Source organism: Ambystoma mexicanum, chromosome 12 (assembly GCF_040938575.1).
Source record: "Ambystoma mexicanum isolate Mex_15411 chromosome 12, UKY_AmexF1_1, whole genome shotgun sequence".
In the NCBI taxonomy this organism is placed as follows: domain Eukaryota; kingdom Metazoa; phylum Chordata; class Amphibia; order Caudata; family Ambystomatidae; genus Ambystoma; species Ambystoma mexicanum.
This window is the reverse complement of record NC_090936.1, coordinates 924,061,714-924,611,576: the sequence shown is the minus strand read 5'-3', so window position 1 is coordinate 924,611,576 and position 549,863 is coordinate 924,061,714. Positions and strand designations below refer to the sequence as shown.

The 549,863-nt window shown below is 46.0% G+C and overlaps 1 protein-coding gene across 2 annotated transcripts; it reads right to left on the bottom strand.

Annotated features, from left to right (window-relative positions):
* Positions 1-167,101: 167,101 nt before the first annotated feature.
* ELK3 (ETS transcription factor ELK3) lies at positions 167,102-466,039 on the bottom strand. Of its 2 annotated transcripts, none has more exons than XM_069629413.1 (5): positions 465,648-466,039; positions 289,725-289,933; positions 240,650-241,489; positions 188,631-188,753; positions 167,102-167,816 (listed from the first exon to the last, which is right to left on the bottom strand). In XM_069629413.1, the coding sequence occupies exons 2-5, from the start codon at positions 289,929-289,931 to the stop codon at positions 167,718-167,720; spliced, it is 1,269 nt and encodes a 422-aa protein (XP_069485514.1). In that variant the 5' UTR covers positions 289,932-289,933; positions 465,648-466,039; the 3' UTR covers positions 167,102-167,717. The 2 variants fall into 2 exon arrangements, with proteins under 2 accessions (XP_069485514.1, XP_069485513.1); XM_069629412.1 differs by having other exon boundaries at positions 465,659-465,915.
* Positions 466,040-549,863: the final 83,824 nt, after the last annotated feature.

The window sequence follows — 549,863 nt, the reverse complement described above, 5'->3', positions numbered from 1 at the left end:
GGCCCATATAGGCAGATATGCCTTTTGTTTAGTTTGGTTTAAGTCCTTCAATTAGCGTTTTAAAAATTCAAGGGAGAAAGGGGTGCCTCAGTCCAAAAAACGTTTATCAATTTCCTGAGCCATCCGAGGCACGGTGAGTGCACCCAGCCCCACAGTCTTGCCCTGAAAAGCTGTTTACACTAGCCATTTCCATTATGGAGCGTGAGGCGCGCTTTGGCCTCTTTCTCCCCTGCCTGTTCCGGGTTTGCCACGTTCTGCCTCCCACCTGACCCGATTGGCTCCCCATGCTTACCCACAGCACATGCCTAGTGACCTGGCTGCAGGCAAGGCATGCACACCATTTCCTGAGCCATCCGAGGCACGGTGAGTGCGTCCAGACCCCCAGCCCCACAGTCTTGCCCTGAAAAGCTGTTTACACTGGGCATTTCCATTATGGAGGGCGAGGCACGTGTTGGCTTCTTTCTCCCCTGCCTGTTCTAGGTTTGCCACGTCCCGCCTTCCGTCCTGCCCACCCGACCTGATTGCGCTGTTTCAATCTCATAACACCCCACCCCTGGGCAGCCCCCTCGGCTAAGGGCCTTGAGGCAAAGGGTGGCTCCTACAGTGGGCGCTCCAAGGCGTGTCTGCAGGTGTCCGCAGGGGAAGCCAGTGAAGTCAACAGACACCAACAAAAACTGTGAGTGTGGCATGGGTGGGCAGTAGAGCAATTACTCTACTCAAGAAAACCCCTGTCACTCTATCTTACCTCCCAATGACATAGACTGCCATAATATTAGCATGTCCACACTTAGATAGAATTGTGAATATTAGCCCGCGTCACATCGAGATAGGACTTTGTATGTTAGCATCTCCACACTTGGATAGAGTTGTGAATATTGGCATGTCCACACTTGGATAGTATTGTGAATATTAGCCTGTGTCGCATCTAGATAGGACTTCGAATGTTAGCATGCCCGCACCTAGGCGAAACCTGGAGACTAGCATATGCCACACTTAGAATTGTGAACATTAGCATGCGCAGCATCTAGGCAGGATTTTGATTGAAGGATAGCATGCCCGCGCCTAGATGAAACTTGAATGTTAGCATGTGCCACACTTAGAATTGTGAGCACTAGCCTGCACCGCATCTAGATAAGATTGTGAATGTTAGCATGGCCACACCTTGTTAGAATTCTAAACATTAACCTGCGCCGCATCTAGATAGGATTGTGAAGGTCAACAAGTGCCCCACTTAGACAAAACTGTAAATGTTCTGCATACTTATCTCACTCAAAAAAACTCACACAACCATCTCTCGCACAACAAGCCGCACGCACTTCTCAACACTGCAACAACACATATGCCGGAGCAACAGCACACGCGGGCTGACACCGATCCAATACCCGCACCAAAGCTCAGAACCCGGTGTATACCGAGTTGAAACTGCCAACAGAACACCACTCCTCTCACTATCCTACTCCCTCTTCACCTTACTAACCCATCCCACCTTATCGTTTACAGATCCGCCAGAGCGCCTGGGGACCAATTCCGTTGGTGACGGTGCTTGGTATAAATACCTTTAACATTTCCCAGGATGCACTGCAGCAACTTAGGCTTTTCAGAAATAAAAAACGGACATCTTGTTTTTTCATCAATGCAAGCTGTTTTTGCAGTAATTTCGAGGTGAAAGTGTAATGTTACACAAGAACAAATGGAGGGTCTTTTTAAAGTATATGCTAAAAAGCCAAGTGTGTCATTTTGCAAAGAATTGTTAACTGCATGCAGGAGTACTAATTGCATTAGTACTTAGGTGCTGGTGCGCCCCCTGCTTGGAATTGTAAACATTCACAAAACCAGTGTTTAAAAGTGAAGAGTAAAATCAGGCAAAGTTGTTTTTACTCTTCGTTAAAAAAAAACAATGGAAATGCTGCCTGGAAATTATGCTTTGCAGACAGCATTTACAATGGATTGCTATAGACACTGCTTGATTTTATCAGGTGAGGAAAACAATCAAATTCCATAAGAAATCGTACATGTGACGTCCACTGTACCCATGGTCCCTCACAATTCTAGGTCCTTCAGATTGGTTTTTTTTGCATCAAAGTCGGACACAAGTTGTAGAGTTCCTTCTTTCTGGCTAAAGCCATTGATTATACAAGTTTAAAGTTGGATTTCTTCCTATCCTTTACACAGCCGTACCACCGTCAGATGTTCGGCAACGGCTTGCAAGGACAGATTCTTCGTTGACAACAACTACTTGAACTGTCTCGAAGATCTTTGACTGCGGCCTACTTGGGTCTCAACGGGCCTCGGCCCTTCACATTAGAGAGAGTGGGTCATCATTTCTTTACTTTAAAGGATGCCTATTTCCCTATTCTTACTTTTCCATCGTCGAGCTGCCATATTTACATACTATGGAAAACACACCATTCAAATTGTGCCCTTCCTGTAACCGGACGTTTCCCTGGAAGGACTCACACAGGGTGTGTAACCTCTACCTCCCCAGGGACCACCCCCAAAAGCATTGCAAGTTCTGCAAACAAGACCGCAAAGGACCGTAAGACTAAGTGCTGGGCCCATCACGCCATGCATGCCGAGGACACTATGGACGTGGAGGGAGCATCCAGCGATGGCAGCATACTAAGTGACGCAGAAGGTGATCCGGACCCGATGGTTTCCTGCGTACAAGCCCCAGACTCCCAGGCAGGCAGGCAGTTCTGCTATGGAGACGACACCCGGCAGCTCAAGCACCCACACTGCACACCACACAAAACACTCCCCAAATGGCCGACAGTGCACCACTTCATCAACCCATAAGCCGTCAGTGTTGAAGGGAAGGTCAAAAAAATCCCTGTCCTCTGGGTCATCGCGATCGCGTTGCCACATGACCGGCCTCAAAAACAGGCGCTGAAGTCGGTTTCCGACACCGCAAACTAAACAAATACTCGAGTACCGGCAAACATGCATAGAAAGATGCTTCAACGTCCCTTTCGAGCTCATTAAAAAACATGTCCCAGACACTCTCCTAAAGTCCAAAATGTCAAACAACAAAATCCCCTATTTCAAAGGCTAGAGTACCCTCTGTCTCTAGTGACACCCTTTTAGGGACACTGCAACACAAACAACCACCTACATCATAGAGTTTCTCTACCCCTGTTCCCACAGGTTTTCCAAGCTCCACCCACAGGACCCTTGAACAATTCGACAAACTAATGCGGAGAATGTCATGCTTTGTTGATTATCTTCATCGTCACCCTAATCAACTGCCCGTCCTCCAAGGGCCCTCGCAAGGGGAGGCAGCTAAAAACCAGCCTTCCGCCAAAAGACCATGACTAGACACTGCCCAGCCAAGTACTTCACAGGACATGCCTGAAGACCTGTGCTACATTGACACTTCAGGCTCTCAAGACCCTGGTTTAATAGCAGACCAAGGGGACCTAGATGAGACAGACCAGTATTATGATGACTATGACATTTACATCAAACAATCTCTGGACCATCATGACCAACCCGTTGCTGACTCCCCTGTGCTTAATCAGCTGCAGTATACTGAGCTCCTTTTAAAGGCTGCCAAATATTTTAAGATCAATGACAAAGAGGCACAAGTCGACAACAAATTTGTAGAGGAGATCCCTGGGGATAAGAGGTCTGCAGCACAGTTTATACCACTCCTGCAGTCCATCCAGAGGCGCATTCAGCCTTCATTACTTACACCCAACCTTAAAAGGGCAGTTATCTCCCGTATTAAAAAGATGTTCAGACCAGCCCCCTCCAACCCATTACACATCAGGGGTCAATTAAAACTTGACTCTCTCGTCTTAACAACCACAAGAAAGAGAGCGGGCACACCTTTCGCATCTGTTGAAGCCCCTCCTGACAAGGAGAGCAATAAAATATATACACTGGGCAGGGAAGTAGCTTCCTCGGCTGCATACCTAGTAAGTACAGCTAAGAACACCACAGTCTTGGCAAGTTAAAACTGCCACAAATGAGATGAGATCTCACAACAAATCGACTCTGTCCCAGAGCCCCTTAAAACACAGCTTTTAAAAACAATGTGCAAAGGTAAGCAGGTAGCAAATTGCATCCTGAAAAATAATCTGGATGCACAGATAATGCAGACCATATAGTAGCTGAGGGTACTCTCATTAAGCGCCATGCATGGCTAATGCAGTCTGGTTTTAAGCTGGAAACTGAAGCCACCCTGCTTAATATGCTGATTGAACCAAATGCCTTATTTGGGAAAGCAGTCGAGGACGCACTGAAAAGTGCTAAAGAAGAGTACAACACCCTCAAGTCCCTGGGACAGTTTACTAACCAACTTTTTGTGCAGAGAGGTACGTTTAATACACGCCTCTTTCGAGAACAAAACTCCCAAAGTTTCACTAACTATAGCCCGGGTGGACAAACTTCATCTTGGGGATACTTGTAGGGGCAGTCCTCCCAGCAAAATTTGTAAAGGTGGCACAGAAGGTCTAGGGGTAGAGGCAGAGCCTTCTCCACTGGAGGCTCCACCCCCCACAAAGCAATGACCACCTGCTCCAGGTCCCCTCCCATGCTTCTCCAGTAGGAGGTCTCATTTGTCATTTTACCCACGCATGGGAGGGGGAGGATCACGTCAGACAAGTCGGTACTTTCCGCCGTAGCCGGAAGCTATGGCATAGAACTGCCAAGTTAAAGACAATGCAGGAGAACAGTGCATTCTGCTGGAGGAGGTCAAAGCACTGCTGGAAACGGATGCCATAGAGATCGTCCCGGCAAATCGGGTAAACAAGGGTATCTATTTAATGTACTTCCTTGTGCCAAAGAAAGACCTTACAATGCCTCCTGTCCTAGACCTGCGACCTGCAAACACATATGGCAAGCCACAAACGTTTTGCATGACAACGCTACAAGAAGTAATCCCACTGCTAAAACAAGGGGACTACATGGCAACATTTCACATGAAAGATACATACTTTTATATTTCAACGTTCCCAGCGCACAGAAAATTCCTGCGCTTTAGGATAGCAAATCAACACTACCAATTTAAGGTGCTCCCCTTTGGTATAGTGTCAGCTCCAAGGGTATTCACCAAGGTATTGGCAGTAGTGTCAGCGCACTTACACATCCAACCCAGTGTACCTGTATCTGGATGACTGGCTGATAACAGGGGAGTCCCCCCAAATTCGCAAGCAAAATGCCCAAAGAATAATCAACCTTCTGTTCCAATTGGGGTTTTCGACCGAGAAAAAAATCAAGCCTCGCTCCAAGCCAAACCAAGCCGTTCCTAGGAGCTATCATAAAGACAAAGGAGGGGGCTAGTCTTCCTCTCCAATGAAAGTTCAAAACATGCTGCTGCAAATACCTCATTATCTTGCTGGTCGCCAAATAACCGTACGCAAGGCAATGCACCTGCCTGGGATGATGACTTCATGCATTGATCTAGTTCCACACGCACAGTTGCGCATGCGCCCAATGAAGGAGTGGTTAGCAAAACAATGGTCTCGGGCAAGCGGTCAGTGAGACAATCTAGTGGTTGTTTCTCTAACCATAGTACAAGCACTTCGCTGGTAGTCAACGGAAAATCTGTTAGGGAAACCCTTTCACAATTCTCCAATACAAGTGATAATTACAACAGACGCCTCACTCTCCGGATGGGGAGCCCATTACCTTCACCACACAGCACATGCCCTGTGGACACAGATCACAGCCCAAAACCACATCAACCTTCTAGATCTACTTGCGGTACTCAAAGCCCTGCAAACCTTCCAACTTCATCTAACGGGCAAGACGGTGCAAGTCCTCACAGACTGCACCACTGCCATATTCTACATAAACAAGCAGGGAGGCACGCTCTCCAAGTCTGTGCAGGCTATCCCACAAAATTTGGAAGTGGGCACTCAAGCGGAACATGTTCCTAGTGTCTCAGCACGTTCCAGGGAACTCAATTCTCTAGCAGACTCTCTAAGCAGAGATCCTCTATCCGAGGAACACGAGTGGCAACTCGACAGAGGAATTCTAGACTAGTTCTCCCTCTGGGGTTATCCTCCTTTAGACTTGTTTACCACAAGTCTAAACGCACAATGCCCAGAATTTGCATGCAGGTTCCTCTAACCCAGATCTAAGGGGGAACGCCCTGTGGATGGGCTGGTCAGGGACATTTGCTTATGCGTTTCCACCAACACTGCTCCTGAGCAGGACAGTGCACAAGATGCACCAGGAACAAGTGACTCTAATCATGTTTTCTTCTATGTGGTTGAGACAACCTTAGTTTCCATATCTGCTCAAACTGGCCATGTTCAAACCAATCAAGCTCCCGTGAACACATGCTATCCCAGAATGGGGAGGGACAACATTCCACCTGCATCCTTAGTCTGTGAACTTGGCATCTTGGCACCTGAAGTCCTAGAGTTTGGACATTTAAAATTACCTCAAAGGTGTATGGAAATCCTCAAAGGACACGCAAAACTTACACCAGGCACTGCTACTTGAACAAATGGAAAATAATTGTAATATGGTGCTGATGGAAGGATGTGAACCTTATTGAATGTACTCCTTCACACGTTCTTCTCTACAGGCTCGACTTGCTAGACTCTGGCCTAGTATTTAACTCAGTCAAGGTTCACCTAGCGGCTCTGTCCACGTACACCACTTCACAGAACCAGGTGTCCTGGTGGAAAATTTCTGCTGTAAAGGCTTTCATGGAAGGAGTAAAGAGACTTTACCCCCTCCCATTTCCAACCGGCCTCCAGTTTGGGATCGTAATGTTGTACTCTCAAAGCTCCTGGGTCCTCTCTTTGGCCATATGCACAGATCCAGCCTCAAACACCTAACATACAAAACAGCTTTTCTGGTAGCCATCACCTCAATAAGAAGGGTTAGCGAGCTACAAACTTTGTCAGTGCCACAACCCTTTCTTTGTTATCCACAAAGACAAAGTGGTACTTGGAACACACGCTACATTTTCACCTAAATTCATATCCAAGTTTCATGTTAACCAATCCATTGAACTACCTGCTTTCTTTCAAAATCCATCAAACACAGCTGAGAATATCCTCCATACACTGGATGTAAGGAGGGCAGTTTTGTACTATGTACCACATTTCAAAGAACGTCCTCTCCAGATGGATACTGAAATGCATACTGCTCTGCTATTCCCTATCAAAGAAAACTCTGCCTTTCACACCAATAGCTCACTCTACTAGAGGTACAGGAGCTACTTTAGCTCTTATTGCGAACGTCCCACTAGACGCCATTTGCAAAGCAGCTACAGAGTTCCATACATGCCTTTTCTCAGCATTACTGCATTGACACAAATTCTAAAGCAGATTCACAGGTGGGACAAGCAGTGCTAAACCATCTATTTGAGGGGATTGGGTCCTCCGACGTATTCCATATCTATGACAGTAATCACCACAGCTGTGCTGCTTCGGAAAATCTTTCTGTGTCCTGCGTCAATGACGTCGATACGCTGTCCTCAAGGACTTCCGTCGAGCCGGCGTCACCGGATGTTATAAGTAGGACGCACGACGCCCGCAGCCTCAGTTCCGATTTTTCCACGAACGTGTTCGCTTCGGAGATCTCGGCGCGCTTCTATTCCACTGCATCCTGTTCTTTCGGTTCTTTGAACCTGTTTCTTCGTTGCTACTTGTAAGCATGTCGTCTTCGGCTTCTTCCACCACGCGGTCCGGGTTTAAGAAGTATCGGGTGTGCGGGTCCAAGATGTCGCTGACGGATACGCACGACGCTTGCCTCTGGCGCCTCGGGGAGGGCCATGATACGGACGACTGTGTCGACTGCCAATCGCTCACATCGAAGGCCTTGCAGGAGCGTAACAAGAAGCTGTCGGTCGGTAAGGTGGCCACGCCCCGGAAGTCGCATTCCACTGGTCTTTCGACAGACGATTCGAGGGGCGACTCTCCGCATCATCGTCGTGAGTCTGGGGGTTTTTGGTCTGGGAGTCGGTCAATCCATTCCTCTGCCTCTTCAAGGCACTCCAGGAAGCGCCGTCACAGGTCGCCTTCCCCATCCTCTTCCGAGGACCCCGCCCGTCGGCGGGTAGCTTGTCCCAACAAGCATTCCACTCCTGAGGAATGGGATTCCTTCTGAAAGGAGATGTTGGCGATTTTTCAATCGCAGGGCTCCGGTCCGTCCGCGCCGTCTGAGTACGCCGGTCGTGGCCGTGCTAGAGACACCGCTCATACACCTTCGGGCTCGAGCAGTCGTTGCGACCATTGGGTGCCTTCGAGGTCCCGGTCGGACAAGGATGGCCGCTGTAGTCATGTCCGTTCCAGGTCCCGGTCCTCGACGTCCTCGAGACCGCATGAACCTGTGAAGTCTTCGAGGAAGACATCGACGCCGGTGGCGCCGAGGTCGTCGACGGACTCTCTCGAGGCCCCGCCTCCGAGGAAGTTGTTGATGCCATCGACGCCCAGCCCTCGAGTCCTGTGTCGATGCCATCGAAGCTGTCGGTGCCACGCTCGACGTCGACGCCAATTCCATCGACGCCCCAGACGCCTTTCGAGGCGGCTTTGTCGGGGATGCCTTGTGGTACGGGGGAACCCCCTAGAAAGGCTCGCGCTAAGGAAATACATGTCTTTGTTCCTTTTTCGGTTCCCTCTTTCCAGCCTCTGGATTATATTTCTGAGGTGGATGAGGGGTCTGAGGAAGGTGTGGTTCCTGCAGAGGTCCCTGATGACATTGTTTCTGGTCATAGCCAGCTTGAGGACCTGTGCCAGTCATTGTATGACGCCAGTGGGCTTGACACCTCTCCGGAGTTGGAATTTGGTAGGCCTGGCACGCATGCCGACTCCTCTTATCGGTGCCTGTTGTCGAGGGTCACAGATTACCTGGGGTGGTCTGCCCACCCTGGGGATTTTCAGCAGGATGACCTGACTGATATCCTGGACCAAGGTCCAACAACTAACCCGGTGCTGCCATTCCATATGGCCTTGCAGAGAAGGGTGGCTGAGGCTTGGACTGCTCCGGAGAGTCTCCCAGCAGTGAGCAAGTCCTTGCCGAGGAAATATCGCCCAGCCAGTGGGGACCCCTGCTACTTGACCACACACCCTACTCTGGAGAGTTTGGTGGTGCAGGCGGCTACGGCCCTGCAAAGGACGCGTCGTACCCTACCATCCCTCCTGATAGGGACGACAAATGTTTTGACAGCTGGGCGAAGAAGGTATTTTCTTCTGGGGGTATAGCGCTTCAGGCTGCTAACTCCGTTTGTGCCTTGTCTCGTTTCATGCACTCTCTGTGGAACTGTATTTCCCTAGCGGCTGATCATATTCCCGAAGGGGAGGAACGGGATGGTTTCCTTGCTGTCGTGCAGGATGGCAAGGATGCAATGTGTGAATCCGTTCAGTCGGGTCTGGAGATGGTTGATTGCGTCAGCCGGTCCATGGTGGCGAGCACCGTAATACACAGGTTTGTGTGGTTGCGGAAGTCGGGTTTTGCTCCTGATGTGCAAGCCGGGCTCCTCAACATGCCCTTTGATGGTGACCATCTTTTTGGCAGCAAGGCTGACGAGAGTCTTGAGAGGTTGCAGACCTCCAAAGCTGCAGCAAAGTCGTTGGGCGCTGCAGTTCGCCAACCTCCACCTTTTCGTCCTAGGGGAAAGCAATGGAGGGGAGGTTCCTTTCGATATTACTCGTCCTTTAGTAAATCGAAAGGAGCTGCAAGTCAAAGGGGCAACCGTAGGCGTGCCAGAGGTGGAAAACAAGGTACTCGAGGTGCCAAGGCCGCGCGTGCAGTTGCCTCTTTGCCCTCAGGCACTGCCGCAGCCGCTTCAGCTTAGTCATGAGGCCCATGCTTCTCGGGTTGGGGGGGAAGGCTGGCGCAGCATCTGGTAGAATGGCGGGCGCAGCATCTGGTAGAATGGCGTGCCATTCCTTCAGATGTGTGGGTTCTGGAGATCATAGCCCACGGCTACTTTCTTCTTTTCCGGCAGAGGCCTCACGACAATCCACCAGGGAACCTCTCTTTGAGGAGTCCGGATCCGGTCCTTGCGCAGGAAATTCAATCCCTGCTGGTGAAAGGTGCCATAGAACTGGTGCCTGTAGCGGAGAGGAACAAGGGATGGTATTCTCCTTATTTTTTGATTGCGAAGAAAGACGGAGGATTGAGACCCATCATGGACTTGCGCGGTTTGAACAAGCTCCTCAGGAAGGACAAGTTCAAGATGGTTACTCTTTCTCAAGTCCTCCAGGCCCTTCAACTTCAGGACTGGTTGGTGTCTCTCGACCTCAAGGATGCTTATTTTCATGTGCCGATCCATCCGAAGCACAAGAAGTACCTGAGGTTCGCGGTTGGCGACTCGCACTTTCAGTTTCGGGTCCTGCCGTTCGGATTGACCTCCGCCCCGAGGGTCTTCACCAAGCTCATGGTGGTTGTGGCAGTGCATCTCAGGAAAGGGGGGATTCACGTCTACCCCTACCTGGACGATTGGTTGATCAGGGCGCGCTCTCCCGAGCAAGTCCTGGATCATCTGTCCATCACCTGCCACTCCCTTCACAAGCTGGGCTTCTCCCTCAACTTAAAGAAGTCCCACTTGACGCCAACACAGCAGCTCCAGTACATCGGAGCGGTGCTCGACACATGCCTGGGGCAGTGTTTCCCTCCCCAGGTAAGGGCTTTTCACATTCAGCAGATGGTGCACAACTTTCAACTTGCCCAGACGCTCCCGGCGTTCGAGTTCTTGAGGTTGCTCGGCCTCATGGTGTCCTGCATTCTTCTGGTGCCAGAGGCCAGGTTGCGGATGAGATCTCTCTGCAATGGGCCCTCAAGGTTCAATGGTCCCAGTCCTACGGCAGGTTGTCGGACCTTGTTCAGGTGCCGCCCTCATCACCCAGGACCTTCTGTGGTGGGCCGTCGAAGGCAATCTGATGAGGGGGGCTCCATTTTGGCTGCCCTGGCCGGAGGTGACGATCGTGACGGACGCAACTCTCATGGGATGGGGAGCTCATGCCAACGAGCTGACAGTCAACGGTCGTTGATCTCCGTCGAAGTCCAGACTCCATATCAATCTGTTGGAGCTGAGGGCCGTCAGGCTTGCCCTGAAGGCTTTTCTGCCGACTGTGCGAGGGAAGAATGTCCCGATTCTGACGGACAACACAGTGGCCATGCACTACCTCAACAAAAAGGGGGGGGCAGGGTCACTTCCTCTGTGCAGGAAGGTGATGCAGCTCTGGTTCTGGGCCATCCAGCAGGAAATTTCGATCTCGGCAGTTCATCTGGCCGGAGACGAAAACGAGACGGCGGACGCTCTGAGCAGGCAGAGCACAATCTCTCACAAGTGGGAGTTGGCTCAGGAGATTCTCCTGGAGATCTTTGCCCTTTGGGGGACCCCTCAAGTGGATCTCTTCGCCTCCAGTGTCAACCGGAAGGGCGAAAAGTTCTGCTTGCGGGAATTTCCTCCAAGAGGATCCTTGGGAAATGCGTTTGTGGTGGAGTGGTCCTTCCCACTGCTATATGCGTTTCCTCCAGTCCCCGTCATCCCGCAAGTTCTGCAGAGGTTACAGAGGGTTCCCAGATGATCCTCATTGCTCTGGCATGGGCCCGGAGGACCTGGTACCCAGACCTTCTCGACTTGTACATCTGCCCTCCACGTCGTCTTCCCTACCGAGACGATCTGCTCTCACGGGAAGGGGGGTCAGGTTCTCCATCCAGAGGTCAGATCCCTCAACCCTCACGCTTGGCTTCTGAAGATGTGATGGAGGTGTTGCTTTCAGCCAGACGGCCGGCAACAAAGTCCCTGTACCGTTGCCGTAGAACAAAGTCCCTGTACCGTTGCCGTTGGAGAAAGTTCTGCGACTGGTGCAGGGTTAAGAATGTGGATCCTTTTTCATGTGACATTCCTGTGGTTCTGTCTTTTTTGCTTTCTTTAGCCCACAGGGGCTTGCATGTGGGTACCATTAAAGGTTACCTGGCGGCACTGTCCATATTTAAGCGCTGATCTGAGGGGTGTTCTTATTTTAAAATCCCTTTAATTTCTCAGTTTCTGAAAGGGCTCATTAATGTGTTCCCTCCATCACCTTTCCAGGTGCCCGGGTGGGATTTGAATCTTGTTCTCAAGTTTCTAGTGGGTGCTCCATTTGAGCCTTTACATTCCTGTCCTTTGAGACTGTTAACCCTGAAAACTGTGTTTTTAGTTGCGGTCACTTCCGCTCGCAGAGTGAGTGAGTGAGTTACAGGCACTGTCTGTTTAGCCAGCCTTCACTGTGTTTCATAAGGACAGAGTTGTCCTTAGAGTTCGGTCTTCTTTTCTTCCAAAAGTTGTGTCAGATTTTCATTTGAGCCAGAAGGTCATTCTTCCGGCATTTTATCCTCCTCCGCATCCTGGTAAGGACGAGGAGAGGCTCCATAGGTTAGATCCTAGGAGGGCTTTAAGTTTCTACATTTCACGCATGTCCCGGGTCAGAGTGGATGCTCAGCTCTTTATTGGTTACGCTGGAAGGCGTTTGGGACAAGCTGTGACTAAGCAGACTTTGTCTAGATGGATAATTTCTGAATGTTACCGCCTGGCGGGTAAGGACCCTCCAGTAGGCTTACGGGCCCATTCGACTAGGGGTATGGCTGCCTCTACTGCCCTGCAGAGGGGTGTTCCTATTCGTAACATCTGTGAAGCAGCCACTTGGGCTTCGATCCATACTTATGTACGTCACTACTCCCTAGATTCTATCCATGGGCAGGATCTGGCCTTTGGCAAGGCGGTCCTTTACTCTGCAATTTGATTGGGCATTCTAAATTTGTAAATTCTAAATTCTTTTCCCACCTCCTTATGTTGGTACTGCTTTGGGAGTCTGTTATAGATATGGAATACATTGGAGGACCCAATCCCCTCGAAGAACAAGTTACTCTCTTACCTGGTAACGTTCTTCCGATGGGATGGTCCGACGATGTATTCCATATCGCTCCCTCCCTGCCTTCCCTGCTACAGAATTTCTTATGCGATTGCATCTTACGTTTCCGCAAGGCTTTCTATGGTCATATTGGCAGTAGATTGGTGCCACACGTTATGGGAAAAAACTACAACTGAGGCTACGGGCGTTGTGTGCCCTACTTATAACATCCGGTGATGTCGGCTCGACAGAGGTCCTCGAGGACAGCGTATCGACGTCATCGACGCAGGACGCAGACGCCAAAAGATTTTCTGAAGCGGCACAGATATGGAATATGTCGTCGGACCATCCCATCGAAAGAACGTTACCAGGTAAGGGAGTAACTTGTTCTTCGAGGGGATTGGGTCCTCCGATGTATTCCATATCTATGACAGACTCCCAAAGCAGTACCAACGTAAGGAGGTGGGAAAAGAATTTAGTAACTTGTTCTTTTCTGCGGTACCTTCTCACAACCCACCTCCTTCTCCTGATACTGCTCACCGTAATCGTATTTCTGATGCTTGTATCTTCTCAGATTCAGATGCACCCATCCTTCCTCCCCTCTTGGAATAGAAGGTGCATAGATTGTTTTCTGGCTTTATCGCTTCTTATCTGCTTTATTGCATCTGTACTCATGCTACACTTTATACTACCTCATGTCAGAAACAATACAATCTGAGGGCCTCAACGCATGAAGGTCCATGGATACAGTGAACGTCACACTATGGATAGTATTACTGACACGCCTTGTCAGCGTCCCTTTTTGAGTTTTGAAAATAAATGATGTAATACTCTGCAACTACCACTAGATGTTGGCCTATGCATAGCATGTGAACCTAAGCAGACAATTACGGCGAGTAATGTACCATATATATCTATATATTCAGTAAAAAAAACTTTGTTAAAGGGACGTTTTGGTTCCAAGTAAAACCAAAAAACCCTTGAAATTCGCCATTTATGGTAAGCTAAGCAACCATAACTTGCGCCACCACTGTGCACTGCTAAGACTAACACCCAGGACATCAAAGATGACATCACAAATGGTTGGTGTCCCTTCCTTACCCTCCTTTCCCCTCCTCTCCTAGTGTCTCGTGTGTAAAAAATCCAAAAAAAGTCTCTTTTCAGAGCCGCCTTTCTCAGTTTAAAAATAGAACTACCAAATAAACAGTTCAGGTCCCTGCGCTGTGGACACTCCTAGGACAGATAAAATGTTGGGGTGCTGCCATAGCAAAACCAATGCACTTTTCTCTGGGAGTAGGTGGTGGCTCTGAAAAGAGACTTTTGGTGGTGTTTTGTGTGTTGGAAAAACTTGGATTCGTAACATCGAATGCAAAATAGATTACTATAATTCCAAAAAAGGTTTCAATGCATTTTGTACATTTCTAAGAAAAATCTGATTGCCAGCATATGTAAGATGGACTCCATCTCTGCGAAAAATGAATGTGCTACGAAACATAATATTTCATTGTGAAAAGAGGGCATGCCAACATCTCTTAGAAAGGCACAAACAGCCTTATTGACATTGCGCCTCGCTTTCTTCATTTGTGGATCAAATAAAGAAGAACGCAGCCACATTTGTCTTTGCGCAATACGAGAAAAAATTACTTGGGAATTTGGAAACATGTCCATGACCTTCTTAAGACCTTCTTTCATTGCAAATTGCAAAGAAATTCCAGACACATGTCCTGAACTGTTCCCTCCACAATGAATTATAATTATGTCAGGATGACGCTCTGTCTGTAAAGTTGCACAGAGAGGTACCAAGTCCAGCCACTTAATTCCACGCACTCCATGTCAGTACACTTCCACATGAGGGGATCCAAGATCTGTAGATACACCACAACGTTCTGCATGCACCTCCAACCAATGTATCCATGAGTCTCCCAAAATCCAGATAATCTGTTTTCAAAAACACCAGCCATAGCTATCTGTTCTTCTCTCAGGAAAAAGACGTCCTCACTAAATCTCTCCTTACACAACACACCCACTAACCTTTACTGACCAATCCCTAGCTCTGCTCATTCTCATTTGCATGTCTCTCCACCCCAAAATCCCTGTATGTAATACGCACTGTCCGCAGACTACCGCCATGTCCGCGGACATATAGAATATCTGAGCGTGGTGAATGTACATTTAAATAGTGTTCCCCATTTCCCCTATAAGGTGGGCTCTGAAAAGAGCTGTTTTTTTGGTTTTATTTTGCAGATGCCTGACAGACACCTGTTATTTTGTATTTTTTTTCTTATTTTAAAACTAAAATATTCACATAACCTGTTCCAAAGCAACCCTTACATTCCAAAACAACGTGGCATTTCCCAAAAAAGATAAAGAAACACCATCTGCTTCAAAGTAAGCAGCATTACTCGAAACAATATTCTCGTTGTTACAGAAAAACATACCAGCTCTTAGTATGAAAGCACGCATGCCTCGATTGATTGCACATGTAGCAATGTTTTGCTGAAGACAAAAAACAGAACTATTGTCCCATATTGCTCTAGGTAGTAATCCAGAAAAAATTACTTTCGCGTTTGGAAGGATGTTGATTACTGGTTGAACCAACTGTTCCAAATCTGCTAACAAAGTAGGGGAACTCGCGTAGCCCAAATGGAAAGCACCATAGTGCAAAACTACCACATGGGGACTGTTCATCCTATGCATATCTCTACAAACTTTGAGAATTGCCTCTACATTGCAGTCAGTCACAGCGCTCCACACCGCCTCCACTCCTCTAACATCGAAATTGTTTGCCACATGCCTGCATTGAGAATACTGATATAAACCATGGACAAACATATCTCCGAGCACCAACACCCTGACTTTCTCCACCTCTGCCATCTTAACTACACATACTCTCTTTCTACACAAATCAACAACGTCAACATATGATTGGCTGATCCCTACAGTCCCCTTTCCATGCTGGATTTGATGGAAAACCCCTTATGTGGCACGCCCTACCCACGGACAGCCGCGGTGTCCGCGCGGCCCGTAACTCTTAGCCAGCCCTTCTACACTTTCCACATCACTCTCGGTTCCATTCCCTCATTGGATACAGCTAAGCAGTGTCACAACCATCCACCAATCACATCCAAGACCTCTACATCTAACTCCGTCATCAGAGTTCCGCACTTCAAATGTACTGTTCATCACTCTGAATACAAGTCTCATATCATTGAAAAGCACCTACTACAAAAACTACAGTACAAATCTCGAAGATTTCTACTTACAGCTCCATGCTTATCCACATGCATGATTACCAAGTACAGGTATGCATATTTTATTCAGAGTACATGTACAACTCTTATGATTCCATATAAACCGAGTAATGCCACTAAATCTGCACAGCCAATACCTACATGCCAACGCTCTCGATTTAAGTGCGAGACTCCTGATTTTTCATTGAAAAATCACATTATTTTTTACTGTCTCCCGCATAACCTATACATACATGCCAACCCTCCCGAGTAACGCACAAGACTCTCAATTTTTTACTGTCTCCTGCCGAAATTAATGCTAATCCAAATGCAATCCTATGAGAAAAAGAAATGTTCCCGATTGCTGTGGTGAAATCTCCCTCTCAGGTGCTCTCGATTGTTCGCATGTCTAGTTATAATATGAAATTATTCACATTTTTTCCATCTACCATAATGAACTATCACTTCCAAACCTCTCTGCTATCTACAACACAGCTGTAAAAAAACAATTGTATTTCATGAACTTAAAATTCTACTAATTTGCAAACCATGTTAAACTAACATACTGTAAATAACATATAAAGGCTGCACATAGTCAAATGAAATGCATGCATACACTATGTTCAGATATCAAACAAGAATACTGCCACAAAAACATAAAAATCAACGTGTACATTAACATCAGTGCTATAAACACACAAAATTACTAACTTCTAACTTTTACAATTGCAGTGAAGACCACTCTCCTGAAAATCAGCAGCATCTAAACTACAAACAACATATCCAAAGAAACCTGCTCATTCCACAAAAAAAGTAAGTACAATACTACCTTTATATTCTTACTATTCCTCAAAGACACTGTGTGGTTCATTCATGGAATTTGTTCACCAAAAAAAAACATTGATTCTCCAGCATAGGGTCTGGCATGGATTCACATGCTCATGAATATTCCCCGTCAGGCCGGGAATCCTCGGTATAGAAAAAAATCAGTATCCGTTTCGTTTCTGATCTGTCTTTCTTAGTAGTAACCAATCACTGATCTCTGGGTCATACTGCCCCCAGCCAATGACTGCCCTCTCCCTAAGCCCCGCCTCCGGCAGCCATCCTCAGATTTTTACCGCACGTTCAAGTGTTGGGAGTCCTTGTGCTGTAGCTCTCGAGCCTTTGCTGCGTTTTCGCGCTTTTTCAGGAGATTTTTCTCATTTTTCAGTTAAATAGAGCCTCAAGCTCCACCGTTTCTACATCAGATCAACGGGGATCCGTTTTGGAGTTTTCTACGCCCCTCAAGGGTGAAGATTTCGTCGAGTTATGCTTTTGGAGGATTCCAGAAGTTCTGAGGCCTACCCCGGACATGGCCCAGGAGAAAGGAAGCTCGACGTCCGGGAAGCTGTTCATGACCTGCCCTGGATGCCAGCTTCAGAATGTTTTCAAGGAGGACGAGCATTCTTTATGCCTCTACTGTCTCCATGAGGACAAGACGCACAAGGAGAAGGACTGTGCGTTTTGTGGGAACATGTCAGAGCGGACCATGAAGGATCTCCACCTCCGTCTCGCCAACTGGCTGGAAGGGAAGAGCCCGTCAGGCGAGAAGAAGAAAAAGAAGTCTGAGCGGTCTTCTAAGTCCTGTGAGGGTGCCCCGGCGATGGGGGCCCAACAAAAGGCTAAGCACCACGAGTCCGTGGGCATCGGGAGCGCCGAACGGTCGGGCTCCTTGGCTGCCAGGCACGGTGCATCCTCCCTGGCGCCATCAACCACGAGCCAACGCTCTGGCTCGGGTAAGAGGAAGTCCGAGAACCCGGCGAAGCTTCTGGAGAGGCCCCGGTCGATCTCGAAGATTCCGGCAGAGGGGGAGCGAGGCTCGGACCCTCCTCCCAAGGTGAAGGCCCCAGGCGTCCAGAAGGTGACGATGGCCTTAATTCACCCTGCTAAGACCTCGATTGAGGATGTTGCCACGGCCCTGGTTCAGCCTGTGGAGGCTACACCAGTGGAGGTGCCATCAGGACCCACAGTCTCCCTGCCACCGCTGAGGGAGTCGTCTTTCAGGCCCATTGAGAAGACCCCCACGAAGTCCTCGTTGGAAAAGGTGGGGGAGGGGCTGGTGGATACGGATACGACCTCTGAAGAAGAGCTCATCGAAGTCGTGGAAGTCGTGGAAGAGGCCCAGCCCATCGGGAGCCAAGCTCGACACAGTGGCGCGGCTGGCCTCGCCGTCGGAGGAAAGGACCAGGACCATTCTGGGCAAGGTGCAGCGTCTGCTGGCCACGGACATGGCCAGGGTAAGATCCATCAAGTCCCTCCTCAGGATGATGTCCTCCTGCATTTATCTGGTGCACCTTTGCAGGCTTCGGATGAGACCCTTACAGGAGTTCCTCAACACCCGCTGGATCCAGTCGACGGGCAGCTTCGAGGACAGGATCCCTCTCAATGAGACGTTCCGTCAGGCGATCCGGTGGTGGAGTACCCGCTCCCATCTGTCGGCGGGCACGGACTTTCAGACCCCAGCTCAACAGGTGACGGTGACGGACGCCTCCCTGGAAGGTTGGGGAGCACACTCCGGAGATCTTCACGCGAGAGGCCTTTGGCTCCTGGAGGAGAAGTCTCTCCACATCAACATCATGGAGCTCCGCACGGTGTTCTGGGCCCTCAGGTCCTTTCTTCCGTCCCTCAAGGGCAAGGTGGTGAGGATCTTCACCGACAACACCACCACGATGTTCTACATCCGGAAGCAGGGCGGAACCAGGTCCCCGGCCCTATCCAAGGAAGCCCAGGATCTGTGGCATTGGGCCGTCGCCCAAGGGATGTTTCTGGTGCCTCTTCATCTGGCAGGAATAAAGAACACGATCACCGACTCACTCAACAGGGAGCTGCGCTTGTGCCACGAGTGGGTACTACGCCACGATCAAGTGGATTGACTCTTCCGACGATGGGGCGAACCCCAAATCGATCTCTTCGTGACGGTGAGGAATTCCAAGTGCCGGAGGTTCGCCAGCAGGTTCCCCCAGCCGAGGAGATAGGGCGATGCTTTCTCGTTCCCCTGGGACAGCCTATTTCTTTATGCGTTCCCTTCGCTGCCGTTGCTGCTCCGGCTCATCAACCAGCTCAAGAAGTCCTGGTGCAGGATGATCCTCGTCGCACCGGCGTGGCTGAGGCAGATCTGGTTCCCGGACCTTCTGGACTTATCAACGTCCCCACCAGTCAAGCTGCCGACGGAAGCAGACCTTCTCTCCAGAGAAGGAGGTGCCATTCTTCACCACAACCCCGAGTCGCTGAACTTGCAGGCCTGGCTCCTGCAGCACTAGAGTTTGGAGGGTACGACATCCCGGCTGACTGCAGAGTGGTGCTTGCAAAGGCCCGGGCGTCCTCAACTCTCAAGTGCTATGACATAAGTGTAAGAGGTTCTCTGTCTGGTGCTGTGCACAGAAGATCAACCCTCTGCGTATTACGGCCCCTCCAGTGCTGCCATACCTACTGTCGCTGGCCAAAGCTGGACTGGCTCACACCTCCATCAAAATACATCTGGCTGCAATCTCCCGATATACCAGGACGACGGGACGGGCGTCCGTGTGGTCTCATCGCCTGGTGAAAGAATTCATGAAGGGACTATTCCGATCATTCCTGCCGGTGAAGGCTCCTGCCCCGGCGTGGGAGCTTAATGTGCTGACCAAGCTCGTGAGGGCCCCATTTGAGACTATGCATTCGGCACCTTTGAAGTTCCTGTCGTGGAAGACAGCTTTCCTCGTGGCCATCACCTCCGCACGACGAGTGGGAGAGATCCAAGTCCTATCTTGCAAGCCTCCATACTTGATTTTTCATGACACGAGGGTGGTGCTGAGGACACACCCATCCTTTATGCCCAAGGTGCCGTCGGACTTCCACCTCAACGAGCCCTTGGTGTTGCCAGTTTTCTTCCCGTCGCCTTTGTCGCCGGCTGAGAGGACTTTGCACTCGCTGGATGTAGCGAGAGCGCTGAAGTTCTACGTGGACCGCACAAAGAGTTTTCGGAAGACGTCACAACTGTTTGTGAACTTTGGGACTGTGAATCAAGGGAAGGCTCTCTCGAAGACTTCCATTTCCAGATGGCTCTCCGGCTGCATCATGCACTGTTACCGGTTGACAAACCGACAGCTCCCCGGCCGTCCGAGAGCCCATTTGACCAGAGCGATCGCTGCTACCACGGCGTTCCTGTCTGGTGTGCCCCTGCTGGACATCTGCAGGGCTGCAACGTGGAGGTCGACGCACACCTTCACAAGATTCTACTGCGTCGATCGGGACTCCAGGGAGGAGTCCAGGGTCAGCCAAGCAGTGCTGCGCAACCTGTTCACCTAAGGTGAGCCTGGTGAGGAGGTAAGAGTTGCTTAATGTTGAGTTGTTGTATTGCTTAATGTTGAGCCTGTTGCCACCTCCCGTGGTTGTGCATATGTGTACTGCTATGTATTCTCTTATTCATGAGCATGTGAATCCATGCCAGACCCCACACTGGAGAAGGAACAAGTTACTTACCTGTAACTGTTATTCTCCAGCATGGGTCTGGCATGGATTCACATGCGAACCCTCCCGCCTACCCCTCTGCGGCTCTTCACTTGGTCATACAGCCACTTTACGTGCTACCAAATCTGAGGATGGCTGTCGGAGGCGGGGCTTCGGGAGAGGGCAGTTATTGGCTGGGGGCAGTATGACCCAGAGATCAGTGATTGGTTACTACTAAGAAAGACAGATCGGAAACAAAACTGATACTGATTTCTTTCTATACAGAGGATTCCCGACCTGACGACGGGGAATATTCATTCATGAGCATGTGAATCCATGCCAGACCCATGCTGGAGAACAACAGTTACTGGTAAGTAACTTGTTCCTTTCTGAACCATTCTGCTCACAAATCCCCATTTATTAAACAGAGATTTGCAGGCAGAATGGCACACAAATCCCTGTTGTTTTGGAACACAAATAACATACTCAACCCTTAGAATGTCGGTACTACAAAACAAAGAACTGTTTTAATTTTATACCATTATGTTTACTATTAATGCGTCTCCTCACCACTAGCTCACTTTCTACTCTCATCTGAACCGCAGTATAGTAACATACAAACAGAAGAATAGCCTTCCCAACTCATTGTAACTGTCCAATGCACATTCACACGCCACCACATACATCTTTCCCATCAAACTCATACACGCATGCAAACATACGTTGCAAAACAGACCAACCCATACCTTCTTTTATTTTTTCAACAGACCCCAAAGAATGCCTACCAAAAAGCAAGTTCGTAGAAAGCAACGCAGAAATAGAGCAAATGAAAATAAGTGTCCAAAATAAGCATCCATCTCTACCAGAGTTTGTACAAAATGTTCAAACAAAACAGCTAATGCAGTCATTTAGCGAAACAAAAGAAGCTTCTAGTACAGAAACTTTGCCTCCTCTATCAAAATGTAAAACAAAACAGAAAATGCTTAACAAGAATTCGGCTACCACTACTGCTAAAACTGCTCCTATAAATCTTCATATACTAGCAAGTACCATATCAAAAAAGTATTTTAGCAAAAATGTTCCGCCACAGAGTCCTTCAGAATCTTATAAAAACGGGAGTGAAATCATGCACAACCCTTAAAACCTACCGTAGAAAATATATCCTAGAAGCTCTCGTAGACATTGCAATCCTTCTCAAAAGGAAGTTATTTATTTTAGTTTTAAACAGGATGAAACCACTAACAAAACTAAGTACTAAACTACAAAAAAAACTTCTCAATAAACGGAATGTCAACAAAAATAACTTCTTAAATATCTGTGGAGGTGAATGGAGTCACACCACGACCACAGAAGCATATTTTAATGAAGCATACAAACAAAACCAAACACAATTGCCATCCATAGCAGTGGACGAGGTAATGAAAAAATTAATAATACTATCATGGAACAAGAAACACTGCTTACAAAAATATCCCCAGAAAACTCAGAATTACCTCTCCATTCGACTGAACCAGAACGTCCAGTATACAAATGGCTGTGCACGTCAATGTGTAACATTCCCAACAAATCTTTAAAATCTTTACGCCAGTTCCTCAATCAGTATGTGAAAGGTAATGACAAAATCAAAATGAAAGTGCTGCAAAATATGTATTCCTGTCCAGTGCGCAAATACAAAGGACTACAAGGACATTCATTAGCCTGCATTTCAGGATCTATTTGCAAAAGCACCTTCCATGATATCAAAATATCAACACATCATTCAACTGTAAGAAATCTAGTCTATAAACTGTACTATGTTAAAAGTCCTGCTTTAGAACTAGCCAATTTAAATAACACTCTTCTACATGGTACACCCAAAGACCTACAAGAAGAAATCGACCATATCCAGAGAAACTATTTTGGAAGTGAAAGCCACTTACAAAATGCAATAGCTTTAGAACAGACTAGCAACAATTCTGCACATGGCAACCTTCTACTACACACATACAAAAAAATACTAAAATTTAAAAGTACATCCGCTGAAGTACCAAACCATGTGTGTGTGTGTTGCCGCAGAACTTTTTACAAAAGTAACACAAAAACTATAGACGTAACATACAAAATAGAAGACGATGAAGATTCCAAATGGTTTGAATTAACTCTCTACCTTTTAGCAGAAAACAAATATGAAATAAGTGACCCCTTAATATTTTGCAGTTACTGCACTACAAAACTTGACAACAACCAAACTCCTTCACGTGCTATCACAAATAACTTGGAATTATTCCCACTACCAAAACCCCTGCAACAACTCAATTTATATGAGAGCATCATAATTCAAACACTACACCCATTTCAAGGAATAATACGCCTTCAACCAAAAACAGCAAAATTACCTCCCTCTGAATTGGTGAAAGGCATTCGTGGCAAAGTAGTTTATTTACCATTAGATCTGACAGAAAATGTGTACACTCTAGGAGTGCAACGTCCAATAGAGCAATCTTTAATTGTCTTAGTAAATGGTGTACCAACAAAAGACAAAATATTTGGCAACAACTTGTGGACTTACATAAAGTTAGACAAGCCTTGCAATATCTAAAAGACAATAATGAATACTACAAAGAAATAAATATTGAGGAAAACTTGAGGGAAACAACTGAAATAATTCAAGTCACCAGAAACTGGTCAATTTGAACTTCTGTATCCTGCTGCAGTGTCCAATATTTTAGACCATTATACAATTCATCCATTACACTCTGACAGCATAGATGATGCACTAGAAACGTACCAAATGCAACAAATCAAAGGATCACGAATGAGCATACCGGAAAAAAAGTATAGAAGCACGTGCTTTTCCTCTACTATTTCCTACTGGCAAAGGAGGAAGGTACGATGATGGACCCACTCAGATAACAGCATCAGAATACCGCTCCTTACGAATGTATTCTGAAGATCCCAGATTTAGACAAAATGTGGAATACATATTCCACCTACTCTTTGAATGTGAACTAGCAACTCTGTTACAGAGTTGCACACATATTGAAATCGGGAACCCATTTTCAAAATATGTCAGCTACGCTATTAATACAAAAAGTGCAAGAAAAAAATGAGGTTTTATAATCAAGCATTACAGATCTGTTTGCAAACATGCGTGGTACGAAAGAATACTGGTTCCGATGTCACGGAGATGTACGTTGTATGATCAGAAACCTTGGCCCACCCACTTGGTTTCTTACATTAAGTTGTGCAGAATATGCATGGGAAGATTTATATGATTTCCTATGCATATCAAACAAAAACAAAACAAACATAGATGTACTAACACCTGGAGAACTTTGCTCTCTAGATCCTGTTAATGTTTCAAGATATTTCCACCATTTTTTCATTGCTATGCTACACTTTATTTGTAATAAAACTGTTCCTCCCCTCGGAGAAGTGCAACACTTCTTTTGGAGAAAAGAATACCAAGCCAGAGGAGCACCACATATCCGCATGCTTTTATGGATTAAAGATGCTCCTAAATTTGGTCAGGACAGTGATGCCACTGTTTTGCAGTTCATCCAAAAATATGTCACTTGTGAAATCCCTTCACAAACGAGACATAGTGACCTTCATGCACAAATTGTACAATTTCAAAGACACAAATGTGGCAAATATTGTTGCAAATACAAAAACAAAGGGAAATACTACACCAAATGCTGCTTTGGTTTCCCTAGACTAGTTACAGAAACAGCTGAAGTGAGCAACTTCATGTCTTCAGGTAGACTTAGTGTTAAAGGTAAATCACCTAAGAACACGTATTACATAAAAAGAACAGAAGAATCAAAATATATCAATGATTACAATGCAATCATTGCTTTCTTATGGAATGCAAACATAGATGTACAGTACATTGCAGACAATTCCACTGCAGTTGCACGACATGTTACAGCCTACTTAACAAAAGCAGAAAAATCAGAGCTTCAAGACCTCTGGAATGACCTATCATCAGACATTGTACAGCTTAGGCATAAACATGCTCTCTCTTAGAGAATGTGGCGCCTACGAAGCTGCAGATCATTTAACCGATACTGCTTTGTATGGAAATCTGAAAATATAGTATGATTAGGGCTTGGTCCTGCTAAATCTAGAAAAAGAGTTCTCAAATCATAGGAGGACATAGAAACAATAGCCAAAAATGATCCCAACAGCCAAGACATTTTGAAAAACAATTTACTAGACACATACTACCCGAACAGGAGTACCACGTGGAAACCATGTGACTATACCACATAGCCCAAAACTTTGCATACTAAAATAATATAAAACCTGATGAAAAAAAGGTAGATATAGAGTGACAGATTGTGAAGGCACCTTAGTGACACTTACCGAATGCAGCTTATTTAATCATATCAAATTGTCATTAAAAACTCAACAGAAAGAACTATATTACATGTCCCTGCTACACATTTTTAAACCATGGAGAAAAGAAGAAGAGATACTAGATAACTATGACTGCTATGAAGACGCTTTCAAAGCAAATGATAGCACTATCACCAATGTGAACTTTACACAGTACAAAACAATGTTGCACAATGAACAACAACATGAAGAAGAACTCCAGGCCCAACTAGATAAGGACACTTCCGACAGTAGTCAACCTTCTGTAACAGGAAGTCAAGAACCACTGCGACAGCCACTAATAGCAAATGAGGCAGAATTTGCAATGACAGAAGTAGAAAACACCATGGGTCACTATGAAGAAGATACAGAAGACTTAACTGTATTACAATCAAAACTTAACAAAGACCAGCGCACCATTTTTGAAGAAGTAACAAAAGAAATTGCACATGGTGTACAACACAAAAATAAAGAATGTACCTGCCAAAATTACAAACCTATACTGCTATACGTCAGTGGTGAAGCTGGTTCAGGCAAAACATTCTTAATCAAAATCCTCAACAAGTTCCTTCAACAAACGACGAACAACAAACTGTCAGCTGTTGTAACTGCCCCCACAGGTTTAGCTGCCTAAAACATAGGCGGTGTCACTTTACACCGATTACTACTCCTTCCAGTAGAACACCAAAACAAATTAGACTATTACAAACTTTCTACAGAAGCTGCAATGGAACTACGCAGAGTATTAAAACAAATTAAAATGCTACTAATAGATGAAGTGAGCATGGTCTCCAACCTAATGTTGGCTTTGGTTCACCTCAGATTGCAAGAAGTACTTAAAACAAACTAAGAAGAACTCTTTGGAGGAACACACATTATTGTTTTTGGAGATCTTCTTTAATTGAAACCAGTGAAAAGTGAACCAATTTTTAAAACCTTAGGACACAAACTCTGCCGTAAAACTGTTGGCAGCATAGGAAATGTCAACCTTTGGCAACATTTCCAATACAGAGAATTAACAGAAAACATGTGCCAATCTGCAGACCTCACTTATGCCAACCTTTTAAAAAGTATTAGAGTTGGTGTACTATCTCAAGAAGCACGAGCAATATTAAAAACCCGGCACATCCATGCACTTTATGGCGATAACTGATGTTATGGAACAATTAGCGCACAAAAAATGTCAATTGTATGTCCTTAATGCCAACTCTTGCAAGCTGTTCCAAATTCAATGAAACAATGTTGAAAAAAGAAATGCAACCAATAATTGAAATTTGCTCCACAGACAAACTGGACGTACATGGTGTGACTACCCATGTGTCAACAAGCCACAACAAGACTAAATACCTTAAAAAATTATATCTCCAACACAGCTGGGTTGGAGAAAATATTACAATTATCCTTAAACTGTAGAGTAATGCTTAAACGTGACCTTGACGTGGAGCAAGGACTGGTTAATGGAGCACTGGGTACAGTTGTTGGCTTTCAAACATACCCACGTGACAACAACATTCAGTTTGTCAATATTCTCTTTGACAAACTTTCAGAAATAAAAAGGATAGAGCGTTCAACAGCTCGATTCCTTCTCTTCAAAGACATATATGTACGCAGAGAACAATTTTCTCTAACTCTTGCATATGCAGTCAGCATTCATAAATCCCAAGGTCTTACCATAGACAAAGCATTGATAGATATTGGTAACACAGTCTTTAAAGAAGGCATGAGCTACGTAGCACTATCACGCTTACGTACACTTGAGGGTCTATTTCTAATCAACTGATGCAAGTAAAGTAAATGCTGGTATTCCTTGCATTTTAGAATACAATAGATTACGTTCACTATACACACCCCATCTAAAATCATATCCTGTTCCACAAAAAGGAAAACGTTGTAAAAGAAAACTAATTCAAACTGAAATGCAACAGGATCTGACTGCAAATCCTCCAAAGAGAGTAAAAGAAGCCAATACTTCATCAATTACCACAACCAAAGAAGAACCTATTAGTCAAAGTAACTCAGGTACTTCTTTAAAGAAGCAACACACAATCTGAAAAAATGACTTGGACACAGAACTATCTGGTCCATTCAAATTTTCAAATATAATTGGTCTAAGTTGCTACGTAAATGTATCAATGAATATTCTATTTCAATTGCCACCAATTGTTGTCAAAATTTACTTACACAGTACAGACAAATTGTGTTTGCAAATGTTAGTCCTTCATAGGAACGCAACAAACAATCCTGACAACACGTATAGTGTTCACGGAATAAGACAAGAATTGGACTACTGTGCTGGAATGGTGAAATTCTCTATAAACTCACAAGAAGATCCACAAGAATTTCTGATGTACTTTCTACAAGTACTGGAAAACAAAAACATACCTATAAATGAAATCTTCCAGATTTCATACATGTGGAAACATACATGCACTTTCTGCAACAATGCGACACAGGAACAAATCCCTAATGAGCGCTTCGTGTATGTATCCATACCTAATTGTGAATCCATTCCATTTCAGCAACTTGTACAAAATGCAAACCATGGCAGATTATGTACTACCTGCAATTCAGATAATCGCTCCACCTTACTAATACAAAAGCATAGTAACTAAATAATACTAATGCTTCTACGTTACAATGCAGATGGTACCAAAAACAACTGCAAGCTGACTGGATTCACACACGGTCAAGTATCACTTGGTGAGAAAACCTTCACAACAATAGGTATAATCTACCACGCAGGAGCCACAACCAATGCAGGTCACTACACTGCATATATTAAAAAGAAATGTGGATGGTTCGAATGTAATGAGTGTACCATTACCCTAAAGCAGAGATTACCAGCAAATATTACAAACGCTTATTTAATCTTCTTAAAACCAAAATTTAAGAACTAATCTGTACTTCAACATTAACAAAAATTCAATGAAAAAACTATAAACAGTTAGAATACGCCAACAGGTCTCTAACTGGCCCAAGATTCTATAACGACCAAACAGATAAATGAATACCACTAAATTGTAACAGAAAATAGACAGAATATGCCAACGGGTATCTAAATGCTTCAAAAATCTGCAACAAGCCAACAGATAGAACATTAACCAGAAACAACAAGTGAACACTGAAACCAAACAAATGGACTGTAGCAAAACAAAAAAAGTTTTTTTTTAATCCGACAAGGATTTTTTTCCCACAGACCCAATGATTTGAAAAACAAACACAGAAACTGAGCAAAATGCACAGTACACTGGTTTGTAGATTAAATTTGAGGGTCGAAAAAAAGCTGAAATGTCTGTTATGCCATGTAATAAGTCTTTATAAAATACATACACTAACATGCTCTTTTCTTTTATCACAGAAATTGAAAAAGAATATTTCCTTCAGGTACCAAACGCATGTCAAAAATATATCGAATCGCAACACATCAAACAGTAAGTATAATTTCAAACATTTGATATATATTCAAATCTATAGGTGTGATCTATGGCTGTGATAAGGTGCTGTGGTTGTGGCCAGGGCCTAGTGTCTTGGGTGTATAGCCTACACCCCACGGTCATGTACCCAAGACTCTAAGCCCTGGCCACAACCACCGCATTATATCACAACCACAACCACTGCGCCCTATCACACCCATGCTATCTCATAACATCAGTACTTATAACATCGGTCTTGGGTGCATGGCCGTTGGCCATGCACCTAAGACTCTAGGTCGTGCACACAACCACCGCACCAGATCACACCCATGCTGACTTATACCTTCAGTGCTTATAACTTCAGTCTTGGGTGCATGGCCTTCGGCCATGCACCCAAGACTCTAGGTCCTGGCCACAACCACCGCATTATATCACAACCACAACTTCTGCGCCATATCACACCCATGCTACCTTATAACTTCAGTACTTATAACTTCGGCCTAAGACTCTAGGTCGTGCATACAACCACCGCACAAGATCACACCCATGCTGACTTATAACTTCAGTGCTTATAACTTCAGCCTTTGGCCATGCACCCAAGAGACTACGTCCTGCCTACAACCACCGCAGTATATGAAACCCATGGTGGCTTATAACTTCAGTGCTTATAATTTCGGTCTTGGGAGCATGGCTTTTGGCCATGCATCCAAGACTCTTGTTCGTGGACTCACCATTTTCAGTAATTACGGACAGCACGGGCATGGCTAATACATCAGTAGCACCTGCCACCTAAACAAATACAGTATTTCACCCATCTCTTCCGCCCTAAACTTCCCCATGCACTCTTGCACACCAAAACATTCCCCAAAACTGCATTTCGCCTCTGTTTGCTGCCGTGCTGTCGGCGCGGAGCCAAGATGGCAGGCGCATAGGCACAATCTGACGCACAGCACATCACGCCTCACTCCAGCCAATTGGCGGACATGTTGCGTGCCCGCAGACACGACGCGCGCCCATTAGCCAATCGGTGTCCTGCCCGCGGAGCCAACAGGGAAGTGTCCCCGCAGAGCGGACATAGAGATCACTAATCACATAGAGACCTACTTTTTGATTGTTTTAAAGAAAACTACTGGATGGATTTTCACCAAATTTACAAAAGCACGCTTTCGGGACCAAGCCCCTGCTGCAAATTTGGTGAAAATCCATCCACCAGTTTTGGCTGTAGGCATGCGCAAAGTTTTTCCCCCTTTCAGTCTATGGGAAAAAAAGAAGTTTTGGTACCTCACCTATAACTCCCCCTGCACCCCCCCCCGGACCAAACCTCACCAAAGAGTTATAAGACACCCAAAAAGTGCTCTTCCTATGGAAGCAGCAACTTAACCATAACTACACAGCCACTCCCGTGGCTGTGTAATATATATATATATATATATATATATATATATATATATATATATATATATATATTGTACTACAAAAAAAACCTTAAGGGGACGTTATGGTTAAGTTGCCGTACCAAATACCTGTGCACTTCAATTAAAAACGTTTCCAGCCTGCCGTTACGGTTCACATTACAACCTAAAAAGCCCAGAAATTCGCCAGTTATGGTAGGCTAGGCACCCACTCCTGCCATTAGCAATGTGCACTGCTACCACTACCACCCAGAACATGAAAGATGCCATCACAAATGTCATTGATGACATCACTGACGACATTACATGTTTCGCCCCATTGTTTTTCTTCACTGCTATATATATATATGTATATATATATATATATATTCAGTGAAAAAACTTTGTTACTGGGACGTTATAGTTCACAGTAAAACCAAAAAACACTTGACAATCCCTAAATATGGGACGCTAAACAACCATAACTCGCGCCAACTACGTGCATTGCTAAGACTAACACCAAGAACATCAAAAATGACATCAGTTTTCCTCGCACATTGATTTGCAAGACGACGTCAATCGCTGTGATCTACACCACCAGAAAGGATGGAATGTTACTCCTTATGGCGACAGCAGCGTAAGGACATAGAGGTCCGACACGGTCATACCACTGAATTTTGACGCACAGACAACCGGTGACGAACAGTTGCATTTGACGCTTAAAAAGGACGTCACTCGGCAGCTGCAATCTGTGCCAATCACAATAGGGAAGGAAGTAGCTGAGGGGGAAAGGGGAAATAAAACATGTATCAATACGCAACCTTTGTAATACATAACATTTTCTGTAAAAATTAATTTAATAGGAGGAAATGTAGTGGGACCCTACAGACGGCGACAATATGCAATCTCCATAATGGGAAAAAAAAAAATTCAATGACACAGAAAGGTGGTACTCCATTATTAATAATAACATTTTTGTTTGGAATAGCTGAGTGGGAAAGGGGAAATAAAATGTGTATTAATACGCAACCTCTACACAAACCAAAGTTGTAAAACATACCATTTTTATGAAATATTAATTTAATTTGGGGAAATGTAGTGGCACCCTACAAACGGCGACAATGTGCAATCTCCATAATGGGAAAAAAAATGTCAACGGCACAGAAACCTTGTAATTCATTAGAAATAATACATTTTTTCTTTTCGAAATTAAAAATGTAATGCCAGTTCGGTATACACGCGTCAAAAATAAACTTGATGTGGACTGCCGCCATTGCGTTCGGTACAGACAGTAGGGTATTTTGGAAGAGTGCCTCTTCGGGAACTGATATTTCATGTTCCTTACAAACGTTTTTGAAGCATAACCTTATCAAATGATATGCTTTTTCAAACTGTTACGCCCTGCATTCTTTCTGCTTTTTCCCTGTAGCTCAAGGTCAAAAAACAAGTGACCCTTATGGGTGCCGACAAATATGTGGCCGTACTGAGCTCATATTGAAAAGACAAAATCAAGTGACCTTCACTCCGAATGCAAATAAATTGTAATTTTGCAACACCATCTCAGCAGCTATTCATGAGAACCGCTACTCCCGTACACGTGCAGAAGTGCTGTCTGTACGAAACAGTGCAGTTGGCTGGCTCAGATTCCAAACTGTAGGACGCCAGTCTGACCGCAGTAATGTTGTTTATATATTGTAACATGGACGCAGAAAGTTCATGTCGTACATTGAGTAGCAAGTCCCACTGTACCGTATGACAGTGGTAGCAAGAATACGCCAATGTTTGACTTTCTACTGCCACATCTCATTAACGCTCACCTTTCGAAACACTGTTCCATAAGTGTAACAAGTGCATTGGTGTCTTCTTCGTTTATGTATGTTAGTGGCGATGTCCGCGTACAACAGAAAAGGAAGTAAACATGGCGGCCCTATCCAGAGATTATGACGCACTTCACGCTATGGCACAACCAATCGGTGAAAGCAGAACATGGTCGCGGGCAGCACGCCACGGAATAGCCAATTGAAATCTTCTCCACGGAGCGAACAGGGAAGTGTGACCGCGGAGCGGACATAGATATCACTAATTTTTAGAGACATACTTTTTGATCGTTTTTAAGGAAACTACTGAACGGATTGTCACACAATTTATAAAAGCACGCTTTCGTGACCAAGCCCCTGCCCCTGCCGCAAATTTGGTGCAAATCCGTCCAGCGGTTTGGCCTGTAGCCGTGCGCAAAGTTTTCCCCCATTCAGTCTATGGAAAAAAAGATGTTTTGGGACCCCCCCTATAACTTTGCCCCCCCCCAGGACCAAACATCACCAAACTTTGCAAAAAAAATTCAGAGTGCCCCTATAGTTTGCAAAGTTTGGTGAGGATTCGTCCAGGGGGAGCAGAGTTATAGGCCGCCCAAAGAGTGCTCTTCCTATGGAAACAGCAACTTAACCATAACTACACAGCCACTACCGTGGCTGTGTAATATATATAATCACTAACAAAAAACGTTGTTAGAGGGACGTTATGGTTAAGTTGCACTAGCAAAAACCTATGAAATTCAATGGAAAAATGTTGTTACAGGGACGTTATGGTTCCAGGTAAAACCGAACCCCCGTCCCCCGAAATTGGCTAGGTATGGTAAACTAAGCAATCATAACTCGCGCCACCAGTGTGCACTGCAAGGACTAACACCAATGACATCAAAGATGCCATCACAAATCTCATTGATGGCATCACTGATGACATCACATGTACATTTGGTTTTCATCAAAAGATTCCACAAGGGATTGTCTTTGTAATGGTGGCAGAAAACTATCAAAGATCATTGGAAGAACTATCATGAGACAAGTAGTTCATTGCGCAATGCATTGCTATACACACCATTGTATTACAGACTTCCTTGCAGTACATGAACCAACTCATGTGGACACATAGCCATTGTCTGCACCATGCTCCACAGAAGTGTAATCTTGAAAATCTTCCTATGTTACATAGTGAAATCATGAATGCTTTCATTTTAGAGTTTCGGGTACTGTGAAACATGTAAGAGGTAGCTACCATTGCCTTAATAACTACATAATTGCACTACTGCACAGAAAACATAAAGACACTACAATGCATACAAATATGAGCACATACAGGGAAATTACAGTAAGCAAAAAAGGAGCAGTATTACCAGAAACTGTTCACAACATAACTAATTGTCTTCATGCACAGAAATGATTGCTGTGTTTTACGCTTTCCTCTTCCCCTACATGTATATGATATGATGTGAGTGAACCCTGAGGAAAGTAATGCAAGAACATATGAGAAGGGTGCTGTACACAAAGATAGAACCTTTTGAATTGTTACTTCCCGACTGTTAGTGAAGAAAAGCATCTGGCCTACTTATGTCAGTGAACAAAAAAGGGGCAGCCACACATGACAGCCTCTTTGATATCATGGGTGTTAGTCATTGCAGTGCACACTGGTGGCACGAGTTATGGTTGCTTAGCTTACCACAACTGGCGAATTTCAGGGGGTTTTTGGTTTTACCTGTAACCATAACGTCCCGGTAACAAAGTTTTCTGTTAGTGAATTTTTTAGTAGGGCACTGTAACCAGAACGTTGCTTTAGCATAGTGTTTTCAGTAAAGATTATAGTTTTTTAGTAGCGTAACTTAACCATAACGTCCCTTTAACAACGTGTTTTCAGAGAGTACGGACTGGAAAGTACCAAGACCAGAACGTCACTACAATGTAGTAAGCACACTGAAGTTTGTCTACTAACTGCATAGGTGTTGCAGTAAACAATAGTAGAACATCAGGTCTAATTTATTACAGCGCAATGGCAAGCACTTTAGAGTGGCTGGAAGAAAATGTCCCTTCATGACGTAATGACTTACACTACTAACCCCATTGGTATGCACTGTACTGTGAAGCATACATTATGTAATATATATTGGTCTATGTACAGCAAACACATTTTCTGTGAGAGAACATATAGGAAAGGAAAGCAAGACAGCATAAGCGGCAACCCTTCCACAACAGCATACGGCCATAGCAAAGGACATAATCTCTGTGCATAGCAAAAAGGACAGGCTGGAAGCCAAAGTGGAAAAATTGGTGAACAATTGTGCTGGCTGAAAGGTTGCATACAAGGGTGTATTATTTACAAAATGAAACCGCTCTAGCAGACCTGCACGTGTACCCCATATCAAAGGGTGCCATCCCCTCAAAATATGTGTGATGGGAGACATTAAGGTGATACTCAATGTCTTCCTCCCCTCACAACCAACTTGAGGAAATCCCCCAATTCACCACAATAAGTATCCACTTATGCTACCCCATCCCTTTGCTAATGGTGTGTATGAATGTGGACAAGTAAACGTTAATAAGTGAAAGGTTGTTGCGTGTATATGTAATATGATTTTTTTTGTTGAAATGCCGTTCCCACTCAGCGGCACACAGTCCTCGTTGAAATGACCGTAATTAAGGAAAAAGTAGGTGTCCTACAGACACTGCAGTTGCCCGGCCTATCCACAATGACAATGGAGGCATCCGTACAACGCCAGCACGCTCCGCATGTTGTCCTCCACCTACCATGATATGTGGGAGGGGACATTTGGTCGTTGTGCAAGTAAAAGCATGTGTATCTGTTCCTCTGTGTCCTGGTAACACTGCCACTGTGCAACATATGCGAACGCACGTTAATTAGGTCACATCGCCCACCCATGGCGTACAGGTACCTATACAGATTGACATCCAACCTGCTATACCCTATAAACATCCAGCGTCTCCCAAACACGTGTGGCGCCCTATTATTCAGCATAGAAGTGGCAATGGTATGCCCATGCACACTAAGTATTCCGCCCAAAACGCATCCTGTGGACAGCAGTTCGATAGGATAGCAATGGCGACATCACCATGTGACTGCACGATCTGGACCCATGGACTGCTGCAAAGTACAGTGTTGAGGAATGTAAGGAGTGTTTTTCGGAAAGTACACGCTTACAAACACGCCACAATGGGCCGTTGTAAATGTATTTAGGTTTTTGAACAATGTAGGCCTGTTTTCCAGGTGCAAATTCTCCATAGCAGCCCTACAAAAGGCCACACCCCAGAGCTGCTCCGCAATCTGTTTGCAGCTTTTCAGAACACAGTAGCAGGCCACATAGGTTTGCCGTGTAAGTGATGTTGGACCAAATGGGCTGTGCTACATTGCGTTTGAAAGTAATTGCAAACATGTCAGTCCGGCTCACTGTACACAGTAATGTAGAAAATTAAGAACGGCCCTTCCTGTGACCCACACCCGCAGGTAGGATAGTCCACACTGTCCCAATGTCATGGGTAGCAAGCTGAAACTGGGAGTATGTGCATGTGCGTTTCCCCAAGAACGGCAAGGGCCGTGCCCTAATAAAGCAGAAGCGATCCTTCTTCCCTTTCTACTGTCTTCTTTCCAGCATGCCGTCATTGCGTACTGTTAAAATGTTGCACATGCATCCACCAATAACAATGAAGAGCTCCCCATGTAACAGTATCAGTTCTGTACAACAGTCCTCTGCGTATACACCACGCCCAGAAATGTTATTGCACAATCCCTCTGCCTCCACAGTACCATTTCCATTACCGCCATGCTGAAAGTTCCCGGATGTGGCTTCCGTGCTGCGTGCGGGTGTGGGGGAATAAATTGCAACCAGGGTAGGGGGGAGTTTGTTGTAAGGGGCAGCTCTCAAGAGCTTTTTTTCTTTTTGTAGATGCTTCTAGAGAAACACGTTTTTATTTGTTTTTTTTGTGCTCACATTATTACAGTAAACTCTTCATCGCTTCCTGTAGACGAGCAAAGAAAATGGCATTAACAATGGGCGACAACAAAATGCCATTTGCTTGGAACAACTCTGCATTTCCACAACTGATGAGGTCATTGTTGCAGAAGAACATCCCACTAACGGACAAAAAGTATACATGCTTCTGTTGATGTGACCCCTTCTGACCTCTATCTGGCGACGGCAATCATTGGAATAGGTGCATAGTAATCTTGGTGGTATACATGAGAAAGGTATCTTGGCAGCAATAGCAAGTTGGGTAGGGGATTGGGTCTTCCATCGTAGATGCATAAATGTTGTTTTTTTTACACGCAAGCAAGCACCTTTTTTTAATTTTTCCTATTTATATGCGTGTCTGTTTGCCTCTCCTCACATTTTTACCACATGCTGGTCAGTGCTTCTTGCACAGTGTAAAAGAAAATGGCATTGCCAATGGCGCTCAAATAAATGCCATTTCTACGGAACCACTGCATATTTTGCGACCTCATGATCTCAGTGGGTGGAAAATATGCCAGCAGTCTGCATACATTCACACATGCTTCTGTTTATAACAAACCTTCCGACGTCTGGCTAGGGACAAATTACACAGGCATGAGCCCATACTCCTCTTGGTGTTATGTATGAGAAAATGACTTTGGCAGTCAGAACAATCTGCATCACTGCGTTCAGCAACCTCCTCAGGTGATGGATTAAATGTCCACACGACATGTAACTCGAATGTAGACTTCCATAGTGCACCACAACAAAGTCTATGTTCGTGGCGGAGGCCACACATCTGCAAAGGTGAACCATCCCGCCGAAACTGCAGTCACCCTGACAGCCCCAGAAAGCGCTCACTTCTTCCAACCCAAAATTACCAGCAACGCCTCTTTGTACACACCTGTGCAGATGGTGCACAATGGTAATGGCGACGATAAGCACTGTGCGTCTCTCCATCTCGACCAACCTCATGACACAGTATTGGGAAGAAATGGTACAGCCCTGTCTGGTCAACCACACCCTAAACACCTAATTGCCTATTTCCCACAATTCCATTTCCATGGCCACCATGCTCATAATGGCAGGATGTGGCCCGTTCACTTTCCCATCTACAGTTAGGGCCACGGCCCAGTAAAGCAGACACAATACTTCTTCCTTTTGCACTAGTATTTTTGCAGCACTCCCTCATTGGGTGCTGTCAATTTTTCAAACACGCATGCAGCAATCACATACAAAACCTCTGCTTTGCACACTATCATTTCTGTACACCACTCCATATTTACCGGTTAACACTCTCGGTGCACGTTCCATTTGATTCCAAAGGCCGTTCACCAGAAACGTCTGCTAAAGAATGCATGATTGCAGCATCCACAAAGATCCTGAGGCACACCCACCACACCTTTGGCCATGCACACAACAGTGCAGCCCTTGCCCACACCCACCACAACATTATGGATCCATGCATGCGACCATGTGGGCAGCTAACATTATGCACAAACTTAACATACGCAGCAGCACTTCTACCCAACTCCCCCACACCATAAAACACCCATTCATGAAAAAGTGTCACAATTAGCAGAATCCACAAACCTACCACACCCTGCAGCACCCCTACCCACTGCCTTTCACTAAGTATTGAGTCACCGGAAACCTAAGCACAACATCTTCACAACATTGGGCCTACTTCAATAAATCTGCACACAGCAGAGTAACCAAGCACATATAAGCTGCACTTCAACCATACCCTCTTCCATACTCCCATTATATAAACACTGCACCCTGTGCTGCTGTAGCATGTCTACAATGTGCTCCACACCCATTCTCCAAAGATCACCACCCTGTGCCTATAAGCTGCACTTCAACCATACCTTATTTCATACTCCCATTATATAAACACTGCACCCTGTGGCCACACTGCATAACTTCTCACTGCACCATCTCCTGCCGTACACCAAATACTGTAGCATGTTGCAACTATCACCACAACCATGGAACGCACAAGACACGCTTCTCAACTCAATTGTGCTGCTGTAGCAACTCTACAATGTGCTCCACACCCATTCTCCAAAGATCACCACCCTGTGCCTGATGCACTGTCAAACCTGCATTGCTGCAGTGGGTGTGCTCACATTCCCTGCACCGTAATGCAACCATGCATGTCACAAACTACCACTATGGACATACACACCACTGGCACCAGAACTCCTACCCAACCTCTGCACCGCAAAGCAGCTTACAGGGTAAAATGCAACAGTTACCATAATCTACAAACATTCCACTGTCTCTGGCACCCCTACGCCCTTTCATTCACATACTATGGCCTTCCCACTTCCACTCAAAGTACTGCGTCACTGCCAACCTAACCACAAAAGGTTCAAACCATTGCCCCTAGTCCAAGCAAACTGCACACAGCACACTATCCAAGCTGCAATTCAACCATACCCTCTTCCATACTGACAGTACGCAAACACTGTACCTAGTGCCCACACTGCATGACTTTTCACTGCACCATCTCCAACCACACATGAAAAACTTAACCATGTTCCAACAGTGACCTTGCCTGCAAAACCAAACATACACGCATTGCAGCTCACTTCTGCTGCTCTATTGCATCTAAAATGTGCTCCACAACCATTATGTTCAAGTCACCACCCTCTAACTGATGCAGAGTCAAAAATGCATTACTGCCGTGGGTGTGCTCAAGCTCTAGGCTCTTGAGTGAATGGCCTATGGCCTTCGGTCATGCACCCAATAGTCTAGGCCTTGAACACACACACCGCAACGTAATGCCACCATGAATGCCACCAACTAGGACAATCCACATACACACCACTACCACCATTACTCCTACCCAACCTGCGCACCGCCATGGAGCTATGCAGTGATAAATTGCAACAGTTTCCATAATGTTGAAAGAAAACACTGTCTCCTGCTCCACTTTGCACTTTCATTCACATACTATGGGCGTACCCACTACCATACACAAAGTACTGTGTCACTGGCAACCTACCCACATACTGTTCTCTACATTGGCCCGACTCCAACCAATCTGCACACACCACTCTATGCGAGCACCACCCCCCACCGGATGCAGAGTCAGACATGCATTGCTGCGGTGGGTGTGCTGAAGCCCTAGGCTCTTGAGTGCATGCCATACAGCCTACGGCCTTCGGTCATGCACCCAGTAGTCTAATCCTTCAACAGACCCACTGCTGCTTCATGCACCCATGCATCCCACCATGTGTCCAACTACTGCAATCCATCTGCAGAGCACAGCCACCCAACCTACGTCATGTGCATTTCACTCCCTTTCTGAAAGTCATCTGCCACCACTCACCACGGAAAGAGGTCGCCGCAAACTGGTCACGGCACAAGCTATCGGGCCGTTACGACAGCTGCCTCCAATCACCACACAAAGTAGTCGCCTGTCTAGGTACCCGCAAAGTGGCGCAATACGCACAAATACTGCAGGCACTCCTCTGTCTTCTTCCACCTATTTACATATGTCACATGAACCACTTCTCACGCCCACACACTTTCCCTCCCTTCTTGCCGCCAACACATGGTGTATGGTATATTTTCCAGACCCTTCCACTGGCGCACTGTCCTCTGATACACCATGGCGGCATTAGCCAAAAAATGTTGACACACAGCATGCTTCCCTCCAGCCAACCAACAGCTGTGTCCAAAGTTCTCCGATAGCACACCGTTCTGCAAGCCAATGACACTTCTGTCCGCGGAGCGAACAGGGATATCACTAATTTTTAGTGACGTACATTTATTTATTTATTTGTTACATGCCCAAGACCCTGAGGTATCACGGCGTGGTTACAAGACAGCTTAGAGATTAGTCATACATTGTTACAAAGTACAAATTAAAGCACAGATGACGAGCTAGTACAAATAAGATAGACAATTTTTACAATTTACAGATTTCACTGGCATGTTACACTTTCGCGGCTGCATGTCCCTTAATGCTAATATTGGTTAAATAACCGGGTTTTTAGCAACTTCTTGTTGCCAGGGAAGGAATATTCTTTTTTTATGTTAATGGGGAGGGCGTTCCAGTGTTTAGGGGCTAGAACAGGGAAGCTGATGCCTCCCGCTCTAGTGGTTTTATAGCGAGGGGGTGCCAATAGGAGGTTGTCATTGGATCTTAGTGATCTAGTGTATTTTTCTGGGTGTAGAGTATTGTTAAGGTAAGTTAGGCCTTTTTTGGTCAGACATTTATGAGCAATGCAAAGTGTTTTAAAGCTAATTCTTGCTTTGATGGGAAGCCAGTGAACGTCCTTCCTTGATTGGAAATGTGGTCCGATTTTTTTTTTTTATTCCTAAGGCTGCTCTTAGGACTCTATTTTGCAGTAGTTGCATTTTGGAGAGGTTGGTATAGGATGTGCCTAGTAGTAATACATTGCAGTAATCCAATTTCGATAGTACTAAGGCCCTGGCCAAGGTTAGGCAGTTTGCTGGTGTCAGAAATTGTCGGCAGAGAGCAATAGGTTTGGAGGTGTAGGCCGTGGAGAAGGCTAGCGCATTGATATGTTTAGTCATAGTAAGGCTGGCGTCGAGGTAGACTCCTAATATTCTCACTTGCTTCAGCACTAGAATAAAGGTGCCATCAATATTAATAGCTGAGTAGTCTGGGTGGAGAGCCGCTATTTTAGCTGGGGATCCTACGATGAGGACTTCTGTCTTCTCATCTTTGAGACAGAGACTATTTAGTGCCATCCAGTTTTGGATGATGACGTAAATTTTGTTGATTGTTGCGGTGTCCTGGTCATAGTTGCCTGTGAGTGGAATTTCAGTTGTTTGCAACAAAAGTACTGATCGGATTCCCACCAAACACACAAAAGCAAGCTTTCTGACCCAAGCCTCTGCTCCTGCCGCAAATTTGGTGCAAATCCGTCCAGCCGTTTTTCCCGATTTTATTATATGGAAGAAAAAATAATTTTGGGACCCCACCTATAACTTTGCCCCCCTGCACGAAACCTTGCCAAACTTGGCAAAAATATTCAGAGTCTGCCATATACCTTTCTTGCAAAGTTTGGTGAGGGTTTCTCCAGGGGGAGCGAAGTTATGAGCCCCTGAAAAAGTGGTCTTCCTAGGAGTTTAGCAACTTAACCATAACTACACGCCTGCTATGTCTAATATATGGATAAACAAGTGCCTGGTAGGGTATGAAACGTGTAGCTGGTTGCACCTCTTGCACAGATGTCTGTGATTAAAATCCTTTTGTAACAGACTAGCACGTGTGTCTGTCTCTCTCTGCCCTTGTGTGACCGTGACACATGTCAGGTTTTTCTTTTTCTGATATATATATGTATATATATTAGCTGTACCTGGCCTTCTGACATACCTTAAAGGTTATTAATTAAATATCTCTATTTATTCACTCATGTATTTAATTGTAAGCACAATTAACAATCTGGTTATTCTCAGATGCAACACTTAATGAGCCAAATGATCGAACTCTTAAGAAAGCAACATATAGTTGCCTGTGACTGAATACAGGTTTTGGAAGGTATAGGCAGATTCTGTCAAAAGTCTACCCATGTTACTTATTAATGGTCATTGAAAAGACTAAACGTATAGGAAAGTGTCTTCTTTTGAATTTGAAAGGCATATTTGTATCAGATGTAATGAGAGGTACGCACGGTATAAGAACATCCATCGGTTACATGGGCCTCGCTGATGTGTCTTTGCAGATGCTTAACTGTCAACCTTGTTCTATTTCAGTGTGTCCATTGCAGAGTCCCTGTGATGGCATGAGATTCCGTAGTAGCATAGTTACAGCACCTACTTTCAGTTTTAGCTCCTGAGGAGGCATTTGTAGTACAGCATTTCACTCTTCAGAGACTGAAATGTTGAGCCAGCAATTAACTGTTAATTGACACTGGAACTGCTGTCCCCTGTGTGAAGTGGGGTTGGAAAGAAGTAACTTGAAATCATTCCAAATGTTTGCGATAGTGGAAGGTGAAGGTGACCGCGTAGAACCGTGCTCATTCTGTTTTTTTAAATGATAGCTGTTGTTGAAGTGGAATGGTACATAGAGGTGCGGTTCCCCTTTTGGACTGCAGAGTGCAACCTAACGCTGATAAATTGCATCAGCTGAGTAACATACCTAAGCATTTTATATATAGATATTCAAAGTTAATGATCAATTAAGGTAAGAAACTTATCGCAAAACCAATCTCCTGAAATTCAAGGTATTGGGGAACTCAGGACCGGCTTAACATGGGACCGGCTTTACACTACCAGTCCACTTGACATGCCCTTTGTCAATGGCAGCTGTGCCAACTGTGTTTTTTAAATCACTATCTGGTCATTAGCCCTGGCCTTCGCAGTGCCAACTGTCAATTTTAAAACACTACCAGATTACTAGCAATGGCCAAACGTGATTTTTCACCCCCTACCTCACTGTATCTGTTAAAATTACTAAAAACCTTTTTTATTACTTTTTTACCATAGCCATAGGTATAATTATAATGAGTGTTTCTTGTTTTCAGTGTTTGTTTTAAAAAAAATGTTTTTACTTCTGGGGCTGTTTTTCCAGTGTTTCAAAAAATTCAGGATCTTTGTTTCAGTGTTTTCCTGTGTGCCCCTTTCAAACAATCACGGATAACTGTTTTTTCCATTGTGAACACAACAATATCCTATTGTTTCATTGCATGCTTAAGTAGGGTAATATCTCTCTTGGCCAGCTACAAGAATAATATATGCCCAGGTTTGAGAGGATAGCCTCGGAAATCCACCCTAGTACAAACATCACTCAAAGACGTTTGTCAATCACAGACTGATGACCTGGTTTGACTGTGGCATTATTATTTATAAAAGATGGTAGGCTTTGAGAACTCAATTTTTTAGGCAATGCATGGTGAGGTTGCATTTGCCAAGGATCACACATTATGGTCGGTCTCTTGGTGACTGGTGTGATTCATCGCTCAACCCCAACTAACCGCATTCAAGCAGCACGGTAAAGGGAAAAAAATGACTGGATGCAAGATTAACATATGCCGAGCAGGAGGGGTCAGAAATGCGAGACAGACACAAAGGTATAGTTTTCTCGATGTTTGGCATTTGTTTAAAAAAAAAAGGGATGAAATAAACGCCTATTTTTCTCTATCAGAACAAGAATATCCCTACCTAGCAAAAGAGAAATTACCGACCGTCCAAATGCCTCTGACCCTCACACAAATCCATACAGCAAAAGTGTACAAGGAACATTTGGCTGTCTTCAGTTCAACAAAGTAGTGCAAAGGTTCAAACGTTCAGTTTTTATAAAGTAGTCCTTGTGACCAGGGTTTGGCTCCTTTCCCCTGGATTAATTCAGGAATATCTTTTGAAAAGTTCGGATTCAACAAAGTTCTGTTCAACAAAATAATGTGTTTTCCATCCACTGGATCCTTCCACTTGGTAAAGTAAATGTCTCTTTCACAAACACTTGATCAAAAACCAAAGCAATTGTTTTCCTCCATACAATGGGCCTCCTTATGAGTTTGCTGGTATCCTGGTGGTATTCCCACCAGGGTACTGGCAAAGGGAATCGCAGTTACTGGTACTTGACCTGTCCAAATGTCTGGCAGATTACAAGTGCTGGCAAGGACAGTAAATCCCCATTCCATGGAGTCCAATAGTACTCCATGGGTGGATTTTGCTGCAATTACTGGCCATGCCGGTAATTAAGGCAGTTTTTTGCCGGTTAAGGATTTACCTCCATCTAAGAGCTAGAGGTAAATGTGCCCCCTACCAACAAAGTTGTAGTTGGCCGGTCTGGTAAAAGTGGCGGGAAACATTGTTACTGGCACTTTTACTGTGTACCGGCCAACTTGGAATGAGGCCCAATGGCATTCTAAGGATGCAAAGCAAATATTAGTATATCGCAATTTTTCTTCCAATGGAATACTTTTGTCGGGATAGCACAGCAACTACCTTCAGAGACGTTTTTATGGGAGGGCAAAAGGGGCACTTACCCAGGGCACCCACCTTGGAGGGGGGCCCACAAGGCTGCCTGATCTAAAGTAAGATTCCATTGTTCACCAGACTTAAGTAGGACATGCCAGGAGATTTTATGGCATGCTGCTGCGGCTAAACCTATTTCCTGCTGTCTGTTTTGACAAGTACCTTCTGCCTTGATCGATTAATCATGTAATGCTTTCTGTGTTCACTGTGGAATACATAGTTTGTGTGTTCCGTATGGCACTACTTCTGTAGCATTCTTTCCTTCCTATAGAAATTATGTTGATCATGTGCAATAGCCAAAGTTTAAATCCATATTGATAAATTGAGTGCCATAATGGTTCATAAGTTAGCTCAGTGTGTTAAGCACTCATTGCAGAGCTATGTGTTCATATGTAAGATTAGAAGAGCACATTCCAGCAAGGCTGACTGAACCTTTCCTATGTCTGAAGTTTATAAACCTACCCGCATATGTACTTGATTTTGCAGCATAAGAGGTGCTATTATCAGCAATGTTCCTGCACCAGATAGGGGTTGCTATAAAAACTAACATGTCATTCGTATGGTGATGGTCTAGAAATTGGTTTGTTCAGATGGGGCGTCCTAATACCTAGGCAATCCCCTCCAAGATGAGCATAAACTATTAGTCCAAGATGTGAATAAGTATACAAATTCAAGACTGCGGAACCAAAGTGTTCATGCTTGTATCCTGGCTTTGCTAGCAGACGATGGTGATCATGGTCAAATCATATAACATTTCTTGCATTACTGTGTTGTCTTCTGTGAGGTTTACCTTCTTGCCTGCTGTAGGCATCGTTTAGCTCATTACTTGATCTTTCTTCTTATGTAGGCCATTTGAGTGGAAGGGGTGGTAGACAGGAGAGAGCGGAACAGATGTTGTAGGCCTTGGGGAAGCATATTTTAAGGCCTGTTCATTTGACACAAAAACGTTTTGCTTTTTGTGTAAAAGTCAGAGGTTTTTCTGCACGTTTATGAATGACAATTTCACAAGCCATTGTTTTGGAAGTATTTAAAGCTTAAAAGTACAAACAACATACCTAGATTAAATCTGTTAAATCACATCGATTGGTATGCTGGTACTTATATACTTCCCTTGATGATGGAGAGAATGAAGCTAGAATCATTCCCATTTTGTGTAACATCCTTCTGTAATATTTTGGTTTTAAGAATTGTCAGGTTGGAAATGTGATTTGTGTACTTGGCAAGTCAGTTTTATAAAATGAGATTGTTTTAGTACATGGTAAGAGCTGGAAAAGAAAGTGTTGAACTTGCAGACTTTGCACAACTCCCACCTTCACCCCTTAAGCAAAGTGTGATCCTGGGCATCTCATTTAATCTTGTATTGCCTAACCTCTCAGAATTGCCAGCCCCTAAACCTCTCAAAATTGTCAGCCCCTAAACCTCTCAAAATTGTCAGCCCTTCAGAGTGATTTCCTTCTCAGGGTATGATCTTCATAAAAGACTCACTCATGCTTTCACTGGCTATAGCGTTTCTTCCACTATAATAGTGAGCATTGATATACTGCACACCACAGGCACTTGTTTGCTAGATCTCTAATGGCAACACTATTTGAAAACTATGTCCCACTTCTAATCGCCGTCTGTCTGGCTAGAGACACCTTCCTGATAGCTTCTAATCTGCATTCACTATCCATGCTATGCTATGTGTAGCAAGCTCCTGCCTAACAATTGGTCTCCTCTATCCATGCTCGAGCACTTTTGAATTCTCTGAGGCAGCTAATGTGAGTTCTCTGCCTATTCTGGGTTACATGTCCCTTTTACTTACAGTCCTGCATTAATACTACAGGTTGCATACCTTCCCGGGTGCTATTGATACCAAGTATCCTGTTTCTATACTATAGGAGAAGTAACCTCTTTGTAGATTGCTAATGTTGGCCTTCAAATGCTACTTGTTTATCATTCTGATTAGAGCAAGAATGAAGAGGGTAAGGGGACGTGAAGGGAGTAAACATGCTTATTTTGAATGCTGCGAGGCAGCATATCAACCTATAGGTTATGATCACGGTGTGGGGAGATGGAGGAGGGCGTGCCCCACTAGATATTTTTGATCACTTATTTCCTTTGGTTTGATGGAGGGAGGGGCAAAGATGTCCATGCCCAGGGCCCCGAAAATGCTTAAGATAGCCCTGTGCAAGTGTGAATATGTATGCTAGTGTGGCAAGTGAGTTTAGTATAGTGTAAGTAGTAACTGTGAAGTGTATTGTACTGAGTAGTAGTAGAGTGGAATAGGGAGTAGTAGTGTGGAGGAGGGAGTAGTGAAGTGGAGGTAGCGGTGGTGTTGAGAAAGGAGTAGTAGAATGGACGAGTGAGTAACAGTGTAGCAGAGGGAAGAGTAACATCAAAGACAAGACCTAAAAGAAGCCAGGACATCATAGGGGCCGAAGATTGGAGGAAAGAGTAAAGAGAAGTGGGTAGAGAGAAGGAAAAGCAGAGAGGGATAGGCGATCCCAGGGTGTTACCCCGGAATTCGTGACCACAAGAGAAATAAACAGGGCAAAAAAGGAGGAAGCGAGAAAGAGGGAGAGGGAACATGGAAAGGAAAAATGAAATGCATACAAAGGCGAGCCTCGACAGCCTATGGAGAAAAGAAACAGGAGAAATAAATAATGGCCCACCTAGCACTCACTGGAGTTGCGGCTGACTTAAGGGGATGTGGGACTGTGCTATGCTTTGCCTGCGGGGAAAGGACTGTTAGGCAGAAACCTGTGCAGTTCCCTTAGGGAACACTGCAAAAAGTTTAAGACTACAGGTGTTAGCAGTAAACCCAATGGGTAGCAGTCTGTACCACCCAGATTTACCTGGTAGCTGTGGCTGAGCAGTCAGACTTCTCTCAAGAAGAGTTAGGCAGTATACAGAGTATACACAATAGGGCTAAAAATACAGTAGCACAAGCAAACACTGACCAGAGCTTTGGTATAAAAGTATATAATTATTTATTTAAAAACACACTTGTAAAGATACACTGGTACTAATATGTCAAGCAAGTTCAAACACAGTCACTAGAAATATATGCACCTCCCTAATTAATTATTTGACAAGTCTAGGTTAATACACCACTTATTTAGCAAAACAGAGGTGAGCGCGTAACCATAGATGGCACTCCATTAATTTGTTTAAAAAGGGAGAGAAAAGGCAGAATAAGAAAATCACACAGTACCAACACTTTTAAGAAACCACAGCAAGTTAAGAAAGGCAGGGTCTACTGTAGAGCAAAAAGTTCATAGGCCAGGCCCACTCTTGGAGAGAGCAAGGCGGAATGTGCCCAAGATCACACAGTGGAAATGCACTCAAAGTCTTTGCAAGAAAGTCAAAAAGAGGTTGGAACAAGTTAGAAAGGTAATGTTAACAGTTCCGAGGTCACCCCAGATAGAGAGTCAAGGATTTATGGGACACCTTGGACAGTCTGTTGCAAGGGAGACCAGGCGGGACACGGTATCTGAAATGGTAAGAAAGCTCCAGCGGGGGCAGTTGTTCCTGGCAGCAGGTGGAAGTCAAGGCTTCGTCCAAGGGAAAAGAAGATCTCGATGTGGAGGAAAGCTGGAGGTCATTGCACTGCCAGGGAAGAAACCAGCCGCGGAGTTTCCCGGTTAAAAGGTACTACCCTTTTATTCGCGGTAGTGGTGAAGCATGGCTATCCGGCCACTGGGGTGCTTGGCACGGGTGATTCGACCACGAGACGATCCAGGAAGGCGAAAAAGGCAAACTGGTTGGTCCCACCAGCTCAAAGGGAAGAAGACTCTCCTGGAAGAAGATCTTCTCTGTCGTCGGGAAAGTGGTGAGTTTCGTACAGCAGGGCTCCACCGATGGTGGTGTCGTTGTAGATGGCTCAGTTTCTCCCCTCTTCGGATTCTTTAGGTCCTGTGGCAACTTCTGAAGTTCCAGTCCCCAAAGCCCTGCTGTTATGCAGAAAAACCCCCATTCACCAGCCTAGCTGTCAATCAAACATGCTAAGTGGTGAGCCGGGCGGCTCACCACTGGGCCAATCACACAAGATTGCGACTTGAGTTGCCAAGGCAACTCAGTCCAGGGTGCCTATTTCCCCTCCCACAAATCCTGTAGACCCAGACAGAGTGGCACCACTTTTGGAGGCTTCTGTGCAGAAGCCCGGCAAAAGTGGAACAAAGGGCTCGACTTGGGTTTGGGTTTCAGAGGCGAACACAAACGCCATTTTAGAACCAAGTCCTGCCAAAAAGACCCAACCGGGGAATAAATATTAAATAAATAACCCGGCGGTATCTTTAACATTGCATCAAAAAGTGGTGCGTTTAAAATTAATGGGAAAATCCCATAGGAAGTATTCCGGTGGAATATTTCGCGTGGTATCCACTGCCACCAGCCAGAAACTCGACAAGGGGGGACTGGACAGTGCCCCCTTGGAAAACAGACCCAGTGGCAATCGAATTACCCCTACCAGTACTTCCACAATATGATGGTTTGTACTGGTTCTGTTAACAGTTTAAGACTAGTAAAGTCAATGTTGACTTTACATGCCCTGGGAGACAGTAGTCAGTCCCAGGGTATGGAGTCTATGTTTGGGGGTCACTATGACACCCCTGTGTTACTGCACTGAGGGTGCTGTGCAATAAATATACCAAAAACACATGAAGCCCTATGGAGTAAACGACCCCATAGGCCATAAAACACATGACATAGTCAAAGGACATTCTCAAATCATGCCTAAGAGTGGGAGAAAAAAGAGTCTCACTCTTAGCAGGAGAAAAAAAGAAACCCCAAAAATCCAGCAAAGCTGCTGGGGGGACTCACTAGGTTTGGGAAATTAGCCTTTACAGAGAATTCTCCTTAACAAGGACATGCAGGCCTTCTGTGTGAAAATCATTTATGAGAAGGATGGCACCAAAGGGGAAGTGGCTGTGGAAAGCCGCAAGCTGCTGGGAGACCTCTATGTAGTACAAGACGGTGACACACATATAGAGGGTAGTCAGAACACAGATTTCCAGCTGCTGTTCATCACATCATTCAACCTGGATGAGCTGTAAATCTTCTTGTAGAGATTCCAACGGAGAGAAGGTGATTTCCTGGAAAGTGAGAACATTACATTGTAGAAGTTAAAGCTGGTCCCTGCCTCATTTACGACAACCGTGCAGCCACAAAGAAAATGTAAAATCCCTCTTGGAGGAAATCAGAGGAATGAGGTTGGATATGGTACTCAAAATGGATAAGATGAAAGCTGAAGGAGCATGGACTATAGTTGAACCAAACATTGATGTGCCTGCTGTAAAATTGAAATGGATGTTCGCAGTACTTTAAATGGGCCAGTCCTACCCGGCTGTCAGACTTGTATACAGACCTGGCCTTAGGAAACCATGGAGTATATATATCAGAGCAAGGAAAGGAAGGGAGCCCCGACTTTTTTAAAATTTTTTATTTTTTATTTTTTTTAAACTTTTTTTTTAATTATTCAGTGTGGCAGCAAAACACAGGCGAACAGCGCCAGGCAAATACAATATGAATGCAGAAGTACACAATATAGGCATGCAGAGGTTGCTTCACATATAAACATAACCAATGGGCATTTTCATAACCTGGCCAGGAGGACAGAGAGCTATGATAGGGGTGAGGGCCCGAGCTGGTGAGGAGAGGCAGCTGGGAGAGATGCATCCGGTGTCGTATTCAGATCAGACATATAAGATCGGAATCTGAGCCAAATATTCCTAGGTCTGGAGTGGGTGGGTTGTAGGTGAGACCAGGCTTCCTCAGAGTCCGAGGCCCATGTGACCGCTCTTAGCCATTGGGCATGAGTGGGAGGTGAGGGGCGAAGCCAGCAAAGAAGGATGGATCGTACCGCGAGAAGCATGCAGAGTCCCGCTAGTTTTTTGGAATTCCGGGAGAGGCCCAGGAGATCATGGAAGAGGCAAACCACCAGGGAGGGATTGATGGGGGTGGTCGAGCATATCAGATACCGTCGAGCAAACTGCTTCACAGAACTGTGAGAGGCGGGGACAGGACCAAATCATGTGAATGTAATCTGCAGCATCCTGACCGCATCTAGGACAACTAGAAGGGTGATCACTGGACATGCGGTGCAGTCTGATCGGGGTGTAGTGGAACCTATGTAGTACTTTTAAACTGAATTAGTTTGAAACGTGAGTTGAAAGATACCCGGTGTATGCGTTCGCACAAGTGTGCCCAGCGCTCATCAGACATTTCAACACCAAGGTCCGCCTCCTACGCCCGCTTCAGCTTAGTGAATTCTGGAATAGATCTGGATTGCATCATAGTGTATAGTCTATTACCTCTAGTGGGTGAGGGGGAGCTGAGTTCCTCGATGGCAGGGTCGTGAGGTGGTACTGCTGGGAACATCTGGTAATTACGTTTAAGGGTCCTGCGAAGAGACGAATATTGTAGCCATACACACTGGCCACTCCTTAAGGACAAAGGGAGGTCAGGCCATTCAACAAATATACCCTGCTCAAACACATCACGCAGCAACTCATATCCCGCTTCAGCCCAGCGTCGAACCATGGCCGGAGGCACTCGTGGACCCCCGGAAGAAAGTTCCAGAGAGGGAGGTTGCCATGGAAGGGGTAAGCAGTACCGGTAAGCCTCCATGTTTTCGCCAATGCCAGGGATGTGCAGGCGATCGGGCTCTGTGAGTCTAGCGCCAGGTGGGCGGGTTGTAACACCAGGGAATGGATGTCGCGGTCGCAGACCGCACGTTTCTCGAGTCTGACATGTGGGGGGGGGTCAGTTGTGTTAAACCAGTAGGATGTATATTGGATTTGGGATACCTGCCAGTATTTGAGGAAATCAGGGGCGCCAAAGCCCCCGTAAGTCATAGGTGTAGACAAGGTGTCAAGTTTAAGGCGGACCGCACCCGAGTGCCAAAGAAAGGAATTAACTGTGCGGGTCAGTTCGTGGAAGAAGCCCCCCCGCTGGCCACAAGGGAATATTGGTGAATCTGTACAGTAGCTGGGGCAACACCACCTTTTTCAGTAAACCTATTCTGCCTGCGAGGGATATCGGGAGTTTGTCCCAGACTAGAACTTTAGACGACAGGTGTGAAAGATACTTCTGGTAGTTCTCCTTGAAAGACAGTGCTTGATGGCGCGTTACCTCAATCCCCAGGTAGGTAATTGTAGACTGAGCCCATGCGAACCCCTGGGTGTCGGGAGTGGGGAGAGTGCACTCCGTAAGTGGGAAGAGTGTGGATTTCGAGCAATTCACCTTAAGGCCCGAAATTCGGCCAAAATGAATGACGTCCTCCAGTATGGGGGGTATGTTGGTAGAGGGGGAGCGTATAAACAACAGTGCATCATCAGCATATAGGGACACTATGTCCGCCTGGCCTGCAGTACGGAGACCTCTGTGTGCATGGAATTGGCAGAGCATATCAGCGAAAGGCTCTATTGCTATAGCAAAGATCAGGGGAGAGAAGGGACATCCCTGTCTTGTCCCCCTGGCGATCTCAAAGAAAGGGGAGCAACGGTTGTCGGTACGGACCCTGGCCACAGGAGCAGAGTAAATCAATCTAACCAAGGAGGGACCAAATTTACAGCTCTCCAGGACGCGCCACAAATACCTCCATGAAACCGAATCAAAGGCTTTTTGCATGTCTAGCGTGGCAGCAACCGCCTGTGTCTCAGGGTTTATTCTGTTAATTATATTAAAGAGACGCCTTAGGTTCAGAGAGGTAGAGCGACCTGGGATGAAGCCCCCCTGATCTGGGTGGATGATAGATGGTAAAAAGGGAGCCAACCGAAGCGCCAGTGCCTTGGCGTATATTTTGACATCGCAATGTATAAGTGAGAGCGGGCGGTATGAACCACATTGCGATGGGGATTTACCAGATTTAAGTAATACTGTAATTGTGGCTTCGCGGAGTGAAGGGGGAAATACACCGGTCTCCACCGATTCCTCCCAGAGAGCCAACAGGTGAGGGAGCAATAGTGATTTATAGCGCTTATAAAATTCGACAGGGATGCCGTACGAGCCAGGGGCTCTCCCCGAGGATAAGGAGTCCATAGCCTCCGAGAGCTCCTCAAGCGTAAGTGAGAGAGAGTCGACAGAGGAAGGGAATCGAGAAAAGAATCGATCTCCACCACCGACACCTCATCTGAGTTGGAATAAAGGGCTTCATAGAATGCAAAAAATTCCGTATTGATGTCCTGTGAGGTGACGGCCATAGAGCCATCAGGTGTCTCGATCCCAAGAATATGCGGGCACCCCGTCTCATGATGGATCAGTCTCACCAGGAGTCAGCCAGGGCGCTCACCCTCCCTGTATCTCCTTGCCATGCTAGGGTTATCTAAAAACTTCTGTTCGCGCTCCGCAAGGGATCGGAACATGTCCAGCTCCGCCCCGATATCCGCCAGGGTACCCACGGTGGAGTGAAGTGAGCACTTAGCCTCCAGGATTGATAATTTAGATTCACTCCCAGCGAGGTCTCTCCGGATCGATTTAAGGACACTGTTCTCCTTTAACAGCGCTATCCCTCTAATATAGGCTTTGAAGGTCTCCCAGAGAGCGGCCTGTGATGGTACCGAGCCCGTGTTTGTCCCGAAGAACTCCTCAATAGACAACTCGAGCTCGGAGCCAAACTCCGGGTCCAGAAGGGAGAGGGGTTTCAACCTCCAACAGCGAGTACGGCCGGGATCCGGCCCCCAACCTATGGTGACGGTTACAGGAGAGTGGTCAGACAGGGTTCTGGGGAGGATGATTAGCTGGATAATATTCTTAACCAATTAGTTGGAGATCACCCATCTATCAATACGGGAATAGGAATCATGGACCGAGGAGTAGAAAGAGTAGATACGAGAGTCCGGGTAGAAGAACCTCCATGCATCAACCATGGCGAGACGGGGTAGGGATGATAGTGCAGCATAGGCTGCCCTGGAGAGTTGACGGGGCCTGGACCCAGATCTATCGAGGGCTACATCAAAAATTGTGTTGAAATCGCCCCCCCCAGAGGATGGGGACAAGGGGAAAGCCCTCGAGGAGGGAGGTGACATGTACATAGAAATCCGGGTCATCTATGTTAGGGCCGTAAATGTTCAGCAGTACTACTTCCTTGTTTTGGAGCGAGGCATGAAGCATTACATATCTGCCTTGAGGGTCTGTTTGTGAAGAAATAAGAGTGAACTTGAGACTCTTATGGATGAGGGTCATGACCCCGCGGCTTTGGGTAGAGAAATCAGTGAAAAATCTATGGGGACCCCAAGTTTTAGCAAATCGCATACACTGTTCCGTGCGGGCATGCGTCTCTTGTAGAAAAAGAATTTTGGACCCATGACGCTCAGCCTGCAACTGGAGCTGTCTCATCTTTTTGTGATTGCCCAACCCTTGTACGTTCCAGCTCATGAAGGTCTGGTCACTCTCGCTCATAGATGCAGTGGCATTGGTAACAGAAAAAATGTCAATAACCCACGGGCCAGTTTAGAAGCCCTGCGGCACCAGTTCCTGAGTATTGCTACGTGGTCCGCCTTTGCTGCCAACGCCAAGTTTTCCGTAACATAACCCCAAACATGACCCCCCCCACCCCCCCCCCCCCCCCCAATCAGAGGGATGACAATCCCAAAACCCCTCAACCACAACCAAACCAGAGGCATCAGCACCTGGGGGCCTTTAGGCCGGACTGGCCACGTCACTCCAGGCAACGGCAGATCCAATAAAGCAAAAGTTGCCCACAGTAGGAATTTGCATGTAACTTGGATGGAGTTTTTGCACATATTGATGTGGCACATATTTGTAAGATGAAACAAACCAAGCAGATTACAGAATGGAAGATCAGTGTAGCCCCGATGCAGGAAGGAGGCCTGGCGTCTCCCCAACGGGACAGAAGGGTAACTGTAGAACCATGATCAGAGAAGGGGGATCATCCCGGGAAATGTTCGTCCATAAACCTGGAGGCCTCCTCCGGGATCGTGAAGAACAACACCTGGTTGGCATGTTCTATGCGAAGTTTGGCGGGATAGAGCATGGCATATTTGATCGAGTGGTCTTGCAACATACGCTTCACCGATTGGAAAGTCTTGCGTTCACGTTGGACGGCCATTGAAAAGTCTGGGTAGAGATGAATCCTAGTGCCGCCCAGTAGTAGCTCACCCTTGAGCCTCGCGGCCCTGAGGAGAGCATCACGATCACGGAAGTTCAACACATGGGCTATGATGGGCCGGGGTGGAGCACCGGGTTTGGGTTTGGCCGTCAGGGCTCGGTGTGCCCGCCCTATAGCGAAGTGCGGGGAAAGCTTGGGTGAATCCAGGAGCGACAGTAATGTATGCTCAACAAAGTCCTCCATTGGTTCATGAACTTCATTCTCGGGAACACCGATATTGCGGAGGTTGTTACGCCTTGATCGGGATTCCAAGTCCTCGTTCTTCTTTTCCACATCGAGGACTCGGCTGGAGAGAGCGACGACCTCAGAGCGCAAGGCACCCAGTGCATCCTCTGCGGAGCCCACCCGTGTCTCGACCTCCGACACTTGGGTATCCGTCCTCTCGATGTGGGCCTTAATAGAGGATATAGTGCCGTTCATGTCATCTAATTTTGAGTGGAGTGCTGTGAAGCCCTCACGGATGAAATCCATCATATTTTGGGATTCCAGAGCTGCGACGGACGACGACGTGACAGGGGCCTGTTCGGCGGACACCTCTGGCGATCTCACTGGTGTCTTCGCAAACATGTTGATGGAGCTCTGTTTCTTCGCGCCCCCCTTGGTCATCTTGACAATGTTGGCGATCGAGTGGGGTGAGGGGGATCCCAGCAGCTCTAGAAAAAGGGTGAGGGGAGCTCGGACCATGCACCCCATAAGACAGTATGCAAGGTATGGTGTGAGGCAGGAAGTCTTGCAGAGGGACCTGGCTGTGGATCCGTATATATGAGATTTTGCGGTTGCCGGTACGACCTGTGGGGACTCCGCTAGCCCCGGGAGACGTGGAGGGCACCGGCCGAGGACCTCGAGTGTGGGTGACCCCGGGGCTGGGGATGATGTCGCCCTACGGCCACTGTGAGAGCAGGGGTCCCGATTGATTCCACCCAGCGCAATGCTCCGCCGGAGAGGCAGGCAAGTCGCAGCCCCAAGGACAGCGATGTAGGTTAAGGAAGGCCCCAGGTAGATGACAGGTCCTGTGTGGAGTAGCGGCCCCGAGACCACCGCGACCTGCTCAGGAGACAGGAGTCCCCCAGTAATGGAGATCTGGGAGGCCAGCGAGGCCCAGGGCACCCCCAGTGAGGCGAACGGATGATGGCAGATCCGCAAGGCAGAGGGGCACTTGGGTGAACACAGGCCGGGGGAGGATCGAGCATGCCAAGCCCGCAAAGCACCCAGTGTCAATCATGCGCATCAAGTCACAGAGCCAAGCGGGGGGGGGGGTGAGCAGCACCCCCCTCCACGTACCTTGTTCATGCCGGGTTTACACTGCATGAGCCAGCCGGGGAGTACGGCACCCGGTGTCCGAGGGCACGCCGCAGCTCCACACAGCCTCCAGAGTCTCCCTGCGGGGGGGGGGGCTTCCGGTAGATGGCCCCCGTGGCGAGCCCGGCCAAGTTCAGGAGGAGCCAGGCCGCGGCAGCACTCAGGGTGTCCTCCGATGGAGCGCTGAGACGCGCAGCAGCAGCGGCTGCAGACACGGCGCCCCCACGGTAGCGGGGGGCGGCCAAGGGGCCAGCGCCGGGCCGCGACTCCAAGGGGCCCGTCCTCACGGGATGGGCTCCAGCCGATGCAGGCGAGGGGGGGTTGGGACCCCGGGGCATCCCACAGGTCCTCCCCGAAGCGATTGGCAGGCTCCAGGGTGCAGAGAGGCGCGGCAAGTCTCCCTCAGTCAGGCCAGATATTGGCGCGAAGCCGCAGCACCGATGGGGGAGGGGGAGAGACGTCCGGATCTCGGGGTCCCCCACTCTGATTTCGACTGGAATCAAGACGGATGGTGCCAGGTCACCTCAGAAGTAGAGTTGTGCCCTTCAGGGCTCAGTGCCAAAGCAGGAAGGTGCCAATAAAAGGATTGTGGGAACTGCCTGCCGCGGAGAGTAACGCTCAGGCGGCCATCTTGTTCGGCGCTCAACAGCGCCCCCAGCCACGACTTTCAACGTATCAGAACCCCTTCCCCTCAGCACTCAGGTATTGGAGAAGAATCTTGAGGGCGGGAAGATTCAGGCGAGCAGGTATTCTAGGTTGAAGAGCCGCAGTAAGCAGGGGAGAGACGCTAAGAAGGGTCAAAGTAAAAATAGGTAGTTCCCCAGACCTTAAAACCCCATGGATAGATTAGGGATACCTGTTGTGAATAGTTAGTCCTCTGCACAATATTGTAGCTGCAATATTGTGAATGCTGCTTTCAGTTAAAAAGGGCGAGGGAAGGGTATATGGTGCACTCAAGGTTTAGATGAGCAAGAAGAATACCCCAACACTGTTCCATGCAATGAGCATTTCGAGGGAGATGATTCTTTATACCTGTTACAGGTTCATCCTGCTCCACCCGATACTAGTGCTCATCCAGTTCCCCCACGCCACCTCAGGCATTCCAGGCACTCTGCACTTGGACACAAATAATACACATGAGACTAGAAGTTGGGTTCAAAGGCTGTTTCTGTGAGGTAGTCTCTGGCAGCCTTGGGATTTGAGCCAGCCGCGTCATCAGTGTGCACTTCTCAGGAGGGGCTTGTCATGCCCGTCTCTGAGGTCTCACAGCATTCCACAGATCAGCTGTGCTATGCTCTACTCGGCGACATCACTTGGCATGGATGTTCTGATGTTAGGCCAGTCTCTTAGGCTAGTCTTTAGGCCAGTCCGTTTGTTTCCAATGAATCTCAAAGAAACCAAAAGAAAGTGCAGAATCAGAAATGTAACATGTGCCCACTTTTTTCCTCTCTTCTCATTTTACTGTGAATCTCTGACCAAAGCCTTGCACCACTTCTACATAAAGCACACTGCAATAAAACTATTGCGATACATACAAACTCAATAAGGAAGCACAAAAATTTAAAACATTATCAAACTAAGACAATTTATTTATGTCTTAACTCCTCTAAAGCCATTCATTCACTGTATTGTATTGCATAAACACCCCCACCTATTAGCATCAGCCATAATCTAGGGTGCATCTAAAACACCAAAAACAGTCCTAACTACATGTCCCTTCCTTTCTAGCTCTGAGAATCCCTGTCACTCTAACATTCAGCATCGCCCCTTTCAGGTGTCGGTCATGTTTGTGTGCACTGTCCAAGTCAAAGTCAATGGGCCTCATTACGACCCAGGCGGTCAGGAAATAACGGTGGCGGTAAACCCGCCGCCACCGTTGTTTCCGGACCGCCTGAGTCCGACCCCTGCAGGCGGGAGGTGATGTTCCCGCCAGGTCTGACCTGGCGGGTTTAACACCACCCGCATGCAGGCGGACGAGGAAACACTGGCAGCATTACGAGATGCTGCCGGTGTTTCCATGATCCCCATTTCCATCGAGTACCAGAGGACTCAATGGGAATGGGGATTTACACCATTCCGCCTCCGTGATTCCCGGAAAACCGGGGTTGTAATGCCCCGGTAATTCCGGGAATCACGGAGGCGGAATGGTAATACGAGTCCGGCGTTAACCAGGCGGTTTTACCGCCTCGGTTAACGCCGGACTCGCAATGAGGCCCAATGTCTCTCTTACTTTCCACTATATAGTCAGCCTCTAGTACCTCCCAGTCCCTAGGTGCACCCGCAGTTAGTGTCAGCAGCAACTTGTCAGTGCTTGTCATATTTCTCCCAAGTAGCATCTTGCATGGTGAATACCTGGTTGCTGACCGCTCTCTCAGTAGTCAATGGAGAACAAATGACAGAAAATCTTCCCGCTGTGGGCCTTTCACATCCATCTGTTTGAACTGTTCCTTCTTTAGCGCCTCTTTCTGTTTTTTCTTGCAATGAGCCACACAAATGTCCATGTGCTTCTGCCAGCCTTCTTTTGCCATGGGCCACCAGGCTATCTCTGTCAGGCACTGAAATGCATTGTCTTGCCCTTTCTCTGAATTGATATGCTGCATCATTTCTTCATCCTCCCCGTTCCAAATGGCTAGAAGCCGCTCACATTTCCTTTGACCCTCCTTCTTGCTCTTCTATAGGATAGCCTTCAACACTTTAAGCTGTGGGCCCTCAATCACATGCCACTCCTTTTCTTCTATGGATGCCATTAGCTGTGACTGTAGATCATTGTCAGGTGTCATGGGCCACTTTTGCTCAGGTGCAGTTATCTTCTTTCTTCCCAGAGCCAACACTAGTGATTGTAATTCACCATACTGTGCTCTTTCCCCCCCACCAAAGACTATTCAGTTATGTTGACACTGGCCACCTTCTTTATATGTGGGCCTGTCAATGTCCTTCTCTGTTGCACATGCCCTGAAAGTGTCCTGTTGTGTTATGACAATCTCTGACATGCATTCGCCTGACACTACACCTTCCACTGGCATTCTGTTCACTGCCTGTCTAAGGTGCACACTGCACAATGACCCGTCCTTCTGAAATCCAGTTTATTTCTTGCCTCTTTATCTGGGCATGTCTCCCAGATGCTGTCAGGACCCCGTTTGTGTGTGTCAGAATGTGGGCGGTACACTTTGTAGCTGCCGCACCACAACCATTGGGACTACCTGTACCCGGCCTCTTTTTTTTCCTGCAAGCACCTTTTTGCCAAATCTGTCATTGCACCACTTTTTTCCAAAATGTCCTCTCTCCCTTCTGTTGCACACAGTTGCCTCCCCCGGTACAAAGCCAGCCCATGTCTCCGCCCTCTTCCTCTTCTTTCTCAGAAATACATAGAGCCACCCCCACAGCGTTTTGCATCATCCATCCCAAAACCCACAGGGACTGGTGTTAGCACCTCACATTCCTGCCCCTCTGTGTGTTCTCCCTCCTCCCACTCCTTGCACTCCTTCACCGGCACTGCTTTTCTCATTCTCAGCCTTGCATCCGCTGCATTCAGAATGTATGCCCACCCCTGGGTGGATCTAAACTTTTCCTCCACCCTCATTATCTCGTCTGGCAACAGCTGCCATGTTGTTGCCCTCATGAAAATGTATGTAAGCATTACTGCAAAATCTGTGGGTCTCTGATCCCTCTCTACCTTCATCCCTTTTGTGATATCGTTGTGCTTCGCTTGTAGTTCAGCACTATCTCCCCTGTCTCTTCCGTGCGGTACCCTTTGTAACTGCTGTTCCCGGGCAACCCCCACCTCCTTATTCCTTTGTGCTGATTGGGGGACAACATCCCAATTGTCCACCATGCTCCTAAAGAACTCCAGCACTGCCCTCAACCCCGATTTATATGACATGTACTGTAACAAGTGCCACAATGTCCTCAGACTGTTGTGCGCTATATTAATACGAATACAACAAACAAACAAAACAAACAGACAGATCTGCCCCTGCTTGTTGCCTGGTCAGTGGACCGGTATCTGCCATATTGTAATTGAAGCTGTAATCTGTTTTACTCCACTTTAACTCAAGCCTCCGACCTCACACTCCTACCATGTGCCCTTTAAAGCACCGACCCTACACCTTTCCTCCACAACAGGTGCTCTAACTGTATCACAGGTGCCTAAGAATGCTCTGACCTGATTGCAGTCCTGTAGTTGCCCATGCGACCCTGTACTGTATCACTACAGCACTCTGAGGCACTATATCTGTATTATTCCTAGAGTCTCTGAAGACTCCAAATTCCACTAGTCAAATGAGCAACAGGTACAGCAAAAAACACTTGTTTCACTTACCCGTTGTATTGTTGTAATCTCCAGACATGTAAATCAGGAAGGGGAGCTCCTGGGTTTTGGCACCATCTGTTACAGGTTTGTCTTCCTCCCCCTGATACCAGTGCTCATTCAGTTCCCCCACGCCACCTCAGGCATTCCAGGCACTCAGCACTCAGACACAGATAATATACAAGAGACCAGCAGTGGGTGAAACGCGCTGTAATGCTAACACACACCAGTGCTTGGGAGGGCTGCATTAGGCTCTGCCCCTCCCAGGCCTGGCTCATCCTTATGTTCAATGGAGGAGCTACATCTTATTCTCCATCCAATAACGGGAAGTATCATAACAAACAGGTCATTACGCCGAAGAGGGGGAAGAAAGTACATTTCGTAACAGCAGGCTGTTTCTGCGAGGTAGCCTCTGGCAGCCTTGGGATTTGCGCAAGTAGTGTCATCACTGTATACTTCTCAGGAGGGTCTGTTCATGCCTGTCTCTGAGGCCTCACAGCATTCCAAAGATCAGCTATGCTGTGCTGTGCTCGGCGACATCACTTGGCAGGGATGTTCAGATGTTAGGCCAGTCTCTTAGGCAAGTCTTTAGGCCAGTCCGTTTGTATCCGATGAATCTCAAAGAAACTGATAGAAAGTGCAGAATCAGAAATGTAACATGTAACAAAACCCTTATACTATAACTCCATGAACGTGGAAGCATGGAGAAAGTAAGTAGGCACGTTGGTTGTCATGAACGTGGTAGCAAAGAGAAAGAAAATAGGTGCAATTGTAATCAGGTGCGTGGGATTCAAGTCCTGTAAAAGTATAGAATTAGTATAAGAAATTATCCTATGACTGGATGTGCGCATAACTATCAATCTGATAAGGGAAATCAAAAGTGTCTCATGAGTAGAAAGGTTATTGAGAGGTATGCATCAGCAGTGCAAAACAGGGATAATTTCTCAAAAAGCCCCTTATACTAATGGTACACAAATAACCAAGGTGTCTTCACTATCTGCGCTTCCAACAAATGTCAAAAATTGTCCGCTTTAGGGAACAAAAATAAATGAAAAAAGGAACCAAATGTAGCAACTAGTAGTTTCATGGGCTGTTATTAGGCAACATGTGTCATAAAGATTTACACATGAACGTAGAGATTCACAGATTGTAGCTCCACAAATGATTGAAAAAGTTGAAAATACTACTACAAAAAGCGCCTTTAACAAAAAACATCAGAAATTGAAAACAATCCTACAGAAGCACCTTAAACAAAAACGCAAAAATGCCAACACGTGTTTCAACCCTGCTGGGCCGTCCTCAGGGCATGTAAATGAGTAACTGTATACCAACCAAAAAACATTATTGTTATCCAGAAATAACATTGGTAAATTAAAGCCAATGACAATAGAAAAATTATTATGCATGATATGACATAAGTTTTGTTCAGTTACAGAGGGAAAACAGAAGAAGAGCAGGGAGAGGGGAGGGTATGGGAGAAAACGAAACATAAACACCATTAATGATCATGTATGCAAAAATAGATATATGTATGTACAAGAGTTCAGCAGTAAAGTGTATTATAGCTGACACTTGTTGAGCATAGCCTCATCCCATTGATAGTACATAATGTAAAAATTACTATAATTTACCTGACAATTATAGGCAAGGTACTAGTTTGGTGTGTGTTCCCACACTATGCATGTTCTCTTGGTTTTTAAAACATCAATAATGCAAAATATCTGAAAGCAAACATGAACTATTCTAAAACCGGCCTGTATGTGAAAACAGTAATCATCTCAATTGAAATAAGCTATCGGTCAATAAGCCCTTTGCTTACTTGCCGATTTGTATTTTGATAATAAGTGAGTGAACAAATTTGAGAGAAGCTCCGTAGCAATCGTATCCACAGTTATTAGAAGTTGGTTGCAAAAGATGTTTAGTTTCCAAGTGTTAGCTGGAAAAGAGGAGTGATTGTTTAAGTAATTGCATGTTGTATGGAAATTATCTAAACTAGATAGTATCGTTTGTAAATACAAATTTGAATTTATTTTATATTAGAGTTTACGGTCGTAGTGAATGAAGATTGGTTCAATTACGGGATTTGCTTTACAAGAACTCACCAAATTGCAGCATGAATGTGTTAGAGTAGAGATTAGTGCTGATTAGCAGGTCATGTTGTACCAGAATGCAAGGGTTGGGGGTGTTGGCTGAACGAGCCTATAACATCACAGGAGAATGAAATAGGCTAGGATCACGTGACGGGTCATATGATCTAGTGTTGCCTGGCAACACTTGGTTACGATTCTGAAAGTAAGACGCAGATTTCCGACAGTCCGTTGCATAAATATGTATGAGCCCATTAGGCAAACTCACATCAAACGCGTGTGCTAAATTTAGTTTGATGAGTGAAAGTTGAGTAAAAAGTGCTCATTATGCACGTAGCGAATAATGCTGTCTAAGTGGGCGTTGGTCACTTAGACCAATGGGAGAATGCAAGATCATTTTCTGACATGAACCGAAGTTGCTTGGCAACATTCGGCGGGGCAGGTGTTCGGAAGGTGTCTATTGAAACAGCCGGTTTCGTAAAGTACATCAGTCCTATTATTGCTCCAAAAAAGAAAGTTGTAGGGAGAATTAGGAGTACCTAAGTGATAAAAGAACAGTACTAATGTTCCCCATATAAACGTAACAATACGAGAAGCATCTTTCAAAAAACGGCTCCATATAAACCTGACTATATCATTAAGGCCAGTCAAATGGCAGCTATCAGATTTATTTGGGCATGTGTCAAGGGTGCAAAATTAAAGCATAAAAGCTGGATTAACAGTACTCCGTTCTGCATGAGTCTAAGGTCATTGTGTTGTTATTTAACTGTTTACATAGCTTGCTGTAAGTATGAGAAAGCAAACTAAGTGCTGCCTAGCTAGTGGGTTACAGGTAAATAGAATATGTCATATGTGCATGTGAAATACATGATGTTGTGGTACTACCTGATACGTGAATACTATCGAAGAATACTGCATTTAATCCATACATGTGTAAAGATATGGTGACGTCACCAAGTGTCATCTGCCATCATAATTACATACCAAGTGGTCATGGCATACTTAATGTATCTAAACATAAATAGAAAGTATATAGGTACCTAGCATCAAAAGCACACAGAGACATCAGAGTTAGATCAAATGTTCTTAGGCAAGATGAGTGCATTTTGCTTATACAGATACTACGTTGAATGGTTTCAAACTTATTGTCTTTCTCACATTGAGATCATTATAAAAATACATTGAGTTCATGTTCTTGATTTAGGCCAAGCTGTGGACAACGTAGTTTTCAAATCATGCGTACTTCTTCTTGGCGTAAGGTGAGTTGTCTATCGCCACCTCTTGCATGTGGTTTGATATGTTTGAGTCCCACATATTTAATGTCCCGGCGATGAGCCATTTGATGTTCAGTTTGCCAATGCAATCCGAATGGAAGTTTTGCGTCTTGACTGTTGAGATTGGCAAAGTGTTCGCTGATCCTAATTCTTATTTCCTGGATAGTACTGCCAATATACACTTTCTTGCATACACAAAGGATCCCATAGATGATATATTTTGAACAACAGTTAATGAAGATATTAACTTGTAGATTCCCGTGACAGGTAAAGACTTTGGTCGGTGAAAGAGCAAACTGACAGAAATTACATGTTCCGCATTTATGAAAGCCCATTAGCTTGGTATTTTCTGATAGCCAATTTTGCTGTGTCATGGGACCAGATATCAAGAAAGAAGGGCTAAGTACATTTCTAAGAGTTGGAGCTTTTGTGAAAATTATGTTTGGTTTCTCTGGAATGTATGGCACTAGGTCTGGATCTAATAATAAAAGATTCCAGTGTTTGTTCAACATTTGATATATGAATTTCAAGTCTCTGGAGAATTTGGTGATAAAGTTAACATGGGTTGGAATAGATTTTGTGGTTGTAGGTCTTTGGTCCTTAATCTGAGGGAGAAGAGAGGGATGTGCCACTTCTTTGATATCTTTCAAGGTTTTGTTAACAATTACACTCGGATAGCCTCTTTCTTTGAACCTGGTTCCTATCGACTTAACATTCTACTGAAAATGTTTTGTCTTCACTGCAGTTTCTCCTGGCTCTTAAAAATTCACCTCGGGTATGTTATTAATAACACTTTTTCTGTGGCTGCTGCCAGCATGTAATATTGAATTAACAGCAGTTTCTTTACGATACGTGCAAGTCTGTATTGTGTTGTCAATTATATAGATTTTAAGGTCTAAGAACATGATCTCTGTTGCATCTATGTGCCCTGTAAAGTTAATTCCAAACCTATTTTTGTTTAGAAACTGCATAAAGGAGTTGAATTGGACTTGATTCCCAGACCAAATTGCAAAAACATCATCAATTTATCTTTTCCAAATAATGATGTATTGACTATATGGGTTGTTTTGAAAGATATGAAGATCTTCAAAATATGCCATAAAAAGATTTGCTATGGCGGGGGCATATTTAGCCCCCATGGCAATGCCTTTAGTTTGTGAATAGTAGTTCCCATCAAATATGAACTGATTGGGTTTAAGAGTGAATTCAAGATAGCTTTTAAGCATTTTAACATGTGTAGCACGTGATGCTGAGTAGGTCCTGAAGGAGTAATCAATGGTCTCAAGAGCTAGTGTATGCTCAATGGATGTATACAAAGCAGTTACATTCAAGGTAACAAGAAAATAATGTGATTGCCAAGTGGTATCCTTTAAAATGTGTAAGGTGTGAGTCGTATCCTTAAGATACGCCGGTATCTCTGGTACTAGGTCTTTGATGCTTGAATCAATGTATTCTGCTAGATTCTCTGTGGCCCCTCCTTGGCCACTCATTATAGGTCTCACCGAAGGTAAGTGAGTATAGGGTTTATGTACCTTTGGCAGGAAGTATAAAGTTGGCATTAGAGGCCTAAGGTTAGTAAGAAAGGATTTTTCATCATCAGACAATAGTCCTTGGTGATACCAATACTGCATCAATGTCTGAAGTTCTTTGACAGTCTGGGCAGTCGGGTTATGGGTGAGTGTTTGGTAACATCCAGTTGTTGAGAGATGTTCTTGAGCCATACTAATATAATCTGATTTATTGAGGATAACGATATTGCCTCCTTTGCCTCCTTGATAACAATTGTACTGTCTAGATGGGGAACATTAGTACTGTTCTTTTATCGCTTAGGTACTCCTAATTCTCCCTACTACTACTACCAAGGGGGAACAACATTGAGTCTGATCTTACATGTTTTATTTAAGATGGACTGTCAAGAAATGACCAGGCTCTGTTGGGTTTGAAATTTCGATTTGCTGAGATTGTGAGCAGGCTTGTCCTGTGAGGATGGACTTATGTTGAAAAACTGTACTCTGGTATAAATTGGGTCCGTACTTTTAACAACTCCTTATGTATGGTATATTTAATCAGATTGGGAGCAGGAGGTACCTGGCAGTTGGAAACTGTAGACTTTGATTCCTAGCACCAGAGATACAGGGCATATTTTTCTGAAAACATCGATGAGGTAAGAGAGAGTGGGTTGGCCCATTGAGTTTGGCTCTGTATACATACATCTGAGTGCAATGGGAAGGGGCCTTGTGGCATCCGGGCGGCTCTGCCGGATTTGTGCCATTTCTGGCATCCTCCTTATTGTGCTCTGTTGATCTAACCTCCTAAATGGGTGAGTTCAGTAGAATGGACATGTAAATATTGGAGTGGGAAGGGAAGGGCCCTAATGACACTGGACCGGCATCCCGAGACCTGTGACATTTAGGCGGCCTCGTCATTCTTGCCAACCTACCTGATTAAGTTAAGGAAGAGCATTACCTCATTATTATTTTTATTTTTTTATTTCTTCCTCCAAGTCCCGTATAATTTATTGATTTTGATATTGTGACAGTCAGTAAAACCAAAACCATGGGTACACGATAGAAAGAATGTTCATAAGTGGAACATCCTTAACTATTAACATTGTAAGTTAGCACTTACAAGATTGCCGCCGTCTTTACGGCCCCATTGGACTAATCACATCAGGACATGTGACTGCCTGATTTGTAGGAATGCATTTAGGGAGGAAAATCTTCATGCGGCTCGGTCATTCTTCAGAGTTCCTGTTTGAGTGCAGATGAAATTCTGTATTGTTAAGTAGAGGAGTGAGACGGAGTGCTTTTAGATGGAACACAAGGAATAGTTTAGGCTCCCTATATGTCGAGTGAGTTATGGGTTTATGTGTCACTTTTGAATAGGAAGAAGTCTCTTTGAGTGCTGGGAGAAGACATTAACAAACTGTGAGTTAGCCCGTTGAGGTCTAGTGAGGCTACAAAGGTGAGAGAGGAGTTGATTTATGTTGCTGCAAAAAAAGCTTTTTCAAATGACCAAATTCATACACGGGTGAATGGCTATATAGATTTGTTTTACTTCGGTTTGTAGGTTCTACAAACAGGAGTGATTTGCCTACAATGGGAAAGTTTGTGTACTTTATTTAATTTGAGCTTTATAAATATTCACCAGGCAGGTTAGCCATAGTTACCAGTTAGTAATTACATGCATGTTTTTTAGGTTAATCAAATAAATACCAATTTAGAAGAACACTGTACAGGCCCTTAAAATGGATACCTAATCTGAAACACGTTGGCAACACTGTAGAGGTGTCTGAATAAACATCTTGTTATTATTTGACAAGAAATATGTTCAGTGTTTGTTGATATTGTGATGATCAAGAATTAAGTGTGATGCGGTAACACTTAAGGATATTGAGTTCAAGAAATGAAAGATTATGTTTTTGTAAAATTGTCTTTTATAAAATGTTATCAATTACACCTCAGAGATATGTGAAACTTGTTTGAAATACATACAATTATAAACACTGTTTGGTGTTACAAAGGACTTTGAGTCTGCAATTTAAATGGTTTACAGAGTCTTTCCATTTTTATTTATCTATTTCAATGCATAGTTTGAGTGAATTTATTAGCAAACAACGCTTATTAGGAGTGTTTTCTCCACAGGAGTGCATTTGGGTCACCTACTGGTAGCAGCAGGCTTATTTGTTGTATATTGTTTTACTCTTCGTGGCCGGAGAGTATTGCCCAGCTGCACCTGAAATTGCATTTAAATCATTACATATGTATACTTTATGAAATTAACCATTAGAATAGGCTGTGCACCTCACACATCTTCTGTTATCCCACACAAAAATGGCCCAGGGTGCAGAGGCCTAAATGGAAATCTCCAGAGTTCCCTATATGCCAGTCCACCCCTTCACTAGGCATGAAACACTGTTTTGCTAAGTGGGCTTAACATGTTACTATTGGTGTCCTTTGATGGAGCAGGGATTGATTTGGAAAGCCTGGGAAATTACTTTTTAAAGATTTTTTTTGTTATTAGCAGTGCCTATTCTAATATGTAAATGTTTAAGTAATTGAAGATGTGATTGAAAATGTTCGACTGAAAACTCGCACACAGCTCCAGTCACCCCCGAATTTCTTATTAGGCAATGAAATTGAAGACAAAATAAAACTCCCCTTTTAAAGCTTAATTTACAGCTATGATATCTGCTAGTTTGATACACAGAAAAGAAAGTCCCATTTTATATGGATATTCAAACTTTCTTAACACAATGCATAACAACAAACTGGAAGTTTGTGTGAAAGGATCACAGATACACTGCTTTACCAAAGTGTGAGATCCGTGGCACATCATTTAATATCACTGGGCGTTGCCTGCAAACAGGGTGTGCCTAAAAGGGACCTGTGCCCAAGGTCCTGTGCCCAAACGGCCAGCACCAAAAGCGCTGTGCCGGAATGTACGGCTTTGCAGCTTGGTGACATGCACTTTTCCATTTAAAGTACTGGATGTTAGTTTGTTGGAATGCAAGGGGAAGAGTTGTGTTTAATACCTGATGACATTTAGAACTGCAAAAAGAGTTGCAATGTATGCTTTTTATGGGATACTGGAGAAGGAAGGGGACACGACAAAAGGTGTAGAAAAATCAATAACAGAAATAGTTGGTCTGATCTTTAAAGAAATTGTGAACTTCCCTGTACTTTTCTCATTGATTAATCAGTAGACCCAAAAGTGTGTTTTCTACAAAATATCACTTACATTTCAATGTACTTCTCACTACGACTCACTCGTGTCCGCCATGGCCATCTTGTGATAATGGACACTCACAGACAGGCGCGCTAACAGTCTGTCCTGGCGGCACAAACCATAGCATAGGTGACATCTGTGGCCACAGGAGAAGTCAAGCTCTAAACATGTTTACACAATCACTTGTCGCCACGCAAATGTGAAAGACGCGCTATATGGGAATACATATCAACATTGCCTTTCTCCGTTCATCTCCGAATCCTTTTTTCCAATTATATCATTCCTAAAATAATGAAAGTAATCAACACAGTGATGTAATTTAAGGATTTGTATTAGCATGACATTGTAGAAATATATCACTATTATTAAATATTTCGTTTGGATGGTGATCATTCGGAACAATGAAAAACATGACATTATTTTTATGCTCAGTGGCAACGTGCTCGCCTTGGAAGTAAGACGACACGGAGCACCACAGGTTCAATCCCAGGGTCCGCACTTAGAAACCTTTGGGTATTAAGCGCGTTATAAATAACCTATCATATTATATGATATTCTGCAACCACGTTGCTGAGAAAAGTGAAGTGAAATTGAAAATAGTCTATGGTGAGCTTGAATTTGATCCTTGCAGCAATGAGGAGCCACTGCAGATAATTTAAAGCTAGAGAGATATGATCCTGAGGGCTTGAGGCCGAGAATAAGTCTTGCAGCCCTATTCTGGATTAGTTGAAGAGTACGGAGTGAAGAAAGAGGCAGGTCAAGGAAGAGGCTGTTACAGTAATCTAGCCTGGAGAAGACCGGAGCTCTAGATGCATTGAGCTTCTGGGAGAAGGAGAGGAAGGCAAGAATGCCTCTAAGGAGGTGAAGTTGAAAGTGGGCTTTCTTGGAAGGTCCAAGATTTGAGGAGTAAAGGAGAGAGTGGAGTCGAAGATGACCCCAAGGTTTCTGGCCTCAGTGGAAGGAGAGGGAGGCGAGCCCATAGAGGGTGGCCTGCGTGCAGGAAGGAAGCAGGGAGCAGCTGTCCCGATGGGAAGGATCTTGGTCTTAATGGCATTAGGACAGAGATCATTGGAGGCGCACCAAGAATTAATAGCAGACAGGCAGTCAGGGATGACAGAGGAAGAGGAGGAGGAAGAGGGGACCTTGAAGAAGCGTTGTGTTTCCTCTGCGTAACACTGGAAATGATGAGAAAGGCAGATATTAGGTGAGCAAGAAGTGCAAGGTAGATGTTCAAAAGCCAAGGCGAGAGGATAGAGGCCTGGGGAACACCACGTGTAGAGAGGGTGGTGGAGGAGGAGAAGGAGCCCCGGAACACCTCGCAAGGGGGGGGTCAGTGAGGAAGGAGGTCAACAAATCCAGTGCCAGGTCTGAGATACCAAGAGTATCTCTGAGTCATTTTATGAGGATAGAATGGTTGACCATATCAAAGGCGGAAGAGAGGTCAAGGAGGATGAGAATAGAAGGAGAGTTAGAGCCACAATTTGCAAGCAGTTCATCACGGGTGTTCAGGAGAGCAGTTTCTGTGCCTCTGGATACTCGGAATCCAGATTGATTGTGATGTTCACAACCAGCAAGCTTAGTGTGTTGGGTCATTTTGGGGAAGACCAACTTCTCCAGTAGTTTCCCAATAAAGGGACTAGTAGAGGGTGGTAGTTGGCTAGATGCGAGGGGTCGGCAGAAGGCTTTTTAGGAGGGGTGCACAAGGGAGCTCTTGAGAGAAGAAGGCAAAGAGCCAGATGCTAAGGAGTGGGTGCAGAAGTCAGTAAGAGCCGGAGCGAGAGAGGTTATGTTATCCTTAATGGTTCTGGGAGAACAGGGAGACACTTGTTTGGATGAGACCTTCATAGAACCGACTACTCTAGAAATATCATCCGTTGTGGTAGGTCAGAAGGAGGAGTGAGTCTGTGGGAGTGGAGGAGAGGCCAAGGAAGGTAGGGGGGGGAATGGTGGGAGGAAAGGAAGAGAGAGAGGTCAGAATATCCTGAGTTTTAGAGGTGAAATTAGTCACCATTGCAGGACAGAGGGTCTGAGAAGGAGCAAGCGAGGTGGATACTGCAGATGGATTGGCTAGTTCCTTGCCGATTTTTTTTTTTTAACTTTTATTTTTGGCGGCAAAGGTTACATGGTACATACATCAAGGCAACAAGCAGAAGTAAGAAACATTAGGTGGAGCAGTGCATAAGTTGCTGTACATAATCACAGTAATGTCAGACAATGATCATACAAGACACTGAAGGGGTGGGGGACGAGCCGGAGCCGGATGTGTCTTCACTACGACTGTTAAGGTACAAATTGAATTCCACCCAGATGTTCTTGGGTCGAGAAGTGACGGGGAGCATGGATATAAATTCCTCCTCACAGTTCCGTGACCAAGTAAGCATATGGAGCCATTTCTGGTGGGCCGAGGGGAGGGGACTTTTCCAGTTCTGAAATATGCATTTTTTGGCTATCATGCACCCAATATTAAGAAACTTAGCCAAACGTCTGGTGTCATCCGTTTTCCAGGCTCCAAAGAGGATGGCTAAAGGATCAGGGTCAATCACTGTGTCAGTGATAGCCGTGAGTGTTTCTAGGATGCTTTCCCAGAACCCCAGCAATTTGTCACAAGACCAGAACATGTGTAAGTGGTCAGCTGACGTTGCCCCGCAGTGGGGGCAGGAGTGTGCCGTAGCACGGGTGAACCTCGAAGTCCTGTGTGGAGTGTAGTAAAGTCTATTTAGAAGTTTGTACTGTATGGCACGAAGACGGAAATTGAGGGAGACTTTCTGAGTGTGTAGGCACATATCCCCCCAAACCCTATCTGATATTTCTAGATCTAGTTCGCCAGCCCATTCATCACGTGCCTTGAGAGTGGGAGTAGGGGTAGCATCCTGTAGGATCTTGTAAAGTGATGAGACTACTCCATGGGCACCTCCAGAATTGGCAATATATGCAATGGCCGAGTTGTCTGGGGGCTCATCGGGGAATGTGGGCCATTTGGTGCGAAACAGAGCTCGCAGTCTGTAGTATTGAAGGGTCTCCAAGGTGGACTCGGTGTGCCCCGGTTTCCAAGTTTGGGGGTCAATGAACCTGCCCTCGGGGTAGAAGTCCGTCAGTGCTTGGTATCCCAGCATCCCCCAGTGTCGGGCCAGTGCCGCATCATGAGTGGGTTCTAAGCCGGGAAAGGCCCACACAGGAAGCCACTTGTAGTACGGAGAGCCTTCAGGTGTCTGAAATAGCAGGCGAGCCCAGGCTTGAAGGGTCGTGTTGATTGGGTCAATGGGAGAGTCAGGTGTGTAGTGCCGATGTAGTTTAAGGGACATTAGGTTGACTAGCAGCTGCCAGTCGTTCCAGTTTGATATGTGGACGCACCGGAGTACCAGGGTACCAGTGAGTGGCATGCTGTCACGATGCCCGCTCCCGGGGAGCTGGCTCAGGCCCTGCGTCCCCGAAAGCGGACATCAAGTCCCCGGGGAAGGTCCCAGCAACCCCTTATAGGGGCCCTTTGGACAGCGTCCTGGCGCCTACGTTGCCAGGCTCATAGAAAACGTCAGTCCTGGCGCCATAGGCGCCAGGCTCATTATGAAAGTGTTTGGGTGCACTTACCTGATGCAGACCATGCTGCAGAACCCTGGCCTCCTTGAGGCCTGAAAGGAACTACTTTACCTGTGGGACTCATTTACCACCCGGGCGTGGTCGGGGAAGGATACATACCTGATTGGAGGAAGGACACATTCTAGGAACTTCTTCCAAGGCTATTTAAACCACACCCGATCAGCCACTCGTGCTTCGCGTTGTTCTGCATCTAGCAGCTGGACGCTCACCGTGTCTGCTCCTGCATCTTGACTTCTGCCACACCTGCCAGCATCCTGAATCACCTGCAAAGGAAGGGAACAAGAGAACAGAAGAAAGAAAAGGCCTCACCTGCTAAATCTGCATCCCAGAGACATTTCGTCGACAATCCTGAAAAGGAAGACATTTATTTTTAAAAGCACATCGCATCGATCGCTGCAGCGCCGCATTCTACTCACCTTTACAGGGCGCCTCCATGTTCAGCAGCGACCATCCGGATTCGCAGTCGCGCTCCCGCGCCTAGGGAGAAAAAGACAAGAACAAAGGTGAGAGAAAGAAGGGAAAAGGGAAGCTAAAACTCCATGTCAAGACTTACCTGTTGGGTCATTCCCTTTTCATTTCGGGTCCGCGCCGCATCCAGGCATTTTCGGACCCCGGCCCCTAAGGGGAAAAAGACATCAGCATTAATGAGTGAATGAAAAGACATTACCAAAACACTCGTTAAAGACTTACCTGATTTCCACAAGGATTTCACCGCTCACCTCGGGTCGGTGCCTGTTCCCCGGCATTCCGTACCCCGGCCCCTATGGGGAAAAAGACACTAGCATTAGAACATTAATGCATGGACACAAGGAGAACCACTTATAGAAAAAACTTACCTGGAAGCCAAGCAAGTTTGGTTCTCACCCATCCGAAAATCCAGTGACGTAACTGGATACCAACGCGCCCCTGATCAGAAGCAGGATGGAGAGCTCGTCCTTCCAGACCCTAAGGTGAGACGCTACGGGAAGCACAGAAGGGTTTTGAGGAGGGTGAGAGGGGTAAGTGGGAGGCCGATTGCATTACCCCGCAGACAGTTAACCCCGTATTCTCACCTACAGAAGGATACTTCTGCGAGTCAGACAAGCCAGATCTGGGGCCCGGTCCAGTCCGTCTTCCGAACCCTGCGCATCACCTTAGACGAGGTCACAGCAGCGCGAACCAGGCCAGCGCCCCCGTGGGAGTCAGGTGAGCGTTACACATGCTGGGCCTGGGCCGCGGACCAATAAAGTGACAGATCTGGAGCCGTGAGTCCCCTTTGTCTATATGGGAGTGCCATGTCTGTCCACTTTTTGCGTACTGCGCCAGAGTGCCAAAGTAACTGTGCACATAGTGTGTGTAGTCTAGTAAAGTATTGCCTCCCGGGCCATACGGGTACGTTGCTAAACGTGTAGAGAAGTTTGGGGAGTAGGATCATTTTAATGAGGGAGAGCCGTCCAGCAATGGATAGTGGGAGGGCACGCCACCGTAGGAGTTTAGTCTCAGCTATTTGTGATATCGCGGAATAGTTATCAGCAATGAGGGTGGATTTGTCTAACGATATTTGCACACCCAGATAACTAACACCATTCGGTGACCAGCGGACGGGGTATTCAGTGGTGGGTTGCTGGGTGGAATTAGTGAGCGGGAACATCTCTGATTTGGAATAGTTAATAGTGAAACCGGAGTGGGTGCCAATGCGGGTGATGTCCCTTAGTACGGGGTCAAGATGTGTTGCAGGGTCTCTGATGTACAGCAAAACATCATCTGCATATAAAGATATAATTTCGGGACTGTCTTTCAGTCTTATTCCCTTGCGGGCGTGATGAGCACGGACATAGTCTGTCATCGGCTCTATTGCTAGGGCGAACAGAATAGGAGAGAAGGGGCATCCCTGTCGGGTGCCCCTGAAGAGTGTGAAAAGGTCAGATGTCAGTGTATTGGTTCTAACCCGCGCCACAGGAGAGGTGTACAGCAATTTGATGAACCTAATCATGTTTGGGCCTATGCCCATGGTCTCCAGCACTAGCCATGTGTATTTCCAGGAGACCATATCGAAGGCCTTCTGGGCATCAAGCGTGACCGCCACAGCTTGTACATCTTGATCAATGCGGGACATCATGTTAAACAGTCTTCTGATATTGTGGGAGGTAGACCTTCCGGGTACAAAGCCGGCCTGGTCTTCATGGACTAAATACGTCATAATGGGCAGGAATCGGTTAGCTATAATTTTTGCAAAAATCTTTGTGTCGAGATTCATAAGGGAGAGGGGTCTATAGGACCCACATTCGTCAGGTTTACCAGGCTTGAGCAGCACTGTAATGGCTGCTTCGCGCATGGAGAGGGGGAGGATAGAGGCACGGAGCGATTCGTCCCAGACCTCAAGCAGCCTGGGGGCGATTATGGCGACGTGCTCTTGGTAGAAATCGGCAGTTAGGCCGTCAGGTCCTGGGGCCTTGCCTTTGGGCAAGTCAGAAATGGCTGTTACTATTTCATCTAGTGTAATTGGGGAGTCCAATTCGTCTCGAGTAGCGGAGGAGATCTCTGTGGTGGGGATCTGGTCGAGAAGTTCACGCATATGTTGTTCTGTGTGTTCAGCGGGTTGAGAGTAGAGGGACCTGTAGAACTCAGCAAATGTGTCTAGGATTTGTTGGTCAGCCCATTGTGCGTTGCCATGTTTATCTTTAATAGAGGTGATTTGCGTCCGGCCAGATTCCCATTTTAATAGCGTCGCTAATGTTTTCCCGGGCCTGTCTCCCTCTCCATATTTCCTGGCTTGCTGCGGGTGGGTGAAGTATTGTGTTTCGCTGACGGCGAGCTTGTTGTATGCCTGGAGTTCATCGGAGACCTGAGCAAGTATGGCGGGGTCCGCCTAGTGGCACATTGTAGTTCCAATTGCTTCAATTTGGTTTCAGATCGACCCAATGCAGTTCTGATTGATTTCAACACCCCAGCCTCACGGGAGATAGACATACCCCTAATATACACTTTGAAGGCGTCCCACCTGACTGCAGCCGAGGTGTCCGGAAGAGTGTTGTGTTCAAAGAAGGACAGAATGTCAGCAAGTATTTCAGCCCTAAATACAACATCCCTAAGGGCCTCGGATTTGAAACGCCAGGTGCTAAACGTCGGGACAGGTATCCCCAGCCTCGCCGAGAGTGTAATCGGGGCATGATCAGACAGTGTGCGAGGTAGAATCTGGGCTTCCACCACCCCGCCCATGACTCCTTTTGATACAAGAAATAGGTCTATCCTAGAAGAGCTATCGTGCACTGATGAGTAGTAGGTGTAGTCTTTCCGTTGGGGGTGTAGCTTTCTCCAAGCGTCACAGATGTCAAGTGTCATAATGTGGGTTGTCTGCGTGCAGCACTGGACAAGGAACAAGGAGCAGTTCCAGTTCTGTCCAGGACCGTGTCAAGGATAAGATTGAAATCCCCACCCCACAGAATCGGTACGCCCACATATCCCAGCAGTATGGTGGTGATATTGTCAAAGAATTCGGGGGAATCCACATTGGGGCAGTAGGTATTGACAAGTAGATATTCTTTGTTAGCCAGAGTGCAGTGCAGTATTACATAACGTCCCTCAGGGTTAGTGTAGCTTTTGTGCAGTGTGAACTTAATGGATTTGTGTATCATCGTTAGAACACCCCTGGATTGAGTGGAATAGGAGGTGAAGAATCTCGCTGGTCCCCATGCAGGGGCCATAGTTCTTGTATGGGGCCATTGGAATGTGTCTCCTGTAGGAGCAGTAACTTGCAGCTGTGTCTGTTAGCATAAGCTATGATTTTACAGGCCTTGGTGTGATTGCTTAGCCCACGGATATTCCAGGACATTATGACGGTAGACATTGCAGTGGTAAATATCCTATCATACCGCACACATTTTTAGTGGACATCTCGGACCCAACAGTAGTGTGTGCCCCAACGTTTGAAGTCGAACATGCATTCATGGACCTTTAATGCTCGCACCATGCAACCTCGTGTGCCTTTTTTAGATAACACCCCGTTCCCACCCACCACCCTCACCACTAACCCAAATTTAGTAGTGTAAACGCCAACCACCCCTACCTGTGCACAGCTGGATCGACCCCAACCTGATCCAGCTGGTGCAGGAGCCCAACAGGGGCTAACCCATAACAAAAGTATAAAGAACAGTTCAATCGCAATGGGGTGCGCTATTGCCGTGCGCTAACACGCTTGGAGCCCAGCGGGATCCGTGAGAAAACAAGCAGTGTTTGCGGTATGAAAATGCATGTCGCTGCATCTATCAGCGGCCGTGCCGGGCCTGAATGTGGATCAGAGGAACGTTACACTCAACAACAATAGGAAGTCAACATGGTCAAGATGAGTAGATCAACATTATGGTAATTTAACAGCGCGTCTCTGAGAGATTAGGTGCTGTGAGTACAGCCCGGGCTACATAGGAAATGTAAATAGAACAACCGGATACTTGTGGAGCCATCGGGACGCCTGACCATAGGACGATCAGAGGGGGCAAGCCTCGGATGGATTTCAGTCATTCTGCATCATATCCTCAGCGGGTGGATGAGGGGGAATGTGTGCCTCTATGAATTTCACCGCCTCCGAAGGCACCGTAAACAAGTAAAGTTTGTTGTTGAATGTGAACTTCAGACGTGCAGGGAATAGGATGGCATAAGGAATGTTTCTCTCCCTGAGCAGTTTCTTAACTCCAAGGAATTGGTGACGTTCCTGCTGGACTCCGGTCGAGAAGTCAGGGAAAATTCGGATCACATGCAAGTCCATTCTGAGCTCACCCTTCTCACGTGCAAGGCGGAGGATCTGGTCGCGATCTTTAAAACTCAGGATTTTTGCAATAATGGGTCTTGGAAAGTCCCCAGGCCTGGGACGTGGGGCCAGTGCCCTGGGAGCCCTTTCGATTGTGAAGAAGGGGGACATATCCGGGTTGCCCAATAGATCCTTCAAAAGGTTCTCGACAGCCAGTTCGAGTCGGCCCTTCAACGCGTTTTCCGGGACCCCAATAATGCGTATATTATTCCTCCTTGATCTGGATTCGAGGTCATCACACTTAGCCTTTACTGACTTCATGTCAGTGACAAGGGTGGCCACTGTACTCTGCAGTGTGGCTATAGTGTTCTCGCTGGCACCAATTCTATTTTCAGCCTCAGTGATTCGCGTCCCCTGTTGATCTAACTTGGCCCTAAGAGATGCCACATTTGCATTGATGTCATCCAGCTTTTCATGAAATGCAGCGAAGTTTCTGGCCATAGTTTCCATCATGACCGTCAGGTCCGCCTGAGGCCCCTCCGCAGGGAGTGGTGTGTCGGTCTGGTCGCATGAAGAATGGGCCGATTCGGATCTCGAGGTGGCTTTTGCAAATTTATCCATAGCTCCAGTCTTGCTGGTATTCCTGGATCTGTTGGACATTATGTGGTATGAGTACTTAGGCACTATATATGACCTGGGGCTATGCAGAGCAAAGGTCAGATGAAGGAAATCACTCTCTTCTAGCTGGTGTAGCAGTAACTCAGAGTCATCCGGAGCGTATTATCAGGGGAGGCAGTGTCAGGGGAGATGCCCATGCAGTGTGCCTCAATCGGTCACAGGGGAACGGGCCGGCGCCGCGAGGTCCCAGGGGCATATAGCACAGGTGAGGGTGTGGGGGCCGCAAGTGGAGCGGAGGGATTACAGGGACGCCCGCACGCAGCAGCCACCCCGGCTCCTCACCTCAAGCCTGCGATCGATCCAGATGACAGGGTCCCCAGCGAGTCCACGCGTCACCCGCAGAGGTATCACACGCGTCTGGCGGCACAGACACAGCGGTGCACCGTGAAGTTCCCGGCCGCAGGCCCCGCGGGGGAGATGTCCTCGGGAGTCCCGCGGAGACACAGGGGCCGCGGGAAGGAGCCAGCCAGCGGCGCCACGAGAGCGCAGAGCGGCGGACGGCCGCGGAAGATCCCAGCGGCCAGGCGGTAAAGTCCGATGCAGGGTCCACCCACGCGCAGCAGGGCTGTGAAGGCGGCCCCCGCGCTCCTGATCAGCTTCAGTCCCCAGGCATCGGGAGGCCAGCGATCGAGTGAGGGAGGCGGGTAGTAAGATCACGCGAGCCGCAGGGCTGCAGGCAGCGGCGGGCCCTGCCCGGCGCCACCTCGTCCCCTGCTCGGCAGCAGCGCGGCGGCCCAGTCGGCCCAGTACGGGGGCAACGCCGTCGGTCAAAGCCAGGCTCAGAAGGTCCGGTTCGGGGCAGAATTTCACAGACAGGTAGCTCCAAGTGTCTGCAAGGCAGGAGCCGGGTTTGAAGATGGGGCAAGATGTTAAACCGCAGATGGAAGCAGATATGAAGCGGCAGCACACGGAGCTGGAAAGCTAGGCAGCCATTTTGTCGGCTGCTCATCAGCGCCCCCCCCCCGGCTCTACTCGTTCCTTGCCAATTTTGAAGTGTTCAGCCATGTTGTTAGAGACTCCAGAGATATGGTTGGAGAGTGGGAGATCAGTGGGGATGAATGCTTCCAGAGTGTGTCCGGCAGAGTGGGTAGGGCCGGAGGGGAGAATAGTGCGGGAGGTAGAGGTGCAGAGATCACAGAAGAGTGAAGAGGCGGGAACAGTGGAGTCAAGGTGTATCTTGAAGTCTCTAAGGAGTTGGAGTTTAGAGGTAGAGGTCAGAAGAGAGGAGGTGAAGTCAGCTCATTCTGAGATAAAGACAGACACAGGACCTTGAGGCCTGTAGATAGTGGCAAGGGTATGAGAGAGAGTCAGAAAGATGCCAAGCTTGCAGACGAGGCTTTCAAAAGAGGAGTAGGGCTGGGTGGGTATGAGAGAAGTAGGGACCCACTCAGTGAAGATCAGGGCTACTCCACCACCAGGTTGGTTGGGCTGAGGCTTGGAGAGGATCTTGTAGCTGTTAGGGAGAAGGGAGTCAAAAGCAGTGACTGAGCTGGCATTGAACCACGTCTCGTTGAGAGCGAGGAGGTCAAAATCAAAGTCTTCAAGTAGGAGGCAGATGTCAGAGGAATGTTTGACAGCAGAACGAGTGCTCAGAGTGGCAAAGTGTAGCCGGTCACCACCTTTGAACGTTTTTCATAAAGGGGTACAGGGGGGTGGTACACCCGTCGGAGGTGGTCAAAGAGGTACAGAGAGAGAGGAAGTAGGAGTAGCAGGAGAGGCTGGGAAGCTGATATGGGCGGCAGGTGCCAGTCAAAGAGATAATTATTGGGTTGAGGACCCTGGGCCATGACAGTACCATTGTGATAGACATGATACACCTAGAGGATGAGAAGTGTGCCAAGAGTACTTCCTATCCAGTGCTTCAATTAATGGTTGAAGAGGCAAAAGGGGAGAGAGGAGAGATCAGATGGGAGGTCTATAGATCTGGAGAGGGGACAGAGAAGAGGATATTAGTGATAGTCTGTCTGGAAGTAGCACTGACATAGGTGTCAGCAATAGGTAGGCCAGGATTAGAGGCTAAGAGATCTTTTTAAACTTTTTTCATCCAGACTTCGTGAGAGAGGAAGGATAGGCGATAGAGTAGCAGTTAGAATAGATGGGGGAGATGCAGAGCGCCATAGAGGTGGCAGAAATAGGGAAAGATGGAGAGGCTGCACAATGCACAGAGATCACTACGCGGCTAGCAGCTGAGGGAGGTAGATGGAAGTTCATCAAGGTCTTAGGCCAGTGGTAGGCCATCCCACAGAAAACACAGCTAGGTGCAACTTTTATGCAAGTCACTCAAAGATTTAAAAACACACCCAAATTTGAAATGCAAGCAGGCACTAAAGTGCAGCAGAAATGGCGGATGCAGGCTTTAAAAACACCCAAAAACGAAATATTGATTTCAAGGCAGAGCATACATCAGATCATCAAGGCAGTTCATGGTTAGGAGCATCTAGATTTCAGAGCAAACATGTATGAGAGGCAGCATTTCAGACAAATGAAATGAAATGCAGGAAAGGATAGGAGGAGGTAGGGCAGTGAGATCCAGTTAGAGATAGTGTGACCCGGAGGTCACTATAGCGGAGAGAAGGGAGTCAATCAGGCCCAGGGTAACTTGCCTCGTCGTGGTGTAGTTCAGCGATGGGCATACATCTCTGAGGAGAAGTGGTTGTTAAGCTCAACTGGTCTCTGCGGGGGCGTTGGGGCATGGTTGCAGCCCTCCCAGGGGTGAGGTCGCTCGGGTCCAACTTCACCCTTTGCGCTTATGTGGTGACTGGTGGTAATAGGTGATGCTGCTCGGGACTGCTCCTGTTGATTAGTTTTGGCGAGCACTCCGTCCTGCTGCTTCTGACAGGGGCACTTGTATGATCTGGACCGAGTTCCTTCACTGGTCCCTTGCACGCGGTAGTCCAGTCCTGCTGCGACTAAGCCACTATACTTCAGGTAAGTGTTCCTGTTTGCCTTTGTCTTTCCTTGTCTGTTTTTGTTGTATTGTAAAGTTTGTTGTCTTGTATTGCTGTCCGTTCCACTTTTGATGTTTGCACGTTTGCTTTCTTCCCTTGCAGGTGATGTTGCCGGCCTGGCAGAAGCTGCAGAGGTCGAGGCGGCAGCCAGAGGGAATGAGGAACGAAGCTGCAGCGGTACAGTCGCTGGTAAGTTGTTAACTAGGGGGCACGCAGGGTTCAAATGCAGCATGGCCCTAGGACGGATGTTCTTACCTTGTCTTTCTTCTTCTTCACAGGGTCCGAGTTCGTGCATGCGTAGTGTGGTGCTGCGGCGTCGGGATCAAGATCACTGGATGTCAGGCGATGGGTCTGCAGATTATGTGATGAAGCACAGGTTTCCTGGAGGTGAGTATGCAGGAGAACGCCTGGTTTCAAAGGTAAGTAAACTGGTCCAAGCGGCGGTGAGCGTCACGTTGCATGCGAGTGTACAGTAACGCGAAGCACCGTCCTTAAGGATGGAGCAGCTTATATAGCTGAGCTTCTGAAGCCACGCCCACCAGGTTCAGCCTGCCTGCCACACCTGATGAGTCAGCACATGAAGACCACGCCTAGGGAGCCACACCCGATGAGTCAGCACATGAGGATGTTCTCTGGAATAAAGGCTTTCAGCTTCTGGAAAGTTCTTGTAAAATAAAAGCACTCCTACACTAAAATAAAGTAAAAGCACTCCTGCACTGAAATAAAGTGTTCCTGCTCACATCTCTATATGAGCCTGACACCAAAGGCGCCAGAAATGAGTCCAACCAGGGCCCCCGGGTTTATGAGTCCCAAAGGGACATAAGTGAGTCAAGTGACCCATTGCCCCCATCACTAGATGGTGTGGTTTTTGTGTTCTGGGGCCTGTGGCCATGACAGCGGTGCACAGATAAAGTCAGGAGTGCGGGCAAGGAGCATCGGAATAAGCCACTTAGAGGTGGTGGTGAATGCGGGAAGCCAGAGCATCAGTAGCAGGATACAGGTGTGGGGTTCAACGCTTACCCTTGGTTGCGGTTGATGATGAGCGGCAGATCGCATCACAGAGCGACGTCCCCTTGGTCCTCCAGAGCCCTGACAGGGGCCAGACAGGGTGAGAAGTCACCCTTTGGTGGGGTCTGGCGATTGACTACTGGCTCCTGGCCCAATAGGGCTATTGTCTGTACAGTCAGCCAATCAAGCATCACCATAGAGGCTGGTTTGCCACCTCCGCTGAACGGTGAAGACCCAGCTGCCATGATGGAAGGTATGGGTCAGTGAAGAAAGAATGGACCCTGCAATGGCAGCGGCCCCCCAACAAGGTGCTCTCCTCCAGGATGGAATTCATCATTGCACCTAAACGTGGAAAAGAAAAAAGACAAACAACAACCAAACATACATCCTAACACCTATACTTTTTGACCTATTTCTTCAATATTTACACAAGAAGCGTAATGTCTGATTGTCTGTTCAAACGGCCTAAATGGAATGAGCCCAGATTTCTTTGGAAATACTTAACTCGGTATTTATTTGACGACTCTTCCCCATTAGAGTGTTGCTCTTGCGAATTTGGAGAAGCATTAGCAAATTTCCACATGTCCGTAAGGTGTATCCAGCGTTTATTTCCTTCCACCCTAACAGCGCTCGGGTTGGCATAGACACCAATATGTGGCCTATGAAAATGGCTCTCACTCCGGCGCTGGAAAAATGAACGCACATACACTCTGTCTGCAGGGAAGAGCTGTGGCTGTGGTAGAGCTCCAGAATCTTGATTGTTGCCCTCTGTTGCAGCCGTCTGTTGGTGTGAGGAAGCAACCTGTGAAGATACATTTCTGACAGCTCGGGTTAAGTCCCTAAGGTAAGCCCTAAACTCCTCTGATTCTCTGTGTGTAGGTTAGAGTGGTGTATGTATCCTTCTCTCTGTCACTATCTCGTGGGGCGATAAGTGATGATCCTTCCAAGGTTGAGTCCTTAAATAAAAACAGTGCCAGGGAAAGACAGAACCACCATAAATTATTAAGTTCACAACACAGCTTGGATAACCTTTTTTTTTTTAACAGTCCATTCATTCTTACTGTGGGTGATGCACTGAACACAACTTGTGATTTATGCCCAATAAAGACGTAGTCTCAGTGAAATGTTCATTAAAAAAGTGAGTTCCATTGTCAAACCTCAAAACATTGCATATATCCCATTGTGGGAATTTCACACCAAAATGTTGCAGCCAATTTAGCATCAGGGTGTGCATGGGTGTCCACCCTCAAGTCATCGGCAGAATGGACAAGTAGTTGATGTGGAGCTCTCTGAAGGGCCCCCGTAGGTCGGTGCAAAGTGCCTTTTAAAGTCTTCATGGTATTTCCAGTGTTGAACTGGTGACATGTCACACAGTTAGATATTAACTTACTTATCGGTTCCTGAAAGCTAGGGATGAATCAATCCTCCTGGAGGTCTGCCGCTCTTTGTCGCTGAAACGTGTGCAAAGGGTAATGCAGCTGCTACAGAGCCACAATAAGTAAAACTAGAGGCATTACTACTTTACTTGTAAGTTCCTGTCCCCACAACACATCTGTGGGTGAGAGGGCACACACTTGTTTCACCTACAGCTCCTTCTTATCCTTCTATGCACTCTCTCTTGCATATCTGTAATTTGAATCAGAGGAACTACATTATACAGGACTGGTAACTGTTCTTGTTCGGACACGGTTTCTGTGATCTGCGAATCTGTAAATGGTAAACACACTGACTGCTTTGCTGCTCTGTCACATTGTTCCCAAGCTCAATTAAGTCAGGATTGTTAGTTTGCGCAGCACATTTAACAATGGAAATCTCTGCTGGAAGTGTTAACGCTTTCATTAGTCTGGATAGTAGTGCAGAATGCTGGACGGGGATCTGTCGGATCTCCTAAATCCTCTCCTCTGCCATCTCGGCAACCCGGAATACATAGTGGGTGTAACCTACACAGAGTCAGAGTGAAAAGTGACCACCTTCCTATGAGGGGTCAGAAATGGGAGACTGACACAAACCTGTAATGTGTTCAACATTAGACATGTTATTAAAACAAAAGGGTTTGGATAAAGGCCTTTCTGTCCCGATCCTAAAGAGAGTTTCCCTGCCTAGAAAATAAAAATTATTGTTCAGTCTGTGCCTCATTGTCAAATTTAGGCAAACTATCCTTGTGTCCAAAATGTATCTGACCTTCACACTGAAAAGGAAAACAAAAGGTGCAAGGTAAATGTCTCTGCTTTAAATTCAGCAATAAGTGTGCAAAAACTAAGTATGTAAATCCAACAAAACAATCCTTGTATCCAGGGGATGATTCTCTTCCCCTGAAATGTTTCAGTTATAATATTGAACATTTTCTGTTCAAACAGTTTTTCTTCAAGAGCAGTAGAAATGTCTCTCTCCTCTAACACTATCGTAAAGATGATAAAACATCTCTTTTCCCAAGCAATGGTGTTTTTAAGGATGGCAAAGGTGTCTCTTCTATACAGCAACTCTTTAAATATGGTCTCCTGGTGTACTCTCCTGCCAGGAACCTTTCACAATCTCCTTTTATTTCACATATCCTAGATTGATTACCTGGTGTGTACTCCCCTGCTAGGAATCCCCCTCTGGGCTTGGTAGATCCTCTGGTATACTCTCCTGCCAGTTATCTTTCCTCCAAAGGCTTACTGCCTGATGCACTTCCTTCACCAGCTCGTCTTACCATCTTTTCTTTATCTTTCAGTTCTCTTTCTCTTTAAGTATAACACAGTTGTACTCCTTCACTGTTTATAAATTATTGGCTTCAGGTATTAGTTGTTCCAACTTCCCCTATATAGGCATCTCGTATATGGAGACTTGTTCAAGTTTTGTTTAACTTCCTTGTTAGTGTTCATTATCTTGTGGCAATACTTGTTCCAATATTCCCCATATTGACATCTCATATATAAAGGTTTATACAGACTTTGCCTTTCAACTGCTTCCTAAGTTTCACTTGCTTCTGACAACATTTACTTCAGCTTTCCCCATATCGACATCTCATATATGGAAACTTGTGTAAACTCTGTCTTTCTATGTCATTTGGTTGATATTCAAAATAAGTTCCCAATTGTTTGTACGCCTGTTGGTACACCCCAGGGCTCCCAATGCTTCTGGGCAGACTCACCAGTGTTTGCTGGCTTTTTCGACTCATGGCATATGGTGTGGCAAAGTCAGTGCTTTGGGAAGCTTTTCCCGCTCCACAGACCCTCCTGTGGTTCTCTTGCTGACTTCTCCTTCATTTGCCTTCATTCGCCGTTGGAACTGCTGTTCTTCTTTGAGATTGTGTTCCAGACAGTATCTCCACTGCTGCAGGCTCCTCAGCGTTTCCCCAGCAGCAGCCGCTGTGCTTCTCCCAGTCTCTTGCCTTGCTGGTAGGGAACGCCTGCTTCCTTTCACACAGTCCGCTCTCTTGTGTCTGCCTCTGGTTCTGATTCCCACTTTGTCCGCTCTACATCTCTCTTCTCCTCCTTCACATTCAATACGAAAAGGCACACCATTTTTAAATATCCTGCACAACTGTTTTCCATTACAACTACTAGCCTGCACTTTTAGCTTGGGCCACATTAACTCTTTTCTCCTCGTCCTCGTCCCAGTACTGAAGGTTTTATGGGAGTTGGAGTCCATTTAAGTTTTAGACTTTTTAAAACTGCATTACTTTGAATACTTGTTTGAATCAAAACTGTCAGAAACAGGGGATGTTAAGTGAGCATTATATACAGATGAAGTTTCAATGGTATCCTGCCTAGGGTGTCTGGCAAGAAGGGGTTTTGGGGTTTTACCACTGGAAGGATTTATATAATGACAACATGCCACTAGGAATTTAGGAATTATAGGGTCTTCTTTACATGTAAGGGAAGGATACTGCATCTCTCCTGATGGGGTCACCACATCTCCCCAACAGCCATCTCCTCCCATGTAAACCTCCCTCATAGTACTACCCACTGGGTCAGGATCAGGTAGCGGCTGCATTCCACTGGCCACATGGGAAGAGATCTTAGGCTGGCGATCAGTGATGACTCCACAGGATTCATCACATACCCCTTACTCATCTCTAGTGCCTCTTTGAGTGCTACCAATTCTGCTACTTGCGCAGAATAATCTGAAAGCAATCTCTTGGTGACTTGGTACTCACCATCTACAAAGCCCAGAACTGCCGCTCCTGTATGCCTTTCACCAGTGTCCTGAGTGATTATTGATGAACCATCAACAAGGAGCACCTCTCCTCCCTCTAATGCATCTTCCTTGATGTCCATACTCTCATCTTCTTCTCCATCATAAGTTGCACAATCATGTACAACATCATCTGGTTTCACTGGTTCAGCTAAGAATGTTGCAGAATTGACTGTATGACAACTCACTGGATGTGGGGAGGCATTTGAAAAAATGCCCTCACATCCCAAAGCTCTTTGCGTGGTGATGGTTGATGTAGATTTTTACAAGATCGCAAAAACTGCATGTTCTACATACAGGTTCACCGGGCAGCCCTTAGTAATGGTTAAAGACTTTTGAATAGCAAAAGCTGCTGCCGCCAACGCTTGCTCACACAGGAAATGCCCTTGTATAACTGAATCTAGGAGTTTGCTATAAAAAGCCAAAGGCTTGTGACCCAACGATGTTCCTGGGTGAGGACAACCGTCATTACCTGCCCATTGGAATGGAAAAACAAATAGAATGGCTTCTTATAATCTGGGGTTGCCAATACAGGTGCATTACTGATCGTAGTGTTGAGCTCCTGGAAACAGGTTTTCATTTCTTCTGTCCACTCAATCAGACCTTTCTCTTTCTGTGGTCCCTTGAGCCTTTGCAACAGGGGCCTTGATTAACTAGAGTAGTCAAAAATCCAAGCTCTCCAAGAAATATTGCATCTGTTTTACGGTTTCTGGTTGTGTTGTATTTTGAACTGCAACGTCTCTCTCAGGCATTACTTTTCTTCCTGCAGGTGATATTATTTTCCCCCGGTACACTACCTCTGTCTGACAATACTGTAGTTTCTCTTTGGCCACCTTGTACCCCTTCTCAGCGAGCAGAGTAAGAAGCATGATTGAATCTCCTCGACACTGCTCCTCTAAAGTGCTACATACTAGCAAATCCCACATACTATATCACTCTACTGGGCACATGTAGATTCCCCAAATCCATTTGAACCACCGTTTTAAAATACTCTGGGATCCACAATAGCCCTGTTGTAACCTTGTGTGCTGACATTTTTTACCTCTATATGTAAATCCAGTACAATACTGAGAATCAGGGGGTGCATGCAAAGGAACTGGGAAAAATGCATTCTTCAAATCAAATACAGTAAAGTGAGTAGATCCAGTAGGGATGTTACAGAGAATGGTAGCAGGAATTGAAACCACTGGAAACTCAGCTTCAACAATATTATTTAAAATGCGCACTTGGACCCTTTCCTCCAACCGAAACCTTTCACTTTTTTCACAGGATAAATAGCTGTGTTACAGCTGTCCTCTCCCCTGCTGACTCCCTGGCTGAAACTGAAACTGCACTGGTTACCTGGCCACCCTCTGATCTCGGGCCCAGGTCCCCTCCACCACCAGTCGCACACTGCACTGCCTTCCCGGGAACCCCCGCACTGGGGATTGTTTTTTGTATCCCTTCAGTCCCACTACCAGCACTTTACACCTGACGCCTGCACTTACCCTCTACCCTTGCCCTTGCCACCTGCTGGCCATACTTACTTACTGTTATTTATTCTTTTATCCCATGTACTGCACTGTCCCCTCCCCGTCCCGTCCCTGCACTTCCCCCTTGCCCCCTTCCCATGCACTTGCGTGATCTGAATGACACCTGGCCTAGTAGGATTGTTGTCTGTCTTCCCTGTGTTCCCCCTCCCTTGCCTCATCGTGCCTTGAAACACTTGTGTACAGGCGCGTTATAAGTGTACAAGCACTTATAAATGCCATATCATATTATACATGGGGACATGGAAGGCTGGATAAAGCTTGTTTCCACAATGCCATAATGGTATCATAAATCTCTTCATCTGCCTCCCTAGACCTGGGGTACTGTCTCACACATGGCAATATTGCACCAGGCTTCAATGTTATTCTCACCCCTCCTATGCTCTTCAGCAACCCCACGTCATGAGGATCACCAGTTCTGAAATGTGACTAGTGACCTTCTCCAAATCTTCCTTCAAATATGGTGATGTAGATCTAACAATAGAAATCATCTGAGGTATCTCCCTATGCTCTATTGTTATCTGACAAGGGGTATGAACCTAAAAAAACATTTCTCCTGTGTCCTTGGCATCCTCGAACAATTCTTCATCAGACACCTCCCTCAATGATAGTGTCGGATCAATGCACAAAACTGTGCGCCATTCCTCTCCTTCCTCATCAGTGCCTGAGAGAACCACTTTGTCCTTAACAATTACTGCCTCTAAAAGTATGGTGAATACAGTACTCTGGTGAAGCAACGGGTCAAAACAGATATTCTGCTGAATCCTAGGAATCCACCCCAGCTCTACCATTGATCCATAGAGAAACAAATCTGAATGTACAGGCAAACCCCTTATCGCACTGCCACTAAAACATGCTGGCAAAAGCGCTATAGTTCTTGCATGATACAAACCTGGGGTTGAGCATACTGCACCTTGTTCTGTGAATGAGATTATCATATTCAGTTTACTCGACAAGTCTCTGCCCAAGAGATTCACTGGGGTATATGTACAGTACAACAAAGGAGCCTACCCTAGTACATAAAAGCTTTATTCGACTCAAAGGTCTTTAGCAGACAACAAATTACAACACAATCAATAACAAATACACAAAAGGGATTACAATTAAAATCACTCAAACACATTAAATGAGTTAGACACGGTATGGACATTTAATAAATCCAGAATTAGGATCATCATAAAAGAGAATGCATCTGTTAATTGGCATTGGGTGAGAGTTCAATCAAGTGCTTCCAGCAGGCCCAAGCTCGATAGATAAAGTTGGCAACAAAATAGACAATGGACCTCATTACAAGTCCGGCGGTAGCCGTGCCGGTATAACTAGCAGGCTGCCGCCAGACTCGTGAATTTTTTCGGTCCCTGGCTTCACGGAAACACCAGTAGATTACGACCCCAGTGTTCCTGGAAGTCAGGCACCGGAAACATTTTAATCCCCATTCCCATTTCAGTTCCATAGTACTAAATGGGAATGGGGATGACGGAAGCACCGGCACCGTTAATAACGGTGCCGGTGCTTCCGTGAAAGTCTGCGAGCGGGTGCCGTCCCGTCCACCAGGTGTGACCTGGAGGGTGGAACGCCAGCTGCCCGCAGACTCAGAGTGTGCCGGTCCAGTAACAACAGTGCTGGTAGGCTTACCGGCATGTTTGGTACCGGACCGGCACACTCGTAATGAGGCCCAATGTTCCGATCAGTGTTCAGATGACATAACATTAGGGCTTCTGCAGCTTTACGTACTCCAGCCTTCTTTTATGGCAGAAGCAAATACAATACCTTCAAATCTTTAACTTTAAGGCAATCGCAAAAAATCAAAAAGTGCAAGATAGTTTCCACATTAATGCCACACAGTGGACAGATATCAGAGTTAGTATTCTTCCAGTTGCTAGTGAATTTGGCAATCTTCAGAGTATGTGTCCTAAATTCCATGTAAAGTGCTCGTGCACAGGCCGGGGAGATAAAATCACGATAGTCTTCAAACCCAAATTCATTTTTTGCGCCCAAGATGTGAGTCCCTGATTTCAAAGATAGCCATGCATTTTTCAGTTGATCGCACATGACTCACTTGGCTGCATGCTTCACAGAGTGCTTGCTACTGATAGTCTCTGGATTTAGTGACAGATCACTTAAGTTGTGCACGTTTAACTGCTGTTTGATGTAGTAGATCCAAGCAAGAGAGTGCCCTCCTGGTGACCCTAATATATAGGTTAGAGCCTCTCTATATTTTGCTAATACTGGCATGTCCCAGAGCCTTACCCAGTAGGTAAGCGGCCGTTTGGATGCCTCATCAGAAATTGGCTTCAGCCCACACTCCAGATGAAGCAGGCTGGTCGGAAAACTCTGTGGGAGTCTAAGAATTGACTTTAGAACCGTGTTCTCTTTAGGGGTCAATTTTTGACTGTTGCTATGACCCTAAAGCTCTGCACCATGCAGGGCCGCTGAAGTGGTTTGGATTTTGTATATTTCGATTGCTGGTGATGAAACCCTTTATCCATGGACCACAAAGAATGTTCTCAGGGCACCACTATGTTTCCCCAAGATGATAGCAGACTTGTCTACTTGTGCAGGCCAAGAGCCACTATGAAAGAACCTCACACCCAGGTAGCCAGAGAACCTGACCTGTTCCAGTTTGGTACCCTCCACTTCAAGGAGGCCATCACAAGGTTTAGATCTCTGGGGCCAAAACACATCACCTTGGCCTTTACTTTGTTTAAGGTCAGACTCATTTGGTTGCATTTGTTGACAAAACACCCCAGGCTATGTATTATACCCATGGGTGATATTGACAATAAAACTGCATCATCTGCAAAAGGTAGTGCCGGCAATGCGTTGGCACCAAACCTCGAGGAGTCAAATCATTCCTCTTGACATTTGGTCAATAGGTCCAGAATTATTTTATTGATGAACATGTAGAATAGGAGCAGGGCAAGTACACAGCCCTGCTGCACGCGCCTGCCAACTCTGAGCGATTCAGTGATTTCTCCCACCAAATCCCATCACACAACAGCCTGTATTTTCAGTATAAAGTTGGTGCACTGCAGTCAATAAAGGTTTGGGCACCCCCCTGTTCTCCAAGCCCTTCTCCCCCGAGTTGGTTTCTTGCGATGCTGTTGAGCGCATTCTTCAAGTCAACTTAGACTGCATAAATACTCATTTTTCTTAGAACGGTATATTTTTGCAGGGTTAGGGATAGTGTTGGGAGAGAAGTGGTCTTTTCTGCCCCTCTCACCACTCTTGCATCATGGATCTCACTGGCACTAAAGGTGGGAGACGTCACCCCTTCCTCCCAACTTTAATCTGTGCTAATCACCTATTAATTACTAACAAAGAAATCATGTAGTTAGGCCTTACTAACGTGCAAAGACTCAATTTCAGGTAGCTCGCCAGACACCATCTTTTACTAGGCCCAACAATTATCTCTAAAAGCTTTTCTCTCCCTCTGTCCTGCGCCTCACACCACCAGCTCAGGCCCCCACCCCACTGCCTCCTGCCAGCTTCGCACAAACTATGTTCTCACGGAAGTCTAGCTATTCATTATTGCAACCTTCAGTGGCGTCCCAGAGCAGATGAGCTCACTGCACTGTGTGAGATCAGAACAGGACCCCGCCTGAGAGCCCATCCATCTCCGCTAACTTACTCATGTCCCTTTTGACCCCACCCTGCTAAGCTGTAAACTACCAGGCCTATGCCCTTCTGCTCTTTGATACAGATACACATCTGACCTTCTGTAGTGGTCAAACAAAGGCACCCCGAGGGCCCAGACCCCAGACAAACATATATTCTTTCTAATTCTAACACTTGTCTATTCATATCATGAGGCATCAGGTAGATCAAAAACCTCCAAGGTGAGCACCTGGGTCGGAGATTCTGGGTTTATGGGTACCAGCGTGCAGAGGTACAAGGCCTGCCTATAACTTGTCTATGAACTCTGGAAAGCACCCACATTCCTACCTGACTTTACGAGTCATTTGCTTCATGCTCTCAAATGCTGTTATTGCAAGATCAGTAAGTATGGGAAAGTGTCATTTTTGCTGGCCTGACTTTCACCTCACAAAGATGAGCCCAGCGGACCCACGTGCTGCGGGAGTGACACCTAAGCACCCACCAATCCCATGTGGTCGACACTTATGGATCCATACTGCACCTACGACTCTACCCAATTGTGTTGCAGATCTGTGCACTTGTAATGTGATGTTGCTCATGACGCTTGGTGCCTTTTTAATGTGCTGCCCGTGTAATGTTTGGCTGAGCGCTCTCCTGGCAGCCGAGTTCTCTGTGTGCACATTTGACCTTATATCAACTTGCAATCTATATCCTGGTCTCATTCCCTACTGGGGTGTGTCCATTATTCTGATTTTTGGAAATTGTGTCTGGGAGTGGGCGCCTTCTTTTGGTGACCAACCGATGTGATATTCCATGACATTCCCGCACTGCAGCGAGATCCAGGGCTTCCCCAGAAAGGCCGATCCCCACCTGCGGCTGACCAGATTCAAACTAAAACACATACGCAACTAGGCAGGTTTTGTGGCTCTGGGCTTTGCGAATACCCAACTGCTCGCCTGGCAGGGCCACGACAGGGAGGCCCCCACTTGTGGATAGACTGCAAACGGAGTCTCTTGGAATACCATGGGCATCTGAGTATTGATTTCAAGGGGAAGTAAAGGAGGGAAAGGGAAGGTGTGGAGCAGATTAAAAAGGGGAACACGCAAGAATTGGGTTTAGTGTGACTGGATGGAGTGATTGTTGAGAACAAAGCGCTTTTTCTTTTTCATGGCCATTAGGTTTTTTTTACATAAAAGAGTACAGTGAGAAAATAAGAGGAGATACGGGAAACTAGCTCTGAACGGGAGAGGAAGGCAGTGCTGCGTAGCACTCTCACGACCAGTGCTGGAAATAAGTGAGGATATGGAATAAAGTAGGAGCCTCATAGATTTAGCGGGCTCGGAAATTAGTAGAATTTAGCGTCTATATTGTTCTACAAGTCTTGTGGAGGTAGGCCCAGGAGCGGCGAGGGTGATGTGAGTGTGGAGTGTGGAGTGTGGGGAAGGAAAATTCATGGTTGTGTTAAAAAGGGGACTAGGGTCGTAGGGGTTTATTTTAGAGTGTTTCATATTCTTTGTTGTCGATGTAATTGTTGGTTTGTCTTGAAGAAATGTTTACTTGTTCGTGTTCCATGTAACTGACATGAAAATGCATAATTAATGTTTTGAAAAGTAAATAATTGGAGACTAAGATTGATGCATTAGAGGTTGAGGTGTTACAGCACCGACAAAATAGGGGAGAGGGAAAAGACTCTTTTTGATAAATATGGCTCTAGATATGCCACTTACACACATTTGCAAGCATCTCCCCCCTGTATAGTGATCGGATAAAAAAAATACCATGGCCAGTGGGTAGCTGAAATGAAAAGGGAGGGGTCACCTCATACTTGGCCAGAAGGAGGATCTTTTGACAAAAGAATATTGGACCATGTAGCAACCTATTTGATGGCAAAATATAAAGTGAAACAGCTTCAAAATAGACGAAACGTCTTAGATCTGTGGAGGATGTTCGAGGAAATGCCCCCTACAAATAAACAGGAAAAGAAAGTAGAGCACACAGCATTGTCAAACGATGAAGGTGGGGAAGAACCCAAGAAAATATACCCATTGCTTACAAGACCAGCAGAAGGCTACACGGACCCGGTGTATGTACTAGATGCCACTAAACCTTTGACTCCGGCCACTAAATCACCTCCTCCATACGTCCCATCAAGCACTGCTATGGCCCCCACTGGGCCCACCACTTGAGATCTAGAGGTAGTATTAACATCCACCCAAGCAGAGCTAGCCGGATTACGAACACTATGCAAAACAACACTGCCCTTGTCTGGGGGTGGGCAATCGCCATTACCACACATGCCAATAAGTACCGCTGCATGTACTTGAAAATTAATGGAAATCCGGGGATTTCCTTTTCAGAATAGACAATGCACCAATAAAAGCAGTACGGCTGGAATGAGAAGGCGAGGCAGAAAGTGTGGGATACAATTCTGTAGCATCAGAAAGGGACGAGGAATGTTGGAGTGACTTTGATGAGGCCGATGAAGGGGCACTGGGCGGGGTACAGCCAATACAATGACTACCTCGCAAGTAACGGCAACAGAGGAAGGATGGGAGGGAAGCCTCCAAAACAGGCTAGGAAGAATGGCATTGGCAAAAGGGAAAGTACTGAAGGTGAGTAAGGGAAAGGTGAGATCAAAATTACAGATACCCCATCCACAGGGGAGCGGGATGACCTCATTATATACCTTGGGCACTGATGGACAAGACCAATCTTCTCAAAGCACTCCCACCGCTTTCACAGGGTGTGGGAAAATTGATATGTGCATTTGAAAAAAATGCAGCGGGAGTGCCCTTAGCAATAGGAGACATAAAGAGCCTGTTAATGTCTGCAGTGGGAGATCAGGCAAACTCAGTGTGGGTGAAGGCAGGGTTCCCGGGAGTAACTATGAGGAATGACACGCATGACGGGACATCCTTTAACCATGTGCGGATGCGAGTATTGTATGCACTGCAGAGGACCTTCCCCGACACCCCAGATTTACACTCTGTAATTCGATGTACCATGGGGGATGAGGAAGATGCTGCGTGGTTCATTCTTTAGGTGCAGGAGCTGTGGTGGGGCGGAGACGGGCACGGCCTGTGACCAGTGTACCTCCCTTTTCTATTTTATCATCAAGCAAAGCCTCCCAAAGGAGGTACAGAAGGCCCTTGATAGAATTGCCAGGATAGAGGCCAAAGGGTGGCCAGAAATTCAGAACATTATAGTGCACCATTGCAGGAGGATCAAAGAAAGGGAAAAAGAAATAGCCCAGAGTGGATTAGCTGACGAAGCAAAGATGGTACAGAGTAAGTTAGTGAAGGTCGCAGCAGTAACTGCTGCACCTCCCTCAGAATGGCAGGGAGAAGAAGGGGAGGGACTGCTAATGCTACAGGCTAGGATGGCAGCTACATGGGTGGACAACGGTCAAGGGCAATGAGGCGGAGAGGAATGGTACACGGGACCTCAATGGCAGGGGAAACCGGCAAGAGGAAGAGGTGGGTATCGAGTGCCCAGCGGAGGAGGGGGATGATATGCACAATGAGGGCAAGAACCAAGGGCGCGGGGTGAACATGGACCATGCTGGTCGTGTGGGAGGTGGGGACACTTTGCAAGGGAATGTTGTATCCGACCTGTTGCAAATTACCAGAACACCAGAGGTATATCAGCGAACAGCTGTATGGGCACCCACACCCAGGTAGCCCGTATGGACTTCCCATGGGCCCTTTCACAGAGGATGGGCAGCCCGACAAAAGGCCCACACCGGGGTACACTGCACAAAGGCAACCATACATCAAAATCCCATTGTACACACTCATGTAAACACATTCGCCACCACAGCTAATGGTGCTCCAGCACCTTATCAAGGAACTTGTGTGCCAAGTCAAAATGTTTTCTCTTGACCGGGAACGAACACCCACCCAGATTAGGACAGCCCACAGAGAGCCCTTGCATGTCCAGTCCTATCCACTACCTTACGTCCAGACGAGGAACTACTGGTGGGGGCAGAGATAGGAAACAAGCAGTTAATCTTTATGCTGGAATCAGGGGCGAGAAATCATGTTTATGTGAAGGTGATTTTCCGTTATCTGGGAAGAATCTCGACACGCAGGGATTTTCTGGGGCTGTAGTAATGGCTCCTTACACAGAAGAGCTAGATGTCAAAATAGGAGTAAGGACAGTACGAGCACCCCTACTGTATCATGAGGACTCGCCAGTGAATTTACTGGGACGAGACTTATTAAGCAGATTGAACATGACCATCGCATTTACAGACCGAGGGGTTGTATGTTCCACCCCGGGTATGTGATCCATGCGAGCAATGCTTCTCATACAAACAATAGCCAACAAAACGGTTGTCCGAGGGGTGCCAACCAATGCGGACATGTTTGTTTATGGTATACAGGTACTAGAAAGGGTGGTGCCAGAGATTACATACAAGGGTTGGAGAGTGCCCTCTGATTTTGTTTTCTGCCCAGCAGCGACCCCCGAAATAGTGCCTGGCACCATTTTGTCTCTTGATTTGCAGGGGGTTCAGGTCCCTGCAAAACGTATTGTGGCAATTGGACTGGACATGCACAGCTGTCAGTGGAGGACAGTATTGTGCATTGACCCAAACATAGCACTGCGCAAATTAACTGATGAAGAGCTGTTCAATGACAATGACACTGATGGCGAAATAATACTGGACGTATGTATGCCTTGTGACATAATGGTACAAAACAGACGGGTGACAAAACCCCCTCATGGCCATTGTTAGCGCACCGCCATATTTCTGTGTCAAAGACTTGCAACTAGTGCCACCAAATTTATGGACCCATATGATGTAGGGTTGCTGAAGGAAGTAACCCCAATAAAAATAAAGATCAAACCAGGAGCAGTGTTGCCCCGAGTAAGACAGTACCCCCTGTCAAAAGAAGAGGATGGTACAAAAAACACTATCTATGCGTTATTACAACAGGGCATCATTGTACCCTCGAATTCCCCATGTAATACTGCAATTCATCCGATTAAGAAAGCAAAAGGGGGGTCATGGAGGATAGTGCAGGACCTCTGCCCACTTAATGATATTGTCCAAAAAAAGTTCCCTCTCATCCCGAACCCGGCGTCCATTTTGTGCAGTATTCCGAAACAGACTACCCACTTCACTGTAGTAGACTTGAAAGATGCCCTTTTCTCAGTGCTCCTTGATCCAGGATCTCAATACCTGACAGCATTTACTCTAGGGGAGAAAAGATACGAGCATTGCCGATTGCCCCAGGGGTACTGTGAAAGCCCAATCATTTTCAACAGAATATTGCACAAAGATCTCAGCAATATTGCTGTTCAAAGCACTATCATTCAATACGTTGATGACCTCCTAGTATGCAGTGAAGGGGAGGAGATATGCAGGAAAGACTCAGTAACCTTGTTAACATTACTGGCACACAAGTGGTATAAGGTAGATAAGAACAATTACAAAATTACAATACTGTTTGTCAGAGGTGTTGTATCTGGGACAATTAGTATCTAAAGAAGGTAAGAGAATAATTTCTGACAGAGCGGCGACAGTGCATGCAACAGCCAGACCCCACACTGTGAAGGACATGAAAAAATTCCTTGGCATATGTAATTATTGCAAGGCATGGATCTTAGACTATGCCGAATACACATGACCACTAATGAAGGCTTTAAAGGAAGCCCAGAAAGAAAACACAGCTATAACTTGGGCCCCTCAAATACACACTGCTTTCACAACATTAAAAGAACTGATATACACAACACCCCTCCTTGCCACACCTGATTATGAACGAGAATGTTTCTTGTTCTCACATACAAATGGAACACTGATGACTGCAGTATTGACACAAAAAACATCATTGGGCCTAAACCACTAGCTTACCACAGCGATACCCTCAATTCAGTGATGCAAGGCCACTTCACGTGCAAACAGGCTCTTGCTGCAGCTGCCTTTTTTGTGATTGAAAAAGGTTTCACAATTGTGATGGGATGCTCAGTAACATTGTTTGTTGAACACTCTTTGTTTGCCATACTTGAGCGATCGAAGTCCACACTCACCACACAAAGGGCCACTGCCTATGAAATCGTCATCTCAAGCCCAAACATTCATGTGATATGTTGTAAAACAGTGAACCAAGCCACATTTCTCACAGAGCCATGTACATTGGAAGATATGCAAACGCATGACTGTGCCACATATGAGGGAGATGGAGATGACATTCCCAAAGCAAGTGAGATTCCCTTGGGTGACAGGAGAAGTGTATTTTGTCAATGGGTCAGCGTCCATTTGTCCAGAGACTGGTGAAAAGCATGTTGGGGTGGCAGTAGTGAGATTGGAGGAAGGGGAGTATGAGGTGCTGATATAAAAGAGATTGCCAATGCATTATTCAGGTCAAGCAGCAGAATTGGTAGCGTTAATTGAAGCACTCCATGCAGCTAAAGGATGCGCAGTGACAATATACACAGATTCAGCATATGCAACCACCACGGTGCATGCTGGACTATCTAGATGGAGGAGAAGAGGGTTCAGAAGAGCAGATGGTTCCCCAGTGCAACATGCAGAATTACTCAATAAATTGATACAGCCGCTTACAGAACCATCAGTAGTAGCCCTGATAAAAGGCCAAGCTTGTACTAATAACAGAGATGAGATATTACTAGGAAATGTGGTGGCGTATGCCGCTGCAAAACAAGCAGCATACTTCCAGAAAGTCTTAGCAACTGAATGTGTGATGAAAGAACGAGTAGAAGAGCACAAAGAGAGTGGCTATAACTCCCTCCCCACAGTGCAAATAGAGCTTCAAAGAAAAGCACCACAGTCAGAACAAGAACTATGGGTAAAACAAGGTTGCACACAGTCACCCACAGACCTTCTATGGTGACAGGACACAACAGGAAAAGTAGTGATGCCTGTAGATTTGTTGCAAATAGCGTTTGCAGTTACACTTTCCAGCTCACACATCAAAACAACACATTGCGGCAGATATCCAGGAGGATTGCTTCATCCCGAACTTCCAGGAGCACATCAATAAATTGACAATTGAATGCATAACATGCCAAACATTCAGTTCTGTAATGACTCTCAGAACATTGTGGGGAACATTGCCCCACCCCATCGGACCTTTCAATGAACTGCACATTGATTATGTGGACATGGGAGAAAGGTGCAATGGGGCTAGGTACTTAATTTTAGTGCTTTGTCCCTTTCTTTTCTCACTGGGTGGAGGCTGAACCCCGCGACCACCCGGATGTGAAATGTGCAGCTAAGTTTTTAGTGAGGGAGGTGTTCCCACGTTGGGGCATATGCAATGTCATACATTCCAACAATGGACACATTTCGTGAATGACCTCTTCAAAGAAGTGACCACACTATTGAGAATACTCACGAAATGTGTTCAATTTACCACCTGCAAGCGAACGGGATGGTAGAAAAAAATCAACGGTCTCCTTAAAAGTAGGTTGTCCAAACTGTGCCACACTCTCAAAAAGAATTGGATTTATTGTCTCCCACTGGCTGTATTTCAACAGCATACTCAACCCAGTAAGGCCCACCATTTGTCCCCCCACGAGATAGTAACTGGGCGACGCATGCAAATGCTCTTGGCTCCAGTAAGAAGAATTTCTGATGTCCATAGAAGTGCCACAGTGCTGGGAGAGGAATTTAAGCTCATGTAGTTAACAAGGGCAGTACGAGTGATTTTAAAACAAACAGCCCCATCATTCACTAGAGAAAATGAAACTGATACATCAACACCATCCACGGATAGTCTGTCAAGTCCTTTAATGCCTGGAGAACTAGTATATGTCCGCAGCTTCGTACGCAGGTGGAACAGTCCAAGATTTCATGGCCCTTATGAAGTAATATACTGCACACCTTCGGCAGTGAAGGTGAAGGGCCTGAAATACTGGATCCACCTGTCAGATGTTAGAAAATCACATGGCAGCGTAATACCAGGAACACTCCAGGAACATTCCAGCAAGATGAACGAGAAATAGCAACTCCTTTATGAATACAGGATAAAATTGCATAGTGGCATAAGAGATAACAGCAATATAGTGGCTCAAAGAAAGATATGTCCTTAAAAATAATGTACTGCTTATTATGCTCTCTCTCTCCCTCTCAACATTGCACCTGTACTTTTAAATGGTTGACATTGCTGATGAACTGAAAATGTGTTTAACCCTTATATCCCACTCTGTAGGTGCAATGATGGCGGAAAGTAGCTCATTGGTTACAAATAGAATTGAGTTAGATAGAAGTAGGAATAGTATAAGTGCCACTACAGCATATTCATATGAATGCTGCCTGTATTTTACGCCCATTGTATTTTCCACAGTGTTACTGTGTCTGGGGTTGTATTGGAGCGTTTCTTTTCTTGTTGAGGACATAAAAGAAGGGGGGCTAGGGGAAAATATGGGATGGTGTGAAACTAATATGGGACCATAATACCTTCTTAAATATTACTACGCTACACAAGAATCATTCAAAGGTGTTATCACAGCATGGGCAAATTGCAATGAATGAAAGCGAAAATGTAATTTATGTAGATGATGACTCTTTTTCCACTCCAGTAATGTATACAACACCACCAAGTGACCCGTATACAACGAGATATTCTACCTCAAATGTAAATAGTGTATATACTCTGTCTCTTACTGACATGTCAGAAGCACGTTTGAACATTCAATATTGGCAGCTTAATAATGGCACTAATGTAACATCTAATGTGGGTCTCTTCCCCATTTATCGCTCATATGCTTTCAGTGCACATGAAACGCCCAGTGGCGATGGTAAAAGATACAGAAGGTTGTTAACTAATGCTAAAAATGTGTCAATACGCAGGCAGAAGCGGCAAACAAAGCAATAACAGTACAATGCGTACCACGGGTTGGGATTAGATGAGGTGGAGGATCTTCGTCATCCAGACCAGTCTAACAAGTGGTACTCTGATAATGAGCACCACAGGGAGACAGGCCACAAATGGTAGTTGCTATGTGTGTTCACTGATATGCTTCAGGAACGCCTAAGGTTTAAGTGCCACTAGAATCCCCCTTTGTGGAAGCCCAGTGTCTCATTCAACTCGCACTATGTAGGATAAGGAGCAACGTCCAGGCACACACAGTAAAACTACAACTGCTTCCTCCTGAAGAAAAGCTGTGTAAAACGAAACATCAAGGTGCAACATGTTTTAAATAGCTGTTCTTCGCAATTAAAGGGACAATGTTTGCTTACAACAAATGGCAAGACGCAACAGTGATGTGCAAGGCAGAAGCGCTACATGGCCTATCGGACAAAAGACTTAACTGGATGGAGGACACATGCTCCCACATGTGGTCCCAACACATCGAGAAACTAACATGGGTCACAGCTCTCAAAAAAAACAATCAAGATCTGGCATGAAGAAAAATATGAACTGTGTTTCCAGGGGGAGGGAAGAGTAACATTGGGCTCCAACACACACTGCAACAGAACGTCTGTAATACCTGACATGCGAAAAGGAACAGCTGCATTAATGGACCGCTACTGGGTGGGTGGTAAACGGGCATACCTGCACCTCCCGTCATCATGGAGGGGCCACTGTACTCTGGAAATGCTGCATTCTGCAATGCTGATGATTCCAGAAGACCACATCAAGAGGCACGGTGTGCCCAACCCGCAGCAACTGGCACCCAAACCTGCAAGTGAAGAGCCCCCATCTATGACGTACTATCAGAAGATAAGCTACAAGACCAAGTGTCACGCAGAAAGAGAGCATCTAATTACCTCTCAAAAGACTCTTCAAATATCTTGGCACAAATACTTGATCAATACAAACTATTCAATTCAGCAGAGACTTTTTTGCATCACTTATCCTCACCAGGCACAAGCAAATGCCAAGTGGCTTCAAATTGTACGCTGGGAGCAGATCCACTTGGCCAACAACACAGAAGAAGAATTCCATGTGATAAAGGTAGAACTAAGAGCACCTAGGCTGATGACAATGCAGAATTGATACGTGCTCGACCTGCTCACAGCTATGGAAGGCGGTGTTTGCCGAAAAATCATTGAGTGCATGTTGCCCGTTCGTGCCTTCTTCAGATGCTGAAAATGGGATACTCTTGCATGCAAAATCAGCAGTGCATGAACTCGGAGTACAGATGAAAGAAGAAGGTGGCGTTGAAGCTAGTGACTGGTTTAGTGCAGCATTCGAATGGGTCCATCGGGACTGCAATGAAGTTACTGGTCCCTGTTATTGTCTTCCTAATGCTGATCTTCTGTGTGTGCCAACTGGGAGTATTATGTTGTGCAGAGGCGATTCCTAATAGTGCGATGATGATGGCGACTGTGGGCAATCCAAATACAAATGGGAAAATGCCTCATGATACTAGGGAAGCCCAAGTACAAACAGGAGAAAGTGACAAACCCAAATATCGTATAGTGGCTATTTACAACACAGGGGATATAATAGATACTCTCTGGCACACAACCATCAAACAGCCCCGGGATTTAGAAAACTACAGGGAGGTGTGGGTTGACCTAGCGGGGGGTGAAGGGTGAATTTATATAACGTGTACTCCTGAGGAGTATGCGCGGCGTGGTGAAAGTCTAAGAAGTGTGTGCCATGCATGGATGCCAATAAAGGGTACACCTGCATGGGATGAAGCTGTAAAAAGGGCAGAGGAATGTAGACGTGCTGGAGGAGGGTATTTGTTACTTTAGGAGTAACGAAAGGGGGGAGTGTTGGGAGAGAGGTGGTCTATCTTGCCCCTCTCACCACTCCCGCATCATGGATCTCACTTGTGCTGAAGGTGGGGGACGTCCCCCCTTTCTCCCTACTGTAATCTGTGTTAATCACCTATTAATTACTAACAAAGAAATCATGTAGTTAGGCCTTACTAACGTGCAAAGACTCCATTTTAGGTAGCTCGCCAGATGCCATCTTTTACTAGGCCCAAAAATGATCTCTAAAAGCTTGTCTGTCCCTCTGTCCTGCGCCTCACACCACCAGCCCAGGTCCTCACCCCACTGCCTCCTGCCAGCTTTGCACAAACTTTGTTCTCATGGAAGTCTAGCTATTCCTTGTTGCAACCTTCAGTGCCGTCCCAGAGCAGGTGAGCTCACTGCACTGTGTGAGACCAGAACAGGCCCCCGCCCGTGAGCCCATTCGTCTCCACAAACCTACTCGTGTCCCTTTTGACCCCCACCCTGTTAAGCTGTAAACTACCAGGCCCATGCCCCTCTGCTCTTTGATACAGATCTGGCCCTCTGTAGTGGTCAAACAAAGGCACTCCCGAGGGCCCAGAACCCAGACAGGCATATATTCTTTCTAATCCTAACACTTGTCTATTCGTATCATGAGGCATTCGGTAGCTCAAAAACCTCCAAGGTGAGCACCTGGGTTGGAGATTCTGGGTTTATGGGTACCGGGGTGCAGATGGTACAAGGCCTGCCTATAACTTGTCTATGAACTCTGGAAAACGACCCACATTCCTACTTGATTTTACGAGTGTCATTTGTCTCATGCTCTCAAATGCTGTTATTGCAAGACCAGTTAGTCAGGGAAAGTGTCATTTTTGCTGGCCTGACCTTCATCTCACAAGGATGAGCCCAGCGGACCCACGTGCTGCAGGAGTGACGCCTATCCCATGTGGTTGACACTCATGGATCCATAATGCACCGATGACTCAACCCAATTGTGTCACAGAATTGTGCATTTGTAATGTGATGTCACTCATGACGCTTGGTGCCTTTTTAATGTGCTGCCCGTGTAATGTTTGGCAGAGCGGCCTCCGGGCAGCAGAGTTCTCTGCGTGCACAATTTACCTTATATTAACTTTGTCCAACTTGCAAACAATCTCCTGGTCTCATTCTCTACTGGGGTGTGTCCATTAATTCTGATTTTTGGATATTGGGCCTCATTCCGAGTACGGCGCTAACCAATGGCGCTATTAACGCCTTGGTTGACGCCGTACCCGGTCCGGCAGCGCCTTGGTGGATGGCGGAATTACCGCCCCATTCCAAGGTTGGCAGGGCGGTAATTCCCCATTCACCAAGGCTCTTCCCCATTCCCAAATGAGCCCCCATAGGGCTCAATGGGAATGGGGAAGATGCAAATAACGGTGACCGTTCATTACGGTCACCAAGGGAACTCGGAGTATGGCGGTAAGGGATCACCGCCACTGGTCTCGTTACCGGTGGCCGCTATCCCTTACCGCCATACTCGGAATGAGGCCCATTGTGTCGGGCAGTGGGCGCCTTCAATAGACAGAAACATTGATCAACCGTACTGATTACGGGTTGAAATCCTGCCTGGAGGTGGTTGATAAAGCTAGTTGAGTTCACCCAATCCTGTAGCTGTTTAGGGATTACCCTGGTGTAAACCTTTCCACAAGTCTCAAGCAATGAAATTGGCCTATAATTGCCTGGGTTCTCCCTTCCACCCTTTTTATAAATCAGCACAAGTTCTGATTTACGCCAAGAGTCAGGCACCTTGTTTGACTTGAGTGCTGCCGTGAACAGCCTCCACAGGACTGGTGTCCAAATAAGGGGTTCATCTTTCAGTAGGTCTATGGGCAACCTGTCCGGTCCCGGGGCCTTTTGACACTTTGAGCTACATAATGCATCATATACTTCTTTTAGAGTGATTATAACTGACTGCCCACTTTACTCTGATGGTCCTTGATTCCCAATAGTAAAGCCTGTGTGTGAGAGATTTGTGCTATCTTCAGTGGCTTCCTAGAGACCCCGGAAATGGTTAAGCCATAGTTCCGGGGCTATGGTGCAGTAGAAGGAGTTTATACCCGGATCCTTTTTACCTGCTACTAGGGAGCAAAAAGCCTTAGAATCCCCCTCACTCGCTGCCTCTAGCAGGTCCTCCCACTTGGATTTGTGTTAAGTTTCTTTTTCCCCCTTTATAGTTAGCTTATATTTAGCTCGTTGGAGGCGCAATTCGCCTTTGTCAACCCGATCGCTAGCAGCTAGGCACAACATAAGTTCTGTCTTGGCTGACCTACATTCATTGACAAACCAGTCATTGGTTCTTAATGTCTGTTTTCGAATCTTCCGTGCTGGTCGAGTAACAAAAGGAAGGAGGCCGATAATCAAGTGGTCAAACTTTGCCAGTATGTCCATTTTGCCAAACTCGTTGTTACAAATACTTTCAATATTCTCTAGTACTGCTTGGTAAATTAGCTATTTGTATTCCGGGGTTCCTAGCCTGTTAAACACGGAATTGGCCTGTCACCCTGATGGACGAGGACCAAATTGGGTATTCATTTTTTCCTTCCCTCAATCTTATCTGTGGAAGTGGGGGACAGGCCAAAATGGGGGCGGCCGTGAGGGAGACCCCAGACAGGGCCACAATTTTGGACCAGGGAGTCAACTGATCTGGTGGGGGTGGGTTGTGTATGCAGACGGATGGGGCCCCCCCTCTGACAATAACAGGCAGGCTGCACTGAAAAGTGGGAACACAATGAAGGCACCAAAGTCTTTGTGGAAACCAGGAACAGATTTATTACAGGAAGAGGATTAAACTCATTTCCAGCAGGATACATTGAACACTCTGGACTTGCTAGGCACCTCCATGGCATGGAATCCGGATCCTGGGGAGTACCCTTGGATGCAGGGGGAGGGAAGGGACACCAAGGGAGAAAGGGAAAGGTTGAGAGGGAGTTGAAGAAATGGGCTGGTAGAGATGGTGAGGGGAAAAAGAGAGAGAGAGGCAGGCACAGAGAAGCATAGAGATACACAAGGAGAGAGACAGGGGCACAGGGAGACAGACACAGGGAGAAGGAGAGACGGGCCACAGGGAGACAGACACAGGGACACAGGGGGACAGAGAAGCTGAGAGTGACAGAGAGGCAGGCAGCAGGAGGGGGGCAGAGGCTGAGAGGCCAGGATAGAGAAGCAGGGGGAGGCAGAGAGGCCAGGAGACCCACAGGTGGAAAAATAGAGCAGGTTTGGGGAGGAAGGGAACCAGGGGAAAAGGATAAGGCCAGACACGGTGAAGGGTACCTGCTAGAAGGGTAAGGGCCTCTGTAGCTTCTGCCCCAACCCACATGGGCAGCACACCACACCACCACCAGCCAAGAATAACAGCCCTGTTCTCTCTCCACAGGTCTTATATAAGGCTGTCGCTCCCACCCAGGACCACAACATGTTGTTGCCAGGTATATGTTTGAGTGGTCTCCAGGGAAGAAGAGACCAAGCAACTGGTTTGTTTGGTTGTTGCCAAGACACATTTTGTTTGGTTTCTAGGGGAGGTAGGCTGCAGGGATGGACACACAATTTCAGGTATTCTGTGTGATTTCCAGGTAAGGGCAGTTGAAATTATAGAGTGAAAGGCAGTTGGGCCCCCAGGGAAGGTAAATCATTGGGTGTGGGACAAGTGGCTTTCCACAGCCCACCCACCCCCAAGATGGACACAAGTGGAACTTGGTTTGCAGGGCTCAGGGTGAGACAAGTGGTTAGGCCAGATTGGTAGCTCTGGAATTCTGGTAGCTGGGCAGGGAACAGGTTTAACTTGTTTTTGGAGTATTTCCCAAGGCTGGAGGTTTCAAACCCCCCACATACCACAGGTGCAGAGGAGAGAGAAGGCTAAACCCAATGGCAGAAACTCAACACAGGTCCACACACACACACGCACACACTGTCCAGTGTGCCAGAAACAAAATACACACAATGCAGGAACATGCAAATACTTGTGCGAAATAAACAGCGAACATAAACAGTTCGGCGAATATACAGTCATATGCAGTGCAAGGTGGAAAATACATTTGGGAAACATGAAAGTCACGCAATACATTGCTAAAATTAAAACCCACAGTAAATGACAAGTGACATATGGATACTTCCATTTCCACAGCCCCCCTCTTGTCCCGAAAGAGGCCACATCAACCGGAAAGTTCTTGGTTTGTGTCTGGATTCCAGGATGTGAGGGGGTTATGAGCCATGATTAAGTAGTGGTTAAGTTAAATAGTGTCCAGGGGTTTGGCAACAGTTTGATATGAAGCACCAGAGTAGTTTGCAGATGACAATTAGTACAAGCAACCCCGCAACACGCTCGCCTTGGTAGCAAGACGACGCAAAGAACATGGGTTTGATCCCCGGGTCCGCGCTTAGATACATCTGGGCATTAAGCATGTCCTAAATAACCAATTACATTTACATTACATATAGAATATATGAAAGCCGTTTTCCTCCGAAGGAGCTGAACTAGTCTTTTATTCCATTTAGAAAGTCTTTGGCTGTATCTGTTAGGGAGAATTCTCATAAATGGCTAATTCCCCTTACCTACCGAGTCCCTCAGCAGCTTTGCTGGATTCCTAGGATTATTTTTTTCACCTGGTAAGAGTGTGAGCCTTTTTCCCACTCTTACATGTGGTTTGCTGTTTGTGTTTTCGCTTTTTGTGTGATCTTGAGCACTGGAGCCTCACCTACTCCAGGGCCTCATATTTTTCATGTGTGTTACACAGCACCTTCAGTGCAGTGAAACAGGGTTGTCTTTGAGACTTCCCACTGACTCCATTGTTCTGGGGCTGACTACTGTCCCCCAGAAAAGGTAAAGGTGCCTTTAACTTTATTTTAGTCACTTTAAACCGTAGACCCAGTACACCCCATGTTACATGGAGTATTGTAAAGGGTTAATTCTTATCCCTTTTTGTCTGTGTCTCTTGGACCCTTGTTTTGCTCCCTTTACATCAAGACTTGGCTGGTGGCAGTGGTAACTACCCTAACTTTTCTACCACAATTATTTTATATAAACATGGTAATGTTTTAGGCTATTATATTAGCCTCGAACCTAAACCCGCTTGACCAAATACATTTTATTTTGGCTCCAGCTGGGTTTATTCGCCATTTCTTTTTGTTAAAGTCTTTCTCGTGTTTTTCTCTGCGTGCCAAACCAGATATGATTCCTTTGTCCGCCGTCTTTTCGCGGGCTTCTGCAAAGAAGCCCTCCTTAAGGCGCCTGAAAGTCTGGGTAGGCAGGATGTGAGGGAGGGATCTTTGGACCCCTGCCATGGGTACCCTTGGTTACCCAAGTCGCACTCCTGTTTGATTGGCTAAGGGGACTGTCCTTGCCAGGACAGCCACCCTTCTGTGTGATTGACAGCCAGGCTGTATGAATGGGGGAAAACTGCATAAAAAGCAGGTCTCTGGGACTGGAAAGGCAGAGTCGCCACTGGAACGAAAGAACCTACGAGGAGCTGATGGAAGAGGACCCCTCAACGACTGAACCGCCCGGTGAAGCCCTGCTGCAGGTCCGAATCTTCAGAATCCAACAACAGAGAATATCCTCCAGGAAACCTCTTCCCTTGGGCTGATGGTACCAACCAGTTTGCCCAAACTGCAAGCCACGACCCCTTCTCTGGTCGAATTCGCTGTACAGAGCTACACTGGGCCGGATAGCCAGGAAGGTCAGACTCTGCTTGGGTTTTAAGGAGCGCACCTTTTATTCATTGCTTTGCTCTGCTGCTGGTTTCTTCCCTGGGTAGTGCAGGATCCTCCAGTCTTCCTACTTCTTGTCAGTCCGACAGTCGCTTCAGGAACCGTGAGCCTGCAAGAACTACCAGGAACGTCCGCCTCAGCTACAGCTCCCTCTCTGTTTTAAGGTACTGTGCAAATCCTATTGCTCGTTTCGTTCAACCGCAGTGAAAGTGTTTCAAATCTTTCTCCAATCCGAGGGCTTGTCCTTCTCTTCTCTTTGAACTAACTTTTCTTTCAACCAACCTCGTCCGGAAACGGTGCCACGACCTTTACCTCAAACTACTCTGAACTCTGTGATCTTGAGCAAAAGACTTTGGACCCATTGACTTTGGCCTTAAGCCTTTTCTAGCTGATCTCCTAACTGAAGTTCCTCTTGTTCAGTTGCCCTGAGTACTTACCTGTTGGTTTGATTTAATTTCTAATGCTTTGTCTTTCCCTCCCTTTTAAATTGCTGGAGTGCCATTTTGCTCCCATTTCATTTTGTGAGCTTAACTTGTCTGGAACTTAAGGGAAGTGGTGTGGTGTATTAACATTGTTATTTTTAACTTGCTTATAATAGTGTAATGTTATACAACTGAAGAGTGAAATAAATGTATATTCTTTTACTTGAAAATCTTGAGTCAGTGTTTGCCTGAATCATAGTAATTGCTGTCCTTTTTGTAACTATCTTGTACTGCTCACTTACTCTTGAGATAAGTCTGGCCACTCTGCTACTGCTACCACTTTAACTGTGTAGTACAGGCTTGTACCCAAGGTGAAATACGACTGTCACTAGTAGTCTTAATTTTGTGTGGTGTTCCCAAAGGGTACTGCATATAATTCTGCCTAACAGTATCCTTGGGGGTTGCCCCAAGGAAGTGATGTGAGTGGTGAAAGATTTCATCAGAGGAGTCTGCAACGCATACACACTGCTCTAATCCAATAAGTGCACCCGCTCGGCCATGGGAAGCCAATATCATGTTGTGGTTTTTGAGAGCCAGTTTTCTCAACTCCCTCTCTTCGGTGGCCAATGTTCACAGTGAGATAGCAGTTTCAATCGCCACCACTTCCAGAATTGCTTGCAACCGATATTTAGCACAACCTACTCTCATGACACCCAACTGGAGTATTAATGTGGTGCCATACAGCTGTGTGTAAATCAGCGGAGTGTAGTTGTTCATTAGGTCATGGGCTTGTTGTAGGTCACAGGCATCTCAGATCTTGCCATGATGTCTTTCTTTGATGACCAGATCTAGAAGAGTTCTTGAGGAGCCAACCAGGTGTCGGTTGGCTGGCACTCAGGCAAGGGTATCTTCCATACCGAGCAAGATATGTAAGATGGAAGGTGGTCTCACAGGGAGTGGACGTCCAGTTTGCTACAAAGCTAGGTGTGCTTGTGCGACCGGAGCACTGTTTACTGGCATCTGGTGGTGGTGCCCTCATTTTTTGCCCCTTCTTCACCTTCCCACTCAAAGCACACACGGATGGTAGCCTTGTACCGCACCGTTAGAGATGCTTTTTCCAGGTGTGCACCAGGCTTCCCGTATGGCGCAGGAATAGTTCAGAGATGCTGACAGATATAGTTTGGAGCAGGAACTCTGCTTCCTGATGGGGAGGTATATGGGCACAGGCCAGCAGTTGGTTTGATTGAGTTTGAAGGCTGCCAAATGACAGATCTGGAGGAAAGAGTTTGATTAGTAGTCCGTTAACGCAGGAGGGAGGAGCAGAGCAAGTATGATTAACTGACTTATGGCAGACATTACAGACTGGCTTTGGGGACCCACAGTGAGCAAGAACACCCTATTGGAGCAGAGCGTGTGCGGAGGAGTCAGTGCCTCTCTGTCCTTCAAGTGCTTCGGGAAGCAGATGAAAGGTTGACTAGATCCAGGGGGGAAGCAGAGATCTCACAAGAAAACAAGCTAGAAGCTGGAAAGAACTCAGAGCTGGTACATAAAGACAGGACGATGGCATAGTGCAAAAATGAAAGATGAAAGACAAGGCTGTTATGCTGGACCAGAACATGTCAAATAAAATACACTTATAACAAAGTGAGCTTGGTAGACTGTAGCTGTATGATGGTCACATACAGATACTAGGTGACATTCAAAAGCGTAACTGTTACTCCTTAAATGCAGGTTGAACTCCAAACATATAATACTCCAAATATCGCAACTCACAAATGCAAAGAAGACAAATTAAAAAAAGATTTGCTTTCAAAAGAGATAAAGTTTGAAACAAAATCCAAAATTAAAAAAGAAAAGAGAAAAATATTATCATATGAAATAATAACATTAACATTAAAAAAAATATATTAAATATTAAAATTGAAAAGCTACAATTCATAGACAAAATCCAAAATTAAGAGAAAATAATTATAAAATATTGAAATTTAAAACTATTAAAATATAAAAATATTAAAGTTGAAAATTCCCCAAATTATTCAAAGCATTAGAAAAAATACAAAATCTTCACTGTCAAAACACTAAGGTCCAATAAAATCACAGTTCAAGGGAGCATGGCCCAAGAAAATATCTGATAGACTGTTCCTATGTCGGCAGAGTTTTTGAATGGGGTTGAGGGTGGATTTTGGGGAAAAATAGTCCATTCTCTGGCTTGAAGTGTCCTAGCTCTCCCTCCTGCACTAAATGTAATGATAGCTGGTTGTGCCTTGCTACCTGTCGGTAGATCTGTCTCATGAGTGAAGTACAGTGTTTGAAATATGCCAGAACTGTATCATCAGTCAGTGCCAAAGCAACGTGTTCACAGAGGGAGGAGCTGCAGCAAGCAGAGGCATTGTTCTTGCCATCATGCTCTCAAATAGAGTCCAGCAAAGCGGCTGGGCATGCCTCTCATGTACATGACAAGGGGCAACACATCTGGCTAACTTAGCCCTGTCTGTGCGCACACTAGTGCCGGCTTGTAGCTACCCATTCATCCTTTCTCTTTTCCCCATTCCTTGGATCTCATTACAAGTTTGCCGGTCCATGAACTACGGTACCAGTAAGCTTGCCGATACCATAGTTCCCGGACCGGCAAACTACAAGTTGAGCTCGCGTGTGCCTTTCTGCCCACCACGTCTGACCTGGTGGGCAGAGCGGCACCCGCGAGCAAAGCATGTCAGACGCACCGGCACCATTCTGAATGGTGCCGGTGCATCCGACCTCCCCATTCCCATTGAGCCCTATGGGGCTCAAATGGGAATGGGGAGCATTTTCTTCCGGTGCCCGCGAATGGGCAGATACCAGGTCCGGCGAAGCCGGAATGCGCTGGTAATTGGCCATTCGTGGGTGCTGAAAAAAATCACAAGTTTGCCGGCAGCCTGCCGGTTTTACCGGCAAGGCTACCGCCAAACTTGTAATGAGGCCCTTTGTGTTCCATTTCATCCCAAGGGTAGCCTGATGTTTTGTGTAGCAATGTTGTCAGTTCTGCTACCAGATCTTTTACTGGAGAATTAGGGAGAATGGACCAGGGACAGGAAACTCGGAACAGAGTGCAGATAAAAGGTTAGAGTAGCAGCAACAGGGTCAGGTTGAGTTCTGTAGTGGGCCAGAAGGCACAGTGCACAACAATGATACATGCACCATAAATGAGATGTCCTCTATTCCTACAGCTGTGACAGTCCGGCCAGATGCTGGAGCATCTGGGAGCTGTGACAGTCCGGCCAGATGCTGGAGCATCTGGGATCTCCCCCAGCCTCATTGTGTTGAAGGTGTCTCCTGTGTCCAGCAGCATCCTGGCACACTTGTTACCTACCTGTGCTGTCACATTGGGGCTACTGAATGGGAAGGGGATGGTTAGGGTGAGAAGTTTGGTTGCCAGGGGTATATCGTCTGAGTCCACTTCCCGTGAAGCTTCAGCAAACTGGAAGGGACTCTAGCCTTGCTGCTGTGGCCAGGGTTGCAAGGCGGTGCCAGAAGAGGCACCCTGGCTGTTTTTATTATTGGCTGTAAAATGTGAGGCATGGGTCTGAGATCCGGCCTGGGGTTTTCCAGGTTGGGGTTCTGGGCCATGGTGATCTGGGGGTCTAGGTTGGGCTGGGAGTTGAAAAGGACTAGGCAGGCATGGTGCAGGGAGCTGAGATTTGCTCTAAGCAGACACGGCTTTGGCCTTGTTCTACTGATCCTGAATCAGCTGAGGACATTTGTAATTCCTTACAATAGGCGCACTGGTCCTGATGCACGCAGTGACCTAACTGGGGTGGGCATTGGGCTGCAGGTGGATACTGGCTAGGGACATGCTGAGGCATGTAGCAAGTGCTCTGGTAGTCCCAGTAATGGGGATTTAAAGGTGGCATCTGAGAGTGGTGAATGATTACTCCTCTTCCTCCCCCTCTAAATTCGTGTTGTCTCTAGACACTCCATGCTGCCCCCCATAGATTGACAGTAAAGGGGCTGATGCAGCAGGGGAGTGTGCCCAAGGGGCAGGAACTGTGAAAGGAGCAGAATAGCTGGCTGGGGGAGCAAGCGCAGAAATATCTAGGCAATCCTCTGGGGCAGAAGTGGTCACTGGGGGCAACACTGGGAACAGGCAGGGGTTACACCCAGAACTGGGGTCATTCATCATTTTCTCTAGTTTGTCTGTTCTAGCTTCCTCTCTACGGTTACTTGATGTTCGAGCCACTTCTTCCTTGCCACAGACACACTCTGCAGGCACCACAGCGTGTAGGGCCCCAACTGCCTAACTGCTGAGTTCCTTCATGCACCACAGCTAGGTGAATCTCATCAACGGAGCCTTCTAGGGGCCAGACCAGTAGGTTCTGATGCGTGGTCTGTTTATGCCCTACTGGCATCCATCTACCAATGTCTGGGCCATGCACTATTGCCATGAATGCCACAGGGGAATCAGGGGAGGGCTCCCTCCCTGGCTTGCAGAACTTCCCATTCTGACAGGCAAAAGATGTTGTACCCAAACTAAGATGTCTTGACAAATACTAAATCACTACAGGGGGTAGGTCAGCACTATCCAAGTGTGTCATCCAGGCTTACTCTAGCACACTTAGAATCGCTCACGGGCACTCACAGATGTACACTCAAAGGTGCTCAACTAGAGAAGGGTTGGATGATAAACTGTTGTAGGACAGGGGGCACGGTAATGCCAAGCTACTGGTCCACTTCCAAAAGGAGTGTTAAGTACAATTCCCAGGCATCCCTGGAAAACTATTCGGATTCAGGCAGGCAGGTCTGGCACTCCGCACAAAAGAGTTCCAGGCAAAGACGATCTCCAGAGGCCGACTCTCGTGGTCCTAAAGAAATACATGGCTCTCACGACCGGGATATGGACACAATAAAAATGTGTAAGCGGGTGAGGTTGGGCCCTCTACTAGTCTTGTTCACTCCTAGTGAGTGTCTAGGAAATGAGTTTGGTAAAGACTAGGTGGCTCTGGTACTAGTAAACTGAATTAGGCGTTTTAGTGCGGCGAGGGCTCCATCCGCCCAGACAAGTAAGATGAAGGGTGACAAGTGTATACTCCAGAGATGTATCTACGGGTGGACCTACCATAAAGATGCCACCTCACCCCTGGGTGAGGGCTCCAGCCAACCAGACAAGCAAACTGAAGGCTATCCGGGCACACTCCACAAAGGTATCTACAGAAGGACTTACTTTTAGGATGCCACCTCACCACTCTTAGTACCCATATTCAGACACACTAGTAAACTGAATTAAGCGACATGTAGTGCACTATAAAATGAGGCTCTTGGTGGACCGGTCCATAAGGTGAGCAATGAACCACAGCTATCCTTGTTCACCATCCAGTATGGGCCTAGAAGGTGAGTTTTTTACAAGGTAGGTGACTCCTCTCACCTGAGGAACTCTCAGGGTTAAAGCCGAACACCGGACAAAATTAGTGGTTGAGAACTGGATGCTATGACTAGTTGGGTAGATTATCTGGAAAGTTACACCCTATAATTTCCCAGCACAATTTTATGATAATGTGTGGGTGTGCAGGTCCTCCGCTGACAGTGGCAGTGTGCCAGTGCCTTGCCACTGTGGGAGTGGGACCTGGGTTGACTGGATGAGTATACTGACCTACCCTCAGTGTCACCACCCCTCTCAGAGACTAGGAGCCCTCCACTCAAGCTGGCAATGTCAGTGGGCTTGACTGATACTTCAGTTCTTACCTTACTACTGGATCCGGCAGCCACACACAGGTACAGGAGGCAGCTTTCAGGGCAGCAACTCCTCTTCTCTGGGACTGGTCTGTAGATTCTAAAAGAGGGAAAATGGACAGAGGAGAGGAGTGCAGGGCGCAAAACAGGGCTGAGTTTAGGCAGAGAAGGTGCAGGAATGAAGGTGCTGTTCAGTTGATCAGGGACCTACACCCAGTTTCTGAATCCGAGGCACAATCACCAGAAACCTGTGGAAGTGGGAGGCAACCAAAATGGGGGAGGCCATGAGGGAGACCCCAGACAGGGAAACACTTTTTGACCGGGGAGTCAACAGACTCGGTGGGGGCCAAGAGGGGGTATTGTGTATGCAGACGGACTGGGTCCCCCCTCTGGCAATAACAGGTAGGCTGCACTGAAAAGTGGGAACACAATGAAGACACCAAAGTCTTTGTAGAAACCAGAAACAGATTTATTACTGGAAGAGGGGTAAACTCATTGCAAGCAGGATAAATTAGACACACTGCACTAGCTAGGCACATCCACTGGCATGGATCCCGGGGCCTGGGATGCAGGGGGGGACACCAAAGCAGAAATGGAAGGGATGAGAGGGAGTTGGAGATAGGGGCTGGTAGAGATGGTGAGGGGGAAAAGAGAGAGAGAGAGCCAGGCACAGAGAGAGACACACAGGGAGAGAGAGACAGGGGCACAGTGAGAAATACACAGAGATACAGGGAGAAGAAGAGACAGGGGCACATGGAGACAGACACAGAGGCATAGGGGGACAGAGAAACAGAGAGGCCAGGAGAGAGAAGCAGGGGGAGGCAGATATGCCAGGAGACCCACTGTTGGACAATTAGAGCAGGTTGGGGAGAAAGGGAACCAGGGGAGAAGGATAAGGCAAGACAGGGGGAAGGGTACCTGCTAGAAGGACAAGTGCCTCTGTAGCCTCTGTCGCAACCCACACGGTCAGCACACCACACTGCCAGCAGCCAAAAAGAAGAGCCCTGTTCTCTCTCCACAGGTCTTACATATATACTGCTGTCGCTCCCACCCCGAACACATATGGTTGCCAGGGATGCGTTTGTGTGATCTCCAGGGAAAGGAGAGACCAGGCAATTAGTTTGGTTGATGCCAAGACACGTTTTGTTTGGTTTCTAGTGGAGGTGGGATGCAGGGCTGGACACACATTTTCAGGTATTGTGTGTGATTCCCAGATCAAGGGAGGGAGAAATTATAGAGTGCAGGACAGTTGGGGCCCCAGGGGTGTGGGTGTGGGACAAGTGGTTTTCCAGAGCCCACCCTCCCCATGATGGACACAAGTGGAACTTGTTTTGCAGGGCTCAGGGTAGGACAACTGCATAATAAGGTCAGGCCAGATAGTTAGCTCTGGAATTCTGGTAGCTGGGCGGGGCACGTGTTTAATTGGTTTTTGGAGTCCTCTCCCAAGGCTGGTGGGATTCCATAAACAACCCCACATACCACAGGTGCAGCGGACAGAGAGGACTAAACCCAATGGCATAAACTTTAAACAGGCGCACACACACACACACACACACACACACTCTCTCTCTCTCTCTCTCTCTCTCTCTCTCTCTCTCTCTCTCTCTCGTGTGAGCAGCAAGGGGCTTGTGATTGCTTTTCCCTTTTGTTTAAGATAGCAAAATGATCACTCTGCTACCAATCGCTAGCTATTATAAGGACATAATCCATCATTGAGGGGTTGCCGTGGCTGAAACAGGTGTTCCCTGCTGGTTACCAAATTGCCCATTGCAAGTCCTTAAATTAAGTTCTTGTAAAATGTGGGCACACTGCTTGCACTCAAACCCCCAACACCTCTTTTTGGGAGGCATACTGGTGGTCTTGGTTCTCCCAGGGAGGGAGACTCCCGCTGAGATTAGTTCCCCACAAGCTTTTGGGTATCATGGGTTCCCCCTCTCTCTGGGTAGTGCAGTGGTCCACAGCCCCTTCTGTTCCAGCACAGGATTCTGGCTCCCTGCTCCTCCGGGGAAGGCTTGACAACATGTCCTGGTTTTCCTCCTCTATTTCTACTCTAGATGGACCAATTGGAAACCAGTAACCACTAGACTGTTTCTTGTGGTTCTCAAGTGTGATCTTCATGCTTCCACGCATCTCCCTTGTCACAGTACTTATCTCTCTGCTTCCTTGTGGGTCAATGGAGCGCCTCCTCATCACAGTACTAAGAAATGGTTCTTCACTTGGGTACCACCTATTCCTCCTCATCCCAGTACTTTCTAGAGGAATGCTAAAATGACCACAACTCATGAGCTTATAAGGGAAGGGGTTGTTCTTAGGTTTGCAGAAAGGGGTTCTAGGGTCAGGTGATGGGAGACGATACCACGTTCTTTTCTGATTGTCATCTACTTTAAAACTGAACTGTCGTGACCTCCACTGATCCAATCCTATTCCTGCTGCCTGCCTGTCACCTTCACCCTGCTCCTCTCTTCCTTGCTGCCTTATTTGTACTAACTCTCCGCCTGCTTCAGTGCTTCCTCCAAGCTTCTGCGCGCTTGGCTTTCCACTTCCATTCTTAATCATCTTCTATTCTAGCCACTGGAGGCATTGTTGGTTTCCTCCTCGAAACTACTGCGGTGGGGGAGTGAGACAAGGGAGGCAAATACTGGGTATTAGTATATCCTGTAGTGGGTGATAAGGGAAAGCACTGATATGTGGTGGGGCAGTAGGGGTCTCTAAGCCCTCCTGTATCTGCCCTACTTTCCCAGCCTTACCTTCCTGGGCCTTTGCTGTCTCCTCGAGCATACTCTACAATTCCAAAATGCTCTGCCTTTTTTCTAATTTCTTAACCTTATACCCCATTGATAAGAAGGTAAACTTATTCTCCAACATCCCTGCATCATGTGTACCTTTTTTCGTGCCAACATCTAAACATTAAAGCCTTCGTTTCTTTTACCCATTGTCTAGGGTATTTTTTAAAAAATGTCCTTGTTTCTTGGAAGTGACTAGCACAGATGACCAAGCAGAGTTTCCATGCTCCCTTAGACTTCTTTATCTAATCAAAAAACAAAAATATAAACACAGAGCCGAACCTGCGGTGCGCCAAAGAAAATGCAACTCATTCCCTACCAAAAGCACATTTTTCCCTAAAATTCTTTAAAACCCTGCAAAAAATCACTCACATCTTCCTCACTCACAACACAAAAAACTTGTAACTAATCCACATTAAGCACAGAAGACAGCATATTATCAATCATGAAACAAAATACCATGGTTCCTTATCAACAAATCTCTTCTGCTCGAGCACTGAAGCAGTGTGGTGTTTTCCAGTACAACACCACTTTTTTCTCTCTCTCCCTAGTACAGCATTTTCAACTACAACACTGTCTTTTCATGGCTACAGGAAGTTCTCTTCTCACTACTTTAACTACCAAAAATAATAAACCTAGAAAAAAGGTAGAACAAAAGGACTTATAACATGGAACGATTTGTTTACCATCATGCCCATAAGTTAAAATCTATACTTTCATTCAATATGAATTAACTTTGTGACTCCAAGATAGCTCAACACCTCTTTTGTACAATTCCAAAAAATTAAAAAACACATTTTCTTTCCTCTCCCTAATTTGTTTTCTCACAAGAATGCACTCATGTAAAATAGACGTCCTCCAAGTCTTTCTATAGTGGTGCCCTTTCAAAGAATCTGCACGACTGGACTGCGGCACCTCCGGCCAAGTGAGCAGACAGGTATTCAATTAAATTGGTGTCTGCAGGCCATTTCTTTGCTGTGTACAGCAACTGATCACTCCTCAGATAAGAACCACAGTCGAGTGTGTGCAGTAGGGCATCCAACAGCAGAAAGCCTGGAAATCTCATAGGCCTGTCACCAAATGTAAGGCAGTGACTCAAAGATTCCAATGCTAAAGAATGGCTTCCATGAAGAAATGAATCCACTTTGTAAGAAAAGCATGTTTATTGCATGCTAATCCTCCGGAAGAACTAGTCAGTTCCTTGGAGCTGAAAATTAACCTGATTGCCTCTGAATGACAACAAGGTTTCATCTTATCTAGACAGTTAGACTCCTTTGAAGCAGCAGTAAATCCTTATCCTCCCAGATGCTCCAGCGTCCCATACTATTTTTCCTACATTCCTTCACGTAATCCTATTTGCGACTGCCATCTCAAGTCATATAGCCTTCAGTGTACATTCTTTTTATTTCCCTGAAAAGCCCATAAACCATCAGCTCTAAATGTAACACTCCATGTAAGCAGACCTTTCTGGTCATCAAAAAACAAGACTTGGTGCTCCCAGGGAAATTACACTTTGCATCTAAGAACACAATTCGGCCATATAAATCTAACAAATAGCTTACTGTTCTCGCCTTCAATCCTTTGGTAGGTCAAACCTGCACTTTGTCATGTCTCCATGTACCCACAATGAACCCATATTTCCCAGTGTCGCAAATGTGTCTGGAATCTAAACCATTGTTAAATTTCCACTTGTTAGTTTCCCATTCAATGAACACCTCTATCGCATGCATAAATCTCCCTACTACATATTTGTCAGTGCTACAAATTGTACATTGCACAATACATTGTATACATTCTACTGCTACTCATGTTGCTGCTGTGACTCTAAAATGTATTAAACTAAAACACAAAGTAACACTCATTTCAATTATTCTAACTACATTGAACACATATTTAGTTGCAACATTGCATCTAACCCAGCCGCACCATGCACAAGTACAATTTACGTAGTGTGAACCTCTTTCCCGTGTTCAGACCTAAACTGTCTAACAAAACAATAGCAAAGACTTAGACCCAGCAGGAATGCGTAAGTGTTCCCTCTCACTAGCTGCTGCAGCCATAGCAGTGCAGCATTGTGAAAGCATAGTTCTGAGTTCCCTTTTAGAAGCAGCGTTCCACCTTCTGTGATTGAATTACCTTTGAAAACTAAAACACAACACTTCTGTATCCCGTTGTCCTGTGCTGAACCCAGCATTTTTGTTTCTTATTCCAACAGATGGGGAACCACATGACAGTGAGCCGCATTACTTTGACCATTACTGATTACCTTTTGACACATAGGAGGGATATATTTGACACACCAATACACAACACTGACTGAGAATATGTGTTATGTACACTGGGAGATATAGCTGAACGTGCTAAATGGAGCAGGACTGGTTGCACTGACATATGCCTGTAAATTAGCAGACAATCAGTAAACATACACACTGATTCTCGATATGCATTTACGGTTGCATATGATTTAGGCCAGTTGTGAGAGAGGCTTACTGCCCTCGCCTGGTTCACCTATGAAGAATCACGCTTATGTAGAAGAATTGTTGGAAACTATAATGTTGCCCAACCAGATAAACATGATAAAATGTGCAAAAAATCTAACATTGGATAGGAGGTTGCTTGCGGAAATGATTTAGCGACCTCTACTGCTAAACCGGCCAACATATCTGTCTCTCAGTATGTGTTAAGTCTGAAAGGACCCTCAGAGTCACCTTCAAACACTTGGCAATTAGCCCCTACCCAGGGAGCAGGTCCTGCAATAGAAAACATCTCTTGGAAAAGAAAAGGTTGTCGATTACATGAGGACTACTTGCGACAGGATGAACATGGCCGCCTTGTCTCCCTGAAAATGCTCTCATCATACTTGACTTGACTACATCATGGACTTGTGCATGTGGGAAAAGGGGTCATGATCCCAACTTTAAACATGGACTGGTATGTACCAGACTTTCCGGCTATGGTCCATGTTCATTGTAGACATTGGCCCTCATTACAAGTGACCCAGTCTGGAAATAAAGGTGCCGGTAACAAGTTACCAGCACCTTTTACAGACAGGGTCATTGCCAGTCTGCCAGTAGGGGCAAGGATCTCCCGGCAGGCCTGCCTGCCGGGAGTTCAGGTCCCTACCGGCAGGCTTTTCACTGAAGCACCGTCACCGTTACTAACATATCGGTGCTACAGGTTTCTCATTCCCATGGATTCCTATTGGACTCCATCGGAATGGGAAATAACCATACCGCCGCCTGTGTAGCACCGGAATGTCAGGCAGTGGTAACAGTGTTACGGGGTTGCCGGTAACCTGCTGCCTACTGCCATGTTTTACTGGCAACCTCGTAATGAGGCCCATTGTGTTATTTGTAAAATTAGGAAACAACGCACACTACACAAGGAGCACATCCAAAAGCAGACAGACCTTTCTTTAAATTGAACATTGACTTTATCCAGATCCCCCATTGTAGGAATCTACAATTTGTACAAGGTGTTCTTGATGTGTTCTGCAGCTGATTGAAAGCGTACCCATGCAGGAGGGAAGTTACCTCCGGTGCCAAGGTATTAATTAAGGACTTTATATCCAGGTTTGGAATCCCAATCAGCGTACATAGTGATCGGGGTAACCGCTTTATCAATCAGCGTATCAAAGAACTTTGTGCAGCCTTAAGTATTCAGCGCAATTTGCACTGCTCACACCATCTTCAGTCAGCCAAAGCAGTGGAGAGGTAAAACGGAATACTCAAGAATAAACTTGCCAAGATGTGGTTGAGACCAGACTCACGTGGTCGGTGGCGCTCCCATTAGTGTTGCTCTGTGTACAGACTACAGCAAACAGACAGACAGGATTGAGGCCCATCACATTCTTTATGGACGGCCAATCCCTTTACCCTCTTCAGCTCCAGAAAAGAATGTACATGTTAATATCAGACTGAGTTATACTGTTCACACCGTTCATATAACCCCTATTCACCATTATGTTTTTCACTCTGTTTTCACTTTACTCACACAAGCATGCTGTGCTTGACAGACCGCAGGTACTGACACTTTTTAGAGCACATACTGTTCCGGTATTAGACATACTTCCTTTTGTGAAGCCCTGCTGCAGGTCCGAATCTTCAGCATCCGACGACAGAGAAGATCCTCCAGGAAATGTCTTCCCTTGAGCTGGTGGGACCAAACAATTCACCTAAACTACATGCCAGGACCCCTCCTCTGGTTGAATTCGCTGTACAGAGCTACAGTGGGCCGGATAGCCAGGAAGGTCGGACCCTGCTCGGGTTTTGAGGAGCGCACCTTTTATTCGTTGCTTTGTTCTGCTGCTGGCTTCTTCCCTGGGTGGCGCAGGACCCTCCAGTCTTCCTACTTCATGTCAGTCCGACAGTCGCTTCAGGAACCGTGAGCCTGCAGGAACCACCAGGAACGTCCGTCTCAGCTACAGCTCCCTCTCCATTTTAAGGTACTGTGCAAATCCGGTTGTCCGTTTCGTTCAACTGCGGTGAAAGTGTTTGAAATCTTTCTCCAACCCGAGGGCTTGTACTTCTCTTCTCCTTAAACTAACTTTTCTTTCAACCAATCTCGTCCGGAAACCGTGCCACAAACTTTACCGCGTGTTAGGCAGAATCCCAGGCAGTTCCCTCAGGGACCACTACCCAGGATTAGGACTACAGGTGAGAGCAATAAAAATCCCCTTTGGTATCAGTCTGTACCACAAAGATTTAGTTGGTAGCTGTGGCTAAGCAGTGAGACTTATCTCAAGAGGGAGATGAGCAGTATTCAGGGTTTAGACAATAGCTATTACAGCACTATGGAGCAAGGAAACACTGACCAAAGCTTTGTATCAAAAAGAGAATATATATTTATTTTATACACATCTAATTCAACACATGAATCACAGTTGATAAAGTGAGTAAAAATTCAGTCAAGGAAAAGTATATACAACTCCCTATTCAATTGTAGACAAGTTTGCGGTAGAGTGAAAACTGAGCAAAACGGCACAGTGAAAACCAACTACAAATGGCACTCTAGCAATTTAACGAAAGGGAGGGAAAGCACAAGTTAAACCGAAATATCTTCAGACACCCCCTAGCAACACTTCTCTGAAGTTTTGTGAATAAGTAATGCACACTAACACTTTAGCAGAAAGATAAGTGAATGAAAACTGAGCAAACTGGCACTCCACAAGTTAAAACAGTATGAAGGAAGAGGGGTTTAGAAGATTTAGGTGCATAACACATTTCTTATTGAGAATCAATCTAAAGAGAGCAGATCTAACAAATCAGCCAGAGTCAATAGTCGTGAGCCAGAGTCAGTGGTACAGGACCAAGAGCTTAGGAGCAAAAATGTTGTTCTTGTAGCTGCAGTCAAGTCTTTGGTAAACAAATTTCGAAAAGGTAGATGCGAGGCGAAAGACAATGTTAAGAGAGAGGGTGGCCAACCCAACAAGTAGCTAAAGGATTTAAAACACCTTTAGGGCTACCGCGGGAAAAGGGAGGCCTGGCGGAACAATGTACCTTAAACATGAAGAAGTGGCTCCTGCGGTGGTGGTTCTTTCTGGTAGTTCCTGCAGGCCGAGGGGTCCAGCAGAGGAAGAGAGGCTCTCGTTGTGGAGGAAGGTTCGAGTCACTGCACTACCTAGGGATGAAACCAGGCGCAGTGCTGCCAAACGAAGTTTAAAAGGTACGCTCCTTTTAATCGCGGTCCGGGTCGATAGCTGCCTGGCTATCCGGTCTCCAAGTGCTGGGCACTGTCGATTCGACCAAGGCAGGTCTGGGGAAGTGATAGGTGAACTGGTTAGGCCCACCAGCTCAAGGGAAGAAGACTCTTTCGATGAAGATCTCCTCTCGTCGTGTGGAAGAAAAGTGGTGAGATGATCCGGCAGGGCTTCACCGGTGGTGTAGTTGCTGAAGATGTCTGTGGCTTCTCTCCCCTTCGGTTTCGTAGTTCCAGTGGCGACGTCTTGCTCTTCCAGTCCTCAGGACCCTGCTTTTATCCAGAAAGAGACCCCTTCATACAGCCTAGCTGTCACACACACAGTGGAGTGGTCTTCTTGGTGGGAGACCCTCCAGCCTATCAGGTTAGAGTGCGACCTGAGTTGCTGTGGCAACTCTGTCCAGGGGGTCTACTCCCCCTCCCAAACAACAGACCCACCCCAGACTCAGAGGCGCCGAAAGGAGGGCTTCTTGGCAGAAGCCTGCCAAAAGAGCGAACAAAGGATCCCCGACCTGGGTTAGGAGTTTAGAGTAAGATACAAGAAAAAATGTATATTTAAGTTCTGGCAAATAAAACTTACCGGAGTAAAGTTAATAATAAAATAAACCGGCGGTTTGTTAGAGGCTATCAGTAAAAGTGGTAGCCTCGAACAATGGGAAAATCCCAGAGGAAAATATTTGTGGTCGAATATTTATGGTAGTAACCACTGCCACCAGCCAGAAACTTTAGAGAGTGGGACTTTAAGGTACCCCCTCGAAAATGAACCTAAGGGAAAAACTATTAACCCTTCCCAGTACCTCCATAATAAAATGGTTTGTACTGGTTTAGTTCATAAGATTTGACTAGTAAAGTCAATGGGGACGTTACATGTCCTGGGAGACAGTAGTCAGTCCCAGGGTATGGAGTCTATGTTTGGGGGTCGCTACGACACCCCTGTGTCACTGCACTGAGGGTGCTGTGTAACACATGTGCATAAAGATGGTTCCTATGGGTTAGAGAAAATCCCATAGGCATTAAACACAAAAATGGCCTAGAACACACATAGCAAAGATGCCTAAGAGTGGGAAAAAGAATCTCACTCTTAGCAGGAAAAAATAAATAAATCCTTCAAATCCAGCAAAGCTGCTGGGGGACTCTATTGGTAAGGGAAATTAGCCATAAAGTGAGAATTCTCACTAACACTGCGAACTACCCTGAACTGTGTGATCTTGAGCAAAAGACTTTTGATCCATTGACTTTGGCCCTAAGCCTTTTCTAACTGGTCTCATCACTGTAGTTCCTCTTGTTCAACTGCCCTGTGTACTTACCTGTTGGTTTGATTTTATTTCTAATAACTTTGTCTTTCCCTCCCTTTTAAATTGCTGGAGTGCCATTATGCTCCCACTTCATTTTGTGAGCTTAACTTGTCTGGAATTTAAGAGAAGTGGGGTGGTGTATTAAGAGAGTGATTTTTAAACTGCTTATAATAGTGTAATGTTATACAACTGTAGAGTGAAATAAATGTATATTCTTTTACTTGAAAACCTTGAGTCAGTGTTTGCCTGAATCATAGTAATTGCTGTCCTTTGTATAACTATTTGATACTGCTCACTTACTCTTGAGATAAGTCTGGCTGCTCCACTACTGTTACCACATTAACTGTGTAGTACAGGCTTGTACCAAAGGTGAAATTGTACTGTCACTTGTAGTCTTAATTGTGTGTGGTCTTCCCAAAGGGTACTGCACATGATTCTGCCTAACACAGACTGATACTGTGGACACGCCATTACAGTTATCCACATAGGCGGAGCAACCACTGAAGGTGCGCCGCTTGACACAACCCCATTGGTCACATATAATCAAGATTTTGGTTTGGAATTCTTACTCCACTCTAAATATTGAGCTTGTCAGAAACCATTGGAATCTATTCTTACCACATTGACTCTTTCGCAAATCTATGGTTACCCCTCAAGGGGTACAGTTTGTGAGCGACTGAATAGCTGAGCGGTTTCCACTCAGTTTCATGTGTTGCAGTTTTTGGGTCCAGGTGTCTCTGGATCTTTTACCAGTCAGCTCCTATAAATGTGTACTACTTAACCAGTAGAAACAAACATTATCCTTACTTTCAAAGCTATTTAGTGGTTGGTGCCCACCTTTCCTCTTCAACCAGTACCATGTAGAAACACACCCTGATGACTTCACCGTTACCTAGTCAGAAAGGTCCTACCTCAGTAAAGAAATGTTTCCTTTCCACCCCTCGCCCCCAACCCCGCCCCAATAAGAGTCCTGCTGCCTAGCTGGCACACACACACATCAGTATTTATCAATGATCATTCGTACAGCGTTCATTCATCATTTACCCTCGCATTCAAACCCATTTAAACTGCATTCATTCTTCATTCACTCTCACATTCGAACACACACATCAGCATTTATCAGTTCCTCAGCTTTCACTCTCATTCAAACACACACATCAGCATTCATCCTTTGTACATCATTCATTCTGGGTTCATTCTCACATTCACACACATCAGCATTCATAATGTATACAGTATTAGTTCTTCACTCTCACATTCAAACACACGTAACAGCATTCATCGTGTATACAGCATTAATTCTTCATTCGTCACATTCAAACACATGCGTCAACATTAATCATTTACAGAGCATTCATTGTACTTTCACTCTCACATTCTTCATTCAGTTGGACCCTCACACTCACCCTTTCACCGTTCCAGCATTCATACGCTCTCACATAAACACTCACACTCACCCTTTCACCGTTCCAGCATTCATACGCTCTCACATAAACACTCGCACTCAAACAACATTCTCTCTCAGATTCATGCACTCACTCATACAAACCCTTGTATACATTCACAGACAAATCCATTTTTTGTATTTTCGGCCTGCAGCCCGCTCCGGATTTCGGCCCTCTCGCCTTGCGCTGCCTTTACAAGTCTTGTCTCTGTTAGTGGGCTAGTATGGATATATATTTTTTAACTGTGCAACATTTAACAATATATCCAGACTGGCCACCCATGGGGTACAGTTTTGCCATGTATAAACGAAATGGGCATCAAGGCTAAAACACGAATCATGTTTGCTTTACTTTTGATGGACATAAAAACATGCAGAAATGCCATGTCCTGACAACCACCCCCTCATCCTCACGGTGCGTGTGCCAGGACATGGGCACACCCGCAGTGGGAAACATATTTGGGAAAAGAAAATCTCAGCATCTTGCCCCCTCAAAATGACCAAATAACAATGAGTACCTCTACTTTACCCCCTCATTGAGGGTGGGGCAGGGTGTCCCAGGACATGGCATTGCAGCCTCACTGCCCCGCCCCTGCACTCCACCCTGATGGAATGGGTTAACCAGGTGATAGCACAGTATCTCTGCTGTTTTATATCATAAGCCCAAGACAACTTTAGTGACCTGTTTCCACTAACTAAATTTGCTTACAACAACAATCATAACAGTTTGATTGGCAAGTCTCCTTTCTACTGCTTGGCAGGTTGCCAGACCCACACGTTTCCTGTTTCACTGCCCAGAAGCAGTCCCATCGCATCAGCACAAGAGTTTGCCAGGAAGATGGACTTTATACAATACACAGCCCAACGGACATTACAACAGGCTAAAGAAACTTGCGAACGCTTCACCAACCATAAGAAAATGGCCACTTCATTGGTGCTTGTAGGATTTTAAAACTTGTTTCCCCGATAGCTGCCATTTTGGCTTACTGCACAAAACACCCAGACTCGTGTATAGTGGAAAAGGTCGCTTTAATGTGACAGGCCAAAGCTTACAAATAACCGCTTACCTGGCTCCCATGGCCTTACAGACTAACAACATTTTTAAACAACCAATTCATAATTCAACACTTTCATTTTCCCCAACAATTAATAATTAAATAGTTCCACTTCCTCCTTAACTATCCCTTGGTCCCTACCGTCTCCTTACACCTTCTTAAGGCGTCCTGCTTTCTCCCCGGGGCCATGCCCCTCCAGGTTCAATACCTGTTCCCCCGGGGTAGCCCATTTGTGCAAACAGCACTACCCCCATCCTTTCCCGCACTATTCCCCCATTGTGCTTCCCTTCCCCCACATCTAAAGGGGCCATACCCCGGGCAACAGAAAAACCCTCCACCGAGGTGTTCTTTCTGCCCCAGCCTCTACCATTTCTTTCTACTTCCAACTCCTTACTATCTCACCCACCTGCAAGGTCAAATCCGCCAGATAATAACTTCCTGAAAACTGACAAGTGGACACCATCCTCTCTGAAGATCATGAAGCCTTCATAAACTATTTCTTTGTGTTCCAAAAACGTCACCGCCACCGAGGCTCAAAATGTTACCATCTCGCTATTTATAGCTTTCCTTGCCCGCTCTATTGCTCCCTCACTTTTCGCTCCCCTCCAAACTCTCCGTGGCAACAACTTAGTCCAAACTACACATGCTTGGGGCCACATTTCCTGGACCCATACCAAATCCCTTTTCATTTTTCTAAGGAGAGCCACACCTGTATCTCTTACCAGGTAATTTTCCACCGCATGAATGATCACCCCTTCTGGAGACCCATAGCGTTCCCATAACCCCGCCAACATAGGCAGCAGGTGATCCCATCGAAGCCCCTCTAAACCGGACCATCTTACCAATGCCGTTTTGTAGCTGCAACACAATTCCCTGCCAAAGACCCTTTTCTCTGCCTCCTTCCCCGCCCACTTAACAATAGAGTTGCCCACAATCCATATCTGCGGCATCTCCCCCGGCCTCGAGCAGCATCTGAAAAAGACCACATTCGACTCCCCCAAAACCTTCTTTCAAACGTCCCCTTTTCCCAAGTCCCTGACGTACCCTTTGTATCTCCCGGACTTCCACCGCCCCAAACTTTTCACCTTATCCCCCGATAAGCCCAACCTACTACCTACAGATGCTGCACCCATCCTAAATGAATGAGTTCCAAACTCCTCCGCCTTTTCCCCTTCCGCCACCAAAACCTATCGTAGCACCCCCAAAACCTGCGCCGCTGATACTGCCGCCCCATCCTCATGCTGAAAAACCAAACCTGTCCTACCCCCCACAACGCTCCTTCCACACCAAACCTGTCTGAACCAGGCACAAATCCTTGCTCCCCCGACACAGCAAAACCCAAGAGCCCTTTCCTTTTTGATCTGTCTTAGATCTCTTAATCTTGATGTCCAAACATAACTCTGTAAAATGAACATTTTCCCAACGCAGTCCTCTTACCCCACTTTTTCCCCCCACAAGCTCAGAAACCCTAAAGGCCTCAAAGAATAGCCATGTAAAGCAAGTCGCAAACAACTCTCCTTCCCAGGCCGACCAGCAACCCCCCCTCCCACAGCCCTACACATCCTTGCTAGTAGTTACGCCGATACGGTCTCCTCTTGTCCTTTTCCCCTCCTATTTTCCCTTGCCCATCCTTCCAACATACTGTTCGCCGTTTCTCCACCACTCAGCTGAAAACCCCAAAACTACTTCCCATAGAAAGCAATCCCTGTCAATTTGCCCGTTATAATTGCCCTATACCAACCCCTATCCATGCACCTCAGGAGGAAGTTAGTGACATCATCCCTTCTCCGCTCTTCCGCATCCCCCTACCCTTCCAACTACGAGCTCCCCCTCCTATGGAATCCTCCCAAGCTCTCATGTATGCCTCTCTAGATGCCGGGGCAAGCGAACCCTCCACCAATGCAAGTGCTCTCAGCTTCCTATCTTCCATAGCTCCTCTGGAATCCGCTGTCCTTCCTGTTCCGCTCCTGGAGCCAATCCACGGAATCTCTGCCATTGAAAACGAGATAATACATCAGCGATGCCATTATCCTTCCCCGGCACATGTGTTGTCTTAAACACCACATTCCATTCCATGCAACGCAGGACGAACTCTTGTCAGTCTCGCCACCCTCTGATCCCTTGCTGACTGTCTGTTCACTACATGAACCACACATTCGTTGTCAATGTTAAAATTCACTTTCCTGTTCTGCAACTCCTTCCCCCACAACTCCATTGCCACCAACAAAGGAAAGAATTCAAGAAATGCTATGCTCCTTCCTTCAACCAAAGCGATGGCCACTTCTCCGCGCACCACTTTCCTCCTCAAAACACTCCAAAACCTCCCGCACCTGCTGCATCTGAAAATATCTGCACTTCCCATGACACCGGATCTCCCTGCAACCACATGGACACCCCATTAAAACTCTCCAGAAAATGCAGCCAAATCCTACAGTCTTCCTGCACTGCACCTGATGCCCTTAACCGATGATGTGGGCACTTTGCTCCCGCCATAGACCGCGCCATGTTTCTACAAAAAGTCTGCACTGGGGCCACCACCTTGCATGCAAAATTCAAATGCCCCACCAGCCTCTGCATCTCCACTAGCATCATCTTCCAAGCCCCCACCACTTTCTCCAGCAATCCTACCAATTTGCTCACCTTGTCGTGCGGCAAGCATGAGGTCATGGCCACTGAGTCCAATTCAATCCCTAAAAAGGTCAACACCACTGCCAGTCCCTCTGTTTTGTCCTCTGCCAAAGGCACACCCAACTCTCCCATCAGGTCCTGATACATCTTTAGCATCTCCCTGCACTCCCTCTCTCTGTCTGCCCTGCTAATGAACAGAAAATCATCTAGGTAATGCAATACCCCTTCCCAACCAGAAATGTATGAGAAAACCGACTGTAAAAAGGAACTGAAACGTTCGAACAAGGGGCAAGAAATTGTGCACCCCATTGGCAAAGCTTTGTCGATGTAGATGCGGTCCTCAAATTGCATTCCCCGTAGCCAAAAATCCTCCGGGTGCACCGGCAACAACCTGAAAGCCGCCTTAATGTCACACTTGGCCATGAAAGCCCCACACCCAGCTTTCCTCACCAAATTCACCGCCTGATCCACACATGCGTATACAACCCCGCACTCCTCCGGAGCAATGAAATCATTGACAGACATGCCCTCCGGCCATGACAAATGGTGTATCAATCTAAAATCCCCGGGACCTTCTTGGGTACAACACCCAGTGGGGATACCACTCGATCTCTTGGAAAATCATCAAATGGCCCAACCACCCTGCCCGCCGCTATCTCCTTGCCCAATTTCTCCTTCACCACCTCAACATTTTCCTTGGCGGACTTCAAATTCTCCGCCCAATGACGCACCCTTTGCCCCTGGTAACCCAGCCTGAAACCATGACAAAAACCGTCTCGCAAAATCTCAGCCCCCTCCCTGTCCTGATCAAATTGCAACCACTTCTCCAACACCTCCACTTTAATTGGAGTAAAAGCCTTTCCCCACAACCCCTCTTCTGGATCCTCTCCCCCTCCCCCTGTCTCCTTGTTGAAAACACTGCGTGAGTGGGTGCTTCCCTGCACACTTGCTACATTCATGTCTGAACCTACACAAGTTCCTTGTGCAGCCGTCCTTATTAAACGCCCAGCATGCCACTGAAGGTTGCCCTCTGCCTCCCCCCGCCCCCTCATGAGTGGGGCGACCAAGAAAGGGCCGGAAAGGCACAGGCAAACCACTTGCTGTGTGCAATGTCGAGGCAGGCCTCGTCGGTGCCATCCACTGCAGCCATAGATCCATGTCTATTTCCCCCCAGATCACCTGGCTGTCCTCTGACATCCTTGCCCTAAACTCTTCATCGTAACGCACCCACACAAAGCCCCCAAAAACTTGTAAATGCCTTTCTAATCACATCCATGTATTTTAGCAGAGCCACACATCGCTCTGGAAATTTCTCGCAATAGACACTTGCGTAGATAATAAATGCTGACCTCCAATTTTCAATTGTCACTGGTACCCTTGGCCGTGAGGCTAGTTCTCTCTCCTCTTCCTTAGAACCCTCCTTTGCTCTCACTTCCCTAGGAAGCAGCTTAAACACGTCCCCAAATTCCCCTGCCTGAATCTTATCCTTAGTCGCTGCCATCAAGTGTGCTCCCAAAGGTTTCGTGATGCCCATGTGTGGTAGCTTTTTCTCCTTGCCTGTCACCTCAACCTCTTTTTCTTTTGAGACCTGTACCTCGAGCGCCAATGGCTCAATCTCCTTGTCAGTCTGTTCCTCCACCAAGCAATTTTTCCTTTCTCCCACCCAGGCTCCAATAGCCTGTACACAAATCTCTCTCCTTACCCCTTGCAATCCTGACCCTTACTTCTTACCCCCGTTCTCGTGTCCCCTCTCTGTCATGCAGTTGACCAGTCCCTTTCCCGCTCACCTCTTTCCGCCCTGCCATCGCCCGTCTGCGGCCTGGCCTCCACTCCGATGCTCCTCATCTCCTTCCTTACTGGGCTCCTGCTGCAGGGACAAAACATGTCAGCAGTCTCACCCAGCCAATTATGCCCCCGACCTCTTGCCCCCCAACCCCCTTTCTCCTGTCTTTCACCAACCCACCTAAAGCCCCTTCTCGCTCTCCCCCTCCTACTTACCGACCTATAGCCTTCATCCTCCCACTGCCCCACATATTCTTCCATCCCTTCATCATCACCCAAGAAATACCATTGCTGTTGCGAGCACATGCCTGGGTCGATTAGATCCTCTTCTTGTGAGCCCGGGCGTCCGCCCCGCCACTCCTTCTGCGTCTTCTCGGTGGGGCTGCAGAAACCCCTTCCTGGTCCTCTTCTCTCGGGCGAGGTGTCCTCTCCTCCACCCTGTGATCTTCTTCGCTAGGGGCCGTGCTGTGCCCTCTAGACTGTCCACGCGCGGATTGAGGAGGGGCCGTTCCTAAACCCTCTCCATATTCATCCTCTGCAATAGCAGGGGCCATACTGTGCCCTCCGCCTGACATCCTCCTAGCCTGCTCTACGCTGCGGTCTGCCTGTACCCTCTTCCCCAGCACCTGTAACCTCAACCACAGCCCCCTCCAGCTGGGCTTTAGATGCCCTGCTAATGATCTCTAATGCTTCCCTCAGGGCCTTCGCATCTACCAGTCCCTTCTTTTTTGCCCCCTGCCCCACCATCCTGCTTAAGCAGTGCAAATCTGCACTTGCGCAATGCCCCGCTGAAAAGCCTACCTAGCCCAGAGCCTTTCCCCTCTTTAAAAAAATGCTGGAAAAAAGGAGGGGACAGTGCCAGAATATACCGACAGCAGCCCCCCACAGGTAAAACCGACCTAACTTAAAAATTGAAAACTGGCAGGCAGCCAAAGATAACAGGCCCGCCAAAATACTAAATTGTTTTCCTTTAAAACATATGCAATTTTTAATCTCTTGTAAAATCCAGGCAGGACAAGACCAGAAAGAAGGACACTGTCCTAAATAGTAACACTGACTGAAATATAATACTGATGGCTAACTGTCCCTAATAGCAGAAACTAAATACAACATTTTATTTAACTTTTTTACATTTTATTATTAAATGCCCACTAATTGGGCAAAGATGATAAGGAGGGCCACTTGAAATCTCCCACCTGCAGGCAGCCCCAGATGGAGCACCAAGAAGAACCAACATGGAGGCTCAACAAACCGCTCCTCGCTAAAAGGAGCGCGGCTCCTTTGACAGGACTGTACTGCCCTTCACGGCCTCCGACGGCCACCGCGCATACAGCCGCTGCCTGATGGGAAACGCAGATAAAACTCTGCTTCCTTCAACTTTGCTGTGTGGGTAAACCAGCCAGCTAACAAATGAAAAAACCCACTGGCCTGCTAAACCTAGCCCACCTTTTGCCCACACAATGCGGAGCTACAACCAAAACGCCCCTGTGACCGGGCTGGAAAAACAGCCCCACGCCACCCTGCACGCGGATGAACGGGCTGACAGGAAAAAAAAACACGGGATACCTAAACTTCCCGGGCAGCTGCGACGCAGGCCGCAACGTCCACAAGCCTCAAGTAACTATATGGGTGTGCTTTATTTACAGCACACCCGACTATGGCAAAATATATCAAATATAAAATGAAAACAAACATTGTAAGATAGAACTAAGCCTACCCTCCCACCAACTAACTAGCTATATCCCCACTCTTCCTACCTCCATAACCTGCACTACCTAGGCCCCAATCAGGGAAGGTTTGGGAGCAAAACCTTCCCTGACCCCTTAAATACCCCAGAGGGCGCTCTATGTGCAGGCCAGCTCGCTGGCCTGTGCAGTGCCAAAAATCACCCCGGGGGAAGCACTTTGCGTCCCCCCCCGGAACCCCCCATTTGCAGCTCCCCAAGCGTTTGTACATACATCCCATCTTTCATGTGCACATCCTTTAACCTCCTTCTCCAACACCTCAGCCATGTCTATTTCCACTTCCGCTGTTCCTGAGTTCTGTTCTGCATTCGCTCATGTGAGGGCGGAAACTTGAATAAAATGCTCTTGGAAACCACCGCTCCTACTCTGTCTTTGAGACTCCCTTGGCTTTTCCAACAGCTCTACTGCCACGAGCCTGCAAAGCCCAGTCCTTTGGGGGTGAGGGTGTTGTCAAGAAGCAGCTATGTTCTTTTCTCAGATCTCTGGCTTCGCGGTCGCTGTGCTGTCTGCAAGTACCCCAGAGGTTAACGCTGCCTACATTTCTTTGCACAAGCGCAGCTATCAAAAGACTATGCTGCTGATCTCTGTATGTACAACCATGTTGTCTGCCCATGCTACTCACCTCACAATATGATTCGACATTTGTATCCAGGGCCAGCCTTAGAGGCAGCAGTGCCCTGGGTGACCAGGGGCTAGGGGGGTTTGGGGGAGGGGTCAGGAGTGCCACATTTGTTTTGTCCCTCCCTGCTCCGGTACCTCGCAGGGGATTAATCACTGGAATAGGACGCTCATGTATTCCAATGTAAACCTCCTCGCTCCCGCGTCAGAGCAGGGAGGTAATCATCATGTGAATAGGGTGCTATCAGCAACCTATTGTTATTAAATGTGCCCCGCCATCGCGGGTGCATTTAGTAACATAAGGGCGCCTGCCGCGCCTTCTCCCACTAGGCCAGCTCGGGGGAGCCCTTAAAAGACTCCCCCGAGCTGGCGTGGCAGGGGCTAATGGCGCCCCAGGCAGTCGCCCGGCCCACCCTGCCCTAAGGCCGGATCTGTTTGTATCTCATCAATAGGCCGTGATTCCAGTTAGAGACTTTGGCTGCCCGTGCTTCGTATCTGTATACTGTTCCTGCTGCTTGCTTCAGTCAAGTTCACCTCATCGTATTCCAGTTCCTGCCTTTCATCCCCATTGTTTATTATGTATTTATTTTATTTATTTCAATTCTTATAGAGTGTTACTCACCGAAAGGTCTCAGAGCGCTATACAGAAAGAACAAACAAGGATAAGACACACAAAAAAAGAAGGGGGCATTAGTCAATGCCTGTATTAAAAAGAAAGGTCTTAAGATCCTTTTTGTACTTCAAGAGGCATGGAAGGTCACTCAAGGCACACAGGAACTAATTCCATGCCTTGGGGGCCCAAACGTCAAAGCTTGTAGCTCCAAATCGTATGTGTTTGAAGCGGGCTGAGTGAGACAAATGCCTTTACTGGAGCAGACCGCTCTCAAGGCAGTTTTAATATGTACCAATCCTTCAGATATTGGGGTGCGGAACCGGTAATACATTTGTGCGTTTGGGATTGAACTTTGTGCTGTATACGATGTTATACCGGTAGCCAATTAAGGGAGCGCCGCAGGGAGGTGACATGTTCTCTTCGCTTCAAGCCATGAATGGCTCTTACAGCGCTGTTTTGTGAGATCTGTAACTTCTTTATGTTACATTTTGATGTGCCTCTAAGTAAATTGATACAGTAATCCAGGAGAAAGTTAATCAAAGCTGTGGCTAGCACTGCCCTGTTATCTATAGTAAGAAATTGGCTTAATTTGGAACAGGAGTTTGTTTTTATATATGCAAATATATGCAAGATGACCTAATGTAATCTACCTGTTTGGCAAATGCCATCTGGGTTTCAAAGTACACCCCCCCCCCCTCAAGACTTAATATGCAAATCTACTTGGATGCTACATGCTGCAATGATAAAATGAGAGCAACTAGGTGGATTTCTTTTAGTTTATGACCGGAGCCCACGATGAGGAGCTCTGTCTTGCTATCATTCAAGGCAAGCAAGTTGTTAATCATCCAGTCCTGTACGGCCCAGTAGATTTTAGAGTCATCAGCATATACACCGGACAATTTGAGGAGGATTTGCAAATCTTTGGCATAATTAGTATATGTTACACCGATGTTATCAGGATGATCGAAATGGGGCCTCATATAGATATTAAAAAGTGTTGGGGAGAGGCAGGTTCCTTGGGGGACGACACACCCCAATCTGACGGGACAAACCTGTGAGTCTGCCACTCTGGCTGATCTGGGACTGTTAGGGAGAATTCTCTGTTTAGGCTGAATTTCCTAACCTAGTGAGTCTCCCAGCAGCTTTGCTGGATTTTTGGGGTTTATTTTTTTCTCCTGCCAAGAGTGAGACTCTTTTACCCTCACTCTTGGACATGACTTGAGAGTGTTTTTGTCACTTGCTATGTGCTTATGGGCTATGGGGTATTTTTTTCCCATAGGCTATCATTGGTTTTTGAATGTGTGTTACACCGCACCCTCAGTGCAGTAACACAGGGGTGTCCTAGAGACCCCCAAACATAGACTCCACACCCTGGGACTGACTACTGTCTCCCTGGGTCTGTAAAGTCACCATTGACTTTACTAGTCTTAACTTAGGAACTTAACCAGTACAAACCATCATACTGTGGAAGTACTGGTAGGGGCAATTAGATTGCCCCTGGGTCCGTTGTCGAGGGGGTACTGTCCCGTCCCCCCTCGCCGAGTTTCTGGCTGGTGGCAGTGGATACCACGGAAATATTCCACCGGAATATTTCCCAATGGGATTTCCCATTGATTTTAATGCACCACTTTTTGGTGCAATGTTAAAGATACCGCCGGTTTATTTATTTAATATAAATTCACCGGTTGGGATTTTTTGCCAGAACTCGCCGCCAAAATGGCGTCTAGGTTCATTTCAGTAACCCTGAACCCGAGTCGAGCCTTTGTTCCACTTTTGGCGGGCTTCTGCACAGAAGCCCTCCAAAGTGGTGCCATTCTGTTTGGGTACCAAAGGGGGTGTGGGAGGGGGTTTAGGCACCCTGGACTGAGTTGCCTTGCCAACTCATGTCGCACTCTGGTGTGATTGGCCCAGGTGGTGAGCCACCCCGCTCACCACTTAGCATGTTTGAGTGACAGCTAGGCTGTATGAATGGGGGTTTGCTGCATAAAAGCAGGGTTTTTGGGACTGGTTCTTCAGAAGTCGCCACAGGACCTAAGAAGCCGAAGAGGGAGAAGCCGAGCCGACCTGCCAAGACGACACCACCGGTGGAGCCCTGCGGAACCGTCTCACCACTTTTCCCGACGACAGAGAAGATCTCCCGCCGGAGAGTCTTCTTCCCTTGACTGGTGGGGACAACCAGTTTCTGCCTCCTTTTCGCCGCCCTGAAGCATCTCGTGGCCGCCTTGCCTCTGCCAAGCACCCCGGCAACCGGGATACCACTTTTTACCTCAACCGCGAAAGAAGGGTAACATCCTTTTAACCGGAAAAACTCCACGGCTGGTTTCTTCCCTGGTAGTGCAACGACCTCCAGCTTTCCTCCACGACGAGATCTTCTCCTCCTCTGGACGACGCCGCGACTTGCACCCACTACCAGGAACAACTGCCACCGCTGCAGGATCCTTTCCATTTTAAAGGTACCGTGTTCCGCCCGGCTTCCCTTGCCACTGATTGTACGGGGTAGATTTAACCCTCGGCTCTCGACCCTGGGTAAGCCTGGCACACCCTAACTAAACTTTTCTTAACTGAGAAAACCCTTTCTACTCACCTGTAAAGACTTGTGACATTGTGTGATCTTGGGCATCTTTTCGCCTGGCTTTCCCTAGAGTGGGCCTGCAACCGAACTTCCTTGCTCCTCAATAGACTGCCTTGCTAAACTTACTGTGAATCTCTGAAAAGTGTTTTACCTTGCTGTTTTCATTATTTCTGCCTTTTTCCCTCCCTTTTTAACTAACTTGTTGGAGTGCCATCTAACGTTAAGCGCTCACCTCTGTTTGGAAATAAGTGGTGTTAACTTAGACGTGTCCAACAAATAACTAGGGATGTACATGTAAGTAATAGTCACTGTGTTTTGACTTACTTACCTTTTCTGTGCTAGTGTAATTTATGAGTGTGTCTTTTAAATAAATAATTATATACTTTTACACCTAGCTCTGGTCAGTGTTTGCTTGTACTACTGTGCCTCTGTACCTATTATGTATGCTCTGTATACTGCCTAACTCTTCTTGAGGGAGGTCTGACTGCTCAATCACAGCTACCAGGTAAATCTGGGTGGTACAGACTGCTACCAAGTGGGTTTACTGCCAAACACCTGTAGCCTTAAATCTTTTGCAGTGGTCCCAGAGGGAACTGCACAGGTTTCTGTCTAACACTGGGGTACAGCGGTGGGATTTGTATTGAGCATACACTTTAGTGTACTTTTGAGATACCTTAGTGCAACTAACCACAAAGCTTAAAGCACAAAAAGAAAAAAGTCATATTCTAACCTGTCTACTATGGAAAGTTATAGTCAAGAGTTCCTTGCTACAAAAACTGCTGATTGTCTAAGACTTCTCTGTAAGCATAAGAATCTCATGACTAAAGGAAAGAAAATGGAGCTAATAGAAAGGTTGTTAGAAAACCAAAGTCTGGATGATGGTTCAGAGGAACCTAACACTCCAGCAAATGTAGAGAACAGCAATGATATTGATATTGAACAAAGTATTGATGATCTTGGATCAGAACCAGAAGAGGAAGATGAAACTATTGTAGATGTTCCTACTAGGCCTCTGTCTGCTCTACCAGCTGTACCTACTGGGCCTTTGCCAGGTCCCACATTTGGTCCTCAGTACTATGAACTGGAGAAAATGAAACTTGAATTAGAGTACAAGAAACTTAATTCTCAAACTGACAAAGAACTAAGGCTAAGAGAAATGGAGCTCAAGTATGAGCTAGAAATGAAGAAATTGTCTGTTGAGAATGCTTCTCTCTCTGGCTCCTCTAGAAGTTCCAGTCCTAAAAGACTCCGGATGCCTAAAGAATTGATTGGTATGTATGAGCCTAAGTTGGATGTGTTGGATTGGTTGTCTATGTTTGAGTATAATCATGGGCTCCAGAACATCACAGGTAATGGTTACTCACCTGGTTGTTCTCTAGGCGTCCCCCTGTTGCAACTGATGCAGTAATGGAGTTGGGGGAGGAGGATAGGAAAGAGTATGAATGTGTGAAACTAGCTTTGATAGCTAGGTTTGGGAAGACCCCTTCCCAGTATCTTAGGAGGTTTAGAAGCCTCAAAAAGCATGATGGTACCCCTTGGGCTACCTGGGTGTGTGAAGGGTTGAAAAACTTAGAGGGATGGATTAAGGGTTACAAAGTGAACACTTATGAAGGAATGAGAAATCTTGTAATGATGGAGTCAATTTATGAGGCCTGCTCTCCTGAGCTCAGACAGCACTTGGCTGATTCACAGGAATTAGATCCTAGAAAACTAGCTAAGGCTGCTGACTTGTGGGTTGCCAACAGGGCTACTCACAAGGATTCTGGGGTAACTAAGAAGAAGGATGAGGGGAGACAGCCTAAGAAGGACTCCAAAGAGAATTCTGAAAATTCCTATCCCAAAGAGGGCCCCAAACAACAAAATAACCAGGGTAAGCCCCAAGGTAGACCCCCTCAGGCTAATGTACCTTCTGGCCACAAACCAGAGGGAGGTCAGAACAAGCCACCCTTTCAGAGAGCATTTGGACAATGCTATATCTGTCAGGGTACTGACCATATCAAAGGAGATCCCAGGTGCAAGGGTAAACCTGCAGGGATCAGCACAGTCTCCTTGGCCTTCACTCCTGAGGGGGAAGTACAGATGTCTAGTGCTCACTTTGAACTCTTTGCTGAAGATCCCTTGGGACTCCAAGCAACAGTATCTATAGAGTCCATGGATCTGGTTAGCTCCCAGAATAGGGTAGTGTATAACTCCCTACCTGCAAACTCTAAAGTGTACTATGTGGACAGTGTTCTTGTCAATGGCCAGGATACTTCTGCCAGGAGAGACACTGGGGCCAGCAGAACAGTAGTGGATGAAAGCTTCTTTCAACCTGAGGATGTGGCCAAAGCCCCCAAATGTCCCACTAAGATGTCTGGAGGCCCTGTCCAAATGGTTCCTATTCTACCAGCCCTCATTCAGTGTAACAACATGACAGTGAGGATCCCTGTCAGTGTTCAGACTGAGGTACCTGGGAAAGTCCTGTTGGGGAATGACCTAAGAACCCTAGGAGTAGTGTCACATACCCCCAGGCCTCCCAGTATGGAGAAGCAGAACTTAACCAAATTGGCTAGAGAGGCTACCTTGAAGGACCCTTCTAAGCCTGTGGGACCCTCTACTGAGAACCCCACTACACGCCATGGTATTAGTAAGTTGACCTCTAACCCAGGCACATTTCAGGATAGTATGCTAGGAACATGGGAGCCCCAACCAAGCTCCATCATTGTTCCCCTAGTTTCAGAGTCTCTGACTCCCCCTGCTTCTGAGGAAGAGGTGGATAGACCAACTAGGCCCCTATCTGGACCTGAGAGAACTGGTAATTCTCAGTGCTGGTGGAAAACCAGAAAAGAAAAGTCTAAGGCCAAAAACCTTCAGACTGTTGGACCTTCTATAGAAGACCCCAACCAAAATCCTGATGCTAGGAGGGAATCTCCTAAAGTAGGTAAGGTTAGATCTAAGAGGAAGGAGAAGCATGTACCTTGCTTATCTCCAACCCCTCCACCCAAGAGGCCAAAGACCCAACCTGCTCCCCACAGAGAGGTGGTGAGGAACCTTGGAGGGCCCTCTAGATCTAAGGGTATCCTTTATAAGGACCCCTTGAAAAAGCCTAAAGCAGGTTCAGAAGTTGTACCAACTTCTGAGGGACTGGTCAACCAGATCCCCTATAGTTTTAAAAAGACTGATGTTCCTCCAAGGGTTTGTAGGTCATATAGCTTACAAAGGAAAACCTTTGATGTAACCATTGAGCACAGGTCAGGGTGTCACCATCAAAATGCTGATGGACTCTCTAGGATGTATGTCATCGACTAGAGGTATGAGGTTCATCCAGGAGTGGATTAAATCCTCCTGTCCCTTAGTCTGGGGGGGGGGGGGGGCGAGTGTTAGGGAGAATTCTCTGTTTAGGCTGAATTTCCTAACCTAGTGAGTCCCCCAGCAGCTTTGCTGGATTTTTGGGGTTTATTTTTTTCTCCTGCCAAGAGTGAGACTCTTTTACCCTCACTCTTGGACATGACTTGAGAGTGTTTCTGTGACTTGCTATGTGCTTATGGGCTATGGGGTATTTTCTTCCCATAGGCTATCATTGGTTTTTGAATGTGTGTTACACCGCACCCTCAGTGCAGTAACACAGGGGTGTCCTAGAGACCCCCAAACATAGACTCCACACCCTGGGATTGACTACTGTCTCCCTGGGTCTGTAAAGTCACCATTGACTTTACTAGTCTTAACTTAGGAACTTAGCCAGTACAAACCATCATACTGTGGAAGTACTGGTAGGGGCAATTAGATTGCCCCTGGGTCCGTTGTCGAGGGGGTACTGTCCCGTCCCCCCTTGCTGAGTTTCTGGCTGGTGGCAGTGGATACCACGGAAATATTCCACCGGAATATTTCCCAATGGGATTTCCCATTGATTTTAATGCACCACTTTTTGGTGCAATGTTAAAGATACCGCCGGTTTATTTATTTAATATAAATTCACCGGTTGGGATTTTTTGCCAGAACTCGCCGCCAAAATGGCGTCTAGGTTCATTTCAGTAACCCTGAACACGAGTCGAGCCTTTGTTCCACTTTTGGCGGGCTTCTGCACAGAAGCCCTCCAAAGTGGTGCCATTCTGTCTGGGTACCACAGGGGGTGTGGGAGGGGGTTTAGGCACCCTGGACTGAGTTGCCTTGCCAACTCATGTCGCACCTGGTGTGATTGGCCCAGGTGGTGAGCCACCCCGCTCACCACTTAGCATGTTTGAGTGACAGCTAGGCTGTATGAATGGGGGTTTGCTGCATAAAAGCAGGGTTTTTGGGACTGGTTCTTCAGAAGTCGCCACAGGACCTAAGAAGCCGAAGAGGGAGAAGCCGAGCCGACCTGCCAAGACGACACCACCGGTGGAGCCCTGCGGAACCGTCTCACCACTTTTCCCGACGACAGAGAAGATCTCCCGCCGGAGAGTCTTCTTTCCTTGACTGGTGGGGACAACCAGTTTCTGCCTCCTTTTCACCGCCCTGAAGCATCTCGTGGCCGCCTTGCCTGTGCCAAGCACCCCGGCAACCGGGATACCACTTTTTACCTCAACCGCGAAAGAAGGGTAACATCCTTTTAACCGGAAAAACTCCACGGCTGGTTTCTTCCGTGGTAGTGCAACGACCTCCAGCTTTCCTCCACGACGAGATCTTCTCCTCCTCTGGACGACGCCGTGACTTGCACCCACTACCAGGAACAACTGCCACCGCTGGAGGATCCTTTCCATTTTAAAGGTACCGTGTTCCGCCCGGCTTCCCATGCCACCGATTGTACGGGGTAGATTTAACCCTCGGCTCTCGACCCTGGGTAAGCCTGGGACACCCTAACTAAACTTTTCTTAACTGAGAAAACCCTTTTCTACTCACCTGTAAAGACTTGTGACATTGTCATTGGGCATCTTTTCGCCTAGCTTTCCCTAGAGTGGGCCTGGCAACCAAACTTCCTTGCTCCTCAATAGACTGCCTTGCTAAACTTACTGTGAATCTCTGAAAAGTGTTTTACCTTGCTGTTTTCATTATTTCTGCCTTTTTCCCTCCCTTTTTAACTAACTTGTTGGAGTGCCATCTAACGTTAAGCGCTCACCTCTGTTTGGAAATAAGTGGTGTTAACTTAGACTTGTCCAACAAATAACTAGGGATGTACATATACGTAATAGTGACTGTGTTTTGACTTACTTACCTTTTCTGTGCTAGTGTAATTTATGAGTGTGTCTTTTAAATAAATAATTATATACTTTTACACCTAGCTCTGGTCAGTGTTTGCTTGTACTACTGTGCCTCTGTACCTATTATGTATGCTCTGTATACTGCCTAACTCTTCTTGAGGGAGGTCTGACTGCTCAGCCACAGCTACCAGGTAAATCTGGGTGGTACAGACTGCTACCAAGTGGGTTTACTGCCAAACACCTGTAGCCTTAAATCTTTTGCAGTGGTCCCAGAGGGAACTGCACAGGTTTCTGTCTAACAGGGACCCAAAGATTTAAGCCAGGCGGTCGTGTTTTCAGAGCAATTTGCTACCTCCCTCATTCTCTTGACCAAAAGGGAGTGGTCGATGGGATCGAAGGCTGCCCGAAAAAGTCTAGCAGGAGTAGGAGTGCTGTGTGCCCATTGTCAATGATTTTAGTAATGTTTGCTTTGAGATCAAGTAAAGCTGATTAAGTGACATGGCGAGTTCCGAAGCCTGATTGCAGATACCCCGGGATATTGTGTCTTTCAATATATTCCTGCAGTTGTACACAGGCAACTCTAGCTAAGATCTTCATAAGGAATGGCACATTGACGATGGACCTGTAATTACTAGCCATCTCTGGATCCAATTGTTTCTTTTGTGCAATGGAAGGGACCAGGGGAGTTGCTAGGTCTGGAAAAGACCCGGGGCTAAGCTGATGTCAGAAATGTTGGGACTGGGGGCTAGCTAGTCTTTTGGCTGTAGCTCCTGAGATTCTATCCGGGGCTACAACCAAAAGATCAGGGGCTATAGCCCCCTTAGCCCCCCCCTAGCAACGCCCCTGGAAGGGACTAAATAGTCAAGGCAGTCTTTTAATATTTGAGCAGGTCAAGTATCGCCAATACAAAATGTGGGTTTAAGATTAGTAACTATAATACGTATCTCATCTATTGAGACTTGGTGAAAGGAGAAGGCGGGGGGATGTTTATTACGGGCCTCATATTGGCCAAGGGCTTGGGAGATTCACATTGGCATCAAGCAGAATTCTTGCGAGAGTCAGTTACTTGTTTATGCTTTATAACTTTATTCATTAGAACATCTTGTATTTCTGGGCACCAAGTATCTGTAATGACGGGCATCCCTTTCACAACATTCTTGCCTTCAAACTCTTTAAGAATGACAAAGAGCTCCTTATAATGTGATTCCGCATTTAGAATTCTTTGATTATACATGTGCTCTTTTTCAGTAAAAATTGCTTGCTTGTAAGTCCTTACTGAGGGTCTATAAACTTTCCATAATTCTTCAGCCAGATTCTTCCGCCATACTCTTTCCGCCTGTCTCTTTGTTTGCCTGAGTGCAATTATGCTGTCATTAAACCATACGTTTTTTCAGTTTTAATGCTTTTGGAATGAATCGGAGCAAGTACATTCATTGGATCACCCAATGCTTGTTGGATGTGCTCTGTAGTGATCTGAACATCTAAGCTGGTGGCTATTGTTGACAGCATGGGTGCTACTAAGTGGGGCATGAGTGATTGTGTTCCCTGTTTTAAATTCTGCACCATCTTCAGAATACACAGATTTGAGTTAACACGGGCAGGAATTCCTAGAGCAATTACGTTGAACAACACAGAGAAATGGTCTGACTAAAGAGAATAAGCAATGAGGGTATTAACCATATCAAGAGTATTAGATAATACCCAATATAGACAATTTGCGCTTGTGTGTGTGGCAGTTTCAATGTGTTGTTGAAACCCCATGGCTTGTAATGCATCCACTATCGACGTTACAGTAGAGTCAGTTTTGTTATTAAGCCAATAATTGAAATCCCCTAGTACTAAGAAGTGGGAATGAGATTTCGTATTTTCATTAAGGGCAGCTATAAGCTGTTCCTAAAAATCAGGGGTTAGTATTGGAGGTCTGTATAATACATAGGTACTAACCAATGTAGTAGAATTCACATTAAGTTTAGCCAATAGAGTTTCACAGTTTTCTACAGGCACAGTTTTTGAAAGGTGAATCAGATTTGCGAAAGATAATAGCAACGCCACCGCCTCTAGACAAGGATGGATCAGTTCTTAATAAACTGTATACTTCTGGAGAGGCTGAAGGAGTGGTAACATCACTAAGCAGGTCTCAATAATAGCCAAAAATGTATACGTTCAACAATAAAGTCCACTATTTTATTTATTTTTATTTTTAGTGTATTAGTTTTGTACACAACTTTTTTACAAAAAAAACTTAGAATTCTCAATATTCATCATCATGTCAAAAAGGAAAGAAACAGAACCATCATTCCCAAGACATTATCACTTCTTGTTACTGATAACAAACATTTTTGAATATGGCATCAAGACATGAATTGGCATCAAAATGAAGACTAGACTGGTCCATCGATATCAATAATCACTTGTAGTCTTTGTTAATCAACCAGACATTCAATGATGAGACAGCAATCTGTCTAGATAATTCATGGTGGCACAAATCAGCATGTAATTATGTCCTGATAGAAGCGCAGACCACCAATCGTCCATATTACCATTAATAGGGGCCAAACTTCCCCAGCGCTACAGTCCGTTCTGAAATTAAAGCTGTACATTTGGCCACTAGATGCTGCAGTGATTCCACATGCCCACCACAGAACCGACAACAATTGTTGACAGTGTCTTTGTTTTGTTTTAATAGGAGCATCTCTTTAGGCGGTAACAAATTCAATTGCAACCGCATAAACTGGTCGCGATGATGTCTTGAGGGAAATTGTCGAAGGTATCTCGGAATTTGGTTTACATGACGTGCATCTCTAATTTGTACAATACACGATTTCAATTTCTGTCGATTGTTAAGTGTCCAAATCCAATCGCACTGGCTCACCTTTTTTTTGACGGCACATGGATATTCCTGTAGTAATTCAACAGAAGCACCCACATGGGACAAGTTTTGTTGGATTTTGGTTGCCCATTCCTTTAATAGACCCTTATAAGGTCTTTAAATGGTTTCTTCCAGGATGAAATATGGAGCAGCAGGTGTAGACACCAACATCTTTCTGTACAGGGCAAAAGATTTCCATAAAACTGAAGCACCAAGTGATTGTAGCCCCAGCTCAAATCTTATCGGTGAAATTGACACATTATCTAACAAATCCCATATAGTGGAGTGAATATTTAGACCAGCATCACTGCCAAAGGTAATTACAGCTACAACCTTTTGGCGATAGAATTGAATCACTGTCATAAGTGTAAACTTGCCAACCTCACGATGTAACTTCATGCCTTGTAGGGAAAGATTAGTCATTTTTCCTTTCAGGTCTTCAGTCCATTCCCATTCTCGTATTGATTTGTTTAATAAAATTCCCAAGTAACTGATTGATTCTGCTCTTGCAACTTGTTGTCCTGTGGTAAACCATTTGAAGTTTTGCCTTTGCTTCCCTAGGTGTACCCCAAAGACAATTACCTTTGATTTTTCGACGTTATTCTCCATGGTACTCAGCTTGAGGTACAAGTCCAACTTTGTTAGCAGGCGTTGGAGGCCAATGTGCGTGGAATCCATCAGCACTATATTGTCCGCATAAGTTGCCCAGCTGACCAAATGGTAAGGAAAGAAGTTACAATCCAAAAGTGCTTCTGGCAGATCAGCAATATAAAGTTTTAAATTAAAGCCGCCAAAGGACATCCTTGCTTGACTCCTCTCTCCATCTTCATATCGTTTGATAATTCACCATGGGTATTCAATCTTACTTTGATCGTAGTGTTAGAATGCAGATCTATTAGCATTTGCAACAGGTCGGGTGGGCACTTCCATTTTTTTTTATTTTTTCTATAAGGACACTCGATTAACCCTATCAAAATCCTGGTGTAGGTCGACAAATGCCAAAAAAGGGACTTCTTACTTTTCATGGCTTCAAGTTTCAGAAGGTTTAGTAGGGTGAGATTGAGTTCCACCCTGACGCCACTAGTAAACCCTGTTTGTCTATCATCTATGATATTTGCTTCAATTGACCATTTTGCCAAACGCTTCTGTAGAAACGAAGCAAAAATGTTCCCTATTACATCCAGCAGGGCAATCGGACAGTAGTTGGCCGGATCTGCACGATCCCCTTTTTTAAATAAGTACACTATTTAAAGTGCATGTGCAACAGTGAGCAAGTATTTAGTATTGAGAACTTCAAAGCAAGTGTTTGAATTGCTGACAATGTGCTCACAGCAGGAACTTTATCTCTGGCTTGTGCAACAGTTTTTAAATCAGTTGCGTGAGTCATATCATATGTATTCGAGAAGGGGGCTAATATAGGGGCAGTGTTGCCACTATTCAGTATGGTCTACGGTCTTGAGCTCTCCTCCTTGTCGTAAATATGTGTTGCATTAAATAACACTGAATCTGTTTTAGGCTGTGGATTGTTTACCATGTTATGAGTTGTAAAAACATTAATTTTATCAGGTGACACATTACTTTTACTAAGGGGTAGAGCGGAAGATATCATCATACGAGATGCGGTATTACTGCCAAAATCCATCATAGAATATAATAAAAGGCCAGGTGTATGTTTGTCCGATGCAGTCATGCGCAGTAGAGACTCCCTGCTTAGCTTGTTGTCACCGCTAGAGGGAGCTGTTGCCTTAGAATATATTGTGGTCCTACTTTATGAATGAAAACCTACTACATCTTCTGTATCCCACTGATAACGTCCTATGATCATGAAAATATTACACTAATAAAAAATATACATCTAAAAAACACATAAACAGAGATTCATTCAAGCATTATTTCACTAACAAAATAAATAACTTCTTTTCCCCATACAGGGGGCTTTCTGTAAATACAAGTATTTTCAGCATATCACTTTTCCACAATGCTTCCAAAGAGAATTGTAACTCTTGCAAATGCAGAAAACGTTAAATGCTGAAGAAATGAGGCTCAACATATACGTCGGACTAATATGACTGAGCAACAAAGTACAAGTCAATGTCAAAACAAAACTGCAAGCAAACAGAAAAATAGGGAAAATATGGAAGCTCAGGAAACAGCTCTCCAACGGGACATGCAACGATCACGTTCTGCAGCCCGTACAATAAATATGACAGACGCAGAAAGAGCCCTTAAAAGGGAAAACAAGCGTGAATGCACAAAAATGTTTGCGCCAACATCACTGATCAAGAAAACGCTGCTCAATAAAAATTTTACAAAAACAACACCTCCCAACACAACTTTGGCTCCTGTACATGCGCTTTTGCACTAGTATTAAGATATTTCGCTAAGATAATCTGAGCCTTAGTTTGTGGAAGGAGGCACACGTTTCACGAGGAAAAGAGCCCACTGCAGAGGTAATAAAGTCAGTGGATATCTTGAGTGAGAGATGCTGTGTGGCATTATCAAAATACAAGGGGAGTTAGGAAGCATGATAAATGTACTGTGAGAAGAAAAGATAAAACGGCAATACCTATAATCCTGTCACACCCAGGTGCAACCAGCAAAACCAGTGTGCGCCTAACTAATGTGCCGCTGCTGATGTACTGCTGCGACCTTTTGACTGCTTCCTGAAGCAGGGGCAGTTGGATATTGTATTTCCAAAAGCAAAGTGATTTTAATACTTAGAGCATTCGGTAAATGGAATGGTGGATAGTGAAGCAAATGTAACTCTGAAAGCTAATGTGAACAGAACGCAAGTAAAGCAATTAAGCAAAAGTACAATCAAACAGTTTTAAAATACAATTTAAAACAGTAAAGTGACAATAAAAGTATCAATACTCCTACAACTGTGATGAATCCAGAGGAGTCAACACTGATTCAATGGCGAAAATCTCCTGCCATGTGGCGAGGAGAAGCCAGACGTTACCTGACCCTGCGGGTGGTATTATGAGGGAGGATCACATGGGAGGAGATGGCTGTCTGGGGGAAGTGGTGACTCCCTTGGGAGAAATGCAGTATTCTTTTCCTTATGAGGATGAGGAACCTTTAATTCCCAAATATCTAATGGAATGCTGTCACTGCAGAAGTCGATCCCATGAGACACCTCACAGAACATTTTATGAAAGGTCACCTAATTCCTGAGTCAGATGTGACATCCCCTAATTATCATGAGTCTGTCTTTGGTAGAAGTCCTAACCCCAATGCCAAAGCACATATCATTCACATAGCATCTCCTAGCTCTGACAACCTTCAGTTCACAAATCAACTAAATAACCATGTAAAACTTGAAACCATTATGGTCTTCAAGATCCATAATGCCTATGGTACCTGGACGAGGAAGAGGAGCAAATATTTAATGATGATCAATGGTGCCAGTAAGAAGACCATGCGTTCTAGTTGTTTCAATTCACATCCACTAAGCGGGACATTTAAATGTGCAATTGATGCACAGGTGGGAGAAGGAGTAGCAGAGGCATAAGCAGTCAGGAGATAAACCGACGTCGAAGCAGAAGGGAAAGCGCCAGCAGAAGCCGATGCGGGAACAGATGGTGTGCGGTTAAGCAGAGTAGGAACAGCAGGAAGCAGACCACAGAGGGTCTGGCCATTCACCAAAGTCCTGCTCTCACCAATATTGCAATGCATCATCAAGGTGTGACGCAGAGATGCTGAAAGAAGCTGTTATCAGTAAAAGACAATTTTGAATACCGAACAAGTAGAAAAGCAATGCAAAAAGGGCACAATTCTCCTTTCATGAGACATCAGTTGGCGGCACCAGTAACCCTACATGGCCAATAGACAAGACATTATAAAGTAGCGATAAGAGGGCAACACGGGTGCAATTCTCCTTTCATGAAACATCAGATTGGGGAAACTTGTAACCCACATTGGCAACAGTCAAGAGACTATAAAGACAGGCAAACATTGTACAACCCTCACCACATGGGATATTGGTGTGGAGAAACTTGGAACAAATAATTGCCAAATAATTGCCGCTAGCAGAAGAGACCATTTACAGTTGTAGGAGTTTTCTTCCTGGCAGGTGAGTAAACCAGGAAATAAGTAGTTGCTTTGAGGAAATTTGGTTATGGTAAAAGGGTGTTGTGGAAAGAAACTATTAACTTCATCCTGACAAACTGTTACATAGCAAAAAACATTTGCTGTGCTGTCCTCACAAAAGTATTTCACCTGAAGAATATTTGTGATATTCTTACAACCACATTACATCTTGGGAAGAATACTTTGTGAAAGAAACAGTTGCTTTGTTTTTTAACAAGTATTTTGTGAAAGAGACATTTACTATATCAAGTTCAATGACATATTGGATGGACAAGACATGTTTGTTTGCACTGAAAATAACTTTTGTGGAATCAGAACTTTTTCAAAGGCTGTGTTGAATTTATTCAGGGGAAGGGAACCAAACACTGGTCACAAGTATTGCTTTGTGAGGATTATACGTTTGAACTTTTGCACATTTTTGTTGAGCTGAAAAATGTACCTTTGGTTGTATATGTTAGTGTGTCAGATACATTTGGAAACAAGGTCATTTTTTTCTTTAGGTTTAGTTTGCTTGGCAGAAACATTCTTGTTAGGATAGGGACAGATAGGCGTTTATTTCGTCCCTTTTTACTTTTAATAAATATGGAAAACATTGAGGTAAATACAACGTTGTTCCTGTCTCTTATTTCGGGCCCCTCACACAACATACATACACCAACAAAACCAGTGTGTGCCTAACTAATACACTGGCGCTGACGTGCCACTGGGCTCTTAAAAGCAAAGGGATTTTAAAACTTTGAGCATTCGATTAATGGAATGGAGGATAATGAAGCAAACTAAGCTCTGCATGCTTTTGTGAACAGAACGCAAGTAAAGCAATTATGCAAAAGTAAAATGAAATAGTTTTAAAATACAATTTAAAACGGTTAAGTGACAATTAAAGTATCAATACTCCTACAACATACTTACACCAGCGAAACCAGTTTGCGACTAACTAACACACTGGTGCTGACGCGCTGCTGGGCCCTTTTAACTGCTTCCTGAGGCAGGGGCAGTTGGCTAGTGTAGTTCCAAAAGTAAAGTGATTTTAAAACTTTGACCATTCCATAAATGGAATGAAGGATAATGCAAACTAAGCTCTGCAAGCTAACATGTACAGAATGCAGGTAAAGCAATTAAGCAAAAGTAAAATTAAACAGTTTTATAACACAATTTAAAATAGTTGTGACAATTAAAATATCAATACTCCTACAACATACATACACCAACGAAACCAGTGTGCGCCTAACTAACCAATATTGTTAACTGCCGGATGGTCCATGTTTGTGGGGGCGACTCTTTGGGAAGCCCAAGTACTGATTGTTCCTAATCTTTTTCCAGTCCCACTGGAGCTCCACAGCACAGCCGCTGTCTCCGCGTTTCCTGCCTCAAAGGAAGAAGAACATACTCGTCCTGCTCAGACGGTACCCCTCTGCTTATTTTTTTCGACGCACCTCATTATCTCCTGGGAGAATGTTTAGAAGGTGGCAGGAACCCACGTCAGTTTCTGTACAGTGTTGGTGAGTCAAAAGCCTGGCATATACACTTTGGAACTCCCAGGCAACCAAGCCCAACCCAAGACTCATCTATGTACCTCACACTCCAAGCCTCCCCTGAGCAGGATAAGGATCTATCACAATGGTGACAATTAAGTAGAACAGTATCTGTAGTCGCTACTGCAGGCATCTATGGGTTGTTCAGAGGCTCAAGTCTGGAAGTGCCACTTGCAGAAATGTTTGCAAGCCCTTCATGCTGAAAGTCACGGATCCTAGAGGCTGTGAGAAAACAAAAGCCATACCCATTTTGGTCATTAGAGAGATAGAGAGAGGGAGAGAGAGAGACGTCCTGACGGGTGATGCGAACTGTAGCAGTCTATGATCTGAAGCCAAGAGTACAGAGGACGTTGAAATAGCATTCTCTGATGCAGCTGTAAGCCCATTAGCCTCCGCTTTCAAGTGTGTATTCCCAGTGGATTGTACCCAGTCCCCATCCACATTCACGTTCACACATATATTACAACTGAAGGCTCTCAAAGAATGTTGTGCTCTGCGCCTGGAGGAAGTAAAGGACTCATTGGGCCTCATTACGAGTCTGGCGGTAGCCGTGCCAGAAATACCGGCAGGCTGCCGCCGGTTCGGTAATACCATTCAGCCTCCGTGATTGCCGGAATCACCGGGGCATTACAACCCCGGTGACCCGGTAATTCTGGAGGCGGAATTCTGTAAATCCCCAGTCCCATGGAGTCCCATAGGACTCCATGGGGATGGGGACCATGGAAACACTGGTTCCATCTATGACAGAGCCTGTGTTTCCATGTCCGCCTGCAGGCGGGTGGTGTTATTTCCGACAGGTCAGACCTGGCGGGAGTGACACCTCCCGCCTGTAGGACTCGGAATCAGCCGGTCCGGTAACAACAGTGGTGGCGGATCACTGTTGTTTCCGGACCGGCTGACTTGTAATGAGGCCCATTTACTCTCAAACAGGTCTGTATTTCGCTTCTACCAATCCTCCAGCATTGACAGCTCAATGGACCTACATTGGAACAGGCTGTGCAGGCTGTGCAGACTGCCCCTTGTCACCATTCGGCATATCAGTCCAACCCACTCAACCCGATGTTTCATCCAGGAGAGGAGTTTCATGGGCCCGAAGGATAGTGAGCCAACCACACTAATGCCCCAAATTCAGAGAAAGTGCTTGGTATGGTATTGTTTATTTATATAGGACATATACACAGACAAGTGTTTCAAAGCGCTCAAGATGGGGAAAAAACAAACAGTCGCTCAGAGCCCTTGAAATTCTGAGATGATAATTGTCTGCACAGGCAGAGCGAGTAAAAAATACATTTAACAGTTGGGGAGACAGAAAATAGGCCTGGTGGCGATTCCGCAGTTTTAACAGTGCAATTAAGGGGTGAAGACAAGCGAGAACAGACATACGATCTTCAGGCGTGATGCGTACGGATTGAGCAAGTGCACAGAGGGTCACAGGGGAGGTACAAAGGGGGAGGGAGGATCAGGTGCACCCGGTCGGTTGAGACTGGTGTAAGTGCAGAGAGCACTACTCTCTAGGGTTAATTTCACAAGTGCATTGAGTGTGGGTGGTGTGTAGGGCCCTGAGGCAAGAGCGAAAGAGGACTGGTGGGGGTGCCGGTACCAGGGAGACTCTGAGGTACACCCGACATCCAGTCAGCGTGCTGTAAGGAAGAGGAGGGAGGTAGGGAAAACTGGGTTAGCAGGGTAGAGGGAGAGAGAAGGAAGAGCTGAAGAGGAAAGTCTTGAGGAGTTTCCGGAATTTAAGTAGATCCGACTCAAGACAGAGGGCGGCAGGGAAGCTATTCCAGAGGGAGGCACCTGCTGAGGATAAGGATCTCCCTCCAAATCTCTGCTTGGAGAACTGGCTTACTCGCAGAAGGTTGGAGGTAGAGGGGCAGAGGGCTCATGAGGGACAGTATCTAGGTAGTCAGCGTTGCAGGTAGGTAGGTCCCAGGCCCCAGAAAGCCTTGTGAACAATGGAAAGGGTCTTGATTTTGATCCTTGCAGCCACAGGGTGCCGGGAGAGGGATTTCAGGGCCAGAGAGATGCGGTCCCTGGACTTGAGGCCAAGGCTAAGCCTTGCGGTTCTGTTCTGGATGAGTTGCAGAGGGCGCAGGACAGAAGAAGGGAGTTTGAGGAAGAGGCTGTTGCAATAGTCCAGTCTGGAGAGAACCAGGGCTCTGGAGACAGTGAGCCTCTGCGGGAAAGTGAGAAAAGGTGGAGTACCTCTTAGGAGGTGAAGCTGATAGTTAGATTTTTTAGAGATGTCTGAAATGTGAGAGGAGAAGGAGAGAGTGGAATCAAAGATGTTGGCGCAGGGCCAAGGGAGGCCGGCCAGAGTGACAGTGGCAAAGTGGGAGCAGGGGTCCCAATGCGAACTATCTCAGTGTTAGTGGCGGTGAGGCAGAGGTCATTTGCAGCACACCAAGGTTGAATAGCGGACAGGCAGTCAGATATGGGCAAAGAGGAGGAGGCGGCTGAGTGTCGCCTGAAAGATAGTTGCGTGTCATCCACGTAGCAGAGGAAGTTAGAGGTGAAGGTGGCAATCACACATGCCAAGGCAGACATATAGACATTGAAGAACCAGGGGAATAGGTTAGATCCCTAGGGAACGCCACAGGTTGAGAGAGTGATAGTTGAGTGGAAGGCTCTGAGTTCCACCTTTGATGAGCGGTCGGAGAGGAAGGAGGTTAACCATGCCACAGCCTGACCTGTGATTTCCAGGGTGTCGTGGATACGTGTGATCAGGATGCCGGGGTTAACTGTGTCGAAGGCAGAGGAGAGGTTAAGGAGAATGAGGATAGAGGGGGTGTTAGTGTCAAGATTTGAGAGCAGGTCTTCACAGGTGTTCAGAATAGCAGTTTCTGTGCCTAATGCCAGATAAATGGCCATGGAAGCAACCAATAGATTCAGTGTGGAGGGTCAGCTGAGAGCTAGCCAGTTTCTCCAGGAGTTTGCCCAAGAAAGGAGTGATGGAGATAGGGCTGTAGTTTGTCAGCATCGTGGGGTCGGCAGAGGGGTTTTTGAGCAGAGGGTGCATAAGGGAGTGTTTTAGAGGGGTTCGCAAAGCTCCAGTGGAAAAGGAGAGATTGCAGAGATCAGCTAAGGCCGGGGGGAGGGAGTCGATATTGTCTTGAATGGTTTTGGAAGGGCAGGGGTCCACCTGTTTGGATGAAGCCTTCATAGATGAGACTTGTCTGGTGATCTCATCCGGTGTGATGGGTGAAAAAAAGAAGAGAGGATAATAGGAGGAGTGGCCAAGGGAGGCTCCTATGTTGGTGTATGCTGTGGTGTGGAAGAGAGGGTAGAAAGGGTGTCTTGGGTTTTTATGGTGAAATGTGCAGCCAAGGCCGAGCAAAGGTCTTGGGTGGGAGTGACAGAAGAAGATGCTGCTGCAGGATTGGACAGTTCTTTGCAGACTTTGAAAAGTTTGGCTGTGTTGTTTGATGCCGCACAGATGCACGCTTGAATAAAGACTCTTTTCTTGGGGCGGATGCAGAGTCGATAATGCCTTTGAAGGAGGCAGCAGGCCAGTTTGTCAGATGGTTCGCCCCACGCATTCCATTTCCGCTCAGCTGCCTGGTCAGGCATTCAGCAGTCAGAGATTCCATCTGACACAGACCCCAACCCAAACAGGGATGAAAATTAGACATGTGGATCCGGGGATCCAGGGTTTGCATGACAGTCTGATGCCAGAACCCTGTCAGGATGACAGAGGGCACCAGAGATGCTGGCGCCAGATTATTCTCCAGGTGGAACTACACACGATCCTGATGAATGCCGAACCAGCCAAGAAAAACTTGAAGCATACACTTACAAATCCCAGAGATTGTAAGTGACTATCTAATGCCAAAATTACAGTTCTGTAGGGGGAAAATGCTGTTTTGCTTCCTTTATCTGTACCTATTCATGGGAATTCCCACCCTTTGACCTCAGTGACCTAATTGCCCTTTTTGTGATACTTTAATAAAATGTGTGAAGTGAATTCCTTGCCTTCAAATTGTCTGCTGATTTCCTCGGATATCACATGGAGCTATTAGACATGACCCCTGACATACCACTGTGTAGCCAGAATATTCATTGTAAGGTTTAAAGCCCCCAGAACATTTATTTCAAGCCTTAACCAGATCTAAGGAAATTATTTTGTTTGCAATGAAATGCATGCAGACTATGAATGCGCTGAGCCATGGAAAGGCCAAGAAAGGTATGTTCTGTTATGCTAGTGAGAATTATACTGCACACTGCTGTGATTTGCATAATCCAGCTGCTCTGATGGATCTGAAAATAAGAGATGTGAGTAGAGAGGAGAGGGTGTGCACATGAGTGCTTTTGCTGTGATGCTCGTAGTTTCATTTCGGGGAAAAGGTAATTGTGTGTGGGTTTGCTTCTAGGTAGTATGGGTTAGTCGGGGTGCATGCCCAGGAGTCCGTATGGAAGAACATGTGTGCCTGTGGCGTCAGTATGTATTGGCTAAGTTAATATTGTATACATTATTGGAAGGTTTGTGAAGAGCGTGAGGAGGTTGTAATAGATGCTGTGTTTGTGTGTGGCATAGTTGTTTTGCATGTTGTGTGTTTGTAGGAGTATGGAGAGTTGGGTATGGGTTAGTCGGGAAAATAGGGCGATCCATGTTGCATAGGGTTAAATCACAGTCACACAGGTAGCTTGTTGTGTAACCAAAACTCATTGTGCCATGGTCAACAATGTTTAACCTGTGTTCGGCAATGGCCCATGACTTGGTGAGTTAGCTTGGCATTTTAAACTGCCATGTTTTTACTGCTTTCCTGAAGGTCAGGTGTTCCTCTATTGTGTATTTTCCCTAAGGGGAACAAGTTCCAGAGTTTAGTTGAGATGTTTGACAAAGCCAAATTACTTTTGGGTTCAAGGCGTATTTCACTGCTAGATCTCAGGATTCTATTTGGTCTGTAGATGGAGAGTTTTCCATGCAGGAATTCTGCTCCTTGGCCATTGTTAGTCAGAATCATGTGCAGTACCCTTTGGGAACACCATACACAATTAAGACTACAAGTGCAAGTACAAATTCACCTTTGGTACAAGCCTGTACTACACAGTAAAGTGGTAGCGATGGCTGAGCAGCCAGACGTATCTCAAGAGTAAAGTGAGCAGTATCAGAAGTTACACAAAGGACAGTAATTACTATGGTTCAAACACTGACTCAAAGTTTCTGAGTAAAAGAATATACATTTATTTACACATTCATTTGTAAAACAGTTCACTAAGTAAAGCAGCAGAAAAATCACAATCTTAATATACGACACAATACCCAATCAATTCTGGACAAGTTAAGCTCCAAATGAAGTGTGAGCAAAATGGCATTCCAACAATTTAAAAAGGGAGGGAAAGACAAGGTTATACAAAATTAAGCAGCACAAACAAGTAAGTAGTCAGGGCAATCTAGAAAAGGCTTGCTACAGTGAGGGTTCAAAACAATAGGCCTGGGCCAATGTTAATGGTTTAGAGTCTTTGCAGAGGATCACACAGTTCAGAGTAGTTTGCGGTTAAGTCTTTGCCAAGAGTTCGAAACGAAGCTGGTCAGAAGAAAAGTTACTTAAAAGAGTTGAGAAGGACAAGCCCTCGGATTGGTGAAAGATTTAAAACACTTTCACTGCGGTCGAAAGGAACGAACAACCGGGTTTGAACAGTACCTTAGAAGAAGAAGAATGCTGTAGCTGAGGCAGAAGTTCCTGGCAGATCCTGTAGGCTCACGGTTCCTGAAGCGACTGTCAGACTGACACAAAGGAGGAAGACTGGAGGGCTCTGCACTGCCCAGGGAAGAAACCAGCAGCAGAGCAAAGCAACAAATAAAAGGTGCGCTCCTTAAAACCCAAACAGGGTCTGGTCCTCCTGGCTATCCCGTTCACTGCAGCTGTGCACAGCAAATTCGACCAGGGGAGGAGGCCTTGCTTGGTGTTTGGTGAACTGGTTGGTCCCACCAGCTCAAGGGAAGAAGATTCCTTGCAGATCTTCTCTGTCGTCGAAGTTTGGAGATTCGGACTCACAGCAGGGCTTCACTGGGAGGTTCAGTTGTGGAAGTGGTCCTCTTCCTTCAGCTTCTCTTCGGTTCTCTCGATCCAGTGGCGACTCTGCCTTCCGAGTCCCAGAGACCTGCTTTTTATGCAGTTTTCCCCCATTCACACAGCCTGGCTGTCAATCACACAGCAGGGTGGCTGTCTTGGCAGGACAGTCACTTAGCCAATCAAACAAGAGTGCAACTTGGGTTTCCAAGGGAACCCTGTGCAGGGGTCTTAAAACCCCTCACTCACATCCTGTCTACCCAGACTCTCAGGCGCCTAAGGACGGTGAACAAAGGAACCAAACCTGGTTTAGCACGCAGAGTAAAACACGAGAAAGACCTTTACAAAAAGAAATGGCTAATAAACCCAGTCAGAACCAAATAAAAGTAAATGGGGTCGAGCAGATTTAAGTTTGAGGCTACTAACATAGCCTAAAACAGTACCAAGGCTATTTTCATAGACCGCGGTATGAAAAATATGGTAGATACCAGTGCCACCAGCCAAATCTTAAAGAAAGGTGAACTAAATAATGTTCCATGAGAAGCAGACAAAAAGGGATAACTATTAACCCTTTGCAGTACTCTATGGAAGATGGTTTGTACTGGGTCTGTGAATTTAAAAAGACTAATCAAGTCAATGGCAACTTTACATGTTCTGGGAGACAGTAGTCAGTCCCAGAAAATGGAGTTTAAAGTGGGAAGTCTGAAAAATACAACCCTGTGTCACTGCACTGAAGGTGCTGTGTGACACACAGTAAAAAGATGGAGAATTCTCCCTAACACCTGAACCTTATACAGTGCAGTGAATTCTTAAGCTTTGCTCCACTGTCTTTTGTTCCTATGTTATGGGGCAAACTGACATGTCCTTCAGGCTGTCAGTACTGGGAAACATTGTTTCCCTAAGTCTAGTTACTTAGTTACAACTTCTCATAACTTGTTATCACTTGTTACTGTTATCATTGTACAAGGCATCTTACAATGCAGTACAATGCGGTACACGTTTGTTTTTGCCCTAGACTAACACTCAAAGAATTTTTGGTTACTCTAGGTGTGCTTAATGGACAGGCTGGTGGCACCAGTGACTTTTTACCATTTTTTGGTGCTTTAGCCTTACCGTGTTTACTGCATTTGGCTACTAACCAAACATGGCCATGCCATGAGGTTCGTCACTTGTCCTTTGGCCATCTTGTTTTTTAGCCTTTCTTCCGGGCCTGTGAGGCCAGGAAAATCCTTATATAGACTTCCAGTGCCTGGGAAAGCAGAGACTTTTGGCAGGCAACTGTAGGGCTATGTGTGTTTGCTGGCAGGATGTGGGCTGGGGCTGTCTGGTCCTAATCCACAAACTAGACCACTGTTGGGGTGTTTGTGGGGCTAGTTCTGCTATTGGCTAGTGGGAGGTTCGGCTCTTACTTGGCTTTTGGGATAAGAAGAGGACCCCTGCACCCACTCTAGAGAGATTCTGGAGTAACCTGAAGGAGCCAAGACTCCTGTCCAGCTGTGAGACCTGTGAAGAGACCTGAGACCAGTCTGAAGGAGGCATGGCATCCAACTTCTGCTTCTGTCCTGGAGGAGCCCTGTCTTGCTATTGATCTTCAGCAGTCCTGTGAGGGAGCTGCGACCCGTGGAGTGGAGGGAACATCCATCCCTGACGTCTGCTCGGTACCCTGTGAAGAAGAGCCATCGGAAGTGTCCTAGGACCGTCCTGTGCCTGACCAGCTCTGAGTTTCGGCTACCATGCTGCTGATGTCACCATTCCACGTTGAAGCCTGAAACTTGGGGGATCCTCAGTTTGTCCGACAAGACCTACCTCCGCGGAACTTGAGAGTCTTAGCATCAAGGGGACCCGAGATAGGGGGGAAAGACTGACCGCGACAAGTGAGTCTCTGTGCCAACGTGCTGTGATGACCACATCCAAAACAGCTTACCTAAGTTGAGTCCAGTGCTGAGAGGCGTCCTGCATCATGTTTTTCTGCATTCTTCATCCAAGAGTCCTTGCACCAGCTAAAGACACTGTCCAGAGATCTGCTCGAACCTGCAACCCCTGCAAATGAAGGACTGAGGCTGATGGTGGGAAAACCAACCTCAGACCGTCTTTCATTCACTTGCTAAGTCCTGTGAGGAATCGGAGTATGGGGGCTGAGTTAAAGTGGTTCTTACCTGCCCCTAAACTCCCTTTAAAAGGGATAACTTTAATAAAACATTTACTATACATTGGCTTTGCTTGTAGTAATGGAGTTGCTGCCACTGCAGTTACTAATGGTGAGGAAGAGGTGGAGGAAAGTGAAGCTTCTGGACTTTTGTCTGTAACCACCGAAGATGCTGAGGCATTGTTTGACCTTAAAAAGGAGAATCTCAGGCTTAGGGAAAAAGAGCTTGAGTTCAATATGGCCATGTTAGAATTTAAGAGGGTTGAGAGGCAGAAGGACAGAGATCAGCCGATGGAGCTTGCCTAGATTCAGGCTTCACAGGGTTCTCCCAGAGGATCTGGAGATGGTTCTGGGTCCTCTTCACATCCTAGTTTCCCAAAAGATTTCTAAGTATGTATGTAGAAAAGAATGACCTAATTGATTGGCTTGTGACTTTTCAGTATGCATGTGAAGTACAAGGAGTGGGTGATGCTGATAAAATTGCATGGTTGCTCAGCAGACTGCCCCATTCCCGCTGAAGTGCCATTATGGAAATGTGAAAGCTGACAGGCAAGATTTAGAAAAACGTAAGCAAACTCTCATTTTAAAGTTTGGAAAGACTCTGCCCAATACTTGAGGAGATTTATAGAGTATACAAACAAAAAATATATGACGTATGTGAATTTTGTAATTTTGTTGCTGATTCTTTAAAAAGCATGTGTGGCTGGGTAGAGGGTTGTCAGGTTAACCACCTTTGAGGGCATGATTCATTTTGTTGTGCTTGAGCATATTTGTGCCTCTTGTTCCCCAGAGTTTAAGCAGCACTTGGCTGACTCTAAGGAGTTAAAATCCAAAGAGGCTAGCCATTGCTGCTGATTTATGGGTCTCACATTGAGTGTCCCATAAGGACCAGCCTGCTTCAGGTAAGCAAGAGAAGGGAAAGAAGCAGAAGGAGAAAGAGGGTGGGGGTACTGACAAAATTATGTCCAAGAAGGCCCACAAAAGGTTTAATAAGTGGAAGTCACAAGAGTCAGGTCAGGGTAGTGGGACTAATCCTCCCAAGCATGAGAGGGCTTTCTCTAATCCTCCCTTTGTGTCAAGATCCGGTGGGGCGTGTTACACTTGTGCAGCCAGTGACCACAAGAATGGGGACCCCACGTGTAAGGGTAAGACATTAGGGGTCCACTCTGCAAGTCTAGCCTTCTCTCAGTACGAGGAAGAAGAGTTTACAGGAGTGTCCTTCCCTTTAGATTGCTTCCCATCAGGTGAAGAGTCCGAAGATAGACTAGATTTTTTGGATTATAGTAGTGCTGAAGCTTCTGCACCCATCCCAGACCTGCCTCCTAGTGCAATATACTGTGTTTAGCTTCATCCTCTCTAACAATGATGGCATTAGATCATCCGAGGGCTAAACCGAACTCTCCCCTTCGGTCATGCAACTTCCTGTACCTTTCTTCACTATCCTTCCTCCATGCTCAGCTAGTACTGACTCCAGCGATAAGGGGTACATGAATTGAGGTTCTTGGCCTGATCAACAGGTCTATGATCTTCCTTTGCTAGCAGGTGTTGGAGGCAGGGGCTTCATGGGGCAAGGTGACTGGCATGGTGTTTTTTCAGAGACGTGCACAATTGCTGCATTTCGATTTATGCCTGTATTTATTTACATTGACTTATAAGATGCTAACAGTCACTTTGTGGTGCCAAAATGATTACTGGCAACTCTGATAACGCGGAGAGCCTTTATTGCCACGGTGCACCAGAGTGACGGGAATCGCTTAGCACATGCCCAGAAGAGCATAATGCCGCAGGTGGCTGGGAGCTGGTCATAGGAGAGTTACACCCATTGGAAGCACAGAAAACATGAATCAGCTAACCACGTGTGTGGACTGGAGAGTCTCGGAATCTGGAGATTCAAAAAGTGGAACAGCTATAGAAGTGCCCTTTTCTACACCCGCTTGGTACCTGCCCTTTGACCTCTTCCCTACTTACTCCTTTCCCCCAGCACCTGACTGCATGCCAAAGCTAGATCAGTCTCTTGTTTCTCGCACTGTTGCACTAGGGGGGGCCTGTAGTTGTAATTCCTCGAGGCATCTGCGAATGCGCGGGGCCACTCGAGCCGTTTCCTCCATGTTTCCCTCAGACCAGCAGGCCAGCTGTCCAATGCAACATGCACGTGAGTAGATCCGAAACCATAACGGAAATCATCAAGATGTGCATATTTGATTTGTTTTATATTGTTATTTATAAAACGCTTTTGCCAAAGCTCTGTACAGAAGTTACAATAATCGAATACGAAAGCTATGATGAAGAGAAGGAGCAGAGAATTGCAAAGTTTAGGGGCCAAGAGACTAAAATAACGTACATGTGAGTGGGCGCAGGGGGGCTTGGGGGCATTGAGGAGATGAAGGTGTTGGGAACGGAGAGCGCAGGACGGGATTTAGGGAGAGGTCAGGGAGCAATGATAGAACTTCAAGACAGGCCGGGAATCAAATGAAAGAAAGGAGATAGAAAGGAGAGTTTGCATTATAGGGGATCTAGGGGAGCGGATAAAAAGAAGCTGCATGGCAGAATTGAAGACTGATGGAATAGGTGAGAAGAGTGAAGTCCAACAAGAAGGGCTTCTCCAGCTGTCGAGGCGAGGAAGAATGGATGAAAAAATAAGAAGTCTGGTTGCTTTAAAAGATGCCAAGGGACAGATTTTGCGATTGTTAAAGAGATGGAACTGGCAAATGAGGGCAGTGAAGGAAATGTGATGAGAGAAATATTAAGCTGGGTCATAGCTGCCTCCAAGATTGCGGGCAGTGTGGGTAAAAGAGAGGGAGGAAGGAGGAAAAAAAAGGGTAGAAGGGGGAGGAGGAGAGGGCACAGGAAAGAAAAAGACCTCCGTTTTTGACGAGTTGAGGTGGAGGAAGCGGGTGAACAAGCTTGGACAGCGGCGAGACAATGAAAATTGAGTGAAGTGAATCGGAAAAGGTGGAGAATGAAAAGAAAATCTTGCTGTCATCCGTTTAGAAGTGGCAAGAGAGATTCACGGATTTAATGAGCGAGGCAAGAGGAATAGTGTGAAGAGAAAAAAGTAGGGGGCCAAGTACAGAACCATGAGGACACCATACTGAAGGGTTGGGAATAAGAGGCGCTTTCCACCTAGGAGATGGAATAGGAGGGTGCCTAGAGCTACATAGAGGTAGGAATAGAACCAAAGAAGGACTGAGCAAGAAAAGCCAATAGAGCAGAGAACAGTGAGTAAAGTTGGATGATGAAGAGTGTCGAAAGCAGCAGAGAGGTCTAGGAGAATGAGAATAGAGGAAGACGTGTTGTGTCGAGCAGAGAAGATAGTGACATGAAGAACAGTGGGGTATGCAGGACAAAAACCAGACTGGGCAGAGGGCAGGAGAGAATAGAGATTAAGATGGGTAGACATTTGGGATTAGACAACTCATTCCAAGAGTTTGTGCAGGAAATGAAGAAGATAAAATGGCCGGAAATTAGAGGGAGGGGGAATCAAGGGATGTTTGTTTTAAGATAGGGATAATAGTAGAATGTTTCAATAGTCTAGGGAAAGGCTTTTGAGAGATGTTAGGATGGGGAGCAGGGAGGGGTATATTTGGGGAATGAGAGATGAAGGAATGGGATACAAGGGTGATGCAGCAGGTTATGCACAAGAGATAAATTAGGTTGTATCCACATCAGTAAGAAGGGTAAAGGAATAAAAAGGAGGAGGAAGAGAAGAATGTTGGATAGTAGATGGGAATGAAGGGAGAGGTTGGGGAGTGGAATGGAAGAGGTGTGAAGAATGGCAAACGGAAGAAGTAAAGAAATCAGGAAAGTTAGTTGCATTGAGTGGGGGTGAGATGAAGGGGCCCAGGGGAGAGTAATCTATTAAACAGGCGACGACTGTGGTGTGAAAGAGACATTGGGCCTCATTACGCAGTAGGCAGTAAGGGATTACCGGCACCGGTGCCGTTAATCCCTTACCGCCCTTCTACGAGGTCCCTTAGCGGGTCCCTTCCCTAACGCCTGGTTTTACCAGGCGTTATGGAAGGGACCCGTTGAGGGACTTCAGAGCTAATAACGGGCCCGCTAATAGCGGGCCCGTTATTAGCTCCATCCCCATTCCCATTGAGCCCTATGGGGGCTCAAATGGGAATGGGGAATGGTTCCCGGAATGGGGACTTACCGGGTCCTCCAAGGTCGGAATGACCCGGTAAGTCCCCATTCTGGGAACCGACAGGAATGCGGTAAGGGGGTAGCCATGGCGCTAATAGCGCCATGGCTACCGCCTACCGCGTAATGAGACCCATAGTCAAGGAAGAGAAATATTTTATTTTTTTTAGCAATAAGGAGAGTAGTGTCGTACAAAAAATGGAGGGTAGACAGAACAGTGACATCAGAGTGAGAGCGAGAATCTTTCCATCAATGCTCTGCTTTGAGTAAAAAGGAGCAAATGGAGCGAAGGGCAGGAGAGAGCCAGGGTTGAGGGAGTTTACAAGATGGGGTAAAAGAATGCAATGGATGGAGAGGTGGTTGTGTAGATTGGAAGCAGCAAGGTCTGGAGACAGAGTGGAGAAGGGTTCAACAGGCAGGAGGGTGGAGACAATAGCAGATGTAAATGCGAGACAGAGAATTTGCGTAAATCACGGCAAATAAAAGAAGTGGGCGAGGAAGCTGGAGTTTCAGTAAGTGTGAGCTGAAAAGAGAATGATACGAGGAAATCGTCGGAAGAGTAGGGGCCGACTGAAGAATTGGTGGGAATAGTGGCGCTAAGGTCTAGGCTGGATCCAGAGGCATGAGAGGGGGAGAAGGAAGAGGGAGAAGAGAGTAAGCGTGAAGGAGATAGATACATGAGGGGAGGAGAGATGCAGATTGAAATCATCAAGGAGAAATGCAGGGAAATCGGGGTGAGTGATCAGATCAAGATCTTTATAAATGCTAGAGGGTGGCCAGGGGCGATAAATAGTTAGTTAAGCCATAGAGTAGGGTTCTGGATATCTGGATACAAAACCTCATAAGATTCCAGTGTAGTTGTCCCAGAAACTGGTTCATGTGTGCATTCTAGATAACACCCAAAACGTGCATTTTGAGATGAAGAGAGCTTCTATTTTGAGGCTTTTTCATCAGTACAATTGTAATCTCTGAAAAGATGTCATGTTCTTCACTAGTTGAGTCTTACCCCTGTACCTTCACGTGCTGTGTGAGGATATGGGGGAGGGTCTGGCGGAAGGAGGGTACAAAGGTGTTCTGTTATGGACCAAAGGGCACTTTGATCGTGTACAGACTGTGATTAAGTCTGCTGCCAGGTTCTGGGGCTATGTAGTGGGGTGCCTCAGGGGGCTGGGAGCCTCGTAGCGACAGTACATGAATGGCCCTGGGGAGGTATGGGGAACACCCACTGGTCACCTTCACATAGGTGCAGCAGACTCCCACTTGTGCACACCAATTGCTCCTGGCCGTTTCAGAGAAAGATCTGTATTGCAGAAAGGACAGAGTCTCCCCAAACCTGAGGGTCAACAAACTGTGTAATAACATACCTGAGCAAGATACGCCCGAAGCTACAATTGTCCCTTTTATTCCCAGCGGGCATTTTTCCACAGGAAGTAGAATGCGAATTGCATTCACCATGTGAAAGAATGCCATCTGCGAAGATCCTGAGCTTTTTTGATTTTCACTAGGCAACATGATGGTGGTTTTCTCTCACAGAAAGTGGGCTCTGCTGAACAGGCCTCTTTCAAAATGATCCCCACTGAAAAGTATAGTTCATATTTGTACTTTGCCGGGCCCTGCCTACTGACGTACTAGTAGCTGCCATGTGATTTGAAACATGGCAGGTACAGGGTATAATATGTGCCTTCCTTAAAACAGCCTGATGGAACCAGATGTGTTCCAACTGTCATGGGCTGCCTTTAAAAGTACGGGCACTCATGTTCAAAATACCTTTAACTTCCTTACCTTACTTGTCTTGTGGCAGGGCTCTAGCTAAATATGAAAGTAAAGAGCTATATGGTTTGATATCGTGGCAGATGGAGACATACTGCTAAAATTGCAAATTTTGTCTGAACTGGAAGTTTCTCCCACACCACATGATGGGGCTTTCCAGTGCTGCAGATAAGATTTTGAAGTGGGAATATGTTATACCCTATCTTTCAAAGCTGGGAGTAAAATATTTGTTTAGCGAGTAAAAATGAAAATCCCATTCCTAATGGGAGGATTTTATAAGCGAGTAAAAGAATGTTAGCTGTAAAACAGAGCTGCTTTTGTAATACTTATTTGCAATTTAAATGCACATTAAAAGATAAATGTTTACCCTTCAGATTAGGCAGTAATAATAGAAGTTCCTTCTTGTGGCACTATGTGTACTCCTTGTCCAAACATATCAATGGAGCTGTGTGGCTGAAAGCCATGGGACAGGTACCTTAAGTTATGTTGGGCATATTTTTACTCCCTATTTTTTTGAGAGTATTCTAGCATTTTTAGGGAGTAAAAGAGGCTAGTACACCCATTATTTATAGGACTGGGGCTTGCTCAGGATGCTCCTTGTTCTCTGCTAGGAAGCTTAGACACATCTCCCAGGAGAACAGGACATACTTCCTCTAGAGGTTGCGGGGGATCTGGGAGCTTCCGAGGGTCCTTTGTAACAGTGTCTGCACTTGCTTAATTTTCTACCCTCTCTCCTGCATCTTGACTTTGCTTCATTCCGCCTTGTACTCACTCTTATACTCTTCTCTAGTAACATTCAGCCACAACTCGGTGAAACCTCTTTCTAACTCTCCCCTCTACCCATCACCTTCTTCTCCTTGCACCCCTCAAACCTGATGCTCCGATTCTCCCAGGATCTCCATACTCATCTATTCTCCTTTTCTACTGCACAAGACCTGATTCTCTCCTCCACGTACCATCGCTCTTTTACTTGGCTTCTGAAATGCACAAATCTGTCATTGGTGGAAAGCCCTTCCTCACCAGAGTCTTTGGGCCTCATTACAACCCAGGCGGTAAGTTCCCTACTTTACCACCATGGTGTAAACTGTGTTTACACCATGGTGGATGGCGGATTTACCGCCCCCTTCCAAGGTGAGTAAATCCCCATTTACCCTTCCCCATTCCTATTTTTGCCCCATAGGGCATAATGGGAGTGGGGAAGGCGCTAATTAGCACCAAGGCGGGTTAGTGCCTTGCATTTTAACGCCTGCTAAAAGCAGGCGTTAAAATGGTAATCAGGCGTTAAGGGTTAACGGCGCTGACGGCGCCGTTAAACCCTTAACGCCTGGGTTGTAATGAGGCCCTTTGTCGCTGGAGTGGCTTGGTGACTCATCTGGTGGTGCGGAAGATCCTTTCTTCCGGGATGATCGTCTGTCCTTATAGAAATATGGATGATCTTGGGGGGGAAGCCACTATGCTTGCTGCTGTAACAGCTAAGGCAAGAGGCCCCTGCCCGAAATAACAAGGCAAAGGGAAAAAGCCAAAAGGCACAAAAAAACCTTATGTCCGGAGTAAGATTTGAAGGAGAGTTAAAGAAAGAAGATCCAGAGGAAGGCTGATAAGCCACTGCGTACAGGAGCCTGTTTCTGCAAGAAGCACAGAGAGCAGATGTAATGTGCTTAGGATCCCACAAATTTCCTCTGTCTGGTTGCAATAGAAGGCAAATTGTTCTGTGTGATGTCCCAGAAAAGGATAACAGAGCCAACATTCAGAGTGGGGCTTTGGGAAAGTATGTGGGAAGGCAGAGAGTCAGAGCTGTGAGGAAGAGAGGAGAACGAGCAGGATCTGAGTGAGCCAGGGAGGCAGAAAGCAGAGGAGAGTCCTGAGTGCAAGAACATGGGGAAAGCAGGCAAAGGAACGGTAAAAAGGAAAGAGCTTAGGGCACTTGAGAAGAAAAACAGCATTTTACCACAAAGAGAAAAAACGGGTTGCAAAACATGGAGCAGACGCCACGTTGTGAATCTAAAGGGAGCGGCGATGGTCATCTTGAGAAAGTCAAGACCGGGGATTAATGTTTCGAAGGTAGCCTGACAGAACATTAATGGTGCCGTAAACACCATCTATGCCACAGTCTCCAGGAGGGGCGACCGCTGCCAGTATGCCCCCTCTTATCTCTTGTGAAACCGGGTTTACCAGGGTGCAGGCGATGAAATCGCAGCAGCACAGACGGTGCCTTGATATGTGATACAGGTTCTCGGGTATCCTCAGACAAAGGATAACCTTCCAATGTATAAGGTATTGGAGACTGCCTTTATGATAGCAAGAGTCACATATCTGGGAGACCTCCAACTCCTTGGGCATGTGTATGAGATCTTTCTTCTTCTTGCAGTTATATGGGTCTGGAAGAAAAGGAGCCAGTAGAGAAGAATATAAAACAGGATGAAGCCAGATTCAAGGTTAAAGATTGAGGTAATTTTAGCAGAAAAGCCACTGGATTAATTTTAGAAAGTATCTCAAAGGATTTATCTCGGAGAAAGTTTGGGAGGTTGGACCCATCTGGGCAGAAATCTTGTAGACAGCCAGAGCCTGGCACCTACCTTCCAATCAGGGTTAGAGCTTCTATGGACATTGGCGTGCTTCTTGTATTCTGCTCTTCTCTTTTCGAGGTGTTCGTAGGCATCCTTGTGAAATTGTCTGCAAAAGGCTATCTACTGAGGGAACAGAAATTGCTGGATACACAGAACTTGGAAGATCTTGAGGTTGGAGACCATAGGTACAACAGAAGGGGCTCATGCCAATGGCAGTATATAGGCAGTTGTGTCCAAATTCTGCCTTTGGTAGCAGGTCTACCCAGTTGTCTTGGCATGGGTTAATAAAGCATCAGATGTATTGTTCCATTGTGTAGTTCAACCGTTCTGTCTGGCCGTTGGTTTGGGGATGGTATCCCAAAGAAAGGGCCCGCTCACTGCCAATCAGGTTACATAGTGTTTTCCAAAACACCGAAGTAAACTGAGTACCTCTGTCGGATGTTATTGACTCTGGAATACCATGTAAGTGGAAGATTTCCCCCAAAAATACAGCAGCTGCTTCGGAAGCAGTAGGAATACCTGGGAGAGGAATGAAGTGACCCAATTTGCTGAACGCGTCAGTTGTCACCATTATAGCGGTGCACCCCCCAAGAGGGAGGAAAGTCTGCAACAAAATCAGTGGAGATATGACTCCAGGGTCTGGTGGGGGTTGGGCTCTGTTCCAATAGTCCAATCGGTTTACTGGTCTTGGATTTGCAATGGCGACATATCGGACAAGATTGAACAAGAAGTTTGATGTCCATGCACATGGTGGCCCACCAGAAGGAGCGACATATGAAATCTAGGGTGGCTTCATATCCCTGGTGTCCCGATGTTTTGCTTTCATGACATCAAGACATCACTCTCTTCTGTAAGGTGTTGGTGGGAACAACCAGAAGATCTGTTACACCTAGAAACACTTGTGTACAGGTGTGATATAAATGCCATATTATATCGTATCATTTCATATCATATCATATCTTTAAGAAACAATTGATTGTTGGAGTGTAAGATTCTCTTAGGAAAATAAGGTTTAGCACCCGATAGTATGGGCATAGGTCATGTAAATATGTGTATACCAGAGAAGGGATCTTAAAAACAACCTGGCCATGAACAGGCAGCAAATGAAACCCACTATGTAACAGGGAGATGGAGTCTACTCTCCTGGCACCACACATCAACCGAACGGCAGCATTCTAAAAAGTCAGTAGCCATTGGATTTAGAAGTTGGAGGCCTGTGTAGATTGAATTAACATAGGCCAACCTGAAATGTATAAGGGAGCCAAACCCAATGTGATGAAGTTCCCTGGGGATTAAGGGAGGGGGCAGCTTCAACTGAAGAAGTTTGAAAAATAAGCCCTTAATGACTGCCCCAATTTGGACATCTAAACTGAAGTTGCCTTCCCAAAGCAACCCATACGTTTGGACTTTATCAAAATACTTGGAATACTGGTCAGATATATGGCAGAGAGAGGGTGTGAAGGTGGGATTACGCAACAAGTGGCAGGGCTACAACCTAAAGCCCTCCATTTTGGAGGAGGTGCCTCTCACCAATATGCCAGTCGGAAAAATATTAGAGGGGTCGATTGACGTGAAAACACATCTAACTTTAGTGCATATAGGAATAATATTAGATCACCAATTAATTAAGAAGCATCAAAAGAGGGAGCAGATAAATATTAAACAAAGGCAGAGACAAAGAGGAGCCCTGAGGGATCCCATTCTTTTGCTAAGGGGGAAGACTGATTTGTCATAGATGTACCAGCTGTTCACAGTCTTCAAAAAAGGAGTGAAGACAGTCGAAGGGGACCCATGCACCTGTGCCACGCATTATAACTCGTCTAGTAATACATCATGATCCTAAGGGCCTGATTTACAGAACGTTTTCCTATGGAATTGTGCCATTATATAAAGCTTCTGTGAATTAGGTCCTAAGTGCCCAAGGCCACAGGTAGATCGTATCTCAGAAGAAGTGAGAGGGCCACTTTGTCACCTTGGGCCAGAATATCATTCTAGACAATACGAAGAGCAACTGTGGTGCCGTGCCTCTGGAAGAAAACAAACTAAAATGTGTTCTGAATAGCAGTCTGTTCTGGGTGCTCCTGTAACTGTTGCGCTAAGACTTTCTCTAGTATCCAGGTGAGACTAGGAATTGGTTTTAAATACCAGGGCTTGAAGAATAGAGTTATACAGAGAAGTGTTAACATAAGCAGTGCCCTCCAGCCAGTTTATGCTCATTTGTTAAATGAGCTCAATAGTGTAACGAGAAGACAGGGGGTAGTGGTCAGAGGTAATAGAGATCTGGTATTCAATAGAGCGGATATGGTTTCTGAGATTTTAGTGTATGAATTGTTTAAACTGAATTATTTTATTTTTTCTCGTTGATTTGGTATTATGATTGTGATATAATTTGTAAAGGCTTTTTTTCTAACCATATACAAATAAAAAATTAAAAAAAGATAATGAGCGTTATGTAACAAAAAAGATTAAAGCAAAAATACATCATGAAGAGTTTAGTGTGTCCTATAAGAAAATGTAGAAACGGTCACTAGGTGATTCTTTTGTCTAATATTTACTGTTATTTTACAGAAAGTTTATTTTAACAAGCAACCAGGTTTAGTCTATGGCATTTATTGCTTTCAACAAATAAAAGTTACAACGTATTTGATCAGTTCGGGTCAAAAGCATTACATGTAAAAAGGCGTGTATATACTTTGTAACATTGTTTATGTGAGGGGAGGAAGCAGTGTTGACATTACATCACAGAGGTTTCACACTAGCTTTGCCTTTTGTCTTCATACTGGCAACATATAAAAATTGAGAAAATAAAACAATGTAAAAAGGCACAATCGGTTATAATATACAAAAGCACAAGTGTATACAATTAAAATAAACAAAATGGGAAGGAAGGGGCGGGGAGGCCGAGGCAACAGTTATCTTATTAAACATGTCTCTCAACTTCATGAAGTCCATTTTCATCAACAGTGTTCAACACTTTAAAAATATAACAGTACAAAAATGTTAACCATAATACAAAACATATATTGTGTTTTCCTATAAAAACACTGTTTAAAATTAACATGATAGTACTAAAATATCAATACAGTAAAAAGTGCAACCGATGTATACAGTGTTTCACGATGGCTTTCTCGTGTCACAGAAAAGAAAACGAGCACAATGCAATAAATTGTTACATCAGAGAATGAGTCCATCCTTTTTTGAGAGATGATATCAGGATTTCTGAATATTTGAGGAAAGCAGAACTGGAGATGAAGACCGGTCCAGACTTGTAAGTGGCATTGGTAAGTGACCATTCAACATGGCTGGAAACTACAAATAGAGAAAAGATGGGATTTACATGCTACATTCGGATAAATAGTGTGTTACATTTACTAACAAGGACATGTGTTCTTTATTGTGCAGATGTAAAGAATCTTGATAGAAGAAAAATAGCGCGAATGTTATTTGCTTTATAAAAACGAAACACACTTCAATTCATTTTTTGATCAACGTTTTTTGAAAGTTTTTTGAAATTCAAGGGTACAGTATTTAGAACTAAAGAATATTAATACTCCTAGTTGGCGCAATAATGCTGCTTATGTCACCATGAGCCTCTACCTTGTAGCCACACCTCCTACTTTTCCCTTTCTGACTAAAAGAAGCCTCCAGTTACCCCTTTGTTAATCAGAATCACTGCATTGTTTGGTCACTAGTGAGGACATCTCTACTTTTGAATGCAAGTGATATTGCCATATAGTAGGTGAGAGTCACAACAATAAACTACACTATCCATGTTCTATTCTGTATATTTATAAATGTACTGATATACTTTTTAAATATTTGTAATCAATAGCTATGTTTTTACTTAAAAGTATACATCATCTATGTTTTCTATTTCCATATGTACCTGCTTGATAAGAGTAAAAAGCATCTGTATTGTTGCTCTGAGTCGATTGCATATTACTTAACATTATTTAATTTCTGGACACCAAAAATGTTGTTAAATGTATTCCATATCATTGGATTGAGTTTTCCCCAAAAACAATATGTTAGTTACCTATATCAGTTGTGTCTACTTCCACACAACCCACCACACTCCCCACACAGTCTTTGCCATCCCTTATCACCGATGCAGTTAAGAATTTTCCAAGCGACTAATTGGATTCCGTTAATATAGTTCAAAGGAATCGATCATCCTGAACTTTGCCAGGCGTATTATGATATAGTGTCTAGCAGCAAAGTCCAGAAAAAAGGCACACACTCAAACAAATTCCTTTGGTTTCATGACAAATGCCAATTTCTCTATAGTAATCATTTCCCACACCCACTGCAGCTTCATTTGAATATTAAGTGCCTCCTCTTTCACCACCGTGACACAAGTATTCGTTTAGTAGCTAACAACAGTTGTATTGTTTGTGTACCGAGCAGCGCAAGCTGAAGATACCTTTCTTTGTGCGGGACGCCTCAAAATCGATGGAGTGGATAATCCAGTATGGGAAATCCAACCCTATCTTTTATTGGTGAGATAACTTCCATCTAGAAATTGCTAAGTTGGGACAGTCCAACCAGATGTACAAGAGAGGGCCTGCCTTTTCACCTATCTAAGACTACATGTCTATGATCCATCATCATGTAACAGTTGTATCTCGTCAGATCTATACAATAGCTTCTAATGTCGTTTACCGTGTTGGACACAACCTCAGGCCATTTAATTTCACAGCAACAGTATATTTTCTCCCTTTCTTCATCACGTAGCTCAGGTTCTGGTCTCATTTGCACCTATCCGTTATGATGGCTATGCCACTTTCCAACACCAAAAATGGATGGATCGAAGGTTTTGAATCAATCACAACCATAGGCATTTATCTGAGACAACTAGCAAAGCATTGTTTTTGGACAATCTGCAGCATTACAGAAAGGAGCTAGCCATGTGCAAATCAGGATTGGTCCTGCCACTGGCGGGTACAGTCCAGACCAAACTGCTATGCCATGTTCCCTCTGCACGGTAGCACACGCATCCCCAGAATTGTTTCTGGCTTATTGGGTCTCATCCGTGAGGTGCAGTTTGGTTTCCCTATGGCACTGCGGGCAAGTGAGTGCTTTCTGGGCATATCCACTGTCACATAGACAAACTAAAAACCAAAAAGCAATAGATGGAAAGTTTTGAATTGATAATAATCACTGGCATTAGACTGGGCAACCTTCCATACAATCATACAATCATTTTTAGCCTGACTGTGCTAGTACAGAAGGGAAGAAACCATGTGCAAATCAGTTAAGGTCCTGCCACCTGAACTTATATTGGCCACCTGCCCTATGCATGAGAACATAAGCAAACCCAGAAACGGTTTGGCCTTGCCGGGTGTCATCAGTGAGGTGCAGGTTGGTTATTTTGTATGCATCAAGCAAGCGATCCGCATCTGGCTTTACACTCTCTGACTTAGGGAGACAAACTAAAACCCAAACGTGAGTGATGTAAGGCTTTGAGCTAATCATAACCAATGCATTGCGCTGGCAACATTTCATGAAGATGCCCAAAGAGTTCAAACCCTATTTTTGGAGTTTGTGGTCTTTTGCAGCAGGGATGTTAACTAGCAGTAAAGAAAGGGCTGACGTTTTTGGGACCAATATTCATTTGAACATGTTTTTTCCCCTTCTGCAATGACATAGCAGGTTGAAACTGATAGAATGGAAGGTTGCACTGAGCAATTACCAACGGTCGTGATTAATTAAAAGCATTTCCATCCTTTACACTTCAGTCTTGTAAAGTCGCACGTGCCCAGATGTGTGGGTCTCCGCCTTATTGTGCGCCAGAGTCGTTTTTTTCCAGCGCCTGGCAATGGGGAATTACCGGGGAATTACAGATTTGGCGGTCCCGGTAATTCCCCATAGCCAAAATTACTCACCATTCCCATTCGAGTCCCATAGGACTCAATGGGAATGGGGAAGATGGATGCACCTGCACTGTTGCACACAGTGCCGGTGCATCCGTCAAGGTCTGTGAGCGGGTGCCTTTCCGCCCGCCAGGTCAGACATGGCGGGTGGAAATGCTCCTGCACGCACAACTCAGAGTATGCCGGTCCGGTAACAACGGTGCCGGTAGCTTACCGGCACCGTTGTTACCAGACCGGCATACTCATAATGAGGACCATAATGTGGCTGAAACATGTTGGTGATTGATTTTGGACTTGGAAATTCAGGATGGACTAGCCCTTCTGGAGTGCGACCTAACCTGAGTGGCATATGAGTTTTTACCTTCCGTAATAGAAAAACAAGATGAACAAATTATTGAATGGGAGGCTGCCCAGAGCAATTACTAGTAGTTATGATTACTTCCAGACCTTTCCATTAATCACACCTTAGTGCTGCAAAGTAACCCTAAGTTGCTCAAACCCGTCTGGGGCAGCTTGTAGTTTCATGCAAAGGATATGGGACCTAAAAGTTTGGGCTAGATTGGCCCTTCTAAGTCACCAAAAGCCTGATCTTCTTATGTTTTTCTCCTTCTCTAATAGCTAAGCAGGTGTAAAAATGATCTCCTGAAACGCTGCCACGAGAAATTGCCAGTGGTTATGATTAATTTAAAGATTTTCCTCCCGTCACTTGTCAGTGTTCCAAAATTGCAACTATTTCAGAACTGAGAACTGAACTTTCATCTACAGTTCCACCTTTATCAACCATGCAATCTTTTATTCCCCTACATCCTCCTGTTTTAGAATAAATATAGTTTCCCAGTTTAACAGCAGAAAATCATTCTCTGAGACCCCAAATTCAACCAGACAGTAAAGAAGACAGAGCAATGCAAGGCAAGGCAACGAACGGCTAGAGCACCAGCAGTAACCAACGGTCCAGGATGGAGCATTGCGATGCGCCAGGAGCAGGGCGTGTTGTGCTTTTATGTCCTGGTAGCAACATTGTTGCCATGGCGGCGAGGATGCATCAAGCGTGCGGGTAGTTCAGTATGCTGAATGCGGCATCCTGTGTATGTCTGTTTCCTGCACACGGGCGGCAGCCTCTCTGCTCCGGGAGCCCGTCGGGAAGGCCGGTGTCGAGATTGCGGGGGAGACGCCATCGAGGATACAGGTGCCAGATTGTAGTAGGTAAGGCGCTGTTGCGGCGGTGACAGCAGGATGTAACACCCTGCCTCTCCTTCGAAGACATCGGGGTGCCTGGTTTCCAAGGATACTGAGAATAGAAACAACATCGCAAAACCGGGGCATGGACTTGAGTGGCAGGTTCCCAAGTGCGGTCAGCTGCTGAATAACCAACCCAATCGATTAGATAGTAAAGGTGGCACCTTCAATATCTGGAGTCGCAAATGTAATGCACTTCGTATTCTGGACTCAACTGTCCATAGGGGTCATCTTCCATAGGGATCTGTCACATGTGGTTTCAGCTGTGAGACATGAAAGACAGGATGTATGTGCCACGCAGATGGTAAACGTAGGTGAAACGCTACTGTTGAAATCCACTGTGTCATAGGACACGGTCCAAGAGACTTAGGTGGTAGTTTAGTAGACAAATTATGCAAAGGTAAGTTCTTGGAGGAGAGACATACGAGATCACTGACCTGGTACATAGGTTCTGCAGATCGACGTTTGTCTGCTTGTAGCTTTTGCCATTTCTTGGTATCCCGCAATATATCAGACATGATTCTGTGAATGTCTTGTATCTGCCTAACCATGTCGTCAGCTGATGGAACATGACTGCTGGAAATAGACTGTATAGGAAAGACTTTAGAATGGTATCCATAGGTGACAAAAACAGAGTCTGCTTGATGGATGAATGCCAGGAGTTGCTGTATGCTATCTCAGCCATATCTAGATACAGGGACCAATTGTCCTGGGTAGCATTGGCATAGCATCGTAGATATTGTTCCAGGGTCTGGTTTGTTCTCTCAGGTTGTCCATCATTTTGGGGATGGTAGCCAGAGCTGGGGCCATGCTGGAGGATGATGTGTTTGCAGAGTTGAGACCAAAACCGAGAAATAAACTAGGAACCGCGATCCAATATGAGTTGTTCTAGTGATCCATGAAGACAGTATATATTATGAAAAAATGCGGTTGCCATTTGGGAGGCTGTAGGCAGAGCAGAAAGAGGAATACAATGGGCCAATTTAGAAAAGCAGTCGACAACTACCATAAGTCTGCCCATTAGATCTGGGTAGTTCGACTACAAAATCAGTAGCAGTGGTATGCCATGGATAGGGTGGTTTTTCTATGGTTTTTCACGCTCACTAGTATTTGTCTTGAGTTTTTGACCTGAGCGCATACCAGAGAGGTAGTAACATAGGAGGCCACCTGTTCAGGCAACGCAGGCCACCAAAAGTAACGAGATACCAACTGATGGGTGGCCTTGATGCCTCTATGCCCAGCCACGTTAGAATAACACTGGCTGTGCAAAACCATCTCTCGTAGATCGGTGGATGGTACATACAGTCGATGATTGTAAAGGAGTAGCCTGTCTTGGGGAGTGATATTGCAATTCTGAAGATGATGGGGAACCATAGGGTCAGATGTGGTCACCTCTTGAATACGTTTGAGATATGACTGGATGGCTCTCATGAAGTGCTTAGTGGGAAGGAGTGGTTCAGAAGGATAATCCATTGGTTTTTCAATGGTCAGGGAACAGGATAAGGCATCCACTTTTTTATTGGCTGGTCCCGGAATGATCGTCAAGGTAAACTCGTACTGAGAAAAGAAGAATGCCCAATGCGCTTGATGACTGTTCCGGCACTGTACGTTTTGTAGGCTCTGCAAGATCGGTTCCTAAACTGACTGGAATATGAGCACCTTGGATATGATGTTGCCATTGTTCAAACGCACCTTTGATGGCTAATAGTTCTTTCTTGATTACTGCATAGCTGCACTTGCTATGTGTAAGCTTGTGCAAGAAACATGTGACAGGGTTCTCTATTAAGGTGTGTGGATTAGCTTGTAGTAATACTGCACCGATGGCACTGTCGGATGCATCTGCTTCCAATAAAAATGGTAAGGTTTCATCAGGATGGTTTAGGGCAGGCGCTGACACGAAGGCCCTCTTAAGGGCCTGGAAAGCCGTTTCTGCTTCTGTAGTGCAACGGAAAGTTTGGTTGGCACGTAACACCTGCATAATATCAACAGAGAGCTGTGCAAAGTCAGCAATAAAGCCATGATAATAATTGGAAAATCCAAGAAAACTTTGTACTGCCTTTTTGTCTGAGGGACTCTGCCAGTTCTTGATGGCCTGTACCTTTGCGGGGTTCATCTGGATAGCTGAATCACTTATAACATGTCCCAGAAAACTCATCTGCCTCTGATGGAAGGCGCACTTCTTGTCTTAGCATAAAGGTGGTTTTCCTGAAGATGATGTAGAACCTGTACAACATGTAAACAATGTTCTACAAGCGACGGAGAAAATATCAGGATATCGTCCAAGTAGACCCAGACAGTTAGGCCAATCGAATCTGGGAAATACGTGATCCATAAATCTCTAGAAAACCGCAGGGACATTGCAAAGACCAAACAGCATCACGCGGTACTCGAAATGCCCCTTCAAGGTTTTGAAAGCTGTCTTCCATTTATCTCCTGGTCTTACCCGAATCAGGTGGTAAATCAAATTTGGTGAACAACGTGATGTCTTTGAGGGACTCCAGATTATCATGGATAAGGGGCAAAGGATACAGATCACGTAATTTTGTTGAGACCCCGGTAATCCACACATGGCCTCAATGTGTCTCAATGTGTCTTCCTTTCTAGGCAGGAAAAATAATGGGGCTTCAGCAGGAGAGTGTGGAGGCACGATGTAGTCCTTGTGGAGGCTATCTTGGAGATATGTTTGTAGTTCGGAGCATTCTGTGTGAGAAAGCAAATAGATGCGCTCATGGGGAATCGGCTTCCCGGGAAGTATATTAATAGCACAGTCAAAGGGCATATGCAGGGGAAGAGGTATATCTTATGGTTCAGAAAACACTTTCTAGAAAGTGGCATATTCAGAGGGCACTCCTTGCACTACGCAAACTCGTAGTTCTGTAGTGGTAGTAGAAATAGATTGAAATGAGGTTTTGACATCATGTGCATCGCAATGAGTGGTGCATGAAATGGAACTGAAAGTCAAGGTCTGGGTAGCCCAATTGATGTAAGGGTTGTGATGGAAGCCCAGGACCAAGGGATACAAGGGTGTTTGGATGACATCAAATGCCAATTGTTCAGTATGTTGAGCGATGGCTATTTCCAGGGGAACGTAATGTTGTTTGATTAGTCCCGAGGAATACAAAGAACCGTCATTAAGTTCCACTTTTGTTGGGACATTTTTCTTGGACAGGGGTATCATATGCCAGGGGGCGAAGGCAGTGTTCAAGTAATTACATTATGCACCCGAATCCAGTAAAGCCAATGTGGTAATGCTGGAATTAGTGACAGGATGCCGTAATCAGACTTCCAAGACCAGTAATTGAGTAGATTGCATGGGTTCTGAGGAACATGTGGGAAGAGAGGATGCTTCCAACAGGCCTGTTGTCGTCTTCCCTCCAGACAACAAGCCCATCAGTTTTCCGCCAGTCTTCGTGGGCATGCAGGGCAAGTACCCAAAAAATGGCCCAATCTTCGGTGCTGGGAACATCTTTGGCATTTTTCCTCCTTGGAGATCGGACCCCGGATAGCACCCAACTGCATGGGTTCTAGCTGCTGTGTATCGGCAGGAGTTGTGGGTACTGCAAAGGGGGGCTTATATACAGGATGAGTCTGCATGTACTGTTTCTTTTCGCCTTTGCGTTCCACCAAACGGTGGTCCATGTGGATGACCAGCTCAATCACAGAGGTCAAATCTGTGGGCTCAGCATTGAGTACTAGTTCATCCTTGTTTTCCTCCCCCCCAAGACCATGCCGAAAACAGCATCTGCTGCATTATTTCTGGGTACTATGCTAAACCTGCTGATGTACTGAACCAGATCCTGTGGTCCCTGTTTGATGTCTACCAACTGGTTCTGGGCATTAGACACTAAATTCAGTTACTGGAAGGTCCCCAAAAATGCCTTCTCAAACTCCTGGAAACTGTTCAGGATGGGGCTGCTGGCAGAAATGTAAGGTGCTGCCCACGACAGGGTATTACCAACCAAGTTACTCAGGATATACCCAATTCTGGCTTTGTCTTGGGCAAAATGGGCTGGACGAAACATGTATTGTATTTTGCAGTGGTTGCACAACTCAGATAATTTACGAGGGTCCCCATCAAACTTCAGAGGTGAAGAATGCATCACATCATGTTCAGAAGCTGAAGCCATGAGATCCTGGGCTAGCGTAGCCCTTAGGGTAGCATTCTGTTGTCTAAGAGTTGCGACTTCAAGGCGTAAGGCCTGAAGCTTGTCCCTATTGTCCTGTATGGGTTCCATATCTGGCCTGATTGCTTGGTGTCTCAATCTGTCAAATACCTGATCACTGGGGCACCAAGTTCGTGGTGTCTTGGCAGGGGTGCTGGGTCGTTGTGCTTCCATGTCTGGTTGCATAGCTAGAGTAGTAAGAGAAACTAGCCTCCTTCCAGCCAGAGAATATAATACTCAGGAATGGTTGGGTGCTGTCTCCCCACACCACGGGCTCGCCTTCCCGCATTTTTGTGTTGTGAAGACAGTGCAAGCACTGGGCTGGAAAGTGTACAGGGCGCTGGTAGGTATCTGAATGAGCCAGGTAAGGATACTCTGAAATTGGAGGACTATCCAGAGGCAGGTCAAAGGAGGAAACGGCCTTATGCAGAGGTAAGGACAAAATAATAGCAAGAGTAAATGGAGAAAACCTGAGGGAAAAAACTGAGCATGGAAAACAGAAAGGAGAGGGGAGCAGAAAAAAAAACAGGGTGCCAGAAACAGGGCAGGAAAAAAAGCCAGAGAGAAAAGAAGGCAGTGGGCACAAGGCAAGGCATGGAATGGCCAGAGCACCAGCAGAAAGTGAGGGTCCTAGGTGGAGCATTGAGACACGGCGGAGCAGGGTGTGTTGTGCTTTTATGTCCAGGTAACGACATTGTTGCCATGTTGATGCATCAAGCATTTGCTGAATTCAGTCCGCTGAACGCAGCGTCCTGTCTACGTCTGTCCCTTGTGCCCAGGCAGCCGCCTCTCTGCTGCTGGAGCCTGCCGGGAAGGCCGGCGTCGAGATTGCAGGGAGAGACACCATTGAGGATACAGGCACCAGCCTGTAGTAGGTAAGGCGCGGCTGCGGCGGTGATGGTAGGATGTAACAAAGAGACTTTGTTAGCAAAAAGTCCTTTACAAGCAAGTCACAGAATGTCTTCATGGCAAGTGTGAATTTTAGACACCTATTAGTATGTAAGGTGTTAGTGCCTAAATTCTATTATATGACCTAGGGTGGTAGATCCTTTAAGGTAATAGCATCCAGCTTATGGAATTATCTTCCTTTAAAGATTTGAGTAATCCTTGATCATTTAACATTTCAAAGAGAACTGAAATCGGTCCTCTTGCCATGACAGACATTTACAGATTAGCCCTCTGGTTTCATTGTTGTAGATTCAACCTTTCCAGCACCTTTTGGGGTGAATGTCGTGCTTTACAAATGCTTCACCTACCTACATAACAATATACCTCATTGGGCCCTTCTTTGATGCGTACCTCCTATTCTGGATTCATAGTACAACCCTTGCCTACTCTGTTTAACCCAAAAACTGATTTGTATTCAACTAGGACCACACTGCTAACCTCCTTGGTTCAGCTGCCTGGAAGTGATGATCCTCCTTTGCCAGCTTCCCTTTGGAAGATACATATTCTCTATATCTATCCTTGGATTTTACGTTTCCAAATAAAAAGCATAATCCTATCTTGTATGTTATTCAAGACTGGAAATTCTGCAAGTTACTAAGTAAGGATTTCTTAGTATTTGAGATTTGGAATAGTTGGCCTTGAATCCAGAGATGGAAAAAACGGCTATGTATCTGTGCCATCAAGGGGAGGGGCACTATGAGGCCATCTACTACCAGGATCACAATATCCCAACAAGCTATCGATGGTACACTCTCCCCCCTACATGTGTATGCACCTTATGGCAATGTTTCCCTTAATCTGTGCAGCAAATGGTTCCATGGGAAGTGTGACTCAGACTGGCGAAAGTGGTGACCCTAAATAGACTCTTATGTTGGGCTACATCTTTCCAGTTTCATTTTCATGAATACCTATTTTTGGTGATATCACTGTGATGATGAGCAAGGATCCCTTGGACCAACCCCCACACTACCCAGTCAGTCACCTTCTCTGCGGCTGGGATGAGATACAGGGATGGGTATTTCATTCTTCTGGCTTTCTCTATTAGATGGTCTTGCTTGTGTTTTCAAGGGTATTGCTATCTATTGGCTAACAAACACAAATGGCTAGGGCCTGTTAGTGTCAGCATGAGGTTATCTATTGATGTTAAGTATCTTGTGAATAGCTTGTTGTCTGAATTAATTGGCATGACAGGCCTATACAATGCACAGCTCATATGGCTTAATCTGGTTTGGGTATAAACTCAGCATGAACCTGACCTCTTCCATTGAGGGTGCTGCTTTGTTGTCTTTTATTTTTGGTCCGTTTTCTTTGAGTAGGGTTCCTGGAGGCTAATAACCATTGGAAACAGTTTAGTTATGTATAGTTTTGGTCACTCTTTGAGGGCATTAAGCCCCCATACATTTTACCATTTGGTCTTACTCAGTAGATTACCTGCTTGAAAGCCCTTCAAGTCAGGTCGGCCCCTTTTTAAATATGCTAATTCAATAAATCCACCAGAATGCCATGGGGTTGAATAAATGACAAGCTTTGGGAATGGGGGATGAAAGCTGAGGATCAAAAGATATACATCTTCTAATTATATTGAGTTAATAGTCATTAACCACGTTCCTTTTAGATTATCTGAATTGATTCACACCCCCTTTTTACCCACCCTTTATCCTTTATACCTCTTCTTGCCCCAAACATTTAGAGCTAGAATCTGTCTCCTTCCTCTAACTTTCATCTATTTAATCGCTCTGTATGTAATTTGTTACTTAAATCCCAGCAGAACAGTTAAAAAAAGCTCAGCGTCACAGATGATGAGACCAGTCAAATTGTAAATCTGGTGGAAAGACACTACCACTACCTGCTTTCATAGGGAAGGCAATACCAAACACCATGAATGCAAATTATAATCCTTGACTTGCATACTTTGCAAACAACATTATTGATGCCCCTTAAGTTATTTCATAGATGACTAGCTGGATAAGAGCTGTGTGGTCCTGATGTACAAAGGTATCATGGCAGCTCATATTTAAGGCCTTTTCCAATTCTTTAGCGGTTTTTTTTGTTTTGTCACAGCTCCAAATTCAGACATAATGGTGCATTTGCTTTCTTCTCCTTTATTCCTAGACTCAAGAGAATAGTTCCTTCTTATTTCTCTCCATCTAGGTTTCTGAACTGAAGACCAAACAGCAAAGTCCATCTGTCACAAACTTTTGGAGTAGCTTATCTGCCAGCAGGTTGAGGTTGTGCTTTCTGTGCTATTTCAGGGAGGTCCTGAAATAGGTTGATTGTACTGCACAAGTTAATTAGCAATGTGGCTTTTCTGGAAGCTACAAAGCTCTTGAGTAGTCGTTCAGGTTTAGTAGGGTAGCCTGTGCCTCATGTTTATGGTCTCAGACAACCCACTAGTTGTTCTCTATTCACTTTGAAACCCTCACATTGATCCTTTTGTGAGATTGTGAAAACTTTGTGTACACATGCATTTATATTGTTCACTCGAGACAGACCCCTCTTTTAGGAAATAGATGCTGATCTTTTCTCCCCTTAAGGGTTGTTCAAGTCATTACATTTATCTTGCGGGGAACTTTCAAATGAAATGAATATCTTCACCTTCATCACTTCACCTTCATCAGATCTTATGTACATGCATCTCGTCAAAGATGGCCTCAAACTTTGTCTTGTTTCTATGTTATTGATGTCAGCATTTTTAATTCACCCTTAATGACACTTTTAAAGGCCTCCTTCGGTGCAAGGATCCATTGCCCACAGATCTGCCCTGTGAGGGAGTCTGTTTCTTTCTTCCCTGCAGCCGCATTTATGTCAGGCGTGCTAGGCACCACTGAATCTGGTTGTCTGCAGGGCTTTTGCTTTGGGTTCTAAGGAAGCCTCGATCCTTAGATCATTGTCGTTCTTCTTTTGTTGCATGAGTTCCATGGAGTGGAGGGTCCAGCCACTGTCACCATGCAGTTTATATTGTTCCTTTTTGCCAATTAATGCTAATAGATACCCCCCCAACCTGCAGCTACACTTGCTCTAGCTCGGCTTTCAGTTCAACCTATTAAATACTTTCCCTGATCTCCCAGATCCTGTGTCTGTCTTTGTATTCATCGGACAGCCTACCTGTGCGCCTTGTCATGTTGGATACACTTTCTTCTGTATCTTCTGGGCCCCAGTATCTCTCACTAGGCACGATGCTGATAGAGTTACCATCCCTACAGGCCCAGCAGCCTCAATATCCTTAACATAATAATGACAACCACGTCCACCAAGGCGCTGCTAAGCCTTCACCCTGCAGCAGTGTTTCACCCTTTTTTCCGCTCTCTTCCACCTCTGACTTTTTCTGTTTCATCCTTGTCTTGCAGGCTCCACAAGCAAAAGGAAGAATTAGAGTAAAAAAACTACCCCTATTCTTAGACACACTGTAGGTACGTGCAAACTGCAGCTTAGGCTAGTTTAAGCAAATATTAGCCAAGAAAGGATCACAGAAAAGGGAGTTGAATCCACAAGGGTATAATTTAATTAATCATTGGACGAACATCTAAAAAGACCAGGGACAAGAAGGCCTATATCAAGAAAAATCAATCACATAAATAATTATACATTTTGTGTGGGTTAGTAGCAGAAAAATAGTGCGGCATAGAAATAACAGCGCATTTTTCTGTGCTTCTCAGGATTAGTAGCACAAGTTTATTGTCGACACAAAACAATAGGTGTTTCTGGTTCGGAGCATAATAAACCAACAGAAATGCGTGATGGAGGCAAGTTGTCTGAAGGGACCGAACTGTCGTCAGGACGCTGTTGTTGATGGAAACGTAATAGAGTGTACCTTTGTTTCATAAAATGTCGTCTTGGAATTGAGAAATAATTTAGTGAAGCACTGTCCGAAGTACTGGCGGGTTAATGTTGAGTTCATGTGGTGGCTAGGATCTTAGGTTTTATAAATTAGCATCCAGTCGCATGTCGCTGTGATTCCAGCGTTGAAGATTTGGGTTAGCTGCATTGGGGATAAAGGAATTTCCTGGGCAGCAAGAAGGAGACAGCTTACTTCCTATGAAAGGCGAGCTGTGTCTCATAGTGGGAGCCCTCCGACTGGAGTGGTATCGCGCTCGGAATGTGCATCTCTATCTCGCGCATGCGTGTAGGTCAGAGACAAGAGAACTGTGTGTGCTCTCCCAGTTTATCTGAGGCGAGACTCGTCTCTACTCCAAATTCACCACTCCATACAGCCCGGGTTGGTGAGCCAACAGGAAATTCTAGACCGATGCTTAGGGCACTACGAGCAAAGGGGTAATATGTTGGCACTAAAAACAATTCTAAATGGCACTTTGCCTGGGTGGCACACATCCTGGCATTGGCACTGTTCCCAGCATTGCAATGTGATAAATTGCAGTGTCAACATCATGTTGATTCTTTAGCCATCTCTCTTAATCTTGTGTTCTGGATTGCTGTACAACTCTGAGGATGTAAATGTTTGCTGAAGTGGGTTCTGTGACCTTGGACAGCCTTCACATATTTTGGAGCTGGACATCTGGGACCATGGAATGGTTTTTTCTCTGGCAGCTAAAGGCAGGGATAGCTTTTTCCTTTGTAATCTTGGTCACATCCTTTTTGACTTATTTCAAATTAAGTTTGCAGCTTGTTCACTTCATTAGTACTCAGAACACACCATGTTTGGGGCATTGTTTGGGAGGGTGGCGACACATGACTTAATCTGTTTCTGAATCCTGGGCACTGTGTTTGTGACATTGAGAAACTGCAGTAGGGCCTCATATCTGCTGACACTGTGATGAAGTACCCTGCCTTGCTCTGGGGTTCTCCAGTGAGGCAACCAAGGGGGTTGGGTGTTTCCCCAAGCAAGTGGATGATGGGCCTGGTGGTGGTATGGGAGGGGCCCCAGGACAGCCTCATTTGGTCCCCATCATATGGCAGGGGACAGCCACATAGCACCAGCTAGGGGCAGGGCCCCTTTAAGGTGCACATCCAGTACAACTGGAAGTAGAGATGATATGGGATCTAAACATTTCAAGCTTTCCCCTACAACAAGGCACAGTGCTTTCACTTCTACTGAGGCTGAGGACTCTGCATCTACCTTCCCATTAAGAGATTCAAGGGGCCGTGGTGCTGCAAAGCAAGCAGTGCCAGCATGATGGCTCCATTCGAAGAAAGAGGACCACACAAGAGGAGGGATAAGCTAGCTGTGAGCCCCACATCAAAACTGGAAGCCATACTAAGGCGTGGGGCCACCAGTCAATCCTTCACCAGCTGCCTAAAGAGAGACACCAGAGATCCCTTTCCACAGAGAGAGAGTGGAAGGAAGGACCACCCAGGTGGAGGGAAGAGTCAATCTCAAGGCCAATTCAAGGCTGTTGCCCATCCCAGGGCAATAAGCCCGACAGCCAACCAATCTCCATCTCAGCTGACACACCTGATTCTCCTTTCACCGTAGATCCGCCTGAGATGGAAAGCTGTCAGACTGTGCCACTGGAACCCCAATTGGCACCCATTGTGGACTATTTGGGACTCAGTATTCATCACCATAATCCTCCACAGACAATACTTATTCATATTTTTGTCTTTGCTTTCCGTTTGCAAGACTTTGGTACTTCCTTATTTCATTTCACAAACTACATATCCCACAATGTACCTTGTTGCAACTCTCATTACTTGGCTATTCCTATCCAGCAGCCTTAGAACTTCAGTCCCCAGAAGCCTCAGAAATCAGTGCTTCTTTCACTTTCCCAGGACCAGAGAGAGTGTAGCTACATTACCGTAAAGTGATGTGCTTCAGGTGCTGCTTACAAGCCTGCTTCAGCACAGGGGAGGTCTGTATTTAAGCAGCTGAGTTTACTGCCAGACCCTCATGCTTTGATCCTTGGATTTCTGATGTGGCCTGTGGCTGCTATTTACAGAACTTGCTCCTGTTCCAGTGCCCTGTGCTCCCTGCCCTGCAGTCCTCTGTTCCCTGTCTGCAGCCGCTTGCTAACTGCCCCCAATTCTCTTGTTCCTACCTGCTGTTCCTTGTTCTTTGCCCTTTGCCCTTAGTCCATGGTACCTAGCTTTAGATTCCTAGATTTCAGTCCTGAGTTTACTTGTTATCTGTCTGCAGTCCTGCCCTTGTTATTCCAGTCTAGAGTTACAGTTCTCTGTATTCCTTGCTACCAGTCTGCAGTTCAGTCCTTGTTATACTAGTCCAGAGTTGCGGTCCTGAATTTTCTTGTTCCTAGTTTATTGTGCAGTCCAATGTTCTTTGATTCTGGTCCTTTGTTTCCAGTCTGTAGTTCCAGTCTCCTATACCCTTGTGCTTAGATTCTTGTCTTCTTGCTTAAGCTCTTTCTTTTCGTTCTCTGTCTTGAACCTTGCTGACTTTCACTTCCTAGTGCTTGTGTAATTCCTTAGTGAAGAGTTTGCCTGCTGGGATTCCCAGCAGGAAATCTCTGCCCCTTTCCTTTGTCGCGTTTTAATATGGTACCTCGTGCCATATTGTTAACAGTGTGCCGGTCCTGCCTTGTTCGCGCCTTAGGGTCCAGAAACACAGGGTCGAACTGGGACAAGGAATAGGCCCCGGTCAGCCAAACAAAAGTGGCCCACCCCTCGCCTCAAAAAAGTGGCTAAAAAAGTGGCCCACCGGAAGTAATGTAATTTTGACCCCACCCCAAAGTGACATCCCGGGGAAGCGATGAAACACAACCTTTCACCCCTTGACAAAACAGGAAGTGGCATCAAATGGCATTACTCCTAAGTACACTACGAAAAATATGGTTATGATTTCACTAATGTGATATATATTTCATACAAGAATGGATCACCATATGTATAATTAATATCTGTGTGTATAGATCCATATTACCAAATTACTGTGAATGCAAGAAAACGTCCAAGGCCAAAGGATAATGTTATTGTATAGCATTTACGCTTAAGCTCTTTTTTATAGAACAAATATGCATACAATATCACCCAACCTGTGTTGGTACTCATTTATCGACCTAAGAAGGCTGAAAGGCTTTTTGAAAAAAAAGAAAAATGTGAAAAGAAAAACATTTCTTTTTTTTCCACATTTTTTTTCCAAACCAGCCCAGGCGTGGCCAAAAACCGCCCCCCACTGCCCAGGGACAATTTCGGCCTGGCCACAGGCCGAAAGCCCAATCCGACCCTGCAGAAACAGACACCCAACTGATGCTGCTCTTTTCCATAAGCATTCATAGTGGGACCCTGTAATAGTAACCAGAACAGAAGGCTAGATTTTCCCCAGACTCTGTAGGAAGCTCTTCCCCCATTCTGCATACACCCCAAGTGGGAACCTAACTTGCTTGTCCAGCTTATACTCCCTGCCCCTTTCTGTTCACTGCATTTGTTTTTTTTTTTCTTGTCTGCAGGACTCCTTACACACAAGTCTCCTGTGCACTTTTCTCCCCTAGGCTTTGTAGGCATGTCTCTGCTCTCAAGCAGAAGCAGGTGGAATAAACTGGAGACTGCAGAGAGAAGACAGGAGCTGCTTTGGAGAAGGGTGGACAAGAAAACAAGATGTCCTGGGGAGGGGACAGAACCGGAGAAGCTGGAAGGGAATCGGAAGGCTGGGCCACAATGAGCTAAGAGATCTTGAGCGGCTTATAAAAAGTGAGGGAATGGTGGAGAAAGATAGTAAAGGTAAACCAAGAGGAAGTGGTGCCCAAAGCGGTGAAGAAGGTGAATGTGTGAAAGAGAAGAGAAAAGTGGTGACAGACTTGCCCGAATGAGTGAAGCAGCAGATTGCAGGAGTGATCCAGAGAGTGGGGAAGGTTGTGTCCAAACAGGAGGTGATTGAGAGAAAGATCTAGGAAATGGAGACCGTTGTGCCTAAAGGTGAGAAGAAGGTAATAGGGAGCGTGACCTGGAGAATGGGGAAGGTTATGCCCAAAAGGGTGAAGGTTAGAGAGAGAGAGAGAACTAGAAAGTACAGACAGTTGTGCATAAAAGAGAAAGGAAGGTGATAGTGGGAGAGATGTGGAAGGGAAGATAGCTGTGCTCAAAGGGGTGAAGTAGAGAGCAGGTTAATGAATTGAGTGAGAGATACATACAGTCTCCATGGGCAAAGAAGGTGACCAAGACAGTATAGAACGGGAGAATGAAGACATTTGCAAGAGGTCATTATAAAAAGAGGGAATTCTGGAAAGGAGAGATCAGAAGTTTACAGAAAGTCAGAATGCAGAGATCGAGAGTTTAAACCAGGTAAAAGAGCAAGTGAAGCCGGAGAGCCTTATGGAGAAATAGTCAAGTAGGATCCTCAAGGTTTGTGACCAACTAACCTAACGTTACTAGGGGCTGCAATCCTGGGGAAAGTAGTGGCAGTTGCAGTTTATCCAGCTTAGTAGCTGTTCTGGTTGTGGTCCATTTGTGCTTTTAAAACGTTTTCATGATGAACAATTAGTTGATAGTGTTGGAAAGATGTTTCTTTTTGTACATCTTCTTAGTATTTTCCTTGAGCTGTCAGACTACCAAGAAGCTCCAGAGTGGGGAGAGAGACTGGGACAAGCCCGGTGGGGGAAAGAACCAAGCTAACCCAGATTTGGAAGGGAGAAGGAACGAAGCCCCAGAGTGGGGACAAAGAGACTAAAGGTCTTCCCAGATTTCAAGGGAAGCAAAACAGAGGAAAGACTCCCCAAAAGGAGAAAGACTGGTAGAGGCACCAGTCGAAAAAGAGAAACCAGCGTAACCTCTCTGGAGCCCGGGACGGCCCTCCAGCTGGACACAAACTTTATGTTTGGAACTGTGAACATGGGCAAGCGCCTATGGTAAAGAGACACAAGGGTGGGGGTCAGAAGCCAGCAATCATCACTTTCATTGGGCAAGACTCAAAGTATGTCCTGGTTGTTTTATGTTTTCTTCTGAGTAATTGGGAGAGAAAGTAGGTTAGAATAGGTTTTCTGGACAGAGGACTTCATTAATGTTTTGCCATCTGACACCCGACGAGCACCCTTTTTTTTACCATTTATTCCATTTATTTGTATAGAGTAGGGATTAGTTTTACAGATTTAGGGAAGGATTAGGCCTTTTGAATGTGAGAAGAGAACACAATCTATGAAACTCATGCCTCCTAAGCATGGCATACTTTATACCCTGAGTCATGAATAAAGAACCTAAGATAAGACAAGTAAGAGTAAGAGTGTCATGGCTGGCTAGGAAACCATCTTGAAAATAACTGCCACGTTGGATCATGAGTCCTAGAGCAGCAAGTGAGTGCTTGTGCTGACCAAACCGGGCTGGATGGGTTTCTAAAGTGGGGAAGGATCAAATGTACAGATTAAAGTAGACATGCTGAAGAATGAACTTTGGAAAAATATAGTTTGTAGTTTTGACGGTGTATAAAGTAGACTTTCAGAGACAGGTGACAAGAACACACACACCTAACCATTCCCTTGATGACAGATATGTAAACCACAAACTGACTGGCTATAAGCGAAATACAATCCAACTTGGGATTGGAAGAAACTGCGTAAGAAGGTGGCTGGGAGAGGCACCTCCCAATCACCAACACAGAAGATATACAATATATTTTTGGGGTTGGATCTGGCATTTCCACAAGGAATTGAATTGTGTTCAGATCACTTTGTGTTAACAAAATTCTCTTTCCTGCAGACTGCTGTGTCAGTCTCCGAGCTTTGGTATTGTGTGAAATTAGCTGGGTGACAACCTCTTGGTGCTGTTATGTGAGGGGTTAAAACGCAGAGCAAGCAGCCCAACACTCTCTAGGAGAGTAGACAAGATGGGGTTCTGTCAGCCTAGTGGTATACAGACCCCTTGTCAGAGGATAAGGTCCTAAATCATAACTCTTGGGGGTTGTCTTGGTCATTCAGTGCCCTTCGGTCACATTATCCAGGTGGTTGCTGAGTGATATGAACCCATACCATCAAGATAGAGATTGTCAGCATAGCACCCCCAATCATAGTTTTTTGTTTCCATAGACTTCCCCCACTCAGGGACCAAACCAGTTCTTTGTGCACATTTACAAACCTTGGCATAATCATTGACTCAAATGTTTTCTTACACTACATATCAATAACCTACAAGGAGCTCCCACTTTAAACTACATTTATTTAAAAAATAATCCTCATCATGAACTCCTACTCAAGACACATCTTTACCAAGCAATAGCCTTAAATGTACCAGGTTACTGTTGTGCTCTCTAATCTGGGTCGGCCTAAAACCCAATCAGGCATTTCCAACTAGAGCATCAAGAATCATCATCCATTTGACTAGCCGCAATCACAACTCCCCTACTTGGAAAGTGCTACACTGGCTTCCAGCTGAAAAGAGGATCTATTGCAAGTCACTCTGCATCACTTGCAGATGTAGTTGGCAAATGGGTCTGGAGTATCTAGCTGATTATCTGACCCATTACCATCCAGGTAGACCAGTTATATCTATTATTTCGCAGAGGTGCAAAATGAATTTGGGCAAAGCGAATACTGGGAGGAAACTGATTGACAGGCCCATGCTTTGGTTGAGCCTTGAGCTGGCACACAACAACAGTACCTCTGATGAATCCAGAAGGCACTGAAAGCAAAACTCTTAAAGCAAGCCTTCCCTCATATTAAAAAGTATCGCCACCGGCAACATTTGCTTATATTTTTGCATTTTGTGAATTTCCATAGTTCCTGAAAAATATGTATTATGGGAATAGAAGTGACCTTTTCTTGGTCCATTTCCCCAACAGAAATTGAATGGACTAGTGTTTGAAGGAAGATCATTTGGATACAAGGCACCATTTGATCAAGCAGTCCACTCAAATCATCTCTGATACGTGTCTAACTGAAGTTTTCAGCCCGGTAGCCTTTATGAATACAACATTTAACTCCAAATGGCTACTTTTGAAAATATAAATAATTATTAACGGGAACATATTATATGGCCTATTTCAGTTTGTATCATCTTCAGATACGAAAATGTCCACTAGATAGCAGTGCTGATTTTGTATTTATTTCAGCCCCGCCCCGCCATCTAGTGGAAATTTTCAGGCATTTTTGGATAAACTCCCAGAATTGAAACATATTTTCAGGGGGCAGTAATCATACTAAATTGGTTTGTACTGAACTACAGAAAGCCTAATTATGTATCATTCTTGGAGACATACGGCCATGCTTGACTTTATTGTTTGTAAACACTAACCTTTATGTTCTTATGACTTATGCTCTATATTTGACCTTGACTTCCCTGTTATTTTCATACAGACTAAGCTGTATCCTTGAACTTGCCTGCCCTGTAATATTCAAACGAACAATGCTCTATAGATTAACCTGCACATTCTCGTATTCATTTTCTTTTACTTGTCTTGTATACACTTGTATTTTCTGTAATCTGTATAGGATGAAAATCTATAATGTAAATGAAAATCATATGTGTTTAGATAAGACTGACAGATATTATAGACTATAGTATGCAAACTGGATACGTACTACATCAACATACTGCAGCGCAGAAAACACCATCTTGCACTGGATTATTAAAAAAGGTTTCAAATTTTCCTGCACATCTACAAAGCGGGCTGCTCGTGGATAACTTTACATATTATTTTTGAGCAACAGCGTTGCCGCCTGCTTCCATTATTGGAGCGAGCAGACACAAAAAAAAATCACATTTAGGGAGCACTTCCACTTACATGCATTCAGGGGAAACCAACTACCCAATGCGCTGAATGCAAGATTTGTATATGAAAATTCACCAGAACGCAAGAAGACATTCTGTGTTGCACATCACATATCTCAAAAAATCATGTCTAGTATTTTTTGTACTGTTTTGAAAGTATATTCTTACACATTTGTTTTTAAACCTACCAACCTTTAGTCACTTACATTCTCTCCAAGGACATTGGAACAGCTTTCTATCATTTCCAAATGTACAAACATATAGGTGGAATAAGAGATATACTGGAAAAAGAAACTGACCTGAAATAAGGTATTTGGTCCCTGCATCCTGGCAGGACTCAGTGGAGCCACAGGGCTCAGGCTACTCCAGAAATGAATGCTTGACAGCAGAGGACTTGGTGTTAGCAATAATCCTGTTGGTGTCTGCAAGGTAAATGTCAAAGTCATATTACACTATTGATACTTCTAAGATATGCATACAAATATTCCTGACATTCAGAGGAAAATCAAGTGAGGTGTAGAGTCCACATTTCTACATGAGTTTATACACACACACATGCACATGGCTGGGCTTGAAAGGCGTTGCTGTGTTTGCTGCTTTTTTGTGTGCGAATTGTTCTATAATTAAAGATATATGTCCACTAATCTTGATGAAATTCATTTTGCTGCGTTGACTGTGCGACCCTGAAACATTTTGTGTCTGTGTTTTCTCTCTCTCTCTCTTTCTCTCTCTCTCTCTCTCTCTCTATATATATATATATATATATATATATATATATATATATATATATATATATATATATATATATATATATATATTCAGTGAAAAAACGTTGTTAAAGGGATGTTATGGTTAAATTGCACTAATAAAAACCTATCAAAACCAGTGGAAAAAGTGTGTTCAAGGGATATTATGGTTACAAGTAAAATCGAAAAACCCCAGAAATTCGCCAGTTATGGTAAGCTAAGCAACCATAACTCACGCCACCACTGTGCACTGCTAAGACTAACACCCAGGACATGAAAGATGACATCACAAGTGTCATTGATGACCCAAAACAGACATTTTCAAGGCTGCCAGGGCCACTGCATACCGTGTTTCACCCTTATTAGGGATCATCAGTGCAATATAGCCCTGACAGCCTTGTGGTTGGAGCATTTGGCCATGTTTTCACAACACCAAGAAAGTTATGGTGGGTTTAAAAAGGTTTGAAAAAAAACCTTTCACCTGAAATGTGAAAGTAGGAAAGTCCATTTGGGCCAAGTCACATATTCCGCAACGCCAGCTAGTAGCCATTGGTGGAAGTTCACCTCCAGTTCTGAGCCTCAACATCAACACATTATGGATATGTAAATTAGCTCAAAATGCAAACCTTTTCTCCAGGAAATTGTCTTTGGCTAAGAGGGCAGTGCTATTTTATGCATAGCTTAATCAACCAAAGATAGACATTTTCAAGGCTGCCAGGACCACTACATAACAGGTTTCACCCTTATTAGGGATCATCAGTGCAGGATAGTCCTGACAGCCTTGTGGTTGGAGCATTTGGCCATGTTTTCACAACACCAAGAAAGTTATAGTGGGTTTAAAGATCTACCTTCTACGGTACCTTTGTCACTTCTACTATATAAATGTATACCATATTTCTGTACTATTTCTGTCTCTTGCACTGCAAATTGATGCCTCATGGTGAATAGATCACCACTCGCTTAGCCCACATGCCTCAAACCGCAGCTTAAAATGCCTCCTATCCTACCTAGCTTACCCTCCTGCCTTTCCTCGGCTGCCAGCCACCGCAAGATGCCCTAGCCTGCTGCCTTAGCACAAGATTCATAACAGATCTCATTCCTATCTGTTAATCGCATGCTGAAACGGTGCCCTAGCCTGCTGCCTATGCCTATACTGTAGACCAATACTTGTGCCAGAATATACTATCTGTACTTCTAGCCAGATGCCTATGCCTTAGCATAACACTTGTGGCAGAGAATACTACTTGCGCTGTAGCCTGCTGCCCATGCCCTAGCCCAATACTTGTGCCAGTATATACCACTTGTACATCTAGCCTGCTACCTATGCCCATGCCTTAGCCTAACACTTGTGCCATAGAATAGCACACACATCTCAGCCTAAGCAGCTCAACTTGAATATATGTTGTGACAGTATGACAATAACTTTACTGGGTGCGCTAAAATGCTCGTCTAGCTAATACTATTAACTAGCACTGTGTACCCATACCAGAAATCCCACTATGGTCAGCCTTGAGCTGCCAAGCCTGTGTACATCACATGCTAATCTACATGAGGTAACCTTAACTATGGCCACCTTTCTACCACTTCTCAACACCATAGCTCCCACCAAGTTCCTACCTGATTTCCATTCTAGTAGGACTTCAAACACTGCTAAACTAGAAAACCTTAGCCAACAGCCACTACTGCCTCACTGCCACACAATGGATCCAGCAGTTTGCTACCCACCCGACTCCAAACCAACCTTGTCCTGTCAATATTAGAAATTTAAGACTAGGCTCTCGTTTAAAAAACACTTGGTTGCCTAACGCTCATAGCATTTCGCACACTCACTACAAGACTACTAGAGACTACCTGGTACCCAAATGTACCACTAGCCCCATCTGCAATCCTGTTGCCAACTTCCCAAATCCAAGTACGCCAACATTCGATGTACCTCACCACATCAAAGGAGCCCTCATAAACGCCAGGTCATTGTTAGCTCATGCACTGGACATTGCTGATCCCATCTCATCCAACCACCTTGATCTCCTAGCTATTACTGAAATGTGGCTACACCCTGCAGCCGGCCCCACCCGCTCTCTAGCTATTCCTGAAAACTACACAATTCTCAGTACAGATAGGGAAACTAGTAGAGGGGGTGGAGTAGCTATCATTACCAAGAACCAACTAGGTCTCAGAGAAATCACAAATGAACAGTTCTCCTCTGGAGAACTTCTTTCAGTCAAACTTCCGCTATCTGCGGTTCGCACCTTATCCATACACCTGCTATATAGACCCCCTGGCCCTCTCTCCTCTTTTGAGGAAGACATTATGCATCTCCTTTCCAGGAACACCAAATCAGGCTCCCAAATTATGTTATTAGGTGATCTAAACTTAGGATTTAATGACATAAATGATGACAACCCCACAGCCTTAGCCAATGCTCTCTTGGAACTAGGCTTTGTACACTGTATATCCAGCCTGACACACAATAAAGGAAGAACCTTGGACTGGATAGCAGATTTAAACTGCAATACTAAGATCCTCTCCAACTCTCCCTGTGCCTGGTCCAACCACCATGTCATTTCCTTCACCATTCAGAACTGCCCACGACCAGATCCTAGCGCCCCCCCTAGCACCTCCAGCACTGACTAGAAACATGCGCAATGCCACACTAGAAAACCTACTGCCACTAATCCAGCCTAGAACGAACCAACGTAAGCCTAACAACACTGACACTTTTTCCCTGGTTGAACTATACAATCACACCTTGCTCCAGACCATGCACAAAGTTGCCCCTTAAAATTAGGCAAAGCCAAACCACGAGCTCACCTCAACAAGTTGTTCACTTCAGAACTGAAAGAGCTACGTAGATCTAAAAGAAATTCGGAAGCCAACTGGCAAAAATCGCCCACAGACTCAAATAAGCCTGTGTTTACAACTGCATCCAAACAATACAAATCGGCTATACTAAAAACTAAAAGTAACTCCTTCAACAAAAGAATTCTCAATGCTAACTCGAGTACCAAAGAACTCTTCACTATCCTTAGGGAGTTAGTGTCCCCAGCATCACCGACTGATTCCTGTACCAAAGATACTTCCTGGTGCTCCAAGATTCAAAAAGACAAAATATCTCTCCTATAAACCAAGATGGAAGCCAAAAAACGAAGCCTGAGTTCAGACTCTAGGCCTGCCGATTCTCAAGACCCTCCACCCAAACCTTGCACCCTTTTCAAATTCTCACATGTCACAATCAAGGACGTAGAAAGCATTATAGCCAGCTTAAAGCTCTCCAGATGTTAAGGCGACACCTGCCCTGCTTCAGTCATAAAAAAAGGGGCTAAGGAATTTGCCCCCTTCATTACCTCCTTTATAAACGCCTCATTTAAAATCTACACATTTCCTAACAATCTCCGAGACTCGTGGGTCATGCCTCGTCTCAAAAAACTCAATCTGGACCCAAGTATTCCAAACAATTTCAGGCTTCTAACAACAAGATCCTCACTATCACCTCTGTACTTCAACATTTACCAGACTCTGCTAATCAAGATCTTCAAAAAATCCAATCATACGTACTACAACTACGCAGACGACACTCAAATCATCTACATAATTGAAGATGCACAAGAAGAAAACGCAACTCTAGGAAAATGCATCAAAGAAATCTATGACTGTATGAATGCCAACAACCTGAAAATCAACCCAGGAAAGACAGAAATCATGATTATATCCAAAAACCAGGAGAACAACACCTACATCCCGTGGCCGATAGAATTGGGAATGGCGCCCATACCATCAAAAGTAGTAAAAAACCTGGGCATCCTAATGGACAACGCACTAACCTTAGAACCACAAGTAAACACAATAATTAAGAAATTCTTCTTCCTCCTTCACCCAACAAAAAGAATCCTACCATTCCTTTCATTTACCCACAAAACACTGACAATCATCACCCTCATCAGGTCAAGAATCAACTACACCAACAGCCTCTAACTCGGAATGCCGGAATACTTGCCGAAGAAACTGCAATGCATGCAAAACGCAGCAGCCAGACGGTATCAGGTAATAAAATCGCGGCAAAAATGTCACTGGTGAAAGAAATCACGGCAAAAATGCTTTGGTTTGAACCGGTAAAGGTGTTCCCCAGTATACCATTTATGGAGACCGGGGCTTGCGGGGGTGTTCTCTGCTCCCCTTAAATGGTATAATGGGTCCAGGGTTGCGGGGGTGTCCACTGCATCCTTTACATGATTGTGGTGCAAAAAACCACAGCATTTTTGCTGCAATATTTTGTATTCATAGCCATTTTTGCTGCGATTCTAAGACATTGAACCAGCCAGACTTCTCCTCAAACTATCTAGAAGAGACCACATCACACCAGCACTAAAAATGCTACACCGGCTTCCAATCAAACAACGTATCAATTTCAAAACAATGTGCATAACACACAGAGCAATCAGCAGGCAGGGAGCAGAATTCCTACAAAAGAAAATAACCATCTACAATCATTCCACCATTTTTAATCTAGCTAATTTACTGCAATTAGATGTGGTGGAAACGGTAAATGAGTTGGAAATACTGCCAATCTTATAATGAAGCCATAGGTTGTTTATTGTCAATAAATACCTCCACTATACTGGTCCAGAGTAGGTGGTGGAAAAAGGAATCACAGAACCATAGCCAACCTATAATTATAGATAGGTAGCTTGCAGGTATTGGGTATATTCCACCTCTGTGTTCCGACTAACATCATAGACAACTAATGCTTCACTCTTCCATCAGATGTCACTTAGAACCCCTCAGTGGAATATATCCCCTTAGGTGATAACGTCCCCTCTATAATTATTTAAGTCTTTGTTTGTAACTGTGTTTGAAGCAAAGAAAATGCTTGAACATTACTGACTGTACAGTCTGTAATAATGGCTACTAGGACGACTGCCTTCAAAGTCAAACCAGCCATTTATTAGAGGTCATAGGGTCAACTTTAAGTTTTGCCAACATGTCTGGGCAACAAAGAAGGTGCGATTTTGGGTTTTGGAGGGACTTCAACAGGAATTTCTTCACTGACATAACTACGAGTGACATCAAGGATGGAGCCCGGTTAGGCACCAGCAGTAATGGTGGAGTGATGATCAGGAGAGATGCGCACGCCTGGCTATTCTATGAATGTGCGCCAATGCTGATTACTTGTCAGAAAAGTTGTAACTTTCCTGTCTAATGTAAAGTCTTTAGACCTCTCCACTCCTGCACCGTCTTGCTGTTCTCAAACCCTCAGCAGTGCTTTCCGAGGGTTAGGCTGCAGCTTTTTCTGAATCAACAGCAGCATTGCTGTGCTGGTAGGATCAGAGGGTCAGGAATTGGTTACTCCTCTTTGACTTTCGGAACGTCTACTACAAAAACTATTTACTGAGGTGATTTATGTTGATTAGACTCTCGGGATGGGCAGGGTACAGCTGTGTGTGCATTAATAGAGCAGATGATCTTGGTACAGGACGTCCTGAATACAGTTACATTATGCCTCTGACTCGATTTTGGAGCCTTTCTCTCCCCATGAAGCCCACCTTACCCTTCTTCTCTTCAGGATCATTTCCTGGTCAAAGAGATCGCAGGCATCTAGATGGTACTAGGAGATTGGAAAAAGTTTATAAACAAGTTACTTTCTAATCCTCAAGAAGGGTGGTGGTCTGCAACCTATCCTAATCCTTTGCCACATTCTAAAGGTTGTTTGCACATACCCACAATTGTGAAGACATAAGGTACTTATGATTTGTCATAGAGGGTTTGACCACCAGTTCACCTCAACGCCATTTGACCTAACTTCAGTTTCCAGGTCTTTCCTTGAGTACCAGCCACCACTGGTGCTCGGGTGTGCACCAACAACGGTGTAAGCCACCTTCTACCAACCGTGATGCTCCCCAATCCTCCACTACTCATTTGTATCATGACTCTGCTCCCCCAACCTCATTGCGGTAACACATGCTCATTCTCATGAATGGCAACCCCTCCTGTGCCTCTAATCAACTAATTGATCTTTAAAGTATCATATGTCTTGTACTTTCAATGGCTAATACTTCTCCCTTTCTTCAACCTTTGCATTATCATGGGCAACTTCCCTGCCACTGTTCTACAAATCTTCTAGAATCCTAAGCCAATCTGAATAACCCAACCAACTACCGTCATGTTTTTCTTCTACCCCGCACTATTCACCAGATCACCAACTACCTTCAGGTCAACAGTCTGTCTGACCAATCCCAACTTTCTCATCTGTATTCCGCTGCCATCACTCCACTGAAACTGTGTTGTGACTGGCTGATAGACTGTTGTTTCAATGATGGACAACTCAGGAGAATGTTGATAAATGCTTGGTGCATGAATGTTCTGAGGGATTTGAGCTGGAGTTCATGAAGATGGCTGGTGGGTGGTCTCTCCTGTTTAAGGCTTAAAAGTAACTGAAACCTGTATGTATGTAAAATAAAGGACCTGAACTTTCTAATCAAGAGGCCAAGCTGGTCAGTAATTGGAGAACAGACAATCCTCTTTTAAGTCACAACAAACTGATCTTGACTCTGATTTTCTCACTAGTGCATAAAACTCCAAACTCTCCTTAATCGGTATACTTCTAGATCTCAGGGCATACTTTGATATGCACCAAAACCTCTACCTCTTCCAAATCCTCCTTCTCCTTGGGAACAAAGACACTGCACTTGTCTGTATTGCCTCCTACCTCTCTGACCATACCTTTTCCATCTCATGGAACTCCCATACCTGTAACATTACACATCTCCCATTATGAGTCCCTCCAGGCTCTGTCCTCAGACCCCACTATTTACCCTTTACACCTTCTCTCTTGGAAAGTTCATTTCTTCTGTTGCCATCTCTTATAACCTCCTAACTGACAATGGCCCTCATTAGGACCCAGGCGGTAAGGGGTTTACGCCGGCGTAAACCATGGCGCACCTTACCGCCTGAGTACGAGTTCCCATAGCGCCATGGTGATTTTAACGCCTGCTTTTAGCAGGCGTTAAAATCCATGGCGCTAAGGGACCTTGTTGTTAATTACGCCACCGTAATTTACGGTGGCGTAATTAACGCCTTCCCCACTCCCATTATGCCCTATGGGGCCAGAAATGGGAATGGGGAAGGGTAAATGGGGATTGGGGATTTACCGCCCCGCCAACCTCGGAATGGGGCGGTAAGTCCGCCAACCCCCATGGCGGAGTTGGCAGCTTTGCGCCATGGACCCTGGTGCAAATAGCGCCATGGTCCTCCGCCAAGGTCGTAATGAGGGCCAATACCTAGATCTTCATCTCCTTCCCCACCTTCATCCCTGGCCGTTCTTGCTCCATCTCAAACTGTCTCTCTGCTATCCAGCAATGGATGGCACTTCAGTATCTTATGTTGAACTCCAGCTCTTCATCCTTCTGTTTGCTTATGTCCTAAACTACTCACATCATCCCTTATGGCTTGTAGACATTGGCCCTCATTAGGACCTTGGCGGAGGACGATGGCGCTATTTGCACCATGGTCCATGGCGCTAAGCTGCCAACTCCGCCATGGGGGTTGGCGGACTTACCGCCCCATTCCGAGGTTGGCGGGGCGGTAAGTCCCCAATCCCCATTTACCCTTCCCCATTCCCATTTCTGGCCCCATAGGGCATAATGGGAGTGGGGAAGGCGTTAATTACGCCACCGTAAATTACGGTGGCGTAATTAACAACAAGGTCCCTTAGCGCCATGGATTTTAACGCCTGCTAAAAGCAGGCGTTAAAATCACCATGGCGCTAGGGGAACTCGTACTCAGGCGGTAAGGTGCGCCATGGTTTACGCCGGCGTAAACCCCTTACCGCCTGGGTCCTAATGAGGCCCATAGTGTTCTCCTTGGCAGCGATAAATGTCACCAATTCATCACCTGTGTTGCAACTGCTGCTTGGCTCAATCTGCCGAACATTAGGAAAATCTGTCCTTTTACTTACAACTCCACCAAAACACTCCTCCTTACCATCATAAACATTCACCTTGACATTTACTGTAGCCTACTCCTAGGCACCCCCCTCTATACATTTACACTCCTTTACTTTACCTACTACATTCTCCTCTGCTCCTCCTGGATGCCCCAATATGCAACACTGATCCCTAAATTCATCTATTCCCCACCTCAGTCAATTCACTCCAGCACCCATCTTCACCTCTTTGTTCCCAGCTCATCTCCTGCTATCACCTGCTTTAGATCCTTCTCACATCGAGCCTGCAGCACTGTATTCCCTCCCACCTCGATACAAAGATATAAATACTATTAATGTATTTAACGCTGCCCTCACACTCCACCTCCTCTCACTTAAAGGTCATTATGCTTTGTCCCATCCCATCATCCCTTCCACTGGATTCCCTATTATGCCCCCACTGTACATAATGCACACCCTACCATGATGTTGTATGACAAATGTTACTTAACAGTCTTTCTTGTGAGGGGTCAGTAATGTTAGACTCACAACTGTATTGAGTTTCCTCGGGATTTGCCATTTTATTACAAATAAATAACAGAAATCCTAACTAAACCTACTCTGCTAGTGGATTCCCTACCTTTTCTAAGTTCTATGGGAAAACCTCCTAGCATTCACAAAACGGACCCTCACCTTAAACAAAATACACATTCAAAACAACATATGTATGATATAAATATAAGGTTACCAAACACCCAGTGTCCTGGATGACTTCTCGTGGTCCTGGGCAGGTCTTGCTCCCCCAAAAATATCCCATAGTCAGTTTTCACCAAGGAACAAAAAGTCTCAACCAAAGTTTTGAGAAATTCCAAAGAAACAAAAAAAGTTCATGCAAATAATATCCACTGGTCAAAGTCTCTTCTTTGCTGAAAGACTTCTTGCTTTACAATTCCACAAAGAATTAATAAGCCCCAATGACATTTCTTGGAAGACTTCCTTCCAAGAAAGAATAGATAAAGTTGAGAAAAGTACCTTCTCCCACTTTGATGACAACTTCTTCACTTTCAGCTTCTGCAGTGTCTTATATACACATTGGCAGGATGTTTCTGCTTGAGATTTACTCCTCGCTCTCAGCAGCTTTCTTCTGTGCTGCAACTGTGAGAACAGGGTCCTTTGCCCCACAGTTAGCTTCAACAGTTCTGACAAATACTGACAGCCACAATCCTGCTACTACAACATCTACTGCTTTGCAATCTGCTGCTACAACGTCAACTTCAAGGATGGGCAATTCCACAAGACATCTTCTACTTCCACAGGTTGGCAAGGCACTGTTCTTTCAATCCTTCAGAAAGGGGAGCGTCTTTGCCTGTCTTGCAGCTACCATAATATCGGCTTTGGGTTTCAGACAGAACTTTGATACACCTTGCCTTCAATAGTTACCCCAAAGTGGTTGTGCCACTCTCCAAGCTTTGGATAAAGTCTCTTGGGTAAAAATACACTCCTCAGTTTAAGAGCACTGGTATACAGTTCTAATGTGCATGGGTTTTTACTTTCATAGAGATCCCTCTATGTGCTTGGGTAATGCTTGTTCTGGCTTCAACTTCTACTATTTCCACACTCTCTTGCTTCAGCCTTTGATGTGTTGCAAGATGTGTGTCTTCAATTGTAATCAGGATTAGGCACACACGACTGAATTTTAGTATTGAACTGCCACTTCAAAGATAGACACGTTCCCACCTTTCGGTCAGCACCTCAGCCTCCAAGGTATCAGGAAACATTTGTCTCATGCACAAAGTCCCTTTAACAATACTTGCAACTCTTCATGAAAGTCTGTTTAGCTTTAATTGGGCTACTGGCAGCATTCGCTGTGTTAACTGGAGACGCACTACCGCTCAGCAAAAAAAGTATTACTGATGTTAGGGAAAGAAAGGCTTTTCATCACACGCGAGCATTTCAGTTAAGCACGTGTTAGTTTCCCATTGATAAAAAAAATCTCACTTCTGCGATTGATTTCTACAGTTATCGGCAAGGGCTTCTCAGGAGTATGGAGCTTCGTTTTCCGGCTCCCAGTCATCAGATTAGACTGTGTACTGATATTGAGGTCATACATCTTCATAATGATCAAAATCTCCACTTTTCCGACTCCCAATTAGAACGACTGCAGGCAGCTGCAGCTTCCCGGCTTTGCTTCTCCTGCTACTACTGCGGGCACGCTTAGGATCCACACCCCGCTGCTGCACAGGTATCTCCGATCCGGCCTCATTAAAGGAGAGTTTCTTACTCTCCAGTTTCCCTCGGCTTGACTCTCCACACATGCTTTGGGAACACCTGCAACTTCCGCTCTGCAATTACAGCAATGAGGCGCACCTGGAAAGACTGCCTGCTGCTTTCTTTTATCTCTAGTGCTGCCACAGCTATTCAGGCTTTGTTAGCACAGGACCAACTCAGAATTTGCAATTGGAATTTGCCTCTCTACTCCGGCGTCCCTGTTGTGATCACACTTCCTTGTAATCTGCTGGCTAAGTGCTCTGTTTCTTCTGCCACCTCTGACCTTCCAGCTCCTGCCACAGCTTCTTTCTACTGCGTCTTTCTCCAGCAGCCTTTTATGCTCCTCAGTTGGGCTGATTAGGTTCAGGGGCAGGCCCTTAAGATGAATTGCCTGACCTTGTTTAAAGTCAGTAGGCGTGCCTGCATGACCTGGACTCCTACCTGGCCCCGTTAGCCCTCTTCCTCTTCACAGTCCCTGAGGAAATATGGGACTTTTAGCGGGATTTAGAAAAATGTAATTTCTCTAATTCTTCAAAGGATGTTAAAATAGATTTTCTTCCCCAGATTTTATTAAGAGAAGAATTATAAGGATTAATCCTTTTAGAGACAGAAGGGACAGAAAAGGTTACATGGGCATTGTTCCTATTGGAATACGTTTGACCTTGTCGAGGATATGGGACCCTTAGTGTATAAAAGATTGGTTTCTTGGGTGCCCTATAAAACTGAGTCACTCTTTCAGGTTTCATCCCTTTACCCTTACTAGAGGATCGGGATGTACCAAAATGGCAATAAGCCAATTCCTCCTTTAAGTTTGGGTTAACAGCCTTCCTCTTTGTGGCAAAATACTGTGTCCCACCCTGCGCAATCTCCCCCCTTCCCTGGGTCTGGTCTCTACCCAGGTGATCCTCCCGCAGTACACCACCCCCAGGATTGGGATCAGGAAGTTCCTGCCCTCTCCTGGCCACCTGGGAGGAGACTCTAGGTAGAGTTTTAGTGGGGGATTTGCAGGATTCTCCATATTCTGTAGATTTCATCTGCTTTAGAATTGCATGCTATACAAAGTCAGGCTATCTAGTACTTGGTCCCGAGTGAAGCAAATTGATTACTCATAATTTAAAGATAAGCATTGACATTGCTGACACACTATCCCTATAATACAGGTAACCTCAATGCCCCTTTAAGACAGCATCCCTCAGATTGTTCATTTTTCTGCCAATGTGTAAATCATGAGTTAAGATGTAATTCAAATATATTGTGAGCACAATAAATGACTAGCATCCAACTCACTGCAAAACACTTCAAACAGAACAAATATAAACATATTCTTATGTACATTTACATTCTAAAAAACAGTTGTGGTTTGAGATACCTATGTGCAAAACAAATTATCAGAGTATAAAAGCTTGCTGCATATGAACAGGGAAACTGGACGCCAGCTGGTACATCCTGCTTAGGGCCCAGAGGGGTAATTCATTTGAGTGTATTTGTGTCTAGTTTCCACTTGTGTTCTTGCAGCATCTGGCCACTGTGGTTGTCTGCTAATAAGCTGTCAAACCCTGGTGCATTCTCAGACACTAAGGACACTCCACGTTTGGGGCACCAGTGAAAGATTAGCTGTTGTATTTGGGGAGAGTATCTTGGAGTGAGAACCGCACGGTTTGTTGAGGTAGAAAATTGCTGTTGTATTGTCATGTTGGCCCTTCATTTGTGTGTGGAAGCTGTATAGTGTTAGGTGAATTGCCATCATTTCAAGACATTTATGTTTAACTGTGCATGTTGGTCTGTTCACGTAGGCCTTAATGTGTGCTCTCCACCCTTTTGTGGAAGCATTTGTTGTAATGGCCATATGCTTGGGGAGATTTGTGAAGTGTCATCCTTTGACCATGTTTATTTTGTCCCATCATTTGAGGACATTGAAGACTGTTGTGTAACTTTCTCTAGATCCTCCCAATGCACTTGATTGTGACCCTTGTATTCTAGGCCACTCCTGGAATGGCGTCATGGGCAGAAGGAAAGAATTGGATGCCTGATGCCATTAACCCCAACAGTTTCAGAACTTTTCCGCCTGTCATTTTTATTTATTGGCTAATAAGTGGGACCATGCCAGAAAGGCTTCAATCCTTTATTGCAATGGGAAGGACCGAGGGTGAGACAAGCTCTGCTCCCAGAAATGTGCAAATGAACAAGGCTTCAATTAGGTCACTGATTGGGAGTCCTGGATGATATAACAGTTGGATTGTTACTTGTGTGCGAATTGCACACTATTTGGCAATTTTCTCCATTATTAGCCAGTATTCCAGGTAAGGATGCACAAGGACTGTTTGTTTATGCAAGTGTGCTGCCTCCACAGACATAACCTTAGTGGACAGGTGTTGCTGATGTTATAGCAAGCAAGGTTTCTTTAAAATGGTAGTGATGAGTACTTACCTTTAACCTAAAGTACTTTCTGTGTCCTGGGAGCACAGAAATATGAAAGCATGCTTCTTTCATGTTCAGTGTTGCCATGTAGTTTCTTTGGGACAGCAACAATATGACCTCTTACAATGTTGCAGTTTTCCAAATCTGATTGCTAGTCACAGGTTGAGCAGAGGGTGAAGTGCCTTGTCTTTCTTAGGGGGGAACACAGAATTAGGTTGAATAAATTCCCTTGTTTTGCTCCCATGGTGGTACTTCTTCTATGGTTACCGGAGAGTTTTCACCTTTGCTTGCAGAGCAGTAGGGGATGTTCCTATTGTATGCCTGATTTCCCTATATTGAATTTGGTCCTGGGAAATCAAGAACTCAATTCAGTAACTGTACCTTACTGTGTCTGGCACCCACCGGTCTGTAGTGATCTTCACCCAATTGTGGGCATTGTGAAGCATTCGTCCCCCTTCAGGGGAAAGATGTGAAGGAATGTGAAATGTGAAGTCACGGTTTTGTGACAGTGCCACATCTTCCTCATGTTCGTCCCCTTCTGCTATGGCATTATTGTCCCTGTTGATATTGGTGCCGGGTATGTCCCACTTGGCCCAGTTGCCATGTATTTTCAGTTGCTTGAAAACATTGTTGGTACACAGGTGGCTACACTCAGCCTGTTTGCAATTTACCTTTTTTGGCCAATGGTCAGTTTGAATGCATACTGAGGACCCCATGGTTTCTATCACTTTGTTTTGGCCGTCCCTAGGTCTTCATCAACATCTTTGCCAAAGAGATTATCCCAGTTGAATGGCATGTTAATGAGTATAGTCTGTGTCTCAGGTCTACACATTGTACTCCTCAGGCATGAATACTGTGTATTTGCAATTGTGTTATTATAAGTTTGCCTATCTGATATCTCTGCTGCATAAGGCTACTCTTAATACTGGTGTTCAAGGCCAGTTGTCCCTCTAGATCAATGACTTGGGCTTGTGCCCACACATCTTCAGCCATTGTATTTCCATGCAGATGTTATAAGCCACAGTGGAAGCCATTTGCTTGCTCATGGCTTGCTGTCTTTTTGGCTGTGGAGACCTTGCCATCTATTCCAGGCCATCGTGACCACCTAGGAGGTTGCCTTTGGTCGGACCTTAGTGGGCCGTGAGACAATGACTTATACATCTTTTCTATGAGGCCATTAAAATACTGTGACAAAGTCCCCTGTCTGATTCTGAGGACTTCTAGTGGGTGGCTAAGAGTGCCAGAGGACTCCCCAAGCTAGAGGATTGTTGCCCAGATTTTGGTAAGAGGAGGATAACCTGTTCACATCCCTTAGTCCTTGTCTTGCGACAGAGGCAGCCGCTTCAAGTTCGCTGATCCTGAGAGAGCCTGTGAGTTATGGATGTCTCCCATTGCCCTGGGAGCCCGCCTGGGCAATGAACAAAACAAGTAAAGCAACAATGCCCTCACCTTCAAACTAGTTTATAACAAGGATAAACCATTCCAAAATAGCAGACCCAGCCTTAAAGGGTGTGAGTCAGCGCACCAGTGCTAAATGTTAATCACGTATCGAAGTCCCCTGCTTAGTTCTGGGGGTTAGCCAAGTGGGAGACTCAAGGGGCTGGGTTTCTCCTTGTGTCTGCGGTTGATGGACTTGGGAGTAAGAATGGAGGGGATCCCCTTGTTACGTTTGCTTGGTTACTGTCATGTGGTAGGAATAAGTTATGCGACAAACGTGGCTGAACCATCTGAGTGTCTGAAGCCCTCTTACATCAGACCCAAACTCCCCAAAAACAAAATGCATATGTTTAGTCATGCGCAGTAAGCCTTACACCCCCAATGCCTTTAAAATTCATACTGTTGCTAGTAAAAAGCTTCTTCACAAGAAATGCATTCATTTCAAACTCACTGGGCGATATTCCCAGAAACCTGAGTGCTCATGCAGGAAAGAAGGTTACCAGTTTGTGGTTTTCCAATGGAGTCACTAAGAGAGTCACTAAGGGTGGTGGCCAGAGCCCAGTGGGCCTGTGTGGGAAACAATGATTCAAGTGAGCAGTTTTCTGGCAGCCTTGGAGCTTCGGCAGATACAAGGTTACCAGACTATTGTTTGTCAGGAGAAGGTTTTCTCGTAGCTCATTCAGGGTTGCAGGTGAGATATGATATTCTGTGTACATTTGGACGAGTCATTAAGACTGTCAAGACTTTTGCCAACAGCATGCTCACATGATGGGGAAGGAGGGGATTAGTATCCTTCCCAGATAGTAGGCAGCAACACAGAGAGTGAAGTGAATTCCAAGCTGGCAGCTGGGCCTGATAAAAGGGGCGTAGGAGACCCATAAAATCTGGGGGGGGACAGTGGACATCCTTTCTCACATGTTTCAACAGCCGTGTGGCAAGTTAACATGTGAGATTGTCAGTAACTAATAAAAGTGTAACATTTCCATCAGGGCCTATCATTTAGATAGTTATTACATTTGATTGATCTCATAGAACATTGCAGATGTGGCAACAAAGGTGATGTGGTTTCTTTTCATTATGTTACACAAACAAATCTGTCCATCGATTTGTTCTAAACAGATTCCTTTCACTTCTTTATGGTTACAGGAATTACAGCCTGGGCACAAGGAATTCTGGGGGATTGTGACATGAAGTGTCTTGAATCTATTAATCATAATTTAGATGAAGCCGCCTCTATTTCTGCGTGCTGGGTGAGGTTAACAACAAAGGAGAGGTCGAGTTAGCTGGTTCTTTAAAGGTATTTGGGCAACTTCCCTCCGACCTTCACATCACCTGCCATTGCCGGTTTATCTTAGGTAACGGGCATAAGAAAAGGGGGCCAGGTGCTCACTGTGATTAAGGAAGTAATGTGTACTACCTTGTTTTCCTTTGTATTCAGCTGCCACTACACTGCAACTATGCACATGAGCCTGGTGCTCACAGCCTTGGTAGTCAAATGCAGATAGACGCACAGGAAGTCTCACACATGACTTCAGACTTGGGAGAATTCTGGGAGAGAAGCTGGCAGTAACTATAAATGTGTATGGATTTTGCCTGGTTTTTACAAGTGTAACAAAGATTGAACCCAAAGGGATTCCGCAATCTCCACCCAGTTCAACACGGGCCGAGCTGCAGGCTGATTGTGTGCACCAAGCTGTGTTAAGAGGCAGAACAGGCTTTCTGCCATGTGCTCAAGCTCTGGGCATTAGGTCCAATGGAAATCACCAGAGCATATTTGACTGGAGGAGGGCTTCTCTTTGCCAGTTATTCTAGGCCAGTATATGCCATCAGTAAAAGGAGAATATCGTAAAGCCCAGTGGATTCAAAAGAGGAAGCAACTCATGAACTTAGTTCATAAACATTTTAATAGGGCTTTGCATCATCTTGGGCAACTCAAAAAGGTATGAATGGCATGAGAAGGCTTCTGACAGTGAAATGTTTCTTCATGCAAAGTCTCTCTGGGTCTCTCTGTGGAGTCACTCACAGTCTCGGGTATATGTGCTTTGAAGACAGTTGTTCCGGTTGCTGGTTCTTTCTTTTCTTGGTGGACTATGGCCGGAGTAGGGTTACTCAGATATTGCATGTATTGGCTCTTATTAAGTAAGTTCCACACTATTTCCCAGAGGTGAACTACCCGGAGTCTCTTTGGATGCTTGGTAAGCCTGTGGCACTCTTCTCTGTCTTAATTTCCTCTTTGCTGAGTCAATGCCCACAGATGTCTTCAGGTCTGTTGCTAAGCCTTGCCTCTTGCCCTTTAGCTGGCCGTTGACTAACCTCTTCAATGTTCTGCCACATGCTTCTTCCTTCTCCCACTCCTCCCAGACAATGCACAGACTGGCGTTGTCTTACTTTCTGGATGTCACAGTCCTTGCACCTTCAAGGGACTTGCCACCATCACCCCATATTACATCCTGCTCCTTATCTACTACTCCAACTGCTGGTCTTTTCTCTGTGCTATCAGGCTTCTCTTCCCTCCTCTCCTTAGATTCTTTTAATTTTTCCCTATCTCCACTTCTTGACCTCCTCTAACCACTCTTGCCCACTCCCACCACCTCCTTCTTACCTTCTTTTGACTACTTTTGCACTCTCCCCAATTCTCAGCTCTTTCACCTGCCTGCTGTTTTCTCCCCTCATCCATCTCATTAAACTCATTCTACACCTGTACCTCATATTGCCCCTTCAACTGCTTCAACACCTGTACCTCCTACTGCCCCTTCAACTGCTTTGACACCTGTACCTCCTACTGTCCCTTCAACTGCTTCTGCACCTGTACCTCCTACTGCCCCTTCAATTGCTTCTGCACCTCCACCTCCTCTTGCACTTTCAGCCCCTTCTTCACCTCCTTTTCTTCCTACACCTTGAGCTCCTTCTGCACTGACATGTCCTCTTACACCTTCTATGTCGTTTGCGCCACCACCTTTTCCTGCAACTTAACCTCTTCTAATCTCTCTCTCTGCACCTACAAATTCTCCTATCCACCACTCTCTGCTGCCCACCCTACCTGCAACTCTACCTAGGTTTCCACAGGGCTTTTGTTCCCCAAGGACCCACATTCGTACAACGATATTCACGTGTGCCTGATAATACATTGGTTTTTGATAGTGAAAAGGCTGTAAGGATTTGAGGAAATCATTTGTGTGTACTGCTTGCCTCATAGCAGGCTTTACAACGCAGACCGATGCTGGAATAGGCCAGTACTCCAATTTGAAATTCTCATTCTCACAGATGCGCATGGGAGAGAATAAGAGGAGTTCACAAAGTGGGTTGCTGCACCTTTGGGAGAGATGTCATGTTGGAGACTGGCCCTCATTCTGACTCAGGCGTTAAGGGGTTTACGGCGCCGTAAACGGCGCCGACCCTTAACGCCTGATTACAAGGTTCCCTTTGCGGGATGGCTTTTAACGGCTGCTTTTTGCAGCCGTTAAAATCCATGCCGCAAAGGGTCCTTGGCGATAATTACGGCACCGTAATTTACGGTGCCGTAATTATCGCCGTTCCCCATTCCCATTATGCCCTATGGGGCGAAAATGGGAATGGGGAAGGGTAAAATGGGAAATGGGGATTTACCGCCCCACTCACCTTGGAATGGGGCGGTAAATCCGCCAACCACCATGGCGTAAACATAGTTTACGCCATGGTGGTAAGGGTACGACCCAGGCGGTAACTTACTGCCTGGGTCGTAATGAGGCCCACTCTGTTTGGTAAATTCCGACTTCCCATTGTCAGTATGTGAATTCCAGGGGTCCACACAGACACATTATTGTAAGTGGATTCAAGGAAGTATTTTCCTACTGCAGGCCGCATGTGTTGTGGGGTTTCAAAGAAGTCTCCCCAGACTGCCACTAGGCTGCACATTACATAGTGAGTGGTGGGGCTTGAGACCACGAGTCACTAACGCAGACACCCTAATAGCTAGGAAGGAGACATCATCACAATCCTCCTTAGTGTTTCCAGCTCTGGTCTCATCACCATTTGCTTAATTATATTAACTTACTCACATGACTATGTGCAGTACCCAACAATGGGACTAGCCCAGCTATCTATACACCATTTGAACAGTTTCTTGCTTTCATTTTCAACAAACAGAAACAAGGAATGTAATGCGGAGGGTACTGTTCATGAGTAATGCACCATGTTTATTGACATCCACTGCACTTTAGGCAAAGTTTGCCAAGAGCTGTAAAGTAGACACATGCCGCCTTTATGGTAAACATAATAGAAGCAAGCATGTGCTTGCAGGCCTTCCAACTAATAATTTGTTACTGCAAGTTGTGCTGCAGAATGGAATATCACCACACCTGTCTCACCCATGAGCAAATAATGCTGCCCGACCCTCTGGCACCGAGCCAAAAGAATGCTTAAGACACTGGGGATAAGCTCCAGGAGATCATGAATATGGTAGGGTTCCTAGTCATTGCATCGATTTCGTACCATCGACATGCCATTCCATCTAAAAAAATGCATCGAAAAAATTCCATCAAATGCATTTTCTTTCCTTTTTTTTAATTTATTTTAATGGGGGGTCCCCCCAAACTCCCTTTGTTAACCTTTAAAACCCATTATAATTAAACTAAACCCTTTACCTTTAAAAAATGCATTCAATGCTTTTTCGATGGTATTGCATTTGATGCAATGACCAGATACCACATGGTAGTAGTGCCGCTGTGTAAAGCTCATTGCCTTAACATAAAAAAACTAGCATGCCTGTTTTCTGTCCCCTGCTTTACCTCATGTAAACGACTAGTCCAGAGCACTACTCATTAAATCCATCACCCTTGAACTGAGCACACAACAGTGTTCCAAGACCCCTTCCCGTGCAAGGACAAACAAAATGAAAAACGGGTAACTTATCACAGTAGCGCTAATTCTGAGGGGAGAAAATGTGAGAAAAACACGCTCCCGCTGAACTTTTTTGTCTCTGCTTCCTTCACTGCTTATTGCCAACTGGGTGGGATCTGGCGGGCCCGAAATGAGCCAGCTGGAATGCCGAAACAGGAGGCCAACCCTTGCTCCTGACTATCCAGCTTTAATAGAACGGAATACCCATTGCCTCGCCAGTCACACGTATAATTACAGAAATGCACTATACCCCATTTATTTCCCTATCTAAACTAAATATTCTTCCCGCAATACGTTAGGCACGCAGCAGCAAGAGCATCAAGCGGAAATGGAGACAGAGCTCAGAAACAGGGAGAGGGATCAGGATCGTGGACGGAGGGCAGCAGCGTGGACACCCGTCAGATCTAAAGAAAGGGAACAGAACCACAGAAAGAGAGCAGAGCCAGAGCTAGAGCCAGAGCCACAGTAAGCGTAGGACAGAGGATAGAGCCACAGAAAGAGGAGGGCAGAGCCCCAGTGAGCGGAGGGCAGAGCGCAGGGGCGCAGTGTGCTAGGGGTTTGGGGGGACGGCAGTGAGCGGGGTAACAGAGGACAGAAGCAGAGTGAGCGGGGGAAAGAAAGCAGATCGAGGCACAGTGGGTGAAGGATTGATAGCAGAGTCACAGTGAGCGCAGGACAGAGAGGGGAGAAACAGTGAGGACTAAGAGTGGAGGCAAAGTGAGCGGGGGACAGAGAGGGGAGGCACAGTGTGAGGGGGACAGAGAGAGGAGGCACAGCGAGCGGAGGACAGAGAGGGGAGCACAGTGAGGAGGACTAAGAGTGGAGGCATAGTGAGTGGAGGACAGAGAGGGGAGACACAGTGAGCGGAGGACAGACAGCAGAGGCACAGTGAGTTGCGCTAGGGGAAGAGACATAGATCATAATCAGAGACGGGTGACATAACCAGCAACAGCAATGGTAGAAATGTGCAGTACCCGGGCCAGAGCTCATTGCCATGCACGTAGATCTGTAACAGAGACAGCGCAGGTGCCAGAGTGTTTTCCAACTAGGGAAATGGACAATTCAATGCCCAGGTTCACAGATCATTGCATGCTCTGACCAAGTAAGCCTTGTCCGATCACAGGCACGTGCTGCCCCTCACATTGGATGGATGTGAATGGCCCCGGAGACAGGCGAATCCGTGCACGCTTTATTCTCACACAGAGGGCAGAGCACGTGCTGTAGCTTTGCAAGCATCCCTACCTGAGAACTGGAAGAGCATAGGTAGCATACTACATCAGCACAGCGCACAAATAGAGCAGGCGCAGGGTGGGCCGCAGCATGCTCAATTCTTTCCTCATTTGGGATGGGGCCATGCCTGAACGCTGTCGGAGGAACGTGTTGTCTCTTCAAACACTCGCAGCAGCCACGGTACCTGAAACAATTTTTTTTCTTTCTCCAAAAGAGCAAAGTGGGAATCCATGCCTCGGGGTGAACTGGCAGAGGGGGGCCACTTTACTTACCTTATTACAGTAGCTGCTGAGGTCTCAGGAGGTCGAGAGTCGCAGTCAGAGTCTCACTCTGTCTCCCTAAAACACACGCTGCTGTCAGTCAGTCATTGGAGCATGCGTCGTTGCCTGGCTTCTCCTTCGTTCTAGAAACACTGAAGGATGAGGCTGCGCAGCAGTGCACTGTGCAGCCAGGGCACATACAGTTTGTTCCCCGGCCTAGGCACGTTGCAAATGCGCAGGCGCGGGGCACGTGATGCATGAGCAAGCAGCAGAAGTTTGTGTTTTAGCCCACTGTTGCAGAGTATGAAGAGTTAACCCAACGCTGCAGAGACACAATTCCAAACCAAATTCTGGGGGGGATAAATGCCATTATATCCCCGCCACCTAAAATTGTGGGGGGATTTGTCTCCCCCTTCCCCCCATGTTTTACGGCCATGTCTGATAATCGCTTGGTCTGGCCTCCAGAGACAAAGAAAGCCAAGGTAAACCCGGGACAGACCACCAATCCCAGCCCATCACTCATCTTAGAACTCATGTGAACCCATCAGAAAGAGCCAAGCCACAGGGAGGAGACAGAACACCAAAAGACTCTACTTAGTCATTGTGTGTGTTGTTAGAGTATATGGTCCTGACAGGCAATTAAAGAGTGTTGCTGAGCAGTACTAGGGAGAGAAGGAGCAAAAGCAGGAAAAGGTAGTAACATCAGGGGGGAAGCAGCTACTGAAGAGAAGGTGGTTACATTAGGAGATGAAGGTGATATTGAAGAAGAAGTGGTAACGTGGAGAAGGTGTAATTGAGGAGGAGGTGATAACATCATAGGTTAGGATGGTAAAGAGGAAGAGTGTGATGAATGCCATCTGCGAGGGTGAGGGAGCCTGGGTTTTCTATTTTTAGCAATAAAATGATGCTGATAACTTTGTTTCTGAAAGAGGGCTCTGCTAATCAGATCCTACTTTAATAATTTTGAAAGTATCAGAGTCATGACCCTGCCAGAGGGGAGAAGAGACCATTCTCAACCTGGAGCAGATGACATAAAGGGCTTTGCTCAAAGCTGATCCTACACCAGAGGTGTGGTGCGGGTGAAAGTTGATGGAGACCATAGTCCCTGACTCCCCAGAATACCTGGTCTGTACAACTAATAGTACCACAGTCCCCTCTGCAATGCCAGCTAGCCTCTGTCCTAGAAATGTTTTTTTTGTTTTCTTTCTAGAACTACATACCCCAGAAGAGTCTAAGCCATTGAAATGAAAACCTGAACCAGACCCAGAAAATAAAAAGGGTCACCGTGCAGAACTCATTGTCACCAGAATTTGACATCTCAGTTTGGGACCCCAACCCATTACCACCGAGGAAGAAAGAAGGGAAATGCCAGAAAATCAGCATCCCTGATGTGGGGCACCTGGACGGTAGAAAATAACCGTCATCCCAGATGCTACAGAGAATACACCAGAGAACCGAAAGGGAGGCAGAGTTCACTGAAGGTTTTACAACTTGTGAATAGAAGACCCAACCCCATAGAACAGGCAACCACAGGGACAAATGGGAATACGGGGGAGGGAAGGGCAGGACAGGCTGCGCTATAAAAGCCTAGTGTTAGGAAATATGTTTGTTTTGCTGCTTTCCTCCCATAGACTTCTATGGGAACTGTTTCCTTTTGCTTTGTTTGCACTGATGACCTGACATCTTGGTGGTAAGTAAAGCCTGCTTTACTTCCCTTGCATTTTGCTCATTCTTATGGGAAAACGTATTAGTCCTTAAGACTATTAGAACTGGGAGACTATGGCCCTCATTAAGAGTTGGCCAGTACACAGTAAAAGTGCTGGTAGTAACGTTTACCAGCACTTTTACCGGACCGCCCAACTCCAAAGAAATGCCGTATTTCTGGCATGCTAATACCGTTGTCGGTAATTGCAACAAAATCCCCCCATGGAGTTCTATTGGACTCCATGGAAATGGGGATTTTCAGTGAATAATGGCACTTATAATCTGCCGGTATTATCAGCAGATAAGTGCCGGTAACAGTATTACCGTTTGCTGGTTTCCCAGTGGTATTACTGCTGGGATACCGACAAAACCCATAATGAGGCCCTATGTCTCCCTTAGTGGATTTTTCATATTCTAAAGCTGCACACATCACCTTACAATGAAGTATGATTAGAATGCACTGTATCCTTATAAATACCGTATTGTTAACTTTTTACTCATGCACCTTTGCATTTTACTGCATGATGCCATAAAGAGTACTGTGTGTGTGGTCGGATGTGGAGACTGTGACTTTCTGGTCCCAGTCCACATCCATGCCACTAAGTGTGGATTGCTTTACAGAATGTGTGGCCAGTGGCTTTCCATGATACCCACTGCCAGTTTGAACAGTGCAGATCCTTACCATTGGTGGATCTCGGTGTGTTTGCAGTCCAGATCTTAGATAAAAGGAGGACTCCTGCAGAAATTCCACCAATCATTGTTGGAGCCAAGACCCCTACAAAGAAGTGTAGCCTGCTGATGGCCCGAGGATGACCGTTGCAGCTGACCAGCATCATCTCAAGCCAAGTCCTGGTGAAGCCCTGCTCCTCTGTCCTGATCTCAAGAAGGCCCTCGTCAGTGCTTTGGCCATTGTATTGGTGAGAACAACCAGTCTCGACCCCTGCTCAAGGATCTGTGCCTTCTGAGCTTTCATAACTGTCCCATTGGACAAATCAACTCTCTCCTGGGCTGACTCACTGCAGTTGTGGCCTTTCAAGTACATCCTTAGAACTTGGAGGATCATGAACTTTTGCTAAAACAAGCCTGCCCCTGCATTGCCAGCATTCTAGTCCCAACGGAAGTCATGTCGGGCCTGCTCCTTTATTCACCAACCGAAGATCACCTGTCGCTGCCTGACTGTGGCGACTCTCATTACAATCCATCTTCTTTGATACCTGGAGATCTCCTGAGGTCGCCTGCTCTGCTTCTTCCTTTCATCTCAAGGGTCACCAGTTGGACAGTTCCTGGAACTGTGATTCTGTTTGGAACTGTGATTCAGATAACCTCATCCAACCAGAATTAAATTCTGCATCCAAAAGTGGCATCTGCACCTGTGACGCCTGTGCCTCCCTTGACCAGACAAAGAACTGAATTACGTATCCCAGATGAAATCTGGCACCTATGAATTGAGAAATCGGAGTAATTTAACATACCTGTTATTTTCTCCATTCTCAATTGGGTTACATTACATGGGCGAAAAGCCCTGGCCCTAGCTCTCTCTTGCCTGACTCAGATTGGTTGGGTCTAGTTGCCGGTCAGAAAGCACAGTGAGCTAAGTGCTCACCCCTGATATCTGTGCCCAGCCTGCTGTGGCAGGTTTGAATCCCGGCAGGGTCTACTAAGCCTTTCATCCTTCCTAGGTTAGCACCACTCTGTGGGATAATAATGTCCTCTGTTATTTCAACGCTCTGAGACATATGGGTGTCTAGAGCTATATAAGAAATACATTATTATTATTAGTTTAGGATCCCTTCCTAACCTAGCAGTGAGAGAGAAATGCGATGAGAATAGTGGGGAAGGGTGGAGAGCAGGAGGAGATTGGTGGTATGAGGAGAGAGTGAGCGAGTAGTGAAGTGGAGAAGACCAGGAAATAGGGAGGGATAAGAGAGGGGAGATAATAGAGCATGGAATAAGATCAGAATATAGAGAGGGGGAAGGTAGATGGAAGGAGATAAACAAGGGCAAAAGAACAGAGATAGAAGAGGGAGTAGTATAGTAGGTGCAGGGAGAGGAGTGGAGAGAGAGAGAGTTGGTATAGTGAAGAGAGAGAAAAGTGAAGAGAGACTGGTGGAGAGAGGAATTGTGCTAATATTGAAGTGAGAATACCCAATAGAGCAAAGTCCCTTTAGAAAGACCCATAGGGAGGCAGCTTTCCCTTTGGTACAGGCTAGCTTATTAGTGATTAGTTTGCAATAGTCCAAATCTTGGGGATCGTTGTGGGGAGTAGGGACTCATGGTATCGAGTAGAGGGAGCCCACGTGGAGGTTGAAGAAGTGAAAGGATAACCCTTAGTCCAGGTCTACAAGAAAACACCCAAGAAAACCTTTAAAATCTATATAAATTGTGAATGTTTATACCTATCATTGTCTGTAGATTTGTGAAGCCATCTGTGACATAATGCTCCATGCCAAAAAGCATAGAGTACACACATACTTTGCTGGGAATAGCTACAGACATCCCCCAGCAGCTGCCATGCAGTGGAGGCATGACAGGTTCAAAGGTCACATGTGCATTTCTGAACACAGCTTCTGGAATCCAAAGTTCCAACCGACAGGGGTGGTTTTTTTTTTAACTGTATGCACCTCTGGTTCACGATATAATTATTATGTTCTCCAGAGGTCTGATGGCAATGGTAAAAACTCAAAATAAGCCACGTTGGTGTGTAACATGTTGGCAATGGGATTACAACACTACACTGCCACAAGTAATCAATCTCATTTTATTGTCGGCTTGGAGGACAGTGATTTATTCATGACAGGGCCTGGTTTGTATTAAGCTCTATGGGCTTCATGTACCTAGGACAACCATGTTGGCTGCACCCAGGAATCCCTCTCTTTGATCCCCCTGAGAAAGCGTGTCATATTCCACGGGGGAACAAGAACAATACCTGAAGGTTGATCTGGGAACAGGTGCTTCAAAGACAGTCATGTCATTCCAATGGGCACTTCTCACCAGTACGCTGATCCCTGGAGTCATTTGGATATAAACAGACATGGGAAGGAGTGGAGAGTTAGAGTACCCCAGGAGAGAGCTTCAGTCCGCAAAGGGTTCCCAGTATCTTGGATTTTGTTAGGTCTGCCAAACTTCTTGTCCCCTGGGTAAGACATCAGAAGGCAAATGACACCTTTTACAGCAGCCTTGATCGGACCCTTCCAACAGGCTTGATATGGACCAATCTGCTGTGCCTTTTTGCATAAATAAAGGGTGGAGACCCTCCTCTTAGCTAATTAATTGCTGGACAATTCTTGAAGAAAGAATTCACTTGGAACTCTGTTGGGAGTACAGTCAGCTCCAAACCCTTTGGCCATAGAGGTGAATATAGTGAGTTCAAAGGAAGAGGTAAGCTCTTTTCCCTAGCTATCTCAAGAGACTATTTGGGATGACCAGCTGGCTGGACAAGGCCTACTCCAACTACCCAGGACCATGCTCACTGGAAGTTTTAGAACCTTGGAAGTGCTATCTACAAACCTTCCTGGTTGGGAAGGGCAGAGGTAAGATCTCACCTTGTCCCGAGACTGTGTACTGGGTCTCCTAGTAACTTAGAAGCCCAGAAGCAGCCCAAAGCATGCTTTCTGCCGACTCAACCATGCTTGACTCACTACAAGCTGCTACAGGACCTGCTATGCTACCTTTGGCACCCCAAATACTTCAAACTACTGGCCTACTTTTCGAGTCATATCAACGCTGACTGGACCCATTGAAGCCAATCGCCTCACCTTGTGTACAGGCAAGTTATAAATACCAAATCATATGATATCCCCTCGACTTGGCTTCTGGCTTATCTATGTGGAAGCAATGCACTTGCTGCTTCCCGACCGCCACCTTGATCCAGGGAAGCATTGTTGCGACACTGACTCAATTGCCTACTCAACATGTTGGCAGAGATCGACTCGATCCATCTGGAATTCTGATTCGATCCAATGTAAGTCCTTGCTTAAAACCTTCTCACCGCTGACTCATTATTAGGAAGAACAACTCGCCCATCCCCACACCGAATCGACTGCATTAAAGCACCCAGTTGCCTGGCTCCACACTGTTGATCACCATAGAGAAGAATTACAAGGTATTTGAAGTGGTCCTGTTCCCTTGGTTTTAGTGTATTTTAAGACTCCCTTCTCTGCCTTTTTTTAAAGACATCTTCAATACCTCTGACAATTGCTGCTGGAATCATTGCCTGAGCATTCTCTCTGGAAACCCAGAGTGCCCCTTTATTCTAAAGGCTAGCTGTTCCACCTTTGGTACAAACCTAAGAAACTACTGCTCTCAGGTTTCAACGAGGCAGTTACTGCTGGGCGGAGATTTGCCCTTTGAACTGCCTTCCTTTGCAACAAATACCATGCTGAAGTGCTGAAGCAGTGCTTCAGCGGCACGATAGTGACGCATCATGCCATCATACGGCAGAGCGGGGGAGCACACTGCAGTATTTTCAGTTCAAGCAATTCATTTTACAGACATGAAACTATCTGACCCTGAACCGAAAATCGTTATCAACTCTGTGGTAAGAGAAAAGCCTTGTACTGTAGTTAACACAAATGTATGTAAATATGATCCTAAGGCCCCAAGAACATGCCCGCTGAGTTATTCACGCTACTACTTCCCCTGCAACGTCACTCCTTCAGGTCACTAAGATCACTAACATCTCTGCAAGAGATGAGTAGGGGGCTAAGATAACTAACTCAACCTCATGTATCCCCGCCATTGTCCTGTCTTGGGATGAAATTGGTAGAGGAGATAACACAAACCTTATCGCTAAATAAGGCTGCTAATCATCCAACTAATGTTGTCATTAACTCGACTCAGATAACACAATGATGAGGCAGGTATGTGATGTAGCGGAGACTAATCTGGCAGAGCAAATCATTAGCAACAAACAAAGTCATAGCAAGGGAAGATTTTGAAGTACATAATGGAAGCAGAGACTTAATCGACAAAAGTTTACACCACATTTACCGACACATAACTAAACCATCATGGACAGTGATAAAGCACTTGCCATTGAAGATACAGGACCTCATTATAAGTTTGCCGGTCCGGAAACAACGGTGCCGGTAAGCTTTCCAGCACCGTTGTTGCCAGAACGGGAAAACTACAAGTCTGCCTGTTAGAGCCGCTGTGCTGACAGGTCTGAGCCTGCTGGGCACAGCGGCCATGGTAGGCAGACTATCACAGAAGACCTGGCACCGTTAGCAATGGTGCTGGTGCTTCCGTGGTCCCATTCCAAATGGGGACTTACAATTTGCTGGCACCTGACTTCCCGGACCACCAGTAAATTATTCAGAGTCCGGCGGCAACCCACCGGTAGCACCGGCAGGTTTACCGCTGGATTTGGAATGAGGCCCACAGTATCTCAATTTCGTACATCTATAACTAGCGTTACTACACATGACCCTGAATCGTCTACCACCCAATTTGAAGTTAAACAAGTGGGTGGGAGCCCCTCTACTGAGAACGAACATGAGTCAAATACCCTGTTCCATGGAATTTCTCCCACTCAGGAGGGTCTACAACCACACTTTAGCATACTCCATCCTTCACAGAGGGGAAATAGCCATTTGCATATCAGTCTGGTCCCACCCACCAAAATGCTATGCAATTCTCCTCTGAACAAGAGTACCATCAGCAACCCCAGACACATGTTTCAGCCTTGTTGGGCCTCTTCAATGAGGTGAAGCTGAGACTCTCTAAGGCACAGTGAGCAAAGGGTTCACGTATGGATTACCCTGGGTTACTTGAAGCACTGGAATGTCCTTTAACTACATCAATAAAAGCAGGTGAGGATGTTCAACGTACGTCAGATAACCGGAGCTCAACTTTTGAACAACATTATAGCAAGGCTCACGCTAAACAGACCACTCAATAACATGACTTGCAACATCTCTACTGCTCTTTGAAGAGATCTCGAAGACCAGTCTCAAAAGTAGACAACAACCCAACTGATAAATCTTTCATGCTGTGGCAAAGAGCCTTTCTAATGTGATTAAATATTGAGAGGAATACAATTGCCAATATTTAAAAATCTCTCAGGGTTCGCATTAGTGAATGCTCTATAATTTCATCAGGGGCAACATGTACAGAAATAGCTACACAGCAGAAGATACTGTAGGGAAAAAAGGGAAAAAAACAATATGAAAAAAGAAAGTCTCTAGCCTTCAATCAAAACTTAAAACATGAATAATGCCAATCCTATGAAAAAGGCACGTTCTAACAAAGCCTTCAAGCTCTACACTAACCACTAATGTCAATGGTCAGTATGATGTACTAACCAAAAAATCATGCAAGTCCAAATAGAAAAGTAAAACCCAAAAGGAAAATAAGCCCACAAAAAAAGAAGCAGCCAGAAGAGGGGACAGATGATGATTGTACTCCCATACACTGTGAAACTACTAGCGCAGCCAGGGATATACGCTCCTGTTTTTCCAAATCTGACCCAGAGCTTGAAAACACAGCGGCCGTAGTACCAATCCCAAACTAGTGGATAGAACCAGGCATGATTGTTACACTGAGGATTCCATCATCTTAGAAGACATTGAACATCTGTTTCAACTGGACAACATTGGCCTTATCATTACTGCCACCTGACATCCCGGGATTACCGGAATATCGCAGGTTGCAGCGGTACGGTAAATTTCCCTTCCCATAGGACTCCATGGGAATGGGAACACTCAACTCATTAGTAACTGTACCGGTGCTTCAGTGAAAAACCTGCCAATAGGGGCCTGACCTACCAGCAGGTCAGGCCTGCCGGTTGTTCATTGCCCCTACCGGCAGACTCGAAATGAGGCGGTCCGGAAAAGGTGCCGGTAACTTGTTAGCAGCATGTTTATTTCCATACTGGCTCACTTATAATGAGGCCCATTGACTCAGATGACAATATGATTCCAAATAATCCAACTTCCCTGATATCCCAAAAAAATGATGAGACCACAGACATATAAGAGACTATACTATAAAACTGACAAAGGATCTGCATAGTCGACCAAATGATGGGTTCTGTAATAGAGCGCTGAAAGTACAATGCGTGTTTTGTTTGAGCACTGACTATAATTTAAATCACAATGCGGTGCTCTCTGTATAACATAATGTGATACCACTTCGTACTATTATATCTGATGATATTTAAGTAGTTGACAAATTAAAAAACACTACTTATACAGCGGTAATCCTGCACTTCTACTCTGTCATGCCTCTTGACTTTATTAGGACATTTGACATTGAACCAGGCAAGCTCGGATAAGATTGTACAATAGTAACCGTACTGCAGTATAACGAGAACGAAGGAAGAAGAAAGAAAGCATTAGCATGGATAAACCAGGAGAGGGCTTTGCTTAGACATGCCAATGGGTCATACAAACAAGATAGATACCTGGTTAATAAGGAGCCTGGAATAGAAGATGCAATCATTTTACCATTGCTATCGATGACCTAGGAGCTCAGAGTGCAGGCCATGAGATCACACGAGGGAAATAGTACAACGACACAACATTCAGAGACCCAAATGGATTGTTAACCTTACTCACATGGAAACTTGAGGCCACACACACTATATGGAAAATTATGGATTGATAGAGAACATCTCGAGTTATAGTGTGGTACTGCTGCAAGAAACCTGCCTAATTAAGAAAAACCCAAAGTGGTGGGCAAATATCTTATATACGCTATTTCCCACTATTAGCAGGACTAAGATACTACCCACTACACCGAAAGACAGTATCATTGCTCCTGTATGCAAAAAGGACACAAGAGAGATCCAGGTAATTCCAGAATCCTTGGAAGGTTGCGTATTGGCTACTAGGGTTTTTTAGAACTACGGGGGGTCCCACTAGAAGGATTTTGGTTTTGGCCCCATTTAGGCATAGGTGGTTTGCCGCCATTCATTCCTGAATTGTGGAGTAGGAGTCATTGAGGGTGTTGGAGTCATCCTCATAGTTACCTGTGAGTGGGAGTAGAATCTGGGTGTTGTCGACATAATTGGTGTAGGCTATGCCTTTGGAGTCCAGCATGTCAGAAAGGGGCCTTGTGAAGATGTATAGTGTTGGGGATATGCAAGTGTCTTCCGGTACCCCACATGGAACAGGGGATGGTGAAGCACTGGCGTTTTCTGCAAATACTCTCGTGACTCTTCCTTCCAGAAAGGAAGTGATCCAAGCGGCATCCCTAGGGGTGAAGTTAGCAGAGGTAGTGAGGTGGTGGCATAGGATTTGGTGATTGACCAGGTTGAATGCTGCGGACAGATCCAGAAGAAGGAGTAGTGCTGGCTGTCCCTTATTCCTGATCTCATTCATCTGTTTTTCTAGGTCCAGCAGGGCTGATTCCGTGCGTTGGCCTGGACACAACCCAGACTGCTGCATGCCGAGGATGTGGTTGGCTTCTAGGAAATGTTAGACTTGCAGATAGGATGTTCGATCTAAGATTTCTAGGAGGAAGGGGACATTTGTGATGGGCCTGTAGTAGGTAGGAATAGTGGGGTCTACGAAGGATTTTTTTAGAAGGGGTGCCCAGGCTTCCCTTAAGGCTGGTAGGCACTGTGCTTGTTGAGAAGGAGGCGTTTATGAATGTAGTAATGAGTGGAGCTAGCGATTCTGCACAGTCCTTGATAATGGGGGCAGAGCATACATCTCCTTTGCACCTGGAAGGTTTTAGACCTTTGATGATGGCTAGGACTTCTGGCACCAATATCCCTTTGAAGTGAAACTGGTGGATCATGGAACTAGTGAGGCAATGGTGTTAACTGCCATTGATAATGTTGAGGCATATATGTCTGCCAGAGCATTAGGGCCATTTGAGAATGGAGGCTTGAGGCTGGGTGTGTCCAGCCACGGCAAGATGCGTTCTTTAGTAAGCTTCTGCGAGCTGCGGATGAGAGCTGGTGGTAGTGGGATGGCAGTAAGCTTGAGTTTCCTGGGATGGAGGATGGAAAAATCAATTATGTAGTGGTCAGACCATGGACAGGCAGTGTTTGCGTTGATTGCAACATTGCAGTTAAGGTCTGTGATCCAGTCCAGAGTGCTGCCTTTTATGTGGGTGGGTTTGTTGATGCAGTGTTTGAAGCCTAGGTTGTCAAGGGCCTTGGCCAGTGAGGATGCATGGTGGTCTTCTGGGTCGTTGAGGCCCAAGTCTAGGTCTCCGAAGAGGATAATTTTGATGAGGCTTTGATGTTGTCCCCCAAGATGCAGAGGAGGTTCACTTCGAAACTTAGTGTGGGGCCAGGTGGGCGATAAATCAGCTGGACGTATCTGATTCTGCGTGTGATCTTGAGCACAATACTCCTGTGGTTCTGTATTATATTGTGTAACATAGCCCATCCCCCCTCTTGGATTTTGACAGTTTTGCTGCATGCCCCCTCTACTTCTACATTTTCTGACTATATGGCCCATCCTACCACAATTCCAACATTATTGCCACCATCCGCCATTAAATCATCCTCCTCCCTGAGGGTTTTGAAATCCACCTCGTCCTCCCCTTGGACCGTTCCCTCTCTTGGCCACAAATGATACCCACTCTGATCTATAGGGTACACTACATTGATTTGCTGTGCTGGTCGGATCTCTTGTGTCGTTACATCTTCACCACTCATCAATACCGCTCCATCTATGACTAGTTTTGACCCTTCTTTCTGCACTAACTTTGCTTCCTCCTGCTTTCTACTCTCAGCTTTCTTCTTATTCTTCTCCTGTAACAATCGGCAATGGTGCATGATAGTCAATTGTATTTTTGGCCGTGGATTTGCTTCCATTCCTACCTGTTTCTTCATCTGCTGCTGCACTGGCTCGGGCAGTCCTTGACATAAAATGTGGTAAGATAATGCCATAGTTTTATCCCACGGTTCTCTCACCTCAAGACGCCATCGCTCTTGAATAACTTGAATAAAGGCAACAGGGTCTTCATCCTCACCCATTTTCCTAGTCATAATCGCACCCATGTCTGATGTATCGGGATACTGTACTCTGAGCTCTTGCCATACATCTGCTCTGCAATTGTTGAATGGAGCTCCATCGTGTGTCGTATTTTGAGCAGCCATACCTCATATCCTGCTCATTTCCGAATGTCATCAGCCCCCTGCCCTAGGATGGCTGCTAGCAGACCTTTTAATATCGCTTATTGCTAGCGTCATTCCTGATGTCATTCTGCTTACTCATAAATCCCTTTTCCCACACCTGAAGTCAAACTAGGTAACTTACATTTCAAATTATCCTTATGGGCACGTTATATATTGTGGTCGTCCTCCTCCTTTCTCTAATAATGGTAATTGTGTAAATCCTGATCCATAATCATACCCACCTACACTTCTTGTTTTCCAGGTGGGGCTAGTCTCGCCAGTTTGTTTCCGTCCTGGCAGTGACCTAATCTGATTACATAAGGCGGGGGGGGATATATCTCCTGTGCTGCACAATTGTGCTTGTGGTTGCTCAGTATATGGTGTCTGTTCTGGTGTTTTTTCTTTAGGGCCCTCTAAGTCTGACCATTTTACCCCTTTTTCTACACCTGAGTCTTTCACAAAACTGCATGCGCCCTCTCTTCGCGCTTTCTCATTTTCTTCCCTTTCTTCGTCTGACATCATTATGCCCCAACTTGTGTGACTTTCGTACCCTTCCACATCATCAAGATCTAGTCTACTTAAAGACAGTGTTCTATGTTTGTCTGTTAATACGTCATCTGACCATCCTCCTGTTTCCCTCTATAAAGATCCTTCAATGTTATCTTTGGTTTTATGCCCGCCTTTATTCCTTATTTTCTTACATAAATCCCCAATTCTTTTCCCTATATTTTCGGCTTCGTGCTTGTCAGCCCATGTCTGTATTCTCAGTATTCCTTGCAGCTCCCTGTGGGGCTGTTGTGACCTTCTCTCTTTCTCAGATTATTCTCGTGCTTCAATCAGCACCATACTTCTAGTAAATAGATGATCTATTTCATCATTTTTTAGTACCCTACTTTTGTTCTTTTCTTCCCTTCTCCTCATCTCTCTCATCTTTTCTTCCTCTTGCCTTCTTTGCAACCTATGTACTTTCAATCTGTTTCTAACTCCTCTCATTTCTTCTCTTCTAGCCTCTCCTTTTCTTTCTTTGCCCTGCATTTTCTTCGTTCTTCCTTTCGCTTCCTCTCTATTTCCTTCTCTTCCTTGTATGCTTTCTTGTGTTCTCTTTCTTTTCACACTCTTCTCTTTCTTCAACCCCATCAATGCCCTTGTCATCTAGTTTGAGCAATATTTGTTCTCCCATCCATTCATTCTGTACTATCGTCACTCCCTTAGCCTTGTCCTTCATTTATCTTTGTCTCTTTGCTTCTTCCTCTATCTGTCTGCCCTTTCTCTCATCACGCTGTTTACTCTCATTACGTGTTGACATATATTGTCCTCACTGTTATAAGCAATAGGCTTGTATGTTGAATTAACATACCCCTCTGCTGTGTCAATTCCTTTAAAGGATAAACTCCCTGCTTCTCAGTGTCTACAATCTTGTTCTCAGAAGGGGGAAGAGGAGCCAAAGGCGTTATATCCTCCCCTTTATGCTGATTAAGCATCCACTCCTTCTCAGGCGGATTTTCTTTCACACTCTGGTACATTTTCCATAACTCTAAAACAGCCAACCTTTTCTGTAACTTCTTCCCCTTATATGTAGCATGCAAATATGTTGTCATATGTTGCAATACTGTTTTTAACAACAAACCCTCTTGAGGCCACGGCATGAGTGTTTTATTAGTTGTGCCTCTAACCCACTTCGCGTGATACTGCCTTTTCTCAGCAGTATATCTTGACAGTGTCCCACATAGGTCGAAAAGAGGAGTGTCCCCCACTGTGACAAGTGGATTCCGACTATCAATACTTACCAGATCTTTTGTTTTATTTTTTATTTTATCAAGTGCACCACACTGAATGATTTGAGCAGGCACCATCAATTGCCGCCCATTACCAAAAAACATATATTTAACCAATAAAAAAATCTATGCAATAATGTTCTTTTATTTAATCGTTTGCACATTCTATCAATTTTTGCTGCCTCTTTGCTTTATTATTGACACTTTAAGAATCTCTTCTTCATTTATTTATTATTCTCCTTTGATTTCTATTCTCCTGATGGACGTCAATTTCTTGATTTAAACATCTGATCACTTTACTTTGTTACTATTGTTTTATATCTCCTAGTCTAGACACAATAAAGGTTTTTCACAACACATTTAAAACCCCATACTCATCTGCAATTTTTATTTTGTGCATATGCCTCTCATCTCACTTTTTACCCCATTTTGGAGTTTGATGTGCACTCTTTTGTTTGGCCTTGCTTCAGGAATCCTTACTGTTCCCCAATAGACCAGTTCGCCTTCAGTCCGCGGGGCACGCTGCTCTCCGCAGGAAGCTCCACAATCATCTGGCTAATGGTGAAAATAGTCGATTCCCCCGAGAGTCTAGATCTAGGCCTAGGTCGACTGGACCAGAACCATGCTCTGCTACTAAAATGTGCTCTAGCACCTTGAAGCATCTCATGTGCTAGATGGAATTACCAATAATGATCTCAGACCCAAAGAACCAGACAAACTCAAAGAATATGTCAAAGTACTACTTTATTATCAGCATAAAATAAAGTAGGGCAATCTGGCAAACAACAAATTGTAATTCACGCACTCTCACTTTGGTTTCAATTATACAGAGGTTTTATACCTCAATGTACATCAGCTATGACGTCATCCTACAAGGCAAACTGTAAAACCAATTGTAGGGAGGCATTGGTTAAGGGAACATATATGTCTATATATCATATAAGTATTAGCAATATCACTGGATGCCCCTTATCTGGTAGGCACGCCTTGAACCACCTCTAAATATGCATCAAACAGATTATAGCAGAATAACAACAGCGGGTTGGCCTTTGCAACATTCTACAGCATATTGCTACATAGACCCTCGGATTGGTTGACATTCTTTCAAACCCTGGACTTTCGGCTCATTAGCAGCACATAAGCAAAACAAAACTCAGGTGCAGGGAGCAACATCAGAATACTACCTACTTGCTCCATTAGTCCATCATCTATCATCAGTCAGGCCCCAAGCCAAGGCTTTTTCTTTATAGTTGACCTTTCAGCTTGTTCTATGTTCTGGAACTTTCAAGGGAGTGTAGGTCCACATTATCTTCACCGGGAGCTTAATAAATAGCCTGTGTTTTCGACTTCTGAATCACGCGTGAGGAGACCACGATTTTGTCAATTTCAACCTACTTTTTACTGCCATTTGATTTAATTGAGCTGGGTATTATTACTCATCTTGGCCTCTGGTGACTTGCTCACTCCACCTTCCATAGGCTTTTCACATTTTTGATGGTCTAATAATTGGCTCTTGCAGATATTTTCTTCTTTGCTTAATCTAAGAGAAATATGTTTTACATACATGGCCTATCTTCTTGACTCCCTTTGTGCCTTGCAGTTATTCCTTGATGTGGAATCATTGATCCAAGGCCAATAGACTCCTCTTTACTCCTCACACAAAGCTGTTTTTCCAGCGTCTCCTGACTCTGCAGTCCTGGTAGCTTGATTGGTTTCAACACAAGTCTGACGTCCATCTTTCCATCATGGCTGCTTTAGCCACGTTATGTTTTCTTCTGCAGCAAGCTTCTATGTGTCTCAGATACCTTGCGTTTCTGCGTATATACATCTACTTCATCTCTTCTCACTTATTTCATGAGTGTCTATGATTTCTTTGTATTCAATTACATGCTTCTCTTATCATTCTAGTTACATCTTCATCCTTTAAGTATTTTCCTATTGTTTCAGTGTATCTTCCCCTCATGACGTCATTCTGCTCTCATCAGATTTCACTTATAGCTCTTCGATGTCTAATGGTGTGTGCTGAGTGCAAACCATCTCTCATACACTCGATGCAGTATTGGGAGTATACCTGGTGTCCCAAATAGGGCTCTTTTCCTGCTATTCCAATATGATGGAGGTGAGGGGGAAGGAGCTAGGGTTGATATGTCTACCTGCTCCTCTACAAGATTCTTCAAGTTTCACTCAGTCTCTTATAGGGCGTTCTTGGCTCTTCTTATCCAATTCATACAACAATTCCTATGACCACTCCAAAGACTTGCACTGTAGGATTCTCAGGCTCCCGTAATCAGTATTCACACTTAGTGCTCTATGAGAGACATTAAGAAACAAATTGAACTATCAGTCCCCTCCAATCTTTATGCCAGACAACTCTCGGGTTCTCTCCCCAACATCTATACTTCAGGTTTCTCAGATTCCCATCATCGGCATTCTTCTCAATGTTTGCCATAGGGCATTGCCAACCCTCTTCCATCTTTACATACAACTTTTGTGGGCTTCCCCAAAGTCTCTTTTCAGTATCTCTCATAGGGCACTGTCGGCCTTCTCCAATCTTTATTTCAAACAACTCTCGTGGTTTCTCCCATGGTCGATACCTCAGGTTTTTCAGGTTCCTGTAACTGGTATTATAACTCGTTTCATACAGTTTGTTCAGTTGCAGTTGCCTACCCCTTTTCTGACCTACCTGGATACCTTCCTTTGAGCTGGGCTTGTTCACAGGGCTTGGCATCGGCATAAGGAGGCTTTGCCTTCTCTCGTCCTCTACTTTCTGGTGTCTATTGCTGACTCGTTCTCTGCATCTTTTGAGTTCGGTAGCCTCAGCACATGTCGGCAGATGGGAGGTTTTGTTCCTCCAGACTCTAATGGTCTCAGCGTTATTTAACAGGCCCCATGCCCACCACAGCTTCCGCATAGTCACGCCACCAAGCGGTGTGATCTCTGTGAATCCGTCCTAGCAGCAGTTGCTCCACTGCTCATTACACTGGGCTTCCGGTGTTCTCCTCAGTCATTCTCTCGCTTCACAGGCTGTTGCTGGCACCACAGCCACAGAGTTCCACCCCTTGAGAACGTACTGACGTCAAAGGATCTCCCCTGCGTAAGGTTCTCTTCTATCAATTCAAAATTTGTCTTGGTTTTTAGTCAGTCCTAAAACCCAAAGGGGTGTGTCCTTTTTGACTGTGAAATTCAGACGAGAACCAACATTACCTAAAACCAAAGAGAATTAGGAAATATTACTACTTGGTGGATTCAAAGCAGAAGTATTCACAATAGAGGTAGTACCATTTTCTCAAAATCCTATGTAGGTAGACAATGTACTGTATATATGGCGTTCCTCTCTGGAGTGGGAGGGTTTGCCCCCCTTACCCTCAAAGGAGGTGGCTCCCCCTTGGGGAGAAGGGATACATACACTCGATTCATCACAGTGCCTAAAGACAAGCTGGTGGCAGCAGATATAGTTTGACCATTTTTGGTTATTTCTATTGTGCACATTTGTGTTTACCGTGTATTGCTACAAAACATGGCCAGTGCCTTAATAGGGCTGTGCCACAAGATTTTCACTTGTTCTTTGGCCATATTGTAGTTTGGCCTATTTCTTGCCTTACCAGGTCAGGAAATCCAATATAAGGTAATGCACTTGCTGCTGCTTTCACAGGTTTGTGCTGCCCTTGTGTGTGCCATAATGCCAGAGAGTCTAAGTGTGGGGCATGTCCCTGATTGGACAACTACTAGCTGTTTGAATGGTGCAGATCCTTACCACTGGTGGGATTGGAATTGCTTCCAGGCTGGATTTTGGATAAGAAGAGGACTTCCCTGGATCACCTGGTGCACTGACCAGCTCTCTTGTGTGCACCTTGCCAGAAGCATCAGCGTTCAATGGTTGCACCCAGAACCTTGGTAGTTGGCAGCTTCTGTTACAAGTCACATTCCCTCCGTATTGCAGCAGCCCAGCATCAAGGCATCCTGTCCTAGAGAAGCATCTTCAGCCATGAGTAGAAGGATGCCTGCTGTCATCTGTGTGAGGTGGCTGTCACTGGAACTCACCTTCACCCATCCTGTGAAAAGTCTTGAAGAGGCTTGCATTGATGAATCTTGCATTTCTTCATCGCCAGGGGTTGCATCTTGCAACTGGACCTGACCTGAAGAATCCTTGCACCCGCAGCTCCTGGGCACCTCTCACTGGAACCAACTGACCTCCAGCAACCCCCAGTCGACCCATCATGTCATCTGGGAAAATTGGAGTCAGAGGGTAAGTAAACACAAAGCATTTGTCCCTATCTGTCCTCCATAGGATAACATTGGAAACACTCCCTCTGTATCCTATTCTTCCATTCCACTGTCTTTAGTTCGTCGAACCTAGTCAGTATTTTCTGAAAGATAAGAACACAATTTACTTACCAAGTAATCTTGTTGAATATCTTCTTTTAAACAATCACCAACACAAGTAAACCTAGAGGTTACCTATGGAGACAACATGCAGGGGAAAAGCATTGTGGCTGCTGTGACATTTGGGCACAAGACCCCATTCTTCTTAGGGATTGGACAGCTGAAGTTAGGGAAATTTACTTGTGGCTTGGTTCTATCTTTAATGCATTCATTTACTTGCCTCCTGTGTTGAGTAAGTCATTTGACTGAATTTTACAAACCTATGGTTGCAGGGGTGTTGCTAGGTCTGGAAAAGATCAGGGGCTATGCTAATGTTGGGACTGGTGGAATTCGGGGCTAGCTATAGCCTTTTGGTTGTAGCCCTTGAACCTCTATCCAGGACTACAACCAAAAGACGCGAGGCTATAGCCCCCTCAGCCCCCACCCCCAGCAAAGCCTCTGCTATGGTGCGTATTTAGATGTTTATGATTGAGTATTGTGCGATAATATCACCTGTTAGTTTCCTTTTTAGTGTGTGTAAGCCCTAGAATAATCTTTTCTACATACCTGTCTAAATTGAATTACTGTGTATTATATTGTGTGGACTCCTTCTGGGCCCCTGACCACACCCACACTCTCCTGAGAATAGCATTGGCTGCTCTCCACGTTTACCTTGATTGGGTTTTGGCTAACCTCTCTAAACTATAACTAGGGGGGCCTCCTGAAATCTGTACACCAGGCAAAATTCTAGAACTCCATCTTAACAATTACGCCTGTATGGAATTCAAGGTATGTATAGGCAGTGCTATTTTAACAGCACGCCGCTTAAACTATTGTTGGAAATGCACACATGCTAATGACAGTACAGTGCTAAAAATAATAACACAGGGTTATCAATTTAGCTCTGCTTTATTAAAAGGCAGTGTCATTGACCTTATCTTCATGACAGAAAATAAATGGGGGAAATCGACTTAGAAAACTTTGCCTCAGTACTAACTACAAAACCTTCAAAATACACTATAAAGCAATGATTTGAGAATATATAGAGAGGAAGTATCAAGTCATTGTTCTGGTTAGTAAAATTACAGTGCACTGTTTGTTCAATACATATGTGAGGGCAAGAATATTCCCATATTTATTATAGCTTACCAAGACAACTTCTCATTGTGGGAGTATATTACGGTGGTATTCAACACCATAGAAACATTGGAAGTAACAGACGCCTGGGAAAGCATCCCCAGACATGCCAGGACATGTGGAATATGCAGGGATAATCATATTGAAAATATTAAACACTTACTGCTTGAGTGCTTGTCACTTGTCATCCCTCCCATCAAATCAACCAGAATGAGGGGGTTCTCCTTTACGGTCCAAGCACCCACAATATGGAACGCGATTCCCCTTATCAACCACTGCTTAGAGGATCACCTTGCCTTCTGGAAGGCCCTCAAGACCTGACTTTTCCCCCCGCATCCTAAGGAACCCATTCTGCCCCTCGTGTTAATTTAATCCCCTGTCCGATAGGCTGGGGCAGCAATGAGTCCCTCACAGAATGTTTGGAGCAACGCATAGAAAGGACTCCAGCAGACCGCAGAACACAATCAGCGACATGCCAATGAAACAAGAAACCAGCCAGGACACTCGGGTACGTATGACACTCCATGTCGATGGAAGATAGCCATAGGCTCGGCCACCCACCCGCACTTACCTGCAATCATGTACCAGTTGAAGACACGTCGCACAACACCTCTGCCATTAGAAGTCCCACAACAGAAATTCAGTCTAGCTGGACACATAGTCAGTCTCCTGGACTTGCATACTCATCTGACAACCTCACTGCACCCACCCACAAGCCAGCTCGACATGGGTCGCTAGCAGGGACTTGGCAACCCCTATCTGGTATCTTTTTGGCTAAAATGCACACACACATTCTAAATCTCTCATCCCACAGCGTTCGGTCCACAGAGGGCATTCACCTACAGCACTTTGATGCCATACCAATTGGAATAGGCACTGTACAAATGCCATATTACATTACATTACTTGTGATAATTTGAAACAGATCCCTAATGGTATAAGGATTTGAGAAACTGGTACACATGAACATAGAGGACATTTGGCACAGTTTTGTGATGGACAATGATATTTATCTCATCTTTCATTTTATGAAGTTCTGGGCACATATTAAATTAATACCATTGGAGACATGTAATTGATAAAAGTATTGCAAAACAAGGGGGGTTCTGGGAGTCCCTCTACCAGCACGAACATGGCCCATTGACCTGTTCTTGGGTGGATGGCCCCCGGGAGAGTCTCAAGCAAGTCTTTAGCTCACTATCCCTTTCAAAGTGGAGAAATATCCCTGCATATCAGACTTTGTCCTACACACGGGCAGTCTAGCACCAAAATACTAGGCAATTCTCCTCTGAACAAGAGTACCAACAGCAACCCCAGACACGTGTTTCAGCCTAGTCGGGAGGTGGAGATGTGCCTCTCTAAGAACAGTAAGCAATGGGTCCACATCTGGATTCCCCTGGTAACTTAAGGTATTCCTGGTAACAAAAGTGTATCTTTCTTTTCCAGACAATCAATTGGCTACTCTTTCATCTACCCCATCACTGTCAGGATCTTCCGCATGTACATCGTCCGGTGTATTTAAATGGTGTGAGAAACCTTTGCTGAGGTGCTTTCCACACCTGTGTATGGGCCTTCCAGGTTCTTTCTCTCTCCTTAAATTCCCTTTCCTTCATGAGGAGTTGAGGTTAGCCATTTCCTTAGTGACCAACAGATCCTGGGAAATGTACCACTTTGATGGTGCAGTATAAAAGACATCGTTATGAGCTGCAACTCCCCTTCATCTTCCTGTATTTCGAATAGGAAGGGTTCCTCTTGTATGTCCTGTCTATGTGTAATTGGTGTTTTTCGCCCACAAGAGAGAAACCTAACATGCCCTCTGTTCGACCAAATCCTTCAGTGGATTTGTGAATATGCTGTGAGGGTGTGCAAGTATATGTGTGGGTTTCTTTACAACATCTTTTCATTTTTTGGTCATTAAAGAATGTGAGTGCTGACTTTTAGTGCCATATATTTTGGTGGTTTTGAGATTCATCTTGTTTGTGAATCAGTGCAGCCAGAGAACTACAGGTGACTTGTCTACTTGCGTGTACACTGTTCACACGCAAAGGGAGACATCATCTTTGTGAATTTGGATCTTAAGTTATATTTTCCATGCAACCTCTAACAATGAAATGTTGTGGGAAAAATAAGCCTCGACTAACACTCCTTTTATTATGAGATCCGAGGCTTGCCTTAGGTGATAATTTTTCTACTATAACATCTTTAAATCAGACTTAAACAGTTAGGACTGGCCTCTTTTTCACTTTAAAAGTGTAAACTCATGTCCTACTTTCCTCATATTTCATATTTGCAACATAATTTAGTAGACTTTCAAATGGGCCTCTGGACTCCCCTCTGACAATTCATTATCATTATCATTAGGTTCCTTATTGAGGGTGGACGTAGCTTTGTAAAGTAACGGAGTGCTTTAAAAATTATAGTGGAAAGAACATGTTGAGGAAAGCAGAGATACAAGGAAGTGGGGAGCAGACAACCATGGGTGGGGGGGGCAGGCAATTCTGCAGCAAAGGATCTATAAGCAAGCAACCAGTAAAGGAAACAGTAGGGAGAAGATCACCCATCACGGGTATGGTGGGGAGGGCAGGGTTTTTGGACCGGGGTGGTAGGGAGGAACCATTTCACAAAGAGGAGGTTCTTGAGCTCCTGCATGAAATGTAGACGTGAGGGAGGAGTCTGGTGTTGACAGGGAGGAGGTTCCTGAATCTTGGGGAGTAGACAGAGAAGGCCAATCTTCTGATTCTTTCCTTCCTGCACCGACAGAGCTAAAGTATGCAAATGTCTTTACTTCTGGTGGATCGAAAGCCTCCAGAGATGCTGAGTTTCTCAGTGAGGTAGCTTGGGGACTTCAAGGCAACAGCTGTGTAGATGATGCAGCAGGATTTGAAGACGATACATCCTTGAAATGTCATTAAAGTGGTATATCCATCCAAACAGTGCTAAGTATCCAAACCAGCACTATCACATGTACATATCTGTTGTGGAGCGATAAAGGTTAATTCAAAGATGATCCAAAAGGGGAAGAGGAAGGACTGGGTCGGGGATGAGGAAGGAAGGGCAGGGGCTACTGGAGCCTGGGAACAGAGAAAGCTAGAAAGGCAATAAAGGAGAGAATGAACAGAGGATAGCACAGGGGCAATGTGCTGGTCTTGGAAGCAAGACCACGCAGAGCAACAGAGGTTCAAATCCCGGATCCGTGCTTAGAAACCAAACTCAGGTATTAAGCGTGTTATTAAAAAACAATTAAATAAATAAATACAAAATAGATCTCAAGTGTGGCTCCAGGTGTCTTATTTGATCACCGTCATATTCCCTGTGTCCCTGGGGCCAGGGACAGAACAACTGGTGACAACAGGGAGACGTCCATGCTGGCACCGGCACTTCATGACTGAAGGGCAATCAGGCACCCTGCCCTGTACTGTTGTCGGTCCCAGCCTGGCGGAACCTGGGCAAGGGCATTCAGCCGCATTAACAGAAGAAGGGCTAGCCGCCTTAGGCTGCTGCTGATCCCGGCTCCATAACATGTAGGAAGGGCTGTCCGCCCTATGAGAATGCTGATCCTGACAGTAAGAAGATAGGATGTAGAGCAAGGGCAATCCGCTCCATTGATTGGCCGATGCCGGCCTATTTCAAAGGACTACAGGAAAAAAGTAAAGGACAGGCAGTACACCCTCTGAGGTTGCCAATCTCGGCAGAAGGTGTTACTGAATGGAGGAGGGGCAATCGCCCTGTTGGCCTGCCAATTTCGGCCTCATACAATAGACGACCGAAAAGTGAAGGACAGCAGTTTTCCCTAGGAGACTGCCGATCCCGGCAGTTGGAGATAGACTAGGGAGGAGGGGCAATTGACCCTCCAGAGCAGCCAATCCCGGCCTTATACAAAAGCGTAACAAAAAAAAGTGTTGTTGGTCCTGGCTCAAAGCAGGAGGGGATAGGAAAAGACGACTTGGTAAAGTTTTTTCACAAGTAACTCAAAAGGGCGTGACAAACGCCTTGTTATCCCTAACCAAAAGAGGATTTCCCTGCCTATCAAAATGAAACTAAAGGAAAACACTCTAATAAAAGCAATCTGTCCCTCACACTTATGCATACATTAAACTCATAAAGGTTAAATATGGCAATTCAAGTTTAACAGAAACAACAGTTATACTCAACATGAACCTGATACCACTGTATACTTGTAGCTTGGGTCGGATCCGCTTCCCCAGGTTCAAAGAAGGATTTCCAATAAAAGTTCCTTTTATATAGCCAAGTTCTATTCATAAAGTTCTTCTTACTCCAAAAGTCTTGTAATTACAAGTTGGGCAGTATCCCGGTGGTAAATACGCTGGAATACCACCCAACGGAATTACTGTTACTGCCACTTGGTCTGGCAGAATTACCGCCGGATTACAAGTGGCGGTTTAAATTCCCATTTTTTTTAGTCCATTGAACTCAATGGGGCTTTTTCGGCAGAATCGGAGGAATTAACAAAGCAGAAATTCTGCTGCGTTAATTCCGCTGATTCTGCCGATTTTTCACCAGTGAGTGGGAAGATTTACCTCCAGCATTTTTTGCTGGTGGTAAGTTCTCCACCCCAGGCCCAACCCCACAATTTTGCATAGTGGTAAAGTTGGCGGTAATGGATTTACTGCCAATTTTAAATTTGGGCCTCTTTAAGCTGCACTTCCTAATGTCACTTCTTCTTGGAAACTAAACACTTCCACAATTCTTCTGGATTCACAACAATGGTTTGTCAGAATGGCTTTCGCCTTGAAAAAAAAAAACACTTCCACAATTCTTCTGGTTTCACAACAATGTTTTTGACAAGATGGTTTTTTACCATAGTTCATCAAACACAACAGCAGCCTTGCCACTTTCTTTCCTTCACAACCTTTAACTACCAATGAAGTATTTCAATGTCTTCTTCCTGGTTCACTAACCTGCCAGGACTACCACTAACAATCCCTTTCCCGGTGTACTCGCGCCTGCCAGGACAAAAACTCCTAACACTATTACAAGTACTTTAAGGTAAGGCTTTCTTCACTCTCTTAGAAGAATTCTTGACTTTAAACAACATCAAGATTCACAGTTTCTTCTGTGAGGACACAATACTGTGAGGACATTGACGCTGTTTGGTCCACTGATCTATTTGCCATAGACAATGCAGGTTATATTCCTCTCCTCCTTGATACTTCTTACAAGGCAGACTTCTCTCCTGTCACTCTTTATTTCTTACCTCCACATCAGAATTGTTAACAATGTCTCTTTATCACATTTGCCTTTCCTTCGCTTAGGCAATACTTGCTGGTTTAAGGCTTAATTATTATCTCTTCCTCACTATGGGCATAATAGTTACAATTTCTCTGCAATATTGTTCTCTTATTATTTTGCCAATGCAGGCTATATATTTTCTGAAGTAGTGCCCCCTCTTTACTTTGGCAATGGTGGTTATTGCCTTCCTTCAGTATTGTCTCCTCTTAACTTTGGCAATGTAGGTCTTTATCTTGTTTCACTATTGCACCGTCTTCATCTTGGCAACAGCAATTGTAACATTTCTTTTATGGCTTTCCTGTAAAGTGACTATTGCCCATGTAACCTCCTTACATTCGATCAGTATTTAAAATATTGTTCAGCGGGCAGCGTTCGACTACAGAGCGTTCCGGGGATTCCTATCATAGGCCAACTCACCGGCTTCTCTACACACGACTGTTCGAACCGCTGCTTCTTATGTGCTTTCCTGAACATTGGCAGCTTCAGTTGATTCCTGCGGCTTACACCGCTTGGGAAAGGAGCCTGCCTTGCTCCTCCTGCACTCCGTTGCTCGCCAGCCACTGGGACTAGGCACCATACAAAGAGAGCTTCTTTCTCTCATGGGACAGCTTGTCAGTTTACCGCTTCCCTCTGTGCAACCTTTGCAGTTCAGGTTTTCTATGCCGAAGACCATTTTAGGAGCGAACTCTACATCAAAGATAGCGGTAACTCCGGCATCTTCATTTCTCTGCTTCTGCTGCTGTAACTGCGGCTGGCAACTCCTAATACTGCTCCACCTTCTTGTTCTAATGGCCTGCACCTGAGGGGGCCTTATATATTCAAATGTCCCATTCAGGTGAGGGTCATTAGAACCACTATACTGCACTTTGGAGTTTTGGGCCTATGAGTCCCTCTTCCACATGCCAGTACTTAGGGTATTGTGGGACTTGAAGTCCCCAATGTTCTTATTACTTTTTACATCACGAACACAGCCTTCAACTTTATTTAATTCACTCTGTGTATTAAATACACCTTTAGGGAAGGATTTTGGATTGGTTAATGATTGGTTTTGACTTAAGGGGGAATTACATTTATCAGAAGTAAAGGTGTTTATACTCTGATTCCCTTGGCTATCACAATAGTTTTCATTATCAACAAGGTGGGTAATTTTGAGAAGGCAATCCTTACTCAGACAGCAAGCCATTAAATAGTCTGGCATCATAAAAATCTATCCCTCTGAAGAAGATAAATATTGTGTCTATCCAAGCGCAGCCCTCCTATTCCTTTGGGGCCGTTCTTAACCTAGGTGATCCTCCCGGCTAATACCACCACCATGGTTAGGGTCAGCTAGCGGCTGCCTTTCACAGGCCACCTGGGAGGAGACTAGGAGACTATAGGCAGTGTTTCTGTGAGGACTCCGCAGGATTCATCACACCAGTCAACTATTCTCTCCTTCCTCACAATTTCAAAGTTCTTGACTGTGTAGTCTTGAACCACATCACGGATTAACTGGCGGTAAATGGACTCAGGGACCCCTTCCAATCTGGGTTCCATAGCAGATCCCCCATGGAGAAAGTCCTGCAAATGTCTCTAACCCCCTCACTGCACCTAAACACTTTTATTCTCATTCTCCTCGATCTCTCTGCGGCCTTTGACACAGTTGATCATCACTCCCTCCTTCGAACCCGGTCAAAACCTAGGTTTCTGAGCACAATCCTTACTTGGATGACCTCTTATATCGCTGATCACTTTTCCATCTCCTACAACACTGGATCCTTCTAGGGCACCCCTCGCCCAGCAGGGGTTTAGGGACCATCTTTGGTTTCCTTTTCACATTCTACTCCACCTCTGTCTAAAACCTCTTCTGCACTTTCAGATGATATTCAAATATTCTTCTCCTTCCCCTTTCTCAACAGTAAGCTGTCTTATCGCATCACAACTGCCTATCTGGTGTACATCAATGAATGGTGCTGCATCACATGGTTCTCAACTCCTCTAAAACCAATGTGATCTTTCTCTGGCCCTCCAATGCCACATCCCTTCTCTCCTTTACTGTGTCCTTTCCCTCAGACCTCCTTATCCTTATACCTGCACACTCACAGTCCAGGACCTGATACTTTAGCACTTCATCTACACCTCCACTACTATGACTGCCAGTCTTAACCTCATGATCATCAGTAAAATAAGTTCCCATCTCTCCTTTCACTCTATCAAAACACTAATTGCCAACCCAGTGCTCAACTGGCTGGATTACTGCCTTAGTGTCATTGTGGGACCCCATGACCTTCTACTCCTTTGCTCCTCTCAGGAAGGTATTGAACTTTGCTGCTCATACCTTTTACAACCTTCCATGATCTTCACCTATCTTCATACATTGGGGGTCATTACGAGGTTGGAGGTAGCCATGGTGCTATTAGCACCATGGCTATCCCCTTACCGCATTCCGGGTCCGGGTTCCCGAAATAGGGATTTACCGGGTCATTCCAACCCTGGAGGACCCAGTAAATCCCCATTCCGGGAACCATTCCCCATTCCCATTCGAGCCCCCATAGGGCTCAATGGGAATGGGGATGGAGCTAATAACGGTACCGCAATTTGCTGTACCGTTATTAGCTCTGAAGTCCCTTAACAGGTCCCTTCCATAACGCCAGGTAAAACCAGGTGTTAAGGGAGGGACCCGCTAAGGGACCTCGGAATAGGGTGTTAAGGGATTACCGGCACCGGTGTCCTTACCGGTGCCGGTAATCCCTTACCTCCAACCTCGTAATGACCCCCATTGTCTTCACGTGGGATGGCATCCAGGCAAATGTGCTCACTATTCAAGTTTCTTCTTCTTTTGTTTGAATTCACACACGGGCTAGAACCCTGCTTCATTGAATCTATCTCGGGTTACTCCCCTCCCACCCATCCTCACCATGTATAATCACAAGCTTTCCTCAATGCAACCATCCCCCGTCCACTCTGTGCTGACCCCCGCTTTCACTCCCTCCTGACTCTCCATGACTGGATCCCACTACTTGCAGAAATTAAGGTCCTAACAGTGACTGTGATTAAGACCACTCTAAGGAACCATCTTCTTTCCCAGGTAGACATCCCAAAGGTGTATCACCCACCATCCCAATAAACCGTAAACACCATTGCAACTGAATGGCATGCCTGTATTTCTCTGTTGTGAGGGGTCAGTATTGTGAGGCGGACAACTGTTTTAAGATTTATCAAAGTGTGCCATATTTTTATTGAAGGAAATATGTCAAAATGCCTCACTGACGTCATTTCACCAAAATGCCAGGGGTAGCGGACATGACATCACATGACCCTTGACCCCTGATGACATCACAGGAAGTGGCTAGCAAGGGAGACCACAGCGGTAGCAAAGGAGACCTCAAGGGAGACCCCTGGCGACCCCCAAATGATGTCCCTGCTCACTGTCCTTACTCTGCTGAGGAATTCCATGCCCAACCAAAGCTAAAGGAATGCACTCTAACACAGGATAATTGGCCCTCACACTAAACAACAAATACATAAAAAAAGGATATGGCAATTCAACATGATATGAATGATATTCAGAGTTCCTGAATGACCTTCTTATGTCCTGGGTAATTTCCCTTCTCTGGGATTCAAAGTCACTTCTGCAAATGTTCAACCAAAGAAAGAAATGTCTTGAATCAGTTTTTGATGTTTCAAAATCAAAGTAAAAGGTAGTTAACCAAAGTTCCACTGGCAAAAAATCTCCTCTCTTGGGGGAAATATCTACTTTCTGCTTCTAGCAAAATAGCCCCAATCGTAGTTTTGGCCACGATGCTTTGTCACCTCTTTAAAGATTGATATAACATTGTATTTCTGTACAAAAGTGAAGGATAGAGTTCAACCTTGGCTTTAAGAATCACAATTAGGCACACACGACCACCCTTTGATGTACTTTCCATATGTTAAATGTTTCCACAATTGTATTGTCAATGTTAAGTATTCGGTAATGTTCTTTGCAGCGTTCACTCCCTTAATTGGAGACACACAACCACTCCTTTAGGTAGAAACAGTCGCATTGAACAATGGATTTTAGTAGCATTAGCTTTATACGCAAGTAAAAGGATCTTCCAGATTACACACAAGTGCTACATTTCCATTTTGTTGACATTGTAGATTCAACAACCAAGTTTTACTCGCTTTAATTCTTATGCGAGTTATCACAGAGCTGGATACTGTGTCCGGCAATGCTCGCACAAGGTTTTAGAAAACCGTACTTCACTCACTGGCTTCTTTGACACTTGCTCTGTGGGTTGCACTGCTTTTTCTGACTTCTGCTATGACCTCTGCTGCTTCTGTCTTTGTTAGGACCCACACCCTTCCTCTGTGAAGGTGTCTCGGTCCGGTCACACTTTTCTTGAGCCCCTCTCGCTCCTAAGACCCATGGCTTGAAAACTGCTCCTCGCCCCAGTCTCCAGCATGGTCTCTGCACAGCAACAATGGCAATCAGGCTCACATGAGGAAAACCAGCCCTCCTGCACGTCTTCTGCTGCACAGCCTCTGCACTTCTGAATATGGGGGAACAGGACTCTCTCAGAACACGCAGGTGAAATCTGATCTTCTGAATTTGAGGGAACAGGACTCTCTCAGAACATGCAGGTGAAATCTGATCTGTCCATGCTCACTTCTGCTTGGTTTTCCAGCCTCATGTCTTCTTCTTTCTGCTACTACTGCTACGGCTCGCACTCCTTTCACAGTTCCAGCTCTTTCTACTCCCTCTTCCGATTGCCTGCACCTGAGGGGGCCTTTTATGCCTCCCAGCTTCCTTCAGGTGTCGGCTGTTAGGCTCAATTGCCTGACTACTGCAATGGCAGTTAGGCTTAATTGCCTGAGTACTGCTGCATCTGCATGCCTCTTCATCATATGAGTATTCCTGGGATTCTGGGACTTGTAGTCCCTTTCTGCAAAGTTGTTTCTTTTGACAATTGAGTTATTTTTAATGGTTAGATTTATTTTCCCTAAACTCATTAAGAGATGGACTATGAGAATTATCTGTTACAAAGGAAGATAATTTATTGAAGACAACATTTCCATATTCCTTTACATTATCCCCTCGGGAGTGAGGAAGGTGTTTAGTTTGGGATGCTCAAAAATAATATTTCCTTCGGTAAGGCTTGCTCAGATTTTCCAATACTTGTATCCATACCATGAGATTTAATATGAGGGTCAAGTACATTGAAATGACAGTAACCCATTACCTCTTTTGCTAACTTGGAAAGATACTTCCTTCCAGAGGAATAATACTGTGCCTCATCCCACGGAATCTCCTCACCACCCTGGGCCCTGTCGTCTCCCAGGCGATCCTCCCAGAGTACACCACCCCCAGGGTTAGAATCAGGAAGAGTCTGCTTTTCCCTGGCCAGCTGGGAGGAGACTTTAGGCAGTGTTTCAATGAGGTATCCGTAGGATTCATCAAACTGTAAATACTGTTATGATATGATGTGAGTAATTTATAATGCACCTGTACACAAGTGTTTCAAGTGTTTATTATAGTAGATGTTTCATGTCTGCCTTGTTTTGTTCTCATTTACTGTTTCCAGCTCCTGCTCCACTAGCATCATGTTTAATGTATTAACTACTGTATTGTTACTATTTAAAGCAATCAGCAACCGGACTGTGCCAGGAACCAAAAGCCCTTCATCAATGCTGCTTGGAAAACACGTTTCATTTTCATGTCGATAAATTAGCTACACATTAATGCTCCCCTTATTACATTTTTAGGCAATCGCCTTCGCAAATATGGAGTTGTCAGTACAGCTCTATGCGCAAAAATCAAGCATGTCACATAGTAACGGAAAAAACGGATTCACAGCTCCCCAAACTCTCCTACGGCCAATATTCTCTTACAGTGGCAATGTTCTGTTAAATGGTTGTTTTACTTGGACCTACTAACATATTGAGGAATTTAAGAAATGGGTTTTTATCACAGTGTGTATTATCTAAAAACGTGTGCACTGTGTTTGCTGTATTACATTTAAAGTATTGGATTTTCTACATTTAATTATTTCATATTCTTAGCAAACATAGTAGATAACAGTCAATTTCGTGTTTTGCACTACTGAGAACATTTTAGATAACACGGTTTAGGGCAAACATGTTTGCTCCTTTCTGTATTATCCAAGCAGCAAAACTGGTCCTAAATTCAATTGCTACATTTTTTGCGCAAGGGCAAAGTTTTGATAATCTGGACCCTGACTGTGGACTCTCCGGAAACATGGCAACTTTAAAGATTCCTTTCAGAGGGCAGATTATTGGCACTAACGAAATCTGGCAGGAAATGATAATGGACCTCCAATAAAAGTTCCCCTATGGGGTCTGTGTTTTAAGGGAGGAGCTGTGCATCCTCTAGAGACGTGTAAATGTTTGTTGTGGGGACACAAAACAGCTTAATGCATTTATTTATTCAATTTACCTCTCTTTGTGAAATAAGGGCGAACATGGCAGAATTTGTTGTTGCATATATACTACGAGCATAACTTTGATGCAGATTAATGCAGAAAGGGATACAATTAAGCATTTCTTCACAGAATATGCAAAAGCAGCTGTAGTCAAGCAACTAACAAACAGAGAAATGTCCTAGCTTTTGGCTATGCTTAACTTGTGTGACGTATTTTAGAACTGCACATATTGAATCTTTTCTATGTATTTTTACATTTAGTAGGATAATCATAATGAGTTGGCTACAGTGCAAGTTAAATGAAATGCAAAAATATTTGCGTTCTTAATGGAAAAATATGTTTCACAATAAAGATTTTCTGATAGAAAATTCCAGACATCTGACGCTCCTGCACCTATTCTTTAACTTTCCATAAAGAGCTTAGTGCAGACTTTACCATAATAAACAGGACTTCACTTACCTGTGCAGTAAAGAAAGCTGGAGTCAGCGATCCAGATGGAAGTGCAGGGCTGTTGAGGGCAATTGACCCTATGTCGCTACTGGAGAGAAGGAGCGGAGGTGCTGAAATTTCCAGGCCTTTGGGTTTTTTAGCCTTCGGAGGTAGCGAATGAGATTTTAGTTTTGAGCCAGAGGAGAGGTTTAAGGGCTCTGCGAAATCTGAGTCATAGTAGTTGTCTTCAAGAAAAAGGCTCCTCTGTTCAGGAGAGAAGGAAGAGTTGGGAGACAAAGAAGAAGACCGTGAAGAGGCTGGGGATGAGGATGAAATGCGGGATGCATTTGTGGCCATTATCGATGCTATTTTAGCTGATACAGATGTGGTCAAAAGAGAAGATACTGCTGCTGATTCTGATGTGGAAGGCAGTGACACCATGGGCCTCATTGCACGATTGTCTACTTTATTGGATTTATTAGTCACAAATCTTATAACAGTCCTGACTTCTTCCACTGGTCTTCTTGCTGGTGGTTCGTCCTTCTCATCTTCCTCTTCCTCTTCTTCTTCCTCTTCTTCCAGTTTCTCAGTTTTAATAGTTTTGAAGTTATCCCTCTGGTTCTGCAGGGAGTTAATGGTGAAAGATGAATACAGGCCAGAGTGAATGTATTCATTCCGATGAGCGCTTTTAAGTGCTGACAAACTATGTTTGTGCTGCTCCCTTGCCTCTGAAGGGATTTTGCAATCGCTGTCCTGCAGCAATAAACTCTCCCTGCTGATATCCAAAGCATGTGGATCCATTTTTAAGATCTCTGGGAAGGACACAAATTTGTACACAAATTTCTGCCCAATGACTTTTTTGATGATATTCTGTGGACAAAAAATGTCATAATGTTTTATTATCTGGGAAAAGTTTGATAAGTCATGTCTTCATAACATTAATCTCATTGTAATACATGGGTGCCTGCAATAGTTATATAAAAACCTTTAATATGTTCCTATTACAATCTATTTGTGACATCACTTATCACCTACATTAAGAAAAGAACATTTCTACCCAACTGTATTAACATATTGTAGTTGAGTTGGAACATCAAAATGGTTCTGTCTGAGCAAATACATAGTGGAATTGAACTGACACTGGAATGTTGATACTGTCTATGACAATTAACAAACATTACTTGATAAAGACCTCTGTGCGGTATTATTTGCTACTTGAGCTTGGCACTGGAGTTTTGTGAACATTCTCCATGTTTTCTCTTATTTTAAAACACATCTGTTAAAATGCTTTTTACAATATTTGTTTGCAACACATTTCAGACTGCATTGTGGTTCTTTTCAGCCAACCATAAAATGTTCACCATTTCTTTTACATCTAAACAATTGGAAGATATCTTGTATCAGGATGAGTACAAGACCATGTATTGAAGGAGTTGGGGGTGTGACCATGGCCCTCATTACAAGTCAGGCGTTAAGGGTTTAACGGCGCCGTTGGCGGCGTTAAACCCTTAACACCTGATTCACACTTTAACGCCTGCTTTTTGTAGGCGTTAAGGTCCAAGGCGCTAAGCGACCTTGGTGCTAATTACGGCACCGTAATTTACGGTGCCGTAATTAGCGCCTTCCCCATCCCCATTATGCTCTATGGGGCAAAAATGGGAATGGGGAAGGGCAAATGGTGAGTGGGGAATTACCGCCCCACTCACCTTGGAATGGGGCGGTAATTCCGCCATCCACCATGGCGGAATCCGGCATGGACCATGGTGCTACTAGCACCATGGTCCACCGCCTGACTTGTAATGAGGGCCATGGTATTATAAGGCATAAAGTACACGCTAGCATACATACAAAAGATATTGTCATCTCGGAGTTCCAACGGTCTTATAAAATAACTCAGCCTTTAGTCTCGTTTCTCTGTTTGATCAAAAGACCCCCTAGTGAATTGCATTTTCTTTACAATGTTTGTTAAGGGGTACTTAATCCCATCTATTATAAAATCCACTTTTCAGCTTTCAAAGAGAAAGCTAATTTTTTTATATTTTAAACTTAAAATGTTAGTTGGTATATATTAGATACAGATACTCTTTCAAGCAATAGAAAATAATTCCAACAAATGTAAATATTTATATTACAAAAATTGATTGTTTATTCACTGTTCAATGGCACATTTCTATTGTGGACAACCCTCACTCTTGAATAATGAAAATGTGGGTCGGTGTGTCTATTAAACAGCATTTAACCACATTGAAACAATAGATCTGAAACGGCAATTTATTCTTAACAGCTGCAGACTTTTTTCTCTAACTAGATCTTAGCAAGTTAAGGTTCACAGAGCGAATGCATACAATGAATATTTGTGAAAAACATATTTAGACAAACCTTTTTCTACTTGATATCATTTGAAGGATGACATTCTCACATAGATTTAACATACATCGGTAATTCAGTTTTCAACCAAGATGTGACCTGTATCTCTCTATTCCCATTAATGAAAGGTTATCCTACCAGTAGCTCCATTACTCCTAGTAAGAGATGGGTAAGTAATAGAAAAGTACAATTAGGTTAGTTTAAAAATACTAAGTGTAACATTCACACTTTATTAAGATGTTGAGCAAATAGAAAATGTTATTGCTTGAGAGTTCTCTGATGTTACAAAGCATAGTCTGCTTGTCACCGCTTTCAGTATCTTTTAAATGATCAAAAGCTATCATACTTGTGTGTGTTTATGAAGGGTGCGCTGTTGATTGGCTTTAAGAAAAGATAGACTGTTTCTCAGTCCCACCCATGCAACTTAATACGATGGTTGATTTACTGAACACCTTAATCAGTTTAAGGCTATTGACTGACAAGCTAGCTTTGTTATCCTTATAGTGTAGGATATTAGGACACCTTTGCTGAGGAGATGTCTATATGGAAAATATGAGTATCAGAGGATCACTCACTGCTCTTATGAAATATTTGTCAATGTGACATTTCTATGGTTTTTCATCAATCAATCAAAAATACTGTGATGTAAATGTTCCAGTATTTGCAACATATCACCTTCTTTAGTGAAAATAACCATGTCCATTCTGATATCTGAAGAAGAATGTGTGGCTCTCTTGCATAGCTATCCCCGATATGCTGAAAGTGGTGCGGTATCTGTCACAGTCACTATAATGTGTGCAATACTATTATATGAATATTGCGTCAATGGGAAGGAACATAATTATGTTAAATTGATTGCACAAAAATATGTACAGAAAAGGGAATTAATTGCAAAATTGATAACTTCTCAATCCAGAGGGATATATGTTTTAGGTTTGATTTAATTGAATAAAGAATTCTGTGGTTTACAAGATGGTTGCAATTCTCACTTGATATAAGATTATATGACAAAGTTAGGATGTTATCTAAAGGTTATAAAATACACATTAACTGTTTTTTCCAGAAAAGTGCAAGGTTATGGGTTGACTCTGGATTCTTTTTGTTTACTTTTGCATTGTAGACTTTCCTGAAAACAGAAATATGCACCATGGAAACCAATAGAATAACGCATAGGTCCGACAATAGAATAAACCTTACTATATAGTTAAGTGGTAAACATTTTACATTAGTTCTTAGTAGTGGTATTATTGGTTAAAAAATCATGAACGTTTTTGGAGGTTGTCAGATGATTGACAAACGAGTGGCGTCTTAGTTTTGGGAGTATAATTATTTGTCTGACACATAATAAAAGATTCATGGCAAAAGTCAGAAAATCAAAACAAGGTAATATTTGTTTGTGTTTTTGTTGAGTGCAAGCAAAATATATTGATACCTAGGAAGGAAGATTCGAAACAGGTAAAAACCATTGTATAACTGGATTGTAGGGAATTATATATTCTCTAGGAATGCCACAACTCAGCATTTTGGCCTCTGGGTGGCGCTGTCTGCAGGCCTGCTCGATATTGTCAACCATCAACAAACATGACCCCGAATCATCATTTAACATATTCAGGCACAAATCTGTACTTTCAAAAACAAGTACTACAACTCCCGTATTGCACCTACAAGATACCTGGAAAATCTAGCAGCCTAGTCCAGAAACACTCTTGCACATGTACACACACATGTTTCTTTGTGAACAGAAGAAGGAAAGTGCTTTTCAGAGGACTGCAACACTCAAAATACCACAGCAATTACTGTGCTTTTGTTTCTATAGAGAAACCCCTGGAGTTTGTCAGCACTGGCTCCTCTTACAAAATCCGTGCAGGCGATTTCCATTAACCACCCATGTGATTGCTTGTGTGCAGCCAGTCAAACGGCTCTACCCTGACTTTCCTCCCTGCTAGCACTGCTCTTATTGGCTGCCAGACCCTAAGGGTTCCTCTCTGTGCATTGACATCTGATCCTCATGCAACCGGGACTCATTTGGAATCTCTCTATTTTGCTGACCATTGTGCTTATCCCAGCTCCTGCAATCCCTTGCTCCAGTTTCCACAGCTCAGCCTTGCAGGTTCTGTCATTTACTCTCTGCCCCTTTTATTTGTGCTTATTTTCTGCAGCTCCCACCCCGATTATTGTGCTTTGCCCCTGCAACTTCCAGCCTCTGTTACTTTTGCTACTTTCCTTAAGTCTTCGTCCCTGATTCCTGCTTCGTCCTCTTCTCCTGCTATTTCACGTATTTATAGTCTCGAGCTTTACCCTGTTTAGTCATACTGTTTTCTCTGGCTTCTGTTTGTACATTTCCGCTTAGTTGTTATTCTGGGTCCCATGCCCCTGCTTTCTATAGTTCGAGTGTTCCCAGTCCGATTGTAAAGCCTGCTTCACTGTTCTACAGTGTCCTCACCTGCGCCTCTGTGGATTCCTTTGTACAGAGAGTGGCTCCTATGCATAGGGGACAATCTCTGCCTGTCTGCCTGTCTGTCTCATTTTACCAGTATTTCATTTACCAGTGGGTAATTGCTGTTCCAACAGAAGGCATCCACTGTATGTTCCGAATACACGCACATAGGCTTGCCTTGTGTATGTGCACAACTTGTTTGTGCCATAGGGTCCAGGCACAGAGGCCACTCGTGCTGCCCCTTTCTCATTGGATTGCATGGTGACTATCTGTTAGAGTATTTGCACAGAGGTATTGAGTGTCCCTTGTATCTGTGGGCAGTCTCCAGACTGACCTGTGTACACCGCTAGTGGCATTCCACATTGTTTGTAGAGTACATGGTTCCCATCCGTACTTGTTCACCATTGCAGTCTACCTTTTCTTTTGGTTCCATTGTTCTTATTTACCTTGGCTGTTCGTCCTTCTTGTGCTCCCTCCTGCTGTACGCAGTTGCCTGTCCCTTTACATTAGCTGTTCCCAAATCTGCACATGGTGCCCTGGCCAATTCTAGCAAGGAATTGCATTAAGATAATGTTTTTTATTAAACCTAATAGTGGTATCAGGACATTGGCCCTCATTACAACCCCGGCGCTAAACCATGGCGCTATTAGCACCATGGTTGGTGCCGGTGTTGTAACGAGTCCGCCATGGTGGAATGGGGAAATACCACCCCATTCCAAGGTTGGCTGGACGGTATTTCCCCATTTCACCATGGCCCTTCCCCATTCCCATTTTTGCCCCATAGGGCTCAATGGGACTGGGGAAGGCGCTAAGTACGGTACTGCAAATTGCGGTACCGTAATTAGCACTGAGGTCCCTTTCCGGCACCCTACTTTAACGGCTGGTAAAACCAGCCGTTAAGGTCGGGTCCCGCAAAGGGACCTCGTAATCAGGCGTTAAGGGTTTAACGACGCCGACACCTTTTACGGTGCCGTTAAACCCTTAACGCCAGGGTCGTAATGACCCCCATTAGGTTTTCGCACATATTGATTTAGTTTTAATGTGGAGTATTTGCCAGGTGTAATACATTGTGGGGTGTAATAGCTGCAAGTTTTAAAATATGTTATTGTAATTTCATAGGTGAAGTGCAGCGCTACATGTAACACACATGTGCAATATTAGTGTATTACTATGCATTAGTGAGTCTGCACCGAAGACAATCAAATTTTAACTGTAGTTAAATATGGCAACATACAAGGAATCAAGAGAATATATTAAACCTCTTTTTAGGCCTAGGGGCTTTGCACTATATGCTTTTCATTAAAGGAATCCATCCACAGAAACCCTTAGAGAAAAATATCCAAGAAAGAGATTTCCAAGTTCTAGGAGATCACTCTCTCAAGCAATATTTAGAAGGTGATGAAGACTGTTGATGTTTCCCAAATGTGATGAGGATAATGATGATGAATTTAGTAAGGTATGGCAAGACAATCTTACTCGGGAATACTTTAGTATGATTACATTACTAATCACACATACAGAGAAATTCTATAGACACATGAAATATGAAATAAATAAAAAGGAATAAACAGTCAATTCTCCAAACTATCCAAAATAACTATAACACATTAGATTGCACCCTTAACGAATTTCAAAATTAAATTGAAAATGACAAAATAATTCTTTAGGGATGAACATGATTATGGACATTGCAGTCGTTTTTCATGCCAACCAAAATATGATGGGATTATGCATACATTGTACTCATAGCGCAGCACATCCAGTAGCATGCCTGTAAACTCAGATCCAGAAATCAATGACAGTGGAGAGGAAAGGCGTGGAACAAGTGTTGCAGTTGTTGATAATGATACACCAACTGAGAAAATATGTTTTTTCACACAAATAATATATTACAGGAGAGGCAACATGGTGAAATTTTTCATAGAAAATATCAAATCCCAGGGAAGATTGGAGCGATGCACATGATCAGTCAATATACGTCAGGAAGAACCAAAGGAAAGAGTAGAATACAAAAAAAGAGATAATAAGAGAGACATGGGAATAACAAAGTCCTGGCTAAGATCCAACATGAATCACAAATAGATGAGTAAAAAATGATTAATCTCTGTACATGTGTACTAACCAAGGAAGAAATACAGATACTTAGAAGGAATCATCATGTGTACCTAACACTTGAATTATGCAGATGCACACATAAGTGTATTTAATTTTGCAGGAAAATTAAACACAAAAAATGCATTCATCATGCAAAAAAGATGTCAGACTGATGGACATTTCAAGACATACAAAAAATTATCTGTAAGACCTTGGACGCATACTATTTCTGGAAAAGATACAAGAGAATAAAATCAGCAGTCTTACTCAGGAACTTGAAATTGCACAGGGCATGAGCAAAATTATGGAATTTAAGAAACCTCTAAATTTGTCCCGTCCCTTGCATCAGACAATGTGATTGATCTATTCTTGAATTCAATACTGGAGCAAACATACCAACACAAGCGGAAAGAAAAAGTGTTAATAACAAAAAGGGTTAATACCAGTTAAAATCGTACTAAAGCAAAAGGAATAGCATTGGAATCTTTGTAATCTGACAATACAATAATGATAAATCTAGCTGATAAAGGGAGCAATCTGATGATAATGAACAAAGACGTCTGCATGAAGAAAAGGTTTGAACATTTGAAGACTCCAGGGTGGTACAAGAAAATCCTGCATTCCAAATTGTTAGGGACCAAAGAGATAGATATCAACACAATTGTGGACTGGGCTAGAGGTGGACTATTAATAAATGATGAAAATTATTTTGTGATAGTTAAATATCCAAACAGGCCCACTGTTTATTTCTTACCCAAGGTACATAAGGAATGCAATAATGTATCACTATTGAGACAAATATTTAGTGGGATAACTTCTATTGTGAAGCCACTTTCAGAATGAATAGATTGTGATTTACAGCCTGTGGTGATAAAACGAGTGCCACATGTCAAGAGACACCAAGGAGGTTCCAAATCAAAACAGAGAATTAACTGGAAAGGGGATTACTGGATCGTTACTTTGAAGGTGGTGACTTTATAATGAATTTTCTAAGGAAGGAACAGCACCACACTTCCGTAGAACTGGAGTAGGAACTATATCATAAAAAGGTTTACGGTTTTCTTTATTTTCTTATGGTTTGCAGTCTAAAAGGGTTTTCTATTTTCTTGGCTTTCAAACGCGAAGAAAATGACAATGATAATGGTTTTATTCTTATATTGAGGAAGGCAATGTTAAGGTCATGATCTGAAAAGATGGGACTCTTGGTAGGATCTGGTGATAGAAGTTGATTGGGGTTTGGCTCAATTGACCAGCGCTGGATGCTTCTGGGGTGTGCCCAGGAGGATCTTGACGCCTCTATCAGCGACTGCCCTCCTGAGAGCTCTGTTCTTGTCAATGGTGCGCCAAAAGACCTGTTGGCAGGTTTTCAGTTTCTTCGGATTGTACTTGAGAATGTAACCCCTTGACTACATTTCAAGTGTATTCTGGTTTCTGTACTGAGAGACTTAAGTCACAACTGCCAAAGTGAGGGTTAGCTTTTTACTGTTCTTAATCTTTGTGCATGTTCAGCTGACAGTCATGTACACCCTTTTGCTATTACTAATGCCCTCTGAGGCTCTCTTAAGTATTGCTTGGCCCTCTCCCGGACTTGACTAATTCCCGTTACTTGGTACTTGGTGGCGGGTGTCTTTGCCGGTTCAGCTGGGTTTTTGTGACAGTCAATTGCCTTTTCCCACTCTCGTCAGAGTACGCTCCTTGGGCTCTGCACAGCTGGCTGTCAGGAAGTGGACCAGGGCCTCGAGTTTCCTTCTGTCTATAGAATGTCCAGCCACCACTTCTCTGGATACTGTTCAGGTTTCTGTAAGTGGCTCTGGGAATGGGTAGGGTTAGCGGTTTCAGCGTAGTTGTTGGACCGCCCAGTCCACCCACAAAAGGTCATGCCACCATGACCCAATCTGTATCCTTCTGTAGGGCCGACTCTTCATTGTTAATTGTGTGTTATACTTTTTTATATTTGAATTCTGAAAGGTTTCAATTACAAACCATAACACAATCAAAAATGTTTTAAAAAGAATCACATTCGTAAGACCATCAGGACCGCGAGCATTGGAGGTTTGAAACTTACGTAATATGTTTTACAAATAAATCAAATCAGATTTCCCAAATTTACATTTCTTCCTTCTAATCGGTGAGTTGATATGATTCACTATATTCTTTTTATAAAATGTTTTTGCTAGAAAATCACTCAAACTGTTTTCAGGAACGGGATTTGGTTGCATGTTCTAAATGGTGTGTTTGTTGACAATATACCAGAACTTTTTTTTCATCATTAATGGTAACAACCTTTATCATATTTGCCAACGTGTGTTTCTTATGTATACCTGATGTCTTTTTAGCCAACTCTTTCCTTTGATTTGTATTCGATTTTCTATCTTGAGCAATTCTGTGAACATTCCTTATTAAAATACTGTTTTCCCTAGCAATAATATCATATATCTTTCTTTCCCTATTGTTAATGTCAGAATCCACAATCTTATGACCAACAGTACAAAAAGTGTTTGTTAACTTTATCTGTTTGTTAACTTTATCATCCAATTGCCAAACTCTTCCGTTGTTTACAAGTCTAAAACCCTTAGTTGATTCAGAATTAAAATATCTTGATTATTCAGGTAAATGATGTTCTTCATCGTCCAATGTCTCTGTTCGCAGAGATGTGGACTTCGGTGCTCTCAATGTTTTTCCAGGAATTCCTGTGGTAAATAGATTTACCACTAATGATATTATCGCATGATCACTTCCATTCTTTTTTAGTATTTTCAGACTCCCTTCAATTGAAAAGTGTTCACTACTAATAAAAAAGCAGTCTATAAATGATTTTGTAAACACTAGTTGCCAAGTCGGTGAACCAGGGATATCCCTGCTAGTGCGACAATTGAGCATTAACATCTGCAAATTAGTCATGAATAACAACCTTTTTTCCTTTGTCATGTCCCATAGTTTGCCGTAATTTAGCTTCTGATATTGCAGGATTGCATGATATGGTCATACAGGCACTGTCATCATATAATCCGCCGTCAGCATTACAATCACCACCTGTGAGGCCTACAGAAATATAGTGATAGGCGTTCACAATTTCTTCAATGTGTTTCAATACTTCCTTTGTGAACATTCCTCCAGGCGAGTCTAATATAGAAGACTCATTTTCAAGTGTAATCTCAACCACCAAAATATAATCGCAGTTTATTTTTACATTTATAGCCGCGCACACAACCTTGAGGCATCTAGGTGCTAGCTACAGTCATAGTAGGGTTACATGAGGAATGACATTGAAAAAACAACGTATAATATTCAGCGAGGCAAAGAACAACCAATTACTGGATCTGTATTAGGCAGGTCGTCAAGCGGGATCACAGCGGGATCACAGCTATTTCGAAAGTATTGCAAAATGTGTGAAATATGCAAAGACATATGAAATCAACAGTGAAGCTAATTACAGACACCAGAAAATATTACAATATCCACAGGATAAAAATCCCAACTTGCTGGGTCCATGGTAGGGCACGGTCTGTGTGCAGGATCATGGCCAGGCAAGTCAAGGGAAAGGTGGATCGCAGAGGTTATAGAGACAAAAATGCGGGTGAGACAAGTACAAAAATTTAAATAAGTGAATAGTGGCACTGGTAAGAGACACTGGTCATGTGGCAGTGAGGAAAGTCATAGAGAATGGATGTGATTGAATCCGCGAGACAAAACAAACCACTCTTGTTTGGTCCATATTAGTGCACGGACGGTGTGCAGGATCACATCATGCATGCAAGGGGAACAACGAGCAGTGATTAATGATCCGTAGTCGTGGTATAGGAGATTAGAGGTTTTACAATGAGTGAGGCAAGAAAAAGAAAACAGCATGAACTGGGTGCTACATCAGCTGCAAGGGCATTGGTGGCACAGATTAGATCAGGAAAATTGATTTCTTGACCACAAAGTCAATTTTGCATCCACCGCGGACAAATGAGCAATGGGCTTGGGTAAATGCGAGGTAGATGTGTATACATTGAGTGGGCTTGTTGCGAACGGCGTGTGCTGGGCAGACGATGTGAGACCAGGTTGGTACGCTGGGAGGAAAGGGGTGGGTGAAGGTAAAGGGCAGCTAACAGTTTGCCTTACACTTAAAGTGCGGGATAGCGATACATTACAAAGGCTAACAGATGTGCTTCCTGAAAGGCGGTAACCTGGCTTATCTTCTGAGCATTTAGAAGCGATGAGGTTGCGACAAGCAGGGGAACAGGCATGCTGGTTTGCCTGGCGGAGACCGGAAGAAACAAGTTCTTCAGGCCTTAGACACCGGCCTTTGGAACAGGCCTATTCCACCTGCCTGCAAAATACAGGTTGCTGGTTTGTAGGCCAATTTCCTCAATCAGGTCGCTCCAAGCATGGAGTATATAGAGGGCCATCCAGTGTGGTAGAAATGGGGGCGGCCATCTTGCCGTTGTATCCGAACTTCATGCACTGAATGGGGCTGGTGGATGGTGGCAGGCTGGGGGTCCACAGCGGATACTTCTCAGGCCGTGCACCGGCATAGATGGTTCTTTGTATTTATTTCAACAGCACTACATTTATTATTTACACCTCTATGTAGACCCCCATAGGGGCACCCACAAATTCCTTTTCTTGCCTTCTGCATAAACACATTATATCCATCAACATAAAAATCATGCAAAAGCCAACTCTCCTGAATTAAAAACATCTCATGTTTGAATAATAATTGTTCTTGTATTTAGCAAATGCCTATGGACATGTGTATTCCAGGAAGCTATTGTCATTTCGTTATTACAAATACTAGGGTTGCAGCATATTTTTTAGTTGAAGAGTAACAGGCAAACACGACCAGCTACAATTATGGCTGTTTAATTTGGTTTCCGATGTAGAAACATCCTCAAAGATAACCAAATTACCTACATTTGTGCACTACATCTTTAAAATGTTTAAATCTCTCTTACTTCGTTCTACATTCAATATTAACCTCTCATCTACTCTTTCAACCTCATAACACAATTTAAGAAACAAAGTAGCAAAAGACAAAATAATTCTGCGATAGGCATAGATTAACAGTGCACTATTAAGACAAACTTTTTACCCACTCTCTAACAATTCAACGTGGGCAATGTCTTTAGTGGTCATGGAACGTAAAAAGGGATTAAGTCTTCTAATAGATACATGTTAGATCAATTCAAAAATGTACTATCAGCAGAGGAAAAGAGTTTGCTCATAAGAAAGCTTGTAATAGGCTTAACAGATGCATAATCATCATGCGTTTATTCTTCCTTGTGTCTTGACTTGGAGAACAAAATGTCTTGGCTAGTGGGAGCTGGAATATCACCAACTTCAAAAAACTTGACCGACTGTTCAGTATTGTCCATTGATAAAATTCTAAATTTGCCTTTTTTTCCTGAAACAGTCGGTTGTCCTTTAATTAGACAGTCCTCCAAATTCGTTGGTCCCTTGTGGGTGATCTTCGGCATTTGATTTTACTCGGAAGTTTATTGTTGTTATTCTTCTTAGAAATCTCCTTTGTACTACATTATCTTTGGAGATCCGGCTGTGCTTATTCTTTTTAATTCTAGCTTTTTTAGTCTTTCCTTTCTTCTTCTTTCCTATGTTATTCATATTTAAACTCACAGTTATTGGTACTGGACTGAAACTGATATGGCCAGCAGTTACTCGTTCAACCACCCTTGTACCTCTAGTTTGTTCTACTTCCATTTCTTTAACTCCCTCATCATCATCAGCTAATATTGAGCTACCCTCCAGCGTTTGCTCTAATGGAACGTTTATTTCATCATCATCATCATCATCGTCATTCTGGATTACAACAGCAGATACATACTTTGTCTTTTTTACGTTAATCACCCCTCCACTTTTGTGTACATACATACATATCTCTTTGCAGATCTTAATTAATGTGTTTGGTGCCAAGATGAGCGCAGATATATGTGACGGATCATAGCTGTTAGATTTAATAGGAGTTGAAGTATCTGTTTTATGCAAATGACTTGCTGATCACATCAGATTGGGTGATGATATTAAGTTGGTAACATCTGTTGAAACAACTGTTGTAGGAATACAGCTATCAGTAGCGGCCAAGGTCTCTGTCATCTGCTCGGTTTCCGTTATCTCATTTACATCTGACTCTCTTGTCACATGTTGGAGATTATAGCAGAGATCTAATAGGCAGTTATTGTTATTTTATCCTTCAAATTAGTAATTGACTTTATTTCTGTATCATTGGGAGCAAAATATGCTGTAATTTCTCCTTTAACAGGTTGAGCTTCCTTGATTTTTGGTCAATCTTGTCCAATTTCAGGTCCAGCTTAATTTGGTCAGACATGCCTGTTTTACTCATAAGGTTGCACGACATTGAAAGGTAACTGCGAGTGCAGATTTGAAATGTCACTTCAGTAAAATATGTTCTTACCAGCGATTAAGTGGGTCCACCGCACGTCTGTCAGCCTCAAAACCCTTGACTGTGTAACAGTGGATGGCAGACTGCTCTCAACTTCACCCTGCTGCTTTGCACACATGGTTTTGGCGCAATGCACTTTTTGCACGCCACAGCTCTCTTTATTCACAGAGTCAGACTGGGCTGTAATTCCAATCCTGTGTTACATCTCCTTGCTGAGAACCCCAGGGCTGGTTGCTGCCTCCTTGGATGCCTTTTTCAAGACATACGGCTGAGCTCCAGTGTTGACAGAAACCAGCACTGTGCGGGGCAGCTGCCAGTGAACTAGCCCCCCCTTAGCAAAGTGGCATTCACCGACTGCAAGGAAATACAGAATGCCACAACTTACTGTAGTGGGCTAAAATTGCATTTTTATTATTTTTGGCCTTTTTGTATTTATTAAGTATGCCACCTCTATTTTCAGCACATGCACCCCAGGGCAGAAAGTTTGACAAACATACACTGGCCACATTAAAAAGTAGCATAGCCGTGCATTTGTGTAACAGGGATGACCTCTTATAGGACAAGCTCCTTTAATATATTTGGATAAGAACTTTATCTTAAAATTGTCAGACAACAGAATTTGACTTTGGCTGAAACTTGATTACAGTTGATTTGAATGAATAGGAAACAGCTAGCATCTGCCAGCTTGTACTGCGACCCTTACAGTGCTACCCATATGGGCATTGTAGTTCTTCAGCACTGCAACTCCCAGCGGCCTGAGCTTGTGGCATCACATGTTGTAAGCTTTTCAGCTCCACCCAGCAACACTCCAGAGGTGGTCCGTGCTTCGCAGAGAGTGTACTCTGGAACTATTCCAGTGTTTTGATCCTGCTTAATTTCCATCCTGTTGCCTGCCTAAGTAGATTGCTTTGGATTAACCCCTTCTCTTGAATTACTGATCGTGAGATCTGTGCCTGCTTACCAGACTTGCTTTTGCTGTGCCCTTAGGCACCCATGACGTTTTGTCTCCCTTCTTCTTCCCTTCCATCCCTTGTCTACCCACCTGCCTACTAGCTCTCCATTTCATTTACTTCGTTGTCTCCTGTTCTGAATCCCTGGAGTGCCACCCCCACTGGACTGTCTTCTCCCTTGCAGAGTCTTCTCAATCCAGCAATCTATGGACCTGAATACTGCTAGGACCCGCATTCAAGAGTGACTTTAGGTCAAGAGTTCTTGATAGGTCTGTAATCGTCTTCATGACCGTTTGTTATTAATGGACTGTTTGTCTGTTTGTTACTCTCTGCTATTTTGAACTTTACTCTCTGCCAGCATTTGTCAGGTAGCAAGGCCCTACCTTCTCTCCAGTTATTTTCATCGCCTGTAGGTCTACTTGTGAGGTGAGCTGGAAATATAGGAAGCTAGGATTTGCTTGATGTGTGGTTTTGGTGTGACATTAATAACACATGTGCATTCATTTTTGCAGCTTGAAGGGTTCAGGGACAGGGCTCATTTTGAGCCTGCTTTGTTCCCCACCTTTTTTTAAATGTCTGCCTTGCTTGATTATTCAGCCAATCAAGACCGTACCAAAAGGGCTTATGAGGGCTGAGATTCAAGGCACCAAAAATCTTGAGAGATTTAAAAGCTGATAAACCCTAACGAATTCTGACACAGAACCGATGGCTGCCATTATGGAGGTCCTGGCTGCTTTGCAAGTCTGCCTGACCACGTTGTCTGCCTGATTGAACTAATTCCAGTTGAATCATGGTCCCTGCTAGAAACTGCACCTGAATTAGGTGCGGCTGCTAATATTCTGGTTGCGCTGCTCCACTGTCCCTGCTCCAGTACCAGGACCATACCCAGTGTTTCCTGCTTTGCCCCATAGACTATTTCCCTTAGCCTTTCAGGACAACCCTGAGGTTCTATGCATTTTTTTTAAATCATTACAAACTGCACTTCCCATGAAGACCCACTGTTTTCCCAGATTCGGCATCCATCAACATTTTTCTTACTTATCTGGGCATCCGAGCTGCAAATTGGGCTAATCCTTTTTTGGAGGGGAATGACTTGATATTTTACGATTTCGATACCCTGACTACTGCCCTAGTGTGTGTGCGTAACTGTGTTACCAAACACAAGCATCACACCTCAAATTCGTAGACCTTAGACAGGGCAACAGAAACCTGCTCCTAAACATTGCCAGGCCTGACCTAAGCCAAAAAGACATTGGTCTTTTACTGAGGTCTTCGCAAGGATCCTTAGGATGCACGATCCATGATTCCCTGCCTGCCAACCCCTTTGCCAGCTTTTCTGGACCGAATGTTGCAGATCATTCAATGTCATTCTCAGCACAGGAGGTTTCATAAGAAACGAATGCTTCTGAGTATACACCCTGTGTCCCATCATATACAAACCGATTCCTCAACTCCCTGTACTGGGGAGTCTACTCCCTAGTCTTTGCAAGTCGTCAGGGTTTGGGGTCAGCCAATGGGTGTGGAAAGAGAACACAAGCTCAGCTCAGGCTTATGTATCTATTGTGGTAAGGCAGGACAGTTCCTTCGAGAGTGCCCAAGATGACCATACAATACATCAGAAAAAGCCATGCCCCACCCGTGAAGAGAACTCAGGACGTCCGCCTTCCAGAGAAAGTTCCCTGGAGGTTGGCCAATACCACTCAATCAGCCATGTCCCAGGTCAAACTGGTGGTCTCTTCAATTGATATTTTATTTCTATCGCGCTCGTACACAAGTGTTTCAGAGCGCGACAAGGCAAAGGAGGGGAACAGGGAAGAACTAAACAGCAATCTTACTAGGCCCAGTGACATTGAGAACGCGCAAGTGCATGGGAGAGGGGGAGGGGGAAAGTGCATGGAAGGGGGGAGAAGTGGAAAGTGCGAAGCAGAGGAGAAACAGATAAATAACAATAAATACATAATAAAGGCAACAAACAGTGGTAGTGCAGCCAGCAATTTGCAAGTGCTAGGTTTAAGGCAGCAGACAGGGTAGGTCTGATAAGTGCAGGAAGAAAAAGGGGGGCTGTATGGGTACAGATACAGACTCCAGTGCAAGGGGTGGCCCAGAGGCAGTGCGGGAGGGTGTCAGGGTGAGCAGGTACCTGGGCCCGGAGGACAGAGGGTGGCCAGGTGCACGCTGCCAAGAGAGAACAGATCAGAAGGGGAGAGGGGGAGCTAAGGCAGAAGAAAAGAGGAAGGTCTTGAGATGCTTCCAGAACCGGAGATGGTTCTCCTCAAGTTTTAGAGTGGCAGGGAGGTTGTTCCAGAGGGAGGCCCCAGCCGAGGACAGAGATCTATCACCAGCTCGTTTCTTTGAATAACGACTTACCCTGAGAGAGTTCGAGGTAGAGGAGCGAAGAGCTTGAGAGGGGAGGTATTTTCAGAGGGATAGCTGAAGGTATTTTGGACCCAGGCCCCAGAAAGCCTTGTGGACAATGCAAAGGGTTTTGAATTTAATCCTTGCAACCACTGGGAGCCAATGGAGAGATTTCAGAGCTGGAGAGATACGATCCCAGGGCTTGAGGCCAAACACAAGTCTTGCAGTCCTGTTCTGGATTAGTTGCAGAGGGCGGAGAGTAGAGGCAGGTAGATTTAGAAAGAGGCTGTTACAACAGCACAAGCTAGGGAGAACCAGAGTTTGGGATACCATGAGCTTTTGGGTGAAGGAGAGGAAAGGCAGAGTACCTCTGAGGAGGTGCAGTAGGAAATTTGACTTTTTAGAGACCTCAGAGATGTGGGCGGAGAAGGAAAATGGTGGAGTCAAAGATGACCCCGAGGTTCTTAGCCTCGCAGGTGGGGGTAGGAGGAGGGCCAAGGGAGGCCGGCAAGAGAGAGAGGGGAAAGGATGGTGAAGGTGTGCCGATGAGGAGGATCTCCGTCTTGCTGGCATTCAGAAAAAGATCATTGGCGGCACACCAATCTTGATTGGCAGTTAGGCAATCATAGATGAGAGAGGGAGAGGAGGTGGCAGAGTGCACCCTGAAAATGAGAAAAGCCATATCACGTATTGATTCCGGAGCTGCAGCTAATTATATAGATCCGAAGTGCACAGCACCGATACATACAACCACCATCCATCGGTACATTGCCACAGTAATCGGTAAAAAGCGTGAACGAAACTTCCTTTTCATCAGGGTTTGTTACTGATAGCACTGTGCCAGATACTATGTCATGTACGGATGGCATAACTTTTGATCTTATTTTTGCCACACATTTTAGTGTTATTTTAGACACTCCCACGCTGGCCTTACAATATCCAACTATTGCTTGGGTTTTGCATGCCATTTAGTTTGGGACAGCCTGTGGTTAAGCACATCTTTCCAGTATGTTTTCCCCTTCTGTGCCCTTGGGAAGAGAGCCATCTCTGTCATCCTGTCTCTTCATACAAAATATGGCACTGACCTTGGCCTTAAGATCCTGCCTGAGTACCCCAAATGCACTGCTGTCATCAGCAAGACAACACAGATACATTGTCCCCACATTGCCAATACCACTATCGAATTGACTTCATGGAAGATGCCACAATGCTAGGTGGTCACATATACGTCCTTACAGAGTCTGGGGATCGGCATCTCCGATAGTATTTGGATGACGATCTATGCTTCGAGTTTATCAGGGCTTCTCAGTCTCAGCTTCCTCCCCTTTTTTTCGTCCCTAAGAAGGAAGAAAATGGAAGCAATTTGCAGAGTACAGTGCTATCAATAACATCATGGTTAGAAATGAGCAGCTTGGGAGGCGGGGCCTGCGCCAGTGCGGATGGCCGCCTGACGATCGAACTCCACCACCTGGGATACACCACCGGAGGCATGTACCGGCGAGATGAAGCGACCGCTGGTATAAAGGGAAAGCGAAGCTCTGAAGTGTTCCGGCAGGTTCACACAGGCACGTGGAGAGTCCGAAAGGCTTGGTGGGAAGTTGAACGAGCTGGGTTGCTCAGCTGGCTGGACACTTGCAGGAGAAGGAGGGACCTGGGAGTGAGATCTCCTAGGAACGGCCTTGACATTATGGAGTACTGGCCTGACAATGCCTGGGGCAGAGAGGTTGGTTCTCATCCTCTAGGCCTTTAAGAGCAGTCTCTTGCTACACAGTAATTGTAGACCGATTCTGACTTTCTAGGGGTTTTGTTGCTCTTGTACCATCATGTGTGCTAAGCTTTGAAACCTGCTTCGTATAAATATTCTGAGTACGAGTGATCTGATGACTTTCAGAAAAAAGTTTAAAACCTTTCTCTTTTAGTTCGCATTTGATTGGCCAGGTGCTTAGATACCTTCTGGCTGTAGCACTGTTACCCATGATCATTGATGCCACTGCCATAACCTGGATTGCCATCTTTGATCAAGATATAGAAATATAGCAATACTCGCGAGGGCCCCACCACACACTCTCTCTGAGGGCGTGACCCACGATGGTGATCCAGGAGCTACCTGGTCTCACATGACCAGAGGCAGGCCAAGGCCTACATTACATAGAGTAGCAGACAAACACCCCATGGTGGTAAACGCGTGCCAGGCCCCGTGATACGCTATGCTTTACACTGATGAGCTCTTCACCCATATATACTCATTTATGTTAGACCTTGATTTGTAAAAGATGGTTTTCATACGACATATTTCAGAATGATATTTCAGGATACTTTTACCTTGTCATTCCTGCAGATATATTGCCATTTATAAATATCCTCATGTGAAATTGTAATTTGGCCACTGAGTATACTGGTGGGTCCGCCCGATGGGTGGACATGCGTTGCGATGTGTCGTGGATGTTATTGCCAAGTATGCATGTTGATTTTGTGTCATCATTGTGCTTCTGGTTTAGGGTTAGGATTGTGGTGGTGCAAAGGAGATTCTAGGGTCCTGTCATGATCTCTGCTTCCAAAAGGTCAGGGTTTTCCCAACTCCCTTGGAAGCAGATCCATAACCCAGGTTCCGAGTGCCAACCAGTCCCAATTGGGACCTTTTGGACCCAGTCCTGGCGCCAGTGGCACCAGGCTCATAAATATGCCCAGTCCCAGCGCTGGAAGCGCCGGGCTCATAATGCTTGGGTGGACTTACCTGCAGCAGACCATGCTGCTTACTTGCCTGCCAGTTGAGCCTCTGATCCTCTTCTGTTTGGAACTACTTTTCCTGTTGGGTGGGGCAGGAGCCACTCCCTAGATTCAGAACACTGGAACTCTTCTGGAAAGCAGGAACTCTTTTCTTACCTAGGCGTGGCTGTGGAAGGAGACACCTAAGCACTACAGGAGGCTATTTAAACCACACCCGATGGATGAATCTTGCTTTGCGTTATTCTGCATCCTCTGCAGCAGAACGCTCATCGTGTCTTCTGCATCTGATCCTGGGGCTAAGGAAAAAGGCTTACCATCCTGAATCCAGTCTTCAGCAACACCTATAAAGACAAGAAAGAACAGGTTAGCATTACGGTCTTCAGTGACAGCTCTTCACTTACCTGGTCCATCGGCTGTCACCAACGCCTCGCGCTGCATTCCGGCATCTGAAAGACAAAGGCTTACCTACTCTTCGTGCGCTCCGGAGGTCTTCACACTGCATTCCGGCATCTGAAAGACAAAAGCTTACCAACTCTTCGCACACTCCGGAGGCCTTCAGCGCTGCATCCCGCATCTGAAAGACAAAACAAGGTGCGTTTAAAGACATTGGGGAACTTTAATACTCACGTGCCATTACTCCTTTCCACATCTAACCCAGTGGGTATTCCGGCACCCTGCAGCCGCTCCGAACTTGTACCTGCAAAATAAAAAGACAGTTAGAGCGCATCGTGAAGCAGGCAACAAGCGCTTACTTACGTGCTTCCAGGCGCTTCTATTCATCACACGGGCTCCATCTTCAACTCACTTCAGCCCGTCATCCGCCATCGCCGGAACCCTGCAAAACAAGAAACATCATTACTAAAGACTTTAAAGACATTAGAATTACTCGAAACTTACCGTTCGTGCAGTAAATGATGGACAGCAGTCCTCTGAAGTCAAGAGGCCTGCTCCCCTTATCCAGTGAAGAAACTGGTTACAGCACCCTGCCCCGAGGCAGATGGAGAGCACGGCGTTCACTTACCTAAGGTGAGAGAGTTAACCTTTGGGGTTCTACAGGAGAAGAGAAAGGGAAGAAGAGAGAGACATTCAATAACCCAGTTCCTTAATCTCATATTTTCTATCTGCAGACATCTTACCCTTCGAGTCAGACATACAGTGCACAGAGGTCCAGCCCAAAGAGCCAGCCGTGTGTTACACATCACCTTTGAAGATACGGTATACGCCCAGTCAAGACCGGCGCCTCTACGGGAATCAGGTGAGCGTTACAGAACGCAAAGCCTACCACAAAACTCCCGTCCAGGCGCTATGGAAACCTCGGAATCCGACCAGCTAGCCCAGTTACTTGGGGAACTAAGGGCAGAAGTGCATGCAGCCCGTCAGGAAACGAACGCTCTAAGAAGGGAACTGATTATTTCCAAGGAGCGAACAGATGATCTCGCTAGACAATTGCTACAGTCACAAGCCGGACAGACCCCGTTACCCGCATCTGGGGGAAATCTTCCTTCTACATCCTCTATGAATCCAGTGCAGATCAACCTACCTGGGAATGTACCTCTGGCTCCGCCCGAACGATTTTCTGGTGACCCAAAGAGGTTTGCAGTATTTATCAATCAGTGCCGGTTGCATTTCTTATGCCGGCCAGCAGCCTTTCCAACTGATCAAGCTAAAGTAGCTTTCGTGCTTTCGTACCTTAGTGGCAATGCGGCAGACTGGTCGATCCCTCTAGTAAATCAAGATGATCCGGTCCTCCATGATTTTCAAGCTTTTCAGCTCAGTATGGAAAAACTGTTCGCAAGACATTCACAGGGGCAGGCCTTGGACAATGAGCTTCTTTCGTTGCGACAAGGTAATCAAGACCTTTTGGCTTATATTGCGTCTTTCAACAGACTGATAGTGGAAACTCAATGGCCTGAGGACAAAAGGATTACGCTGTTTTATAGAGGTCTACGTGGAGAGCTCAAAGATGTGTTAGCCCAAGTAGTGAATCCCCCACAAGATTGTTCGGACTATATAGACTTAGTCGTTCAAATAGATCACAGACTGCAGAACAGGAAGGCCGATCGTTCCAAGTTTGATGCTCGAGTATTTTCCAAACCGCCAACTCCTTCAAAAGGAGTAGACTCCGGGGAACCCATGCAAATAGGGGGTCTGAAAGGTCCTCTAACACAAAAGGAGCGGGAAAGGAGAAAACAGTTGCAATTATGCCTCTATTGCGGAAACTCAGGGCACTTTCTTCGAGACTGTCCGGTGAAACCTGCCAAGAAGGCAGTAGGAGCTGCAGTTACCAAAGTTACAAACTCTGAGCAGGGAAACGACCTCGCCCGACAAGAATAGAGGTCCTCTTGCCGAGCGTGAAAACCAGTTCCGTGACCTCGCATTTCGTGATACCTATGGTCCTCATTAGCCCTGATAATCCGGATCGATTACATGCAATTGAAGCTTACGTCGACAGCGGTGCCATCGGCAATTATGTGGATCATGAAATGGTTTTGAGGATGAATCTAACTCTTTGTCCCAAGGCTGTAAAGGACGTTATTACTACGGTGGATGGTACGGAGATACCCTCGGGCCAGTAACGCATACCACTCAAGAGGTGACGCTAGTAGGTCAAGATGGATACCATGAGAAGATCGTGTTCGATGTGATCAAGGCCCCTCAGTTTCAGATTATTCTAGGAATACCTTGGTTAGAGAAACACAATCCTCTGATCGATTGGCGAGCAAGAACGGTCCAGTTTCCAGAATGTGTCTCTACTTGTCACCCTCCACCTGGTGTTGCACTGGCAGCAATTTCTTCAGAGACTCCCCAGTTACCTCCCGAATACCTAGAATACCAAGATGTTTTCCGGAAGGATCAGGCTAACTCTCTACCTCCTCATAGGTCTTATGACTGCCAGATAGACCTGATACCTGGATCTACTCCTCCTTGTAGTAGAATTTATGCCCTCACCGAGCCTGAGAACCTTCACCTTCGACAATACCTGGATCAATACCTGGCAAATGGGTTTATTCGTCCTTCCAAGTCCCCTGCTTCTTCAGCTTTGTTCTTCGTTCCAAAAAAGGAAGGAGACCTTAGAACTTGTATAGATTAACGCTCCCTGAACCAGATCACCGTTAAGAATAGATATCCGTTACCTTTGATCCCTGAAGCATGCATATATACAAAGCTGGATCTTAGAGGAGCTTACCACTTGGTACGAGTAAAAGAGGGCGATGAATGGAAGACGGCCTTCCGCACCAAGTATGGGCTATTTGAATATCAGGTCATGCCCTTCGGACTTTGCAATGCCCCGGCCGCCTTTCAATATTTTATGAACGATGTCCTCAGAGAGCTCATAGATGTGTGTGTTGTTGTTTACATTGACGACATCCTCGTTTATTCTTCATCGGAATCTGAACATCGGAAACACGTGAAAATGGTCCTCGAAAGATTGCGTCAACACAAACTTTTCGCTAAATTGGAAAAATGTGTTTTCAACGTGACTGAAGTTGAATTCTTGGGATTCATATTATCACCTGGCGGAGTGCGTATGGATTCAAAGAAGGTCGATGCAGTTCTCAAATGGCCATCACCATCCTCCGTAAAAGGTGTGCAAAGCATGTTAGGCTTCGCTAACTTTTACCGCAGGTTTATCCCCGAATTCTCTCGAATAGTCCAGCCCATCACTGCCTTGTTAAAGAAAAACAAACGTTTTGAATGGTCTACCGAGGCGGAACAAGCTTTCCAGGATTTGAAGACTAAATTTATCTCTGCACCAATCTTAAAACACCCTCGCCCCGAACTCCCCTACATCGTGGAAACTGATGCTTCAAGCCTTGCCATGGGGGCAGTTCTATCACAAAAGGACCCGGTAACCAATCAGTTGCATCCCGTGGCATTTTGGTCCCGCAAATTCTCGCCTCCTGAAATCAATTACACGATTACTGACAAGGAACTTCTGGCTATCAAGTCTGCCTTTAAGGCTTGGCGGCATTATCTGCTGGGGGCCCGACACACCGTTACTGTGATTACGGATCACCGAAACCTGCAATATTTGAAAACCGCAAAAGCCCAATCCTCTAGACAACTCCGTTGGGCATTATTCTTTGCCGAGTTTGACTTCATAATTACCTATCGACCTGGTACAAAGAACGGTAAAGCTGATGCCCTTTCTCGGATGGGAGTGGAAGAACACTTGATCGACCCTAAACCTGTACCAATCATTCCCGAACAAAGAATTCTGGGTGTAATCGCCACAGAATCCATAGAGGAAGTTAAGGATAAAGCCAGGCAACTTGTAACTCCAGCAGACATACAGAATTGGCATCTGCAGGGAAAGGACTTTGCAGTAAAGGACAACTTATTGTATTTCCAAGAACGATTATACCTAGCACAGATTTACAGAAAAAAGTAATCTCTTGTTATCACGATTCTTTAATGGAAGGACATCCCGGTATGGCCAAGACCTCAGAAAAGATCAAGCGCTACTTCTGGTGGCGAGTCTTGGAAAAAAGATATCAGAGACTTTATAATGTCCTGTGGAGTATGCGCCCAAAACAAGAGTCAAAAGGAAAGAAAAGCATGCCTCTTACGCCCTATTGACATCCCACCTCGCCCTTGGCATACGCTTTCTATGGACTTCATCACCGATCTACCTCCATGCTCCGGATACAATACGATTCTAGTAATCGTGGACTTATTCTCCAAGATGGCGCATTTCATTCCGCTCAAAGGCTTGCCAACAGCAGCAACTCTGGCCCGAGAATTTCTCGAAAACATCGTCCGACTGCACGGTTTTCCTTCGGTTCTAATTTCGGATCGAGGTAGTCAATTTATTTCTCATTTTTGGCGAAGTTGCTGTCGGTCGGCTCAAATTGATGTGAGACTATCGACCAGTCACCACCCTCAGACCGACGGACAAACCGAGAGGACCAATCAAACTCTGGAACAGTATTTACGCTGCATGCTGCAACAAACTGAAAAAACTTGGAAAGACATCCTTTGGATAGCCGAATATGCCTACAATAACTCTGTCCATTCGGGAACTGGGAAAACCCCGTTTTTTCTTTTGTACGGCAGTCACTCTCGAACCTCGGAGTTGGATCCCCTCCAAGATCTTGAAACACCAGCAGTAGACTACCTACATTCTACAATCACCCAAGCCTTTAAGGAAGCTGTTTCTCACCTTCAAAGGGCTAAAGAACAATACAAGAAAGGAGCAGATCAACATCGGAAGGAAGCCCCTCAATATCAAGTAGGGGATCAAGTCTGGTTATCCACTAAATATCTACCTCTAAAAGGGCCACGCACATTCAACCCAAGATAACTTGGTCCCTATTCCATCACTACCATAGTAAACCCAGTAGCGGTCAAGTTGGACTTGCCCCCGCACATGAAGATACATCCGGTCTTCCACGTCTCTCTATTAAAACCCGTGCAACCTCAAACCCGACTAACTAAATCTCCAAAACCTATCCTAGTTGATGGAGAACTCGAGTTTGAAGTCAAAAGCATTCTGGACTCCAAGATCTCCAAATCTAAACTATTTTACCTAATTGACTGGAAAGGCTACGGCCCCCAAGAGAGATCCTGGGAACCTGCTGAATATGTCCACGCTCCTCGCCTAATCAAAAGATTTCACCGAACATTTCCTGACAAGCCAAAACCCCCGGAGAAGCCCGGTTTGGGAGGGGCCTTGAGGGGGGGTACTGTCATGATCTCTGCTTCCAAAAGGTCAGGGTTTTCCCAACTCCCTTGGAAGCAGATCCATAACCCAGGTTCCGAGTGCCAACCAGTCCCAATTGGGACCTTTTGGACCCAGTCCTGGCGCCAGTGGCACCAGGCTCATAAATATGCCCAGTCCCAGCGCTGGAAGCGCCGGCTCATAATGCTTGGGTGGACTTACCTGCAGCAGACCATGCTGCTTACTTGCCTGCCAGTTGAGCCTCTGATCCTCTTCTGTTTGGAACTACTTTTCCTGTTGGGTGGGGCAGGAGCCACTCCCTAGATTCAGAACACTGGAACTCTTCTGGAAAGCAGGAACTCTTTTCTTACCTAGGCGTGGCTGTGGAAGGAGACACCTAAGCACTACAGGAGGCTATTTAAACCACACCCGATGGATGAATCTTGCTTTGCGTTATTCTGCATCCTCTGCAGCAGAACGCTCATCGTGTCTTCTGCATCTGATACTGGGCCTAAGGAAAAAGGCCTACCATCCTGAATCCAGTCTTCAGCAACACCTATAAAGACAAGAAAGAACAGGTTAGCATTACGGTCTTCAGTGACAGCTCTTCACTTACCTGGTCCATCGGCTGTCACCAACGCCTCGCGCTGCATTCCGGCATCTGAAAGACAAAGGCTTACCTACTCTTCGTGCGCTCCGGAGGTCTTCACACTGCATTCCGGCATCTGAAAGACAAAAGCTTACCAACTCTTCGCACGCTCCGGAGGCCTTCGGCGCTGCATCCCGCATCTGAAAGACAAAACAAGGTGCGTTTAAAGACATTGGGGAACTTTAATACTCACGTGCCATTACTCCTTTCCACATCTAACCCAGTGGGTATTCCGGCACCCTGCAGCCGCTCCGAACTTGTACCTGCAAAATAAAAAGACAGTTAGAGCGCATCGTGAAGCAGGCAACAAGCGCTTACTTATGTGCTTCCAGGCGCTTCTATTCATCACACGGGCTCCATCTTCAACTCACTTCAGCCCGTCATCCGCCATCGCCGGAACCCTGCAAAACAAGAAACATCATTACTAAAGACTTTAAAGACATTAGAATTACTCGAAACTTACCGTTCGTGCAGTAAACGACGGACAGCAGTCCTCTGAAGTCAAGAGGCCTGCTCCCCTTATCCAGTGAAGAAACTGGTTACAGCACCCTGCCCCGAGGCAGATGGAGAGCACGGCGTTCACTTACCTAAGGTGAGAGCGTTAACCTTTGGGGTTCTACAGGAAAAGAGAAAGGGAAGAAGAGAGAGACATTCAATAACCCAGTTCCTTAATCCCATATTTTCTATCTGCAGACATCTTACCCTTCGAGTCAGACATACAGTGCACAGAGGTCCAGCCCAAAGAGCCAGACGTGTGTTACACATCACCTTTGAAGATACGGTATACGCCCAGTCAAGACCGGCGCCTCTACCGGAATCAGGTGAGCGTTACAGGTCCCAACATGAGCATAATACTTCACTAGGCGTCCCACTAGTCCATTGTGAGACACACAGGACGGATCGAGGCAGGGAAATGGTTATTCAGGAACTGAGGTGTGGGGACGGGGAAGTGCTTTTTCTATAGAGCACTGGGTTTCTTGAAGAATGGTGATGTCATGGAGGACGAAGGGGTATTTTTCTCTATAGATTGTTTTGTATCACTACCATCACGTCTGTGTCCAATATAAAACATTTATACTGCAATAACCCAATGGCACAGACAAGAGGACATGCATTGAATGTATCTTTGGCATATCTAGCAATTGTGCATGTGATTTGCATGCAATTGCATGTTATTCCAGTGTGCATATGTTCTGTAAGTAAGGTATAGCAGAGCCCTCTACTGTAGACAGTTGCCCTGGGGGTTGATAGTCTATTTGTAATACCCATTCCCCTCTTTGCACTGCAACCCATAGAATGCAGCTGAGTCCTACGAAAAATTAGGTCCAGCTGTCACATATTCATTGACATAGCAGTCATCTCGGTACCAGAACACTATTCGCAGCATGATCTTTATGTTTTAAACATTTGCTGCTAGTAATTCAATAGCCACCAAATTCTAATTACTATACGCATGCCATGTAATACCTTTTTATTTTCATGTTTGCACAGACTACGGTCTTTATGAAAAGGGCCTTCAGAGACCACAGTGCTTGGAAGCAATAACAATGCCAGTGGGCGCTTTACAAATATCAAATAACACAATATGTAAACAAGAATTTGGCTTACCAGACAAAGAAAGGTTTCAATACTTTCAGTTAAGGAACTGACTCCTACACCGGAACCTCTGAATAAATGTTACCAGGTTACTTTCTCAGTTTGAAACACTGATCATTACACATGTGGGTAATAGGAGGTGATGACATGGGACAGGGAGAAATGGGGGAGAATATGGAAGAGAGCTACCTCGGCCTTAATCTGCATGTTACATAAAGAACAATATTACAAAATGATTTTTAGATGGTACTGGATACTCTAAAACACTTTGGCCCTCATTACGACCCTGGCGGAAATTGAAAAACGATGGCGGAAATGCAATACCGCCATCGAATACCGCCCGTTGCGATTATGACCCGTCACCGTAAAGTACGATGCCATTAGCGACACCGTAGTGAACGCCAACGCTAACTGCACCAAGTACGCGGACGCGCGCACTGCGAAACCGTAATTACCACCATGGCGCAACGGTACGGGAATTCAGACCCTAGCGGACATGGACCAAACGCCATCAATCATGGCGGAAAGTACCATTCCGCCATGGCGAGAAGTACGGCATCGCAAACCAACCGTAAAAGGCCTTACTGAGTGCCTGTACACCACTCCCTGGCCACATTGCACAACTCCTCGTAGGTGCAATGAAGTCAAACAATGCAACCAGTGAAATGTACAAGTCACCCATGCATGCCAACGAACAAATGAATGTAGGGGCTCCAAGTGCCTTGTGAGTGGCCATCCATATTAGCCATGGCACCATTGCCGTACTGATGCAGCACAGGCATGTGAAGCTCCAAGTACAGCAACATGAACTGAAATCTGGGACAAACAAAAACAGGCCCCCCATCGCTTGACACCAGTGTAAGGCAACATACAAAGCAGTATCCTGAGTGAGACTGCACCAGCCCTGTACTCCTGCCAGTAAACAAACCAACCAGCAGCATAAGCATGTACCACACAAGTTGGCAGAGTGACTGAGCAGCCAGGCACATCTCAAGAGGGGACAATGGGAGCAGCAGGGCACAGATGGCACGAATACAGAAGCCATTCCAATGGACATGACCTCAGTCTCCCTCAAAGAAACGCACGCAAACACAGGCACCTGTGACCAGCCATATTCTGAAAATCACATCATTACACCAATCCACCTGGCTGACCGGCATCTGTTACACAAAAGCCAATCCCCCTCCCATGAGCATGACATCATTAAAACAGTCATAATGGCAGCCCCTATCCCTGACCTTACTGGCCTTCGTAGGCAAACGCGCCCAGTACAGTACCACGCGACTATGCTCAGAAGGCCGAACCCAAAGCAGATCTCCTCACAATACATCGCTCCCCAAATAGGAATATGCTACATTACTTGCAAAGAATAACGCTACAAGGTCAATATCATGATCAAAATTTAATGCACAACAAAATCACCCGGGCCATACAGCTATTAGGTCATGAACTCCAAATCATATCTCATAATTGTGGGCTGCATCCGCAATAAATGACCAGCTTCTTCTTGTGTGACGCCCTGTTCCTCCATGGTACACAGGGGCTACATCCACGGTCAAAAAGGCAACATGGAAGCGCCTAGAACCGCAGGGCCGTCCCATTAGGTAGGCACTAGTCCAGCTGAAAGCTCGAAATGTTGCTCCTAGCCACTAGTACTGCGTAAGGGCATGTGGGCCATTGGCGATCGTCCCATAAGATCGTAATGGTGCTCCACTGATTAACACGAAGCAGCAGGTGTCGGGAGTAAAAGCCATCTGCAGGAGTGGCATACAGATGGCAGCGGCAAAAGGGGAGGAGATACCTGTCACCCAAATGAAACGAAAAAGAATAGTATGGGCATCTGAACTCCATTTGAATTACTCACTTCAAAGATCACACTAAATCCACAGCCATTTGCATGCTAGCCCACTCAAAAGGATTATTCGCACACAATAATCACTTGCGAATCATAACCATATAAATCGAGGTGAAAACACTATTCCAAACGAGTGTTTGTGTGCATGCGTCTGTTAAAACAGAATCCATTAGATGGGATTAGTAACGTGCATAGACACAAGTGTTTGAAGGCGCGTCGAGACAGGGAGGGTTCAACAAGGGCAGATAGACGATGGTCCCACTATGGCAGCCCTGCATCACATAGCGCAGAGGAAGTTGATAGATTCCAAAAAGCCATGTACATGGCAGACTCTCCATTAAATCATCTGTCCATGCATCCATACATCATTCCCTCATCCCGGTATAAAAACGCCTGATCATTTACTCACATCACATTAGAAATTTCCATTGAATCTGTGCTAAATGCAGTCTGCAAAATCCACTGTGCTCCAGGCCGGAATTCTAGTGTTGTGAAGTAACATGTATTTGGGAACGTCCTGCCTTATCCTCCACTACGCTATTGCGCATCCCATACTATTCATATCAATCATTGCATTCTCGGCATGGCCCCTGTCCCAAGGACATGAAACAATAGAACTTTCTATCTGCAGTCAGACCTGTGGGCGTCTCCTCGCCGCTAGCTGGAAACCGAAAGCGCTGTCCTTCGAATTCCTCATTTGCAACATCACGTCGGAAAGGCACCTGTGACCGCTTGAAATCACAAATCCATCCATTTAGTGCGGCAGTGTGTGAAAATGGCAACTGGCTACACTCACAAATGGGACGCCCCGCCCGTCGGTGAACCGCGGTACAGCGCTGCATGAGGGTCCACCGTTAATCGAGTACTACATTCCAGGGACCCTTCACAAGTATGTTCCCGACTGCAAAGATAGTATGTGAAACCATGGGAGCATAGCAGATTTAACATATGAAGCAAGATCTCACTGCCATCGGGATGAAATACATGATATTAATAGCAAGATGCCATGCGTCGATTTGCAGCGTTGTGTGCGGGACGTGCTCGCCCAAAGGGGATTGCAGCTTGCACAGGTGGAATGAATCACCACAGGTGGAGGCTATACAGCTTGGAAACACATAAATTGCACACCCAACCCCCTCCCACGACCACACCCACTCCAAAATGCTAGCGGCAGGACTAGCGATGTTGGGCCTGGGGGACCTGATAGCACTGCAAGTACTCCAACTTCAAGAAGAAGACGAACACCAACTACTACAACAACCGGCCGCACAGAGGAGACGCAGGAGGAGGAGGAGGGCAAGGCAGGGCCAGCAAGGCCCACCAGCACAGCCACTACCACCACGCAGGCAGCCCGCAATCCCACGCCTCCGAGCACATCCGTTCAACCTCACTGATGAGCAGATCCACACCCTCTACCGTCTGGACCGGGACACCATAACCGCCATTGTGGACATGACACACGCTGACCTTGTCAGCATGATAGATAGCCCAACCGCCATCCCACCCCTACTGAAGGTGGTGTCTGTACTCCACTTCCTGGCCACAGGCACCTACCAGCACACAGTCGGACAGTTGCATGGCATTTCACAGCCACTGTTGTCACGGACACTATTGCAAGTGCTCGATGCCCTCCTGAAGCACGCAGACGACTACATCTCTCTACCACGCTCGGAGCAGGAAATTACGAACACAAAAGTGGGATTCCATGCACTTGCCGGCATACCGGGTTGCATTGGTGCCATCGACTGCACCCATGTGGAATTGGTTGTCCCACATGCCATGGAGGCCCAGTACCGCAACCGAAAACAATATCATTCTCTTAATGTACAAATGGTGTGTGACTCAAACCGGATCATTACACATTGTTGTGCCCGATTTCCTGGATCAACCCATGATTCCATGGTCTTACGGAACTCTACAATACCACGCTACATGGAGCGACGTGCAGGGAACAGATCCTGGCTACTCGGTGAGTCTCTTTTCATGCATGATAATGTGGGGTATGTGATGCGGCAATGACCTGCCAGGAAGGGGAGGGGGGTGCTTACGTAGCAATGTCATTCCTCAAACATCCTTTATTGTCCACATACAGGTGATGCCGGGTATCCACTGAAGAGATGGCTCCTTACACCACTCCGGAACCCACAGGACCAGCATGAGGAGGACTACAACCATGCCCACTCACGTACCCGTGTAGTCATAGAACAGGCATTCGGCCTACTGAAGGGTCGTTTCCGCTGCCTCAGCAGGTCTGGCGGGGCACTCCTGTACCGCCATGAGAAGGTTGCTAAGATGGTCATGGCATGTGTCATGCTACACAACATGTGCATACGTAGAAATGTGCCCATGCCCCCTGACGCAGAACTGCAAGCACCAGAATATGGTCATGATGTGGGTGGGGATGTGGCAGAACCTGAAGGAGTCCGCGAGGCACAGGAGGCCCGTGAAATTTGTCAGATTATCATAGATTCATGCTTCTAGCACTCACGCCTGGTGGTTGATACATGGACACGGGAGTTGTGGCACTGTGTGTGTCTGGAACATGCACATTATGAACTGTACGCCTATGATGGCCTCGTACACAAAGATCAATGTCCACACATCTCATTGGATGATTGTGAAATGTTTATAGCAAATGTGAAATTGTGTTACACACCCCATCGACCCGCCACCCAAGTAAGCCCAACACACCCCCTCCACCCTCCTACCTCCCCCCCAAACACCAGTGTCCAAGGATGCTCATTGTCAGTGGGCAGACGCTATTGCAAGCCCCCTCTCCGGGTATCAGGGGCACCCCTGCCTGTGGAGCGCAGGTTCCTCCCAGATCTACGTTGGGGGCTGCCCTGGACGGAACTTGCAACGGATGATGTCTCTGCCTGCTCACGTCCATGCATATCCCTAAGGGTTTGTGAGAGCTCAGTGAGCACACGGCGCACAGCGGCAAGTTCAGCACATACGTCTTTGGACGTCGCATGCAGTTCCCCCCTCAGGCTCTCGGTGCTTCTCTCCATTTGTACTCTCAGGCTCTCGGTGCTTCTCTCCATTTGTTCTCTCAGGCTCTCGGTGCTTCTCTCCATTTCTGCCCTTAGTGTCTCTGTACATGTTTCTATGGCTGCCTTGGTACCCCCACATTCATCAGCATGGTCCTTGAGGAGCGTGGCCAGTTGCTGCTGTTGCACGATCACCTGGTCGAGGGACTGTTGCCTCTGCTGGGCCATGGACATTTGCGGTGGTGTCACAGAGGGGCTGATCACCTCATGTTGCCTTGACACAGGGCTTGTGGGGGATGGCCAGTCGTCGTCTTGTGAGTGCCCCTGCGTGGTATCCTCATGTTGTACGGGATGAAACAAACAGGGGGATTGAGACAGGTCATGGATGGATCGTACGTCGACATCACCGTTTTCTGTGTCGGAGCATGCTGCCATTAATGCAGTGTCACCTATGGTGCTGCTGCCACCAGAAGCAGTGCCTTCTGTGGCATCCATTGGGGGGGCCTGTGGTGGTGGTGGTGTTGTGGCCATGCTGGCTGCTGGGGTGCCTGTTGAAGTCCCCTCCTGTGTGCTGCCACTTGATTTGTGCTGCTGCCGTGTCTTGATGCGTGCAGCTTAGGTGGAGGGTCTTTGGCCGTTGGTCTTGGCCCTCTTTGCAGGTGTGCTGGTAGGGGTGTCCTGGAGCTCGTCGTTTGAATCGGACCCTGTGGTGGAGTAAAGGAGGGCGAGCGTTATTTATGGGTCTGTGGAAATTGGAATGGCAATGTATCACATGCATTGGGGTGGTACCTGAGGGTGATTTGGGTCAGGGCCTTGGAGGTGGTTTCATTTTTGTGTGGATTGAGGGTGCAGTTGTATTGCAGCCTGCAGTTAGGGGGTGCCTGCTGCACGTGTAGAGGGTGTTTTTAGGAATTTTAATTATTTATTTATTTAATTTGACTTTTAATGTCCGCTATCAGGCCAATGTGAGTGGACGTTCTCCTGGACATGTTTCTGTTGCACTATGTGGACACATGGTACTTCACATGATTGGACATTGTGGTTTTAGCATAGTTTTATTTGGGCCACCTACCTGATTCTTCGGATGTCTGCACTCCTTTCTCCATCCCTCCGACTCCCTCTATGGTCTCCATTCCAATGGTGGAGGCACAGATTTCTTCCCAGTGGGTCAGCTTGATGGGTGATTCCGATCCTCCCCCGGTAGCTGTGGCAATGTTACGGTTGGCGGATAGTATGCTCCGTACGCGTATCCGCAAGTCGTCCCATCGCTTTCTGCATTGCTGTGGGTTGCGGGGTGCGGTCCCCACCGCACTTACCCGCTGTGCCACCAGGGCCCATATGGCCTTCTTGTTCGCAAGTGCCGTCCTGGTCATTTGCGTCGAGAAGACGACGGCAGCATTCTCCTGGAGGGTCTCTGTGAGCACTGTGAGTTCCTCACGTGAGAAGTGGACCTGCCGCTTGCGGTCGCACGCTTTTTTCGCTACTTTTCCCATAGTTTTGGTTTCACTAGGGTGGATGACGGGTTGGGATGTCTCTCAGGGTAGTGTTTTAATGGTTGTGTGAATGTTCTCATTTTATAGGTGTACGGCGTGCTGTTTCCCGTTCCGGGACCATGTTTTTGCTTCCGTTTCCGTATATTTACGGTCACCGTATTTTCCGATTGCCGCTCTCTACGGTGACCGCTATGTACGGTGGCGGAATTGCACCTAGGTCACCGTACGACGGCGGTGAGGGGCGTTTTGTGGACATTTCCGCCATCGCGGACTTTGCACTTCCGCCAAGGCGTAGTGCTCGTGCCCGATGGGTCAGAATTAGCCGCACTTTACTCTGTCGTGCCATGGCGGAAACGCTATTTACGCTATGGCGGTCAGGTCAGTTGCTTTCTGCCAGGGTCGCAATGAGGGCCTTTGTGTCGGGCGAAAACAGGCCATGCTGCAGGGGGTATGGTGGGCCGACCACGTTCCTACATATTTGGTGGACAAGTCCGAAACTTTGTCTATGCTGAGACAGGTGATAGGTGAACTTAATAAGATAACAACCCGATCTATCCCAAAATCACCAGAACTACTGAGCACACCCTGAAAGAGATTTTCCCCCTATCAATGAAGTTTAGTGAAGTCATCTTGAAAGGACTGCTAGTGGCCAGCTTGAAATCGGGAGGCACTGGAAATCCAAAGAGATACCAACTATTGAAAAATTGGAAACTTTGGCAAATATTGATGGGGAAGAAATTGGCATATATGATGAAAGGCAACGTGAAGGAGTTCTTTGAGGTGTGGGGGAATTTGGAAAGGTTATTCCCCATTCCCGTTCCCCGATCTCCATGGGGACACTGGACGCGAGGCTCTGCAACACAGAGCCACGCGGGGATCCCCATAGCAACTAACGAAACAAGGAAGTAAACGCCTATGGGGCTTACAGCACCCGAGAGGACGCTTTCGCTGCACGCGCACGCGAGCAAAAGTGATCAATGGTAAGCGAATTCCACTACCTTCTGAAAGGCTGCTAGCAGGCCCCGGACACACTGTACACCATACTGATTCTTTGTTATGTACACATTATGTTACATAGGTCACGCGAGAAGATATCTTTACCGCCATAGAAGTGCTCACACACCAGGTACAATCTCCTACATGTATGCACCCATTACTTTTGCATTTAGGAATGCATAAAAAAGGAATGTTCTTTAATCACTCGTCCTTCTTTTCTTTTAACTGTTTCTGTAGATATTAAAACGCTGATTGACAGGTACAGTGTTTACGTGAATTTTGATGTTGATGGTTCTTTTTTCCCTAATTCTACATATTTATTTAGAATAAAGTTTTGTGACAGAATTTGAACGTTAGTGAATTTATGTTCTCTTTTCTTTTTTCTTCCTTCCCTTCCTACATCTCACCATGTATCCTTACGGATTGATTGGTATGTAATGCCACGGAATATAATATTTTTTTGGTTTTTGAATGCGCACTTAATTATTTATTTGAACTAATATTTGAATGATGGATTGTTGTTGTAAATGTAGATATAAAATGTGGTTTAGGCCCTGACGAAGGAGCAGTGCTCCGAAATGCATAGGCATATACGACCACATAACTTTTCAGTCAGCTAGGATATTTGTTTGTTAATTAATGATAAAAGGAGCACACTTCATGCAAAGAAGACATTATGGTATACACTCGTATACAACAAAAGAATAAACTGATTGTGATGTAACAATCAATCAAGAACTTCGTTGATTAATTATTTCTGGATACCTACAAGCACCTTCAAAGGAAAGTTTTTTTCGAATGACTCAGTTTTCTCAGTCATGACGTGAGCACCAATCTTAGCTGGATAGCACATCCAGCTTTTTTTCCTCAGCTTTCTTAGTGGGTTCAGGTGTCAAAAGGACCCTTATAGATCGGCAGCTCTGTAAAAGAAGTACAAGCTTAATATTAAGAACGCATTATTAAAAAATAAAAGTGGTGCCCACCTTTCCTTCGGCTATAGCAATTTGCAAAGAAACATAACAAAAACTTCCCTTTCCTCAAGCAGCTAAGAGCAATGTGACTGATGGAGTACTGAATACCACTCATAAATAAGGTTGATATTCCTTAAAGCTCTGCCAAATTTAGGAGATCAGAGCTCAGCCAACATTCCTTTGTACGAGCAAAAGCTTAATCAAGTGTCGGGAAGGTGGGTTAAATGAGGAGGGAGGTTCATAAGAGAATACAGATGATTTTTTGGAAGATTTATAAGAATTGAAAAATATGGCCAGATAGCTGTTGGTTATGATATGAGATAACATGTTGACTGTTAAAAGTTCAATAATAAGATCACAATCAAAAATCATTATCTTGAAAGCCTTGATTCCATTCTGTTGCACCAACTCTGGTAGACCCATGTAAATACCAAGCTGGACCTGCGATGGGCAAATAATCTAGTTTGCAGACATGTGGGCAATGAATGGGGAGCACATTGTGCAGAAAGGGATATTTGAATAACAGATGATGCCCTTCAAGCTTTGCACTGCCGCTGCCACATTCCAGCACTTTGTCAATAATGCCTTCTAGGCGGTTATAGACAAAAGTAGTGCCATTGATCTAGATGAGATTCTGGTGTAATCAGCCAACATGGTTACCAATGTGGAACAGGTCTGTTAGGATTTGCAGCTACTGTGCATACATCATGTATATGCAAAGTTTGAAACATATACCTTCCACACAGACACTATTGAGTTTCTGGGGTTTGTTTGGACTCCTGTAGGGGTGTGTGGACACTAGCAAGTTCAGCGTCATCTTACCATGGTCACTACGTGGACTCTTCAGGGGTTTGTAGAGAGTATACTCAGGAAAAGTGTCTTGATCCTGCTAATTACTGACCTTTTGTGTGCTTAAATGGATTGCTTCGGCATGGTCAGGGAGAAAAACCTGGCAGATTGCTCACCTGGCTGGTCAAGTGACAAAACACGAAAGAGGAGATAACAGAGATAATTGAGGAGGATGGACTCACAAGACGATCCCAATCAGAGATCAACCAAGCCTTTAAGAAATGTCATGCCATGCTCTATGATGACAGGAAGCACTCAAATATGGCTGAAATACTAGAGACCCTCGAAGACATAAGACCACCCACCCTGACGACAGAACAAAAAGACCTGCTGGACTGCCCCCTGACCCTAGAGGAGATACATGGAGTCATCACCTCACTACCTATGGGAAAGACCCCTGGAAGCGATGGACTACCATCGGAATTCTATAAAGAATATACAGACACGCTGAGTCCTTACTTACTACAAGTGTTCCAAGAAGCATATGAAACAGGCAAACTCCCCAACTCAATGGAACAGGCCCTCATAATACCCATCCTGAAACCGGGCAAAGATAGCAAGCAATGCAAATCCTATAAACCTATAGCATTAATAAATCAAGATACTAAAATACTCATGGCTGTTTTAGCAGATCGACTAAAGAGAGTGATCCCCACACCGATACATGCAGATCAAACCGGCTACGTTCCAGGTCTACGACAGCAAATCTGCGATGCCTACAGGCAATAATAGACAGAACAAACAACACATCAGACACCTGCGCAGTGGCAACATCAGATGCCATCAAAGCGTTCGATTCTGTTAGGTGGGAGTGGATGTTCACTGCACTGGAAAATTACGGAATAGGACAGGGGTTCATGAGGTGGATAGGCCACACTGACAGCGAGGGTGCGAACAGGCAGACACATATCAGAATCATTCCCAATTTACAGAGGAACCAAACAAGGCTGCCCGCTATCGCCCCTCTTATATATCCTGGCGTCAGAGCCTCTAGCGATTCATATGCGAGAATCCTTTCAAGATACTGGGCTACTAATCGACGGCGTCACGCACGTCAAATCCCTATATGCTGATGATATTCTCTTGTATATCCACAATCCTGAAGACAACCTGAGCACATACCTTGAAGTACTGGATAATTTTGCACGGCTCTCCGGGATAACTGTCAGCAAGCCCAAATCTTCCCTGTACCCCTTAGCAGGCTGGGTTGGAAAAACAGAACAGCAACTTCCTTGCTTAAAACTCCAATGGAATACCCAGACGTTCCGTTATCTTGGCATCAACATACACCATATCGTTGATGATACACACAAAGCCAACTCGCTGAAGGCAAGGAACGGAGTAAAGACACCCATCAAACTATGGGAGAAGCTCCCTCTACAAGGAATGGGAAGAATATCGTTGGTAAAAATGATCATCCTGCCGAGACTACTATACCACTTCATAAACATGCCATTTCTCATCCCGAGAAAGTTCTTTACAGATCTCAGCACAATACTGGGTAGCTTTGTGTGGGGCAAAGGTAGAAGAAGAGTGGCCATGGCTACACTCTGTAAAGACTACACGGAAGGAGGACTGCGACTACCGCATTTTGAACTTTATTACCTTGCATACCAACTTCAACACGTGGCTAATTAGCTAGCGGATGAGGAAACAGTAGAGCCCACTTTACTAAGCAACACTGTATCACCACACCTCCTCAAAGAGATTCTGTGGTTAGAGAAGAAAGCACCTCCACGACCTCCTGCGTTTGTACACTTGGGGAAACAAATATGGAGCAGAGTCAAGAAACAGCTGCAGATAGAAGAGCCGTACTCCCCTCAAATACCGCTTGCTGCAATTGATAAAGATAGCAACATAACCCTTCAACAATGCAGAGACTTTTGGGAACCCAAAGGCCTGCCACAATAAGCGACATTGCCCCTGAAGGAGAGAAATTAGCCTTCCACGATCTTGTCTTATCCCATGGACTGCACAAAGGCTAGTACATAACCTATGCGAGACTCACCAACTGCCTGCAGAACAGGTGGCCGACTCTAGAGATAGGGCAAAAGGAAAACCCAGTTCTAGGCCTTCTCTATGATGTCATGGAAGGAGAACACATGGTATCTAGGATATATCAGACATAAATGGAGGAAATCCCCCAAGATAAAAAGAAAGGGAAGCAAGCATGGGATGAGATACTCGGCAGGACACTCTCGGACAAAGAATGGGCGAATGCAAAGCTATACCCGAAGAAAATATCTAGGAATGCCAGATTAAAGCAATTACAGTTCTATATATTACATACAGCATAACTAAATCCACAGAAAATATCCGACTTCCCGGGAGCTGTCGCACAGGCCTGCCCTAAATGCAATGGGACAAATGCCAATATGGGTCACATGTTCTGGAACTGCCAACAATACGTAGTTATTGGCAAGACATAGAACACCAACTACAAGAAAAAGGGCTCACAGGACGAGCCTAGACCGTGGAGGCGTGCCTCCTTGGTCTGTATGTTTCCTCAAAGAAAAATAAAGCGAGAGAAAAAATGATGAACTTGTCCTGGGCCCTAGCGAAAAGACGGATAGCGATGAACTGGAAGGCCAAAGATGGACCAACAATGGAGATGTGGTGGAAAGACCTAAAAAGATGGATCATTGCAGAGACTGCAGTCTGGCATGAAGCGTTGCGGACAGTGAGAAGAGAAAGCTCCGTCGATATGACAGCCTGGAACGCAATAACTCAGGAATTGTTCGTCTCCTCTCACAACAAGCTTCCTTGAACGTCATGGGACGAAGGAACTGCTAAGCCCAGCTTTGTAGATAACATCAGATGAAGAAGGCCTGATCCAAGTGCAGAGCACTGAAGCCTGAGACCACACCTACGTGGTGTAGAAATATTTGTATCCTGTGGGCAAGTTTGTGCTCCTCTCTTTCTTATGCCTTTTTTTTCCCTTTCCTCGTTTCTTTTTCTCTTTCTTAAAAGTTGGGGTTGGGACCTTGAAGGTGGGAGGGGGAAGGGTTTATATGAAAGTATTACAATATGCAACAATGTACCTGATGTTTACTTAAAGAACAAAATCAATAAAAATATGTTTTTTAAAAAAAACGGATTGCTTCGGATTACCTTCTTGCCACGTTCACCAATCATGTGAACCTTACCAGACTGTTTTTTGTTACACCCTTAGGTACTTCTCTAATTTTTTCCCACTTAACCTTATCTTCCGACCCTTTTCTATCCTCCTGCCTACTGGCCGGATGTCCTTTTTATTTGTTTTTGCATCCTTGGCCCTCTTAAGAAGCTATATGGACTCCTCTGAGCCTGGGTTGGAGGCCTACCAAGGTGGGAGCCAGATCCATCCGTACCCCAAAAGAGGAAAGGTGGCAGTTGGGAGGGCCCCAGTCACTGCCCTATGTGATCCTGTGATCAATTATAGTACCACTCTTGATCATCCCATACCTCTGTTTGCAAGTACTGGCCCATCTTTCTCGTTTTTTCCAGAGAACTAACAGAACCAGCAGCCTCAGCAGTGAACCGAGAAGAGAGCAACCCACCAGAGAGGCTCCACGGACTCAAAATAGCAGCACGCCCCAACATGCACTGTAATTCAAGAAAATCGCTATTAACAGTCACACTCACCTGCATCATAGCCATGGACCCGCCAGCTGAAATGGACTATCAGAAACAACCACTCCTTACCAACAATGGAGGCGTGGAGCGCCCAGTTAACAGCAGTTTTTACAATTTTGCATTGGACTCTATTTCGAACTGGAACTCTAATTGCAGTGGGCTGCCATTGCTGATCCGCAGCGGGCCCGCAAGAGAAAAGGGGGCAGGGTTTAGACCCCCTTTTTTGTGTTCTTTTGTTTGTAACTCTTCTTGGGTGGGGAAGGACGGGTAATATTGGTCAGGGAAACCAGAAGAGGAGAGCCAATGGGAACATGAAGGGGGAGGATATAAAGGACAGTAGGAAACAGGAACTTGTCAGTTGTTCGTGTAAGATCTGTGGAGGAGGAGGTGACAGGCCAAGATACCAGAAGGAGGAAGGACTGTGTGGAGTAGCATAGAGGCGTTTTCTTAAAAAAAAGTCAAGTATTGGCTGGTGAGAGAAAGTGGTACTGTGTTGTGAATGTGCATGCAAGTTGTGGGCGTGAGAGGGGTGTTAGGAAGGTATGGATTGAGTAAAAGGGTGACAGAAGGCGTTAAAGGAGGATGACCGGACGACCAAGTAGTAGTATGGAGCAAGGAGATGGAGTGTGAAGGCCAAAGTGGTAGTACTGTAGAGGGAGGAATGGTGTAGTGTGGATGTAGAAGTGGTAGCAGTGTGAAGTGATGAGTGACAGTAGTGTAGAGGTAGGAGTAGCAGTAGTCGAGAGGGGAGGGGGATAGCCATAGTTGTAGAGACATGAATAGGTATGGTTTGGAGTGTAGGGAGTATAACTAAGAGAGTAATGGGGCGTAAGGTAGAACGATGGAGGTAGAACATAGAGAAAGGAACATCAGAGGGACAGAGATGTAACAACTAGAGAAGGAGTAGAGTCTGTCAGTGGCCGGGAGGAGTGCAGGAGGAGCAAGGGAGAGTGACAGAGCAATACAGGATACAGAATATTAGAGTGCAGAGGGTCCAGAGAGGGTGAAGACCTGTGCATCTGGAAGGCACAACCCTGAATCATATCTGGGAAGGTTGTTGGATATGAACCGTAGATTGTACCCTGAAGGGGGCAAGGTGGATAAGGCGTGTACATTAAAGCCATCATTAAAAGCTGCATAGCTTCTAGATAGTAGGGGTTACCGATCACTGGCACTAATCCAAGGTCGATGGAAGCCTGGGTTTGGGTGGGATTGCCTATCCCTAGATTAGAGAGATAGAGGGACAGGCACTAGGCCCATTAGATATCAAAACCCTTGAACTGCATTTGGGAGTTGGTGTGCTCTTGAGGCCATCGGTGACTATATGTAAGCTGTAACCTCACATGTACAGCTGCTGTCATCTACATCCTTAAATTGCCATTTGACTGGCATAGTCATGTTAGGTAGACCCTTAAATGAGCAGCTGCTGCTAGATGTTCCCAATTCAGCCTCACATGTCATAATAATGACATCATATGCCTGATATAGTTATCATATTTAAGCTATACCCCTCATGTTCATCTACAGCTACCATATGCAAGAAGCATCCTGTGATTGACCAAATAATACCTTGGTTCTTAGTAACCATGCAAATGTAAAAATGCTTTAGTAATTTCTTGGTTTTCGGTGTTCAATTTGTAATGGTCTTCTGTATTAATTTCTTTCGAACAAACCTCCTGTGCCTTGTCCAAAATGCACACAATAGTACTTTTTTAACCCTTTATGTATGATTTTATGGTAGCATCAGTTGGTGAGACAATCACAACAAAATTGAGAAGTAACATTGTAAACATGCATCCCATCCCCTGATCAAACCTTACAGAGCCAGCAAAGTTTCTCAGATACGATGCACATAACATTGCAACATAATATGATGGATGGAAATAACACTGGTTAAAATACCTGGTGTCATGCCTTTGACTTGACATGCTACTCAGAAGCGTTGCAGGTGGGTGGGGGGGCTGAGGGGGTTATAGCCCCGGATCTTTTGGTTGTAGCCCCGGATAGATGCTCAGGACCTACAACCAAAAGGCTAGCTAGCCCCCAGCCCTGACAGTCCCGACATTAGGGTAGCCCCGGGTCTTTTCCAAATCTAGCAATACCCCTGATGCTATTTACAGCTCAGGTATTGTACGTTAACAGAATTATTCGGTGAGTGTGATATTCATCTCTAATACGTATTATCCGGTCTTCATTTCTCAGACTCTTAACTGATCTCAGGGAAGATTGCATGTAGCCATTTAACAGTTCTGTGGAACCTGGTCATTATTCTGAAGTATAAGAGGTGCAACCGGACATTGATGGCGACTTTCTTCGTTTGTTCACGTATCTGACTCCAGTGCTTGTCTGTAATGGGCATCCCCAGATCTACCTTGCACTTCTCTTGAGCCGTGAATGGTTCGTTCGACTACTCATAATCCAGGCAGTTGTATAATGTATTTGAATTGCGGCAGCAAGTTTCCCCAAGCGGTACCTCTAGGCGAGCTGTGGTGATAGGTGCTAGCGGGAACAGCATGTGTGATTGCCACCTCTCACTAATGTACCGATGGGCAAAACGGTGTCTGCGTCCCTGTGTACTTCAGTGCTCTATGCATCCATCTCGCATTCGACTCTGTGTTAAGCCACATGTTTGGATATGCTAGCAATGAACTTGCTTAAAAAGGGGAACTCTTGCCCTGTGTCAGCAATGTGCATTCCAGCTGGTTTGTTAAGAGGGCAGACCTTTGTAATTCCCAAGTTAATGTGCAGCACACATACTTCTGTCGGGTTCCTCAGTATAACAGGATGTCGACCGCAAACAACACCACCACTGATTACACTGCACCTGTGCAAATCCCTTCCCAACAATCTCTGTACCCATCCTTTGGGGGTGGTGCTTCCGTTCACATTTGGGTAGCCAATAACGTTTGTGGTGTGGGGGCATCGACAAGCACAGCAAAAAGGAACACCACATGAGCTCAATAAATATTCATTCGTCACAAACATTGAGTTAGTCATTTTCATTTAATTGAGTTTGAGATATTGTGATAATCTGCTGTTGCCATATTACTAACATGTATTTATTTATTGATTAACATATTACTAAAACAAAATTCATATGGAAAAATATATGTAATGGTTAAGCATACACAAACATAGAAAGATACACATCCGAAAAATGCATCATACTTAAGAACGAAAACAAAAACGGGACAAAATGATATCAGCACACAGGTTCTGGTAATTCCCACAAATGTGACGTAAGATATAACTCGTTATAGTACATGTGTTGATATCTAATATGGCAATTCATGCCACTTTATCGTTCTTACTGTTTGAGATAGATTAACCTAAGCAGTAAACCCCTTTTTGGGGTGAATGCTAACAGGCCATGGGTGTAATTTTAGGGGGGCAGGGGTGTTTGTCCCCCCCAGCTTTTATGGCACACCATTTTGTCCCCATTAATTTGGCTGGGGCACCTTTTCTTCAGACATCATGTTCCGCCCACCCCCCTCCACCCCCAACATTTTCAGCAAAGTTACTCCACTGGAACAGGCAATACTGCTAACACTGCCTCATAGTGCCAACTAGTTTAGAACAAGGCCTCTTAGTTGTCAGCCACGTCTTTGTCATAGCAAACTAGTTCTGACAATATCCTCCCTTCATACTTGGGCTCGTCTTTTTCAGGTCATGTTTGCTACAAAAGACAAAAGATCAAATGACATCTCAGTCTGATTTACATAGCGTGTGACTCAATCAAACAGTGACCATGTATATATTAATAGAAAAATGGTGGGCAATCGCCTAATATCAACTTATATCCTTACTCAGCAATCACCCTCAGTAAGTACATCCTTAGTCAGCATTCACCCGCAGGGTTACAAACTTCACCACAGTGAATACTCACTGGTTGCCCAATACCCCACTCAAGTGTTATGGCCTCCTTCATGCCCAGTTAATAAAACTTCAAGTTAGTAAAACCTCATCCACGTGGTCACAATATAGAAGTACAGCATTACTTACAACACATGATGTAAACCTGTACTTTGGTGATTAAATCTTTGTGAAAGGAAATCAAACAGCACTTACTCAATGCTTTTCGGATAACTGCTCTTTTTGTTCCAATGTTAACTTTTGTTGACAAAGTCTTACCGTTTATTCAATTCCATACAAGAGATTCACTTCTGTCATGTACTCTACTCTGCCGGCATTCATAATGCATCTTGCAACGGCAAAAATGTTTTGCTGTTGGTTCGCAGGTGGCTCGTGTTCCCTGACCAAGCAGTCAAATCGCTCTCAGCATCTGCGTGGGAGCATGTGATTAACCACATTCATCCAACATAGAAGAACGACTTCCATTATCTTCCATTAACTGGGTTTTGACAACCCGGCTGCCATCTTACAATGTATAGTGCAGCATTCACTTTCGATGCTGTAAATCCAATGTACTTCATATTCCAACGATCAAAGGTGTGTGTTCCACACAGCCCAAGTGGTGCCATTGTTCTTGGTCATGTAAACCATTCACACACGATTGTAAACGGTACATCCATATATGTTCTTTCCAAACCAATTGAATGTGAAAGGTCGGTCATCGTGGGTCACTTGTCACCTTTTCTAACACACACCATTTGATAGAGTAGGCTGTATGTTTCAGATCCAAATAGTGGGGCAGCGGTGTTACCTGTGTGGATCAGTGATCTGTGCTCAGTGGTCCAAGCATTGACTTGCGTTTAGTTTTACCAACTTTAACTTTATCACAGGGGCAAATGATTACATAGATGGCTCGTGCTGATCTACATTTAGTGTGCTTATCAAGAATCCATTGTTTTGAGCCATATACAAATGCTGTCGTTTTAATTGTAAACTTGCAAACTGTGCAGCTCTTATTAAATGGACTAACTAATATCTTTCAATTTCTCTGTTCTTAGCGATTTGTGTAAACGTACACTCTTTCTTTTAATCGCAAATAATGGTCGACTCCACCATAGATCCTCTGACTGTAGTATGAGCCAATTGTTTGTAATCGGTTGTTTGATTGCAATGGTATCAGCAGAGAAATTTGTCACACACCCCAATATATAATTTTCTGATTTGTTTTGTCGACTAAGGACAACCTCCCTGCTACCTTCTGTTTTTTTGTATGATGGGCTGAGTAATCTTTTTGGATACCCTCTCTCTTTCAATCTGTTTTTCATGAGATCACATTAATTTTTAAAATCCTTTAATGGACTGTGCTTTTTACAAACCCTCGGAAATTGTCCATCTGGTATGTTTTGTTTTAAAGCTGCAGAATGAAAACTAGAATAATGCAATATTTCGCTGCAATCAGAGGGTTTTTAAAACAACGTGAACAACAATTTGTCCTCTTCTGTTTCAATCTTTAAATCCAAAAAAAGCCATTTAAAATTTGCTATAAGATAGTTTGAATTTCAGGTTTGGATATAATCCATTGAGCCAAACTAAAAATTAATTTAGCTCAATTGCACTGCCCTAACTTAGTATAATCAAAATTTCAGCAATATAAAGCTTGTACAATTTAAAATGTGTCACAACATGGTTAGTTAGAGTAAGCACTTGAGTGGTTTCAAAATTAGACATATATAAATTGGCGAAACTCAGAGCTTGTTCCGACCAGTCTAAAGGAGGAAATAGCTGAAGTGTGTAGAGAAACCTCAAAATAAATATATCTGGTCCTGGGTGTTTTACCCACTTCTCCAGTTCAAAAAATGCTCATTCATAATCCAATACTATGTGTTATGTTTCCTCGCTGCACAAAAATGTGTAGATAATAGCCTAACACTATATTTCATTTTATTTTTATTTGTCCATTTATAATGGGCCTTAGTACTTAGGCATCAGGGCGCAGAAGGTAAAGGCAGGAGGGGACAGAAGAGAGCGAACAGGAAAAAGGATTACTCAAAGACAATAGTTTTCACCCCTTTCCTGAACTTCAAAAGGTTTATTTCAGCACACAAAAGTTTGGGAGGTTTTATTCCATAGAATGGCGGCCTCGGAGGCAAAAGATCTGCCCATCCCTCTGACCCATTTACTCCTCGGGACGGATAGACAGACCCTGTCACTCGATCTGGTGAATCTGGCCGAGCTATGGATCTTAATACACTCTTTTAGATGGCCTGAGGCTTGGCCATAAAGGCATTTGTGAACTATTATCAGCACTTTAAAATGAATACAAGCTTCCACAGGGAGCCAATGCAGACTCTTCCTATGGGAGGAGATTGGTTTATGTCTGGGTATATTCTTAACAATGCAAACTGCATCCACCATTTTGCAGAACCTGGAGGCGTCTAAGACTGTTTTTACTAGCCCACAACATCAAGGAATTGCAGTAATCTATCCTTGGCATTATTAGTGCACGAACCAGGGCAGCACAATTAGTCGCTGAAACATAAGGCTTGACCAACCTTAAAAGTCGCAGTACACATTGGGCCTTGTTAGCAACACTCTTGGTATTTGCAGTGATGTTCAGTGAGGATTTGAAAGTGACACCCAAGGTCTTGACCTTACCCACGGTCTTAATGACATGATCGATGGAGAAACAGACATACTGAGGGTCCAGTTTAGATCTCGCCTGTGATGAGCCGAATATCATGCAATGTGTCATCAATCATTCAGTTAATCATGCTGAGGATCAAAAAGTCATCAATCAGACTTATGGAGTGATCCAACGTTGGATGTATGAAAATGGTCTGGCATTGACTGGTGGCAAAACTGAGCTTATGGTGGTGGTCACTCTGGCCAAAACTAGGAAAATGGGTTTGGAATCTGCTCAATTCTGTATTGATGGCTGTGTCATTGACACCAAGAACAAAGTTAACACATTAGGTGTCTTTCTTGACCACAATCTTAATATGAAGGATCAGGTTGGGAGCATGGTTTCATCAGCCTCATATTATATTAAACTTTTGGCGCAAGCCCGCACATTCATTTCCAGAGAAAATTTGCAAGATACTTGTTAGAGCCTTAATTGGTTCAAGGCTAGACTTCTGTGGCAGCCTGCTTATTGGTCTGGCTAAAACTGAGATCGTCCGCCTGCATGTAATTCAAAACAATGCTGTCAGGATTGTAATGAACATTAGAAAAAGGGAACATGTGTCGGATGCCAGAAGGAGCCTACACTGGTTTCCAATAGAGGCCAGAATTGCTTTTCGTCTCTTAGTGATTACACAGAAATGCCTGATTGGTCTTTCACCAGTTTTGTAGCATTCAAGCACATCCCATTTTTGTCCATCCACTGCTGGATGGTCGCATACACTTTGTTAATAAGCTCCACAACCGCAATGTACTTTCCGCTCAACTCAAAGACGAGCTGGGTGTCTTTAGCGTAATTGGTAAAGTGCACACCTTGCCTGTCCAAAAGATCCCAGAGGGGGAGGCAATATATGTTGAAGAGGGAGGGAGACATGCAGGCACCCTGCGGCACGCCACTTTTCAGATGTTCAACAAGTGAGCATGCATTGCCCCATACTATCCTAGGCAAGCAACCTGTCAGAAATGATTTGATCCAGGCCAAACCTTGCCTGAAAAGCCACCTGATTTCAACAGAATGCGTGATTATGTGTCATGGTGGACAAGGTCGAAGGCTGCTGACAGATCTAACAACATCAGCAGCCCGGCCTTGCCCTGATCCATTATCTGAAGCATCTCAGACTTCATATTCAACAAGGCACTCTCAGTGCCATAGCAAGGTCGGAAGCCTGATTGTCTAGGGTGTTGTGCCCCAGAGGTTTCTAAGAATTCTTGAAGTTGGGATGTAGCCACCTTATCCAAAATCCTCAGCAGGAAAGGGGCATTAGAAATGGGTCTGAAGTTAGAATAATCTTTTTGGTCCAGGCCAGGTTTTTTTAACAAGGGGGTCACAGATACTTTCTTCAGAGCCATAGGAAAACAATCATCTCGGAAGCTGGCATCAATAAGATGAATAAGGAAAGGGAGAAACAGTTCTCTGTTATTCAGGATGATTTTGGAGAGAACCTCTCGAGAAGCATCTACTTGTCTTCCTTTCTCCAGGCACAAGCCTCACACAAAGCACTCACTAAACTTCCCAACTCTACCCCTTCACCCTTGCCACCTCACTTTACCCCAAGACTAACCCACGCAAAGGTAGCAGACCTCAGCTTTACCAACATCCAGCTAAAACCTAATGCATACTGTACACAATGGCACCCTCACAAGTGCATATGGGCAACACGAAAGCATGGCCTGCCTAGCACTGAGGATTTATGGGTAACCTCTGTTTTGCTCTATTTGCTCCCACCGACCAATAATCTCACCTTTTTACAACCAAAAACGGGCATGCAAAAGTCAAAATACGCACTATAGCAAGACCAAGCAACGTGTTATATAACATTGTCACTGCTGTCGAAAGTGCATTGATGGCAAAGTATGCACTGATTAAAGAATGAATCTGAGCTTTTCTGGTTACAATTACCTGAGCCGACTGTTCACTTGTCGGCTTTTGAAGATTTCCAATTGTGGCTGGCTTTTGGGAGGAATTCCATTCGGTGTCTGTCTTCACTTTACAGCTTTAAGTAATCATAAGTGAGGTCATTTTCTGCAGATGGTGCATACCATTAGTGGATACAAAACGTAATTAGGATTGACAACACTGAAGTTACCAGTTCCTCAACTCAGACAATGGAAACAGAAAAGGGACATTCAGTGTTAGTGAATATTACCCTACAATGGAGCCTGTAGAATTTTCTAGTATAGTGGTAGGTCATTCACAGAGACACTGGTCCAAAAATGGAAAGGCAAAGCAAAGATCTAAAATTAGTACTTTGCTACTTCTAGTTTTTCGACAAAGGTGATTTGTTTGAAAAAGGTTTCCTATTTGTGTATACACTTATTTGTTCATTGTCGTTTGGCAAACCTTTGTTGTTTGTTCGATTTTACGTATTCATCTCATGAATCATTTTCTTCATTTACTTTTGCACCTCACAATTTGGATTTACACTGAATGAAACCAAGAGGTGTTATGGTTTTGCATAATGTTATGCATGCATAGACATCACAGTTTCGGCCATGGAAAGTAAACCATTTTTGGCAATCAGCACCTCTCAGTCATGCAGTATAAGATTATATTATTTTTGGTACCTTGTCATAATAGTATCTGAGTGCACGGCTCAGCTTGTCATAATTCATGTTGGTTTTATTCTTGCGGAGCCCCCATAGTTTGGCCACCTCCTCCGCCTTGAGTAGCTTGAATTCGCCATCATTGGACGTCCAGCAAATTAGGTGCTCATGTTTCTGGTCAAGCAACAACTGCAACAGGAACTGCCACAGTGTGATTGCACTCTCCATAGCTAAAAAAAAAAAAAAAGAGAGATGATATTAACCAGCAGTTATAGCTTGCATAAAGTGCTTGGTATTTCTTGTCATTCTGACCAGTGCTTCTTTTCTTCAAATGCATGATGTTTGTGAAGAGGTAGACTTGTGCCGGTGGGCGTTGGTGGTATTTGTTTGTACTGTTTTAAAATCTATGGATACATCCAGGACAAACCCCACATTCCGTTTCCGGCCATGCTACATTATAGATATAAGGTCATCTTAACAATCCACTCCACAAGTCTATTACAATAAATGTCATTTTCTTACACAAATAGAACTATCTATATTACGCATAATCATTCGGATGGTTAGGTGCCATCCTAATCCATACAGCCTCATCTTAATGCCTTGCAAACTCTACCACTGGAAGCCCCTATGGTCCTTTCAAAACTGGGCCATTAGTTATCAGCCTTAAACTCTTGCATACCTTATCTCTTCAAGTAATCATCGCCCCCATGTCCGAACTTCCAATCTTGCATAGCATTTCCCAACTTTCCAATCAATACGTATGTCACAGAAATAATACACCTATACACTGCCCACTTGTACCATCCAGCCAGGGCACTATTTGGCACATACCATGAGGGAAAAGGCGACTGAGCAGTAACCAGATCCATTGCCAGGATACATCCAATTGCTCTTCGAGTTGTCTCTTCTTCCATCCACACACTTCCCATAGAGTCACCTGGAGTGCTGATCTACTACTGGCAATGCAAATGTTCTGCTCATAGACAACTGTAGAATGGGTCCAACACAAAGCAATCCTATCCCAAGCACACATTACATATTACATAGGGTGCTTCTTTTTTTCCTATACTCCGGATCTGCCTTGTAACAAATTCCAATTACTCCCAAACACGCTCTCTCTGTCCCAACTTTCAGTGCTATGCGGATGATACCCAGCTCATTTTCAGGCTACCCTCGGCCTCCTCTTCCCCTTCCCTCACCTCTGACTGTCTTTCTGCTATCCAGGAATGGTGTGCCGCCAACGACCTCTGCCTTAATGCCAGTAAGACTGAGATTCTACTTATCAGCACACCCACTCCCTCCTTCCCTGCAGCCCTCTGGCCGGCCTCCGTTGGCCCTCTTCCTGCTCCTACCTGCAAGGCAAAAAACCTCGGGGTCATCTTCGACTCCACATTCTCTTTCTCTCCTCACATATCTGATGTCTCTAAGAAGTCAAACTACCAGCTACACCTCCTCAGAGGTATCCTTCCTTTCCTTTCCTTCCCCCAGAAGCTCACTGTCTCCAGAGCCCTGGTTCTCTCGAAGTTGGACTACTGTAACAGCCTCTATCTAAATCTTCCTGCCTCTACTCTCCGCCCTCTGCAACTCATCCAGAACAGGACTGCAAGACTTGTCCTTGGCCTCAAGCCCAGGGACCGTATCTCTCCAGGACTGAAATCGCTACACTGGCTCCCAGTGGCTGCGAGGATTAAGTTCAAAACCCTCTGCATTGTCCACAAGACCTTCTGGGGCCTTTGGCCAAAATACCTTCTACTCTCTCTTCCTAAATATCTTCCTTCTCGAGCTCTTCGCTCATCCACCTCCAACTAGCTCAGGGTCAGCCGCTTCTCCAAGCAACGAGCTGGGGGTAGATCTCTCTCCGCAGCAGGGGCCTCCCTGAAACTTGAGGAGAACCATCTCCGGTTCCGGAAGCACCTCAAAACCTTCCTCTTTGCCTCTGCTTTCTCTCCCTCTCTCCCCTGCTAAACTCACTGAACCTGCACTAAATCTGCAACTGGGCCACTCACCGATCTCTGTCCTTGGCCCAGCCGCTCTTCCCTGCACTGCCTACCTGCACTACGGGACTGTCTCTGTATCCTACAGCCCCTTCTCCCGGCACTTACCTTGCACTTGCCACCAGCTGGCCCTATTATTGATCTTGTATTCTACTTACCAGGTACTGCACTTTCCTTACACTTGCCACCAGCTGGCCCTATTATTTATCTTGTATTCTACCAACCATGTACTGCACTTTTCCCTCTCCTCTTCCCCTTGCACTTTTCCCAGTCCCCCTACTCTTGCACTTGCGTGATCTGAATGACACCTGGCCTAGTAGGATCGTTGTCTGTCTCCCCTTGTCCCCCCCCCTGCCTCGTCGCGCCTTGAAACACTTGTGTATAGGCGCGTTACAAATGCCATATCATATCATATCATATCATATGGTCACCTGCCGGGAATGACATGTAACCAAGCTATGAGAAAACATTCCTTTCCTGGCTTCGTGCCTCCCCCCCCCTTTTTGTCTGTGGCACCTATCTCCTTTTCCTTCCAAACACTAAGGTCTGAAAATCCCTTGCAGCGGCACAATGCATCCACTCTTGGCATTCTTGGAGAGGAACGGGTGCTCTGAAACTGCTACATTGGCGATTTGGCACAGTATGAAAAAAGGGATCTAACATAACGGTCTAGCCCACTTTCGCTGAGTGCATTTTCACCGAATGCATTTTTTATGGTTTTATTTTCATTTTGTGCAGTAAAACGCATATGGTAAGTGTGGTAAGATATATGTGGGGGGGATGGGGATAGGTGTGGTGCGAGGGGTCTCCCCCTGCATTTTGCCACAAAAAAGTGCAATATTCACCAAAAATGCATTCAGCGACAATGCAAACGATTCCGGCAAAGGTTCATAGAACCAACATGGCACCTCAGGAAATTCAACCAGTTGCTATGGTGACACAAATGGCTCATCGCTTGAATGAATATGCATAACCAATTGAAAGATTATGCATAATATAGATTCAAAAATAAGATAGTATCACTGTTGTTATTCCATAAGAAAAGGGGACTTGTTTTGATAGACTTATGGACTAAATTGCTAAAATTATATTGTATCGGTAATGTTACGTGGTGGGAATTGAATGCAGGATTTGTCTGGATGTGCGATGATTTGACAATAAGCCTGAACAAAAATACCTGCGCTCTACCAGTATAGGATGGGCATTCTTATACCCCATTTCTAAGGATGTGACCCAGCCGGTCAGATAGCACAGCGAGTAGAGCGCTCGCTTTGACATCCAACGCAGGTTCGAATCACGCCAGGGCAAAACTCAGCATTTCATCCTTCTGACGGTCGATAAATGAACACCACACACCAAGGGTAATAATAAGCAGCGCTCAGATGCCTGAGGGTTCTTAGTGCTATATAAATGATAAATTAATATTATTTTTTTTTTATTTATTGTGCAATAGCCAATTTGACTTTTAACACATTTCAACAAAAAATAACAATACACAAACCAACAGAAATTTACATATTCTAAAAACAACAGAAGCATCTTGAATAAAAAGCAAAAAAAAAGAAAAAACACAGGAATACAAATCACTATTAACAATTCAGTCTAAAACTAACTTCAGTTCCCTTAAGCACCTTACAACCTCAATTGATAAAGCCAACTCATTCCCAGAAGATAGTCTTGCCCAAAACTCCTCGGAATTAATATAAGACTTATCATGAACAAATCTATTAAAATGGCCAGCCCTAAGGCTCCAGGTCCCAGAGCAGCTAGATAGCAAATGCTTGGTAGTCTGGAGATCACTACTAGGGCACCTATCACAAATCGGTACAATCGCTCCTTCCTTAGCTCTAATAGCTAGTAACTCTAAGGTAGGAATTAAATTTAGACGAAACCTCAAAAAAGTCGACCTAAACCGCGGATTTGGGGACTTCTTTAAATAAACCGGCACGGTTGAAAGGCGTTTATCTAATACTGACAGGGAAGCTGATCTTTTCATTTTTCGCATATCTTCAATGGTTCTTATCCAATAAGTCAATTTCATTTTTTCTTTCACTTTCAAAGGGTTCTGTAAAAGGAGTTCTGCATCACAGTCGCAGCCAGACAAGTTCCAAACATTTTTTCCCCAGTTTACACAGGAAAACATTGTTCCCTAGTTGGTACTCAATAGCAGTTTCCTGTCATTATCTCTGCTTCCAAAAGGTCAGGGTTTTCCCAACTCCCTTGGAAGCAGATCCATAACCCAGGTTCCGAGTGCCAACCAGTCCCAATTGGGACCTTTTGGACCCAGTCCTTGCGCCAGTGGCACCAGGCTCATAAATATGCCCAGTCCCAGCGCTGGAAGCGCCGGGCTCATAATGCTTGGGTGGACTTACCTGCAGCAGACCATGCTGCTTACTTGCCTGCCAGTTGAGCCTCTGATCCTCTTCTGTTTGGAACTACTTTTCCTGTTGGGTGGGGCAGGAGCCACTCCCTAGATTCAGAACACTGGAACTCTTCTGGAAAGCAGGAACTCTTTTCTTACCTAGGCGTGGCTGTGGAAGGAGACACCTAAGCACTACAGGAGGCTATTTAAACCACACCTGATGGATGAATCTTGCTTTGCGTTATTCTGCATCCTCTGCAGCAGAACGCTCATCGTGTCTTCTGCATCTGATCCTGGGCCTAAGGAAAAAGGCTTACCATCCTGAATCCAGTCTTCAGCAACACCTATAAAGACAAGAAAGAACAGGTTAGGATTACGGTCTTCAGTGACAGCTCTTCACTTACCTGGTCCATCGGCTGTCACCAACGCCTCGCGGTGCATTCCGGCATCTGAAAGACAAAGGCTTACCTACTCTTCGTGCGCTCCGGAGGTCTTCACACTGCATTCCGGCATCTGAAAGACAAAAGCTTACCAACTCTTTGCACGCTCCGGAGGCCTTCGGCGCTGCATCCCGCATCTGAAAGACAAAACAAGGTGCGTTTAAAGACATTGGGGAACTTTAATACTCACGTGCCATTACTCCTTTCCACATCTAACCCAGTGGGTATTCCGGCACCCTGCAGCCGCTCCGAACTTGTACCTGCAAAATAAAAAGACAGTTAGAGCGCATCGTGAAGCAGGCAACAAGCGCTTACTTACGTGCTTCCAGGCGCTTCTATTCATCACACGGGCTCCATCTTCAACTCACTTCAGCCCGTCATCCGCCATCGCCGGAACCCTGCAAAACAAGAAACATCATTACTAAAGACTTTAAAGACATTAGAATTACTCAAAACTTACCGTTCGTGCAGTAAACGACGGACAGCAGTCCTCTGAAGTCAAGAGGCCTGCTCCCCTTATACAGTGAAGAAACTGGTTACAGCACCCTGCCCCGAGGCAGATGGAGAGCACGGCGTTCACTTACCTAAGGTGAGAGCGTTAACCTTTGGGGTTCTACAGGAGAAGAGAAAGGGAAGAAGAGAGAGACATTCAATAACCCAGTTCCTTAATCCCATATTTTCTATCTGCAGACATCTTACCCTTCAAGTCAGACATACAGTGCACAGAGGTCCAGCCCAAAGAGCCAGCCGTGTGTTGCACATAACCTTTGAAGATACGGTATACGCCCAGTCAAGACCGGCGCCTCTACGGGAATCAGGTGAGCGTTACATTTCCTCAAATAAGGAATTCTTTGGAGGATCTAAGATTAGTCTGTACAGAGTCATCCACTTCCATTCTAGCCATGATCTAAGTGATGAAAGACCTAGTTCATAGCGCAAATTAACAATTGGAACACAAACTGGCAGACCTAAAGTACTTTTCCAGAACCTAGACTCTATTACATCCCAATCTATTTCCAAAGCTATAATGCTATAATCCAATCCATAAAGAATTATGGGAACTACTTTCCCTATGTAGAATCTTATAAGGGGGGAAATAGAAAATTTGCCGAATTTAGAGTTAATTTTTTTCATCTGAGCACATCATTTCACTACTTTTAGATCAATAGATGACATTAGATTACTCTTTGTAGGAAAAGATCTTAATACGTCTCCCAGATATGTTAATTCTGAAATGGCCTTTACCGGACACTGATCTAACTTCCAGGCAAAGTTCTTAACTATTTTGTTTGGCCTCTTGAATAGTAGGATCTTAGATTTTGAAGGGTTAATATCACGTTTATTGCTCTTTGCAGAGGATTCTAAGGCGGTAAGCAGACGTTGTAGCCCCACTTGAGAGTAATCCAGGACTACTATGTCATCCGCATAAGCTAACTAATTTATTTTAGTGTGGCCGATATATGGAGATATTAAACCAATATCATGCAACCAATTAGTTAGATCTGCCATAAATAGAATAAAAAGCAAAGGAGCAAGTAAACAGCCTTGTCGAACCCCTCTAGTTATCCTCTAGTTATCCTAATTGGATTAGAAAGTAAACCCGATCTACCTAATCTGACCCGCATATAGTTGTTAGAGTGCAGCTCGCTCAATATAGAAAGTAAACCCGGAGGAATTCCCCAAGCATCAAGTTTTTTCCAAAGTAAATTCCTATCGACCAAGTCAAAAGCCTGGGAAAGGTCAATCCAGGCTCCAAAAAGGGTGGGGCCATCCTTGGTGAATGACTTTACAGCTAAACAATTTAGAACAAGCCCATTCAATGAAGTAGATAAATCCTGAAGCCAGGTTGCTGCTTTGGGATAATTCCCTTTGTTTTAGCCCAGGCTTCCAATTCCCCTAGGATGATGCCTGAAAAGATTTTACTATCTGCATCTAACAAAGAGATAGGACGATAATTAGAGGCCAGAGACCTGCCACCCTTTTTGTAGATAGGAATAACTATGGAATGTTTCCAGGTATCTGGAAATCTCTTCTGTCTAATGACATTATCAAAGAGTATTTTTAGAACCTTCGCCCAGGTGATTGGATCCTTTTTCAGGATTGAATTACTCAAACCATTCGGACCAGATGCTCTAGAGGCTGAAGATTTCTTAATTAGTAATTCTAGGTCCAAGACATTAAAGACTAAATCCCAGTTAGATGTTAAGGTCTTCATCCCCCACTCTGGAGCCTCAGAATCATAAACCATGGTAAAATGATCCAGCCACACCCCCTCCTGAATTACTGAGTCCTGTTTCTGATGGTGAGCTACCTCATTCATTCCCACCATTGACCAGAAATTACGATAATTCCTGTGAGATAGAGCAGAAAGCATTCTTTGAGCATCCTGTTGTACCACCAGATGCTTATGGGCACGAAGCCAATTCCTATAGTTGTTCTTTAACTTAACTACTTCTGCCATATAGACTTCCACACATAAACCCGAATTCTTTAAGACAGATCTTTGAGACCTCATCTCTAACTTTTGGGTACTGATTTGATCATTGAAAGAATGTTTATGAATCTTATGGGGTTTCTGTGAGACAGACACTACTGGAGTCAAATCAGATAAAAAAATTCATAAAGAGCCCTGGCATGCATAACTCGGATAATTGCTGAAGCGATAGATCATTCACCCTGTTTCTCAGAACCTCATTTAGTAATTGACCCCCTTTTGGAAACTTTTTGATTACATTCCCACCATTGTTAATGAGCAGCGCTTGACCATAGCAGGGGACCTCCAGGGCACACTCATAAAAGAGGGTCACCTTCATCATTATTACCTTCCCCAATATTCAAGCTATGACAACTCTCAAAAATATTTTTCGATGCAAAAAGATAATCGATCGTAGAGAAGGAGGAACCCCTATGCCAGGTAGCAGAATTTTGGATATCCCCCCTGATGTTACCATTCAGCATAAAAAGGTTCCAATCCTTCATAAACTCTGACCATATTTTGCCATTACTGGACTTCTGTTTACACTTTCCCGACCTGGGGTCCACTGTAGAGATACATTGAGAATTAAAATCCCCGGCAATAAGAATGTCATCTGCCGGGAATCGTAAGGAACATTCCACTAAACCATCAGACAAAGCATACAGAAAATCTGATAGCGGACAGGCAACATGATTCCAATATAAATTAACCACTATCCAATTTGAACTATCTGAGAGACTTCTTCTTGACAGTCTCACTATTAGAATCCCCTGGAAACCGTTTGCAATAATGACAGAGGATTTAAAAACTTCATTACTAGAGGCCACCAAAAGACCCCCCCTTGGTCTACCCGATTAATATTATTATTCTAGGCTCCAAGAAGTCATCCTAGTTATATTACATATCCCTCCGGTTCTGTTGTGTGAAACCAACTTCTTAACCCCCTTAATATTCATCTGTCAATATATAATTCATCTATTAAAACACATTATAAATGCACATTATCTGCCCTGTCCACGGCAATCTGTCTGCTCAACTACTGAATCCTTCCTACACTGACACTCCTAGTGTAGCCTGTCTTTTTACAGGAAGACAGGAAAGAAAGACTGCCACAACAGCTCTTGCCTAAGGCACCTACTCCACAAAAGAGTCTAACTCTTCACATGGGCCACCAAACTGGTTATGATTGGTGTAGCCATAGCAGATCCTTTATTTGTGAAAAATATACTTTTTATCCATCCATGTTTGAATCGAATGCCCCACCAGTATGTTCTAAAATCTGTTTTTGCCAAAGAACAGGCTAATGCATTTCTCTCCACAATGAAATATCGCTGTGACACATCACACAAGGTTTGTAAAACAAAGGCGCTGGGTAATTTAAAAGTCTGAATTTTATTCTTGCACTTTTGGTCGCTATGAATTCGACTATTTATATACAAAAAAATATATATATTTCACGGTCTTCGGTAGCGGCCGTGTAGTTATGGTTAAGTTGCTCAACCCATAGAAAGAGTACTTTTTGGATGGCTTATAACTTTGCCATCCCCCTGGATGAATCCTCATAAAACTTTGCAGAATAGGCAAAGTTGTGGTTTTTCCCATAGACGCAACAGAAACAACCTTTTGCTCACGCCTACAGCCCAAACAGCTGGACGGATTTTCACCGAATTTGCAGCAGGAGCAGCGGCTTGGTTCCGAAAGCGTGCTTTTGTAAATTGGGTGTAAATCTGTCCAGTAGTTTTTTTTAAAAAAATAATTATCTGGGTGATATCTAGTGATATCTGGGTTCGGTCCACGGACTTACTTCCCTATATGTGTCTGCTGATTGGTTGGTGAAAAGCATCAGGTGCGTCATATTTTTGGCAACGCCCACCATGTTGGATTCACGGACAGCTGCCGTTGTCCATGAACATTGCGGGAAAAACATATTAAAAAACACAACATTGCCCTTGTAAAACTAATGAAACAATCTCTGGAGAGGTAAGGGGTGATGATGATGGGATGGGTTACAGCTTTAAAAAGCTCCAAAATCAGTTGGTTTTTCAACTCTGACATCTGCGAACAGTCCGTATGTCTGGGGCAGTCCTGTGATGTTTGTGAATATCTGAGATGTTTGGGGACATATATGCCTACTTCTGCATTACAGTGTTGGTGAAAATCAGTTTTTGGATAGCTTATAACTTTGGCGCCATTCAATGAAACTGGGAATTTCATTCTATGGTTCTGTAAACTGTGGTGCTGTTTTGTCAAGAGGGAACAACATTAGAGGGGGGTCCCAAAATATTTTAAAGGCTTAATAATGTGGTGGCATTTGACGAATCATCACAAATGTTTGCAAAAAGATTTTAGACCTAGATATTAATGTTTTTGCAACGGTTGGTGGGATTTTGTCAAGAGGGGGCAAAATTAGAGTGGGGGTCGCAACATTTTTAGATGGCTTATAACTTTTTTACTGTTTGCCGAATGTGGACAAACGTTTTCAGAAAGATTGCAGACTGAACCTTGTTTGGACAAACCATTCAAACAATGAGCAGTGTGAATGGAAGATGTAACCTGTAGGGTAGAAGTGCAACGCGCTGGCCTTGTGAACATGCCATGCTGTGCATCATGAATTTAATACCACGGCTGGGTCGACTCAGCCCTTTAATCCCAGAGCCCAGGTCAATAAATTTGGCACCATAAGTGTGTAATAAGAGTGGCATTGATTATAGCAACTCTTCGAATCTGGAGGAATCAGGCATATAGCACTACATATAAAAGCACTCTCTCTCTATATATTACAGGACCTGCGGTAGCAGCGCTGTAGTTATGGTTAAGTTACAAGCCCACATTCCAAGCTGGCTTATGACCGTCTCGCCCCGCCGCCATCTCCCCTCACCATCCGTCCCATTTCTTTTCACCTGCCACAACCCCTACTTAACTTATTTTGGCAGCAGCGGGTGCCGCTGCCACTTTCGCTCCTTCTATTTGCCTTCTGCACGCTACCATGAAAAGGGAATAGGGGCTCCGTACGTATCCCTGCCTTCCCTTTCCATGGTGGCCATCTTGGAAAAGGATTTTCCTTCCTATAGCGGGACGCCACGCGCGTTCCACTGTAGGAAGGAAAATCCTTTTTTTAGCACCCCAGGTAACCGTTTTGGCAACCCAGGGTGCTAATGACCTTCATCCCCCTTTGCAGTCGGTGGAACGGGGGATAACGGGCCGGAACCTTGTTATTGGCCCTCGGTTCACTTGGGTCGATAACTTGGGCTGACAGGCCGGTGAACGCCACATTATTCCCATTAGCATAACACAAAATGCTAATGGAAATGTTGGAGAATCTTATTGAGTATATCTACTTTATTGAGAAATGTCTATAAGATAATTTTTTTAGTTCTATTTTTTAACTGTGAAAGGTCGTTCTTATTTGTTTTATTTTTATTTTTTTGCAGGTGAGGTCAGAAAGTAAGGTGGGGAGGGAAATGAGGGAAGAAGCACCAACTATTAATATGGAGGGTCAGGTGATAGGGAAAGATTGTTGCGCATGTGTTACATCTAAGTAGGGGCAATGTTTCTCCTGTTCCTTGATTACAGTTTCTAAAGCACTTCCACATTGCTCCCCCTGCAGAGTGGTGTGTTGCAGTATATATAAAGTACTCTTGTCTTCAAATGATATGGATCAACATCCTCTTTTATTGCTTGCAAGGTAGCTGGTGGGATTTTGTGTCCCACAGAAGTAGGCTGTGTAGTTACAGAATTCATTGAGGCAGATGAGGTGGAAGAAGACAGCATACTATTTGCCAAGAAAGGAACAACCTTTCTGTTAGCATTGCAGTGTTTGGATTTGGTATGGCTGCGCATGGAGTTGGTCCCATAGGAGTACTGTCCAGGTATTCCGCGACTGAGTACAACTCAGTGCATTTTACTTTGGTAGATTTAGCCTTTAGTACATTCCCGACAGTGGTAAAGAACTTCCACACCAATGATTCACTCTGGGTGCTAGAGGTTGGCACTGCCTCTACCTCATCTTATTGGTCCTCTTCATTGTTTTTGGAAGTACTGCTCTTTTTTTGTTGTGTAGGTCCTCCAGCTGGTGGTGGTGGCTCTTGGGGAAGAGGGATGGTAATAGCTGAAGCCATTTTTAAGATAAATAAGAGTTTTGCTAATATTCTTCCAAGTATGTGGTCTATGCTAGATTGTTAATGGATAATGAGTAAGAATAGGTGTAGGAGCTGAGCAAGGGTACATTTTGAGCTTGAAAGTTCCTAGATGAGCAGAAAACACAATTCCGAACTGTTCGCGAAGCACGGTTCCCGCTCGCAAAGTGCGGACGCGTACGCAGACATGTCATCACAACGTCGATGAACACAAAAACCATGGAAAAAGTTGGAAAAAGTGTATATAAGTGTTATAAAGGATACTAGAAAGTGGGGAATGGCAGAGTTTTAATGTGAAACTTTGGACAACAATGTTGCTATATTAGGGTAAGTGTGATATCAGTAAGTTGTAGGAAATTAATGGTGCACTGGTAAAAACCTATGAAATTCACTGAAAAGACATTGTTAAAGGGACGTTATGGTTAAGTTGCACTGATAAAAAGCTGAGATTCACTGAAGAAACTTTTTAAAAGGGGCATTTTAGTTACAAAGTAAAACTGAAAAACCTCAGAAATTCGCCAGTTATGGTAAATTAAGCAACCATAACTTACGCCACCACCGTGCACTGCTAAGACTAACACCCAGGACATGAAAGATGACATCACAAATGTCATTGATGACCCAAGACAGACATTTGCAAGGCTGCCAGGACTACATACGTGGCTTCACCCTTATTAGGGATCATCTGTGCAGTATAGTCCTGACAGCCTTGTGGTTGTAGCATTTGGCCATGTTTTCACAACACCAAGAAAGTTATAGTGGGTTTAAAAAGGTTTGAAAAAAAACTTTCACCTGGTTGATTAAGCTATGTATAAAGTAGCATTGCCCTCTTACACAAAGACAAGTAGCCTGGTTACAATTCCAGGCCACTAGCTATGGCCTTCAGCCAAAACCTTGGACCGTGGCCAATATATATGTGTATCAGGCCCACTAGCCAGGGCCTTCGGCTGTACTAGTCAGCCCTGGCTAATGGGCACGGCCGACTGTATATTTTACAACATTACCGATCCACTAACCCGTGCTAGCTCTATTGTATAAAAAACTACTTTTCACTCCCTTCCTCACGCAACTATTAAAATAATCCTTTTATCCTTTTTTTTTAAATGTGTTTCCCATATCCGCGGTTTAAATCACAAAGTTCTTCGGATAGCTGCAGCTATTTGTAGTTGTTAGATACCCACGGTTATCCGGAAAAACAACGGGAGAAACAAATGCTTCTCTGCCCTCTTAAGCACTTACCAAGTAAGTTCCCCCCATCTGTAATTCCTCCCCTCACTCCCCTCAAGGCCTCCTCACTTCCCCTGCCCTCCCCCATTCCCCCCAACACTAGTCATTTTTGTACGATGCACTTTCATTCACGCTTGTGTTTTCTTATGTAGACACGGTTATCCTTCTGTATAACTGTGGCTACAGGAAATCGTTTGTGCTCTTTACTTGGTCCCACTGCAACTCCCAGATTTGACATGGTGACCACCCTCTAACCCCCCACCTCTAGCCTGATACCATTTACCATATTTCCTCCTTGAAATGGCATTTATTTTTCTGCCTTTTTTTTCGGTAACCATGGGTATAACCGCAGTTATATCTCGCATCTGAGAAAAAAAGATGCTTGCTTTTTCCTTTCTGAAAAGCCTGTCTGCTGCAATGCACCATGAGAAATATCTCTATAATTTTGGGAGAACGGTGCACCCCCTTCTCCGTCAAATATTTAAAAAAGTACGGGACCCAATAACCCGAGAACCCCCAAAGGATTGCCAGGCAACGCTTCGTGCCCAAGTTGTTTTGGACCTGGTCTAATTTCATCTAGCGGTTTTCACTGTGCGGTCCGGTAAAAATTGACCTTTTATGTTCTTTAGAAAAATGAATGGGGACTAGGCCGAAAGTGCTATTTTTTGTTTTCTTAATAACTTTTAAACTTTTTTATGACTCTCCCAAAACTTCCAGTCTGAGGGGGCTCGTGCATACACAATTGTCTGCAAAATTTCACCCAAATTCATCATACGAGTCAACATTTATTAGCACTTCATTTTTTGATTTCCTATGGAACTCCCCACTCACCTTAACTATAGTGCGGCGACCGCTGCACTATAATATATCAATCACCAAATTATTATAAGTTCAATCATTGACTCCCTTGTATATTTTCTTGCTCTGTTTTATTAGTTACCTACTCTTTTTATAGAATAGGTGTTAGACCTTTCTCAAAACATGGTTTTATACCCGGCAAATGCATTGTAGATCACTGTAGGAGGCACAGTATAAAGAAAATGTATGGAAAACATTATAAATAAACACCCCAACTGTACCTTGGAATTAATACTTTGTAGTACAATTTAGGATACTGCATAGTTAACATATGTAAGGAACACCCTCACATGTCCAAGTGCTGCCATCATATGCAAATTGCTGCCTCAAAATTTCCATTGCTGCCATTGTATACCAGTTAATGCCTCACATGAATGCTACAGTCACCATATGTAAAGTATAGCCTCAAATGGCAAAGTACTGCCATCATACCTTAAAGCATGCTCTCCCCACGAAGTGTGCTTGTATTAATGGGCTGTCTGAGCCCCAGGTCCACAACCGGAAGGGAGACGCATTCTAGCATAGAGTTGTTGCAGTATGCATGCTCTTTCATCTGGGAAAAGTGAACATTGAGCATGCGTTCCTCCCTTTGGTGCCACCGTCTGAACCCTGCTGTGGACTCAAACTCGATGTGGAACAAGTTCCATTGTGCAGGTGTTAGGCTGCTAGGGCCTTGGAAAATAAGGACCACACACCAGGTTTTGTGTAACAGTCTTCTTTATTCAAAAACGTATTAGTAACTGAACTTTCCTCGTTCTCCTCCCCCCTACGTCACGCATCACGTGACCTGTCATTGTAGGCCCAGTCTCTGTCTTAAAGAGACAGGGCATTGTGACAACACCCCCAGACAAATATCCTTACGCCCCTTTAACATTCTTCAAGTAGTCTGGGAGGCCATTCCTCTGTGGTCGCCAGGCGGGCTCTGACATTGAGCCCCCTACCGATAAGTCACACAGTTCCTCTTGCTGTTGATGTGGTGGCTCTGGAGGAATCCACGGGTCATCTCTCGACTCAGGGTCTTCCGGATCTGACTCAGGGGTTGTTGGTCCTCCTTCTTCTCCTCTGCTGACATGTTTAAACTGTGAGCTATTTCTGGTCACTTCTTTCCTGGCATTGGTGGCGATGACCATTGTTCCTTTTACCACCGTGACCTGAAGGGGTGTTGGTGTAAACTGGGGATCAGTTTTTTTCTGCATGGGTTGTTGGGCCCATACTTCATCCCCTATCTGAAACTCTTTCGGGTGAGCTCCTCTGTGCTCGTCTGTTGCTACCCTTGTCTTCTCCTTTCTCTCGGCATCTCTCTTAAGAACATCTGTGACAGTTGCAGGCTGGTTTCCCGAGTTGCTGACTATCCTTGTGCGGACTTGATACCTCACCATAAATTCTGCTGGAGTACTGTTTGTGGCTTCATGGGGTGTATTGCAGTAGTCTCTTAACATTCGGCATAGTGCCTGATGTGGATCAACGCCTTCCACCCGTGCTCTTTGTAGTACCTTTTTGATGGACGCCATGAACCTTTCTGTCATGCCATTGGCTTGAGGCCACCTTGATGTTATCTCTTGATGGTTGAAACCCATGTGTTTTGCGAATATTCCAAATTCGTGGCCACAGAAGGGCAGACCATTATCTGATTTGATGACTTCAGGAATTCCCCATTCACTGATTACTTCGTCAAATATGGCGGGTACATGGGCGAACGCCGTGGATTTCACTTTCTTGACCATCGGGAATCTGGAATGTTCATCGATGAAGAGGAGTAGGTAGTCACCTGATTTGAGCGGTCTGTAGAAATCCACTGCGACTCTTTCCCATGGATGGTCTGGGATTTAAGTTGGTCAGAGCGGGACTGGGGGTTCAGCTCTGGCTGTGCATTGGCATGGTACACAGTTTTTTTACCCACCGGTCCACCATTGCGTCCAGGAACGGGAACCACATGTGACACCTCAGTTGTCCCTTGGTGTTGTCTGCTCCCCGATGCCTTTTATGCTCCCTGATGCCCTTCTTGGGCCGTCTTGATGACTTCAGAACATAGGGTTGGGGGAATGACTAGTCGGCATCCTCTCAGGATTATGGATTTGTCTTGTACCACGAGCTCTGTGTGTACCCTTGGCTAACCTTTCAAGTTTGTCTCTGCATGCACCGGGATGACGACGAAAGCCTTTCCACTTGTTGTTTTCAGTGAGACTAATGGCCAGGGCCATCGACGGGTCTGCTGCTGAGGCTAGCCCCACTGTTTCTATAGAGATCGCTGGTGGTATGGTGTTGGATGTAATGAAGTTAATGTATTCCGTGTCTCCCTGTCTAGAAACAGGCTTGCCTACCGGGTGTCTTGAAAGGCAGTCTGCTGGTTTGTTTTCGTCGCCCGGGCGATGAATGATTTGGAAGTCGTATTCTTGAAGCCTGATGCCCCATCGCTCAATCCTCTGGGGCATTTTCGTCCTGGGGTTCCCAAAGATTGACAGCAGGGTCTGGTGGTCCGTGATGAGGGTGAACCTTTTCCCATTGATGAAATTATGGAAGTGCTCACACGCCCACACTGCTTCGAGGCTTTCCTTTTCCGCTTGTGAGTACACAGATTCTGGAGGTGCTAGTGCTCTGCTGGCATAGGCTACAATGTGTCTCGGATGAGCATCTGATCCACTGGTTTGGGCCAAGATGGCTCCCAGTCCCACTGGGCTGGCATCTACCACAATTTCTGTATGCCATTCAGGATCAAAGTAAGCGAGTCTCCTGGCTTTCGCCAGGGCCTGCTTGATGGGAGTCAAAGGCTGCTTGGCATTCAACCGACCATGTAAGCGGGGTGTCCTTCTGCAATAGGCGTCGCAGTGGGTCAGTGATGGTGGCAAAATGGGGAATGTATCTGGCGCAGTAGCCTGCCATGCCCAGGAAGGATCTTACATCTGCTGCTTGGCCAGGTTCCTGCAGGTTGAAGATGGTGGAGACTTTATCGGGGTCCGGGTCATGCGTCTGCTGAGAATATGTGTCAGAAAAATTTGAGTTTGGATTTGCTGAATCTTGGATGGCATTGCATGTTGCTCTTAGAGCAATGTCATGTTCATCCTTGGATCTTCCGAATATGAGGATGTCATCGATGTAGTTGAACGTTCCCTTTATTGGTCGGATGATTTGTCGAATTGCCTCATAAAAGATTTCAGCCGTCGACGATATGCCAATGTTTAGGCGTTTGTAGCGGAAGAGTCCATTGTGCGTGGCAAAGGCGGTGATGACTCTGGATTCAGGGTGGAGCTCCATTTGATGGTAACCCTGGTTTAGGTTCAGATTGGAAAAAAGAACGGCTTTATTGAGCTGTACGATCATGTCCTCTATTCTCAGCCCGGGATGTCTCTCTCTCTTTGAATCGCGGTGTTGGCCATTCTCATATCGACGCAGAGTCATAGTTGACCACCCTCCTTTGGGACAATGACAAGATATGATATGATATGATTGTTTATTTATATAGCGCCTATACACAAAGTGTTTCAAAGCGCTTCAAGGAGGAAGGGAACAAAGGAAAATACAGTACATTCAGTAAAAAGTCCTTGAAGCAATACAGAATGTGAAAAATAACTATCGTAATAGGCCTGTCGACATTTCTGATAGTGCAAGTGCAAGAGGTGAAACCCATGGGGTTGGGCCCGTGGCAGGCTCAATGATGTCATTCTTTAGTAGTTGATTGAGTTCATTCGACACGGCTGACTGGAGATGGAAGCCAACTCTGCGTGGGTGTTGAGGCACAGGCAACAACAGACAAGTCAATGTGTAATTTGACTGGTGGGCTCTTCATTTTGCCTAGCCCTGTGCATAGGAGTGGGAACTCAGTCAGGATTGTTTCCTTCGTGATGGTGGCAGGACTTGACGCATTCGTTTGCATGGTGTAGATGCCCTCTTTTGGGTCAGGTGGGGGAGCCGTGGAGAGGATGGTGTCATCTGCCTGTACGTGGATGTCTATCAGTCCCAGATCTGAGGCCGTTTTGTAACTTAGGAGGCATCTCCCTTTTGTCAGGCTTCTGATCACGTGGATGGTTGATGTGGTGGCACAGTTCCGATGGATGAGACGACATCTGAAGGACCCTACGGAGTGCAATGGAGTGTCAGCGCCCCATTGGAAGATCCTGGCTGTGAACTGTGTTACTGGATCACATTCAGGGAAACGATGACTAATGATTCAAAGTTTTTCCAAAGTGTTAATTGAAACAATGTTTTAACACACATGAACACTTTTGGGGTGGTCCACCTTATTTCATTGTGGAAGCTGATTCTTGCTCTAGTGCCGATTAGTGGATGACCTCAAAGATCAATATTCACAGAAGGTTCCTCATATTATATGGGGGCTTCTGTCCTTAGGCATGGGGTGTATGGGGCTTCTGCCCATTTCTGGGGTGACTGTTTTGTTTCAGAGGAACTTGGGGCCACATTTCAGAGAGGAACTGTTTTATCTTCTTTTAATGACCTTCATAGGAAGTGTGTGGTCCCCGAGTTACAAATTACTCGTTGATGGTTCTGGAAACAAACAAATTGTTCGTAAAAAGTGGTTAAAAACAAGGAACTTCATCCATAGTACAGTGTTTTTATGGTCTAGTTCACGGGGTATCCCTGGTTAATTTCTGAGATATCCTTGGTTAAAAGGTGGTCGACCGGTTTCGATGATGACTATTTATCATCTTCTTCAGGACCATAATTTTCTTATGTCTCGAGGGGATCAAGGGCAGGTGAGGGGCACGTGGTCCGTTTGCCCATTCACCTTCCAAAAGCTCCAGCTAGTGCAAGCTGTTGGCCCGGTTCTTTGGCTGTGGTGGTATGTTTCTCGAGTCCGTGTACTTTCTCGAGCGGCTGCTTGTATCTGGCCTCGGGACGCCGCAGTTCTGTTTAGGTCAAAGGTGTTCATCTGTGTGAACTGTGTTAGCCTTGGTTTACCTTGGATCTGTAGGAACTTTCTTTCTCCCATTATGTTTACAGTGGCCCCTGAGTCAATGAGGAACTGAAACAGCTTCCCACAAATTTCCACCGTAATTCGTGGTGCTTCACTGGCTCTCGTGTCATCCATAATAAGGTTGACGAAGTTGTCTGAAAGGAATGTATCATACTGAGCATTTGTGTACTCATTTCCATACGGTACTGTGGTGTAGTACTCTTGGCACGGAGGCGGCCCATCATATTCGTCGCAAATGTGTGGGATTGGGTCTTGCTCATCGGGTCCTTGTGCTTCCTCCTCTGGATAAAGTTCCTCGACCACTCTCACAAACCTTCGAGGTCCCTGCTGTTATGGTCGCATTTGGTAAAACTGCATTTGCGGTGGCCTTTGGTAAGACCTGTACTGGGGCACCGTGGGTGCTCGTGTTGTAGGGAATGGCCTGCCTTCACGGCAAACTGATTGGAAGTGTCCTTCCCTCCCACAATTGCCACACTTCTGGGTGAGGGCTGGGCATGTACCTGCGTGTGGGAAGGCCATTCCATAGCGATAGCAATGGCGTTGCATCCGCGGAGTTGATTGTTGTCCTGGGCTGTTATTCCTGTCACCTCCTTGGGGAGTGTTGGTGTGGACTGTCGCTATGACCTCAGTCTTATCCAGTTTTGTGGACGTGGAGCCAGACATGTGAGTTGCCTGTCTATCAACTCTTTAGAGGATTCTGGACATTTCACTGACCTCCTCTCTGTCCAAGGGTTTTTTAAGCAGTTGTTTTTTAAGTGTCAGAGAGATACATCCCTTGATCACACGCAAGCGGATGACTTCCTCGAGCGAGTATGCATGGAATTGGCAGTGTGCCCCTTTGACCCGCGGTCTGGTGATGAATTCGTCTACAGTTTCATCAACCCTTTGGGTGCATTGGTGAAAGATATATCTTTCATAATCTCTATTGCGCTCCATGACCAGCCGTTTGTTGTGGGCCGTGATTAGCGTGGCAAAATCAGGGTGTTCAGCCGGTGGAATTGTTTTGATGACTGTTTTAACTTCAGTTCCAACTGTATTGAGAAACATGCTGCGCAGTCTGGGCGAGGTTTCTTCTCCAGCTGCAGCAATAAAGTTGTTAAAGTCTTCTAGCCACTCTATCCAGCGTGGCCCTTTGTCATCTTGTGGTGTGAGGGAGAAAGGTGGTGGCACTCGCCATGCTGTGTTGTTAGATCTTGCCACAGGTGCTGGTGGTGCCTGAGCTTGTCCTCCTTGGTCAGGGGAGCTCATAGTGGCTTCAGGCTTGGTTGGTGGCTCGTGTCACGGAGGCTGCGGGTGCCTATTATAATCTCTGCCACTGTCTGTGTTTGGGTGTGGCCACTTGAGTTGAGACAGCAGTATCCCCGAACTATCTGCACGCCTGTCTGTTGCTGGCAGTCTGGGCATCTAGGCACATTAGGCGGGAGGGGCACCACCCACCTGTGAGTTATTTGATGCGGCATGCAGCCTGTAGGCTTTGGCCGCTGGTGGGTTGCCGCGCGGCTCCAGACAACGTGTCTGGCTTTTCTTTGCTTTTTCCTGGAAGTGCGCTTTAGTTTGCTGGGGGCCGAGTGGGGCGGGGCTCGGAGTCGGGTCTGCAGCTGCTGTTGCTGTGGGAGGAGGAGGATGGGCCCGGGGCTGGGTCCGGGTCCGCTGATGCGTCAGCCGGAGGAGGAGTTGGGAGCGACCCGGGGTCGGGTCCGCTAGTAATGAGACAGGGCCCGGGATCGGGTGTCTGTCATGTGGCGTACAGCGGGGCGCTCGTCACGCCGAGATGAAGCGGGCCCGGGAACGGTTGTGCCGCTGAAGGAGAGCAGGAATTCAGTGCAGTGGGATCGCCCGCGCCGTGGAGGAGGACGCTGGTGCGCGAGGAACACAACCTCGTCGCCAGTTGTTAGGCTGCTAGGGCCTTGGAAAATAAGGACCGCACACCAGCTTTTGTGTAACTGTCTTCTTTATTCAAAAACGTATTAGTAACTGAACTTTGCCCGTCACGCGTCACGTGACCTGTCGTTGTAGGCCCAGTCTCTGTCTTAAAGAGACAGGGCATCGTGACAGCAGGCGCCAGTTCTTCTGTTCATCTCTCTGCCCTACCCTCCCGCTTCCTCTTTCTGGTGACGCTGTGAAGGGATTTAGAGGGGTTGAAGCAATTTGTCTGTCTTCTAGACCGATTGTAGTGGCATAGCACGGATGGCTAATCTAGGAAGTAAACAAGAGCTATGGTTGTTTTTTGCCTGCTGCTTCCACTGCAACCTCTAAACGAATTATTGCACGATCAGCACCAATGGTCTCCCAGGGAGATGACATTGGTCCCAGGTGGTGCACTTGGTGATCCCCAAATAACATCACTGCTTATCGCTCTGTTGACTGACAGGGACAGGACTGTAGAAAACAAATCAGTGAAATATATCTATAATCCAAATCCAAGCTAAAGCTACAGAACGTACATAGCAAAGGGGCTTCAACGCTCTTTAACACTGCTGAGTTAGTCGAGAAAGGTCACTCCCTCTAATAAATGTACCTACAATCCAAAGACAAGCTACGGAACGTGCATAGCAAAGGGGCTTCAACGCTCTTTAACACTGCCGAGTTAGATAGAAAGGTCACTCCCCCCTAATAAATGTATCTATAATCCAAAAACAAGCTACGGAACATGCATAGCAAAGGGTCTTCCACACTCTTTAACACTGCTGAGTTAGATGAGAAAGGTCACTCCCCCCTAATAAATGTATCTATAATCCAAGCACAAGCTACGGAACGTACATAGCAAAGGGGCTTTGACGCTCTTTAACACTGCCGAGTTAGATGTGAAAGGTCACTCCCCCCTAATGAATGCATCTATAATCCAAAGACAAGCTATTGAACGTGCATAGCAAAGGGGCTTCGACGCTCTTTAACACTGCCGAGTTAGATGTGAAAGGTCACTCCCCCCTAATAAATGCATCTATAATCCAAAGACAAGCTAGGAACGTGCATAGCAAAGGGGCTTCGACGCTCTTTAACACTGCCGAGTTAGATGTGAAAGGTCACTCCCCCCTAATAAATGCATCTATAATCCAAAGACAAGCTAGGAACGTGCATAGCAAAGGGGCTTTGACGCTCTTTAACACTGCCGAGTTAGATGTGAAAGGTCACTCCCCCCTAATAAATACATCTATAATCCAAAGACAAGCTATTGAACATGCATAGCAAAGGGGCTTCGACGTTCTTTAACACTGCCGAGTTAGATGTGAAAGGTCACTCCCCCTAATAAATGTATCTATAATTCAAAGGCTAGCTACTGAACGTGCATAGCAAAGGGGCTTCGACGCTCTTTAACACTGCAGTGTTAGATGAGAAAGGTCAATCCCCCACTAATAAATATATCTATATTCCAAAAACAAGCTATGGAACGTGCATAGCAAAGGGGCTTTGACGCTTTTTAACACTGCCGAGTTAGATGTGAAAGGTCACCCCCCCCCCCCCAATAAATGCATCTATAATTCAAAGGCTAGCTACTGAACATGCATAGCAAAGGGGCTTCTGCAGTCTTTAACACTGCAGAGGCAGACGGCAAGGGCCACTCTCCCCTAACAAATGTATCCATAATCCAAAGCCAAGCTACGGAACGTGCATAGCAAAGGGGCTTTGACGCTCTTTAACACTGCCGAGTTAGATGAGAAAGGTCACTCCACCCTAATAAATGTATCTATAATCCAAAAACAAGCTACTGAACCTACATAGATGGGGCTTCGACGCTCTTTAACACTGCAGAGTTAGACGTGAAAGGTCACTCTCCCCTAATAAATGTATCCATAATCCAAAACCAAGCTACGGAAGGTGCATAGCAAAGGGGCTTCGACGCACATTAATACTGCGGGGCAGATGGAAGAGCCCACTCCCCCTAACAAATGCATCTATAATCCAAAGACAAGCTAGGAACGTGCATAGCAAAGGGGCTTCGACGTTCTTTAACATTGCCGAGTTAGATGTGAAAGGTCACTCCCCCCTAATAAATGCATCTATAATCTAAAGACAAGCTATTGAACATGCATAGCAAAGGGGCTTCGACGTTCTTTAACACTGCCGAGTTAGATGTGAAAGGTCACTCCCCCTAATAAATGTATCTATAATTCAAAGGCTAGCTACTGAACGTGCAAAGCAAAGGGGCTTCGACGCTCTTTAACACTGCAGTGTTAGATGAGAAAGGTCAATCCCCCACTAATAAATATATCTATATTCCAAAAACAAGCTATGGAACGTGCATAGCAAAGGGGCTTTGACGCTTTTTAACACTGCCGAGTTAGATGTGAAAGGTCACTCCCCCCTAATAAATGCATCTATAATTCAAAGGCTAGCTACTGAACATGCATAGCAAAGGGGCTTCTACAGTCTTTAACACTGCAGAGGCAGATGGCAAGGCCCACTCTCCCCTAACATATGTATCCATAATCCAAAGCCAAGCTACGGAACGTGCATAGCAAAGGGGCTTTGACGCTCTTTAACACTGCCGAGTTAGATGAGAAAGGTCACTCCACCCTAATAAATGTATCTATAATCCAAAAACAAGCTACTGAACCTACATAGCAATGGGGCTTCGACGCTCTTTAACACTGCAGAGTTAGACGTGAAAGGTCACTCTCCCCTAATAAATGTATCCATAATCCAAAACCAAGCTACGGAACGTGCATAGCAAAGGGGCTTCGACGCTATTTAACACTGCATAGGCAGACGAGAAAAGGCCACTCCCCCCTAATAAATGTATCTATAATCTAAACACAAGCTACTGAGTGTACCTGGCAAAGGGCCTTCTAACTTCTTAACACTTCAGGGGCAGATTGGAAAAACCACTCCCCCCTACCGAATTCAGCACAGTTTAATGTTTTATACATACAAATAGATATGCTGGAAGGTTTATGCAATTTTGACCGTAAAGGTATGAATGAAAAGCCTTTCAAGGCAATTATGTTCGATTTCTGCATAGTTCACGCCGTGTTAGAAATCATGGGTCTGATCATTTTCCTGCACATTGGGTTGCCCTTTGAAACACTAGTAGACGGGCCAAAGGGAAGTCTGGAGATTTCCCCGTGGGCCTCTATGCCATGGGCCTTTTTTGTGAGGGCACTCTGCATTTTTTACATTACTATATAAAACACACACCATTAAGATGCAATATTCGCTTGCACAGTGTAGCACAGTGTAATAAGGGGCCAACTACGCAAGAAAATAAAGGGCCTCCTTTGGTTCCCAGTGCGCCCATGTATGTCAAACGTAGGGAAATGTACAGCTTTGCCCTGACATTGGCACAAATCCATCTCTTCTTCGTATAGTGAATTATTGTATTCCAAATGCCAATGTGATGGCTCCATGTTTGCTTAAATTACATAATAAAGGGTCTGATTCACAAAATGTTTTTCGATGGATTTTCCCCAGGCCAATAATCTTTAGGGCGGTTTATGGGTTTCATCAGTGCCCTAATTATTTCGGACATCGCCACCCGTATATGTGTTGTTGCCAGCAACATTTGTGACAAAATCATTATTTCCAAGGTTTTACTAGCGAAACAATGATCAGAGGCTTTAGCTATTGAAGCTTGGACAGAATCCCAAAGTAAGGTGTAGCGTGGTTCTGCTTTACCACGATTTAACCACAATTGCATGCCATAATATGTGAAAAGTGAGACAAGACAGAAACTTTAAACAAATGTCCAAACTTCTAGGAAATTGATAAGTTAATCAGCTGTTGTTGCGATATTTTGTATGTGGGATTTCAACTACATTGGCCATTTTCACAAATAAAGCCCTGGCAATGTCAGTAAGCTTGAATTATATTCTTGAATTATTATTCTTGAATTATTATTATAGTTATAATTATTCAATCTATTATTGGGATCTTACCATATCCTGAAACTAAAGTTGTCAGAGGAAAATAAAATATCGATTCATGATGGTCCAAAATCGATGGGCATGGCCTGGAGCTGATGGCGTGCAGCGGCTGATCCGCTGAGCTCCGGCCGAGACGCCGTTTCCTGATCCTTTTTCTCTGGCATACGAGAAGCAACAGCCCACTGAGAAGAACGCAGTTGTGGGGGAAGCGGTTCCCTCCAGGAATCGCTCGAAGGGTTGATTATCGGACTCCCTGGACAGCAGTGGCGGGCCCGGAACACGCTCCCTCCCCCGCCGGGCCCAGATCCAAGATGGCGACCTGAACAGCTTGGCGGGGTCTCCGTGTGGAGCACACACATTTCCACGTTCCCGAGCCTGGGCACCAATCGGGATTGGAGAGGAGGCGTTACCTGGCGGAGCGGACCACAGGGCGACACCCGACTGAGGCTGGCACCGGAATCCCAGGCTCTCGCCCTGCTCCCCCTCCACCGCAGAGATCGGCTCCGGCTGACAGTACGCGCTGACGCGGCAACACGCGGGGGCTCCTGAGCTTGTGGACCCCCGCACCACGGCCAGGCCGCGAGTGCCCGGACGGGGGAGCACACAGAAGAACGCGCCGACGCTGCCAGCCTTTGGACACCAGGAGCCACTCCCGACTCCAACGCAGCCGCCCTCCCTGAGGCGGGGACAACGTGGGAGCAGCGGCAGATCCTGGTCGAGACGGCGGAGTGGGCAGACAAGGTGCATGCAACCGCAAGACACCCGTTAGCGGGACCCCCGGTTCCGCCCTCCCTTGTCACCGCCTGTGTCCACCTCCTCGGATGGAGCACCTCCATTGCTGAACCCCACGCACCCCAATAACAATACGCCTGTGGACCGAGGTGCAAGCGCGGTGGGAGCAGTGATAGCGAGAGCCTGGAAAAGCTTGTGGAGGCCCGGAGTACTCACAGCACTGGCGCCCAGCACCCCAGATCCCTCCCAATTATAGTCACCGAACACTCTGGGCACGCTCAACTCGGGAACCTCCCTTCTGGACACATAAGTGGCCCCCAACTTTTTACCCCGGCGGTAACCCAGATATCGAGTTTTAGAGCACCTGCTTCGGTTCTCCCAATATGGCCGCCAAAAACAAAACTAAAGCTGCCACCATAGACTCCTTTGTTTCAACTAGGGCAAAGACCCCCACCCAAGCCAAAACTAGCCCCACCGAAAACACCCGGCCGACTGAGGCGGAGGCCAGTGACAATCACTCTCAAATCCTCGACGCTATTGCCTCATTGAAAACCCATATCGACTCCAAGATCGACGAGTTTAAGATAGATATACAACTCATCCGACAGGATGCTCGTAACTTGGCGGAGAGGGTGACGACCTTAGAGGATACAACAGAGGAAACGTCCGGGTCCACCGCAGCCCTACAGTCCGAAGTCTCGAACTTAAAAAGGAAGGTCGCGATCCTCGAGGAAAGGGCTGAAGAGGCCGAGGGCAGGGCCAGGCGGGGGAACATCAGGATCCTGGGAATCCCAGAGGGGAACGAAGGCTCGAATACCACATCCTATGTCAAAACCCTGCTGATACAAGAGATTGGGGCCGGCAAGCTGTCACAGGGATTCGCAGTTGAAAGGGCCCACAGGTCCCTCCAGAAACGGCCTCTCCCTGGCTCACACCCACGACCAATAATAGCCAAGATACTAAATTTTCAGGACAGGGAAATCATATTGAGACACTCCAGGGAAACAGGTCCTATTGAACGAGGAGACTCCAAGATCTCCATATACCCGGACTACACTCAGAAGGTGCAGAGGGATAGGAATTCATTTGTCCCGATCAAGGCTAGGCTTCGCCAACTGAACTTCAAATATAGGTTGCTCTACCCGTCCCGCCTAAGAGTCATCTACAATGGGCGAGTGGTATTCCTCGACAACCCGGAGGCAGCCAATATGTGGCTAGAAGATAATAACCTTGCTGATGGCAAAGATGCTCCACGGAAGGAAGACTAAACCCCAGAGTCCCTTTCATGGCGCCTGCACGCGGCCATAAAGAGTACACGAAATGCACATTGCCGGACCCCAGAAGGTAATCCAGTCAACTGTTTGCCATAGGAAACGGCCCTCCTTCGGCCCCGCCGCCTCGCACCAGCCCCACCCCCAGCGAAAAATACAATCGGGCCAGTTCTTCGCCCGACCCAACTCACGCCCGATCCCCGGATGGGTTCAGACGGCTCGAGTGCACCTGAGCACCGCGACAGTGTTGTAGTCGCTGGGTGCACCAGTTTGAGTTATGTTACTAGTTTCGTTAGTTTCACAGTCTTCGTTTCACTAATGCCAGTAAGACACAAGATGGACACAGTTGATGAACCAAGTGATCGCCAACCAGAGGCCGCCAGCATGCAGCCCGTTATCCGTGGCCTGACGCCACACCATGCCAAAGGGATTGTATCTCATCCCAAATCTGGAACACTGAACCAATGGCGTCACATCTCACCGTGATGACGTGGAACGTGAGGGGAATGGGCTCGTACCTCAGAAGAAATCGCATTCAATCCTACCTGAGAAGGAAAAAAGTCTCGATCGCAATGTTACAAGAGACCCATCTCACGGAGGACGCAATGTCCAGACTAGCAGACCGATGGGAAGGGATTGTGTGTGGGTCCCCATACACCAAATATGCGAGAGGCGTACTAATATGGGTGAACCCGAACGTGCCCTTCCAGCTACAGGGGTGCGAATCCGACAAGGCAGGAAGATTCGTGATAATGTGGGGCACCACAGAACAGACCCTGATTTGCCTGGCCAACACATACTTCCCACAGCATGGAATCCCGTCATACCTCAGCGCATTAAGTGCCAAGTTGGCACACCATCGTGGCCGCACCTTTATATGGGGTGGAGACTTTAACTGCGTCATGGACACAGCCATGGACAGATCCCTTCCTCCCCCCCAACCAAGCAATCCCGCAACTCACACCCTGAAGGAAACACTCAACCAACTTAACCTGGAGGGCACAACACCCAGATGACAGGATCTACTCACATTATTCAGTCCCCCATGGAGTCCACACAAGAATCGATTACTTGTTCATAGACAGGGAACAGGTTCCGCTGGCAATAGCCACAGAGTACTTGGGGAGATCTATCTCTGACCACTCTCCGCTGAGCATGCAATGGCAGCTAAGGGGACCCAAACCCCCGATTCCCTTATGGAGGATGCCCACCGCGACACTAGATGACCCGGAGTTCAGAGAAGACCTTGCTGACAGATTGGAGGAATTTGTCGATATCAACAAAGGATCGGTGTCCACATGGAGCACACTGTGGGAAGCCATGAAGGTGGTTACCAGGGGAGAAATTATATCCAGAGCTGGCGGCATCCGCAGACAGTTAAAGGCGACCCTGGAAGCACACAAAGCAGAGATCACCCGCATGAAATCCACCTCAGATATTTCTCCAGAGGTCGAAGGGAAACTGAAAGTGGCTCGTGAAAAATGTCAGGAGTCCTGGGACAGACTGGAGAAATTTGACTTTGCAACATACACCACTAGATCCCACAAAGAGTCAGACAAACCGGGCAGATTGCTGGCCTGGCTGTGCAGGCGGGAACACCCCAAACACTTGCCCACAGAGATAAGGGATGAAGCAGGAGTATCCCACAAGACGCAAATGCGGATCAACGAGGCGTTCGCTAAATTCTACTCAAAACTGTACGCCCATGAAGCCCAGATACCCACCGCGACATTAATAGAAACCCTAGAAGAGATAGGTCTACCCCAAATATCCAACGAGCAGAGAGACGAATTGGAACTGGAGATCTCTGCCGAAGATGTGAGGGAGGCTATCAGGCCGCTCGCCACCAACAAGGCCCCTGGTAGTGACGGCCTTCCGCCGGAATTTTATAAAACATATGAATCTATTCTCACCCCCATCCTACACGAAGTTTACCAGGAAGCCTATGCAAATTGGATCTTGCCCAACACTATGAAGGAGACTATAATCATCCCCATGCTAAAGCCGCACAAACCACCCACTGATTGTGACTCCTATCGACCTCTGGCCATGCTAAATTATGACAGCAAGATCCTCACCTCGATATTGGCCAGCAGACTTGCTAGAGTGATGGGATCCATAATTCACGAAGACCAGAATGGATTCGTTCCCGGACGCAACACCATAGCTAACCTGAGGAGGCTACAGCACATCATGGCCGAGACCTACGAGTCCGATGAAGACCTAGCGATATTGTCACTTGACGCCATCAAAGCCTTCGACTCCATCTATTGGGAGTGGCTTGTGGAGGTCTTGAGGAATTTTGGTTCTGGCGAAGGATTCATTAGATGGATCCAGGTACTCTACAACTCTCCAACTGCCAGGGTCAAGACAGGCAGAACAGTATCGGAATCCTGGGAAATACAGAGGGGTACGAGGCAGGGATGCCCACTCTCGCCCATGCTATATATACTGGGTCTAGAACCGCTCGCCATATACTTCCGGCGACAATTCTTCGATGCTGGCATTAAGGTGGGCAATGTCTACAATATAATATCGCTATATGCAGATGACGTCCTTCTCTACCTAAGGAACCCCGAGGTCAATGCACCTACAGCACTGGAGGTACTTGATAACTTTGCGAAATACTCTGGAATACAGTTTAGCAGACACAAATCCTCTGCACTCCCCCTGGCCAGATTGCGAGACATTCCAGCAAAAGACCTCCCGCCCATAGGGATAAAGTGGAAACTAGACAAGTTCCGGTACCTAGGAATTAATATGGGCCACACTCCGCAGCTCACACATGAGCACAACACTGAAGTCGCAGTCACCAACCTCCGGCGATCTATAAAATTCTGGTCCAAACTCCCACTAGCGATGGTGGGAAGAGCGGCGATCGCCAAAATGATAATTCTCCCCCGATTCCACTACTTCTTTGTGAATATTTCCCACTATGTTCCGCCGCGCTTCTTCAAGAAACTAGAGGCTATCATCGGGGACTTTCTGTGGGGCCCTCACAGGCACAGACTGTCACTGGCCACGTTAACTCTGCCACATAAAGAGGGAGGAATAAAACTCCCAGACCTCCAGCTCTACTACCTGGCCGCCCAGCTCAGCCATATCACGAAGTGGTTGTCAGATGAACCATCATCCGAATTAGGGCTACTGAAACAATCCCATATCTAATCCACAAAGAAACTCTATGGTACCCTCTCCGGCAACCCTTGGACATCCCCCTAATCGTTGAGCTCGGCAGGAAGATATGGGCCAGGACCTGCTACATAAGGAAGGTGAAACATCCGTACTCTCCTGACAACCCTATAATGGTCGATGTGTGCAAAACGAAGGCAGACCTCTCCATTGCTAGGAGATGGGAAGAAGCTGGCATATACACGTGGGGGGACTTGTTCGGTGAAGAGGGATTCAGGGACTTTGAGTCGCTACAGGACATCGAAGGACTTTCCAAGGGCCAATTTCTCTGGTACCACAGGCTCAAGCAGGCCGCCAAGAAGCAGTGGAACAGCTGGCCAGAGGAACCCACCCCGGATCCGCTGCTGCAGGAGCTGCACGACCTCTCGGATGGATGGAGACCAATCTCCAGGCTTTCCAACAAGCTCATCGATAAACCTAATCCCAAAGGAATGGCACTGAAGGCGAGATGGGAAGCAGACCTTGAAACACCACTCACCGATAAGGAATGGGAGAGAGCATTAATACACCCCAAGAAGGTGTCGAGAAACTCCAGATTTGGTCAAATACAATTGAACGTCCTTTACTGAACTTACATGACTCCTCAAAGGGTTGCTTCATTCAACAAGAAGGTCTCACCGGCGTGCCCATGGTGTGGAAACGATAAGGCGGATATGATCCACATGTTCTGGACTTGTACTAGGGCGATGTCACTCTGGTCCAAAGCTAAACAGTCTTGCAAGGACGCTGGAATGGAAAGATACGACTGGACACCCGGAGAATGTCTACTAGGAACAATACCCCAGACCAAGTAAACTCAAACATATTGTGAAGTTGATGGACATTTCTTGTATATTAGTTAAAAGAACCATAGCAATGGCCTGGAAGACACCTGCTGGTCCCAGGCACGAACGGTGGCTAAACGAAATGGCGAAATAGACGTCTGCCGAAACCAGAGCCTGGCAAGAAGGAACCATAACCAGTGGGGACGCCGCAAGCGGCACTCTGGACTCCTGGAAGGCCCTCCTAAGAGGCATGCGCTTCAATGCAGACCATAAGCCTCTCTGAGAACCCATAACGCTTTGTAGTACTGTCCTCTTGCACCATCACAGAGTCGATGCCCCCTGAAACTGTTTTCTCCTCACTTCCCGAATAACCAACACTTTGTTTTTCACAAGCCATCCTGGACTCTAAGCGTATCATCACACGAAGACTGTTGTTTATGTTGTTGTTCTTTCTTTTTTGTTATAGTTCATAAAGTTTGTATTTGTTTATTCTTGTTTCAAAACCAATAAAATACTTTAAAAAAAAAAATGATGGTCCAAAATCTGTTTTGTTTCCATTCCCAGCAGCCAACGAGGACCAGGCCACACACAATTGCGTTTCCGAGTCAGTGCACCAGGAGCCATACTACAGAAACTTTGCACTAGTGCAAGCACAACTTTGCACGGTATTAGCAATAGGGCAACATTGCCCTACTACAAAATAACATATTCTTTCAATGCATGTTTGCCCTCATCTTAACACATAACAGTATTTGCACTAGGGCAAAATGTGCCTTTGTGCAAAAATGCATTGATGAACTACACTTTTTTGCACTATGGCAATTGCTTATAAAATTACACTTGCACTGGCACAACGTTGATGTACTATTGCCCAATTGCCTCTTCTGTAGTTGAACGATGCATGCAGATGGGTTCGTTTCTGAGTCAATGCATGTCAGTGGGAAGTGGCATGTCAGCACAGTATGATTGTTAGTGAGAACACTGTCAGTGATGCCAACATCAAGGTTATTTTAGTTCTACTGAATGACCGTTTAGCCAATAAGATTGGATGGCCTTACAGATTGGAAGATGATAGCCTAAGTGTGATCATGAATCCATTTCCTAAATACCCACTGATGGGCGTTGAGCTTGCAGCATAGGATTTTATGATTTATACGAATGTCCGTGATCAGTAGAATGGCATTTTGTAAGATTGTGTTCCATCCTAACAATGCATGTGCAAAATGACATGCAAAGGGGAATTTTGCCAATATTAGGAACCGTCCCCTCTAATAAATACATCCACCATAACTGCATGAGCAGAACCTTCTGAGTATATATATATGCAATTCAATGAAAAACCTTTGTTAATGAGACGTTATGGTTACAAGTAAACCGAACAATGGTTGAAATTCACCAGTTATGGTAAGCTAAGCAACCAACACTCGCGCCACCTCCATGCACAGCTAAGACTTACACCCCGGACATCAAAGAAAACATCACAAATGTCATTGATGACATCACCGATAACATCACATATCTGGGCCACTTCTTTTTGTTCACTGACAAATCTAGGCCACGTGGTTTTGTTCAATGATAGAGACAATTTTAAAAATCAAAAGGTGCTACATATGTAGACATTAACCTTGTTGTATGTTGTCAAGGCACTTTCTTTAGCATTTGGCCTCAGTTCATGGTGCACATACCTGGGGAAATAACCAAGTCTCAAACATGCAATTCATTTGTGTACTTCATTATAAAGTCTAATGTCACCGTAATTCTTTTGTGGTGTTGCTTCTTTCCGTCTTACTGAAGTTTCCCTGTGTGTGCCTTAGATTTGTATGCATTGTGGGTCTTCATATATATTGTTTATAGGAGCACAATAGTAAGTATTGAATTATTACCTATTAGCTATTTATTCCATGTTCATCATTACTGAAAGCTCTCATAAGGTACCATTCATTATTTTACTATCCAAAATGACCAGATTAAAAATATTGTACTTCTATAGTACATGCTGCAGCCATTGCCGATGTATATGTATAATTAGGTGTCTGTAGTAACAACACTCCAATATCATGTTTTCTTCAGATGAGTACATTCTTGAATGCATTAAGTAGTTCATGATAGGTCTCCCGTTCACCCCTGACATCTTGTTACTAACATTGTAAACACAACCCCTTTTAGAGACATTTTATCCAAATTAATTTCATATGTGATGTCATCTGTGATATCATCAATGACATTTGTGAGGTTATCTTTGATGTCCTAGGTGTTAGTCTTAGCAGTGCACAGAGGTGGCGTGAGTTATGGTTGCTAATCTTACCATAACTGGCGAATTTCAAGGGGTTTTCGGTTTTACTTGTAACCATAACGTTTCTTTAACTATGTTTTTCAGTGAATTTCATGGGTTTTTGTTAGTGCAACTTAACCATAACGTCCCATTAACAACGTTTTTTCAGTGAATTTCATAGGTTTTTATTAGTGCAACTTAACCATAATGTCCCTTTAACAAAGTTTTTCACTGAATTTCATAGGTTTTTATTAGTGCAATTTAACATAACGTCCCTTTAAGGTAGGTTTTTAAGAGTGAAAATGTTTCATGATGTTACATCACTGTATATAAGTTATTCATAATGCCTTAACATGGAGATGCAAGTCATGGTTGAATTGTTTTGGGCATGAGGCTCGACCATGACCACAGCCCCATCAAACCACCCCCGTTATCCACTGCACATACCCTGCATCCTAGTTCAGTGTTCACATTACTCTCACAATGTGACCAATGATATGATATGATATGATAGGTTATTTATAGCATGCTTAATACCCAGAGGTTTCTAAGCGCTGTCCGGGGGATCGACCCTGTGGTGCTCTGAGTCGTCTTGCTTCCAAGGCGAGCACGTTGCCTCTGAGCTATCCTCCCAAGACAGTCATGCAGTCATGGGCAGTTTCCACAATCCATGGGCTTCGGCAATGCTGTTTTCCCCAATAGGCAAATCAGAGTAGACATTTGTCCTTGCTGAGGGCCAGGCCTACTGCCCAGGCAGCAAAGTTGTATCGATATTTTTTGTACTTACTTTTTGACAATTTCAAAAAAGTAAAACACAGGACAGGGTTGCAAAAGCATGCTTTCAGATCCTTGCAAATGCTCCTCGCGCAAGTTTGCTGCAATCCCGTCCAGCACTTCGGGCTGCAGCCGCAAGCAGAAATTCTTTTCCCATTCAAACCTAGGGCTTCAGCCATGTCGAATGCCCCAATAAGCAAATCAGAGTACACATTTGTCCTTGCTCAGGGCCAGGCCCATTGCTCAGGCACCAAATTTATATCACACATTTTTTTTGTCGTACATACATTTTGACCCTTTAGAAAAAATAAAAAACAGGACAAATTTGCAAAACTATGCTTTGAGATCCTTGCTGATGCTCGTCGCGAATGTTTGCTGCAATCCTGTCCAGCACTTCGGGCTGAAAACACAAGCAGAATTTTATTTTACCATTCAAAGCTATACCGATTTTTAAAACCTTTAGCATATAGCCAGTCCCTGGTGGCCATGCCCACTTTAACCCCATTGCCGGTCCCTTGTGGTCATGGCCAGTAGCCAGATTGTCCGGGTCATGGCCACAGGCTATACCCTCAGTCACGAAAGGTATACCACTATTTTGTTTACCTACATTATGACACTTTTCAAAAAAGAAACCACAGACACATTTGCAAAACTATGCTTTCAGGTCCTTGCCAATGCTGCTTGCACAAGCTTGCTGCAAATCCGTCCATGTTTTATTTTTTGAAAAGTGTTGAAATGTTAGTCATTTAACTTATCCCCCCCTTGACAAAATCCATTCAGACTTTGCACATACAAAGTTCGGTCTATAATCTTTCTGCAAACGTGGGTGTACATTCGTCAAATGGCAACCAAGTTATAAGCCATTTTAAAATGTTGAGACCCCCCTATATTTTGACCCCTCTTGTCAAAATCCCAGCAACCTTTGAAAATCCATCCAATTCTGGGTCTAAATTCGTTTTGCAAACTTTTATGCAGATTAGTCAAATGGCACCAAATCTATAAGCCTTTCAAATATTTTGGGGCCCCCCCTCTACTTTTACTCCCTCTTGGCAAAACAGCACCAAACTTTGCAGAACCATTCAGGGTCAGGTCTAGAATGATATTGCAGTTTCATTGAGTGGTGCCAAAGGTATAAGCCATCCAAAAACTGCTTTTCACCAACCCTGTAATTCAGAAATAGGCATGGATGTCCCCAAACATCTGAGATGTTCGCGAACATCACAGGACCGTACCTGAACATCCGAACTTTTGGCAAACTTTTGCGATGAAAAAAACACCCGTTTGTTGGCTTCTTATGGCCATTTCCCAGCCCATCCTATCCTCATCACCCCTCACATCCCCAGAGATTGTTTCATTGGTTTGACAATTGCAATGTTGTATTTTTTTCATATGTTTTTACCGCGATGTCCGCAGACAACGGGCGCTGTCCGCGAATCCAACTTGGCGAGGCGTTTCCAAAAACTATGACGCACCTCGCACTTTTCACCATCCAATCCTTGGGCGCGTCTGAGGTCCGGGAACATCACGCTGCCCTCTGGACCAATCTGATGCCCGTCCGCAGACCGAACAGGGAAGGGAGTCCAGGGACCGAACCCAGATAACACTAATTTTTGATTACCTACTTTTTGGCTGTTTGAAAAAGAACTACTGAACGGATTAGCACCAAATTTACAAAAGCACGCTTTCAGGGCCAAGCCTCCGCTCCTGGCACACATTTGGTGAAAATTCATCTAGCGGTTTGGGCTGTAGGCGTGAGCAACATTTCTTTTGCCATTGCATCTATGGGAAAAAGCACACATTTTGGGAACCCCGATATATAACTTTGTCCCCCCGGCTTGAAACTTCACCAAACTTTGCAGGATCAATATGACGCGTCCATATATTGTTTTTGGGAAATTTACGTGAGAATTCGTCCAGGGGGACAAAGTTATAAGCCGCCCAAAAAGTGTTCTTCCTATGGGTTGAGCAACTTAACCATAACTACAGAGCTGCTACCGCAGGCCCTGCAATATAACTGGATTGTGCATAGCGCAACTTCTCTTGTTTTCACAATTAGGGGGTATGAGCAGAGCAAAAGGTACAGAATTAATCCTGACGTGTTGATGAGCGCAGTTTCAAGGTACCTGCTATTTGTGTGCCAATGAGATTCTAGGTGACGTGTGGCTCTTGTGTTGCCATATGGACCTCACGTGTTGGGTGTTGTCACGTACTAGCAAAATAAAAATATAATTATTTAACTCAAAAAAGATTCTTATTCCTGCAAAAACTCTTAACCCACTCAGACCCACGAGCAACACATCTTTCGTGAAACAGATTACTGTAGTTAATGTTATGTTATGTTATGTTAAAGGTAATTATATAGCGCACCGTCACCAACGGAATTGGTCCCCAGGTGCTCTGGCGGATCTGTAAACGAGAAAGTGGGATGGGTTAGTAAGGTGAAGAGGGAGTAGGATAGTGAGAGGAGTGGTGTACAGTTGGCAGCTTCAACTCGGTAGACACAGGGTGCTGAGCTTTGGTGTGAGTATTGGATCGGTGTCAGTCCGCGTGTGCTGTTGGTACGGCTTATGTGTTGTTGCGGTGTGGTGAAGTGCGTGCAACTTGTGCGAGAGATGGTTGTGTGAGTTTTTTTAGAGCGATAAGTATGCAGAGAGTTTGAGCTTATATTGGTTAGTGGGTTATATGACATTTAACATGCTAACAGTTCTGTCTAAGTGTAGTACTTGCTGATCTACATATTCCGTCTAAGTGTGGCACTCGCTAACCTTCCCAATAATTATCTAGATATGGGGCAGGATAATGTTCTCAATTCTAAGTGTGGCACATGCTAATATTCAAGTTCCATCTAGGTGTGGCATGTGTTAACATTCACAATCCTATCTAGATGCGGCGCAGGCTAATGTTCTCAATTCTAAGTGTGGCACATGCTAATATTCAAGTTCCATCTAGGTGTGGCATGTGTTAACATTCACAATCCTATCTAGATGCGGCGCAGGCTAATGTTCTCAATTCTAAGTGTGGCACATGCTAATATTCAAGTTCCATCTAGGTGTGGCATGTGCTAACATTCACAATCCTATCTAGATGCGGCGCAGGCTAATGTTCTCAATTCTAAGTGTGGCACATGCTAATATTCAAGTTCCATCTAGGTGTGGCATGTGCTAACATTCACAATCCTATCTAGATGCGGCGCAGGCTAATGTTCTCAATTCTAAGTGTGGCACATGCTAATATTCAAGTTCCATCTAGGTGTGGCATGTGCTAACATTCACAATCCTATCTAGATGCGAGGCAGGACAAAGCTAAGAATTCTAAGTGTGACACAGGCTAAAGCTAAAAATTCCATCTAAGTGTGGCACATGCTAACATTCAGTTAAGCATGAATGCATTGCTTTCTCAACTACTCAAGTAACGCCATAATTGTTTAAGTGGTGCGTGTTTCCTGAGCACAACAATCACATCACACAAAGACACTAAAAACAATATTATATGAAAACATCCAAAAAATAACCTTGTTAGTGTGTATTCGACCTGTTATTTCAGTATTCTCTGCTCCCCTCTAGGGGGCATCCGAATTCTTTCTTTAACATGATGTTTTTCCTGTTTGCTTATGCGTGTAAGCGTCAATTCACAGAGAATCCCCTTTTGTGTTTTAACTTTTGCCAGGCATAAATTGTTCCTACGTCTGGTTCTAACTTACAACTGAAACGATGTTCACGAAGAAAATAGGTGTAATTTACTACTGTCCGAATACACTTGTAAATTACACCTGAGTCACAAAAATAACCACTAACGGCTAAAATAGGTGATCTGACCTAGACTTCCTTGCGCCAGAGAAATGTTGTGTGCCAAACAGGAAAAAAGTTAAACATTTTCTTAAACCCTCGTTTTTGTGTCAACGAAAAATAATATTCCGCTACATATTCTTTCTTACTCCACAAATCCCACGCACTCACATATACTGTCATTCATTGTAACGCCTCACATCCAATACTCCCGCTGAGAATAGGCGCTACTTAAAACGTTCACAAAATGGAGGACAGTCTAAGTAACAAAAATGCTTAAGAAATTTTACAAATAAAGCAGACGAGAAGAGATGTACAGATTTACAAAAATGCGGAAGTAATCAGGGACGTCATTTGGGGGTCGCCAGAGGTCGCAACTGCGACCTCTGAGGTCTCCCTTGCGACCTCTGTGGTCTTCCTTGCGACCTCTACTAAAAAAAAAAAAAAAATCTTTTTTTCTTTTTTTAGTAATGCAAGCTCCTGGGCTGTGGCTCTTTACTTCTGGGGTGGCTGGCTTTCTTGTTCAGACCCCTTAAAAAAAGACTTGTGGGACTCCTGTTCTTATTTTTCTTCTAACACTTTCAGCACTGACCCTAAATAAGAAGGAATAGGAATACCAAATAATGGGCCTCATTACGAGTCCGGCGGTAACCGAGGCGGTAAAACCGCCTCGGTTACCGCCGGACTCGAATTACCATTCCGCCTCCGTGATTCCCGGAATTACCGGGGCATTACAACTCCGGTTTCCCGGGAATCACGGACGCGGAATGGTGTTAATCCCCATTCCCATAGGACTCAATGGGAATGGGGATCATGGAAACACCGGCAGCATCTCGTAATGCTGCCGGTGTTTCCTCGTCTGCCTGCAGGCGGGCGGTGTTAAACCCGCCAGGTCAGACCTGGCGGGAACATTACCTCCTGCCTGCAGGAGTTGTGATCGCTCGGCATGGAAACAACGGTGTCGGCGGGTTTACCGCCACCATTGTTTCCATACCGGGCGATTTGTAATGAGGCCCAATGTGTCTTTCTGGAATTCTATACAATAATTGGTGGCCTCATTAAATGTTTATTTTAGGCGCACTTCAGGGGGTGAGTCACTGATTTAGTCTGTTCTTAAATGCCTCACTCAGCCGTTCATCCTTCTGAGGTCGATAAATGAGTACCAACACAGGTTGGGTGATATTGGGTGTATATTTTTTTTATATCAAGTGCTTAATAATGTGTTATTATATAGCACTTACGCTTATCATTTGGTCATGGACGTCTGCTTGCATACACAGTAATTTGGTAATATGGGCCTATACACACTGAACTTAATGATACATATGGCGATCCATTCTTGTATGAATGTACATCACATAGTGATATCGTAACAATATTTTTCGTAGTGTACAATGCTATGTGATGCCACTTCCTGTTTTGTCAAAGGATGAAATGTCGTGTTCCATCGCTACCCGCGATATCTCTTTGGGGTGGGGTCAAATGACACCACTTCCTGTGATGTCATCAGGGGGTCAAGGGTCGTGTGATGTCACTTCCGCTACCCCTGGCATTTTGGTGAAATGACGTCCCTGGAAGTAATGTTTACAAATGAGACACATAAGAGATTTACAGTAGCAGCAAAATCGGCATAAAATAAAACAATACGGGTGGGCACGTCCACAATGTGCGACAGTTAGGGGGTGGCTGCCAGTGGTCTAAGTGAGCGAAAATAACCAATGGAACTATGTTCCCTGCTGCCTGCCTCCGCTCCCCATAATCTGCATCACCATGCCCCCTACAACTAGAGGAGTATCCAGGGTTTTCTAACAAGTGTGGATTGAAGCTAATGTAGTTGGGCCCACCGCAGTGACGTTAACATCTATAAATACCCACAACAGCACCTCTAAGTGGGCATTTACAGATTTTGAGTGGACCTTGCACGCTCAGGCCCTACTCTGTCTACGCCTCTGCCTACAATGTACAATAGAAACCCCCAAACAAACGTCCCTGCTGTTTAAGGGAACGTTCAGTGCAGTTCACTGAAGTGCAAGTTTCAACTTCTTCCCACACTTTTATTTCAACACAAAACCATTCCTGAGGTTTAAAAAAAATATATAGGAATGGTAAAACTTGATTTAAAAAGTAGAGGAGCAGCGCTCCCGCCCACATCGACCACTGGAAAGTTAACCGAGTATGTGTAATGTTCGTAGTTATGAGTAGTAGGTGTGAGTTAGCGCTCTCAGGTTAACTAGCTCACGTTCTCAGGGGGCATGCTAGAAAGCTATCTGTGGCTAAAATCCCTGTGTGCCACAGCTGTAGAACTCATACGGTCAGGTTATTGGTCATTGACACTAGCTTTACAATGCATGCTTTGATTTGTTAGGTCCACAATTTTGCATTTCATGTGCTTGACTTTGTGTTTTCATTATTTAATATGCTTGCTTGATTGTCCATGCTTCATATGCTTGTATGGTAAGGTAGCTGCACACTACCATTGTATGCTGCTAGCATAAGGGTTCATGCTTGTTCATGGCATGTGAGTAAAGATCAGTGTGTTAAGCCCTACATTCACAAATCAAGGTTCAATGGTGCAACGGTACCCAGTGCTGCAACATTACAAGTGAGAAGTTCAACAGTACAGGGGTATCCAACCCAAGGGTACCATGCAGAGTTTGTTTTCCCTAAACCCTCTACCCTATCCAATCAAGCCTTCCTAACCCTCTTTCCAGTGTTCCTAATTCCCCCTACCTAGCCACAACCTCTCCCTAATCCTCTTGCCCAATTGGCTGCCTCATTGTGACCTATGATTTATAGTTCAGGAACCTGTGCCAACCAAGGTGGGAGGGTCATACTCCATTTGGCTTCTGTGGCTAGGGAGAGAGTGTGGATATTCCCCCATTGGGCCTGACAGTAAGTGTGCGTGTGAATGAGATATGATGAATGAGAGAGTGTATGCTGTTTGGGTGTGGGTGTGAATGAGAGAGTTTATGTTGTATGGGTGTGCGGGTAAATAACGGAGCGTATGAAGGCTGTACGGGTGCATGGGTAAATGAGAGAGTGTTTGCATGCTGTATAAATGTGAGTGTTTGATTTTGTGCTGAGCTGGGGAGTGGGCATCTGATTTGGGAGGGCAGCTACGTTTGTGTAGCAGAAGCCAGTCTGCACATTTATTCAGTTTGTGGCATGACATTTGTTGCTGGGCATGAAGGGTAAATCCAACCTGATGACTGTACTTTCATGGCCATACTGCTCAAAAATAGTAGAGCCAGTCTGGACATTGCTGCAGCCAGTCAGAACATGTTTTCTTCTGAAAGGCATGTCATTGTTTACTGGCATCAAGGGTAAAGCCATCATGATAAGTGTTCTTACTTGGCTGTAATGATGTACATTGGTGTGGTCAATCTGGACATGTTTTCTTGCTGAAGCATGCCATTTTTTTACTGACATCAAGGGCATAGGCAACATGATAAGTGTTAAGTTTCTGTAAGTCTACATTGGTGCAGCCAATTTGGACATGTTTTCTTACTTCGGTGTGGCATTGTTGACTGGAATTGGGGGTACCTCCAAAATGGTGAGTGTTCTTATGTGGCAATATTGCCCTACATTGGTGCAGTCCATCTGGACATGTTTACTTACTGTGACATGGCATCTTTTCTTTTACTGGCAAAGCCAGAAGGAGTATGTTTTTATGTGGGGATGCTGGCATATATTGGAAGAGCCAGCATAGACATGTTTTCTTATAGTATCCTTAATGGCATTATGGGCAAAACAAACATAAAGTATGTTCTTATATGGAAATACTGGCCAGCATAGATATGTATGGACACACCGAGTATCAAAATGTTTTTATAGTGTCCTACGTTGTGGTCAAATGCATCATAAAAATGCATTCGGAAATGAAATGCTCCTGTGCACTGTTGGTTAATTGGCAGGTATTGGAGTTTTTAATGCGTCACCCTACGAAACCCATTGCAAAGTGTGTGGCTATTTACCACTTTTTTCACAGACATTGTGCTGTAAAATGTGCTATTTTGCCCCATTATTTTAAAATGTTCTCAGAGGAACCCAAGCCCCCCCTGAACGCACCGCACCCCCCCCCCTCCCGCCCACCCGCCGGCCCCGCTCCGAACCTACTTTGGTTGATTTCGACCTCCTCCCTATGCTTGCTTAGTCCCGCATATTCATGACAATATTTAGGCTCCTCCCATTAAAGAATTCACCATCTGCCACTGAAACAAAAGTATGATACAACATATTTCATTCATGTAAAGTGTTATGTTTCCACTAAGGGGCAAAGAAATAGATGATATTGGTCTATAAGAACTAAAACAATTACACATGGGACTGTGTCATGTGCTACGTATAGACCTCCATTTCATGTGGATGGGTAACTCATAACAAAGACAATGAGACCACTTTGGACAATGATGCTGCTCACTGATTTCAATTGGCAGCATGGCATAGGGCAATGCTTTGCAGACTTTTTTTTTCTGATGGTCACTCCAGAACATAGCTGTACAACTGTAAAGCGGCGAGGTAGGAATGTTGCCAAGTAAATCGTATTTATTTTGTGGAAGATCTCGGAAGCTAAATGACAATATCCTGGTGTCTTTGGCAATGTATTGATGTCCCAAACATGTTTCTGCTTTGTGATCAAACAGAGTAACAGGGAAGGTGCTTCAGTGTATGCTATGATGGCAACCGACTGCCTCGGTTTCAGGAAAAGTATATGACTACCATGTCACATTAGTTGTGCCGCTCTCCTTCCAAAAATAGACACAATATCATGTCACTTTTTAAAGTAAATAAATGGTATCTGTTCAAGTGGGATTTGTTCCGACTTTAAAAACACAATTTTTTTTGCAAAAATATAATCCACATTATGGCCATGAAGTCCAACACGTGTTTCGTGCTAACATTACATGCACTTCTTCAGCTACAAAATAAAGCCTGCTTTATTTGCTTCAAAATACAACACATTGATGGCTGAGTTGTTTCGGGTTTCTTTTTCCTAACAAGGGATATTTTGGGTAGCGACCAAGCTGAAAAATAAAACAAGTCAGTGGTAAGTGTTGACTGTTGCACACCTTTATTTGGAAGACAAAGCCCTTTCAAGTACACTACTCGCCCCTATGTTCAGTGGATAAGTCAGAGCATGCGGCTTCACCTAACTTACTCCACAAACTTAATTACAAAACTGCCAAGCTCTTAGCAGAGATGAAGCCATGTATTTCCTTTTCTTTCTGTCCTAGGTCCCTTCAGTTATATTTTCATATGCATAATATTCTTTCATTGTTTCTATTGTGCGCTGAGTGTGCTGGTGTGGTAGGAAGCCTGATTTGCATGTGGACTTGCCCTATCTATATTGGCATGGCAGACTCAAAAACGATGGCCTGAAGGGTCATTCAGAGCAACTGTCATTATGATAAATATGATATGATAGGTTATTTATAACGCGCTTAATACGCAGAGGTTCCTAAGCACAGACCCGGGGATCGAACCTGCGGTGCTGTGCCCTCTTGCTTCCAGTGCAAGCACGTTGCCAGTGAGCTATCCTCCCGAGTCAGTGGTCCAGGTTCATCCATAACCCTACAGGCGTCGGTTTAGGATTTGGCACCCTGAGTGGGACAGATATGCCCAGACTATGCGTCCCAAACCTGCTGTGCCTAGGGATCTGAGCTACACCTCACTGCTGATGCCCAAAGAGGCTGAAACATGTTGGGGGCTTTTTGCGGCTTGTACAGAAAGGATTTGATCTAGTCATTCTAGCTGGGCTGCTCTTTTCGAGTGGCACCAACCCTGATTTGTGTATAGTTTTTCCTCTTCTGTAATGTCAGGCTAAAAACAATAGTCTGAAGTGTTGCCCACAGGAATACTCAGTGGTTAAGATTAATTAATCACCTTTCAGCCATCAACCTTCAGTTTCGAATTTGAGTATTAACATACCTCTATCTGGAATTTATCATTCTTAAGCAATGCTTACAGCACATAAAATGCACTTTTCTCCAAAATAGTATATGTGCATAACCTAACCTTTTCTGGAGGATACAACGCATCTAATTTGGAAATTACAAAATAGACGGTTTTTTAATCATGTTTTTGCTTCAAAATATATATCACTGGTTTAAGGAGGTTCCTCGGTGACAACATATGCCAGCTAAAAAGTCAACTGTTTGTCCCCACTAAGTAGTCAAACCATATTCCTACTGTTGCAATGTTGAAAACACTAGACATATTGAACAGGGCGAGAAAGCAGTCTGATACATCTATTCTGCCGAGCGTTGGAAATGCAAGCTCCACAAAGCTGATGCATGTGTTGATACCAATTTAGGAGTGGATTTCTGGGTTCACAATAAACAACCTAATGTATGTAAGGATCTAATCACCTGGGCAGACATAGGCGCCTTAATGTGAAGTTGGTATAATGTGGGGTTTCGAGGTCAACAACAGTCTCTTCCACCCAGGCTATGGGGCAATAGGCCCGTGGTCGAATCAAAAACACAAAATTCTGGTGTGGGCCAGTTTTTGGGTCAAAGTGGGCCGCTATTCTTTGACAGGTGTGTGCCAGTTTGATGAGTTACTCCACTCTGCAGCTAGTAGTTTTGACCAATGCTGCTGAATACATATCCTTTGAAAAGCACAATGTGCATCACATTTTATCAAATAACTCCCCCTTGAGTGCTATGCAAATAGTGTCTGGCTAAGGCAGTATATGAGGCGAGCCCCCCTGGGATCACGAGACCCCAAAGTGTGCCCTGAGAAAAAACAGGGGCGATCGGCCTGAAGGCGCCGGAGATCTGGGCAGTTCATCTCTGCCCCGGAGCATGCGGCGAGCTAGGCTAGTGCCTCGTGGAGAACGAGAGGGAGGAGGAGTGGCGGTGGCACTCTCCTGGCCCCCGACCAGGGGTAAGGACCAGTCTGGGAGGCCCTGGGTGAGCCCGGGGGCCGGCGGGCTCGCAAGAAGAACCCCGACCGCAGCTGGCAAGGGCAGAGAGCGAGACTGGAGTACCCGGGTGAGGAGTGGGGTGGAGGCCGGTGCGGCCGTTCGGGTGGGCCGAAGTGTGTGGGCGGCTGGACTGGACGTTTTTTGTTTTTTTTTTAAATTTGTTTTTATTATTTTATGACAACATGTCAAACATTACAACTTTGAGGACGTTCATGGTCAATGACAAACCAACACGTTATACATTTTCCGTCCTCCCCTCTCCCTCCCCCCAAACTTGAGCCGTAACATCAGAGTCATCTTCATGAGCATTTTCGGGAATGACTCATCCGAGTCTTCTGTTTCATGACTGACCTGGTGAGGTGTACCCAACGAGGTCACCAATTGCCTCCAGGCCATCAGGGGGCCCACTTCCTCTTCTCCCCCTCTGGTGGCGGCTTCAAACCAAACCACAGTTTCAGCTTCTGCCCATCTCAAGAAGTCCTCCCACCATATCTCCACTCTAGGCCTATGTGCTGCCTTCCAAATCATTGCAATCATGCGCTTGGCCAGGACATATGCCAGGTCCTTCATTTTGTTAATATGCTTCGAATTACGTGGCCTGAGGAAATTCCCAAGCATGCGTGCCCCAGCAGACCCCACGTCCAGCCCCACACCCCCACTGGCCATTTTCGTCTTTATTTCTTCCCAGAATCTATGCACCTCTGGGCAAGCCCAGAACATGTGCAGCAACCCTGCTTCCACCTCTCCACACCTAGGGCATTTCTGTATAGCTGAGCCTCCCAACCTGGCTATTCTTCCAGGGGTCAGGTAGGCCTTATGGGTGACATACAGCTGGATCTGCTGGAGTCTCGCGTTCCGAGACACCTTTTTGTGGTACCTCTGCACTCTGTCCCATTGTCCATCGGTCATGGATTCTCCAATATCCTCCTCCCAATCATGCCTCAGCTGGAATAGCTCCCTCTCTACCTTCGCTCTTAAGAGCTCATATATCCTAGATATTTCGTGTCCTCCCTCTGAGATATCATACATCATTTCCAGAGTGGCATCAGGTTCTTCCACCAGCGCCGTCTCAGGCCACCTGGCTGGACTGGAAGTTTGTTCTGGGGGCCCGCACCCTGGTGCCTGGAGGGGAGATTGTGAGGCAGCCCAGCTGAGGGAGCCCCTGCTCGACAATGGAGCGAGGCTGGAGGAGGGACATGGAGGCAAGTAGACGTTGTGAGTCGACCAGCAGGTGACTAACAAACGGAGACGGGCTGGGGCTCTGGAGGACTCTGGCCCAGCTGTCCACATTGTACAGAGGGTTCCATGCCCCCCGTGGGTGATGGGTCTTGGGGCACACTCTAGCTCCTCTGCACCCGCCTGAGACCAGGAGGGCAGGGACGACTGCTCACTCGGCCCGGGAAAGCTGATTCTTCTGCACGGGGCAACTGACACACCCGGTGCAGGAGCCTAGCTTTCCGTGGTGTCCCCAAGCTGGAGCTGACCTCCTGGGTAGGCTTTTTCGCTCCATGGTTCTACGATTTAGGGCATCAGATTGACAGCGTGGAGAGCTGCCCTCTCACGTCCCTTTGAATGTGGGCCAGTAGATTGAGGCATTCTGACTACGGGCCACTTCAAGATAAAGTTTGGTTCCCGGCTTGACCAGAAACTATTCAGGAGGTAGTAGATATCGTCTCAGCACTGCCAGAATGGACCCTGCCAATCCCAGGGGCTTTACTGGCCTGGGTCACGCCGATCCCCAACCCAGGCCTAGTCAGGGGTGGGTGTGAGGTTTGGTGCCCACTCCAGGTGGGACAACGCCCCGGAAGAAGGGTTTGACAGGGAAGAACTTCACCCGTTGGCCCACGGCTGCCTGGGGAGACCATCACTGGAAGGGGGTCACAGAGGGGAGCCCAACGGGCCCGCATGAGGTGAAAAGCCTTGCTTCAAAGATACAGGTTTGGCGGCTGAACTCTCAATTCAGTGAAAAGAGCCCCCTACGATGGCCCTTACAATGGCAGAGGCAGAGAATGGGATGTCCACAAAGAAGGTTATAGCAGCATTAGTGGGGGAGATCAGGGGAATTTGCACCGAAATTGGCCAGAGAATTCATGTACTCGACAGGAAGGTTGAAGCGATTGACAGCAGGTTGGAAGGGGCCATCAATGAGGTGGTCAAGAAAGTATTCAATGATGACATTACTATGATACCCACAATCGATCCGGCTCACTGAGCGGCAGGGGGGACGTGGCCCTTGGTATGATAGGTATGATAGGTTATTTATAACACCCTTAATACCCAAGAGGTTCTAAGCACGGACCCGGGGATCGAATTTGTGTTGTTCCGTGTCATCTTGCTTCCAAGGCGAGCACAATGCTGCTGAACTTTCCTCCCGATACAGGCCCTTGCTCAATCCTGGCCAGGTTTCATTATTATTATGAAAAATCTAAGGTATTGGATAAAGTGCAGGAAAGTGGGCCTGGTGGAGTGGGACACAGCTCAGATTTCGATCTTCCAGTACCTTTCCTCATTCACTCTGAGTAGGAGGTGGCAGTGTGGGCCCCTGACCGGATGGTTAAATTCTAAGGGAGTGAGATATAGGTGGGGGTTCCCTTTTTCACTGGTATTCGAACTAAAAGGCTCGAAATATAAGTTGGTCACGGAGGAGGATATCAGAAGGGTCTTGGGAGGACTAATGACTGAGGAAGGGCTCAGACCATTGGCTGGTCCTCGGGGGGGTGGAAGGGAGCCAGAGGGGACAAGGAAGGGGAGCTCACGGGACAGAAAACGGGTTCTGGGTGCACGAATATTTAAGAAACTGAATACCTCACCTCCAGCAGGCTCTTGAGGGAATTGGGAGCAAAGAATGTTCCCACTTAACGTGTGGGCTGAAGTGTGGTCTGTAAGGCCCAGGGGGGTTGGGATATCCCTAGTCGGGGGGTGGGTTGGAAGATTGGACGGGCTCAGGGAATTGACTGGCGTGTATAATTTGGATATATACAGCAGATGGGGGCTTGTGGTCCAGGTTGTTAGGTACCATGTGACATGAGGGTATGGGAGGATAAATGCTATTATGTTATGGCATTGTTGTGTTTTATAATGTCATGGGGTCACAGGCGGCATTGGTGCACCTAGGAACGGGGGATTCTTGAAAGGGGACATGGTACATGTTGTTGGAATACGAGAAATCTGTGAGGGGATTCAGTGATTGAGACAACTATTTCCTTCACCATTTAAACACGCTCTTACAGTATGGGAGTTTAATCGACTTAAGCTAGACATAATGTTTTTTCAGGAAACCCACTGGATCAAGGGGAAAGAACCGACAATGGAAACAAGAACCATAAACAAGGTATATTGTGCCTCGGACACAACCAAAAAAATGGCGGTGGCAATTATAGTTGCAAACAAGCTGGGGATGAAGGTGGAGAAGTAACTCAAGGACCCTGAGGCTGCTTCCTCTTCTTGAAGGGGGAAGTGAGTCGCTGGGGGTTGACAGTGATGTCTGTCTACTGCCCGAATGAGGGCCAAACCCAGTTCTGGAACCAAGTTGCGAAGTGGCTTCGGCTCTTTGTGGAGGGATACCTGGTGGTGGGGGATTTCAACATAGCCTTGGATCCCGTGGCTGACCGCATGAGTGTGTCTAGATCTGCTCCCTCTCAGTTCAGGGCTGCTCAAGCCCTCCACTTTGGACAGACAAATGAAGAGTTGGGGATGCCTATGCAATGGTTCAGGGGGTGGTCTCGCCTTTCACATATTACTCTCACGTCCACGATTCTCACTCGAGGATCTGATATATTTTGATGTACAGGGGGCTGCAGGGGCAGGTCACTGATACAGGGACCAAACCCATTCCGTGGTCAGACTAAAACCTGGTCAGAAAATTGGTAGGGGACTGGAGGGGCTGGGAGTGCAGGGGCAGGTGGAGGTGTGATGACCTGCTAAAGGATAAAGAAGTCACCCAGGGGGTCTTGCGCAACATCCAGGAATACTTCTTATTAAATGATAATGGAGAGGTTGGACTCCTGTCTGTATGGAATGCATTTAAAGCCGTTCTTAGGGGGGAGCTCATGCGAATGGGAGTCCGGAAAAAAAGGGAACGAGAGAAGAGGAAAGACGAGGTGAGAGGGGAAATAAGTGCCCTGCAGCTAGAGGGGAGGGCCGCCACATGCCTAGCGGCAGAGGGTTTGGAACATCTGAAAGGGTACAGGGCCCAGTTGAAGGAGCTCTTGTTCATTCAAATGGAAAGGAAACTGTTGTTCCTTAAACAGAAATATCACGAGAAAGGAGAGAAGGCGGACAGTATCCTGGCCTGGAGGCTGAGGGAGCAAGGGAAAGCCAGAATGGACCAGGGACGGGTGACCTATATGGATGAAGAGATAGGAGAAGGGTTTTGGGTCTTTTATGCAAAGCTCTATACAGCGGAATGTGGGGAGGCTGATCACGGGTGGACTCATTCCTGAGCACCCATCCCATACTGGGAATTTCAAAGAAGGCATCCATTGTCCTCGACGCCCCAATTTCACAGATGGAAGTAATTCACAGGATGGAACAAATGAGAGGCATTGCCTCTCCACGAGAGGATGGCTTCACTATGCGCTTTTACAAGCTTTTTCGCTCGACCTTAGCTCTCTTCATGACAAAACTGTTCAACTCGGTCCTTGAGGGGGGGACACTACCAGAATCCATGTCGGGGGCCATTATCGTGGTGCTCCCTAAGGCGGGTAAGGACCCTACCCACTGTCAATCCTATCGCCCGATTTCCATGCTTAACTCAGATGTTAAGATCCTGGCAAAGCTCTTGGGGAACAGATTGGAGACAGTGTTGCCTTCCTTAGTGCATGGGGATCAAGTCAGGCTTATCAACGGCCAGCAGGGATCCGACAATGTGCGGAAAACAACTGACCTTATTCACCACACTCAGGTACACGACCTGGATGCATGTCTAGTGTCCATTGACTCAGAAAAGGCCTTTGACCGGGTAGAGTGGGGGTACATGTGAAAGGTGCTGCAGAAGATGATGTTTGGCCCTAACTTTATTAAGTGGGTATTATCGATGTATGGGGACCCGACAGCGAGGGTACAGGTTAACGGTGTGTTTTCAGCCGTGTTTCAGTTATCTACGGGCACGAGACAGGGGTGCCCGCTCTTGCCCCTCCTCTATGCCTTGTCTAGGGAAACCTTTGGTAATCACAGCTAGGGAGAACCCAGAGATTAGGGGTATCTGGTGTGGGGAGGTGACGTTCAAACTGTCCCTGTTCGCAGATGACATCCTGGCAAACCTGGCAGACGTTTAACAGTCCCTCCTGGCGCTATTGACACAGATAGAGGACTTTGGCTACTTTTCTGGACTGAAGGTAAATGTGCCTAAATCCAGCGTCATGCCCCTGGGCACTGGGGGAGTTGGCGGAGGGGTGGTGATACCAATGGGGGCATGAAAGTGGAACCAGAAGCGATTACTTATTTGGATGTTCGAGTACCTAGGGATCTTCGGTCATTGGTGTGCTTAAACTTGACCCCTCCCTTGGTGGGGATCAAGGCAGATTTAGTTCAGTGGGCCCCCTGATGATTTCCTGGTACAGTAGGATAACCTCAGTTAAAATGAGCGTTCTGCCGTGGCTATTATACCTGTTCACAGCAATACCAACAAAGCTGCCAGAGGGATTCTTCAAAAACTTAAATACTATGGTCTCTGAGTTTATCTGGCAATGGAAGAAGCCTTGAGTTAGGAGGGCCACACTGACCTTACCGGGAGATTATGGCAGATTTGTTTTCCCGGATTTCCACCTATATTATAAATCGGCCCAATTGCGGGTGCTACTGGAACACCTGAGGGACGACTTGGGGACCTAGTGGTCATATGTTGAGGATGTGTTGACACAGTGAAGGCTCACCCATCATTGGGTGTCTTGTCGTGGAAGAGGCAGGGCACGAACGACAGGCCTTCCTCGTGGCCCTCTCCTTTGAGCTCCCTGTGGGGTCCTCCACTAGACCTGGGTAAAACAACTTTAGACATGCACAACAGTGATCAGACGGTGGTCTAGAAAGGGCAGAGCGAATACTCGAGAATGGGAATGTCAAGGACTTTGTGGAGGTGCAGGCCACGATGGGTGGGGAGGTTTTTTCTATTTTTGAATATCTCAGTTTGAAAGGGTTGCTGTTGGACTCCTGTTGGGATGGGCAGTTGGCACCCTCCTTGATGCCTTTTGAACAAGTGTTGAGTGGAGCGACCTCTAGAAAGGGGATGGTCTCTAAATTGTACAGGGCCTTGGTGACAGACAATTTGGAAGGGAGACAAAAATGTAAGGAACTGTGGGCCACCCGAATGGGGCACAAAATTTCAGAAAGTGTATAATAATGTTATTTTATGGTAGACTCTTTACTCCGACAATAGAGCATAACTTCAAAATGCTTCATGGGTGGCACCTGGATACCTGGAGACTTTCGGAAATGTATAGAGATGTGTCCCCACTTCGCCCCAGGGGGTGTGGGGAGGTGGGTTCCCTACATCTCAGGTGGTGGTCTTGTGCTAGGATTCAAACATATTAGAAGGACCTACTTGACTGGGTAGAGGAGGTTGTAGGGGTCCCACTGGTACTGGACCCTATGCTTATATTATTCAGAGACCCTGAGGCGCACGAAGATATGGCGAGACTGCCTAGGGTGTGGGAGGCCATGATACGGGCGGGGAGGCTGACAGTAGCCCAGAAATGGAAAAATGAGGCCCCCCTAGAAACACTGAATGGATGACCAACGTGTGGGACATATTCTTGATGGAAAAGCTAACAGCCATGGTTAACTCTATGCTATGGGGAACTTCCATCAGGACTGGGGCATGGTCATCATAAAACATGGGTAAAATGGGTAAGAGGGGTCGATCCGCCAGTCTCAGTTGATGAGTTAAGGGGTAGGAGTTGACGGGGATGGTGAGGGAACAAGCAGAGGGGGCATTATGGAATGATGGTTAAAGACCAATAACTATAATCAGCTGGCTGGGAGGTAATAGGGCCCGATGTGAGGAATGTGGGTATGGGGGATGAGGAGGGGTTGTTAAGAAGTAAAAAATATGGAGATACTACTACGTGTTGTAACCCTTATGAATATGTTAATAGAACTTTGAGTTTAAAAAAGCTCAATATTTGCTCAACCGCACTGCCCAAACCGCTGGACAGATTTAGACCACATGTGAAACAACTTGGGCACGAAGCGTTGACTTGCATCCTTTTTGTGGATTGGGGATATTTCATCCAGTCATTTTCTAAAATGTTGATGGAGATTGGGGTGCTGCCTTCTCCAACATAGATAGCTATATCTTGGATAAATTGCCAAGAAACAGAGTGTTTATAAATGAAACAGCCGCCATCTTCTTTTTCTCTCGATGCAAGAGATAGCTGTGGCTATAAGCCAGGATATCGGAAAATGAAATGCAGAAAAAAGCTATTTGCAGGCCAAAAAACATGCAAATACCGCCAGGCTAGAGGTGGGAGACGGGGCGGCAAGACGACACCAAGTGAAATTTAGGAGTTGGAGGGGGTCTAGGGACTGAGCTTGGAACACAAAGCTTTTCTGTAACCTCAGCTATAGCCAAGAAGAGCTGACATCTCAAACAACCTGCACTACAGAAACACTGTGTGTTTTAAGGGGGAATGGGAGAGGGCAGGGGAGGTGAGGAGGCCATCTGGGCGCTGGGGGCAGCTGGCACAGTTGAGGGCGGCATTTGGTGAGGGCTTGGGGGGCAGGGACTCATTTTATTTGCTGTTTTTCTCGATATCCACAGTTATAAGGACTACAAAATTATTGCCAGGTATAACCAAGGGTATTTGTAGTTCATAGCGGCAGTTATTGAAAAAAGTGAAACAAATATATATTTTTTTTGACAGCTGCATGACTTCGGGGGTGAAAAATCACACGATAGGCATCCGGGACTCCCATCCATGCAGAAACTGGGATGACCCTGCTCAGCTTCAAAGCAAGGAAGGGGCCGGGGCTCTCAGGCCATATTGCCTAATAAATTAGCACAAGACCACTTAGAGCAACATAGGCTGAGGGGGCCGGCCCCTTCCTTGCTTTGAAGCTAAGCAGGTGTCGTTCCCGGTTACTGCACGGTTGGGAGACAGTCCACAGTCCTTGATGCCATGTGTTTTCTTATTTTTAAATATCTCATAACACACTAAGAAAACACACAACATCCGAATTCTTTATTTTTAAAACCAAGCTACTGTCAGTCCTTGAAAGTATTGTACTCTAAAGGTCAAGCTGTCGTGAGACCCACATGAAAGAAGCTACTATCTCTGGGTAAGGAGCAGCGAAAACATGAAGAATTGCAAATCCAGCTTGCATGTGCTAGGCAAACTAGAATAACCTTTTGTTGTATATATATATATATATATATATATATATATATATAATGCCTCGATATGGCTTAAATAACGTCTATGTTCCCAGTGCTCTCTGAGAGAAAATTTGTTTGCCTTTTGCTGAATTGCATTCTGGTATTTGTAGTCTCACAGACAAGAGGAAGGGAAATAAGACCACAATTGTACACTTTTTGCCCAACATAGTTCTATAAGGATTTATATATTTGAATGACACTATGATATGTGTACTTTTCAAGTTATCTTTAAAAGCAGAGTATTGTTGAAAGCCAGACATGGGGGTGGGGAGGGGAAATGATGAGAGGGCAAGTATGTCATGAGTATTTGCCCGGGGTGTGGTAAGAGAGGTTGCAATCCTGGACACTGGTGCAGTTATTTCCCCCTGATTGTGGCTGCTTTTCAGGGCACAGGTAAAGGACACATGTGGGTGGACAGCGTAAAGATTTTTTCAGATGGTGGGTGCAAACCTTGTTTTTTTGGAGGTTGGCAAGCTTGCTCAAGTATATTTCTACCCAGATTTTCCTCAGGTTGTCATGTTCCCAGGGAGATGCTTACCCACAAGACCACAATCACTTGTCTTGTATTGGGATTTTGCTTTCCAGGGAATATTTCACTACAGATTGCTGGGTTTAAAAGGTGAGCACCTTTTATACTTTGCTAGCATATATATTGGAACATTTCCTCTCTCAAGTTATTCTTAAAAGTCCAAGGCTATTTTGTCTTGTGCACTTTCTTTTAAGGGCAAGGTCAATTGAACTACATTTGTATATTTCACTTAAACATTTACACTTACTGTCCGTTTATTCATGGGTGCCAGCTTTTGATTTTTGCTAAGGGGGCAAAAGTGCCTGGGCATATGTTATTCTTACAGCCAGTAATTTTTCCCCTTTTCCTTGCTGCTAAAATGCAGTTAGTTGGGGTTGTGTGATGTATCCCAGCAGTCACCAAGAGATTGGCCATAAAGCAAGGGGCTTGTAGCTCTCTGCTTAACCAAAGTGTGTGATCCTTAGCAAATAATGTAATCTCACTGTCCATTGCCTAAAGAATTGTGAGTTCTCAAAGTCTGCAATTTTTTATACATAACAATAGCACTGTCAAAACAGGACAAAATCAGTCTGTGATTGATAAACGTCTTTGAGGGATGGGTAGCAAGTGTTTTGAAATATAAGGTGGGCACGGCCAAAGACTATGGCCAGTGGTCTGGTAGTGTTCTAAAATGGACAGTGGGCAAGGCCAAAGGCCATGGTTATGGTCTGGTAGTGTGGAAAATATACAGTGGCTATGGCCGAAAGCCGTGCCTACTGGTCATGGCCAAAGGTCATGGCTAGTGGTCTAGTAGTGTCCTAAAATATACAGAGGGCACGGGGAAAAAGCTCTGGCCACTGCCCATGGCCAAAGATGTGGAAAAAATCTATGCTATAACAAAACCTTGGAAATTCAAGTAAAGAACTTTAGTTGCAGGGACCTTAAGGTGTGCAATACATTGTAAAAAAACCTTTGAAATTCAAGGAAAAAACTTTAGTTGTAAGGACGTTACGTTGAGAACTTAATGCAACAAAACCCCTGAAATTCAGTTAAAGCCACCTTAACTTTGCGCCCCCTGTTGCACAGCCTATGACGACAATGATGACATCATAGTTTACAGTGGCCCCTTATTGTGTCAGAATATACAGTGGGCAGGGCCAAACTTCATTGCCACTGCCCATGACCGGTTAGTGTTGTAATGTAATCAGTGATTCCATCAGAGATTCCATCAATGATTTCATCATTTATGTAGTTAGTGATGTCATTAGTGATGTCATCAGGAATGTCAACTGTGATGTCATCATTGTGGTCATATTGTGGTTACATCACGAATACCATCATGTATGACTTCTCTGATGGCATTACTGATGACATCACTGGTGCCATCACTAATAACATCATATATGACAACAATGCCCTCAACACCTAGTACATCACGTTGCCCCTCGTCCCACCAGACTCGCTAGATGCCACCCACATCTCTCCTCACCACCACCTGGTACAGCTGTACCACTCCTCTGTACCCCTATGTATCCTATCCCCCGCTGTATATCTATTCTGTTTTTACCTCTGAAAAGCACTTTGTTATGCATCTGTACAGTTGTATACCTCTATAAAGCGCTCTTTTATGTATCTGTATTGTTGTATACCTCTGTAAAGTGATCTGTTGCTTCTTGAAGCTGTGTCCACGCTGAATAAATACCATAATAATAATAACAATAATGATTATTTAAATGATAGCATCAGACATAAGATCCCTATAGGTACTTGCACATATTTAGACCACCGTTAAATGTCTACATATGTGATTTTAGCATTTTAGATTAGTTCATAATAATTAGTACATTGTTTAAAATAGTGAACAGCTACACATACATCATATCACTACTTGTGAAGCTTTAATTTGTAGAAGTTTGGTAAAAGATGATATTTGTTTGCAGAAGGGGAGGTTCTCTTGACAGGTGACTTCAATTTAGCCTGGGACCCAGACAAAGTTAGGAGCAGTCAAGAGCCCATCACGGGTTATGGCCTGTCCAGCACCATAAGGGACAAGCTCTCAGACTTAGCTCTGAGAGACTTGTGGAGAGCAAAAAAAGGGTACGATGCAGGGTGCACGTGTTTCTCTTACATTCATCGGACATTCTCTAGGATTGATTATGCATGGGGAACTCCAGGGTTACTTGGGGCACTGATGGAGATAAGGGTAGACCTGATCTCCCTGTCGGACCACGCCCCCATATGGGTGCAGTTAAGAGGGACAACACCACAAAGCCCGGTGTGGTCATGCAAGCTGCCTAGGGAAGTGTTACCCAACACAGTAGCGCCGTAAACACTGAAAGACAAAGCTAGAACCTATTTTGAAATAAACGACACACAAGGGGCTCCTCTAGACATAGTCTGGGATGCCTTTAAGGTGCTCAGGGGGGAAATAATTTTATTCTCTCAATGCGCAAAGGTCAAAAGAGAAGGACAGTTTAGAAAAGGACATAGAGGCCGAACTGAGAGATGCCCAAAGAGAATTGGCGCAAAAGAAGAACTATAGCAGGGTAAAGGATGGTATGAGACAATTAGATCTGTTGTGAACAGGCAGGGAATAGAAATCACTACTTAAAAACAGAGATATTATATTAGGGCAAATAAGGCAGACAGAATGTTAGAAAGACTTCTAAAACAGCAGAGTAGTAAAAGCAACATAGATGGCATCAAGATGGCGGACGGCACAGTCTCTACAGAGTCCAGTGACATTATGGACTCCTTCTCAACCTTTTATACGCAGCTTTACTCCTCAGCGAGAACCGATTAACAAACCATACAGGATTATTTAGTTAGGCTGCAGATGCCTAAGGTGACCCAAGAATACAGGGACTCTCATGAAAAGGATATAACAGAGGAAGAAGTAGAACAAATTGCTAAATGTCTCCCCAGTAAAAAAGCGCCGGGCCCAGACGGATTCCCTGCACTCCTTTACAAAATACTTACCAAGGACCTCACACCATTTCTCACAAAATTATATAACTCTTTCCGGCAAATGGGGGGAATAACACGCTCCATGCGAAGGTTGTCCTCTTTGGGAAACTGAATAAAGACCTAATGAGCTGCGGCTCGTATCGGCCAATAGCGTTGCTGAAATAAGATGCCAAAATATACACTATGATAGTTGCGGATAGAATAAAGAACATATTGCCATCAGTGATTGGTCAGGACCAGTCAGGCTTCATTTCCGAGAGAGAAACGTGGGATAATAGAAGAAAGGTCATTCATCTGATAGAGAAGGTAGAAGTCAAATAGACCCCGGCGGTACTGATATCCCTAGATGCCGAAAAGGCTTTTGATGAGGTAGAATGGCCATGCTTGTTACAAGTAATGAAGCATATGGGGGGTTTGGGCCAAATTATATTTATATGATGGAAGCAAATTACAAAGATCCATCGATGAGGATAACCATCAACACACACGTTTCTGACACAATAGCCCCTTATCCCCCCACTTATATGTAATTTATCTAGAACCACTGCTAGCCTCAATTAGATCAGACAAAAGCATTAAAGGTATACCACTTGGTAGCGAAACACACATGACAGCAGCATATGCAGATGACATTTTGATGACATTATTGGAATCAGAAACGTCAATCCCAGCCTTGGTAGCAGTACTGGGGGGAACAAGAAAAGATATCGGGGCTTAAAATAAATATGAATAAGTCAGAATTGTTGGAGCCGGGCCTACCAAGAGAACAATCTGTGGCCATGCGTATGTGCTCTCCCTTCAGAACAGCAGTAGGTAGTATCTCACACTTAGGGGTAGAACTAACTAGCAAGATATCCACTCTATATAATTACCCAGGCATACTAAAGAAAGCACAGGAAGATTCTTTGAGATGGACCCTGCTCCGTATCTCCTGGCTGGGGCGAATAACAACAGTCGAAATGGTAACTCTTCCCCAGACTCCTTTATAAATGTCAGACTCTTCCGATTGCAGACCTGCAGTCATTTTTTAAGACGCCAAACACAATGATATCCAAATTCATCTGGCAGAATAAATGCCCCAGGGTTACTTTAGATCTGCTCATGACCCAAAGGAACAAAGGGGGGCTGGGATTGCCAAACATAAATAGATATTAGGAAGCAGCCCAACTGAGAGTGGTGCGAGAATGGCTCACAGAAAGCAGGGAAAAGGTTTGGGGTCGGATGGACAGAGCAGTGGTGGGTTACACACTGGCCAGGCTACTATGGCTACCGGGGAAGGATAGGTCCCAGAGTGCAAGACGCAGTGCGGTCATCCGAAATACATGTGACATTTGGAATAGATGGCTAAAGAAAGGACACCTTTCAACCTGCCTTTCCCCATTCACCCCATTGTTTGGGAATCCAAGCTTCACCCCTGGGATGGAAAAGGGCAAATTTAGCCAATGGCAGAAACAAAGGTGCAGTAAGGTCGGAGGCATGGTGTGGAAAGGAGAGATAGAAACATTTTAAGAGTGCAAAGCTCATCTGGGAGTGAAGGAAACTGATAGATACAGATATATACAGCTAAGACACTGGTTAGCACAGCCAGAGATACGTAGCACAGCAACCATACAGCTGACAGAATTGGAAAGATATATAACCGTGCAATCCGGGGATAAACATTTAACCTCAAGCATTTACGCGATCCATCAGGGATGCTCAGTTCAAGAGGAATGGCCTTACCAGGTAGCTTGGGAGGGAAAAACAAGAGCGGATATTCCACGGGAACTGTGGGAAAGGTTCTGGAGGAACATCCTGAAGCTGATCAGGTCTATACAATTACGGGGAGGTCTGGAATAAGATGATGCTACAATGGTACTACACGCCCAGTAAACTACACAAAATGTATAAAACGGTTTCCCAGGAATGTTGGGGGGGGTTGCAAGGGGATAGGGGATTGGAGGCACATATGGTGGGACAGCCCCAAGATAAAGCAATTCTGGGACGAAGTGAAGGCTCAGATAACCAATATTATGCCAGAACTGCATGTTCTATCCCTGGGGCAGAATTTATCTGGACTATTAGACCCGGAATTGTACTCAATCTCGAAACCCCAAAATAGAGCCCTGATGACGATTCTGATAGCTGCCTGGCTGGTAATAGCAAAGAACTGGAAACAAAAATATCCTCCCACATGGATGGAATGCCTACATAAAATGTGGGACGTAGTGGCAATGGAGTGGATCACATACCGAATGCAGGAATATGCAGACAAGTTTCAGATAGACTGGGGACAGTTGTTAGAATACGTAAAAGTGTACACATGCAACAATGGTGCCCAAAAAACCTGAGAATACTGGACTTGAGGTGAACCCATGTGAAAATGGAACCAGGCTCAGAAAACATTTATGAGATGAAGTTGGCTAAGATACTGTGGGAACCAAGGCAGGGGGATATTGGAGAGGGGGGCGGTGACCAGAGGTTAAGGGGTGCAAATGTTGTCAAAATGCCAATAAAAAGATATTTTTAAAAAAAGATGATATTTGAATTATTAGTGTGAAGGAGTGAGAGATAGAGGAGACCCACTGCCCCAAGGTGTCGTATCCCACCACACAGGGCAAGAGTAGGAGAGTTAAAGGGAAACATAGGACAAACTGAATCCCACAGCAGGTTCAGAAGCAGGGCGCAGCTGCGTCATGGTGAGAAGCATAGAGTCCAGCATAGAGACAGGACCGGCCATCCAAGGTCAGGGTCTGCGATTGAAGGACCATTCATAAACTGGAAGAAAACTGTGTTCATGTGCAGGAGTTCTACGCTGGCCACTGGTGAGTGCACAGCTGATGTCACGAGTGATTCCATCAGGGATGTCATCTGTGATGTCATCATTGTGGGCATAGGCTGCACAACAGGGGGCACGAAGTTAAGGTGGCTTTAGCTGAATTTCGGGGGGGGGGTTGTTGCATTAAGTTCTCACCTTAACATCCCCTCAACTAAAGTTTCTTCCTTGAATATATATAGGGTGGTGGTTGCTGCACTATAGTTAAGTTGAGTTTTGAGATACATAGGAAATCAAAAAAATGAATTGCTAATAACTTTTGACTCATACAACGGGTTTACCTGAAATGTTGCAGGCAAAATTACACTGGCGGGCCCACCTAGACTGGGAATGATCTGTTAAAAAATAAATTATTTATTAAGAAAACAAAAAATGCAGTTTTGGCCTAGTCCCCATTAATTTTCCGATTTACAAAAAAGGTCAACTTTTGCTTGAGAACACAGCGAAAATCCCTGGACGGAATTGGACCAGATACGAAAAAACTTGGGCACGAAGCATTGACCCGATTTCCAGGGATTGGTGGGGACTGGGGTTATTGAATCTTGTAGCTTTTCAAATATTTGACAGAGAAGGGGGTGCCCTTTCTCACAAAATTATAGGTATATCTCCCATGGTGCATTGCAGCAGACATGCTTTTCAGGATTGAAAATCTGCCATTTTTTTTGTTCGATACGAGATATAACCACAAGTATACCCGCGGCTACCAGAAAACAAAAAAGCAGAAAAATGCTGTAGGCAGATAGGTCAAAAAACAATGAAATACCATCAGGCTAGTGGTGGGGGGAGTCAAGAGGACACCATGTGAAATTTGGGAGTTGGAGGGGGCTAGGGACGAAGTTTAGAACACAAAGCACAACGTTTTTCCAGTAGCTGTGGCTATTCGATGGGATAACCGTGCCTACCCAACATCGGCAATTAAAGTGTGTCACAGAAACGAGTTAGGGGGGAATGGGATAGGGCTGGGGAGGTGAGGAGGCCTTGAGCGGAGTGAAGAAGCAGGCACAGATGAGGGGGCACTTGCTGAGTACCTGGCAGGGCAGGGAAGCATGTTTTTCCCGTTGTTGCGATAACTGCGGGTATTGGAAAAACTACAGATAACAGCAGCTTTCTGTAGTACATGTTTATTATACCTGTGGTTATGGGGAGAAAGTTATTTTAAAAAGGTTGGGGGAAAAATCACTATGGATTTCAATATGGCCACCGGCACTCAGTAGATGTGCCAACAGCCTTTCCGCAAACCCACAGGAGTTGTAGCACTTCCCACCACCCCGAAAGTCACCACCTCACTACCGCAAGCCACAGAGAATTTGCACACCACTTGATTACACTCTGCAGCAGGGTTTGAGGGGGTCCCCAGGAAATTGTGAACACCTGTGGAGGGAAGGGGGAAGCAGCAATATACCCCACTAGACCACAGCCTGACCCTTGTCCACAGGAGGACCGGAAACAGAACCCGGGAGAAGGAAGGACCCCCTGGGCCAGTGCACACCGCGAGAAAAGAGACCCTTTAACACCAACCTAAGAAAGCTCCAAACAATAGCTAAGGATCTGGGGCATTAACAAGGCACCAGGTGGGAGAAGCTTCTAGCTGCCTGGGAGGCTGTCCCACCAGAGGATCCTCCCGGGGAGGACCATGATTAGCAGAGAAGAGTGGGAAAAGGCAGTTGAAGCGGATGGGACTGTGAGAAAAAGGGTCATTTGTGAGACTGACCTTGAGGAATGCGCCCCTGACTTGCCCCCCCAGGGCTAGTGGGGGACCACACAGTGCATAAACACCCAGGGAGGAAGGGACAGTACTGCACGCGAAGGGGACCCTAAGAAGCCACTATAACAGAAGACTACCAGAGGCCTGGAGCCTAGGGGAGTTAGGCGAATGTCAAAAGCTAAAGCAAAGGCCTCGAAACAGGCCCCTGGTGACGAGCCGGGCACCCTCCCCACCTTATGGGGCCCGAGCGAGGTGAGGGAACCTAACGTAGCATCCCACAACATGGCGGACCACAGAGAGCATGCAGGGACAGGAGTGGCTGAGTGCATTTCAAGACAGGACCTAAATAGTGGCATGATGTCTGTCCAAACGTTGTTCCAACTAATGAGATCAGATCTCAACTCGTCTTTAATGTAAATAAGACAGGACATCAGCTAGCTGGGGGAAAGGATGGACCTCCGTGAAAAGGGGCTCCAGGAGGTGGAAAAGGATACAACAGTGTATAGTGAAGCCATAGAGCGACTCAACGTGCCACGCAAACCTTTGAGTTGCAGATGGAAAACATGGAGAATCTATCGTGAAGGATCAATTTAAGGATAAAAAATCTGCTTCAGACAGTCGCGGATAAGGACCTAAATGGAGAGGTTCGGAGAATCTTTGCTGACCTCCTGGGGCAAACAAACCCAGAGGAAGTCGAGCTGGAACTAATTCATAGAACCGGCAGAATGGCAAGGGGCTCCAGTGGCAGGCCGAGGGATGTCCTATCAGACTTTTCAAGCTACACGAAGAAAAAAGCGGTCCTGCGAGCAGCTAGGGCAAAAGAACCAGTGCTATACCAAGGCACCCTAATATCCCTATTGGAGGACATGGCAGGCAGCACCCTGCTCAAGAGGAGACAGATGGGTCTGGTGGTAAAGGGGCTGGCCCATGGAGGAATCCGCTATAAATGCACCTTCCTCTTCGGTCTGGTCTTTGAATGGGAGGGGGCCCAAATGTGAATCACATCTGCCCAGGAGGGAGCTGACCTCCTGCAACTGGACACAAGTCAAGAACCCCAGGAAGATGGTCCTCCCCGGCCTGAGAAACGGATGAGGCCTCACCCCTGGGAATGGGTGACAGCGGAAGAAAGATGCAGACAAGGAGCTTCCCTGAGAGGCCCGCAACCAAAGGCGGGGGAAGAAACAGAGGGGAAAATGCGAAATGATGGATAGCAGCAAGTGATGAGGAGCACACATGTAGACCCGCTTTAAAGGGGTGGTGGGCTATGAAGGTATGAAATTGGGCAGTGGGAGCGCCGGAGGACTGTCCATCTCGGTTTCCGTTAGGGCGCAGAGCCCGGGTGGAGAAAAGAGGTGGAGAGGGGGAGAAACGGCATGAGGGGGAATGGAGGGGGCGAGACATCCCTAAATTGGGAGGGGATGGACAGGAGGGGGGCCGTGGAGTGGTGCGTACCAGAGTTTGGGCAACTGTGCTGGGATGGTGGAGGGGGGCAGACATCGAACAAGCGGAAGGGGCAATCCCAAGTGTCTGGGGGGAGGGGATGATGGAGTGGGATGGCCAAGCATGGGGAGGATCAGGGGAGAAAAGACGCGATGGGGAGAGAGTGCACCTGGACGATAACCATTCAAGTGGTCAACATATGGGCTTCATCACGAGTTTGGCGGTAACCCTTAAATGCGGCGGTAAAGCTATTACCGCTGCATTTAAGGGGCCACCAAATCATGGGCTTGGCGGATTTTCCCCCAGCTCTGAACTGGGGGCAAATCCGCCATAATTTTGCCAATTTTTGGCGCTATTATCGCTGGCAGTAATAATGCCGAACATTCTCTATTGGGTCCAATGTAAGCGACTTCAATTCAACACTACAGCTAAGTCAATGCCTAGTCTGGGATGCTGATGGAAGCCCTTATTGATATATTTTTATGTCCAGTTCGTTTACTCTGGATGACAACCCTTATATAACACCCCTCTCTTAGAATCCCCCTGACCCCACTGAGCCAATAAGTAGGTTTGTTTTGCAAATTAAAAGGTTTATTTGAAAATTAAACAATATATATCTATCACACTTTTATAGTAAATTAATATTTGATATCACACTTGAGAATATGATGTTGATCAACAATGGATAATGTTATAGTGGTACACTCTTTTTAATGGCTTAGAAGTTGATATGGAGAGGATAAAGTAGCTGAGAATGCTTTTATGGCTTCAAGGACAATGCAATGATGAATGAAAATGCAGTACAGAAAATAAACTTGGTATGATTTCAACCAAAACAATGCAATCACTTTTCCCCCTGGTAGCAATTCACCCCGCCCCCCTTATGCAATGTAAAGAGATCGAAGAAAAGCACACAGTTCTCAGGAATGCAATCAAATATAATTCAGTTCCCCCCCTAGCCAGCTTAGAGCAACAGGGATGATTTTAAACACAGGCAAAGTACTTTAAAGGTGGTATGCAAAGAAGTGAAAAATATGCTAAAATGATTTTAATTCCCTCTAGAGGTTCAGGGTGGGTGACAGCTACTTTGTATTAGTTCAGGATTACTTTAGCAATGCTCTATGAATGATTGTCAGGTTGCAAACGAATTTTAGCAAAGGAAAGCAAGGACAAATATTTTTACACGTGGCTGAAATTAAGCAAAATGTCAAATCGTGGCAAATTTAGTCGCGTGCATCGAGCGCAATTACGGAGGCACTATAGGGCGGTTTTAGGTTCTTTGGAAAGCTTAGAATTTTAGCTTTAAGATGACAGTTAAAACTCGCTCCTAGCACAAACGGTTCTGGAGATACGGCCGATTTAGTAAAGGTAGTTTTTCGGATTTTAAATTTTAAAGCTCAGAATGACAGATGACAGTTTTCAGGTTTAAGGATGACAGAATGACACGATTCTAGGAGGCAGTTCTAATAGGCTAAAATAGTTTGGATGAGATTATTTTAAACTAAGAGATTGGTTTTGGTACAGTGCTGGCGGTACTCACACTATATTTTGGACAGGAATGCGACTTCGCTACAGATCAGGTCAGGATTGGACTGCGGTTCCCTCGCCACGGACGGTCTCTGCCTGGTTCTGCTCACTGGATCTGGTCGGTGGTTCTCTCTGGTTCCGGATACAGCACTGCTTTCTGGGTACTGCTACAGGTTCTTGCAAAAGTTCTTGGCAAAGAATTCAAACAGCTCGCCCGGCTGTTGAATAGTTTGGTTGGTTTTGAGGCCTGCTCAAGAGAACTCAGCTTGGGGGTTAGGCCTTTGCTTTGAGTTCTGGAGTCAGAGTTCGAAGTTCTGGTCTCTGTCTTGCTGGAGTCAGTCTAGGTCTCTGGAGTTCTGGATGTGAATTTGTCCGTCAGCGTGCTCTGCAGAAAATGGGAATTGAGTGTCTCTACCTGTCCCAGCAGTCTCTTTTTATGTGTTTAGAAAGTGGGTGGGTCGGCTAATTCTGCATGCCCAACCCTCTCAACTTATCATTGGCCAGTTCCTCCTCTCTTCCTTGATTGGGGAGCTGGGTTGTGTGTCATCTTTATGGCTTATAGAAAGACACACCCTTTGTCAATGTGCACACAAATCTATTTCTGATCCAAATACATATTTCCAAGATACACATTTTTTTGAAATTACATGTACATTTTACAGATTCCTTATGGTCCATGCTTGTCCGACTCTGATCTTCCTGGGGGCTTGCATTAAAAAATGACAACTTAATTTCGTTTTTTAATTGGTTTACCAATGTTAAATCTGTATCAAAAATTACACCAATGTACACCCTCCTTCTACACACATTCCAGTAATTTACTAGGTTTCTAGCATAAAGCCGGTATCTGTAATATCAATAAATAGCGGGGTTTCGCCTCAGAACATGGTACAAAGTTGAATCAAGTCTTGAATTGTGGGGATATTTCTTGGATTAAGGTTCTCCAAATTGCACATTTTTGTGAGCTTAATACAATATTTTAGAAGCATTTAACTTAAACATATATTTGCTGCAATACGAATCCACACTCAAGTCTGGCCCGCCCCTCGAAGCTGGGTGGGTCAGCTCACATGTCTCTGCTCCCAGGCAGAGCTCTATTTACAGTCCACATCCAAAATTAACATACTCCATTCAAGGGAAAGATTTTATTGTGTGGTGTCTGGCAGGCTGAAGGGAAAACCCCTCCTTCCCAATCACCAGGGTCATGTGATATCCTGGGCTGTTATGTGGGTCTCTGGGCTGAGAAGGTTTCCCAGCCTCTTGGCCTGTTAATTGAATCAGATTGTCTCTGGGAACAGCAGGTGGTTAAGAATTTTAATTAACCAACAGGCTTTGAAGTCCCAGTTAGGCTGGATCCTCTTGCACTCCTGAGATAAAGTCCTACTGTCAGAGTTTAGACCGATAGCACCTGTTTGTGGACAAAGCTGGTACTGCACCCATTTTTGGGATCTGTCTTGAATTAATGCATTTCAATAGAGTGGTCTTTTGCTTGATAGTATAGGATCCTTGCTTAACATTGTTTTGATGGCATCCTTACAGTAGAGTGGGGATGTGGAACCCCCCACAAGAAGGTTGTATCTTTAGAGTGGTCTTGTGCCCATGATTTTAGCAACTTTTTGACATCAATAAAACAGATTTTGAACAGAACCACCTTTCTTTGCACTGGTGGGTGGCAGATTAGGTGACCATTTTGGTGTGCGCAAACCGCGCAGTTCTCCTGGATTCTGGCGTGAATGTGGGCGGCGACAGTTCATCCCCACATCTACCCAATATATTGATTTAGTTTGTTCTGGGATAGAATAATGGGTAGCGACAGCTCATCCCCACATCTACCCAGTCTATTGATTCAACATGGGTCAAAACCCTTGACACCAATGGGGAATGAGAAATTCCTGAATGGGCCCAATGGAGAATGAGGACTTATTGTACCGCCAAACCCGTGATCTGGCGCTAATAGCGCCGGGAGGTTTGGCGGCAGGGCTAATAGCCCCGGTGGTAATACCGCCGGGGTTAGCGCCCAACTAATGTTGAGGCCCATAATGTGAGAGGGCCTAATTCCCCTCTCAAGAGGAACAAATTGGAGAATTTCACTAGAACAGTCAGCTCAGATGCACTTGCACTTCAGGAGGCCCATCTCCTGAAGAAAGGTCAGGCAAGACTAAGATTGATGGGCTTCTCTCAAATTTTCTCTCAAATATTTCATGCCTCCAACTCGACAAAGAAATGTGGGGTGGCATTTGCCATTCGGGACGGGATGGACTTCAGGATAAAAACCTCCAAGGTGGGTAGAGGGGACAGATTAGTAATTGTAGTGGTGGAATATGGGGGAAGGACACATTACATTGGCCTCAATATATGCGCTTAATGCAGGGCAGTTTCTTTTCCTGAGGGAACTACTGGGCATGTAAGAGGAGTTTGCACGGAGCAACATGATCCTGATGGGCGATTTTAATCTGGCATGGTTCTGGGAACTAGATAGGAGTTCAGGGGGAAGTTCGTATGGGGGGTGGTGGCCTCTGCTACATTACGAGATAGGTTTAAGACCCTGGGACTATGGGACGTTTGAAGGGTGGGTGCAAGGGAGCAGGGAAGGCTATACATAATTTTCCAATGTGCGTGGAACACAGTCCCGCATTGACTATGTATGGGTGTCGGCCCCTCTGCTGGGAGCAGTCTTGGGTATCGAGGTAGGCCCTCTCTGCATTGCCAACCACAGTGTGGTCACAATGGGCCTGCGCATGCCAGGACGTAGACCAGGGATCTGGGGTTGGAAGGTACCAGGGGAGCTCCTGCGGGACCCGATCATATGGTGGGAACTGGAGGGCAAGATCAGGGACTTATTTGAAAGCCTCAGACACGGGGGAGAGCATCCAGTGACTTCATTGCCTTTAGAGCACAGAGGGAGAGGCAAATGAGGCTCCTTGAGACCAAGCTGGTGGACGAGGTGGAAGCAAATAGGAAGAGAGGGATAGACGTCCCATTCAGGAGATCAATGAGGGAATATAGACAAGTGGTGGGTCGGCTTAATGTCCTTAGAACTAAGAAAACAGAGAGGTTGTTACTGTTTTTCCGCCAGTGCTTCTACACAAAGGTCAATATGGCTGATACACTTCTGGCGCGGCTACTGAGAGGGGTAGCAAGCAGCAGTACCATCACTGCTATAATAGATGACCATGGTCTCCATCACTCCTGCACTGAGAACATTTAGGAGTGTTTTGGTAACTACTATGAGGGCTTGTACTCGTCCCAGAACCCATTGACTCAGTCGCAGGCAGTCTTCCTGGGCAGGGTCCATCTTTCCTAGCTGGGAACAGATGTAAGGGAAACATTAGGACAGGAGATTACTGCGGAAGAGGTTTGGAGGGTCATAACAGCCAGACATTTGCGAGATCCCTGGTCTCATATCTTGCCAGTCTATTTAACCACTTCCAGGAGTCTGGGAGAATTTCGGCATCCATGGAAGAGGCAAAAGATCACCCTTATCCCTAAACCCAACAAGGATCACGCAAAGTGCACTCCGTTCAGGCCAATAGCATTAATAAATGTGTACGCTAAAATATACACCGAAATCTTGGCTAATAGACTAAAGGCACACCTACCGACTCTAATCCATCTGGATCAGTCGTGGCTTGTACACAGGCGGCAGACATTTGACAATATCAGCTGAGTGGTGCACATGGTAGAGAAGGCCCACAAGACTCAACCCCAGCCAACCCCTGCCAACCCCACCGGCCCTCCTATCGCTCGATGCCAAAAATGCCTTCAACAGTGTGGAGTGGACCTTTTGGTTTAAAGCAATGGAGAAGATGGGTCTGGGAGGGAGTTTCCTATGAATGGTTAAGGCCAAGTACATCACACCAGTGGCGCACCTCCTGGTTAATGGGTCCCTGTCCCATAGTATTCAGCTCAGCAGAGGGACCAAGCAGGGGTGCCCTCTTTCTCCATTTCTGTATGCAATATACCTGGAGCCGCTGTTGTAATCCATGAGGGAGTCATGCCAGGTGCACGGTATACCTTTTGGCGGAACACAGCATAAAGTAGCCACTTTTGCAGATTACATGCTTCTCTCTCTCTCGAAGCCGGAAGAATCCATAAGGGCATGTAGGGAAATCTTATCGGAGTTTGGGGCGGCCTCAGGCCTTAAGATTAATATAACTATAACTAATTTGGAACGATTGAACCTTACGGCGAAAGGAAGGGATGTGGCACAGTTGAAGGCTTCCTCACTTTTTATATGGAGCCCTGGGGGGGATCAAGTATATGGTCATTAGGATGGCCCCACTACTCAATGGCTAGTATGCAGTTAATTACCCACCCATGCTGTTAGCTATCGAAGCAGACCTCCAAAAGCAGAAGGCGTTAAGAATCTCATGGGTAGGCTGGATGGTAGTGGTGAAGATGGTGACGCTCCCTCGGCTGCTCTACCTCTTCCAGGCTCTCCCGATGGCGGTCCCAAATAGCTTCTTTGGCGAGTTGGGGAAAGCAACAGGCAATTTTATACGGGACGCTAAGAGACCCAGAATTAATGTTCACTACTGACGTCCCAAAGGGGGGACGGCGGGATGGCACTTCTGAACTTTCGATTGTACTACGAGGCTTCCCAACTACAGATCATTCAGGAATGGTTCTCGAGAAAAAGTGGGAAACAGTGGTCAGCAATGGAAGGCAGAGGATGAAGGAAGGGCCGCACTATGCTAACCTTAGCGGCGATGTTACTAATAACACAGCGTTGGAAGGAGACGACCATTCCAACACTCCAAGATTGGCCTTGCAAGATTTGGGACTTTGTGGCATTGCATTGGGCAATGTACGCTATGAACAATGACTTACCCTGCTTTGACTGGGGCGAGGTTTTGTCATTTTTAAAGGAAGACTACAGAACCCAATGGTGCCCCCAGTGCCTGAAGCTGTTGGACATAAACTAGACAAAATGAACAGATTAAGAACTCTAGAATATAGAATTTTAGAATATATAGTGGGCACGGCCGAAGGCCTGATACACATGTATAGTGGCCACGGCCAAAGGCCATATCTAGTGGCCTGATAGTGTCGTAAAATATAACTAGGCACGGCCGAAGGTCATGGCTAGTGGCCTAGTGATGTTTGTAACCCTTACAAAAATCATCTTGTGGAATGGTTAAGATACATTGATGATATCTTCATTGTGTGGGAAGGTTCCAGTGAGGATGCCGATCTGTTTGTGGAATGGTTGAACATTCAAAATGTGTTACTTAAGTTTACCAAGGAGATCAATGCCGAGGAGATGCATTTTTTGGATATTACTATCTTTGAATATATGGGTAAACGTAAGGTGAAACCATATCATAAGAAGACAGACAAGAACTTGCTTCTCCATTTTTCAAGTCATCATGCTAACCATATCAAAAATAATCTGCCGTTTGGCCAGTTCCTTAGATTGAAAAGGAATAACAGTCGACAACAAGATTTTAGTGAGAGTGCACACAGTTTATCTAATAAACGCTTGAGCAAAGGCTATCCATCGAAACTTGTCAGACACTCCCTGAAGAGAGCATATAACAATAACCGTGATGCCTTACTGGAAAAAACTAAAAAGGACAAGAATGAGAACCAAATTGTATTAGTGAATACCTTTTATAATTTGTCATATAGAATCAAGGGTATTATTAATAAAACATGGAAAAAAGTGTATAATGATACGTCTACACCTTCACCTTCGGTAGCTTTCAAGAATAGCCAGAATATCAGAGAAATGTTGATTCGTAATGACATATCCATCAAACAAACCCTAGGACCCAGACAAACCACTCTATGGGGCATGCCAGCTGTTAAGGGCCATTTTCCTTGTGGACAATGTGTAATGTGTTCTTCTACCAAATAAATCAAACAAATTACATTGAATACCACCACCACGTGGGTGCTCAGTGAAATGACCAATTGTAACACCGAGAATGTGGTCTACATGATTACGTGCCCCTGTGGTTTACAATAAATTGGTAAAACCAACAGGAAATGTCGCACTAGGATGATTGAACATCGTAGATGTATCAAGAACCAGATAATGACAGCCCCCTAGTCAGACATTTTGTCCAAATGAAACATTCATATGAAAATTTCAGATGGCTAATTTTGAAAAAAGTACGAGGTAATGGCAAATTAGACACTGATCAAAAATTGGTGTTATTTGAACAAAAAATTATTTTCAAATGTCAGAGTCATGTCCTTGGGTTAAATGAAGAAATTGAATGGAACCATACCCACACTTGAGTTTGTTGATCATATGCTGATGTATTTTTTGATACCTATGATATCTTTAGTGTGATAATATGCCGTTTAGATTCATTCTACCATCTGAGACGTGATGTTATATGCACCTGTTCATTACTTGTTTTGTGATTTGTAGAAAATCCAGCACATCATATTACATTTTGCTGCTATTGATCATGTATGTGCAGCTTTATGACCAAAAGGTCTGTCTTCCAAAAATGTTAAATCATCAGATGTTGTTTAATGGGGGTGCACATTCCACTCCAGATGTATATCAGTGTGGGAAACATAAACATGATACTGAAGCTTTTTTCCGTTCTGTCAATAGCCTTTCTTTTTGCTGCTTCCCATGCATTCCAGGACCCATTTTTGTGGTCTGCATCAAATTTGAATGAGCAAATTAATCAGGTATCCCCCCCTTGTTGTTGTGGTCCATTTTGGACATTTTTTCAAAAATTTAGTGTTTTATTCCTGATGCTATGATTTGTCCGTGTGTGGAGGATGGCAATAGTTTCACCTATTAATGGATAGAGCGAAAGAACGTTTCACATCTCACGCTATAATTGTTTTGTACGAGGTAGCAGGTAGTCCTCTTTCTTTCTCTATGAACCGGCTCCTTTTTCTATTGCGCTCTTCACGTTACGTCCTGAGATCACAGGCACAGTGTTTTGTGGGACTGTTGGGAGCCTCGCACGTCGCGCCCGTTGTTTTTCTGAGAATGGTGTTTTTTTCCGTGAAAGGTACGTCCAGCCGTGTGCGGTGGCAATGTGATACTATTCTTTTAATGTTCGACGCCTGATTACATCATAGGTGATTGCATCTCTGTGTGTTTACACTTAGCTGCAACTTTATGAGGAACGAAAAAAAATGTCATTCCACAACCGACCGTGCGATGAAGGTTTATATTGTGAAGCCTACTGTGGAGGTATTGTGTTTTATATTCTACACGTGTTTAATACTTATACACGTGGCTCACAATGGCAAGCACAAGGGTATTTGTACTAGCTTGTGGGGTTAGCACGGAAGAGTGACAGGAGAAGGGTGACTTCACAAGGTGGAGGTGACAACGCTGCATGTTTTATATTTAGGATTGGCATCTGGCCGCATACCGTCCTTAATTGTTTGTGTACTATCTAAGGCACTAGCTGGTATGAGATGATTATGTTTAAGGCTTATGAATATAATACTGAATAGTGGGTGCCCCCGCTCATTTTGCCACACTTTGTTCATTTTCCACTTCCCCACAATTGATTTAGTGGGCTCTGTTTTGCTTGTAGGTCTATTTGAGATTTCCAGCTACTTATGAGCCTTTTCCGAATTAGTGCAAAATTGACAGAGGAATTTTGGAGCTAGTATTGTATGCAATGAAGGCAGCAGCTATGCAAAATACCATTCAAGGTACATTGCTTTATTTATGTGATGGTCAAGGTAATTATTCTACCTTTGGACTTGGTCCAGTGGCCCTGATGTGTTGCGGAGGCCATGGATATATTGTTAGTAATGTCACGTTTTGGGCATTGGTCTGAGTATACATGAAAAACCGGGTGTAGGTGTGCTCTAAAGGTCTCGTATGTGTTTTATGTTTAGGAGCAATTTTTTGCTTCATGTTATGGAATACATACCAACATGTGGCCCTGGAATGCATGGTGTTTAAAAAGAAAATAGTCTTCTCCCCTGAAGAAAGTTCATGCAATTACAGCTTGGAAGAACGGAAACATGTCGGGATTGTTTTATGTCATTTGAGTGATATACTCAATGAGCTTATTTATATTACTGTGTCATTTGGTTGTTTTTTCTGTTGTTCAATTTTTGAGTGTAGTCACTTTTTTTTGTATTAGTTGTTTTTTTGGTTTTTGTTGTTCATCATGTATGTATTGTTTGGGTCTAAACATTTCATGAAAATAATTTTTTAATCAGTAACTTTATATTAAAAACTGTTTTATAGAAATCTTTTTGGTAACATTGGATTTACACTGAGTCTATTTTTTCAAAGACTATGGCCCTCATTACGACCCTGGCGGAAATCGAAAAACGATGGCGGAAATGCAATACCGCCATCGAATAGCGCTCGGTGCGATTATGACCCGTCACCGTAAAGTACGATGCCATTAGCGACACCGTAGTGAACGCCAACGCTAACTGCACCAAGTACGCGCGCGCGCGCCATGCCAAACCGTAATTAGCACCATGGCGCAAGGGTACGCGAATTCCGACCCTAGCGGACATGTACTTAACGCCATCAACCACGGCGGAAAGTACCATTCCGCCATGGTGAGAAGTACGGCATCGCGAATCAACCGTAAACGGCCCCACTGAGTGCCTGTACACCGCTCCCTGGCCACATAGTACAACTCCCCGTAGGTGCAACGAAGTCACAATGCAACCAGTGAAATGTACAAGTCACCCATGCATGCCAACGAACAAAAGAATCACAAGAGGGGCCAATGGGAGCTGCAGGGCACAGATGGCACGAATACAGAAGCTATACCAATGGACATGACCTCAGTCTCCCACCAAGAAACGCACGCAAACAAAGGCACCTGTGACCAGCAATATTCCGATAATCACATCATTCCACCAATCCACCTGGCTGACCGGCATCTGTTACACAAAACCTAATCCCCCGCCCCTGAGCATGACATCATTCAAACAGTCATATTGGCAGCCCTCGCCCCTGACCTCACTGGGCTTCGTAGGCAAACGCGCCCAGCACAGTACCACGCAACTATACTCCGAAGCTGGAATCCAATGCAGATCTCCTCACAATACATCGCTCCCCAAATAGGAATATGCCACATCACTTGCAAAGAAGAACGCTACACGGCCCATATCAGAATAGAAATTTAATGCACAACAAATTCACCAAGCCCATACAGCCATTAGGCCATGAACTCCAAAACACATTTCACCATTGTGGGCTGCATCCGCAATAAATGACCAGCTACTTCTTGTGTGACGCCCTGTTCCTTCATGGTGCACAGGGGCTACATTCTCGTACGAAAAGGCAACATGGAAGCGCCTAGAACCGCAGGGCCGTCCCAATAGGGAGGCACTAGTCCAGCTGAAAGGCCGAAATGTTGCTCCGAGCCACTAGTACTGCGTAAGGGCATCTGGCCCATTGGCGATCGTCCCATAAGATCGTAATGCTGCTCCACTGATTAACACGAAGCAGCAGGTGTCGGGAGTAAAACCCATCTGCAGGAGTGGCATACAGATGGCAGTGGCAAAAGGGGAGGAGATACCTGTCAACCAAAAGAAAAGAAAAAGAATAGAATGGCCATCAGAACTACATTCGAACAACGCACTTCAATGATCACACTAGATCCACAGCCATATGCATGCTAGCCCACTCCAAAGGATCATCACCACCCCAAAACCACTTGCGACTCATAACTATCCATATCGAGGTGAAAACACCATCACAAACGAGTGTACCTGTGCATGCGTCTGTGAAAACAGAATCCATCAGATGGGATTGGTAACGTGCATGGACACAAGTGTCTGAAGGCGCGTCGAGACAGGGAGGGCTCAACAAGGCCAGATAGACGATGGTCCCACTATGGCAGCCCTGCATCACATAGCGCAGGGGAGGCGGACAGATTCCAAGAAGCCCTGTACATGGCAAACACCGTATCAAATCATCTGTCCATGCATCCATTCATCATTCCCTCATCCCGTAATGATAACGCCTGTTTCCATACTCACATAACATGTGAGAATTCCATTGAGTCTGTGCGTTATGCAGCCTGCAAAATCCACTGTGCCCCAGCCCGTAATTCCAGTGTTGTGAAGTAACATGTATTTGGGAACGTCCGGCCTCATCATCCACTTCGCTATTGCGCATCCCAAACTATTCATATCAATCATTGCATCCTCGCCATGGCCCCTGTCCCAAGGACACTGAACAATAGAACGTTATATTTGCAGTCAGACCTGTGGGCATCTCCTCGCCGCTAGCTGAAGACCGAAAGCGCCGCCCTTCGAATTCCTCATTTGCAACATCACGTCGAAAAGGCATCTGTGGCCGCTTGAAATCACAAATTAATCCATCTAGTGCGGCTGTGTGTGAAAATGGCAACTGCCTTCACTCACAAATGGGACGCCCCGCCCGTCGGTGAACCTCGGTACAGTGATGCATGAGGGTCCACCGTTACTCGAGTACTACGTTCCACTGACCCTTCACAAGTCTGTTCGCGACTGCAAAGAATGCATGTGAAACAATGGGACCATAGCCGAATGAACATATCAACCAATGTTACACGGCCATCGGGTACTAATACATGATTGTAATAGCAAGATGCCATTCCTCGAATTGCAGCGTTGTGTGCGGGACGTGCTCGCCCAAAGGGGAGAGCAGCTTGCACAGGTGGAATGAATCACCACAGGTGGAGGCCATACAGCCTGAAAACACATAAATTGCACACCCAGTCTCCTCCCACAACCACACCCACTCCGAAATGCTACCGGCAGGACTCGCGATGTTGGCCCTGGGGGACCTGATAGCACTGCAAGTACTCCAACTCCAAGAAGAAGACGAACACCAACTACAACCGGCCGCACGGAGGAGACGCAGGAGGAGGAGGAGGGCAAGGCAGGGCCAGCAAGGGCTGCCAGCACAGCCACTACCACCACGCAGGCAGCCCGCAATCCCACGCCTCCGAGCACATCCGTTCAACCTCACTGATGAGCAGATCCACACCCTCTACCGTTTGGACCGGGACACCATAGCCGCCATTGTGGACATGACACAGGCTGACCTTGTCAGCATGATAGATAGCCCAACCGCCATCCCACCCCTACTGAAGGTGGTGTCTGTACTCCACTTCCTGGCCACAGGCACCTACCAGCACACAGTCGGACAGTTGCATGGCATCTCACAGCCACTGTTCTCACGGACACTATTGCAAGTGCTCGATGCCCTCCTGCAGCACGCAGACGACTACATCTCTCTACCACGCTCGGAGCAGGAAATAACCAACACAAAAGTGGAATTCCATGCACTTGCCGGCATACCGGGTTGCATTGGTGCCATCGACTGCACCCATGTGGAATTGGTCGTCCCACATGCCATGGAGGCCCAGTACCGCAACCGAAAACAATTTCATTCACTGAATGTACAAATGGTGTGTGACTCCAACAGGATCATTACACATTGTTGTGCCCGATTCCCTGGATCAACCCATGATTCTATGGTCTTGAGGAACTCTACAATACCACGCTACATGGAGCGACACGCAGGGAACAGATCCTGGCTACTCGGTGAGTCTCATTTCATGCATGATGATGTGGGGTATGTGATGCGGCAATGACCTGGCAGGAAGGGGGCGGGGGGTGCGTACGTAGCAATGGCATTCCACATAATTCGTTTATCGTCCACATACAGGTGATGCCGGATATCCACTGAAGAGATGGCTCCTCACACCAGTCCGGAACCCACGGGACCAGCATGAGGAGGAATACAACCATGCCCACTCACGTACCCGTGTAGTCATTGAACAGGCATTCGGCCTACTGAAGACCCGTTTCCGGTGCCTCAGCAGGTCTGGCGGGGCACTCCTGTACCGCCATGAGAAGGTTGCAAAGATGGTGATGGCATGTGTCATGCTCCACAACATGTGCGTACGTAGAAATGTGCCCATGCCCCCTGACGCAGAACTGCAAGCACCTGAAGATGGTCATGATGAGGGTGGGGATGTGGCAGCACCTCAAGGAGTCTGCGAGGCACAGGAGGGCCGTGAAATTCGTCAGCATCTCATAGATGCATGCTTCTAGCACTCACGCCTGGTGGCTGATACATGGACACGGGACTCGTGGCACTGTGTGTGTCTGGTACATGCACAATATGGACTGTACGCCTATGATGGCCTAGTACACAAAGATCATTGTCCACACATCTCATTGTTTGATCGTGCATTGTTTATGGCATATGTGATATCATGTTGAACACCCTATCGACCCGCCACCCAAGTGAGCCCAACACACCCCCTCCACCCTCCTACCTCCCCCCCGAACACCAGTGTCCAAAGATGCTCATTGTCAGTGGGCAGTCGCTATTGCAAGCCCCCTCTGCGGGTATCAGGGGCACCCCTGCCTGTGGAGCGCAGGTTCCTCCCAGATCTACGTTGGGGGCTGCCCTGGACGGAACTTGCAACGGATGATGTCTCTGCCTGCTCACGTCCATGCATGTCCCTAAGGGTTTGTGAGAGCTCAGTGAGCACACGGCGCACTGCGGCAAGTTCGGCACATACGTCTTTGGACGTCGCATGCAGTTCCCCCCTCAGGCTCTCGGTGCTTCTCTCCATTTGGACTCTCAGGCTCTCGGTGCTACTCTCCATTTGGACTCTCAGGCTCTTGGTGCTACTCTCCATTTGGACTCTCAGGCTCTCGGTGCTACTCTCCATTTGTGCCCTAAGTGTCTCAGTTGATGTTTCTATGTCTGCCTTAGTGCCCCCACATCCATCGGCATGGTCCTTGAGGAGCGTGGCCAGTTGCTGCTGTTGCACAATTAACTGGTCGAGGGACTGTTGCCTCTGCTGGGCCATGGCCATTTGCGGTGGTGTCACAGAGGGGCTGTTCGCCTCATGTTGCCCTGCCACAGGGCTTGTGGGGGATGGCCAGTCGTCGTCTTGTGGGTGCCCCTGCGTGGTATCCTCATGGTGTACGGGATGGAACAGACAGGGGGATTGGGACAGGTCATGGATGGATCTGACTTCGACATCCCCGTCTTCTGTGTCGGAGCATGCTGCCATTAATGGGGTGTCACCTATGGTGCTGCTGCCACCAGAGGCAGTACCTTCTGTGGCATCCATTGGGGGGACCTGTGGTGGTGCTGTTGTGGGCATGCTGGCTGCTGGGGTGCCTGTTGATGTTCCCTCCTGTGTGCTGCCACTTGATATGTGCTGCTGCCGTGTCTTGATGCATGCAGCTGAGGTGGAGGGTCTTTGGCCGTCGGTCTTGGCCCTCTTTGCAGGTGTGCTGGTAGGGGTGTCCTGGAGCTCGTCGTTTGGATCGGACCCTGTGGTGGAGTAAAGGAGGGCGAGCGTTATTAATGGGTCTGTGGGAATTGGAATGGCAATGTATCACATGCATTAGGGTGGTACCTGAGGGTGATTTGGGTCGGGGCCTTGGAGGTGCTTTCATTTGTGTGTGGAGTGAGGGTGCAGTTGTTTGGCAGCCTGCAGTTAGGGTGTGCCTGCTGCACGTGTAGTGGGTGTTTTTGGGGTTTTTACTTATTTATGTATTTATTGTGAGTTTTAAAGTGCGCTATCAGGCCAATGTGTGTGGACGTTCTCCTGGCCATGTGTTGCTGTTGCGCTCTGTGGACACATGTGAGTCACATGATTGGACATTGTGGATTTGGCATGGTTTTATTTGGGCCACCTACCTGATTCTCCGGATGTCTGCACTCCTTTCTCCATCCCTCCGACTCCCTCTATGCTCTCCATTCCAATGGTTGAGGCACAGATTTCTTCCCAGGGGGTCAACTTGATGGGTGATTCCGATCCTCCCCCGGTGGCTGTGGCAATGTTACGGTTGGCAGAAAGTATGCTACGGACGCGTATCCGCAGGTCGTCCCACCGCTTCCTGCATTGCTGTGGGTTGCGGGGTGCGGTCCCCACCGCACTTACCCGCTGTGCCACCAGGGCCCATATGGCCTTCTTGTTCGCAAGTGCCGTCCTGGTCATTTGCGTGGAGAAGACGGCGGCGGCATTCTCCTGGAGGGTCTCTGTAAGCACGGTGAGTTCCTCACGGGAGAAGTGGACCTGCCGCTTGCGGTCGCACGCTTTCTTCGCTACTTTTCCCATTTTTCTTGGTTTCACTAGGGTGGATGACGGGTTGGGATGTGTCTCAGGGTGGTGTTTTTAGTGGTTGTGTGTATTTTGTGGTTTTATAGGTGTACGGGGTGTTGTTTCCCGTTCCGGGCCCATGTTTTTACTTCCGTTTCCGTATATTTACGGTCACCGTACTTTCCGGTTGGCGCTCACTGCGGTGTCCGCTATGATGGGTGGCGGTATTGCACCTAGGGCGCCGTACGGCGGCGGTGTGGGCCGTTTTGGGGTCATTTCCGCCATCGCGGACTTTGCACTTCCGCCATGGCGTGGTGCTCGTGCCCGATGGGTCGGAATGGGCCGCACTTTGCTCCATCGTGCAATGGCGGAAACGCTATTTACGCTGTGGCGGTCCGGTCAGTCACTTTCCGCCAGGGTCGTAATGAGGGCCTATCAGTTCAAAGAGTCCTTTCTCTCGCTAACCCAGTGTAGTATACATCAGCAAATTTAGGATACATAGAACCAGGTAGGAACTCCCTTTCTGCTCTTATATACATATATGTTAGGTCTCCCTCTGACCGAGCTAGAGGGGGTTTATTGTGTGTTAGAGGTTAACGGCCTTTAATAAAGTTATTGCTACACTAGGACTAGCAGTCCTGCAACAAATACAACTTAATTTGCTTCCTGAACTTAGACAGATGACTGATGCATCTCAGCTCAGTTGGAAGAGAATTCCACAGTCTTGCTGCCACAAGTGAACCCAACCAACCCAGCCGCCTTGAGCCGTGAAATCTGTTGATATTCTTAGTGGTCTGAGTGGCAGCACTTTGAGGACGCAAAGAAGTCTGCCATTTTAGGTGTTGTTTAATAATTTATGGCATGTTTCAATATAGAGCTTTGTGCACAAAAGTAAAGTTAAACAAATTCTTGCTTTTACTGGAGGCCCACGAAGTTGTCTCAATACAGGAGTACCATATATTCCGGCGTATAAGAGGACTGGACATATAAGACGATCCCCAACATTTCCAGTTAAAATATAGAGTTTGGGATATACCCGCCCTATACAAAATGACACCCGGCGTATAAGACGACCCCCAAATTTTGAGAAGATTTTCCTGGGTTAAAAAGTCGTCTTATACGCTGAAATACATGGTAATATGTGCATATTTAGGGGTATTAGTGACTATTCTTGTGGTTGTATTTTTCTTGTAATAGTTGTAATTGATGAATGCATCAGTGGCTCCAGCATACACAGCATTAAAATAACCCAATTTAGCGTCTACTATAGCTCTAGCCACAGTAGCTCTATGTGCAGCTGATAAATAAAGGTCTAAATGCCTAAGGATAATTAGATGGTAATTGATGGAACATAGAGTCTTGATGATGATCTGATGTATTGCAACAAAACCCATGAAATTCATTGAGTGTGGAAAATGACAACCGTCTTAACTCGGAATCCCCGCTTGTTGCTCAGGCCATGAGCAAATACATGGGATCACAGCAAGGATCAACAATGAGATAAAACATGACATTGCAGGGCCATCTCTGAGAGGACTCAGAGTTAAGATGATCATCACTTTCCACACCTGCTGAATGTCATGGGTTTTGTTGCACTAAATCAGATCATCGTAACTCTGTTGTAACTAAAGTGTTTTCACTGATATATATATTCACTGAAAAAACCTTTGTTAAAGTTTAGTTAAGTTGAGCAGATTTATTTTATGTATGTGCATATGGACTTTGGAACAGGAAGGGGCTGAGTTAAGCCGGTCAAGACTTTCCAAATGCAAAGAATTTCAAGGGTTTTGTTGCGATAAATCTGCTCAATTTACCTAAACTTTAACTTAAGTTTTTTCAGTGAATTTCAAAGGTTTTGTAATACCACTGTATATTTGCACGCCGGTGTTGTGCATATGTTGTATATTTTACAACATTACCAATGGCCTTCGGCCGTGTCCACTGTATATTTTCCAACACTAATAGGCCACTAGCCATTGCCTTTGGCTGTCGCCACTATACATGTGTATCAGGCCCAGGAGCCAGGGCCTTTGTCCCTAACTAATGAGCACGGCCTTCAGCCGTGCCCACTATATATTTTACAACACTACCAGGCCACTAGCTATGGCCTTCGACCGTGCCCACTGTACATTTACAACACTACCAGGCCACTAGCCATGGCCATGGCCCGCCACAGTGCCCCTTTGCATGTCATTGTGAATCCCTTCTCTTATAATATGTATGTGCTCATGGGATTTGCAACGGGAAGCCGCTGAGTTAAGCCAGTCATGACTTTCCAAATGCACAGAATTTCAAGGGTTTTGTTGTGATAAATCTGCTCAACTTAACTAAACTTTAAATGATGTTTTTTCAGTGAATTTCAAGGGTTTTGTTATGCCATTGTTTTTTCCTCACCAATGGCCACAGCCTTCGGCCGTGTCAACTGTATATTTATAGCAGGTAGTCCTCTTTCTTTCTCTATGAACCGGCTCCTTTTTCTATTGCGGTCTTCAGGTTACGTCCTGAGATCACAGGCACAGTGTTTTGTGGGACTGTTGGGAGGCTCGCACGTCGCGCCCATTGTTTTTCTGAGAATAGTGTTTTTTTCCGTGAAAGGTACGTCCAGCCGTGTGCGGTGGCAATGTGATACTATTATTTTGATGTTCGACGCATGATTACATCATAGGTGATTGCATCTCTGTGTGTTTACACTTAGCTGCAAATTTATGAGGAACGAAAAATGTCATTCCGCAACCGACCGTGCGATGAAGGTTTACATTGTGAAGCCTACTGTGGAGGTATTGTGTTTTATATTCTACACATGTTTTATACTTATACACGTGGCTCACAATGGCAAGCACAAGGGTATTTGTACTAGCTTGTGGGGTTAGCACGGAAGAGTGACACGAGAAGGGTGACTTCACAAGGTGGAGGTGACAACGCTGCATGTTTTATATTTAGGATTGCCATCTGGCCGTATACCGTCCTTAATTGTTTGTGTATTATCTAAGGCACTAGCTGGTATGAGATGATTATGTTTAAGGCTTATGAATATAATACTGAATAGTGTGTTCCCCCTCTCATTTTGTCACACTTTGTTTTCCACTGCCCCACAATTGATTTAGTGGGCTCTGTTTTGCTTGTAGGTCTATTTGAGTTTTCTGGGCACTTTTGAGCCTTTTCCGAATTAGTGCAAAATTGACGGAGGAATTTTGGAGCTAGTATTGTATGCACTGAAGGCAGCAGCTATGCAAAATACCATTCAAGGTTCATTGCTTTATTTATGTGATGGTCAAGGTAGTGATTCTACCTTTGGACTTGGTCCAGTGGCCCTGATGTGTTGCGGAGGCCATGGATATATTGTTAGTAATGTCACGTTTTGGGCATTGGTCTGAGTATACATGAAAATCCGGGTATAGGTGTACTCTAAAGGTCTTGTATGTGTTTTATTTTTAGGAGCAATGTTTTGCTTCATGTTATGGAATACATACCAACATGTGGCCCTGGAATGCATGGTGTTTAACAAGAAAATAGTCTTCGCCCTTGAAGAAAGTTCATGCAATTACAGCCTGGAAGAACTGAAACATGTCGGGATTGTTTTATGTCATTTGAGTGATATACTCAATGAGCTTATTTATTGTACTGTGTCATTAGGTTGTTTTTTCTGTTGTTCAATTTTTGAGTGTAGGCACATTTTTGTATTAGTTGTTTTTTTGGTTTTTGTTGTTCATCATGTATGTAATGTTTGGGTCTAAAACATTTTATGAAAATAATTTCTTAATGAGTAACTTTCTATTAAATACTGTTTTATAAAAATCTTTTTGGTAACATTGGACCCACACTGAGTCTATTTTTTCAAAGACTATCAGTTCAAAGAGTCCTTTCTCTCGCTAACCCAGTGTAGTATACATCAGCAAATTTAGTATACATAGAACCAGGTAGGAACTCCCTTTCTGCTCTTATATACATATATAGTCCTAGTGTAGCAACATCATTGACTTTTGACATTGGGCCTCACTACAACCTTGCCGGTCTGGAAACAACGGTGCCGGTAAGCTTACCCTCACCATTGATTCTGGACTGCCAAAGTACAAGTCTGCCGGGCGGATGCCCTCCCGCCTGGCAGGTCTGACTTGCCCGGTCGAAGCAGCACCCGCCTGCAGAATTTCACGGAAGCACCGGCACTATTATGAACGGTGCTGATGCTTCCATTGTCCCCACTCCCATAGAGTCCTATGGGACTCCATGGGAATGGGGAACAACATTTTACCAGCGCCTGACTTCCCGGCCGCCGGGGTTGGAATCCCCAGGTGCTACCAGCAAGTCAGACTCCGGTTACTGTTTACGGGTCCAGTGGCTACCTGCCGGTTTTACCGGCACGGTTACTGCCGGACCCATAACAAGGCCCATTGTATCTTATCCTTTTCCTGAAACTATGTTCTTCCTTCTTTTCACCTCTTGGCCATATGGTTGCTTCCCCGGGCACTGAGGTACCTCTGGGTCGTAGTGCCAAAGCCCCTCCCCAGGTGGGTTCGGAGGACAATTACATCTTCACTTTGCCTTTAGTAAAGTTTTTTTTCACTGAATTTCAAGGGTTTTGTAATCTTCCCTAGGGCCACTGTCATTGTTGCCCCACGTCTACCCTGATGTAAATACACCCCTTTCCCTATTCCAAATATCATTTTGAGCACATTTATTTTTCGGCCCCCCTCGAGATTATCACAGGAATCGCTTGCATCAAGGGAAAACAAATGTAGAAATGCCTGTTTGAAGCAAAGTAACTTGAGAGATATGTAAAAGATTTTGCGACTGGGGTACCCCTTTCTCTGTCAAATTATTTTAAAGGTAGTTGACGGATTTACACCAAACCTCTGTTGACGCTTTGTGCCCAACTTGTTTTTCATTTTTCAAAAATTGGTTTAGGCTAAAAACAGTTTTCTTTTTTTTTTCATTAGCTTTTGAACCGTTTATATAATTTTCACCAACATTTCCAGTTTGGAGAGGGCCTTGGTAGGCAGTTTTCTGGAAACTGTGATGCAACTCCATGTACCAAGTCAAACGTTAGCAATATAATTTTGGAAAAAATCTGTGTAAATTGTTTCTTTAACTTAACTACAAGGTAGCGGCCACCACTTCCAATATTATAAACTGCGGGAGAGAGAGACCTTAATTTATATTTCTATCATATGTAAACGTATTTTGTGAGCGCTATTTTATTATTAAAGACGTGATACTATTAATATATGTATTGACCAGTTATATTTCTCTATGTCATGCCAAATCCTGTGATAGAGAACCATGCTATTAGGCAATTCACAGAAAATCTAAATACATGTCACTTTGGAAGTACTAATTCCAAGGCACGATCAAAATCCTTACTCGAAAAAACACAATTATATGTCGATAAAAAACAGATTTGTTGCAGCAATTTGTAATCATTGGCAGGAGCAGAGAACCCCCCACCCCCTCATTTTTGACTAAATTCACTAGAAAGTAAAATAACAGATGGCAAGTAGGTAGTCTTACACACTGCAAATGTGTTCGTTTTACGGGAAATGCATGCCTACTTTATTTGGCATGTGTAAAAGAAACATTTTAACGTATATTTGCTCCGTGCTCCAATGAGCCTGTCCCTCGTTGCTTCCTGTCTTAATTAAAAAGATGCTTCCCTGAGAACGGGGTTCTGTGCGGCTCTCATTTGCATGAGTTCCTGTATTTCCGCAGGTTACAGGCAGGAAACTGGAAAATGGGCAGCAGGAAACCTGGCCTCCCGGCCACATCTGTCTCTGTCTGCCAGCAAATATCTGCTTTCCTTTCCCTTAAAGGCTCTGTTTTTTAACCCCTACGTGCCAGCGTACGGTGCTGTGAACCAGCGGATGGGATTTGGTTTCTCGTTACTTCTTCGTGGAACAATGTCGAGCATTAAAGGAAGAAAGGTTTTTGTTAGCACATTTCAGTATTAAAGCAACCTGGGTGGTGGGTGCGGCGCTCCCTGGATGTTATTGACCAGGGTGGTTTTAGAGGGAGCCACATCACTCCAGAGCAACAGCTATGCGGGGGTTGTGGGGTACTTCCCCCTCCCCCTAATATGTCATGTGGAATATTGTTGCTGTGAACAAGGACCCTTTGAATTTTCAGTTCAGTCACAAAACTGTTGTCAAGACTAGGCCTTTTTTGTGACGCATGGACTGCCTTTTGTGTGCTATGTTAACGCGATACATACATTTATGTGCAGACTGAGGTGTGCTCTTTTAGGCGCTATCCAACTGTTTTTCCTACCCGTTTGATGGCCTCTGGGACAGTTTAAAATGCGAATATGTAAACATTTGTTGACGGAGCTCCAGGAAGGTGTAGAGGGGACTGCAGTTCGATGTCATGTGTGTGTGGTCTCTGTCAGAGAACCCACATGCCACCTCGACAACATATCTCTGTCAAAGTAGTGCATTTTGCAACTTCCTTCAGTTTTTTCTATGACAGGAAAACGGCTGTTGAGTCACCTTTCAGACCGCCATGGTAGTTTCAAATCAAATTTCAGCCAATGAGCTGGCAGTATTCAGACAAATCACGTCCGCATGGTCCGCTGATTAACAACTGCCCTTGATGACCTACTTTACAAAATTAACTTTATCCCATGGATCTTGAAATAAGAAGACATTATTGGAAAAAATGCATATTTCAACTTTAAATCAAATATGATAAACTGATATGGCAGACGAATAAAATTGCTAAAATTGTGTTACCATAAAGTAGAAAGTGGAGTACGAGGCTGCACCCAATAACAAAGTGGGTTTGGAAACTCTCTGGAACAGATTACATAAAGGTCAGCGGAGGCACAAACCCAGTGCCAAAGATCACCAGGGAAAACCAGGGATCTCTTATTTCACGCAGTAAAACTTGATCCCGATCTATGGGCGCACATTCTGGGCCTAATCTTTAGCAAAATTACATCACCAGAAACCATGCCAAAAAAATGGACTCAGTCGATTATAGTATCGATCTTTAAGAAAGGCCAACGTTGGTTGCAGTGCAATTACAGACGTATAGCACTAGTGGACATCCCGTCTAAAATCTATGTGAATATAGTGTTGAAAGAACTAGGGGTTTGCGCCCTAGGAGCTGGAAGATTGGATGTGCTACAGACAGGGTTCAGGAAGGGCATGTGGACAAACGCAAACCTATTTATTCTGGGCCAGTTAATAGAAAGAGGCGATGGCGAGGTCGAGACCTGTCTATATGCCGTTTATCGATTTCACCATGGCTTTTAACAGCAATGATCGATATTGTTTGTGGGCTAAACTGAAAAAATGGGGATGTCCTGCCCATTTACTGGAGATCTTGATGGTTCTCCATTCTGACACTTCTATTAGAGTGCACTTAAATGCTCAAGGCAAGCTCTCATCACCTATTATAACTATGTGTGGCCTGAAGCAGGGCTGCATCTTGGCCCCTTTACTCTTTAGCCTGCTTATCTCGGATCTTGCAGAAATGCTTAAATTCATTCGCAGTTTCCCACCGAATTTGGCCTCCATCTGCTTGGACTATTATATATGCAGATGATCTTGTCCTTTTTGACTACACTCCAATTGGTTTGCAACACAAGCTTGATGCCCTGGCTAAATAGGCTAAGCTAAATCATTTACGTTATCAACATAAAAAAATCACAGATACTAACATTTAACCCAGGAATGAAAAAAAATACAGGAGCTTCCAGTGGAATATTAGTGGCTCGCCTTTAGCTACGGGTCCAAACTTTAGCTACCGAGGATGTAGAATTCTGGAACTCCACATTAAAAAAGGAGCTGCAAAGTTAGAAATTGCATGCACATATTCACTATGTTCCACACATCTGCAGTTATATTTTTAAAAAAAATCAATTATACCACCAGTGTCCAAATCATATGTGACCTCAATGTTCAAATCACACATGCTAACATCAACAGGATCAACCCATGGTTCTATGTGATTACATCCACCACGCTTGTTTGTGGTGTTCTAGTTCAACTCTGCTATGTCTATTCTTTCGTGTGGGGGTTTTTCCTCATGTCCGCTCCTTCCTGCTCTTACCGTGCCCCATACCCTCTCCCCAACCTCTCCCCAGCACACACACACACATATCAAAAACGAAAAAAGTGGACACAGCATATTCAAACTAGAATACAACAATATGCATATGGTCGGTGGAATCACTGTATGCCCCTGGCCTCTTGCAACCTGGGCAACATTGTCATAATAAGATACTTTAAATGTAATAAGGACATATTGAAGATGTAGAAGAGCAAGAAATCATCTTGCACACTGGGAAAGAAATCCAAAGCAGCAGGCAAAGGCATATCAACTTCAGGAATACATGATGATATAAAGTAAGAAACCGGAGCACGTCTGCAGGGTTTGCATGATAACACGAACCTCTTAAACATGGCACGATGCTGTTAAATGTACACACACACACACACACACACACACACATTTTATGACTTCTCCATCTGTGCAACATAATCAATTCTTCTTCAGCATACACTGAACTGCAATTATCAAAAATAGTTATGCACGTATTACATACAATACGGTATCCTAACTGCAAAAGCTGCAAATAACGATATGATACACACCTTCGTCAACCAAGAATCAAGTTGGTGGAAGACAACACTTTGAATCGGGCCAATGCAAGGGAAAGACAATGGGCCCGATTAATGGAATCGGGCGCAGAAATGGCACATGGTCCGCGCGCTGTGAAGGAACTTGCGCGAGCTGTGCCACAGAAAAAATATTGCGTGCCCTGTGTATTCATGGATTCAAAGGTGCATTACTAGCCGTCGTGCAAGTAAAAACAAGCTGTATGAGGAACGCCCACAACACACCCCCACACACTAAAAAGCAAGCTAAAGTCCAAACCAGGCGCAAGCCTCCGCATCCACCACCCAGTACCCCTGTAAGAAGGTGCGCCCTACCCCGCAAGCCCAGGCTGCACCCCAGCTAAATCGCGCGCCTCACCTCGCAAGCCCAGGCTGCACCCCTGCAAAAACACAGGCCATCCCTCACAAGGCCAGGCTGCACCTCTGCAAAAACACAGGCCCTCCCTCGCAAGGCCAGACTGCACCCCAGCAGGATTGTATGCCTCACCTCGGAAGCCCAGGCTGCACCCCTGCAAAAACATGTGCCCTCCCTCGCAAGGCCAGACTGCACCCCAGTGAAATCGCAGGCCTCACCTCGCAAGCCCAGGCTGCACCCCTGCAAAAACGCGGGCCCTACCCCGCAAGGCAAGACGGCACCCCAGCGAAATCACACGCCTCACCTCGCAAGCGCAGTCTGTACCCCTGCGAAAACACGGGCCTCCGCTCGCAAGGCCAGACTGCACCGCAGCGAAATCACACACCTCACTTCGCAAGCCCAGGCTGCACCCCTGCAAAAACACGGGCCCTCCCTCGAAAGGCCAGACTGCACCCCAGCAAAATAGCACGCCTCACCTTGCAATGCCCAGACAGCACCCCTGCGATAATGCGGACCCTCCCTTCCAAGGCCAGACTGCACCCCAGCGAAATCGCGCGCCTCACCTAGCAAGCCTAGTCTACACCCCTGCAAAAATGTGAGTCCACCCCCCAACACCCTCGGCACCCATTCTGCCCACATACCCCCCTACTGCACATCAACCACTCTAACCCAGACACCACCCACCAACCCCTCCAGTCTGGATAACAGCCCCCTGTCCTGTGACACCCCCCAGGCAGCCCCGTCCCGTCTGGACACTACCCACCAGCCCCCTCCAGTCTAAATTGCGCGCCTCACCTCGTAAGCACAGGCTGTACCCCTGAAAAAACACAGGCCCCCCTCGCAAGGCCAGACTGCACCCCAGCCAAATTGCACATCTCACCTCGCAAGCCCAGGCTGCACCCCTGCGAAAACATGGGCTCTCCTTCGCTAGGCCAGACTGCACCCCAGCAAAATCACGCACCTCACCTCGCAAGCCCAGGCTGCATCCCTGCGAAAACACAGGCCCTCCCTCGCAAAGCCAGATTGCACCCCAGGGAAATCATGCGCCTCACCTTGCAAGCCCAGGCAGCACCCCAGCGAAAATGCGGGCCCTTTCCTTGCAAGGCCAGACTGCACCCCAGCAAAATCGTGCACCTCACCTCGCAAGCCCAGGCTGCACCCCTGTGAAAACATGAGTCCACCCTCCTACACCCTAGGCACCCATTCTGGCCGCCTACTGTTACGATTCATGCCCCTGGTCATCATGGCCAAACCAGCATTTCGGTTGGGGCCAGGTTACAGGCTTCCATTGTGGCCTCAAGGGCCACAAAACACCATCAGGGACTCTCTTGGAGCCAGTCCTGGCGCCTTTGGCGAAAGGCTCATACTGTTATGTGAAGGACAACCTTTGGATTGGGACTTCAGTTAACATGGAGGCACTCACATAGCTCAGTTCCAAAGAACTGAGCTATGCGGTCTAGTGTTTCGGGTGTGGCTGGGCCTGGGACTACTTTACCTGGAACTACTTTACTTGGGCTATATAAGCCACACCCAAACAGCAACACATGCTTCGCGTTATTCTGCAGTTAGCAGCGTATTGCTCACCGTGTCCAGTTCTGATCTCCAGTGTTTCTTGCATGTTGCCACGTGCTTAATCCTGTATCTGGAAGAAGAAGAACACCATTATTCAGCGCTTACCTGCAAGTAGTAGCTTGGCTTTGGTCTTGAATCTTCCATCTTCAAACTACCACCAGCTGCTCACCTGAATACATGCGATCCAGGGATTCTTCATTACGACGCCGCATCCATCTTCGGAACACTGCAGCAACCTGAAAAAGACAAAAAGAGACATTATTAGTGAGTGCTCACTCACGGCCACGCAAGGACAACGAAAACCACTTACCAGGTGTAGTCTCTCCTTGATCTCGGAACATCACAGCGGCCCGGAAAATCATAATGACCTGCAAAGGAAGCAGCGCAGGCACAGCTCAGCAAAAAGAAAAGGCAAGAAAGCACTGCGCATTCACTTACCTTGCTGGGATTCTCATCCTATACAGAACAGGCAACGCCAAAACTCTTTAACTCAACTGAGGGAAAGAAACTAGAGACATTAATAACAACAAAAAGGCCAAAGAGGAAAAGGGCAAGATACAAGACTGTAAAACAGTAGTACCTACCTCATCAAGCAAATCACACTCACAGCAGGCATGGACCTGAACACGGGGCAACGCACAGGTGAAGCAACTATGTCGCAGAACACCCACACCTCCAACGCGCCCCTGCATAGAGACGCAGGACGGAGAGCACACAATACCTAATATTAAGGCGCTATCCACGTCCAACACACTATCAAGGGAGAGGGTTCGAGAGTGCTAATCTTCCAGCCAGGGCTGAGAGGCGTCCCCGTGGATATCAGGTGAGTGTAACACATACCCACCTACTGCACATCAACCCCTCTAGCCCAGACACCACCCACAAGCCCCCTCCAGTCTGGATACCACCCAACAGCCCCCTCTCCTGTGACACCCTCCCAGGCAGCCCCCTCCACTCTGGACACCACCCACCAGCCCCCATCAAGTCTGGACACCACCCACCAGTCCCCCTCACCTGTGACACCCCCAGGCAGCCCCTCCTGCCTGGACAGCACCCACAAGACCCCCTCATCTGTGACACCACCCAGGCAGCCCCCTCCAGTCTGGACACCACCCACCAGCCCCCCTCACCTGGGTGCCCCCCCAGGCAGCCCCTCCAGTCTGGGCACTACCCACCAGCTCCCTGACAGTCTCCCAAAATACCAGTGCAATGCATGTCTGCAAATAACCTGAACCTCTGTGGTCTGCCAGCATCCTGAAGTGGAACACCAACATGTCCACCGTAAACACGATCAACAGGAGGCACCGGTGATCCATCCAGGACTGGAGCACCTGCTGACACACCCTTCCAGACCTTAATCCACCCAACCCATACACATGTGACAAGTGAATGCAATGCCAAGTGGCATGTGCATGTAGGACATGGCACATTGCCAAGGCATCAAAGCACACCAACTGAAGGTGTGCCCACGACAGAAGAAAACATACAAAAAATGTGCAATATCCACAAACAATGGCCAGGCACGTAACAGCCTGAGCATCAGTGACCTGGGTGGAAGGGGTTGCAAAAGTGTGTGACTGCACATGCTGGTGGGCGTGTCAGCATGACATGGGTTTAACACAGCAATGACAACAAATGTGCCATTAACATGACCATGGAACACCTCCACAGTGAGCACAACTCCCTCCACCCCAACCACACTGATGCCAAACATACAGTGATGCTGCACAGGTAAATGCAAATGAAAACATATAGTGCCGACCCAGTCGTCTGATAGTCCCATCCCCACATGTCAGGCACATGTGCATCCTTCCAGCTGCAACCATCACAGCAACAAGAACACACATGCATGCACGCCACAAGACACATGACTTGCAATGGAGAGGTGCACTGGCTGAAAAGTGAACTATCAAAGTTGCCGGCACACAAATGAACTGCATGAAGCGTGGAATGTAACCAAATGAAAGATGTATTGAATATAAATATGTACAATAAAAAGGGGGAATGAAGGTCAAAGCAGTCCAGGGGAAAGTATGAAATTAAATAACCCTATGCCTAAATAACTATATACATGAAAAACTGGGAAGGAAAGTCTGCAAAGTAGAGGGAAATAATAAATAAAAAAGGAAACCTGCACCTAAATAACTATTTACAAAGGCAGCAGGCTAGTCCTCCTTTCCAATTTCACTCAGCCTTTCCACCAGGGCTGGGTCCAACGCCACGGCCCCCCCCCAGCCCCTCAGACAGGCCTCTGTTGTTGCCTGGAGGGCTTGCAGGTCATCCAGCATCTGTGTCTCTATCACTCGTGCTTCCCTGCAAGTGGCGTCCAGGATGGCAGCCCGCCTCCTTGCCAGACGCAGCACAATCGCAGCCCTGGACATCAGTACCCTTGCTTCCCGTGCCAGCTGCCTCTCTGCCATTATCTGCCCTCCATACTGCTGGAACACGGAAGTCATTCTGTGCCTCATGTCCACATGTATCTCCTTCCTCACACTTCCCACCTGCCTCCTTTGGGTGGTCTGCCCTGCAACGAATTGCCTCCTCCTTGTTGCCACCTGCTGCCTCAGTGCCTGCTACATTGGTATGCCCTCTGAGCTTATCACGATCCCTGGGGGCGTACGGCACCTGCACTGCTCCTAGATGCCTGCTGTTCCTCCATTGCCTGTGACCCCGTTGGTGCCTGGTTAGACACGGTGACCACCTCAGCTGCTATGCCTGGGACTCCCACCTCTGACAGGGATGATAGCTCCACCAGATGGGGTGTTGGTGCACAGGGGGCCCAGCTGGTATGTTGGTCAGAAGGCACCCTGGAGGATGACTGGTGCACAGAGGAGGAAGACAAGGAGGTGGTTGCAGCAGTGAACAGCCCTTGGAGTCCACACCAGATCAGGCATGCTGCAAGCCAGGACACAAGGCGGTATAGCTCACTGTGTTGATGGGCAAGCAGACTAGGAGTAGCCTGCCCTTCTTCACGAATGACACCTGTCCGCCTCGTCAACCCAGCCAGCAGGGGCAGCACATAATCCCAGAGACATACCAGATGGCAAGGGGGTGTCGTCTGGGTGGATATACCAGCCGACAAGTGGGGTGGGTCTGGGTGGAGGCATCCTGGCAGGCACACACTGCTACACACAATAGCCCAGGGACTGGATTTTGCACAGGCACCTCCATGGTGGCCTGCACAGCCTCATGCCCTTGAGACAGGACTGCACCAAGCACACCCACCTCAACACGCCCACTTGACCCCATGTGCTGGGCTGCAACGGCCACCTCCTCCACCTCCCCCTCCACTCCACCTCCTGCTCCATCAACCTGAATGACTCCAGGGTGTATTCGATGCTGAGGAGTCCACTCCCACCTTCACCTTCTTGGACTTACCCTCAGCAGCCATGCCCGAGATCACCAGCATGGTCCCAGTCAAATCGCCCCCGAAGATGAGCTGTCACAGGGGCATGGCTGTGTCCTGCACCTCTGACTGGTGGAGGCATCCCTGCATCCATGCTCCACATCACTGCTTCAGCCCTCTTCATCAGATGCAACTGTGGAAAAGGAGACACAGAACAGCAACAGCAGTGTACTGCACCAAAGCCAGTGTGGCATCACCAACATTCACAGGAACATGACCTGTCAAGGGAACAACCATCAACCTCCACACCCACACACATGGACATGCAATCCACATCCATGCAGACACCTGCCTGCCCATCACTCCACACAATCACATAAAACTACATGTCACTGTCACAACCAATCAATTGTGTATGCTATACACGCATGCATCAATTGCACATGCACATGTGAGCATGCCATGGCACCAAGCACATACACATGTCATGCACACACATCAACTCAGAGGACCCAAGCTGCGCCATGAACTATCACATCAGAGTGCCGGGAACGGCAATGCCTCAACGTGACTTAGCCAAACATCCGAATGCACATGTTGCATCCAGGCGTGAGTGATGCCCAGTCACACATTCCCATTTTGGGCACATACACATTAGCATCTTGCATGCACATGATGTGAGCCACACTACCTCAACTGGCATACTTGCCACCTGGTACGTCTCGGACACAAGTAACATTGCATGTGCACAGTCTGCAAGCCAGCACTACAACACACAATGCAAGTAAGAGCACATTTAAAATTCAAATATGTCTGAATGCACACATGGAGACCAATGTTTGGGGCATGCATGTAGACATCCGTCTCAGAATCATACTTGCTGCTAGCATAAGGGGGTCACTGCCGACATGCTTGTACATGCACAACACACATGCACCGTAGAGCTGTGCACCGGAAGGCTACTCACCATTCTACTCCAGACGTTGGGGTAAGTCGCAGACTTGGGAATGCTGCGCCGAGTAGACCCTCTCCAGGACATGCATGTTGCTAGCCGACAGCCTGCACCTGTGTGCACGGTGCCCCTACACGGTAGCACCAGCCAGGATGTATCACAGGGTCTTGCTGTGGGACCTGGAGTTCAGAACCTCCCAGCACTTGTGGACGGTCTTGAAGGTGCACAGTGTCACCCCCGCCATGTTGATGGAATCCGTGATCCTGTTCCAGATCTGCTGATGTCCTTCCTTGCCGCGTTGCATCACAGGGTTGAAGAGGGCATCATAATGCTCCAGGAACTTCTCCACCAGGATGTCAACTTCCCTGGTGCTGAAGTTGACAGCCCTCTGCCTCGCTGACAAGGGGTTACCACTCTGATGCGAGGATGATGGTGCTGACATGGCAACCCCTGAGGCAGGTGTGGGTGAGCAAGGTGGTCCTGGACCTGGGCTGTGGAGCGGTGGTGGTGGTATGGCACGGTGGGAGTCCAACAAAGTACCTGAGGTGGTCACAGGGCCGGAGACAGAAGCACAGGCAATGGCTGGACAGCAGGCACTCCAAACACAGTGCGGATGGGCAGCAGGCACACACACTGTACAGGCAGCAGCAGACGGCAAAGTTGGAGGCAGCACAGGGCTGGAGGAGGCAGGTAAAATGGCATAGAGGCAGGAGCGTGGGTCTTCCGTGTCTCACAATGAAGGCAGCCGGAAACAGAGTGAAGGCACTTTGCACGTAAAAACAGAGAGGAGCGCTGACACGTGAAAACAGAGGAAAGGCCCTCAGCTCGTAACTTATGTGACATGCGCTGTGCGCAGGCTTTGAGCATGCCATATTAGGAAAGACATAAGTACATGTAAAAGCAACACCGAATGTGCGTGCGAAGGGCAGGAGATGGAGGAGTGGAGTACACACGTATTTTGGGGTTCCACGCATTCCGTTCACTTCAGGGACCGTACGTACTTTTGATTTTTGCAAGGCTAACGGTGAGTCGCGTACACATTTGTTTCTATTCTGGTTGCCCCTGTGTATCGCATACATTCTTACTTTTCTGGTAGCTTTACGGGGTTCACGTATGCATTTTTTGTTTTGCTGGGTGCCACTGCGTATCGTGTACCACTTTTTCGTTATTCCACAAGCTATCCTGTTATCGCATATGCATTTTTTTTGGGGTGCCTGTGCATTATGCATACCGTACTATCCACACCTGGGGTACATTTGAGCCGTGCTGGGCCACAGAACTACGTCCCTCATCACGTAGACTGCCCTCTCACTCATATTTCCCAGGACAATAACTTGATGTGCCTTCCATATTTCCTTTACACCTGGAATATGAGTAGAAAGGCCCCAAGAGGGAAATGGGGCAGCAGAGAGGGCCAGGGTCAGGGGTGTGCTGTGAAAGCAGCTGCCCCAGCCTCAATGGGTCAGGGGCGTGCTGTGGAAGCAGCTGCATCAGCCCCAAGGGGTCAGGGGCGAGCTGTGGAAGTAGCTGCACCAGCCCCAAGGGGTCATACCAGGCCCCAGGCCCCTTGTGGTCTGGTATCTGCATCCCAAAGTGGACCCAACCACACGGGTGGTACCAACACCTCATGGCACCCTTGGCAAGAAGGCAAAGCCTGTACAGCAGTAATAGGCTCAACCCCATGACTCGACACAGGACACTGGCATGTTGAGGAAGAACAACTTCTATGATGAAGAACTCCAGATCCTCATGGACTATGTGGCCAGTCACCACTGTGACATGTGTCAGCATCTGGGGAGCCCTCATACAACTGCTCAGCGTATGGTGTATTGGCAGCATGTCACGGACAACATCAACGCCTTAGGGTTTGAGAAGCTCACTGCTGCACAGATGGTGAATAACTGGAATGATCTCAACCGTCGCACCAAGTCCAAGCTGTGTGCCAACCTGGCCTCTGCTCTGACAACTGGAGGGGGATCACCAGAAGAGGAGGAGCTGACCCAGCATGAAGAGGCTATGAGCCAATTCAAACTACTGCAGCAGATGCAAGTCGTGGAGGCCTGGAAAATTACGAGTACATGTCCGGTGAGTGACCAACATTGTGCATCCTGAGTATGTGAAGTAATGCATCACTAAGATGTATAATTGTGTTGCACATCTGGCTGCATTGGAATGAATGCACTGGGTGAAGCATGTTGAGTGGTAGACTGACTCCTGTCCAATGGACACAATAGTGGATGCAAACCATGTGGTGTATATCAGTGGACCATGTCCGTGTGACACTACTCATCCCTCACAAGCATCCCCCTACCAACATCTGCAACATGATATCACTATGTGCACTGTTGTTTGCTGCATCCTTCATGTGGGTGACCCTGCTTTGCTAGATATGTGCATGTGTTCCGAATCCTAGTTACACTTCATGCCATGCAAGGTATTGGATCTCTTTTCACACATGTACGTATGTGCTGCCATGCCACATAGACCATCCAAGATGACACACAACATGCCTTATGGCGTTCCCTGAGTGAGTGTGCATATGTTCAGACTGTACACAATCCCGCTTCCCCAAAGGCAACGACTCCAGAGGCAAATCTTTGTGACGCCTGCCTACTGTTACCCTCACACACTCAGCCCACACTGCATGTGCATACGCCACTCTCCCTCTTGTGGGTCACTGTACCTTGGTCCTATCTACAACTCCATTAACTTACTGTGTCCACTTCAGAGACTTTGCCTAGGTGGTCCTCTTACAGCCATACATCACCTGGTACTATTTGCTGTTTCCCTAACTTTAGGCATGCTCTCTTTGTCTACAGTCCCTGTACCAAGACAGCACTGGTGTGGTATGTGATGGATGCAGCCTTGTATGTGTATATGTGTGGCTGCCTGTTGCCATGTAATGTAATTGCACGTCACCGAGACACATGTCTTAGGGGTGTCACGGTATTAGTTTTATGACGGTACGATAACTTTCTTGCCAAATGACGGTATATCATGGTTATCGCGGTACAGCAGGTGGAGTTAACTAATCTTAACAAATATTTTCTAAAAGGTCATAAATTGACAGATTTGTCATCACAAACAAACCCAGGCACCCAGGGCCAGAATTGGGCTTTTCAACATACTTTCCACTGAAATGCCTTGCTTCCACCAAACACACGTGTGGAGAGGGGGGTGGTCCTGCTGCAACTGGCAAAGCAAACTGAATAGCTTTTCTTAAGTGGTCATTTAGGCTTTTTGCTCCCCCACTGGCTACTGGTGAAGATGAACATGTTGCCATCTTGATAACCTGCATGCCACAGATCAATGGAGGCTGATGGTAGTATACGCTTGTGCACATACACACACACTCTCTCTTTACGTTACAGCCTTTAGTTTACTTGCGGGCCAAAAGGTGTTCAGTAATCACGGACATGTTACCCTTTGGTATGGCAGCAGGGAATACCGACAGATCAGTGAATTTCGCAGTGTGACTTATTATATGTAAATGCAATGATAGAACCAGGGAAATCCCCCGTTGCCATATGTTTAGAGAACATTATCCATTTTAAATATATAAACCCCAAAACCGCCACCCCAAAGTAAACCCTTTTCCTTCTTGGCACTGTATCTATTCTTCCTATTGCTAACTTATTGATTTTGTGTCAAGCATGTGTTGTTTATGGAATGGCATTAAAAACTGCTCTAACTGAAACTACTTGGCAGACGGCACATCCAACAGTGCAAGACCAAGACTGCGCAGCACTTGCTTACTGCAGCCTTTCCAAATCGGATTGAAAAGCACACTTAACGGTATGAACGGTATAACGGTATAAACAATGTGATGGTTATTATTGTTCAATTAAGTGGTTCACGGTAGTATTAACGGTATACCGTTATACCGTTACATCCCTAATGTCCATGCCCATTTCACTGGTATTAGTCAAAAGTGTGCAGTAACATGGCCCCTAACATGCTTCTTAATGACCCTGTTGGTTGGCAATGGGTCCACTGGCACCATGGCCCTGGTCAGGGAATTTGTTGGCCAGTCTGCATATGGCCATAGTGTGTGGATGCTGTATTTCTTCTGACTACATGCCCTGAATTTTGTTGCATGACAGGTATGTGATACACATGTTTACTGTAGACACATTGCACATGACTCCACGTCTTTTTCTGTCCATGTGCAGGTGAGGATGCAACAGATGCAGAGGAGGAAGAGGATGATGAACAGTGTGTGGTGCTTCAGACCACTAGTGGAGACATGACGTGGCAGGTCGTGAGAACCCACTGGTGCTCCAGACCATCCTCAGCCCTGCTGCTCTTTGGACTCATCTGGCTCTGATGCTGAACTGTATGTGCAGGCAGAGGTGAGTGCACCAATGGATGGCGCAGTTGTGGCTCGTGAGTCTGCAGGGGACAGGTGCCTTCACGAGGCCAGTCAGTGTGGTGGTTACGGGTGCACGGCAACCCTCCCATGTATTGGTACCCTGTCCTGGGACAGATGTCCAAGGGTGGGTTGCAGACCTGCAGCTAAGGACTGGGACATCACAGCAAGGGCATGCTCCCTTGCATCAGGCAGGCATGGACCACGCACACGTGGGGACGTGTGCAGCCTGTGCAGACAGAGTGGGAGCAGCATATGTTGCGCTCCGTACACCGACAGGGTGCTGCCCTCAAGAGTTTGGTTGAGGGCAGGGATAGGGTGGCCAATTCCATGACCCCTGCCCAGCAACACAGGTGGTGCAACAGCTGCATGACATGCACACTAAGTGACACTCTGCATGCCATGCAATGTTTGGGGGGGGGTGGTTCTATGGCACATTTGCCTCTCTTGCTCAGGGTTCCACATTGATGGTGTGAAGCCCTAGTTACCATCCACAAACATGTAACCATTGATGCACATTTTTGGGATGCTATGTTGTGTACAGGTACACTACGTTGTGCAATGTTGATGTTTTCACATTCATGTCCCATGCATGCTGCACCATGGTGTTTGCAGCTTCAAGTTGACCACAGCTGGGTGCATGGTGCTGATGCATTCACTTGAATGCACAATTGAACCAATTGTATCCTGTCACAATAAAGTCTGCATTGACCTTGCACTTTTCCCTTGCAGTCAACCTTTTGCATGCATTTATCCTTGTTGGCAGTTTCACATTGTTCTGTGAAATGCTGCCTCCAGCATGGTCCAGCATGGAGTGCAAGAGGTGAGTATTTGTGTGCTGGCTTTCTTGTGCTTTGCATCATGTGCTCCAATAACTGTGTTCACTGCAGTGTACCACTACTATGCTGGTGATGGCATGCCTTGCCATGTCATTGCTTGTCTTCCAGGAGGGTCCCTGCTTTTTGGGGGCTGAATTATCGGCATTTCTGATATCTTCTCATTTTCAAGCAGCATGTGGATTTATGGGTGTGTTGTGTGTGTGCCATCAGCTTGGAAATGGGGATATGTGACATGCACATTTGCTGCATGTCATTCAGGGGTCAGGCAGTGTGGGTGTTGTGGTTGTCAGTTTGTGTATTTTGTGTGTTTGAATTGCATGCAGTGTGCAGGTATTGATGCCTGTGTGCTCGGACACATGTTGATGGTTGTCTTGTGAGTTTTTTAAATGTGTTGCATGTCACAGAGGGGGGCATGTGGGTCTGTTCTTTTTGGGTGCATGGATGTATTTGCTGCACTCAGTTTGTATTTTTTCATTGTTTACAGATCCTTCCATCAGGAAATGATGGCTATTTCATGGGATGATTTTTGACTGTCCACTGCATGCCCAGGGGACAGGTAAGATGTGCATTTATCTTCCTTATGGAATGGGTATATTAATTGCTGCATGTCTGGATGTGGCCATTCTGGTGTGTCGCCCTCTTTGTCACAATTGTCAATTACCTTTTGTTGAGTGCTTCATTTGGGATGGGGTTTATTGTGGTCATGTTGCCAGGATCTGTCAAATGTGGATCCTTACTGCACTGCTTTTCCACACCCCACAATAGTGGCATGTGTGTGCACATTATGCACATTCTCAGACATGTGTGCAGCAATATGCCATTGTGCTTCTTGTATTTTGTGGACCTAGCCGGTCCAATAGCACAGCAAGTTGACGCTCGCTTTGACATCTGTGCCGAGCCTGCTGATGCAGATTCGAATACCGGCAGGGGCAAACTCAGCCTTTCATCCTTCCGAGGTTGATAAATGAGCACCACACACTGTGGGTAATAATAAGCAGCGCTCAGATGCCTGAGGGTTCGTAGCGCTATATGAATGCTAAATTATTATTATGTTACTTTTGGAGGCCATGTATGGCTTGCAGCTCAGACATGATGCTTGATTAGCTTCAGGATGTATTAGTGCTTACACATTTGACGGGCATGTTAGTCATATGGGATGTTTTTTGTTCCTAAGAGGTGATTGAATTCAATGGTTGCCATGGTGGTAGTGCTTTACTCCCGCTTCAATGCATTTCTTTTGGAAACACGAAGTGTAATGTCTTTTTAATTCTAGTGGATGCACACAAATTTGCACTTCTAAGGACACTTTCTCAGGGTGGTTTTGTGGGCACAGTGGATTGGCCTATTATCATAATTGAATGGCACCTGGGATTTGGCTGAATCATGTGCACTCCACAGGGGAATAATTCTAGGTGAAAAAGGACTGTACAAGCTGGGTACGTGCAGCCTCTCCATGTGCCCCTTGCCCAGCCATACGCAAGTGGTGTGCCAGTGGGTGTGGATGGTGTGCAACCACCATTTCCACCGGGACGCCAAGCTGTGTTGCATCATTGTGCAGGACACATGCTGCCACAATGATCCTGCAGACTACTGGTGGTGCATATAGCAACACACCACCAGAGTGGTCAAAGGAGCAGAAACGTGACTTGAGCACTCTTAATGTGCTCTCCACTATGCCCTGAATCGCAATATGGGCAGTGTTGTACCTTTCCTCGGCAGGTGTGTTGGGATTGCGTATGGGCGTCATCATGTAGTATGTGCTCAGAGGGAAGGCATTGTCCCCTGTAGATGTGAGAATAGTTGGCATTGGCATTTGTTGACAGTGTCTATTGGTCTGTGTGCAACATGCATGCATGTGCATGGCCATTCATACTCACCAATGAGTCATGTGTTGACATGCTTCCCAGCTTCCAGGGCCTGGTGTAGTGGGGACATCCTGAAGATGTAACTATCATGTGTGCTACCAGGATAGTTGGTATACACTTCAGTAATGATGCCCTTGGCATCACACACAACCTGAACATTGATGGATTGCCAATGTTTCCGGACGAGGTGGATGTGCTCTGTTGCTCTAGGTGGACGTACAGCAACATGGGTACAATCAATAGCACCTAGCACTTTTGAAAAGTGCACCACCCCATAAAAATTCTGGACCACTGCTTGCTTTTCTGCCAGTGTTCTGGGCACATAGATATGTCGGCGGACAGAAGGTCGCGCAGTTATGATTGCCAACACCTGGTGTAGGCAGCGAGACTGTGTGGCCTGGGAGATGCCACCTACTATGGCGGTGGTCCACTGGAATGACACTGTGGCCAACAAATGCAGAGCAGTGAGCACCATTTTGCAAGGGGCTCAGTGCTTGGGAGCACATGGTGGGTGATGTGAGGTCATATTCCCACTCCGTGACCAGGTCTAGGATGATATGGGGGGAACCTATACCTGCCATAGACCTGGTCATTAGGCATCGCAAAAAGGCTGGTCCCTGGGTGGAAGATCCGGACCCTGACCATCCTCCTTGTCCTGCAGTGTCCATGGAGGATTCCTGCAACAAATGGTGCATTCATCATGGCTGTATCCATGCGCTTGTTGTGCTTGCGTGCTTTATATGCATGGTGCACTTTGATGTTTGTGCTTGCTATCGCGTGGTGTAGGTGTTCCGGGATTGGCACGTGTTTATTTCGCAACCTGACGTTCCCTGTTCAATTCCATGAATATGGTTATTTTTCGCACATATGGGCAGTGCGATTCTTTGACGTGGACCTTCCTTGGTAATACCCACATTTTCACTTGTTCTTCCTCATTCCGTGTGTTCCGCTCTTTTTAGGTGGTTGGGCAGGCCCGGCGCAGGTGGCGTGCAGTGTGACAGGCTAAAACCTTTTTGACAGGACACCTTAAGCTAGACCTCGGTTTCCAACCAAAAGACTTTGACAATTCTAACAGGAGACAAACTGCAAATCCCAGAATGCTGACTATAAGTCCCATCATGCAAAGTACTTTCAGATTAAAAGCCACGAGTGACTGACGGGCCCACGTGACAAGGAGCCAGTTGGCCCCTATCTCTACACTCTACAGACAATCTCTGATGGGCTACCGATAGCGAGTCTACCTGCAGCTGGCCCCAGGTCACACTAAATTCGATATGAAATGTCTAAAGGCACAGTTAAATAGACACACACGTTGGTAACAGGACAGAATACATATTTTTCCAGACTTACTAACTGCTCTGCTGAGATGCAGTCAACTCCCTCAAACACGGCTGATCCGCAAAAAGGGGCAGTTTCATCAATGCAGCCAGGCCTTGCAGCTCCCTTGCATCAAACCCATGTCATTGTTGCTATGCTGTCATTTTAAGAAGAGAACTACACGAGTCAAAAGCCGAAGAAGTTTAAAAAAAGAAAAAAGAAATGAACAAAATGGCCGCAATATATTCCTCGGCTGACATACTTCAAAGATGACAAAGAGGATGTGGTTATACGGGGGACTTGACTACTTCAGCCAAGAAGTGCAAAACAAGTGACTCACTTCAAAAAGTTTTCTACAAAAAGTTATTGGTAAAGAGGGCGAGGGCACTTTAATATGAAATAATAAAAATTGCGAGATCTTTTAAAATATATCTCAAAAGTGTATGCATTGGCAATGAAACTGAATGAGTTACCTTTCCCTCTGCACCCAAGTGAACCTACACAGGAACTGTCTTTCTGCGTGCACTTTTTTTTCATACCCAGCAGCTGAAATGTTTCCTGTCAGGGTATCCTCTCTGGTTTTGTTTTTGTGTTCCAACCATCAAAATGTTCTAAATCAGGATTTCCTCCAATTATACTGTGAACGCCTCTTGCTGGGAAAAGCCGGGTTCATGCGGAAGGTAGGAATTCCTGCAGCACCACCCAGTGGAAACATGTGAACAAGTGAAGCGTCAGCCGCTGTAGAAAAGGACACTAGGCGCTGGCCTGCAAGATGGTTGGCTCCATCAAGCTCTACAAGCAACGCAAAATGGCCGCATAAAGATCAGTCTGCTGTGGCTCGATAATATGCCTTGGCTTCCGGTGGGCGGTGCCAGGGATTAATGGCCTGCAGCCTGAGCTAGCCTGTGCGTTTCATTGTGCACAATCCCTTTTGCTTTTATAGAGGGTTGTCATATCAGCTCCAATCTAATTTGGACTTCCGCGTCCTCCCTCAATGCTGCTATCCTTACAGTAAACCTGCTGTTAGATGACCATCACAGGAATGTCAGGTTGCTGTGCACAAGGCCAACAAGCGATCTGAAGCAGAAGGTGACATACAGTACTCCAAAAACATCAAAATAAATAAATAATACAAAGAAGTGCCACTCTGCTAATGAAGAGAGCCTTAACGCCCAGGCTGACCTGCAAATGTAAACAGATTAGCAGGCTCTGCACCCCTGCAGAACCTAAGAACCCCTTGCTTGTAACCTCCTCCCTGTCAACATCAGACTTGCCTCATTGCTTCTACAATTCAGGGAAGAGCTCAAGACCTTCCATTTCAAGGAATGGCTCCGCCTTACAGCTGGGTCCACACACTCTGCACTCCCCACCCAACCTGCGACTCAATGATCTGCTCCCCACTGTCTCCTCCACTGGTTGCTTTTAGATCCCTTGATGCCAATTGCCCACCCTTGCCCTCCACTGATAGCTCTCCACTTCATTTTCCCTGCTTCCCTCACTGTGTTCTTTCCCATATGAGTGTAAATCACCCCGTTGCTTCCCGAAGCTAGGTCCGTGCTCAGTAAATACCCTAAGAATAATAATAATAATAATTTGCTGCACTCTTTTAACAGGACAAGGCAACTGCAGCCCAAGCTGAGAATGATAAGCAGGGTTTGATTATACAGAAAAGCCTAACCTCAGCCTAAGAGGTAGCCAACCTCGCATAATACTATCCCCATTCACTTGAAGTGCCTTGCAGGCCTCGAGAACTTTCAGGCAGCCCGGTCCAGGGCATTGCTCTCAGTTCCACCCTCATTTAAGAGTCGCAGTAGTTGCTCCCATCAGGGGTATTGCTAGGTCTGGAAAAGATCAGGGGCTAAGCTAATGTCGGCACTGGCAGGACTCGGGGATAGCTAGCATTTTGGTTGTAGCACCTGAGCTTCTATCCAGGGCTACAACCAAAAGATCAGGAGCTATAGCCCCCTTAGTCCCCCCTAGCAACGCCTCTGGCTCCCATCATTCCTCTCAACAGATCCTGCCGTTTGTGGCTCAGGGAGTAAGTGAAGGGCATTTGCTTGCCTGTGCCCCTGTGCAGCGTTTTAATGCACCCATGGTAAGAATGACACACACGCATTACAGAAGGCCTGCCCTCAGCCACAGTAATGCTCACGTCACGAGGATACGTCACACAAAAGTGTGCCAGACTGTCACTGCTTAAGGACAGACATCGGCCCCATCCCTCTCCAAGTACCCTGCTTGTCAGTCACCTTTCACACGGTCTATGCAGAACTTGGCCTCTAGGCTTGGCCCTCCCAGGATTACTATTCAGGAGACTGTTTTGTGGGAGAAATGACACATACTCCAGGGCACTAAAAGCCAACACACTTCAAGGGCTACCTGGAACACATCCCAAGTCCATAGCACAACTGCACACTAATACAAATGGATCTCTCTGAAACTGTAAGTGAATATTTCATTCTCTTTCAGATACCTCAGCATTGATCCTCTCAATTTCTGCAATGAGATCTTGTTCTCAACCCCGGACAAACATGTATGCCACCTTCAGTGACATCAGCAAACATCTGTGACTGGTATGAGTAGCCAATCCAGTTCTTGGTTTATACTTTACTTCCGAGTACTAGTCGTTTTGATTTTTCCAAAAACAAATGCAGGAATACAAGTCCTAGCTTTCAGTTAAAAGACCAGGACTGGATGGGCGACTGCGTCTGGCATGGAGCACCTCCAGAGCTCTGAAACAATCATTCTACCATGAGTGCAATCATCTGCTTAGAAGCAGGACACATTGTAATAAGCATTGGCTAGAGCCCATTTACTACTGTATTGATTCTTGAATGCAAGGGAAGGTATAAAATTATTAATTCCCTCCTTTATGTGGGTAGAGAAGGGTGCCCCATGAATCCTGAAATTGCCCACGAGGTTGTAAATTGGGCCTGTATGCCACAATATTGTTCCATATGGCCCTTACATTTTTCTTTGCAAGGCTTAAAGCGCACCCATGAGTGATGAAAGCACTTGCAGGCCAAAGAATGTCCCCAGGAGTTGTGAAATGATCCTCATTTGCAATGCAATGTACTGCTCTAGTTGTCCTGCCTACGCATCCATACAACGCCGTTGCTATTCCCCATACAGGAATGTCTGATGTCCTGACACATCACAACCACAATATTTGTCCCACCACTCATCTAAAAATCCCTGCCCCATATTCAAATTCCTCTGGTATTTTTCGTCACTCTCCTCTAGACATGGTTTCTCCCCCCTTGCCCTACCCCCGACCCAACACATGCAATCAGTGTTCATTGCCGGCCGCCCTGCAGAGTGGGTGCCAGTGTAGAGTGCTGGTGGGTAGCAAACCTTGTTAGTAGTGGCGCTGGAGATTGGTAATGACCATGGTTGCTGTTGCTAGTAAATCGACATCAAGGACGACATGTTCGTGTTCAACACCTTGAATTGTACTTGTGGTTGGAAGTAACCATTGTCCTGGCACAGAGTGTGCTAGTTGCTTGTGAGAAAAGCCAACACGTGTTTCGACCTGAATATTTGTCAAGGCAAAGAATGAGTGGTTGGCGATCCGTCTTTAAGGATGTCGGCGGCCCGGGGCTGTGGCAGTACCAGTTCTAAGTAGGATGGCTGAGTAGCGACTGACGAATTGTTAAGCAGCGGATCTGCTGTCCGAGGCGCTGGTCCGGGTAGTTAGGGAATCACTGGTAGGCAGCAGGTACAGGTAGCTCTAGTTAGACCACCAATCATTTCCTCCTGGTATCCGGAGCACACGTTTCACATGGGTCCCTGTTAATGGTTATGTGAATGATGACTAAAGCTAATGCATCTTAATGTGTTCATGATTTTTGGTGGAAATGAAATATGGCTGCGCCGAGCGAGGCCTGTTTAAGTTGAGTCTAGCGTTAGGAAATGAAAACAAGCACTGGTCTATCTTTTGCCAAGTTCTAATGGTTTCCTGCCATGAGGTAATGGGCAATGATGTTATAGCCGAGCTGCATTGTGTGCAGTGGCCTGACCTGGCTATTGAAGGGGTCGTGAATTGAGCAAATGTCACGTTTTCTATTCTCTATACGATTATTTATTTGTATTCCTGTTCGATGGGCTATCTACTGTAGACACCAGGGTGAGTCATAACAGCTTTAAAAGGGTAATAACACAGATTTCTGGTTCTAGCTTCTGAAGAACATTGACTTGCTGTTTCTGTAATTCCGGCTCTAAAGGTGTACAACCCAACATTATCTGCAGAGCCACCTAGTTATTTTCTTGCTCTCTCAATTATTGCCCCCTAGCGCTTCACCATATAGTTGCCATATAGTTTCATGTTTACACTGAATGAAATTGAAATGGACTCTCACATTCAAAGCTATCTACTTTCTCTTGCAGGTAGACGGCAGCCTTAACGATGTTAGGGATAGGGGGCCAGTTGTGTCCAATCAGAGGTTAACAGTGGACCAGCTATCAGACCTGGGATTTCCTAGCAATCAGATATGGCATTCGCATATGCATTGGGAAGCAATGTCCAAATGCAAGCCCTCCCTTTCTGTCCCGCCTACATCAGATCCTGAATTCTGTGATCTGATCTGAACCATGCTCCACACACCACACTATGTTTGTGATGCTCCTGCTACAATAGGTTCTCAGTAAAGAGATCCATTATAGCAAACACCTAAAATAGGATCAATTCATGAATATAAATTAAAGCTGATCTGTCCTCTACAGATAACCAGGGATGATTTGTTTGTGCCTCCTTCAGCACATAGTTAAACATACAGCAGGGAAGTCATTTCACCAAAATGCCAGCGATAGCAGAAGTGACATCACACGACCCTGGAGCTCTGGTGACATCACAGGAAGTGATGTAATATGACCCACCCTGAAGTGACATTACGGGAAGCGATGGAACACGGCCTTTCGCCCCTTCACAAAACAGGAAGTGGCATCACATAGCATTTTTCCCAAGTACACTCTGAAAAATATGGTTATGATATCACTGTAATGTGATGTACATTTGATGCAAGGATGGATCACCATATGTATCTTTAATATCAGTGTGTATAGGCCCATATTACCAAATGACTGTGAATGCAAACAGACGTCCAAGGCCAAATGATAAGGATGTATTATTATACAGCACTTACATGCTTTATATAGAACAAATATACATACAATATCACCCAAGCTGTATTGGTACTCATTTATCAACCTCAGAAGGATGAAAGGCTGAGTTGGCCTCGCCGGGATTCAAACCTGCAACCTGCAGATCACACACATACATCGCAACAGTGAGCGCTGAACCCACTGAGCTATCTTACCGTCTATAACTAACTTACCAGCTGCTGTAAAATGAGCAATTACATGTCTGAATGTTCTGAAAGTCAGAAAGCAAATTACACTCTGTAGTGGATACCATTAAACTGGTAACTGAGATTTAACAGCAGGCCAGTTCATCTGCAGGTCTGGTGCAAAGTTGGCCACATGTTAAGCCACGCGTGCATCTACTTTTCAGGCTTCAGGGGTTGGCAAAATACATACCATTGTGAGGATTCACAACTGTGTATTAAAGAATTTAGAGTAGTGCAGGCAATGCAGCAAACACACAGCAGCCCGTACTCTGGGCACTTGTTACCTCATACACGCAAACAAACATTCTGAACAGCATGTCAGGGAAATAGGAAAGATAAACACATTGCAACAAAGCATTAATTGTGGCACAATGAAATCAAAGGCCACTTTATGTTCTACGGTCAAACATTTCTACACTGTACACAATCTTTTAAGCACAAGGATTTTGTCAAGTGACCGAGGACACGGAGATGGAATGTCTTGTGATGATCGTAAAAGAGACAACGGCAGAAAAAAAACATGCTATAACTGCAACTTGTAAAAACCAAAATACATAGTCCGAAATGAATGCTTGTTCTACTCTAAATGCTTTTTGGATGTTTTTTTCTGCATTGTGAATTTGAGGTGTTTACGAACAGACTAAATCAGTGACTCGCCCCCTGAAGTGTGCCTGAAATAAATGTTTAATGAGTCTAGCAATTATTGTACAGAATTCCAGAAAGACAAATTATTTGTTATTAGTATTCTTTCTTATTTAGGGTCACTTCTTTCTTATGAGTGTCACACTTGTGGAACCACATGCTTTTTTGTTAAAGAGACCTGTGTCTCACTTGTGGAACCCCATGCTTTTTTGTTAAAGAGACCTGCACAAGAAAGCCAGCCACTCCAGAAACAAAGAGCCACATGGCGCTGACCACCCAAAAGCTTCCATTTATTTTTTAGGGGTAGCAAGGGAGACCTCGGTGGTCGCAGGTGCGACCCCTGACAACCCCCAAATGACGTCCCTGGCATACAGTAGCAATTCGTACACTTCGAACCTTTTGGAAAGCTTTCTTTTGAAGTGCGCCATATAGGGTGTTTTTACAGTGAAGAAGTAGGGAATACATCAGCTTCTCCGACTACTCAAAACTTTCTTTAAGGAAAAGGGGCAAGACTCTACTTAGCACCTTATACGAAAGAGGCGCATTTCTGTAAAATTCTGACCTGAATTGGTATCAGGTTCAAAGGTCGACGTCTAAAAAGGAAGATAACCAAAGGGGGGGCCACTAAAGATTGGCTGGGCCAAGGCTGGACGTGGTAACACTTTAAGGAGCAAAAGTCAACAGAAAAAAGTAAAAGGGGTAGTAGGTGTTAGAAAAAGTTCTCAAATAAAAATAAGAGCTTACAACAAGAGTTTAGTATAAAAGAGGGGACGAGCAGCAGAAGAAACTGAATGTGCAGGAGAACCCCAACAGCCACCATTGAACAAATAAGATTAAATAAAAAAGAGATTAACTTTCAAAATGGATGCCTTTATACTAATTCAGTTGTAGACAGGGCGTGTCGGCTAAAGCAGCTTCATTTTAGGCCAACTCTCAAACGGATGTCGATTTTTGTGCATGCAATCCAGGAAATTGGGGTTGATCCCGGAGCGGCAGAGGGTCTCCAGAAACTGACAGAATAATGGCTGACCCGAAAAAAGGGAAATAACTTTGATGGAACTGAATGAATGTTTAGAGATAACACTGAAATGGGACCAGGACAGAGACGAGGAGATGACAGAGGCCAACTAGTCAAAAGGCTGCCAGAATAGCAAAAGATTGTCAACTCCGGGTTTCACCTGATTCGGTTTATGATTTCCACAAAAGTTACTCAATGCCCCACCCAATTCACATGTTTACATTGTTGTGTTCCCTGAACTGTCATCGGTGTGGCTGCGTGGACCTGGGCTTCATGGACCGGATTCATGCTCACAGATTCAAGATGGAGAATGATAACAGATTTTATTAAGCAATGCGCACAATCCCAAACGGTGCATCGTTTCTTTATGGAGATAATATTGACAAAGAAAAGGGACTAAGACAGGAAAGTTAATTCCACTAGTGCTGATGTTATACAAACACATATTAGCTCAGAATAGGTAATGGAAGACCATCCCGTTCTATGATGAAGGCCATATGGATTTAATTAATTGGGTGAAATTAGTCGACGCACTACTGTCAAAACATCTGGTTCGGGAGTTAAGAGTTCACTGTGTGATGTTTTCACCAAATATCTTGACTCCTTATCAGAGCCATGGGGGTGGGCATCAGGGGGGCAGTCAACGATGAAGGGACCTAATGCAGGCAGGGGTGGAAGATGGCCCCATATTATACCATGCAAGCATTTTATCTTAACTGTGTGTGCTTCATGCAGCGATGCAAAACACTTAGAGTGCTCTGACAAAAAAAGACCCATGGCACAGAGACCCACAGGGGAATCTCCAGACGCCCCTGTTGGCCAGTCCATTAGTGAACGTTGGGGAAGTAAATGGGGCAGGGTCCAAATTAATGTGAGTTAGTATCTACTGCAAACTGACATGGGACAAGAAGGAGGCGGAGGCGAAGGTGGTGGAGGGATACAGAAGGCAGCAGGATGGATATATGTTCTCATTGGTACCCTCTCCAGGCTGCATTAATATGGCATTCTAATTGTTTTGTATATTGAAGTGTACGCCTGCACACTCTGAAGAAAGTTATTTTTATCTCTTGGCTGTTGGTGAGCCCTCCACCAAAAACCATCTGAAAGAGTAAGAGTTTTGCACAATACAGGATAGGTTCTAACTTCTCTCAATCTCGTTCTGATATGGACAGGCCCCAAAGGATCACCTCCATCTTGAACGTGTTAAACTGCACCATATTTCACTTAGCAACGCGAGAGGCACTCTGGGAAGGGACAATCCTGGTGCAATGTAGCTGTGTCACGTGCTGACGATGACCCTGAAACGATATGGAATGGTACAAGATAGGCGATACGGTTCAACAGTCAAATAGCAGGAGAGGGATCTGAGGTGTATGACATGTAGTGAACTATAAGTGACTACAAAGTGTGGGGGCAAGGCCAAAGGGCATCTTCTAATACAATGAGAGTAGTATGACAGTCCACTGTGCCAATATTAATGAGGCTTCTTCTAGAGTAGTTGGTCTAGTTCCAGAGGGCAAATCCCAGAATTGATGAACACAAACTAGACCTACTCGAGCGATAAGCTACCAGGATAGAATATATATCTATAACACCCACATTTGGAGGCAGACATTGGTGTTAAAGGCCCATCAACCCAAGCCTAAAGTAGACCGGAGCTCAGCAAGGCCTCTGCGATTGCTCAGAGGTGTTAATGCCCCTGCAGACAGGTTTGTCACTATTAACAGCCTGGGCAATCTCCCATACTGCTGAATTTTTTTTTTGAGGGCTGATTAGGCTGTGTGCCTATCGTGCATACCCGAATTGCCTATTAATAACCTACACAGATGGCTGGCTGCCAAAAGAGAAAATTCCTTTACTATTTCGATTTCCTGGGACGTAGGTAAGTGTGACAAGAAGTTGGGCTCCAAAGCACTGACGTCAGTTAAGCAGGACGGGGGCTGGAGGGGTTTGCGGGTTAGTGAGAGCGCTGGATCCCGGGGAAGGTGGGTGCAAGGGGGAAAGTGAACACAGCCCAAACAGATAATGCAGCCACATGGGAGGGGAGCTGGTGGTCAGGAGAGAACAGGGACGGTTAGCGGTGGATTCCACCAACTCCACCTGATTAGTCAGAGCCACTCCCATGGGGGCTAATTTAGTTTAAGCAATGGCTTCTGTGCAGAGAGGTCTGGGAATCCCCAAAGGCATGCACTGGAGTAAAAGAGGTAGGGAGTGATACAGCTGAAAGGGAATATATAGCAGAAGAGAAGTATTTGCATTAACCATACACCTGTAGAACTGGAGCTCATAATTTGACTGAAGGGAGGGAGGTTTGAGAAATCCCAGAATGTGTGGAGAATGAGTGGAACAGTAGAGGTGATGCAGTCAAAAAAGATTACATTAATTAAGAAATGCATGCAATAGTCACACAGGTACAACAGTAAGGAGCAAGTGGTGGAAAATCGTATGACGTCTTCTGTTGGTGTAGCAACAGTGCACAGAAAAATGGGTATCTACAGGGCTCAAGTCGAGGGACCACGTGTGTGGAGGGTGTCCGTCGACTTTTTTGAGAGGGAGGACGCGGTCCCCCTGTGTTGTAAAGAAATAAAATAAACATTTTCTTTACAAGCGAACTGTGCACCTTCGCGACCGGGACTAAAACCCGGGTCCGCTGTTGGAAAACGGCGCTGTTAGCCACAAGACCAGAAGAAGTCTATATGAAGACACCATAAAATATCTCCTATGTTCATTTTCTGTGACGTCACTTCTCAATGTGTGCGTCACCGCCCCCCACACCCCCACTTTTTTTATTTAGGACTCGAGCCCTGGCGTATCTCGAGGGGGCTGGTAGGCTGTTAAATTATGTCTACCTGTGTGCAACTTGTGAGGAGCGTTGATATTTAAATCTTATGTCATCAAGAATAGCACAACCTCCATTTAAACTGCTCTCTTAAAGGCTACTCCTCACTTAAAGTGTCCTTCAGACCACTCCCCTGAACTTCTTTCATGTGTTCTTATCACTGCTCATTCTGGGAACTTGAAGCATGTAAATATCCGACTACACGTAAATATCCGACTACCTGTAAATACTATAAACAATATTGCTGCCCATACTCTTAGTCCCCATGCAATGGTCCCATCATTGTTATTCCCCCCAAACCCCCACAGGATCTCAAACTAATTGCACATAACGCATGCCATGTGTAGAGCCTCCCGTCTGGGGGACTAAGCACATCTCTATTATTCATAGGCACTGTTTTATTCTTCAAAATGCGATAACTGTTATCCAAATTCATTCAAATACAAACACGGTCTGAAATATGGAACATTTCTTTCTGAAAATGTGCTTTCAATGAGCTCCTACCTCAACAATAAGACATTGGACTTCACACCGTAGGGGGTGACTGTTGGAAGTGCACTGCTTGTGGGAACTCCACTCTACCTTGCTTGACGGCTTGAGGCTCCTCAGAATACCCCTGCCAGATTGCAGTCAGGTGCGCGGCACGCCTGCCAGATTACAGTCAGGTGCGCGTCACAGGGAACATATCTCCCCTATCCTTCGCCAGTTTCTCTTGAAATGTGTCCATTTCAAGTCACTCTCCATTATGCACTGAGCCTTCTGTGGATATGGCCCGCCTTTCAAACGGAACAAATTCTCCTCATATCCCAGCCTGCAGTCTCTGATCTACTCAGACCGGATTCCGTGCATCCCATCTTTCGCAAGAAAAATTGGGGGGTTCTGCTTTCTCTGCGCTGGGCCTTCATCTCTGGAACTATGTCCCTCTAGCAAGCAGACCGAGATCCAAACACCTCGCCTTTTAGAAATTGGTCGAAACGTGGCTGTTTCCTAAAAGATGCTGGCACGCTGCACTTCCTTCCACTCACTTAACCAGGTGTGTGGCTGTCGCCTCGCTAGCTCCAGAAATGGCAGGTGCGTGTGCATTTTATAAAACAAATACAAATATAAACAGGCCTCTAAACCGTGGTTACTGTCCTTGGATTTCATAAATATTACTTAAGCAATAATACCACAGTTAGGAGGCTGTACCACTCAGTAACAGACCGGGGATGAAGTTATAGGTTCCAAGCAAAGTGGAGGCCTCTAAAGGTTCCTGGGGCCATTATCATCTAGTAAAGCCTGACAGCAAGGGCAATATAGTTACTATCACCCACCCCGGCATGAACTCCGTCGTGCTGATAGGGTTTTTTTGCTTGCAAAATGGTGCATGGAGTGAGTGCAGGACGTTTCTCAAGTAAATACATTTACAATAAAAAATGGCCACCATTGAAATTGTGAAGTGAGCTGCAAGAGTCCCTTCCCCATTTCAATTAGCAGCCATCAGGAGACGTTCTGGACAGGGATAGGGCCATCATGGCAGCTGCACAGACGGAGTGTGGGTGCATGTGGGGGCAGAACTCAAGGGCAGATGCTGAGGTCGAGTGAGTGTGAGGTGGGGCACCGAGCTGTATGCTGAGCTGGCCTGAGGGTTCAGAACGCCTCCTAAGGGTTTGCTGAGCGCCGCCACACTAATGCTAATTTCACGTAGAACAGTTCACATTGGCTATGCACTTTGACCAGTCAACTCCCGTAGTCTTTTTGTTTGATTCCTTCCTTGGCCACCTGCTCTGCTGTAGTCAACGCAGCAAAAATGCCATTTATAATAGACTTTTCTAGAGCATCTCTGAAAGTTAGAACCAATCCGCAAATATGCCCCCCCACCTGATTAACCAAACACTCGAAGACCTCTAATTGTTTGTGCACAGATCTCTTATCTGACAGGATTTAAACCCAGACTAGGCTTGGCCAACCCTAGGGCGAACAGCCTTTTAAAGTGGTGCGGTTCTGCCGAATATGTAGCCTAGAACACAAGAAGCTGACTGCAACGCATGCACTCCCAGCGTGTCTTAAACTGGGATCTCTCTACATGTGCAATGTTGAAAGATTTGTAAATGATTATAAAAACATAAAGACATATTGCCCTAACGGTGAATCCTCTTACCCACAGGTAGCATTGTATCGAATCTGGTTGCTGCATATTAGTAAGCTGTTGGAAAAGCAAGCGCTCGAACATCTGATGTGTTTTGTGTGGTTTCCTTGTCTTTTTTCATTTCAGTTTTAAGCAGATGAATTTGCTAATTCTTTTATTGTAATATGTTAAATTCTTTCATTCTGATTGTTTGATCATTTGCTTTCTCAATTTTATTATGCAATTGGGTTCAATAATTTTGTGAAAAGTTCAAATGAACTTGAAATAAATTAGGATCCTCAGCCACATCAGGTAGGTTCCAGCAAGTTACTTTATTCAGCTTCAATGAGTTACATTAAGATGACTCTGCGAGAAAACCACTGGCTCCCATCACCCAGGTGGGGCTCTCCAACTAACAGAGTCTGGAACCTTCACACCAAGTTGTATTCCCTCACTCACACCACAACATTCTCTCTGACACACCAACACTCTCTCCTACATCACCACACACGTGCATTCATACCAAACACAATACAAAACATCTCCCTTCTTTCCGGATCACACAACATCACAACAAAGCACATCACAACAGAACTCAACACAAATAAACACATACAATTCAAATGTAAATGGCATTCCATGTTCTCTGAAGTAGGCATTTGAGCATCTCTGTGGGCTTCAAAATACTATTGCCAACTTCTCACCAACCTGTGGTCGTTAGTAGTTTCCTGTTACTGTGATAGATTAAGATTGGGTAATCAGGCTACAAACAACACACACGGATCACAGTTTGCACATCTGTGGATTCTGGTTCCTGCCACCGAAGATTTTACTTGTTATAGAAAAATAAAGCACTAGCTTCTGGGATGACTCCGCAGCCAAAAGGAAATGTACTGTATTCGTCTATTACAAAAACAGTTCAGAAGTAATAGAAGAAAAGAGATAGACACCAGCACATCCATACCTTAGGCAGCTACCTTCCTACTGCCACCCTTGCAACAGTCACATAGTAGCCTACATATACACAAACAATATCGGGAGTAGAACTGACACAAAACCAACACAAGTAGAACTGGTGCATCACTCATGAATGCAACATTACACTCACCAGCACTCAGACAGGCATCAGGCTGGCATCCCACAACAGCATTCATGCCCACATCTCACGGAGAGAAACAAAGTGCAGTAGTAACACGCGCAAATATCACTCACTAAGTTAAAGGGAGAGAAAACAACGTCTCACACTTATTTCCCAACCCAAGATAATCCAACAAAGCATCACCACACAGTCCCTAAGACAAAAAGAAAAAGAGCAACTGCACACACTGCACAAAAGACAGCAGCATGGACTGGCCACCAGAGGGCGCACAGATGGCAAGCTCCTCCGCATGAGCTCCGCCCTGAGGTCCTCCAAAGTGGCTTGAGCCCCCACTTCTGGACCCCACTGGGGTAAGAGACCGATCCGATCTGGGGCACAGAGGCCCCCCCACACTTCGAGCCAAAACCCGACAAAAAACGGAGGTTGCTTCGCTGAGTTTTGGCCTGTGGGATTTGACCTAACCGAAACCCTTCAGGCCTTGGAGCTCCCGCCTCCCACTGTTTGTCGCCGACCTGCCAACCTGTGCCTTCGGCCTGCATCCACACTCCAGGGGCTCTGACGGCCCATACCCCTTGCCCCACTGCTGCCGTGCACCGTGTGCTTTCCCCTGGAGCATCTGGAGTGGGCCCGCACGAGCGCCCGTTGGAACCCGCATCAACCCATAGAAGGCACGAACTCCAGCACGCCTGCCAGCCTCATCACATAACCCCATCGCAGGTGCCTCGCCCTCCTGCCACCGATCCCAGGATGGACTTTGCTTCGCACCCCCAAGGTAAGGTGCCATCAACGCGGAAAGGGAGACGGAGCAAGGCCACCGGACTCGGCCTGTGCGTCCCAGGTGGCGCAACATCCAGCACCCTCCAGGCCCGGATCAGACCATTTCAGCGCCCCATTTCCGCGTAGGGATCACCTCTCCCACGATCACGCAGGACATCCATTATAAACTGAAGAGTGGGGAGCCCGCTTGGAATAGCCTTCAGATACACAACTCAAGTACAGGAGGAATCCTCTCCACAAGGAATGGACTAATCTCCCTCCCTAGCGGCACAAGCTACACCGAGAGCTGGGCCCCTGCAATACAGGGCGTGTGCCCTTCCCAGATCTTCCATCTCAGGGACTTCCCGCCCCACAAAACTCTAATGCTGCGGCGGGGTCGACCGCTGACGTGCTTAGGCGCTACACGAATCCTGGCCCCCCCAGCATTCCGGGCCCCCCAACACGGCACCCTCCAACTGGCAAGACCATACGCTCTCTGGTGACTGTAACACCGTGAACTAACCCTCCTAGCAGCTACAACGATACCCTTGGGAGGTTCGCTCGCACAAATATTACCAAATACAACGCATGAATGCCAAGGAGAGATTAGCGGCATAACAGTTCGCACCACCGCAAGACAGCCATCGACCGTATAGAGCTACAAATATGGCATCACTGAAGCCTGAGGCAGCCTCAACGAAAGCGGACGTCGCTGATATCCTCAACGAAATGAGGAGCATGAGAGCGGACATTGGCGGCAAAATTGATAAAATCACCCAGAGGATGGATAAAATGGAGGACAGGCTTGAAGAAGTCGAGCACAATCAATCATCCTTGAATACTCTGGAGACACAAATGGACGTGTGAATTGCCGAACATGAAGCCAGAGAAGAGGAATTCCGATTAAAGAGTGATGACTTAGAAAACAGAGAACGGCACAATAATATACACATTTTTGGAATCCCAGATAAGGAAGGCGAGACTGAGTCGGACCTAAAGAGAACATTGCACGGCATAATGAAAACACTCTTCAATGATGACTCGGTTGACAAGCCCAAAATTGACCGTGTCCACAGAGCGGGTGGAAGACCGGGAGGTCCCAGAATGGTGCTCGCCCGCTTTCATAACTATGCAGACAAGGCTAGGGTCCTAGACAAAGCCAGAAATGCCCCGCAAATCACATTGGGATCGACGCACGTCTCCATCTACCAAGACTTGTCATCCCTCACACTTGCAATGCAGAGGAAGTGCCTCCCTCTCACTAAAATGCAAAAAGAGAAGGGCGTGCTGTATCGCTGGGGGTACCCCTTCTCACTCTCCTTTGAGTGGGATGGTAACACCATAAAGCTGGTCACCGAGAAGGACATCTGGTGCTGCATTGCTGACTTACTGGGCGCTTCGGGAGATGAACCGAACCAAAGCGAGAAAAGATCCAAGACAACAGACTGGAACACTAAAGGCCCGCGTAGAAAGAGGATGCAAGGCTATAGGAAATATAGAAGGATGAACACTTCTCAGGAAGCCGAACACTAACTTCATCATGTCTCCTTATCTGCCCTCTCTTCCTGCTGGTGCACCGGACGACATACACCGGGCTGACCGGCGGCCCTTGATGTCGTCGGTCGGTCGCTTATTGAGCACCAGCGGGCAGTTGTCACACCATTGCCCCCCCTCTTTTCGCCCCACCTCTCGCAGAAGATGCACTTGCAAAATGGACAAGGGTAAGAGTATGCATGCGCGCTGTGGGACATTCAGCTTTTGCGATCAGTAAAGAGAGTGGAGGTGGGCGGACAGTGGGGGCAACTTATGGAACGCAGAGACGTAGGTGATGACCAAAAGTAACAGAGAAACATTGATCACCCATAAGGTGACATGTCTGAAGCCCGGAATCGGGATCGCGAGTTTAAGAAACAAATGTAAAAATGCAGTTCAGTTTGTTAATGTGTGCCTATATTGCAGGGGGGGAGTTGGGGGCTCATGGTTACGTTGTATATGTACGAGAACGGGACCATTCTATGTACGGTTCCCACTGGTGGTCCGAGAACGACGGGCTGAATATAACCCAGCCGGATCGGACGCCGCACAGTTTTGGGGGTTTAGAGGGAGGGATAATGCAACCTGGTCAGAGGGGATAGATGTGTACTGGGAAGAGTGGGCAGGAGAGACGCCCTTCGAACCACTGAAAGCTGAACACCAGAGGCGTTTAACGACTCTCTCAAAGTCAGGTGAGACTCAATTTGCTAATATGGAGGCAGGCATATGGCAAGCGCCTAGAATAGAGGTAACGAGGCAGACGTACCTAGAATACCACTCCACACTGGTTGACTGTAATGGCGACAAACCTTAGACAGCAACGGCTACGTGTTTGCACACTCAATGTAAAAGGCCTCAATTCCCCCACCAAGCGCTCCCTAGTAGCGAGAGAAATCAAGAGGTCCAATGTCGATATTATGTTCCTACAAGAGACCAAATACCAGAGGGGCAGTGAGAAAGGGATCCCCAGCAGAATGATTGGGCACACTTTCTGGAGTTCAGGTATCTCCAAAAAGGCTGGGGTGGGAATCTTAATTCGAAAAAGCATCCGTATAAAGATTTTGAATTCCTGGTCCGACACAGAAGGTAGGGCCATGCTGATAGTTGGATCCATCAGGGACACAATCGTAACCCTCGCCACAGACTACGCACCTAATCAGGGCCAAAATAGATTCCTACACAAGATAACCGAGTGGATGTTTAACAAAGCACAAGGCCACACCATCCTAGGGGGCGATTTCAATACATGGATGGACAGCACCATGGACAGGCAAGCCACACCCGACCCCTCCCAACCCTCTCAGGCACAGGCACACACAGAAATCAGAGGCCCTTTACGGCCTCGCTGATAGCTGGCGTCACTTACACCCTTTAGACAAGGGATTTACTTTCCGGTCCATCCCCCATGAGACGCTCACAAGAATAGACTATGTGTTCCTCTCCGAGGGTCTAATGAGAATACTCCAAGGTGCAGACATACACCCCATTACATGGCCTGACCATGACATGGTTGTGGCGGATCTGGATTGGGAAGATCTCCCCCACCGCAACACTAAGTGGAGGTGTAATGAGACACTATAGTCGGACACGGCCTTCAGAGAGGAACTGGAAAACGAAATTAAACAATTTTTCATTACCAATGATGCGGATGAAGTCACGAAAGTGAATGTATGGGAAGCGGCTAAGGCTACCTGGCGTCGGATTTTGATCAGGGAAGGTGCAAGGAAAAAGAGGGAACGTACCTTAATTGAGACCAACATTAGACAGGAACTAGAGGCCGCAGAAAGCTTGGTCCAGACGTCCCCGCAGAACAGAACCGCACATCTCGCAACAGTCAAGGAATTAAGAGACGAGCTAAAAACCCTGGAACTGGGAAAGGTGTCACAGACCTTACAATATCTCAAGCAAAAGTACTATGAGAAAGGAGACAAGGCTGATACCCTCCTTGCAGCGAGGCTCCGCGCACAAAGAGAAGAAGGTTGGGTGGACACGATAGAAGGACATATGGTACTCTTGTAGATAGAGTCGAATCCACCCCCGAAGGCATACAAGAGGCATTTATTTGCCTTCTTCTATGAAGATCTACATACCTGTGATCCCCCTGCTCCAGTGGGGAGCGTAGATGCCAACCTCAGAGGGGCAAATCTCCCTACACTCAACACACTCTGAGGCTGGAGCCCTTGACGCACCGGTCACAGGAGATGAGGTCTCAGATGCCATCAAAAGCCTTAAGGCTGGGAAGGCACCTGGGGACAATGGTTTCACCCCCGGCTTCTACAAAACGTTCACCGCTTTTCTTACCCCCTTCCTAGTTACCCTGTTCAACAGTATATTTGATACGGGACAAGCACCCCCATCCTTCACCCAGGCCCTCCTAACGGTCATCCCAAAAGAAGGTAGAGATCCAAAGTATTGCGTATCATATCGCCCTATATCTCTCCTCAACATAGATGCCAAAATCTACGCGAGAGTAATAACGTCCAGGCTAGAAACACATCTCCCCAAATTGATACACACAGATCAAGTCGGCTTTGTAACGGGAAGGCAGGGAGCAGATACGATGAGGAAAACACTGCATTTGATACACGAGGCACAAAAGAGGAGTGATGACCCAACCCTCCTATCTCTTGATGCCGAAAAGGCTTTCGACAGGGTGGACTGGGAGTTCCTGGAGAAAGTTTTAACCTGGATAGGCCTTGGCCCTAAACTCTCCTGCGCTATTAAGGCTCTATACTCCACCCCCAAGACCTCTGTGGCCGTGAACGGTGGCTACTCAAGATGGTTCGCACTCAAAAGAGGAACCAGGCAGGGCTGCCCACTATCAGCCATTCTATTGGTACTGTCCCTTGAACCACTTGCGCAGAAACTAAGGCTCGATAAAAGGGTGGGGGGGATTAAAGTAGGCGACCAGGAATACAAACTAGGCCTATACGTAGATGACATCCTCCTGCACACAATCAACCCCCTGAGCTCGATACCAGCGGCCATGGAAATAATTGAGGAGTATGGTCAACTGGCAGGCCTGAAAATCAATACGGGGAAGTTGGTCCTTCTACCGATCGACAAGAGCAGGGACCTAGATGCAGAAAGATTTGCATCTCTTGGGATGAAGGTCAGTCTCACCACTCTGCGGTATCTGGGCGTCAATGTGACCCGAGACCTGGGCGGCCTCTTTGAAGCCAATTTCCCCCCGATACTACACACGATCCAGAAAGATACTGAGTGGTGGACAAGACTCACCATTTCCTGGATGGGTCGCCTCAATACCATTAAAATGGTGATCCTCCCAAAGCTACTCTACCTATTCCAGATGCTCCCTATCCAAATACCCCAAAACTTCTTCACAACCACCAAAAAAAAATCCTACACACCTTCCTGTGGCAAAATAGAAAACCCAGGGTTCCTCTGGCCCTACTTCACCTGCGTAAGGATGATGGTGGGGTGGGCCTCCCAGACATAGAGCTTTATTACAAAGCTGCCCAACTCCGAGTGCTAATCCCGCACTTCAGACAACAGAAAGAACCCCAATGGATAAGTCTAGATAACTACCATCTTCGACCTTTTATTGTGGGGGAATGGTTATGGGTACTGGGACCCCAATTACGAAACAGTATTAACAAACCAGCCCATCCTTGGCACTATATGGGCGATATGGAAACCAAACAAAGGAATGAAAGGAGTCACGACATGGCCCTCCCCCCTAACACACCTATGGGCGCCAGGCGTCAGGGATGATATCCCTGATCCAGGCAGCTTCGAATCATGGTACGAGGCTGGGCTTGAAAGGACAGGCAACTGCGGAGAAATGATGCATTCAACACCATCCACGAGCTAGAAGATGCCCTAGGCATAGGCCCACTTTCAGTCTTTCTGTATCTGAGGTTGAAAGGCGTGATGACCCGAGAGGTTTGGAAGGAGGCCTTACAGAGAGACCTCACACCGTTCGAAAGAATTTTAGACCTGTACATGGGTTCCAGGGGCCCCATTAGCACAATGTACACAGCACTAATTGGTACTATTACAACCCCCTCAACCACCCTGAAATGCAAATGGGAAAAAGACCTTGGAAGAAATCTCCCACCAAAGACATGGCTCAAGATATGCAGAAGGACCTCAAAGTTATCTATCTCCTGTCAGTACAAACTGCATGGGATCAAGCTACTGTATAGATGGCAGTACGACCCGATAAGACTAGCCAGGATGTATCAAGATATAAGCCTGCTCTGCTGGCGGGGGTGCGGCCAGAAAGCAGACTACTGGCACATGTGGTGGGGTTGCGGGGCAGTTCAAGCATATTGGGACGAGGTACTCAGCTGGATCAAAGAGCTTGATGGGGAGGGGAGGGAGAAGCAACCACTATTGATTTTGTTTGGTTTGGAGAAAATGGAAGAACATATACTTAAAGTACCCAAAATGATACATGGACTCTTGCTGGTGGCCAGGGCCTGCCTCACATCCGTCTGGAAAAGAGCAAGTTTACCAACATAATCTGAGTGGATAAATGTCTCCCGCAATATCTATACTATGGACAGGCTGACAGCTGCCATTCATGGTGATCGCACCTCCATTGACACTGAATGGTCTGAGTTCCGAGACAAGTACAGTAACTGAAGTTAAGTGTGCACCACGACATGGACAGAGTACTAACCTGTTAATCTGCCATTAATGCTTTTGTTGATCCTAAAAAAAAACAGATGTGGTACCAATGTCTGCACCAGCGAATTAGCCAATGATCTCCCCCATGCTCTAAGTTCATTATGGAGATCACCAGCTGCCTCAAGGGTTGCGGGGTGGGGGGTAAAGTTTGGATTGGAGATATATGTTATTTTGAATTGAACGCATTGCACCTAAAATTGTGTTATGTTGTATGTAACAGAAAATGCTATACCCATGTTGAAAATCAATAAAACCAATTTTCAAAAGGAAAAAAAGACAGCAGCAACCTACAAAAAGAAGTGCTACCTAACCTTCTGCACTTGCTCCACAAGCACACAGTTCACTTACCACATGGTCCTCAAAGACGTGCAGTACCAACAGTATCACCAGTGCCCTGTAACTAAAAACAACAGGAACTTTCCTCATAAGCGGCCAGGCATCTCATTATGACACTAGCCAACGAACAATAAAAACCATTTCACACACTATGTGAACATGCAATAGATACCAACTTTGCACCGGCACAGGATTGGCAACACTACAACATGATATTTATTTCTACAGCTATACACAGCCAACCACAAGAACTGAACAAACTCAGGGGCACGAGACATCCAAACACTCTCCAACGTGATTTATGTACTGCGACCAAGTGACTCCAAACAACCCCAAGATCACATTTACCCAAGAACTGCCATCCAGGGGCTAATTGCAGTCACTCACGAGGAACCACTCGGCAAGCACCAAACAAATAACTCAGACTGCTAGGAAAAGGCCAGGCAAAATGGCCCTCAACCAAACATTCAAGGAGACAACACACGCTGTGCGCACAGGAAAGCTCAGTCAAAGCAAACAACACAGCACAGAGTGGGCATGTAGACACACACATACACCTGGTGGCTAAAAGACACAGAAGGACATATTGCTGGACAGCAAACGCAAATTAATTATCTACATGCAAAAGTAGCCCACGTGTATCTTACAACAGGAATTGTGGATATAAATTACACAAAATCAACCAAAAGCAGAACAGGGCAAGGGAAAAACAGAAAAGTGCACCCAGATTACCACTGCAAATATTTAACAACTCGCTCATCAGAGCAAGTAACAGAAGAACCGACAATACACTCAGGAACCTGAAAAATATAGAAGGCTTTATAGGAAACACATAGACCGGCAACGACAACCGCGGGCGTGGTGACACACACAGCCTGCCATTAACCCACAACGCAAAAACCAGAAGGAGCCATAGAAAGCTTATGAACAGACTTACAAATTAACAAGCAAGTATAACTACAAACACAACCATTCTAGTTTAAAAAACTACTGGCACTTAACCTCCCACACACAACAAAATCACCAGGGAAGGAGAAACATGTAGCTAAGAATGGGACCCATTTGAGACTAGGAACACCTGCACCAACCACATCAGCCAAAAACATGAAAGAGGCCCATACCACGTCAAGAAATATAGTGGAGAACACAGAGCCTAGCTGTTGTGTTCACATTGCTAGGAGGGCTACATACTCCACTGACAAACAGGACTCGACTGCATCACAGCTTCTTCAAGAAATGCATGGTCAGTGCTGTATGACTATAAAGCACTCGATTCCAGGAGTCGCATGCACAAGAGCGCAGGACGAAACGGCCTTTATTGCTCAGTTGCAGTGCACTTTCAGAAGCAGCATTCCACTCAGAGACAACCCACCGGCAAATGCATATCTCAGCCAGCCTGCCTACTGTTGCCGTCAGAAGACTCACTCACACGCCTTTGCATGCACTGCCCACTCAGCACACTGGCATGACATCGCTCTAGCATGCACCAACAGCAGCCAGAAAAGGGACGCTGGAGCAAAGCTTCACACCTAAGAGCACCACAATGTGGACCTTTGCTCCGAAGGATCATTAACTCGAACCCTATTTGATGGAACATTGGGTGTGGAGACTCACAAATCCCTGCAGTAAGTGTGTGCTAAATCCTCTGGAAATCTATACATGTATGAGAGGAGTCATATGAGGTCTGGAATAAAGAGTTGCCCTTGTCCCTTTTAAACATGTGTTATATAGACCACCTACACAACAGTCTATTCCTAACTAGACAGGAATCCGAAGAAATCCTCATGTATGTAACCCTACAGTCCCCTGCCTTCTTGCATTTACCCAGGGCCGTGCTGCCCTGGCTGCACTTACTCAGATCAATGCTGCCCTGATTGCACTTGCACCTTCCATCTCCCTGGCACTTTGCGTTATCGCACTTGCACGATCTGAATGACACAAGGCCTAGTAAGATCCTTTCTTTTGTACTCCCTCTGTCTTCCCTCCCTTGTCTTGTCGCGCCTCGAAACACTTGTGTACAAGCATGTTATAAATGACTTATCATACCATATCATATCATTTCAAGTGAGCAGAAACCTGTTACCTGATTAGTTAAACACATTTACTTTCCTCAGTGCATAGACGTCTTGGGGTTGCAAACTCCCTTTCTGGGGTGCATCTGAATTCAACGCATGCTGCACTTAAAATTGTACTCCTAACCGTATTTGTCTTTTTGCATCTTGATTCAATCCTGAACGCAATCCAGACACATGCCCCTTTGTTTTCACTCTCTTTTACCCATGGCTTTTCTGTATCTTATCTCAAAGGGTTTAATAATCAAGTCTGTGGATTTAGAAAATCTGTGGCATTAAGTAGCAGAGCTCTCAAGCTTCTCCGTGCCATGCACGAGAAAGTCATCCAGCCCTGTTTTTTTCTTGGAATTCTGGGACTTGTAGTTTTACTATTATTTATATGGGACAAAAACAACCTCAAGTACCAGAATTTAAATGTAACAAAAACAACTCTTGATGACCTGCTAGTGCTTGGCACAGGGAACCTTGAGAGCACTTCAAGTCTTGCGTGAAATGTAAAGCATATGAATTTGAAATGTAGCATAGCATAGCAAAACAGTGACATATACTATTTGTTAAGTGTGAGGGGTGAGATACTGGAAGATTTATAACAAATAAGAAATCCTTTACAATGGGATGTGGGGGATGAGGAAGGAATGGAAGGAAGGGGGTGGAGTGCATGGGAGAGAAAAAAATAGGCACATGTTGCAGAGTCCCCCCCATGAAATCTCCATAATCCCTTTTAGGCCAGTTCACCTATGGGCAAGATACATTATAGATGGGAGACATCAAAGAAGAAGGGCGAGAGAGGTAAAAGTAGACACATTCACTGCATTGGTAAGGTCAGGACCACAAAGTCCAATGAAAAGGTCAGATCAAAGTAGAGTAATCTAAGGGTCTATGACTCTTTTGAGCGCTGGAGGAAGGGGGCTTCCTTTTCCTTAAGGGTTATGCAAATGCTTTGATGAAAGGTTCCGCTTGAAGGTTTTTCTGAACTTCCTATGGTCCATTGTCATCTCGTTTCCTGAGGGATGTTGTCCAAGAGTGGAAGGCCAGATGATGATAGTAACATTCCTCCTGTTTTAGACTTAATGGTGGGAAGTGGTCGCTTATATTTAGAGGCTAAGGACGGGGGGGATCCTGTTGATATTGTATACCTAATTAGAGGGGTATCACGTGCTTGGCTACCTTATGCCCCAATGCCTGATGTATAATGTAGTGTTTTGAATATTATCCTTTGTTCGATCAGAGACCAATACAAGGTTTTATGTATTTCTGCCTTGTTTTGAATAACCTGCTATTAATGAATGGTTTATTTTGGGAGGCCTCAGTAAACCTCCTTGCAACAGTTTAGGCGAGAGAGGATGACAGATCTTAACACCTCAATCTTGCGGCTTGGATTGGGGAATGGATGAATTTGCCTAATTAATAGAAATTGAAGGAGGGTGTTTCAGGACATGTTGCTGGGCAGCTGGCATAATGTTGTCTCAGCATCTAAAGTGCTCATATATTTTCTATTTTTTATGGATAGCAATGGTTGATAACCCACTGAGCCAGGCCACCTAAGCGGGAGAACCCTGGAGTGGGGATGCTGGAGAATGGGATTTCAGGTGCATTGCCATTTAGGAAGAGGTGGTTGCCTACTAAACAATTGTGGATCCTGAGGGTACAAGATGTTATGTGGGATGATTACCTAGGTTGAAAACCAATTGAATGGCATCAGCGTACAGCTGGAAAGCGGGGGTGACTGCATCTATAATGGAGGACGAGGGATCTCCATAAGCATAAAAGAGCCAGGGCGACAGGACTGACTGTTGGGCAATGCTACACCTCTGCACATGTTAAAGGGGACAGGAAGAGGCTCAGTCTGACATGTGTGGTGCGATTCCTTCAGTAGGGAGATGATATAACGTACATTCAGTTTCTAAAACAAAATAGCAACTGTTCAAGTAAAAACATATCGTATTAGTGTAATAGCTTCTAGATAGAGTACTTATTTTTCTCACTGGTTATTAGGCTAGATAGCGAGACAGATAGCTATATTGGTTGAATAATACATAGACATATATAAATAAATAGGTCACAGGGATATTTAAGTTCTACATTTTTCCATGTCCGGTTATCAAGTGATAGCCCCTACCCCTTTCAGACGAATCCTCTCCACTGTGGAACTTTTTATGTACATTCACTGCAGGCTGCCCAGTAAGTTAGCACTAGGATATATTGTTTCAAGGTAGAAATTGAGCAATATAAATCTTTGATGCTCTAGATATAAAAGTGTATAAATATGGGGTCGTTCTTAGAGAACATAGACAGGGCATACTAGCATGCTGAGAGGAGAGATTGTTTGCCACCGGGTCGACACACCGACTCTATGAACCTGCACAATTTACCAAATACAGAAGACCACAATGCAAAGACACTCTGGCAAAACTTACATGGGATACTGCATAATTCCCTACATTGCGGAAGAACAGGAATCCCTCTTCCAGGCCCTACTCTGTCCGGGCAAATGCCCAACCATAATCCCAAGATTATTCTATTGGGGCTGCGGATACATTTCTGAATAGTCGCCGGGGACCAATAGACAGTGGCAACCTGTGTGTCATACCCAGTATCCACCCAGGAGACTGTACACATGTCAAAATGTCAACCCATGGAAAGATCAAAGCAATAACGGGGTTTGCGTTTGATTTATAGCCAAGGCAATCGCAATCACGTCGTTCGTTTCGTTGAGCAAAGATTGGATCTGTGTCCGGTGGTGGAAGTGGTAGAGAAGGGTTTGGCCTCCCTAGTGTTGGATGGGATATTTCTATAGGCATATGAGGAAGGGTCGCTAGGGTACATTGGTTTGGATTTGACATGTGAAGCTTTGGATTGCATTTCTGGCCTGTGGCTCAAAGAAAAACATTGAATCAACCTCTACAAACAGGCCTTTGGCTTTATTTGGAGTCTCAATTTTAAAAGAAACGTTAAATAGACAGTTGGGGTCATTACGACCCAGGCGGTAAGTACACCAACTTTACCACCATGGTGTAAACTATGTTTACACCATGGTAGATGGCGGATTTACCGCCCCATTCCAAGGTGAGTGGGGCGGTAAATCCCCATTTCCCATTTACCCTTCCCCATTCCCATTTTTGCCCCATAGGGCATAATGGGAGTGGGGAAGGCGCTAATTACGTCACCGTAAATTACGGTGCCGTAATTAGCACCAAGGCGGTTTAGCGCCATGGATTTTAACGGCTGCTAAAAGCAGCCGTTAAAATTGGAATCAGGCGTTAAGGGTGAACGACGGCGTTAACCCTTAACGCCTGAGTTGTAATGAGGCCCAGTGAGGCAAAGCGTCATGGAGTCCAAATCTAAGAGTTAGCGATTGCAACTTTTGGTGGGCCCCAGATTTTCATTCAAAATATTTCTGTAAAATTGGTCTTCAACATCATAGCCACTTTATGTGGCTACCAGTATTTGGAACTGTGCACATCTTTCCAGTTCAGGTGTTTGTAATCAGAGCAGGAACTCCATATAACTTGGCCTGACCCATCATGGAATCAGCTGTTTTCCCTCTCTCCTCGATGTTAGAGTTCATCTCGAAGCCCCCCTCCCCCTGTTTTGGGTCTGCGTTCCTGTCTTCTGAGGGACATCCTACACATATAGCCACTTCCAGCAACTGCATTGCAAAGATTTTACTCAACCCCCATTTTCTATCTCTCTCGGCAAAGCTGATGGCGGTCTGCCACCTTCCTAGTCCAATTGGCACACAAAAGCATCCATTCCCAACAGAGGTACTTGCAGCACGGTATATTTTCCTTATCAGCATTCAAGATTTCCATTTGATAAATGGTCACTACGGTGAGACAAACCCTGATACACTGATTATTGTATTAAACAGACCCAGTAATATGCTAGAACTGCAAGAAGAATACAAGAGTCTAAGAAACAGATGTATGAGAACCCTATTGGAACATTCTAAATATATAGATGACACCTTCAATACAACTGATTGCCCTGTAAGTATGAGTAGACACTGGTTAATGTCATTTATAGTAACTGATATTACTCTTGGATTTGCCTTATCTTTGTGATATTTGTTATTTGCCACTGTGATATCTTTGAAATTTTACAAATCATCACCAGATTATTTGAATATAAAGTTTATTTTCTCCTGATGAAGGGATAGACGAAATGCGTCGAGCTCTAAACTAATGTACCGTTACTTTATTTTTGTACTATACACTGATGATGAATAAATAATTTCTTTATGAATTGCACAATCGAGTCAAAAGCAAACAAACCTGAATGTTTGATCAAAACAGCTTGGAATTTGAATCCTTACAACTTTCCATGTATTTCTTCAACTTTTGACTGGCTATAGCCAAAGGATGTGCAGGGGACAGTAATGTCCATCAATTGAGGCCCCTTTGTTCGTTACAAGTATCTCTGACGACTCATAGGGCCTTATTATGACCCTGGCGGAATGGGTTTAACAGCGCCGGTAAAGGTGCCGGAGCCGATAAACCCATTCCGCCCTAATACGAGGTCCCCTTGCGGGACCCGCTCTGGACGTCTGGTCAGACCAGACGTCCTTTGCGGGTCCCGCGAGGGCACCAGGGAGCTAACAACGTTGTTAGCTCCCTCCCCATTCCCATTGAGCCCTATGGGGGCTCAAATGGGAATGGGGATGGGTACATTGAATGAGGAATTACCGGGTCCTCCAAGCTTGAAATGGCCCGGTAATTCCTCATTCAAGGAACCCGGACCCGAGTTTGGAGGCAGCCATGCCCTTATTAAGGGCATGGCTGCCTCCAAACTCGCAATGAGGCCCATAGTGTCAGGGTTGTGTTTTTCTCCACTGCACCCTAAAAACACATTAAAGTGCCTATTATTCAATATTAAATAACTTTTATCTCGAGAAAAATCAATGAGTGTGTTAACCTATCATCTCTTCCTTTGCTTTCTGAAGTTACACAGTTTGATACTCTCGCGGCACACAGTCTAAGGAATACTATATGTGATCTTTAAATACAACTGTACATATTGTGCGGAAAAGTAACTTGAGGCACAGTTCTAGAGCACTTTGCAGGATTAATATTATTCATGGCTTCCAGAGGAAGACATTAAGAACTGTTTACCTTCAGAGATGCTGTATGCTTCCACTGTGACATCACAGCCAAGGATTGAGGAATTCAAAATCAAATGCTGTGACATCACAACAGCAGTATGCAACATATCTGTACCTCCCCAACTAATTTTAGACCCAAGGGCAATAGAGAAAGCCCAGCGCCCCATCCGCATGAATCCGCGGCTATCTGACGGTGAGGAGCTGCAGAAGCACAGCGGTTTCTCTGACCCGCGGCTCCTCCTTATATGGTCTAGGAGCCAGAGACCTCACAAACTGTCAGATTCCCAACTACCTATCAGGAAGCTACACCAAGAGGAAACATGTGGCAAAGGTGATTGGCAAGATGTCCGTATATTGATTCACTTGATTGACCAGACCCGCATACGAGAAAAGTATCTATTCAATTTAACAGAAATGTCATGATGAATTGATGATTTGAAACCCTTGTAAAAGTTGTCAAATGACAATTAAACCAAGTTAACAAAATTAAATGAATAATAATAATACAAAATATTGATTCATTTTAGGGGGTGGGAGGATGACGAGGCTACCCGAGGGAGGTGTGGAAGAGTCATGAGATCCCAGATATCTCATTTCCTGGTGGGTGCTGGGCAGGGGGGGGGGAGGTACACAAGGGAGGGGAGGCTAGGCTGCAGGACAGCAGGTTCCTTGTTGGGATGTTTGTGGGAGAGCACAGTGGTACTTCCCCTGGCGTATATTGTTCACTCGTGCCTCCCCTCGCCACCCCATGCAATGCTGGTCTATGGAGAGAGCACAGGAGGTGGAAAATGCACATGGCTGGCACATGCAATACAACAATCTAAATGGCTAGCTTTCAACCACGGGTGTACTCCATCTCAGGGTTGCCAGTGAGATCATAGACAAATCGAGTTTTGCTCGGGTTGTCAATTAGATGTCACTCTGTACTCGTTGCTGGAATAGATTCCCATAGCTGGTAGCTACTCACCAACAATTCTATATATTAGTAAAGGCATACATTGAGGCCAGTGTCTAATGGTACATTTATTATGGTCATTAAAGCTAAGGCTAGACCTAGGATTTGTGGGGCCAAGTGCAGCAAATTAAGTGCAGGCCTCTTAATTTGCATTTGACAACATCACAGGAAGTCAGGTCACAAGATAATGACCACTGCCAAGGTAGGCAGCAGCAAAAACGTGGTAAAGTATATATGTTTGAATAATCTTAGAGGAGCATTTCCAATAACTACCCAAGAAAAGTATAAAAGGTGCCACCTTTTAAGCCCAACAATGTATAATGAAATATTGCAAAGAAAACAAAATCCAAACATGAGACATGCGCTTTAATGGCACTTTTATGTGTTCTTGTGGATAAGCGTCTGCATTGAAAACATGACAACCAGGGGCCAGATTACAGAAACCTTTCACCAGGGCAAATGCAAAGTTTGCACAGTATTAGCACTACAGCAAAGTTTTACCTATTTTTAAAACACTAGGACACATTAAAAAACCATTGCACCAAAGTGCAGTTTGGCATATTAAAAGCACTAGGCCTAAAATTGCCCCAGTGCTAAAAAGATATATTTCTGATGTATTTTTGCACCAGGGCAAAGTTTGCCCTAGTGCTAATACCATTCTGTATTAGCACTGGGCAAACTTTGCCCTGGTGAAAACATGTAGTGAAAATGCATCTTTTTTGCACTAGGGCAATTTTTGTCATGGTGCTTTTAATATGCCAAACTGCACTTATCGAGGTGCATTATTTTTTAATGTGTCCCAGTGTTTTTAGAAATAGGGCAAACTTTGCCCTAGTACTAATACCGTGAAAACGTTGCACCGGTGCAAAATTTATTTTATCTGGCCCCTGGTGTGAAATCCTAGTAGCTGAACATCTGAGCAAGCACAGTTATTTTTAATGCTGGCCTCAAAAACACAGAACCGGGGTTGCGTCAACCCAATGACAAAAGTGGGCATACGCTGTCCACCCACATGTATCGACTTGTGCCCTGAAAATCAGTACAAGGCCAGAACTAGAGAAAATATTCCCTCCAGTGTCCAGGATGACAATCTCTCTTGTCACATCCTTGGTAAAATATTCATGGCTCACGTGCATGCCTCATATATAATGTGAGGAAAATGTTACATTCTACTTAAATGCTGTTTGGCTTGGTAAATATCAACACGTGGCAATAAGGCAAAAAGCTCAAACTTTTTTTTAATTTGAAATATGTTTAATTGTGCTGGGTGAAGGCACAGAGGTTTGGCAGCTAACTGCTGCTTTGCATGTGCTTTCAAAATAAAAATGCCCCTTTGCAGTTCTTAACACAACAATGGTCTCTTAAATAGGCCATCAATAGTACATTGCAGCCAATTTAAACGCTCTGCTTTAAGAAGGAAAGTGATCAGCTGTGCTAATGAGGCCCCCAGTGCCTATTGGCCCGCTGGGAGGAGGATATGGGGGGGGAGGGGACGTTTGTCTCTACAGAGTCTCAGCAGGAGGTTGACAGCTGACAAGTTGCCTCACCTGAGAAACAAAAGGGAGCCAGACCTGAGAACAGCTGCTTTTGAAAGCTATTCCAGAGAGTTCCCCTTCATCATGCAGGTTGCAGCATGTGCTGCTTGGAGCACAGGTACTCTGAGCAGAGGACCCAGGTCTTGCGAGGATAGCTTGGCAGCAACGTGCTCGCCTTGGAAGCAAGAAGACATGGAGCAACACAGGGACGATCCCCGGGTCCATGCTTAGGAACCTCTGGGTATTAAGCGCGTTATAAATAACCTATCATATCATATCACGCTGCAGCAGTGGGGCCCTAGAAGGCGCGGGGCCAAGTGCAGCTGCACACGCCTTGCACGGGCCCTGATTATAGCCTAAAACAGAGATGACTGCCCTCTGGCAGGGCCACAGTGGAGAAGGCGAGATAGCACTTGAAAACATTGTCTAGTGCCACTCGTTTTACCACCACCAATTTCATGGAATTTGCTAAAATGTTACTCTGCCTGTTGATACAAGATATTTAGGATTGGAAAGAAGAAGTTTGAACAAATCCCAAATAATGAAGGGATACATTCTAAGGGTACGGCTCCGATTTTAATTATTCTTGCACCCTTTCCTTCCCAATTACACTCTTTGAGTTCTTATGCAAGGGCCCTTTAAACACGCAATTGCCTACTAAGCGATAGGAATGTGTTTTTTGGACTGTGATATTGTACCAGTTCCAGCATAAAGACAACACTTGTTCAGCAAGTGAAATCGAAATACTTTAGTCAGGTGTACATTGCAATAAAAAGGTTTGGCACTGAGATTTGTTGAGTTACAATTCTGCCACGCCAGAATTTAAGATTGCTCAGCGGGTTGAGCGCTCACACCTGCAATCTGTGTCTGATCTGCAGGCTGCAGGTTCGAATCTCGGCAAGGCCACCTCAGCCTTTCAATCTCCTACATTTGTAGCAACCTAAATTGGGTTATAATTGTTAGCAGCATGTTCTATGTACAAGGCTTTGGTAAAAGCACCTTATAAGTAAAACATCATTAAGAATATTATTTTTGAAGGTTATGGGGCACGTGGGATTAGGGGCTGGTGGGTTTTGGGGAAGTTAGAAGGCCAGGGTTATCATGGAAATCCCAAACGATGTCCTTTTATAATCTTTGTGTTAATGTATTGATCGCGTTACGAACAAAAATGTGTATTTTGGGTCCATTTGCATAATATGAATACAGATGAAAATTTACATTTTCAAAGACTGCTGTACTTTAAAAGTAAAACATGGCTGTGAGACGGAGAACAGAGTGCCGTTCATATTTCGGTTGGCGAATTTCCTCCTCACACGGCCAACATTTGACGTCTGTGTGCGCTAAGTAGCGTTTCCTGTTACTTCATCTTGACATTCTACTGAAAGGCATGACTCACGCGCGACTCACATGAAGGCGAACGGGACACTTCACCCACTGTGGGGCCAAATTCAGGTTTTCAAGAGCTCTCAACGAGCTGCTGAAATGTTGGCGACACTCAAAATAAGTCATCGGGGAAGGCGTAGACAGGATTGTCTAACAAGTGGGCACTGAGGCTAAGGTAAGTTTGGCCACCGCAGTGACATTGGCATCTGTAAATGCCCACTCAGTGCTGCTGAGAGGGCATTTACAGATTTTGGGTGGACCTTGCACGCTCAGGCCCTACTCTGTCTATGCCTATGGGGCTACACCTTGAGTAATAGACTACACCTCCCATGGCCTTCGAAACAGTAACTGGCATGAATCTAGATGGGCAACAAAACTATACATTGGAATGTAATTATAGCATGCGTACAATTATTTAGGTAAAAGTAGGCCTGCATGGACAAACAAAAAAACTTGGTAGTGATGAAGAGTTAAATAACTTAGAAATCATAGGCATGTCATTTGTCTTTTAAAAAGGTAAACATAAACAGGGAATTACCTATTAACCACACTTTGTTTCTAGAGGAAAAAGCCAATATGTCCCTAATGTTGAGGATATATAATTATAGTGGCTATGACGATCCTTTGACATGAAACTTGTAATAAGAATAGCACATCTTTGTAATCTTCTAGATTCAACATACCAATTGGATGATTGTTGCTTTCATTCCTGCTCAGGAGAGCGGACATGGCCAAGTAACGGTCTGCCAGCCCGAGCTAAGGTAGGCCCGGGCGAATCTAGGGCCTCAGCTCAGGCTGCGGGCCACTATCGGCCATGTCTGCCCTCTTGAGCGGGCATGAAAGCCATTCGCACCCCGGGGTTCATCCGGGGTGCAAATGGCTTTCAACATTTTTCCTTGGGAGAATAGCGCTGCTTGCGCAGCTGAACTCCCGAGGAAAAAAGAAAAGAAAGATAGCCACCATCATATGGAAAATGGGCTAAGTCCCTTTTCCAAGTCTTTGGTAGCCTGGGAGACGTGAGGAGCACTGGGATCGGGGCCCAGAGCTCTGATCCCGCAGGTAAGTGGGGATGGAGCAAGGGGGTGGGAAAGGGGATCAGGGAATTTGGGGGTTGAGCAGGGTGGGGAGGCAATAGGGAGAGGCTTCCTGCCATCTAGGATGGATTTGGGCCTTATCCCCAAACTCACCACTTTACCCGGGCCCAGAGATACCATGGGATTTAAAACCCCAGAGCCATGCCTGTGTGTTTTAGCAGAAGTAGCTGAAGGTCCATTGGGCCAGGGAGGATGTCAGGAGAGAGTGCCTTGGCCAGTGCCTAGGTGGTAGCCTGATGGTCTGTCTGCTGCCAGGTGGCCCAAAGGCCCACCTGCCACTGCACCGCATCTGCCTGGCCCAAAGGCCCACCTGCCACTGCACTGCATCTGCCTGAAAGAAGAGCTTCTGTCAGGGCGATTCTTCCCTCCGGGGAAGCCTTTAAAGCTCGATAGATGCATGAGGCAGGTTCTAGGCCTCCTGGCCTCCTAACCAGGTGCTGTAAACATAGGTCTTAAAGACGGGGTCTAATGATTGTGGAAGACCCCCACAGGCCTTAATACCCCATTTTACACTCTGTAAAATGTTGCCCCAGTTTTTTTTACTTGCAGCAAGCTGCATGTTCCTAAAATAAGCCAGACTTTATACACACTACAATACTTTTCTAAATTTGATACAACTATTGACTATTTTGAAAGCAGAGACCCTATTATCATTTTGTATTGAAAAATACATCCCCACCGAATAGGTTTTAAGTGTAATATATATCACCTCAGAATAAGCAGGGCACTAACACAGATGAGCCCATGTAGGTCTAAAGGCCGCTGTTTATGATTGATCAATACGTATGGTGTGATCCACTATGGAATCTGTGCTATGGTGTGAGCAGGGTCTGACTCCTTTTGACAGCGGATAATACATCTATGTGAGACCAAAGATGTTAATCAAGTTGTGGATGGAAGAACAAATTGACAGCAATAGAAGGTTAAAGTTGAAGGTGATCAGGTGGGATTTTTCATTCATTGGATTTACCAAATGGTCTCGCCCTGATGAAGGACATTTAAAATAGGGAGAGTTGTGATGAGCTTACTCTGTGGTGGCCGAAACAAGGCGTCTCAACATTTTTCTTAAAAAACAATAGGTGTAATTCTTGACACTCATAACATAATACTCTGTTAGGTTAAGTGCACTGTTGTTAGTGTGACAGTGGTGGACATCATGAATTATTGGTCTTGTGATCATGTAGAAAAGTGTTTTATGAATTCCAGGTCCCCCGTTCTCTAGGTAGACATATCACCTCAGAATAACAGAGATAATTACTGTCTCTGAGAGTTTTCACTTACCCAGCAAAGTGCCCCTAAACAGGGTCCTTAGTAAAAATTCCAACTATAACATACAAGGCTCAGTAGTGAAAGAGTCTATAAGCTCCTCAGCAACAGGACCATCTGACCGAAGGCAGGAGAGCAATACTATTTGAAGTAGGCCCAATATGTAAAAGGAGGCACACAACATTCTTCTTTCATGGCTGCCCGGAGTATGGGCAGGAGGGTGGCATGAGCTTAAAGGAGAGCAGCTCTTCTACAGCCAAGAGAGGCCCCAGCCTGGAGGTACAACTGTCTCTCTTCCCCCCATTAACAATTTATTCTTTTGATTGCTCTTTCTCCATAACCTAAAAAACGACTCCCCTCTGCTCAATACTCCCCTTTCCCTGGTGGCAGGCTTATATGCTTCATCTGCAACCTAAGAGCGATGCTACCTTCTGTTCTGCTCCTCTTAAATTTGTTCTCAGTTACCTGACCCCTTCCTTCCCTCTCACCTCAACCCCACCACAGCCCTTTTTATGCAAAGAATTTGTTGTAAAGCTTTGAAGCAATAGAAAAGGGCTACATCACCACTCTGTCTGCTTTTAAAGGCGCTGGTAAAAGTGGCATTGTAAGTCCCACCAACCGAGCCCACTGGCAGTGAACCCCTACTGTTCTGAAGTTGGGCAAGTTGCTTTTTCCTCTCTGCTTATGGAAGACAGGTGCGTGCAGCATGACAACAAAAAAGGAAAGCAGATAAAATGGAAGACACAATTGTGTTGTGGGGCTAGTAAGAATGTGCCTCCTAACTGAGAAATATTAGACAGCGCCATGACAGAAAGAGGAGTAAAGAAAACTGTCAAAGGACAGAAAAGAGTGCAAATATAAAAGCAATGAGGGATCAAAGGATCTTGGCGCCCTATCATAAGTCACAGAAATAAGGACAGTTACAGCTATGGAGAAGAAATTAGTGAAACATCAGTGCATGTGGCTGGACAGCAGTTTCTGCAAGAGTCTTGGTGGCCTTTCTCAACAGAGGAATGTTGAAAAGCAGTTCAGTCCTCAGTGAAATTACATTCCAGAGAATGTAAGCTTGACCTGTAAATCCATGGCCTCCTCGTCCCTTGAACCTGACTTCAGGAATATTCCAAATAAAATGCACGGTAGATCAACGATAGTGGTGTGGGCATTTAGCCCGAACTTTCTCAAAGATGCCTAGGTGTGACACCATGCAAACAGGAACATACAAGCAATACAATAAAAATCCATAAAATGTATATCAGTGCAAGCACAGTTATTTGGGCAAATTGCCCACAAGCAGCTCTATTGTGGCTTCTAAGAACATATACACTGCCGTTGCCACCTCTCTAGATGACAAGGAGAGTATAAGTCGCATTGCCTCTTTAATCAACCTGCAATTTGACTTCCTTCAAACTGGTATTAAAAATGTATTCCTAGGTTCGTAAAAAGTGGACAGAGAAACAGGAAATGGGCTGTCTCGTTAGATAAAATCACATTACATGGGCAGCAAATTGATTCCGGGTCAGTGTAATATACACTGTGACCCTTAATCAATAACAGAAAATGACTAGTCATCAGGTGGAGCAAAACACTTCTTATTCGCTTACAGCAGAACCAATGCATATAATCAGCATTTATTCCCCTGCTGTCATAATCATAATACCTGGAGACCCACCGATTCATTATCTCAATGCGGCCACGCAAATCCCTTCGATGCCCCATATATTTTTTCCCACCAGCGTAAGATCGACTCTAGAGACTCTTGCTGGGGCAGCATAGAGACCCAACAGGTCAAGAATCCCAAATATTTTCTTCAATTTATTCCGCCAACTAATATTCCTGCAGATGTCCAAGGATTCAGGTCCTGAAGGATCACAAGTGTTAAATGAGTCTCAGTTTGAGACCATATTCTCATCCCGAATAACAGAAGTTTTGAACGTATAAGGTCGACTATGTAATCCAAGCTTAATTCTTGGTGCAGCAAATACGTAGAGGTGCTCTTTGAAGCCCCCAAAATATTTCCCAAGAAATAATTTTCTTTAGCCTAAATAGATTGAATAGAGCACAGGCCCGACACCTCTGTGCCATAAATGCATGACACAAGAGGCTTGGCCCGATATGTATAAAGAGTTGGCTTAATAGTTAACCCGGCCATTTCGAGACCAAATCTATGTAGCGCACCACAACCTGGCTTCATTTTTGCATTGCCTCAACAATGTGGTCAGTCCAATTTTATTAAAAGTCACCCCTAGGTAAGTGAATTTTTCCACCCAGCTAACTTTGTATCTGGATGCGAAAATGGGGGTTAGGTTTTTGGTCTGCCTGCCGACGCACATAACTTAAGATTTCTTTATGTTTACAGACAAATGCTGTCCATGTATTTAACATAGGCATGAACAAGCTTCTGTAATGCTAGTGGAGTTCGTGCAGAAAAACGGCATCATCGGCATAAGACAGCACAGTTCTATTTCACCCCCCAACTCTAGGCGTATCCTTTGTGGCTTTATTTAGTTATTTCGCCAAATTACAGACATAGAGGTTGAACAATGAAGGGGCCAGAACACACCCCTGCCTGACCCCACGTAAAATATCAAATGGTGGCGATAGTTTTCCTTCATTGCCCATCCTCACTGCTGCATGTAGGCCTGTGTGCAGGGAAATCAGTATTTTCAAGCTAGATGCTGGCAAACCCATGAAATATAATATGTTCCACAGCTTTTCGCGATTTACCATGCCAAAAGCTTGGCTGAGATCCATAAATCCGAGCTAGATTGGACAGCCGTCACCTTTAGTATACTTGTCTATATTGCCAAAATACTGGGGGTCAGTGTAATGACCCAAGGAGAGGTGCAACCAGGCAATTTTTGCTCATCTACAAAGGAGGCCAGTGGTGGCATTCTGAACAGTCTGCAAGCTGAATTTTATAGGCAGGGATTTCAGAATAAGGAGACTTTGAGGTGTCTAGTTTTGAATTTATCAAGGACCTCACTATCACAGTATACTGGCATTCAGCAATAGACGGAACAGCGTTTCACCGCTGTCATGGCCTCAAATTACATCCTGTGTGCTGCCTTTTTGCGTAGTTGTCCACTTCCATCAAGTATGCATTCTGAATCCAGAAGCAAGAGATGTCACACTTCCAGCATTCCCTGGTGTCCCTCTGAAATTTTGAAGTGGGAGTGTTTTACTTCCTACTTTTTGAAGACGTGAGTAAAAGAAATCATTCCCATTACTATCTGCAAAAGCCATGCTTCTTGCATCTAGTATTTCATGCAGATTAAACGCTGCAATGTTACCTCGAAGTTCCTCTTCGGATCAGGCATTAACCTCCCTCCTTTGGCACTACTCCGCTTGGACTAATGGTCTGCACATATGAGTGAAGCTCGGTGGTGGGTGGAGGCATATGTCAGGCCCCTAGGTGTCTGTCGCTCCTTGTTTTTGATGAGAGTATGTTGACTCCTATTTATTTCTGTTCGGAGTGTTTAAGGGAGTAAAAGTGGCTAGCCTGCTGCTTAGCGGAAGGGCTCTCAGCAGTGTACCGGAGTGCTGTATAGGTGATGTGGTGAGACAGTTTTGTCTTCAAGCTGACTCCCATGTAGCCTTGGCACACACAATCAGGCGGCACTGACAATGATGAGTCATTCTGGAGGCCAAGGGGCACACCTCCAATCCCCAGAGTACCCGCTCAAAGGCTACCCATGCACCCTACTTCTGCTTCAATGGTTATTTGTGGGATTTACTTTTGTCTTCAATCAGGCATCACAAGACATGTATGTCTTTCCAATATGCAGATTACCGTTGATATGTTTGCTAACCTTAAATGTTGTTGGAACCAACTGGGAAAGTAACCCGACATCTCACTAAAACTATTGTTAGCAGGCTCTGCTGTCTACTTGCTCTGGAACTAGATGCTCTTCCAATTATCCAAGTCCACGTATTGCTTAAACGCTTTGTTCATGTGAACTGCAATTTCGCGCAGCCAACTTATTTTAAGCTCTAAACTTGGATACGCAGCTCATGATGCAAGGCTTCCCTGTAGAATGTATCCTATTTCTGAATAAAGAGCCCAGGCTCCCGTCTGGACGTCCCAGGCGTGGGCTCTATTAAACACTTACCCAGAGTAACTTTTCTGAAAATGTTGGGGGGGACATGACAGCTGAAGAAAAGGTGCCCCAGTCAAATGAATGAGGACAAAATGGTGTGCCATGAAAGTTGGGGGGACAAACACCCCTGTCCCCCCTTAAAATTACGCCCATGCAGCTACCTCATTGGGACACCACTATGGTGGTAGCGGGCATAATATAAATGGCAATTTACTAACTTATAAGATGGACCACTTGCATGGTGACAACATTAATCTTAGGTGCTAGGTATCTGCGGGCCATGTTGGCCAACATTCTGATGCAAATCAGTGAAACGCAAAGCAGATGTGGCTTGCAATCAGAAGCCAATGTAAGGGCCTGCTTTCCTGGGTGACGTGGAGGGCTCTCTCCAGTGATCTACAAACGTGCCCAATTGTGGCCTTCTGTTTATAAGGGCTACTGGGAGCCCAGAATAATGTTTATTGCCATAGCCAAGTCTGTCCTTGACAGTAGCACCCAGTAAGGAGGCCCTGCATTTGGTCAAAAGGGATCATGGATTTCAGGCACCCAAGATGGAAAGTTGGTAACATGCACGTCAATTTGAACAGGTAGGCTCCTGTCTGTGTCGAACTAGACACCAAGTTAGTTACAAGCACGTCAATTGAGTAGGTAGGTTCCTGTCAGTGTCGAACTAGACACCAAGTTAGTTACAAACACGTCAATTTAAGCAGTTAGGCTCCTGTTAGTGTCTCATTGTCGAACTAGACACCAAGTTAGTTACAAGCACGTCAATTTGAGCAGGTAGGCTCCTGTCAGTGTCGAACTAGACACCAAGTTAGTTACAAGCACGTCAATTTAAGCAGGTAGGCTCCTGTCAGTGTCTCATTGTCGAACTAGACACCAAGTTAGTTACAAGCACGTCACATTGAGCAGGTAGGCTCCTGTCAGTGTCAAACTAGACACCAAGACACCAACACTTTTGTATCTACCGGGACGCAATTGTAAACATTTGGGACAGTGAAGCTTAGCAAAGTAAAAAGGCTAAAACTCAAGGTAATGATTTAGCCTGGTACCATTTCACTGAAGGGAGTATTGGTGAACGGAGGTGAGTAGAGTCCTACTAACACTGCAAGACTTTTATATTATGCTGAGTGTCAGCAGCGTTGTTCTGAACGGCAAAGGGATAATATTCTGCTTTCATCCCTTGAATTCAAAGTTCGCAAACTGCATATACTTCAAGTAGGAATGCTGTTATTTATTTATTCTGTATTTAATGATTTTCTAAAATGTCATACAACGTAACATGGTGCTGCGATCTTCTGCAACTGAAATGGCTTCAATTAAGCAATAATACACACTCTTAGCACCTGTGTAGGAAATGACACTGGTGCTAAGAGGTGGATGGGGACAGGGAAGGGAAGGGGCTGCTGGCCAGCAGGAACCAGGCTGCTCAGAACGTGGACTTGTACCATACAATAAAGCCAGCGTTTCAAGCATCCTGATTGGCTAGCGCCCCCTTCCAGGGGGCTACTTGGAAAGATAGACAAGATACATAGCCAGGTACATTAGTTCTTGCAATGTGTTGTCCTCTTTACGGTTATACACATACATATCTCTCTACTAAACTTGTAACACTCAGAAATTCACCTGCTTATTGTACCCAAATATGGCTGACATGCTCCCGAAAAAATATAACGCATCATGATTTGTCACAATGTAATCAGTATTCACTAATCAGTTTTTAGTATGCCTGCAAAAAGCATTGTATCCATCAGAACTGAAAGATGGGATTCTCACGCAGCTCCTTGACTCTACCCTCTGGGCAATTACCAGCAGGGTGGTAACTTTCCTCATCTCCAGTTTATTAGTGGTGCAACTGCAACAATGTCTACATTAGAACATGCTTCTGTGGCCCCTGTGCAATATAGAATCTGTCCCTGTCAGAGCTAAGAATCCGCTTTACCAGGATTTTGGGATGAGAGCTGGGCAAGAGAAGATGAGGGCTGCAGAATCCTGATGGTCCTGCTTGATATCTCTGCAGCGATGAACATTGCTGACCATATACATCGTCTCCATATGCTGTCAACCATCACGCACGCCTCCCCTTCTGCTACTATTTGGTTTCATTATTGTTTTGGTAGGAAGAACCCAATACATTAATTTAGTACTCCAGAGGGGGGAGAGGGGACGAAGTGGCAGGGGGCCACCCAACCAACTAGGTAGCCCGTAATGCCGACTTTACCGCAGGGTAATTTTTGATTCTCTGTCCTCTGAGCCGCGGGAAACTGCCATGTTCCCTGGCAGGAAATAGTTAAGTGAGCCTGCGCACCCTTTCCAAGTTTGCTCTGGCAAAATTCTATCTCCCCACCCCAATCCCAGCCCCACTTACCTGCAGCTGCCTGTCCAGCGTCTAGAACACTCAGTGTTCTGGCGCTTCCCTGCGGCCTCAATGGCCACCAGGGAAAGGGAGAAGGGACTATGTGTACTTCCAGTCTCCCTCGACCATGACGGCAATCTTGTTTTGCCATTTAAAAAAACGTTTTCTTTAAATTGAGAAACTGCAACTGTACCATTTCCCAACTTAAAAGAAAAAGTCTGATAATGCCCGGGGTTCACTGTAACTCAGCTCCAGGGCATTACCTGACCCAGTAATGCCCCCGCCCGGAAGGCGCTAAGAGTGTGTATTATTGCTTAATTGAAGCCATTTCAGTTGCAGAAGATCGCAGCACCATGTTACGTTGTATGACATTTTACACACTCTTAACACCTGTGTAGGAAATGACACTGGGGCTAAGAGGTGAATGGGGACAGGGAAGGGAAGGGGCTGCTGGCCAGCAGGAACCAGGCTGCTCAGGCGGGCCAGGGCAGCGTCGTGTTTTCCAAGTCCGTTTTCAATGCTTTGCTCGGGGCCTTAATTTAGTATTTAGTTTATTTGTATATAGCGCCTGGCCCGAAGGCCCTGGATGTATATCTTGGGTTACGTAATGTTACATTGGCATAATGTATACACAACAGTCACGCATCAACGCAGAATAAACATGTGTAAGATCCTAATGCTAGTTACATACAAACATACTTACAAGATAGGTACATTGATATACATTAGTATTTACATGGCGAATGCTAGCAGGCCACTTTCAAGGACTAAAGATTAAGTGGAGGAATTATGGCCGAGGGCCGGTGGTGAATCTGTGTGCGGTGTCCTACTCATCCTCTGTGTTCGGGACTCTGTGTCAAGCTATTAGCATGTTGAAGTTCTTATTGTCCAGAAAGAGACTCAGCAGGCATCCGACTGGCAACAAAGGAGCCTTGGGTCCTATAATCAGCTCCAATGTAGTCGTCACATCTGACCAGTATCTTTGCACGGATATACAGGTCCATCTCACATGAAACAAGAATTGGCAAAGCTAACAGTTTTGGCTTTTGTGTAGGCATCCGAAAGGCATTTCCCAGACCCTGCCATAATGGTACTATGTGGCCAAAAGACAGCCACAGTTATGAAATTGTGTGAGTACAACAGAATATGATAGTAGTGCTCGGCAAATGCCTATACACAATCCAAAACTGTTGGTTTTGTCAGTGCTTGCTTTGAACTGGACTTCAGATGTAAGAACACACACACTGCTTAAAAGCAATTGGCTAAAGACACACTTAGTTAAGACATTGTATTGCACTAGTAGCTAATATACAGTTGCAATGAAGCCATTAACTCTTAGAAGACTGCTTTTAAATAGCGCTGGCAGGCCTTTCACAGAACAACATTTGATCTGCCTGCTTGATAGAGCTAGCTCAAATAGATCCCAGGTAGATGTCTTTTGGGCAGGGGGGGCGGGTAGGGGGTGGGAATGGCCACATGGCCTAGCATGGCCAGGGACAGTCAATGGGTAGGGAAATAGCCAAACAATATCCCTAAATTGTGTGTCCTTCCTCACATATCTCGCCCATCTCTCTCCTATCTTCACTTGCCATTACAATAGCTACGGCTTCTTAGTAGTGCTCGCGGCGCCATCTAATAGCCTGTACTAAAAAGACTGTGGGATAAACAATACAGCTCGGGCATTTAGCTGATTTGGTGTTTTCTATATTATTTGCACGTTCTGGGTTATTATCTAAAGGGTACATGCAGCTTAAATGAATTGAACATAATCTAGGACTGCTTGTAGTAAATCCACAAAATCCACATGAAGTTCTATGGACTCCAAAAATGGGGATTACCTCTACCATTACCCCACTCGTAATCAAGGGTAATTACGCTGGATCAACTGGATGTAGTGGTATTGGAGTTTGTCGGTAAATCTAAAAATAATCATGAAATTACCACCAAACTCATAATAAGGCCAATAATGAGGTCTGTAGTGTTCACAATCTTGAACATCTCATCATAGCACTTGCTGTGAAATAATTCACTGCACAGGTATGCCTCCTGAAAATATCTTTAATCTAACCTTATCGCATGGACGTCATTTGGGGTCGCCAGGGGTCGCAACTGCTCCCTTGCTACAAAAAGAAGTGTTTAAAAAAATAATAATTTTAATAGAAGCTCCTGGGCTGTGGCCAGCGCCATGTGGCTCTTTGTTTCTAGAGTGGCTGACATTCTTGTTGTTTTCTATCTTATTTGCACGTTCTGGGTTATTATCTAAAGGCTATATGCATCTTAAATGAATTGAACATAATCTAGGACTCATAGATATTTGCCCCCATTGTTCCTTGTAATAGTCTGTTTGTAAATCTTGATTCCAATTGCAGAAGGCTTTGCAGTTTACCATCGGTTTATTGTACTGCAGTAAGAAGCATACTCGACATACCAGTTTGGTGCATACATGTGTCATAACAATAATGCACATCACCTTCTTAACAATTGGAGGTCTGGGGAAAGCGGGTCCGGAGTTGTTTCTTAGCTGACTCGCATACTCTAGTATTGGAACTAGCTTCCATGTCATTTCGCTGACCTCCTTTTTTCCGACGGGTGTTTTGCCACGGGAGTTTTGCCCAAAAATTCATCAACATTTTGTTTTCATTCTTTTTGGGGGTTCCTCCAAGCACCCCTTAATTGTTTTTTATTTACTTTCCCCTGTCAACACTTTATTTACCATTTCCCACCTCCCCCACCCCCAAAATAAATTTGATGGGAATTTTCAGCAAAACTCCAGTGGAAAAACACCCGTCGGAAAAACGGGTGTCGACAAAAGGACACGATACCTTGGAACATTACCTTGTGAATTTGACCTGAGACACCACTTCTTCAAAAAGGAGGAACATTACTATTTATCTTTAGACAAAGTACCAATATGTGGTTTTAAGATGGGGCTTTATTAAAAATCACAATTGAAACATAATTACCATTACCAATATTCCTGAAGTATTTACAAATGAAGGCCTGTAAACAGCTTAAAAAATCCATGACATTATTGTTTTGTGCATGTCGGAGAAGCCATCATAAGGAATGGGTACGTGACCGCTTGCATGGTCTGCACGCCTTCTGATGGATTTTTGGCTTCCGTTGCATTGTAAACAGTGGTCGGAGTGGGCAGGAGCGGTGCTCCTCTACTTTTTATTACTTTTTACTGTTCCTATACTTTTATTTTAAAAAGAAACTGTTGCAGAATGGTTTTGCTTTGAAATAAAAGTGTAGTAAGAGGTTGAAACTTGCACTTTCAGTGCACTGCACTGAACGTTCCCTTGAACAGCAAGCACATGAGTTTGCGTGTTTGTATTGTGCCTGGGAGGGGGTGTAGCGATGGGGTTTGAGGGGAGCGGGTGCAGGACAGGACATAGTTCCCTAACCTCTTTCCGTTCACTTCGACCACTGATTATAAGGGAACACAAACCCGCCCATGATCTGGGTTTCTAAGTTTAACACTGCATCATACGGTTAATACACTGGGACCATGGCAGTGAGTACAAATTGCACGGTTGTGGGGGTCAGTAATGGCAGCCATCATGTATAAACATGGCATCTGCCATTAAAGGGGTTGCTTGCTCGAGATGTTGGACGAACATCTAGCGAAGCTGAGTAAGAACTTCTACCAAGGACTAAATCAGGACGTGAACCCTTTGATCAGAAGACTCGCTGCCACCACTGCAAACCCTTTCGACCACTACCCGCAGCCCATCAAGGCAAAGACACTATGAAACCAGCCCTACTGTGACAAGTCCTCACAGACCAGGAAGAATCCTAACCTTTGACTACATATTCAACCTGAGAAGATGGAGTAATGAGGCTCAAGCCTCGGTATCCCAAAATCACTGCTGATGGATAAAATCTATCAGCAAGAAGAAGACAGACAGACAGCAAAGGGGTCTCTTTAGGCTCTGCCTGCTCCTTTGTAATGAAAATGTCATGCAGGCAGAGATGCGTGCTTTTTGGCTTCATGCAGTGGGGAAATCTTAACGATACATATGGCGATCCATTCTTGTACGAAATTTACATCACATTATAGCGATATGGTAACCATATTTTGTGTAGTGTACAATGCTATGTGATGCCACTTCCTGTTTTGTCAACGGGTGAAAGGTTGTGTTCTATCGCTTCCTGCGATATCACTTGGGCGGGGTCAAATGACATAACTTGCTTTGATGTCATCAGGGGGTCAAGGGTCGTGTGATGTCACTTCCGCTACCCCTGGCATTTTGATGAAATGACGTCGCTGGGTCCTCCTCGTGTGCTATTTCCGCTTGCTTTACTCGAGCCACCAGTTTTTTCCGTACATCTGAATGTTCTGTACAGAAACGGTGCACGCGTGCTACGGTATATTTCACTGTGCTCCATAAAGGTCAGAGCAGACACTTAAAAACGTGGCTATCCCTCACTCACAAGGATCATAACATGGTATTGATTGGCTCCAAAATAATTGTGCAACAATGCACGCTTAAAAGAAAGACTTTTTACATTTTCTAAACAAATCTTTATCTCAAAAGTGGAGGCATTTCAATAGAGACAAAAGCAACAATCCGAGTAATGGTGTAACATAATCCATAAATAGCAAACATGGGGGGAAAAAATAACCATGATATCGCAAGTCAGCCGCCCCATCTGACGGCCAAACTTCATTACAAAAATACTATCAACTTCTGCAATATAATGCGGAAGTAACGCTGCATGGACGCCTCTTGTGTAATACCCACGCACAAGGGGATTTCATGCTACATCAGTTCTTAATGTATTCCTTTAAACAACATTTTTTTTTAAGGCAACTATTTTAAGAGAGCTGCTCTGGGCACTTCAGAAGTCAGCAGTCAGTGAACCCATTTCACCGTTCTTGAAACAGCTGGCATGCATGAAAACCGCTGTAGAGTGAGTGAACTCAGCTCTCTTTTATCACGTTTGGACCTAATCAAAAAGGACGCCCCGATTTATTTATTCTCCACTGCGCTGGATATGAAAAAAGACCAAATAATGCGGGCTGGATTTTACTGCATCACCTCTGACAATTGTTTTCCATTTCTGCTTCCCACTGCTTTCTGGGAGACTTGTACTGACAGGTAAAATTGGGATATGCCTTGAACAGCAGTGTAACACTTAGGCTTACAAAATCATCGACAACTGAGCGAGGGAAGTTCCGTTGTGTGTGCAGCTGACATTTCAAATAAAGACTTGCACAACAGCAGCCGCTCATACAGGGAAGTGGCAGGCCAATAACAATAAAGAAGGACCACGGAACAGGCAAAGGGCAAAAGACCTAAGTAAGTTGCAGAGGTTCTATTTCACGGCGCATTTTGTACTTCAACAGCTTTGCTTAGAGTCCCCCATAATCTCTAGGAATGTCCCTTTAGCTGAGAAATGTGTTTCAGTCCCATTGTGCTTGTGCCCAATAGGAATTTGAAAGTGTTTAAGAAATCTCACTGGCCCTGCTTTGCTACAGGAAATATAATCACATTCCCCATTCTGCAGTAAAAGACTGCAATAGTGGTCGAAGTGAGCGGGAGCGTTTGGGAGCGGTGCTCCGCTACTTCTTTTTTTTAGGTTTTACTGTTCCTATACTTTTATTTTAAAAAGATACCATAGTTTTAAAATAAAAGTGTGGGAAGAAGTTGAAACTTACACTTCAGTGCACTGAACCGAACATTCCCTTAAATGGCAGGTGTGTTTGTTTGGGGGTTTGGATTGCATGTGGGGGGGCATGGTGATGGGGTTTATAGGTAATGGAGGCAGGCCAGCAGGGAACATAGTTACACTACTTCTTTTCATACACTTCGACCACTGTTCCACTACCATCCTTTTTTGCGGGTAACATAATAACCGCCATGTTTAACGCACTGCCGAATTCCATACTTGGAGGTGAAGTGGAGGATTTACCTCTGCCATATCACTGGAGGTAAATCCTCCACTTTACGTCCAAAAAATGGGCAGATTTACCACAGCAGAAGGACTGCTTGTAGTAAATCCACAAAATCCTCATGAAGTTCTATGGACTCCAAAAATGGGGATTACCTCTACCATTACCCCACTCGTAATCAACGGTAATTACGCTGGACCAACTGGATGTAGTGGTATTGGAGTTTGCCGGTAAATCTAAAAATAATCATGAAATTACCACCAAACTCATAATAAGGCCAATAATGAGGTCTGTAGTGTTCACCCTCTTGAGCATCTCATCATAGCACTTGCTGTGAAATAATTCACTGCACAGGTATGCCTCCTGAAAATATCTTTAATCTAACCTTATCGCATGGACGTCATTTGGGGTCGCCAGGGGTCGCAACTGCTCCCTTGCTACAAAAAGAAGTGTTTAAAAAAATAATAATTTTAATAGAAGCTCCTGGGCTGTGGCCAGCGCCATGTGGCTCTTTGTTTCTAGAGTGGCTGACATTCTTGTTGTTTTCTATCTTATTTGCACGTTCTGGGTTATTATCTAAAGGCTATATGCAGCTTAAATGAATTGAACATAATCTAGGACTCATAGATATTTGCCCCCATTGTTCCTTGTAATAGTCTGTTTGTAAATCTTGATTCCAATTGCAGAAGGCTTTGCAGTTTACCATCGGTTTATTGTACTGCAGTAAGAAGCATACTCGGCATACCAGTTTGGTGCATACATGTGTCATAACAATAATGCACATCACCTTCTTAACAATTGGAGGTCTGGGGGAAGCGGGTCCGGAGTTGTTTCTTAGCTGACTCGCATACTCTAGTATTGGAACTTGGTTCCATGTCATTTCGCTGACCCCCTTTTTTCCGACGGGTGTTTTGCCACGGGAGTTTTACCAAAAAACTTCAACATTTGTTTTCATTATTTTTGGGGGGTTCCCCCAAGCACCCCTTAATTTTTTTTATTTACCTTCCCCTGTCAACGCTTTATTTACCATTTCCCACCTCCCCTCACCCCCAAAAGAAATTTGATGGGAATTTTTGGCAAAACTCCAGCGGCAAGACACCCGTCGGATAAACGGGTGTGGGCAAAAGGACGCGATACCATGGAACATTACCTTGTGAGTTTGACCTGAGACACCACTGCTTCCAAAAGGAGGAATAATACTATTTATCTTTAGACAAAGTACCAATATGTGGTTTTAAGATGGGGCTTTATTAAAAATCACAATTGAAACATAATTACCATTACCAATATTCCTGAAGTATTTGCAAATGAAGGCCTGTAAACAGCTTAAAGAATCCATGACTTTATTGTTTTGTGCATGTCGGAGAAGCCATCATAAGGAATGGGTATGTGACCGCTTGCATGGTCTGCACGCCTTCTGATGGATTTTTGGCTTCCGTTGCATTATAAACAGTGGTCGGAGTGGGCGGGAGCAGTGCTCCTCTACTTTTTTATTACTTTTTGCTGTTCCTATACTTTTATTTTAAAAATAAACTGTTGCAGAATGGTTTTGTTTTGAAATAAAAGTGTACTAAGAGGTTGAAACTTTCACTTTCAGTGCACTGCACTGAACGTTGCCTTGAACTGCAAGCACATGAGTTTGCATGTTTGTATTGTCCCTGGGAGGGGGTGTAGCGATGGGGTTTGAGGGGAGCGGGTGCAGGACACCAGGGAACATAGTTCCCTAACTTCTTTCCGTTCACTTCGACCACTGATTATAAGGGAACACAAACTCACCCATGTTCTGGGTTTCTAAGTTTAACACTGCATCCAGTGCTTTAAGTAGGGTAAGAAACTGAGGGGGGGCCCTCATTTGGGGGCGTGGCTTGCATGATGGGCGTGGTATAATACTTGATGGTCGTGGCCTAAAGAAAAACATTTAAAAAAGCACCAGGTTGTATGTGGGGCTGGGTCTCAGTGTGAGCATGCCCAGCTCCAAATACAGAAGCAACTTTAAGGAATGATATCTATAGAAAGGAAAGAAAACCCTACAACAGACACCCAATAAACAATGCACGGAAAGAATTGTACCTCTTACAAACTTTAGCCTGACCAGTAATAAGCTGATGAAACTAAAAAGCTGATCAAAGATAAACAAAACGGCTTCCAGTGCATGGTAACGAGTCCACAAAGTTATGCTTAGCCATTGCTCCCACTGTGAGCTGTCTGGGTAAGCCACTTCTTGCACCATCCCCTGAGCTATTACACTCTGCTCTCTGGGCATTCACCAGTGCCAAGAAACAGCAGTTCTTTTTTACTGGCTTATGCCACTCCCGCGAGTGACCGGGCAGATCGAGGGAAAGGAATCAGAGCTGTGACTGACAGAAATGCCAGCCACAGCGTTGCACGCACGGCACCTTGTGCGCAACGCTGTAGCTGACACTTCTGTCACTCCAGCTGTCTTTTTTAATGGCAGCGTGATTGCGGCTACGGTGGGATAATGTCCTGCCATGGCATGGGGGACCAGGGGCCCCGGGAGGGCCCCAGCTCATCTCCACTTTTTGGAGACTGCTGGGGCCCAGCCCCGGCAGGCCCCGGCCCACTTAAAGCACTGACTGAATCATAATGTTAATACACTGGGACCATGGCAGTGAGTACAATTTGCACGGTTGCGGGTATCAGTAATGGCAGCCACCATGTATAAACATGGTATCTGCCATTAAAGGGGTTGCTTGCTCGAGATGTTGGACGAACATCTAGCGAAGCTGAGTAAGAACTTCTACCAAGGACTAGATCAGGATGTGAACCCTTTGATCAGAAGACTCGCTGCCACTACTGCAAACCATTTCAACCACTCCCCGCGGCCCATCACGGCAAACACCCTATGAAGCCAGCCCTACTGTGACAAGTCCACACATACGAAGAAGAATCGTAACCCACGACTACATACTCAACCCGAGAAGATGGAGTAATGAGGCTTGTTTAAGATATGTTAAGGATAGATTTAAGATATTTTCAGGAGTCATACCTGTGCAGTGAATTATTTCACAGCAAGTGCTACGATGAGATGCTCAAGAGTGTGAACACTGCAGGCCTCATTATCGGCCTTATTATGAGTTTGGTGGTAATTTCATGATTATTTTTAGATTTACCGGCAAACTCCAATACCACTACATCCAGTTGGTCCAGCGTAATTACCGTTGATTACGAGTGGGGTAATGGTAGAGGTAATCCCCATTTTTGGAGTCCATAGAACTTCATGAGGATTTTGTGGATTTACTACAAGCAGTCCTTCTGCTGTGGTAAATCTGCCCATTTTTTGGACGTAAAGTGGAGGATTTACCTCCAGTGATATGGCAGAGGTAAATCCTCCACTTCACCTCCAAGTATGGAATTCGGCAGTGCGGTAAACATGGCGGTTATTCTGTTACCAGCAAAAAAGGATGGTAGTGGAACAGTGGTCGAAGTGTATGAAAAGAAGTGTGTGGGCTGTGGCCAGCGCCATGTGGCTCTTCGTTTCTAGAGTGGCTAGCATTCTTGTTCAGGCCTCTTAAAAGCATTTGATGTAAAACATTGAGCATTTGATGTAAAAGCAAAGATGTAAAGCATTAGACATCGCTGTCAATATCACTACTTGGTGGAGCTGCCTTTTTTAAAATGTTAATGATTACGAGATACCTGTACATTCTACAGAACACTCCCTATAAAATCCCTACCTCAGAATTCGACAACATTGAGGATATTGTGAGGGGTCAGTAATGCAAGGCGGACAACTACTTGTGGTATTTTTAAGCAATAAGCCCTGAGTCGTGGGGGCATTTCTGAGTCGGGTAATGCCCCGGGGCCCATAGTTACAGGCCCAAGCAAAGCACACTGAAAGACATTAACGATGATGACCAAAACTTTCCTTTCCTACAACTAGTTCAGAAATGTGACCTACCCCCACTGAGAAATATCGCAATGTCCAACTCATCTATGTACTCAAATCCGAAATTCAAGATTTTCATAAACTTCCACTCCATCCCCGCTTGAAGGTAGTCTCAATGTTGATAAACTTGCTGTCAAAGCAATATCAACAGTTGCAACTGGTGAATTGCATAATAGGAGAGGCATAAATATTTCCCACAAATATGTCTGAGCAACCATTTGAGTAATGGGTTAAATGGTGCATTTTACAGCACTCTTTAAGTGATTGGTAAAAAGCCAGACAGTTTGCAATTGGTTTTGTAGGGTAACTCATGAACAAATCCAATAGATGCAAGTCACCAACAGTTCAAAGGAGTATTTCCACATTTCCCTTTGACAGTTTAAGCCAGCCCAGGAGTGCTCCCTCAGCTGCAGCAAAAAGCAGCTGAGGAAGTGATCAGTGTTTTCACTGGGTTGATTGTCAAATCCTCCATAATGGGTGAGGCTTCTAGCGGGTCGGCACCTCTTCACCCATCATCGGTGAGCCGCCACTGATATATCAACACTGTGACAAGCCATACTTTCTTTTACCTCCCCACCTTTGTTAAAGGTGAAGAACAAATGGGACAATAATCTTGGTCCTCTAGTTTCCAAAGGGTGGATTGAAGCTCTGTTATCACTCGGAACACATGATTTCCTCCAAACTACGTCTGATCCAAAATACACCCACCCCCTGGATGTGTTAGTCTAGAGAAGTATTCTTCAAATGTGGCAGCTCTCAGGATCCCATCTACGTCCAATGTAAAATCAATGTTGGTAACTTTATACACACAATTTGACATTGCCCTATCCTACAAAAATACTGGCACAAGATCTAGTCACACTTATCTAACATTACTAGTGAGGTTCTCCCCTGGATCCAAAACTACTACTATTAGGCATCTGGGGAGAGAATCTCTTTAGCAAATATGAACAATTATTTATTGCTGAGGCACTGAAGATGGCTAAACGCAACATAGCTATACAGTCGGGTAGTGGGGTACCTATCAGAAACCTACCTATTGAAAATTGATGGTGACACATATATGATGCTGGAATAGCAAGTCTATAGGTCTCATGGATGCTCACACAAATATTCTCAAATATGACTTAGATGGGAAAACACAAGTTAGCTCACACAAATTGCTTGTATGGTGTATCTCGTTTTTTTTTAATCATGAGTATAACGCCTGGTAGTATGCATCTTCATACTGTATTATGTACCCATGCACGATTTAAATGTGTTGTATTTTTAATCATGACTTGTTTTTTGGATGTTAGTCTTGTTGCTATAAAAATCTTTGAAAACTAATAAATTGTGTTTTTAAAAAACTTCAAAGTATGAACTGTAGCATCCACCAAAGTGGTGGACTCGAGACATTGCAGATAATCTATAGCCGTGCTGCCACCCTTTCTTGATAAGTTTCACTTCTATTGGGGCTTGGCTGGGAAGCCCAGCATGAATATGAAGATCTTATGTTGAACTTTCACCCAATGCACATGATCCCAGATGACAGAAATAGGAACAATACTTGCACAGACATCACTCCATCTCTCTTGAAATGCATTTGATCTTTTCCCCCCTAACCTCTGGCAAGAAAACCAGAGTCAACTACAGAGAAACACTCCGAGATAAGTAGTCGATTTGCCTTATGAGAAACCGACATTCCCCCATGGCTGTTAAAGTGGAGGCTGGTTTGTGCAATTCCCATGGCCTTGAGGCTGCGTAGCAGTTTTAGTTTTGACTCATGCTTTGGTCTGTGAACCTTAAGCATACTGTGGTGTTTCTATGTTCTGTTTATGATTTTATGATTCTATGACAAGGTACTTTCCCCTTAGAATTACCTTTGACTGCTTATATTTATAATAAACCTTTATTTTTGTAATAATACCTTTGGGTGTAAGTATTTCTGTTGAACCATTTGTATGCTACAGTTTCTTTGTACCTTCCTAAAATACGTCTGGCTGCTCTGTCTACGCTACCAAATACTCAGGTGATACAGCCTTATGCTAAGAGTGGAGTTTTGTACTGTCTCATTTGCATGGTTTTACTAAGCCCTTAGTTGGGCTTTAGAAAAACTGTCGTCCTAACACATGTTTACTTTGTAGCACTTACTGAAGATTAGCAAGGATTTCTTCTAAAATGGGTTCACCAGAGGAGATCATTTGACGGTTCATTTGTCTGCTAATTTTCATATTTACATAGATGATATTTCTAATATCCACGATGATACTGATGATTACTTAAATCTTTTAAAAAGAAAATGATGCACAACACTCATTGAATATTTGGTCCCCATTGTTACATTCGGCCAACTAAATGATCTTGGTATAGATGTAATAGATGGGCCGGGAGGATAGCTCAGGGGCAATGCGTTTGTCTTGGAAGCAGAGCACAGCAACACAGTTTGGAATTACAACCCTGCGCTTAGAGACTTGTGTACGGCGTTAAGCGTGTAACAAAAGATTAATTCATTCATTACTTAAAGAAAAGGCTATGCATGGTTTATAAAGGGTATGAAAACTTAAGGTGGAGAACTTGAGAAAGTAAACATGTTTTCCTATCAGGATGGGCTATTCAATGTCAAACTATTATGGAAGTATCCCTATCAATCTATTAAGGGTCGCACAAAAGCAGCCATGTGCGGGTTAGCTTGGTTTGAACATAACATGAATGTGGGTCCTATCAATATTATAACTGAGGTATTTGAGCGGGAAATATTTCAAATGTCTTTTTAGGGCAGGAAGCCTGGCATGTAGATGATTCGTTTTATTTTGATCAGTTAGAGGAGGCCCTATGGAAGACTTTCTAGGTCTACCAAGAATCACTGTTCAGGCATTCAGATTGGAGATGGGCCTGGTGTTCAATAAAATCAAACATTCAATTTAAGACTGGCAGCAAGATTAGCCTCAGCACCTATGGATTCCCTGCATGATTGACAATGTGGCAATCTGAGACAATGTGATCTGAAATATTCAGAATGATACTTCACAACCCTCAAAACCGATATTGCCTACTTTGGGATGTGATGAATTTCCGTGCATACCCACTTTGTGAACAAAGATTCTTTTCAATAGTCATTAAAAACCTTAAAAGAAAATGATGTATGCAAGCTAATCTATGATGTCTGTGTAAACTAAAGTCAGATGGGGTTGGTGTCTCGAGCTGATCTTGTTGATGAAGAAAGATTTGAGGGTGGTGGATATTTTGATGGAGTGCGATACCAGTAGGCAGAGATGTCAGGCAGAGAATTGATACAATGCCTAATCGCTTTAATGATGGCTCTGCTTTTATTTCATTGTTGGCCTCGCCAATGGTGTTCTGGTAGTGGTTGGCCTTGAGAGTGGTCATCAGTCGTCTGTGTGTAACATGGAGTACCTTGAGCAGGCTGTGGTCAGATGTGCTGCAGGATTGTCACCAAGTCTTTTCCTGGTTTCAAATGGTTATATTGTTGCAGTTTAGTTCCTCAGTGAACCAGTGTGTGGAAGGTTGAGGCCTGAGGGTGTGTGCTGTTTAACCAGGTCATGGCAGTTGATGTTGATTGCAAGGGTGATATTGAGTTCCTGGAGAAGCAAGTTACAGTCCTGGTGCATCTGAGGTAGATCGGCCCATCTAATGTGGAGTTTGGCGAGGTCTTCCATGAGAGTCTCCAGCAGGAAGTTCTTGAATGACCTGAAGGCTTGCTCGCTCGGTTCCCATTGAGTGTGGTGACTGGGGTGATGTGGCTAATGCCAAAGGGGATTGTCCAACCTGTCAAGCAGAATTGTACAGCTGTGACAGAGGGTGTGCAGGGTGGCGATGGAAGTGGGTGATATTACCTTTCCTGTGCGTTGAGTCTTTCATGTTTTGTGTAAGGTTCATAGTGTGTGGAAGTTGCCAGGGATGTTGAAGTCACCAAGGAAGATGTTGTTGGTGTGTGTGAGAGACATTGTGGTGCCAAGTCCATGACGTGTCTAAGGAAGGAGGTGTTGGGTTTAGGTAGTATGTAGATGAAGTGGAAGGTGACTGTATCTGTTCGGGAGAGCAGGAAGGTGCAGGAGAGGTTTTCAAAAGAGTCAATGGTGGCAATGTCTAGTTGGATGCATGACCATGATTCTTTGTGAATGATGACAAGACCTCTGCCTATCTTGTGTGGATGGTCTCTTTGTAGAATACTGTAGCCGTTGGGGATGAGGATGTCGAGAATGTTTGTAGACGTGGATGTGATCCAGGTCTTGGTAATGAAGATGGCAGTCCAGATGTTGTCTGTTGATGAGGTTAGTGATGTCTGCTGCGTGGTTCTTTGCTGAGTTGGCATTAGCAGGCGTTAGTTTTTGTGTACTGGTGAATGGTGGAGTGCTGATTGGGCGTACAGTCACGTGGGTAAGGTTGATGCGATGCAGTGTCCATGATGTGGCTGTTGAGAGGTGTGGTTGGCAATAGGTAGTTATGGCAGATATGGGCTGATGAGAGAGAGAGGTCAAATACATATTTGAAAGAGCTTACCTGATGTTTGAAATAGGGGCTCTGGTCCTAGGTCCTTTCGGTCTGACAAGGTCTAAAAGGAATTGCCCTTTTCTTTGTCTGCTCTTTGCTTCAGATACCTGGGCGAGAGTCGTCCAGGTTATCTAAACGTTAAGAAAAGGAAGGAAGCTGGGGCTTAGGTCCCATGACAAAGATCTATTTGCACCAGCTGTTCAACTGCGAAGAAAGAGACTCGAAGGCTGTTTAGGTAGTACAAAAAAAAGGGGGCAAAACAAGAAGGCACCAAAAGATTAGTAGTGATTGATAGGTCGAAGATCTATTTGCACCAGCTGTTCAACTGCGAAGAAAGTGACTCGAAGGCATTGAAACGATGGGTGATATGGTTGCTGGTCAGGCCTGTCATTACAAAATGATGCCATTGACAGCCACGTGGATCTTAAAATGTTCTCTCTAGCTGATGTGCACCACCTAAGGGACTGTCCCTATGTGATCGAGGACTGGAAGTTTGGTCACTCTGTCTAAATGAATCCCTCACAAACTGAGTTCCATTTGGGGACTTCTTATTTTTCTGCTTTGCTTGCCTACACTTGACACACTTCACTTACCACTTTTAGCATCACGGTCACATAATAATGTAATACTGTATATGTGTACAGTACTCCTCTTTAGTTTGCAGCACTCGTTCTTCTAGGTTAATGTTACTATTGTAAGCTATCTGTTATTTGTTTTGTGCATGAAAATTGTCCCACTTTGTTCACAACGTCACAAATTGGCTCATCACTTCTTCTCATCTTAAGGCACCTTTCTGGGGAATGCTTACACAATCTGTTAATGCGTTGTTGTAAGCAATTTCTAATCAAAATTGGCGTTCCTGTTCTTCAAATAAATACAAATAGCAAAACTACAAATATAAAATACCTGGTGCCTTCAGTTAAGTAACTGCTTTTCATTTTGAACACTAATGTGAATGTGAAATCTCACCTTTCCACTATGTTAAAGTTAAAGGATATTTGTACCGTGCACTATCACCACAGAGTGGTCCCCTGGCGGCTCTGGAAGAGGGAGGGGGGTGAGTTAGTGGGTGTAAGCTGGAAAAGAACAAGAGCGCAGTGATGTGCTGTTGGCGGCCTCAACCCGGAATTCCGTTGGCTGGGCTTGGAGTGTTTTCCGGTCGGTAGTTGTCGTGTACTTTTGTGCAAGTCTATGTGTGGTTTGTTTTGTTGTTGCAGTGTAGTGAAGTTTGTGCGGATTGTTGTGTTATAGGCTTGTGGTTGTGCTTGGTTAGAGTTTGAGAAGTATATGATGGGGGTGAAATTGTTAGTGGATTGGTTAATTGGGCAAATGCTAACAGTCACAATTCTATCTAAGTGTGGCACATGATGACTTTTTTTATTTGTTTTTTTTAAACCTATTTAGATGCGATGCTGACTAGTGTTTAACTCTTGTTATTTTTTAACATTAAGCAAGTTAAATTGAAATCTCTCGAGACTTCTGGTCTGCAATGAAGCTTTCAGTGCTCTAAACCCGGATGTGGATAATGCCATCGTACTGGGTCTTGCTGCTTCGTCCCTGGCCCCACTTAAATCAATTCTCCACTCAGAAGCAGGTCGGAACCAGGTTGCCTGCATGTTTTAGCATATCCATCCCCTGCTTATTTCTTTTACTAGCTCCCAATGTGCTTATATGTTTCAATACTAGCTTGGTTACCATCAAGGCAAAGGGCCTTGTAGAGCCGAGGTGCTTCATTGTTTTCTGTCTCCGCGTTGTTTCAAAAGTGAATTTCTTGTGGCATTGTTCCTGATTTTCCTGATCCTTTTATTTGAGTTTATTTTAAGACATGGGTCTGTTCTTGTCTCGAATGTTTCAGTTTAGGTTGAAGTTATGTCTTAATTAGCCAGCTTTTTGACAGCTCCTGCTGCATTTTGTGACCAGGGTGTGCTTTATTAAATACTTAAATTACTATTGGAAACACCAACACTAGTTCTACTGCACTTTCTGGTAATGATACTACTAGCAGGCCTAGTGGTATAGAAGTAATAACTACTATGACTAGTAGTACTACAGATATTAATACCACTAACACTACTGCTACTAACGGAACTGCTATTTGCACTCATTCTATCACTTCTAGTGTTCCTACCGTTTGAGCTGATACTGATACTGCTGAGGCTAGCTCTGCTTCCAGTACATCTTCTGCTAGTATGGCTACTAGCGCCAGGAAGCAATGGGGTAATGCAATCTGTGCGCTACAAATAAACACAAACATATATAAACATACTAGTACGACTTATTAATGCGCTAGATAGCACTGACTCCATACAGTAATTCGGGCGTGTGGTGAGAGACATAGCTTTCCCTTGGAACCCATTGCATGGGATTCTCAGTGCACGTGTCAAACAGTTACCTCTCGTCCACCCATAAAAATGACTTACTCCCCCTCCAAACCTTCTCCAAAGCATCAGCGCTTTAGAATGTGCTTGCTTTTTACAGATCAGCACAATACAGCAATGGACTCCTCCCACATGACAACCACACATGGCATATCTCTTCTTCTACCCCAAAGAGAAGGCCTCTCATAAACGGACTGAAGACCCTGCAGGCTCACAGTTTAAACATGCTGCCCTCCTTTCACAGAAAGCAACGACTGAAGCTCAGAATGATAGGGGCAGGAGAGACTAGCAACTCTCAGAACAGAGGCCCGGCTTTCGCCAATGAGGGACTGCGTCTGCCCCAAAGCGTTGGTCATCCCCATGAGGGTTTTGGCAGATCTCGTGAATTTCCCAGGCAGGCAGATCCAGGGCACTGCTCTCATGGTCCCAGGCAGGCAGATCCAGGGCACTGCTCTCATGGGTGCCACAGACGGAGGCCCGCCTAAGCCTTTATTGGAGACGGGCCTTACTTCCAGTTCCACCCTTGCTTGCCTGGCCAGGGATGCTGACCTTTCATGTGAGTGGGTGTAAGGTGGGCAGGGTCTACATAATCAGTGCACAGATGTATAACATAAGACCCTTTCTAGGGTGAGGTATGGCATCGCATGGTAAGGTTAGGAGAGGTCCTGCATTGCTTCCCTTTGCCTGTGGCAGCATACGAATGCCCACATTTTAGATAACCCTCAACTCTGGCAGCTATCCTTTCTCTGGGTGCTCCTGTTTTTTTTAAGCCAAGGAACCGAAGCAAAGCAAGTTGGCAGGACTAGGGGCCAACCTACACCCCCTAGCATGTATTAGCAGAGATCAAAGTGGACGGGAACTTAAAGGCGCAATGTTCTCTGACTTTTCAGGGAAATCTGTCATTGTTCCCTGTAGGGAAGGATAACTTTTTTTTCTTTTATTTTTTACTTTTCTCCTGCTGGGGATTTGAACCTGAGCCCTGCTCTTAGCAATCCAGTGTAACATCTAATTGTGCTATCTCGCAGGTGCTGGATTGGCTTTGTTTATTTCAATAGGCTGCCTGGGACATAACGCCCATTCCCAAGCAGCCACGATCTGCGAATTACTGTTGCCACAGCAGCGTTTCCAGGTAATGGGAGTGGGGGAGGGTGGCTATAGACATGGGCATGTCCCTGAAGAGGTGCAGAATTGTGGGTGAAGGGAAGGGCAGGCTGCATAAAGCTACATGCTGAGGGGTACAATGACACACCAATGATGGTCATTTCAATGCATATTCTTCAGTCTTGCTAGAACCGTCTCAAAACACAGAGCATTGTGGTACGGAGTGGAGGAAAGGAAGGACCCAGGTGCGGGGCATGAATTGAGAGTGGGGGGCAGGCAACAGTGAGTATGGGGAAGTGGAGGGAGCAGGAAAAGGGGCGCACCAGAGGGAACATCGTTCCACAACTATTTATTTTACACTTCGACCACTGTGTATTCGTCATTCTACTGGTGACCTGCAACTCAGTTCTTATGTGAGGAAGGACATGCAGAGTGAGAAGGGATGGACAGGAAACGGAAAGCTCAGTAGTTCCGGTTTCCACGCGCTGTAAGAAGCAGCGTGAGGTGCAGAGGCAGACAGAGAACAAATAAAATGGTTCCTTCCTGTACATCATGGCCGCTGTTCTTTTCTTCTGCACTTGTGTAACATGCTTGGACTGGCCGAGAGGGCAGTGCCCAAAGAGCCGACCCCAACGTGCTGCACTGTGCCAGTCATTCGGGCCTACGTTAGCGAGTTTGATGTTACCACGCTGCGCAGCCGGTAGCTTAGACCAAAGTTACTGACCTGGGGCCAGATTACAGAACCTTTGCACTGGTGCAAGTGCAAAGTTTGCACGGTATTAGCACTAGGGCAAAGTTTGCCCCATTTTTAAAAACACTTGGACATATTAGAAAACTATTGCATCATGACGAGGGCAGTTTGTCTTGGTATAAGCACCAGGGCAAAAATTGCCCTTGGGCAAAAAAGATACATTGTCACTCCATTATTGCACCAGGGCAAAGTTTGCCCTAGTGCTAATAAGGAATGGCATTAGCACTGGGGCAAACTTTGCCCTGGTGACAAAACACATTGGAAATGCATCTGTTTACACTATAGCAATTTTTTCCCCGGTGCTTATACCATCCCAAACTGCACTTGTCATGGTGAAATAGTTTTCTAATATATCGACGAGTTTTTAAAAATAGGGCAAACTTTTTCCTAGTGCTAATACCATGCACATTTAGCACTTGCACCGGTGCAAAGTTTCTGTAATCTGGCTGCAGATGAGCTTCAAAATGCACTATTTCCACAAAACTTTACTAAAAACATTCCCTTAGATAGTACGTAAACAGTTTGTCAAAAAATGTAGTCTTTGCCATTCACGATTGTGGGTCACTTTTTTATCAGTGACCAGGCTCATTTTAAATCCCATTCTGAGCTAGTTACACCAGCTGAGGAACTATATCTCACCATTCGTAGATCACTCTGCTTGTTGCTCTCCTTCAAGCTCCAAGCACAATGGTCCTCGCGGGTGCAAACAAAAAGTGGCAGTAGTTCTGTTATGCCACATTTTTTGGGTAGTAACAGAATTACTGCTGTTTTTTACTGCATCGCCAAATTCCGAGTTTGACCTTGAAGTGGAAGATTTCCCTCCTGCATTGTGCTGGACAGAAATTTCCCTGTTTAAGATAAAAAAAATTCAGTGGGATAGCCGCATTGGAATTACCACTCGCCAAAATCCCCATGCATTGTAAAAATGAGGATTTACACTGCCATTCCACCAGTCGAAATCCTGTGCTAACCCCACGAGAACGAGTAGCAATAATGATAAACGAGTGTGGCGGTTATCAGGCAGATTTATCACAAAAAACGTCTAATGAGGCCAACTATCTCTTCAGATGATCAGACAATCATGATGGTTAATGTTGAACCCACTCCAGTTAAGCCAAGTTTGCAATTAAAATGCTTAGCTTATGAAGAGAACTGTGTTACGCGAACACTACTAAAAACACATTAGATTTACTAACTCAGTTTGTCCGTTTACTTTACTCACTATTACAGTAATGTTTTTACTTTATCACCAAAACTCCAAAACATGTATTGCTACTACAAATAGGTGCTAACAGTCTTATAGACCTTGGTAGGGGTCATTATTGCTTGGGATAATGACCCTTCCCTAATTTATGGCCCTGAGCTTCGCCTCTGGCTGTAACTTGGTGGTGGGTCATTGTCCTGCTATAACTACCCCTCCCTCGGTCTATAAGGCTATATTAACTGTCATTATTGGCTGATTGTGTGATTGTCTGAGTTTTGGTGATAAAGTAAAAACGTTACCGTAATAGTGAATAAAGTAAACAGACAAACTGAGTTAGTAAATTAAATGTGTTTTTTGTGTTGTTTAAATAAAGTTGTCTTCATTAGGTAAGCATTTTCATTGTAAGCTTGTCTAAAATGGAATGGGTCCAACATGAGCATGCATTAGGCGCCATGTAAAAGAAAACGGTTTATCTATAAGAAAAGGAAAGCATATTCCCATGTTTTAGCTTTCTTTCTGGTGTGGTAAATGGGATATTGCTGTGAAAAAAGTCATCCCAGAGAGGAAGTGTCTTGTTAAATGAACCCGTGCCTGGAAATTGCATTGTTGTTTTCTTGCCTGCTTTTGGACTCAGAATGATCATAATGCAGTTAATAGTTATTGACTACACTCAGAACATTTTGATTGGTTGAGAGGAAGTCAATAACAATCTCCATGTGCTAATGAGCATTAGGCCTGAACGTCCAACTTGACGCAATCTGCCTGGGGGACAATAACATTGACGATGATAGAAAGAGACATATAGCACTCTAACAAACATCTCAATAAATAAATAGTGGTAATATGGTATAGTGACACCAGGTGCAGTGGCAGGAAGGTGGTGCTAGCTAATTAAAAGAAGGAGGCAGAAGAAAAAAATAGTATATGGAAGTATCCACAACAGGGATAAGTTATACTAAGATGTGACGAATGACATCATAAACACCGAGAACGAAGCTCGAAGTGTCTACCATGTCACTCGTAACCCTTAGGCGGAATGCATCCCTTGTTGATACATACAATTTACAATGCGATATTCTGCCCTTCTTCTGCCTTATGTTAGCATAAGAATGGGACAGAGTGGCAAATGGAGGTGCAAATGCATTGTGCCTCACATTTCCCTCTTCATTTCCAGCTCTGCTCCATTTAAAATAAGTGTGTTTGTTTCTTCACTGCTGTGATGTCACAGGGTTGCACTTCAGGATTTATGTTATGTTACTGTGATTTGTACTGCCCACCGCTGCCATTTTCATGGTCTCTAGACGCTCTGGAGGATGTGAAAAGGACCGGGGGTCGGGCGGTTGGTTAGTGAGATCGAGAGGAAGAGTGCTAGAGAGCTTTGATGTGCTGTTGGTAGCTTCAGTTTGGAACAGTCACGGTGTGCTGGGTTTGATTGTGTGCAGTTGCTAAAGGTTAGGTGGTTTTCTGTGTATGAGTGTTTGACGGATGATTTGTGTCTATGAGCTTTAGTTGTTTGTGGTTTGCTGTGTTTGGGTGTTGCAGAGTGTGTGCAGTTTGTGGTGGTTTTATGTATATGCTGCAGTAAATGTATGTGTGTGTGTTTAGTTTGGTGTTGGAGGGTGAGTAAGGATATTGAAAACGTTTAGTAGGGTTAGTGATGAGCGTTGTTTGTGCCTTTCTCTGTATTAGTTAAATTGGTCTGGCAGGGATCCTATTCTTGTATGGTGGTTTGCGTTAATTGTTTTGGTCCATTGGGTATCCAGGTTTTGGCTCATAAGGGTTTTGGCTATTTTGGGTGCTTCCTCTTGCGTTGATCGTACCTCTTCAACATTGTTTCCTGTTTAGTTCGGTGAAGAGCCATGTCTTTAGCAGTTTCCTGAATTTGAGGGGATCTTCTGTTGTTCGAATTTCCGTCGGGAGTGAATTCCAAAGTTTTGCCGATGTGGAGGTGAAAGCCAATCCACCAAATTTCTGCTTTGCGTATTGTTTTGGTTCGAGGCGAATGTCATTGCTGGACCTTAGTGTTCTGTTTGGTTTGTAGATGGAGAGTTTTCCTTGAATAAATGTTCCTCCTTGTGACGTGTTCTCTCTTAGTGAATCTGAGGAGTAGTCTTGCTGCCGCGTTCTGTTTTCGCTGTAATTTTTTTGTGAGATATTCTGGCATTCCAAGATAGATGCTGTTGGCGTAGTCTATTCTTGACATGACGAGGGAGATGACAGTGAGTGCTCTTTGTAGGAAGATGAGGAAAGGTAGGATCTGTTTGATTGTGTGTAGGTGGAAGAGAACTTCTTTACTACTGTGTTGACTCGTGGTTCGAGTGATAGGTCGTTGTCCATTCAGATTCCGAGGTTTCTAACCACTTTGGAAGGTTCTTGTCAGTTTTTCCATTTGGGGAGGCCATGGGATGTGGTGTTGGTTTGATGGGTTGTTGGGTGTGATCCTGATTTCTGTTTTGTCCAGGTTGAGTTTGAGGCTGTTGGTGCTCATCCAGTCGTTTATTTCTTTGAGGCAGTTAGCAATGGTTAGGTCTTGTGCTCCACTTGTGTTGATTTTGTAGATGATTTGTGTGTCATCTGCGTTGTTGTAGCAGGTGAATCCATGTCTTTTGATGAGGTTGATGAGAGGGGTCATGTATATATTGAAGAGGAGTGGTGAGAGTGATGAGCATTGTGGGACTGCGCAGGTTGTTGTGTGTTTTGCTGACTTGAAGGGGTTAGCCATGTGATTTCCATTCTTTCAGTCAAGAATGATTTTAAACATAGTAACGCTGTATTGCTGATTCCTATTTCATTGAGTATTTTGATAAATACTTCATGGTCGACTGTGTCGCACCCTGCTGATATGTCTAGTAGTATCAGTGCCGAAGTGGGGTTGGAGTATACATTGGTTTTAAGATCATCCCATATAAATAGTAGTGCTGTTTCCGTCGCTTTCATTGGTCTGAAGCCAACTTGTGTCTGGTCTAGAATGTGGTTGTTTTCAACCGGTTCCAACATTTGTTTGTAGATGTAGTTTTCTAGGATGTTTGAAATTGGTCGGTAGTTGGTTAGGTCTTCTGTGTTTCCTGCTGGGTCTTTAAGGAGTGGTTTGATGTATCCTGGTTTGAATGCTCGTGGCATGTTTCCTATTGCTAGTGAATAGCTAAAGAGGTTGCAGAAGTATTCCATTGGTGATTTTTGGGTGAGGGTAGTCTTGTACGTATTTGGCCTGCAAGTATCTGCAGCTGAGCCTGCTTTGTTGCTTTTGTTTACTTTAGTCAGTCTAGCGGCTGGTTCCGGTGTTGGCTAATTGTTGGTGTTTTTGGGCATACTCTTGATGTTTGCGATTTTATTTTGATTTTGAACAGGTTTCCAAGGTCATTACACCGTTTTTGGAGGGAGTTGGCGAGTCGTTGCAGGCTGACTTTCAATGAGGCATTAATGGCCGTGCACAAGGCTTTCCCAGCCAATAATGCTCTGCAAGAATTAGGTGATAGACCCGAGCAAGGCTAAGGCCTTCACCAAGACCTAAGGGCCATTGGAGGGTAGGAAAGCACCCAGTCCAACCATGAGGGTGATTGCAGCCTTGATCATACAAGCGACAGATCGGGTGTGTGAAAACTGGTTTTAAAAATGGTTTCCATGTATGAAAGGAAAGCATGGCGGCCTAAGTTGGCCACTATGGAAACAACAGAGGTAGCGCTTGAAATCAAGTCCATGTTCTCTTTTTTCATCAGAGCAGGGGTTAAAGGAGGATGGCGTAATGAAGAGAGATGAGGGTAGAGTGTTTTTTGTATATTGTATGAAGGTGGGTGGGGGAATAGGTGAAGGGGTAGCGGAGAGGGGTGAAAGGCAGGTGTGGGGGAAATTGTCAGCAGCATTTTAGGCCACACAGAAAAGGAAGCTTCAGCACCCTTGGAACATGGGCCTTTATCCGCAGATTCAGCCTGCAAACCAACCGAGCTGGTTGGCTATCTCACCCATGCTGGGTGCTAATTGAAACCATATGCAACAAACCCACAGTCTATTACTCTAATACTCTTGACATTCCACTGCTCCTCTTCCACTTGCATATGAGGATGATACAATACCAAAAAATTCCTCCAGTCTCCCATTTTTTGTAAAAAATAATGGTTAATTTGCTTGAAATAAGAAAATAATATGTATTGAGGAAATGTGTTTGTATGTTACAATTCTCATGAATCGCCACTTTCGCCCCCCTATGGACCTCATGGTCCATAATGCACTGCAACATCGGGTCAATAATCCTTCCAACATGGCCGCCTGCACAGGAACGCCGCTCTCTAGCGTTTACACTGGACGCGCTGCCTTCTAGAAAATAGGCACGCCCCCGTGGCTCTGCGCGTCTCAACGCATCTCAATGCTACTGTTCCGTGTTGTTAGTGATTGCTATTGTTACTGCTCCTTTTTCGTCAGTGCCCTTTCCAGTTCTTCTGTCCTTCCCTTCCAGGCTGCCCCCCTTGAACTGCTCTCGCAATTACTTGGCTCTTTCCTCCTTCCGTCCCAGTCAACGCCCTGTTATCCCATGCTAGCGGGTTTCCCCGCTTGCTCCGAACTCTGGATCTATGCTCCTATTCATTTCCTGGATTCTGCCGCAGTGCTTCCTTCCTGGATCCTGAACTCTACCCTGCTTCATGAGGCAGACAGCGAACCTCATTCTGGACCCAGACCCAGAGGATACGCGCCCTCACCTGTACAAGTCCAGAGCAACCAGGAAGAAGGATAGATCTCCCAAGAAGACTCAACCCAGAGAAAAACAGGTGAGAAAAAGGGCTGAGTGTGACAACAATGGCATAGCATTAATACAAAAGGTGATGGGTGGATGGTTTTCAATGAATCTTAACCGCTGACGTAGCTATTAGACAAACTTCTACACGACAGTTGTTTTTCCTCCAGTACCACTACAGAAAGGGACCAGACATATGCAAATCAGTATTGGAACTGCCACCAATGGGAGCAGACCAACCCGAAATGCTGCGCCACATCTCCTCTGCACGAAACGCAAGCAACTTTACACACGTTAGGGCTTTGTTGGGCCTCCTCAGTGAGGTAAAGCTTGGTTTTCTATGGCGGAGTGAGCAAGGGAACCATATCTGGGCATAACTTTGCTTTCTTAGGGAGACAAACTATAGCCCAAAAATGTGGCGGTAAAGGTTTTGAATTAATCTTAACCACTGGCATAGCTCTGAGCAACATTCCACACAACAATTGTTTAACCTGCCTGTGCCACTACAGAAGGGGAACGGCCATATTCAAAACAATATTGGAACTGCCACCAGTGGGAGCAGACCAGCCCGAATTGTTACGCCATGCCCTCTCTGAGCGGAACACAAGCAGCCTCATAGATGTTTAGGCCTCCTCTGTGAGGTGTGTTAGGGAGAATTCTCTCTTTAGGCTGAATTTCCTAACCTAGTGAGTCCCTCAGCAGCTTTGCTGGATTTCTGGAGTTTGTTTTTTTCTCCTGCCAAGAGTGAGACTCTTTTTCTCCCACTCTTGGACATGATTTATGGTGTTTCTTTGACTGTTAATGTGTTTTACGGGCTATGGGGTCCTTTACTCCATAGGGTCTCATGTGTTTTTACTATGTGTGTTACACAGCACCCTCCGTGCAGTGACACAGGGGTGTCATAGTGACACCCCTCCATAGACTCCATACCCTGGGACTGACTACTGTCTCCCAGGGCATGTAAAGTCACCATTGGCTTTACTAGTCCCAAATTATTAACAGAAACCGGTACAAAACAACATATTGTGGACGTACTGGTCGGGGCAATTCGATTGCCCCGGGGTCTGTTAGTCGAGGGGGCACGTCTCCGTCCCCCCTGATCGAGTTTTGGCTGGTGGCAGTGGATACTACTTTTTATATTCGACCGTGAATATATCCCTATGGGATTTTCCCATTGTTCAAGGCTACCAACTTTAATTATTTAATTTTCATAGCCTCGAACATACCGCTGGTTTATTTAATTAATATTAATTCGCCGGTTGGTATTTTTTGCCAGGACTCGATTCTAAAATGGCGTTTGTGTTCTCTTCTGTGACTCCAACCCAAGTCGAGCCCTTTGTTCCACTTTTTGGCGGGCTTCTCCACAGAAGCCTCCAAAAATGGTGCCACTCTGTCTGGGTACCACAGGGGGTACTGGAGGGGGTTTAGGCACCCTGGACTGAGTTACCTTGGTAACTCAAGTCGCACTCTTGTGTGATTGGCCCAAGTGGTGAGCCGGCCGGCTCACCACTTAGCATGTTTGATTGACAGCTAGGCTGAGTGAATGGGGGTGTGCTGCATAAAAGCAGGGCTTTGGGGACTGGAACTTCAGAAGTCGCCACAGGACCTGAGAATCCGACGAGGGAGAATCTGAGCCGACCTACCACGACGACACCACCGGTGGAGCCCTGCGGAACCGACTCACCACTTCCCGACGACAGAGAAGATCACCCGACTGGAGAGACTTCTTCCCCTGACTGGTGGGCACAACCAGTTTACCTTCTTCTCTTCGCATCCCAGGCCGTCTTGTGATCGAATTGCCCGTGCCAAGCTCCCCGGCAACCGGATAGCCACTTAACACTGGACCGTGAATAAAAGGACCACTCCTTTTACCTGAGGACTCCGCGGCTGGTTTCTTCCCTGGCAGTGCAACAGACTACTGTCTTCCTCCCCGGCGAGATCCTCTCTTCCCCCGGACGAAGCACCGACTTGCATCCGCTGCCAGGAACAACTGCCCCTGCTGGAGTATTCTCACCACTTTAAGGTACCGTGTCCATCAGGCCTCCCTTTCTAAAGATTGCTACAAGGTAATAATAATCCATTAACCTTCTGGACTGGGTTGGCCGCCTTGACCTTCTAACGGGTCCCTTTCTTTTGGTCCAACTGTTTTTTGAACCTTTGCAAGACTCTTGTGCACTTCAACCGTGTGACCTTGGACACATTTCGTTCTGATCCTCTTAAAGTGGATCCGGCCTTCTGAACTCTAACTTTACGGTTTTACTTGCCTCCCTCTCTTGTTTTGTTCTTATGAAAGGGTTGGGATCTGTTTCATATTATACTCTGCTTTTCTCTCCCTTTTTAAACAGATTATTAGAGTGCCATCTGCGTTAAGCACTCACCGCTGTCTGAAAATATGTGGGGCTTTACTTAAGGTTTGTCTAAAATTCTTCTAGTGAGTGTATATCTTTTAGTGACCGTGTTTGTGAATTGCTTACTATTAGTGCCTGTGTGTTTTTCTAGATGTGGTTTTAAATAAATAATTATATCTCTTTTACACCAAGCTCTGGTCAGTGTTTACTTGTTCTACTGTGCTCTTCTGACCTATTGTGAATACTCTGTATACTGCCTAACTCTTCTTGAGGGAAGTCTGACTGCTCAGCCACAGCTACCAAGTGAATCTGTGTGGTACAGACTGCTACCAAGTGGGTTTACTGCCAAACACCTGTAGTCTTAAATCTTTTGCAGTGGTCCCAGAGGGAACTGCACAGGTTTCTGCCTAACAAGGTGAAGCTTGGTTTTCGATTGCGGAGTGAGCAAGGGACCCACATCTGGGCATAGGCTTGCTCTCTTATGGTGACAAACTATAACCAAAAAAATGATGGTGGAATGTTTTCAATGAATCTTAACCGCTGGCATAGCTCTGGTAAACCTTCCATGCCTCTGGTTTTTATTCCTTCTGTGCTACTACAAAAGGGGACCAGCCATAAACAAATTAGTATTGGAACTGCCACCAATGGGGCTCGCTGTGCCATAGGAAACCAAGCTTCACTTCATTGATGAGGCCCAACAAGGCTGTAACATGAATAGGGTTACTTGGATTTCCATGCAGAGGGGACGTAGCCTAGATATTTGGGTTGGACTGTTGCCATTGGTGGCAGTTCCAGTACTTACGTGCAGATGGCTGGTCCCCTTCTGCAATGGAGCAGATAGGTTAAAGAATGGTTATGTGTAATGCTGCCCAAAGCAACGCCAGTGGTTGAGATTAGAACCCATCACGTTTTTGGTTTTCAATGGAATGGCAATGGCACAGATAATTCCAATGCCACTCTTTCTGGTTCAAACCCCAACCGAACAAAACGTAGGGCCTGATTCATTTTTTGCGTGCTGAAAAGTGACTTTGCGCACTTTTCAGCACGCAAAACTCATTTTCCTGATTCATGGATCGGACTTTGCGTGTTTTTCCAGAAGTCTGCGTGGGTCTGTCACGTCTTTGCGTGCAGTCGAGCGATTCGTGCAACACTTCACGGAAAGTGTGGGACCAGCATACACAATTAAATAAATAGGGGGCGGAACATGAATATTCCCCATTCTCCCGGAAAAATGAGGAAGAACGTGTGCGTGTTGAGGGACGGGCCACCCAAATAAATTGCACGCCCAGTCAAGCACAAACCCAACCGTATTCATGGATTTGAACACACAACTTAACGTCAGGTAAAGTCACACGCAAACCTTGCGAACTCACCGCCACATGATAGGAGGCGCAAAGCAGTATGTGCATAGGATCCAATGCTCAGAGGTAACCTATACATAGCAATTTAGGGGTGATGGCATGTAGTTGAGGTACCGCTTGGAATTAGGGGTGATCGTATGCAGATTAGCAGGGTGCTGACTTGAATTACGGGAGTTTGCACGCAGGTTTACCGGGCATTGGCTTGAGTTACACAAAATGGTACACAGATTATCGGGGTGCAGTTCTGGGTTATGCGGGTTCGTATGCAGTGTCGCTGGGGTAATGCCATGGTTGCAGGGGGGCGGGTTGCAGTATTGCCGGGGTGCTTGATTATGTGAATAAGGTAGGCACAAAGGCTGGTATATGTTGCTGGTGGTTTTGGTTTGCGTGGGGGCGTGTTGTGGCCGTTGCAGGCACTACTCTATTTTCTTTGCGCCTAGGGTTACTTTGCACTTATAATTCCATGAATACAGGGAACGTGCAAAGCATACTTATGCGTGCAGATAACCGCAAAGTTGTTTTACGTGCAGAAAATGTTGCAGGGACTGCGCTTTTTCTATGAATTGGGCCCCTAGTATCATGGTGTAGGTGATTGCTGCCTGTTATAAAATGAGTCTGAAACATCACCTTTAATGCCCAGTGGGAAGCTTTGCATAATGAACCCTTACCCCACTGGCTACGTAGCTTCTTCAAGTGCACCATGCCTGAAAACATGAATTCATGAGGAGCAGTTATTTTTTTTATCCCGGACATCATTCTACCAAAATCATTGGGGGTAGTGGATGTGACATCACCTGGATATTTGAATCTCTGATGACATCAAAGAAAGCGAATCATGACTTTGCAACCTGTGGCTTCTCGCAAAGTGTTATCATACAGTCTTTGACCAAGACAAAATCATAGACGGAAATATGTGTTCTTTAATAAGTTTTAAACTAACAAATAACTTAACATTCTTAAAGATGCAGGCAAGGGCACGCACCACGATGAAATGAAGCGTGGATGTAGGTGGTCATGCTTCGCTCCTTCAAGATACGCCTGCCATCACTTCCTTCCTGGTTCCAGCAGGAAGGGTGTGGTGCACAAATGTGCCTGTTTCTCCACTCCTGTGGGCGCTGGTGGCTCAGTGATGGCTCAGCCTCAAAGCTCAGGGGTAGCACGGGAAACCATAGAGCGATCACAGTTCTAACCCCTTCCTATTTCTAAATCATGCCCCTGTTTCTAAGCACTGTATAGATGCTAGGAAATAGACACGATCCTCAGTAAGATGCATGCCGAGATAACTTTGTTAGCAGTAGACAACATGACCAACTGGGCACACCTTTCATCATTCGATAATATACATTATCAATATGTTGGGCTTTGGCTATATAAAGCACGTGTTTTCTAAAGAATAATAATCAGCTATTGCCATTGCCTTTTTAATCTGATCAGAAAGCAGCATTATGGCCCATTAGTCGAGGAGTGTTGTGATTACAAAGGGGGTTCAGTTTCTAGGGCTGTATGTGTACCAGCCTCAACAAACACTTGAATCAATAAAAAAAAAACATGAATGTGCCGAGCCTGTGTCTCATTGGACTAATACATCCTCTACAGAGCTCTGTGTTTGACCTCATGGTCACAGATTCGAATCCAGGTAGGTCGACTCAGTCTTTCACACTTTTGAGGTTGATAAAATGAGTACCATTGATTTGGGCAACAATGATCAGCACCATGATACCTCTGGGTGGAGTGTGCGCTGTAAAACTATGCATGTTATCTTACATGCCTGATATGGATGTAGCTATCTAGGGCCTTCAAGTGTATGCATTGCACATTGAACAACTTCAGCTCAGGGGGTATCTGGTTACCTCGGTGCGCTGTAGAAAACCTAAATAATAAAAAAAAAAACTGCTGAACGTACCTTATAAGGTTTGTTACATTAGTATGACCAGTTAGCCATCAAGGAATACAGAGTTGATTGAACTAAGCAGATTTTTATTTTGTTTACAATATTCTTTAATATTGACAGTGAACTCTGTGTTACAAGGTTAAAGCAAATATGCCCTTTGTCACAAATGCTGGGTTCATTTGAATAATTTGCGTAGCTGGTTGGCTATCTCCCCATGCCGGATGCTAATGGCAACCATTATATGGAAGCCTATACTCATTGAATTGCCATTTAACACTTAGATAGCAGGTGTTTTTATAATGTTATACTCCTGTTAACAACCCTTGGGATGGTAAAAGTCTGAGCCAGAATTGACTAAAACCTAGACATATGACTTCCAAGTTACAAACAAGTCTCTACAATGGGTACACTGCCCGTATATAACTGGCCTAACGTGACCAAGCGCTCAGGGAAGCGCGAAACACGTCGTTCAGTACTCCCCCCCCCCCCCCCCCCCCGCTTGGCGTCCTGTTTCGTTTGCTGTGTGTGTTTTGCCTTACTTTTTTTTAACCATTATTAAACTCGTTTCTTTACTCTGATTCGAGTTTGTCAACTCTGGGATTTTCAGTGCCTCATTTGTTGAGTGAGGTTTTTTCCTCTGCTTTGTTTCATGATATATGTATGTATGTATATATATATATATATGACACTCCCAGTCCCGAGTGTGAAGGGTTTGCAAATAAAGTAGGTTACACTTTAGACAAGCAGTTCTCACACTTGGCTCAATTACATATTTTATAGAGCGCTTGCTACAGCTGTAGATAACAGGCGTTATTACTATTGCTCGTTGTAATGGTACTGAGACTATGCACATGTGAAGGATGTGGCCAAATGCATATTTCAGCGGTAAGCGTTCAACTCACTAAGGCAACGAGTCTGCTTCACTGACAGAATCCACCTACAAAATGAAGGCACGCACACACCTCAGCGGTATAAGCAGCCTCAGGGCAGCTTAGTAACTGAAGTGCATGCTTAGAAACATCTCAACGCCCTTGCCTCTGGGCTCTTTGCTACGTGTATATTAAGAGCCAAGTGGTCACCCCTCCCCACAACAATGGCAGCCGCGCCTCGGGCCTGCACACAATCCCTCCTGTCCTGAGGAACGGAAACTCCTGATGCGATTAGTGGCTCTGTGCAGACATTACTTAGCCATGACTAAACCTGCTCCCTTCCTGCAGCCAGTGGAAAATATAAGGGGTGATCCCCTCCCCGCTGCACCAGGTCCGCGAGCGCGGACACCCAGCTCCAAAAACAACTCTCCGTCTTGCCGCTTTTGCGTCTGATGGTGGCCAGGGTGGAAAAAAGGAACCCGAATTTCTACAAAGAAAAGTGCACTTCGTAAAAGCTTCAACCTGAGGAGGCGGAAACCACAGGCTCTCTTTGTGTGCTCCAGTGAGTCATTTTCAAGATGTTGTCTGCTGCCAGTTTCAAACCGGAAGCGCATGGTAATTAGTCTTGCCGTTTCCAGACAAGCTCGAAACTTTCCTCAAACTCCCTTTAAAAAGCCACCGCGCCGCTCACTGTACACACGTTATCTTCTACAAGCGCAGAGCATCAACATGAACATGTACAGTTATGCATGCGCCGTGTCAACACTGACATCCGACAATGGTCTCTCTGGGAACCTTGCAGCGTCCATTTAGGAGTTGGGCAAAGCAGCAACACATGCCATGTCCTACAGTCCAGCAAAGACAACTTCCGGGGCTGGGAAAACAGCTCGAAGCATGTCAGCTAGTTGCGGTACCATGCTATGGCATGGAAGTTACAGTATAGCATGTGTAGGTGTTTTATGAAATCGTACAGTCCGTTTTTGTTATGAGTTGGTATTATATGATATTACAATGAGTTTATGGTATGGTAAGCTATGACAAAGTATCTAATATGTTATTGGAATATTGCGCACGTGTAGATATGCTTATGTTGTGTTATGCATGGGATAGTATATTATGTATATGTTATGCACTTTATGACGTGTGTGTATTGCGTGATACAGTATGATATGCTTATGTTCTGGAATGCTATGGCATGTTGATGGTATTTTACAATACGAACCTTAACGATAAGTCACAGTACGGTACAGAATGCCATGCTATGTTATGCACGTATGCAGAGCTCTCGTGTTCTTCTGGGCATCAGGTCAAGGGGTGTTTTTTGACTTCTGATACTAGCAGGTTTTTGCGTTGTATTACAGCGAGTGGAGAGCAAGTCCCAGAATGCAAAGCAAAAACCATGGCTGCATGATCTCCACTGACCCCTGTATAGGTGGCCAAGAACCTTGCCCACGCATTTTCACAACAAGAGAGACAAGACACCTTCAAGAATGTAGCCAGCCTTGCACTAATTGCGCCTTATAGTTCCGTAAGTATTTAAAAAGTTCAGTCTAACACAAAGTGTAGGCTCATATCTATGCATCAGGAAGTTGTACACAGCGTTCACCCACAATTCTACATCAGGAAGTCTTACACACAGTTCAGCCCTGTAGCTATACATCAGGAAGTACGTTTACCCGAATTATACCTTATATGTTCGGAACAGAAAGTGCTAGGCACTCTTTAGTCGCTTGGATGGACAGTATGCAATCTTACACAAGGTGTACCCCTATGATTATACATCAGCAAGCACTCAAGCAAAGGTGTGTATCATATCTATACATCATAAAGTATTATACAAAGTTTAGTCTCATTCCGATACATTAGAACATTTTACACAACCTTTATCCTCATACATCAGACATTCTTACACAAAGTTTAGCCTCATAATTAAACAGCAGAACGTGGTTTACCCATAATTATACATCGTAAAGTATAAGACAAAGTGCCAGAAAGAGTTACACAAATCTTGGTCTCATATCCATCTCCCACAAAGCTTAGCCTCAAAGCTATAATACACGAATATGTCTTACTCAAAGTAATGCCTCGTAGCTATGCATCATGAGGTCATGCACAAAGTTTAACCTCACTCCTATACTCTGGGAAGTCTTACACAAAGTACATACTCAACGGCTAGCTATATATCAGAAGATCCTAAACAAGTAGTGTCCTACCACACTTTGGGAAGTCTTACACAAAGTGCAGCCCTATAGCTAGCTATATATCAGAAGATCCTAACAAATAAAGTGTCCTACCACACTGTGGGAAGTCTTACACAAAGTGCATACTCAACGGCTAGCTATATATCAGAAGATCCTAAACAAGTAAAGAGTCCTGCCGCACTGTGGGAAGTCTTACACAAAGTGCAGCCCTATAGCTAGCTATATATCAGAAGATCCTAAACAGGTAAAGAGTCCTGCCGCACTGTGGGAAGTCTTACACAAAGTGCAGCCCTATAGCTAGCTATATATCAGAAGATCCTAAACAAGTAAAGAGTCCTGCCGCACTGTGGGAAGTCTTACACAAAGTGCAGCCCTATAGCTAGCTATATATCAGAAGATCCTAAACAAGTAAAGAGTCCTGCCGCACTGTGGGAAGTCTTACACAAAGTGCAGCCCTATAGCTAGCTATAAATCAGAAGATCCTAAACAAGTAAAGTGTCCTACTACACTGTGGGAAGTCTTACACAAAGTGCATACTCAACGGCTAGCTATATATCAGAAGATCCTAAACAAGTAAAGAGTCCTGCCGCACTGTGGGAAGTCTTACACAAAGTGCAGCCCTATAGCTAGCTATAAATCAGACGATCCTAAACAAGTAAAGAGTCCTACCGCACTGTGGGAAGTCTTACACAAAGTGCAGCCCTATAGCTAGCTATATATCAGAAGATCCTAAACAAGTAAAGTGTCCTACCGCACTGTGGGAAGTCTTACACAAAGTGCAGCCCTATAGCTAGCTATATATCAGACGATCCTAAACAAGTAAAGAGTCCTACCGCACTGTGGGAAGTCTTACACAAAGTGCAGCCCTATAGCTAGCTATATATCAGAAGATCCTAAACAAGTAAAGAGTCCTACCGCCCAGTGGGAAGTCTTACACAAAGTGCAGCCCTATAGCTAGCTATATATCAGACTATCCTAAACAAGTAAAGAGTCCTACCGCACTGTGGGAAGTCTTACACAAAGTGCAGCCCTATAGCTAGCTATATATCAGACGATCCTAAACAGGTAAAGAGTCCTACCGCACTGTGGGAAGTCTTACACAAAGTGCAGCCCTATAGCTAGCTATATATCAGACGATCCTAAACAAGTAAAGAGTCCTACCGCACTGTGGGAAGTCTTACACAAAGTGCAGCCCTATAGCTAGCTATATATCAGACGATCCTAAACAGGTAAAGAGTCCTACCGCACTGTGGGAAGTCTTACACAAAGTGCAGCCCTATAGCTAGCTATATATCAGACGATCCTAAACAAGTAAAGAGTCCTACCGCACTGTGGGAAGTCTTACACAAAGTGCAGCCCTATAGCTAGCTATATATCAGAAGATCCTAACAAATAAAGTGTCCTACCGCACTGTGGGAAGTCTTACACAAAGTGCAGCCCTATAGCTAGCTATATATCAGAAGATCCTAAACAAGTAAAGTGTCCTACTACACTGTGGGAAGTCTTACACAAAGTGCAGCCCTATAGCTAGCTATCTATCAGAAGATCCTAAACAAGTAAAGTGTCCTACCGCACTGTGGGAAGTCTTACACAAAGTGCAGCCCTATAGCTAGCTATATATCAGACGATCCTAAACAAGTAAAGAGTCCTACCGCACTGTGGGAAGTCTTACACAAAGTGCAGCCCTATAGCTAGCTATCTATCAGACGATCCTAAACAAGTAAAGAGTCCTACCGCACTGTGGGAAGTCTGCCAGAGTTTAGCCCCAAAGTAAATCCATCAGCAATTCTAACACAGACTTTAACTTCATAGTTACCAACGAGGCTTTTCACGTGAAATATCGATACAGGCGTCTATACAGTAGCAATGGCTAAACTCACAAGCAAACCCTGCACCACTTTCACAGGGGAACCCCCTTAACTGTCGCCTGCACACAGCATCCGCTCGGTGATCACACTCATTTATAAATGGTGAACCGGGTTGCCTCCGACCATCAGAACATGTCCCTTTTACACATAACACACACCTTGTACATACCCGGACGTCTGCTATACTTTGAAAGTTTCTTCCTGCTTTATTTGTTAATATTGTACTGGTAAAATCCACTCGTTGCCCATGCTGACAGGCGTCTGCGGACGTTTCTGTTGCTCGTGTAATGAGATTCTGATTTTTTTTTCTTTTTTGCTCTGTGTGTGTGTGTGTGTGAGAGAGAGAGCAGGAAGTTGGGGCAGTCAGACAGAGAGCCGGCTCACTTCCTTTCCTGCATTATTCCCTAGGCGATTCGCAGTCTGTGTAAACAGGCTTTTCCGCCTCTCTCTCTCTCTCTCTCTGGCCACGGATGTTCAGCACCGCTGTAATACTAGACACGCAGACGCGCGCGCGCGCACACACACACACACACAGCGGCAGGGGAACAGTAACGACACACATAGCACACACCGGGAGCAGCAGCAGCCCCATCCGTCAGACGTCAGCCTCTTCCTGCCACACACCCGCGGGGAGGAGCCCTGCCATCCTGCTCGCACAAGATCACCGCGGCCCCTTAAAAACACACCGGGTAACCTTTGTCAACAAGGGCACGCTGAGCATGCATGAGTGAAGAGCAGCACGCTTTTAACTCCACGCTCCCTGGCTGCGCACCCTTCAAAGGCACTGGAATTTCAGAAATAATAAGTGCACTGATAATGACCCCACTTGTGAGTGAGGAAAACAAGTGCAATTAAGTTATTACCAACTGGAAGTGCTAAAAGATATGCTGTGCAAAACGAAACCATTCATTGGACACTGTATCATCTCCAAGTGTCTCTCCCCTCCATTAAGCACCGCGTGATACAGCTGTCAACACAACTCGCCCAACATCCTGCTAGCTCACAATGCCCAAATATGTTCTCTGGTGAATCTATTTTCTTCCTATGTTCACGCATATGGGTGTGGGTGGGTGTGTGAGTGTGCATAAAATGCAATACAAACTAAATTGTATCTTGGGCTATGGCGCTGTCAGGGCAGGAAATCAATGTGCATGGTTAGAATGTGGCGATCGTAGCAGCGCAGTAGGTGGGTCGTCTGTTAGCAGCAATGCATAGAAAAGAGGGTGTCATTTGCATTGTTAGATGTTGGTTATATAGGCGGACAAATCGGGCAACAGGCACATCTTTGGCCAGGAGATCCCAGAACTGCCATGAAAGGTTCAAGGCCGCTTCTGCTCCGTATGTTAGAATAGGAGTCACCTTCTGCTTATAGAAGGTCACTATTCGGCATATTGTAAACTTCCCATATCTCTCCTTCAACAATCGGGACAAGAAAGCAACGCCTTTAGATTTAGATCTTAGAACTAACTTCCAGCCAATTTCATTGATGTTATCATTAATGCAGACCCCAAGGTAGGTGAAAGAATGGACTCGGTCCAGTTTCTGCTTCCCACATATCGTATACCTTTTTGGTTTTTACTCCACTTGGCACTTGTCAACTCCATCATTTTTGTTTTCTTTACATTTACTTTAAGGCCGTTCTTCTCCTTATAGGTCTTAAGCAGATTTAGGGGGTCATTCCGAGGTTGGTGCTAAGGGAAAAAACGATGCTGGCAAAGGAATACCGGCATCGATTACCGCTACGAGATATTCTGACCAACCCGACTGCTATTAACTGCATCGTAAAGTACGATGGCGTTAATAGCGGTGTGGGTGCGCGCATGCGACCCACCATGCCGGCATTAGCGGCATGCCGTAAACTGGAGTAGATCACAAGTGAAGCGGACATGCAAATAACATCCTCATGAAGGTGGAAAAAGTGCTTACCAGCATGCCGTAAATACCGGCATCGCCGACCTACCGTAAAATGCCCTGAGCAGTGTTCCCAACTGCCACAGGTGCACACAATCAGCACAGGTGGAGGCAATGGAGTCAGACCCAGTACAAAGGAGCACACCCACACCCACTCCCACACCAAGATGATTCCAATAGTAGTAGCATCACTGGAGCTGGAGGACTTGCTTGCATTGCCACAACATCAACAACAAGAGCTGCCACCACAGAGGAGAGGCAGGAGGAGAAGGAGGGTGAGACAGGCCCAGCATGCCCCACCAGTGCAGCCACTGTTACCACGCCGGCAGCCCCCAATCCCTCGCATCAGAGCCAGCCCTTTCAACCTAACCCCTGAGCAGATCCACACCCTGTACCGTCTGGACCGGGGCACCATCACCACCATAGTGGACCTGATGCACGACGACATAGTGAGCCTCATTGAAATATGCACCGCCACCCCCCCCTCTACTGAAGGTAGTGTCTGTGCTCCACTTCCCTTCCTTGCCACAGGCACCTACCAGCACACAGTGGGGCAGATTCATGGCATATCACAACCCTTATTTTCCCGGATTCTGAACCAAGTGCTGAATGCCCTCCTCGAGCACACAAGGGACTATATATCCCTACCACGGACTCCCCAGGGTATATTTGATGCAAAAGTTGCCTTCCATGCACTGGCAGGCATGCCAAATTGTGTAGGTGCCCTCGACTGCACCCACGTGGTGTTGGTCGTCCCGCATGCCATGGAGGTGGTGTACCGCAACCGCAAGCAATACCACTCCATCAATGTGCAGATGGTATGCAACGCCAGCAAGATCATCACACATTGTTGTGCCCGATATCCAGGATCAACTCATGACTCTTTGGTCCTGCGGAACTCCCCGCTACCACGCTTCATGGAGCGACACGCTGGACCACGTTGCTGGCTGCTTGGTAAGTAGCAGGACTGGCACATGGCATAGAAATGGGGGGAGAGATACACACACCACCATGCTGCCAATGTTGATGTGACTGCACGATGTGCACCTCACCGAACACTGTGCCCCAAACCATCACAAACCGTACATGACACCCAAATCCCATATGAATGAAGTAAGGTCGACACCTATCACTACATGACTAACAGGAAACCACCCCACATCCCACAACACGTGCACCACTCATCAGCGACCCTCAACCTCCGTAATGCCATCCTGCACCATGCAGTGCATATGCACCATGTTGCTGTCTCCAGCATATCACCACACAGGACAAGCATCCCTGGGAGTGCATCAAACTGAACCTACTAGGGAATCCACTGTCTGGCACAGGGCCGGCACACTCACAGGAGTGCTGCATGTCAACATGGGAATGATCAATGCTGATTGCCCAATATTGCACAGACTACTGCCAACACTCCCTCTAAGTAAATCTCACAGGACACAACACCTCACTAATTTGACACCAACACAGCTGTATGCATACACGATGCATGTGCAACAAGATGTCAGTGCACACCATGTATCATCTTGAAGATGCAACCCACACCATTAGTCCATGGCACAGGACACATTGAGGGACTGAAAATGGCATCAATGCATCCAGGGACATGTGCATGTGGGCAACGATAACCTGCAGGCATGTGTGACAAGTACAGCTGTCCATCATGATTCGCCTAACATTTATCTTCATTTCCCTCTCATGCAGGTAATAGTGGCTATCCCTTGAAGCCGTGGCTCCTCACCTCTGTCCGAAACCCAAAGAACAGGCACAAGGAGGACTACAATCGTTCCCATACCCGTACCCGTGTGGTCATCGAACAGACCTTTGGCCTGTTGAAGGCACGATTTTGCTGCCTCAGCCGGTCGGGTGGGGCACTCCTCTACAGGCATGAGAAGGTGGCCAAGATCATCATGGCATGTGTAATGCTGCACATTATGTGCATCTGCCGGAACGTGCCCCTGCCCCCTGACATTGAACTGAACTGCTACCACCTGATGATGATGAAGGGGAAGAAGAAGATGTGGCAGGACATCATCACGGTGCCGATGCACAGGAGGGACGTGCTGTGCGCCAGTCAGTGATTGCGCAATAATTCGGACACACATGTCAGCAGAGGGTGACATGATGGTTGGACACAGGGCACTGGGTGTGGGGGTACATGTACACTATGCACTGTAAATGATTAAATGACACATGCACAATGATGAATGGTACACTCAGGTCTTCTTTTTCACACAACCGGTGTATTGAATACGAGTGTATTTGACAAAACCCTCCACCACCCTCACCTCCTTCCCCCTCCCCAACAACTCCCCCACACACCCTCCCCCTCCCCCCACAACTCCCCCACACAAGGCCCATTGAGTCCCAGAAGCCTACATGAGGCTGCCAAAACTATCACTCGGCACTCCCTGACCCAGGGGGCGGCATGTCTTGTCGGAGCTGTGCACGGGCCAACCTGCGGAGCGGGCTCATTTGTGTGGAACTGCAGGACGACGGTGTGGCTGCCTGCTGAGGTTGTGTGGCGAGATGCCTTGCCTCCATGGCATCCGCGATGCGCCCTAGCACCTGCCGGAGGGCCGAGACCTCCTCGCAGAGGCGGCTGGTGTTGTCCGAGAAGGAACTCACCATGGAGGCAGTGCTGTCCATAATGGACCGGCCTAGTGCAGCTAACTCTGTATGCCACTCCTCTTTGGCCTGACGGTTGTCCTGAACAAACTCACGAACGAGTGCAGTGAGCTGGCCAGATCCTCATCTGATAATCTCCAATACACCTAGTCCAATTCCTCCCCTTTCCAGTCCTTACCACTGGTGGGGTGCCGCACCTCTGACAGGCATCTTGTCCCATTAAGGAAAACACACCTCTCCCTTTTTTCATCCGTAAAAGCTTTGGTAATATAACTACTTCCTGTCATTTCGTAAGCCCACCAAGAAGGATGTTTGATGCATAGATCACTGAGAAGAGGAAAAGAAGGAATGATAAAAGGGGGCATGAGTGCAGGACTGGAACAAGAATGTTTGGACTGGCTGACATGGAGATTACCAGGTAAGCAATTACAAATTACCTCCTCCATCAGTTCACATCCTAGTCCTTAATAGACGCGGACATGCTATTAGGTAAGATTTTAATTTCAGTGATAAATCTTCCTGACCTGTGTCAACCCCAGACTTTTTGCTGGACTTTGTAATTATTTTTCCCTTATTCCTGCCCTGTGGGTGCAACTGTGGATGTGCTGGGAACCTGGCTATCTGTCACAACCCGTGACCCAAAACCCCACTGGCATGGTCACATGCCAGGTAGGCTTAGGACTTAGGGTTCACTTGGGGTCCCAAGGACCTTGCATTATCATCATGGACTCTCCTGGAGTCAGTCCTGGCGCCTTTGGCGCCAGGTTCATGTTCAGGTTTGGACATTGTCTTGAAGGGACTACGTTTCCCTTTTTCCTGCCTGCAGTCAACATGGAGGCACCCACACAGTCTAGTTCTTAGAACCAGACTGTGCGATGCAGTGTTTTAGGTATGGCAGCCATGACTACTTTACCTGGACTACTTTACTAGGGGAGGATATATAAACCACACCCAAGCTACAGAACGTGCTTCGCGTTATTCTGCAGCCAGCAGCGTGACGCTCATCGTGTCCAGAGACCAGTACCCGGCGATCCTTGAAAAGAGGACCTGCAGAGGAGACAAAAGAACACCATTAGCAGTCTCTGCTTACCTGCAACTTTCCATCCGTCGATTATCCATCTTCCTGCTGCTCGCGGTCTTCCATCCAGTCGGCAGCAATATCGGGACACCACCCACGCACCGGAACGAAGCACCTGGAGGGAGAGAGAAAGAAGGACAACGTTAAAACAGGTTACTCACAGCATTTACGGCAGTAATCACGAGAACCTCACCTGGCTGGGCATTTCTTGGCCGATTCCGCTCCGGAAATCTTCCATCCATCATACGCTCCTGCGTCCAACATCCTGGTAGGAGCCAGATCCAAGCAGCGCATCCACCGAACCTCCGTGCACCTAAGGTGGAATAAATAAAGAAAAGACATTAATAGCAAGAAAGGAAAGCCAGGATATTTTAAGACTGCTATAACCAGACTTACCTCCTTAAAGACACTTGAATGGGTTAGCACCAGTGAAGTGAACTCGGTCGCTCTAACCCGCAGAAAACTACGCGCCCCTGCACAGAAGGCAGGACGGCGAGCACGCCAGACATCACAACAAGGTGAGGAGTGGGCCATCAGATCGAGTCCAGGGGGCTGGTGGGAGGAAACGAAATCTGTTCCTAAGTCCAGTCCTCCTGTGTTTTCAGGCCCGACCTCCATAGAAGGCGCCGTCCGGAATCGGGAAGGGTCCAGCGTGAATCTGGCAACCAGGGCATAAGGGCGTCCCCGTGGATACCAGGTGAGCGTAACACTGTCATGCCCAGCCTGCTCATCCTCCCCAACACTGAAAACTGGACTGAGATGTCCCTGGGTGTAGTCATGGCCGGACTGCTCTGGCTTGGTGGTGTTCCCGGTATCGATCGATGATACTTGGGGGGATGCAAGTTGGGTTGGGGTATGGACCACATCCATTATATCGTCCTCCATGGTGCCCCAGATGTCCTCCTGGGTGTCATCCACAGTCAGGGGTGCTGTGGCTGCCACCTCCCCAGCCAAACTAGACTCCTCCGAATGGAGTGTCTCACATGTGTCTCCAGGCTGAACAGTGGGTGGAGGTGGTGGTGGTGCTGTGCCCTCCACGGCCCTTGGTGGCACAGGTGCAATGTGTACCTGCGGTGGCTTTGATGCTGGGACACTGCGCCCCCTGGCTTGTCCACTGGAGGTTGACGGCCGGTTGCTGTCCTCCTGGGACCTCTTCCGGGGTGTGGCCTGTGCAGGGGTAGCGTCCTGCCCATCGCTGTCATGGTCACTGCCTGTGGGGGTGGAGGAGAGGGATGGCATGAGTAATGGTTTGATAGGCATCATACATACATTGGGACAATTGCTCATCCACACAATTGGGGGTAATAGGCATTTGTGTTTGGAAGGGCACGTCATTTGATACATGGGTGGTAAATGCAGGCATATGTCAGTTTCACTCATGTACGCCAGGAACAGTGTTGTCTGACATGCATACTATTTTGGTCATGCACGCTGTGTGCCTCGTGGATTTTCCTACTTTGTGTGCTATGTGTCATGTACGATATTGCCTTGCACCAGGCATCATCATGTGTCTGTGATGCTTCGGCCTACCTTACGGGGAGTGTGTGTGGGCGACCATGACGTGACTCTTCGGACTGACATTGGGGTTCACTTTCATCAGATTTGGCATAGCAGTATTTACTTTGGACACTCACCTCCATTGCACGATGTTGTGGCGCCACACTCCATCTCGCCTACACCTTCGATGGATTCCGTCCCAATCATGCCTGTGCATATGTCCTCCCACGGGGTGAGCTTTATAGGGGAACTAGGACCTCCTGTTCCCATGGCCTGGCTGCGATTGACGAATAGTATGTTGCGCACCCTTAGGCGCAGGTTGTCCCGTCACTTACGGCAGTCTTTCACTGTGCGTGGTGTGTTGCCCACAGCACTAACCTTCTGGGCAACAAGTGCCCAGATCTCTTTTTTCCGTAGCACTGCCTCTCTCCCAATGTTGCTGGAGAAGACTGTGGGCCTCATTACGACCCAGGCATTAAACCATGGCGCTATTAGCGCCATGGTTGATGCCGGATTCCACCATGGTGAATGCCGGAATTACCGCCCCATTCCAAGGTTGGCGGGGCGGTAATTCCCCATTCACCATTGGCCCTTCCCAATTCCCATTTTTGCCCCATTGGGCTCAATGGGAATGGGGAAGGCGGTAATTACGGTACCGCAAATTGCGGTACCATAATTACCTCCAAGGTCCCTTTGCGGGTCCAATCCTTAACGGCTGGAAAAACCAGCCGTTAAGGTGGGAACCCGCAAAGGGACCTCGTAATTAGGCGGTAAGGGGTTAACGGCACCGGCACCTTTTACGGCGCCGTTAACCCAATTACTGCCTGGGTCGTAATGAGGCCCTGTGCCTGCATGCTCGTGCAATGTGTCCACGAGCATCTGGAGTTCGTCCTCATTAAATCGTTCCTTTCTCAGACGGGCAGCTCCCTTCTTCAGGGCCTTAGGCATTCTGGTCTTGTAGGAGAACGTTTTCTGACAATCAGCAGTGTCCCAGGGATCCTGTGTGCTCAGGTTGGCAATGGATTGTGTTTTTAAAGATGGCCGCCATGCTCCTTCCCGTTCCTGTGCGATGACGCTATTTCCAGTTCCACTTATTATCGGTGACCGTAAATAGCGGTGACCACTAATTACAGTCACTGCTATTTGCGGTCACCGCTAATGACACATTGGACTATGCCGGTAGTGTTATCTGCACTACGCTTGATGCCGGTAAGGGCTTTTTGGGAGCCTTTTGCGGCATGGCGCTAGATACCTTACCAGCATGGCGTAAAGCTTGTGCCCGCAAAGTCGTAATAGTCCTCTATTAGTAGACTGGTGCCAGCACGGACACGCTATTTGGGCCATGCCTGTAAGGGACGTTACTTACCTTCAAACTCAGAATGACCCCCTTAATCTTTGTTGCAATCCTATTGCCGTCTGTTCCATCATAACCAGGTCATCGGCATATAGGATCCTCAGGTGTGAGATACCTGGATTTTTGGGGGAAAGGCTATGGCATTTTGTTTGCTCTCACCCGTATCAGACAAATATATGCTAAACAGACAGGTGCCAGAGGACAACCCTGCTTTAATCCCCAAAAGGTGTTCATTTTCTCGGAGAACACCCAGTCCTTAGACATTCTCACCTGGATTGCTGTTGAAGTACATAAAGCCTCTATTGCCTCGACCAGATCCCCCTGGCAGCCCCAGAGTCTCTTCTTTCGCCACAACCTCTCCCTGCTAGCACTGTCGAATGCTTTTTCTAAATCGATAAAAGCCATATATATTTTAGTCTTTGATCTAATGGCCTCTAGTTTCAGTAGGTTCAGCAGGAAGAGGTTGAGGTTTGTTACCACTCTCTATACAAAACCAACCTGTTTCGGATCCAGACGGCCAGACTCTTACACCCATGAGCCCAGACGCTTTAATAGTAGGGTGGCAAACATTTTCCCAAAGATGTCCAGCAGCGTAATAGGTCGATAGTTTTGGGGGTCATCCCTGTTCCTTTTCTTAAACACAGGAATTATTAATGCAGTTTTCCATGATGCTGGAACCTCTGGTGCTGCAGAGATCTCATTAAACAAGGGCAAACAAAAATCTGCCCATGCCTGGTTGTGTTTCAGAATTGCATTTCTGAAGCCGTCAGGGCCTGGGGCACGGGAAATCCAGACGCTCACAGTCTATGCACTCCCCCGCTCTTCTGGAAAACAATCAGACCCTGCTCACGCAAAAAGAGTTGAAAAATGGCTGATCCAGATCTTCTGTGGGACAGTATTAGGAAGGGCTTTTGATTGATAAGATGTGTTATTATTCAATAGGGCCCACTGTTAGGAAAGATTTCCATTTATGTGTAATTTTCCCTCCAGTTGTGAACCCCCCAACTTTTTGCTGTTGTCTGACAATCCTAGCATGGCTTTTGCCAGTGGAGCCCAGCCTTCTGCTGTACTCCGCTGGGTTTTTGCTCATTTTGTTATGGGGAAACTGACATGCCCTTAAAGACAGTTAGTACTGGGAGACTTTGTTTCCCTCAGTCTTTCACTTTGTTGCTATTTCTTAGCAACATTTTATCAGTGCACAAATACCTTACAGTACAGTGCGCTGGGCTTTTCCTTTCATTTTTCAGGGCCTAGACACCCTCAAAGGATTTTTCGGAAGATGTACAAATGTGCCCTGGACAGAGCTGGTTGCAGCTGTTATTTTTCATATATTTTTAACCCCTTTCCTATGGCCCATACTGCATTTGGCCCAGGGCAGTGGCCAGTGCCGAAAATGGCCATGCCACGAGGTTCTTTGTTCTGTCATTTTGGCCATCTTGTCCCTTTGCCTTCCCCATGTCAAGCAGACCTGGGAAATTCCTCTATTTGGTCATGCAGACCCCCTGGCTGCCAGGATGTCTGGTGTGCTGGGAATGACTGAGACCACCATGGTCCGTGATTAGTCCATGTCTGGGATGGCTGCATGTGAGCAGATCTCTCATTGGGTCCCCTTCATTTTGGTGTGAAGGAGATTCTGGATAAGAGAAGGGATCTTACACCCCTTCCAGGTCGATCTCATGAGTTCACACCAAACTTAGGATAGGAGCCAATTAGCTTGAAACCAAGAAGCAGAGCCGAGGAACCGCTCGTGACCCGCTGGAAGGTTTGGTACCCTGAGCCGGCTTTCGTCCGATTGGACCCTTTGCTTCTGATAGAAGGTCTGTGAAGGTGCTTCGACCCATTGGATTGGTCTGGATTATCGAGAAGGTTACCCTGTTCCAAGAAACTAGGCTGGCCTTCTGAATCTCTGCCCACCAAGTCAGAGTTCAGAAATCCATCTTAACACCCACACATTTTGCGTGTTCGTATTACAAACAGTTCTCATTATATGCTCTGCGTTGTGTTGTACTCTCAGGGCCTTAGAAGATATCAGTCAGTTTTTATACTGCTGTCGTCTTTGTTTCCTCAGTCTACCACTGTCTTCATCATGGAGCCTGTTTAATCTTCTCATATCGGCTCAATATTGTTTTATAGCTTCAATCACCTCCTTGTTGTAAACATGGAGTCTTACGAACTCCCTCTATAGACCCACCCGACTTTTTTCTCTAAATCTTTGGAAAAGGCTTAAATAGTCTAAAACCTACATACCAGCCACCACCTTCATGTGGTACTTCTCGGTAATGGGTCTAACCTCTGAGGGGTTCATTCTCAACCTATTCTCTCCATATGAGAGAGTCTGGACCTAATGGCGGGGTTAGAAGTTTGGCCTTCCATGTCACCGTTAGGAGCTGATGGTCACTATGCTCCATTGAAGTAACTATCAGAGTGTCAATTAAATTGATCACATTTCTCGACACAAACCAATAGTCAAGATGTGCTTTCTGCTCTCCATGTCCCCACGTGAACTTAACTAGAATATACCCTTCGTTTGCCCATTTAGCAGTATTATAGAGGTGGACAAAGCCTCTGGTGTTCCAAGATCCCATTCAGAATGGACTACCGTCCTCCTTCTTTTGATGTTATTGAGTACTGGATGATACCAGCGATGCTGCCAGCCATTACCAGTCTTGTTGCTTATTTAAGGATTTGCTGTTATCAATCTCTGTGTCTTTTCTCCAATGCCTATCAGCCACCTTCAAAGTCATGTTTATCCTGTCCTGCCTTAATTCCCGGGACTCTCCCGATCCCTTCCTTTAAAACTTGTATTTTTCGGGGGCGGATAGTTCGGAATCCCCTCTTTTTTTTGTTTCTCCATCATAAGTCCCCACATCTTAGACTTCTTTATAGATTGGGGTGCTTCCTCACCAGTTTTAAAATTCTGAGTCTTAGATTCCTCCCTTAAGTCAAAGCCCAAAGGAAGAAGATTGCGGGTCGCATCCAATAAGGCCGTTTTCATCAATCTCGAGGTCAAGTGCAGTATAACCCAAACCAAGCGGGCTTCATTGACGAATTGTACTAATTTGATATCCTTCGAAGTGATCTCCCGCAGTTTAGGAGAACAATGCAGGAGTTTCAGTTTATTGGCTCGATTTAGAATTAGGCCATCCCCAGCAGGCAGCTGTCATGATCTCTGCTTCCAAAAGGTCAGGGTTTTCCCAACTCCCTTGGAAGCAGATCCATAACCCAGGTTCCGAGTGCCAACCAGTCCCAATTGGGACCTTTTGGACCCAGTCCTGGCGCCAGTGGCACCAGGCTCATAAATATGCCCAGTCCCAGCGCTGGAAGCGCCGGGCTCATAATGCTTGGGTGGACTTACCTGCAGCAGACCATGCTGCTTACTTGCCTGCCAGTTGAGCCTCTGATCCTCTTCTGTTTGGAACTACTTTTCCTGTTGGGTGGGGCAGGAGCCACTCCCTAGATTCAGAACACTGGAACTCTTCTGGAAAGCAGGAACTCTTTTCTTACCTAGACGTGGCTGTGGAAGGAGACACCTAAGCACTACAGGAGGCTATTTAAACCACACCCGATGGATGAATCTTGCTTTGCGTTATTCTGCATCCTCTGCAGCAGAACGCTCATCGTGTCTTCTGCATCTGATCCTGGGCCTAAGGAAAAAGGCTTACCATCCTGAATCCAGTCTTCAGCAACACCTATAAAGACAAGAAAGAACAGGTTAGCATTACGGTCTTCAGTGAAAGCTCTTCACTTATCTGGTCCATCGGCTGTCATCAACGCCTCGTGCTACATTCCGGCATCTGAAAGACAAAGGCTTACCTACTCTTCGTGCGCTCCAGAGGTCTTCACACTGCATTCCGGCATCTGAAAGACAAAAGCTTACCAACTCTTTGCACGCTCCTGAGGCCTTCGGCGCTGCATCCCACATCTGAAAGACAAAACAAGGTTCGTTTAAAGACATTGGGGAACTTTAATACTCACGTGCCATTACTCCTTTCCACATCTAACCCAGTGGGTATTCCGGCACCCTGCAGCCGCTCCGAACTTGTACCTGCAAAATAAAAAGACAGCTAGAGCGCATCGTGAAGCAGGCAACTAGCGCTTACTTACGTGCTTCCAGGCTCCTCTATTCATCACACGGGCTCCATCTTCAACTCACTTCAGCCCGTCATCCGCCATCGCCGGAACCCTGCAAAACAAGAAACATCATTACTAAAGACTTTAAAGACATTAGAATTACTCGAAACTTACCGTTCGTGCAGTAAACGACGGACAGCAGTCCTCTGAAGTCAAGAGGCCTGCTCCCTTATCCAGTGAAGAAACTGGTTACAGCACCCTGCCCCGAGGCAGATGGAGAGCACGGCGTTCACTTACCTAAGGTGAGAGCGTTAACCTTTGGGGTTCTACAGGAGAAGAGAAAGGGAAGAAGAGAGAGACATTCAATAACCCAGTTCCTTAATCCCATATTTTCTATCTGCAGACATCTTACCCTTCGAGTCAAACATACAGTGCACAGAGGTCCAGCCCAAAGAGCCAGCCGTGTGTTACACATCACCTTTGAAGATACGGTATACGCCCAGTCAAGACCGGCGCCTCTACGGGAATCAGGTGAGCGTTACAGAACGCAAAGCCTACCACAAAACTCCCGTCCAGGCGCTATGGAAACCTCGGATACCGACCAGCTAGCCCAGTTACTTGGGGAACTAAGGGCAGAAGTGCATGCAGCCCGTCAGGAAACGAACGCTCTAAGAAGGGAACTGATTATTTCCAAGGAGCGAACAGATGATCTCGCTAGACAATTGCTACAGTCACAAGCCGGACAGACCCCGTTACCCGCATCTGGGGGAAATCTTCCTTCTACATCCTCTATGAATCCAGTGCAGATCAACCTACCTGGGAATGTACCTCTGGCTCCGCCCGAACGATTTTCTGGTGACCCAAAGAGGTTTGCAGTATTTATCAATCAGTGCCGGTTACATTTCTTATGCCGGCCAGCAGCCTTTCCAACTGATCAAGCTAAAGTAGCTTTCGTGCTTTCGTACCTTAGTGGCAATGCGGCAGACTGGTCGATCCCTCTAGTAAATCAAGATGATCCGGTCCTCCATGATTTTCAAGCTTTTCAGCTCAGTATGGAAAAACTGTTCGCAAGACATTCATAGGGCAGGCCTTGGACAATGAGCTTCTTTCGTTGCGACAAGGTAATCAAGACCTTTTGGCTTATATTGCGTCTTTCAACAGACTGATAGTGGAAACTCAATGGCCTGAGGACAAAAGGATTACGCTGTTTTATAGAGGTCTACGTGGAGAGCTCAAAGATGTGTTAGCCCAAGTAGTGAATCCCCCACAAGATTGTTCGGACTATATAGACTTAGTCGTTCAAATAGATCACAGACTGCAGAACAGGAAGGCCGATCGTTCCAAGTTTGATGCTCGAGTATTTTCCAAACCGCCAACTCCTTCCAAAGGAGTAGACTCCGGGGAACCCGTGCAAATAGGGGGTCTGAAAGGTCCTCTAACACAAAAGGAGCGGGAAAGAAGAAAACAGTTGCAATTATTCCTCTATTGCGGAAACTCAGGGCACTTTCTTCGAGACTGTCCGGTGAAACCTGCCAAGAAGACAGTAGGAGCTGCAGTTACCAAAGTTACAAACTCTGAGCAGGGAAACGACCTCGCCCGACAAGAATAGAGGTCCTCTTGCCGAGCGTGAAAACCAGTTCCGTGACCTCGCATTTCATGATACCTATGGTCCTCATTAGCCCTGATAATCCGGATCGATTACATGCAATTGAAGCTTACGTCGACAGCGGTGCCATCGGCAATTATGTGGATCATGAAATGGTTTTGAGGATGAATCTAACTCTTTGTCCCAAGGCTGTAAAGGACGTCATTACTACGGTGGATGGTACGGAGATAGCCTCCGGGCCAGTAACGCATACCACTCAAGAGGTGACGCTAGTAAGTCAAGATGGACACCATGAGAAGATCGTGTTCGATGTGATCAAGGCCCCTCAGTTTCAGATTATTCTAGGAATACCTTGGTTAGAGAAACACAATCCTCTGATCGATTGGCGAGCAAGAACGGTCCAGTTTCCAGAATGTGTCTCTACTTGTCACCCTCCACCTGGTGTTGCACTGGCAGAAATTTCTTCAGAGACTCCCCAGTTACCTCCCGAATACCTAGAATACCAAGATGTTTTCCGGAAGGATCAGGCTAACTCTCTACCTCCTCATAGGTCTTATGACTGCCAGATAGACCTGATACCTGGATCTACTCCTCCTTGTAGTAGAATTTATGCCCTCACCGAGCCTGAGAACCTTCACCTTCGACAATACCTGGATCAATACCTGGCAAATGGGTTTATTCGTCCTTCCAAGTCCCCTGCTTCTTCAGCTTTGTTCTTCGTTCCAAAAAAGGAAGGAGACCTTAGAACTTGTATAGATTATCGCTCCCTGAACCAGATCACCGTTAAGAATAGATATCCGTTACCTTTGATCCCTGAACTCCTGGACCAAGTCAGAAAAGCATGCATATATACAAAGCTGGATCTTAGAGGAGCTTACCACTTGGTACGAGTAAAAGAGGGTGATGAATGGAAGACGGCCTTCCGCACCAAGTATGGGCTATTTGAATATCAGGTCATGCCCTTCGGACTTTGCAATGCCCCGGCCGCCTTTCAATATTTTATGAACGATGTCCTCAGAGAGCTCATAGATGTGTGTGTTGTTGTTTACATTGACGACATCCTCGTTTATTCTTCATCGGAATCTGAACATCGGAAACACGTGAAAATGGTCCTCGAAAGATTGCGTCAACACAAACTTTTCGCTAAGTTGGAAAAATGTGTTTTCAACGTGACTGAAGTTGAATTCTTGGGATTCATATTATCACCTGGCGGAGTGCGTATGGATTCAAAGAAGGTCGATGCAGTTCTCAAATGGCCATCACCATCCTCCGTAAAAGGTGTGCAAAGCATGTTAGGCTTCGCTAACTTTTACTGCAGGTTTATCCCCGAATTCTCTCGAATAGTCCAGCCCATCACTGCCTTGTTAAAGAAAAACAAACGTTTTAAATGGTCTACCGAGGCGGAACAAGCTTTCCAGGATTTGAAGACTAAATTCATCTCTGCACCAATCTTAAAACACTCTCGCCCCGAACTCCCCTACATCGTGGAAACTGATGCTTCAAGCCTTGCCATGGGGGCAGTTCTATCACAAAAGGACTCGGTAACCAATCAGTTGCATCCCGTGGCATTTTGGTCCCGCAAATTCTCGCCTCCTGAAATCAATTACACGATTACTGACAAGGAACTTCTGGCTATCAAGTCTGCCTTTAAGGCTTGGCGGCATTATCTGCTGGGGGCCCGACACACCGTTACTGTGATTACGGATCACCGAAACCTGCAATATTTGAAAACCGCAAAAGCCCAATCCTCTAGACAACTCCGTTGGGCATTATTCTTTGCCGAGTTTGACTTCATAATTACCTATCGACCTGGTACAAAGAACGGTAAAGCTGATGCCCTTTCTCGGATGGGAGTGGAAGAACACTTGATCAACCCTACACCTGTACCAATCATTCCCGAACAAAGAGTTCTGGGTGTAATCGCCACAGAATCCATAAAGGAAGTTAAGGATAAAGCCAGGCAACTTGTAACTCCAGCAGACATACAGAATTGGCATCTGCAGGGAAAGGACTTTGCAGTAAAGGACAACTTATTGTATTTCCAAGAACGATTATACCTACCCAGCACAGATTTACAGAAAAAAGTAATATCTTGTTATCATGATTCTTTAATGGAAGGACATCCCGGAATGGCCAAGACCTCAGAAAAGATCAAGCGCTACTTCTGGTGGCCGTCTTGGAAAAAAGATATCAGAGACTTTATAATGTCCTGTGGAGTATGCGCCCAAAACAAGAGTCAAAAGGAAAGACCAGCAGGCCTCTTACGCCCTATTGACATCCCACCTCGCCCTTGGCATACGCTTTCTATGGACTTCATCACCGATCTACCTCCATGCTCCGGATACAATACGATTCTAGTAATCGTGGACTTATTCTCCAAGATGGCGCATTTCATTTCGCTCAAAGGCTTGCCAACAGCAGCAACTCTGGCCCGAGAATTTCTCGAAAACATCGTCCGACTACACGGTTTTCCTTCGGTTCTAATTTCGGATCGAGGTAGTCAATTTATTTCTCATTTTTGGCGAAGTTGCTGTCGGTCGGCTCAAATTGATGTGAGACTATCGACCAGTCACCACCCTCAGACCGACGGACAAACCGAGAGGACCAATCAAACTCTGGAACAGTATTTACGCTGCATGCTGCAACAAACTGAAAAAACTTGGAAAGACATCCTTTGGATAGCCGAATATGCCTACAATAACTCTGTCCATTCGGGAACTGGGAAAACCCTGTTTTTTCTTTTGTACGGCAGTCACCCTCGAACCTCGGAGTTGGATCCCCTCTAAGATCTTGAAACACCAGCAGTAGACTACCTGCATTCTACAATCACCCAAGCCCTTAAGGAAGCTGTTTCTCACCTTCAAAGGGCTAAAGAACAATACAAGAAAGGAGCAGATCAACATCGGAAGGAAGCCCCTCAATATCAAGTAGGGGATCAAGTCTGGTTATCCACCAAATATCTACCTCTAAAGGGGCCACGCACATTCAACCCAAGATACCTTGGTCCCTATTCCATCACTACCATAGTAAACCCAGTAGCGGTCAAGTTGGACTTGCCCCCGCACATGAAGATACATCCGGCCTTCCACGTCTCTCTATTAAAACCCGTGCAACCTCAAACCCGACTAACTAAATCTCCAAAACCTATCCTAGTTGATGGAGAACTCGAGTTTGAAGTCAAAAGCATTCTGGACTCCAAGATCTCCAAATCTAAACTATTTTACCTAATTGACTGGAAAGGCTACGGCCCCCAAGAGAGATCCTGGGAACCTGCTGAATATGTCCACGCTCCTCGCCTTCACCGAACATTTCCTGACAAGCCAAAACCCCCGGAGAAGCCCGGTTTGGGAGGGGCCTTGAGGGGGGGTACTGTCATGATCTCTGCTTCCAAAAGGTCAGGGTTTTCCCAACTCCCTTGGAAGCAGATCCATAACCCAGGTTCCGAGTGCCAACCAGTCCCAATTGGGACCTTTTGGACCCAGTCCTGGCGCCAGTGGCACCAGGCTCATAAATATGCCCAGTCCCAGCGCTGGAAGCGCCGGGCTCATAATGCTTGGGTGGACTTACCTGCAGCAGACCATGCTGCTTACTTGCCTGCCAGTTGAGCCTCTGATCCTCTTCTGTTTGGAACTACTTTTCCTGTTGGGTGGGGCAGGAGCCACTCCCTAGATTCAGAACACTGGAACTCTTCTGGAAAGCAGGAACTCTTTTCTTACCTAGGCGTGGCTGTGGAAGGAGACACCTAAGCACTACAGGAGGCTATTTAAACCACACCCAATGGATGAATCTTGCTTTGCGTTATTCTGCATCCTCTGCAGCAGAACGCTCATCGTGTCTTCTGCATCTGATCCTGGGCCTAAGGAAAAAGGCTTACCATCCTGAATCCAGTCTTCAGCAACACCTATAAAGACAAGAAAGAACAGGTTAGCATTACGGTCTTCAGTGACAGCTCTTCACTTACCTGGTCCATCGGCTGTCACCAACGCCTCGCGCTACATTCCGGCATCTGAAAGACAAAGGCTTACCTACTCTTCGTGCGCTCAGGAGGTCTTCACACTGCATTCCGGCATCTGAAAGACAAAAGCTTACCAACTCTTTGCACGCTCCGGAGGCCTTCGGCGCTGCATCCCGCATCTGAAAGACAAAACAAGGTGCGTTTAAAGACATTGGGGAACTTTAATACTCACGTGCCATTACTCCTTTCCACATCTAACCCAGTGGGTATTCCGGCACCCTGCAGCCGCTCCGAACTTGTACCTGCAAAATAAAAAGACAGTTAGAGCGCATCGTGAAGCAGGCAACTAGCGCTTACTTACGTGCTTCCAGGCGCTTCTATTCATCACACGGGCTCCATCTTCAACTCACTTCAGCCCGTCATCCGCCATCGCCGGAACCCTGCAAAACAAGAAACATCATTACTAAAGACTTTAAAGACATTAGAATTACTCGAAACTTACCGTTCGTGCAGTAAACGACGGACAGCAGTCCTCTGAAGTCAAGATGCCTGCTCCCTTATCCAGTGAAGGAACTGGTTACAGCACCCTGCCCCGAGGAAGATGGAGAGCACGGCGTTCACTTACCTAAGGTGAGAGCGTTAACCTTTGGGGTTCTACAGGAGAAGAGAAAGGGAAGAAGAGAGAGACATTCAATAACCCAGTTCCTTAATCCCATATTTTCTATCTGCAGACATCTTACCCTTCGAGTCAAACATACAGTGCACAGAGGTCCAGCCCAAAGAGCCAGCCGTGTGTTACACATCACCTTTGAAGATACGGTATACGCCCAGTCAAGACCGGCGCCTCTACGGGAATCAGGTGAGCGTTACAGCAGCAGTCTCTCCGCTACTACAGTTAATTGCCCTGCATCTGCATGGATGTCTTTAGATGTTTCCTTTAGCTCTTGGGGTATCCGTATATCAGGTGATATTTCATAGATGTCACCTGTGGAAGGATGTACTTTTTTTGACAGAGTTTGCCTCTTTTCTTCTAAAGTTTGAAAAAGACCTGGGCTTTCGTCCCTAGAACTGACTCGCATGACGTCTTTTGAAGTTTCATGGATGACAAACCTCCTTTAATTTCCCCTACAGGGGGCTCAATAGCATAATTTCCCCCTTCGAGTGATGCCCCATGGACTCCTCTTTCCGCGTCGACCTGAGGGTCTTCATTTGATATGTCGTGAGGTCTAGCAAAGCCAGCGTTTCTGAATCTGCACTTTCAGTGGATTGGTCAGCAGCCGCACCCCTACAGTTCGAGGATCCCGCTACCTCAAATTGGGGGGGATCTTATCTCCTGGTTACGGGTCAGCCTCTTTTTCTCCCTCTTGTTGAAATGAGCAAGGGCAATAATGTCTCTTGGAGGGGTGCTCAAATTTCACAGAAAGGCTCAAGATCCATTCAATTAGTCATTGAGAGATTTTGGCCTTTCTTTTTTCTTTGTTTTTGTCCTCCTGGCCTCTCACGTGACAGTTGCTTACTCTTAGAATTCTCAAAGATTGAAAATACTTTCCCACTTGACTGGTTCTTCATTGATATGCCTTGAGTTGGTTACCAAGGTTATCAAAGAGGGTTGACTTTCCGGACTTTGTTCCTGTGTAGATGGAACAATGCCGTCTAATGGCGGGGGTTCCATGCTTGGTGAGCAGTTCTCGGGCCTCCCCCATGTGCTTCTCACCCATCTGGGTTGTCACCATCCGGGAACAAATCTGGGGTGAACTCCGAGAGTTAATCGGGTTTAGGGACACAAATGGCTCCCGGAGAGGAGGAACCTGTTAGGTCGATGTCTGAGTGCCCACACTGGCGGAATATTGTGGAGCGGTGTTTCCTCTTGTGACGTTCTAAACCATTTCAATGACTCCTAAATCGCTGCCATCATAATGTTTTTGTCTCCCCCCTCTCCTCTTGCCAGGTCATACAATCTGCCTTGCCATTCAGATGATAACTCTGCTTCTTTGCCCAATCTCCGTTGTACCTCAGTTGTAAAAGATTCCAAGAAAATCAACTTGTACCCGTCATGTCCAATAGTGTGGCTTGTTCTTCTATAGTTTTGTTCATTATCTCGAAAATTTTAGAGAAGGGATGTAGGGCAGTGGTCAAAGCAGACATTATATTAGACTGAATCTGGACTATTGCTGCTTCTGATAAGTGATGATTACCTTCAAGGCGCGGGTGCCTAGAGACATTAATTTCTGGGAATTCTGAGGATAACGAGGAAGAGGATCTTGTCTCTTAACAGGGGCTACCCCATGGCACAGAGAAATCTGATTGAGTAACAGAGGCCGTAGATATATGATGGGAGACCCTTTCCTCAGGCGTCAAACCAGGCCAGCCCTCCCAATCTCTGGGGGCTCCTTCTGCCAACTTGTGACTTGATGTGAAACCGGCACCCACCTCTTTTCATGAGTTGTGGTCTGGCCGATTCCAGTCTCTGAGGCACTGAGTCTCCTCTGCCAGGCAATTGTAGTTTTAATCTCTGCAATGTCGCACGATAGTCGCGCTGCCAAATTTGAGTGCTGGATTGCCAGTAAATGAGCCTCTGCCCTAAGTTCAAGAGGAGTGCTGGCATCATTAATGGTTTGGTCCCCATTCACAAAATGCTCGTATTTGGGTGATTCAGGGTGGGTAAAGATTTCTCCTAGAAATGCACAATCATTGTCTACACAGAGGGATATATTCTGTGAATAAGACGGCAAGTATTTTCCATTTTCTACCATATCCGTACCCGGGCCACCTTTAGCAAGATTCGAGGCAGCCAGATCGTTGTGATCAAGGGTTCAGTGCTCTCACTGTTTCCAAGAGGGTCCGCAACTGCTATGTTCTTTGTGCCCCTTGTATTTAGGGCCTTTGAGGGACCCCCATCCGCAGCCTCATAGCATCTCAACAGTGGCTCGGAAATAGCACGAGATAATAGGGCACCCTCCAACCCAGCAGAATCGGACCATGCTGTCACTAGAAGCTAGGCACGTTAGTGTCCTCAACCTCACACTGCCCTGTTTCCTCCTGGGGTATGCACAGTGTAGCATCTTTCTGGGCAGACACACTTCCTATCTTTTGAAGTGTCCCACTTGCCACCATCGAAGGAGGGCAAAGAACATCCCCTAACAACTTTACCCGCTCTGGAGCAGCAGTTACAATATTATCACAGGGGAGGGGCGAGCTCACCTCACTCGTCATCATCGACGCTGGAATCAAACCTTCCTCCAGTTTCCAATGGGTACAAGGGCCATTCGACATCACTGATTGCTTGACTTCAGTTGGTTTCAGTATTCAGTATTCTTGTGCGCCATATCTCCCACCTTACAGAGCCAGCTGTAAATCAGAGGGAAACACACCAACCAGCTATTAATCTTTGCCTTCCTCGCCCAGCCGAGACTCCTGTGACTGCTCCACTCTGCTCGACTTTTAGTCATGATTACTCACAGGCTGTCAAATCAGCCTCAGTAATGCACAGGAGGGCCACCATTCTGCTAGAATGGTGGCGCCTTCTTTTTCGGGCATTTTTCATGTGCTTGTTGTTTCCTAGGTTATCCTCTGCCATTCTAGGTGTGAACTACCTTGGTTGAAGTTTTGTCTTTGTTCAGGAATTCTTTGTATTCCCTGAAGAGATTCCAGAGTGTCTGAGAAAGCAGGAAGCAACGGAGGAGGCCAAAACTCTGCACCCCTTTATCTTTCACCTTGACTGAAACAAACCAGTTCCCACTTGGACGATGCCCCTTTCTGTAAACTGCAGGGAGAGTGTGCAGAAGTTGTGATGTAGTTCCAGATAATACTGTGATCCTGGAAACCGCTGACAAGTCAACCACTGGAATCAAATCCAAACAGGAAGATGAAGAAATGACAGCTGTAACCATTTCCAGTGACCAGACAGCCTGCTCTGTAACTGGAGCCTGATGTAACCTTTCCATCCAAGCAACATGTGGGTCCCGAATGTGATGACTCCTACCCATAACTGATGAGACCCGCTAGTCTAAAGAAGACCTGCCCTTTGAGCCATCCATCAATGAGCTGCGACCTTGCTGACCTGAAAACTGCGAATACCCAGTGACCTCAAGTCAGGGTGCGGTGCATAGTCTTCCGAAGTCCGAATCCTGCTGAAACTGTGGTGGACTCCTGCCGGATCTCCAGAGATATGACTCGAATCCCTGAAGTCCCATCACAGGAGTGCAGGACTGAGAGTGTGAAAAGAATCCAGCGGGCAATATTTGTTCTTCTTCTTCTGGGTCCTGTAAAAAGGTGCTAATTCCATAGAGCTGCAAGAAAGTATGAAGAATCCTTTGCTGGAAGCCACCTCTGGTGACTGCTGCTGTAAGTTCCCATCCAGAGTCCATTTCTTCTGTTTCCAGACAATGAATTCAAGGACCAGTTCCTGTGCTGCTGCATCCTGAAGGCATCCACCCAGAAGCTCTTCTTTTCTCCTAAGGTGCTTTGTTGGCTTGGGTAATTCTTACCTCAAGTCTTGTGTGCATCCTGTGAGGCTGAGTGGGTGATTTGTGCGGTTGGGAATTTGCCCATACCACTTGCCCAGGCCTAATGCTGGAACCCATATAGGGAGCCTGCTATGAAGTTCCTGAACACTTTTAACTATCTCTGAAGCTAATACTTACTTGGTTAAGAAGATAGCCTCTGGAACTCTTACTTTCCTACAACTGAAACCTATCTGGACCTGCTTCTGAGAAAACCTATGCTATAGACTAGGGAAGGACTTTAAAAGATAAAGATTCTGTCTGGAAAATTATAACAAATGTGAAAAAGTACTTACTTGCTAAAGAAGTTAGTGTGGTAACTGTATCTCTGTAAAAGAAGTTACAAAGTGTCATTAAGTTTATACTTACATTTGAGTTGCATAATGCCCCTCTAAAAAGTATATACATTATTTTACTTGCTTTGAATGGTGTTTCCCCCTTCTAAAAAGTGATACGTGTTGGTACTCTTTTATTATTTCTAAGGTGAATGAATGTAAAAGCTCATCAATAGGGTTTAGATACCTTGAATAACAGATTGTCATTCTTAAAGTGTACTATTGGGGTTTGCTTTTCCTGATCTGCTTTATACCGATCTAAAATAGTCTTAGAGTTAATACTTGTCTTTGAGTAGCCCCTCTTAAAAGTTATTGAGGTTCTTTACTTACCTTGAAATATATTGTGTCTTTGCTAAACCTGGTAACATTGGGCTGTGCTTTCCCTGAAGTGCGTAGAACTTTTCTAAAATAGTTTCACAAAGTTCTTACTTTTGTTGAGTTGCTTGTAGGCCCTCTGAAAGGTATAGTAGATTACCTACTGACCTTGAATAGCTGCTCCTCTTCTTAAACTGTAAACTTGCTGATATAATTCAAAAAAGTGCTCTTACTTGCCTGACTGAAGTCACTATGTGTGTGGTTAGAAGGGTACATGGTAAATTGCTCACCTTATGGGGTGTACGTCCCCTGAATTGCTCCTGAGCACTTCTAAAATAGTTTTGGTATCCATACTTATCCTTGAGAACCTTTAGGCTTCTAAGTAGTATACACGTTAAGTTACTCCCTCTAAACTGAGTTCTAAAAAGTAACAGTTGTCTGTAACTATATACATTCTTGAAAGAGAAAGTTATATATGTTGCAAAGTGTATACTTATAACAGGGTTGGTGTATCATGTGATTCTGTCATTGAATAAGACTGTATGTTGTGGCCAATAGGGTCTACTACTCATGGCTTACTTATCGTAAGCCAAAAGTAACTAACCTGGTCTTATTCCCCAAGAATAGCAGATTGCTATCCTGAATGTATAACCCAAATAAGATTATACCTTGATTTGTATAGCATAGGCATTGTGTTGTTTTTATATATGTGTTTATAACTTATTTGGATGGTACCTACTCCCCCAAGACCTATCTTGCTCTACATTATTTAAAATAAACCATTATTTTTACAATACTTAGTGTATCAGTGTTTCTTTGAACCATATGTATGGTACAATTGCTTTGTACTGACCTACAGCCCAATCTCCCTCCTAAGATACGCCCGGCTGATCTGTCTACGCTAGCAAATGTTCTCAGGTGGTACAGACTTATACTAAGAGCAGAGTTTTGTACTGCCTCGGATGTGGTATTATGAAGCCCTTGGTTGGACTTTAGAAAAACTGTCCTAACACATTCCTAAACAGGCCTTGTCTACACAACCAGCTTTTCACAACAATAAGGTACAGTTGGCCAATTTGGAAAAAGAGACAAGAGACACAATGGCCCTCATTACGACCCTTGCGGAATTCGACCGACCGGACCGCCATAGCGTAAATAGCGTTTCCGCCATTGCACGACGGAGCAAAGTGCGGCTCATTCCGACCCATCGGGCACGAGCACCACGCCATGGCGGAAGTGCAAAGTCCGCGATGGCGGAAATGACCCCAAAACGGCCCACACCGCCGCCGTACGGCGCCCTAGGTGCAATTCCGCCCCCCATCTTAGCGGTCACCGCAATGAGCGGCAACCGGAAAGTACGGTGACCGGAAATATACGGAAACGGAAGTAAAAACATGGTCCAGGAAGGGGAAACATCACGCCGTACACCTATAAAAACACTATTTCCACACAACCATTAAAAACACTACCCTGAGACACATCCTAACCCGTCAGCCACCCTAGTGAAACCAAGAACAATGGGAAAACCAGCGAAGAAAGCGTGCGACCGCAAGCGGCAGGTCCACTTCTCCCGTGAGGAACTCACCGTGCTCACAGAGACCCTCCATGAGAATGCTGCCGCCGTCTTCTCCACGCAAATGACCAGGACGGCACTTGCGAACAAGAAGGCCATATGGGCCCTGGTGGCACAGCGGGTAAGTGCGGTGGGGACCGCACCCCGCAACCCACAGCAATGCAGAAAGCGATGGGACGACCTGCGGATCCGCGTCCGTAGCATACCTTCTGCCAACCGCAACATTGCCACAGCTACCGGTGGGGGATCTGAATCACCCATCAAGTTGACCCCCTGGGAAGAAATCAGTGCCTCCACCATTGGAATGGAGAGAATAGAGGGAGTCGGATGGATGGAGAAAGGAGTGCAGACAACCGAAGAATCAGGTAGGTTCCCCGAATAAAACAATGCCAAAACCACAATGTCCAATCATGTGAAGTACCACGTGTCCACATAGTGCAACAGTAACACATGTCCAGGAGAACGGCCACATGCATAGGCCTGATAGCACACTTTAAAAGTCACATTAAATACATAAATAATTAAAAATCCTAAAAACACCCTCTACACGTGCAGCAGGCACACCCTAACTGCAGGCTGCAAAACAACTGCACCCTCACTCCACACACAAATGAAACCACCTCCAAGGCCCCAACCCAAATCACCCTCAGGTACCACCCCAATGCATGTGATACATTGCCATTCCAATTTCCACAGACCCATTAATAACGCTCGCCCTCCTTTACTCCACCATAGGGTCCGATTCAAACGACGAGCTCCAGGACACCCCTACCAGCACACCTGCAAAGAGGGCCAAGACCAACGGCCAAAGACCCTCCACCTCAGCTGCACGCATCAAGACACGGCATCAGCACAAATCGAGTGGCAGCACACAGGAGGGGACTTCAACAGGCACCCCAGCAGCCAGCATGGCCACACCACCACCACCACCACAGGCCCCCCCAATGGATGCCACAGAAGGCACTGCTTCTGGTGTCAGCAGCACCATAGGTGACACTGCATTAATGGCAGCATGCTCCGACACAGAAAACGGGGATGTCGAAGTTAGATCCATCCATGACCTGTCTCAATCCCCCTGTCTGTTTCATCCCGTACACCATGAGGATACCACGCAGGGGCACCCACAAGACGACGACTGGCCATCCCCCACAAGCCCTGTGGCAAGGCAACATGAGGTGACCAGCCCCTCTGTGACACCACCGCAAATGGCCATGGCCCAGCAGAGGCAACAGTCCCTCGACCAGGTGATCGTGCAACAGCAGCAACTGGCCACGCTCCTCAAGGACCATGCTGATGAATGTGGGGGTACTAAGGCAGCCATAGAAACATCAACTGAGACACTTAGGGCAGTAATGGAGAGAAGTACAGAGACACTAAGGGCACAAATGGAGAGAAGCACCGAGAGCCTGAGAGTACAAATGGAGATAAGCACCGAGAGCCTGAGAGTACAAATGGAGAGAAGCACCGAGAGCCTGAGAGTACAAATGGAGAGAAGCACCGAGAGCCTGAGGGGGGAACTGCATGCGACGTCCAAAGACGTATGTGCTGAACTTGCCGCTGTGCGCCGTGTGCTCACTGAGCTCTCACAAACCCTCAGGGACATGCATGGACGTGAGCAGGCAGAGACATCATCCGTTGCAAGTTCCGTCCAGGGCAGCCCCCAACGTAGATCTGGGAGGAACCTGCGCTCCACAGGCAGGGGTGCCCCTGATACCCGGAGAGGGGGCTTGCAATAGCGACTGCCCACTGACAATGAGCATCTTTGGACACTGGTGTTCGGGGGGGAGGTAGGAGGGTGGAGGGGGTGTGTTGGGCTTACGTGGGTGGCGGGTCGATAGGGTGTTCAACATGATATCACATATGCCATGAACAATGCACGATCATACAATGAGATGCGTGGACATTGATCTTTGTGTACGAGGCCATTATAGGCGTACAGTCCATAATGTGCATGTTCCAGACACACACAGTGCCACAAGTCCCGTGTCCATGTATCAGCCACCAGGCGTGAGTGCTAGAAGCATGCATCTATGATATGCTGACGAATGTCACGGCCCTCCTGTGCCTCGCAGACTCCTTGAGGTGCTGCCACATCCCCACCCTCATCATGACCATCTTCAGGTGCTTGCGGTTCTGCGTCAGGGGGCATGGGCACATTTCTACGTACGCACATGTTGTGTAGCATGACACATGCCATGACCATCTTTGCAACCTTCTCATGTCGGTACAGGAGTGCCCCGCCAGACCTGCTGAGGCAGCGGAAACGAGTCTTCAGTAGGCCGAATGCCTGTTCAATGACTACACGGGTACGTGAGTGGGCATGGTTGTAGTCCTCCTCATGCTGGTCCCGTGGGTTGCGGACTGGTGTAAGGAGCCATCTCTTCAGTGGATACCCGGCATCACCTGTATGTGGACAATGAAGGTATTTAGAGGAATGCCATTGCTACGTACGCACCCCCCCCTTCCTGCCAGGTCATTGCCGCATCACATACCCCACACTATCATGCTTGAAATGAGACTCACCGAGTAGCCAGGATCTGTTCCCTGCGTGTCGGTCCATGTAGCGTGGTATAGTAGAGTTCCTCAAGACCATGGAATCATGGGTGGATCCTGGGAATCGGGCACAACAATGTGTAATGATCCTGTTGGAGTCACACACCATTTGTACATTCAGGGAATGAAATTGTTTTCGGTTACGGTACTGGGCCTCCATGGCATGTGGGACTACCAATTCCACATGGGTGCATTCGATGGCACCAATGCAACCCGGTATGCCGCCAAGTGCATGGAATCCCACTTTTGCGTTCGTAATTTCCTGCTCCGAGCGTGGTAGAGAGATGTAGTCGTCTGCGTGCAGCAGGAGGGCATCGAGCACTTGCAATAGTGTCCGTGAGAACAGTGGCTGTGAAATGCCATGCAACTGTCCGACTGTGTGCTGGTAGGTGCCTGTGGCCAGGAAGTGTAGTACAGACACCACCTTCAGTAGGGGTGGGATGGCGGTTGGGCTATCTATCATGCTGACAAGGTCAGCCTGTGTCATGTCCACAATGGCGGTTATGGTGTCCCGGTCCAAACGGTAGAGGGTGTGGATCTGCTCATCAGTGAGGTTGAACGGATGTGCTCGGAGGCGTGGGATAGCGGGCTGCCTGCGTGGTGGTAGTGGCTGTGCTGGCGGCCCTTGCTGGCCCTGCCTTGCCCTCCTCCTCCTCCTCCTCCTGCGTCTCCTCCGTGCGGCCGGTTGTAGTCGGTGTTCGTCTTCTTCTTGAAGTTGGAGTACTTGCAGTGCTATCAGGTCCCCCAGGGCCAACATGGCTAGTCCTGCCGGTAGCATTTCGGAGTGGGCGTGGTTGTGGGAGGGGGTTGGGTGTGCAATTTATGTGTTTCCAGGCTGTATGGCCTCCACCTGTGGTGATTCATTCCACCTGTGCAAGCTGCTCTCCCCTTTGGGCGAGCACGTCCCGCACACAACGCTGCAATTCGACGAATGGCATCTTGCCATTACAATCATGTATTTGTACCCGATGGCAGTGTAACATTGGTTGATATGTTCATTCTGCTTTGGTCCCATTGTTTCACATACTATCTTTGCAGTCGCGAACAGACTTGTGAAGGGTCAGTGGAACGTAGTACTCGAGTAACGGTGGACCCTCATGCAACACTGCACCGAGGTTCACCGACGGGCGGGGCGTCCCATTTGTGAGTGAAGGCAGTTGCCATTTTCACACACAGCCGCACTAGATGGATTAATTAGTGATTTCAAGCGGCCACAGATGCCTTTTCGACGTGATGTTGCAAATGAGGAATTCGAAGGACGGCGCTTTCGGTTTTCAGCTAGCGGCGAGGAGATGCCCACAGGTCTGACTGCGAATATAACGTTCTATTGTTCAATGTCCTTGGGACAGGGGCCATGGCGAGGATGCAATGATTGATATGAATAGTATGGGATGCGCAATAGCGAAGTGGGCGATAAGGCCGGACGTTCCCAATTACATGTTGCTTCACAACACTGGAATTACGGGCTGGGGGAACAGTGGATTTTGCAGGCTGCATTACGCACAGACTCAATGGAAGTTTCACATGTCATGTGAGTATGGAAGCAGGCGTTTGTGATAGTGTTTTCTCCTCGATATAGATAGTTATGATTCGCTAGTGGTTTTTGGTTGGTGATGATCCTTTGGAGTGGGCTAGCATGCATATGGCTGTGGATTTGGTGTGATCATTGAAGTGAGTAATTCAAATGTAGTTCTGATGGCCATTTTATTCTTTTTCATTTCGTTTGGGTGACAGGTATCTCCTCCCCTTTTGCCACTGCCATCTGTATGCCACTCCTGCAGATGGATTTTACTCCCGACACCTGCTGCTTCGTGTTAATCAGTGGTGCAGCATTACGATCTTATGGGACGATCGCCAATGGGCCACATGCCCTTACGCAGTACTAGTGGCTAGGAGCAACATTTCGGCCTTTCAGCTGGACTAGTGCCTCCCTATTGGGACGGCCCTGCAGGTCGAGGCGCTTCCATGTTGCCTTTTCGTACGTGAATGTAGCCCCGGTGTGCCATGAGGGTACAGGGCGTCACACAAGAAGTAGCTGGTCATTTATTGCGGATGCAGCCCACAATGGTGAAATGTATTTTGGGGTTCATGGCCTGATGGCTGTATGGCCTTGGTGAATTTGTTGTGCATTAAATTCCTATTCTGATATGAACCGTGTAGCGTTCTTCTTTGCAGGTGATGTGTCATATTCCTATTTGGGGAGCGATGTATTGTGAGGAGATCTGCATTGGGTTCCAGCTTCGGAGTATAGTTGCGTGGTACTGTGCTGGGCGCGTTTGCCTACGAAGCCCAGTGAGGTCAGGGATGAGGGCTGCCAATGTGACTGTTTTGATGATGTGATGCTCAGGGGCGGGGGAATGGCTTTTGTGTAACAGATGCCGGTCAGCCAGTTGGATTGGTGGTATGATGTGATTATCAGAATATGGCTGGTCACAGGTGCCTGTGTTTGCGTGCGTTTCTTGGAGGGAGACTGAGGTCATGTCCATTTGTGTGGCTTCTGTATTCGTGCCATCTGTGCCCTGCAGCTTCCATTGGCCCCTCTTGAGATTCATTTGTTCGTTGGCAGGCATGGATGACTTGTACATTTCACTGGTTGCATTGTGTGGCTTCATTGAACCTACGGGGAGTTGTACAATGTGGCCAGGGAGCGGTGTACAGGCACTCAGTAGGGCCGTTTACGGTTGGTTCGCGATGCCGTACTTCTCACCATGGCGGAATGGTACTTTCCGCCGTGCTTGATGGCGTTAGGTGCATGTCCGCTGGGGTCAGAATTTGCGTACCGTTGCGCCATGGTGGTAATTGCGGTTTGGCATGGCGCGCGTGCGCGTACTTGGTGCAGTTAGCGTTGGCGTTCACTGCGGTGTCGCTAATGGCATCGTACTTTGCGGTGGCGGGTCATAATCGCACCGAGCGCTATTCGATGGCGGTATTGCATTTCCGCCATCGTTTTTCCATTTCCGCAAGGGTCGTAATGAGGGCCAATGTCCAATGCAAAAACGTGTATTCATCTCTTAAAGGAAATGACCTTGAATCATTCTGAAGCGGTATGGAGATCATCTGTAGCAAGCAAAAATAGAATGCCCCCATGATGCACCAGCTATAGATGGCGAGTAAATGGGGATGTCCAGTCCACATTGCAGCATTGCAGATATTCTGCAAAGGCTGCTACAAGCTTTGAAGTCCAGGATGAAACCTGCCATGGGTGGATATATCTTGAAGTCCTTCTGGGATACCCTTGCCTGATCTTCTGTAGGCCTCCATCACTACTGGCTAGAGGTGGCAACTGCTGGCTTGTATCCTTTATTTCCCAGGCCATGTACAGCGAAGAGAAACCAGATTTTACTGAACGTCACCATTCCTTGTTTAAATCCTAAACTTGGTGCAGATTTTAAAAAGGTAGGTCATCTGAGAGATAGGCTGGTAAGGCTGAACAATTATATCATGTTCCCACATGTAATGGTGTACGCAGCTTTGGACGGCACTCACAATCTGGTCACATTAGCACCTTGTCTGGGATCAGTCTGAAGAATGGAGGTTTAATCACTAATGGAAGCAGTTAGCCCACTCACCTTGCTGAAGCATTTGCTGTAAGCAATGCAGGCTTAGTTGATAACCGCAAGATTGGTGTTGACAGAGAAAGTTCAAAAGGTTCTGCCTGCTTGGCATTTAGGGCTAACTGTAGAACCCTCACCAGAAAAGGATTTTTCCTCTTGGATGCTGTTTCTCAAACGATCTAAGCAGAAGTTTGGTAAAATAATTATTTTAAAACTATTCCATGAGGTTTAAAAAGCTCTTATTGTGGTCAACTGGGCCCTCAGAGAAGAAACAGAGAAACCCCATTCGAAGCCATCCAATAGGAATTTCTAGAATCTTGTTTGGGTCAGAACATAAAGGATCTACATCATTCTGGTTGCACGATTTTTTAAATACTGTCCAAAGTTTGAAGTATGCTTTTTTAATATTGGCTATGCATGAAGCATGAACCATCCTTGTCACTTCTTTATACATGTCCTGGTACTTCAGGCCTAAATATTCAATCTCTAGGCCTTTAAACGAAGTTCCTGGAGGGCTTCTTCTCATACTACAGGAAACTGCAGTGGGGATTGGTGACAGGGTAGGAGCCAAGGTTCCTGCACTACCATTTTGACACACAGGCCCTCATTACAAGTCAGGCGTTAAGGGTTTAACGGCGCCGTCGGCGCCGTTAACCCATAACGCCTGATTAAGAGGTCCCGGGTTTTAACGCCTGCTTTTTGCAGGCGTTAAAACCCATGCCGCAAAGTGACCTTGGTGCTAAGTACCGTGCCGCAATTTGCGGCACCGTACTTAGCGCCTTTCCCCATTCCCATTATGCCCTATGGAGCAAAACTGGGAATGGGGAAGGGCAAATGGTGAATGGGGAATTACTGCCCCACTCACCTTGGAATGGGGCGGTAATTCCGCCATCCACCATGCCGGAGTCCGGCATGGACCATGGTGCTAATAGCACCATGGTCCAGCGCCGGAGTCGTAATGAGGCCCATAGTGTACTAAAAAATGAGGTGTGGCGGATGAAGCTGCCAGCAACTCTTACGATACAGCATACATACAGCTTGCCACGCTTAAGTGATAGTCTTGCTTCCAGGGAATATCCCTTCATAAGCAGGGGCGGACTGGGAACCAAAAAAGGCCTTGGAAATAATGTTCACAGTGGCCCCATAGCACACTTTTCCAGCAAGACGAACCCCTTTCCTATGATAACATTTGGAAATAAAATAGGTTACCACACACAAGCCCAAAGTGCAGAGGCCTAGTGGTAAATCTCCAGAGTTCCCTATAGGCCAGTCCACCCCTGTTTGTATGCTGCCTCATTTGGGGTGTTCCTCGTTGGTTTTGTCCCCCTCCTACATATTCTTGTTTGTAGGACATTAACAATCTTTTTTTTTTAAATGTCATTATTTTCTCTGCAAGTCCCTTTGACTAAACTAGTCATGCTCACACACCTCGTTTTCTTCACACCTGTCGCCTATGTCAGCACACTCAACTAATAGGCCATACTTTTCCATCTCCTGTGTATTCTTTTTTGTATCATGCTACATAAAGACAGGTTCTAAAATTATTGAGTAACCAGCCTTCACCAATCCTTCCTACATTATGTGGGGTGCAGTTGGACAAAGATTGCACAAAGACACGAGACTGTCTTCCCCTGAGCTCAATCCTTCTGCCTGTTGCGTCCTCCTTTAAGCTGGATGGTTTGTATGGTTATGTCTCAGGCGGGGCGGATATTTCTGGTTTTGGGGCACATTCCTTTTGGGGTGTTTATTTTTGGGTAGAAGCATGATTGGAAGACATTCTCAGGTCAGCAGATTGGCCAATTAATGCAGTATTTCATGCAGTCAATTGTAATCTATCAGCATGCTTCATCCCACCTTTGAACTTACATAATAGGAAGCTGCTGTGCCAAGCCATAAAATACAGATTTCTCCATACACTTTACCAAAGTCATGATTTAATTCATGCGTCATACACAAGCGTTATCTAGTCCTTTGTGGTAAGAATTTCCACCTTCATCATGTGTTTTTGTATTACTTCCAGTCCATGGTGTTGGCAGTTTTCCCTTCTTTTGAGAATGTTATCCTGAATCCGGTGGAGTGGTCAAGCTTATCACATTGGACTTGGTGGATTATTACATTGCTCGTGTTGCTGCCAAGGGTCTAGTCAGAATCTTCCTACAGTGTCAACGTTTGAAAATAGGGCAATTCTTCTGCTCACAAGTTCTTATGGTGCTGAAGGTTTATTAATTGGTGAAGAGGGCTTGTAGAATATATTTATGGGATGACAATTAATTTGTGCAGTTTCGCCTCCCACCTCCGAACAAGCGCCACACCAAATGATAATTTCATCAAATTCTTGACTAACTCTGCCTTTCATGCATATAACACCACTGTAATCCTTAACCCCTTCATGTGTAAATGTGTAAACCAACAGCCAGACCGATGGTCAGAAAGCGTATGGGCCTCATTATGATGTCGGCAGTAACGCGCCGGTGCTACCGACGGGTTCCTGCCGACCTCGAAACACTGAATCTGCCGCCCGACTTCCCGGTGCCACTGGGACATTACGAAGCGGGAAGTCAGGCGGGGGATTCAATAAGACCCCATTCCCGTCGAGTCCTGTTGGACTCCATGGAATGGGGACTGGAAAGCACCAGCAGCACTGTTGCTAACGGTGCCGGTGCTTCCATGAAAATTCTGCCTGCAGGGGCCGTTGCGTCTGGCAGTTCTGACCCTGCCAGGCGCAACGGCCCCTGCAGGCAGACTCATAGTGTGGCGGCCCGGAAACAAGGGTGCCGGTGAGCTTACCGACACCCTTGTTTCTGGATCGCTACACTTGGAATGCGGTCCAATATGTTTATTCTTTTTAATTAACAGACACAATCCTTATTCACACAATCTTATTATCAAGAGACACGCCCCTTCATTCAGTGGAACAAGGCCTTTCCTTCCTGACAATACTTCTTGCTATAAACACGTTAAAACCTCAAATTTATTTTTCTAACCATAGATCACAAAACTTATAAGACACAACGAGCTGTACAGTTTTACACTTCTGGTCTCTATTCCCCCCTGTTGCCTTTACCGAATCTACAGCGGGGAGAAAGAGCACATTAACTCTGTCTGAGTGTAAAATTTTATGGTGCAAACTTAAGATGAATGTCGGGTTTCCATTTGTACCCTGGTTCCCCCCCTGATCACATGTAAGAGAGCACCCAGGCTTAATGAATACTCAAATAAATGGGTCGCAAACAAGAATATCCCTCAGATGAATCAAATAAATGCAGCACCCTGGAACATGACAGGACGATTTTGTAATGCAGTGGGCTTTGTATGCGGCTCAACTTAAATACCTGTAGCGCATTTCTGTTGGGAAAAAGGGTTGACATGTGCAGCGCTGTTTATCTCAGAAATCCCTGCACACTTTCCATTTCTAATAATATTCTAACACAACAAACATTTAATGCAATACTCTTTCAGCCGATAATGAAAACATTTCCTTTGCTACTATCCAGTGAGATGTCCCCTTTTACTTTGGAGTCCCTTGCTCACTCTCTATATAGAAGTGTGCTCTTAATCAGCTGCCTTCTTTTTGATTAACAATGAATGCACTTTTCTGTAGAACACAGACTCAGAGGCCCTCATTACGACCCCGGCGGTAAGTAATGTACATTACCGGCATGGCGCAACTAACGTGTCCGTGCTGGTCTTGAACCGTTAAAAGCGGTAAATTACGACCTCTCGGGCACGAGCATTGCGCCATGCCAGTAATGTAATCTGCGCCATGCCGGTAACGTCCCAAAAACGTCAGCTACCGGCATCGTATGGCGTGCAAACTGCACCACTGCCACCCTACCCACCGATATTAGCGAGCACCGCAAATAGCGGTGGCCGCTATTAGCGGTGATCGCTATTAGCAGTGACCATAAAGAAGCGGATCCGGAACTTACGCCATCGCACCGGAACGGGAAAGAGCACGGCGGCCATCTTTAAAAACACAATTCATTGCAATCCTCCACAACCAGTGCACATCTGACCCCGAGACCTGGCACAAAACTTCACCCACATCCACGCATCCCACAATGCCGAAAGTTGTAAAAAAATCTTGCGATCAGCAGCAGCAGGAGCGCTTCGGTGGGGAAGAGCTTACAATGTTGGCAGAAACGCTCCAGGAAACGCGGACATCGTATTCTCCAACGAAATGACCAGACCGGCAATAGGACGGAAAAAGGCCATAAGGGAACTAGTTGCACAACGGGTCAGTGCCGTAGGAACAACACCCCGCACCACCAAACAGTGCCGTAAAAGGTGGGACGACCTCCGGCTCCGTGTAAGGAGCATACTGTCGGCCAACCGCAACATGGGCATGGCAACTGGCGGAGGAGCACACTCCCCAATTAAAATGGAGCCGTGGGAGGGAATATGTGCCACAACGATCAGCATCAAGAGAATCGAGGGGGTCAGTGGAATGGAGAGAGGAGCCCCGACATCAGGTGACACAGGTAGGTGCCTCAAATTAAGCCATGCTAAACTCCCTGAAGTCCACTTACATGGGAATCACAATGTTGCCCAATAGGGTTAACGCAACACATCAGCAGAAGACTTCCAACAGGCATCATTGACCTACACCCTGTACACATGCAGTATGCACACTCCACAGTAGGCACCCACATTCCTGCATGCTCAACCCACCCAAAAGGGAGACAACCTGTATGTCACAGCCTCCAAAGTGCACCATCTATTCATCAAATTCATGGCAGTCATCACAATGCCTGCTCAATGTCCGCTGACCCATCAATAACACTTTCCCTCCTTTGCTCCACCACAGGCTCCCATTCGGACCCCGGCGAGAACGAGACTGGCACCACACCTGCCAAGAAGGCCAGGCCAGAGGCAACACCACACCAACCCTCCACCTCTGCTGGACCCAAAAAAAAACCACAGCAGCCAAAATTGACTGCCACAACACAGCCCAGGGCAGCGATGATCCCCAAGGCAAGCAGCATGGTACCACCAGCAAAAGACATGCAACTGGTGGCCACTGAAGGGAATGTGTCTGCAGGAAGCAGTATAATTGGGGAGACTGCTGCCATTGCAGTCTGCTCTGATAGTGATGTGGGGAATGATGAGGATGACACAGAATGTCCCCCCACTGCCCACCTTCATTCCCCCCACCTGTCCCTATGTAGCCTGCAAGCTGATAACACACAGGGGCTATCCCCTGATAACTCCTGGCCAGCCACTCCCTGCCCAGTGGGAGGTGTGGAGGAGGGGAGTAGCCCAATGACCCCGCCAATTGCATCATTCATTGCCCCAAAATACCAACAGTCGCTGGACCAAATATTGACAAGGCAACACCAAATGTCCTCACTCCTCACGCAGCATGTGGCCGATTGTGGAGGTGCCAGTGCTGAAATGCAAAGATGTGCCGAGACTGTGAAGGCAGCCATCCAATCCTCCAGCAAGGACATCTGTGCTGAACTTGCCGCGGTGCGGCACGTGCTCACTGAGCTCGTACAGACAATGCGGGACATGCGTCCTAGCGGGCAGCCGAGTACCTCCTCCGCTGCCAGTTCTGCCCCAAGCAGCCCCGTCCGCAGGTCGGCCAGGAACCTGCGGAGTACAGGCAGGGGTGCCCCGGGGGCCAGCAGAGGGGGCTGCCAGTAGAGGCCACCCAGTGGATCAATTCCACATTAGGCACTTTGACACAGGGATCCACGCACTTTTGCGGGGAGTTGAGGGGGGAGGGGGGAGGGGGGAGTGGGTGTGTTGGGGAGTTGAGGGGGTGGTGGGTGTGGGTGTGTTGGGGAGTTGAGGGGGGAGGGGGGAGTGGGTGTGTTGGGGAGTTGAGGGGGGAGTGGGTGTGTTGGGGAGTTGAGGGGGGAGGCGGGAGTGGGTGTGTTAGGGAGTTGAGGGGGAGGCGGGAGTGGGTGTGTTGGGGAGTTGAGGGGGGAGGCGGGAGTGGGTGTGTTGGGGAGTTGAGGGGGAGGCGGGAGTGGGTGTGTTGGGGAGTTGAGGGGGGAGGGAGGAGTGGGTGTGTTAATTGAATTCACATTTATAATACAATTTTTTCTTGATCACAAGTCACATGTGTGGACATTGCTCATTGCGTATGTGTTATTTATTGGTGAACAGTCCACAGTGTCCATATCCCAAACACACACAGTGCCCCAATTGCCATCTCCATGTGAGACCCCCCAACAGTGTGTGCTAGAAACATTGGTTGATCAGAGTCCGACGCATTTCAAGCCCCTCCTGTGCATCGCTGCCTACCGGTGGTGCTGCCCCATCCCCACCCTCCTCATCCTCATCGTCAGGTGGTTGCAGTTCTGCGTCAAGGGGCAGGGGCACATTTCGTCTGATGCACATATTGTGTAGCATGACACATGCCATGACGATCTTTGCCACCTTCTCATGGCGGTACAGGAGTGCCCCACCAGACCTGCTGAGGCAGCCAAACCGTGCCTTCAGTAGGCCGAATGCCTGCTCAATCACCACACGGGTACGTGTATGTGCACGGTTGAAGTCCTCCTCATGCTGGTTCTGTGGGTTACGGACTGGTGTAAGGAGCCACCTCTTCAGGGGATAGCCTGCATCACCTGTATGTGGGCAACAATGTATGTGTCAGTCATGACATCAAATTCCAAACATGACGTGCCACCATGGCATGCATTCAACTGTTACTTTGTACCAATTTTACATGCACAAATGGATTCACACTATGTGACCGGTATATGTGTATTCCTCTCATGGACTGTTTTGCATGCCATCAACCAATGTATGCAGGGGGGTCAAGTGCCTTTTGAGTGCCCATCCACTGTGTTCGTTCATGGCATTTGTTTTGGTGACCTGGCAGGTGTCCTGGGATATCAACGTTCTCATCATGGCAACATTGCTGTCAGCCTCATGATGACCCCACTGAGCACTACTAATGTTGATAGGGACATTTTTGGGGCCTTGGTGTCTGTGTAGTGGTGTATTGATGTTTTTGTCCGTCATGTGCCTCCTTTGTGCGCAGTTCTGGGGGACAGGCCTTTCAGTTTATGGTGTTTGGTGCCGTGTATTGGCTTAAGTCATTGCATGTAGGTGCATTTTGTTGAAGTCAATGTGGTCCGAATCGGTACAATGCACTTGCAGATGGTTGTGTCATGGTTGGGACACACCTTCATCCACATGGTAGGGCTGCTTACATCGGGCATTATGTGTACAGGTGTCAGCTGACGTTTGTGCTGCTTTAGGGTATAAGCTGGCTCCATTGCCTCTGCTACTCGCAGCCAGGTAAAGTATGCATCATTCCCCCCCTTTCAGCCAGGTAAAGTATGCATCACCCCACCTCCCCCTTTCAGCCAGGTAAAGTATGCATCATCCCTCCCCCTTTCAGCCAGGTAAAGTATGCATCATTCCCCCCCCCCCTTCAGCCAGGTAAAGTATGCATCATTCCCCCCCCTTTCAGCCAGGTAAAGTATGCATCACCCCCCCTTTCAGCCAGGTAAAGTATGCATTGGTACGTCAATCACCTACCCACTTCACATTTCCATGGCTCTGCCTTGCCCTCCTTCTCCTCCTGCGTCTCCTCTGTGCTGCCTGTTGTTGTTGTTGTTGTAGTTGTAGCACTTGCATTGCAATCAGGTCCTCGAGCCCCAACATTGCTAGTCGTATTGGAATCATTGTGGAGTGTGACTGGGTGTGGGAAGGGGTGGGGTGTGCTCTTTTTGTACTTGGTGAGTCTGTATTACCTCCACCTGTGCTGATTCTGTGCACCTGTGGCAGCTGGGAACACTGCACATGGCCATTTATGGTTGGTTCGCGATGGCGGAATTAGCACCATGGCGGTAAGGTACTTAACGGCCTTTGAGAAGGCGTTAAGAGCATGTCTGCTTGGTTCGTGATTTGCCTACCTTTGCGCGATGTCGGTATTTACGGCGTGGAAGGTCACGTGAGCGCGAACTTGGTGCTGTTAGCGGCACCGTTAACTACGATGCCGCTAATAGCACTTTCACGGGTCATGATCGGACCTAGCAGAAAACGATGCCGGTAATCATTTACCGGCATCGTTTTTCACTTACCGCCGGGGTCGTAATGAGGGCCAGAGATTCAGTTTGCTACGGTGCCCCTTCGGCTTTAAGGTAGGGTCTGGGGAGCACTTAAACAGTTTGGAATTTAGTTTGGGAATTCACGCCTCCACTTTATGCGATTTTGGGGCTGGCAAATAGGATGTATGTGATCCAAAATTACTTTAAAAGACTATGGGCCTCATTACACGTTGTGCGGTAAGGGATTAACGTTACCGGTAAGGGAATATCGGTAACATTAAATCCCCATGTCAATTACGACCCGGATTACTGCTATTAGCGGCACCGCTAACTACGGTGCCACTAATAGCGGTCAGTTCGCGTGCGCGTGACCCTTCATCCCGTAAATAGCGCCATGCCGCTAATAACACACCATCACAAGCCATGCGAACATGCTAATAGCGTCATGGTAAAGCCCCAAAAACCCCTTAACGGCATGGCGCTAATACCGGCATTGCGAACCACCCGTTAAAAGAACAGAGCAGTGTTCCCACCTGCCACAGGTGGACACAATCAGCACAGGTGGAGGCAATGGAGACTGTGGCAGCACAAAAAGAGCACACCACACCCCTTCCCACACCAAGATGGTTCCAATACTAGCAGCATTACATGGGCTGGAAGACATGATTGCAGTGCAGCAGCAACAACAACAGGCAGCACAGAGAAGACGCAGGAGGAGGAGGAGGAGGGCAAGACAGGCGCAGCAAGCACCACCAGGGCACCTAGTCATACCACAAAGGCAGCCACCAATCCCCAGGATCAGAGCCTGGTGGTGGTGGTGTGTATCTGCTCAGGGGTTAGCTTAACCCCTGAGCAGATACACACCCTGTACCGTCTGGACCGGGATACCATCACCAGCATCGTGGACATGATACATGACGACATTGTGAGCCTCATAGACATCAGAACTGCCATCCCCCCTCTACTGAAGGTGGTGACTGTGCTCCACTTCCTGGCCACAGGCACCTACCAGCATAGTGTGCAGCAGATGCATGGCATCTCACAACCAGTATTCTCACGCACGCTGAACCAGGTACTGGATGCCCTCCTGAAGCATGCACGTGAACACATATTCCTGCCCCGGACTGCCCAGGAGATTGCAAACACCAAAGTTGGCTTCTATTCACTGGCAGGCATCCCAAGTTGCATCGGGGCCATCGACTGCACCCATGTGGAATTGGTGGTCCCACATCACAATGAAGTAGTCTACCGAAATAGGAAGCAATTCCACTCCATCAAGTCCAAAAGGTATGTGACGCTAACAAGATAATCACACATTGTTGTGCCCGATTTCCCGGATCAACCCATGATTCCATGGTCCTGTGGAACTCAACCATACCACGCTACATGGAGCGACAAGCTGGACAACGTTCGTGGCTACTCGGTGAGTAGCCGGCCAAGCACATGGCAGTGTGATTGGGGGGGGGTGAGAGATACATACTCCAACTGGGTTTGTTTAGGGGGGGGAGAGATACGTACTCCAAATGGGTGTTGACTGTCGTCCGTAGGAGAAATGGACATACAGATGTACTCCAATGTCCATCAGTGAAGGCTGCAATGTACCTGACAATAACCCACATGCAATGATAAGCTGCACAACATAGAGAACAATCCAGGTCAACGAATGCTACACATCCATCCACATCCACATTGCACACCATGCCACACCACATAATACACAAATCAGCAAAATGACGGCAAGATGGTAATACAGAATTAGCGCAGCACAACATCAATACAGAAATGTGCCATTGAATGCATGCAAAGGGATCACTCCTAGCCATAGCATTCAACCACACACTTATAGCACCAGAGAAGTGATTCTACACAGCATTGCAACATAGATGTCGGAATGCCACCACACTAGCAGTGTGGTATCAAATTTGCCTGGGCCCAGGGACACCCAAGACCTGGCCTCACCCAGGACATGTCAATTGGTGTCGGAGCCATGATTTGGGCATGTCCACTTGCAGGGTCAAGTTCACCTTTGCACATTGCAGTCACACAGATCGTCCGCATGCATGCTGCTAGTCATGGATATTAATCACAATGCAAAGTCGATTTGTGTGATATGTACAGGCCACTCCAGAGGTGACCAGTAACAGGTCCCCATTCTTCCCCCCATACAGGCGAGGCCGGCTATCCCCTGAAGAGGTGGCTCCTTACCCCTGTACGGAACCCACAGAACCGGTACGAAGAGGACTACAATTGTGCACATAACCGTACCCACGTCGTGATAGAGCAGACATTTGGCCTTTTGAAGACACGGTTCAAGTGCATTAGCAGGTCTGGTGGCGCTCTCCTGTATGGCCATGAGAAGGTGGCCAAGATCACCATGGCATGTGTCATGCTGCACAATATGTGTATCAGACGGAATGTGCCACTGCCCCCTGACGTTGAAATACAAGCACCTGATGAGGATGATGATGGTGATGAGGACGGAGGTGACGGGGATGCAGGTCATGCAAGAGGCGATGGCCAGGAGGGACGTGATGTGAGACAGCATCTGATCAACCAAATATTCTGAGTAACATGGTTTCACTCTGTAGGATGGATATGGGTAGTAATGCACTGGTGTCTGTCTTGAAGCGCACAATGGACCCTGTCACCAATAAAGTACACATACACAATGAAGAAGTCCAAGCCTGTGTTTTGAGTAATCACCAGTGTATTAAGGAATATTAAGATGAAAAAGTGCATGTCCCCAACTATCCCACCACCCTTCCCCCTCCCCCCACAACAGTCCCGAAACACCCTTCTCCCCTCCCCCCACAACAGTCCCGAAACACGCTTTACCCCCTGCCCCCGGCAACAACCCCTTATGTGTCTTGCACAATGTTGTTGTCCTGCTGCACATGTGGAAGGTAGACCCTGCAGTCCCTTTTCCCCATTGCCACCACCAGCATTAGGAGGTTGGGTTGATGTGCGCCTCGTGGTGCGCGTGGAGCGGCAGAGGGGGCTTGTCTGCCTTGAACCAGCAGATAATGAGGTGGCTGTCTGTCCCTGTGGTGGTGGTGGGAACTGGCGGTCCATCGCGTCCGCTATATGCGTGAGGACCTGCCTGAGTTGGCCAATCTCCACGCACAGCCTGTTGGTACAGGCTTCAATCGCCTCCCTCGAGTGCCTGGCAGTCTCTGTTATCTCTCCCATGAGACGGGCAGCCTCTTCCACATGCTGCCCAATCAGCACAGTAATGTCCTCCTGGCGCTGCCTGATGCTGGCCAGGTCAAGGGCACTGTGGCGTGCTCGTGGTGTGGCTGCTGCGCCTTCCTCTGCGTCCAGGACATCTGGTGAAGCCACCAGTGGGCTACTGCACCCTTCCGTATTGTCCTCGCCAGACTGGCCATGGACACTGGACCCTGGTGTTTGCTGTGGAGTTGCCTCTGGGGTTCCTGGGGGGGTTGGGGTGTGCATTTCCATGGAGAACTCTATCGGGTCCTCCACATCTGAGAGCGGCACTATGGCTGCCGCCTCACCTGTGGAACTTGTGGCAGCGGAGGGTGGGCCCTCCGTGGCTGGAACCTGTGGTGGGGGGTTCACATCTGAAGGTGTGGCAGTTGTTGCTGGTGTGGACTGCGGTATGCGGTGTCCCCTGTCTCTTGTGGCCTGGGTTTTTTCTTGGCAGGGGGTGCCTGAGTCGCAGTGCCAGGTTCTTCACTGTCTGTATGTGAGCCTGTGGGGGAAAAAGAGGGGGATGGCATTGGTGATGGTTTAATGTACTTCATGCAGAATACGTTAATCATGCTGTTGTGTGCATTGGGACTTCATTGGTAGGGATGCAGGTGATGGGTCTGTTGAGTGGGTCATCCATGCATGGTTCTGTGTGGCACTTGTCTGTGGTGATGCGTGCATGTGTGTGTGTTTGGGTTTGACAATGACATAGCCAGGGTGTATGCATGTATGAATGTTGGCGCATCCATGTGGTGAATCTGGGCTCACATTTGGGGGGACCTCAACATTCACAGTGCATAGTTTCATGTGTACACTCACCTCCATCTGATGTAGTGGGCACACCATGCTCCATACTCCCGACTCCCTCGATTGATTCAACACCAATCGTGTTGGCGCAGGTCTCCTCCCACTCCTTCAATTTTATTGGCGATTCGGCACCACCTCCTGTGGCCATGGCCATTTTGCGGTTCGCAGACAGTATGCTGCGGACCCGGAGGCGGAGATCATCCCACTGCTTTCTGCACTCCCGGAGAGTGCGGGTGGTGGTGCCCACCGCACTCACTTTCAGGGCAACCTCTGCCCAGATAGCCTTCTTCCGGATCAGGGTCTCCCGCTGCATGTCGTTGGCAAATACCACGTCGGCATTCGCTGCAAGGGTCTCAGTGAGCATTGTTAGCTCCTCGTTGGTGAACTTCTCCTTGCTCTGGCGGTCGGTTGTTTTTTTTATGGTCTTAGGCATGGCGAGGAAATCCTTGTGGCTTTGGAATGGCACAGTTCTCGAAACAGGTCCAGGGGGCAGAGCATGGCAATGGATTGTGTTTTTAAAGATGGCCGCCGTGCTCTTTCCCGTTCCTGTGCGATGATGCTATTTCCGGTTCCGCTATTTAACGGTGACCACTAATTGCGGTGACCGCTAATTGCGATGGCCGTTATTAGCAGTGACCGCTGTTTGCATGTTGCGGGATGTCAGAAGTGCTATCAACGCTGTCATCAGTGCCGCTAAGGGTCTTTTTGGGGTCTTTAGCGGCATGGTGGTAGGGTCATTACCGGCATGGCGCTATGCTCGTGTCCGCGTACTCGTAATGGTACGCTATTAGGGCCTCTTGCCAAGGCGGACACGTTAATAGCGCCAGGCCGGTAAATGTCGATTTTTACTGCACAACGTGTAATGAGACCCTATATCATTATTCACACTTGGAGAGATGTCAGAGATATCGAATTTCCCTAAGATCAGCCCAGTGTCCTGTGGCTATGTGGGAATTAATTAAATTATTCATCGAAAAGGAAATGCTGGGGATCTACTTCTCGCTGGCCACCAAGGCCATCTAAAGGCTTTTTGGGTCCCTGGGCACAGACAGCTTTGGGGCCCCCTCCACCAAACCAAAGGAATTAAGGGATCAGGAATACTGGTTGCGCCCCCCGCCTCTCCCACCCATCGCGCTCTTAACCTATAGGTTGACGTGCTGTCTTGCAGCATAGTAAGCAGGTTTACTCCCTTTAAGTCCCCTTAACCTCTTCATTCTTGCTCCAATCAGAATGATAAACAAGTAGAATTTGAAGACCAAAATTAGCAGTCTACAAAGAGGTTACTGTTCTAGTACATACAGGATACGTTTTATTAGTAGCATCCAGGAAGGTATGCATCCTGTAGAATTAATGCAGGACCATATGTAAAAGGTACATCTAACCCATAATAGACAGATAACTCATATTAGCTGCCTCACAGAATGCAAAAACGCTCATGCATGGATAGAAGAGACCAATGGGAAGGAAGGAGAAAGCTACACATACCGTAGCATGGATAGTGTATGCAGATTAGAAGCTACCAGGAAGGTGTCTTTATCCAGACAGAGATTAGAAGTGGGATATGGTTTTCAAATAGTGTTGCCATTAGATATCAAAGGAACACATGCCTGTGGTGTGCAATAAAAATATGCTCACTATTAAAGTGGAAGCAACCCTATAGCCAGTGAAACCATGAATAAGGCTTTTCTGAAGATCATACCATGAGGAGGAAATCACTCTGAAGGGCTGACAGTTTTGAAAGGTTTAGGGACTGGGAGTATTGAGAGGTTATGCGATACAAGATTAAATGAGATGCCCAGGATCACACATTGATTAAGGGGTGAAGGGGTTAAGCTGAGAATTGTGCCAACTCTGCAAGTTCTTACCATGAACTAAAACAATTTAATTTTATAAAAAACGGACTTGTGAAGTACACAAATCACATTACCAAACATGACCATTTTTAAACAAAATATTATAGAAGGGCTTTATGCAAATTGGAAATGATTCTAGCTTCATTCTCTCCATCATCAAGGGAAGTATGTAAGTACCAGCATACCAATCGATATGATTTAACAAATTTAATCTGGGTTTGTCTTATGTATTTTAAAGCTTTAAATACTTCCAAAACAATGGCTTGTGACATTTTCACTTATAAACGTGCATATAAACCTTTGACTTTTACAAAATGGAAACAGTTTTTTGTGTCAAACAAGCAGACATTAAAATATGCTTGCCTGAGGCCTGCAACATTTGGTCCGCTCTCTTCTGTCTACCAACCCTTCCACCCAAATGGCCTACAAAAAAGGAAAGATCAAGTAATGGGCTAAACGATGCCTACAGCAGGCAAGAAGGTAAACCTCACAGAAGACAGCACAGTAAAGTAAGATATATTAGATGATTTGACCAGGATCACTGTATCGTCTGCTGGCAAATCCAGGATACAAGCATGAACACTTTCGTTCCATAGTCTTGAATTTGGATACTTATTCACCTCTTGGACTAACAGTTTATGCCATTGTGGGAAGCGATTGCCTAGGTTTTACAACACCCCATCTAAACAACCCAATTTCTAGACCTTCAACATACGGATGATATGTTAGTTTTTATAGCAACTCCTATTTGGTGCAGGTTTTGCTGATAATAGCAGATGTTGTTCTGCAAAGCCAAGTACATACGCAGGCAAGTTTATAAACTTCATACATAGGAAAGGCTCAGCCAGCCTTGCTGGAATGTGATATTCTAATTTTGCATATGAACACATATCTCTGCAATGGGTGCTTCACACACTGAGCTAACTTCTGAACCATTGTGGCACTCAATTTATCAATTTGCATTTCACCGTTGATCAACATAATTCTGACAGGAAGGAAAGAATGCTACAGAGTTGTGCAGTAAGGACTACGGTATACAAACTATGTATACCACAGGGAACACAGAAAGCAGTACATGATTAATTGATCAAGGCATAATTTACTTGTCAAAACAGAAAGGCAATGGGTTTAGAGCCTCAGCAGCACCCCAAACAATATCCTGACATCTGCTATTTAAGACTGGTGAACAATGGAATCTTACTTCTTCAGATCAGGCAACCATGTGGGGCCCCCTCCAACGTGGGGGCCCTAGGCAAGTGCCCCTTTTTCCCTCCCATAAAAACATCTCTATGCCCACCCCCTTAATTTCTATATAAGGGAAAGAAATTGGTGCAAATAGATCCCCACCAACGGTTTGTTCTGTTGCAATAAGTACTTACTTTGAATACACATGGGTTCTGCACAGGTACAGGATAGGGCCTGGTTCTTCTGATTTCCCTTTCTGGCCTCTGTTAAGGTTGGCACTCCAGCCCCAGCCCTTCTGCCTGCCACTCCTGGTCTCTGTTATGGATGGCCCTCCAGCCTCAGCTCTTCTACTGTTTTTCTCTCCAGATTTGAGTTCCTCAATCCTTGACATTTTAGGTCACCCCACTTTCTATTGTGTTTCCAGTTTTAAATGCTCCTCGCCACACCCCAAAATATCTAAATTTGTATTCGCTGGCTCATTTGCTAATTATTCAGATTGTACATCTATTAATTTCCCCCCCAAACAAGGCGTAGCCCCTTCCCAATGATTTGTCAACGGGCCCCTATGGCCCATTTCTGAGAGTTCCTACTCCACCCATCAGAAATCACATTTCTGACCAACTCATACATGAAGTTAAACATATGCAGCATGGCACTTATCTCCAATTTGCAAATAAGGGCCACAACCCATACATTTCTAAATTGAGACAGATATTTTATTCAATAAACTACCAGATGTCTGGCTCGCCTATCTGTAACTTATTCAGCGATGTCATTTCACCAAAATGACAGGGGTGGCTGAAGTGACATCACATGACCCTTGACTTCTGATGACATCACCGGAAGTGATGTCCTTTGACCCCCACCACCTCAAAGTGACATCACGGGAAGCAATGGAACATGACTGTTTACCCCTTGACAAAACAGGAAGTGGCATCACATAGCATTGTTTCTAAGTGTTAGGAAAGATTTCATGATTGTATGTAATTTTCCCTCCATGTGTCAACCCCCAAACTTTTTGCTGCTGTTTTACACCCTGATCTAGACTTTGCCAGAGAAGCGCAGCCTTCCGGCCACTCCTCTGGGCTTTCGCTCAATTCTTATGGGGAAACTGACATGCCCTTAAAACAGTCAGTACTGGGAGACTTAGTTTCCCTTAGTCCTTTCCTCATGTTGCAGCTTTTGTGCAACATGAAACAAGAGTGCACTGTAACTTACTTTACCGCGCTCTTGGGTCTCTAGTCATTCCAAAGGCCCTAGAAACTCTTGCTGGACTTATTATGAACTGTGCAAGGGTGTCATGGACAGGACTGGTGACAGCTATCATTTCTCTTGTGTTTTGAACCCTTTTTCGCCATGTTATCCGCGCTTACAGCGTTTGGCACAAATAAGTGGCTTAGCTCCAAAATGGCCATGCCACGAAGTTCTTTGTCCTGTCCTTTGGCCATCTTGCCCCTTCACCTTCCCCAGGTCTAGCCGACCCGGGTCAGTCCTTATTTGGTCATGCACTTTCTCGCGAAACCCAAAGCTTGGGTTTCTCGGGCTTCTGCATGCCTTGTGTGTATGCCTCCAGGATGTGGGCTGGGATGTCTGTTCCCAATACACATCCTGGGTGCCGGAGAGTCTGGAGTGTCCTGAATGCCTGGGACCACCGTGGTCCATGATAGGTCCACGTATGGTGTGAGTGTTTGTGAGCAGATCTCCCATTGAGTCCTCTCCGTTTTGGCGCAAAGGGAACTTTGGATAAAAGGAGGCTGAAAACAGCAGTACCATGTCGATCTCCTGAGTTCACACCGAACGAGGGATAAGGAGCCAAGTATCCTGCAACAAGAAGCTGAGTCGAGGAACCGCTGGTGACAGCTGAAGGTTTGGCACCCTGAACCGCTGTCGTCCTGCGAGACCCCTCTACATTTGATTGTCCTAGAAGGTCTGCGAAGGCGCTTTGACCCATTGTAATAGTGGGAATAACTATTCCCGGCACCTTCACCAAACCCTGGAAGTAAGCCTCTTCGGAAGTGTCCCTGGGCCAACCAGTGGGCTGACCAGCTTACACAGGATGTTTGCTCTGTCACTGCCGCCGTTTTGGGGAAGCCCTCTAAACTTGGCCTACTGCTAGCTCTTTGTCCACGGCACCCTCACACTGAATATCGTACACTTGGCATTCCCAGGTCTGAAGTGAGACGAGTGTGCCCAGACCAGAGTAAACGCGGTTGCCGTGTTGCCCTGCTGGGTAACAACATGTGCACGTTCGCTGCATTTGGGACACCCTCGCCCCTGCATCCTGCTACCGCGGAATCTACACGGTGTCGAGACATCCTGATCATCGCATCTGAACCTGCCAGCAACGTGAACTGAACTGGCGAAGTCTGGGTCTGCCTACGTCAGGGACCGGTGAGTAGTCCATACCCCAACCGGTGGTCCCTAGCGCAGGATCCCACTTCTCTTCCACGGCTGTTGAGAAATAGCGGATCTGTCCCGATCTCTCACCCTGCCTCCGCCCGCAAGTGGAGGTCTTGCTCGAGTAGTGGGGACCTGTACTTCATCGCTTCATCCACCTTCCTGAACAGTCTGAAACCCTTGAAGAGACCCTATTTTTGTCCATTGGCACAAGCGCGTTTGTGTACTATTGAGCATAAGGCTCCTCTCTTCATAGGGCTCGGACTTCCTCCTAGTTAGGTGAAATTCTGATGTCGAACTGGGACTAATGATTATTTGCACTGCCTGTTTTCCTCCCCGTCTAGGTGATCTACATAACGTGCTCATAACTCCTTAGGCCCTTCAGGCTTGTATATATACTGTATTGATTGTGATGTGTTGGTTTACTTTAGTATTATTGTGATTCTTTGCTATGGTCGATGTTACAAAAGCCTGTAATAAATGTGTCTATATTTCTAATGTAACACCTGTCTGGAGTAATTTGTAAGTGTCCTTGCTTTGTGTGCTCATTGAGGTCTTTCAGTCACCCTCACCCCTCTTGAGACTTAGTCTTGACTGCCGCCATCACTACCCTGATTGGTATGGCTTGTCCAGAGGTTACCCTGTTCCAAGAAACTATGCTGGCCTTCTGAGCCTCTGCCCCTCCAGGTCCCAGTTCAGAAATCCATCTTAACAAATTGGTGTACAGCGGTGGGATAGGACTGTAGGTACCTAGTGTTGCATACGAGTGAAGGCATTTCGAGTTATTCCTACCAGGACACATAGTGAATTGTCGTAGTATAACTTTTTAAAGGCCATAGTCCTATCTAACCGTATGGAAACAAGTAACTTGTTAACTTTAAATGCTTCTAAATCCGAAACATTGAAAAAGATGTGTGCTGAGAGAGGTGTCTCCTCTCAAGGCACCAACATGGAAATGATCCAAAGAATCATGGCCTGGCAGCTTAGTGCTATAGCTTCAGAGGACAGTGCAGAAGGAGGCGGGGCTGCTCTCACTGGTAGAACTGACAGTTCTGCCGCAGCACTGGTCCACAGCGACCATGAGGACAGGGAGGATGAAATGTCAATGTTTCCTCTGCCAGTGCTGATGGGAAGGCATACTTGAATTCAAGAAGCAAGAACTGCTGTTTAGGCAGAAGGAGCTGGAGTTCAATATGGCCAAACTAAAAATCGAGCAGGCAGAAAAACAGAAAAACAGGGATCACCAGTTGGAACTGGCCAAGCTTCAAGTTGCCAATGGATCCAAGGGTCCTGGACATGGGTCTGGGGCTGCCTCTCATCCAAGGTTTCCAAAAGATCTGCTCAGTGTGTATGAGGAAAAGAATTACATTATGGACTGGCTGAATACATTTGAGTATGCATGTGAAGTTCAACAAGTTGACAATGCTGATAAAATTGCCTGGTTACTTAGCAGACTGCCCCATTCTGGCTGCAGTGCCATTATGGAAATGTCGAAGGCTGAGAGAGCGGATTTAGCAATGTTGAAGCAAACTCTCATATTATAGTTTGGAAAGAATCCTGTCCAATACTTAAAAAGATTCAGAGAGTATAAGAAAAAAGAAGGTGGTACTTGGGTATCTTATGTAACTGAATCCTTAAAAAACTTGACTGGCTGGGTCGAAGGTTATAAGGTTTCTACCTTTGAAGGTATGATAAGTCTTGTCATGTTGGAACATATTTTTGCATCTTTTTCCCCTGAGCATAAGCAGCATTTGGCAGATTCAATGGAGAGAGATCCTAAGAAGCTTGCCATTGCAGCAGATTTATGGGTGTCACATCGAGTGTCCCATAAGGATAAGACACATCCGGGTAAGCAGGAGGAAGGGAAAAAGTCCAAAGATAAGGAGGGTGGGGAAACTGATAAATCTTCTTCCCAAAAGGGCCATAAAAAGGAAAATAAGGGTAATACACAAGAGAACTCACAGGGTAGTGGAGGTCAGCCTCTGAAACAGAACTCTGGTGATAATAAGCCTCCCTATGTAAACAGACCCAATGGATCTTGTTTTGCATGTGGAGCAACTGACCACGTGAAGGGGGATCCCAGATGTAAGGTCAAAACCTTGGGGGTCCACTCTGCTAATCTGGCCTTCTCCTCCTACGAGGAAGAATAGATTACCGGAGCATCCTTCTCCTCCGATTCCTTCCCCAATGGGATAGCAGCTGAGGTAGTTTTTAGTTTCCCTGGGTTCCTAGGAGCCTAAAGTCACAGGGCCTCACTGCACGGATGGCGGTGAACCATGACGCTATTAGCGCCATGGTTCATGCCAGTAAAATACCGGCACCGCCTTGGTGGAAAGGGGAATTACCACCCTATTCCAAGGTTGGCGGGGCGGTAATTCCCCTTCCACCATTGCCCTTCCCCATTCCCATTTTTGCCCCATATGGCTCTATGGGAATGGTTGAAGGCGCTAATTACGGTTCCGCAAATTGCGGTACCGTAATTAGCTCCCTGGTCCCTTTGCGGGTTGGTTTTTAACGCCTGCAAAAAGCAGGCGTTAAATTCCCCAACCCGCAAAGGGACCTCGTAGTAAGGCAGTAAGGATTTACCGGTACTGGTAAAATATTGATACCAGTAAACCCTTACCGCCATCCGTGTAATGAGGCCCACAGAGGCTTATGCTAGGATTCCAGATAACACGAAGCGCTACTTTAAAGACAGTGTGCTGATCAATGAAGTAGATACTCCAGCTCTTAGGGATAGTGGGTATAGTCTAAATGTAGTGGATTCTACCTTGGTAGACCCAGAGGAAGTTGCCAGAGCTACTCTGATGCCCACTAAGTTGGCTGACGGCCCACCTCTCATGTTCCCAGTAATACCTGTAAATCTTACTATCAATGGTACAGCAGTCAGGATTCCAGTGAGCATTCAGAGGAGTGTCCCAGGAAAGGTCTTGTTGGGCAATGATCTCAGAGCGTTAGGGCTTGTGGGAGATACTGCTGACAGACGCTGCACAAGGTCTCAAACGAGGGCAGCACTGGCCAAAACCAATGCTCTGCCCCAGCCAAAGGGGAAACCCAAGGCTAAAGGAGTCAAGAAACCAAGAAAAGGGAAAGAGAATATTCCCCCTAACTTGCCTACCACTGAGGGGGAGGTAGTTGGTCAATCACCCGGACCTGACGAGGAGGTGATGATGCCTGAAGTGTTTGAACCCAATGACTACCCAGAACTAAACGATTTGTTAGTAGAAGGTGGTCCTGACAGGGAAGAATTCAGTAAAGGCCAACGTGAGTGCCCATCTCTGGAAGGCCTCAGGAGACAGGCCTGCTCCCAGCTTGACGGTGAACCTCCTGGGAAGCATCTGATTTATTGGGAAGGTGGACTACTGTATAGTGAGCCCACAGAGTCTACAGAAGGAGACCATAGGAGGTTGGTGGTTCCCCTTGCTGTAAGACCCTTCCTCCTGCAGCTGGATCATGAAGTGCCCCTTGCTGGTCACCTTGGTATTAAGAGGACCAAGCAAAGGTTATCCATGCACTTCTACTGGCCCAAGATGGGGGTACAAGTAGAAAGTCACTGCAGGAGTTGTGCCTCCTGCCAGTTATCTGGTAAGAGTGGTTCAACAATCCAAGCTCCATTGGTACCACTCCCAGTTGTGGGAGTACCATTCGAGAGGATAGGGATCGACATAGTTTGTCCCCTTGACCCCCAAACATCCTCAGGCAATAGGTTTCTCCTGGTGCTGGTCGACTATGCCACCAGATATCCTGAGGCCATCCCATTAAAAACTGTGAATGCCAAGTCAGTTGCAAAAGCTTTACTTGGCATCTTTACTAGGGTTGGCTTCCCTAAAGAAGTTGTGTCTGACAGTGGCAGCAACTTTATGTTGAAGTATATGCAGGCTATGTGGAAAGAATGTGGGGTCACCTATAAGTTTTCTATCACATACCACCCTCAGACCAACGGTCTGGTGGAACGGTTTAACAGGACCTTAAAAAGTATGATTGGGGCTCTGGAAGAGCCTCAAAGAAGAAAATGTGATCTTCTTTTACCATGCTTACCATTTGCCTACAGAGAGGTACCACAAGAGGATGTTGGCTTCAGCCCCTTCGAACTTCTGTTTGGTCACCCTGTGCGGGGACCCTTAGTCACAGTCAGGGAGGGATTGGAGATGCTCACTCCCTCCATTACGACCAATGTAGTAGACTATGTGTTAGGGCTCAGAAAAAGGATGGTACTCTTGATGAGTATGGCTAGTGACAAGTTGAAGGCAGGACAGGCTCTGGTGAAATATTGGTATGAACAGAAAGCTTCCCTCATCAAATTCACACCTGGTCAGCAAGTCCTGATCATGAATCCCATAAGGCCTAGAGCTTTACAGGATAAGTGGTCAGGCCCTTACACAGTGGTGGAGCCCCTGGGTGAGTTCAACTATTTAGTGGACCTTGGAAGGCCTGGACAGGCTCCAAAAGTGTTGCATGTAAATAGGCTGGAGGTTTTCATCCCAAGAGTTGAAATCGCAACCCTGCTATTGGCTTCAGATGTCGAGGAAGAGGAGTCTGAACCTCTCCCTGACCTGTTTCAAAGCAGTCCTTCAGATAGCTCCTTTGAGGGTGTCCAAGTGGCCCCTCAGCTGACTTCTGATCAACAGGCCGAGGTGAAAAGTCTGCTTAGGCAGTGTTCCCCCCCGTTTTCACAGTCCCCTGGTTTGACACCTTGGTGCAAACATAACATAGACACAGGAGACAGTGTACCTACCAAAAGTAGGGGATACAGGATGTCAAAGTACGGTCTTACATTAAGACAGAGGTCAACAAAATGTTAGATCTTGGGGTGATTGAACCCTCCAGTAGTCCTTGGTCCAGCCCTGTGGTTTTGGTTCGAAAAGCAGGTACTTCTGAATTGAAGTTCTGTGTGGATTACAGGGCTCTGAATGCTGTCACCAAGACAGATGCACACCCCTTGCCTCAAAGAGATGAGCTGGTGGATACCTTGGGTGCCTCCAAGTACCTCAGCACGTTTCACCTCATTGCAGGCTATTAGCAAATAGCCCTTGCAGAAATGCCAAGGAGAAGACAGCATTCTCAACTCCAGAAGGTCTTTACCAGTTCAGGGTAATGCCTTTTGGGTTGAAGAACGCACCTGCCACTTTCCAGAGGCTTGTGAATCATGTGTTGAATGGGTTGGATGAATTCTGTCTTGCATATCTAGACGATATAGCAGTTTTCAGTGCCACCTGGGAAGACCATGTGAAACACCTTGGGATTGTGTTACAGGCTCTTCAGAAAGCCCACTTGACCATAAAGGCCAGTAAATGCCAGTTTGGACAAGGCTCAGTGGTTAACCTTGGACATGAAGTAGGTGGAGGGAGGATACAGTCTCTACCCAGTAAAGTACAAGCAGTACAAGACTGGCCTACCCCCACTACACAGACCCAAGTGAGAACCTTCTTAGGACTCACTGGTTATTACAGAAATTTCATGGCAGACTATGGCACCATAGCTGCCCCTCCGACTGCTCTCACCACTCCTAAGAAACCCAAGAAGGTAACTTGGACTGAAGAGTGTGAGAATGCCTTCAATGGCTTAAAAGACTCCTTGTGCCAGGCCCCTGTTCTCAGGGCCCCTGATTACCAAAGACCTTTTATTGTGCAGACAGATGCCTCTGACGCTGGGATAGGAGCTGTACTATCACAAGTAGATGAGAAGGGTAAGGAACACCCTATTGGGTTCATTAGTCGCCAGTTTAAGGACAGAGAGCTCAGATGGTCCACAGTAGAGAAAGAATGTTTCTCTGTTGTGTGGGCCCTACGGAAGCTGAGACCCTACCTCTATGGGACCCACTTCACTGTGCAAACTGATCATAAGCCCTTAAAGTGGCTAATGAACATGAAGGGAGAGAATCCAACCTTGCTTAGGTGGTCCATAAGTCTACAAGGCCTTGACATCACTATTGAGCATAGGCCAGGTGTCCAACATAGCAATGCTGATGGGTTGTCCAGATTGTTTAACCGACCTGAACAAGAAACTCATCCAGGGGTGGATTAGTTCCCCCTGTCTTTAGTCTGGGAGTGGCGAGTGTTAGGAAAGTTTTCATGATTGTATGTAATTTTCCCTCCATGTGTCAACCCCCAAACTTTTTGCTGCTGTTTTACACCCTGATCTAGACTTTGCCAGAGAAGCGCAGCCTTTCGCCGCACTCCTTTGGGCTTTCGCTCAATTCTTATGGGGAAACTGACATGCCCTTAGGACAGTCAGTACTGGGAGACTTTGTTTCCCTTAGTCCTTTCCTCATGTTGCAGCTTTTGTGCAACATGAAACAAGAGTGCACTGTAACTTACTTTACCGCGCTCTTGGGTCTCTAGTCATTCCAAAGGCCCTAGAAACTCTCGATGGACTTATTATGAACTGTGCAAGTGTGTCACGGACATGACTGGTGGCAGCTATCGTTTCTCTTGTGTTTTGAACCCTTTTTCGCCATGTTATCTGCGCTTACCGTGTTTGGCACAAATAAGTGGCCTGGCTCCAAAATGGCCATGCTACGAGGTTCTTTGTCCTGTCCTTTGGTCATCTTGCCCCTTCACCTTCCCCAGGTCGATCCGACCCGGGTCAGTCCTTATTTAGTCATGCACTTTCCCGCGAAACCCAACGCTTTTGCCGTCTTCTGCATGCCTTGTGTGTATGCCTCCAGGATGTGGGCTGGGATGTCGTTCCCAATACACATCCTGGGTGCCAGAGAGTCTTGAGTGTCCTGAATGCCTGGGACCACCGTGGTCCGTGATAGGTCCACGTATGGTGTGAGTGTTTGTGAGCAGATCTCCCATTGGGTCCTCTCCGTTTTGGCGCGAAGGGAACTTTGGATAAGAGCAGGCTGAAAACACCACTACCATGTCGATCTCCTGAGTTCACACCGAACTAGGGATAAGGAGCCAGGTATCCTGCAACAAGAAGCTGAGTCGAGGAACCGCTGGTGACCCGCTGAAGGTTTGGCACCCTGAACCTCTGTCGTCCTGCGAGATCCCTCTGCATCTGATCGTCCTACAAGGTCTGCGAAGGCGCTTTGACCCATTGGAATAGTGGGATCAACTATTCCCGGCACCTTCACCAAACCCTGCAAGTAAGCCTCTTCGGAAGTGTCCCAGGGCCAACCAGTGGGCTGACCAGCTTACAAAGGATGTTTGCTCTGTCACTGCTGCTGCTTCGGGGAAGCCCTCGAAACCTGGCCTACTGCTAGCTCTGTGTCCATGGCACCCTCACACCGTATATCGTACACTAGGCATTCCCAGGTCTGAAGTGAGACGAGTGCGCCCGGACCAGAATAAACGCGGTTGCCGTGTTGCCCTGCTGGGTAACAACCTGTGCACGTTCGCTGCATTTGGGACACCCTCGCCCCTGCATCCTGCTACCGCGGAATCTACACGGTGTCGTGACATCCTGATTAGCGCATCTGAACCTGCCAGCAACGTGAACTGAACTGGCGAAGTGTGTGTCTGCCTGCGCCGGGGACCGGTGAGTAGTCCATACCCCAACTGGTGGCCCCTAACGCAGGAACCCGCTTCTCTTCCACCGCTGTTGCGAAATAGCGGATCTGTCCCGCACTCTCACCCTGCCTCTGCCTGCAAATGGAGGTCTTGCTCGAGTAGTGGGGACCTGTTCTTCATCGCTTCATCCACCTTCCTGAACAGTCAGAAACCCTTGAAGAGACTCTATTTTTATCCATTGGCACAAGCGCATGCATGTACTATTGAGCATAAGGCTCCTCTCTTTGTAGGGCTCGGACTGCCTCCTAGTTAGGTGAAATTCTGATGTAGAACTGGGACTAATGATTATTTGCACTGCCTGTTTTCCTCCCCATCTACGTGGTCTACATATTACGTGCTCATAACTCCTTAGGCCCTTCGGTCTTGTATATATATTGTATTGATTGTGATGTGTTGGTTTACTTTAGTATTATTGTGATTCTTTGCTATGGTCGATGTTACAAATGCCTTGTAATAAATGTGTCTATATTTTTAATATAACACCTGCCTGGAGTAATTTGTAAGTGTCCTTGCTTTATGTGCTCATTGAGGTCTTTCAGTCACCCTCACCCCTCTTGAGACTTAGTCTTGACTGCCGCCATCGCTACCCTGATTGGTCTGGCTTGTCCAGAGGTTACCCTGTTCCAAGAAACTAGGCAGGCCTTCTGAACCTCTGCTGCCCCTCCAGGTCCGAGTTCAAAAATCCATCTTAACACTAAGCACACTATGAAAATTATGATTACAATATTACTGTAACGTGATATACATTTCATACAAAACTGGATCACCATATGTATCGGCAGACAAAAACATGCTATAACTGCAAATTGCGAAAAGTAAAATACATAGTCAGAAATGGATGCCTATTCTACTCTAAATCCTTATATTTAGGATTTTGTCTGCATTGTGGATTTTGAGGTGGTTAAGAACAGACTCACCCCCGAAGTGTGCCTGAAATAAACCTTTAAGGAGTCCAGCAATTATTGTATGGAATTCCAGAAAGACAAATAGATCAAATAACCACATGGCATTGGCCACAGCCCAGGAGCTTCAATTAGTTAAAAAAAAGAAAAGCAATTTTTGTAAACATTTCTTTTTTTAGGGGTAGCAAGGGAGACCACAGGGGTAGCAAGGGAGACCTCAGGGGTCACAAGTGCAACCCCTGGCAACCCCTAAATGACATCCCTGAAATTATTTTGGGAGGGTGCAATCATATTTTGTCTTCTAACTTCGGTTCCTAAGGTCGAATTGTCTTCAGATAGTGTTCTTTATATGTTTTTTGGAAATATATGAACCATCTGTGTATTTGTCACAGTTCCCCAGTTTATGGGCAAAATATGATTTACCATAGACACCTGTTGTAGTCTCCAACTATGCATACTTCTAGTTCAATTAAATAGCATATTTCTGTTCCCAAGACCTGTGGCCAGGCCTTGTTGACTCTATTCTGTTGACATAGCATGCAGTAAACCCTCTGCACCCTCCCTTCTGGTCTAATGCCACACCATGTGTTCCTTTATCTGTTTGGGCAAAGAGGACACCTCCACCTCTTGGGGAGTCATTCTGCCTCCTGTTACATGTGAAACTGGACCCCACCACAAAAGTGAATTATATTTTGGATATTCTAGAAAGGTCAGAGTCCCTAGACTGTCCCTTGCAACCCCATACCACTCTCTTCCAGGTCTAAACACCACCTCCATCCAGCTCTGCTAAACTGCAAAGGAATTGACACATAGATCTGGCAAATATAACGATGAGGTGAAGAGTGTTTGGCCTCTGTGTTTTGATGGGGGAATGTTTCCCTTTGCCTAAACACAGCTGTATTGCAGTTCTTATGAACACAGAATGGTGCTTTCCAATGCTGCATGTTTTTGTACACTAGGCCTGCTTCAATGTGCTGCATTAGATACTATACATTTCACCCCATCTTAACCTTTTCTGGTTATTACCAATAATTCCCCCCTTACTAGCAGTGTCAAATCCTTCATTAATCTGTATCTTTGAATTACTTCTGGCAATGGAGTTTTCTTTTTTTGATCTGGTACTTGTTCAATCAAGATTGCAGGATGCACCGAGTTCTGTATAACATTTCATTCTTTTGTCAAAACTGCATTCCAGTGCCTCGGTGACATGTTGTTTGAAAAAGGTATGTACCTTTGGGCCCTGTCACAAGAACAAGGGGCCCAGTTCCTTTTCCATCGTTCTGCCCTTTGGTCAGCATCTTAGCCTGATGCAGTTCACTTATATCCTGAGGCTGAAAATACCTCAAAAGCTTGCCCCCTGTTCTTCTTCCCACATTGGAACTACTGTGGAAAGGCTGGGGAATGTCTTTTTTTGTGTCTTTTGCTAACAGTTACAAGACCTTTCCCTTTGATGGAGAATGACCCATTCTCTATTTTTCATCTGGGAGTGGGTGATCTGGTTTCCATCTCCTTGTCTGTGTTCCCGGGGTATGGAAGGGGCATCCTTCCAGGATTTCTATTGCTTTTCTTTTCTTTCCAGGTTTCTAGGGTCCTCTCTGGACTACTCTTCATCCGGTCCCCAGGCTGGAATTAATTTACATTTTTTTCTCTAAAGAGAGGAGTCAAAAGAGTTGTTAAGAATTGTTGTTTAAATATCATTTCTACGGATAAACTTTTCATAGAATTATTTTTAAAACAAAATGTTTATTGGTATTTCTTACTTATTAACAAGTGACAAAAGGAAAAAATGATAATGGGCCTCATTACACGGTAGGCGGTAAGTAACGGTCCTTACCGGCATGGTGCTAATAACGTGTCCGTGTAGGAAGCAGCCCGCTAATTGCATGGCATTACGAGTACACGGGCACAAGCTTTGCGCCATGCCGGTAAGGACATTACTGCCATGCCGTTAAAGGCCCAAAAAGTCCCTTAGCGGCACCAAGGAAAGCGCTGATAGCACTTCCGCCGTCCATGAATCCGGCATTAGCGGTGACGGCTAAAAGCGGTGACCGTAAATAAGCGGAACCGCAAGTAGCGTCATCGCACAGGAATGGGAAAGAACACGGCGGCCATCTTGAAAAGCACAATCCATTGCCATCCTCTGCCCCCAGGACCTGCAGCTACATCACAGCTTGACAAAATCATCCCTACAACCCCTGAGAATGCCCAAGGCCTTAAAAAAAGGAGCAGCGCAGCAGCGCAAGGAATGCTTTTCCAATGAAAAACTGATAATGCTATCAGACACACTTGCTGCCAACGCTGAGGTCGTGTTTGCAAACGACATGAGGCGTCCCGCACTGATTAAGAAAAAGGAGATCTGGGCAGAGGTGGCCTGTAAAGTCAGTGCGGTGGGCTCCACCCCCCGCACTGTGAAGGACGTACGGAAGCAGTGGGACGATCTGCGCCTCCGTGTACGGCGTATTCTAGCAGCCAACAGGAGACTGGCCATGGGCACAGGAGGCGGAGGAGGATCCCCAATGAAGCTGCAAGAGTGGGAGGACACATGTGCCAGCGCCATTGGCATAGAATCCATTGAGGGAGTTGGTGAAATGGAGCGCGGTGTGCCGTCATCGTCAGATGGAGGTGAGTGTCCACACAAAACACTGCAATGCAAAGCATGAGGTAATCCCCCAAATGTGACCTTGAAATCAGCTCATGGATGTGGCCATCAAACATACATGTACACAACCCTGCCCATATGCTGTGCACATCCCCACACAACCACATGCATGCAGCACCTCAGACACGTGTCACCCAGACTCATGCATGTATGACCCACCCATCTGGCTAACGACCTGTATGGTCAAACATGAAGTCCAAATGCATAGAACTGCAGCAACAACAACATCTGCATGATGCACGTTGACCCATCACCGATGCTATCCCTCTCCATGTCCCCCACAGGCTAACAATCTGACAGTGAGGAGCAGGACAATGCGAAGCAGGCCCCACCTCCAAAGAAACAGGCCAAGGGAATGGAAGCAGGCACCATGGCCAGCACATCGAGGGGCACTGCAAAGTGTACACTGCCGCAGAGGGCCAAACCCACACAGCCACCCACGTCACCAAGGCGTGAAGGTCCATCTGACAGTATTGCAGCAGCCACTCCAGCAATTCCCACCACGCAGGATCCACCTGCGGAAGGATCACTGTCCGCCGCAAGTAGCTCCATCGGCGAGGCAGCTGCCACGGCACCCATGTCCGATGTGGAGGAAAGGTGTATTTCACCCATTGAACACCACACACCCAGCCCGCAGCAGTCACCCCAACAGAGCCCACGCCCCACATCAAATGCCAGCAGCCATGAGCTGTCTGTGGATGAATTTGTGGCAGGGCCCTGGAGTCCCACAGTGACATCACCTGATGGTGGACAAATGCCACAAGCTGCGTCAGGTACCATCGAACGCAGACACAGAGGCCATGACATGAGCATCTTCCGACAGTGCCAGGAAGACATCACTGCGCTGGTTGGTCAGCATGTGGGCGAGGCTGCCCTGACGAGGGAGGAGTGCAGGAAACATGCCAAGGGCATTAAACAAGCCATTGAAGCCAGCACCAACCACATTTGTGAGGAAATATCAGCTGTGAGGCAGGTCCTCACACGCATCACAGACGCTATGGATAGGCAGAACCCCCGCCCGGGACCAGACCAACCGAACACCTCCTCCTCTGCCAGCTCAAGGCAAACCAGCCCCCTGTGCAGGTCCATGCGGGCTATGCGGCGCACCAACTCGCAACCACCCAATGCTGGCAGAGGGGGTGGGAAGTAGGGCCAGCCTGATGTTGGTGACTTGTGTACTGTAATGCTGCACTGATGTGCAAGCCATGTTTGGGGGAATTGTGGGGGAGGGAGTAAAGGGTGTTTGGGAGAGTTGTGGGGGGGGTAAAGGGTGTTTGGGAGAGTTGTGGGGGGAGGGGGTAAAGGGTGTTTGGGAGAGTTGTGGGGGGAGGGGTTAAAGGGTGTTTATGGTGTAGGGTCCATGCACTTCATTTTCTTACGAAACTTATAAAACACTGGTGACATGATGAATCACATGAGTGGACATTTTTCATTGTGTATGTGTGCTTTACTGGTGGACAGTGCACAGTGTACATTTCCCCACAAAACACAGTGCCCCAATACCCACATCCATTGCAGCCTCTTCATCCATGTGTATTAGAAATATTGGTCTATCAGATGTTGGCGCACAGCACGTCCCTCCTGTGCATCGCCACCTGCATGACTTGCAGCCCCATCTTCTACCTCCTCATCATCATCCTCAACAGGTGGTTGCATTTCAATGTCAGGGGGCAGAGGCACATTCCATCTGATGCACATATTGTGCAGCATGACACATGCCATGGTGATCATGGCCACCTTCTCATGGCTGTACAGGAGTGCCCCACCCGACCTGCTGAGGCACCGAAACCGTGTCTTCAAAAGGCCAAATGTCTGCTCAATTACCACACGGGTACGGGTATGTGCATGATTGTAGTCCTCTTCGTGCCTGTTCTGTGGGTTCCATTCAGGGGTAAGGAGCCACCTCTTCAAGGGATAGCCAGCATCACCTGCATGGGTGCAACAAGGTGTATGTGTAAGTGATTGCATCAAATGGAAACAGTACCTATCACACAAGTCAACTTTGATTTGTGAATGACATCCACATATCCCTACATGCATGGAGGTAATCAAAGTAACTGCAATGTGGGAAGGTGATGTGGTCCTTGCAAGTGTTCATGCACTGTGCATGCCTACGGCAGTTGTTGCCATGTACTAGGTGATGTCCAGTCATTTGTATCCTTTGGTCCTGTCACCGTTTGAACCACACTCCTAGTGAACTGCCATTCCTAACTCAATGTCCCCATGCTGGCATGCAGCACTTCTGTTGTGGTGTACGGGTGTGATTCAGTATAATAGCTACAGGTGATCCCTTTGTATGCACTCAAGGTCGCATTTCTGTTGTGATGCTGTTCAGCGTACATTTCCATTTCCATATTGGCTGCATGTTGCTGCATTGTGTTGTAGAGTGTACGGTCTGATGATGTGCAGTGTGCACGTGGATGGATATGGCATGGTTGTGGTAATGGCTTCATTTCATTGTTGTGCAGCTTACGTCTTCAATGTGGTTTTCATGTGTCAGGTCCAGTCTGACCTGCCTTGGGGGACAGTGGTGTATTTCCGTATGGGCATTGTTCATTCTGTCAACTAATCTGAAGCAGTTGGAGTATGCATCTCTCCCCCCACAATCACACCCAGTTGTATTATACATCTCCCCCCCCCAATCACACCCAGTTGGAGTATGCATCCCCCCAATCACACCCAGTTGGACTATGCATCTCTCCCCCCCAAATGTACTCCCCACATCACACTGCCATGTGCTTGCCATGCTACTCAGCAAGTAGCCACGAACGTTGTCCAGCATGTCGCTCCATGTAGCGTGGTATCCTTGAGTTCCCCAGGACCATTTAATCATGGGCTGATCCGGGATATCGGGCACAACAATGTGTGATGATCTAGAGTCACTTACCATTTGTACATTGATGGAGTGGTATTGCTTTCTGTTTCGGTACACTGCCTCAATGGCATGTGGGACCACCAATTCCACTTGGGTACAGTCGAGGGCCCCGATGCAACTTGGGATGCCTGCCAGTGAATGGAAGCCAACTTTGGTGTTGGAGATCTCCTGGGCAGTCCGTGGCAGGGATATGTGTTCACTTGTGTGCTTCAGGAGGGCATCAAGCACCTGGTTCAGCGTGCATGAGAATACTGGTTGTGATATGCCATGCATCTGCCATACCGTGTGCTGGCAGGTGCCTGTGGCCAGGAAGTGGAGCACAGAGACCACCTTCAGTAGAGGGGGGTGGCAGTACAGATGTCTATGAGGCTGACAATGTCGTTGTGTATCATGTCCACGATGGTGGTTATGGTATCCTGGTCCAGACGGTACAGGGTGTCTATCTGCTCAGGGGTTAGGTTGAATGGACTGGCTCTTATTCTGGGGATTGGTGGTGTTGGGTCCCCGCTTCGTGCTGAAGCGGGCCCTAGCAGCTGATCCGGCGCACGCCGGAATAACACGCAGGAGCCAGTCTACTGCACAACCTTCTTTATTAACAATGCCGGCGGAACTGCCGAAACTTCCCTCGTCCCTCCCCCTTCCCCTGACGTCACGTCCGGGACGTCATGTCCTGAGGACCCAACCGGGGTCCGCCCACACAACGATGTGGGCAACCTGACATCTCCCCCCTTTTTAACACGTTAGTTGAAGGGCCCCTCTCTTACCCCATCTCCTCGATGAGTCGCATCGGTTTCATGCGACTCCTCTGCGGTCGGATTGTCTTGCTCGGCGTCGACTCCCCCCTGGCGGGTGGGGAATGGGGCGCTTCGCCTTCTGACTCTTCTCCGTCTCCCTGATATGCTTCTTCGCGTGGTCTGTCCTCATCACTGTCTCGGTCCCATGTCCATTGGCCTGCTGGCGTCAGTCTGACTCGTTTGAAGTGCGAGCTGTTCCGGGTTATTGTTGAGTGGTCACTCCTTTGTGCAGTGACCATAGAGCCCTTCTTGTGTGTCACGACCAGCGGTGTGGGTGCGAAGGTGGCTTCCTCTTTCCTGTTCTTGGCTTGTCTTAGCCATACTTCGTCTCCTGGTTGCATTGTGTTCTCCCGAGCCCTCCTTTTCCTGTCCGTGATCTCCTTTGTTTTCGCTTTGTTCGCGGTGTCATTTGCTTGCGCTTCTTGTTCCAGCGGTGTTGGGCTTTGTGGTCTCGGGTCCTCGGGTAGTCGTGTGACGATCGGTCTTCGGAACATTAGGTCTGCCGGGCATACACCCGTGGTGCTGTGGGGGGTGTGCCTGTATTCTCGTAGAAGTTGATTGAGGGCCTGTTCAAATGGCTTGTTCTGTACATGGGCTATTTGTAGGGTCCTCTTTATGTTGGCCATAAATCTCTCGACCATACCGTTGGCTTGTGGCCACCGGGGGGTTATGCGTCGATGTTGAAACCCCATGTATTTTGCGAATTGTTGAAAGTCTTGACTGATGAAAGTGGGACCGTTGTCAGACTTTATGATCTTGGGGATACCATAGGCAGAGAGCATCCGGTCTATAACTGGGATGACACACGTCGTGGCGCTGCTCTCTACTATCTGAGCGCCCGGGTATCTTGAGTGCTCGTCCATGAGTACAACCACGTGTGTCCCATTGTTCAGTGGTCCGAATATGTCTATTGCCAGCTCTTCCCACACTTTACTGGGCAGCGGTGAGGGTTGTAGGGGGTTCGGGTGTGGCGGGGGTGCCACTTGTGCACAGACGTGGCAGTTGCCCACTATGTTTTCCACCAGGCGATCAAGTTGGGGGAACCAGACTTTCTGGCGCAGGAGGCGCTTTGTGGCGACTACGCCCCTGTGTCCTTCATGGGCTAGGTGTATTATCCTTTCCCGGAGAGTTCTCGGGACGATGACCTTGCAGCCTTTTAGTATGACGTTATCCTCCACCACGGTCAATTAGTCGCGGACTTGATCTAGCCACTTGATGTCTTCTTTCGTGGTTTCCACTTCATCTCTGGCCTGCTGTCTCATGAGGGCCGTCTTGTCTACCTGAAGGCAGTGCCGGGCGATTCGCAGTGCTGGGTCTGCTTCTGATTGTACGGACAGCTCCAGCCATCCTACCGGAAGTGGTTGTAGGTGGTGGATGATATAGTTGATGTACGCGTCCGCTATGGACGGTTGGGACGCCGTCGTGGGCATGGGATGTCGTGAGAGATAGTCCGCGGGGTTTTCCTCTTTTCGTGGCCGGTGTTGTATGGTAAACTTGTAGTCCTGCAAGCGGAGTCCCCACCTGGCAATTCTTGGTGGCATCCTGGCCTTCGGGCTGCCGTAAATGGTGAGTAGTGCCTGGTGGTCCGTGACGATAGTGAACTCCTTGCCAAAGAGGAATAGATGAAAGTATTCGCAGGCCCAGACAACTGCGAGGCTCTCTTTTTCCGCCTGAGAGTATGCCTGTTCTGTGGTCGTCAGGCTCCTACTGGCGTATGCTACCACGTGCGTGGACCGTGGTTCCATGTGGTCTTTTTGCGTCAATATGGCGCCCAGTCCCACTGGGCTGGCGTCCACTATCAGCTCGGTATCACGGTTGGCGTCAAAATATGCCATGTCCTCTGCCTGTGTGATGGCTCTTCGTATCGCTTCGAATGCTGCTTCGAATGTTCCTTTGACCACGTGAACGGCGTGTCCTTCCTGGTGAGAAGTCGTAGGGGATTGCTGACGGTGGCATAGTCCTTCAGGTATCTGGAGCAGTAGCTGGCCAGTCCCAGGAACGATCTGAGGTCGGTAGTGTTGACGGGGTGCGTGGCTGAGTTGAGGGCCTCCACTTACTCCGGGTCAGGCCTCATGCCTTTATCTGAGAAGATGTGCCCAAAAAACCTCAGCGATCCTTTGGAGAATTCACACTTAGCTTTGTTTAGGGTGAGCCCTGCGTCGTCTAGCGCCTGGCATACTCTGTGCAGTGCCAGGTCATGTTCTTCCTGTGATTTGCCGTATACCAGGACGTCGTCCGAATAGTTTAGACAGTTGGGAACGTGCCTGATCACCTTGTGGATCTCCTCCTGAAAGATCTCAGCGGCCGAGGATATGCCAAAACTGAGCCTTTTGTATTGAAACAGGCCGAGATGAGTGACAAACGTGGTGATGTAACGGGATTCCGGTGCTATTTCGATCTGGTGGTAGCCTTTCGTGAGGTCTAATTTGGAGAATATCTTCGCCCCGTTGAGTAGGTGAATCATGTCCGTGATTCTCGGCGCTTGATGTCGCTCCCTTTCGATGGCTGTGTTGGCTCTGCGCATGTCGACGCATAGCCGTATGGATCCTTCTGGTGATTTTTTTAGGACGGGGACGATGAGTGAAACCCATGGTGTCAGGCCTGAAACGGGTTCTATAACGTTCATTTTGATGAGCTTGTCCAATTCCTCTTCTACTTGTCTTTGGATGTTGAACGGGATGCCTCGGTAGTGTTGGGCTACCTGTTTGACCTGAGGGTTGATGTGGAGGTGCACTTTTCGGTTGCGTAGTTTGCCTAGACCTGTGAAGAGTCTGGGGAATGATTGTTCAATTGAGTCCGGTTTGGCAAAGTACTTGTGGGCCATCAACTGGTATAAGATGTGTACCAGTCCCATGTCAACTGCTGTCCGGAAACTCAGTATGCACCCGCTGTTGGCTTCGGTGTCTAGGATGTATAGCGGGATCTTCGCCGAGTGTCCTTTGTGTGTGCATGTGGCCGTGATCATGCCTTTGCATGACAGGGGTGTCCTGGACCCGTAGGGGTATATGTCCACTGTGGCTTTTTGGATCTTTGGTGGGGCGGTTAAGGGCTGATATGCGCTTTCGCTGATGATGTTGACCGTCGCTCCGGTATCCACGAGAAACTTCAGTGGAGTGTCGTTCACTTGGAGTGTCAAAATGGGGCTGTGTTGGGTGGCCGTCGTGTTGTCCTGTAGGGCCCACACGTACCCTTTTCTTCTATGATCTTCCTCTGACGAGAGGGTATCAGTGCTGGTGGGGGATCGGGTCTCCACGTACCTTACGAAACGCCACCTGTGTGATCTTCTAGTGTCCTCGGATGACCTTTTGTCTTCGCGTGTGTAGCGACTTCTGCGGTCTCCTTCGTCTTTCCTGGTACGCCGCCTTTCGCTGTCCGCTGGCGGCCTGGGCGGGCTCTGTGGTGTGGGCCTGCGCCTTTCCTGGTATCGGTGTTTGGGCGTTGAGTGGGTCGGGGCGTTCTTGCACATGGCCCTGTAATGGTCCATTCCCCCGCACGCGGCGCACTTCTGCCCTATGGCCGGGCATGTGCCAGAGTGTGGATATTCGTAGCTGCATTTGAAGCACGTGGCATCGGGGTGTTTGGTGGTCTGACCCATCCTCGTCGCCAGTGTTGGGTCCCCGCTTCGTGCTGAAGCGGGCCCTAGCAGCTGATCCGGCGCACGCCGGAATAACACGCAGGAGCCAGTCTACTGCACAACCTTCTTTATTAACAATGCCGGCGGAACTGCCGAAACTTCCCTCGTCCCTCCCCCTTCCCCTGACGTCACGTCCGGGACGTCATGTCCTGAGGACCCAACCGGGGTCCGCCCACCCAACGATGTGGGCAGCCTGACATGTGGCTGCCTCTGTGGTACAATTAGCTGCACTGGTGGGCCTTGCTGTGCCTGTCTCACCCTCTTCCTCCTCCTGCGTCTCCTCTGTGCTGCCTGTTGTTATTGCTGTTGCAATGCAATCATGTCCTCCAGCCCATGTAATGCTACTAGTATTGGAATCATTTTGGTGTGTGAATGGGTGTGGGAAGGGGTGTGGTGTGCTCCTTTTGTGCTGGCCCAGTCTCCATTGCCTCCGACTGTGCTGATTGTGTGCACCTGTGGCAGTTGGGAACACTGCACATGGCCCTTTACGGGTGGTTTGCGATGCCGGTATTTCCGCCATGCCGGTATGGGCTTTTTGGGCCTGCTCCATGCCGCTATTTGTATGCATACATGACTAGTGATGGACTCCTGTTCCCGCCATGCCGCTATTGCCGCCATAAGTGGTCGCGCGCCGGTGACCGTGCCGCTATTAGAGGCACCGTTCTTAGCGGTGCAGCTAATAGCGGGTAAGCGGGTCGTAATAGACCGGAGCGGTTAGCGATGCCAGTAATCCTTTACCGGCATTGTTTTTCCCTTACCGCCTACCGTGTAATGAGGCCCAATGATTTACAATATCATAAATCCTCCTCCTAGGGCAAAAAAAGATATCACAATAAAAAAGAAAATCAACACTAAACCAAGTTCAGGCGAACAAAGAGAACGAGAGGAGGAAGAGACCTCAAATTATGAAAAACTCAAATTACAGGAAAGAATAAAATGTATAAAAAGCGAGTGAGTCAGTTTCATCAACATTTACATTGCCCACTGTTAAAATTAGCCCATCATTGCCTATCACTAAATTTCAAGCAGCAAAAAAGAAGAGCATTCACAAATAGCTCCATTCCCCTCCCCAAAACCTCCACTTTTACTCCCAAATATTCAGCAGCTGGCAACTAGCTTCTTCAGAGTCTATGATCACACATTCTACCAAATTCATCACAGCTATGGTAAGACAGGGTCTTTCCCCCAGCAATATCCAGTCCCACCATTCTCTGACTGACATTGTTGTCGACTCTGGTGCGAAGGATTTCAACCCTTCCCTACGTAATTTTGTCAGTGCACACCAAGAAGTGACGCAGTGGAAAAGTGTTTCTACTATTCCTTTTGTCCCACAATGCCTACTCCTGGGCACTCCCGACCCGGGGGAGCCCAGAAGACTCAAAGTTGAAACCACCGCAAACATAAGTACAACGTTGTATTGATAAATGCTGCGGTTTTCTTTCTAAGTTTCCTGGGCTCTTCCGCGTTGTATTTATGACTGCAGCAACTTTCGCTTTGAGTCTCCTGGGATCCCCTGACCTGGGGAGCCCAGAAAACTCAAAGCTGAAGCCACCGCAATCATAAATACAACGTTGTTGCATTTATAATTGCCGCCCCTTTGCTTGTAGGCAAGTCCAGGCAATTATGAATACTTCACCGGCATCCAGTGGCAGCAATTATGAAAACTCTGCCGGCAGCCGGCAAAGTTTTTATAATTGCTCTGCCTTTCATTTTATGTTTTCTGTGCTTCCCTGGGCTTGGGGAGCACCAAAAATGTAAAATGAAAGTGAAGGCAGCCTCCTCCATGTTCAGCTCTGCTATGGCTGCAGTAAGCAAACGCTCGGAGTAGGGGCTTTTGCTGCTTGCTTAGTGCCACCCGGGCAGAGCTTAACATGAACAAAGGAGGCTGCTTGAAATGACAAAATGAATGCCCCCATGCAAACACTTTGAGTCGTGTTTGCTCAAAAGTTTACATAGGAACTTTCTTTAAAAAGATGTTTAATATATGTTTTTGTTTATTGTGCATCTTTTGGGACAATAACATTTTAGAGTGAACTATTCCTTTAAGATCTGCTTAATTATTTCAAATTTCGTGACTCTTTCTGCTATGTTTGCCAACATAAAGCAGTAGTTCAAGCAGAATCTAAATAAAGCTCGGCCCCAGGTGCAAGCTCCACGAATATTACTTGCTATCTGTCCATTTAATATGCGAAGGTCACAGACATTCATTTGTTGTAGCCAATGCAATGATCTTCCAGATAGCTCACACTCTCTCTGGGGCAGGCCACTCCCATTCAGCAAGCATACATTCAAATCACTGCATAGAAAAATATTTGTTGGCACCCCTTCACACAGGATTTCATCAATCGCATCCCCTATTAATTTAACACATCTTAGCTTTTTACACATGTTAACCCTCCAGTAGACATTAAATAATAGATAGGCATATTTACTCTTTACAGTTTCTCTCTTTAAGATCTGAATGTAAGGGCTTTGATTTTCCTGGATCAGAACTGTGAAGCCTGCATCTACTTTTATCAGGGTTAAAAGACCCGAATACGGCCGGCCAAGGATACCCTTGCCCGAAGGATTTAAATGAGGTTCATAGCCATCACAGGCAGGGGCTGATCTAAGCCAGGTTTCCTGTAGGCATAAAATGTCATACTGGCCCAGTTCGTTTAGTTGCTTGATGAATAATGACTTGAAACGTTGCGTGTTCCACGAGCCAATGCGGAGGTCAAGCTTCTCAGCAGTAGAGCTGGTCTATTTATTATTCTTGGAGGCAAGTGCACCAGCTAACCAATCCCAGTTTATTTCCGCCACTCCCTTCACTTCGCCATCAATTGGATTAAAGCCAGGCTTCCTGCATCGATTGCGATTGACAACTGTACATTTTAGCGCAGGCAATTTCTCCATGCAGTCAGATCTCTGCTGTTTAATGCCAAGCTCACTTATCTTCATAGGCCTTCGGTCAAATGATGCCCTTTGATCACGAAGGCGACTAGATCCCCTTTGCCTCATTGCTTCTGCAGGTTTCCTTTTTCAATGATTAAGATCAATCAGTTCTTTCTTGGGTAAATTCATTGACTTTTTCCTTCCCCATTCTTCAAAATCTCTCAAATCGTATCCTAGAGGCCAAAGCTTGTCACTCAACGATGGGTATTTTTTTTTCACTTCTAGAGAGACCAAATAGAGATTCACCCAGTCCAACTTCTTTTCAGTTGCAAACTCAACCACTTTTATATCATCTGATGTTATATGACGAAGGGCAAAAACATGTTGAAACAACTTCATCACATTATTGCGATTCAGAATCAGAGAGTTAGAGCCCTTTAAGAGCCTTTCTAGATGAACTTTGCAGTTATCCACTGGGCTGGGAGTCTCCCTCGGATCAGATATTTGTGTCCTCACCAGATTTGCTTTCAGATCACCAGGGGGTTTTTGACGGCGTCTTCGGTCTACCATTGTCAGGAATTCATCCTCAGCTAGATTTGCATGAAGATGATTGCGATTATCACTTAAGTAAATCCGCTCTCTAGGGGCTGTTTTACGGGCAATTTAATTTGCATGTCTTACAATTTCATCCCACTCTGAATTACTCAAGTTATTCCAGTGTTGTTATCCTCCTCTTGATTGATGACTTCAAAAAGATCACTTAGACATGTTTCGTCCAGGATGGCAATTTGCTCTACAGGATTATTAGATTTCCTTTACCCGCTAAAGCACCTATGAGCAGGTGTACAACATCTTTCAGGCTGGAGCGACAGTTCCTTCCTCAGCCTTTTCACCGGCTGCTGTATAGTAAGCGGTGGAGGTGTCCTAAGATTCTGTAAAAAAGCCCTGGATCCATTCGATCAGCCTTTCTTCTTGGCTGGCTGATTCTTAGACTTCTTAGTCATGGGACCAGTGGCTTCTCTTTGGCCTATCATTGTTGCCTCTGTAGGGGGCGTCTCTTTAAATATGGAAAAGATGTTAGGTTCCTTGTCTGGGGCGCAGGTGATAGGTGGGTCAGTGGCTGATACTTCAATCACTTCCCTAGTATTATCATTGGGGTTATCTGCTTTCGACCTAAGCATAAGAACTTGTCTGATCTTCTTTCCATTTTGACTGCATCCATTTACAGTCCTCCAAAAGGGCTTCCATTAAGAGGGATTGGTCCGTTGACTCACTTCTTGCCATATTGCATAGGCGATTCTGCCATTGTAGCAAAGTTTCTGCTTCCTTATTTAGGCGCTCTTCTACTTTGATGGCCATCCCTTCTAGATAGCTCATTTTAGTTTGAAACATGGAAATCACAGTAGCTTGGTCTTGAAGAGATCCCTGGATCGTCTCGTATAATTTAGTAAAAGGGAATAAGGATGTTGACATTGCAGTCATGATCACCTGCTGCAAATCCGCTGGATCCATCCCTTGAGTTCTATTTCGATCCCTTTTCTTTCCCCAGCTTGAGTTGCCACAACTAGTGCTCTATGAGTCATTGTCATATCTGCAATATCCCTCCCAGGATGAGGCATCTGCTGATCTTCCTCAAAAACTGAGTAGGGCATCAGGTAGGAGTAATCGTCAACCTGGAATCCATCTTCCAGGTCACACCCCGCTTAGGTATAACTGGCCAACCTACTTGTTTGAAGGCATCCGAATTAGTATCCTATATGTCGCACTAGATAAATCGAATTCCAGGGCTTTTAACCTATCCTGAATTGTTGCATTGCTTTTTCTTTTTTGAGTTGAAATCCTAGCGGAACTTATTAAGTCACAAGAGAGCTATGCAGCCAAATCAGAGTTTTTAACAGGGTTCTGCAATCGCTTCACCAATTCAATTGGCAGGGGGCAACTAAGACAGTCCTCACCCCATCCCTTTCCATATCATTGCAACAGTAACAGTGACTCCTTCCACCCGTGACTCATGAGGCTCTTTATTTTCTGATTCCTTTCAGTTAACAGCCATAGATAGATGGTCAGCATGAGTCCTGCTGCATGCATTCCCCTCCATGGGTGAAGCCCTTCTTTGGTTGGGGCTTTCCAGCCCAGGACTTTACAGGTCTGTTAGGTTATCATTAGGCCTTTTGTTCAGTAGATCATCAGATTTAAGTCCATAATCTTGATTGGGGTTCTTAAGGCACATTCCTCCCGGGACCGATGTGCATTTAAAGTTGGTCCCAGAGCCTCTGTGCCACTCAATGGTACAGGTACATTACCCAGGGTCGTGAGTTCTCTGTCACAGGGATCCCTAATGTTCACCCCAGGAGTGGCCTTTAAATTCTGATAGATTTCCAGGGCGTTAAGCAGCAGCTGTTTTTTTTACTTTCAGTTTCTCCCCATCAGGGACTGCGGCCCCCCATTCCAAAACACTGGCCAGATGGCTCCTCCTCCAGGCACACAGATTCCCTGCTAGATAGAGAACGCGGCTGAGGGTCGGATAGGGCAGTCTGTTCAAGGAAGCACGTCGGTTACACTAAGCAATCCAAATGTAATGGAACCAAACACTTTGCGGAGACACTTCCAGTTAAATCTTTTTTTTTTTAAATTTTGATTTTTATTAGGCTTTAACACATAACAATTTCTCAATGGAAAAGAAACAAAAGAAAAAGTTACATATGGATTCATAGGCATTAAACAGGTGGAAATAAAATCTGAATACATTGCACAATTTCGTAACCATGAACCAAACACAATAACAGTGAAAACGTTTTACTTGGATCCCTCGTTTTCTCCATTCTCTTACACTTTCCCCCCACCCCCCAGCCCCCATGGACTAGGAAGTCGTGTTACCAAGGAGTCGTGCTTGTATGGTCATGTGGTCATTGTCACAACTTGAAACTTTTTCGATGTCATGTGTGCAGGGGCTCTCTCCGTAGGGAGGGCCTCCTATCTTATCTTGGTTTGGATATCGTCTGGTCGGTAGAATGGGAATAGGGTCAAAGCGGAGGGCAGTGGGGGGACAGCATCAAGAGGGGAAGGACCCAATCGAGCCACACGGACATTGGGCTTTGTCCCCACTAAGGTGGGTGTTTGTTTGATGTGTGTTTGGATAAAAAGTCGGACCACAGGGTTTCACACTGTGTTGCTCTACCGTGGAGTGAAGCTGTGATTTTTTCCATAGTGCATATGTTCATTACAATGTTTATCCATTCAGTCTCGGTTGGGGTCATAGCTGATTTCCACTTGGTGGCTATTAATGCTCGGGCTGCAAGCAAGAGATGGGGGGCCAAGCCTTGTACTCTCTTCCACTCATCGTCTATTTTCTCTAGACTGAAAAGGACTAGATGAGGGTCTGCAGTTCTCTGAATCCCGTCCAGGTGTCTAATCCACCCCAAGACCTCATCCCAATAGATCTTAATCTTAGGGCATCCCCACCACATGTGCCAATAGTCCGCAACTTGTCCACATTCACGCCAACAAATGGGGGGGATGACTGGTAAATTTTGGATAGTCTATGGGGGTCATACTGCCAGTGATGCAAAAGTTTGATGGAATGGAGCTTGTATTGGCACGATATGGATGTGCGCGTTGCCATACAGCACATATTATCCCACATGTCATCATCTATTTCCAAGCCCACGTCTTTCTCCCAATGCATCCTGATATTAAGTGTGTTGCCTCCACCCGCTTCTACAAGTAATTTATACATGGCGGAAATCAGGCCCCTCCTGTCAGTTTTGGAGTCCAAGAGCTTTTCGAAGGGGGTGAGTTCTCTACTAAGTTTTGCCTTCCATGCTGCCTTCGTTAGGACCCCTTTGATCTGAAGATAATGGAAGGTGGATAGTATGCCTATATTAAGGGCCTCTGTCAGTTCCAGGAGAGTGATAAAGGAATCACTCCGGAGGAGCTGTCCTACCCTCTCTAGTGCCGCCTCATACCACGCCTGGAATCTTTCAACATTGGGGATGTAGTTATTAATGCCCGGGGACCACAGGTGACTCAAGGGGGATGGCCACATCATGATTTCTCTCATGTCTGGACCCTCTTTCCATATTTCCCATAAGGTGGCAAAAAGCGGATGCTCCCTTGTCTTCCTCAAGACTCTTTTTCTTGGGGACCATAGCCACTCCGAGAGTGTCGCTGGGTCTAGATAGTGGTTGTCCATAGCTATCCACTGAGGCGCTTTATGGACGTGTAAGTGAGGGATGAGCACTCGAAGTTGAGCCGCAACATAGTATTTCTTAAGATCGGAAAGGCCTACCCCTCCTTTGTCTTTGGGCAGTGTCAATATGCGGTAGGCGCTTCTGGCTTTCTTCTCCTGCAACAAAAACTTTAGGGTTGCTTTTCGGACCTTGGCGAAGTATCGTTCTGGAATTTTAATGGGAAGCATCTGAAAAGGATAGAGGAACCTCGGAAGGCACGTCATTTTTATAGCATTGAGTCTGCCAAGCCACGAGATGGTTAGCTTCTCCCACCTGGCTAGGTCTGCATGGAATCTCGCAAGGAGTTTTGGGAAATTTGCCACGTATAGGGTGTCTATTCGTTTCGTAATTTGAATCCCCAAATATTGCATAGCGTCATGTTCTAACGTCAATCCAAGGGCGGAATATTTTGTTTCATTCGCTTCTGATGTGCCCTGGAGGGGGAACAGAATGGATTTAGATTGATTGACCTTAAACCCTGATAACTGGCCATATTCCTCAAGGAGAGATATAACTTGTGGGTTGGATCTGGAGGGATTGACCACATGAAGGAGTATATCGTCAGCATATAATGCCAGTTTGTGTTCAGTATGACCCAGGTGTATCCCTTCTATGCCGGGGTTCGATCGTATTTTATGCGCCAGGGGTTCAAGCGATAGGGCAAACAAGATGGCCGATAATGGACATCCCTGTCGGGTTCCTCGCTTCAATCGGAACCACCTAGAACATGACCCATTTACAAATACCAAAGCTGTGGGCCTCGAGTAAACTGCCTGGATTCCCTTTCTAAGTTTAGGGCCCATACCAATCTTGCGAAGGACTCCCATCAGGAAGTCCCAGTCAACCCTATCGAACGCTTTTTCTGCATCGATGGAAAATAATGAAGGATCAGTATCCAGGTTGTGGGAGGCATGTATAAGGTGCAGGGTCTTACGCATGGTGTCTGCACCCTGGCGGCCCAATATAAAGCCAACTTGGTCGGGGTGGATGAGGCGGGGCATGAATGACTCAATTCTAGCAGCCAGGACCCTTGTGTATAACTTCGTGTCTAGATTGATCAGGGAAATGGGGCGATATGATCCGCATTTTTTGGGGTCTCTTCCCTCTTTCGGAATGACAGTTATGAGTGCTTTAACGAATGAGTCTGGAGGTTTCCCGGTCTCTAGGATTTCATTAAATAATTCCGCTAGGAAGGGCGCAAGCTGGGTGGCAAATGTCTTGTAAAAACCTGCAGTGTACCCATCTTCGCCTGGGGATTTACCCAATGTTAATCGTTTTATGGCCTCCTGGATCTCCTCCTCAGTTACGGGGGCGTCCAGGGCCTCTGATTCAGTGGGCGACAGTTTGGGCATATTGATGTCAGACAAGTAGGAGCGAATACCGGACGAATCCGGTACCGTCTCTGGGGTGTACAGAGCTTCATAAAAGTCTGCAAAGGCCTCGGGAATGGTGGTGCTAGTTATCGGGGTGTTGGGGCCTCCATCCACTATTTCCTGCACTCTGCGTTCTTCCTGTTGTGCTCACAGCCTGGCCGCCAGCAACAAGTTAAATAGTTTTTAATTCCATCTTGGGGTTTTAATTTATTTTACCTTTCATTCATTAGATGGTTCCTCAACTCTAACTTCTGCAGGCTCCTCAAACACTCTTAAAACTAGTCTGGGATGACAGGTTTTTACTGATTGATATGGACCCATTTCTCTTCCATCTGTTCTCTATTTGGGGTGCAGATATTAAAGGCACAGGCAAAATGTTATCCGCAATTTCAAAACCTCTGCACCAAGATGGAAGGAACTTCCATTCCTTGCTTTGGTTCCTCTGAAAATGGTAGCGATAAATGTTTTCAACTACCTCAGATTACTGTTTTGTGGTCTTCAAGTCATAGTCCCAAGAGAATAGCTCAGCGGCAACGTGCTCGCCTTGGAAACAAGACGATAAGGAGCAACACAGGTTCGATCCCCAGGTCCGCGCTTTGAAGCCTCTTGGTTTTAAGCACGTTATAAATACGCAACAAAGACATACTCCTGTAACAGTGCCTCGATGCCCCGGGCTGTGTGAACGCTTTAAAAATGCAAATAAATAAATAGTATGACTTCATCCCTTCAGCTGACTTCTGTACGTCCGCTGAGCATAAGCAAAAACATGCTAGAGGGGCTCCTTAGGTTCTCAATATATTCATCGGTGGTTGACGCATTAATTAGAGTCTGCTCCTGAGTGCAATAGAGGAGATGCTGCGGTAGCACCATTTTTCATCTGGTCATCATTTCAAATGGAGACATTTTGGTTGCAGAAGAAGGTGTAGACCTAACGTCCATCAGGATACGCGGTATTCGAATGTCCCAACTCAGTACAGAGTCAGCTACAAACTTCTTCAAAGTATTCACAATGGTCTTATTGTATCTCTCAACACCTCTGCTCGATGCTGGTGGTAAGCTATGTGTAGTTTTGTTTTTATCCCTAGAATCTCCCACATCTTGGTCATTACCTCAGTGGTAAACAGACTCCATCTATCTGACTCAATCCTTTGAGGAAGGCCGAAATGAGAGAAGATATGGTTGATCCTCAGAGCGGCAGCAGTCTTCTCCTTACAGTTGCGGGCAGGAAAACACTCTAAGCACTTTGTAAATAATTCAAAAAAAGGTAGCAGGCGCTCCTCTCCAGAAGGAACCTGGCATGATAACCTGTTCTGAGATGAGAGTTTGCAGCACACGCTTTTTGCTCACTGTACCTTTCACAGATGGGAAATGTCCATTTGCATATCAGTCTTTGTCCCGCCCACATGGGCAGTCCAGCACCAAAATGCTAAGGCAATTCCTCTCTGAACAAGAGTACCAACAGCAACCGCATACACATGTTTCAGTCTTGTTGGGCATCATCAGTGAGGTGAAGCTGCGCCTCTCTGAGCACAGTGAGCAGGGAGTCCACGTCTGGTTGCCCCCAGGTAACTCAGGGTGACCAACCCCAAGTTCCTTACAAATATTTCAAAAAAAGGTAGCAGGCGCTCCTCTCCAGAAGGAGCATGGCATGATAACCTGTTCTGAGATGAGAGTTTGCAGCACACGCTTTTTCTTCACTGTACTTTTCACAGATGGGAAATATCCATTTGCATATCAGTCTTTGTCCCACCCACATGGGCAGTCCAGCACCAAAATGCTATGGCAATTCCTCTCTGAACAAGAGTACCAACACGAACCCCATACACATGTTTCAGCCTTGTTGGGCATCATCAGTGAGGTGAAGCTGCGCCTCTCTGAGCACAGTGGGCAGGGAGTCCACGTCCGGTTGCCCCCAGGTAACTCAGGGTGACCAACCCCAAGTTCCTTGCAAATATTACAAAAAAGGTAGCAGGCGCTCCTCTCCAGGAAGAACATGGCATGATAACCTGTTCTGAGATGAAAGTTTGCAGCACACGCATTTTGCTCACTGTACCTTTCACAGATGGAAAATATCCATTTGCATATCAATCTTTGTCCCGCCCACATGGGCAGTCCAGCACTGAGAGGAATTGCCATAGCATTTCGGTTATCATGCCATGTTCTTTCTGGAGAGGAGCGCCTGCTACCTTTTTTTGTATCACTTTGTAAATAAGCTTGTTACCATCAACATGTATTTGTTTGCTCTAGCGGAAAGAATCACTGGCCCGATGAAGTCGACCTGCAAATCTGACCATGGCAGCGTCATTCCCCTTTTATGCAGGGGAGCTCGATATGTGGGTGAACTTAGTTGGAATTGAGCACACACAAGAAACCCCTTTAGATATGTGTTGAGGTCCTGGCCCATATGTGGCCATTAGACAACCTCTCGTAAAATGGTGATTGTCTTGTGAAATCCCCTATGATCATCAGTAGCCACATCCTGGGCGTGACTCAACATAAGGCTACGGAATGAGGTAGGTTCCACCCATTGGCCTCATCCAGAAAGGGATCTCCTTACCAACAAACCATCTTGGATTTGAAACATCTTGAAAATATTATCAACACCCGGAGATCTTCTTTTCCAGTATAATCCTGTTCCGTTAGAGGAAAGCTCACGGGGTCTTCGATGTGTTGATAGAATTTTCCTATAATAGGGCTATTTTTGGGCAGTGATCAAGTCCGCATCAGAGGCATCTTTTCTCCCCTGAGCAGCTGGCAGATTACTGTTGGTACGAGTTTGAGATCTGGTCACATCAGCAACCCGAATGTCTCCCAGCAGGCATTCTGTGTTTATTAAATCCCCCTATAGAGCTCCAGTTTTAGCCAGCTGGTCTGCCAGGTCATTCCCAATCATTTGTCCGCTCTATCTTGGAATGACCTCTGATTATTTTCTAATAGATGGTCATCTCATTAGAGGTCACCAGGTTATCAATGGACTGGATCAATAGTCCTTGTTTAAATGGTTTGCTGTTAGCACAAAGCATGCTTCTATTTTTACAATGGATCAGGTGTTCCACAAACCCATTCCTGACATAGTCAGAGTCAGTGATTATTACCATTCGGGGGTGTACCGCTGTGACAATGGCTTGATATATGACCATCAACTACTTCTGTGTCCCATTTTGTAACCAACAGAGGGTTCAGGGGTATCATGCATTCCCAGTGCCAGAAACTACTTAGTTTTCCCCATTGTTGACAATATGATAGGAGCACCCATCTACATAGACAGTGGATATCCCCTGTTAAGTGTCGTTTTCAGAGACCTTGTGTGGGGATACTAGATATGCCTCCAGATTGTCTTTTGTCATGAAACCTTCATTCTCAAGACAGTTTTCTTGAGCACAGTCATGCAAGTCCACCAATCCTTTTGCTAAAGGACGCTTCTTCTTTTGGCCATGCCTGACCTCCACAGGAAAGCCTTGCATTGACAGAATCCAGGAAGTAATTTTGGAATTAGATACATTCCCAGCCCGTATTCTATCACTTTGTAGATACTGCAAGGGTTAGTGAGGAGTCTCTACAATGATGTACACCCCCTGGATGAATAGGCAGTAATTTATCAATGCCCATACCACTGCCAGAAGTGCCTTCTCATAATCGTTGAATTTCTCCTCTACCGAGGAAGAAGTTTTGCTTTCATAAGAGATAACTGTAACGCTCACCTGGTATCCACGGGGACGTCACTCAGCCTGTTCTGACCTCTTACGACCTCGAACCCTTCCCTGGAGTCTACTCGACTGGAGACTGGGCCTGAAACACAGGATTGGTAGAGTTTAACTCCCTATTGTCTCTGTGTGCTTGAACCCCTTCTTCCCCGGGGTCCAACCCTTCCCTTTGATCCACAGCTCACCTTGTTTTCTTGGAAAGTGTGCTCTCCATACTGCTTTCTGCTCACGGGTGCATTGATTGATGCGGGCTCGTTGCTGCCTAGTTACTTCACTGGCAAGAGTCCGACAGGTAAGTCTAATGAGTCTTTTAAACAGTTCTCTAACTTCGTTCCTTTCCTTCCTTAGATGATTGCCGGCGTCCGGGGATGGCGACGTGCTGCTGAGATGAGTAGCGCTGAAGGTGAGCGAGAGCATGATGCAACCCTTTCGTATTTGTATTGAACTGAGTTCTTTTTCTGTGTCTTTTAGGTGCTGCGACGTTTTCAGCGTGGATGCCGGTTATGAAGAAGAAATGCGGTGAGTAAGCACGGTATGTGTCATGATGCCTACCCCCGGAGCATCAGGCCAGGCCCAGCACCCCCGGAAGCAGGCATCATGCCCTCGGGTAAAAGCCCAACGGCCCCTTATAGGGACTCTTTGGACTCAGTCCTGGCGCCTTTGGCGCCAGGCTCATGTTGGATATCAGTCCTGGCGCCATAGGCGCCAGGCTCATAAAGGGAGGTGTTTTGTGCACTTACCTGATGCAGACCATGCTGCACGCTCCAGGCCTCCCTGAGACCTGAAAGGGACTATTTTTTCATAGGGACTATTTTTTCACTCGGGCGTGGCCAGGGAAGGATACATACCTAGTGGGGGAAGGATACATACCTGGGACTTCTTTGGAGGCTATTTAAGCCACGCCCAGACAGCAGCTCATGCTTCGCGTTATTCTGCTTCCTGCAGCTCAACCCTCACCGTGTCTGCTCCTGCTCCTGGATTACAGCCACGCCCGTCTTGAACCTGGAAGACCTGCAAGGAAGGAAGAGAAGAGAAAGGTGAAAACCAAGGATTATTTCAAGCTTCTTAACTGCATCCGGAATCTTCTCGCCAGCATCCCTGAAGGAAGACTTCAATTTAAAAGCATCGCGTTGCTCGCTGCAGCGCCACGCTTCACTCACCTGTCCTGTCCTCGAGACATCTCCCGGCTCCATTGCGGCTTTCAGCATCAGACGCCACATCTCTGCACCTAGGGGAGAGAGGAAGAAACAAAAGGTGAGCAGAAGGACACACAGAAGGAAAGCCTGATTAACAGCCATAATACTTACCGGCTTTTCTTCCACATTTCGGGTCGGCGCCGCCCCGTTGGCAGATACCGTACCCCAGCCCCTATGGGGAAAGGACTAGAGACATTTCAGAGGAATGATAAGGACATCTAGAGGGATCGCCCTCATTACTACTCACCTCGGCAGGTTAACCCCTCGACGCATCGCCTTCATTCTGCACCTGAAATAAAGGACAGATCACAGGTGAGAAAGACAGCATAAAGGGGGCCTCACTTGAACTTTGAACTTTCATACTTACGGCGCATCGCTCAGGAAAGTCAAGTGGATTTTGCCAGCGCCATTCTGGAAACCAGTGAAGTAACTGGACGAACGCGCGCCCCTGTACCAGAAGCAGGATGGAGAGTTCAACCTTCCAAACCATAAGGTGAGCTTAAACCGGGTTTGGAGGAATAGAGAGGAACGGACAGGGGAAGGGGGGAGCTAGCACACCATTCTGCAGACTGTTAATCCCCTTTCTCATCTGCAGAAGGATATTCCTACGGGCCAAGGAAGCACGATTTGGAGGTCCTGTCCAATCGGTGTTCCGGGTCCTGCGCATCACGCTAGAAGAGGCCGCAGTAATCCAGACTAGATCAGCGCCCCCGTGGGAACCAGGTGGGTGTTACAGAACGCGAAGCCTCCCTACAAATTCCCACCCTGGCGCTATGGAAACTTCTGAGACTGACCAACTGGCCCAACTACTGGGGGAATTACGGGCCGAGGTACACACCGCTCGTCAAGAGAATAATGCCCTCAGAAGAGAAGTGATTGTAACAAGGGAAAGGACTGATGACCTGGCTAGACAGCTTTTGCAAGGTCAAGCTGGACAAACTCCTTTACCCGGTTCCGTGGGGAACCCCACTCCTGTGGTTTCCAGTAACCCTGTGCTGATTAATCTACCTGCAAACATGCAGCTGGTCCCACCCGAACGCTTTGCTGGGGACCCCAAACGATTCGCCGTATTCATGAATCAGTGTCGTTTGCACTTCCTATGCAAACCCGGGGCATTCCCTAATGATCAGACCAAGGTAGCCTTTGTGTTGTCATATCTCAGCGGCTGTGCTGCCGATTGGTCAGTCCCACTGGTAACTCAAGATGACCCGATTCTTCGTGATTTTCAAGGATTTCAAACAAGCATGGAAAGGTTATTTGCTCGACATTCCCAGGGACAGGCTCTGGATGACGAACTTCTATCTCTGCGACAGGGCAATCAAGACCTTCTATCCTACATTGCAACCTTCAATAGACTAATTGTGGAAACTGGTTGGCCAGAGGATAAAAGAATCACGTTATTCTATCGAGGTCTAGCGGAGAACTTAAAGATGTCCTGGCACAAGTTGTAAATCCGCCCCAAGAATGCACTGAATATATAGACTTAGTGGTCCAGTTGGATCACAGGCTGCAAAACAGAAAAGCAGATCGGTCCAAGTTTGAAACCCGGGTGTGGGCCAAAACCCACGCTAACCCCAAGGGGGCTGATGCCTCAGAGCCTATGCAAATCAGAGGAGTTAAAGGACCCCTAACTCAAAAAGAACGGGAAAGAAGACGACAGATGCAATTATGCCTTTATTGTGGGTTCTCAGGACACTTTCTACGAGATTCCCCGGTTAAGCCGCCCAAGAAGGTGGGAGGAGCCGCTAATAAAATCCATGGAAACTCTGTATCGGGAAACGACCACGCCCGGCAAGCATAGGGGTCCGCTTGCCGAGCTTGAAAACTAACTCTCAGACCTCGCATTTAATTGTGCCAATGGTCCTCATAGATCCGGAACAGCCAAAACGGTTGCATGCTATAAAGGCATACATCGATAGCGGGGCTATAGGAAACTATGTGGATTGAGAATTGGTCTCTAGGATAAATCTCCCTCTGCGTCCTAAAACCAGCAAAGATGTCATCACCACTGTAGATGGAACCAAAATTGCCTCTGGACCGGTAACACATTCCACAGCTGAGGTGACACTTGTAGGTCCGGATGGCCATCGGGAGGCAGTTGTGTTTGATGTGATCAAGGCTCCACAGTTTCAGCTTATTCTCGGAGTCCCTTGGTTAGAGACACACAATCCTCGAATTGATTGGCGAGCGAAGAGAATAACCTTCCCGGATTGTGCACAAACCTGCTACCCAGAAAATCCGAAGATTAATCTAGCATCAGTAACCTCTGTCCCCATGCAACTACCTCCAGAGTACCAAGACTTTCAGGACGTCTTCCAAAAGGAACAGGCCAACACGTTACCTCCCCACAGATCGTACGATTGCCAAATCGATCTGGTGCCCGGTGCACAACCCCCTTGTAGCAGGATTTATGCCCTTACTGAACCTGAGAATCTGCATTTGAGACAATATTTAGATCAATACCTCGCCAATGGTTTCATTCGCCCGTCAAAGTCCCCGGCATCTTCAGCTTTGTTCTTCGTGCCTAAAAAAGAGGGCGACCTTAGGACTTGTATCGATTACCGCGCATTGAACCAGATAACTGTTAAAAATCTTTACCCTCTGCCTCTGATCCCTGAACTCCTTGACCAGGTGAAGGACGCTTGCATATACACCAAGTTAGATCTCTGGGGGGCTTATCATCTGGTACGAGTAAAAGAAGGCGACGAATGGAAAACGGCCTTCCGTACAAAATATGGACTATTCGAATACCAGGTGATGCCTTTCGGGTTGTGCAACGCGCCTGCTGCCTTCCAATTCTTCATGAATGATGTCCTTGGGGAACTCATCGATGTCTGTGTTATCGTGTATATCGACGACATTCTTGTGTACTCCTCTTCGGAATCTGATCACAGAAAACATGTCAGGGCCGTCCTAGAGAAACTGCGCCAGCACAAACTGTTTGCCAAGCTGGAAAAATGTGTTTTCCATACCACCGAGGTTGAGTTTCTCGGATTCATCCTGACACCTAAAGGGGTCCGAATGGATTCACGGAAAGTGGATGCCATCCTCAAATGGCCATCACCTAGTTCAGTGAAAGGTGTCCAAAGCATGCTTGGTTTTGCCAACTTTTATCGCAGGTTTATCCCGGAGTTTTCACGTGTGGTGCAACCCATCACTGCACTCTTGCGAAAAAATAAACGTTTTGAATGGACCAAGGAAGCCGAACAGGCCTTTCAGGAGTTGAAAGCTAAGTTCACGTCCGCACCTATTTTGAAGCACCCGTGTCCTGATCTCCCATATATAGTCAAAACTGACGCGTCCAGCTTAGCCATGGGAGTTGTCCTGTCTCAGAGAGACCCTGAAACCAACCAACTGCACCCTGTAGCATTTTGGTCCAGAAAGTTCTCACCGCCGGAGATAAATTATGCGATTACCGATAAGGAACTTTTAGCCATTAAGTCCGCCTTTAAGGCTTGGCGGCATTATCTCCTCGGCGCCCGGCATACCATCACCGTGATCACTGATCACCGAAATTTACAATATTTAAAAACTGCCAAGGCCCAATCGTCTCGACAGCTCCGATGGGCTTTGTTCTTTGCCGAGTTCGATTTTGTAATCACCTACCGCCCCGGTTCTAAGAATGGTAAGGCGGACGCTCTATCCCGAATTGGAATGTAAGAAATAGACACAAACTCAGAACCTGTGCCGATAATTCCCGAACAAAGAATTTTGGGAATAATCACTTTACAAACCCTTGAAGACATTCAAGCACGAGTAAAACAAGTCCTGGACTCTTCAGCCTTGCAGGATTGGATCAAAAAGGGGTCTAACTTTTCAGTCAAGAATGGCTTACCTTACTTCCAAGGACGCTTATTTTTGCCAGAAAAGGAATTGCAAGAACTGGTTATTTCCCGTCATCATGACACCCTGATGGAAGGACATCCTGGCATTGCCAAAACTGAGGAAAAGGTTAGACGACAATTCTGGTGGCCTTCCTGGCGAAAGGATATTAAATCTTTCGTGATGTCCTGTAGTTTGTGCCCAAAACAAAGGTCAAAAGACAAGACCCGCCGGTCTTCTTCAGCCCTTAGACATTCCACCAGCACCTTGGCACACCCTGTCACTAGATTTTATCACGGACCTGCCCTCTTGTAATGGTTACAATACTATTCTGGTCGTGGTGGATTTATTTTCCAAAATGGCCCACTTTATTCCGTTGAAAGGATTACCTTCAGC

Bases quoted from the DNA above. Each gene is read 5' to 3' on its own strand.
- ELK3 (XM_069629413.1), bottom strand. From the start codon at position 289,931: ATGGAGAGTGCAATCACACTGTGGCAGTTCCTGTTGCAGTTGTTGCTT. The intron at 241,490-289,724 runs GTACCAAAAATA...TTTTGTCCACAG, and splicing joins TCAGATACTATTATGACAAG to AATATCATCAAAAAAGTCAT. The intron at 188,754-240,649 runs GTAAGTGAAGTC...TTTACCTTGCAG, and splicing joins CAGCTTTCTTTACTGCACAG to ACACCAACAGGATTATTGCT.